Genomic DNA, 411917 nt, shown 5'->3' on the forward strand with positions numbered 1-411917 from the left:
GACACTATGAGAAGAGAGAAGACATTGACCTGGTAGCATCAGTCGTAAATTAATTGCCTTGGCTACATGTGCACTGTAAGTATATATTTCTCCGCCAGTATACTGATTGGATTTGTTCTTTTCCTGTATGACATTCTACCTTGTATTCCATTTAATTCTTTACATGCTCTGTCCCTTTCCATCCTTATACATTAAACTATAGGTTCCATGAAGTTAAGAACAGCATTATTTTTCTTTTTCATCTTTGTATATTCATCAACTAGAACTGGATACAAATTGTATATACAAGCTGCTTAGAAGCTAATTTTTAAATTGACTTGGATTTTTAAATTATCAACATAAGTTTGAATGTAAAAAAACAATTCCTTGTTGTCAACATGTTTTAAAATCTATTTTGGAAGACTATAAACAGTTAAATATTTTTAAATTAATCTAAATATTTAAATGTCATAGTTATTTGCTAAATGACATTTAGAACACAAATCTTATAAGAATTCATAAAAAGAAGAATAAAATAAGAAATCTTTATGGAAAGAGGTAAGAATGATTTTAGGTATTTTAAAGAATAACTAGACTTTGGATTAAAAAAATTTTAAATAAACTATTTTATTAAAACAATGTATACAGTGACTACAATAATATAAATGAACATATCACTAAAAGGAAATTGAACTCTGAGTAACAAAATAGCCACTAAAAGACTGAGTAGAGCTAATGAAACACACCTCCTCCCTTAAGGCAGAGAGAAGAAGGATTAAGAGGACAGACACATCATCACTGATGTCTGATGTGGTCTCTGCTATGGGATAATTCATCATGTTTGTCTTTATCACAAGGAATGATTCATGTTATATAGAAAGGATTGGAAAATTACTATAATAATAATTTTACTTAGTAATAGTAATAGTATATAGTATTATAAAATGATATGATATAATAAAATATAACATAATAGACAAAAGGCATTACTGTCACACACTCTGGAGCTCAGTCTCAAACTAGAAGATTCTCTCCTCAGGGGTATATTGAGTTTTTCTAGTACTATCATTCAAGAGTACCCCACAAATGAGTTTCCTTGAGGGGCACAGCAAATAGAATACTAGGACTGGAGCTAGGAAAACCTGAATTCAAATCCAGCCTCAGACATTTACCAGCTGGGTGATCTTGGGTAAGTCACTTAATTTCTGATTGCATCAATGTCTTCATTTGTAAAATGTGTATAATAATAGCACCTACCTCCCAGGGTTGTAATGAAAATAAGATAATTGTAAATGGTTTAACACAGTGCCTGACACAGAGTAAGTGCTATATAATTGTTGAGCTATTATACTTATTATTGACTGATATCAATTAATTAGGCATACCAAATTATTGTTTAGAAACAGAAATTATATGTGTATATACATAATTTTTTTTTGGCAAGGCAATTGGGGTTAAATGATTTGCCCTGGATCATAAGGCTAATAAGTGTAAAGTATCAGGCTGGATTTGAACTCAGGTCCTCCTGATTCTAGAGCTGATGCTCTATCCATTTTGCCATCTACCTGACCCTCAAAAGATATTTTCTAAGGTACAACATCTCCCAAAAACTGGGGATTGTGGTGGAGGTGGTATATTTTCCCACAAGGGGGATCAAGCTTAGAGAATATAATATGGCAAAGGAAGTTAGGGGAGAGTGACATAGCTCCTGGAATTCATTTACTTGTAAATGTCTGAAGCCAGATTTGAATTCAGGAAGATGAGTTTTCCTAATTTCTTATCTATTTCACCATTAAGTTAAGAGACTTGCCTAGGAGTTCAGAAGATTCTACCACAGGTTGAGCACAAATTGTCTGTTTTGAAAATTTGGGTTGGAGATGTCTCTAAATTTGTATATCTCATTTTTTTTTTTGAGCTACTGCAATTCTGCTTTGCTCAAAGAGTGCAGTTCCTTCTTTGATGTGGGTATTCCATCCTAGACAATCCTGTGCCAGTGTCTTCCATGTCTCACAATACATAGCAAAGTTTTTCAGAGAGTGTCCTGGTATTGTTTCTTCTGATATCTATGTGAGTGCTTACGTTGTGTGAGTAATCTCTAAAACAATCTTTTAGGCAAGCATACCTTTGGCATTCGAACAAAGTAGTCCACCCATGGAAGTTGCACTTTGCAGTAGTCTGAATGCTCGGTTGTTCAGCTGAAGAGAGAACCTCAGTGTCTGGTACCTTATCTTGTCAGGTAGCCTTCAGAATTTTCCTAGGACGATTCAAGTAGAAGCAATTCGGTGTCCTGGCATAGCACTGGTAGGTTGTGCAGATGTTACAAGCATACAATGAGGTCAGCACAACAGTTCTGCAGACCTTCAGTTTGGTAGGCAGCCTAATACTTCTTATCCCTCACACATTCTTTCACACCTTCCAAACAATAAAGTAACTCTGACTGTGTATATCAACTTCATCATCTATGTACATCCATCACTGGGAAATATACTGTCAAGTGCATATAAATTTATGCAATGCACTGAAAATATCTCTATTTGCTGTAACTGATAGTTTCATTTCTAGATGGTACAATGCTGGCTGATTGTAATATTCTTCTCTAAATGTAATCTTCTCTGGAAGCAGGTTTCTTGGAGGACTTCTGGGGGAAGCCTTCCTTTCAGTTCAGTAATCACCCCAAATGCAGCCAGATATTAAAGTCCAAATCCTTTATTGTCTCTTTCCAAGTCCTGTCTCCTTTCCTGTGGCTCAGTTAGCTTTCTTAGAGGCCTTTTGTAGTCTTGGTTCCGAGAGCTTGAGCTCTGGCTTCTGAATCTTCCCCAACTGCCTTCTCTGGCTTCTGAATCTCCAGGACTGAATCCTGGTTGAGGCTCCTAGCTTATATATGCTCTCTTAAAGATGTGATTCTTGTAGAACTCTAGTAAGTACTAAGTACCTGCTAAATAATCACTGTCTGTCAATTCCACTGATTAGTACCTTGTTTCAATCCTTTGTTTCAAGTTCAGAGTTCTGGCCCATAACAGCTGATGGAGAACTTGTTTTCTTGGTGTTGATTATCAAATGAAAATTAATACAAGTAGCACAGAATTGATCTATACTTTGCTGCAATTCAGCCTCAGAGACTTCATTGAGTGCACAATCATCTGCAAACAAGCTCACTAACGAACTATTCATTCACTTTAGTCTTGACTTGTAGTCTTTTCAAGTTAAATAGTTTACCCATTAGTGTGGTAGTTGATCTTTATGCCATTTTTGTTCTTCTTGAAGTTGTGTGACAACATTGCTGAAAACATTATGCTAAAAAGTTTGGGAGCAATCACATAGCCTTGCTTCACTCCTTGGTAACTGGGAAAACTTGAAAGTATTGTTCGTTAACCACAACCCATGTAAACCTGTCATCATGAACATGGTATACAATACTCATGAAATTCTCTGGGTAACCAAATTTTGCTGTGATCTTCCACAGGTCCTCATGTATCAGATCCTAAGAGTATCAAAGGCCTTAGTTAAATCAATGAATGTTGTTTCATTCTCGGCATTTCTTTTTAGAGTTGTCAGACAGCAGATACCAGGTCAACTATTCCATAGCTGATTTTCTGAAGACCATTTTCCAGGTGACAGATCATCCTATTAAAGAAGATTCTGACAAGAATCTTGCTGACAATGAGTAAGAGAGAGAGACACCCTTCCTCCTACCATAGTTGTCACAAGACAACCCATTTCCTTTATATAAATAGATAATGGAGGCATCCTTATATCCTGAGAGATAATCTCTCATGTAACCTAGAATATTTCAGTCAACTTTTGTATAAGTAGCGGAACTCCTACTTTATAGATCTCTGCTGGAAAGGAATCAACACCAGCTGCTTTGCCATATAAGAGAAGCCTAATGGCATTCAAAACATTTTCTTCAATTGCAAGTTCAACTAGAGAGACATTGTCTTCAATCCAAGGTAAATTGGTCAGTGGATTCAACATGGATTGATGATGGTCTGTTGAAAACACTATGGAAGTGTTCAGTCTATTTCTCAAGGATCATGTTCTTATCAGTAATCAGGGTGGTTCCATCAGCACCAAGTAGTTAAGATGAATGAAAAGATTTTGGTCCATAAATAGCATTCAGGGAATTGTAAAAAAACAAAATAAAACACTTTGGATTTACTATCAGCATAAAACTAAATTTTATCTGCCTTGTTACTGAAGAATCTTACATCTCTCTAAGTTCTGTTTGTACTTTATTGTTGTTGAAGTTAAATGCTGCCTTTTTAGAGGTGGATAAACTATCCTACTGGTAGACACAATAGAATTATTATTTTTCACTTAGTAGCTTCTAAATTTCCCCATTATTTTCACTAAATCAATCCTAATATTTGTAATTGTTCTGGCCCAAATGAATAAATGTGATACTGTACAACAAATCTCTGAAAATAGCCCATTCCTTTTCTATTCCATTGTTACTAACAGTATGTTGACTCAGCTTTCTCTCCAAACTAAGTAACAAACTGTTCATGTATGGGAAACTATTCTAATCTGTGGATGTTGAGTCTTTTGATAACTGCCATAACTTGGGGCTGTTGCTTTCATTGAATGTGAATGTTTAGTTTATAGAGGATAAGTCTATGATCAATCCAATGTTCTATACCATACACTGCCTTCTCACATCCTATCTCTTCTCTTTACAATGACACAGTCTTTTAAATGCCAATGTTTGCTGTGAGGATGCATCCATGAAATTTTGCTGCTTTTAGGTGTTAGCAATAAGAAAGGGATGAGAAGCACAAGTCTTCAATAGTAAATGATTATTGATGTTGCTGTTTCTGACTCTAGTCTCCCAAACTCTCCATGCCATGTATGCTATTCTGTGCCTATTCTTGTCAAAGTCACCTAGAATTATAGGATTATCCTCTTTTAGCCTATTAATGTTGAAGATTTCCTGGTCTTCATAAAAAAAATTTTTTTTGACTTTGTCAGGGTTCATCCTAGTGGAAGCATATGTACCCATGAAGGTAGTGTGATACTTTCATGTAAGTAGTAATCACATTGTCACATAAGTCTGTCATTCACCTCTTTTGTCATATACCTCTTTTTGTATAAGCTCTTTTTAAAATTTTGTGTGTGTGTGAGGTAATCGGAGTTAAGCGACTTACTTAGGGTCACACAGCTAGTAAGTGTCTGAATCTTGATTCCAGGGCTAGTCTTCTATTCACTGTGCCATCTAGCTGCCCCCACCTATAAACTCTTTGACTAAATTAGATGTGATTATAAAATCTATGCCAGCTTCAATATGTTCCCCATCACTTTGACCTCTCCAGAAAAAAGTGTTAACTAGTTCACTTTCCATAAGCTGGCCTTCATTTACTAGCATTGTTTCATTCAGGGCTGTGGTATGTGCTGGTTCTTTAGCAAGAAGAATTGTTTGTCCTTCAAGTCTTTTTGTACATAAACTGCCACATTTCGTGTATCAATGATGACAGTGAAATCATCTTTGTAAAAATTTTTGTATATGTTTTTTGTGTTTTGGCCACAAGGTGGGTTCTTTGAATGCCTCAGTAGGCAGGTCAGGGTTAAATGAAATAGACAATTCCTAGCCCTTTCCTCATATTAGAAGGTGAGCAGTGTGGTCATTATGAAGGCTACCCAGAAGACTATTGAATCCCATTGCTGCTTCAATCCAATGGGAAGATGATAGATAGCCTGGGCTGCCTGTGTGCAGGTTTGTGACTACAGCTTCCAGTGTATCCACATCTGCTGCTTCATCATTAGTCATTGAATAAGTAGATAAAGTAGAAAAATATCAAAATAGTAATCATGGGGTCCTGATTGTGAAAACCATGCCAAGGAGGTGAAAGTCAGTGTCTAGCAATTGTGTATGCTGGGGAAGCTTACTCAAACTGACAAGCACATAGCCTTGAGTGTCTGGACATCTAACTACCTACACTAACTTGACACCCAGGTGTGTGATGCCTTTTTATTCCTGAAAAAAATTGGATTTCTGTGAAGCAGAGTTGAGGAAAGTTGTCAGCCCCACTCTTTTTTCCAGAATCATCAGAGTCCAGTGGCAAGACAAAAGTCAAGATTATTTAGAAAATATGGAAAGACACTCTTATGAAGGAAGATGCTATCCACCATCAAAGAAAAAGAAGACAAACAAGCATAATAGTTACATAAGAACATGTATATATATGTATATATGTGTATCACTATAGATATCTATGTATATATATGCATATATTATATATTATGTGCATATATTATATATGTGTGTGCTTAATTGTAGCCTTTTGGGAGGAAAAGGATATAAAAAAGAATAAAGTAAGAAGTGCACAACAGAGAACAAAAGAAAACCTACAGGAAAGCCAAAAAAAAAAAAAAAAAAGCGGAATAGCTCTAAATACAACATGTGGTATTTATTATATATTATTTTTTCAAATAGAAATTTATTGCTTTATATTTTAAATCTTCTCATATTCTGCAGAACACATGGCAACCTTTTTTCCCCCTTTTTCTATTTTGTATTTAAATTTTAAATAAATAAATAAAAATATTTTTAAAAGTAAGGTGATTGGCAGTGGCTCTGGATGTAATGGATGACCTTGGTTTTTTGGTGTCTGATGAAGTTCTAAGAGTTAAGAAAATGTTCACATACACTTATTCTTCCAGGGAAATCTTCACATGGTTGGGATAAATATCTCTCTAACTCATCTGTCCATCACTTACTCTCCACTTGGTTTAGCTCATCTGAGGTAGTTTTATGGAGGTATGTCCGCTGTACATGTTACAACTTCTTTTGGAGTCACAGATCAGAGTTGGTTGGCAGATAGATGTCAAAGTGGATGAGCAGCCCTGAAAAGAGCTTGGCAGCCCTCATACCAGAAATACTAGGTCTCCCTGAACACTACATCCGCCCTATCCACTAATTATACTTAGCAGAAGGCATTCTTCCCTTCCCCCAAAAAAAACCCTCAATTTTATATTTAAATTTTTTAATTCATTTTAAACTCATTCCTTGTAGTTCCAATAATAAGGAAAAGTCAAGTTTTTTGAGAAAGTGATGGCATCCACTGGGAAGCTCTGGAGTTCAAACCCTTTTTACCATCTTTGTTTCACTGTGGGCCAGTGAATTAAACTTTCTGCACTGGCTTTTCTACCTCTGTAAAAAAAAAAGAGTGTAGGACTATATGGCCTCTTAAGTAGTATCAGACAGCAGATACTAGGTCAACTATTCCACAGCCAGTTTTCTGAAGACCATTTTCCAGGTGACAGATCATCCTATTTCCTATTTCCATATCCATTCTATTTCCATATCCATTTCCATATCCATCCTATTTCCATATCCATTTCCTAGCCATCCTATTTCCATATCCATCCTATTTCCATATTCATTTCCATATCCATCCTATTTCCATATCCATTTCCATAGCCATCCTATTTCCATATCCATTTCCATATCCATCCTATTTCCATATCCATTTCCTAGCCATCCTATTTCCATATTCATTTCCATATCCATCCTATTTCCATATCCATTTCCATATCCCTCCTATTTCCATATCCATTTCCATATCCCTCCTATTTCCATATCCATTTCCATATCCATCCTATTTCCATATCCATTTCCATATCCCTCCTATTTCCATATCCCTCCTATTTCCATATCCATTTCTAAGATCCTATATAAATTAATATGTCTTCTAAGATAAAACTTCTTAAATTGTGGGTCATGACCCTTTATGATATTAACTAAATATGGGGGTCTCGAATTATGATTTATTATCAATAAATGTTTAATTTGTTTATTTATTTTATATGCCTATATCCCCAGGCGCTTAAATTTTTTTTAGGACAAAAAGGGGTCACGAATGGCCAAACTTTAAGAAGCCCTGCTCTAAGATACAGTTTCCTTGCTATTCCTCACTGAAGGCACTTCATCTCCTTACTCTGAAGTTTTTCACTGGATTTCACATTCTCGTATTCATTCTAACTCCAGGTTTCTCTCACATTTCACCTAAAATCTTACCTCCTGAAAGAAGCCTTTCCCGTGCTCACGTAACACAGATGCCTTTGCTCTAAGATTTCCACCAATTTATCCTGTATCTTATTCATACGTCCCAGTTTGGATTTTGCCTTCCCCATTAGATGATGACACTTTTGGAACACTCCTTTTGCCTTTTTTTTAATTCCCGGATTTGATACAGCGTTTCACACCTAATAAGCGCTTAATAAAGTTTGTTGATTTGATTCTAAGATTCTACGTCATGTAAAGTGAATTAACTTTCGGGGTACTGTTTCTTGTGTAGAGTAAAGCTTTTTTGCTTTTGTCTTTTTCTCTCTAGAATCCGGCCTGGTAAAGAAACGCGCCTTGATTCATTGATTGATGGGTAAGAATTTCTAAGTTGCTTCCTCCAGCAACAACACATCGTCACTTATACCCACGCTTCCTCGCAACCCCCCAGGTCACTACAGGTTTCCAGAAGGGAAAAGCTGGAGAGGATAGAATGACGTAATTGGATGGAACACGGGAAGGCGACGAGAAGAGAAAGAAGGTAAAAAGACTCCTCAAAGGAAAGAACGCACCGGAGTAACAAAGGAAGGGAAGGAGTTCAGAAAAGCTGGAAGCGATGATAGGCAGCCCAGCTCCTCCACCAATCATAAGTAAACTTCTTGCCCAGCCCGGGGGAGAACTTCCTGAAGCAACAATTAGAACAGCCAATAGGCGTCCGGCTCGAGGCAGCCAATCGGCGGCTGCATTACAACCAGCCAATGGAAAGACGTCTGTTAGTGTTATGGTCCTGTCAGGACGCCGGCGTCGTGGGGTTTGGGCACTCGCCACGGGCACGGCCCGGGTCGGGGTTTGGCCCCAGCTCTTCTCGAGCCCGTTGACATCTTCCTGCTCGCTTTCCCCGCCCGCCTCGACCGCAGCTCGAGAGTCGAGAAGCCGCTGCCGTTTGCGTGGCGGGGACTGGACGAATTGAAGTGTCTGAAGGTCGGCGCCGCCGCCGCCTCCGCCTCAAAGCCTGGGCCCAGCCACCGCCGCCGCCGCCGCCGCGGTCGCCACCTCCGCGGGGCGAGGAGATGCAGCCGCAGCCGGGGCCGCCCCAGCTGTATTCTCCCACTAATGGAGACTTTACCTTCGTTTCCTCCGCAGACGCTGAAGGTGAGGCGTTGGCGACCCCCGAGAGGGCCCCGAGGAGGCAGGCGCCCGAGTTGCACGGGTTTCGGCCTACTCGGAGCTCTGTTCGAGCCTGGCCCAGCGCTGTGGATGCGAGGGGGGCAGGGCTGGGACGGGGACGAAGCCAAACCCTTCTGGAGACTGGCCCCGGCGTCAGCTCCTGAGCGAGGGCTCAGGGAGCCTCGGTCAACCCAGGTTTCAACCCAGAGATCGAACCGGAGAAGGGCTGGGTGGGCTGGTAGGAAAGGTGAGGAGAGGGAGAAGGGATGCAGTGGAAGAGAATGTATGTGTGTCTCTAATGGTAGCCAACATTTAATAGCCCTTTAAAGTTTTCCAAGCACTTTGTGTACGTTAACTGTCGGGAAACATATATGAAGTACCTGCTCTGTGCCAGGCAAGAACACCAGTGAAACAGTTCCTTCCTTGAAACAACTTGCACAGTAAATGCTCACAGTAAACGTTTGTTGACTGATTTAATATACGTGAGATGCTGTAGTTAGCATTTTACAGAGAAGGGAACAGGCTCAGAGATTTTGATTAGTAAACGCTGAGTGATTTAGCCAGAGGAGCTAGGTATTTATTTCCTACTTACAGGTTCTGTGCTTTGCGCTATGTTGATTCACACCTCTAGAAAAGCTTCACGGGACTAAAGTTACCCATTGTTCAAAGTAACAGTAGCATTATGCGATGATTGACTTAACTCTTGTAAGCAATAAAGTGATCCAAGAAAATTGTAAAAGACTCATGACAGAAAATACTTATCCACATCTGGAGAAAGAACTATGGAGTCTGAATGCAGATCAAAGTATATATTTTCAGGTTTTTTTTTTTTTTTTTTTTGGTGGCATTTCCCTTTTCTGTTTTTTCTTTCACAAAATGACTAATATAAAAATATGTTTCTATGATTGCACATGTATAATCAATATCAGATTGCTTTTTGTCTTGGGAAGGGAAGTAGGGAGAATATTTGGAGCTCAAAGTCTTATAAAAATGAATATTGAAAACTATATTTACATGTTATTGGAAAAACTAAAATACTATTTACAAAAAAAAAAATTAATAGGAGCACCAGTTTTGGGGTCCTGCATCATTGAAAGACTGTGAAAGATCTATAATATAAGTGTCATTTTTCACATGGGGAAACAAGTTGTGGTGATATAGCTAGTAAATAAATGTCAGAACCTGACTCTCCAGCTAGATGGATTCAACTATTAGAGATTTTGTTGCAGTTCTGTGATAATAAAGTAGCAGAAGCATAGTCTGTTCCAGAAAGAATCTGTAGCATTTAAGAATTCATAGCTTCTGTACTGATGCTCCCTTTTTTTCCTTGCATTTTTGTCTTTTTTTTTTTTTTTAACTCTGCACAATAGTAAAGTTTTTTAAAATTACTTTTTTAATAGGACCTTTGCTTTTACACTATCCCTTTCATCCTAACCACCTTTTATGCAAATAATGACAACGAAAAAGGGGTAATTCAGGTTAAAAAATTAAGAGAAAAGCCTTACAGTTTTAGTCCTTCATCCCTGCAAAAAATGGCAGGGAAGTACATTTTCACATTTCTTTGATACAAATTTTATTTCTATGTTACGGTCTATAATTACTACTATACATTCAATTTCCATGTATTGTTTTCCTAATTATTATTGTGTATATTGTTTTCTGCTTCTATTCATGCACCACCTTTTCTTTAGCTATTTCCAGTTAATGATGAGTTATCTCCTTTGTTTTCAAGTCTTTGCTACTACAAAAAATTCTGCTATAAATATTTTGACTTATATGAGGCTATTCTTAATATCTTTGGCATCCTTAAAGAATATGCAGCTAGTAGGCACAATAGATAACAAAACTGGACCTGGAGTCAGAAGAAACCTCAATTAATTCAGCTGTGTGACTTTAGGAAAATCATTACTTGTTTCTGCCTCAGTTTTGCATTCAAGTTAAGGTTTCTGAAAGACATAGCAACAATTTCAGATATGCAAAGGAATACTATTCTGATGATTGAAAGTGAAGAGTTAAGACTCTTAAGGGTGAAAAAGGAGAATATAGAAGCTGGCCTGAAGCTTATCATCAAAACCTCAGATATCTTGGCAACTGATCCCATCACTTAATGGCAAATAGAGAAGAAATGGTAACAGTGTCAGATTTTATATTCTTGGACTCAAAGATTATGGTAGAAGGTAACTGCCACCATGAACTCTAATCAGAAGGAAAATTGGCAAATCTAGACAACATATTAAGAAGCAGAAACATTTTTACAACAAAGGTTCATTTATTTAAAGTTTTGGTTTTTCAAATGTCAATGTATGGCTCTGAGACTTGGATTATAAGGAAAGTTGAGCACCACAGAATCGCTCTTGAATTGTTGTACTGGAGAAAAGTTTTGAGAGTCCCTTGGTCAGTAAGGAGATGAAATAAATCAATATTTAAAGAAATTAATTCAGGCTATTTACTGGAAGGTCAAAAACTGAAGCTGAAGTTTAAATTTTTTAACTCCATAATGAAAAGATAGGACTCACTGGACTAGATTCTGATGTTTGGAAAGATGATGGCATAAGAAAAAGACAAATGAAATAGCGAAAAATGAGATGGATATAAATAATATCATGGAAACTTAAAACAGATTTTGAAAGGTAGTAGAAGAAGGAAAAGCCTGTTGTGGTATGGTTTATAAAGTCATAAAAAATAGGAACTGATTGAATGACTGAATATTACAACAACAACATTCTTCTATAAATATAATTTTTAAGCCCTTAACAAGAAAAGATCTTGATCATATCTTGTAGAAATTCTAGTTGATTTTGTGCCCAATTTGTGTTTTATGTTGAGCCCTTGCTTATAGATATTTTGGAGTCATTCTTTTCTAGTTTTTGTCTTGATCATCCTTGTCTCTACAATAAGTTTTTATATTACTACAGTAGCTTTTTTTTTTTTTTTTTTTTTTTTTAATAATGGGAACCTTTTGTTTGTTTGCTCATTTTTTCCAGCCTTCTTTCTGATTACAAATTTGTTAGGGACAGGCTCTGAACATTTCTGGAGGTAATGTCTAAGTTAATCTTGCCACTAATTCTGGAGTGTGTTATATTTTTTCAGGCTCTCAGGGACATCTCACACAGCAAGCTTTCAGTGTACCCAAAGTTCCCAACGCAAAGTCTGAATCCTTGCCAGCTCCTCTGTGTTCTGCAAATTTTTTAGTCTTATAGACTTGCCCATTTAGAAATTTTTTTAGACTGCTACTGGACTGAGCCACAGTCAGCCAAGTAGAAAGCTCTTTTGGTTTAGAGCAACAGAACTGTAGGCTGCCCTTTGGTCTGGAAATTGCGGCCTGGTTATTCCTTTGAAGACTTCAGACTGTGCTAAAATTTGGGAGTGAGATCAAACTCTGTCCTGGGGTGTGGGTGGGAGAAGCAGTTGCTGATTTCTTTTGAACTTGGTTCATTTTTGGTATAATAGGCTAGAACCCATGATACCTCACCATTGAATTCTACCCTCAGGTACAGATCCCCTCCTTTGTGTGCCATGTGTGATCTGGTATTGGGTAGGAAGCAACAGTGCTGTCAATCAGGAACCTGATCTTGCATCTTAAACAAATTTTGGCTTCTATGAATCTCCCAGTCCTTTTTACACAGCCTCTCCTTGTACTGAAATGCTTTGTGTAGTGGTTCCTTACTAAATCTTGTCTGTCTCCAGTTTTTACAGTTCTGCCAACATTGGCAAGAAAAATGACTTATTGGGATTTTTTTTCTTGGATTTCCAGATCAGGATTTCATCTGGTATATTTTCTGTATCTGTTTGGAAGAGTTTTACTGTATTCTGCCATTTTGGTTCTTTTATTTTTGGAATATGGATGAGAATATTTTACAATTGAAGATATAAATAATATATATTTTATAACTTAACCATATGTTTATTGTCCCTGATCAAACTACAAGCATGAAACAGTCAAAAAAAAAAAAAAGAGCACTGATTTTAGTGTCTGATGACCTGTGTTCAAATATCAGCTTTTTGTCCAATATGATTAACATAGAGAAAGTCATGATTCTATAGACCTTGGTTTAGGTGAAAATAGATGTATTAAAATTACTTATAAGGCTCATTCTAGCTCTAAAGCTGTGGTTGTATCAATTGTTCTTTGGTACTGTTAGGTAATAGTATTTCACAAAGAAAAGTTCAACTTAAAAGATAGAAACTTTGATATAATATTTCTAGGAATTTAAATGATGTTTCTTATTTTCTGTAACTCCTAAATCATCTTCCTGCACTTATCATTGACTTCTGTTTTGTTATAAGAGGGGCTCCAAAGTGCCTACAAAGAATGTTCTTTTGCATTTTTTTTGTTATACATGTACATTAATTTTTTTAAATACACATTTATGATAAATATTGGGAGAGAAAAATCAGAACAAAAGGGAAAAACTCAGAGAGAAAACAAACAAAAAACAACAACAAAAGAGAAAATACCCTATGTTGATTTACATTCAGTTTTCTGGAGGCAGACGATATTTTCTCTCCAAAGTTTATTAGAATTGTCTAGAATCACTGAACTGCTGAGAAGAACCAAGTATCTCAAAGTTGATCATGGAACAGTCTTGCTGTTACTGTGTACAATGTATTCCTGGTTCTGACTGTTTTGCCCAGCATCAGTTTGTGTAAAATTTTCCAGTCCTTTCTAAATCAGCTTGTTCATCATTTTTTATAGAACAATAATATTCCATTACTTTCATAACCATAATTTATTCAGCCTTTCCCCAATTTATGGCCATCTATCCATTTTCCAATTCTTTGCCACCACAAAAAGAGCTTCTAAAAACATTTTTGGTATATGGGGGTCCTTTTCCCTACAAAGAAGATTTTTATTATTAAAAATTTTTAATAATAGCTTTTTATTTTCAAAATACATGCAAAGATAGTTTTCAACATTCACCCTTGTAAACCTTGTGTTCCAAATTTTTCTCCCTCCTTTTTCCCTATCCCACTCCCCTAGACAGCAAATAATCCAATATAGGTTAAACATGTGCAGTTTTCTAAACAAATTTCCACATTTATCATGCTGCACAAGAAAGAATGAGAAAAAAAAAATCAAGCAAAGAAAAACAAAAAAAGGTGAAAATACTATGTTATGATCCACATTCAGTCCCCATAGTTTTCTTTCTGGGTGGAAATGGCTCTCCCTATCATAAGTATATTGGAATTGGCCTGAATCACACAAAAAGTATTTTTAAAGGACAAGGCGGATGCATTTATTTATTGGTTGCAAAGAAAGAGCCAGCAAATAGAGATTAGAGAGAGCAGTTGTGGTAGATGGAGAAAATCTGTTGGAGAAGATAGGAGGGGATATTATATTCAAGGGTTCATGCAGATGGGTTGGCCTTGACAAAAAGGACCATCTATTGTCTGATAACGAAGTCATGGGAGAGGAAAATGTTTAAGTGATGTAAAATAACAAGTGGAGCTTTCAGTGAATGGCCTTAGTTATTTTGGTGAAATATGAGGTGAGGTCCTCAGCTGAAGTGAGAAGAGGGGAGACGAGGAAAGACAAGAAAGAAAAGAAAGAATGTGAAGCTAGCAAATTGACCAGGAAGGTGTAAAAATATTTCCTAATTTCAGTTGACCGTCCCAGTATAGAATAGGTGATACAACTTTGTAGTGGATCCTGTCAGAATAGTTTCATTTCTTCTTGCTCCATTTAGCTTTAGATGAATAAACGTAAAAGATAAATGAGAGATTCAGGCATTGGTTAAGATTTGGCAAGGCATGATGGATTGATAGTATAGGGAGCAAGGGATTCAAGAATAAAGAGTAATAGTCAAATTGAGTTGGTTCACCAGGAAGCTGAAATAAAAGACAAAATTGTGAACACTGCAGAGATGAATGCCCAGGAAAGAATTGAGACATAGAATGAATAGAAGTCATGATGTCAATGAAGAATAGGATTAAAGCTTGTTTGATATAGGAATGTGGATGATAAAATTACAGATAAATTTTGGAGTTTATAAATATGAAAATAGAACATTTCTGGATCAAGAATATGACCATCTTAGTGTATTGCTGAGTGGAGACAGTTCATGGGAACTGAATAAATTAAAAAACTTGAAGAATTTGGGGTAGTTGAAGGAGTATCAATTTGTGTTCTGAATCTTCTTAGAGTTGGGTGCAGGATGAGACTTTCTGTTCACATACATATATTTTTTACATGTATATTAACTTTTAAAATACATTTCTTTTTTTTTTTTTTTAAAGCTTTTATCCTATGTTTTATTGAGGATGAACAAAAGGTACAGTGAATGAAAGGGCTTCAAGACAATTGCATTCTGCTGGGTTTTGCCATTTTAAAGTTAATTTTCAGGGAGAAGAAAGTCTTAGAAATAAATATAAAGTTATAAAAAAACTAAAACCCAAAGAAATCAAGGGATGAAAAAGTCTGAAGAGACTTGCATCCGTTGGTGTTACAGGGGTCCTCAAACTTTTTTTTTTTTTTTTTTTATCTGAAATGTGATTATTATTATTTTATTTTTTTTTAATAGCCTTTTTTTTACAGGATATATACATGGGTAACTTTACAGCATTAACAATTGCCAAACCTCTTGTTCCACTTTTTCACCTCTTACCCCCCCCACCCCCTCCCCTAAATGGCAGGATGACCAGTAGATGTTAAATATATTAAAATATAACTTAGATACACAATAAGTATACATGACCAAAACATTATAAAATACATTTCTTTATGAATTTTGTCGGAGAGAAAAATCAGAACAAAAGGGAAAATCCATAGCAGAAGGGGAAAAAGGCAACAAAAAGTGAGCATACCATATGTTGATTTACATTCAATCTCATGGATGCAGATGGTGTTTTCTATCCAGAATTTATTGGGATTCCATTAGTTCACTGAATTGCTGAGAAGAACCAAGTGTTTCATAGTTTATCATGGGACAATTTTGCTGTTACCGTGTATACTATATTCCTGTTTCTGCTTGTTTTGCTCAGCATCAGTTTATGTAAATCTTTCTGGGCCTTTTTAAAATCAGCTTGTTCATCTTTTTTTTTTTTTTTTTTGAGCAATAGTAATCCATTGCTTTCATATATCATAACTTATTCAACCATTCCCCAATTGATGGGCTTCTATTCATTATCCAATTCTTTGCCCCCATAAAAAGAGGAGCTACAAATCTATTTTTGCACATATCAGTCCTTTTCTCTTTTTTGTTATTTCCACAGAGCCAGTATTGGTACTGCTGGGTCAAAGGCTATGCACAGTTTTACCATCCTTTGGACATAATTCCAAATTGCTTGGAGAGCGACACTTTAAGCTAGGCCCTTAACTAATTGAGGAAAGGAGGATGCCCTGAGAGTTTTTCAGTAATGACTATTAGGATTTTTATTAAGAGACTTTATTTTTTAACAGGATGTTATTGCTTATTATTGCTTATTTCGTTTCCCCTGTCGTTTATTGCTTATTATTTATATTAGCAGCTATGGGAGAAAGGGAAAGTACATGCTTATGCAAAATTAAAAATTTCAAAACCACAAGACAGTGAATTCTCAAAACCTCCAGTATGTTAATGTCAGGCATACAAAAAGAAGTGATGTATGGAAGGAGAAAAGTCCCAAAACAGAATGCTTACACGTACTCAGAAACATGAGTGGCTACTGGGTGCAACAGTAGAAAGCAAAATCCACATGTAATCTGTAAATGAGAGAACTGGGGGAGAGACTTGGGAAAAGCTAATCTGACATTTAAAGTTTATTTTCCCCAAAGGGAAAGAAGTAATCCCTTAAATATCCAAAGTTTATTTTGTAGTCCCATAGGGAGTAGGCTGAGCCTTGGTAGTAGAATTGAAGAAAGATGGGCAAGTCATTGTAGGGAATCTGCCTAAACTGCTTCCTACATTTCCTACTTTAGACAAGTCAGGAAAATGTAGGAACTACCTTGACCCAGAGATTATCCATGGAGTTTTAGGGAGCTATAGCCATCTGTCAAAAAGGTTTCAGGGTCTCTAAGAAGTTAGAACAATCTGGCCTTCTTTCCAATGACAACCTGCTTCCTCCTTTCATGACATTATTTGGAAGGGCTGAAGGGTATTAGATTTTCTTTTGTGAATGAGGAGAGATAGAAAAGGAAGAGCAGAGATTACCTTGAACCCAGGTTCTACTCTTGCTTATACCCAGTTTTTCCCCCCATCTTTTAAAAACATTACAAATTTTGGACTAAAAAAAAAAAAAATCTAAGTCAGTATCTGTCCAAAACAGCTTAGGCTAGAATAGTCCACCTAAACTTATATGTTATTGTTCAGTCATTTTAGTCATGTCTAATTCTTCATGACCCCATTTGAGATTTTCTTAGCAAAGATATTAGGGAGGTTTGCCATTTCCTTCTCGTTTTACAGATGAGGAAATCGAACCAAACAGGGTTAAGTCATTTGCCTAGGTTCACTCAGCTGGTAAGTGTCAGAAGTCAGATTTGAATTCAAATCTTTCTGACTTAAGGCATAACACTCAGTGCCACTGTGCCGGCTAGCTGCCTTTAAAATTTATAACTCAACTTCCATTCCTGATAGTTTAGATACTGAAAGTGGCATTTATTGAGTAAAGGGGTTGGGAAAGAAGTCAATACCCTCATCCCAACTTTCCAGGATGTAGTGGATTATATCTGTATATAACACCATTCCGTTTCGGATACTATATTTACTCTCTACCCCACAAGAAAAGGGCAAACGATCAAGATTTTCTTCAGAGTTTAAGCCATGAGACCAGAATAAATAATGAAGGTGGAGGGTGGAAAAGGAAGCATCCAAGAAGATAGAGATGAACTAAAGTGCAATAGTGAACAAGGGCAGCGCGCATAGCAAATGAAGAATTGAATAGTATCTAAATTTGGTTTAGATGCTGAGGGTTATTCTTAGTCCTTTCCCAAGACAGGGGATAAAGTAAGAAAACATTTCAGAAAATGTAATTCCATCTCCTCTTACTTTGTGAGACCTGCCTATTATGGGCATGGAATTGAAATTACAGGGGAAAAGGAAAGTTTGTTAAACATTTCATCTTTCTTCCATTTTGATGATAAATTTGAAAATCATTAACCTCAATGGGTACAGATTGCTGAGTGATTATGGTGCAGGGAGACACTGAAAGTAGCAATGGGGAGCAATGAATACTCCAGCCATTCCATCCACAGTTCATAATGAGGATTAGTAAAAGTGGTGCAGCAAGTAAGGAAAGGATAGTAAGAAAAGCAATGTTATCAAAAAAAGGACCTAGATTTCAATAACAACTAGAAGATAGAGATTAAAATGAAAGGAAATTGGTTAATTATGGTCTGTGCATTCTAGAAGTTTTAGTGGAAATGGGCAGATCTGGAGTGGGGACACATTCTAGGATGTTAAGGTTGAATGGAATGGGAATAAATTGGAAATGGGTAATGGGGTTTATGTGTTGACATTGGGAGTTCAGAATTATTGCAAATAGGAAGAGTCTAAGAGGTTGGAGTATGTTGACCATGAAATTGAGTCCAGGCAGATATCAGTGATTATTAAGACAGAGGTCAGTTGAAGGAAAGATGATTAAACTGTTCAAGGTTCTGATTCAAAGTCCCATATTGTGGGAGGTAATATGGTTGTCCTATGAAGTCTCTAGAGGCCTTCTTCACAGTATGTAGGAGTGGGGAAAAATATGGGAGTTTTGTCGAAATTATTTTAGGTCATTTTAACTTAATTACAATTCTTTCTGCAGGTTGAGAATTATTTCAAGTCACTTCTTTTTCATTTAGTTGTATTAGCCCTAGTTGTACTAGTTGTATTACATAATTTTTAAGCTACAGCTGAATTGAACCTGTTTAAAAAAAAAAAAACTCTTTTGGAGACTTAATGTAAATCAACACATGCTATGTTCACTTTTTTCCCCCTTTTTTTCTCTCTTTTGGTTTTTCCTTTTTGTTCTGATTTTCTCTGTTCTCTGATTCATAAAGAAATGTGTATTTTTTAAAAATTAAGGCGTAGGTATAATTAGAAAAAATAAAACAGTATAAGTTTAAAAAAAAACCTCTTTGCTCCAGAATTAAAGTCAACAGTAATTAACTACAAGTTACAACATTTAAAGCAGGATATGAACTTCCTTTGACATGGTTGTTGATAATCAGTCTACCTTTTAACCAAGGATCATAACAGCTAAAACTATTATTATATTACTATGTTAGTAATATAGTAACTATATTAGTATATAGTTATACATATTACACAATATTACATATTAGACATATTACACACATTACATATATGTAAAAAGAAACCACTGGCTATTTTATTTTCCATTTCTTACCACCCTCTAGTCCAACCATCATCTATAGCTGCTAAGTCACACTTTCTCATACATAAATTTTGGTCATGTTGCCTTCTTAAAGCCCTTCATTGCTCCCCATGCCCTATCAGATGAGAGAGATTACACTATATGATCTCTAAAGTCATCTAGCTCCTTGAATATGAAATGTTTCTCTTTGCCCTCATGTGATGAATTTTTGCCTAAGCTTTAAAACTCCATTCAAATATTACCTCCTTCTTAAAAGTTTTTCCTGAGTTTTCCCAAATAGTAATGATAGTAATGATAGTAATAGTAATGACCCTAACCCTAACCCAACCTCACATAGAATTAGATAATACACTTGTTTTATTTTGCATTATGCTTCTGTATTTACCCCTCACCCCAATAGACTATGTATCTAAGGTGGTCAGGGGCTTTACTAGTTATACTTATTAGCTATCTTATTTCTAGCGCAGTGCTCCCCAACTAGGAGATAATTGATAAATGTTAGTTTCAATATAATACCTTACTATGTATAGAGCAGTATTAGATGAAGGTGAGAGCATATCATATCATAACATCATAAGATTTATTTTTAGAAGGGACTTTTAAGTATTATTTAGCCCCAAATTCCTTTCAATTTCACTAATGAGGAAACTTAGTCCCACAGTTAACACAAGGTAATAAGTAGTAGAGATGGTATTTGGACCCAGGTCTCTCACTCCAAATTTAGCACACTTTCCACTGGACCACTCTGAAGAAAAGATTTGGAACAAATTCTTTAAAGAATAAAATAAGGAAGTGATAAGGGTGGGATAGAAGAATTTTTAGTTTTCACTTTACCTGACCTGGTTTAGTTATCAGCATCATATCTGTTGTCATAAAGAGGAATTTGGTAGGACTCCTTCTTTCTCTATTTTTTCAAATAGTTTACATAGTATTGAAATTAATTGTTCTTTAAATATTTGGTAGAATTCACATGTAAATCCATCTGGCCCTGGAGATTTTTTCTTAGGGAGTTGATTAATAGCTTGTTCTGTTTCTTTTTTCTAAAATGGGACTTTAAATAATTTATTTCCTCTGCTGTTAATCTGGGCAATCTATATTTTTGTAAGTATTCTTCCTTTTCACTTACATTATCAAATTTATTAACATATAGTTGGGCAAAATAACTCCTAATTTTTGCTCTAATTTCCTCTTCATTGGTGAAAAGTTCTCCCTTTTAATTTTTGAGAGTAACAATTTGATTTTCTTCTTTCCTTTTTCTAATCAAATTAGCTAAAGGTTTATCTATTTTGTTGGTTTTTTCATAAAACCAACTCTTAGTTTTATTAATTTGATATTTTTCTTATTTTCAATTTTATTAATCTTCCCTTTTATTTTTGGAATTTTAAATTTGATATTTAATTGGAGGATTTTAATTTGTTCTTTTTCTAGCTTTTTTGGTTGCAAGCCCAAATTAATGATTTTTTTCTTTCTCTGTTTTATGCAAGTAAGCATCTAGAGATATAAAATTTCCCCTAAGAATTGCTTTGTCAGCATCCTACAAATTTTGGTATGTTATCTCATTATTGTCATTCTCTTGGATGAAATTATTGATTGTGTCTATGATTTGTTGTTTCACCTATTTATTCTTTAGGATTAGACTAGTTTCCAATTAATTTTTGGTCTGTTTTCCCCTTGCTTTTTATTGCATGTAATTTTTATTGCATCATGCTCTGAAAAAAAAATGCCTTTGCTATTTCTGCCTTTCTGCGTTTGATTTTGAAGTCTTGGATATAGTCAATTTTTGTATAGGTTCTATGAACCACCAAGAAAAAAAAGTACTTCTTTCTGTCTCCATTCAATTTTCTCCAAAGATCTTTCATAGCTAACTTTTCTAAAATTCTGTTTACCTCCTTAACTTCTTTCTTATTTTGTGGTTTGATTTATCTAGTTCTGAGAGAGCAAGATTGAGATCCCCCACTAGAATAATTTTGCTGCCTATTTCTTGCAGCTCTCTTAACTTCTCTTCTAGGAATTTGGATGCTCTACCATTTGGTGCATACATGTTTAGTATTGATATTACTTTATTATCTATGGTACCCTTTAGCAGGATATACTTTCCTTCTTTATTTTAATTAGATCTATTTCTGCTTTTGATTGACCTGAGATCAGGATCACTATTCCTGTTACTCCTGCTTTTTTTATTTCACCTGAAGCATAATAAATTGTGCTCCAGTCTTTTACCTTTACTCTATATGTATCATTCTGCTTCAAATGTGTTTCTTGTAAATAACATATTGTAGGATTCTGGCTTTTAATCAAATTTGTTATCCACTTACATTTTATGGGAGAGTTCATCCCATTCACATTCACAGTTAAATGACTAATTCTGTATTTTCTGCCATCTTATTTACCCGAAGTTATGATTTTCTCTTTCCTTTCCCATTTTGCTTCTGACCACGACCTCCCTCAAACAGCCCTCTCCCTTTACAACACCTTTCCTTTTCTTATATCTTTCCCCTACTACTTCTGTTTTCCCTTCTATTAGCTTCCCCTTCCCGCCCCCCCACACTTCCCTAGAAGGTGAGACAAGTTTCTCTGTGAAAGCAAATATGTTTAATATTCTCTCTTTAAGCCAAATCTGATGAGAGTAAGATTCCCATAATGTTCATCTCCTCTTTTTTTTCTCTCAATTATAATAGGTGGTCTTTGCCTCTTCATGAGATGTAATTTCCCTCATTTTACCTTCATTTTTCTCTTTTCTCAGGACAATCCCTTTTCCACTTCTAGTTTCTTTTTTATATTATAGCAGTAACATCAAATTATACATGTACTCTCTATGTATATCCATAACAGAGATATAGTTCTCCTTTTTTTTTTTTTTTTTTTTTTTTTTTTTTTTTTTATTTAATAGCCTTTAATTTACAGGATATATATATGGGTAACTTTACAGCATTAACAATTGCCAAACCTCTTGTTCCAATTTTTCACCTCTTACCCCACCCCCCACCCCCTCCCCTAAATGGCAGGATGACCAGTAGATGTTAAATATATTAAAATATATATAGTTCTCCTTTTTAACCTTTTTATGCTTCTCTTGAGTTCTGTATTTGGAGATCATTTTTTTGTTTTTTTGTCAGCTCTGGTTTTTCCTCAAAAATAAATGAAATTCATCTGTATTATTGAATGTCCATCTTCTTCCCTGAAAGATCATGCTAAATTTAGCTATATAGTTGATTTCTTGGCTGTAATCCAAGTTCCTTTGCCTTTTGGAATATCAGATTCCAGGCCCTTTGATCCTTTAAGGTGGAAGCTGCTAGGTCGTAGGTAATCCTGGCTCCTCAATATTTGAATTGTTTCTTTCTGGCTGCATGCAATATTTTTTCCTTGGTCCAATAATTCTGAAATTTAGCTGCAACATTTCTTGGAGTTTTCATTTTGGGATCTCTTGTGTTTAGTGATTTTTTTTTTTTTGGTCGTTGTTGTTGAGGCAATTGAGGTTAAATGACTTGCCCAGGGTCACACAGCTAGGAAGTATTAAATATGTGAGGCCAGATTTGGACTCGGGTCCTTCTGACTTCAGGAGGAAGCCAGATGGCTTCTAACTGCCCCATCGGTGAATTCTTTTAGTGGCCGTTTTACCTTCTGGTTCTAGCACATCCGAGCAGTTTTCCTTGATGATTTCCTGAAATATAATGTCTAGGCTCTTTTTTTAATTTTGGTTTTCAGGAAGTCCTATAATTCTTAGATTGTCTCTCCTAGATCTATTTTCTGGGTCAATTATTTTTCCAATGAGGTATTTTACATTTTCTAGAAGAATTTTTGACAACAATGTGAGCTCATCTCTGAATGCCAACTTATAAAAGGTTGGTAGTTTATTCTCATGAATTTCCACAGTGATGCTAGCAATACTGGAATAGGAACAGAAAAATTAAGTAGTAAAGAAAACCACTGGGATGTTGATTTGTAGCTGAACAATTGGTTGAAGATTGGGATTCTAGGGTAACATAACTATTTTTTTTAATATAACTTTTTATTACAGTATATATGCATGGGTAATTTTTTACAACATTATCCCTTGCACTCACTTCTGTTCCGATTTTTCCCTTCCCTCCCTCCACCCCTTCCCCTAGTAGACAGGCAGTCTTATACATGTTAAATATATTATAGCATATCCTAAATACAATATATGTGTGCAGAACTGAACAGTTCTCTTGTTGCACAGGAAGAATTGAATTCACAAGGTAAAAATAACCTGGGAAGAAAAACTAAAATGCAAACAGTTCACACTCATTTCCCAGTGTTCCTTCCTCTGGGTGTAGCGAATTCTGTCCATCAATGATCAATTGGAAATGAATTAGATCTTCTCTTTGTCGAAGATACCCACTTCCATCAGAATACATCCTCATACAGTATTGTTGTTGAAGTGTATAATGATCTCCTGGTTCTGCTCATTTCACTCATGTAAGTCTCTCCAAGCCTCTCTGTATTCATCCTGCTAGTCATTTCTTACAGAACAATAGTATTCTATAACATTCATATACCACAGTGGGTAACATAACTATTGAAACAGGAAAAATACAAAAGCAGGTTGTAGTGAAAAGACAACTGGACATAAAAGTCTGAAAAAGAAGTTGAACATTCTGGATTTTTGACTTGTTAGTCTTATGTTCTTGGGCAAGTTATTTTACCTTTTTGGGCCTCAGTTTCTTCATCTTTAAAATGAACTATATTACAGGATGTTTCAGATCCTTTCCACTCAATTTCTTTGATTGGATTTGAGGAATTAAGGGTGTGTGCGTGTGTGTGTGTGTGTGTGTGTGTGTGTGTATGTATGTATGTATGGGAAGTCCCTGAGTATGATGGCAAGTGATAAAATAGGAAAATTGTGAACTAGGTTATCTAATTATTCAGAAAGTTGAAGAATAGCCTAGAATTTAGTAGTGAAAGCAATAGATGGAGTAAGTGATAGAGACAGATAACAGGTACCTCAAAAGAGGAGAGGTCACTGGGGGATGGTGTTAGTGGAATAGTTTGAAAGCTTGTAAATGGAAAGTAAGGAATAGCTAGCATTTTAAGCTGAGAGAAGTAAAAAGAATGCCATTCATTGGAGAGAGTTGCAAGAAATGTGATATCTTTACTAGAGATCCAGTTTTCTGTTAAATTAAGGAAATTGAAGATAGATATTTGATTAAAAAGATCAAGGAAATGAGACACTTTATTTAAAGAGCACAATGGAATGAGCAAAAAACTGGAAGGAACACAGGCCTAATCCATTTGGAGTCAATGTAGGAAAGGAATACTGGCTGTTTAGAAATGGAATATGTAGGCATAGAATATGCATCTAATGCAGGTAAGACTGGATGACTAGGATTGGAAAATTAGTACAATAGGAAGGAGATTGATTTGGCTTGCTCTAGCAATAGAATTTAAAGTATAAAAGGCTGACATATTGTATATTTGCCTTAAAGTTTGAAATAGAGTACTAAAATGAAATGTCACGAACATATTTGCCTTTGATGGAACTGTATCTCTTATTGTGATCAGTTTGGGGGAGAAGATAGGAGGTAAAGGTCCAAATTCCTTAGCTTCTCATTTGAGATCCTCTGCCTTTCCAGACTTTTCTCCCTTTCTGAATGTGATATGCTTCAGCCAAAGTAGATAACACATCATTCTTTAATACATGCTCAGTATTTTTGTTACACTTTTTACATCAGTTTTCTATACCTGGAATGCCCTTCCTTTCACCTTCAATTTACCATTGTTGTTCTCCCTACTCAAATTTTTGCAACAGATTTTCAATGTTCAGTGCATAATTTCCAAGATATATAAGGAATTGGTTCAAATTTATATGATTTTTCAAGGCCTACCACAAATGCCAATTCCAATTCTGTTTCCTTTTTTCCTTCAGTTGAAAGTTTTTTCTTTGCTTGGATTATATTTTGTGCAACTTTTATGTATTTAACGTTTTCAACTCAACATTTTAGTAATTACATAGTTGCACATGTGTGTACATATATATACATTTGCATCTTTCTCAGCATCTAGAATAATGCTTTGTACACATAGTAGATATTTAATAAATAATAGTTAAGTGAATCAATAAGTAATTTGTAGGTCCATTTAAATACCATCTCTTTAAAAATAAATGCCTGTGGCAATGGAAGAATCCAGTTTGTTAGCTTTTCATTTCATGTTATTGCATTTGAAGTCTTTTGTATGTTTCTATCTACATTTTAGAGAGGTAGAATGTCATAACTCATTGACTAGGAAGCTGGGAAGATCTGGGTTGCCCTCCCCCCCCCCCCCCCCCCGCAAGTCAATTGGAGTTAAGTGACTTGCCCAGGGTCACACAGCTAGGAAGTATTTAAGTGTTTGAAGCCAGATTTGAATTCAGGTTCTCCTGACTTCAGGGCTGGTGTTCTATCCGCTGCACTACCTAGCTGCCCCAAGATCTGGGTTTTAATTCTGGCATATCACTAAATTTTTGTCTGACCTAATATATGTAATTTAATCTCTCCAGGCCCCTCTTCCCTCATTTACAAATTGGAAAAGTAGAATCAGATGATATTTGGATACTTATTACTTCCAGAGTTCTTAACTTTTCAAAGTTCATAATTAGAGGTATTTATATTTTAATGAGTTATTTGTTGTTATTTTTCCTAGCTCTATGAAATAATTTTTTGGCAGTTTGATTAGCATGGCACTGAACAAGTAGACTAATTTGGTAAAATAGCTCTTTTTATTATATTGGTTCGGCCTACCCATAAGCAATTGATTTTTTTTTCCAGTTCAAATCTCACTTTATTTTTGTGAAAAGTGTTTTGTTAATTGTGTTCATAATACCCGAGTTTGTCTTTTAATCAGTTATTTGAAGACAGAAGCTGTCATCCTGTCTTATATATCTTTTTATCTTCCCTGGTTGTTGTTGTACTCTAGTCTAGTATTGTACGTGGTAGGTATCAATAAGTATTTGTTGAGTAAATGAGCTTATGTTGTATGTAAACTTTTTTCAATTAAATCATGGACATTTTAATCATCCTCCTCATCCGCCATCTTCCCCCTTCTCTTTAAGATCTCAGTGGTTCAATAGCAGCCCCAGAAGTCAAACTAAACCTTGGTGGAGACTTTATCAAAGAATCTACAGCAACTACATTTCTGAGACAGAGAGGTTATGGCTGGCTCTTGGAAGTGGAAGATGATGACCCCGAAGATAACAAGCCTCTCTTGTATGTAATGCTATTCTTTCTTTTGATTGTTAAAAACAGTTTTATTTTGTGGGTGCTGATATTCATCTTTCATTTTATTTAAAAAAAATTGGGAGAGAGCTAAAAAGTTGTTTTAAAATTAATGGATTTTATTAAAATTAAAGAATTTTAGAGCTGGGGCAAATCTAAGAAATCATCTAGTCTAGCCTCTAAATGAAGCAAAAATCTTCTGTAGCATCTTCAACAAATGATGAACTTGCCCTTTTCTGAGCATCATTAGTGATAGGGCTTGCTCCTGTTGTCCATTTCTTTTTTGGATATCTATAATTTTTAGAAATTTTTTCCTTATACAGAAAGGAGCTTGACTTGTAACTTCATTGGTATGGGGAACTCCCAAGTAAGGGAAATCCCTCTACCAATGCAGATCAGTATCATTTCTGCAATTTATAGTCTTACAATTGCCTACAACATAGCAAAATTAAGTGACTTGTCCAGGGTCACACAGCTATTATATTTCAGAGGTGCAACTTGAATCCATATTTTCCAGGCTTCATTGGCTCTCTGTTATTATATTGAACAGAACTCTGCTTTCCTTTAACTTTCACTCTATGGTTTCTTTTTCTTCCCTTAGATCCTAATAGAATAAGATAACTACTTTGAAAGAAGCAATGTCTCCTAAGGTCTCTTCTTCTATTAATTAAATCAAACTTAGATGATATATTTTTACTTTCTTTACCATACTAATCATCTTTTGGATAGCCTCTAACTTAATAAAGGTAGCAGAGAGTTGGAAGTAGTAGTGCCAATGTGATAAGCTAGACAATGCAAAAAAAGACCAAAAACCTTATTACCTCTCTTGTTCAGAATATTTTCTCCTAAGGTGATTATGTCATATTTTTTCTTCCTATGTCATCATAAAATATATAAACTCTCCATTTAGTTAAAAACTCTTAGGAAATCAGAAAGTTTCCCCCCTTTTCTTTCTCTAATAGGTCCTGTAATTAACAGATTGAGTCAACTTGATGTTCGTGAAAGATGTATGGGATCTGTAATCTCAGATGGAAAGACATACTACCAAAAGTTGGCACTTCCAGAAACAACCCTGTATAATTTTTTACCTTAGGCTCATGATTCCTAGAGTCCTGAGTCCCAACCCTGGTAATTTTGAAGTGACAACATTCCATGCAATATTCCATGTTTTTTAAATTATAGGGAGGAACTGGATATTGATCTAAAGGATATTTACTACAAAATTCGATGTGTATTGATGCCAATGCCATCACTTGGTTTTAATAGACAAGTGGTGAGGGACAATCCTGATTTTTGGGGACCTCTAGCAGTTGTCCTTTTCTTCTCAATGATTTCGTTATATGGACAATTCAGGGTAAGTATATTGCTTTATTTCTACATATTTTAAACTTAAAAATATTTGAATATTGAATATAGTCAAATATATGTTACTGTTGGCTAACTGAAGATTTAGATGCTTTTATAATAATAAAAAAATTTACCAAACTAAGTTACTCCTTCCTCATTTGATTTGCTTGTAAAATTAGTGAAAAAACAAGTCCAGAAGTCTGATTTGTTTAGGAGTGTTAGTATATTAAATCAACCAATTTGGGTTTTTTCCTACTAATAAAGGATAATAAATATGTTCAGTTTTAATTTGAAGTCCACAGACACACCCACAAGGGCACTATAAATAGATTTTAGGGGATCCGTTAGATTGAGTGGGAAAAAGTATACTTATTTCAAACAATTGGTTTCTTTTGTAGCCTAATGTATTTTCAGAATAGTGTTTTTCTGTGCATTAAATAAAAGAGGTCTACAGGACTGCCAAAGAGGTTGGAGTGGGTCAATGATAGGGGAAAAAAAGTTAAGTGCTGAACAAGTGAAATTCCACAATTTTACTATTTTTTTAAGTCCCTGAAAAAGTTTCTTTAGCCTTCCTACCTGTTATTTGTGGTTACCTTCAGCTGTCAGCAGCCCCTATTTTTATAGGCCACTGATTTCCTCCTTTCCAGTACTACTCCTAAATTCTTAGTCCCCAAAATGTAGATAGTGAGCATTTTACAAATCCTTTCTGGTGTGCTAATTGTCCCCATTTACAAGCGAATGTCTCTTAGAGAAGTCTTGCCCAACTTACCAGCCTCTTCACTTTCCTCTGTCTCCTACTACCAGTTCTTTCTTTTGTATTCATTCTGCTCCATGTTTTTTGAAAATCCCAGTGATAGTTTACTAATTAGTTATTCTACTCATACACATGATGAAATTACTCATAATAGAGATATCTGTAAGAAATCTAATAAGAAACTTGAACACTTTAGGTCCAGGCTTATCACTTTTATAGTTTAGTACTATGTTTTTTTACAGGCATTTAGCACTTGAAATAAAAACCTTATATTTATGTTTATTTTCCCTTTTGTTAGTTTTTATGCCAGTGTATTTGAAATATTGTAAGAAAACTATGACAAGGGGCAGCTAAGTGGTGCTGTGGATAGAGCACCAACTCTGAAGTCAGGAAGACCTGAATTCAAATATGCTCTCAGACACTTGAACACTTCTTAGCTGTGTGACCCTGGGCAAGTCACTTAACCCCAATTGCCTTAGCAGAAAAAAAAAAAAAAGAAAGCTATGACTAGAATCTCTAACAGATTGATTATATCATTTCCTTTTCAGATGTTCAGCAACCAAAACACTGTTTTTGCCCTGTTTTCTTTTTCCATATTCATTTTTCCATGCCTGAGGCTTTATTTTTTAACATGTACACACACACATACACAAAATATGTGTGCCAGAATGCTTAGGTGACCCCAAAGCTTTAGGAAAATAATAATTTTTCTAAAAACTTAGTAACTCCAGAGTTGTGATGATTCCTACTTGTAAAGGATCAAGGAGTGTTCTCCAGACTCCCTAGCTTCCACCATGCATTATTTTTTTATAACCAGTGATGTAGATATAGCCACTAAGTTTGAACTTTTATGATTGAAAATTACGATGTCCTCTAGAGGAGGGAGTGGGGGGAAAGAGGGGAAAATTTAGAACACAAGGCTATGCAGGGGTCAGTGTTGAAAAATTATCCATGCATATGTTTTGAAAATAAAAAGCTTTAATTTAAAAAAAAAAAAGAAAATTACAAAGTACCTTACATGAAGAAAAGAATTGTGTTTATTTTTTTATTTTCTATTAAGGTGGTTTCATGGATCATAACTATTTGGATATTTGGCTCCCTAACAATTTTCTTATTAGCCAGAGTACTTGGTGGAGAAGTAAGTAACTCTTTATGAAAATTATCCTTTACTTTAAAAAACTTTGTGTTCCATAGATCCATTATAATTTGTATGGTTTTAAGAATAATTCATTGTTAATAATTGAAAATAATGTAAATCATGAGGACAGGTTCTCACTGCATATACTTGACTTTTAACAATTTTCTGAGAACTTTCACTTGTTGTGAAAGGAATAACCAAAAATTTGAGAATTGAAAGGGACCTTAAAGATCATTCTAAGAGAACATATTTATGTTCTTCTAGATAAGGAAAAAAGATACTTTAGAAGAGCCCTCTAGAGAATCATTCTGAAGGCAAGGAGAAAATTTGAACTGGTTTCCTAATCTACTCCCATTTCTTACCACCAATTAAAATGATCATTATTTGATGTTATCAGTTTTTACTAAATTTTTTGTCTCCAAAAATTTTAATTAATTCTTTCTAGTTTCCTTTCCAACAAACCAGGAACAATTGAATATGCCAAGGAATTATGATTTTGTCAGCAATCTCTGAATAATTTTAAATCTAAGAAAGTTGGATAAAGCTCAGACAGGTCAGAGGATTTGCTCTTGGTCACACATCTGGCCAGTATTAGAAATGGAATTTGAATTCAGTTCTTCCTAAATCTAACACTTTATTGTGATACTTTACTCTGTAATTGAACATAGAAGGAACTGAGACCACTATAAATTCCCCCCTGCCCCCCCGGAAGGGGTTTAGATTTTTTTAAAAAAATTTCTTTAATAGGCAGTTGTTTTCTTTCCCTCTTCTCTCCCCACTCTATAAAAGAAAAGACCTTTTATAACATATGTACATAGTTAAGCAAAACATTCTCATGTTGACTATGTCCAATAAGACTTAAGTTATAAGGGGGAAGACCTTTCTTGATTTCATATTCTTGCTGTTTTCCTGAAATATACTTCTGAAAAACAATTGTTTTCCCCCATCTTACAAATATAAATCATTCTAATCCTGCATCAAAGTTGAACCTAGATCATTGTCTCCCAAACTCTCTTGACTAATTACAGTTCCATGTGTTATAAATAATGAGTCTGTAAATTAGTGCTAGTGATAATTTTTCCTTCTAGAATGAAAGTATTTACTAAGGGGCAGTTAAGTGGCGCAGTGGATAGAACACCAGCCCTGAAGTCAGGAGGATCTGAGTTCAAATCTGTCCTCAGACACTTAATGGTTCCTAGCTATATGACCCTGGGCAAGTCACTTAACCTCAACTGCCTCAGCCAAAAAATGAAAAATATATACTAAATGTTAGTTTTCAAGAATAGATTACATTTCCTCTTTTGTTCCATTTCCCCCATTTTTAACACAGTATTATACCTCCAGGTTTCTCCCTTCCCTGGTCTTCAACTTATATGAACTGGTTCTGTCAGTATATTTGTTGCATCAAACTATAATTAATCGTATATGTCTGTATTACATGAATTTATGTATAATAGTAAATAAATCTTCTTACTGAAACTAAAGATGGAACTAGAACTATTCCCTACTTTGACACTAGGATTCCCCCATTTTATGATTTCTTTGTCCCTCACAAGTCTCTTTTTGGGTAAATTTTATTTTAAACTTTAAAATGAGAAAAGAAAAAAAAAAGACTTTGTCCTGTATGCAGCATAGCATTAAGAGAGTATTCAGTATAAAACAACATATTTCTATTTCAAAAAAAACTTATAATAAATAGTATATATTGTTTTCAAAGCTATTTAGTTTTTCTTTGCTTCCTCATAAGTATTCTGCTATGTACTTTTTTCATTATTTTTTTCTCCTCCCTTTTTGCAACTCCCTATTCCTGCTTTAAAAAAGACTACAGTTAAAGCATGGATACATAATATATATGCATTTATATGCTTATTTCCACTTGATACCTAAATGTTTCTAAATGTTCATTTTATTTTACTATTACTTGTATGAAAAAATCACCAAGTGGAGAAAGGAGGTGTAGTACCTGGACTAGGATGATTTGAGTAGTAATATGTGAAGTGGTAATTTATATGTTACCTCATAATTATTTCCTAATTTTTATATGTTAATTCTAAGCCTATAGTGTCAATGTGCAAGCGTTGTTAGAGTGTTCTGGATTCCTATAATATTAATTTTTAAAATCCACAGGTTGCATATGGTCAAGTTCTTGGTGTCATAGGATATTCGTTACTTCCCCTCATTGTAATAGCTCCTTTACTTTTGGTGGTTGGATCATTTGACGTTGTATCAACACTAATAAAAGTAAGTTATACAGTTTATATTTTATTTTTCAAAGCTATATAGTATCTTCTAGAGAAAAAGTCATTTTGCTACTTCCCTAGCTTTAAAAATGATGACACACCAAACAAAACTGATTATTTTACTTAATATTAAACTTTTCTCCCAAGTAATATGAATGAGTACATGAATGATTAAAGGAAACATTTATTATGTGCATATTATGTGCAAGGTATTATGTGGAGCCCTAGGGAGACAAATATAAAAATAAGACAGTCCTTGTTTTCTCTTATGAGGGAGACAATATATAATGAAGGTTTCAGCTTTAAAACAAATGGAAAAAAAGATCTCATGGTCCTTAGAATGTAGTGACACAGCCAGTTGATAAAATCATATTTTCAGATGTTGAACCATTTGACAGTGTCAAAGATGCTAATGACAAAACTTTTTCTTTTGAGTCTTCAGTATAACATTATAGCATTTAAAGGAGGAATTGCCAGGCTTCATCTTCACAGGAATTATTTCCTAGGATGGGGCTCTGGGCACTGAGTTGGAAGCATTGCAATTCTGAAGACTCTTGGGTTCAGGGTCCTGGGCTGTCATCAGCTGGGTTCAAGGAGAGGTGGTGGTCAATTGGCAAACCGGTCTAGAATCTTTGCCAAGAAACAACTTAACAAGAAGTAAATACAAAGTAATTTCTAGTGAGAGGGCTAAAAATTTGAGACTGAGGGTTTTCTGAAAGAAGTGAGATTTTTTTCATTTTTGTCTTAATTGAATTGACTTATATGAGTAACCTTCTTAGTTCTATTATAGACTGACCAGCAAGAGGTTGTATATTCTTGTTTGTGCTCCATCCTACTGAAAAAAATTTTTGTGAGGAGGAAAAGGTCTCTTCCTCACAGATATTTCTACCTGCCCTCCTAATTTGTAGGGAAAGTACTTCAGAAATGCAAACTATTATTATTATGCCTCTAATTCAGAGTCTCAAGGTTATTTGAAAGTCTAAGAAGCAAAAACAAGTATATACAGACAATACAATTAAGTATGTATAAATCATAGGTCATTAGAGTTTGTAAGAATCTAATCCATTTAATCTAGCCTCCCCTTTGGTTTTTCTCAGATGAGGAAACCAATACTGAAAGAGGAGAAATAACTTGTCCAAAGGTGTACCATCAGATAATAACATAGTCAGTTTTGGAGTCTAGGTATCCTGACTTCCAGTTCATTCTTTACTATAAGGATTGAGTGTCCTTGGAAGTACTATTTAAATTTTCTACAATAGTAGCTTGAGAAAGGTTTGTCAGCAATAGATTGGAATTTTTTCCCCTTCTTATAGTATTCAAAGAGTACTTCTATTTGCTAATATAATATCTTTTTCTCCCCTAAAGCTGTTTGGTGTCTTTTGGGCTGCCTACAGTGCTGCTTCTCTTTTAGTTGGTGAAGAATTCAAGACGAAGAAGCCTCTCCTGATTTATCCAATTTTTTTATTATACATTTATTTCTTGTCCTTATATACTGGGGTGTGATCTGAAAAAAATCATATATGGGTAGAAAGTTAATACATACGTGTGCAAGCTGGAGATTCACATGGAATAGATTGGAGAAAACATGTAGAAGGTGGAGTCTCTTTTTGTTCCAGTTGTAAAGGCAGGTTTAAGATTTAACAGCCTGCTTGTCTATTCTATTTAAGCAGTGTAGCTATATAGATGTGTCAGAATTCTAGATTTTGTTTTAAATTCTTCATATTTCAGTGAATAAAATATAAAAGCATTGTGTTTATAAGATTGTGTCACTATATACCTGTGCCAAAAGCAGCAGGACTGGGTTATTGTATTACACTTGAAGGGTAAATATGGCAAGATCTTGAATAATCTAAAAGTGCAAATTTTTTTTCATGTAATAAGCTGGATTTTATTCGCACAGCAAATTCTGTAGGTATATATATTTATATATACACATATATATTTATGAAATAATCCTGATTATTCACAGAATATATTTCTGTATGATCTAAAAAAATGAAGATATTTTAAATTTGATGCTTATAATTTCTTCAATTTGGCCTTTGAGTTTTATAGGTTTAAATTTGTTTTTTAAATTGTACATAACATTTTTGTATCTATTGCACAGCTTTGACACTTCCTTCTTAAGGATTCTTGATGGTAACTCCTAAAATAATTTTAGTAGTTACTACAATAGATTGAGTTTGTGCTTTTAAAACCATTTTTGAATATCCAGAAATCTGATTTAAAGTTCCTATTTATATTTCTGACCAAAGGAGCATAGAAATGTATTGTGTATGGCATTTATTAAAATTGTTACTATTAGGAAAACAGTATATTTACAAGATTAGTAAATAATTTTAAAGTGTGAATCTTAAGTTTGACAATAAAATGGTTAGGCTTTTTTAGTCATTAAAATTTGAAGATGGAAGAGAAAAACTTAAAATTCACATATTAAATTGTTATTTGAAAATAGAAAAAAATAAAATGTTTCCCAACTGTCTGTGTGTTTTATAACACCTTGTTTTATGTTACATTTGATGGCTTGATGTTTTAACAAGTGAGATGTGCTTTGACAATTATGCAAATTTTCAAAGAGAAATGTTTGGAACTCATAAATAACATTTGATTTTGTTGCAGTAATTTAACTCTAGAAATCAAATTTTTATATTTTATAAAAAGCAGGTGAAATGTTTCATTGTATGTCTTGGGGTTAAAGGCCATAAACTGACAAATGTTTATTAACTATTGTCAGTTCAGTACATTGTATCTGTCCCTTTACAACAGGAAATATGCTTGTTGGATTGCTATCTTAACTGGAATCTTCATTAGTAACTCTAAGCAAATTAAGATTCCTACTTCCATAAACTTGGAAAATAAGAGTGAAAAAGGCTTTTAAGGAAAAAAGCTCTCATAGACTTTATATGGTATTATTTAGAAAAGACATGAAGGCAGTGTGGGTTTAGAATTCTGTCCAAAAATGAGCTTACTGATTTTATAAATTTAGGATGAATAGCAGATTAAGTAAAAGGACAGGGAAGAGAGAGGCTTCTAGAAAATCAAAATATTGAGAAGTATTCTTAACAGCTGAGTGAAGAAAGAAGCAAAAGAATCAGCAACAAAATAAAAGACACTTTATACACATTCATTAGTCCCTGAGGCCAGGACTTTACCACAGCACAGTGAAAGTAGTTGAGGTTGATGTTAATTAAACTTGCATCAAGAAAGGTTAAATTATGTGCAGGAAGAAGATAGGAAAGTAAAGCATTTTAGATATATAGCCCTTAAAAATGTCTAAAATGTTTTAGGCAATGAACTTAAGTTATCTGGAAAATTGATTTATGTGAAATACATCATTACTATAAATTGCCAGGTAATTGATTTAGTATTGTGTATACATACCTGGTATATTTAAAAAGCATACCTTAAAAAAAGCATTAAGAATAAGAGTAAACAAAAGCAAAGATATTTTCTCATTTTATCAGGCTCAACAGATAGCATTTTGAGATATGAAAGCCATGAGATTATTTACTTAAATAAAGAATTAGATTAAAGATAAGTGTAATATTTTAGAAGTGATACAAAGACGGTGAAGTCACTCTGTTTTTAAATTTTGTTCACTGTCATATTGATTTAAGATTATTGATGGATTGGCTTAAGAATTTTTAGATCATGTCTTAATTTAGGAAAAGTAAGATTAGCCTATATCTATGTTTTGCCTTTTTATGATCAAATATGCTTTTTGAAATGATGAAACAAAAAAAGTTATAAGAAAATATATAGATTTTAGCTTGGTTCAAGGTTATAAAAGTGAGGGTTTTTTTTTTTAAGGTAATATAATGCCCTTGTTTTTATTATAAGAAGAAAAAAATCTACCATTTATTTTGTGTATGATTGTCTTTAGAATTTCACAAGTTTGTACATTTTTAAAGACAGTGTTCATTGCTACACTTAAGTACATTTGACAGCTGTTTTAGTTAACAAACTTATAAATTATTAATTTATTTTTACTTATACTATATGTAATAATAAAAACAATAACTTGCATTTATGTAATTCTTTAAAGTTTGCAAAATGCTTTACACAAATTGTCCCATTTGATCCTCACCACAACCAGTAAAGTAGGTGCTATTATCCCATTTTGTGGATGAGGAAACTAAGGCTAAGAGATGAAATGACTTACCTAAAATCATAGCTACTAGCAGTCTGAGGAAAAATTTGAATTTACATTTTCCAGACACAAATTCTGTTCTATTCACTGTATCATTTGGCTGCCTCAGTATATACTTTATGTGTAACATTTAAAATCTATAGGATTATTTTTATTCAACTTAACTAAAAATAGTATTTCTAAAATCACCCTGAATACCAATAAAGGTCATTTTTTTCTTTACCAGGTTACTTTAAAATTTAGCCAGCTATATATCTATGTCTTAAGTCTATGTCACTGTCTTAGAGCCTAAAGCCTAAAGCTTAAAGATTTGGCAGACCCCACCTGTGATGTCTACTCTTTTATATCTTAGGCAAATTCTTTTACCCTTGTGGGCCTTTTTAAAATGAAGGGCTTGGACTAAGTTATCTCTGAGATCTCCTTTCTACTCTAAATCTTTGATACTGTGTTCTAGAATTACCACATAATCTGGTGAGATAGACTGTGCAGTATGCCAGAAATAATGCTCAGTAGTGTGCTGTGGAGGGTTTATTTCAATGGCCTATGGAAGCCATTATATTTTATTCTTCTCTGTTTACTTTGGCTCATAGTTAATATCACTTTGTAAAATTTCACTTCAGAGTTTGAAATTTTTTTTAAAAAATTCATTATTTTTTAAATACTTAATGGATGCTAGTTGCCTTTTTTTTTTTTTTTAAGTTAGTGGTTAGATTCTGGCATTTTTAGTCCAAATGAGTTAATTAAAGCTTTAGAAATACTGATATCTCTGTAACTATATTTCCTGAATAGTTCTAGATGTAGTCACTACGTTTTTTAACATATATACTTCATGTCCTTTGCAACAGACTAACATGAAATCGTTTATGATTTTATCTTTTGCAGTTCGGGAAGATAAATTTATTACTACTTGAAAAGAAATGGTCATTGAATTAAAATACTGAAAAGAAGGAAGAAAAGTTATTTGCTACCTAGTTATATTCATTTTTTAACTTATTAAATTTTATTTTGGAAGTTAAGTATTCTTGGAGTTTATAGCATCAAAAGGTTTTGGGATATAGTTGTTAAAATGATTATCTCTGAGTTTTTTTTATTGATGGTCATCTGTAATGAAAGCTGTAATTTGTTGCAGAGTATAGTTATTTTTTTCTTTCAAGATATTTAACCTTGCATTTTGCAAATGCTATGCAGAAAGAAAAGCCATTAAGCATCCTGTCTAAATAGCTTGATGTAATTAGAAATAAATATAAAAGCCAGAAATATATTTTATAAAATTATTTTGAATTAGCTTGTTAATAGAATGTATAAAATTTGTTAATATTTTTGAAATTATGGATATATTCCAACATGTGATCATTAACTTTGGAATAAAACAATATTAGGTTTATCAAGTATACAAACCTTGGTTTTTCTGTAACCATGGCTATTGGGAACCTTTTAATTCCAAAAGCTAGTTTATATAAAATCAGAGGAAATTGACTCAAATGACTTATTTAGGAAGATATTTATCATCTAGAAGTTAAAAAAAAAGGCTGAGAAAATTGCTAAAAGAATACAGATTTCTTTTTTTGTGCATAGTAGGTCAGATACTGTGGATTGATCAGAATTTTAGTACTTTGCCCTTCCTGTATTGTACTGCAGTTATAGTGATTGTAAGTATAGTAATTGTATACTATATGTAATTGAATTATAATAATTCTTTATAAAATAACATTCTCCCATAAAGATCATATCACAGGTAGAATGTTCCTGTCTTCCATATACAGAAGAATTTCAGAATGAATAATCTTTTAATAATGAAAACAAATGTTATTAATGAAGATGAGTTAATTCATTATTCCTGAACACATTTCTCAAGTCTTTTCAAGAAAGTAATTGAGTAAATATGCTAGATTTCCCACATACAAAAAGTAAATAACTGAATAAAAGGAAGACTAGTATAGTGGTGGCATAATAATGAAATTTTGAGAACAAAGGATACTTTGGATCTCATCCTGAATTTTAAATAGTAATTAAAAATTCATGAGACTGGACTGAACTGATAGATTTGAAGTGAGAAGAAATAGGTAAATAGATTTTCCTAGGATGAATTTGCAAATGGTTAAAGGGGATATAGGTATTCAAGAATTATTCTTGAGAGATGAGGAAGTACTAAATTGGGTAAACCTGCAATTATGAGAGGACTTGTCCTATCAGGTCCCAGTCAGCTAAAGAGAGGGCCTCATTTTTTGCTTAAAAATGATTTTAAGTTTCTCTTATATGTCTTCAGTTGCCAATCTTAAGAATGATAAATAGATGTTTCATGCTTAGTTTGTGTTTATCCCCACCATGATGAGTGTGGGCAAGAAGAGAGGAAAAATAATAGTAAGTATGGCTAGTAGTGCATTTCACAGATATTATAGGATTTCTTGTTTTGCTTTTTTTATTTTTTATACAAATTGAAGGTTCTATGGATCAAGCATGTCTGTTGGTACCATTTTTCCAATAGCTTATACATCATGTCTCTCACATTTTGGTAATTCAGTATTTCAAACTTTTTCATTGCCATTATTATTTCTGGGATCAATGAGTTATCTTTAATGTTACTATTATAGTTGTTTTGGGGTGCCACAAATTGCACCCAAATAAGATGGTGAACTTAATTGATAAATGTTGCATGTGTCTGACAGCTTCGCTGATTAGTTGTTTCCCTGTTCCTTTCCCTATATTTGGGCCTCCCTGTACTCTGAAAAAACCATATTGAAGAAAATTACATAAACTGAGTTTATGTTGTAAACATAAGCAGAAGCAGGGTTTGAAGAGGATTAACTCCAATTTTTGGATGAAGTTATACTGTAGGTAAAATGCAATCAAACATTTTTTCCTGCTACAGAAAAAAATTTTGTGAAAGGAAGAGTGACTTGAAACAACAAACTTCATTTTTGTTTTATTGTAAGAAATTGCCACAAATACCCCAACTTTCAACAACCATTACCCTTATCAGTCAGCAGCCATCAATATTAGACAAGACCTTCTACTAGCAAAAAAAATTATGAATCAGATTATGGTTAGCATTTTTTAGCAATAAAATGTTTTTCAATTAAGGTATGTACATTATTTTGTAAGACATAATACTATTACACACTTAATATAGAGTAAACATAACATAAACTGAGAAACCAAAAAAATTTGTGTGATGCTTTATTATGATACTTGCTTTTTTGTGGTGGTCTGAAACCAAACCCACAATATTTCCAACAGTATACTCCTATATTCACTTGAGATATAATTTTAATAAGAGGGAACTAAGATCATAGAATCAAAAGATGGGAGTGAGAAAACAGATAGAAATTTCTTAGTTTTCAGATGGAAATTTCTTAATTAGAAAGCTGGCATTCCAAGAGCACAATATGATTGCAGATGGGTAAGGTTAGAACAGATCTGGAATGGGACATTGGGAGTTTGGGGAATGGAGTTTATACTATGACAAAAAAAATCAATATTATTGTGATTGAAAGAACATAAGGGAGTCAGAGCATGTTTATCCTTAGAGTTGAGTCCAGGCAAAGTGAGTAGCTAGACTGTTGCTTCAAGTTCCCAGTTTCCACCCTGGCTCAACCTATCTTCAGCAATCAGCAAAAGTACCTTTTATATACAGTGTAAAGTGTAAATTGCTGGATTTACATGAAAACAAAACAAAATTTCCTGCTAGGAGTTATGGAGGAGACATTTATGTATATATATGTATATGTATGTATGTATAAATAAGTATTGAAGGTTTTTTTTGGGGGGGAGTGAGAAGGGAAGGTAACAGCTAGGTTTAGGAAAGGCTTTATTTACAAAGTAACACAAACTGAACTTTAAAGAAACTAGGGACTCTGGGAGATAGGAAAAGTCTATGCTAAGTCTTGTGTATATCAAAGAGCAACAAGGCCAGTGACTGGAACATAATACTTAAGATGGCAATGTAAAATAAGCTAAGAAAGGTTGGAATCAGATTATAAAAGGAGTATGTATTTGATCTTAAAAATAATAGGGAGCTATTATGAATAAAATGAATCAGAATGGCACGCTTAGGATTGTACTTTAGGGGAAAAATCATTTTAGCAGTTATGAGGAAGCTTGATTAAAAAGGGGAGAAACTTAAATTGGATAGACTAATTAGGAAACTAGCAATGATCCAGGCAAAAGGTGGTGAACACCTTTTATTAGGGTGATGGCATGAGTAGAGAAAAAGCAACTGGTGCAAGTGAGAAAAATGTGAACATAAAATTGATTGGGTAATATGTGATTTGAAGGAAAAAAATTGAAGATGGCTGATAATTGCAATTTTTTGTTTTGGTATAATGGAACCCTTAAAAATTGGACAGTTCAAAATAAGAGTGGTTCTGGGTGGAAAAAGTGATTTATGCCTTGGAAATGCTCATTAGGTATTTGGGAATGAAACTCAGGAAAGAAACCAGGAGCTAATTAATAGATCTGGAAATCATTCATCTTAGATGGATATGAGAGGTAAACTTAACCAAAGTTGCTGATGAGATTTCATAAAGTGTAAAGAGAGAAGAGAAATCCAGGTCAAAACCTTGGGGGGTATATCCATGATAAAGGATCATGAAGTGGATAATGAACCTATAAAGAAAACAGAATAGAAAGATGAGAACAAAGCAATATCAGTAAACTATTCACTCTTTTACAAAAGGGGACAAGAATTGGGTAGAAAGGGATGTATTATCTAAAGATTTCCCCTACCTACCCAATGTTTATACTTTATTGCCATTTTACAATATGGTCCATCTCTTAAAGGAGTCAGATCCTTAATTTTTTACTTCCATAAAATTGAAAACAAGTCTTTAGACTTTAGCAGTTAGTTTCTTCACATTGGCAAATAAAATTGATTCTAATGAGTTAGTCAACTGAGATAGGGTATCATAAGTAGCATATTTCTCCATATGTTTTATATCCAGATTAATGTCTTGAACAAAGTAGTGGTTGAAGATGTCTAGTAATTTTAGGTGATGAATTAGGATAGAGATTAGAAGTAGGGAATTAAGTTAGAAGGTTGTTGCAACAGGCCAAAAAGTCTGAACTAGTATGGTGACATGGAAATGGAAAAGATATATAAATCTGAGACATTTTATAGAACTAATAGTGGTTCTTTACTGTTTCAATATAGAAATTAAGGGAGATGAAATTTTAGAATGAAAATTCCATAGTTTTTCACTTTGCTAACTGTGAGAATGTTGATAACAATAGAAGCAAAATGGGGGAAAAAAGATTTGCTTAAGGAGGAAGAAAGCATGTTTTATTTTGATCATGTTAAAATTTCTTGTTTATTTAGGTTATACACGTACATTCATTTTTTACGTATTTCCATATGAGTCATATAGAAGGAAAAAAAAGGGGGGGGGGAAGATGAGGATAGTGCTTTTATCAGCATTCAATCTCAGTTCTCTCTGGATATAGATATTATTTTCTATCCAAAGTTAGATTGTAAGAAACAAAATGTCTTACCAAGAACTTCACTGGAACTCACTGATGAATGCACAAAAGATTTTATTTTGTATTATTGCATGAATGGTGCCTAAGTGAGTTGACACATTTTTGAAACTCCAAAGGCATTCTTTTATATCCTATCCTAAAGGCTAAATCCCTTGTCTGATTACCTGTAGAGGGTTGCAGATAGTGGGAGAACTCTGGTTAAGGTGTAAGATCCTTCAGCCCAGAGGGAACCTGCTGACAATGTCTGGTTTGGTTCCCCATCTCCTTTTGGTGCCTCTCCTCTGTCAAGGAGGGCATGACCTCCTGTGTTCTACTTGAAGCAAGGGATATTTACAAGGGATTTAAAAGAGAGGCATTTACATATCAATGGCAGGGTGCTTAGAATTAGCACTTGCTCAATGTGATGTGATAATAGTTCTCTAGTTGGCACATACTTTGGGTGCTATAATGATGTAATCGTACTAAGGTATTTTTTTTAATAGCTTTTTATTTACAAGTTATATGCATGGGTAATTTTACAGCATTGACAATTGCCAAACCTTTTGTTCCAATTTTTCCCCTCTTTCCCCTCACCCCCTCCCCTAGATGGCAGGATGACCAATACATGTTAAATATATTAAAGTATAAATTAAATACAAAATAAGTATACACAACCAAACCGTTACTTTGCTGTATAAAAAGAATCGGACTCTGAAATATTGTACAATTAGCCTGTGAAGGAAATCCAAAATGCAGGCGGGCAAAAATATAGGGATTGAGAATTCAATGTAATGGTTCTTAGTCATCTCCCAGAATTCTTTCGCTGGGTGTAGCTGGTTCAGTTCATTACTGCTCCATTGGAATTGATTTGGTTCATCTCATTTCACTCAACACCAGTTCGTAAGTCTCTCCAGGCCTTTCTGAAATCATCCTGCTGGTCATTTCTTACCGAACAATAATATTCCATAATATTCATATACCACAATTTATTCAGCCATTCTCTAGTTGATGGGTATCTACTCAGTTTCCAGTTTCTGACCACTACAAAGAGGGCTGCCACAAACATTCTTGCTCATACAGGTCCCTTTCCCTTCTTTAAGATCTCTTTGGGATATAAGCCCAGTAGTAACACTGCTGGATCAAAGGGTATGCACAGTTTGATAACTTTTTGAGCATAGTTCCAAATTGCTCTCCAGAATGGTTGGATGTATTCACAATTCCACCAACAATGTATTAATGTCCCTGTTTTCCCACATCCCCTCCAACATTCCGCATTATCTTTCCTTGTCATTCTAGCCAGTCTGACAGGTGTGTAATGGTATCTCAGAGTTGTCTTAATTTGCATTTCTCTGATTAATAATAACTTGGAGCAACTTTTCATATAGCTAGAAATAGTTTCAATTTCTTCATCTGAGAATTGTCTGTTCATATCCTTTGACCATTTATCAATTGGAGAATGGCTTGATTTCTTATAAATTAGAGTCAATTCTCTATATATTTTGGAAATGAGACCTTTATCAGAACCTTTGATTGTAAAAATGTTTTCCCAATTTATTGCTTCCCTTCTAATCTTGTCTGCATTAGTTTTGTTTGTACAAAAACTTTTCAATTTGATATAATCAAAATTTTCTATTTTGTGATCAGTAATGATCTCTAGTTCTTCTTTGATCATAAATTCCTTCCTCTTCCACAGGTCTGAGAGGTAAACTATCCTGTGTTCCTCTAATTTATTTATAATCTCGTTCTTTATGCCTAGGTAATGTACCCATTTTGACCTTATCTTGGTGTAAGGTATTAAGTGTGGGCCAATGCCTCGTTTCTGCCGTACTAATTTCCAATTTTCCCAGCAATTTTTGTCAAACAGTGAGTTCTTATCTCCAAAGCTAGGGTCTCTGGGTTTGTCAAACACTATATTAAGTATTAAGGTTATTGACTGTTTTGTCCTTGGAACCTAACCTAGTCCACTGATCAACTAATCTATTTCTTAGCTGCTGATTTATAATATAATTTTAGATCTGGTACAGCTAGGTCACTTTCATTTGATTTTTTTTTTTCATTAATTCCCTTGAATTCTTGACCTTTTGTTTTTCCATATGAACTTTGTTGTTATTTTTTCTAGGTCATTAAAATAGTTTTTTGAGAGTCTGATTGGTATAGCGCTAAACAAATAGATTCGTTTAGGTAGTATTGTCATCTTTATTATATTTGCTTGCCCTATCCAAGAGCATTTAATATTTTTCCAATTGGTTAGATCAGACTTAATTTGTGTGGAAAGCGTTTTGTAGTTTTGCTCATAAAGTTTCTGATTTTCCTTTGGCAGATAGATTCCTAAGTATTTTATACTATCAGTAGTTACTTTAAATGGAATTTCTCTTTGTAACTCTGACTGTTGGATTTTGTTAGTGATATATAAGAATGCTAATGACTTATGTGGGTTTATTTTGTATCCTGCAACTTTGCTGAAGTTGTGGATTATTTCTAATGACTTTTTAGTAGAATCTCTGGGGTTCTTTAAGTATACCATCATATCATCAGCAAAGAGTGATAATTTGGTTTTCTCATTGCCTACTCTAATTCCTTTAATCTCTTTCTCAACTCTTATTGCCAAAACTAGCATTTCTAATACAATATTGAATAGTAACGGTGATAGTGGGCAATCTTGTTTCACTCCTGATCTTATTGGGAAAGGTTCCAGGTGGCTCCCATATCACAATAATTCCCCATTAATTGGGCAGTAGTGAAGTTAAAGAATGTGAATCTTCACCTCTTATTACATACTCAATCTCTGCCCCCAAGGAGCTTCCATTCTTATAGGGAATGGTAACTATGAAGGGGAAGAGGGCAGAGTCCAAAGGGTCCTTTTTCAAGTCTAAGACCATCACCCCTGAATACATTCTTTGATGTTCTTGTGGACAGCCTCCTATTTCTTATGTTTCAATTTTCTAATTTAGGTTTTCTTTCTTCAATTTTTCATAACCATGGAAACTAAATAATGATCCAATTCTCAAAACCTCTCCCTTTTTTAAAAGTCCATAATTTGGTGTCTTCATTCTTTTCTAACCCCTCAAATTTGGCTATTACTTTTTTATATCGCTCTTCATAAAAATCTATTATCCTCTATACACTCTCCTTACACAGAGTAGCCCCCTGCTATTGTTAATATTCTAGCAAAGGCCGTTAAGAAGGTCAAGATGAGGATTGTGATTCCATTTTCTAAAACAAGACTAGCCATTTAGTCAATGGATTTGATTGAACTTCAGAAATCCGCAAGTTTTCTGCTAATTCTTCTGAATGGACTGTGCTATGAGTGAAGGTACAACTACCTCCAAGTGTAACACATTATTCCTTTTTCTGCTAACAACTATACAAAGCCATTTTATTTTCTCATGCCATTCTGCTGCTGGCATCTAGCTGTTCTGCTATTCCCTTCACTGCCTCTCTGGTGTAATTTGTCCATAATAGTTACCCATCAGAATAGGAATGACTCAAATCCAGAACCAACTTGATTTCTACACTTGAATTCACCAGGTACTACCCTTAATTCTTCCTGATTCAGTAATCTTCAAATGCCAAGATTAAAAGAATAGTCAAATTGGATCAGTGCATAATTGCCCACTTGGTTCCCAGGCAAAGTAGATCCAAGAGTGCTGCTATTTCACCTGAACAAGAGAATTATTTATCTAGCTTTTTTCCTAGGGCTTATGTCCTTGCCTAACAAAAATAATTTCAAGAAATCTGGCAAGTGTATAAATTAGGGAAAAGAACCGCAGACCAAGGGCTGAATCCAATACCCCTTTTTTCTACTTTTAGAGTTGCTTTAGGCTTTTCCCCACCCATAGGAATTATCAATTTTAGATTCCAATATTATGACAGTAACCCCAAATAATTAACAGTTTCACAGTGATAGCCAAATAGTCTTAAAATTCAGATACAATCTATCACAAAAATGGATAGTAATCATATATTTACTGGTTCCAATTTTAACACACACCAATTGGAAGAATTATTTTAAAATCAACCACTAGTTTGTGAGATTCCCTAAATTCTAAATATATGTTCCATTTAAACTCAAGTATTTTTAAGTTGTTTGCCAATTCACACAAACTTTTTTTTCTCTTTTTGTGAGCCAGGAAAAGGTTAAATGCCCATTTTTACTTCAAGATGCAAGTCTTTTCATTTTGATATTTTCATCAGCATACCCCTACAAATCTGAATCCTGTTAATGACAATACAAACTGTTTATTATTGTGAGAAATGAATGGGCATTTGTTTTCCACAGTTAAGAAAATTAAAGTGGATAAATGAAATTTAAATTAGAAAACCAAAACCCACAAAAACATCAAGGAATAATCAAGGGTAAAAGTTATCTTTTCCCAAAAGAATGCAAGCTCCTTGGGGGCAGGAACTGATTTTTGTAATGAAGGGTGGTGGCCTGAGATTAGAAAACTTTTGTTCTTTGCCCTTAGCTCTCCTCTCTTACCTTCCCCCACTTCTAGAATGGAAATTTTTTGGGGGCAGAGATTATGTAATGAGGGGTGGAGATTTAACTTCTGTAACATCCAGTTAATGTGTAATCAGGGAAGGGACTTGTGCTTCAGGATAGGAAATAAAATGCTGCTTTTGGAATTTCAAAGGTGTGTCCATTCACATAGATCCCCATTCTTGCAAAAAATGTAAAATCTTTCCTGCATTCATCAGTGTGTCAATGGAATTCTTAAAATATATTGTTTCTTACAAATGGGGGCTCATCCAGGATCCAGACATGAGTTTGGGGTAGCCCTGTCAAAGCTTGGGGAGCTGTGTCCTGTTTTCAACAACCTTATGGTTTGGCTCTGACTTCCCCCCCATAAACTGTCCCAAGATCCCAGGACTACAAAGGTCAGTCACTATTGAGTCCAGGAAACAGGAAAGGAACTAGAGTAGGTTCTTCAAAAGCCAGGTAAACTGCACAGATCAAAGGTATGATCCAGTATTGCCTTTGGTGACTAGGGCCATCTTACAGGGTATGAGGTGTCAGGTTAGTAAAATTGAAGAATTTAATAGTGACAAGGTGGAAACCCCTGAGACATAACTCTCATATAATCCTGAAAGAGAGAGAATGTCAGGAAATCTAGAGTTGAGTAAATACTAGGAATCTGGAGTGGGGAGATCTCCACATTAGTAACTTAATATTTCTCTCAAATGATGGATCACTTAATTCAGATAATCATTCCCTAAGAACTTCTATTTGACAAAAATTTCTGGGAAAACTTGAAAATATTTCAGAAATTTGGCATAGACGTATATCTCACACCCCACACCAAAGTAAGGTCAAAATGGATACAGGATTTGGGTATTAAGGATACCATAAACAAATTAGAACAAGGGATAATTTAGATCTTTGGAGAAGGGAGGAATTTATGATCCAAGTAGAACTAGAGAACCTTATGATAGATAAATTGGATAACTCTGATTACATTAAATTAAAAAGGTTTTGCGCAAACAAAACCAACAAACAAGTTTAAAGGGAAGTACAAAGCTGGGGAAAAAAATCTTTATAGCCAGTATTTCTGAAAAAGATCTCATTCAAAGGTCTCAATATATAAAGAACTGTGTCAAATTTATAAGCATAAGTCATTCCCCAGTTAAGTGGTCGGAGGATTTGAACAGACAAGTTCCAGATGGCAAAATTAGTCATCTATAATTATGTGAAAAATGCTCTAAATCACTATTGATTAGAGAAATGCAAATTAAAACAATTCTGAGATATCATCTCACACCTCTAAGATTGTCTAAGTTGACAGAAATAGATGATTAATATTGGAGAGAATGTGGGAAAACTATAATATTAATGAATTTTTAGTGGAGTTGTGAAATGATCCAACCATTCTGGAGAGCAATCTGAATTATGTCCAAAGGGCCATAAAACTGTGCATGCCCTTTGATCCACCAGGCCATTATTGCGACTGTATCCCAAGGAAGTCATGAACTATTGGTGAAAATGCAGCAACAGAAATTATGATAGGACAACTTGCTAGAGAAAATGCTAATGAGGTTTGTAGAAGAATTATACTAGGATTACACAAGGATGCTCCTTTAGAGGAGATCATAAGACGCTGCGCCACAATGAGCACAAATATCTTTTACAGCCAGGCTATGAAGCAGACTTCCCAAGATCCAAACATGGGGAAACAGGGTCCTTTTTGGCAAAGGACTTCCAGAGAGACTTGTCACTGCTTTCAATGTGGTAAAGTAGGGCATCTGAAAGCTCAATGCTGGCAGAGAAGACAGGATGGGCGAATAAGACCCAAAACCCTATGTCCAAAATGCAACAGAGGCTTCCATTGGGCATCAGAATGTAGACTGAAACAGGCAGCAGAGCTCTGCTTCAGGACCCCAGGCAAAAAACACTTGAAGCATAATGGCATCCAATGTTAGACCCAGAGAGTCTTTAGAAGTTCAGTACATGATCAGTTAGCTGAGAAGCAATCCGATGGGAGAAAGGGATTACAATTGGGGAGGATAGAGTTGTATGCAGCTGGGACTACCGAGATATCCCCTGGAAAGGTGAAATCTGTCCCTGTCTGGCCTATGGATCCTTTCCCTCCAGTCACAGTAGTCTTGACCATTTCACCTCCTGAGAGTATTTACAAAGCAATGTTCATCCATACACTGAAGTGGGAAACTGGGAAATGGGCAGCCAATATCCCAGTCACTAATACAGGTAGACAGTGTGTGACTTATCAACCAGGAGAAGTAGTAGCATCAGGTTTACTGATATAGACTCCTAATAAGCAATCTGGTGATATTTACCCAGATTTTGACTCTCAGCAATGAATCCAGAAATATTCTGGACTTCAGCTGTTACAGCTGACCAATCTATGCTCACTCTCCATGTAAATGGCATACCACTGGAAGGTTGGTAGACACAGGTGCAGATCATACAGTTATTAGAGGTGACAATTGGCCCAGTCATTGGCCAATGATTAAGGCAGACTTCTATATGTCTGGCATAGGAGGATCAAAAGCAGCTGTAGTGCTACCCCTTTGAGATGGACTTTTGAAGGTGAAACAGTTTTTACTCCTTTTGTAGTTGAAAAATTCCCAACAATCTATGGGGAAGAGATATTTTACAGCAGTTAGGATTACAATTGAGTACTAATGTGTTTTAGGCAGGGCTGCTGTTGAAGGCCTACCTATACTTTAACCTATTTCCATTCAATGGAAAACTGATACACCAGTGTGGGTAGAACAGGGGTCCTTAGCAAGTGATAAAATTCAGGCCTTATTAGCTATAGTATAAGTACAACTTGACCAGCCTTCTCTAAATCCTTGAAATTCCCCTGTATTTGTTGTAAAAGACAAATCTGGAAAATGGAGGATGTTGACTAATTTGAGAAAAGTAAATAAATAGATGGAAACTATGGGAACTCTTTAGCTTGGACTTCCATCTCATACTCAATTGCCTAGAGAATGGCCTCTTTGGGTTATAGACATTAAGGATTGTTTTTATTCTATACCTCTAGATAAGGAGGATAAAGATTTGCCTTTTCAGTGTCCAGTGTTAACTTAGCTGAGCCTTATAAAAGATATGAATGGACAGTTTTGTCACAGGAAATGAAAAACAGCCCTACTATGTGTCAAATGTATGTTGCTGCTGCTCTTACACCAGTAAGAAAAGCATTTCCAAAAATTATGTTGTTGCATTACATTGATATCTTGGGGTGTACACCTGAGGAGCAAATGCCAGAAGTATGTCTACAAAAGATCATAGAAACCCTAAGGAACTACAAATTGCATATAACTCCAGAAAAAATTCAAAGGCACGCTCCTTTTCAATATTTAGGATATGAAGTATATCCTAAGGTGCTTACAGTACAAAAACTTTAAGAACAGAAAAGTTAAACACCTTAAATGACTTTCAAAAATTGATAGAGATATCCAATGGATGCATCCAGTGTTAGGCTTAACTACCTATCAGTTACAACTATTATATGACATTTTAAGGGGAGACACTGCTTTAAACTCACCACTCCAGTTTACAAAAGAAGCTCCAAAGGCTTTGAGAGAGGTTGAACTGGTTTGTCCAATGTGGTTGAAAGAGTTACTCAAAAACCCTTGGAAATACCAGCTTTTGCTACAAAAGAGGCACCCACAGCAGTTCATCAAGGATGCAATGTGATAGAATGGATAAACCTCCCAGCACAACCAGAACAGTCTTACTCCTTACCCAGTGCTTGTGGCTAGTATTTTATTAAAGGCCATTAAGAGAGTAGTACAATTATCTGGAATAAGACCTGACAACAGAGTCCTCTTTGAAAACTAAGGGCAAACCACAATCAAAGCAACAAATTGACAGTTCTAGGGAGGATATGTTGGGGAGAGAAAGGGCTGGAGTAGAGAGATCTGTTGGGAAGTCATTTGTTATTAACCTAAGCAGGTGGCATGAGAGCCACCACAAGGCTGGTCAAAGATAGAATGTCTCTTTCAGTACTTCTTAGCCCTTATATACCCTATTACAATTACATCATTACAGCATACTGATTATATGTGAACTTAGAGAACCATTACATCACCATGCTAAGTACTAAGTATATATGTGAACTAGAGAACAATCATCTCATCAATTCCACTGAATTAACACCTTGTTCCAAGTATACATGTCCAGAATTCTGGCCCTCTACAAATGCTAACATTTGATGGAGAGTTATCCAACTTAAATGAGGGATTCTGTTAAAACAGCAAAATGCACAATGATAATGCAATTGAAATCTCAAATTTTGTTATAGTTGAGTACCCCTAGAAGTTTGTCATTTCGTTTGCTTTAATATAGACTTTGTAAAATTATTCATCCCAAAGAAATCATAGTGAAACTAGTACTATTCAGTGTTGGTGGGATTTTTAATGGCTGAATGAAAAAGAATAAATTTCAAGGTCCTGTTTCCAGGAAATAGATTTTGTGACTTGACAAGTTTTTGCCACATGACCAGAAAAATAGCTCCTTCCATTTGAGCCTTATATACATTTTAGTTTTAAAATGTGAACTTTATCCATATGATGAGAAATGTGAAAAATGATGTGCCAGTTAAATGATTCTAAATTGTTATGAGATAATCATAATTAACTAGTATATACTAAAACTGTGAACCTATCTGGACATAAGAGCTTAAAAGGTTAGTGTGACTGGAAATGTAAATCTATATTTGATTTAATTTTAAGCTAAAAACTGAGTATTAAAGTTCTCTGGTAACTTAAAGAGATCACATGTTTGTATCTCCTCCAATTAAGATGAAAAATATTTAAAATACTATGTTGTTTTCTAAATTGTATATTGTGTAATTTGTGGAATTATGTAAACTATGTCAGTCCTGCTCAACTCAATTGTATCATTTAAGGAAATTCTGTGAAGTGTCATCCAAAACTTTTTAGATATTACCTATATTCTGAATCTTAAGATTTGTTTTACTTCCTCTTTTTTTTTAACCTTTGAAAATTTTAAATAATAGCATTTAAATTTCAAAATACATGCAAAAATAGTTTTCAACATTCACCCTTGCAAAACATTTTTTTCCAAATTTTTCTCACTCCCTTTCCCAGCCCACTCTCCCAAACAACAAGTAATTTAATATAGGTTGAACATGTATAACTCTTCCAAACATATTTCCACATTTATCATGCTGCACAGAAAAAAAAATCAAATCAAAACATCTGTCATCCCAACATTTGTCATTATCTTTTCCTGCCATCTAAGCCAAGTTGTTGTGCAGTGATATTTCAGAATTATCTTAATTTGAATTTCTTTAATAAATAGGGATTTAGAGCATTATTTTCTTGTGACTAGAAATGGCTTTAATTTCTTCATCTAAAAGTTATCTGTTTGACCATTTATCAGAGAATACCTTGTATTCTTATAAATTTGAGTCAATTCTCTATATATTTTAGAAATTAGACTATTTTAGATTTAGAAATTTAGATTTAGAAATCAGAGCCCTTGGCTATAAAATTTTTTCCCCATTTTTCTGTTTCCCTTCTAATTTTGGCTGCATTGGTTTTGTTTGTATAAAAATTTTAATTTAATATAATCAAAATTATTCATTTTGTATTTCATAATGTTCTCTATATAGAAACACTAATGATTTATGTGGCTTTATTTCATATTCTGCAACTTTGCTAAAATTGTTAATTGTTTCTAATAGTTTTTTAGTTGATTCTCTAACTATACCATCATATCATCTGCAAAGAGTGATAATTTTGTTTCCTCATTACTCACTCTAATTCCTTCAATTTCTGTGTCTTCTCTTTTTAAAGCTAACATTTATAGGATAATATTGAATAGTAATGGTGATAATGGGCAACCTTGTTTCACCCCTGATCTTATTGGGAATGCTTCTAGTTTATCCCCATTGCATATGACATTGATGGTTTTAAATAAATGCTGTTTGTCATTTTAAGGAAAACTCCCATTTATTCCTATGCTCTATAGTGTTTTTAATAGGAAGAACTGTTGTATTTGGTCAAATGCTTTTTCTGCATCTATTGATATTATCATATGATTTCTATTAGTTTAGTTATTGATATAATCAATCGTGCTAAATCTTTTCCTGATATCGAACCAACCCTGCATTCCTGGTATAAATCCTGCTTAGTCATAGTGTATTGTCCTGCTGATAAGTTTCCTTAATTTCCTTGTTAATATTTTGTTTAAGATTCTTGCATCAATATCCATTAGGGAAATTAGCCTATAATTTTCATTCTCTGTTTTGACTCTTCCTGCTATAGGTATCAGCACCATATCTGTTTCATAAGAAAGAATTTGGTAAGACTCTTTCTTCTCCTATTTTCTCAAATAGTTTGTATAGTATTGAAATTAAACTTTTTCTTTCTTTCTTTCTTTCTTTCTTCCTTTCTTTCTTTCTTTCCTTCTTTCTTCCTTCCTTCCTTTCTTTCTTTCTTTCTTTCTTTCTTTCTTTCTTTCTTTCTTTCTTTCTTTCTTTCTTTCTTTCGGCAATTGGGGTTAAGTGACTTGCTCAGGGTCATACAGCTAGAAATGTTAAGTGTCTGAGGCCAGATATGAATTCTGGTCTTCCTGACTTCAGGGCTGGTGCTCTATCTACTGTGCCACCTAGCGGCCCCTTAATTGTTCTTTAAATGTTTAGTAGAATTCACTTGTAAATCCTTCTGGCCCTGGAGATTTTTTCTTAGGGAACTGATTAATAGATTATTCAATTTCTTTTTTCTAAAAATGGGATTGTTTAAGCAATTTATTTCCTCCTTAATCTCGATAATTTGTATATTTTTTTTTTTTGGTGAGCAGTTATTTCATTTAAATTATCAGATTTATTGACATATAGTTGGGTAAAACAGCTCCTAATTATTGCTTTAATTTTCTCTTCATTAATGGTAAATTCATCCTTTTCATTTTTGATATCGGTAATTTGATTTTCTTCTTTCCTTTTTCTAATAAAATTAACTAAAAGTATATCTATTTTGTTGGGTTTTTTTTATAAAACCAATTCTTAGTTTTGTTTATTAATTCAATAGTTTGCTTACTTTCAATTTTATTAATCTTTCCTTTTATTTTCAGAATTTCAAATTTGATATTTAATTGGAGGGGTTTTAATTTTTCTAGCTTTTTTAGTTGCATACCCAATTCATGGATCTTCTCTTTCTCTATTTTATTTATGTAAGCATATAGAGATGCACATTTTCTCCTAAGAACTGCATTGGCTGACTCCCATAAATTTTGGTATGTTGTCTCATTATTGTCATTCTCTTTGATAAAATTAACAGTTGTTTATGTGGTTTATTGTTTTACCCATTTATTCTTTAAGGTTAGATTATTTACTTTCCAATTAATTTTTGATCTATATTTCCCTGGCCTTTTATTACTTGTAATTTTTGTTGCATCATGATCTGAAAAAAAAAGATGCATTTACTATTTCTGCCTTTTTGTATTTGATTTTGAGGTTTTTATACCTTAATAAATGGTAAATTTATGTGTAGGTTTTATGTACCACTGAGAAAAAAAATACATTCCTTTCTTTCCTCATTCAATTTTCTCCATATCTAACTTCCAAAATTCTATTTACCTCCTTAACTTATTTCTTGTTTATTTTGTGGTTCAGTTTATCTAGTTCTTATAGAGTGAGGTTTAGATCCCCCACTAGTATATTTTTGCTTTTTGTTTCTTCTTGCAGCTCTCTTAACTTCTCTGCTAGAAATTTGAAAGCTATACCACTTGGTGCATATAAGTTTAGTATTGATATTACTCCATTTTCTATGGTATCCTTCAGCAAGATGTAGTTTCCTTCCTTATCTCTTTTAATTAGATATGTTTTTTCTTTTGCTTGATCTGAGATAAGGATCATTACTCCCTGCTTTTTTTTTTTTTTTTTGCTTCAGCTGAAGCATAATAAATTCTGCTCTATCCTTTTACCTTTACTCTGTATCACTTTAATAAAAATGTGTTTCTTGTAAACACCATATTTTAAGATTCTTACTTTTAATCCAATCTGCTATCCTCTTCCATTTTATGGGAGAATTCATCACATTCAGTTAAAATTACTAACTCTGTATTTCCCATGCTTTTTTCCCCAAATTATACTTTTCTCTCTCCTTTCACCCTTTCCCTTCTCACCAGTGTTTTGCTTCTGACCATCACCACCCTCAATTTGCCCTCTCTTTTTTTCAGCCCCAACCCTCTTTCTTATCCGTTTTTCCCTTTTACTTCCTAGCTCCCTTCTATTAGTCTCCCCCTTTTCTTTCTCCTTTCCCATCCTACTTCCCTATAGGGTAAGACAAATTTCTATATCAAACTAACTATGTATGATATTCCTTCTTTGAGCCAAATCTGATGAGATTAAAGTTCAAACAATGCTTATTCCCCTCCTTTCTTTCTCCCAAGTATAATAACTCTTTATTTTTCCTTTTCCTTTTTCCTTTTTCCCTTTACCTCCCTTTTCCTCTTCCAGTACAATCTCTTTTCTACCCCAGTTTCTTTTTTATATCATTACATTAAAGTCAACTTATGCCCACACTATCTAAGTATACCTCTAACAAAAATATTGTTCTCAATAATTACTCCTATCATCTTCCCATGTAGGGATGTAAATATTTTAACTTTTAAAAAGCATAATTTTTTTCTTCCCTTTTTACCTTCTTGTACTTCTCTAGAGTTTTGTATTTGAAGATCGAATTTTCTGTTTATCCCTCATCTTTTCATCAAAAATAATTTAAAATCCCCTATTTCATTAAATGCCATGTTTTCCCCTGAAAGATAATGCTTAGTTTTGCTGGGTAGTTGATTCCTGTCTGTAATCCAAGTTCTTTTGCTCTCCAGAATATCATATTCCAGGCCCTTTCATAATTTAAAGTAGAAACTGCTAGGTCCTGGGTAATCCTGATTGTGGCTTCTTACTATTTCAGGCTGTTTGAAGTATTTTCTCTTTGATCTGATAATTCTGGGATTTAGCCATAATATTGCTTGGAGTTTTCATTTTGGGGTCTTTTCTAGCAGAAAATTTGTGGATTCTTTCATTGGCTATTTTGTCCTCTGGTTCTAGTATATCAGAACAGTTTTCCTTGATGATTTCTTGAAAGATATATTCTAGGCTCGTTTTTTTCCATGGTAGTTTTCAGGTAGTCCAATAAGTCTTAGATTGTCTCTACTAGATCTATTTTCCAGGTCAGTTGTTTTTCCAGTGAGGTATTTTACATTTTCTTCTATTTTTTCCCCATTTTGGTGGTTTTGTTTGGCTGATTTTTGATGTCTCATTGAGTCATTTATTTCCATTTGTCCAGTTATAATTTTTTGTGAATTATTTTCTTCTATTAGTTTTTTAGCTTCCTTTTGCATTTTGCCAGTTGAACTTTTAAAGTAGTTGTTTTATTCATTGAATTTTTTCCCATTTCACCAATTCTGTTTTTCAAGGAGTTGTTTTCTTTTTTCATTTCATCAAATCTAATTTTTAAGAAATGGTTTTCTTCAGTACATTTTTTCCTGCTTCACCAAATGTAATCTTTAAGGAATTGTTTTGTTCAGACAATTTCTTTGTTTCCTTATCCAAACTCTCCTGCAAAACTTTTCTTTCCTTTCCTCATTTTTCTTCTAACTCTCTTTTAAGATCCTTTTAGAATTCTTCCAAGAGAGCCTTTTAAATTGGAGAGCAGTTCATAAATCCCTTTGAGGCTTCATCTGGAGGCCTTTTGCCTTTAGTGTTCTCAGGGTTTGAAGCTTGTTCTTCCCTATCTCCATAATAGCTATCTATGGTCAGAGCTCTTTTTGCTTTTATGCTCATTTTTAAAGGTTAAGGTCTGCTCCTAGAAAACAGAGATTGTCCTGAACTTCCTCTATAGGATGATGAGTTTTACAATGGCCTGGGGTCAGTGGTGCTACAGACTTTCTCCCTGGGCTGGGTGGACCTGGTCAAGTGCAGCCTGTTTTGCTGGGGTTCAAGGAATTTGTGTTGGAGGTCTCACAGCTAGTCTGCTGATCCACTGGCTTCTGATCAGGACAGTAGCCACTGCTGATTCCTGGCATGAGGCCTCTTCATCCTAGGCCTCTCTGCACTACATCTGTGCTGGGCTGTGTGTCCTCCTGCCTAATTGAGATGGACCTTTCCTGAAGTTCTTCAAAGATATCTTCTGCTAGAAATTTGTTTCATTCCAAATATTTGTGGTTCTAGCACTCCAAAATCTGTTCAAAGCTTTATCTAGGGTTAATTATGAGGTAAGATAAGAAAACCTCAGGAAAAATCCTATCTATTTCCTGCTATTTTTTGGCTCTGCATTCTGATTTCTCTTAAGCAAAACAATATATGTAAAGGGTAGAGTTTATAAAATTTTATGACAAGTTTTAAAATGTTACATCTAGATTTTAAGACTATTTGACAACCACTTATGAAAATTGTGAAGTTGTTAATTAATTTAGTGGAGTAATTGTCATAATGTTGAAACCTAAAATTGATATTTACAATGTGTGTGAGGAAAGCCCACAGCAATTCTAAGGCTAGAAAAAGGGAACTTGGACTCTGCCTCTACTCTGGAGTCACCTTCCTCTAATTTGTAAACTTGCCAGGTTTTTTGAAACCATTTTGCTTCCAAGATTATCAATCCTAGGGAAAAAACTTGGTTCTATGTATAAAATTCCTTTGCATAAGTTAAGTACCTTTGAAATCTCTTCACCTTCACTCTTGATTAGTTTTTTTGGTAGTTAATCTGAAATTTGCAATTGAATACTGTATACTAGTTATTTGCATAATTCCATGATTTTAGATCAGGTGGCATAATTATATGTGAGGGTGTAATCTCTACTTTCACCCTCACTGGGTGTGGAGAGCTCTGGCCTGAGCCTTTATCTCCACTTCATAGATTACTGGGAGAGATGGAAAGAATCCTGCCTCATGCTCAACTCTTCTCTGGGTCACCCTATTGATTAAATGAACTTCTTTAAGTTTAAATTGCTTCTTTTGTTTAAAGAAATAGCCTATGCTTTACATTGTGTTAATAACTGAATATTTGTTTTTATTTTTCAAGTTTAAGGTTGTGTTAAGAGCAAGATCATTTGTGCTGAATATATATTATTTATTTATTATTATTTATATTATCTTATTTACATAAGATATTGTATTAAAAGGTTCTATTGCTTAGCAATGAAAGGAACTTCTAAGAGAACTTTGTTAGACATTTTCTTAGTTTTAATTAACTGTAAATTCTTTAAAAAGATTATTTCCTATATAGCTTACATCTGTCTTCAGCAAATTGTTTAATATTTATTTAGTGTATAGTATTGATAGAACCTTTATTTTCCTTTTTGTTTCTAGTTTTGGCTTTGCCCCCTGCATAACCCTGGGGAAATGATATCTCTTATCTTCAAGTTTATCTGCATGTGAAAAGGAAGCCTGGCATGAAATGCCTGCCACTAAATCAGCTCTGAGATAGTTTAGGTTATGCACAATGATTTGTAACCCTTCTTTTTAGATCTGAATCCTCTAATGTAGGATTTGGCTATTTAAGAGAAAATTTCTTGGAACTAAATGATTTTTTTTTTTGAGTTTTGAATTTGGGTATGATTCTCTGATAAATAATTAAGTCACCAATCCGCCATTCAAGAGAAATGCCTTTAGTTACTCAGAGGAATATCATCCCAATATCTGGGCAAGAGCTGAGAATACAAAGTTGACTTCTGCTTAAGGTCAGATTCTCCTAATTCACTTTTTCAGTGGTGTTCCTTTTAATAGGAAAGTTCCCCATCTGATTATTTCTGAGTCTGCTGAGGAGATAGAATTCCTATATGGTTTTCATATCTGAAGTCAAATAACTAAAGATGCTTTGTCCTGTTCCTGCTTTTTCTCTTTTACAAAAAATTTCTGTGTTCAGAGCAAGTGGTCAATTTAAAAGCCATGAGCAAAAAGTCATTTTTATTTAAACTAATAAGGAATAACATCTGTTTGTCCTGTGTGTCCTGTGGAACAAACATGTTTTCTTATAAACAACTTGATATGAAAAGCTGCTGGTTAATTTATAATGACCTCTCCCAGTCCATTCTATAACAGACCCTGGCAAAGAGAAGATACTTTTCTCTATTCTAAGTAGTTTTAAACATTTTCAGGCCAACTTCTAATCCCAAAGACAAGCTAGTGGTAACTTTTCTTAGGCCTATGTCAGACTACAAAGAATGTCTGTTGGGTTCTTATGAACAAACCAATCAAAACTAGGATGCTTATCTAGAAAACAATGGCAGAGCAGTTTTACACATATCACTCAGATAGGGGTTTGGACTAATCTCTCTATCTGCTTTTTATTTGTCCCGTTTTTTTTGACAGGGGATCATTGTCAGATGCCTTTTAAGGAAAGGTTGAATGCCTCAGTATGGTGGGATCCTGATTTCTGAAAACTGCTTTTGGAAGTTAAATGTAACTTCAGCTCCCCTAAACAATGTCCTTTGTGGGGATCTTGGCTACTCTCTTTGCTTATTAGCACCCCACTTTTAATCAATATCCCAGCCTTACATCAGTCTTTCTTCTTAAGTAAGCTTTTGGTGGAAGTCTCTGGAGACTATACTCAAAGGGCTATAAAACTGTGCAATACTTTTTGATCCAGCAATATCACTACTAGGTCGTAAAAAAAGGTAAAGGACTCACATGTACAAAAATGTTTATAGTAGTTCTCTTTGTAGTGACAAAGAATTAGAAATTGAGAGATGCCCATCAATAAGGAAATGGCCAAACAAATTGTGGTGTGTGGATGTAATTGAATATTCTTGTGGCCACTTGGTTTTCAGAAAGACCTAGAAAGACTCAAACTGATGTTGAGTGAAGTTAGCAGAATCAGGAAAACATCATACAGAGTAACAGCAATATTATGTGATGGTCAACTTTGATAAACTTAGATCTTGTTAGCAATAAGTGATCTAAAACAATTCCAAAAGACTTATGATAGAAAATTCTATCTACATTCACAGCAAGAATTATGGAGTCTGAATGTAGACTGAAGCATACAATTTTCATGTACTTTTATTCAATTCAGTCTCCATAGTCCTCTATCTGGATGCAGATGGCTTTTTCCATCACATCTATTGGAATTGCTTTAATTCACCTCCTTGTTGAAAAGAACCCCATCCATCAGAGTTGAGCAACACATAATCTTTTTGTTGCTGTTTACAATGTTCTCTTGTCATGTAAGTCTCACAGGCTTTTCTGAAAGCAGCCTACTCAAAATTTCTTATAGAACAATAATATTCCACTACATTTATATACTATAACTTATTCATCCATTCTCTAACTGATGAGCATTCACTCAATTTCCAATTTCCAGTTCTTCACCATTACAAAAAGGGTTAATACAAACATTTTTGCACATGTTGGTCCTTTTCTCTTTTTTATGATTGCTGTATCTATGGGATATAGAGCCAGTAAAGATACTGATGGATTAAAGACATAGTTTGATAGCCCTTTGGGCACAGTTCCAAATTGCTCTTCAAGATAGTTGGATCATTTCACTACTCCACCAACAATGCATTAATGTTTTCCCACATTCCTTTTAACATATCTTCACATGTGGTTTCAAATAAGAGATAGAAGCTAGAACACAAAAATTTCAAAAACAAATGTAAATTTTTTTTTTTGTTTTCAATGTAACTGGGGAAATATTAAATAAATAAAACAATGTAAAGAAATTATTTTCTTCAATGAGATTTTTGTACCTTTTTTTTATTTGGTTATTTCTGTTTTAAAAGTATTTTCTTATATAGAAAATTTTTGTACCTGCTTTTCCATTTGGCCTACTCTCCTTTTTAAGGAGCTCTTTTCTTCAGTGACTTTTTGTTCCTCTCTTACCCTTAGGCCAAATTTGTATTTTAAGATGTTATTTTCTTCCATTTGTTTTTGTGCTTTTTTTTTCCTAACCAAAATGTTAATTCTCTTTTTCATAAATTTCTTGTATCACTCTCATTTCTTTTCCCAATTTTCTCTCTTCTAATTTTATCTCTTTAATCTGTCCAGGAATTTTTGTTTCGGCTTATGTCCAATTAGCATTTTTATCTGAGGCCCTATGTATATGTAGCTGTTTTTGCATTATTGTCTTTTTAGTTCATTTTTTAAAAAAAAAATTTCCAGCCTATTTCTCAATTTTAAACTTTATAATAAAGTTGGTTTCTGCTCATCTAGGGTAGAGAGGTACTGTGTCAAGATTCAGGCTTTTTTGTGCTGTTCTTTTCAGAACTAATTCTGGGGAAATTTAAGTTTTAAGGGATTCTATGTGATCTCCAAAGGAAGGTGTGATCACTCTTCTTCTGGTCTACTCTCCTGTCTTTATCTGGGAAGGGCCCTAGCTCCCCTATTCCTGCCACAAACATTAGCATTGCTCTTGGCCCTGAAACTGTGATTAGATCCACTACTACCTGCTGCTGTGCATGCTGGAACTGTGACCAGAGCCCCTCTAGCCTTCTGAGCGACTAGAAGCACTCCTCTTTTCCCTGGAACTGTGACCTAAAACTGTGTATGAACAATAGAGTTACCATTCAGTACCAGCTGCACTCAGTGCCAGCAAAGTCTCTTGTAATTCCTTTCTGACCAGTTGTCCAACCCCCCCCCCCCCGCCCCCCCCCCCCTTATTGTCTCTGATCTGAGAGCTCTCAAAGCAACTGTTGTTGTAGCCACTGTTGTTCCTACTGTATGTGTGTGGACCAGACAGGCTTTTACGCAGGTATTACAAAACTCCCCCGTGGATATTTTAAGTTTTCTTAGGCTAGAAAAATATCACCTGATTTTTTTTGCTGGCTCTGTCTCTCCAAAATTTGATTTGAGGCATTTTTTAAAGATTGTTTGGAGGAACATGTTGAGAGAGTTCAACTGGTCTACTGCCTCTGATGCAACATCTTGGCTTCACCTATATTCAAAGTGATCTTTTGAAAGATTTTAGAACTCTGATCAATTGAACAATAAACCATGAGTTCAAAAGACTGAAGATGATATACACAAATCACTTCCTGTTTAGAGGTATTGAACTTAAAAAGGCAGAAAGAAGCATACATTTTCTTTTCTTTTCTTTTTTTTTTTTTTAAGTCTTTTGTTTTCTTTTATGAGGCAACTGGGGTTAAGTGACTTGCCCAGAGTCACATAGCTAGGAATTCTAGATGTAAACTCAGGTCTTCCTGAACCCAGGATCAGTGCTCAACTCACTGCATCACCTTGCTGCCCCAAAAGGCATATATTTTCCAGTACATTTAAGGTAAGATTTTGTTTTGCATGACCAAAAATGATTATGAACAGAGTTCACTTTTTTAGGTTTTGAGAGCTCATATATATATGTTTATTATATATATGTTATATTACATTATATATATATATATATGTTTATTAGAATGGGAGAAAGCAGTGGAGACATACATAAACCTGTAGAAATCTTGGCATGAGAGTCAACCAAGTCATCCTATGAACATTCATAAATTAAATACAAGTCAAAAATGAAATAAATTTGTCAACATTTCTATTTTTCATAATAACAGAACAACCAATTTGGACCCTAGCTTCTCAATAATTGATGAGGAATTTGAATATAGGGAATGAATGATGAGGATATTGAAATGCCATTTAAGAAGATTAAATCAGAAAGACCAGCAAAACTAAAATAAGTACAATCTGAGGAAATCCATGCTGGAGGCAAGTTATTCTTGAAGTCATTAAAGGAGCATTTTATTTTATTTTATTTCATTCTTTTGACTTTATTTTATTGTTTCTTGATTCATTAGTTTCCATATACCTAGTTAGCTCTTTTTAAATAATAGCTTTTTATTTTCAAAATACAAGCAAATATAATTTTTTTTTATTTAATAGCCTTTTATTTACAGGATATATGCATGGGTAACTTTACAGCATTAACAATTGCCAAACCTCTTGTTCCAATTTTTCACCTCTTACCCCCCCACCCCCTCCCCTAGATGGCAGAATGACCAGTAGATGTTAAATATATTAAAATATAAATTAGATACACAATAAGTATACATGACCAAAATGTTATTTTGCTGTACAAAAAGAATCAGACTCTGAAATATTGTACAATTAGCTTGTGAAGGAAATCAAAAATGCAGGTGTGCATAAATATAGGGATTGGGAATTCAATGTAATGGTTTTTAGTCATCTCCCAGAGTTCTTTTTCTGGGCATAGCTGGTTCAATTCATTACTGCTCCATTAGAAATGATTTGGTTGATCTCGAGCAAATATAATTTTCAACCTTATGTTCCAAATTTTTCTCCCTTGCTTTCCCCCATCCTTCTCCCCACAGACAGGAAGTAATCCAATGTATACTAAACATGTGCAATTTTTATACATATTTCCACATTTATCATGCTGTCAAAAAGGGAAAAAAGTGAGAAAGAAAAACCACATGCAAACAATAATAAAAACAAAGGTGAAAATACTATTTTGTGATCCACATTCAGTCCCTATAGTCCTCTTTCTGGATGTAGATGGCTCTCTCTATCATGTCTATTGGAATTGGCCTGAATCACATTATTGTTGAAAAGAGCCACATCCATCAGAATTGATTATCATATAATCTTCTTATTGCTGTGTACAATGTTCTCTTAGTTCTGCTCACTTCACTCATCATCAGTTCATATAAGTCTCTCCAGGCTTTTCTGAAATCAACCTCCTTATCATTTCTTGTAGAATAATAATATTCCATTACCTTCATACACTATTAGTTATTCAGCCATTCACCAATTGGTGGACATCCACTTTATTCCTAATTTCTTGCCACAATAAAAAGGGCTACAAACATTTTTGCATATGTGCATCCTTTTAATGATCTTTTTGGGATACAGACACAGAGAAACACTGCTGGATCAAAGGATATGTATGCACAGTTTAATAGCCCTTTAGGCATAATTGAAGGAGCATTTTATATCTTTGGGAGAAAAATATAGAGCATGGGACCTGGAGGCAGAAAGACCTGAGTCCATATATTAGTTATGACATTAACTGGCTCTATGAACCTGGGAAAACTTCCTAGTTTCTCTGTGCCGTATTTTCCTTAGCTATAAAATGAGAAAGTTGGATACAATGGGCTCCAAGGATGTGTAAATCTCTGATCCTATGAATAGGGAAAAGAATTATAAAAGATATTGTGCCCAAAAAAGAGCAATGAGAAATCAACACTAAGTTGAAAAAGCTTCATTCTGTGCAATACAATGGAAAGAACACAATACAGTTAGAGATATGAGTTCATATCCTGGTTCTATATGATATCTTTATGATCTGAACAAGTGATCTAACAATACTGGGCCTCAGTTTCCTCATCTGTAAAATAAGCAGAATAATCTTCTAAGGTCCTTGGAGCTTCATCATCTCATAATGATCTCATAATAATTGTGCCTTTTCTTATTTTTGTAAGATCTTAATGAAAATAATCTACTCATTATTGAAATTTCTAATCAGTAATAAATATCTGTTAATTGCATTTCTCAAGGAATAATGTATGAGTTTTGAATAACTTTTATTCATTTATTTATTTTAATTAAAGCTTTTTATTTTCAAAATATATACATAGTTATATATTTTCAAGTGATTCTCCATAGAAACCACATCTTTGCAATCATACTGACAGAAAAAATTCTGCTGTGTTGATGTTTGTGTATTGTTAATTTTTTTGAAAAGCACTAGACTTAGAAGATGAATCTTAAAGGTTCTTCTCCAGCAAGGAATTTATTATATGTGTTGTGTCCTGCTTTCTAGAGCCCCCACACTGCAGTGATTAAAATATCCCTTTCTAGTGGAAAAGTGATGAGGCGGGACTCCTGAGGATGGTGGAAAAATGGAGTCCCTTTATTTCCAGGACCTTTCCCTTTATATAATGTAACAAAAACAACACTGAACACATGGAACCACATAAACTTGCTATGTACTTTGTCATCTGATTTCACTCTGCTTCAATCTCAACAGAGGTTGTCACCGCCCCGCCCCCTGACTTCTCAGGAAGACAGAGAGCTCTGAGAAGAGATGGGGAGCTGAAACACACATTGTCAGCAGGTTCCCTCTGGGCTGAAAGGTCTTCTACCTCAGCCAGAGTTTCCTCACTGATTGTGACCTTCTACTATATATGTGTTAAAAATCATACATTATGATTCAGGCTAGTTTCATTGGTCTTGTGTTGAAGAGAGCCATCTACACTGAGAGAGAGGACTATGGGAACTGAGGGTGAATTACAGCATAGTATTTTCACTCTTTTTGTTGTTATTTGCTTGCATTTTGTTTTCTTTCTCATTTTTTCTCTTTTTGATCTGATTTTTTTTTTTTTTTTTGCGCAGCATGATATTTGTGGAAACACATATAGAAGAATTGCACATATTTAACATATAATGGATTACTTGTGGAAGGGATGGGGGGAAGGGAGGGAAAAAATTTAGAACACAAGGTTTTGTAAAGATGAATGTTGATAATTAACCATGTATATATTTTGAAAATAAAAAGCTTTAATTAAAATTAATGAATAAAAGTTATTCAATTTTAAAAGTTATTCAAAAATCATACATTATTCCTTGAGAAATGCAATCACAAAGATAATTTGGTTCAATAACCCTCTGATTCTTAATGCCAAGTGAACCATATACAAGGGATAGGTGTTTGCTTACCAAAGACATCAATACATTTCACGGATAATGTTTATTAATTCATGCAGGAAAACTAAATGGATTCTGTCCCTATTATTCAGGCTTTGAGGAGCAATATCATGACCAGTTTACTGACTTAGTCTGTCAGTACATAAACCTAGAAGAGGTGTTGTGGATAAATTAAAAACCTACCCCCACCCCTGCCACAAAACTATGAGCTGAGCCTAGAACTGAACAGGGGGGAGATGATGGTCAAGATGGTATTAAGGAAATTGAATAATACTTTTAACAAATCTAGAACTAGAATTAGGGCACTGTGGTTTTGATTTCAGATGCCAACATCCAAGAGAGTGTATACATTTCTTCCTCAGAAGAAAGCCAGGCCCTGACTGATCAAAGTCCTTTCCTTTACCAAGAGATGCTACACCTGTAACTCTGATTCCTTTCTGGAGAGCTTACTCTTTGGCCAGGAAAGTTTGACTGTCCCTGGCTTCCTATTGCCTCTTGGGGGAAAAAAAAATCATAAACCCTCCTGATTAGCTTTTGGAGCCCTACATAAGCTAGACCAAATTTACCTTTTCAGATTTGTTGGGCATTACTCCTCTTTTTGCATCCTGCAATCCAGGCTAACTGGTTTTCTCTCTGTTATTCACATATATTTTCTCTCCTGACTTTCTTTTGCACTGGCCATCCCACATATCTGGAATACACTTCCTCCATACTACCACGTCACATCCCTCTAAGATGTAGATCTAATGTAATTTTCTCTATGGATCCTTTCTTAATTCTTGTCAGAGACTTGCTTCTCAAATTATCTTATGTGTAACTTAAATGTGTGACCTTCATTCTGAATAGGGATTATTCTACTCTATAATTATATCAATAGGTCAAGCAAAGTGCCTGGGACAAAGTAGACAACATAAATGCAAGATGTTTGATTGATTGACACTAGAGATCAACATAGGATCTGGGGCATATGTATGAGAAAGAGGGCAGTATCTACATGGGAGGAGTGGGGTGATCAGAGATACCCTCTCCCAGCCATGATAAATAGCCTGGTCCTCCTTGGTTTCTGTCTTCCTTTGCATTAGGAATGCTACTCTCATATTTACAAATTCCCTTTCATCTTAGCTCACTTTCTCTCATATTCCTTTCATGTTCTGTTATTCAGTTTTGAAATTTAGCTTACTCTTTAATTCACTGCCTCTCTTTTTATACTCTCCAAGACTCACTCCACAGTACCAAAACACCCTGAGATGCCTGGCTAGGAGGAAAAGTTGTCATACTCTTTGTTCCTCAATTCCACTGTCAGTCCTTGGCTCACTCAGCAGCCACTTATTTTAGGAAATGGTACAAATTCATTTTCCTTTATGTGTAGAACCATTAGAGATAGATCAGAGATCCCCTCATGATTCAAAGGTACATTTAGATAGATTGTCTTAGTTGTTTGGCTTAGTAACTGCTTGCTTGGGTGCTTTTGGAAATTTAAAGGCTCCCTCCAATAAGCAGATCTCACTACAGACCTTAAGATTCTATATACAGAGTCATTCAGGAATAGGTAATACCCCCTAGGTAAAAATCCCCTAGGTTTCAGGAAAAGACAGACAGTACATTACAAAAGAGAGGAGCAACAAAAAATATCAGTCCCGGCGCGAATTTTGAAATGTTGAAAACATTTTTCTGTTTTGTAATGAGACAAGATGCAAATAACTGTGTGCAAGCAAGACATATGTATATATGTGTGTATGTGTGTATAGAGCACAAATGTAGAGTAAGAATTTTTTTGTGTACATATACATATACACACGCATATATATATATATATATATATATACATATATATATATATATACATACATACATACATACACACATATGGTGTCTGAGGTGTTCAGGGAGCACTAGTACCTCTGGTATGAAAGCTTTTCAAGCTGTTCATCTACCTTTGGTATCCACTGGATTCACCCAGTTCTCACCTGTGGCTCCAAAAATCTGCAACATGTGCAGCAGCTATGGCCTAGTAAAACTGTCTTGGTTGATGGAATAAACCAGGTTGAGGGTTAGGGGATATCTTTTCAAAGTATGTGAAGACTCCCCCTTCCAAATGGGTAGATGAGAGCAATTTTTCTAGGGGCTGAAGCAGGCTCTATGATGTGCTTAGAGCTTGCTCAGACATTGAAGTCACCAAGGTGATCCACTGCATCCTGGGCTGTCCCCATTCATCTTGACCTTTGTCCTGCAACTGGACTTCAATATCTCAGGAAGAGAGAGTGAGGGTGATGACTTTGTACAACCCTTATTTAAATCCTAGTCTCACATAAGTTGAGACATTATCCATAATGTCATTGGTCCTCTTTGAAAACAGATAAACAACTATATCCATATCCATCTATGTATACAAACACACACACACACACACACACACACACATATATATATATATATATATATATATATATGCATGTGTGGAGAGAGAAAAATACAGAGGGACAGAGAAGAGACAGAGATAGAAAAACAGAAACAGAAACAGAGAGACAGACAGAAATAGAGAAAATAGAAGGCAATCAGAGGGAAGACACTAGCAGTAGGACCAAGAAAGTCCTCTTGGTAGAATTTGATCTGAGTCTTGAAGGTCAGAGAAGTGAGAAGTAGGATATAATGAAGGAAAGCATCCTAAATGTGGGAGATAACCATTGAAAAAATATGGAGGCATGAGTTAGAGTCTCTTTTGGAGAAACAGTGAAACCAAGTGTTACTGGATCAAAAAATTTATGGATGGGAGTTAAGTGGAATAACATAGGAAAGGTAGGAAAAGGCCTAGTTGTATATGGCTTTAAATCTCAGGGAATTTTATATCTGATCCTTGATGTAACAGAGAACCAGTAGAGTTTGTTGAGAAGGGGGTAACATGTTCATAACTTTACTAAAAAAAAAAAAATCATTCAGGCAGCTGAGTGTAGGATAGATTAGAGTGGGAAGAGCCTTGAGGCATGGAGATCAGCCAATAGCCTACTGAAATAGTCTTGGTGTGTGATGATGAGGGCTTGTTCCAGAATGATGGTTGGGTGAGTGAAGAGAAAGGGATGTATGAGAGAAATATTGTAAAGGTAAAAATCTCAAAGCTTGGCAAAAGCTTAATTATGTGGGATGAGTGAGAGTAGGAGTCAAGGATGATACTTGAAGTTTCAAGCCTGATTGACTGGGAGCATAGTGGTGCCTTCAACAGTCATAAAGTAGTTCAGAACACAGATGGTACCAAAGAGAAATAAGAATTTTGAGAGAAGAAATGAAAAGGGAGGAAATGGGAGAATTTATGGTCTTCATTGTACAAATAATTAATTGGAATCCTCAGAGGCTAGTCCTTGCAAGGAAACATAAGAGAAAACAGAATATTAGAAATACTAATGTAACATCTCCCTAACAGGGGTAAAAGTGATCTGAACTGCACAGACTAATGAAATTTGGAGATATCTGCTCATCTCTTAAGACAAGGAAACATTATATGGTTTGGGTGTGAGGTGGGACTAAAAGGGGAACCCAAGAAAGAGAAGGACCAAGAGAAGATAGAGAGAAGGGAAGTGGCAGAATTACTTCTCTAATCATAGAATCTCCTGGGATCAATGGTGACAAAACTGGAAGTCATTTTCCTCAACCCTTCCCTTCTTTCTGAGACATAGGAAAGGTAAAAGTTAAAGTGGCGAGTGGCAAGGTAAGTAGACTGGGGTTTTTTTTATGCTTAGCTTCCTCAGGTGGTTGAAACATTGAGTAAAAAGAGAAATATATAGGAACTGGTGGTTTTTACTACCTTTTCCTACCTTAATTCAATCATTCCCTTTCTCTTCAATTTTCAACCTCTTTTTATCTATTGGTTCTTTCCCTTATACTTTCAGATTATTATTTCTCCAACCTCTTTAAAAAAACAAAACAAAACAAAAAACTTAAGTAGGTTTCTAATATCCCATCAAGATATTTATTTTGTTTATGTCCTGTATACATATAATTATATTTATGTGCATATATACATATACATCTTGTTTCCTCCACAGAATATAAGCTTTTTGAGGGCTATCTCTATCTGTCTCCATTTTTTAGTCTAACTCCTAGAGAAAATTATCTATGTTTTTACTGCCCCCACTTTCTCTCAACCCTTTGTAGTCTGTCTTGTGACCTCATCACTCAACTGAAACTGCTCTTTCTAAATTTATGAACAATATCTAGTTGATGATCTTTTCTCAAACCTTACATACTTCTCTACTCTTTTGCTAAATTTGACACTGTTGATCTTCCTCTTCTCTCTGGGTTTTCATAATACTCCATTCTTAAAAATGAAAACTGTTTTTCAGTCTCCTTTGTCAGTTCATTATCGATATTATGCCCCCACACAGTGGATGTACCTGAAAGTTTTATCCTTGATTCTTATTTCTCTCTACATTCTCTTTCTTGATGGCTTCATTAGCTTTGTGGAATTATTATCTCTATGCAGATATCTAACCCCATAGTCTCAGTCTCACATCACTAATTGCCTATTGGATGTTTCAAACTGCATGTTTGGACATCTCAATTTGATATCCTCAAAACTGAAGTAATTATCTTCTCTGCCAAATAGTTTCTTCTTCCAAACTTCTCTATTTCTGTCAAATACACCATTATTCTTCAGTTCTCCCAGATTTATAACCTTAACATTACCCTCAATTCCTTACTCTTAATTACCCCACATTTTCAATCTGATGCCAGATCTTCCCACTTCTACTTCTAATAACTCTGATCTCTGATTCATTCTTTTTTCCTGAGTCACTTGGAGTTAAGTGACTTGCCCAGGGTCACACAGCTAGGAAGTATTAAGTGTCTGAGGCCAGATTTGAACTCAGGTCCTCCTGATTTCAGGGCTATGATTCATTCTCTCTACTCCCACAGCTGCCAACTTAATTCAGACCCTCATCACCTCTCTCTTGGATTATTACATCAGTCCCTTCCCAATTAGTTTCCCTTCCTCACATCTTTACCACTGCAGTTCATCCTACATACTATGCCAAAGTGATTTACCTAACATGTCATTTCCTTAAATTCCGATGGCTCCATGATACCTCTTAAGTTTAATTCTAAACTACCTTGTTAAGCTCTTAAACTCTTCACAATCTGGCTTCGACCTGTCTTTCCTACTCTTTGAACATTACTTCTTTTATTTTATTTTGTGATCTAGCCAAATTGGCCTCATCTATTCATCACACATGATATCTCATGTTCATGCACCTAACCTTTCCCTATGCCTGCAATTCACTTCTACTTCACTGCTGCCTTAGAGAAACCTTCTCTTCCCTTGAGATGGAGCTCAAGTATCACCTTCTACAAGATGAAACTTTTCCTGACTCCCAACCACTAGCACTTTGCCTCTCAAACTATCTTGTATTTAGCTACTTTCAATTTATTCTATCCATATTTATTCTAAACATACTTATTATATATTGTTGTTATTATTGGGCTACAACCTCAAAGGGTGAGAAAATCCTTCCTGATATACTCAGGTCTTTGATGTCATAAGTCTGAAATGAGAATTACAACAGTCTTCTATAAGAAAAAATGATATTTGTGATCTTATACTTTAATGTCATGTTGTTGTTCTTCAGTTGTTTCAGACATAGCTGATAATTTGTGACCCTTTTTGGAGTGTTCTTGGCAAAGACACTGGAGTGGTTTGCCATTTCCCACTCCAGTTTGTTTTATAGAAGAAAAACTGAGGAAAAGAATATTAAGTTACTTGCCCAGGTCGCACATTTGTTAAGTGTCTGAGCCCAAACTTCAACTCAGAGAGATGAGTATTCCTTACTTCAGGAGTAAAACTCCATCCTTTAACTAATTTTCATTTGTTTCTCCCTTCAAGAGTGCTAAGTAGTGCAAGTACTCCATCCCTATGCAAAGACCTCAAGGAAGGCCTCCAGCATATTAACTAAATCCTCTGTGATAAGATTGTGGTACAACACACATGTATGGACTTGAACAGCTTGCAATCTGAATTAATGAAATGAATGCTTTCATTGATGGAAACAAAAAAATTCATTTAGTTTCATTTCATAAATTCAGAGTAAGATGAAACAGTCATTGATTCTAACATATTGAACATTCTTTTTATATCAGGTTGAAGAGGCATAGATAAACTTGAATTACTGATAAATGTTGATATAAGTAGTTTCTGGCAAACTTTCCTATTTAACTTACCCAAATAGTATATTTTGCTTTTAGAATTTTTCTTTCTTTTTTCTTTTTTTGGTAAATTCATCCATATATAGAATATGGACACAGAAATAAACACACTCCCACTACTCTCATTGCTCTACATATATTGTGGGATCAGAGCACATAATACACAATTTCACTCTGTGCCATTTTTCTCAAATAATAAATCTGAAAGAAGAGTACAAAGGAAATACTCTACAATAAGAGAAAATCATTGTGAGCCAAATTAGACTTGGAGAATTATAACTAGATAGACTTAATTGAGAAAAAAGGTGTTGGGTAAGAAATTAGATAACTTAGTTTCAAATATCAATTTTTATATTTGCTATCTATGAACCTACTATAAACTATACTTCACTCAGTTTCTCCATCTGTAAAATGAGGAAATAGGACCAGATGATTTCCAAAGTGCCTTCTAATTCTAAATCTAAGATTCTGTAAAATTCAGAGCCACTTTGGTTGATACAAGGTATATATTTTTATATGTGCATCTGATATCTTACCTTGATGTATTATTTCTGAATTTGTATATTTTTTTCTTTCATAAAGAAACCCTCTCAAATACATTCTTATGGTCTATAGTGTGTGGAGAATAAAGTTAGAAATAAAGGAAAGTGAATGCAAGAAATAGGATCCAAAGGATGCTGGATATTACACAGTGTCATTAGGTTTGAATGGAAAATTTGATATTTCTTCAAAGGACAAATTAGAAATTAAGTTGTGGGATCAGATTCTTATTTTTCCCTGTCTTTCCTCATTGGCAAATAGTTCCCAGGCTATGGGGAGAGTGTGAAGATCACGTATGTTTAAAATCAGCAGGAGTCAGGAATTCAGGTTAGGGGAAAATCGTCAGTCTTTATTCTCAGTGAAGAAGGATCGGAGGTGGAAGAGAATCGGCGATAGCAATGTGTGCAGCTGAGTCAAGAAGCTAGCTAGATCAGCAGCCACACAACCAGCAGCTAGGAGTATGGAACCCAGGCCCAATCTCTCCCTGCTTCTCTTCCTGTCTCTCTCTCTGCCTCCACCCACCAAAATCGTCATTTCCTATACAACACATCAGGACTTGCATCAACTTGCATCAACTCAAACCTCATCCCATTACAGGAGAGGGAGTAAGATGTGGAATGAACTAACTCATCCCTCATCTCTCATATGTTGAAAGTACACATCTCAGGATAAGTAAAAGGACTGTCTTTTTTTAAATTTAAATCTATGGGTTGCTTCCCCATTTGCTGTAGTTTTTGTGCTTAGAATTTAAAGTCACATTCTCAATCAATGAGGATGAGCCAGTGGGGAGTATCAGTATTGTGTCAGGGAAATTATATAGTGCCCCTTTTATCTGTGCTCGAAGCCCTCACTTTCATCTCTCCATATGGTGAGAGTGAATGCACATTTCTCATGAGAATCAAATAAACTTTCTCCTTACATCTCCTACACCTCTGAGATTTTTTGGATGAGTTGCGTCCCACACAGTTTGGGGGCTCATCTGAGATCATGGGGTCATTGGGGGTCACTAGGCTTTCAGAATTTGGCAAAAGGCATCCTGCCTAATTCTAATTTTTGGCAGTTTGTCATGGTTTGAGAGTCTTGCCCCCCCTTTTAACAAAAGCAACCTGGAAACAGTGGAACTCGGTCTAAGGTGAAAGTACATCTGCAGTTGAAAATATGAGGGCACTAGATTCATGAAAGGGGTCAAGATTCCAGTCAGCAATTCTGTGCACAAAAACCACAGTAAGTTCAATCTTGGAATCTGAGGACACTAGATTCCTGAAAGGATCAGAACAAGTTGTTTAGGTGACTGAAGAGGGAGAGGCTAGAAGCAAACCCCCAAACTGAGACTTGAATCTAAATGTACTTGATTCTGAGAGTCTCTGCCCAGTGGGATTTTCCCATTCCAAACAGAAATTTTCTACTGCAGACAAGCAAATTGAGGTACCAATAGACAGTCTCTTGGAAAATAGATTAAGTAATTGGGATCAATTACCAAAATATAAGGGCAAAAGCAAAAAAGAAAATGATTAAGTACTGCTGTTTTGTATAGGGAAATAAGAATATAGGGAATAGAATTATATGGCCTCTCTTTGATTCCAGCAAAGATTGGGTGTATAAAAAATTGAATCTATTTATTAATGCAAAGGAGTCTGTAAATCCAGAGGAGATCATATATGTTAGTTTGTGGCTTCCTGGGGAAAAGATATTTTTGAATCAGTGAAGTAAGACACAGGAAGAAGCAGTGAAAAGGGAGGAGGAATAGGATCCCCTTCTCTTTCTCTCTCCCTCTCCCTAAACTCAACTTCCTTGCTGCTTCTGCTCCTGCTGCTATCACTCTTTTTACCCCTACTTTGATGGAGCTGCATAGTTCTCTGAGGAGAGAAATCAGACAATTGCAATGAGATCTTGAAAACTTCCCTTTAGGATTGCCAGATCCCAGGATGCCAGAAGCTAGACAGTACCCTCTAAGAGAGGTCCCACCGGGCCATGGGATATGTGAATGCTTCACTCAGCATGATTGAGGTTAGGAGGTTTAAGAAAGCAATGAAATTCCTTCACACAGCCCCAAGGGGCTGGCAGAACAATTTGATCAGTTTCTGGGCCCAAGATTATATAGCTGGGATGAATTAATGTCAGTTTTAAATACATTATTTATATAAGAAGAACAGGGAATGCTGAGGCAGGCATCATAGACATGCCCCAGTGGAGGGACTAACTCCCACCAACCAAAATTCCCTCTAACTGATCCCCAATGGGACCATCATAATTTAGCTCACAGGCGACACCTACAGGATTTGAGAGAATTAATTGTTACAGGGATCACAAATGCAGTACCCAGAACACAGAATCTTAAGAAAGCCTTTTCACTGATACAAGAAAAGGAGGAATCTCCTGCAGAATATCTGAATATACTAAAAGAAAGTATGAGCAAATATTCTGTTTTGAAACCAGATGATCCAGAAACTGCAGCAACTTTGAAATTACATTTTGTAACAAACACCTGGTCAGATATTAGTAGAAAGTTGCAGAGATTAGAGGGGTAGAATCATAAATCACTTGCTACTCTTCTAGAGGAAGCAACTACAGCATATACCTGAAGGAATGAGGACAAACAGAAACAGAAGGCTAGGATTCTAATGCAAACTGTAAGAGAGGTAAGTGGTACAGGAGACAAATAGAAGCATGGGCAAAGAGAGATATCCCAACCAGTGAGCCATGGCCGAGGCTCCACTGATAAAGGCCCTTTGAGGGGAAGAACTTTCAGGGATGGGAAAAGGAAGGCAGAGCCCCGATCAAATGTTGGCAATGCTGGGCAGAAGGGCACATCCTGCGAGGTTGTCCACAAAGAATAAAGGAACAATAAATATACTCTCTCATAGAACTAGGTGAAGATTAGAAAAATTAAGGGTTCTTCAGCACCCACCAGGAACCCTTAGTAAATTTAAGGGTGGGTGTAATGGGTCAGAATTCTGTAGAAATGTACTTGAAACAAGGATTCTTACAACAAGGTGTTAACTCAGTGTAATTGATAATACAATGGTTATCTGCTTTAGCATGATAATTAATAGTTCTCTAGTTCAGTATGATTGAATTAATTTTACAACAAATAATGATTCATTATCTAATGAATGGCTTATACTCAGTATGATGAATGGATTTAATTGTACTGGAAGATTTAAGAGTTCAGAGTCAGACCTAGAGACAGACTCGGAGACAGATTCATAGAAGACAGAGGCCTGGAGGCTGGAGCTCAAGCTCTCGGACTCAGACATTGCATCTTTATCAGCCTCGTGGTGGCTGTCCTGTCCTCCTGCTTCCTCTACTGAAATCAAGGCCCATCTGAAGGGCCTCCAGAAAGCTAGTCCAGCCGAAGGGGAAGGAGACAGACTGTGAAGGAGATAATAAAAAATTTGGACTTTATCCCTGGCAATCCTCATGGTGATAACTCTGCTGAAATGAAGACTGGTTCCAAGACCTCCAGAAAGCTAACCAGAACATTACATATTGGCGCCCAACATGGGACTAAGGATTTACACTCAGCACTCCAGACTGACATGATCCTGAGTTCAGTAGAAAAGTCTCTCAGTGGAAAAGTTTCCATGTCCCAGAAATTAGGGTGAGTACAAAAATAGACAAGAAGGAAACTTTATTAAGGGCAGTGTTTCAGCTGAAATGGGACAAATGTTTAGAAAACAGCCTTCTCCACCCAAGGAAAGTGTGTAGAAAGCATAGTTAGACTAATAAAAAACCAAGGTTTGATTATAACATGGGAGCAGATCATTGTATTTTTAGAAACATTAGAATGCATGTCCCTTTGGTTCCCCATGGAAGAAGAATTAGAGGCAGATAAATTGAAATTAGTAGGAGAGCAATTAATAGAATATTACAATGATAATGGTCCTGATTCAATTAATAAAGAAACATTCTCTCTCTCTATATATATATAACTTAATACAATTATCTTTAGGGAATTACATAAGTTTTAGAATAAGGGAAAAGAAGAAAGAGCAGGAGGGGGAGAGTACTAATAAAACAATTGAATAGCATGAAGAATTAGATTAGAAAGGAGTTAAGTACAATACTAATGAAGTTAAGGAGTATGGTGCTTCACAGCAGAAGCCATTAGGGCATTCCCCATCTCCTGACCTATCCCCCTCAATAAATCCTTCATGGGTGCAGAGAGAAGGAGGAGGGGGAGAAGCAGTGACACAATCAGCACCATCCATGCAGGAGCTTTGTCCACCTCCTATGACAAGATTACAGAAGGCACTAGTTAAAGTGAAAAAAGGACAGGATATATCTGATTTAAAAATAAAAGCATAGCCTGTTATTCAAGAGTTTGACTCTTCAGGTCAAGAAAGGAGAAGATACACTCCTTTTGATCTGAAAATTATCAAAGATCTGAAAAAGGGACTCTTTATGGAGCTACATCATCTTATGTTAAGATGATATTAGAGATTTTGGCTTATGAAATTTTAATCTCTAGTGATTAGAAATCTATAGCAAAGCCATGTTTAGAACCTGGGCAAAACTTATTGTGACTTTCAGACTATAGTGAACTATATAAGACCAATGAAATAGGCAAACTGGAGTTAAGATACAAGTCACTAAAAACCATTACATTGAATTCCCAATCCCTATATTTATGCACACCTGCATTTTTGATTTCCTTCACAAGCTAATTGTACAATATTTCAGAGTCTGATTCTTTTTGTATAGCAAAATAACATTTTGGTCATGTATACTTATTGTGTATCTAATTTATATTTTAATATATTTAACATCTACTGGTCATCCTGCCATCTAGGGGAGGGGGTGGGGGGGTAAGAGGTGAAAAATTGGTACAAGAGGTTTGGCAATTGTTAATGCTGTAAAGTTACCCATGTATATATCCTGTAAATAAAAGGCTATTAAATAAAAAATAAAAAAATAAAAAAAAGAAAAGAAATTTCCCAGCAGCTACCAGTCCCAGATGAAATCGGGGTTTGAGGGGATGGATCACAATTTTCAATAAAGAAATTTCCAAGCCAAAAAAAAAAAAAAAAAAAAGATATAAGTCACTTCTGATCAATTAGCAGGCAAAGGTCAGTATGCAGAAACTTTAGCACCAATTAATTACCCTTTGATAGCATATGAGTAAATTGCTGCTGCCGCTATCAAAGCATGGGGCACCCTCCCAGGAAGACAAGATAGAGGGGAAACCTTCACAAAAATAGCACAAGGTCCAAATGAACCCTTTGCTGACTTCGCAGGACATCTGCAGACAGCTGTCACAAGAACTATTGGTGAAAATGCAGCAACAACAACAATGATAAAACAAATTACTAGAGAAAATGCTAATGAGGTTTGTAGAAGAATTATATTAGGACTACACAAGGATGCTCCTTTAGAGGAGATCATAAGATGCTGTGCCACTGTGGGCACAATACCTTTTATACCCAGACTATGATGCAGAACATGGGAAGACGGGGTCCCTCTTGGCAAAGGACTTCCAGAGAGATTCGTCAATGCTTTCAATGTGGTAAAGTAGGGCATTTGAAAGCTCAATGTTGGCATAGAGATAGAATGAGAAGATAGGGTTAGAGAACAAGACCCAAAATCTTGTGTCCAAAATGCAATAGAGGCCTCCATTGGGCCTCAGAATGTAGAGTGACTCAGGGAAATAAGAGGCAGGGCCCAGTTCCAGGGCCATCAACAAAAAACAGGTGGGGCATGATGGCAGCTGAGGTTACACCCAGAGAGTCTTTAGAAGTTCAGGACTCTGATGTGATCAATCAGCCAAAAACCAATCTGATAGGAAAAAGGGATTATAGTTGGGGAGAATACAAGCTTTTTAACCTGACAGAAGGGCAGTGTCCAGTGCGAGCAGCTCCCAATATAATCTCCAGGTAATGAGAAGAAATCCAAAGAGTGGTTAATGGAAGGCTTGGGGAGAAGGTTTGCTTGTCTCTAGATAGAGAAGGAATCAGATGGGTGCAAACAAGTCATATTCTCCTTGTCCATCGGAGAGAGACAGAAAAAAAGAGAAAAACCTTGAAATAAAGGAGACCTAAGAAACATCTAACACTGAAAGATCATGGCTGATAATGAGATTGTTACAGAACTTCAAAACTCGCAGGAATCATTGGATTCCCTGAGATGAAAAATTGTTAATAATTTGTAATAATAACTAGACAAACAAAACATTTATATTATAATTGTATATGAAGGAGGAACCGTAGTTATGGTGGTAATTCCACCTTTATGGTAGAAGGACCACTGGACCCTGATGACTTACACTATTACCCTACAGCTTTTGAGGAAAGATAATTCCACAAAGATGCTCCAGATCTAAAGGGTCAATGTTGGATATGTGGGCTAACAGCCTATATACATCTCCTAGTAAATTGGACAGAAAGTTATTATATGGGTCTGATTAGACCCAAGTTCTTTTTTCTTCCAGACTCAAGAAAATGTCATTTGAGTGTTCAATTGTATAATAGCCTAGAAAGGGAAAAACAAAGTCTAGATACCTCTATTACACAAACTGGAGATGCAAATGACTGGGGAGATACTTGGCCACCTAAAAGAATTATCCAAACTTATGGTTTGGCAACGTGGGCCCAAGATGGGAGCTGGGGCTACAGAACTCCTATTTACATGTTGAAGAGGATAATTAAACTCCAAGCAGTTGTGGAAATTGTAACTAATGAAACAGCCAGAGCATTAGATCTTTTAGCTGATCAAGCCACCCAGACTAGAGAAGCAATTTTACAACACAGACTAGTGTTGGACTACTTATTAGTTGAGGAGGAAGGGGTGTGAGGGAAGCTGCATCTAATTAGCTGTTATATCAAAATGGATGATAATGGACAAATAGTGAAAGAAATTACCAAGGGTATTAGGAAACTGGTGTGTTCCAGTACAGACTTGAAACTCTTCCTTTAACATCCCATGGTGGTCCTGGTTTAATGGGAGTTGGTGGAAATAAATTCTCTGGTTTGCTTTGATGGCTTTGAGTGGAATCATTTTACTACCCATCTACTTACCCTGTAAGTATCTCAAAATAGCCTTAACAAGATGGTGACCATCACTTCCAACCAAACAAGAATGTTAATCTTGAAAGGACAAGGGTGGATTCCCCTCAACACTATGGGACAAGAGGATCCTGACGGTGACAGTCAGATAGACCAACAGTGTGAATTAATCTTATGAAAATATGAAGAAATATCATCGAAATAAAAAGGAGGGATTATATGGAAAATTTGATATTTCTTCAAAGGACAAATTATAAATTAACTAAGCTATGGAATTAGATTCTTATTTTCCTTTGCCTTTCCTCATTGGCAAATAGTTCCCAGACTATGGGGAGGAGGAGTAGGATGTGGAACGGATTGACTCAATCCTCATCTCTCATATGTTGAAAGCACATGTCTCAGGATCAGTAAAAGGAATGTCTTTGTTTAAATTTGAATCTGTGGGTTGCTTCCCCATTTGCTGTAGTTTTTGTTCTTAGAATGTAAGGTCACATTCTCAGTCAATGAGGATGAGTTAGTGGGGAGGGTCAGTATTGTGTCAGGGAAATTTTATAGTGTCCCTTCTATCTGTGCTTGGAGTCCTCACTTTTACCTCTCCATATGGTGAGAGTGTCTGCCCATTTCTCATGAGAATCAAATAAACTTTTTCCTTACACCTTGAGACATCTCTGAGATTTATTGGGTGAGTTGCTTACCACACAGGTTTCAAGTGCATAGACTTTTGAACTAAAGGTCAATTTAAAGAACAAGAGGGTCTAGGAAGAATTCAGTAGAGTGCTTCAAACAAGAATGATAAGGAAGTTTTAGAAATGCACAGAAAAAAATTAGAAAGAGACTTAAACAATTAGGGAAATTTTGTCACCACCATGATAAATTTTACATATAAATTGAAATAAATTTATATTTATATACATATATATCATAGATACATAAAAGCTATATATCATAAATATATATTACCTATATACATGAAATTTTAAATACCCAAGTTGTAAATGCCCAAATTTTTAGATACCCCCAAACCAGGTTTACAGTTTATTATACAATACTTCTTTTGTAAATCGAAATGTTTATAGATTTTATAAAATTTAAAAGAAAGTAAGTTAGGTTTAGACAGTGTAACATGATGGGGCGGGCCCCAAAGGTCAAGGCTATATAAGGATATGTTAGATTTTGAGGTTCTAAATAACAAAGGAGTGAGCCTTTAGTAGAGTTGGTTGAGAAGAGTATCTAAAGCAGTTGTTCTCAAACTATGGTCTAGAGAATCCTGGGGATCTCTGAAACCCTTTTAGAGGGTCTACAAATTCAAAAATAGTTTTTATTTCCAATATGATAAATGTCTATAAATATAATCCAGATAAACAAAAACACTTTGGAGAGATCCTCAATAATTTTTAATAGGATAAAGATACCGAAAACAAAAGTTTGAGAACCACTGGTCTAAAGTCTCTAAGTCCAAAGTCCATGAGCTGCATAAGGGCAAGCAGTGGGTTCTAAGTGGGCACTCCCAGATTAATTATCCAAGAGTTCAGCACAGATCACAAAGAACAGACAGGTGACAGATTTCAAGTAGGCAGTCTAAGTATCATTGTTCAGAAGTACAGTATAAATGGGAAGTGACAGACAAAGAGCAACTTTCAAGGAAGAAAAGTCTACATCAATGCCCTTATGAACTGGGAAAGGCATAAAAATTGCACAATAGGCAGCAGGGCCTGGGCTGTCTATTCTTTGCCCTGGTTTTAGGTATGCTGCTTACCATGAATAAACCTGGCAACCAGAGTAAATCAGGGTTCTATTAATGCCTGTGTTTTCTGCATCAGCTGCAGATTTCTGCCATCAGGCAGTCAGGACAACAAGTTATATCATTGGTTCCTAGATTTAGAATTGGGCATATCAGTGGGGTTTTTTTCCACTTTTACTATAGTCCTTTTATTGCCATCCTCTCTCCTTGAAAAATTCTAGAAAATCAAGGGAGACTTTGGGAAAATCAGAATATTTGATATTGATAAAAGACTTGGCTATATATCAAATGAGTCTTTGAGATCTATCAGTAGACTCCATTCTATTGGTCAGAAGCCCCTAGACTGAGTCCCTTCAATTTTAATTGTATTCATACAGGTAGTGTATCACTATGTGGTTTGGGCTCCAACTGAGCTTTCTTGTCATCCTCCCACTAACTTACATCCATTTGTATTTACTCCTGGTGGAACAACTTGGCTAACAGCAGGTTTCAAGGTTCTATGAAGTATAATCTCACAACATTCAGATATTGTCATTACTTTTTTAATGTATATATTTGATTTTACTCAACAAAGATTTGCCAACCAACACTGCAACAAGCTTCAGTACAAAATATATTTTCAGGAGGACAGCAACAGAGATGGCAAGGATCCCAAATCCCTCTTCCCTCCACTTCACTCCCCTCTTTAATCTTCCATTATAGCTTAGAGATTCACTACTCTATGGAGAGGAAAGAATCAACTCTAGATTTCCCCAGCAAACTTCAGAATCTACAAGAGAATCTCTAGTCCTACACAGATCCTGAGGTGGGTCCCAAGAAAAGCAGAGAGGGCAGGGGAAAGGCATTAGAATCTTTGGGGCTGTTCCAACTTTCTCTGCCAGATGCTAAGCAGACCATTCTGCTTTTAGACAACTCTAATTGTCAGGAAATTATTTTTGACATAGGAGATAAATTGACCTATTTGTAACTTCCATCTACCGATGCTGATTCTATCCTCTGAGGCACAATAGAACAATTCCACTCCTCCCCTACAAAACAACCATTCAAATGTTTGAGAACAGTTGTCAAATTCTCCTAAGTGTTCTCTTCTTCAGGCTAAACTCACCTAGTTTCTTCTTCTGATTTTTCCAAAAATTATTGTTACTGCAGAAGTCAGCTTTGCTAGGAAACTGACTTCCTTAGTGGCAGGGTCCTAGTAGAGAAATAGCAAAAGGTTCTTTGCTGAGAAGAGGGACTCTTCACAGCAGGCAGGAGTCCTGGCAGCTTTGCCAAAGGGGCAAAGCATATACTTTGGACATTCTACAAAGAATGAATGAATAGAAACCTATTTTATGAGTAGATTTTGGTGGGGTGGGGCTGGGGACAGTTTGAACTGATTGTCAGACCAGGATCTCCCAAATGAATGAAAATAGTTTCCTGAAAGAGAATGCAACTCCCCAAAAGATCAATAGGAGTTGATTTGCCCTTGAATGATACTGTTCATCTCAATCTGGGAGGATGAGCCTTCTTTCTAGACTCTTTGGAACCTGGGAGACCCTGATCTCTCTTTTACAGATCAAAAGGAGACACCATTTCAGAGTGATAATTTTATAAATTAAAGGGAACACAGTTTCACACTCCAGTCACTTTTGGCCTCTTTACACAGAGTTTAGCAAACTCATTCACTATATATTCTTAAGGGCAAGGGCAACTATTGCTTTTCATCCTGCATAGCCACACAAATGCTGTGGCTGATGTAGCAAATGATGTGCTTGTTGTAGGCACCTAATGATATTTGGGAAGAGCACCAAATGTTGAGATTCAGTCATGTGAAGAATTCACAATGGCCATTCTCTTGGGCAAAAGATAGGTTTATTTAGGAGAAAAGATTACAGACAAAATGAAGAGATACAATAGATACCAAGAATGGCAAATATGAAATATGTTTGGGAGAGCACATAGTAAGGAAAGGGGTTTTAATAATTAATGATGGAAAAGGCAATTTACCCAGTGGAACTTAAAATTAGCCAGGAGAAAGGAAATACCCCAAAAGGTTGGGATATGCTTTTAGCTGGCAGACTAAATCCTAACAGGGATTTAGCACCCTAAAAAGCTGTAAGAAGAAACACCATATGGCATGGGAAAGGGTGAAGCAAAGTGTCATGGTAAACTGACCCACGGGGCGTGCAACAAAGATTTTGTAGGCCATGAGGATATTTATAGGGAAAATTTAACCTCAGGGATATGAATGAGATTCTGACAGGACATAGACTGCCTCTAACCTCCACAAAGGGTGGGCCTCAGTGGTTTGACATAACTTGGGATTTCTTGGGTGGACACAACTAGATGAGGCTATATGGTTAAACTGATGCCCATTCCTGTTTGCCTTAGGGCAATACTTCAGTCCTTCTTTGCCAACCACACCCAGCAATCCTGTTCCTCTTCAAAATACATTAATAAAAATGTTAATCTAGGCAAGACGCTCCCCTCACATAGTTCCTTCCAGAGAATAGATCTAAGATAATATAGTTTATATAAAATACTATAGTTTTATTTCACAAAGAATTCTGAATTCTATGATTGGTGAAATGAATATGCTTTTAAGCTGTAACTAAATTAGGAGCCAAAGGTTCACAGATACTTTTTGATTTATTAATTTCTCAAAAGTATTTTTTAAAGCATCTCAATAGACCATTATTTTTAGCACCTCAGTTCCACTTAATGAGTGGCTTTTATAAAGGGAGATTTGCTGCAAAGATACATTAAGCCCAAACATAAAGAGGTTTTCCCCCAATCCTTTCAGAACATATTCTCCCCTTTACCACTTGGTATTGAGAGAGTAAGCTCCAAATTTACATTTTTCATAACTTTGGGCCCACCAAGTTCATATTCAAAAGTAATATGACTGTTAATCAAGTCCTTTGATTAGTCTGGAGTCCCAAAAAATCACTCTTGAAAACTACTTCTTGATCCTCAGAACATTAATGCTGAACTTGTTACAGGCTCTGGAAAAGCTGATGGATCATACCTATGAAGAACTTTCAAACTCACCAGGAAAGAGTGAAATGAAAAACAAATGAAAAGGTGAAAGATTGAGGCTTCTTTCTTGGGGATTATATGGATTCATAAGGGCAGACAGCCCTGAGGATTCCCTCACTTATTACAAAATCTCTCATCGTAAATCTTGAGCAAAAGATTCAATGAGTTCCCCTAAACTTCAAACTTATTCTCCCAGGACAAGTAAGTATCTGAAACTGTTTCACCTTTTTGAATGGCTTTAAAGCCAATTAGAGTGCTTCTCCTTCACCATGTAGTTAGTGGACTGGAAACCATTATAATATATTTATACATGTTCCATTATCTTTGCAAGGTACTTCCTTTAAACATTATTACATTTCTCTCCAAAGCCATCTCTCCATGCAATCCATGAGAAGAGGTTACATCAGCCAACAATCTAATGGGGTCTACCTATGCATCAGAAACCTCATTGCATAAGAGATGGCTCTCTAGGAAGGGTCAGAAGGAAAGAGAGACAATGTTGAAAACTCAAAAATAACAATAAAAATATCTTTTTTTTAGAATGTTTAGTGAAGTGAATCTTGTTTCTATTGATAGTCACCACCAACTTTCCAATCACCCTGAACTAAAAACTCAATATCTATCATCTCTGATTTTTTTACCCCATACATATACTCATTTGTCAAGTCCTATCTCTTCTAATTTCACAATATCCCTAGCATACATCTCCTCCTTTCCACTCCCCTAATTACCACCATTGCTCTTATGAATAACAACCTCTGATGGCAAATTGTTTTTCAGTTTCAGTTTTGATAATTGTATCATCAGTCCATCCTTCACTTTGTTCTCAAAGTAGCCTTCCAAATGCATAGATCTGATAATATCACTTCCCTGCTTAGAAACAATACATCCTCAGTGGTTCTTTATTATCTACAAGATAAAACACATACACCTGGGAAGACTTATATGAATTGATGCAGAGTGAAATGAGTAGAGCCAGGAAAACAATTTGTTCAATTACTACAGCAATATAAAGGAAATCAACTTAACTATGATCAGCACGATGATCAATCAGAACACCAGATGACTAGTGATGAATCTTTTTTCCTTGTTTTGATACAGAGGTGATATCCTAGAGTAGAGACAGAGACATCTGTTGTTTTTGTTTTTTAAAGCCATTTCATTGTATTTGTTTTTCTTGACTATATTTATTTGTTACAAGGGAAGGCTTTCATTTTTGGCAAGAGGAGAGAGTTATGGTGGGAGTGTCAGGGATGAAGTGGGGAAAGAATGCCAATATCCAAAAGAAGGAAAAAAAAGATAGAACACAATATTTAGTCTACAAAATCCAGTTCCAGTCTACTTATTCAACTTTCCAGACAGGTTCAACAAAGGGATCAGGATAGTTTAAAAAAAGAGTCTGAAAGGACCAGAGACAAATGGTATATAGGGAAGTGCTCAACAAAAGTCCAATGGACTCAAACCCAATTTCAAAAGGACCAGAAGCCCAGGGCTTCTGTTTTAAGGATCTGCAGGTATAGAAAGAATCAGAGTTAAGGGCTCAGTAGAATGAAATCTATATGTGGACACCACCCTTATTTCACACTACTCTCTTCCACCTATTCCCTATTCTAACATTAGTAGATTAATTGTTCTAGAATCTATTTTCTGTCTTGTTGCCTTTAAAATTTTTTTCTTAGGATCATAACAGTCATCACTCCATAAACATTTCAACTATCAAAGAAGAAAAAAAAGATTACAAAATCATGAATTAATGAGACATAGAATTTGTTTTTTTAAAACTATAACAATGACAAAACACACAACCTTCACCAGAACAAGATGAGAATAGCTTCCAGTTATAACTCTGAAAACTATTTCCATGACTCAGTTATTTGCAATGTTAAGTGACTTACCAATGTTAAGTCCAAAGTCATAAACTAATTAGTTTTCAGAGTTGTAACTAGAAGCTGTCTCCTGATTTGCAGGTCAGAGTCTTTCCAACTGCTATAAGCCAACTTTTATTTAAAAAATCAAGTTAGTTTTCCCTTTTTAAACATTCACTAACATCAATTTTTTGTTCAATGTCAATGGAAAGAGTTGGACTTTGAGTTCCAATAAGCACTTTCTCTTATTTATCAAGTAAGGCACAATCAGGTTTTCAGTATTAAAATGAAGTTTTATCCAAAATGGTAAGTTTATCCTTACCACTTTTTTATTCTATCTTTATATTAACAAGTTATAGGTGATTTACATTTCATTAAGTTAAATTAAAAAAAAAAACTTTTAGGTAGTTCTGGCATGGTGTGATTTCCTTCAAGTGCTGATAATTCTGATAACAAAAGTATTTCAGTACTATTTGAGAACATGCATCTGAACTCTAATACCAAAATGAAAGAGAAAATAAATTTATCAACTGAGGTTGCAGATGCCCTCAAAAGTTAGTGAATTAATTCACTATATAATTCTATGACAATGTTAATATAATGATGCAGGAATAGGAAACTGGCTTAAAAACTATCTTGTGACAAGCATACAAAAAGTTGAAATGGGGGATGGAAGAGGCAAAACCAGTGATTAATAAAACAAAAAAATTACAGGAAAGTAGACCAAATTGATGGAAAACCAGTTTAAAGGTCTGCAAAATAAATCTAGGAAATTAATTAAAATGTACCATGATGAGTGCAATAAGAAAAGCAAAATGATCCTACAAGATCTATATCCCAATATATATAGCAAACTGGTAGTAACCTTTAAATACACAACTCAATTTCAATAGCTATTAAATATCTATAGTTTACAAGATAATGTACTAAACTGTTGATCTGTCCTTTCAGTTGTGTCCAGTTTTTTATGACCTCATTTGGGGTTTTTTTGGCAAAAATATTAGATTAGTTTTGCTATGTCCTTCCCCAGTTCATTTTATAGATTAGGAAGCAGGGCCAGAATCACACAGCTAATAAGTGTCTGAGACCAGATTTGAACTCAGTTTTTTCTGACTCCAGGCTTAGTATTTTAGTCATTGCATGATCCAAGCACTAGGGATAAAAAAAAAAAAAAAAAAAAAAAAAAAAAAAAGAATACTTGCCCTCAAGGAACTTAACAGTACAAATGTTCCTCTGTATTTTAAGTGTATCCCCTCTCTAACAGGAGATAACTGGCATATTTTATCTTCAGTTTTCTGAAATCCTGGTTTATAATTGCATTGATTAGTTTTAAAATCTTTCAGAGTTAATTCTTCCAATAATGATATCATTGCATAAAAATATTTTCCTAGTTCTACTGTCCATCAATTTGGTCCAGTTTCCTGTTACTTTTGTCCTTTGACAATCCACATATCTGACAATTAATTTTTTTTCTTTGCTCCTTTAATTTGTTTATGATTTGAATTTTATATCTTCTGTGGTTGTTGTTCATGATTCCACTTGGTGTTTTCTTGGCAAAGATAGTGGTGTCCAAGCCCAGATTTGAACCCAAGAAAATTGTTGTTTTGTTTTGCTGTTCATTTGTCCTTTGTTTTGAAAAGAACCAATGGCATCACAGAATGATGTCTTGACTTGTAGATCAGTTGGATTTAAATGAGGCAGAATGGCACAAAATCGTTGGCCTCACTCTCTCTTCCAGAATCACTGAAGTCCAGTGGCAAAGCAAAAAGTCAATGGTGATGGCCCAGGATGCAGTGAATGACTTTTGTGTCTTTGATGTGTGAATAAGCTCTAAGCACTTTCCTGAGTATATAGTCTTTGGGCTTATTAAACATTGTGGTATTTAATCTGTTCCACTGATCAATCTTTCTTTCTTTTTAATCAGAAGCTTATCATTTTTGAAGTATTATTAATGTTAAAATTATTATGTTGTGCTTAAAGATCCTGTTCCATTCCATTTAGTTAGCATTATCACTTTTCTATATTGGCTTTACCTACCCATGAGCAATTAATGTTTCTCTAGTTATATAAGTTTGTCTTGATTTCTTATACATATTGTGACATTTGTTTCTGAACCATTTGCCTATAGGTCTTCACAGAGGATATTGTTCTGGACATCTGGATCAGTTTCCATTTTGCTTACAAAGTCTGGCAACTCTTCTAAACAAGATTAGTTCCACTTAAAATCCAGTTATCCAACTGTACTTTCATAAATTCATTACACTTTAAGCTCTCCTACATTCATTCCAGACTTATCTTTCTTTCCTACCTTCCGTATTACTCTAGGAGACAATACTACGTCAGTTCCTCAGGCTCACAACCTGGATATTATCCTTGAATCGTCATTACCTCTAACTCTCCAAATCTAATCTGTTGCCAAGGTCTGTTTCATTTTTGCAACATTTCTCAAATATGTCTTCTTTGACACTGCCATCATTCTACTTTAGTCCCTCATCACCTTATGGCTGGATGGACTCTTGAAATGACCTGCCAGTAGACCTGTCTGACATAAGTCTCTCCTCACTCCAATCCATCCTCTGATTTACATGCTAAAGTGATTTTTCTAAAGCTCAGATCCATCTACATCAAACATATGAGTCCTCCAATTCCATAAACTCCAGTGGCTTCCCATTGTTTCTTGGATCAAATATAAAATCCTCTCTTTATGGTTCAAAACCATTCAGACCTAGCCTTCTACCTCCTCAGTCTTCTGACACTTAAATCCCTAACATGGATTCTTCAGTTCAATGACACTGGCATCCTTGCGCTTCCCCAAATAAGTCATTCCATCTCTCAGCTTTGGACATTTTTGTTAGCTATTCCCCATCCATGGAACACTCTCCCTTTTTGTCTCCACCAATAAATTTCATGGTTTCCTTTAAATCCCAACCAAAATCCCATTTCTACAGGAAGACTTTCCCACTTTCTCTTAATTCTAGTGCCTTCCCTCTATTAATTATTCCCTATTTTTCTTTACATATAACTTGGATGTACATGTTAGCTTACTGTCTCCCCCTTTAGATTGGGAACTCCTTAAGGACAAGGACTGTCTTTTGCCTCTTTTTTGTTTTCTCAGCACTTACCCTTATGCCTGGCACACAGTAGGTACTTAATAAATATTTATTAACTCACTTTTATTAATCTCCATAATTTACCATCAAAAAGTAGCCCCTAAGATGACATATAGATATAACAAATGTAGAACATTCTTAAATTAGTGCTTCATCATCTCCAAAACATGTTCAATTTTTTACAAGCATATTTGTATGTAATCTTGCCATATCTATTCTTTGCCATCAGGCATCTCATGAGAATCCAAATTGTATTACCAAGTCTTTCCATCAGTTGTTCCTTCTTCACTGTGTCATCATATTAGTGATGCCCATATAATCCAAGTTTCCTATATTTATTCTACATGAAGACATGAATCTTCACTTGAGAAATTTGGAAGAGTAGCAAGCAGTACTGTGCCATGAACCATCTAGTCCATGACCTACCATCAGGGGAAGCTTTTTTGATCAAGTCAGCTGCTTTCTCCCTTTCTTTATGTTTAGGTGAAGTTTCACTGTATGAATCATGGAAATGATTCTGTTCCTCTGATTCTATGAAGTTCCAGTGATCTGTCCCACAAAATCAGCAAAAGGTTCATTGGGACCTTGCTCTATTTTTGTGAAGACTTCTCCTCAATCTTTCCCTGGGAGGGAACCCCATGCTTTTATAGCAGCAGCAGCAATTTGCTCATACGCTAATATGGGGAAATTAATTTGTGCTGAATTGTCTGCATACTGACCTTCACCTGCTAGTTGGTCAAAGGTGATTTGTATGTTAACTCCAGTTTGCTTATTGCATTGGGCTTGTATCCTGCATAATTCACTATATTCCCAAAGCCACAAGAAGTTTTGTCCAGGTTCTAAACATGTCCTTGCTATGGATTTCCAATCACTAGGAGTTAAGATTTCATTAGCCAAATTATCTAGTAACATCTTAACATAAGACAATATAGCCCTATAAAAAGTGCAACCCTTTTTCAAATCCTTAATTTTTTCCAGATCCAAAGGAATGTATCTTCTCCTTTGTTGACCTGAAGAGTCAAGCTCTTCCATCACAGGGTATGCATTTATTAAATCAGATATATCCCGTCCTTTTTTAGCTTTAACCAATGACTTTTGTAATCTTGTCATAGGCTGCTTAATAGGTGGTGCTGATTGTGTTACTGCCTCTCCTTTTCCCTCCACCCATGAAGGATTAATTAAGGGATGTAGGTCAGGAGATGGGGAATGCCCTAATGGCTTCCTCTGTGAAACACTACACTCAGAATTGTACTTAACTCCATTCTTATCTGATTCTTCATCCTTTTCACCTAGTTTATCTGGATCCTCCCTCTCCTGCTCTTTCTTCTTTTTCCTTATTCTATAATTTACACAATTTCCTAAAGCCAGTTGTATTATATTATATGTATAAAAAGTTTTCTTTGGAAATTGAATCAGGTCCATTATCACTGTAGTATTGACATAGTTGCTCTCCTACTAATTTCCATTCCTCTACCTCTAATTCTTTCTCCTTAGAAAACCATGGAGATGTGTACTGTATAGTTTCTAATAGTTTAGTGATCTGCTCCCAAGTTACAATCAAACCTTGATTTTTTTTATCAGTCTGACCAAGCTTTCGACACATTTTCCTTGAAGAGGAAAAGAAGGCTGTTTTCTAAACATCTGTCCTATTCTAGCTGAAATACTTTAGCCCTTAACAAAGTTTCCTTGTTTATTTTTGTACTCACCCTAATTTCTGGGTCACAGATGAAGGTTCTTAGTCCTGTGTTCTGGTGCCAAAATGTAAAATTCTCTCTAAAATGTAATGGTTTTTTGTTGAGATTTTCTTGGTGTCTCTGGAGACAGCCTTCATTTCAATTCAGTAATCACCACACGAGTAGCCAGGGGTTAAAGTCCAAATCCTTTATTGTCTCTTTCCAAGTCTTGCCTCCTTTCCTGGGGCCTGGTTAGCTTTCTCATTGTCTAGATCCTTTATTATCTCCTTCCTGGAGCTAGGCAGCTTTCTGGAGAGCCTTTCAGTCTGGCTTTGGTTCCCAGAGCTTGAGCTCCTGCCTGCCTCCTCTGGCTTCTGAATTTCCCCAACTGAATCATGACTGAGGCTCCTAGCTTATGTATGTTCTCTTATCAAAGGTGTGAATCTTATAGAACTATAGTAAGTACTAAGTACATGTACTGAACTAGAGAACTGCTAAGCACCATTCTAAATTAGATAGCTATTGTCTCTATCAATTCTACTGGCTTAGTACTTTGTAAGAATCCTTTGTTTCAAGCTCAGAGTTCCGGCCCATAATAGGCAGGGACTAGTTTTTCTACTCATTTCTTCAATATTTAGCATAATACTTTGAAAATAATAAAGGGTTACTAATTTTTAAAAATAATCATTCATCTAATAAAGTATACTCTTTCGGAGTGATATTACAGTGATGGCTGAGGATCATTGAGATATTCAGGGAGCAATAACATCTCTGGAATCAGGGCCTGCAGAGATCTTTTCAGGGCTGCTTGCTGCACTCAACTCTGATCTGTGGCTCCAAGAAGTTGTAGTATGCACAGTGTCACACCCTGGTAAGCCCTCTAAGCAGTGGGGTTTGAAGGTAACCAAGAGGCCTTTAAATAGTTGGTGAGTTAGAGGGATGTCTACTCCCAAGTATATGAAGATTTCCTCTGAAGAAATAAGCAGATCAGAACAGTTTATTTCAAAGGCCATGAAGGCAGCTAAAGCAGGCGCTATGGAACACTTAGAGCTTGATCAGACATTAAAGATGCCAAAGTCATCCATTCAAACTCAGGTCATCTTAATTTTTACCTTGCTATTGGACTTTGATCACTCTAGAAGAAAAAGTGTTTTCTTGACAAAGATATTGGATACGCTATTTTTTTTCTCCAGCTCATTTTTCCAATGGTATGCCATTGAGACAAACAGTGTTAAGAGATTTGCCCAGAATCACATAGTTAGTGTCTAAGGTAAAATTTGAACTCATGAAGATGAATCTTCCTGATTCCAAACTCAGTACTCTATTATACCACCTAGCTTCTCTTTCTCTGATTATTAGTGATTTAAAAAATATTTTCTTGATGGTTATTGATAGCTTTACTTTTACTCACCCTGAACAGATAATCTGTCATGAGACCCAAATACAACTTTGCCAATACAGCCCAACCTCTTCAAATGTAGCATGGTCTTCTCCCTCAGGTGGCATGAAAATTGTTGGGAAGGATGCTTATGTGTTTATGAAGAGATTTTTTCTTCTTACTAATATTGTTTTTTATTTAATTCAATGACTGTTTTGAGTTAATGTACTCTGTGGTTTGGCTTGATAATAAAAGGAATGGATGGGTCTTGTGAGCTGTGGTTTTGAAGAGATGCTGACCCAACTCTATGACTTAAAATTGAGAAGTAGCTTTCAGGAGGACACATTAAGGGAGAAAAGGCTGCATCTGTATCCTGTGTCACAGTTCCAAGATCCGGTTGTCTTATTCATTTAACATGATAAAGTGACAAAGCTCAGGTCAAACATAATGTTCAACATTAACTGTTTAAAGAACATATCCTCCCTTTCCATAAAAGTTAAAGATTCTATTCTTTTTGTTTGTTTGTTTCAGGGAATGTATATTAGAAATCGTCTATTTGGATCTTTACTGGGAAGTATCTCTTGTGGCTCAACAAAGTACATAAGTGCATCATTCCTTTAAAAAAAGTTTTTTTTTAGATTAAGTCCCACAGACCCACTTACATATACATGTATCTATGTATGCATACATAGAGGAGCATGCATAATATTTACATATATACTCAGATTCACACATATATACATATACTTACTCACAAGCATTTACCCATATGTAAACATCCATTTAAAATAGTACCAGTATGGCAGAAATATAATGTAAATTTCTCTCTTGATTGAATCTTCAAGTTTGACTTTGTCCAAGATCAATGTAGTGTTTGTGTATATCTCTTCTTTCCTATCCTTATTAATTCTTCTGCTTTAATTCTGCTCTTTAACTTGCTTTGCTATTACTTAGCCTCCCCCAACCCAAACTTCCTTTGTCTTTTCCCCATCTTTGCTTCCTCCTCTGGCCATCTCTCTCTGATTATTTCTTTATAGATGTTAGAGAATGCTATACCCTTCATGGTATATATGGAGTGTTGCCTATTTAACCAATTCTGGATGTGAGTAGGTTTTCAGAACTACGAGCCTTCTTTCCCTTCTAATACCTCTGTGTCTATTCTTCCCCTGCATCTAATTTTTTTTATAACATAATGACTATTTTTACTTTTTTCTAAGCAATTTTGCTTTTTAGAATCAGATCATATTCAACTCTGTCCCAATCTTTCTTTTGAGCTATGCAATTGCTGATGTCAATCTTAAACATATGGTAAACATTTCCATGTAAAAAACATAAGCAATTTATCCATATTAAATTCCTGGAAATAGAACCTTGACATTAGCTCTTCTATATTAAATTTTCTACTGAGTTCAAGTTTGGTTCAAAAAAAGCTAGGTGGCACAGTGGATAAAGCACCAGCCCTGAAGTCAGGAAGACCTGAGTTCAAATCTGCTTTGACACCTAACACTTTTTAGCTGTGTGACCCTGGGCAAGTCACTTAGCCTTATTGCCTCAGGGGAAAAAAACTTCCTAAAAATCTGCAAATTCATTCAATATCTTTTTTTTTTCATTCAATATTATGGATAATTCTGATGAATAGGTTATTTTTGGCTATAGGACTAGTTCTTTTGATTGCTGATATATATGATTCCAAGTCTTTTGTTATGACAGCTAATAAGTCCCGTATAATTCTAATTATAGCTCTAGTGTATTTGAATTATTTTTTTTCTTGTTTCTTGACAACTTTTCTCTTTAATCTGGGGGTTTTGAAAGTTAGCAATAATATTCCTATGTGTTTTCCACAAAGGATTTCTTTGAGATAGTGATAAGTGGATTTTTTCTATTTCTATTTTCTCCTCTTGTTCGATCACTCTAGGACAATTTTCTTAGACTATTTCTTGCATTGTTGTGTCAATGTTCTTCTTTTGATCACAACTTTCTGGCAGTCCAATTATTCTTATATTTTCTCTTCTTGATCTGTTCTTCAAATCTACTATTTTTCTTATGTTTGAATTCTGTTCTATTTTTTCATTCTTTATATTTTGTTTTGTTATTTCTTGGTCCCTTATAACTTTATTGGCTTCCCCTTGCCCAATTCTAATCTTCAGAGTTATTTTCATCTTTTAAGACTCTGTATCTTCTTTTCTAATTGGTTAAATTTTTTTATAATCTTATTGTTTTTCTTGGATGGTTTTTACTTTTTTTTTTAGTTCTTCCTCAATGTCTCTCATTTGATTTTTAAATTTTTTTTTTTTTTAATTCTTCTATAAATTCTCTCTAGGTAGGGAACCATTTAATTGTTACTCTTTGGGGAAGAAGATTTCTTTTACTTTAATATCCTCCTCTGAAGATAAATGCTGGTTTTCCTTATTCTCATAGTAAGTTTCTATGGTTTGTTTCTTTCTTCTTTGCTGGTTCACTTAAAAAAAAAAAAAAAAGAATATGAGTATCTAATGTTGAGGTAGGGGAATAGTGCTTTTCGCTTCACTTCAGCTCTCTTCTCTCATTTGGAACCCCAAACCAAAAACTCCACCCTCCTGCAAGTGCCCACAGTCTGCAGGATCCTTGTCCCACTGCCTCTACACTCATCAGGTGTACTAGTACCTTCTGGCCCAGGGCCTATTTCTCTGCAGCATAGCTAGGCCTGGTGTTTCTAATCAGAAGTTTAGTCTTTTGGGACTCAGACCCCCAGCCCCAAGTCCAGTCCAGCAAGTGAAAGTTTCTGTGGTTTCTATTGAACTCCAGCCTAATCCAGGGAGCCCCAAGATTTCCCACTTGCTGTTTCTGTGGAGCTGGTCTGGAGGTACCTGCACTTTGTACTGGTTAATCCCCAGCCTGGCATCTTTCTTGGATCTTCTTGGGTTATACAAAGTGGTACCAAGAGGACCCTGTTCTGCCTCAAGTCTTCTTGATTTTTCACTAGTCTATGTTCACTTTGAGGAGCAAATTTGTTGTATTTGTCGAAGATATCTGGAGAGTTTGAAATTTACTGACTTATTCCATCATCTTTCCAGAATCCTTCTCTCCTATTCCTTTTTGTACATTTATTTTATTTGTTATTTTTTATTCTAAATTTTTTTATTGACAAATAGCAAATAAGATGAGCCATATGCCCTTAATAACAGAAAGAGTCCAGAAGCCCTATAATTCTTTAGCATGAAATTGGCAGGATTGTGAAAGAGATTGGTCAGTCTTTGAAGATACTATGGATATGAAAATCAAATATCTCTTGTGCAAATTCATGTGCACAATACTCACTCCACCTCTGTGTCTTAAAATTCTTACTATCTTTCAATGATTAGTGTGGATACATTGCATATGTTTAAAATTTCTTTGTACTCTGGGCACCTAGTACAGTGCTTAGAGATGGACAAATACTTGTGGATGATTGATCTTTTGGAAAGCCTTTCCTGATGTTCCTTTGGATAAGAGCTCATTCTCTCTTTAAATTATTTTTTATCTTTTCTGTTTAAAAGTTCTATCTTCCAATAGAATGTAAACTTGAAAGGAAGGACTGGTTTTCTGTGTTTATTTTGGTTTTTGTTTTGTTTTATATATTTGGAGCCCCGCATGTGAGAGAACTGAGGGAATTAGAATACAAGTGGTTAACTATAGAAACTGAGTGAACCACACTGTTTCTATATTGTTACTCAATTTTGGAGCTAATTCAGTCTCTATTCAGTTACTGTATTAGTCCACATACTGTCTTGTGAGAAAACTTTATTCAATTACAGAATTGTAATACAAATACAGAACTGAATAGTTGGGATATTAGATCACCCATACCTGCTATTTAGAGACCCTTAACTTAGACTTAGGTTAAGCTGAGTTTTTCACAATATATGTCTTATCTGAAAACTGACTGCAACTGATCAGTTATTTCTATGTTCCTTTAATTGCCACTGATATTTTAGGGGAATAGGAAATCTCTCTTTCTGAATTCAGGGAATTGCATCTCTCTCCCTCCAAATTTGCAAGGACAGTAATCTTTCATCCAATCAGAAATCAGATTAGTTAATGTTGTATTATTCTCCTTTAATTAATTGGTCTTATTTGATTTTTTTTTAAATGTATAAAAGGCCATCTTCTCTTTTATTTGGGGCCAAGCCTAAGCTGAAGAGGTCCTGGTTTGTTAGGCAGTTGAAATGAATTGCTTAATAAATCAATATGCTTGGAAATAAAAACAAATATGAAATTTGGGGGATCTACCAATAATTATCTGTAATCACAAGAGTGTGAGTACTTGGAGTTGAGGACTTTGCCCTAAGAGGTGGAAGCACAGACCCTGAGCTATCCAATTCAATTCAATATTTACTAGACACCAACTGTGTACAACCTCTGCTGGGTACAGATGTTACAAAATCTAGAAGTTGCCCTTTCTGCCTTTGGGATCCAGTCCTTGTTCTTACTTACAGAATTCTAAGGGACAATAAATTTTTCTTTTCCTTATGCGGACAATCTGGTTTTTCTAAGAAAGATAACAATAACCAGAGACTATCCCTTCTGGCATTATCTTGACTTCAATGTCAATTTCTTTTAGTACCCACCAACCTAATATCTTCAAGTCAACTGACTTTCAAAAGAAAGGCCCAGCCTATAGTCACTGTATTGAAGGGTCCTTTTACCCCAAGTCTGATTCCTCCTTTTCTCTTTCCCTTTCCTGTTTTGATCACTGGTTCATTCTGATACAATCCTAGTGACTATCATCAGTTGCTATAGGCTGGACTTGCTTCAGTCTGGTATCTCAGGCTCAGATTTTGAGTAAAATTAAACAATTGTAGACTAATTGTTAACAAAAAGGAGTTTTACTATTTTATTGTTTTGAATGGTACAGCAGTTGATTCTGCTGAGTAAGGCTTCCCTGCCTCAGTGTTAACCATGGTAGTTAGTTAACCCTGAGGAAAAACTCATCACCAGGAAGCTACAGTGACTATGGATTTAATCCTGAGACCCAATTAAGTCTCAGAAACAGTTTTAATACTTTTTAAGGGAAAAAAACAACAACAACAACAACAACAAAAACTAACCTAACCTATATGACAGATATTGCTCTGATAAAAAGTCCCTATCCTTTGGGGATATAAACTCCTCATATAGGCTAGTAGGTAAAAATTAGAACAATGATTGTGAGAAAGAGAGGTTACATTAATTGTCCAGGGTCACACAACTAGAAAGCGACTAAGGCAGGATTTGAATTCACAGTTTCCTGACTTCAGTCATTCTGACTTTGCCCCAGTGGCTTAATTTACACATACATACATATGAAAGCACCCAGATGGCATAGTGGATAGAGCTAGTGAGCTTGAGCAAGTCACTTAAACCTTGCTTTAATTTCCTCATCTGTAAAATGAGCTGAAGAAGGAAATGGCAAATCATTCTAGTATCTTTGCCAAGAAAAACCCAAATGGGATCAAGAAGAGTCAGGGAAGATTGAAATGATTAAACATGTTCAATGTTCAATACACTGTGCCCCTTGTATTTTATAAAAAAATTTTAAGGAAAGAAAGTACAAGTAATCAGAAGTGCGGGTTAGAAATGGCCTTATGTAGGATGTGGTATCTGAAATTCTAAGAGTTGTAAGTCAGGGCTGAATGCATTAAGAGGCCCTTAGACATTTGGCAAGTCTTTTAATCTTTCACAGCCTTACTTTTCTCATTAGGGATCATTCTGCCACAGTGGCTGATTTTACACACGAACACACATATATATGAAAGCAACTTTCAGAAGTTTGACTGATTTTGTGTAGTTTTTCACAACACACCATTTTGCAGCTAAGGAAACTGAGGCTCATAAATTAAAGAGATCTTTCCAGAGACCACATCAACTAAAGGTGGGATTTGAACCCAGTTTTTCCCATTTCCAAAAGCAGAGCTCTGTCCTCTTTCAGGAAGATGGATTTTGGTTTAAGGAAGATCTTTCTAATAATTAGACCTGTCCAAAGAGAAATAGCCTGCCTCAAGTGGGATGTGAACACAATCAGAAAGAATGAATGTTGTAAAGGTGATTCCTAACCTGAGCAAGCAGTTCTCAAAGATCATGGATTTAGAGTTGAACAGGACCTCAGAGTTAAGATTTGGTAATTTCTAACTGTAAGGCGGCATGTTATAGCTCGGGTCAGAAAGACTGGTTCTGCGGGAGACGCTAGTTAGAAGACCCGATCCACATCCCTTCTATTCTCGGTACTCCAGGTAATTCTCCACATACCGGAGTTCCCCTCCAACGATGAAATCGCAGATACAGTAAATCTCTCCTCCCTTTTCCCTGGCCTCCTCCTCCTCTCCCGTCCCCCCACAAAGCCCTGCAACCAAGCTAACCCTAAAGGCTGCTTGAAAAATAAGTTATTTGTATGAGTTCGAAAGGTCCGGGATCTGGAGCACATATGACATCCTTGCTTCGCCACTTGCTATTTGTATGACCTTGGACACGTCTTGGTCTATTTGTAAAACGAAATTGTCGGAGTGGATAACTTCCGAGTTTTCTGTCCGTTCGGAATCTGTGAGCTAAATGAAAATTTGGGGAGTCCAAGGAGAATGCGAGTCAAAGGGCGAGGGGAGCCCCTCCAGCGCCACGGCGGTACAGCCCTTCCAAGGTAGGTGGGAGTCCCACGGCAGGTCAGCCAGAGGAGGTGCAGCAGCAGCAGGCAGCAAAGGCGTGGGGCTCCGCCCCCATCCTCCTCCTTCCCCCCCCCTTCCCCCTCCCAGCGTGGAAAGAGGAGTTTGGCTCGAGCAGACTAGGTGGGGGTGGGGCCAAGCGGCGGGAAGCCCACTGATCTGCCCCGTCGCGTGGACCAGAGAGAGGAGGGACGCGCGGTGCGCGTGGCACGCAGGACCAGTTGTGCGCATGCCTCATCCACTTCCCAGCCCCATGCTATCTATCCCACCTCCGGCACCGCCTCCTTTACCCCCGCCGGCCGCCGCGGCTCCCCGCTACTCTCTCCAGCCACCTGACGTTCCTCGTGCGTGCCCAGCGCCTTGACTTCACTTCCGGTTAACGCTGCTCGGCCTGCCCCCTGGCCCCGGATGGTGACTGGCGGCGGCGCTGCTCCTCCCGGGACTGTCACTGAGCCGCTTCCCAGTGTGATTGTGCTGAGCGCAGGCAGGAAGATGGCGGCTGCCGCGGCCTCGGGCCCCGGCAGCTCCTCCTCGGCGGCGGCAGCCGGGGCCGGGGTCTCGGAGTGGCTAGTGTTGCGGGACGGCTGCATGCGCTGCGACGCCGATGGGCTGCACAGCCTCTCCTACCACCCGGCGCTCAACGCCATCCTGGCCGTCACCAGCCGCGGGACCATCAAAGTCATCGACGGCACTTCGGGGGCCACCTTACAGGCCTCGGCGCTCAGCGGTGAGTCCCGGGCGCCCCCGGCAGGGCCCCGGCCTCGGCGCGGGGAGGGGCCAGGCAGGGCCTCTGAATGCCGGGGCGGGCACCGAGAGATGCGTCCCGGCCCTCCGGGGAAGGGGAGAGGCATGATGGGGGAGGTAGCGGGCGGGCTGCGCCGAGAGGCGAGGCGAGGCGAGGCTGGGCTCCTCCGAGGGCGGGGTGGAGGTGGGGGTTGGGGTAGAATCCTGTTTTGGCGGCGGCTCCTGCGGGGAAGGAAAGGCCTGCCTGCTGGCCTGGAGCCGGCAGGGAGCGGTGGTCGTAGGGACTGCCTTTGTGGGCCTCGGGCTTCGGCGGTGAAGCCAGCTGGCCCTGCCCGTCTGGGCAGGATCAGAGCAGGCCCCGGCGGAGCTCGTCTCGAGACGGGGTCGGGCTTGGGATGAAGGTGCTGGGTCCTGGGGATGGGCGGAAGCAGCCGCCGCCGCCGCCGCGGTCCTTAGTTGATGTGAAAGCGAAAGGAATAGAAGACGGAGTGGGTTGCGGGGAGGCCGGCCCGGAGTCTGCCCCTTCGGGTCGAGACTCCGGATGAGAGACAAGGAAGAGCTCGGCCGCTCCCGATTCCACTCCGACCACTTTCTCCCCCCTTTTATCATCTTTCTTTCCTCTTCTTGGAGGGACAGAGAAATAGACTCCCTCAGGTGCAAATGGACTGCCCTCAGGGTTCCTCGGGTGGGGCGAAATGTGGGCCGTGCCCTCTCTTCCTAGTTCCCCCGGAGGGAGGCATTGGACTGTGCTGGATGCCACTGATGTGAAGATCTTGTCCCTTTGCCACTTGTCTCCATCTCTTTAGCCCAGTGGATAAAAACTGAGAAACAGACTAGGAAATCTTGGTTCCCCGGATTCTCGATTAAATGAAACCACCGGGCATTTTTAGCAGTTTTTATAATTTTATGTCCTGAAAAATGGTCCTTTGATGTTATTAAGACTCCTGGGGAGAAGTTGGTGGATGGACGACCCACCCATTTGACAGACATGATAGCTTTTACCAAAATGATTGTGGGTCAAGCAACGTTTTAAGATGTACCCTCCTTCAAATCATGTATGGGCTATTGTATGTAACTATTTTAATGGTATATCTCTTCTTCCAGACTCTAAATAATAAAATATAAAATCTTTGAGAGGAAGTACTGATTTTTCTTTTTTTCTTTTTGTATCTCCAGCCCTTGGCACAACCCCCCTTGTTTGTAATATGTTCTTAATAAATGTTTTTCCGATCAGGTTAATATATATTGGATCTAGATAAATTAGAGTTGACAAGAGGTAGCCTTAGGTTAGTAGCCAAACCATATGACTGTGGTTTTAGATCTATAAATTGGGAGGCAGTCCTGGTAAAATGGGAAACTTAATCAGGCATTTGGAGCCAGAGAAGTTAGGCTCAAATTCCTGCACTGATAATTACATTTGTGACCTTGGGCAAGTTGCTTCACTCCTTTGAGCCTCAGTTCAACCAAAGAGTGAGAGTTGGATTAGATAACCTCAGGTGTTTTCAGAACAAAATTTATGATTCTATAAAGTGAATGAAGAATCATTTACTTCAGTGGTATACATGATTTTATATATGTATAGCTTTAGGGTTTGCAGAGCACTTTAGTCTATTCAAAATACAAGTATTAAGTGTCTGTTTTGTGTTAGATTTTGCACTAAGCACTGGGGATTCAAAGAAAGGGGGAAAAAAAGCCTAAACCAAAAGCCCCCCCCCTCTCTTTTATCCCCAACTTAATCCCTGCCATTAGGGAGTTCACCATCTATAGGAAGAGACCACAAGCAAACAGCTATATATACAAACTATCTACAGGATAAATTGGAAATAGTCTCAGACTTCACAAAAACAAATTACTTCAATTATTTTCTCTAAAACTCTGTGAAGTAGGGGTTGTTGTGCTCATTTTACAGAAGATGAAGTTGAGCTCAAAGAGGTCAAGTGACTTAACTGAGGCAACATTTGAACACATACTTTCCAGATTCCTGAATCTAGAGCTACCTAGATGCCTTATAATTCTAAGAGAATGACAGCAGTGTGTCTAGATATGAAAGAAATGGAGAGGGGTTAGGGATTAGGATGATCTGTATGACTTAGTGCCTGAGCTTCTTGATTGTTTCTCAATTGAAAGTTATACCTAATGTCAAGTGGCTAGACTAGATGCTTTCTTTAAGTTCCAGCTTTGAAACAAATTTTTTAAAAATGTATTTGCAGAGTATAACATGAGCAAAATTTAGAGTAAAAGGAATTGGTGTCTTGTTTAGTGTGAGGGGACAGGAAGATTGTCCCATGTATGTGGACAGGTTCTGCAGAAGTGGGGAAAGTCTGACTCATGGATTGTATAAGGCTATCGAAATCATTTGGTCTGGCCCTGCCAAGGCAACCACAATTACAGCCATCACATTAGGGGTGAGTTAATTAAATATTTGACCAAATATAGCAGACTAATTTTTAAATTGATAATTTTGTATGGTCCAAGAATGATATTATAAATATCCAAATGGCTTTTGGCAAGAGAAAGGTTCCCCATCCTGGTCTAAAGTATCACCTGGAGAAAGGGACAGGAAGTAAGCTGACTTTTTTGTTGTTGTTGTTCTGTATTTTAATAGAATTTAGGAATTAAGAGTTTCAAGTATATGAGATAGGTAGCAGGAATGCCAGGCTTAATAAATGAATGGGCGTTGATATTTTGGAGAAAGAAGGAGTGCATAAGAGATGGGCAATAATAAACCTTATTAATTATCTTAGATGGATAGAAGAGAATTATATTTTTGAATCAGGAAGACTTAGGTTTCTGAAACTTAGTTTCAGTGTAACTATGGGAATCTTAAACCCCTGAGACACACTTTTGTCATCTGTAAAATGGGAATATTTGTAGTGCTTACAGAATATCAAATAATATAACTGTATATGCTGTATTTATAGTATTTTGAACACCTTAAAATGCTATATAAAGTCAGCTTATTTAAAAATATTCAAGTTTACTTGTAGTGAATAGAAGAGATCAGGGAGGTAGAGAGAAATTGTATGTGACTGGAGGCCACTTTTAGGGTAAATAATGTTTTTGGACTGTGTCTAGATGGTTGGGAGACCTGGGGCAAGTATGTGCTTGTACATAGGAGAGGAAAGAATATGTTCTCTGTGCTGGAAGGTTTGAGGGAAAATTTTGTGTATATAATTTAACAAGAGAATATGAATAAATGATGTTGTTTTCTTTGGAAAGTCAAAATGTATGGATGATGGAAGCATAGCAATGAATCCCAAATGGCAGAAAAATTTTGAGTACGTATGTTCAAAAGTGTATTATTGAAAACATCCTGGGTCTCTTAGAACTCTCTTAAACCATTAAATCAGCAGCACAGGTCATTCTAATCCTTATAATATTTGCAATGACATTTTCTAAATTGTAATTCTCACATGTTGCTGTATCGTTCATAGACATGCTCTAATTTATTGGGAAAAGAAATGAAGGAATTTTTTTAATTTTGTAGGTAAAAATAGCCAAAGTGCAAAATTTTGTTTTATACTTTTTGGAAATAATACATGAATGCTGAGGTGCTTGTGGAGTGAGTGCTTCAGGGAGGGAAGGAGGGAAGGAGGGAAGGAGAGAGGGAGAGAAGGAGAGAGAGAGAGAGAGAGAGAGAGAGAGAGAGAGAGAGAGAGAGAGAGAGAGAGAGAGAGAGAGAGAGAGAGAGAGAAGTGTGTAAGTAGAGTGTGTGTGTGTGTAGGTATCATATTTTTGTCATACTTAGGTTTAGAGATATATAAAACTATTTACTTTAGTAATGGGTACATTGGAGTTTTGTGATTAGAAGGTGACCTATATTTTATTAAAAGAGGTGAAAATTGTAGTTGGGTATAGGAATATACATAAACATATTTATAAACTCTCATCAGTTCTTCAGCCTAGCTGACATTATGACACTTTAATGGTTGCTTATTTTGAGGGAAGAATAGACATGTTCTTTATTGGACCTGACTATAATTTTGGCTTCACTATTGCTTTAGTCTATTCCAGGAGATTTGAGAAGATGCAAGTTATACCTATTCAGTTCTGTAACTTTCGGTTAAACAAGTAAACTTTGTGCTTACTGTTTTCAGTTCTGGGGGAAAAAGGGGAAAAAAAGGCTTAACAGAGATATGAGGGAAATGCTTTATGAAGTGTGATATACAAGGGCTGGAAGTGAATGGGGGAAGGAGAATTGGAGAAACTTCCTGGAAAAAGCAGCATTTTAATTAAGCTTTAAACGATGGATAGTCTTTCAGTTGATAAAATTAGGGAAGGGGAACTTAGCCAGGACAGTCCGATTGAAATATAGTGTTTAGGATAGTGAGGGAGAGTAATAGGCAAGACTGGAACTGTTGAGTGGTGCCAGATTATGCTGGGCTGAACTTTACTTGGTGGCCATTGGGAATATTTGAGCAGAAGAATGACATGACAAGATCCATGCATACAAAATATCCAAATTATTCTTATTCTTTCATCAGTGGGAAAGAGTGGGGGGGGGAGTAAAACTATTAGGATGCTACTGCATTAGTCTAGTTGGATTGTTCAGTGGGATTAGAGGAGAGTCTATGTGGGACTTGTTGAAGTAATTTTTAAGACTTGGCAATTTATATGAATTGAGAGAGGGAAGTTACAATAATATTTCAAATATGGGGGGCTAGGTGGTGTCATGGACAGAAATGATGAAGTGAAAATGAGTAACAAAAGTTGAATTAATAAGCTTTTACTAATGACTACTCTTTGCAAAGATACAAAAACAAAATGAAAACGGTTTTGTCCTTAAGCCTATGATATAATCAGGAACAGGTATAAAGTAGATGAATAAGAATAGGGCTGGATCTATGATTTCATTGGTGTAGAGTATGGTTTCTTCTGGAGAGGAGACTTCAGAAACAAGTATATGTACTTGGTTTATCTGGAAGTTAGCCGTCATAATTAGGCTGTTATAGACTCTTTAAATAGGTGATGAGGGTGGTAGTGGCTCTTTGTGTGGGGAAAAGAGGATAAATGTAAGGGATGTAGAAACTTTGGGATGAGTGAGGTTTTGGGGAAAATATAAAATTCAATTTTGGACATTCTGAGTTTGAGATGGCCAGAATGTCATTCAAATAGAAAAATCCTATAGATAGTTGGAAAGGTGGGTTTGGATGTTTGAAAAGAAGTCAGGAATGGAGATAAAAGTTTGGCAGCTCTTGGTATAGATGTAAGGTAGTAGAAAGAAACTTGAGTAGTGAATGATGTTACCTAGGGTCTGTAAAGAAAGAAAAGAATTTAAAGGAATATCTACCTTAGATAGATGGGAAAGGATGAAGAGCAATTTGGTAGCAAAACCAGATTATTGGCTCAAAAGCTGAAGGAGGAAGTGTCAAATGGTGCTGTAAGGCCAAGCAAGATGAAAATTTTAAAACAGTATTGCATTTGGGCATTTAGGGACAACTTTGTTTCAAGTAATGCTTTTTGTTTTAAAATCACATTCCCTTCTCTCTTTATTAAACCCATCCTTGTAAGAAACAAAGAGTTAAATATAAAAAGGTATTTGGCTTTTAAAATACTTCATAGCTTGGTCCCATCATATATTTTCTGTTCTTATACTTGACTGTCCTGCACATATTTGATTTATAGACAGTGAGTGGCTTTTTAGCTGTTCCTTGGACAAATCCATGTCCCAGTTGTGTCTTCACTGGCTGTCTCCACTTCCACTTTGACTTTCTTTAAAACTCAGCTCTACAATTTGGAACTATGCCCAAAGGGCTATCAAATTGTGCATACCCTTTGATCTAGCAGTGTCTCTACTAGACCTGAATCACAAAGAGATCATTAAAAAGGGAAAAGGATCCACATGTGCAAAAATGTGTGTAGTAGCTCTTTTTGTAGTAGCAAGGAAGTTGAAACTGAGTGGATGCCCATCAGTTGGAGAATGACTGAACCAGTTTTGACATATGAATGTTATGGAATATTATTGTTCTATAAGAAACGACCAGCAGGATGATTTCAGAGAGGCCTGGAGAGACTTATATGACCTGATGCTAAGTGAAGTGAGTAGAACCAAGAGAATATTGTACACAGCAACAAGATTATGTGATGATCAATTCTGATGGATGTGGCTCTTTTCAGCGATGAGATGATTCAGGTCAGTTCCGATGATCTTGTGATGGAGAGAGCCACCTGCACCAAGAGAAAGGACTGTGGGGACTGAGTGGGATCACAACATAGTATTTTCACTTTTTTTTTTTAATTGTTTGCTTGGATTTTGTTTTCTTTCTCATTTTTTTCCTGTTTGATTTGATTTTTCTTGTGCATCATGATAATTGTGGAAATATGTCTAGAAAAATTGCACATGCTTAACATTGGATTACTTTCTGTCTAGGGAAGGGGGTGAGGGAAAGGAAGGGGAAAAAAAATTTGGAACACAAGGTTTTGCAAGGATGAATGTTGAAAATTATGCATATGTTTTGAAAATAAAAAAGCTTTAATAATGAAAAAAAGACTCCATTCTAGCTAAATATTCTTCAGGAGACTTTTATCCTTCCCTTTGAAAGTAGCTTTAGTCTAGTTTCTTATCTTGTGTGTATATGTACGTGTATACATATATAATGTTGTGCATTATATATAATGCTTTATATGGGTGTGTATGTGTTTATCTTGGGTATCCACAGGTAAGTCAGTAAGCATTTATGAAATGCTCTCATTCTCTGTGCAAAATAATGTTCTCGGCTCTGAAGATACAAAGCTTTCTGTTTGCTATTTTTGCCAAGTTTCTGGATGAGGTGAAACCCAACTTGTTTTAATTTCTCTTATTGTTAGTGGTTTAGAACATATTTTCGTATAATTATTGAAAGAATTCTGCCTGTTCTTTTATCAGTCATTGATTGGGGAAATGGACTTTTGAGTTTAAATACATGTTATTTGCCTATGTAATTTGGATATTGGCTTTCTACCAATAATATTTGATGCACACTTTTATTCTTGCAAAAACTTACATTTTATGTGATTGGAGTAATTTGTATTTTATCTGTCAGCAGGATTTACTCAATGCCTATTAAGTATTAGGTACTATTAGATACTGAGAATACAAGAATAAATGTGAGAAAGTTCTTGCCTTCAAAGACCTTAATATTCTACTGAGCAGAAACAATATGTTCCCAGATAAATAAATATAGGTTATGTACAAATAAGTGCAGTAGTTGGAGATGGAGGAGTACTATAACTGTGTAGTTGAGTGGGATCTTGAAAGAAGCTAGAGATTCCTAAAGACAATTGTAGAGACAGTGCATTCCTAGCATGGAGGACAAAGAGATGGAGGTGGGAGGTGAATTATCTGTATTGGAAACTAGGGAAATAAGGCCACTTTATTTGAAGTCTAGAGTAAGGAGAGTGTTATTTAAACAGCTTGGAAAGATAGGCTACAGATTATGAGGGGGTTAAAAAAATTTTTAAAATAACTTTATTTTCAAAATACATGCAAAGAATGTTTTCAACACTGGACAGCCTTTGAATGGAAGTCTTAAAAAGACTCAGATCTTTGTCTTTGCCTTAGGAATGTTAGAAAAGACTGTTGCAAGAAGACCAGTTAGTGTTAATATAGAGGTACGTTACAGGCTCTTGCAGTAGCCAAGGTGAGAGGTGATTCAGTTCTAACCAAAGTAGTTGCCAGAGAAGGGGATTGATGTGAAATATTATGCAGGTACAATTGTTAAAAAGTCAAGACTTTGCAACTGTTTGGAGGGATGGTCGTCATGGTGAGGGAAGAAAGAGTGAAGAATTGAGGATGATTCCTAGATTGGTCCCTAAACCTGTATGCCAGAGACAGGACTTGAAGACATATCTTCCCTACTCTAAGAGTAGCTCTATAATCTTCTGAGGCATGGTGCTGATGGTGAGGGAGGGGAGAGTAAAGAGTTGAAGATAATTTCTAGATTGATCTCTAAACCTGTACGTGTCAGTGACAGCACTTGAAGTTATATCTCCCTTACTCTTAAGACTAGCTCTATAATCTCTTATGTTATTGAGAAGTGAAGATTATACACCTTAAATTTTAAGTGATGGAAATAAGCATGATTTAGTAACTTCATTAGAGGTAGTCCCAAACGATAACATATGGATGTTCCCAGGATTGAGGATTAGTAGATCAGGAATAATTCAAGAAAGATCTATGTATGTGGGGTTTGAGTGATGGGTTTTTAGATGGTATCATTAAATTGACAGACTATGTTCTCTTTTGCTGATTCATGAAAAATAGAAGTCAACTTTTGAAAGAATGCCAACCCTCACTCAATAATACTGAATGATACTGGGTTATCATAGTTCAAGTTATTGTTACTTCTCACTTAGATTATTGCAATAGCCTTTAATTGGTTTCCCTGCCTTAATTCTCTTCCCACTCCGATTCATTCTCTCACCAGCTGCTAAAGTGATTTTTCTTCATAATTGATAAAGTGTAGATATGACTATGTCATCCCTACTTAGTAAAATCTAGTGACTTTTTATTTATTTCTATAATTGACTATAAAGGTCTCAGTTTGGCATTTAAAACTCTTAATAACTTGTGCCCTTCATATATATTTCTAATCTTCTTATACTTTATTCCCCACCATATACTAAATCCATTCCTATTGGCCTACATCTTCCATCTTTGTGTCTTTGCTTTGACTTCTTGTGTCTGGAATGCTCTTGTTCGTCTCATGTTCCTTCCTCTATACCCGTTGCTTTCTTACTGCTTCTGCTGGAATCCTTTCCAGTGTTCCCATAGTTGTATAATACTTTTTCCCCTGAGATAACCTTTCATTTGTTCCTGTATATCTTGTGCATACTTTGTTTTTTATTTGTCATCTCTTCCATTAGAGTGTAGATTCTTTGAGAGAATTCCTTTGATTTTCTAATATGCCTGGTGACAAAATTCTTAATGTTTTTGTGTCATGGATCCCTTTGCCATTATGTGGTGAACTCTATGAACTTTTTGGAATGTTTTTAAATGCATAAAATAAAGTACACAGGATTACAAAGAAAGCCTATATTGAAATAAATGTATAATTTTTAAAAAAGTTTTTGGATTCTAGTGGTTAGTGTGGCACCTGGTACATGTTGTTCAGTTGTTTTAAGTCTCTTTCACCTCTTTGTGATAGGTTTAGTACTACATACATAGACTAAACTAGGGGTATTGTAGTGTAAGAGACTATTTGGTTAGTGGCTGGAGAGTTAGGCTTTGTCAGAAATGTCAGGTTTCAGGTCTTTTCTGACATACAGAATGACTGTGTGACCTATTGCAAATAATTTCACATCTCAAGGATCAAAGGCAGCTTATTAAGATGCTATTTTAAGGGAGCTAAGAGTTTCAGTAGATAGACCATCAGTCTTGGAGACAAGAGAACCTGAGTTCAAATGTGGCTGCAGATACTTGACACTAGCTGTGTGACCCTGAGCAAGTCACTTAATCCTGATTAATTTAGAGGGAAAAAAAGATACTAGGTTTCAAAACTGCCCATCTGCATTGACAGAGAGAATTTCCTTTTATGGAAGCTTTCTGAAATGAGATGAACTTGTGTGTAGAACAAAATAAAATTTATCAGTTATGTGCCTTCTATGTGACTGCTTTGTACAAGAAGTACTGTTAGAGTCAGAACTATTAATGTCCGGATATGTAAGGAATTATGGTTTGCCCTTGGTGAAAGTTTCTGAGGATCTCAATGGCATTTTAAATCTAAGTCTTCTAAAAGCTGGTCTCAACCAACTCTTCCAACCTTTTATTTCATAATTGATCTTCATGTTGAATCCCAAACTGGTTCATTGATTGCCCCATAATAAACTTTGAGAGAATTTGCCCAAGGTCATTCTTAATGAACTTTTTTGAGTGTTTGTTCTACTGTCATTCAAATCCTGAATAAAACTCCTCTTCTCACTCCAGATTTTTATCTTTTGATTTCTAGTAGTACTTTTGGTATTTTTTGTTTGCCAATGAATCTTTTTTAACTGCCTTGTAATATAAGTTTTCTTACTGTCTTGACCTTTGTACCTTCTGGTCTCTTCAGGTAAATTTACTTATTTTATGAATTATGCACCCAAATCTAACAAGTATTTATATATGCTATGTACCAAATTTAATGTTGATAAAATTTCATTGGATTTTTATTTAACTTGCTTATGTGTTGTCTTTCCATTTAGTTTATAAACTTTTTTAGGATATGGATCTTGTCTTAGGTTTCTTTCCATAGTGCCAAGGTACAATGGGTTAGAATTGCACATTACCTAATATATTATAATAGATGGTTAATAAATGCTTGTTGAATTGAATTTGATGCCTGTTACGCCATAAAAGATTTACTTCAGATTTTTGAAACAGTTCCCCTTCCTTCCATTTGCTTAATTGCTCATATTATTAGCTATATCCATATCTATACCCTATTATACCTAGGCAGATTTACTCTTCACCTGGGAATGATTTATGTTAGGCTCTGGTGATATGAAAATGAAGTAGTCCCTACCTTTAAGGTGCTTACTTTCTACTGGATGGAACCAACATGTATGTGTGTGTGTGTGTGTGTGTGTGTGTGTGTGTGTGTATAAGAAATAGAGTATTCTAGAAGTTCTAGTGAAGTTAAAACTTTAATTACACTAAGACTTTGGGACAGTCTTTACAGGTAAAATGCTAAGTAATGATGGAGGAGTTTTTAGTATTAGCTGTTAGTTGGTGGAATTAGGAAACGCTCTTTCATAGGAAGTGACACTTGAACTTTCTTTTGTAGAAAGCTAGGGATTCTCTGGGCTGAGATGAAGGAGGTAGTCAAAATAACTAGTATTTATTAAAGTACCCACTAAAGGATATAAAGAAACACAAAAATATTCCTTATGTCTTAAGGAACTTATAGTTTAATGGAGGAGTCAACATATTCAGGCAAAACTGGAAATGCTCAATAGAGCCAAGACACTAGCATTAAGGGAGATCTATTTGGAAAAGCCTGAAGAAGGTGAAGTTTTAGCTGAGAATTGGAGGAAGTTATGGAAATCAAAGAACTGAGAACAGTGGGGGACAGTAGATGAAAATGCAGAGATTAGAGATGTTGTGTCTTATATTAGGAGCAGTAAGGAGACTAGTGTCATTGGATCATAGATTATTACATGGAGTGTGGGATGAGGAAGGGAATAAAGTTTAAGACTGGAAAAGTAGGAGGGAGCCAGGTTATAATTACCTTTGATGCCAAACAGTTGGGATTCAAATGTGAGTGACATGGTCAGACTTACTCTTTAGTATTGACAATATTAAGAAAAAGGAGGGTTTTTTTTGGTAGAAAGATAAAAAGTCAATTTGGGATCTGAATTGTGATTAGGGCTGGAGAAATAAGATCTGAGATCCTTCATAGAAATGAAATCCTAGGATTGATGAGATTACCAAGTGAAATAGCAGAGAGGAGAAAGAGAATAGGGTTAGTGGGTCAATATCTAAAAAAGATGACAAGAAAAAAATCTTTTAAGTAAGAGGAAAGATGAAAGAGTGCCAAGAAAAACCTGGAGAGAAGAGAGAGGAACATGATAAAGAATGTCACCTTCAGAGAACTCAAAAAGGATGTGCATTAAAGAAAAAGTCAATTTGAAGAATTAGGAAATGTATGTGACGAAGTATTAATTTGTATGTTTGAGGGAGCATCAACCAGTAAATATATATTGTCTACCTCTGTTGCATCATGGATGCACATAAAAATAAAGGTATCTTCTGCCCTCAAGGAACTTAAAATCTAATTGGGAAAACAACATACAAAAAGAAGCTGAAAAGGGGGCAAGAAGTTTCTGGGAATGTGGACACCAAGTGTTGAGTGCTGGCAGTAAGGAAAGAAAAGTCTAAGTTGGGGGAAAGGAAGAGAAGTATATTATTCATTATGTTGAGAGAATATCAAATTTTCGTGATATTGTTCTTTCTTGGTCCTCATCTTCCTTGTAAGACCATTCCTGGTTTCCTTTGCTGGACTTTCATTCCCTGATTGTCTCCCCAAAGCTCAAGTATAAGGACAGAAAATAGAGAGGAGAGAATTTGTAGAAGACATAATAATGTCCTAGGGATCAGTAGATTAATAGCTTCCAGATTCTTGATTGAGTGATTACTAGGGATTGAATGGTCCTGAAAACAAGAGAGATTATTGGGTGATAGTGGGGGAGAGAAAGTCTGAAAGTAGCAGTGGGAGAAAGGAATATCCTGACTTTTCACCACAATTTGTGAGTTAATTATATGAGTGAAACTGTAGCCTGTATGGAAAAGGGTGATAAGGTAAGCTGTATCATCAGAAGGGAGCCAGATCTCATTGGAAAAGGTCAGTAGATGTGGAGTGGGGCATTGTGGGAGTATCATGTCTAAGTGTTTGACTTATGTTCATGAACTCAAAATTGCTTTTATCTGACCACATAAACTTTAATAATTTCATCTTTCCTATACTTTATTGACCCCCCTTTCCTTTTAACCCAAACCTATTTTTCATCCTTAGTGTGACCTTCAAGGGAACTTCTCTCAGTCCTTTCCCTAGTCTTCCTGCTGACCTCTTTTCCCTCCGTTCTCTGTCTTGACCCATTGGTAAGCCAATTCAACTCTACATAATTTTTTTTTTTTTAATTAAAGCTTTTTTATTTTCAAAACATATGTTAGGATAATTTTTCAACATTGATCCTTGCATAGCCATGTGTTCCAAATTTTCCCCTCCTTTCCCCTACTCCCAGATGGCAAGTAATTCAATATATGTTATACATGTAAAATATATGTTAAATCCAATATATGTTAACATATTTGTACAATTAATTTGCTGCGCAAGAAAAATCAGATCAAAAAGGAAAGAAAGTGAATAAGAAAACAAAATGCAAATGAACAACAACAAAAAGAGTGAGAATGTTATGTTATGATCTGCACTTAGTTCCCAAAGTCCTCTCTCTGAAGATGGCACTCTTCATCATGAGATTATTGAAACTGGCCTCAATCATCTCATTGTTGAAAAGAGTCATGTCCATCAGAATTGATAGTCATTGTTTCCCATGTACAATGATTTCCTGCTTCTACTCATTTCACTTACCATCAGTTTATTCAAGTCTTTCCAGGCCTCTCTAAAATCATGGTGCTGATTGTTTCATAGAAAACAATAATATTCCATAATATTCATATACTGTAACTTATTCAGCCATTCTCCAACTGATGGCCATCCACATGGTTTCCAGTTTCTTGCCATTATGAAAAGGACTGCCAGAAACACTTTTGCACATGTGGGTCCCTTTCCCTCTTTTAAGATCTCTTTGGGATATAGGCCTATCTACATAATCTTTTATTCTTGATTCTTTGTCCTCGTTTCCTGTCCCTGTTCCTACTTTGTTAAATCCCTGTCTAATCATTTGTCTCCTTGGTTCCCATATGGAGTTGGAGGAAATCTCAAAACCTTGTTACCTGGATCCACTACAAATTTATATTATCTCAACTCTGCTCAGTTCTTTCCCAACTTCTTGATTTACTACTTCTATTTAGTGGTACATTGGATATAGAAAGCTGGACTTGGAATCTGGAACAGTTCAAATCTATCCTCAATTACTAGCTGTATGATTGTGGGCAAGTCATTTAACCTCTTTTGGTCTCAGTTTCTTCAATTGTAAAATGGAGAATATAACACTTATCTTTCAGGATTATTGTGAGGATCTTCAGTTTGAGATATTTATAGGTCTTATATGTATATTTATTTTTATTGCCCTATTTAGAATGTGAGTTCCTTTGAGGTCAGAGACAAGTTTTTGTCCCCCCCCCCCTTTTTTTTTTAAAGTATCCTTAGTGCTTAACATATAGTAAAAGCTTAATAAATGTTTGTTTAATCCCTCTCTGGGTTCAGGACCCCCTACAGTTTATTATCACCTACCCCTACAGATATATGTCATTGTTTCCCATTGTGTACTTTATGTTAATGTCCAAATGGACTGTATGCCTTGTAAGTATAATGGTAACAGCTATGTAGTTTAGTTTAAGAAAGATGTAATGTTTATTAGAAAAGCAAATTTAAATAGAGAATTGTAACTATCTTTAAATGCTTAAAGGCCTGTCATTTTAAATGCTTAAAGGCCTGTCATTTAGAAATGGGAGTAGATTTTTATCATCTTGGTTCCAAGTACAAAAATAGGAATACTAAAAACAAATTTTGGGTTAATATAAGGAAAAACTTTCTAATTAGAGCTTTCAAGAGGTGAAATATGCTGGCATGGGAGGCAGTGGATTCTGAATTGGAGGTTTTTAAATAGAAGTTAGCTGACCAGTTGTCAGAGTGGTATTCTTTTTTCTGATCTTGGTTAAACTAGATGACTTGAGATTCCTCTCATCTTTGATATTCTGATTCCATAGTGTTTTAGAATGGGGCAGATTGTTTCAGTTGATAAATGTAGTAAATAGGTACCAGGAAAATAAGAGATTTTTTATTTGGTGTCAAAGGAGTGTTTGCTGTATATATTTGCTATGGTTTCTTTGATATTAGCATTTGGATGACATAGATCATATTGTTCTTAATATAGAATATATATATAATATTTACCTCCTCACATCTAACTTGTATAAAAGAGGGAACCTTATGATTTGTGCTTTTAAAGAAAAAGTTGATATAGCTTATCCTTTCATAAGGATATGATTTTAGTGAGTTGGTCTGTATAATTGCACTTAGATATGTGAATTTTACCTTTTAAGAATTCTTACCTCCATATGAAAATGCAATCCATTGTTAGTGTCAGTATTTGACCACATAAAAATATTTGTGTGTGTGAATCAATCAGCAATCAATAATTTCCTAAAGTCTTAGTTTTGCTAGGCATTGTAGTAAGCACTAGGATATAAAGAAAAATGAAAAGAATTAATCTTACCCTGAATGAGCTTCTGTTCTGTCAGGTGAAACAACATGTATGAATTTATTGTGTTGTCCAACTTTTCATGAACCCCAAGTACCACAGCATCAAGACCATTCACTATCTCCTGAAGTCTGTCCAAGTCATCTTCCTCTGCCAAATTCCTTCGTTTGCCTTTAAACCTTTTCCAACATCAGGTTTTTTTTCATTGAGTCCCATTTGGCCAAATTAAGCTTCAACTTCAGTATTTGTCTTTCCAATGATTGATCTGAATTAATTTAAGTATTGATTGATTTGATTTGCTCACTATCCAAGGGACTCTTTAATAATCTTTCTTCTTCAGCTTTACAGTTTGAAAGGGCCAGTTTTCAGCTTTGCTATATGCACTAAAACATATAGGAATGTGTTATTGACAATGTGAATCTATGCATTTTAGTATGTTGCCCAAATTTTCCATAGCTGTCCTTCTAAGGAACAAATGTCTTTTAATTTCATGATTACAATCACCATCTGCATTGATGTCTGAGCCCAAGAATATAAAATCTGACTTTGCTTGCATTTCTTCTCCCTCTTATTTGTCGGGAAATGATGGAATAAATTGTCATGATCACGTAATGTATAAAAAATAAGTACAAGGTAATTTTGCAGGGGAAAGAGGTACTAATAGAGCAAGAAATTTTTTGATTTTTATTGGAAAGCCAAATATAGTGACTAGAAATAAAGTAGAATATGATATTAAGTGATCTCCAAGTATTATCTAGCATTTATTAAGTTCATATGTGCCAGGAACTTTCAGGATACAAAGTCAAAACAAAACAAAACAAAAACAAAAACCCCAACACAACAAAACAACCAGATGTACTTTGCTCTAAAGGAGATTTGATTCTAAGACTTGTATGGTACATAAAAAGACTATGTGGTATTTGAGCTGAATCATGGAAGGGGCCAAGAATTCTAAGAGCTTGAGTATGGAGAGCAATCTAGGTATAAAAGATAGCCAGTACAAAGCCATGGATATGGGAAATAAGGGGTGTGTGTGTGTGTGTGTGTTTGGAAAAATAGGTAGACCAGTATCATAGAATTATAAAGAGCTTGAAAGACTTTTGAAGATTTTAAATGCCACACATAAGAGTTTATATTTTATATAGAAGGTAATAGGGATTCATTGGAATTTATTGAGTTTGAGGTTGTCACATCAGATATTTGTTTTAGGAAAATTTGATTTGGCTGGAGAGCCAGAAGTTCATTTGGAGGGGGGGAAATTTGAAGTAGGGACATTTACATATTTTTAAATGAATATTGCTTTATGAATCATGGTGGGAGAGAAAAATCAGCAAAACGATGGGAGAGATTAAAAAAAGAAAAAAGACACGACCATACTATATTTGATTTATGTTCAATCTCCATAGTTCTTTTTCTGTATGCAGATGACATTTTCTGTCCAAAATCTATTAGGATTGCTTTAGCTCACTGAACCACTGAGAAGAACGAAGTCTTTTGTAGTTGATCTTTGCATGTTCTTGCTGTTACTATGTACAATGGATTGCTGGTTTTGCTTGTTTTGCTCAGCATCAGTTCATGTAAATCTTCGCAGGCCTTTCTAAAATCAGCTTGTTCATCATTTTTTATAGAACAGTTATATTCCATTATCTTCGTGTGCCATAACTTGTTCAACCATTCCCCAGTTGATGGGCATCTTACTCATTTTCCAATTCTGTGCTACCACAAAAAGAGCTACCACAAACATTTTTGCACATGTGGCTCCTTTGCCCTCCTTTTTGATTTTCTTGGGATATAGACCCAAAAATGGTATTGCTGGGGCAAAGGATATGCACAGTTTTATAGTCCTTTGACTATAGTTTCAAATTACTCTCCAGAATGATTCTTCATTTCACAACTCCATGTATATCAGTGTTTCAGGTTTCCCACATCCCCTCCAACATTTATCATTATCTTTTCCTGTTATAGGGACAACATCTATCTAGAAGGCTTTATAGTAAGTAGTTCAGGTGACAGGATCTGAACAAGGATGATAGCCAAGTGAATTGAGAGAAAAGGATATATATTAGAAATTTTGGGAAAATAGAAAATATAAGATTTGACAATAACTTGGACTTGCGAAATGAGTACAAGTGAGGAGTTGAAGAAGTTGAGGAACACGGAAGTTACAAGTTTATTACCATCTGGAAAGTTGGTAAGGCCCTCAACAGTGAGAAGGAAGAGTTCATTGACATGATGGGTTTTTGTAAAAGTTAAATTCTGTTGGAGCACGTTGAGTTTGAGCTAGAGTTTAAACTGCCTGTGGGATATCATTTCAAAATGTCCAGCTAACAGTAGGAAATGTGGATCTAGGACGCAGATTAGGGACTAGAATAGGATATACATCTGGGAATCATGTACAGAAATGGCATATATAATTTGATATACATATGTGACTGCATTATAGTTATTGTTATTATTACATGGCATAATCTACACAATTAAGTGTAATTGTTATATATTATAGTGTGTGTATGTGTATGTGTGTGTGCATGCATATATATTCACAGTGTAAAGGATGCTAAATTTAAATTTAAGACTAGCATTTGGCTAATTGCCTTTGGTTAAGTCATTTAACTTAGTTCTTGAAGCATTAAATATAGCAAGAGATGGCATGTATCAGTTGTGGATGACTTCAGGTCTACATCATAAGAATATATTTCTACACTGAGAATTTACTATTTGGACAAAGAATTTTTTTTTACTGTGTTCTTATGTGACACTAGTGATATGAAGTCCAAACTCATTGAATTCTTTTTTTCCCCTGAGGCACTTGAGATTAAGTGACTTGCCCAGGAACTTGCCCACACACCTAGGAAGTGTTAAGTGTCTGAGACCAGATTTGAACTCAGGTCCTTCTGACTTCAAGGCTGGTAATCTATCCACTGTACCACCTAGCTGCCCCAAACTCATTGAATTCTTTAGGTATTAAGGCTTTTTATTTACAAAGCATATGCACGGGTAATTTTTCTAATATTGACCCTTACAAACCTTTTTTTTTTTTTTTTTCCCCAAATTTTCCCTTCCTCTCCCCTTTCCCCTAGCTGGCAGGTAATCCAATACACATATTAAATATGTTAGATCCAATGTATGTATACATGTTTATACAGTTGTCTTGCTGCACAAGAAAAATCAGATCCAGAAGGAAGAAAAAGAAAAACTGAGAAAGAAAACAAAATGCAAGCAAATAACAACAGAGTGAGTGAGAATGCTATGGTGTATTCCATACCCTGTTCCCATGGTTCTCTCTGGGCATAGATGGTTCTTTTCATCACTGCACAATTGGAACTGGTTTGAATCATTTCATTGTTGAAGAGAGCCATGTCCATCAGAATTAATTGTCATATAATCTTGTTGTTGCCGTGTACAATGATCTCCTGGTTCTGCTCATTTCACTTAGCATCAGTTCATATAGGTCTCTCCAGGCCTCTCTGAAATGATCCTTATATTTTTTTACAAAATAGTAATATTCCATAACATTCATATATCATATCATAACTTATTCAGCCATTCTCCAGTTGATGGGCATCCATTCAGTTTCCAGTTTCTTGCCACTACAAAGAGGGCTGCCACAAACATTTTTGTACATGTGGATCCCTTTTCCTCCTTTAAGATCTCTTTGGGATATAATCCCAGTAGAAACACTGCTGGATCAAAGGGTATGCACAGTTTGATAACTTTTTGGACATAGTTCCAAACTGCTCTCCAGAATGGTTGGATCCATTCACAACTCCACCAACAAACAATATATCAGTGTCCCAGTCTACCCATATCCCTTCCAACATTCTTCATTATCTTTTCCTGTCATCTCAGCCCATCTGAGATGTGTGTAGTGGTATCTCAGAGTTGTCTTAATTTGCATTTCTCTGATCAATAGTGATTTGGAAGTCTTGGTATATTTATTAGGGAAAATAGATTAGGTAATCCACTATAATTTTAATGAAATAGATCAAATTCTGATAACCACATCCCTTCGGTATAAGTGGAAAATATTCTTCCAGCTATAATTGAAATAGTTAAGGAAAACAGAATCTTCTTGTAAATCCTGTAATTATTGAAAATCTAAACATCAGAATCATCCAAATTTTGATGAATGCCTTTTGTTATTATTTTTATCTTAGTATTTTATTAATAAAATATTTTATTATTAATGACTTTTCTTTCATTTATTTATCTTCATTCTCCCAGAACTATTTTAATGTAATGTAACAAGCAAATTTCTGCAAGGAAATATCTGTAAAATTATTATATTCCACTGATCCAATCATTTTGGAGAGCAGTTTTGGAACTATTCCCAAAGGACTATAAAATTGCATTTGCTTTGATCTAGCAGTACCACTACTGTGTCTCTATCCTGAAGAGGTCATAGAGGGAAAAGGATCCACATGTGCAAAAATGTTTGGTACCAGTTCTTTTTGTGGTGGCAAGAAATTGGAAATTGAATGGATGCCCATCAATTAGGGAATGGCTGAATAAGTTATGGTATATGGCTGTTGGAATATGGAATATACTGTTGTTCTATAAGAAATAGTGAATAGCCTGATTTCAGAAAAACCTGGGAAGAGTTGTGTTAATTGATGCTTAGTGAAGTGAGCAGAATCAGAAAAATATTGTATACAGTAACAGCAAGATTATGTGGTGATCAACTATGATAAACTTAGCTCTTCTCAGCAATTTAGTGATTCAACTCAGTTCCAAAAAAACTTTGGTTGAAAAATGCCATCTGCATCTAGAGAGTGAACTAAGAAGACTGAATTTGAATAGAATTCACCTTTTTTTTTTTTCCCCGTTTTGTTTTGCTTTTTCTTTCTTAAGGTTTTTTCCCTCTTGTTCTGATTTTTCTTTCCCAACATAATTCACGGAAATATGTTAAAACTGAATGTACACTTAGAACTTTATTGCTTGCTAGTGTGAGGAAGAGGAAAGAAGAAGAAAAAAATTGGAACTCAGAATATTACAAAAATAAAAAGTAAGCCATCTTTATATGTATTTGAAAAATAATATACTATTATAGATAAAATTTAAAAAATACTTAGTACCCTGTTTTAAAAAAAGTTACGTTCTAGACTTTGCTTTCATTGCCCCCCCCCCCCTTTTGTATTATAATATTGATTGGGTTGTGTGAATGGTATATTAGCTCCATAAAGCATTATGGTAAAACTTAGCACATTTAAAAATTTTTCTTTTATATTATATGTAGACAGATAGGATAGAATGCTGGTCTTGAAATCAAGAAGACCTTGAAATCAAATACAACCTCAGGTACTTACTACATAACTCTGAGCAAATCATTTAACTTTTGCCTTATTCTTCTTAACTGTGATATAGAGATCATAATAATATCTACTTTCCAAGGTTGTTGTTAGGATTAGATGAGATAATATTTGCAAAGTGAGGCGGTTAGGAAGCACATTGGGTAGATTCTGGGCTTGTAGTCAGGAAGACCTGAGTTTACATCCAAGATAGACAGTAGCTGTTTAATCTGGGACATAGTTTAACTCTGCATCAGTTTACTCAATTTTAAAATGAAGATAATAGTTCCTGTCTTCTAGGATTGTTGTGAGGACAGAATGAAATAATAATTGTAAAGTGCTTCCCACAGTGTCTGGCACGTGATACTTAATGAATTCTTCCCTCCCTCCCTCTCTTCTTTTCTTTTGTTATATATTTTATGGGAAGGAAATTGAACATAGCTTCTGTTGTTAGACACTGTATACTTAGATGTGTGTGTGCACTTAATTCGTATCTACTGTCATGGATTTTTTTTTTTTTTTTTTGGATCAGTGTTATAGGATCAGAATTTAGAGCTGTGAGTGACTTCAGAGGCTACTAAGTCTTACCTCATAATTTTATTTCACAAATGAAGACCATGTGCGTTGAGAGATTATGATTTTCCCTGGGTAACAGGTAATAAGTATCCTAGTGCTATATTGAACATCAGAGTATATAGCTCAGTGCTATATCCATTTCACCACCTAGTTGCCTAAACAACAAAAAAATACTTCAAACTGGTCTGAATATGAAGTATGAAAACAGGTTTCTAAGTAGAAAACAAAGTGGAAGAGAGGCAGGAATAATGTGCAGGCCTTAGGGCATTTGCTAGACAAAAGTCAAGCTTTGACAATTCCATTTCTTAGCACTGGTACCAATATTTAACAACTTTTTTCAATTAATTAATAAATTTTTGAAGGGGAATGAAAGAAAAAAGGCACATAAATTTGATGAAATCAGCCAATTAGTAAACATTTATTGAGTGCCTACTATGTGCTATTTTGCTAAGCTCTGATAGTACAAAAAGGCAAAAGATGCTCTCTAGTCCTTATAATCTAATGGGGGAAGATAACAAACTGACAAATATATACAGAGCAAACAGAAGACACTAGAATTAAGGGGAGATTCTTTGCCTGAATTGCTATCTAACCTGAATTACTGAATGGATTTGATATATGTTGAAGACTTTAGCTTGAAAAGGCCAAGGTGTTCCCCCATTGCATAGAAGAGCATCTCTAGTCATCCTGATGTGTATAACAGACCATTGTACCCAGGTGGCTGTGGAGAGGAAATCGGGGTATGTGACCTTGCACAGCCCTCCATCATTTAAATTCAGTTCACTTGTATATCATGGCATCACCTTCCTGATGTGGTCTTCTTCCAGAATAAAGGAACAATAACAGCAAAAACTATAAGAGAGAGTAAGAAAATCGAACTGTAAAATATGCTATTTTAGTTGAGATTTAAACAAATCATTGTGAGAGGAATATGATGTATGATATTGTCAGAAAACTTTAGTTTGAATTCTATTGTTGGATACTTAATAATGCTTGAATGACCTTGAGGAAATACTAATCTAGGCAAAGTTTCTTAGTTTCTTCCATCTATGAAAGGGAATTGGAATAGGTGATTTTTTTTTTTTAAGTCCCTTCTAATTCTAAATTCCATGATTCCATATTTCTAAAAAAAAAATCCAGATAGGGAAAATTCTTTAAAACTTTTGGTGCTTTGTTCTACTTGATAGATATCATAGGTCTGAAATTTGGCTAAACAAATTTGCGTTTTATAGCAATCAGTGTAGGCTGTCAATATCTATCTAAGAACTTTCTGAAAGGGCAGAAGTGTTATTCATGGGGTCATGGACAGATGTATTCTTAACACTTCCCTCAAAGCAGTGAATATTTTGACACCAGAATGATATTAATAAATACAGGAATAATGGTTTATTAAACAGTGTGGACTGGAACAGGGGTTTATAATCAATAATTTTCAGAGATGTTTTAAGAAGATAATCTGTTCAGTTCTTCTTAAGTTGAAATTCTCATACTATGAGTTCTGATCACATTGATTATGAATCTGTTTTGAACTTCATGAGGAATATGCTAGGATGTTTGGGTTTAAATATAGTACTTATAGTAAGTTTTGCTGACTACTTAATGTTTTTTTCTACTTATGTAATGATATGAAAAATAGTGGAGCTGAGTCTCCTTCACCTGGCCTCAGCTTTTTTGTTTCTCTCTCTTTATTTCCCTCATCGAACACCTTTTGCACCAGCTAAGATTTCTTTCTCCTTTCCCCTTGAATATAGAATGCACATTCCTATCTCTGATAACAGTAATTTTTCCCTCTTCAAAATTTTGATAGCACTTGCTATATATTAACGTTCAACAAGTATTTCTTGTGTACTTCCTAGTAAGTGGGTTTTTAAAAAAAAATGTATAAGCAACATTCTAAGAGTGGTTACCATGATGCTCTAAACTTATTCTGTAATATTACTAATACTCAATTATTGTTAGAATTTTTCTTTTGGAGATGCTTTCAGCTTGAGTGTACAAGAAAACAAATGTTTAGTAGTAAAATTTGATTTTAGGAATGTCATATCACAGTTAATAGGATAAGCAGTATAGCACGGTGAATGTGATAATGGATTTTGAGTCAGGAAGGCTTTGATTCAAATTCTATTTCAGACACTATCTGTGAGACTGTGGGCAGATCACTTAACCTGTCTGTGCTGTTCAGTCTGTCAATGAGATGATTGAATTTGTTGGTTTCTAAAATCCTTTCCAGATCCAAATCTGTCATCTTAAGATCCTATGACCTAATTTGATCATGGTATTTAATAATGTTAACAATAATTATGTTATTACAAGTGATAAACTTCTCATGATTTTGTTAGTGTAAATTCACTCCCTATATATACATACATACATACATGCAATTTGGATTTCCTCTATCCTTTAATGGAAGATTGGAAAAAAGCATCACCTGAACTATGTAATCCTCCTATTTCTTCTTGAATTTAAAGTTAGTTGTAGTTAAAGTATTTTGCATTTTTCTGGCCCTGGTATGACCATCTAGAAAACTCTGTGTTACCTTGAGTAATAATATTGGAATGGGACATTAATGGTTGAATTCTGGAATCGTCAGAAGAGCAGAGTTTCAATGCTGCGTCAAATACTTGTCTGTGTGATCCTGGGCATGTCACATCATTTCTTATTTTCCCTTATCTGTAAAGTGGATTTAGTAGCAGTACTTATCTCTCAGGATTAATGTGAGAATTAAATGCTGATAGCATATATTTTAAACTTTTAAAGTACTAGATGAATTCAGTTATTAATTTTGACTATAAAAGCCATGTTTATTCTGAAAGGAAGAGTTTATTACTATTGAGGTCATTCAAAAGATTTCTTCATTCTCTGAAGGCATAAGAGGAGTTGTAAAAAATTCCCTTTGGCAACAGCATTATTGAACCAAGCATACAACTTTTGAAAGTATCTTTTGATGTGGACATCACCTGTCTCGATACATTTATATTTATACATTTATGTTCATATTATCTTGTATGCTGTCACCCAACTAAATGAATTTTCTTGGAGGTGACAGCAGATAGGAATATTGAACTTACAGTTATGAAGTCCTAAGTTCAAATTCAGCTGTAGACACATAGTAAATATGTGACCCTGGGCAAGTCACTTAATATGTCTGTACTTCATTTTTCTTATTTGTAAGATGGAGGTAATAATACTCTATACCTTTTAGAGTTGTTAGATAAATGGAGATAATATTTGCAGAGTGCTTTGCCAGTCTTAAAGTGTTATGTAAATGCAAACTGCTGTGATTTTTATGGCAAGATACAACTCTATTGCTAGTACAATGTTTTCCATAGTGTTAAGATATCTGTTATAGGAGAGTGTGTGTGTGCGTGTGTGTGTGTGTGTGTGTGTGTGTGTGTGTGTGTGTGTAATTATATATTAATATAATAAAAATTTACTGGAATGGAAAATACATGCATGTCTTTATATAGGGTAATTCATAAGAGTTAGGATATCTTAGAGAAAACACTTGGGGATGATAACTTTTTTAAAATTGTTTTTTATTAAAGCTTTTTATTTACAAAGCATATGCATGGGTAATTTTTCCAACATTGACCCTTGAAAAACCTTTTGTTCCAAATTTTCCCCTCCTCCCCACTCCGTCCCCTAACTGGCAAGTAGTCCAATAATATGTTAAATATATTGAAATACATGTTAGATCCTATACATACATACATACAAACACATATTTATACAGTTATCTTGTTGCACAAGAAAAATTGAGAAAGAAAGCAAATAACAACAGAGTGAGTGAGAATACTATGTTGTGTTCCACACTCAGTTCCCACAGTCCTCTCCCTGGTTGTAGATGGCTTTCTTCATCATTGAACAAAAGTGGAGCTGGTTTGAATCATCTCATTGTTGAAGAGAGCCACGTCAGACCTGATTGTCATATAGTCTTCTTGTTGCCTGGTATTTCACTTAGCATCAGTTCATGTAGGTCTCTCCAAGCCTCTCTGAAATCATCCTGGTGGTTGTTTCTTACAGAACAATAGTATTACATAGCATTCATATACCACAATTTATTTAGCCATTCTCCAATTGATGGATATCCACTCAGTTTCCAGTTTCTTGCCACTACAAAAAGGGGTTCCACAAAAATTGTTGCACATGTGGATCCTTTTCTCTCCTTTAAGATCTCTTTGGGATATAATCCCAGTCGAAACACTGCTGGATCAAAGGGTATGCACAATTTGATAACTTTTTGAGCATAGTTTCAAATTGTTCTCCAGAATGGCTGGATCTATTCACAGTTTCACCAACAATGTATCAGTGTCCCAGTTTTCCCACATCCCCTCCAACATTCTTCATTATCTTTTCCTGTCATCTTAGCCAATTGACAGGTGTATAGTGGTATCTCAGAATTGTCTTAATTTGCATTTCTCTGATCAGTAGTGATTTGGAGCACCTTTTCATGTGGCTATAAATAGTTTCAATTTCTTCATCTGAAAATTGTTCATATCCTTTGACAATTTATCAATTGGAGAATGGCTTAAACTGTTATAAATTTGAGTGAGTTCTCTATATATTTTAGAAATGAGGCCTTTATAACAGCCTTTGGATGTAAAAATGTTTTCTCAGTTTATTGCTTCCCATCTAATCTTGTCTGCATTAATTTTGTTTGTACAAAAACTTTTTAACTTAATATATTCAAAATTATCTATTTTGTGATCAATAATAGTCTATATAGTTCTTTGGTCACAAATTCCTTCCTCCACAAATCTTAGAGGTAAGCTATCCTATGTTCTTCTAATTTGTTTATAATATCACTTCTTATGTCTAGATCATGAACCCATTTTGACCTTATCTTGGTATACAGTGTTAGGTGTGGGTCTATGCCTATTTTCTGCCAATTTTTCCAGCACTTCTTGTCAAATAGTAAATTCTTTTTTTTTTTTTTTTAGACTTTATTTTTTTTTTTTTAATTTTTATTTTTTTAATAACTTTCTATTGCCAGAACCATGCCAGGGTAACTTTTTACATTACCCCTTGCACTCACTTCTGTTCCGATTTTTCCCCTCCCTTCCTCCACCCCCTCCCCCAGATGGCAAGCAGTTCTATACATGCTAAAGAGGTTACAGTATATCTTAGATACAATATATGTGTGCAGAACCTAACAGTTCTCTTGTTGCTCAGGGAGAATTGGATTCAGAAGGTATAAATAACCCGTGAGGAAAAACAAAAATGCAAGCAGTTTACATTCATTTCCTAGTGTTCTTTCTTTGGGTGTAGCTGCTTCCTGTCCATCCTTGATCAATTTAAACTGAGTTAGATCTTCTCTTTGTCGAAGAAATCCACTTCCATCAGAATACATCTTCACACAGTATCGTTGTTGAGGTATATAATGATTTCTTGGTTCTGCTCATTTCACTCAGCATTAGTTCATGTAAGGTTCACCAATCCTCTCTGTATTCATCCTGCTGGTCATTTCTTACAGAACAATAATATTCCATAACATTCATATACCACAATTTATTCAATCATTCTCCAATTGATGGGCATCCATTCATTTTCCAGCTTCTAGCCACTACAAACAGGGCTGCCACATACATTTTGGCACATAGAGATCTCTTTCCCCTCTTTAGTATCTCTTTGGGGTATAAGCCCAATAAAAACACTGCTGGATCAAAGGGTATGCACAGTTTGATGACTTTTTGGGCATAGTTCCAAATTGCTCTCCAGAATGGCTGGATGTGTTCACAATTCCACCAACAATGTATCAGTGTCCCTGTTTTCCCACATTCCCTCCAACATTCCACATTATCTTTCTGGCCAATCTGACAGGTGTGTAGTGGTATCTCAAGAGTTGTCTTAATTTGCATTTCTCTGATTAATAATGATTTGGAGCATATTTTCATATGGCTAGAAATAGTTTTAATTTCTTCGTCTGAAAATTCTGTTCATATCCTTTGACCATTTATCAATTGGAGAATGGCTTGATTTCTTATAAGTTAGAGTCAGTTCTCTATATATTATGGAAATGAGTCCTTTATCAGAACCTTTGACTGTAAAAATGTTTTCCCAGTTTATTGTTTCCCTTCTAACATTGCCTGCATTAGTTTTGTATGTACAAAAACTTTTCAATTTGATATAATCAAAATATTCTATTTTGTAGTCAATAGTGATCTCTAGTTCTTCTTTGGTCATAAATTCCTTCCTCTTCCACAGGTCTGAGAGGTAAACTATCCTATGCTCTTCCAATTTATTTATAATATTCTTTATGCCTAGATCATGAACCCATTTTGACCTTATCTTGGTGTACGGTATTAAGTGTGGGTCAGTGCCTCGTTTCTGCCATATTAATTTCCAATTTTCGTCAAATAATGCATTCTTATCCCTAAAACTGGGGTCTTTGGGTTTGTCGAACACTAATTAAAGTTATTGGCTGTTTTGTCCTTTGAACCTAACCTATTCCATTGATCAACTAGTCTATTTCTTAGCCAATACCAGATGGTTTTAGTAACCGTTGCTTTATAATATAATTTTAGATCTGGTACATCTAGGCCACCTTCATTTGATTTTTTTTTTTTTTTCATTAATTCCCTTGAAATTCTTGACCTTTTGTTTTTCCATATGAACTTTGTTGTTATTTTTTCTAGGTCATCAAAATTGTTTTGGGGGAGTGTGATTGGTATAGTGCTAAATAAAAAGATTAGTTTAGGTAGTATTGTCATCTTTCAAATAGTAAATTCTTATCCCCAAAGCTGGGGCCTTTGGGTTTGTTAAATACTAGATTTTCATAGTCATTGGTTATTTTGTTCTGTGAACCTAACCTATTCCACTGATCAACTTCTCTATTTCTTAGCCAATACCAAATGGTTTTGATAATAGCTGTTTTATAATATAATTTTAGATCTGGTACAGCTAGGCCATCTTCATTTGCTTTTCATTAATTCCTTTGAAATTCTTGCCCTTTTGTTCTTCCAGATGAATTTTGTTGTTATTTTTTCTAGATTAAAATAGTTTTTTGGGAGTTTACTTGGTATATCACTAAATAAATAGAGTAGTTTAGGGAGTATTGTCATCTTTATTAAATTTGCTCGACCTATCCACGAGCACTTGATATTTTTCCGGTTGCTTACATCTGACTTTATTTGTGCGCAAAGTATTTTTTAGTTTTGCTTATATAGTTCCTGACTTTCCCTTGGCAGATTAATTCCCAAATATTTTATATTATCAACAATTATTTTAAATGGAATTTCTCTTTGTATCTCTTGCTGTTTGGATTTTATTAGTGATGTATAAGAATGCTGATGATTTATGTGGATTTTGTATCCTGCAACTTTGCTAAAGTTGTGGATTATTTCTAACACCTATTTAGTTGATTTTCTGGTGTTATCTAAGTATACTGGGATGATAATTCTTTATGAAACATACACTCAGATCCATTAGAGATTTGTTCTGTATCTGCTGTGTATAAGGCAAAAAGCAATCAGACATTCTGGAAAGAGGGCTGTAGACAGGAAAACTTGAGTTCTTCAAGGTCTGTCTCTGACACACAATGACTATGTAAACAGACTGGCTACTTAGCATCTCAATATCTTAGGTTCTCCTAAGATACTTGGATGTTACATAAGAGCAACAAATTTGCAAGGGGAGAAGGCATTTGAAACATGAGATCCCCTCACTGATGAAATCACAGTTATGTTCTTTTCCCTCTCTTTGCCCCTTAAAAAGTGTTTGACATGCTGTGCTTTCTGAATATATTGTATCAGAAAGTTTTAAAGGACACTCTATTGTTTGTTTCTATCAAAGTAAGAATGACAAATTCACTAGTGGACCCTTGTAACTTCTCCAGATTTATGTTTCTAGTAAGGGTGATGAGTAGGGAGATGAGATAACTTCATATACTTGTAGATAATTGAACTTTGTTTCCTGTCTTTTATTTTGTTGTTTGTATTTGTGACCTTTTTTTTCCCCTAGCAGAGAGTGCTATGTAACGTGTATTTCAAGATTTGTTTTTTTAAGTATAGCCTTTAGGTTTTTTTATAGTATGTTCTCTTTAATGTTCAGATTCTCTAAAATACTTAAAATAGAGCATTCAGTGTTTTGGAATACTTGGATTGTGAAATAGTTAAGGCGGTAGTATAAAGAATTATATGTGGGCTTTTTCCAGTCTCCTTTTCTCTAAGATTATTTTTTATCTAGACTGGACTGATCTTTCTTTTATATCATTTTTTAAATGTTGTCTCCCTCATTATCATATGATTTTCTTGAGGATAGGAATTAAAAAAAAAATTTTTTTTTAATCAATGAAAAGCTACCCTCTGTCTCTCCCCTTTTCCCTCTTCCTCCCCCTCCCTCCCTCCCATTGAGGACAAAAGACATTACATGTGTAGTTACGAAAAGCAAATGACTATGATGATCATGTTAACCAGTCAGCAAATGTTTATTAAGTGCCTTCTTTGGGCCAAGCATTGTGCTAAGTGCTATGAAAAGAAATTGGAAAAAGGGAAGGAGGGTGTGTGTGTGTGTGTGTATGTGTGTGTGTGTGTGTGTGTGTGTAAGATGAAGTCCTTACATCCAGGTAGGAAATGATGAGGTATCTGCCCTGGGTCTTGTCTTAAAAAGAGAACCTAGAAAGAACTTCTCAATGTTCATCCTCTACCCTCTCCTGTCAGAAGGGAGGGGGGTCTTGGGGGGTAATTCGTAATCAAAGTTGATTTATATTTTGAGATTTCTGGGTTATCATAAACGAGTTATTAAATGCCTACTATATTCCAGGAACTATGCTAAGTGCTAGAGATACCAAAAAAGGCATAGTGAAATCTACTTGAGAAGCCAGGTAGGAAATATACAAATATATCTGTCTCATTTTGCAATCTGAGTCATTCACATGTGTGTTTTATCATGAGTCCTTTGAAATCTTGATTGGTCAGAGTTCTTAAGTGTTTGTTTTTATCTTTACATTATTGTTTTCACTATAAATTTTTAAATTGGTTCTACTTATTTATCTATTATTTCTTGCAAATCTGCTCAGGTTTCACTAAAGCTATCCCCTTCATTATTTCTTATAGCAAAATAGTTTTTCACCCTATTGATATATACCTAATTTGTTCAGCTATTCTTTCAGATGCTGGTTACTCCTACAGCTTACTATTTTATTGCCACCTCAAAAGAGACATGTTTCTGAACATCCTTAGAGTTTGTATCGCTTCGTTTTAATCCCTCCCTTAAATTTCATTCCCTTTAATTATTCTTTTTTTTCCCTCCATTATCCTCTTATTTCTCTGTTGAGTGAAATGTATTTTTGTATCTAATATTGCATATATTCATCCCTTCTTAGAATTTTGATTGGTTAGAATGAAGTTCATGTTAGCCCCTCTCTCTTCTCTTCCTCCTTGTTTATAATGAAATCCAATTATTTCCCCCCCCCCAATCTTTTTTCTCTTTTCCTTAGTGTATTTCTCTTATTTTGCTTTCCATTTTTTAAAAGGTCATTTAAACATAATAGCTTTACTACTAGACTTTCTATTTGCATAAACTCTCTATAATATGTGATGGTGATAAGGTGATAAGGGTTCAAAAGGCAGATATGTATCTTCTCCCCATATTAAAATAGTAAGCAGTTTACCCTTGTTTAGTCCCTTGGTTGTAAGCTTTTGTCCTTTTCCTTCTGGATTATCATATTCCCACTTTTCAGTTACTTTGTAAATAGTGACTGTAGCTTTTAGGTACTTAAATTCTTCCTTTCTAGTTGCTTGCATTTTCTATGACTTGAAAGCTTAGGATTTTGGGCACAATGTTCCTGGGAGTTCAAAAAGAAACCCAAATCCCAAACAACTTTTGTTTTACGTTTTCTGGGAAATCTAGTTGATTTGTGTGTTGTGTTTTGATTTGAGGCTTTGCATGCAGAAGTTTTTGTAGTAATTTTCTCTTCTGGATTTGTGTTTTGACCATCTTTATCACTCTAATAGCTTTTTATTGTTGGATTCTTTTTGTGGTTGCTTATTCTTCCAGCCTATGTTAGAGGCAGCTAATAGAGTACTCTTGGAGTCAATATAATTTGAGTTCAAATCCAGATTCATCCAATTAGCCACCAAGTAGTCAGGGTCACTTAACTGTTGTCGCCATTTCTGGAGAGAATGTTTGGTTGCTTCTTTCTTAGAATTTGAGTGTTGTTGAATTCCAGCCTCTCAGGCAGTATCCTTTATGTTTTCATTGTTCTCATAGTGGTCTGATCCAGGCAATAATTTGATCACTGACCTGGTCTGATTTATGCAAGTAGATGACCTGGGTTTGCTTCTGAGCAACACATAGTTGCTGTATTCAGCCACTGTTATCCAGCTGGGCACCTCTTGTGACAGAATTGTAGAATTCCCTTTGTTCTGGGATATCTGTCTTGATTATTCCTTTACAGACTTCAGATTGGGTTAGAACTTGGAACTGAGGTTCTCTCTCACTCAGCTTTTGACGTTCAAGCCACAAAGCTGCAACTTACTCTTGCACCTTGCTTTCTCTAAAGAGTAGATCTTCATTCTAGTTCATCTAGGATTTGTAACTCAGAAGTTGGAACTGGGCAACAAAAATGCCAGTTGGTATCTGTTCTCACATCCTGCATGATTCTCACACCCTGATGTGAAGTCTGGGACCTTATATTACTGCCCTGTAGTATTCCAATATGCTCTTGGTCCAGTCTCATTTCAGTGTCTCTAAAAAGTTTGTCAGTAATACTTAGTTTGTGTTTAAAGCAGTCTTCGCTAAGGACAAGGCTAACTTTTTGGTATCTTATACTTTAGGATGGCCCTATAAGCTGTTGAAATAGTCTCCAACAATTCTTTTTATGTTTTTGCTCAAAGTACTTCAGTGCCTCTCTTTTGCCATTAAAATAAAACATAGTTTCTCCATTTTGACTTTTAAAGACTTTCCCATACTTACTCCAGTCTACTTTTTGTCACCTCATTTCAAATATGCCACCTGCTGGAAAGCTTTCTTGACATCCTTAACTTTTAGTATTCTACCTTAATGTGTATGAAACTTTCCCCACCTCTCACCCCCTTAAATTATTTAGAGAGGAAGCAACAAATTGTCCTAAGACTTGTCTGACATTGGTCAAGTCTCTTTATACTACTATGAGCCTCCGTTTCCTTCCAGTAAATTCAGACAGTGAGTGGAAAGAACAATAGACTGGAGAATTGAATTCTGTTTCCATTTCAATTAAAAGAATGTTCACCCTTAAGCAAGTCCCTTTAGAACTCTGGGCCTCGTTTTTTTTTAAAAGAGTAGTAGACTCTTTTAGACCTATGAATATGATATGAGCTTCTTGATGTCAGGGACTGTTTCTTTTAAAATTTTTGTATCCCCTGAACTGTGCTTAGTACAGTACTTAATAGCATATTAAGTGCTTAATAAAAGGCTCTCTCTCTTTCCCTTCCTTTCTCATGTTGTATATCTGTGTCATTTTCCTTTCAAGTTATAGTAATTAGAAATGAGAGATTTTGCTTTAATGGATTTTGGGTATGTGGTACTGGTTAAATAGCCAGGTTTCAAAAATAGTGATTCAATTCCAATTTTCAGTAGGCTCTCTGTGGAGTTCTTGATTTTAATCTATTCAATTTTTTTTTTTAAATCAGTGCTTTGAAGTAAGCCGTAAAGCAAATTTACAGATGTTAGCTCAAGAGGTATACCTAATACCATAATTTTCAGGATCTTAATAGATCTTGACAGAATAGTATATCAGCAGGCCTTAATTTAATAAAGCTAATATTTGAGTTGAAAAATGAACTTCACAAATAGAAGATGGTAGATACATCATTAGCTACGGGTTTGAAAAAAAATCTATATAATTTTGGTGATCTTAATAAATTTCACATGAATCAGCAGTGTGATTTGGAAAATGTCAAAACTGATTCAGTCTTGAGCTCTATAAAGAGGCATAGCTTCCAGGAATGAGGAATTGATATTATACTTGTGCTTTTCCCAAGAGCATCTGGTATGTTGTTTTTATATTTGAGCACCAACCACATTTAGGGAAGGAATGATAATGATAATTTTTTGGTATCATCTTAAAATACTTTAGGATTGCCCCTATAAGCTGTTGAAATTGTCTCCAGCAAGGACTTCTTTTATGTATACTTGACTTAGTTCTTTGTTTTTTTGTGCCAATTGTTTTTCCTCTCTAACAGGGATTTTTAATCTGTAGACCATTTAAATTTTACTTTTGATAAATTTTTTAGTATAATTAATTGGTTTCCTATATAATCTTTTTTTTAAAGTAGTAATGGTTTAATTTTCCAAATTGCATATAAATAATTTTTAACATTCTTTTTAAAAATACTGAATTTCAAATTTTCTCCTTCCTCTTCCTGAAATAGCAAGCAATTTGATACATTTTGTATATGTGCAATCATGAAAAACATTTCCATATTAGTCATGTTGTTAAAAAAAAATAAGTGGACCAAAAAACCCCATAAAAAATGTAAATGGAAAATATTCTTCAATCTGCATTCTTTCTTTGGAGATAGATAACTTTTTCATAATTAGTCCTTTAGAATTCTTAGGAATCATTGTATTGCTGAGAATATAGCTAAATCACAACTGATCATTGTATAGTGTTTGTTACTGCATAGTGTTCTGCTCAATTCCCTCTATATTAGTTCATGTCTTCTGAGGTTTTTCTGAAATCAACAGGATCATTTATTTTTTACAGCATAATAGTATCCTATTATATTCATATATCACAACTTATTTAGCTATTCTATAATTGATGGGCATTCCCTTCAATTTCCAGTTCTTTGCTACCATAAAAAGAGCTGCTATAAATATTTATTGTACAAATAGATCATATCCTCTCCCCTTTTCACTTCCTTTTGGGATCTCTTTGGAATACAGACCTTGTACTATTCCTGTATCAAATTTGTACAGTTTATAGCCTTTTAGGTATAGTTTCAAATTGCTTTCCAGAATGGTTAGAACAGTTCACAATTCCAAGAAAACTGCCTTAGTGACCCACATTTTCCACATCCCCTCCAATATTTATCATTTTTCTTTTATTAGCCAATCTGATAGCTGTGGGTAGTATCTCAAAGTTACTTTAATTTGAATTTTTCTAATAATGATTTAGAGCATTTAAAAAATATTAGTTTAGCTTTGATTTCTTTATCTGAAAACTGCCATTCATGTCCTTTGGTCATTTATCAATTAGGAAACAACTTCTATTCTTATAAATTTGACTTAATTCTCTATGTATTTGAGAAATGAGACCTTTATCAGAGACACTCAACTGGACAATTTGTTTCCGAGTTTTCTGCTTTCTTTCTATTCTTGACTGCAATGATTTTGTTTAAGGAAAAACTTTATAATTTAACATAATCAAAATTATCCATTTTATATCTTGTAATGCTTTCTGCTTCATTTGGTGATTATCTATAGATCTGACAGAACAACTATTCCATGTTTCCCCAATTTGCCCATGATATCATCCTTTTTGTTTAAATCATGTACTTGTCTTGGTATGTGGTGGAAGATATCTCGTTTTTGCAGTACTGTTTTCCTGTTTTCCCAGCCGCTTTTGTTAAAATAGTGAATTCTTGTCCCAAAAGCTTGTTATCTGTGGGTTTATCAAACACTAGATTTCTGTTTGTTTATTATTATACATTGTATATACAATCTATTCCATTGATCTACTATTCTATTTCTTAGTGAGTACCTGATTGTTTTTATGATTACCACTTTATTATACAGTTTGAGACTGGTATGATGAGGCACCTTCTTTCACATATCTCTCTGCCCCTCCCCCCCTTAACTTTCGTATTCTTGACCTTTTGTTCTTCTGGTTGAATTTTGTTACATTTTTTCTTCCAAGCTTTTAAAATAGTTTTTTTGTAACTTGATTGACATGCCATTGAACAAGTTGGTTTCCTAGTGTTTTTAATAGGAAAGTGTGTTGTATTTTGTGAAGTTTTTCCTGCATCTGTTGAGATTGTCATAATTTCAGTTGATTTTGTTATTAATATGTTCAATTGTGGTGATAGTCTTCCTAATATTAAACTAGTTCTGCATTTCTGGAATAAATCCTATTTAGTGTGACATATTGTTGCAATCTCCATTATAGTATTTTATGTAAAATTTTTGCATCAATATTTATTAAGGATATTGTACTATAGTTTTCTTTCTCTGTTTTTGCTTTTTCTAGTCTAAGTATTAGTATCATATTTATGTTGTAAAAGGAATTTGTTTGGACTCCTTTATCTATTCCAAATAATTTATGTAGTATTGGAATTTAATTATTCTTTAAATGTTTGGTAGAATTCATCTGGTCCTATGGATTTTTTCCTTAGGGAGTTTATTGATGGCTCATTCAATTTCTTTTCCTCTATAATGAGGTTATTAAGTATTCTATTTCTTCTGTTAATCTGAGCAATTTATATTTTTGTAACTTCATCATTTTGCTTAGATTATCAGTTTTGTTGGTATATAATTGGGAAAATAGCTTTTAATAATTGCTTTAATTTTTTTTGTGGTGAAATCACCTTTTTATTTTTGATACTGGACTTTGTTATATTAATGGTTTATCTGTTACTATTTTTTCTTAAAACCAGCTTCTACTTTTATTTCTTGAATTCAGTGTTTTTCTTTTGGTTTTATTAATCGTTGATTTTTTAGGATTTCCAATTTGGTGTTAAACTGGGTTTAAATTTTTTTCTAGTTTTTTTAAAAAAAATTATTTGCATTTCTTTTTTTTTTAAATGTATTTTTAGAAATACAAAAATTTTGCCAAATACTGCTTTGTCTGCATCCTGTAAATTTTGATATGTTGCTTCATTTGTTGTCATTCTATTTAATGAAATAATTGTTTCTGATTTGTTTTTGACCTCACTCATACTTTAGGATTAATTAATTTTTGATCTGTTTTTCCATGTTTATTGCTGGAGAAACTGAGGCAAGATAGAGATTAGAGAGTTTTTTATATTTTATTTGGATTTCTAGAGGGAGAGATTGTGTTGGGGGTATGTTGCCCCTAGGGCTGATGTCTCAAAGCCTCCAGCATTGATTGTGAGTTCTCAATGACATATATATGTCTCTAAGCTCAGCTAGCTAAACAAAAGGCAGGGGAGGGAGTTGAATCCAAACTCTGGTGAGTGGGAATCTCCAGGCAGGGACCATCAATCCAGTTCTGACAGGTTGGGGGTAGGACCATAAATTTTTACAGATTGGGAGGACTTAGAAGGTATCCAACTAGAGCCAGAAAGTCTGAAACTTAGAGATACCAATTAAGTGTCTGGGATGGGACATCTGGAGTCTTTTGGAATGCCAGATCTCCACAGCCCTAATTATCTCAGTTCTAATGAGCAGAAAAGGGAGGTTGCAGCCAGGGGGATTGAGGCAGAACAATTTAGGGAAACCGAGTCAGGACAATAAATGGAAACTGTGGCACAACACATGGCCTTTTTATTGAATGTAATTTTTACTGCATTATGGTCTGAAAAGGATGCATTTTATATTTTTGCTTTTTGCATTTGGCAACAAGTTTTTTTCACTCCAATATGTGGTCATTTTTTGTTGTTGGTGTCATGTATAGCTGAGAAAAAATATTCCTTTCTATTCCCATTCATTCTTGTCCACATACCCAACATAGCTAACTTGTCTAAAATTCTTTTTTACTTTCTTAACTTGTTTTTTTCTTTTTATTAAAAAAAGAAAACAAAACAGAACAGAACATTGTCAAGTGCTCAGCAGAACATCAGGGAGGATTCAAAATATATAACAATAAATTACCATTCAAGAAAGGATATATAAGTAGAATAGAAGAAATTATATTCATGTGTCCGTCTTTTCTTTGCTTCCTTGTAGTTTATTCTTTTTTTTTTTTTGCTGTTGTTTTGTTGTTTTTGCTGTTTTTTGCTAGATTTTTTACTTTATTCTTTTTTTTCCTCCTTTCATCCTCTCCACCTATCCCAGCAAGCTGTAGTTGAGCACAGATATGTTATATACATATATAGATGTATGCATATTCCCAACACAGATACATACACACTATATACATATATTCACACCTGCCCACTGACATAACATATCTACATAGAGCAACATACATACAATATGCATACATAACCCAGACACATATGCATTTACCCATATGGCAATATGCATCTAAAACAATATTAGTATAGCTGACATATAATGTAGATTTCTCTCTTGACTGAATGTTTTTTTGATTTACCACTTTTCTATCCCTGCTAAATATTCTGCTTTAATTCTGTTCCTTAAGTTGCCTGGCTATTATTTAATTTCCCTTCATTCATGGATCCCTCCCTTAGCTTCTTTCTCCATCTTTGCTTCCTCCTCCAGCCATCTCTTCCCCCTTATTTCTTTATAGATTTTAGAGGGTGCTATATCCTTCGTGGTATATATGTATTGTTGCCTGTTTAACCCATTCCTAATGTGAATAGATTTTCAGAATTGTGAGTTTTCCTCTCTTCCCCCTCAACACCAATGCCTTTGTGTCTATTCTTCCTCTGCACCTTGTTTGTATAGTATAATTATGATTTTTATTTTTTTCTAGTCAGTTTTGCTTTTTAGAGTCAGATCACACTCAACTCATTCCTCAATCTTTCTTTTGAGCTACCTAATTGCTGATCTTAAATCATAAACATATACATTTCCATGTTAAAAAAAAAAAACCTAAACAATTTGTCCATGTTAAGTTCCTTGAAATTGATTTTTGATATTAGCTCTTATATGTTAAATTTTCTATTGAGTCTGGTTTTGGTTGAAGGAAAGTCCTGAAAATGTACAAATTCGTTGACTATCCTTTTTTGTTTTCATTCAATATTATGGATAATTTTGCTGGATAGAATATTTTTGACCACAGACCTAGTTCTTTTCATTGCTAGTATATATAATTTCAGAACTTGTGCTTTTTTATTGTGACAGCTGATAAGTCTTGTACAATTGTAATTTCAACATATTTGAATGATTTTTTTCTTATTTCTTGTGGAATTTTCTATTTGATCTGGGAGTTTCGAAATTTGGCAATAATATTCCTATGTGTTTTCTACAAAGGATCTCTTTGAGGAGGTGATAGGTGGATTTTTTTCTATTTCTACTTTTTCCTGTTTTTTTATTCCAGAACAATTTTCTTGGCTTATTTTTTGCATAATTATGTCAAGAGTCTTCTTTTGGTCACAGCTTTTGGGTACTTTAATTCTTTTTTTGTTTTTTTTTTTGATCTGTTTAAATCTGCTGTTTTTCTTATATTTCACATTTTGTTCTTTTTCATTCTTTATATTCTGTTTTGTTATTTCTTGGTCTCATTTTCACTGGCTTCCCTTTAACCAGTTCTAATCTTCAAAGAGTCATTTTCCTCTTTTAAGGCTCTGTATCTCTTTTTCTAGTTGGTTAATTTTTTTTCATAATCTTATTGTTTTTCTTGGGTGTTTTTTATTTTTATTTTTTTTCCTCAGTGGTTTTCATTTGATTTTTAAATTCTTTTTTTTTTTTTTTTTTTTTTGAGTTCTACAAATTCTTTCTGGGCAGGGATCTATTTAACTATTACTCTTTGGAGTGGAAGAAACTTTTTTTTTTTTTTTTTTTTTTAACTTTACTGACTTCCTCTGAAGGTGAACCCTGGTCTTCCTTATTCCCATAGCAAGTTTTTGTGGTTGAGTTCTTTCATTGCTGTTTTTTTTTTTTTTTTTTTTTTTAAATGAGAAGTATTAGTGTAAGCACCTCTAATTGTGGAGTGGGGGGGGAGGTGGTGGTGCCTCTAGCTTCACTTCAACTCTCCCTTTTGGTTGCAACCTTAAACCAAAGGCTCCACCCTCCTGCAAATCCTCACAGCCAGCAGGGTCCCTTGCCCCACTGCCTCTGTACTTGCTAAGTGTGCTAGGTCCTGGTTCAGGACCATGTCTCTGCAGCACAGCTGGGCCTGTTGTTTCTAATCAGCAAAGGTTCACTCTTCTCATACTTAGAACCCTGACTCCTTACTTTGTCTGGGAGGCAAAAGTCTCTGTGATTCCTGCTCAAGTATGAGCCAAACTTAGCTAGCTGGAGGGTTCCCCACTTGTTGCTTCTGCAGAGCTAGCCTGGAGGTGTTTGTACTTCACATAGGTTAATCCTTGGCCTAAGGTCTTTCTTCAGATCTTGGGTTGTACCTGGGGAACCGTTCAGCCTGTCTGAGACAGCTAGCACTAACCCCAAATAATTGAAATAGACATTTCTCAGAACCAGAGCTGAAAGTAGTTGATTCAATTCCTTTAGGAAAAAGCCGTCACCTCCACCAGAATAGCCTAGTGAAGGGAGGCAAAGCACAGGTAGCAAAATCAGAATTTTTTATACCCTGAAACAACTTTACTACCTCTTGTGCCCCAGCTATCCAGGGAACCCACTCTACCCAAAATGTTTTGTGCAAGATTAAAGCAAAAATAAAAGCTGACATGCAAGGAGTGTGTGTGTGTGTGTGTGTGTGTGTGTGGTAATTCCTAGAACTACAGCCCTTAACTATGGTACTCTTCTAGGGGTCAGTTTTCTGAGAAGGTCTCACATCTATCCCACTTATACCCCAAATCTTTTGATTTTTTTTCACTAGTGTATGTTCTCGCTGACATGCAAATTTGTTCTGTTTGTGGGAGAAATCTGCAGAGCTTCAAATTTGCTAACCTTTGCCATCTTTCCAGGATCCTTCCTCCCACCTACTTAATTTCTTTCTTGTTTTTTGGTAGATTTATCTAGTTCTGAATGGGGAAAGTTGAGTCCCCTATTAGTATAATTGTACTGTTTATTTTCTCCTGTAAGTCATATAATTCTTTAAAATTTGATTGTTATCGAATTTGGTGCATATATTTCATTTGCCTCTGTTACCTTTTATCAACACATAGTTTCACATCTCTTTTAATTTGATTTGGTTTTGGTTTTTCTTTGTGGGATAGCATAAGCTACCTCTGAGTTCCTCCTCTCCTTTTTAACTTAAGCTGAAAAATATAGTTTCTGCTCCAGACCCCTTACCTTTATTTTGCTTCAAGTTTTTTTCCTTGTAAACACCACACTGTTTTCTAATTTTTAAATTGTTTTAAAGTGGCTTCCTGGGTTTTGGAGGCATTTTTTTCTTTTTTTTTTTCTCCTGAGGCAGTTGAGATTAAGTGACTTGCCCAGGGTCACACAATTAGGACACGTTAAGGGTCTGAGTTCAGATTTGTACTCAGGTCCTCCTGACTTAAGGGCTTATGCTCTATCCACTGCACCATCTAGTTGTCTCCAGAGGCATTTTTTGAAAGTTGTTTGGGATAATTTGGGAGAAGTTAAGTAAGTTGCTGCTTTAATTCCCTATTTTGTCTACCAGAAGTTGTAATACTATTTTATACAGTTAAAAATAGTATTTTGAAAATGCCCACAAGGCTTCACAAGATTTCCAAACATTACATAGGCTAAAAATTCACATTTTATAAGCTCATCAGGGATGGCAAGGTTAGAGTCCAGATGTTTTGAAAAGAGTTATAAATATCTTGGCAAATCTTTTGCGCCCCTTTTCATCAGTTGTATTGTCTTTATAGTTATATTCTTTTGGAATAACTTTGCTTTAAAATTTCATGTATCTTAAGTTGAATTAATATTTTCTTCATTGTTCATAATCTTTCCATCTTCATTTCTGTAATATGTTAGAAATAAAGTTAAATTCTAAAACTACTTTTGGCTACTCTTTCTTTTTTGTGACACAGGTGGTTTTAGGCTCTTCTGGACTTGTGATAATCTACATATATTGATTAAATTTATGAAGGAAATTATTCTCTGCCCTTTATTTCATCCATATTTCATCTTTCCTAATCATCTGTAACTCATTTAAATAGGTCAGGATTGAATTGCTTCACTTGTATCTTTCTCATTTTTGTTCTTAGTTCCAATTTTGAGGATTTCTTCAAAAATGTAGTAATAGCACACATAAATATACAATCAATTCCAGGGAGAAGCTCTGAATTTTTCCATTTGTTATAAGTTCTTTTTATCTTCTGGTTTAGTTCATAGGGAAAATAGTGAAATTGAAATGATTCACTTTCTTCACTGTGCACTCATTGATGATTGGGAAAGGATCACTTTATTTAGAGGATCAATGACTAACTGTCCCCCTTTTGCACCATTTTTGTATGCTAATTGAAGGACCAACCTGTACAGAACAAAAAGTCATTTTACATATAATCTTTCTTATGCTATCACCAAAGAATTCATCAATAGATGGCCAATTTTCTGATAAGCCTCTCCCTACTTTACTAAGTTATCTGTCCTTAGAAAGCAGATTAATTCTTTTGCTGATATTAAAGGACTTTACAGTATTGTAGAAGTTGTCTAAGCTTGTTTTCTGCTTATGTAACTTTTGAGAACCCAAGTTCATTCTAGCTATGATGGAACATTGAATTAAGATTTTGTGGAAGACTACATGGGTATTAAAAGATTTTCAATTACTCAGTTGTACTTTGGAGAAATTATGTCTATATTAACACAATCCTGGCATGAGCCACTATACACAATGGAGTTTTGAGATAGTTGATAAAATTCTGGATTTGGAGTAACAAGAGTCGTGTGGCTTACTATTTATTGTGATTTGGGGCAAATTGCTTAATTTCTCCGAGTCCCAGTTTTCTTATCCTTGTAAAATGAGAAGGTTGGACTAGATTGGTAGTCCTCAGACTTTTTTATTTCAGAATTTCTTTTACATTCTTGAAAATTTAGGAGTCTAAGAGGTTTTGCTTATGTATGTTATAGCTATTGATATTTATTGTATTAGAAATAAAAATGTATTTTGTGTTATCATGAAAATAGTTTGATGCATTAAAACCCCAGAGGTATCCCCTCCAGAGGTATCCCCCCAGAGGTTCTTGGACTAGGTTTTGTGAACTGCTAAACTAGATGATTAGACACTTCTTTCTATGATCCTATCTTTATCTCTTTTTACTTCTTCCTCCCCATCCCATTTTTCCTTAATGTATCTATTTCATTTGAGAAATAGACAAATAAGTGCCTGCTAAATGAAATGGGAAGCACAGTACTTACCATCTCTCTTACGGTTAGCAATTTTGGGATCATCCTGAACTCTACTCTGTCCACATAACCATTTAGTTGCTGAGTCTTTCTGATTCTATATTCACAAATATTCTCCCTTTTTTCTATTTCTGTCTATGTAGTCAGAACAACAATAACCCAACAGTCAAACCATGGTTTATATTGTTGAAGATTTTCAAAGTGTAACTACTCACGCTGAAAAAATAAAACAATCAGCGAGAGCTGGTTTGATCTGACCTATTATCTATGGCTGCATATACCAAAAATTAAAATTTGTATTTTATCTTGGAGGCAAGAGGAAATCGTTGGAGCCTTTTCATGAGGGGGCTCAACTTTATGTTGTAAGGAATTTAAGTGTGATGGTTGTAGGAGATGGATTGGGGAGAGAACTCTATTAGAAGACTAATTGAAATAATCTAGGTGAGAGATGAAGAGCACCTTAAAAAAAGATAGTGGCATTGTGATAGACCAAAGGGATAAGCATGTGAGATATAGTATAAAAGTAGAATATATAAAAGCTTAGCAACTGTTGAACGGATGTGAGGGGTTAGAGTAAGTAGTCTAGTATTAGGATGACTTTAAGGTTGTGAATTGGGATGATTGGAAAGACATAAGGTTTCATTGAAATAGGAAATTAGGAAGACCAGTTAAATTGGAGGTGAAAGAGAAAGCATTTTATATGGCTCTGGGACATCTACTGGGAAATGCACATTCATTAGACCGTTGGTGATAGTGGATTGGATAGATATGTACAGATTTACATATAATTGTAGGCAAGTCACCCCAGGATCTCAGCTTTTTATCCACAACATGGGAATAAAAAACATTCACTACTTAAATTTAGCAAACAGTTATGTATTAAGAGTGATGTAAATTGTTGATATTCATACCTTGATGGTCAAAGAGGATGATCTGTTCAGACCTTGATGGGTAGAGAAGAGTGGCAAGGGAGGTCTATATATAACTCTGCAATCATGTATTTCTTCATTACTTGAGTCTCTGTACACCAACTTTAGCTAAGATAAATATAGTGATTTTGATACTTGTAAAGAGCTTCACCCTTTATGATTACTTATATAGCATTATTATAGTTTACTGAGAGCTTTCCTCATAACAAGAATGTGCAAGAATGGTAAATCAATTAGTGTCGTAATTTTTTTAATTATAACTTTTTATTGACAGTCCATATATATGGGTAATTTTTTACAACATTATCCCTTGCACTCACTTCTGTTCTGATTTTTCCCTTCCCTCCTTCCACTGCCTCCCCTAGATGGCAGGCAGTCTTACACATGTATGTTATAGTATATCCTAGATACAATATATGTGTGCAGAACCGAACAGTTTTCTTTTTGCACAGGAAAAATTGGATTCAGAAGGTAAAAATAACCTGGGAAGAAAAACAAAAATACAAACAGTTTACACTCATTTCCCAGTGTTCCTTCTCTGGATGTAGCTGATTCTGTCCATCTTTGATCAATTGAACTGAATTAGATCTTCTCTTTGTCGAAGATAACCACTTCCATCAGAACACATCTTCATACAGTGTTATATAATGATCTCCTGGTTCTGCTCATTTCACTCAACATCAGCTCATCTAAGTCTTTCCAAACCTCTCTATATTCATCCTGCTAGTCATTTTTTACAGAACAATAATATTCCATAATATTCATATACCACAATTTACCCAACCATTCTCCAATTGATGGGCATTCATTAATTTTCTAGCTTCTAGCCATTACAAAAAGGGCTGTCACAAACATTTTGGCACATATAGGTCCCTTTCCCTTTTTTAGTATCTCTTTGGGCTATAAACCCAGTAGTAACACTGCTGGAGCAAAGAGTATGCACAGTTTGATAACTTTTTGGGCGTAATTCCAAATTGCTCTCCAGAATGGTTGGATTCGCTCACAACTCTACCAACAAAGCCCCAGTTTTCCCGCATCCCCTCCAACATTCATCATTATTTTTTTCTGTCATCTTAGCCAATCTGACAGGTGTGTAGTGGTATCTCAGAATTGTCTAAATTTGCATTTCTCTGATCAATAGTGATTTGGAACACTTTTATATGATTGGAAATAGTGTCAATTTCATCATCTGAAAATTGTCTGTTCATATCCTTTGACTATCAATTGGAGAATGGTTTGATTTCTTATAAATTAGAGTCAGTTCTCTATGTATTTTGGAAATAAAGCCTTTATCAGAACCTTTAACTGTAAAAATGTTTTCCCAGTTTGTTGCTTCCCTTCTAATCTTGTTTGCCTTAGTTTTGTTTGTACAAAGGCTTTTTAATTTGATGTAATCAAAATTTTCTATTTTGTGATCAATAATGATCTCTAGTTCTTCTTTGGTCACAAATTCCTTCCTCCTCCACAAGTCTGAGGGGTAAATTATCCTATGTTCCTTTAATTTATTTATGATCTCCTTCTTTATGCCCAAATCATGAACCCATTTTGATCTTATCTTGGTGTACGGTGTTAAGTGTGGGTCCATGCCTAATTTCTGCCATACTAATTTCCAGTTTTCCCAGCAGTTTTTGTCAAATAATGAATTCTTATCCCAAAAGTTGGGATCTTTGGGTTTGTCAAATACTAGATTGCTATAGTAATTGACTATTTTGTACTGTGAACCTAACTTATTCCACTGATCAAGTAATCTATTTCTTAGCCAATACCAAATGGTTTTGATGACTAGTGTCATAATTTTAAAGGAGCAAATTGAGATTCAAAGAGGGGAGGTGATTTGCTCAATGTCACAGACCCCAAAATTTAAATCCGACTTCTAGGCAAACACATTTGCCTCAACATGACCACATATAGTAAAATGATTCAACACACACATATATACACACATGTCCCTTGTCTTAATCTTGCCCTATAACCTTGGAAATTAGTTGTTCCTTACTCCAAACATGAATTAATGGATTCTTAAATGCTTCATGCTGGAAGACCTTGGGATAAAGATAGAATTCTTTTGTGGACAGGTTGAGTTTGAGAGCTATCAGAATTACCCATTTTGAAATTCTAATAGGCAATTGGTGATGTACTCTTATATATCCCTTTGATTTCTCAAATATTTCCTTTTGTATATCATTTCTTTTATTCCCTATAATTTTAAGATCAAACACAAAATCTTCTGTTTGGCCTTTAAAACTCTTCATAGCTTACTCCCTTTCTTCCTTTCTGGTCTTCCTTTTTTATTTCTTCATTTCTTCTACTTCTTACCTCAGTCCTCCCCCTGTACTCTGAACTGTTGACACTGGCTTCCTTTGCTATTTGTTCCTCTTAAAAGAAACTCTCATCTCCCAGCTTCAAGCATTTTAACATTACTCTTTCCTATGTCTGTAATGTTTTCGGTCCTTTGTCTTACTTTTCTGGCTTCAAGTCTCATCTTCTGTAAGAAGCCTTTTCTGATCTCCTTAGTGACTTCTATTTGTTATTTATCATCAGTTTAGCCTACATATATCTTGTTTGTCCATAGTAGTTTGCATATTATTTTTCCTATTAGAGTGTGAACTCCTTGAGAGCAGGGACTGTTCCTTCCTTCCATTTTCTTTGAAACTCCAGTTTTGGAATAATTCTTGACACACAGTAGAAACTTAAGTTTATTAAATTGATTTAATTTGGCTCTTTCTTCACTGTATATGTTTGCATAAGTCTTCTCATGTTTCTCTGGATTCCTCATATTTGTTGTTAATCATAAGAGGTTTTTTCATTACCTTACTAACTGATGGTCTTTTTATGTTCAGATTATTCATGACAAATAGCGTCACTATGAATGTTTTTGTATATATACAGAAGTTTTAAACAAACTTGCACAATGAAGAAAGTGGAGCCAAGGGAAATATATACACGATGACTACCATAATATAAAGACAACATAAGGGAGGTTAAATATAATCAACATTGTTGATTTCACAGCTTGCTGTTAAAAAATGGCATACTTTAAGAATGGAAAGTCATAGGATTATCAATCTACTTGTTCAGTCAGGATCTGACTCTTCATGTGACCTTGTGAACCATAGCATGCCAGTACTGCCTGTGAGGTTTTATAGAATAGTTTAATTCATAATTGATTGGTTGATTATCCTTCATTCTTGAGGAGGATCAAAATGTCAAGTTAGTCTGTCTGACTGACCAGTCAGATCAGTATGAGCTCAGAAATATTCTCTATGAACGTTTGGGATAGATTCTCTAATTGTGTACATTTTGTGTTCAATATAATTGGACGTATATTCTATATAATTAAATATAATGTTGATTGCTGGTTCCTTCTCACTTAGGGCTTCATCTGTTCAGCACAGCTGGGCTTGGTGTTTCTAATCATCCAAGGTTCACTCAGTCTTCCCAATATGCTGCCTGGGTGGTGAAAGTCTCTGGGGCTCCTGCTGAGGCTCTAGTCAAACCCATATAGCACTAGGAATCCCCACTTCATCTTTGCTTTCCTTTCCTCTCCTTTCCCCTTTATCCTTTTTCCTTTTTTCTTTCCTTCTTCCTTCCCTCCCTTACCCTCCCTTTTCCCTTCCCCTTTCTTTTCTTTTTCCCTCCTTCCCTCCTTCCCTTCCTTCCTCCTTCTTTTCCCCTTTCTTCCTTCTATTTTCAAAATATAAGCAAAAATAGTTTTCAACATTTATCCTTGCGAAACCTTGTGTTCCAATTTTTTCTCCTTTCTTCCCACCCCCTCCCCTAGAAAGCAAGTAATCCAGTATGTTAAACATGTTCAACTCTTCTAAAAATCATATCAAAAAGGAAAAAAAAAATGAGAAGGAAAAAAGCAAACAACAAAAAAGGTGAAAATACCATATTGTGATCCACATTCTACCCCCTCTTTCTATATGCAGATGGTTTTCTCCATCACAGATCTATTGGAATTGGCCTGAATCATCTCATTGTTGAAAAGAGCCAAATCCATCAAAGTTTATCATCATTATAATCTTCTTGTTGCTATGTACAGTGTTCTCCTGGTTCTACTCCCTTCACTTAGCACTAGTTCATGTAAGTTTTTCTAGGCCTTTCTGAAATCATTTTGGTGATCATTTCTTATACAACAATATTCCATAACATTCATATACCATAACTTGTTCAGCCAGCCCTTAATGAATGTACATCCAATCAGTTTCCAGTTACTTGCCAAAACAAAAAAGTCTGCTACAAACTTTTTTGCACATGTGAGTCCTTTTCCCTTTTTTATGATCTCTTTGGGGTACAGATCCAGAAGATAAACTGCTGGATCAAAGTGTATGCACAGTTTGATAGTCCTTTGGGCATAGTTCCAAATGGCTGGATCAGTTCACAACTCCACCAACAATAATATATTAGTGTCCCAGTTTTCCCATATCCTCTCCAACATTTTATCATTATCTTTTCCTGTCATCTTAGCTGATCTGATAGGTGTGTAGTAGTACCTCAGAGTTGTTGTAATTTGCATTTTTTTGATCAATAGTGATTTAGAGTATTTTTTTCATATGATTAGAAATGTTTTTAATTTTTGTCTGAAAATTTTTTAAATTGATGATTTGAAGCATTTGAAATCTATCTATGGTTGTTGACAATTTTATTTCTTTATTTGAAATCATCTTATATTTTGATTATTATGAATAAGAGAATAACTCCAGTTCTTAAATTCATGTCAATTTATCCTTTTTTTTTTTTTTTTTTTTGAGTCTCAAAGAAATTAAGAAATTTAACCATGATTCCATGGGTACTGTGAAGTAATTATATACACAGTGTTGGTCACTCATGGAATAGAGATGCTAATTGTAGAACAGTTTATAATTATGTGAAAGGAGGTATAGAAATCAGCTATTGCTACAAAATGTAGAATACTAGAGAAATAATGAATAGAACATTGATCATTCCAAATTTCCATGGGCTATGTATAGTATTTTTTGGGGGGGGGGGAGTCTTGATGTCTCTCTCTCTCTCTCTTTTTTTTTTTTTTTATAGCTTTTAATTTACAAGTTATACGTATGAGTAATTTTACAGCATTGCAATTGCCAAACCTTTTGTTCCAATTTTTCCCCTTCTTCTCCCCATACCCTCCCCCCAATGTTGACTAATACATGTTAAATATATTAAAGTATAAATTAAATACAATATAAGTATACATGTCCTAACAGTTATTTTGTTGTACAAAAAGAATCGGAGTTTGAAATAGTGAGCCTGTGAAGGAAATCAAAAATGCAGGCAGACAAAAATATAGGGATTGGGAATTCTATGTAATGGTTCATAGTCATCTCCCAGAGTTCTTTTGCTGGGTATAGCTGGTTCAGTCATTACTGCTCTATTGGAACTGATTTGGTTCATCTCATTGCTGGAGATGGCCACATCCATCAGAGTTGATCATCATATAGTATTGTTGTTGAAGTATATAAGTATTTTTTAAAAAAATTATGCAAGGCCCCCCCACCTCACCCCACCCAAAAATTACTTGTTTATTTTTTGATGTTACGCATGTACATTCATTTTTAACATATTTCCATATGAGTCATATTGGGAAGGAAAAAACAGAACAAAAGGGATAAACCATGAGAAAAAAACTCAAAATAAAAAGGTTAAAATAGTATTCATTGGTCTATATTCCATTTCCATAGTGTTCTCTCTAGATGCAAATGGCATTTTTGTGACATTGTCTTTAAAGATACAGTGATACTTAGGCGCTTCTATGCTTTGAAAACTCCTTGAATTTGGTATTTGATGTATTTCAATGGGGAAAAAAAATCTTTATCACTTTATCACTTGATAAAGTGATACTGTTATACTGTCCAACACCTATTGCTGCCGCTATTGACCTTAGCTGTGAGAATCTCCTCTTAAGTGATGGCAGCCATGAACAGTTCTGTTAGGTCGGAGCCCATAATGCTGAGATTGTGCTGTTTCAATCAATGGGTAGGTCACAGGTCAGTTCCTTTAGGACAGTGTTGCTGTAGTGTAGTTTCCTGGTTTCCAAAAATAATAGTATTGGAAGTGACATGGGGTGGCTCTCCTGCTCAGTAGACCTGGTGGAGAATGCAGGACTCCTGACAACCCCAAGCTCAGGTTGCAGAGGGCACAGGACCATATCCTGCCTCCATATTCAGACCTGCCATACCTGTTCCTGCTCCTGTCTTTCTCTACCTCCATCCTGATACCAAGGAAGCTTGGAAAGCAGGGAAAGTTATATGGTTTTTTTTTTTTTTTTTTTTATAGAAGATTATTATGACTTTTATTAGTCCCCTTTGTGACAATTGAACTTCCAAGTTTTACATCGTGCATCTTTAATATCCTCTTTCTCTCTGCACTATTCCCTGCTTCCTCTCTGCCAGTCCAACCTCATCCTATCTCTACACCCTAATTATTACCTGAAAGTTATATGGTTAAAGTTTCTTTCAGAAAACTAGTTGAGTTCAAGAAGGGAACTGCCTGGCTGGACTGGGGCTTGCTTGTTTCTCCCCAGCTAGAATCCCCACTTGCCCTTTGGGGAACTGGGTGGGGAGGGATAATTAGACTCTAGATATTTAATAGCCTTTTATTAACAGGTTATATGTATGGGTAACTTTATAGCATTGACAGTTGCCAAACCTCTTGTTCCAATTTTCCCCCTCCTTCCCCCCACCTCCTCCCCCAGATGGCAGGATGACCAGTAGATGTTAAATATATTGAAATATAAATTAGATACACAATAAGTATACATGACCAAACCGTTATTTTGCTGTACAAAAAGAATTGGACTCTGAAATATTGTACAATTAGCCTGTGAAGGAAATCAAAAATGCAGGTGGGCAAAAATATAGGGATTGGGAATTCAATATAATGGTTTTTAGTCATCTCCCAGAACTTTCACTGGGCGTAGCTGGTTCAGTTCATTATTGCGGAGATGTACTCCTTTTGAGAAAAGTTTATTATTTGACATGTGTTCTGGAACTAATTAATAATAGATACCAAGATACTATTGTAATCTCTAAACTTTTAAGATTTATTGCACATCCCAAAATGTGAAATGTGCATATAGGACTGACTTAGTGAAGTCTATAAAAAGTATGTTTTCTTATAATGTTTAAAGTGTATATATTTTTGGAATTAAATAAGGTAAAAAGATAATATGTGGGGTTAATATAGATTCATATTTAAGGTGATTGGTTCTCATTCTGTGACCTAACTCATGTTGGTGTGTGGAAAGGTGAAGAACTTACAGATTAAGCACATAATGATCAGAGACTGTTAACTCAAGTAGCTCAGGCCTATAGGTCCCAGTCACATGATTTTAGATGAGACCTGGACTGCATTCCATTGTCCAAAGAAGGAATTAAGTGGCGGAAGCTGTGTATCACTTTTTTCACTGCATTCCACTGGCCAAATAGGGAGATAAAGGTTTATGTAACCAATCACAACCCATAGAGGGTGGGATTTTGGGGGTTCTTTGTCTGAAATGTATAAAAGTTGTAAGCATCTTCAAGTGAATGACTCTCCTCCTGTGGGTATCTTTGCTGTCCTTTCCGGCCCACAGGCCAGGATGGTCTGCTTCTCAAGATTCTTATATAAATTCTTTCTGTACATCATTTGGAGTGACTCCTGAGTAGTCAGTTTGGGTAGGTGCAATTACTCCAAACATTGGGAACCACAAACAAAAATCTCCAAAATATCACAGACCAAAATCTGACAAATATGCAATAACAAATGATTTCAACTCGTAGAACCAATCTTTACCTGTAAGTTATGCTTAGGACTTTCTGACTTTCCCCATGTCCTTCTTGCATTGAATTCCTCATATGTTCGTTGTACTGATTACATTTAGTGCTGACTGTTCAAGAAAATGTTTGGTCTCAAAGGATTCTCTAGGGACTCCTGGGGGTTTTGAGACCCATCAGGAGATTTTCAAAGTCAAAACTAATTTCACAATAATACTGTCATTTTAATTTCTAATATAGTAAATATCAGTAGGTACTCCGTAGAAGTTTGAAAGCCACTAGTCTGAAGGATCTTATCAAGTTCTTGGTAGACTTTCATTATGTCTTCATCATCTGGGTCAGATGTTGACATTTAACCTAGTTATTATTATTTTTTTAATAAACGAGCAATAATGCATGGCATGGTGATAAATTAATTCTTGTTTCTTTTGGTATTTATGTGTGTGTATGTGTATTCATTTTTAACCTCTTTAATTCTTTAACTGGGAACTTGTGAGAAATCCTATTTAGCCTGCTTATTTTTTTTAAAGTACTATAGGCATCCTTATTTAAGTATTGTGTCAACTTTTTGATCATTTTGTTAATTTTTTACATATAGAATTATATTAATGTTTAAATTTAATTTTTTCTTCTCAGTTGTGTCTTCTCTTCATGACCCCATTTGGGGTTTTCTTGGCCAAGATATTGGAATGGTTTGCATTTCTTTCTCCAGTGGAATGGTTTGCATTTTTCGCCAGCTCATTTAACAGATGAAGAAGTTGAGGCAAACAGGGTTAAGTGACTTGCCCACTGTCACACAGCTAGTACTTGTCTGAGGTCAGATTTAAAATCAAAATATAAGTCTTTCAGACTCCAGGCTTACCACTCTATCCACTGCATCACCTAGCTACCCAAAATTAATCTAATGTCTAAGCGAAATGAATAGTTAAAGATGATCCTTAACTTTTCCTTCCCCTTGCACTTTAAAAAAAGGGGGGGAGGGTCCTTAGTACAGAATTGTGGAAGATAATGTAAAAGATTAAAACAAAACAAAATAACCAACCTTTGTTTTTCCAGATAAATTTTTGTTAGTATAGTGTGATATAATGTTATTAAAATGCATTTGGGGATTTTGGTCAATGTGCCAGTTTGTTAAATGAGAGATTTAATTTTCTTAAATTGTATTTGGGACACTTTTCCTTTTGCCAAATGTTTGATTTTTGTCCTCTACAGCCAAACCAGGTGGACGGGTGAAATGTCAGTATATATCTGCTGTGGATAAAGTTATCTTTGTGGATGATTATGCAGTAGGGTGTAGGAAAGACCTTAATGGGATCTTATTGCTAGACACTGCTCTGCAAACTCCTGTTTCAAAGCAAGATGATGTAGTTCAGCTTGAATTACCAGTTACAGAGGTAAGTGGAATTAATATGAATGTTTTGACTTTTTGCTTTTATTAACTTTTTATATGTATAGATTCTTAAATTAGCTCAAATTATATTTATGAGGAAATGAAATCTCAAATGTTATTTTTATGACCACTGACTGTGATCTTGCTTAAATATTGAATGTTTGGTCACATAATTATGCATTGGATATTTGCAGAAGAATTTAATATCCTGCAGATAAACCAGTGTCCTTTTGGCATTATTTTGGGCTGTTCAAAATTCTGGGCTTAAATTTGAGCATCATGTAATTTATTATACTGTCACTTTTCAGTTTTGGATTTATTCCAAATCTGAAAATGTTTCTTTAGGTTATTGTATTATTAGCCATTTTGGAACTTAAATTTGGAAATTTGAGTTCCCCACACTTGTGGGAGTTTGATATAGAAAGTTTATTAAATACTTTTGTTTTCATTTGTCAAGCCATTGAACACCAATTGTTTGCCATTTGAAGTTCCTGATTTTTTAATTAGCTAGCATTCATTAAGTGTCTGTTGTGTTCTAGACTCTTAGAATATGATAGGGATTAACATTTAAAATGGGAACTGTCAGTTGTTAGTTTTGTCTATTTAATTTCTCATTTAGTACATCGTTTCCAGCCTTTTAAACTTCAAAAATGATCACCTGATAATCATGGCAGCCCTTTGTTTTAATTGGTGAACATTTTCATGTTGCTCTTAGTTGGAATAAAGTACATTGAGTTATATTTTGATCTTTTTCTTGGTACAATGGAAGATTTTTTTTTTTTTTTTTTTTTTTTTTAGTATTACATTTCTTTTCATGGTAAATTTTTGTCATCTTCCATGTTCATTGCATGTAATAGAAGCTTAATTAATGAATTGATTTGGTAGTGAAGAGGATCCTACTGGTGTAACTTGCATCATGTGTCCAGGAAACAAGCAATAGCAACAGTTCAGAGCAAATATCCAGAATCTCCTGGGAACTAAAAGTTGTAAATTTTTTCATGTTTATTTTATTTCTTCCTGCAAACAAATAATTTTGATCATGGATGCTTGGTAGTATGGCTAGTTGATAATGTAAAACATGTGAGTCTATTAAACAATATATAGAATAAGCATTGCTTTTTTCCTTTGTTCAGAAAATTATTATCAGTTTTTTATACTTTAATGAAGCTGAAAAAAACTGAGTATCTGAAATACAAGTATAAATGAGGAATAATAATCCCCTTTTTAAAAGTACTTGAAAAAAAAGTACTTGAAAATTTTGAAGTATTTTCCTCAATAATTTTGTGAAGTAGGTAACACGAGTATTATTATCTACATTTTACAGAAGAGGAAACTGAGTCTCTTGCAACTTCTTGTGCCTAACATAGTGAATATTGGGTCTCTCTGGAACCAGATTCCTAACTTACAAATGCTATTTTCCTACATTAAATTTTGGATTTGTAGTATCTCCATGGATCAAATGAGAGTATGGAAATTATAGCATATAAGCATAGAATTGAGTTTCATATCTATTCTAATAATCTAATTTTCTAAATGAGGAAATTGAAATATCTGGAATGAGGCTATATAGTTTGTGACAGAGTTGCCAATATAACTGTAGTTTTTTAATTCTTACTAACACCTTTTATTATTTTAGGTAGCTAAATGTTGAACTAGATACCAATACTGATTATAAATGTGCTATTATGTCATAGGATCATGTATTTAGAGATGGTGGAGACCTAATTGAATTAGATAAGGAAACACAGAGTAAAGTGCTTTCCCAAAGATTATACATGTTAAAATAAATGGGCAGACCTGGAATTTGATTTTAAATTGTATGTCCTTGTATACATTACCTATTATTCCCTGCCACTTGATGTTTATTTATGGATGAAGTTAGTTTCATTCATAATGGGCAGCTAAGATATGCCTTTCATAGTAATTCTTCTTGATACCCTTAGAACATTTAATCATGTTGAAGAGTGACATTAATTTACTCCTTAAAATATAGATTCATTACTGATGTTGCTATACATATGTCATCAAGCCTTTAATAAAAGTAGATTTTATGTTATTATAGCATAACTTCATGTCAGCATTAACTTTTAATACATGTTATTGGAAAAACTGACATTTAGAGATTATATATTATATTTGGAGTTATATTAAATAAGCTAAGTATTCCCTGGTGGTGAGAAATATTAATATTAACTTGATAGTGGAATGCCATTAATTTTAAGGTTTAACTAATTGTATCTTATTGAATATATCATAATTTTAACTAGCCAATAATGATATTCCAATTATTGTAGCTTTGCACAGTGTATTGGTATCATAAACTGGACAGAATAAAAAGGCCTTCTGGAAAGATAACATTGATTTGTTTTAAACTTTGATTATATATATATATATAAGATTGGCAGAGCAAAATCTGTGACCAACAGATAGATGAGTATGCATTTTTTGTTCAAATTGTTTGTGAACATGCTGCTCCTATTTGTGACTAAAAATTTATTTAAAAGTTGAAATTGCATATGCTAGATAGGCAAGTAGGAGAAGTAAGAACATTCTGAAGAAGTTATTACTTAGACTCACTATTTAAGTCTATGAACATTGATTTGGCCATTGCATGCCTTATTTTAGTGTTGTAGCTTGAAAAACTAATAGAATAAGATAGGGTTTAACTCCTTCCCCCCTTTTGTATCTTCAGTACCTATGACAAGGCCTAGCGCTTACTGAGTATAGCAAGTGTAAGAAACCTTGGTAGCTATTTGCACAATAGTATTTTAAATAGGGAAAATAATTAACTGTCATTAACTATTTCACTGGATTAGAGAGCACAAGATAGAAGACTAAAAAAGGAATGAAAGAGCCAGGCTTTTAGGGCTTTAAGCACAAAGCAAAGGGTTTTTCTTTGATTTTGAAAGAACCACCCGAATTTATTCAATATGGGAGTAACAGTATTTTCCCTTCAAAATTATCTTGTATCTTTTGGGTATCTGTTTCTATATATTCCTCTATATACATCCTTTCTTCTCCAGTATGGATAAAAGACATTTGAGAACAGGGATTGTTTCATTTGGACTTTCTGTCTCCAGTACCTATTATAGTGCCTGACTCATAGTAAAGTGTTTAATAAATATTTATTGATTGATTAGATCAATAAATAAACATAAATGCTTCTTCATAAAAGACATACAAAAGAAAAAGATTATGTTAGGTATTGTTCTCCCAGCTTTGATTCTTAACTTCTTTTTTACTTCCTACATGTTTTAGGGTTTACTATGGGCCAAATATTGTGCTAGACATTGGAAATACAAAGATGAAAAACAAAGCCTCAGGGAGCTTGCTTTTTTTCCCCCTTGCCTTTAAACCTCAAACATTTTCTGAAATTTTGTAGATACTTGGTTGGCTTATGACCCAATATGACAGAAAACAGGGCACTTTTAGTCTTGTTAATTTTTAACATAGCTTGCCTGATCTGTAAACTATAGGATTGGTACAATGTATATTTGTAGAAACTTAGACTTGGGAGCAATATCTGGTTAAACTTTTTCAAAGTTATGTTCTATAATATTTCTGTCTCTTTGTAACATCTGTTTACTCAGTTGTCCTATGCCTTTTTTTTTTTTTTTTTTTAAACTACCACCAATACATTGCTGGAATCCTTACTGTCCTCAGAATCCTGGATTTGAAACATGCTTCTCAGTACCTTCCCCAAAGTAGATTGTAGTTAAAGAAAAATTTAAAAAGATTGTAGTAAAGAAGCACTGCGTTTAAAAGCCAAGTTGTTGTTGGAAATGATATTTAACTTTACTGTACTTGTTTCCCAATCTGTAAAATGGGGATTTGTAACTGATGAATTCTGGGGGTTTAAATCAGAATTTTGCGATCTTAAAACATCTTAATAAGATTTGAGTTTTGTATTACAGATTATACATGTAGTAAGATTTTTTATATTTTTTATTAAATCAAAATACTTATGCTTGTGATATTTTTATCCTCTTAAGTTACAGTAACCTCATCATAAGGTTGGCTTGTATATTGAACTTTTGGTCAACTAAATCCCACAAGAATTTTTTCACAAGTGTTCTGAGGAAAGAGTTAGCGTGTTCTTAACTTGTAGAAATTGAATTTTTGAACCACCAGAAAAAAGATGACATTTGTGCACATTGAGTCTCATCTTGTTTAGACTTATTTCCAACTTATAGAGATTATTTTGAATTTGTCATTCCAAACATTAACTATTGCCTGAAGTTTTTTTGATGTATGAATATTTGATTGTGTTTTCGATGTCTCAATTTGCATTGTTAAATTTTTTAGGACAGAACAGAGTTAAATTCAAAGCCCTATAGAAAGATTTCTCTTCAAGTAAATCAATATGGTTGTTAAACTAGTTATAATTGTTCAAGTTTCTATTCCATTATTTTGTCCAAAAGGATATTAAAGAGTCATAGAACTTAATAGCTTCAAGGGACTTCAGTAACGTTTAGTTTTAACCAACATCTAAGAAAATTCTTACTGCAGCATGTATGTTGGTTTTGAAACTTGTAATTTTTCTTAGTTCTGCCCTGGGCTGGGGAGGGGAGGGGGGAGAGAGTAATACAAAAGTAGTTTGAATTGCCCTTTCTACATTTGCCTGTAAAAGCACTTGAATGCTGGCATGTCTCCCCTGACTTTTGCCTTCTTCGTATTAAACATCCTAATTTCCTTTAATAGATCCTCATATGACATGGATTCTAAGTCATTTTACCATCCTTTCAAATTTCTCTGGAGCTTCTCCAGTCATCTTTGGCATGCCATTCTAAAATAAAATTATCCCTGTCATTTCTCTGCCTAGTAACTGGTCTAGGTTAATCTTTAAAAAAGCATTAAAAACAAACCTGTTTCTAATATTCAAAAAGCAGATTTAAGTACATGTGTCCACTAGGATATAAATTCCCTCACTTTTTACTACCAAAGGGAGAATCTATAAGCTTACTCCTCCAGAGTTTGGGTGGAATTTGAAAATGGTTCTATTGTTAACTATTTGACATTTTATTAATGAAAATCTTCAGGACTTTATTATTAGTTTTATGTGTGATAAGAAAGTTCTAAATGATCAAAAGCATTCCTAATTTTTAATAATATGTTTTTTAAAGTATCTGCATTTAAAATTTTACTTGCAGTAAAATGAATTGCATTGAATAAATAAATAATACATGATCAATATTTGAGGTATAAAAAGAGAAATATGAGTTAAAAATTTTTTACTAATTATTCCTAAATTTAACCAGTTTTTGATGTGATTTTTTTCTTAAATATATTTTTTTATACTTTACGATAGCATATTTAAGAAGTAGGATGATATAGCTTAAAGTTAAAATGTTTTCAAATCTAAATTTTCTTGAATTATAGTGAATACTATATTTAACAGAGGGAAGAAAAACCAATGTCAAAACTCAATAATATTTGTCTAAGATTGGAAAATAACAGCAGAGAGTAGAGCGTGAATTTTTAAATTCCTATTCTAGTTCTTCCTTTTACATTTACTTGCCTATTTTTCATTATTCATCTTTTTTTTTTGAGAGATGACTGTTTTCATCTATTTTATAGGCATATGTGTCCAGCAGGATTCAAAAATAAAAGTTCTATTTAAGAAATAGTGTGATTAAGCTCTATATTATTCACTTTATGGTATATGCTGCCTATTAGGATTTCTTGTGCCTTTTGTAAGATAATACATTCACTTATAAAAGTTTTAAATATTTAAGGTTTTAAAATTTCAAGTATATTGTGTAAAATAGAACATTTCTCCTTTAGTTTTTACTCAACAGTAATAAAAATAATTTCATACCCTGAGAATGGTGGTGTAAACATTAAAAGTACTAAAAAAAATTGTAATTCAGTTTAGTTTTATTAATTTTAATCAGTGGGGTATAAGGTAAAGAGAATATCTGAAGAATCTAAATGACAGCATTTAAAAAAAATACAATTGCTATACTTGATATTTTCAATTATAAAATAACTTGAAGTAGAGAAAGTGTTTTTGGCGAATGGAACTTCCATGTTATTAAATATTTTGAAATGAATTGATCAGTTTAATCTTTTTCCTTGGAAATTGTTTATATTATGAATTTATTTAAATGTTATTCCTTAAAATCAGTAATACAACTGTAAGATCAAGCTTATTAAGTTTTATTCTTTAATTTTTATGTTTTTCTTTCATTTTTTTTAGGCCCAGCAACTTTTATCCGCTTGTATAGAAAAGGTAGATGTTTCTTCTTCTGAAGGATATGACTTGTTCATCACACAGCTGAAAGATGGACTGAAAAATACATCTCACGAGACAGCAGCTAATCATAAAGTTGCTAAGGTAAGAATATATAAATGAGACTAATAATAAGAGTTTTTGTCTTTTGGTCAGTCTATCCACTTCTAGAGATATATTTTTTTAATATACTTGACAACTTAAAAGACATCTAAAATTTTTTGTGTTTAAATGTTTTTTATTTAATTATTTAGTTTGCTGAATTTTCTGAGATGGCCATTTCTTTATTCATAGTCTCACTTTGTTTAGGTTAGGTCTGAGCTGGTTTAGAAACAGACTTTTGGTGTCCCTTCCTTTGGAGAGAAGCCTAAATATTTTAGATTAACTTTTAGTTACTGCTCTGGAGGAACATAATATTTGGACTTTCTTGAAAATTCAGTTTACTTGTTGGAGGAACCTAAACTGCTTTTGAGGCATCATGAAATGATGGATAGAAATAGCAAACCTAGGATTTCCTAAAGCATTATTTATTTATTTATTTTTCCTTAGTGAGAATTTTCTATGAAGCCATTTTATTTCCTTGTTGTAATTTGTCAGTGATTCTTAAAGCTATGTCTGGTTTCTTAAAGCAGTGTATACTCTGGGAACCTAAGTCCTGGCTTGTTTTAATAGGCTGAAAAAGATTCAATATGATCCTAAAATCAGACTGTTTTCAGAGGACCAATTTTGCAAAAAGTTGTCATGAATTTGAGCACTTGATGAATTCTTTGGCCATCACAACCCATTGGAATAGAAAAATACAAAAAAAGGTCTACTTCTATAATAACAAAAACTACATGGAGATAAAGAGTGCTAATGAATCAGTGATGTAACATTTAATAAGAGATATATAATTTTTAGAATGTCTGTAATAAATGTTAGTTTAGTTGATGCTGCTGTAAATGTGAGATTCTTGTCTTGACCAATGAGTAGACACATTTTTATCTTATCTTTTTGGTGACCATTCATGGTGTGCTGCCTGAAAAAATGGAAATGGCAATCCAGAAAATAATAATGAGACTTCAGAATAGAGTTTCAACACTAATATATCTCAGAGAGATTGGAGAAAGAGGACCACCAGCAATTCATTTTGTAGTATTGAAGATTTGAAAACTAGGGAGTGCCCCATTAGTTGTGAAATTCATAAAAAAAAATTGGTATGTCAATGTAACAGAATACTATTGTAAGAATTATTCAAAGTGATGAATTAAGAGAAACCTAGTAAGATATATGGAAACTGATGCAGAGTGAAATGACCAGATCCAGGAGGTCAATTTATTTGGTAGAGTAATATAAACAACTTTTAAAGACTTAATAATTTTGATTGTTCCGGTAATCACCAGGAGTCTAGAGGTTTTGTGAAGAATGATATTCAAAATGAGACACATTTTTAGCAATTCTTTATTTTTTTCATCAGCTGCTCTATTTCATTTCAGTTCCATGAACATCTATGTCAGATACCCTCTGGCAGTTGTATACGCTTTTTATTTTCTTCAGCTACTTTTTACATAGTCTTCCTTTATTAGATTATAAACTCATTGGGAGAAGGAATCAGTTTTTTTTTTTTTAATTGTATCTCAGGTGGCATAAAAATATACTAAGGACAGTGGTACTTAGTGCTTAATAATTGTTTGTTGACTGATTTGAAATAGCCAATAGTTGACTTAAATTTGTGTGTTTATTCCCTGAAAAAGATTCAGAAGAATGTAGTATACCTGACCTATAACCATATAAGACAAGAAATGAATGACAGTAAACAAAGAATCCTAGAGAAGGTTTTAGAAGACTTGACAATCGAATTATGATGTTAATGTTGTAATTATATGTAGTTACAAAGCAAAAACAAAAGAAAAACAAAAGCCATCTGGGTTTAGATCAAGAAGACAAAAAAAAAAAAAGAGATCTGTACTTTGAAAGATTTAATTCTTGAGATAGCAGATGAGGGCAATAGGAGAGGTCTGAAAAGAAATTCTGAAAAAGAGACCACTGAGTGAATATCAGTAAGCCATTCACCAGTTTTTCATCATCGAATAATTCTTTTATGAGGATCAATTACATTTTCATCCAGATCATCCTTGTTTAGAGCATTAGAAAAGAACATATAGGCCATTACAATCAATTATCTATAGGAGGTCATACTTTTATTGTGCAACGAGTGCATCAAAGACAAATTATAGAAATTTATTATTTGAGAAAAAATGATTATGATGAAACAATACATCAATGGTTTTTGGGATACAATCTTACAGAAGAACTTTGTCCCGAAGAAAATGTAATTAAAATAGAATTAGAGCCATTGAAATAACTGGAAACCAAAAAGACTATGGAAAACAAAACTTCACCCCGAAAAGTCCCCCCACAAATGGAAGCCTAACAAAAGTTTAAAAATAAAGCTTTATCTTATTTTATTTAATTTAAAGAGGGAAGGTAATCACACTAGATATTAAATTAAACAAATCATGATAGAATTAAAAGACATAAAAAAATCAGCCCCTAATATGTGTATGTATGTTGATAAAATTAATAGATCAGATAGCAGTCTCTAATAATCCATTGTCTGAATATATTCATTGGAGAATTCTATCAACATTGTCAGCATCGTATGAATTATTCTCAAAAATTGAGCAAGTTAGTATTGTGTTCCAATATCTAAATCAGGAAGGGATAAATTATAGAACAAGAACTATAGTGTCATTAATAAAGGCAGAAAAAGGTAAAAATCCATAAAACAGTTGCATCAGTCTAAGAAAGCAAACAAAATACTAAATAATGAACAACTTATATAGTTTAACCAGTGTTGAAAAAATTGAGATTATGTTATCAGTAGGGAGCCAGGTCTCCCTGAGAACCAGAAGTTGAGATGAGTGGGAAAGAAAAATATTTAAGATGAAAGGTTTATTGCTTGAGGGCTGTGCAAAGAGCACAATAGAGGAGGTGGGTGACTTTAGAATGGAAATTTACGTTGGGTTAAGGGAAATGGGAATGCCTAGAGGTTAGGGAGCAAAATTTGAATAATTACCTTCCACTGCTCAATTTTATTTTCTGTTATTTTTTCTTTTGTAAACTTTGCCAATTTTGTTTATAACAGTTCATATAATTTCTTTCCTGCATTTCTGTATTTATTATATTCATAGTAGGTATTGAAAAAGTGCTTTTTTTTTTATATCACAGTACTATTCCATTACTGTAATGGAATGTAATCCTACAGTTTGTCTGTCAATGTCCCCATCAATAGTTTTTTTTTTTTTTTAATCATCTCTATAATACTGCAAAAAGTGCAGCAGTAGATGTTTTGATTTATATTGGGGACTTAGTTTTTATATCATTGACTTTCATGGAATATGTATGCCCAACAGTGGAATGTTTGAGTCAAAAAAGTTATGAGCATTTTAGTTACTTTTTACATAATTTGTGATTGTTTCTCAGTATGGTTGGATTAATTCACAGCTCTAGCAGTAGTTACTGACTATACCGTTTTTCCATGTTCCTTCAGTATTTACTTTTCCCATCTTTTGACATCTTGTGTGGCAAGATTTGAGTTGTTTTCATTTGCTTTTCTCTGAGTGGTAATTTGGAGAATTCTTTCATAAAGTTTGTAATTCTTTTGAGAAGCCTTTTTTTTTTTTTTTTTTTTGGCCTACTTATCTTTTGGGGGAATTTCTTTGGGTTTTAACATTTTAGTTGTGTATAAACTTGCAAATCAAAACTTTTATCAGTGACATAATTGGAAAACTTTCCCCCCCTTTTTATCCTTTATCATGTTTTTTGTTTAGAAGCTTTTCAATTTCATGTTAACAGTTACCTATCTTAACTCTTATAGTTGACCCTCTCCTTTTTTTAAACTTTTAAACTCTCTGAACTATGAAAGATGTGATCTGCTTCTTCTAAAGTTTCTTGCGGTATAAAGCTGTTCATTTTTTTATTTTGAATTTATTTTGAAATAACTGGTCATAGCTGGATTCTGATAAGATAATAAAAATAACAATACTATCAATGCAAACTACAGATTTGGTTTTGTGCCAAGCAAACTGCCAAAAGAACATTTTATAGAGCTAAACTAAATAACCACTTAATTTGGGGGAATGATGGAGAAACAAGAATTAAATCAGCAAGCATTTTTAAGCAGTTGCTGAATGTGAAGCAAAAAGAAAAACAATTCTTGGCCTCAAGGAGTTGCCTTCTAGAGAGGGAAACTGAAAATGAAGTGGGGGATTTGAAGGTACCTGGGGACATTGTAGAGAAAGTCTGGGAAAGTCAGGGATGCAGTCTAAATAGGATTCCCTAAGTTTTGTCCTTAGGTTTTAGGGGATATTAACAGGGGATGGGTGCAAGACACCCTTTCCCAAATTAACTTATCAGAAACATCTTCAGGAAAGTAAAGCTTTTTTTTCTTTTTCTTTTTTGGTGAGGCAATTAGAGTTGTTATTTACACAGCTAGGAAGTGTCAAATGTCTAAGGCTAGATTTGAACTAATGTCCTCCTATTTCAGGGGCAGTGCTCTATACATTGTACCACCTAGCTGCCCCCAGAGACATCTTCAGGTACAAAGCATTTATTTAATCATTGCAGGGAGAGTCCCAGACACATCTGGAGCCATCTCAACTCCCACCATTGCTCCTAGAACCTCTCCAGCTTTTGGCTTGTCCAGAACTTAAAAGCAAAAGACCTGAGCCTTCTCACTGGATAGAGTAAAAGGACATATTCATCCTTAAACACTGGTCACCAATGCTGGCTGCCTCCCACAGGTCACATCACTTACTGCTACTTCACTAACTTCCGGTATCCCAGGGTTCAAAGTTCATCCCTTCAGAGATCATATAACCCCCGCCTCCCCACAGGGTCCCAGCTCTGGGAACAGGGATCATGTGACTCAATACTGAGAAATATTTCATCCAATTAGTCTCATTCAGTTCCCCCTCTTTTTCATCTGTTTGAAGATTTTTTCACCCCTATATATACATCTTCCACTAGGTCATCTTTGTGACTGAGGTTTTCAGGCTGGTCATTCTCTTTAGTATTAACTGTAATCGGCCCTCTACCATTTAGAACCAACACCTGCACATAAATGGAAACTACCAGGAACCACTTTAGCTGCTTCTGAACTTGGCTAAATCTTGATTTACTCTAATGATTAAGTGCATAAGCAATTGGGTGACAGGATATTGCTGCTTAAAACAATGAACAAAAATCAGACTTGAACAGATTGGCATCTGGCAGCCAGTTATCCATAGAACTATAGCACTGTGGAGGCCCTGGGGCCTCAGGGGCATTGTAACATCATTCCTACCTCAAGCAGTCCAGATCCAGACTCATTTGGGACAAAGGGATGTCTCATCTTCTGGAACTGCTTCAAGTTGACAAGGGGCATATAGCTGGCCCTACCCAATAGTTCTGGACTGAAGAGAGGAGATGAGTGAGTTGTAGGTGATGTGGGGCTAAGTGTCAGTTATGAGGTCTCAAGTGATTTCAGGTTGACCAAGTAGTTGGAATTTCATGGCTTGGAGTCTGGAAGAAGCATATTGATTATATTACATATTATATAATATAATAATACATTACATGCTATATTAATATATTAAGTATATTAAAAATACAAAGACCAAATATGAGCAAAAGAGAAAAAATAAACAAAAGTAGAGTTAATATAGAGATTACTAGGGACAGTAATCAGGAACCCTACCCAGAAGAACATTGGGGAAGGGGGGGGAAATGACACTATCATAAATGCTTCTCTTCCAAACAGCTTTTCCTAAGATAAATACCAAAGAATGTTTTTCTCAAATTTTTGCTTTTGTTTCCCTAAAGGAGTAGGTGTAATGGGTAGAACATGTGCCTTTCAGTGAGTATGATCCTCTTCCAGCAAAAACCCTAGAGCCTTACAAGGAAAGGTTTTTGCCCAGTTAGTACAGGTATTAACAAAATTGAAAGCAGTTTGAAGCCCCTGCAAGGGGCACATGTGCAGGCCCTTTTCAGAATTTACTTGCCTGGGAACTACATGAGTTGGGGAATTAAAGTTGCCATGGTCAGGGGCAAACAGTGAGCAGTCCTGGCAGCTAATGTGAAACCCTGCTTCCCTCCACCTGGAGTGAATTCCCCTTCATTTAAGAAACAACAGAAACCCCTTTAGGGCCCCGGATAGCTGATAGTAATCATTTTCTCTGCATACTTAATGGGGAATTGTTTGATTGTGAAAAATTCACTTTCTTTCCATATAGCCCCATATAGCCATGATCATGCAAATATGAAAAACACATTTGAAGTCAGTAGATCTTTGATAAGTAAGTCAGGGATCTAGAATTGGGATTCCGGAGACCCCTAGAACCTAGCCACTTTTTCCATCAACACCTAATCAAGGCATGATAATATTGTCTGCTTCCTCTTAATGAACAAAAGGGAAAATGGGAGTGGCCTCCAATACTTGGGCTAAGTAGGTCTTTAGATAAAGAAACTCTAGTCCCACGAAGCAAGAGTTAAAAGATGTTATAGCAGCAACTATAAAGTACTCCATGGCTGGGCTGAAAATTAAAATATCTATATACTTGTATTGTGTTTTATATCTTCCGCTGACCACTTGCTCTGATTATAGATATTTAGTATTAGAGGAAAAATCAGGGACATGATTTCCTTAAAACAGTTTTACTTCAGATAGCTGTCCTAATTTTTAACAATTCCACCTAAAGCCAGGCTCCAGAATAATCAGGTGGATCCTCATTCAAAAGAACACCACTGAGAAATTGAGTCAGAAGGATCCAACCTTCAGCAGAGGCCAAGATTGTCCTTCTAATTTTTCCAAGATATTAACTTACATCTTTAACAACTTCTGAGTAGCTTATGGCATATTTCTTTCAGATGGTGGATTACTGGCTTGATCAGAGTCATACCTGAATTTAAAACTCCAAATAAATATCAATTGCAGTCTCAAAAGATTTTATGTCTTACAGCAATTATCATTAATCAAAGCTTCAGATGAATCTAGCTCCCAAGGATCACAATAAGAGATTCATCCTAGAAAGTTCACAGCTTATACAGCTTATCTTTCATATCTAAGCAGGTGTTTCTAAATCCAACATTACACGGATCATTTTGCTTTTAAAATACTCAATACATAGAAAAATTCTAGATTGCATATTATCCGTAACAGAAACATTTTCAAAGGGACAAAAGTAAAAACTATTATTCTCAGAGATCCTTTAAATGATGGTACAACTGTAAGATTACTCAATACAGTCAATTAAAACTCACAATATCCTATTTTTACATTAAAAAACCCTTTCAGATTAAAAAACATTAATAATTTTTTCATTCTTAAAAAAATTAAACTTTTGGAAATAACCCTATCAAATTATCAGATCAGATTAAAATTCTGGTCTAGGTTTTTTGTTATATTACTTTAACAAGGAGACCATTATGTACTTAAACATTGAATAATTTGCTAAAGACGGTAAAAATAAATTGCTTTCAGAAAACTTACGGTTTCAACAAATCTTAGAGCAGGCATAGATTTGAAAAATAAACACCATGTAAATGTAGACTGTTCCTTTAAACAGTATAAGCAATTAATGTTTCACTAAGCAAGGAGCTGCAGTTTGTTAAAAAGCGACTGTACCACTTAATGGAGGGAGGGGAGAATTTAGATTGTCATCTGACAAGGCTCTTTCTACATGGCTACCCTTCCCCCCTCCCCCCCTCCACATGTCATTTCTCCCAATTCCACCATGCTTCCTGACTCCTGCTTCTCACAGCTAACATTTTTAGGGTGCCAAATCCCCGAGGACCCAATCTCATAGGGTATCTCCTTTCCCCTGGCAAATGGCAAATTCATTTGGAGCTTTCATCTTTTTGCCCCTTATTTCCAGCAAGCCATTTTCCTCTCTTTCTTCCTCCTCTTCCACCATCTCTTCCCCTGTCCCATCTCGTCTCTCCTCCTGAGGATGCCTATGTGCTCAGTCCTTCACCGACATACTTTAAACACACTCCCAAACCAAAAGCTCTTCTACATAGATGCTCCATTTAAACTATTAATTGCTTTTGCAAATCAATCTTTCTTGTCCCTTGTCTTTTAATCACTTAAAAAAAAAAAAACTTTAAACATTAAGATTTGCAATTAAATAACTTTGAACTAAATTTCATAAAACTTATACATATTTCCAGCAGAGCTGACAAAATTTTTAAGGTTTAACACATAGTTTACAAATTACCCAATACTTCTAGAAAGCAACATACCATCTAAGTAGGGAGATACAAACAGGACCTCTCCTAAGATAAGCTATGGCATTTTGTTTTACTAACCTATATTTTAACTTAAAATCCAATCAAATACAGCTTTAAATTCCCAATAATATAAAACATCTTATTTCAAATAATGAATTTCACTGAAGTGATTAAACATACTTCCTTTCTCTCCCTCTGGCCCCACATGGCTTGCTGTAGTCAGGAAATGAGGAAAGAAAAAAAAAGAGATTATCTTCGCTCTCTTTTCACTCTCTGCATGATCCTCCCCAATTTATTTGAATTGCTTTGGAATTTTGAAATGACCAATTGCTAAATTCCCCAACCATTATTCCCAATGGACTTTTCCTAAAGCTCCAACTTTGGCCAGAGTTGGAGCCTACAGGAAAGTCAAACCTTTCTCTTTCTCCTTTTTTTTCCCTCTCTAATAAATTCTAGCTCACAGAACAAACATGACAAAGACATTCTGCATAGACACAAACACAAGACAAAAATTACACCCCTTCCCCATTTTCCCACCTAAAACAGAAATACCCAAGTGTACTTTTTTTTCCCTTTTGCTCCAAAGATTTGAGTTGGACTGTCCCCTCTCAGAGCATCTAATCTCATCATATCCTGGTCTCCAGCAAGTGCAAGGCTGACACCTCCCTCTTCCTCCCACCCCCTCCCACCCCTCCTTCTCCATGACTTGGTAAACCAGGATCAGAAGTCAACCACAGAGTTCCCCCATCTTGTGCCATTAACAGAACTCTTTTTTCTGGCCCTCATCTCTTAATCTGGATCATCCAAGGCTTGATGGTCCCAGGGCCCACAAGGATAGTTCAAGGGCACATTAACAGAAAGTGCCTCTATGGATAAAGCATGCTTGAATTATCTGGCTCTCTTACCCGGGCTTCATCTTTGAAGACTTGTGTGCCTTCTGTTTATATCTGAGTGTTTCTCCTAGGCCCATTCTTCACAGAGAGGGAGGCTGAAAGCCTGATCTCAAGGTCAGTTGGAGAACTCAGCCTGGCACCTATCTTGAATCAGGATCCCAGCCATCTCTCTGGGAAGCCACAGATCCCAGATGAGGCCCTATAAACTGTGTGGGATGGGTACATGACCCCCTTTCTCCAAATTAACTTATCAGAGACATCATCAGGTACAAAGAGAAAGCATTTATTTAATCTCTGCAGGGAGAGGCCCAGCCACACCTGGGAGCCATCCCAACTCCCACCATGTACTCCTGGAATTAGCCAGCTTCTGGCTTGTCCAGGACTTAAAAAGCAAAAGACCCATTAAAGAATAAAAGAACATAATCATCCTTGACCAATGTTCGCCAATGTTGGCTGCCTCCCACAATCATGTCACTTCCTGCAACTTAATTAACTTCCAGTATCCCAGAGTTCAAAGTTCATCCCTCCAGAGATCATATGACCCCGTCCTCCCCCCCCCCCCCCCCAAGTCCCAGTTCTGGGAACAGGGATCATGTGACTCAATACTGAGAAATACTTCATCCAGTCAATTCTATTCAATGGTATTTCCAGTCTATCAAATCTTGGAGTGGAATGATCTTCCAGAGTAAAAGGCAGGACAGAGCATTGTTGAAAAAGTTTGAGAGTGACAAGAGTGCAGATTAGACAAATTTTTTAAAAGCATTTCATCCTATTTATAAAATAAGAAAGATGCAGAAATAACTGAACTCAGTAATGTAGTGCTGAATAAAATGAAATTACCTGGGAAAGAATTTCCTATATGAAAGGAATTTTTTGGAAAACTGGAAATGTGTCCAATTGAAGTTGCATTTAGTAAAGTTATTTTTTACATTGCGCAAATCTTCAGTGAAAGAATATAGCTTTTAAGAATTTTCTGTAACCTTACACCAAAAAAGTTAGGGTTTTTTTTTGTTTTTTGTTTTTGTTTTTTTTTGGTGAAAATAGATTATGATCATAGGACCCTAGATATAGAGCTTAAAAAAAAACAAAAAACATAGAAACCATCTAATTCCACCCCTGAAGAGATTGAGACCCAGAAAAGCTAGTTAATTGTCTAAGACCCATATATAACAAGTAGGAAAGTTGGGCTTTCGTAGTCTTTTCATTGAGTTGTACTATTTATGTCTTCTCCAAATGACTAGTGTTATGATACATACTCAGTTGGCTTTGGCTATTTTTTAATGTTTGGTGAAAGCTCTTAATACGTATGTACATACATAGGAGAAAATTACTAGGACCTTCTATTAACTTAGGCACAAAAAGTTACAGAGCTAGGTGGAAAGAAAAGTTTGATTTTTAAAAAGTGCCACATTAATTGCTTTTATTTAATTATGTCTGAGTCTGTGACCTCATAGACTGTATCATGTCAATACTGTCCATGAGGTTTTCTTTATAAAGAAACTGGGGTGATTTGTTATTTCCTTCTCCAAAGGCAGAGATTAAGTGACTTGTCCAGGGTCACATAACTAGTAAGTTTCTGAGGCAACATTTCAACTCAGATCTTCCTGATTTGAGGTACAAGATTCTATCCACTGAGCCAACTATCTTCCTTATAGTGATTATATTTTACTTAAATTTTGAGTTTGACATTTAAATGAGAAGGAGCCCAATACATTTTGCCTAATATGTCATTTTTGTAAAAAGTTAGCTGCCAGGAGCTTAGTAGTAAGGAATTCTGGTGACCTAGTAGGCTACTGTGCTTTGGATTTTGAGGATGGAGAAAGTGGAATACACTCAGTGGTGAACACTTTTACATTGTGGTTTACATTTTCAAAAAAGAGTTAAATTGATTTTTTTAATATATGAATAACTTATATGTATGAAAAATAAAGAGGAAAGAAAATCTGATACAAAGCCACGTATACTAAGCATTTAGTTTTGGTTATTCAAAAATTACATATTATTATTAGCTTGATGTTGAACATCAGGAGCACCAGCTAAATTTGCTTTGAACTATTTATATAAAGTTGTTAATTTCAGTGCATTGAAATATGAAAAAAAATAATTTTCTTCTTTTTTTCAGTTCTTGTTCTTTTTTCCTTTTTTATGTTTGTAGATAAGTTAATGTATTGTTTTGTGATTTAGCTTATTACACCTCCCTACCCCGACCCAGCTACAGTAGATGATTTCATAAAGGTTTTAGCAGCTTTTTCTGCATTCCTTAATCTTATTAGTGTTGATTGTATTCTGATTACATTCTGTAAATGTATCCCAATTTAGCAATAGGATGATTTCCCATTATATCACTCTATCAAATTTTAACAATTTGTTCAGTTTTTTTTTTAATTGCATATACTGCTGCTATGAAAAAAATCTTTGAACATCTCTATACATACATAATTCAGAATATATTTTCAACAAGAAAATTGTGGGATAAAAAGTATGCTTATTTTTAAAAAATTTAGATTATGTACTGCCAAATTCAAATAATTCTACATTTTTTTATTCATACTAGCAATAAATTCATTTATTGATTTTTTTTTCTCCCTTGCCAACATTGAATTGCTTTTTGTTATTTCTGTCAATTTAATAGATGGGATTGCAGTGATTTATTTTAGAAAATATATAGTGACTGACCTTTTTCTAAAAGTTGGCATTTTTTCAAACTATTATTAATCATTTGTATTGGCTTTTTAGCAAATTGCTTAAATTAGAGCAGATTTCTACATTGTATAAAAATATTTATCTCATTCTATATTCTATGTCCTTCATTCTTCTAATATGTTTGGACATTAGACTTTGGTGTAATTATGCTTATAAAATTGACCATAACTATATTTATTCTATTATATTTATACATTAAGACTTATTCATCCATTTCTCAATTTATGAACACTTTTTTTTTTTTTAAAGAAAATCCCATTTGAGGACACTTCAAAAAAAAGCACTCTCTCTTTTTCTGTCTCTTTTGTTATACAACCCTTCCCCCTCTTAGTATTTATCTTTTCTTAGTACTATTCCTTTCTTTAATTTATCCTTTTTCTAGTTATCTCCTTTTTTGCCCCCTTTTCCTTCTTGAGCCAAATGAATATCTGTACTCGGTATTCTTTCTTTTGATAAGTTCAGATAAGAATGACGTTTAACATAATTTTGTTTTCCTTTCATTTATGTGTATGCTTGCTTGTGCACTTTGATTCTAAGATACTTTGCCTTAACCTTTCTTGCCTTTCCCTCCAATGATTTCCTTTTTAAATCTCTTTCCATTTTTTTCTTAAGGTTATCAAGACATTAAAATCTATTTTCAGAAGAATTGCTATTACAGACAGTATTTCTCCAAATCATTAGAAATAAGAGAAATGTAAATCAAAATCATTCTGAGTTACATTTTGCAACCAATAAATTACCAAAGATGTCACAAATTGGAAAATATAAGATGCAAGGATTTATTAAGCACTTACTGTATACATACAGTGTGAACTGGGGATACAAAGGCAAAAGACATGAGTTGAAGCAGAGAATGCACATAGATATGCAACACAGATACAGTGTAATTTTGGAGAGATATTACTAGAAATATGAAGATTAAGAAAGTTTTCATGTTGAAGGTTGTATTTCTGCTGAGCCGTGAAGGAAATTAGATTCTAAGAAGGTGGGGTGAGGAAGAAGTACATTCCAAGCAGTGGGGAAATCATTATTAATGCATGGATATAAGTGAATTGTGTATTAGGAAAAGTAGTAAAGGCATTTGCAATGAGAGAAATCATTGTAAATTCAAAATGAGTTTACTTTTAAAATGTAATTTTTGGAAGGACATTGTTTTGCTAAGGCTGGAAAGGTCAGGTTGTAAATGTATTTTAATGTCAGAAGTGTTTTATTTGATCTTTGGAGTGATTGGGAGCAATTGAAGTTTATGGAACAGGAATAAGTCTCTCAAGTCTTTAACTTTAGAAAAATCACCTGAGTAGCTCTGTAGAAGACAGATTGGACTTAATTAGAAGGTTGTTTTGGTAATTCAAGTGAGAAATGAGGAGAGAGATTGGATTAATATAGTTGTAGTGACCAAGACTGGACAGACGGGCATATTGAAATATTGTGGGAGTAGTATATGGCATGCAGAATAACTAATATCACGAATTGATCCTTTCATTCTATAAAAACAGTTGTTATGCTGAAAAAGTGATGAAAAAGATATTTGACCTAGAGATCGCATTGCTAGATTGAGAAAGAAATTTTCTGTAGATACCAAACTATTCATAGCAGTTTTTGTGATAAGAAAGCATTGAAAATAAAATGGGTGTCCATTGATTGGGAAATGGCTAAATAAGTACTTGTAAGCCATTAAAAATGATAGCTGAGAAGAACTCTGGAAAAATGTATTTTAACTGACTCAGAGTGAAATAAGCAGAATCAGAAATTAGCATATCCAGTGATTCTAACATGGTAAACAAAAAGAACAATAAAATGACGCTGAATGATTAAAATGTCCAAGTTTGGAATAAGAAAAGAGTTAAGAAAATTTATTTCCCTTTCTTTGGCCATAGAATATTGGATAATACCATCAGATAGTATCATTGTGTTGGTGTTTTTCCTTGAATTGCTTTTTTTTGCCTTTACGTTTTAAACCTGAGATGGTTTACCTGGGTGTGGGGATAGGGTTGGGTGTACAGTATTGGAAATAAATGAGACAGAAAAATGTATTGATCATAACTTCTCATTTTGTTAGATAAATTCTTGAGCAGTAGTTGTGCCCAGACCTATTTCACATTTTTGTAGACATGCTTTTTAGTAATTATGGATTGAGGTCCTAATTATTGTCTTCTCACTTCTGTACTATTTAATCTGTATCATTAATTTGCTATTGGACTTTGCTTAAGTCACTTGACGTTTCTGGGCCTCAGTTTTCTCAGGTGGACAAAATCATCTTTATAATATAATCTATATTTGTAAAAGTCCTTTAATTTCATACTGCAGCAGTGTTTCACTTGAGTTTCAAATTTTCTTGGTCTGATCCTTTTTCTTCTGAATTAACCAAACTTATCTGCCTTTCAGTTATTTTTTTCACCATTTTTTTTTTTTTTTAAATTTACCTAGTTCTTTGTTCTCATATCCTGGTTATAAAATAGGAGTTTAAAGATGTTTGTCTGCTTCTGCATGCCACTCTAAACTATTACTTATTCTGTCCAGAATGTTAGCTATCTGGGTAATTGTTACAGCAGTTTACATTCTGATTTAAAAGGATCGTTTTAGCACTTAGTATATGCAAAGATTATACCGTAATTTGTCATAATATATCAAAAAGACTTATTCATATCAGTCAAGTATGTGTAGCACCATTTGACATACAAAGGTTGTTTGATCCTTTACCTCTGTCAAATTAAGGTCTAGTTGTAGAGAGATACCAGTAAACCCTGGAGTACATGTGCAAATTATGTTACTAATATTTATCTCTTGCACAAATGTGTTTTCTTTACATTCCCTTTTTTTGTTGATTTAGGACTATTCAAAGATCACCGAATTTTAGACCTGGGAGGGACTTTTAGAGATCACCTAAAGATTATCTCCTCAACTAGGACCCAGAGAGGTTGGGATTTGCCCAACATCATACAGTTAGCTAATGGAAGAGTGAGAGCTAGAATCCAGGTATTCTGATGCCTAATCCAGTGTTCTTTTTAATCATACCATGCTTACTTACAATTGTACAATTTTTTTTTATTTTGTAACTCATCATCATTATTATTATTTTTAGGACTTCATTTTTAAAATAAAATTTTATTTTCTCTCCAGTTACATGTAAAAACAACTTTTAATATTCATTAAAAAATTTTTTTTTACTTCCAAATTTTCTCTTTTCCTCTCTCATGTCCTACCTCCCAGAGACAGTAAGGAATTTGATAATACGTGTTTAATCATGCAAAACATATCACTATATTAATCATGTTGTAAAAGGACACAGACCCAAAGATAAAACAAAAAACTCATGAAAAAAATAGAGGAAGTGAAAATAGTCTGCTTCTCTCTGCATTCAGATTCCACCAATTCTTTCTTTGGAGATTGAGAGCATTTTTCAAATCCTTTAGAATTTTCCTGGATCTATATTGCTGAGACTATCAATAATTCACAGTTGACCATTGTACAATACTTAAAAAAAAAAAAAAAACTTTTTTAATATTTTATTTTTTCACAATTTTATATAAAAATAATTTTAACGTTCTTTTTTCCCCTCTCAGAGTCCCAAATTCTCTTAATTTCTTCCCTCCTCCCCATCGAAGGCAAGCATTTTTACTTAGGTTATATACATGTGTAAACACAGACAACACTTTTCTACACAAGTCATTCTGTGAAAGAAAATATTAAAAATCCTAAGAAAAATAAAATTAAAAGTATCTTTGAGACTCTGCCAGTTCTCTCTCTCTGGAGATGGATAGTACCTTTCATCCTAAGCCCTACAAAATTGCTTTCAATCATTGTATTGCTGAGAATAGTTGTTATTCATGGTAGATTATCATACAGCATTGCTGTTATTGTTTACAATGTTTTGCTCTGGTTTTGCTCTTTCATTTTGCTTCAAATCTTGTCTTTATATGTTTTTTTGAGAGCATCCTGCTCATCATTTCTTAAAGCATAATAGTATGCCATCACAATCATATGCAACAGTTTTTTAATCATTCCCCAATTGATGGACATCCTCTTAGTTTCCAATTCTTTGCCATCACTAAAAGAACTGCTATAAATGTTTTTGCACACATAAGTCCTTTTTGTTTTGTTTTTTTTTTTTCTTCTCTTTAGGATAAGAGACCTAGTAGTGATACTGCTTTGGTCAAAGGGCATGCGTGATTTTATAGACCTTTGGGCATATAATTCATTATTATTACAGATCATTTTAGTTTCCTACAGTGAATGTAATTATAATAATGATGATGATGATAATTACAATAATAATAGTAATAATAACAGTAGCATTTTTAGAGTTATCAAGGTTCTTTACAGATATTTTATTTTATTTTTACAGCTCTGGGAGGTTGGTGCTATCATGCCCATTTAATAGATGATGAAACTGAGGCAAACAGAGGTTAAGTGACTTGCCCATAGTCACATAACTGTTAAATGTTTTACTCACAATTTTGAGCTCAGGTCTCCCTACCACTAGGTCTACTGCTCTATCCACTGCGCCACATATCTGCCATTTATATAGGGTGTGTCAGACAGTATTGCAGGGACAATCATTATCTATTTCTTCAGAATCATAATTAACTCTCACTTAACTGGCAGTTTGTGGTTTAAATTATATACTTCTATAATAAACTGAAGATTAAAGATTATATAAAATAATGTATTTTGTTATATTTAATCTGTTGTATTGATATGTAAAAGTAAGCAAACTTTCAGTTTTTTCTCTCAACTTTTCTTCCTGTGTATTTTTTTTTAAATTGCAGTGGGCCACGGTTACATTTCATCTTCCTCATCATGTGTTGAAGTCTGTTGCCAGTGCCATTGTAAATGAACTCAAGAAAATAAATCAAAATGTTGCTGCCTTACCCGTAGCCTCTTCAGTGATGGACAGGCTGTCTTACCTCTTACCTAGTGCACGGCCTGAACTTGGAGTAGGTCCAGGTCGATCAGTAGACAGGTATGGAGATTTCTAATTTGTGATTTCATTTATTTATTTGTTTATTTTTTTGTGATTGAAATTTTATTATTATACTCTAAAATCTAACTTCCTAAACTGTGGCTATGATCCCATTTGGGATCTTGTAACTGAATGTGAGGGTAATGAAATTATGATTTATTATCAGGTGTTTGATTTGTATATTTATTTTATGTACCTGGAGGTCATATAAAAATTTATTGGGTGAAAAGGGATTACAAATAGAAAAAGAGAGAATAATTTACAAAGCAGGTTAATTCTTTATGTTGTTTTTAATAAAAAGGATGCTATAGCTTTGGAAAAATTCAAATTAAAATAAATTTTCATTTGCTTCTATTAAATTAATAGATGCAAAATATTTAACTTCCTTTAGACAATTTTACTTGCATTATTCATTTTAAAAGAAATTATGAAAGTTATGAATAACAATTTATTTTTAGTATTTTTAAATAGTGAATATGCCTTATAGTTGTTGAATCAAAGAAGTATACGATATTGTGAACCTGAAAAATTACTTTCTCATTGATAGAATGTCATTTGACTTTGGGATAGCTTTTAGTTTTTTATTAGTGCCTGACATTAGCTTCATTGAGTTATTTCATTATGAAATTATATAATGGTTGAGATGGGACTGATGGACCTGTAACATCAAGAGATTTTTTAAGAGAAACTTGATTTCAATAATATTTAAAAATTGAGCTTGAAAAATTATCATTGGGCAAACGTGGGATATTTTTCAGGGGAGTTTTATTAGATCTTGCGGCTAAGGCTGAACAAGTAAGGGACAGGACCACCCAGCTCTCCTATATGTTTTTCAGTAAAACCCACATGGAATGATGGTCACGAAAGTTGTATAAATCTAGAAACCATTTCAAAAATTAAACAAGGTTAATCTGTCATGACTTATTTTTTAAAAAATAAATAAAGCCTTTTATTTTCAAAAAAACATGTATATTTTCAAAACATTTCAAAATAAAGCCTTGCAGAATCTTGTATTCAAAGTTTTTTTCTGGCCATTGTTCACCCCATACCACTTCTCTTAGACAGTAAGTAATCCATTATATGTTAAACATGTACAATATTTCCATACATGTTTCCACAATTATCATGCTGTACATGAGATAAAAAAAAAAAATGCAAGAAAAGTGAAAATACTATGTTGTGGTCTATACTCAGTTCCCACAATCCTCTCTAAGGGTACAGATGGCTCTCTTCATCACAGGACCATTGGAACTGCCCTGAATCACCTAGCTATTGAAAAGAGCCACATCCACCAGAATTTATCATCACTTAATCTTGCTGTTGCTATGTACGGTGCTCACTTTACTTAGCATCAGTTCATGTATGTCTTTCCAGGCCTCTCTGAAATTATCCTGCTGAACATTTCTTGCCATAATTTATTTAGCCATTTTCCAACTTATGGGCATTCACTCAGTTTCCAGTTTCTTGTCACTACAAAAAAGGTTACCACAAATATTTTTGCATATGGGTCCCTTTCCCTCCTTTATGATCTCTTTGTGATACAGACCTAGTAGAGACATTGCTGCATCAAAGAGCATGTACAGTTTGATAGCCCTTTTGAAAATAGTTCCAAATTGCTCTCCAGACTGGTTGAATCAGTCTCACTACTCCACAAACAATGTATTAGTGTCCCAGTTTTCCCATATCCCCTCCAACATTCATCATTATCGTTTCCTGTCACATGACCTATTTTTGAAGAAGCCATTTGAGCTCTTTGTGATCTTTATTATTTTTTTTTTAAAGATATACACTAGCTATTTCTTTAAAAAAAAAATTGGAGAAATTTACTGGGAATTGAAATCATGCTTATTGGCATATTTTTAGCAGACTGATGTTATTCTTTACTTCTTTTTGGAAAATGACATTTCATCTTTTCTTCTCTTTTCATCACCTCTACTATTTTCCATCACTTTCAGTGGCACATCATTCAAATATGACTTTTTCATTACACTAAGCTGTTGTTTGAGGTCAAAAGTCCTAACCAGCTGTCTTCTCACTGGTTATCCATTCCTTATAAACTATATCTCTTTATCATTTGCAGTTCAAAGATGCTTTTTCTTCATAGAGAAAAGAGAAGTAAAAGGTGAATTGCTCTGAATTCTTTATAGAATAATGATTCTATCTATTCCTCCCCATCCTGCCCCATATACCTGTTGTATATGATACATATGATTCATTCTGAGCTTGCAATCCACTTCTCTCTACTCAGAGCAAGGAAGTGTTTCATTACTAGACTTCTATCATATAGTCTATGACTAGTCTTGGTCATTTCATTAAGTTTTAATTTTTTTATCTTTTTCAAGCATTTAGTAGGATCATGGAACATAGAGTTAGAGCTGGAAGGAATTACAGAAGCCATCTAGTCCTTTGTCTTCATTTTACACAAGAGGAAACTTATCTTAATCATTGTGTATTTTGGTCTTTTATTTCTTCCCAGAATCAGTTCATATAGATACATCTTCATGTGTTTCTCCTGTGTTTATTTATTTTTTGTAGACACACAGTAGGATTTCATTCCATTTCTGTGCTATACTTTGCTCAATCATTTCCCAATTGATGGAAACCTACTTTGCTTGTAGTTTTTCAGTCCATGAATAAATGATACAAATAATTCCATAATTATTTGCTAATATAAATAATTTGGCATACATAGGACCTTTCTTTGTCTTTTCTGGTTCATAACTTTAAAATAGTTTATTAAATTGTTGTGTAATTCCAATTTGTATTTTAGGGTGTTTATTCAATCCATCTATATCTTAATTCTAATTGAATAATACCTCTTGCATGGACCATTTCCATCTTTAGAAAAATTACACAAGTTTTTTATGTATGAGAACCTTGATGGGATTTAAATTTGTATGTTTCTTGTTAATTGTGATTTGGAGCAACTTTTTCTTTTGGTTGTTGAGAATTTGCAACCTTTTAAAAATGAATCATTCTTCTTCTTAGACTATGTTGGGAAACAGTTCTATAGTCTTTTAATATTATATCAGATGTTATCAGAAATAGTGATGCAAAATTTCTCCCCTCCATGAATATTAACAATCTGTTTGCTTTTATTTTATTTTTACAAAACCTCTTCACTTTTATGAAGGTATAATTGTCTTATTTCTCTGATAATATCCTTTCCTATTTGGTTAACAGTTTTCCCTTAGTGATAGCTGTGGAAAGTACTTCTTTCCATTCTCCCTTTTTAGTGATATGACCTTTTATAGTTGTTTATAATTATTTTATAATTGTAAAATCCATTTGGAATTCATTGTAATATGCTGCACAAGATGTGCTACTCATTTTTTTTTTTTTTTTTTGCCAACTGCATTTCCCCCCAGCAGTTTTTCTTTGAGATTCCTACTTTTATCAGTTTGTTTTTTTGTTTTATTGAATATTAGTCTAGTAAGTTCACTTATTTCTGATTCTTATCTGGTCTGTTCCATTTATTAATGAATTGTTAAGACTTTTTATCAATAGAAAATAGTTTTGGGAATTGTTGCATTATTATATACTTTGATATATGGAAATCCTAGGGCCCTTTTACTTTCCCTTTTTTTTTTTCCACTTTTTCTACAAATTTTTTTTATCTTCAAAGCTGGTTTGGTATCAACTTTGTAAATAAATTAGGCAGCATCATTTTTGTTGTATTGGTTAAGTCAAGCATAAACATTTACCACTCCCTTAATTATCTAAGTCTTTATTTTTGTAAATAATGGACTTACTCTTGTTTTTTCTTCTTTTTTTGGTTAATATGCTAAGGAATTGCTAATGGTTTCGTCAGTTTGTTTTGCATTTTCTGATGTTGCAAAGTTAGTTATTCAACATTATGGGGGAGGAGGTATGGTGGGAGATAGAGAATTCATGTTGGATTAATTTGGAGGGAGTTTGTACATTAGAAGGACTTCTCCAACAAAGTATTGTATCTTTATGGGTAGCATCCTTCATTAGGAGAAGAAATGTCTTGAGTTTTACAGGCAGCCAGCATCTGGAGTGTTTGGGGGGCATAGATCCTGAGATGGTATGGCATGGGAATTTGGGGTAGGAAGTTAAAGGAATGCCATAGGCCTAGGCCTTATGATTGTTGACTGGGGGTAATATTTGTTACGTGGCAATATTTGCCAGTGTTTTTCTTTTTAAATTATATTTTCTGTTACTGATACTAAGATGGATTACTATCTCCCAGTGTTCTTATTCATTTTACTCTAGCACAGGGACTCTTAAACTTTTTTTATTCAAAACCCTTATTTTTGTCAGAGAAATTTTTGTGTGACTTCTGGTTATATAGGTATTAAAATACTTACCATAGTGCTAAGCGTTAGGGATGAAAATATAAACAAAAGAAAAGAAAGCCCCTCACCTCATAGAACTTACATTCTAATGAGATAAGATAGCATATAAGAAAGGGCTAAAAAGTGGAGAAATGTGGGAAGATAGAGTACCTTTTGGGGGCATGGTAGTGAAGTTCAGAGAAGCAAGGATGAGAGAGGAATTTAGGGTGTTGGGAAGAAATCACTAATGGAAGAAGGAAACTGCAATAGCAGATCTTAGTGTGAGAAAGCCATACGGAATGAGGAGCCACCATGAGAAGGAAACTGAGACATGATGATGAAGTTCAGAGAGGTGGAAACAGAACTAGGAGATGAATATTCAACATCAGGGTTGATGAAAAGGCCTGGAGATTCAAAGGTGTGTTACCCAGGGTACATGGCAAAGTCTAGGTCACTATGTTATGTCAGTAGATTAGATGATAGTGTGTAGGGTCTCTTCCTACTTCCCGTGCTTTCTAGGATGACTTCTGGCATTGTCTGATTATTTCTGAAAGTTTTACCACAACAAAAAAATAAAATTATTATGGCAAGTAATCACACTATTTTTGGATGAGAATCCCAGCAGCTTTCTAGATAATTTTTCTTTCTCTTTAAAGTTTTAAGTGTTTTGGATTAGATTTATAAGATATTGGCAAAAACATTCTTAAGAGCTTATGGTCAGTTTATTATATCCCCATCTAGGACCCTTGCCATTTGTATCTGTAAGGACAAGTATTATAGTTCTGGGGATACAAAATAAAAATGAAAGAAGGATTTTTGTCTTCAAGAGCTTATATTTGAATGGGAGAAGAATGATTACACATAAAAAGGAAGTTGAGGAAAAGGGAGTCACCCTTTTGGGGGGCATAATGGAGAAGTTCAAGAAGAATGCAGTTTAGTGGGAAATGAAGAGATGACTGTCCTGAATCACTTTCATAAATGTGGTTTTGGTGTTCATGGCTCTGTTCTCATATCAGAGGGAGAATATCATAATTATCTAGCAGTCCCTTATTTTTTTTTCCCCTTAAAAAGTTGCTTCTAGTTTTTAATATGTGTAGCTAGGTGGTGTATTAGAGAGAGTCCTAGAGTCAGGAAGAATCATCTTCCTGAATTCAAATTTGATAATAGCTGTGTGGTCCTGGACAAGAAGCTTAAATCTGTTTGCCTCAGTTTTCTTATATGGAAAGAAGATATTTTGTTTTTTAAAGATTGATTGCAAAAGCAATTAATAAAATTAAAAAGATAATGTAAGAAAACAAAATATCTTACCAAGAACTCCATTGACTCATTGATGAATGCAGGAAAGATTTATTTTATATTCTTGAAGGAATGGGTGCCTAGGTGAGTAGACATATCTTTAAAACTCCAAAGGTAGCCTTTTATTTTTTATGCTGAAGCACAAGAGCCTGATTTCTCATTACATGTCACAGAAGTTACTTGTCATGAATCTCCACCTCTTATTACATAGTCAGTCCCTGCCCCCAAGGGGTTTACATTCTTTTGGGGGAAGATAACCTTTACCCTTAATATCCTTGGGGCTTTAATTTTCTACTTTAAGTTTCATTTCCCCAGTTTAATTTTCTTAACTATGGAAAACCAATGCCCATTCATTTCTCAAAATTTTCTTCCTTTTTTTTTCTTTTTAACAATTTGGTCTCCAAATCCCTTTTCAAATCCCTCAAATTTGACTAATTTTTATATCCCTCCTCATAAAAGTCTTATTAACTCCCCTGCATAGATCTCCTTACATAGGAGGGATAGTTAATCCCTGAATTCTCTGCTTTTTCTTCTGATAGGGCTATACTGGGACTCAATTTTAACACATGGTCCTCCTTTTCCTGCCAGTAACTTTTCTAGAGTCATTCTGTTTTCTTATGCCATTCTGCTAGTGACATCTAACTATTCTGTTATTCTCTGTCTCTCTGGTGTAACATCCAATAATATTTACTCATCAGAGTAGGAATGACCCAAATCCAAAACTAGATTCCCAGCCTTGAATTCATCAATTACTATCCTTGACTTTATTTTTCTTGATTCAGTGTTATTTTTTTTTTCATTGAATGCTGAGGTAAAAAGAATAGCCAATTGGATAGGTGCACAGGTGCCCACTTAATTCCCAGGGAAAGCAGGTTTGAGAAAGCTGCCTCCACGATAACATCCAAGATCTGCTTGGGGAATGCTCTGAGAAATTGCCAGTGCTACCCTCAATTACATCCTAGTCTAGGGGGTGGGATGTGTGTGTGTGTGTGTGTGTGTATATTAATATATTCCCCCTCTTTTGGCTATTGAGAAATGGAATGGGAAAGGATAATATAAATTGGCCAGTGACTTTTCAATATAAATTATTCAAAAGAAAATAATGTATCCACTATAAAAACAAATGTTATTCCCACATTAGTAGCCAACTTAAATAAAAATAACTTTCCCATTGTTATAACAAAATATTCTGTGAGTTACATCTCTCTAAGAAAATTTGAGTACACTAAAATCTTCTCTAAACCATTCAAAAGCTATTTCAGCTTCATTTTTAATAATAAAGAATTATGCAAGAACTTGGAGCTCCAACAGTGACCCAAGCTCAACCCAAGGGCTTGGGTATCCGCTGCAAGATAAGAAAAGAAAAAGTCTTTTACCTTGTCCAGAATTAAGTCCACTGACACACTATTTCCCAGCTTCAAACTTTGCCCTGTTTGATTTAAGTGTTATTTCCCTTTCCTATCTTCTGTCAATAGCCACTGATGTTTTTTTTCTAAGTTCCAGAAATCAGTCCCATTATGAATTTGGGATCAGTCACTAAGGATTCAGGCTGTGCTTAAGGGATTAGGTACCCATGGCCATTGGCTCAATTGTTGGGATCCACCAGAGATCCAACAATTTGATAAGTTAAAAGTTCTCCCTATATTCTGCATGAGCAGGAGGAACTGGTTCTCATCTCTGGAAGTTAAAAGTCTGGTTTCTATGGCTATCATGAGGAAATAGGTAAACCCAAAGCTCAGGGAAAGCCCCATAAGGGTTTCCCAAAGTAATTAATGTAAGAAAAGAAAAGTCATACAGTTACAGTGCACTGGATTCAATATTTGTGTTCCCATTCAGTGGAGGTCCCCTCCTCAAATGTAATTTGAGGTCTCCCCATCTTCAACTGTCCACTCCAATAAAGGTGGCGCCACAGGTCCTTTTGTTCTGGTGTGGTCTGTCCAGCCTCGTTCCTGGGTGCAAATTGCTGTAGGTAACCTGGTAGGGTCTGCCCAGCACGGAGTCAGCTTCTCATTCTTCCAGGAACGGATCAGCACCCAATCTCCAAACAATTCTATGAACAGGGAAACCTAGAGGAGTCTGAGCTATTAACCCTTTTGTTGAAGTCCTAGCAATGACTTAACATCTCTCTTAAGAAATAAATCCTTTGTCTCTGAAATAGGATCCCAGTTTCCCATAGGACAAGCCTGGAGAGGATGACCGTACAATAATTCATAAGGTGAAAGCCCAATATCTCTATGTGGCTTGGTTCTGATTCTGACCACAGCAAGAGGAAGATATTTAGTCCAAGGTAGTCTCTAAAGATAATTTAGTCAGCTGCTATTTTATTTCTTGATTCATCCTTTCTACTTTCCCAGAAGAGGGAGGATGCCAAGAGGTATGGAGATCCTAAGTGATTTCTGAGGCCCCAGTCAGATTCTGCAATACTTGGGCAGAAAAATGTGTTCTTTGATCCGAGTCTACCCTCTCCACTATTCCATATCTGGGAATAATTTGTTCTAATAAGACCTTACTGTTGAGGCAGTTGCTCGGCCTGAGGGGAATGCCTCCATCCATGAGATCAGATGGTCCACTCTGACTAGCAAATATTTGAGGTGACCTCCTGGTGGCAGCTCAGTGAAGTCCACCTGGATGCTTTAGAATGGTCTGATTCCCGGAGGTCATCCCCCTTTTGGGATGTGGCTGGCGTTGAGCAGCCTTGTTAGTCCTTACACAAACGAGACAGCTTTCCACCAGTTGTTGGGCCATAGTATATAGGCCAGGGGAAACATACCTTGTCAGCACAGCATCACACAGGTTTTGGACATCCCAGTGACTGCCCTAGTGCAGTTGCTGAAGGATCTGCCTCATACTTGCTTTGGTCAGTACCTCTCTGCCATCAAGTAAGAGCCATTGTTCTGAGTTCTCAACTGCTCCAAGAGAAGGCCTTCTCTTTTTCCTTCTGGGTAAAACTGGGAGAGAGTAGACTAGGGGCAAGTACAGGTATCAAGGCTATTATATGAGAAATCTCCTGGTCTCCAGCTCCATCTAGTTCTCAAGAAACACAGTAAGAAAATTCACAGCTTATGCAGCTTATCTTTCTTATCTAAGTAGATAGTTCTAAGTTTAACATTACACAGATCATTTTGCCTTTAAAATACTCAAATACAAAGAAAAAAATTCTAAATTGCATGTTGTCCATCCCGTTTCCACATAAAAGAAACTTTCAGATCTTTGAGATTTAACATTAATTATTATAAATTATATTCATTCTAAAAAAAATTTAAATTTTTGGAAATAACGCTATCAAATTATCAGATCAGATTAAAATCCTGCTCTAGATTTTTTAAAAAATTAAAAACCCCCAATCAAATACTAAATTTGAAATTCTAAAATTAAAAGGAGAAATTAATAATATTGAAAGTAGGCTTCTGCGGGCTTGTGGGAGCTCCTCCTTATATATGTTCTCTTAAAGGTGTGAATTCTAATAAGGACTAAGTACATAAGCATTGTCCCTAACACGTGTTAACAAATACATGCTTTTTAGAAAGAATCTAATCTAATGAATTTAAAGAAAAGTAAACTGTAGCCATATTTATATTTTGGGGGCTAGTATTTCTTTTCCCCTCAACTAGTTGCCATTTGGTCATAATATAGGGAATGTATACTTGTTCCTATTTCCTTGCCTCAACTTTTGAAAGAGGTTCTATGAAATTTATGTTTACCTGCACCTGGATTTGTTTATCTCAACAAATTTTCATTCTTTATCAAAGACTCAGCCACATTTAGTTAGCTACTACTATTTGCATTGCATTATCTTACTGCCAAATAGCTTGCAAATAAACATGTACCATCAAGGTATGGAAAGGATAATTTATAATTTAGTAGAGAAACTATTAATGGGGTAGGGAAAAGTTCTTGTTAGAGGTCATATTTTAGTTGAAATTTTAAAGGACTCCATGAGATGGGGATGAAGAGGGAGACCACCACAGATAGTGAAAATGCACAGAGAGGGGAGATGTTGTGTTTTGTGTAAAGAACAACAAGGAAGCCAGCGTCACTGTTTTATAGAAAATGTGCAGGAGAAAGTAAAGTCTAAGAAAAGAGGAGGGATTATATATTATGAAGTTCTTTGAATACTAATGTATTTTATGTTTTTTTCCTGGAAGTAATTGAGAGCCACAGGAATTTATTGAATGGGAAGAGGGATGGTTGGTGATATTGTTAGCCACACTCTTGAAGAAGATCCTTTAGATAGCTGAGTGGAAGATGAACTGGAATTGGGGAGAGACTTGTGGCCCACAGACTTAATCCTTATCAGTTATCTATGTGTGAGGTGATAAGCCCCCACATGTGCCAAGATCTTGGTAGTGTTAAAGAAGAAACCAAGCATTTGGGAGAGATGTTTATAGATGGTTCTGGTTCATCAGTTTTAGAAATTCAAGAGGCAGTTGAAAATGTGAGACTGGAGGTTAGAAGAGAAAATAAGATTAGATTAATATATAAATGAATCATCTGTATAGAAATGATAATTGAACTCACAGCAGCTTATGGGAGAAAATGAAATAATATAGAAGGAAAAGAGAAAAGGGCCCAAGACAGAGATTTTGTGATTTTTCTCTAGCTTTGTTCAGCAGATTGTTTGTAGGAGAGAATACTTCAAATTGTGCTGATAAGCTAAGGCTGAAGTTTGGACAAGAATAAAGGAACTCATAAGAAGAGAAGAGTACATTTTAACTGGTTCATTATGGGTTTAAGATGGCAAAATGAAGAGAATGTAGCCAGTATAGAGGTGTTGGTCTGGAAAAGAACTTGGGGGTTGGTGTGATTAGTAACTTTTTTTGAGGATAAAAAATTGTGTTTATAAAGTAGAGGGAGGAGAAGTAGAGTGACTATAGAGTATAATCAGATAAGTATATTTCAAGAGTTAGTCATGGAATGAGGAATATTGTTGTATAATACAAAGATCAATAGTAGGACCATTTATCCATTTATATATCTGAGGCACTGACAGTGATTTGGTTGTTGGAAATGAGTAATTTGAGGAATTGGTAAGGTAAAGTGTTTGAGCTAATTATCTGTCTGTCTATCTATATCTTTCTGTCTATGAAACATAGACATTTTTGCTAAATACTACCCAACACTACTGCCTTTATACTACTTTATTCGTGTTGGTTAATAGAGAAGGAATGAGAGCCATGCTTTGAACTTGTTTAGCAAAGGAAGACAATGGCCTGGAGGTTGATAAATGATAGCTACCAGAGTTTTTTATTGGATGATGAAGTATGAATTAAATGAGTCTATTATTTAATACTATCACTCAGTAACCTCTCAGTAATTGTCAACATGATATTCTAAATCTACTACTCCTCAGGTTCTTTCTAAGATCATTATTCTGTGCTAGTCCTTTCCCATCTTGATACTTTAATGAATTAGTTTAATTCTTCAGTATCCTTTTTGGAAGTGACTATGATGAGCCCATTCCATTTTCTTTAACATGATTTATGAGTTGGAAGATGATATGAGTAAAAATACAAACTAGAATGCTACAAAGGATGGCAAAGGAAATTTTGTCATCAAGTTTCAAGTAAGCACAATATGAAATAAGGATGAAGAAAGGAAAGGGATTAAGATAAAGTAAGTTTGTAACTTATGGAGTAAGTTATGCTACTGTAAAGTAACTCAGATATTCCACAGAGTGTGATGGAAAGAGTTGGTACCTTTAGAGTAGGATGTTGGAGCTTTGTTGGATTGAGGGAGATGGGCATAAAGGAGTCAAATTTGGAGGTTGGTGAATGAAATTTGAACAGCGACTTGTGGGCTTTATAATCACTGGGATGGGGAAAGTGAGTGAATGTTAAATCATCTATGTTATAGATGTATAGATGTTCTATAGATGTATAGATCTTTTTCTATAGATGTAAAAGAATCTGAACATATAGCCACTCTTAATATGTTATTTTCTTTAACAGGATAAATAGTTTTTTACTACCAGGTGGTTTCTCTAAACAGTCTGTGATAATGTCTCCATCAATACTACGTCTAAACTTCCATTATTCTTGTTGTTTTGCTGAATTTTTCAAATTTCAGATTAGAGAGAATTTTACGTTTAGTAAAAATATAGAATCTTTGGTTTCCACATTTTTTCTTTATTAAAGTTTTGTTTTTTCTTTTAGCTTAATTTTTGAAATAAATGTCTAAAACTGGGTTGTTTTCTTTTTAATATAGCATACATTGAACATGAGAATTTTAAGGAAGCTGAATTATTGAATAGATATACCAACTTCGTATTTTCTCCTTTTATGAAAGTGGCGGCAGCATTGTAATTTGATATACAAATTGGGTAATGTAAAATGTGTTTATTTTTAGGTCATTGATGTACAGTGAAGCTAACAGACGGGAGACATTCACCTCATGGCCTCATGTTGGATATAGGTGGGCACAGCCAGATCCCATGGCCCAAGCTGGTTTTTACCATCAGGTAAAAAGATGAGTTAAATTGAATCTTAGTTTTAGTTTGGTAAATTATCCCAGGTCATAAAACTAGTTAGAGCCAAGGATCAAAACAAATTTGTGGGTTTTTATTTTAACATCTCAGTTTTATGTTATCCAGTCTTGTATGCATTCTTTGTAGGGGTTCTCAGTCCATATTCTTTAATTCTTATCATGTCTAATAATGAACTTTGGGGGGGGGGAAGTATTTTTTTTTTCTTTCTTTATGCATGGGTAATTTTACAGCATTGACAATTGCCAAAACTTTTGTTCCATTTTTTTTTCCTTCTTCCTCCCATCCCCTCCCACCGATGGCAGGTTGACCAATTCATGTTAAGTATGTTAAAGTATAAATTAAATACAATATAAGCATACATGTCCTAACACTTATTTTGCTGTATAAAAACAATCAGAGTTTGAAATAGGGTACTATTAGGCTGTGAAGGAAATCAAAAACGCAGGCGAACAAAAATATAGGGATTGGGAATTCTATGTAATGGTTCATAGTCATCTCCAAGAGTTCTTTCGCTGGGTGTAGTTGGTTCAATTCTGTAGTTTCGCTGGCTGTAGTTGGTTCAATATTGGAGCTGATTTGGTTCATCTCATTGTTGAAGATGGCCACGTCCATCAGAATTGATCATTATATAATATTGTTGTTGAAATATGTAATGATCTCCTAGTCCTGCTCATTTCACTCTGCATCAGTTCATGTAAGTCTCTCCAAACCTTGATGTACATTTCTGCTGGTCATTTCTTACCGAACAATAATATTCCATAATATTAATATACCACAATTTATTCAGCCATTCTCCAGTTGATGGGCATCCACTCAGTTTCCAGTTTCTGATCACTGCAAAGAGACCTGCCACAAATATTCATGCACATACAGGTTCCTTTCCCTTCTTTAAGATTTCTTTGGGATATAAGCCCAGTAGAAACACTGCTGGATCAAAGGGTATGCACAGTTTGATAACTTTTTGAGCATAGTTCCAAATTGCTCTCCAGAATGGCTGGATGTGTTCACAATTCCACCAACAATGTATTAGTGTCCTTGCTTTCCCACATCCCCTCCAACATTCCGCATTATCTTTCCCTGTCATTCTAGCCAATCTGACAGGTGTGTAGTCGTATCTTAGAGCTGTCTTAATTTGCATTTCTCTGATTAATAATGACTTGGGCATCTTTTCATATGGCTAGAAATAATGTCAATTTCTTCGTCTGAGAATTGTCTGTTCTTATTCTTTGACCATACAATGAATTTTTTTTAACAGTATTGATAATAACCTTTAGAGCCTCATTACCTATGTGGAGTATTATTCAAATAAATAAATTTCCATTGAAAGGGCAGCATGTTCACTGAAGTCATTCAATCTATTTTGATGTTTTTGTTTTATTAATTTTATTAATTTTCATTGCTTTTTACATAGATGTTCTTCTGTAAGAAACCAATTTTTAAAAATTAAATATAACAGTATTTTCTGTTGGATAAGAATATATTTAATGTTCTATTTCAGGTTACATTTAACTTTTTAACAACTATTTAAGATTTGCACGTTGTAGTGGAAATAATTCAAGATTTGATTCAGAGAATCAAAATTAGAACTCTGCTCTTTCCTACCATATCTAACTTTGAACAAATCACTGAAACTTTTTGTATATCAGGTTCCTTATCTGCCAAATGAGGGTGCTAAGCTAGATGACCTGTTAGGTCCCTTCTAACTTTTATATATATATCATGTATCATGAGTTTTAATGCTGCAGTTATTAGGAAATATAGTTTGAAGTCTAAATGTTAGTATAATTTTTAGGGGGGCAGCTGTGTGGCACAGAGGATAGAGTCCCAGCTTGGTGTCATGAAGACCTGAGTTTAAATTTGGCATTAAGCAATAGATTTGTGACTTTGGACAGGTCACTTAACCCTATTTACCTCAGTTCCCTCATCTGTAAAAAATGATCTGGAGAAGGAAATGGCAAATCACGCCATTTTCTTTGCCAAGAAAACTCCAAATGGGATCACAGAGAGTTGGACACAATTGAAATGACAACAAATGACAACAAATTTTGGGGAGGGTGGGAAAGAAAACTTTCCTTTGAAAATATAAATATTTGAATAATCTTTTAAATAGTGTTCATTCAAAAGAAATATAAAATTTAAAGATACTTATTTTTTCCATCATGCTCCATAGCCATGTTGGTTGATTATTTTGATATTTTTACTGTGGATAACTGTTGTACTTTACATTTTGTTTTATATAGCCTGCCTCATCAGGAGATGACAGAGCCATGTGTTTTACTTGTAGTGTATGTCTTGTTTGTTGGGAGCCTACTGATGAACCTTGGTGAGTCTCACTTGGTGTCTTGGCATAGTAGAGATTATAAAAATTATACAAGTGATTTCATTTCATTGTTTCTTGCCTTGCAATAACACTGATAAGCATGATGAAGCATTGGAAGATGTTAATTGTATTGAGTTCATACATAAGACTCTTGTATTGTTGCATTGTGTCACACTGAGCTGTTTGAATTTGTTTTGCATGATTTCAACTAATGATTTGAGTAAGGTAAGTCTTTTTTTCCCCTTCCATTTTTGCTCTAAATTCATGGACAATAAATTTAGGGGCATTTAGTGATATGATCATTTTATAAAATTGTGGAAATAGAAAAAACTTTAGTGATCCTGAGTTCAATTTTTTAAAAAATATTCTTTTAATTATGAAGAGTATTCATGCAAACTATATGCTAAATAGCACACAGTTAAAAAAAAAACCCCAACTATTTGTTTGCCTGAGGGATGCATTGTTTTATATTATTTATTTTGTAGTAAATTTACCTTCATAGCTCCATTTGTTTTAGCCTCCTTTTATTTGTTTATTGTAAATATTATGATGGGGGATCCAAAAGGATGTTAATATTAGAAATTGCTTCATATTTAGAATCTTTTGTTAAATCTTCTGTATAAAACAGAACTCATTATCTTTTCCCTATTCTGAAATTTATTTATTGCTCTTGAGAATACCATTTTCTTAGGTACCCAGGTTTGTATTGTAACCCATGAGCTATTGGCTCCTCCCCTTCTGTAATCTCTTCTCTCACCTCTTATTTAGTCTGCTGCCAAATGATGTTTATTCTATTGTCACAACATTTCTTTTATATGCTGCTTTTCTCTTCTCCCATACTGCTCCACCCTGGTGCAGGCCCAGCACACCTCCAGCCTGCACTATTAAATTAGCCTTCTGATTGATTTCCATGTCTGAAAATGTCTCAGGCCAAATCATCCTCTGTTTATGTTCCCAAATGTTGTCCCTATGCATTAGGTTTGACCTTGTCATATCCTTACTCAGTAAATGCTAATGGTTTCCTTAAGGGTCAAGCTTAAAATTTTCATTTTGTCATTTAAAAATGTCACAACTTGAATCCTTTTTTACTTTTCCAGGGATGTATAAATATGATTTAGCACACTGACAATAATATATGTTATTAAAAAATATTTTCCAAGGTCATGGCTGATTATTCCTATGCTATAGTGAATGAGAGATAGCCTAAACCTTGTTCTGTAGATTTTTCAGAAATATTACAGATCTTCTACTTGTTGACTTCATCTCTGATCAGTTTTTAGAAGGATATGGTCCAGCATTTCTGAAGAAACAAAATATAGGTTGCACTTTACATACTTGGTGGCACGGATCTATTCATTCATTTGTGTGTGTGTGTGTGTGTGTGTGTGTGTGATGACAAATTGATTCAAGAAGAGGGCTTTATGTTGGTTTCCAAGAAAGCTGTAAGAATAGCAATTTGAATTTTGACAAAGTAGAAGAAAAGAATTATGGATTGGATAGTAAATTGCATCTTTGATTTTTACCTCACATTTAATGTGGCTATTGATGGTGCAGCTGTCATTGCAGGATGATAAATATAAGTTAATCACTGGTAGTTTGAAAACTGTATTTATGACCCATATTTGGAGCTAATACTTGCTTGTACTTAGTTGCCTCTTTATGAAGACTACAATCTAACCGACTGAAGGTAGTAAGATTTTAGAAGAGACTTTTATAAAAAATTGATAAATTGATATTTTAATGAGGAACATTTTGCATTATCTTTGACTTACTTTTACTTGTTGATGCGGATTATCTGCTAGATATTTTGGTAATTTTAAAAATCTTTTGTAAAGGTCTGAACATGAGAGACATTCCCCAAACTGCCCATTTGTGAAAGGTGAACACACGCAGAATGTACCCTTGTCAGTTACACTTGCAACAAGTCCTGCACAATTTCCCTGTACTGATGGCACTGATAGAATATCCTGCTTTGGCTCTGGAAGCTGTCCTCATTTTCTAGCTGCTGCAACAAAACGAGGAAAGATCTGCATATGGGATGTTTCCAAACTTATGAAGGTATGTTTTTATTTAAAAGAAGAAAAATATTAATGAAAAAAAATTAGTATAAACCTATATTTTTTATTTATTTAGGTTCACTTAAAGTTTGAAATTAATGCATATGATCCAGCAATTGTACAACAGCTTGTCTTATTGGGAGAACCAAGCTCAGGAGTTGATTCAAGGAGACCAACTTTAGCTTGGCTGGAAGATTCATCTAGCTGCTCAGATATACCAAAATTGGAAGGAGACAGGTATACAAGTTGCAAAATTAAGAATTTAATGATCACTCTTTAATGGTCATCAAACATTTTCTGGCTTTTTTTTTTTTTTTTTTTTTTTTGTAATATCTACCAGAGAAAAAAAGTCTTTCTGTTTTAATAGGTTTATTATTATGGTAATATCTTTCTGTCTTTTTTTATTTCCTAAAAAAGATTTTCTTCAATAGTATGTAGCTTCTGTTCTGTAGTACTGATAGTACAGACAATATTTAGACTTTACAAATTGGGGTAGTATAGTTTAAAAAAAAATAAAAATTCTTCATTTTAGCATTTATGCTACCATTTTTCTCATGAAAAATTTTGATGGAACTTTTAAGAAGCTAATTGACTGTTTTAAGTATTCTTCCCCTTTCATTCACTCATTGTGTTAATGTTATTGAGCAGTAAAATGACTTAAAGATATGCAGAGAATGTGAGATATCCTTGTCTATTTGTGGAGACAGTACATAAGCATAGAAAAATAAATAACTTTTTAAACTTTGTGGTATGTTTGGCAATTCATGGCAAAGACTAAGCCAGTTAAGGAAATACTTAATAGAACAGATCGCACCTCACCATACAGTAGCTGGCCTTGTTGACTTGGGTTCTTTTTCCTCTTTCTGAGCACTGAGAGGGGAAGAGTTGCCATTGGAACTTATTAGATAAAAAACAGCTATTAATTCACCTTTGTCTCTTGGTCCTTGATGTTTCTTTGCCCTGATATATCTGGTACAGGATCAGATGTCTTCTTTCTACTTCTTCTAACATCTTCCAACATCCAAACTTCAGGGCTCATGAATATTTGTGAATCAATGCTTTTATATTGCTTTTCGTATTAAAATAACTTGATCATTTTCCTTTCCTGTTGTTGAAAGCAATAATGATGATTCAAGGTCTGAATATGGGTCCTTCAGTATAAATTAATTACCTTTATTTCCAACACAACACACCACCACAAATATACTGAATAAGTATAAGAATCCATAGAACAAAATATTTTTATTTCTTTCTGTATTGATTTTGATAAATTAAAGATTTTTTAGCAATTTTTAATACAAGACTGTATAAAATTAGTTTTTTTTTTTTTTCTGGTAATGATACAGTTTAATTCTGTGCATAATAAATTGCTTGGTTAAGATTTTTTGTATTTGTTTTTACCTGAACAAACATGGCCAAATGTCAATATAGCCAAAATTATAATTTACTCTTTATTTTGACTAATTTCAAGGAGTAGTTTTTAAAGTATTACATGATGACAAGTAATTCTCTTGCATAATGATACATGTTAAAATTTTTTGCTTGATAACATGTTTTTTTGAGTTGTATCTGGCAACTGGAAAGATTTTGCAAGAATTAGAAACTACTGGGCAACTTGATTCTGTTCAAAAATAAGGAAAAGCATTCTTCTTCCTCTTTCCCCCATGTAAATTCCAGAGTTAATGAAATCCCATTTTAAGGTATTTGGTAGTTAAGGCTGGCAAGGAAGGTAGCTAACTTTAAGGAAAAAGGATGACTTTCATTGATTTTTTTATAAAAATTTTATCAAGCACTCAGCCCTATCTAATTTGAAAGACTTACTATTTTACGGTAACATTTTAAAATAATTGCCATACTGTTTTATTTGTTAAAAACAAATGGGATTTTTAGATGAGATCTCCTCTATTCTAATAACATGTACCAATTCTTATTTACTTATTTTCAAATACTTATTATGGTTAATACACTAGTTTGTGTATTGAGGGGAATATGAATTTGAGTTGGGCATAGACATTAGTTTCAAGGACTTAATTTGATTTCTTTTTTGTTGTTTTTTTTAATTGCTCTGGACATTGAACTGCAGACTTGTTTCTGACTTTTGCCTTTAACTACCTATGTCTCCAAACCTTTCTTTATACACTCAGATCAAAGTTATCATAGCTTCCTCTGTATTTATACAGTGTGTTTCTTATACATTTTTGGGTAAATGAGATAAATATAAATATAATCCTTTGACTTCTAGGTGGCACAATGGATAGAGTAACTGGTTTTGGAGTCAGGAGAACCTGAGTTCAAATTTGCCCTTAAGCACTTAGTAACTGTAATCTTGGGCAAGTCAATTTAACTCCAAATCCTCCCCACCCCCCATGTTTCAAATTAATAGTATGCTATTCCTAAGTAGAGTTAAAATTTCTAGAATATTGTTTGTTAATGTCATTGAAAGAGTATGAACTACTTAACACTTTGCTAGAATTTCTCAGCCTCAGTAACATCTAACTTCTAAGATATGTTGTTGGAAAGTTGTTCTAAGATGAAAATTAAATATGAATGAAGTTACTTTGATAATGATGGTTTGATTAAGCTAATGACAATATTCATTCAGTTTTGAGCTATAACTTAAGAATATGCATCATAGGCAAAGTATAAAAATCTATGACAACTTCCAAAAATTAATGGATCAGTAATATTCATAACATTTCTTTCTAGTATTTTCTATTTAGGATTCCTCTAGAGGCAGCTAGGTGGTACAGTGGATAGAGGAAATCAGGGGGACCTGATTTCAAATCCATCCTTAGACACTTAACACTTACTAAGAAGTGAAAGTCACTTGACCCCAGTTGTCTCTGTCTTTCTCTCTCTTCTCTCTCTCTCTCTCTCTCTCTCTCTCTCTCTCTCTCTCTCTCTCTCTCTCTCTCTCTCACACACACACACACACACACACGGAAAAAAAGGGAATTCTTCTGGCTTTGATGTGAATTTAAGGTCATAGTTTCATAATTGTTTTCTTTTTTTTGTTTTTCTTTTCTTTTTTTTGCTGAGGCAGTTGGGGTTAAGTGACTTGCCCAGAGTCACACAGCCAGGAAATGTTATGTGTCTGAGGATACATTTGAACTCAAGTCCTCTTGACTCCAGGGTTGGGGCTCTATATCCACTACACCAACTAGCTGCCTCTACTTTATAATACTTTCTTTTCTTTTCTTTTCTTTATTTTGGCTGAGGCAATTGGGGTTAAGTAAGTTAGCCAGGGTCACACAGCTAGAAAGTAGTAAGTGTCTGAGGCTATATTTGAACTCAAGTCCTCCTGACTTCAGGGCTAGTGCTCTATCTACTGTGCCACTTAGCTGCCATGCTTCATATACTTTTAAAAATTATCCATATTACAGTTTATTTTAAATTTTTTTTTTCTTAATGACATTATTTTCATATCTTCCTCTATCAGCATGGACTTGTAGACTTGTTCCTGAAATCTCAATTTTCTTAAAATTCTAAACATAATTTTCTGTTAACAGTATTTTTATTTTACAAATTTTCCTGTGTAAATACTTAAGGATTAATGTAATATGCCAAAAGGAAATATTTACAATATTTTGAACTGATCATTAATGGTAATATTGATAAATATTACATCTTAAGTAGTTTTTTAAATATAATTTACATAATTAAAATTTTTTGGGGGGCATAATCTTCTTGAATGTTACATGCTTTATATAGTGCATACTGTAATCTATTTTATTGTGAGTAATAATGTTTTTGGTTTGAAAATAAAATTATTTGCTCATTTCTTCTTTAAGTGATGACTTACTGGAGGATTCAGACAGTGAAGAACATTCCAGATCAGAATCAGTGACAGGTATGTGACAAATAATAAATGCATGGTTTTTTATTTCCCCCCTTGATACTTGGAGCTATGGATTCAATCTGGATGGTAGAGCATGTTTGTTTTTTTTAAATGCCTGAGTAATAGAGGCTTACAGAGTACTTTGCATATACACTAGCTACTCAAATATTTTGACTTAAAAGATTATTATTTTTAAATTAGGGTTGGATAAGTGACTCTGTAGATTTGCCCTTGAGACTATTTATATGTAAGTTAAATAAAATATTTTCTAAGGGAGAAGGAAGATATCTGTTTGGCCCCAAATAGTTATTGATAAATGAATATTACATATGTGTTTTTAAAAATCTGAAAATGAAAAGTTAACAATCATAGAATAACTTAATTTTTTATTTATATGAGGTACCAAGATTTGATCACGGATATTTTATTTTAAAAAAAAAAATTTGCAAGAAAATGTTTTGAAACTGTAACATTTTTTTGTAGAGGAAGCCCTGATCATTATGCAGGATAATGTTCTTGATGTAGAACCATAAAAACATGAGTTCAGTCTCATACCTGACACTGATTTGCTGCTTGACCTAGGTCGTGTCATTTCACCTGCTTCTCAAGCAAATTTCTAGCTATTTTGTACTAGATCTTAGATTATACTTTCTGTGAGGGGAGAAAGTTTGCACATCAGAAATTTCTCATGTTGTTGCATGAAATCATATAGGTTAGGGGTAATATAAGCACTGATTTCCCTTGGAGGGTCATATTTTTATTTATTTTTTTGTTTTAGGGGCAGAGGTGTAGAATGGATGACAATGTGAATGGATATTAAAAAACCTGAAATAAGATTCAGGTGATTGCCTCTCTTTTGGAAATGTCTTAATAGTTTGTTTGTTTGGGTTTTTTTGCCCATTAATTGCCCCCGTAGCTTTTATGGGTATATTCAGCAAAGCCTGTGCTTCTTTTGGCTAAGGTGCACTATTTGGTAGTCGGGATTATGAAGGGGGAAAAAAAAAATAATTTCACTTCACCAGTTTGGGATGGTTGATACCTATTACTTGACTAATCTTGAGCAAGTTTTTTTTTATCATCTCTTGTCTTTAGTATCTTCATTTGAAAAATGAGGTGTTAGGCTAAAAATCCTTCCAGTCCTAAATTAATCATCAAAATAAAATAATAAATTATAAATATTACTCTTTGCTGAGAATGTATAAATGAAGAAGCATTTATTCAGTATTTATCAAATGAGATCAAATGAGTTAATATTTGTATAGCACTTTAGCATTGTGCTTGGCACCTAGGTGCTAAATAAATACTAGCTGTTGTTATATTTACTCTGTTGGGTCAGTCGTTGGGAAGACAAATATGAGATTGATAGCCTGTTTTCAGGTAGCTTACTTTGTAAGAAAAAATTTAAGCAGCTGGTCAGCAAGTTATAGTCTGCAGTGTCAAAACAGATAGGATCTTGTGGTCTAATTAATGAATTTTGACTTTGCAGGAATACATCTTGAGTGTTATTTTGATTAATAAAATGCATCTTTTTCTGACATTGAACACAGCACCAAAGACTTTGTTAATAAGAACTTTTTCTGCATCTGTAGTATTGGTTTCTACTGAGAAAAGAGTGTAAGGGATTTCAGGGCAGGCACAAGAAGTTTTAGAATTGGATATGGCTAGAATTTAGATCTCCAGGAGGGGACCCCTGATATTTAGTGAGTTCTTGGGCTCAAGGTTATGAGTTGCCAAGGTTTGGTGTAATGTATGGTGGCCAAATTTGTTTGCTTCTTGGCTTAGCTAGATAATGTTTTGACCATGTGATCGAAAGAGATGCTTAATCTTGAAATTTTAAAAGGCTAAAATAAATTAATGTATTTTGTTGGGATGTTGGAATTCTTTCTCATTTTTTTTTGACGTCAGTAAATAGGCATTTTAGATAGGTGGAATCATTTATTACATATGACATAAAATGAAGTTCTACATTGTATGGAAGTTGGATCTCTGAGGTTTTTTCATGGAAGTTGGATCTCTGAGGTTTTTTCATCTTGTAGATTCTTTGACTTTTGTATTCTATACCATTTTAACCTTTATCTTTTTCTAAGAAATCCATTTTTTCAGCTTGCAAAATATTTACAAATTCTGTTATTTGATAATAGAAAAAATCCTTATGTTAACTTTTAATGTTACTTAATTGAAAATGTGTATAGTATTGCTGATATTCATTGTATTTTTTTTTAGGTAAGTTATCTGCAGCAAAGTTTATTTCTTATCTAATCCTGTTATTTCATACATTGATATATATATATATATATATATATATATACATATACACACAAAATTTCTTTACAATATTGACTGATGCATTTTGTATAATATTAATACTTCTTTGTAATTTACAAACCATGTTACTTTTCCCCTTCTTTCCTTCATAACTTCGTTATATGACTTAAGTAAATGTTTAACAGCAGTATGTATTATATGCTATATGTTATAAAGTGATATTTCCTATTGGATCTTTAATCATCTTAAATAAGTTGTGAGCAGACTAAATCAAAACATGTTATATACAAATATAAGAGAAGTCTGAAATTAAACAGAAAATACCTTGTTTGGGACTACCTATTTTGGTATATATCTAAATACTACTTTCATTGTCATAAGAAGGCTGTTTGAAGAAGGAATGCCTTTAGGAGTTAATAAGCATTTATTAAATATCTACTCTGTCAAGCATTCTTCTAGGCATTAGAGATACATGTATAAAATTGAAAATTTTCCCCTGATTTGAAGAATCTTACATATTATTAGGACAATGCAAGATGTTTTGAGGAGTGGTTGGTTTAAGAGGCTATTTTGCAAACATTTCCAAGAATTGTGATGAGAGCAGAAGTGAATTATATATGAGGAAGTGGATTTGATAAGTTTTAATAAATCAGGGTCAGAATTTGTTAGGTGATAGAAATCTACTGCAAGATTTTGAGTAGTGGAGAACTACTAATTTTAGTGAGGTACATAAATGATGGCTATTGATAGCATTAAATTTACTGAATGAAAGCTGCATTATTTCCAAAGAAGCCTGTTTTCTCATTTTTCAAATGACTTGTACATTGTCCTTTTCAAATCTGATGGATCTATAAACCAGTGAGGAGACAGTTATATTTTAAAGTTTTTTTTTTTTTAAATCCTGTTATGTTTCATTAGTTTTAAATCAGTGTGTGATAAGAAATTTGTCATTGATAGCTTGAGTATAGGATAATATTGACTATTTGGAATTATATTTTGAGAAAGAATATTTAAAGTAATTAATGTAGCCTTTAACATTTTATTGTTTTCATCTTTTTATTTTATCTACTGCATCTCTTAAGTAATGATCTAGGATGGTATGCTACAAGTGGAAAAGAAGTTCAAAGAAATATGATATGAAAGTTATTTTTAGATTTCAAGATACACCTAATTCTGAATGTTTTGTTTTAGATATTTTAAATTATCTCTGATGTAATCACTTGCTTACCAAATAGTTGTATAGAAAGGGAAATTATTTTAAAAAAAAAAACCCCAGTAATTTTTGCCTTGATTCCAAAGCAATATATGTAACACATTCTTTTCATTTTTAAAAGGGCATACATCACAGAAGGAAGCCATGGAAGTAAGCCTTGATATAACAGCTCTCAGCATTCTCCAACAGCCAGAGAAACTTCAGTGGGAGATTGTGGCAAATGTTCTTGAAGATACTGTTAAGGATCTTGAAGAACTTGGGGCAAATCCCTGTGTAGCTAATTGTAAGAGTGAAAAGACAAAAGAAAAACACCTGGAACAACATAACATTCCCTTTCCTTGTTTATTAGCTGGAGGATTATTGACATATAAATCTCCTGCTACCTCTCCCATTAGTAGTAACTCTCACAGGTCACTGGATGGTGTAAGCAGGACTCAGGGTGAAAATATATCAGAACAAGGGTCAACAGATAATGAATCCTGCAACAATTCCGAACTAAATTCTCCTCTGGTAAGGAGGACTTTACCTATTTTGCTACTCTATAGCATTAAAGAGTCTGATGAAAAAGCAGGAAAAATATTTTCACAGATGAACAATATTATGAGTAAAAGTTTACATGATGATGGTTTTACAGTTCCTCAGATTATTGAAATGGAGCTGGATAGTCAGGAGCAGTTGCTATTGCAGGATCCTCCTGTGACTTACATTCAGCAATTTGCAGATGCGGCAGCCAACCTTACCTCTCCAGACTCTGACAAGTGGAACTCTATGTTTCCCAAGCCCGGGACTTTGGTTCAGTGCTTGCGGCTGCCAAAGTTTGCAGAGGAGGAGAACCTTTGTGTAGACTCTATCACTCCTTGTGCAGACGGAGTTCATTTGTTAGTAGGCCTGAGGACATGCCCTGTTGAATCCCTGAGTGCAATAAATCAAGTAGAGGCCTTGAATAATTTAAATAAATTAAACTCAGCACTATGTAACAGAAGGAAAGGTGAGCTGGAATCTAATCTTACAGTGGTGAATGGCACAAATATCAGTGTAATCCAACATGAATCACCAGCAGATGTACAAACTCCTTTAATAATTCAGCCAGAACAAAGAAGTGTTAGTGGTGGATATTTAGTGCTTTATAAAATGAACTATGCCACTCGGATAGTGACTTTAGAGGAGGAGCCAATAAAAATCCAGCATATCAAAGATCCCCAGGACACAATTACCTCGCTCATACTGCTTCCACCAGATATACTGGATAATCGAGAGGATGATTGTGAGGAGCCTGTAGAAGAAATGCAGCTAACCTCAAAGAATGGCAATGAGAGAGAAAAAAAATCTGATATTTCTACTCTGGGACACTTGGTAATAACTACTCAGGGAGGATATGTAAAAATAATAGATCTTTCAAACTTTGAAATTTTGGCCAAAGTGGAGCCTCCTAAAAAGGAGGGCACTGAGGAACAAGACATGTTCGTTTCTGTCATATACTGCTCAGGCACAGACAGGCTGTGTGCATGCACTAAAGGTAAGTTGTTTTGGTGGATTTTTTCCCTCATAATTTACTTTTTTATAGAGATTTAAGGCAAAAATTTAAAGTACATTGATAGATATGTTCTCTTTTTATGTTTCCATGGGTAATGTCATTAGATCTTATTAATGTTGTTGTTAATGACTACATAAATAATAATGCCTATTAATTAATGATATTATTAATGCCTACTTTTTCCCATAAATCTTTTCTCATTTGGATCAGTTAGTTTTTTAATGTCCTATATAGCAGGATAGAATCTTCTTTTTTTTTTTTTTTTTTTTTTTTTGAGGTGTAGAGATTGTGGCTTATGAGTTTTTGCATTTTATTTAAATATGCTTCAGTGAACTAATGGTGATTTCTCGTCATTTGATATATATTTCTCATCCTTTTCTTTCATTCTGTATAATTCTTAAGTTCTTCCTCAGAGTATCTCTTTATCATAACAAAGGAATTCCTTTGTCTTTTTTACCTTATTCTCAATTCATTATTGGTTTCCCTCATTTTCAGTCATGATTGTCCTTAACAGTATTTCTTATGCCACTTCAGTCAGTCATTGATGGTAATATGATACAGTTTATTTGCTTCCATCTTTTTTCTTTCTTATAAAATGTTAGTTTTTTAATTATTCAAAAAATGAATATCCAACTTATGGATTATCCAGGTTCCTTCTTTTTTCCTCTTTTGTTCTCTTTTGGTTTCTATGTTGCAGCTTTTAAAATCACTATCAGTTTTGCCAAAGGATATGCAAGTCAAGAAGAAGACAATTGAAATCAGTTGAGATTTAGCATTTCTGATGAGTTTATATGGGCTGTTTCAAATTAATTGACAATGAAGTTTTGAGTTAAAAGATTGTTTATATCAAAATTATGATTGTTATTGAGAGTTGATGTCTGTGTCTTTAAAATTAGTTCTTTTTAATAAAATCATTTAAGGTTTGTTTTAAATGGATTTTAAAAATTTAAAACTTTTAGTTAATACATGGTGTTTATTTATTGATTATTTTTCAGTGACTATGGAAAATTGTATTTTGTATGACTTATAGTATTCTTAGCATGGAAAGAATCCATTGAACCAAATCTAGTGTTGACAATTTATATCTTTTACCTTTTTCTAAATTTAGGATAATCGTAATGTTTGCTTCTAAGCTTTTGTTAAGTACCCCAAACATATTTTTTAATATCCAAAGAAATTAATTGGATCACATGCTATTAAAGTTGCATTAAAGATGGATAAATTAAATTTAAAAATATGGGATATTTCTGTAAGCTTAGAATAGTATGGATTCTTTTGTAAGGCTTGCTGCAAATACTGTCTCATAATGGTGATGCTTTCATTAGTTGTATCTAATTTAAATTTAAAGATTTAAAGAAATTAACAGTTAGGAAGCTAAAAAAAAAATAAACCTTTAATTTTCAAAGAAAGATACACATTTTTTGCCCATTAAAACTTCATTTTGAAATAGTTAGACAAAATGGTATGTGGTCATGTCTGTCTTCCCTTAAAATACATATAATATTTCAGGAGAGGACTGCAAGTCATCATTCAAGTAAGACTTTATTACAATTTTCAGTTACAGAATGAGTTTAAAAGGGGGGAACTTTCTCTAATTTCTTGTCCTTTGGCCAACATCAATTGTCAGTCCTGAGAAAATTTAAGAGTGTCCTTCTTGAACTGATCCTTTTTAAAAATAATTTAATCTGAGCTCTTATAAAATCTCCCCAGAGGATCAGTAGTTGGTTGTTTTTTTTTTTTTTTTTTTTTTTTTTTTTTTTTTTTTTTTTTTAGGGGTACTTGAATTTTTTATAGCTATTTATCTTTGTAGAATAATTTTAATTATAAGGAATGTGTTTTTTATCAGTCATTCAAGAGAGTTGAATGGGATTTAGGGATCTGACTTTTTCAAGGATTGTTTTTTTAGGAGCTTTAAAAATAGGCTCCAGCTCATGTTGTTTTATTTCATGATTTACTTTAGAGGGTTTCAAAGAAAGCTTTTTATAAATATTTATGTGCCATATTTGTGTGAAATGATTTAGTTGAAGGAATTTTAGTCTATAAAGTCCATTTGCTACCTACTACCTATAATTGATTATATATTTCACACTGTTTTAAGTATCTAATTTTAGCTGTAAATTGCTGTGGTATGACTAAATACTTGGAATTTATGGCAAAATATTTTTACTGGAAGAAAAATATTTTTACTGGAAGAAAACAGAATTTACAAAATTGTTTGTTTAATGTAACAATTCTAGACTTGCATTTTAATTGAAGAATAGAGTGTATATACAGAGAGAATTCAGTTATTCAGAATATCCCTTCTCTTGATGTTGAGTAAAAAGATTCAGCAATTACACTTTTACTAAGTGTAATTTCTGGTCTTAAGGAAATAAAAATATATCAGTGGGAAGGGAGTTTTAGGGCATCTAATGTGCGCCAGGCCCTTTACAAATATCTAATTTGATCTATTAAGTACAACTTTATTTTTTTGATTCATCGAATCTTATTTTTAATTTTATTTTGATTGTATTCCTTTGGAGACTGGTAAAATTTAGGTATCATTAGTGAAGATTGTAGAAAAAAATTGATACAAAATCAGACTCCTATTCTTAGCCTTTAAAAAAACAACCAAACATTTATTTTCCTCAGTTACACATGTTCCAAAAAAAAATCCAAAAAACATTTTTCTTGGTTATATATGTAAATTCTTTATTTTATTACCTATTTCCTTATTAATCATATTGGGAGAAAAAAATCAGAACAAAAGGAAAAACCATGAGAGAAGAATAAAACAGAAGAAAAAGAAAAACAAAATGAACATAGTATTTGTTGATTTACATTCACTTTCTATTTTTCTGTCTCTAGGCTGATGGCATTTTTCATTCAAAGTTTATTGGGGTTGCCTTGAGTTACTTAACTGATGAGAAGAATCAAATCTATCATAGTTGATTATTGCACAATCCTGCTGTTATTGTGAACAAAGTATTCTTGGTTCTGTTTGTTTCACTCAGCATCAGATCATGAAAATCTTTCCAAGCCTTTCAAAAATTAGCTTATTCATCATTTTTTTTTCTAGAACAATAATATTCCATTATCTCCATATGCCATAACTTATTCAACCATTCTCCAATTGATGGGCATCTACTCACTTTCCAATTTTTTGCCACCATAAAAAGAGCTGCTACAGTTTTGCACACGTGGTTTCTTTTTCTTCTTTCATGATTTCTTTGGAATGTAGACCCAGTAGTTGCACTGCTGGATCAAACGGTATGCACTGTTGCTGTGCAGAATGCTTAGATCATTTCACAACTTCCCCAACAATGCATTCGTATCCCAATTTTCCCTTAAATACTCCTACATTTATCATTATCTCTTCCTGTCATTATAGCCAATCTAAGAGGTATGAGGTACCTCAGAGTTGTTTATGCCTAGCCTTTTAATGATTTGTTAAAATAAATTAAGTTCACTATATAGGGATTTGTTCTTTTTTTTGCACTTTATCTATAGTGCCTGGCACAGTAGGTCCTTTTAATCAATACTTACTGGCTGGCTGATTTTTGAAATGCAGTTTTTCAAAATGCAAAATTAATGTCTTGTATGTTTTCACACTAGTTGATGATATATTGGAGTAAGTTATAGTTTTGGAGTTAAGATCTAGGTTTCCAATTTTCCTGTATAACTTTGGCACTTGAGTATAAAATGAAGATATCTCTTTAAGTAACTAATGGCCTAATAAATAACCAGACTATCCAAATTTAAGTAAAATAAAATAAATTACTTGGAATTTGTTTGAAAAACTTTGACATGTATTGTGTTTCTTGCTAATTTGTCATTATAAGTATTCTAATGAAATATTTAATTTTATTCAGCATTTTTTCAATGAACATTCTAATATGATCAACTGTCTCTGTTAATGAGTTTTCACCATATTATAGGGGGAGAGCTTCATTTCCTCCAAATTGGAGGGACTTGTGATGACATTGATGAAGCTGATATACTTGTGGATGGATCCCTTTCTAAAGGAGTAGAACAGTCATTGGAAGGTACCAAGCCCTTATCTAATCCTTCAAGTCCTGGTATTTCAGGTAAGAGGTTAATAATTTAAGTAACTTATTTGTCCTTGTGATGTTTCTTGAGTTTAATTCATTCTAATAAACCTCCTTTAGCTCTCCTTCCCTCCCCATTGGATAATTAAAAAGAAAAACACAACAATATTTTTCTTTATGCCATTATCTCTTGATTATCTAGTATTGAGGGTTGTGGCATTGATGTTTAATATATTTAACCTGTTTTTTTTTTTAATTGTTTCCCTAATGGTATGGGACTGGATATTTCCTTGAAAGAGACAAACTTTTTTCTGTTTATATAGACTGGATTTTACTACGGTTTATGCAGAGTCATGGAATATGAACTAACTCAGAGAATTCTGATATTTAAAAATTAATAATTTGCTTAAGAGTAGCAAGTGATAGTGATAAATGTGGAAATATGTTTAGAAGAATTGTACATGTTTAACTTATATTGGATTATAGAGGAGATAGGCAGAAAATTTTAGAAACCATAGTTTTATAAAGGTGAATTTAGAAAATTATCTTTGCATGTATTTTGAAAAATAAAAAGCTATTATTATTTTTAATAATAATAATAATATCAAGTAAGAGAGAACCCACTATATTTCAAAGAAGCGATTTTTCCTTTTATTCTTAAATATTCATAGCTTCTACTTAATTTTCTTTAGGAGACTGATTTTTGGAAAGCATTAACAAATAGCTGTTGGGGGCAGCTAGTTGGTATAGTGGATAGAGCACCAGTCCTGAAGTCAGGAGGACCCCCGTTCAGATCTGGTCTCAGACACTTAACACTTCTTGGCTGTGTGACCTTGGGCAAGTCACTTAACCCTGATCAAAAAAACCCGCAACACACACACACACACACACACACACGCACACACCCCCCCAAAACCCAGAAAACAAGTAGCTATCATTTGCTTTGTATCTCCTGAGACTTTGCTTCTTCCAGGGATAGTTTCCTAGTTCATTCTCCTCTTTTCTCCTTCCTAATAAGTCTTTCTCTGGATGTACTTCAGTTTTAGTTTCTGTAGATGGCCAAGTGTACTTGAAACAAGTAATTTTACAACAAGATGTTAACTCAGTGGAATTGATAATACAATGGTTATCTAGTTTAGCATGGTGATTAATAGTTGTCTAGTTCAGTATGATTGATTTAATCTTTAATCAACAAATAATGGTTCCCTAGTGATATAATGATTGGCTTATACTCAATGTGATGAATGAATTTTATTATAATAGAGTATTTAAGAGGTCAGAGTCTAGAGGACTCAAAGAGACTTAAAGAACAGAGACCCTTGTGGTGGCTGGCCTGTCCCTCTCCTGATCTCACCTTGGTCTATTTTCGTGAAGGCTTTTTCTCTATCTTGTCTTCCTAGGAAGGAGCCCCATGCTTTGATAGAAGCAGCAGCAATTTGCTCATGTGCTATCAAAGGGTAATTAATCTGCACTAAAGTGTCTGCATAATGACCTGTATCTGCTAGTTGATCAAAGATGATTGGCATATTATCTCTAGTTTGCCTATTTATTAGGTCTTGTATTCTACATAGTTCACTATACTCCAAAAGCCACAATAAGTTTTGTTCAGGTTCTAAACATGTTCTTGCTATAGATGTCCAATCACTAGGGGTTAAAATTTCAAAAGCCAAATTCTCTAATACTGTCTTAACATAAGACGATGTAGACCCATAAAGAGTGCAAGCCTTTTTCAGATCTTTGATAATTTTCAGATCAAAAGGAGTATATCTTCTCTTGGTTTGACCTGAAGAATCAAATTCTTCAATCACAAGGTATGCTTTTATTCTTAAATCAGATATATCCTGTCTTTCTTTTTTAGATTTAAGTAGTGCCTTTTCTAAGCGTGTCATAGGGGGTGGATAAAGCCACTGCATGGGTAGTGGCTTTTCCTCCTCCCTTTACCCACAAAGGGGAAATTGAGGGAGATGGGGAATGCCCTAATGTCTCCAGCTGTGAAGCACCACATTCCTTAATTTGATCAGCACTATACTTAATTCTTTCTTATCTAATTCTTCATGCTTTTCAGCTATTTTGTCAGTACCATCCCTCTTTTTAATTTCATTAGTACTATACTTAACTCCTCGTCAAATTCTTCATGCTTTTCTGCTATTTTATCAAAATCATCCCCCTCCTGCTCTTTTTCCTTTTTCCTTATTCTAATACTTATATAATTCCTTAAAGCCAATTGTATTATGTTGTATATATAGAATGTTTCTTCAGGAATTGAATCAGGACCATTATTTTTGTAATATTCAATTAGTTGCTCTCCCAGTAGTTTCCACTTATCTGGCTCTTAATTTTTCTTCCTTAGAGAACCAAGGAGATGTGTACTATAATGTTTTTAAGAGTTCAATGATCTGATTCCAAGTTACAATCAAACCTTGCTTCTTTATTAGCTTAACTATGCTTTCTACACACTTCCCTTGGCATGGGGAAGGTTCTTTTCTGAGTTTTTGCCTCATTTCAGCCGAGAAATGAAAGTAACTAGTTTAGCCCTTAGCAAAGTTTCCTGCTTGTCTATTTTTGTACTTACCCTGTTTCTGGGTTACAGGATCTCATAGGGATTTCTCCACTGGGCTTACAATTGTTTTGGTCTTTAATCCACATTGGGCTCCAAAATGTAATGTTCTGGTTAGCTTTCTTGAGGTCTTCCAAATGGGTCTTGGTTTCAGCAGAATAATCACTACAAGAATAGTCAGCAACAAAGTCCAAAGTCTTTATTATCTCTTTCTGTCTGTCTCCTTTGCCTGGGGCTGGGCTAGCTTTCTAGGGGACCTTCAGATGGGGCTTGGTCTCAGTGGAGAAGTGAAGGAGGACAGGCCAGCCACCATGAAGGTCTGTGTCTTCAAGTCCTTCTCTAGGTCTGACTCTGACCTCTTAAATACTTTATTACAATTAAATCCAATCATCATACTGAGTATACACCAATCATTATATCACTAGGGAACCATTATTTGTTGATTAAAGATTAAATTAATCATACTAAACTAGAAAACTATTAATCACCATGCTAAACTAGATAACCATCGTCTTCTCAATTTCACTGAGTTAACATCTTATTTTAAGAATACTTGCCTCAAGTATATTTCTCTAGAGTTCTGGCCCATTACAAGTTTGTTTCCTAAGATCTGATCTTTAGAACTGAACATAATAATTCTGATGTGTTCTGATCACAGGAGCATAATAATTTTCATTTAGACAACAGGGAATTTTGATTATAGATTTAAAAGCATATTAAGTTTTCGAGGCTCCTGAATTGACCCATCAAACTAAAAAAAAATCTTGTCTTCCACAACAGCTTATTTGTTGTTATTTCCCTTGAATCTTTGCATTATTCTGAGTTTACATTAACTCATTAATGATTACTTTTTAGTTCTAATCCCTTAAATCACTTTTAAATTCATATCTCTTCATATAATGATGATGGAATGAAGGATTTTTTTTTGAATGAAACATTAAAATGGAAAGCATTCCCAAATAAATCAATCTGCCATGTCAAAAATGTAAATAGGGTTATTTTAAAAAGATCTGTAGTTCATGAAACTATACCCTTGTTTAATAATCAGAGGTTCTCTTTCTAAATGCTCATAATTAGCCCTATAAGGATATTCTTTTAGAATTTTTGCCAAAAATTGGATTTTTTTTTCTCACTGGCCCATGATTTATACATTTTCCCTTTTTGATACCTTTATGGTTAAGTCCTTCATTCTCGATTTTTCATAATTTTTAAATACACAACAATCTTGAGGTCTAATTTATGTAAACTTGATGTCTTGAGAACCTCAGCAATAAAGTGATGAGATACTTACATAATAAATTTCTCTTTTATTTTGGATTTCACATCCTGTTTGATCCATGTTTAATTTTTTCTTCCGTCTGTAGATTTATAGGAAAAAAAACACCAAACAGAAGCAAAATAAGAATTTAGTAATTCTGTCTCTTTATTGTATTTTACCACCATTTTATCTACCCTGAATACATGTTGCATGTTTGTGGAGTTTTTTTTTTTTTTTTTTTTTTGAGGGGAAGTGTTCCTTTTGCCCCAATATAGCCAAAATAAGCCCATTATTTTTCCCTTAGCAATCATTAGCATTCTTCTCTAAGCCACTTAGATTTTAATGTTGTTGATAATAAAGTGTACCTGTTTTGTCTGCATTTTCTGTTACCTATTCTTATTTCTATCTTTTATATTTAGATTGATGTTTACATGTTTATAATACATAATTTGGAAAGTTTATTACCATTGTATTACCTTATATGGTATTTTCTTTCTTATTAGAGTACTTTGTCTTTAAAATTTCACCTTTAAAACTTTGAATTATTCTTTGGTTCACATTCATTAGAGGATCTGAATGGTGTCGCATTTCTTTTCTCAATACAGTAATTCAAAATTGAGCACATGTGGCGGATGAAACCTAGCCTGTTTTACTCAGATATGACATCACATAAGATGAAAAAATTGCTCATCCCTAAGGTTCCCACATGACTTTTCCTACAGTACTCTTATAAGTTATTGATTATAGACATAATAACAGTTACTCTTTGCTCTTTTTCCATTTTATGATGAATCAAATTATCACTAGGCAAGTGAAAAATTGATCAGCTTCTTTTTTGATCAGCCTGTGATTAAGCCAATTCATTTCATGAAGGAGGGATAATTGTTATTTGACCCTGAATGGCAGAAGTAGGAAAATAAATCAGAATAGGCTTGGAATTATGAAAAAATTTTTTGTAAGGATGACAGCTATTCAGAAGTGCTATGGGCTCAAACCACAAAACAAATAAGAAAGAAATTAAAGAAGTAAATAGAATATTAGAAAAATTAGGTATGTTGGATCTTTGGAGAAAATTGAATGGAGATAGAAGGGAATATACTCTCTTCTCAGCAGTTCATGGAACCTATTCAAAATTGACCATATATTAGGACATAAAGACCTCAAAATTAAATGCAAGAAAGCAGAAATAGTAAATGCTTTCTTTTCAGATCATGATGCAATAAAAACTACATTCAACAAAAAGTTAGGGGGAAATAGACCAAAAAGTAATTGGAAACTAAACAATCTCATCTTAAAGAATGATTGGGTGAAGCAGCAAATTATAGATACAATTAATAATTTCACTCAAGATAATGACAATGATGAGACATCATACCAAAATTTGTGGGATGCAGCCAAAGCGGTAATAAGAGGAATTTTATATCCTTAGAGGCTTACTTGAATAAAACAGAGAAAGAAAAGATTAATGAATTGGGCTTGCAACTAAAAAAACTAAAAAAAGACCAAATTAAAAACCCCCAATCAAATACTAAATTGGAAATTCTAAAATTAAAAGGAGAAATTAAAAATATTGAAAGTAAAAAACTATTGAACTAATTAATAAAACTAAGAGTTGGTTCTATGAAAAAGCCAATAAAATAGATAAGCCTTTGGTAAATCTGATTAGAAAAAGGAGGGAGGAAAATGAAATTAGTAGTCTTAAAAATGAAAAGGGAGAACTTTCCACCAATGAAGAGGAAATTAGAGAAATAATAAGGAGTTATTTTGCTCAACTTTATGCCAATAAATTTGATAACCTAAGTGAAATGGATGACTACCTCCAAAAATATAGACTTCCCAGACTAACAGAGGAGGAAGTAAATTGCTTGAATAGTCCCATTTCAGAAAAAGAAATAGAACAGGCAATTAAACAACTCCCTAAGAAAAAATCCCCAGGACCAGATGGATTTACATGTGAATTTTACCAAACATTTAAAGAACAATTGGCCCCAATGCTATATAAATTATTTGATAAAATAGGGAATGAAGGAGTCCTACCAAATTCCTTCTATGACACAGACATGGTACTGATACCTAAACCAGGTAGGCTGAAAACAGAGAAAGAAAATTATAGACCAATCTCCCTAATGAATATTGATGCTAAAATCTTAAATAAGATATTAGCAAAAAGACTACAGAAAATCATCTCCAAGATAATACACTATGATCAAGTAGGATTTATACCAGGAATGCAGGGCTGGTTCAATATTAGGAAAACTATCAATATAATTGGCCATGTTAATAACCAAATTAACAAAAACCATATGATCATCTCAATAGATGCAGAAAAAGCATTTGATAAAATCCAACATCCATTCCTATTAAAAACACTTGAGAGTATAGGAATAAATGGACTTTTCCTTAAAATAATCAGCAGCATCTATTTAAAACCATCAGTAAGCATCATATGTAATGGAGACAAACTGCAACCATTCCCAATAAGATCTGGAGTGAAACAAGGTTGCCCACTATCACCGTTACTATTTAATATTGTATTAGAAACGCTAGCTATAGCAATAAGAGCTGAGAAAGAGATTAAAGGAATAAGAATAGGCAATGAGGAAGCCAAATTATCACTCTTTGCCGATGACATGATGGTATACTTAGAGAACCCCAGAGATTCTGCTAAAAAGTTATTAGAAATAATCCACAACTTTAGCAAAGTTGCTGGTTATAAAATAAACCCACATAAGTCAGAAGTGCTATGGGCTGCCTTTTGAGGTGTTGGGTTTGTAGTCTTCCTAGATGTTCAGGCAAAGGCTGGATGCTGACTTATTAGTGTTATAGTAGAAATTCCTTTTGTGTATGTCTTGTATTCAGTGTCCTTACCATTAAAATCTGTGATTCTGTGACTAATTATTCATTAACTCCCTATTATGTGTAAAGTAGTGTTCAAGGTAAAAGAAAAAGAAGAAAAACTACATCTGAATTTAAGGAAGTGACATTTTTTGGGTGTTTAAAGCTATAGAGGAGACAAAAAGATAAGGAATAAGATAAGATCATTGTCCATTTGATTTAGTAGTTAATAGGACATTGGACATTGGTAATTTTGGAGATAATGATGAGATTAGGTTCCTAGAGATTAGCCAGGTATTTGAATAGGAGGTGAAGCATTAGAAGAAATACAGATATATTTTCTGAGGAAGTTAACCATGGTAGCTCAAGAGGATGGCAACTGTGATCACATCAAAGTTTGAAACGGTTGTGGTTAGTAGGGAAGATGCTAATAGAAATGGAAAAATCAAAGATGCTGCAAGCTCCTCAAGGAAAAGGAGTAGGGGTAGAATGGGACTAAAGACAAAAGTAGAGAATTAAGAACAGGGCAATGAACAAAATATTTATTGAAGTGTTTTAGGCACTTTTCAAATTCTTTTCTTGGAGTCAGTTTGGGAAAGATAAATATTATGAATCAGTAACTTAAATAATAAATTTCACTGTTTAAAAGAGAAAGTACTTGTTCTGGAATGGGCCAAAAATAAATTTCATACAGATATGATTTTTTAATACTATCTCTCATTTTACATTATCAACAGCTCTACATTCTTCCATTAATTTACTTGATTAAAAGTTTATTGTACTTTGCTCTAAATATTTTGATAGAAAATAATGAAAATTATATTGTCAAATATAAGTCCAATATTTGATTGTCATGGATACATAAGAATTCTTTCAAACAGTATAGACTAAATATTTTAAAATCATATAAAACTAATTAACACTATTTATCTTCATTAAAAAAATAAAAGCTCCCTTTAAGACTCGATCAAAATTTAAAATAAATCCTGATAAATTGAGAAATAAGGGGATTTTCTTATAAAAAAGTTCACTGCATTTGTTTTACCTGTTTCTGCTTTATCTTTGTACATTGGAAAAAGAGCTATTCATTTGCTTTCCTTACAGTCAAAGATGTCAATATTGAGAGGAGAGAACTATTTTTGTTGTTATAGTGAGACCTATGAAATTTCATGATTATATGTATCTTATGCTGCTAATGAGTGATAGAAAAATGGTACCAATATTTGATATTAGTTTATTATATTTATTTTGATGGTGGTCATCCATTCTTTCACTATATGTTTTTATTGAGTATCTAGTGAAACACCATGCTATATTATTTATATATGAATGAGGAGAGACAGTCGCTACTGCCTCAGGAGTTCGTAGACTTGTAGGTGAGGTAAGATGAAGAAAGATAATATAATTGAAGATAGAATGTTAATTTTCAATAAGAATACAAAAAAGTGCTGTGAGGATTTAGAAGAGTGAATGATTTTTTTAAAAAAATTTTTGGGATTATTTATCACTTACTCCTAGTTTTACGTGAATATATTTTGATCTAGAAAGAAAGACCTTATATGGGTATATTTAACATACCTTCTAATAAATAGCTCTATAATTTATAGCTAATTTTTAGGCTAATATAGCCTATACTTGAAAATTGTATGCTGTTACTTAGATTGTGGTAAGGTCCCATCATTGTGGTTTTTTTTTGTTTGTTTGTTTGTTTGTTTGTTTTTAATAAGACTTTGTCCTATTTAATCATTGCTTATTTTATGTAGTTACTCAGGCATATTCCATTTTTACCCATAGATCACAAGCTCCTTGAGAGCGGGGTATGACCTTTTTTTTATTTATTCCTGTGTCTAGACCAGTATTATTAAGCTCATGAAACTTATTGACTAATTGTGTAAACACATATTTGTTTACTTGTCTTAATAAATTGATAAGTGTTATTATTGTGTAGACAATAAAATATGTATTAGTAAAGCTTTTTTTTTTTTTTTAAACTTTTTCCCTTTTCCTATTCTTTATCAACCTATATTAAGGAGTTGATCTTTTGGTGGACCAGCCATTTACTCTTGAAACCATGACATCGTTAGTGGAACTAACCCGCTTTGAAACATTAACTCCACGGTTTTCAGCCACTGTTCCTCCATGCTGGGTGGAAGTTCAGCAGGAACAACAGCAACGAAGGCACCCTCAGCATTTGCATCAGCAGCACCATGGAGATGCAGCTCAGCACACTCGAACTTGGAAACTGCAAACTGATAGGTAGAACATTTTTAAGACATTATTTTAATTATTAGACAAAATACTTGGTTTAATGCCACTGCCAATTTTGTATGGCTTTGGAGTTATATGACCTATTTCCACATTATCAAATGTGATTGTGAGCAAGTCACTCAGATTCTTATTAATCTCATTTATACTTTTTTTGGATTATCTACCTTATAGGGTGTTTTATTAAAGGACTTTGTAGATAAGTGGTAGCTTGATAAAGCTATTTTGTGTATTACTCATCACCTTTCTCTTCTGTTCTTTATTTTGCTATATTCAGTAGTTTTGTTACATTTTTGAAAACTAGTGTATTCTTAGATTAGCCTTATATCAAGCAGTGGAAGTTAGCATTCATTGACTATCTTAGGTCATGATGAATGATCACGTGCTGACATTTATGACTCTTTGATTTTAAATCACTTTTTTCTACAACTTAAAAAAAATTCTGAATTAGAAATTATATAAAATGAGTCTTTTTGTGGTAATTGTAGATCGGAATGAAGAGATTATATATGAAATTGAATCTGTTACCTAGAAATTGTTTTTATTTCTAATTTCACAAACCTACATGGAATTTTGAAAGCTGTCTTGTCTTTGATTCCTTTTGACCTTTGTTCTGTTCCCTTAAATTTTTTTAACTTTATAACTATTATTCCTCTTGCTCATACTTTGTAACCCATCCAAATGTAAACTTAATGATACCCTTATAGAAAATTCAAATTTGAAAAGAAAGTAATGACATGATAATGACAGGGCTGGATCAAAATTTCCAGTTTTTATAATATGTATTTATACTTTTCTGGTTATTTTATAGCAACAGCTGGGATGAACATGTGTTTGAACTTGTCTTGCCTAAAGCCTGTATGGTTGGACATGTGGACTTTAAATTTGTTTTAAATTCAAATATCACCAATATACCACAGATACAAGTGACGTTACTGAAAAACAAAGCTCCAGGCTTAGGAAAAGTCACTGGTAAGAAAGAAAAAAAAAATTTATATCTTAAGGGAAATTTAATGTTGGAATTTTGGGAGTAGGGTGGAGATGAATAGGGATTGAAAAGATTTTTTTTTTTGTCTTGACCAGTGTTTGATTACCTCTCCCTCTTTCCCTCCCTAATTGTTTTTCTAAAGCTTATTGTTTATCATGGAAATCATTTTAGTTTTACTAATAATACTAATATTTACTAATAATATGTTTTAGTTCATGATTTTAAATATACATACATACACAAATATAATTACTAGAATTTTGGTCTTTTAGAATAGTTTTTTTGAGAGGTACTTGGCTTTTCTATAAAAAGTGAGGATAGTAACTATTCTTTTCTCATCTAGTTGTAAGGAGAGTGCTTTTTAAAACTTAAGGCACAATACAAATTCTAGGTTTTTGGCATTGAGGAGAGAATACTGAATTCTCTTGGAGTTAGCAAGAAATGAGTTTGTGTGATGTGATTGTGATCATGAGTGAGTCAATTATCCTCTCTGCTCCTTATAGTTTTCTCATATATCAAATAGGTTTATTAATTGTGTTACATTTTTCCTATAAATATTACAAGGAAAGTGCTTTGCAAAACTTAAAATTGTTCTTAATTTAGTTATTACTGTAAAAAATTGGGGGGCAGTTTTGGAAATGTTATTTTCAAAGTAAGTAGCATTTTATCTCTTTCCAAACAAATTTTATTGTTATTAATTGAATCAAATTGTTCCATCAGAATAACTTCATTTTTTATATCAATTTTTTAAGTGGAATTTTACAGATACTATGCATATGAATTAATGATTTCATGTTCCAAGCCAAAAAACAAAAAACCAGCAACACAATATTGGGAATGATGTGAGAATAATTTTTATTTATAAAAATAAAGAACAAAATGGTCTTTTTTTTTTTTTTTTTTTTTTTTTTTTAGCATTGAGCTTATGTTGTGTGGGGCAAGCTAATAAGCACATATAAAATATATTATTAATATAAAAGTGAAAGAATTCAAATGTTTATATGGTAGCTAAAAACAACTAATTTTAGAGACCACTAATTTCTTAAATGGGTGTGGTGTGAAGTTCTGGAATGAATTTGTGCAAAACAAAAGTATTGCTTAATCCATGTTAATTTAAATATTTATAAGTAATAGTTTTTCTTTACATAGATAATCTGCCTTGTTACTTCTTTGAAAATATTAAATTAGTCAATCAAGTTAATGAAGCCATTATCAAGTGCCTCACTGTGTACCAAGTCTTGTGCTACACCCTGTACATAAAAAGTGAATAATGGAACAGCCTTTGCCATCAAAGAGATTGTGTATTCTATTCTTGAAGTTAACATTACATACATTATAAATATAAGGTGATTTATGGATTTAGGTAGAGATATTACTAGCTGGATTTATCTGACAAGGTTCTTTTAGAAGATTGTTTTTAATTTTGAAAGAAACTTCAGTATTTTAAGTGACAGAAGAAAGAGAGAGATTGTGTTCCAGGTATGCCGACTTCTATTGCAAAGGTATAGACAAGGAAGTATAATGTCAGCTATGAGGAAAAAGAAGAAGGTGTGTGTCTCCATTTTAGATTATATGAAGTATAGTAGTCTATATTTTGAAAGCAATTTGTGAAGTACTTGAGATGCCACATAGGAGTTTGTATTTTATTCTGGGCCTAAGAGTAAACCATTGAACTTGATTGAATAGGGCATTGACGTGATCAGATCTTTGCTTTAGAAATATCTCTTTGATAGCTAGGTGGAGAATAGATTTGAAAAGACAGATTGGATTTAATGAGAGAAATTTGAAAGCTATTGCATTAGTAATGAAGTTCTAAACTATAATGTTGATGTTAGTAGAGGGGTTGGGCAGGAGATTTGAGGATGAGGAAGAATTCTCAAGTCTTGCTAACTTATTCATATAGGCTGAGAGAGAGTTAGGTATCAGTATGACTCAAATGTGAACATTTGCAATTTAAAGGGCAGTAGGTGCTCTTAACAAAATTGGGAAATTTAGAAGAGTTATGAGTTTATTGAGATATCTATATGCCCTTTTGTATCTATTGACTTTGACTTTGATTTTAATGCGGCCTTTACAACATCTTTTTCAAGCTGCCTGATAGGCAGCTTAGAAGTAAGATAAGGAAAGAATAAATCTATGTGGGAGTCATAAACATGAAGTTAAAACCATAGATTCTGTTGATACAGAGTATAGAGAAAGAATAGAAAAGTGTCAGCATAATTTTTAGTTGCAGTACATGTAATTAGGGGGCATGATTTAGGTGGTGTTCTATTGGAGAAGTAAAGATTAGATAGGTGAAGAAGTGAGCAGAAACAAGAAGAAAGGAGGATATGTTTTGTTGGGTGAGCTGAAGATTGTTTAAAGATGGTGAAGGTTTATAGGTACCAGGGATGGAGACAACAGATAGTGCAGAGGGTAGTAATTAACTTGTTGGTGTGAAGTAAAGGTTGTTAGGGAAATCTGCCTATAGACAGTGGAAGGCTAAAGCATTCTTGTAGAGGGCATAACCTTGGTGAGAAGACGAATTGAAGATGAAAAATGGGATATACTAACATTGGTTTTAAATTGTAGGGAAATAGAAGTTTACTAGCATTGGTTTATAGTTTCTCAGTAAAAAGTGAATCAGGTTTTTACTGAGTAGTTAGGGGCTCATCCACTGTAAGGTTTCCTTAGTGAAAAGGTTTGATGGATATGGAATTTTTATTTCATGATGGGTAAAGAGAGCTTGCTAATCAACTTTGTTGAAAGATGTTTACTTGTTAGTATGTTGTAAGTTAGATATTCTATTTAACTGTTATTCCTATTAAGTTGTTTGTTTTTATGTGAAACCAGATATATTGTTTTCCACTTTATAGAAATATAAAAGTATTGACAATTCAGATTTAACAAAAATTACTAGAATTAATGGCATTTTGGTGAAAAATTAAGTCTGCTCATATTTTTATCCTCTAGAAACAGCAGTAGATAGGCAGATCACCTTTCCTTTATCTCCAGCTCTTAATATTGAAGTGGAGCAAAATGGGAAGCCTTCTCTGGTTGAACTCAGTGAAGAAATGCAGCACATGGATGTAGAGGAATCACAGTGTAAGTTGAATTGGATAGTTCTTGTGCATAAAATAAAGTTGGAGTTTATACAACATGTTTCAATCATTTTCATAGAGTAATATGTCTAACTTTGTACTTCCTAGCTGTGTGACCCTAGGGAAGTCACTTAACCCCAATTGCCTCAGTGGGGAAAAAAAAAATACGTCTATTTTGGGTACATAGAAATTTAAAAACTAAGCGCGCATTCATATGTGCGCACACACACACATATAGTATGACAAGTTTTAATTTTTATCTTTAATTTTAACTTTGTTGAGAGTTAATCAATTTAACATTGTTACAATATTGTAGAATTCCTTCCAAACTTAAATTGAAACAGTAATTGGATTTTCATTGGATGGTACTTGCCTTTTTATTATGTGATCGGTGATTTTTCACTTGTTAATATTGCCCAGTAACTTTTGTTGTTATAATTCATTACTAATATATTGTATTTCTTAAAAGTACACATGATAAGTAAAACAATAGTATTATAACATTTTATTCAACAACTCATTTCCATCAGTGTTTAAAAGAAAAAATCTTCTCTTTTAAGGTCTTAGATTATGTCCTTTTTTAGAAGATCATAAAGAAGACATTTTATGTGGGCCTGTGTGGCTGGCTAGTGGCCTTGATTTATCAGGACATGCTGGGATGCTGACATTAACAAGTCCTAAGCTTGTTAAAGGTGAATTAATTTATTTTCCAAATATTCAGTGTATTGTGATATTCAAGTTGTGGATATTTGCTTCTTTGTGGTAGATCACAGATAATCCACATCTTCTTACTTTAATTTTTGTTTCTGTCCTTAAACATTTTCTCTAAAAAGATCTACCTAGTGCTTTGAAAAAGTTTCTGTTTGTATTTAATTTTACAAAACAATTTTTAGTTTTGTATTCTGTACTTGCAAGATTAGACATTTATGGAACTAAAAAAATGTCATCTAGTTCAGGTTTACTTTAATTCTGGTTCTTTGGAAGCAGTCATAATATATATTAGCATGCAGAGTCATTTGATATTTACTGTTTGTAAGACTATGTTCCCATTACTGAACAAGGTACAAGCATTAGAAATTATTCTTTTTTACTAATATTTTATTTTTCCAAATATGTAAAGATAATTTTCAACATTCATTTTTGTACATGTGTTCTAAATTGTTCTCCCTCCTTCCATTATTTCATCCTTCCCCAAGACAGCAGGCAATCTAATATAGGTTAAATACGAGTAGTTCTTTTAAACATATTTCTATATTTTTCATTTTGTGCAAGAACTGGATCAAAAGGGAAAAGACCACGAGAAAGAAAAACAAATTAAAATGGTGAAAATGCTATGTTTCAATTCACATTCAGCCTCCATGGTTCTCCCTCTGTCTTGCACTTGGCATTTCCCATCTCATATTTATTGGAATTGCCATGAATTCCTCATCACATTGTTGAGAAGAGCCAAGTCCATTACAATTGCTCATCACATAATCTTGTTGTAATTGTATACAATATTGTCTTGGTGCTCTGCTTACTTTATTCAGCCTCAGTTAATGTACGTCTTTCTAGGCTTTTCTAAAATAGATCTGTTCATAATTTCTTACAGGATAATAATATTTCAGTACCTTCATATGCTATAATTTATTCAGCCATTCCTCAACTGGTGGGCATCCACTCAGTTTCCTATTCCTTGCCATTGCAAAAAGAACTGCTTCAAACAGTTTTGTACATGTAGATCCTTTTCTTTCTTTGAGACACAGACCCAAGAGTTAGATTGCTGGATCAAAAGCATGCTTATGTAGTTGTGCCAAAATAAGAGAAAGGGAAGTCTCACTTAAAATAGCTTCATTAGACATATAATAGCAGCCAATATAATAAAAAAAATTATACGGCCTAAATTAATTTACAGATTTAATGGGATGCCAGATTTAGGGATAAGCAAAAAATAACAAGATTCATTTGAAGGAAGAAAATAAATGAAAAGCCTTACAATTTCCAAGGAAATTATGAAAATATTAAGGCTGAAGAAGTAATAGCAGTTATATACTCAAAATTATATCATGGAGCATTAAGCACAAAAATCTTTTAGAAGTGATAAAAATCTGGGAAGACTAGGAGAGAAAGAGAGAGAGGGTGTGTGTGTGTGTGGGGGGGGGGGGTGTAAGAGAATCTGCCTGGCAAATCCAGTACCTGTATGTCTTTGCCTCACTGATAAGAGAAGGAAAGTACATTTCCTTTTCTCTGGGATTAACATTTGTCTGTTTTTGAAGCCGTTGTATATATTGTTCTTCTATTTCTTCTTGCTTTATTCTGCCTTCTCCAGTTGTCATAGTAAAGTAAATGTTCCATTAAATTCACATCTATCAATGTTAGGTCATTTTATGATGATTGAACAGCCACTTGTTTTCACTTTTTCTTGAGCATAAAAGAATCCCGTTTTGAATGTATTGTGTGCCTTTGTTTCAGCATTTTATTTCCTTGAAACATTTACACCAGAATGGAGAAATGGGTATACCAAAATTTAAATGAAAGAATTCTAGCTTTTCAAAGCTATTGTTTTCATTAATTTCTTATTTCTTTTAGGCATGGCAGGAGGAAAATATCGTTCTTTTTTAATTCATGTCAAAGCAGTGAATGACAGAGGAACAGAAGAGATTTGCAATGGTAGCATACGTCCTGTGGTAAGAATCCCGTCTCTGAAACCTCAGAGTAACAAGGGACATTCACTTGCTTCACTACTCGCAAAAGTTGCAGCAGGCAAGGTAAGAAATCCTGTAATTTTGAATGCTAACTTAGATGGGTTAAACTTGAATGAAAAAAAGAATAGGAAGAAGAGCTTTTGTTTTGAGAGTTAAGATACCAGATTTTGAAGCTTTTTCCTTTGAGTTTGGGAATGTCATATACCATCTTCTGTTTTCCCAAATAGAAAATATCATTGTTACCAATCATGTAACTATATATTGCAATATACGAAGCCTTGTTAAAGCCCTTTAGGAGGAAAAAACATTAGGAGTTTGGCATTGGGATCTGTTACATTGTACTTATTCATTTTAGGGCTTCATTTAAAAAATGTTTGGGTTTTTTTTGAGTAATAGCAGTTTAAATTATAGACATTGTTCTAAATTTCTTCATAATAAATGAATGCTTCATTTTGAATGTGAATAAAATGACTTAATATGTAAAAAATTTTATGGATACTTTTCTATTTGTCTATCTCTCTTCACTTACAGTATTTCTAGAGAGATCATGTTATTCAATTCCAATTATGCTCTTGATAAACATATTCAGGGTAATAATTATCTTAGTTCTTTGTGGAAAAGTAAAGTTCAATAATGAATTATCATTAAATATATTGTCAGTGTTCATGTAATTGGTTCATTTCTGCCATGTGTTATATGTTAAGTCTTTTTTTTTTTTTTTTTTTTTTTTTTTTTTTTTTAGTTTTTGTAAATGGGAATTATGCTCTGTTCTTTCCATAGGATTACAATATAGATGATAATACTTTGAAATTGTGAAAATAATTTTCCCAAATCCTATGTCTTAATTGGGTCATTCCTCAGTTGAGTTGGCTACAAAGACTGCCTGTTACCTCTGAAAGCACATATAATGTCTTTGGCATTTGAATATTTTTTTGCAATCCAATCTTTTCTTCCCTTCTGCCTTGTCCCTCCAAATTGTAACTTCTTTACTTTCTTTTCATACTGTCCTCTTTTCTGATTTCCACAAATAGTATTCCATATCTTGAATTAATTGTACTTTCTCCTATATTTGAAATATGCTCTATTTCCCCAGCTTAGATTCCCCAAGGAATCTAAGACATTCTTTGATCTTTCAAAAGATTTAATTGCTGCCTTTTAAACAATGCCTTTCCTAATTTACCCTTCCTGCTGTGATGTGCTCTGTTATCAACCTGTCTTGTGTAATGTCTGGGATAGTTCTCTGGATTTACTCTGAATGGGCCTTGGTTTTAGTAGAATAATCACCATAAGAATAGTCAGGAATAAAGTCCAAAGTTTTTATTATCTCCTTCACAAGTCTGTCTCCTTTGCCTGGGGCTGGGCTAGCTTTCTAGGGGACCTTTAGATGGGCCTTGGTCTTAGTAGAAAAGTGAAAGGAGACAGGAGAGCCACCAGAAGGGTCTTTATCTTCGAATCTGCCCTCTTGTCTCCAGTCCTTTGTCTTTTCTATCTCCCAGTCTGTCTTCCTTCCCAGATCTCTTAGCTCTTATATACTCTATTATAAGTACATCATCATAGGTGTCAATCTTGTAGAATATGTCTCAATTTGTAGAACTATACTAAGTACATGTGAACTAGAGAATCATCTCAATTCTACTGAGTTGACACCTTGTTGCAAGATTACTTGTTTCAAGTATACTTGGCGCTCTTTAATCCCATATACATTGAGTGTGTGTGTGTGTGTGTGTGTGTGTGTGTATTTTGTTATCTCCCCTGTTGAAAAATAAGCTTGTTTTAATTTTTATCTATTTCTTTGCTCTACTTAGTAGAATGACTGTTATATGTTTAATAACTGCTTGTTGTGATTGATTCATTTGCTCTTACTTTTATATTTTCTTCTAGGCATTTATTGTGACAATTATCCCTTGAATATTTATGCATCACTTATGTCATTGACGGCAGAATAAGGAATTAGAATGATTAGATTTTTTTTTTTAAACTGTAAACCCATTGAACTTTTTCTCATCATGTATTTTGATAATAATTATTTTTCATATATTTCTGGAAATTTTTTATTATGTGATTAGGAAAAGTCATCTACTACAAAGAGTGAAACTGGTGGTTCCTCAAGAAAATCTGAAAATCTCCGGGGCTGTGATTTGTTGCAAGAGGTTTCAGTCACTATTCGTAGATTTAAGAAAACTTCTATTTCTAAAGAAAGGTAATTGTAATCTATATAAGGGGGGGGAAAAGTAGACTTGTAAACCTCCCATTTCCAGTTTTAGCACTACTAGTAATTAATTGTGTGACTCTGAGCTTGTACTCTAATTTCTTTGCTGACTCATTAATAAAAGAAAATTGAATGGGTTGAACTTTTGTTTCCTTCTTGTGCTAAAATTCTCTTATTCTAGTATTATTAGCTTGAAGAATTTAATTTAAAATCCACTTTAATGATTCTTTTAGTTTGGCCTGAAAATAATAATTTGAGTCCTCTCTAAGAATTATTAAATTAGTGTCTACAAAAAGTTAACCTATTTGTATTTATTATATCATATGCCTTATTTAAGATGAGCTATTATTTGCTGTGACTTAGTGGAAAATAAAGCACCAATATTTTTGAAATTTAGACCTGACCTTCAGTTGTGGCTAAGTTTTCTAGGCTATCAATAGAGGATATTATTATATTGTCCCTGTTATGTTCATAATATTTGTGATTTTAGAAGTAATTTTGTTTTGAAAATGTTATTTTTGTCATTAATACACTAATCATTTCTGTAGGGTACAACGATGTGCCATGTTACAGTTTTCAGAATTTCATGAGAAGCTCCTTAACACACTCTGCCGAAAATCAGATGATGGTTTAACTACAGAACATGCACAGAGCCTTGTATTAGATACCCTGTGCTGGTTGGCTGGAGTCCATTCAAATGGACCTGGAAGGTAGTAAGATTTCATTAATTTCCTGCTCCTTTTCTTACTGAAATTGAAAACTGTCTGACAAACTTTTAAGAGTCTTAACTTTCTGTTGTTATTTTACAGCTCAAAGGAAGGAAATGAAAGCTTGCTTTCCAAGACACGTAAATGTCTTTCTGACATAATACGTGTTTGCTTCTTTGAGGCAGGACGAAGCATAGCCCATAAGTGTGCCCGATTCTTAGCATTATGCATCAGGTTGGTGATTCTTTTTAAATTATAAGTTTGTATTATGTGTTCAGGAACACACAGTTTTGACATGTTGTTTTATTTACAGTTTAATGTTGTTAAAGAGCAGTATGAGAAATTTTTAAATTTTATATCATTGAATAATAGACATTGATGGAATGAACCTTAAAAGTGCATCTAATGTGAATTGTACCTTCAGACAAGAACTACCTAAAACGTCTTGTCAAATGTTTCATTTTATTTTTAAAGGCCTGCACGGAAGGAGGTTCTACTCACTCTGGGTGATTCTCTTTTTTTGTAAAAACTTACTTTCAGAAGTTCCTTTATTTATTCCTTTGTCCATCATCAGCATTAGACCTTTTTTTTTTTTTTTTTTTTTTTTAAACTTTTATTCTCTTCTCTGTGGCTGTAGAAAACAATTGCCCACCATGCTGTTGCACATGCATAATCACATTTCTAGGACCATCCCTCACCCTTATATTCTACAGGCTAAATAACCACAATTCCTTTAACCTTTCCTCATAGGTCCTGTTTTCCAATCCTTTAACCATCTTCGTGGCTTTCCTCTGAACCCTCTCCAAGTTTTTCCACGTCTGTCTTAAGTTGTGGAACCCAGAACTGTATAAATTTTGCCATGTACAGTGCCTTCAGTTGTGTAGTGCGTATGATCATTATTGGAGGGGTAGGTGGGGGAATTTGAACCATAGATTCACTTAGGTTGGGGTACAGAGTGTGTTTTTCTTTATACATATTTACCTTTACTTTTCTATTTGTTTCCAAGTACTCTTCTGATGTTATATAATCTTGTCCCATGTTTTAACAAGTCAGCTGTTTTCTGTCAGATCTTAAGATGAAATCATTATTAGTAACATTAAATTGTACTTGACCCATGACTCTTCTTTGAAGATAATGCTTTGTTATATTTCATGGGGTTTGAATCGTACCACTTGTAGATATTTTTTTGATTATGGTCCTGTAATGAAACATGGCTAGCCCCTGTCATATTAATTGGCATACCCTGAGAAATGTAATCAGAAATCTAGCCAAAGTTGAGATGAAAGGCATTTTTTTCTTTTCTCTCTAATCTTCCTACATATTCATTCTGTCATACATAAAAATTATAATAAATTTGTGGCTGTTTTGTGGGGTTACTTCTGGTGTTTGGAATTTGATTCTTTGATTTTTTTTTTTTTTCCTGATCTTTGTATTTTCCTTTTAAGGCCAGTTTGAAAGTATTTGTGGGTATAGTAAAACTGTTAATTTTATGTGAATGTGGATTAACCTATAAGGTTAATTGGCCAATGAGGATTTTAAGCTCTTAAAGAAAAGTACTTTATATTAAAATATGATACTTCATCTTTTATTTTCAGACAATACCTCTGGTTCTGTCCATTATGAAATGACTCCGTAAAGCTGGGAAAAAATGACTGAGATTTCTAGGCTAGGCCTCCTTAAGTGTCTTAAGCTGTCTCCTATGTGGTATAGAATTTTTTTAGTGGCCCTTCATTTGCAGAAAATATTGTAGGTAATTTTCCTTTCAACCCCTGTTTATTTATTTGGTTAGTTGAGATAAGGGGCTTTTAAAGGAGAATAAAATAGAGTGGGACATCTTTTCTTTTTAGTATCTCTTTAGATCAGAGTCGGTTGAAAAAGAATTAAGACATTAGAAATAATATTTAGAATGCTAGTTATCCTGACAAGTACTACCATTGAACATAGCCTTAGAACTTGATAAAAATTTTCTTTTGTCATAAACAAAATCTTTGAGACTTCATAACTAAAAACATTTTGGAGTCAGTGTTAACATCATAGGATCATAGATTTAGAACTACCTGAAAATATTCTTGGTTTCAGTTTTCTTAAAGAGATTGGCTTAGAGAATCTCTTTAAAATCCCCTTCCTGAGTTCTGAATCCTATATTCTATGATCACAAAGTATTAATTAAAGATATGTTTTTATTTTTATTTTGATAGCAATGGCAAATGTGACCCAAGTCAACCAGGATTTGGATCTGTTCTATTGAAGGCTTTACTTGACAATATGCCACTTTTACCTGCAGCTGCTACTGGTGGTATGTAAAAATTAACCTTCCAAAATAAAAAATTTCCAAATATTAACAACTCTTCCCCCCCCCCCCCATTGTTCCTTTTTTGCCTTTCTTTTTCTCTTTATAGACTTTTTTTTATCCTCTTCCTTTTCCTTCTTTTCCTCCTCCTCTTCCTCCTCCTTTTTTATTTATCTTAATGATTATTAATTCCTTAAGAGTTGAAATGAAAAATATAATTGTCTAGTTCATTTTTTTCTAGTGCTTATCTCAGTATTTAGAATTGATAATTTAATGTTTTGGGTACAGATCATTACTCATCCTTTCCTTATTTCCTTTAGTGCTTATTTTGTAAGAAGTAATCAGGATTCCCAAAATAGTCTTTTAGGCCTTTTTCTTCTGATGGAGAGTGATAAGCATGGGTTCTTCTCACTTTTTAATTTTTTCTCTTTACATATGACTGATTGTTTTCTTTTCCTGTTTTCTATATCTTTGTCTTTCATTCCCTTTTTGATTATGTGATGTTAGTAATATGTTTTTATACCTGCTACATCCTTTCTTATTTTTTGCGTTGCTTACCTTTTTGATAATTCAGTGATCATGGTATCCAATTCAGTTCTATGATCATTTGAATGCCTGCTCCATATAAGACATTGTGCTGACATTGCAGATGTAATAACAAAACCAAAAAAAATTCCTTTTGTCAAAGTACTTATAGTCTACTGTTGGATGTAGGTATACTTTGTTATTGTCTAAATATTACTGTTGAAAAAGTTGTTTTTCATTTAGGGAATAGCTAAGTCATTTTCAGCACACAATACCTAATCAAGCTTTTTCTTCTGCACCTGTTTAAGATATTTATGTGGATGTACTTATTATCCATTCAATTGCATATAACAATCTGTACGGTGTGTATTTTTTGTCCTCTTGCTGTTACCTGAATCTTAACTAAATCAAACTTCGGAATGAATCTCATTGATTCTTCAGTGTTCCCATATGATATTGACTGTAAACATGAATATCTGGACAATCTCAATGTATATCGACTTCCTTTTCAGTTTAAACTATTCATAGCACATCTTCCCCATGTGCTATGATCATGATTATGATCAAAAACTTTGAGCTTTTTAAAAATTTTATTGATAATTGATCATCACTGAGATTATTTGCTGGCAATATGCATTTTTATTAAGTTTTTGATAGATGTTATCTTCTTGAACCTCTGTGTTTGAAGCAAGTGCTTTAGCTACAAATATATTCCTAATGGCCCAGTTTCCTGTATTCATCTGGGAGGCTGCAATGGGGGAATAACCAACATGACAAGAAGCTTCCTGTTGCTATTGGGTACACAAGGAAATCAATTTCTGCTATTTCATGTTTCCCGATTTCCTCTACAGTGAGACATTTCAAAGAGATGTAGTTTGAATTCTTCCAGCAAACACTGGAGATTAATTTCACATTTAGAGTCAGTACCAAGAATTAGTTTAAAAACAATCCAAAAGCTTTCTAAGTCCTAGGATCTTCTGTCCTGTTCTCTGTTACTCTGTTATTGTATCTTCAGAAAAAGAAGGGGTCTGCAAGGGAATATGGGACATTCTATGAACTTGTCTGTTTTCTTGGGCAACTTGGGCCAGCCTTTAATTATCTATTAATGAGAACCTTCTCCGTACTTAGCTAATGCTCATATCTCATCTGACGCCTTCCTACTTTGGATAGGACCAGTAAGAGCTTATGTACCTCCATCATAGTCTTCAAGGGCTTTCAATGCCTTGATGTGTGAACCATTGGATATTAGAACTCATTGGTATTCATTGTCACCTCAGATATAAATTTTGCTAATGGTTTTAAATATTCTTTTTTTTTTTTTTTTTTTTTAAAGTGATAGAAGCATTGGCTGCATTCCTTTTGTCTCTGGATGTTAATGTTGTTGGGTTGTGGGGTTTTTTTCCCTTTTTTTCTTTTCCAGTACTATTTTGTATTCAATAATTTTACCTTTTATCCATGTACAAAGATTACTTTAATATAGTTCAGTTTCATTATTTTAAGGGCTTTAAATTTAGTTCCTTTCCTTTCATATAAGTAACCTAAAGATCTTTGTTGATGGTTGGACTTAATCCATAGAGAGTCTGTATCTTTCCCACAAAATTGTGTAATCTTCTGTTTTTCTTTGCTTTTAGGATCTGTGTACTGGTATTTTGTCTTACTGAATTATGTTAAAGATGAGGATTTGGCTGGCTGCAGTACTGCTTGTGCATCTTTGCTTACTGCTGTGTCCAAGCAATTACAGGAAAGGTTAACACCAATGGAAGCTTTACTTCAAACCAGGTACTTTTAAATAAGTAATTTGGTTCCTTTTATGTTTAGTGTGAAAATCTCCCTAATTTTTAAATTAAATATCTATGTCTGGTCTCAGTCACTTACTAGCTGTGTGACCCTGGGCAAGTTACTTCATCTGACTTAAAGAGATTGTGCCTTGTTTCCTTATTTGTAAAGTGAGCTGGTAATGGAAATGGCAAATCTTTTCAGTATCTTGGTCAAGGAAACCCCAAATGATTTAGATAGAACTAAAAATGACTGAACCATTAAGTCCTAGAGCATTCCTGGTGTTTCTGCAAAATGAAATGACTCCTCTAAGTACACATAATCAGTAAGGGTCAAGAACAAATCTGGAATATAGGTCTTCTTGACACAGAAACCAACTCTTTATTAACTATACCAGGCTTCTCATTGTTGCTCTTTGTCTTTGCGCTTTGCTTTAGGAACAGGAAAGTAGAAGAGAAATTATTAGATGATTTAATTCTAATGTAGTAAGCCAGAGAAGAGAGACCTTAGGAACATATAATGTAGTTTCAGTAGAAGGAAATATGAAAAGTCCCAGCTTCTCAGAGTGGCAAAAGAAAAGGAATAGCATGAACAAGGGCTCTGACCAAAGACTAGGAATATTTTATTACAGTTTTATTTGCATAAGGCAATCTCTCTTCTCTTCATTAAAATATATTCATATATATATATATATATATATATATATATATTGTTATTTATACCAGTTATTAATAGTAGTCAATTTGGGTAGTCTACTAACACTAGTTACAGAGTTATTTATACTAGTATATATAGTTATACAAATAGCTATCTATATCTACAACTGTAACTATACATTATGTACAACTTGCTATTCCATTCAATATGTACAAGATTATCAGCTCTCTGTTTCTCTCCCCTCTCCCTTTCTGCCTCTCTCTTAATTTTTCATTCATTCAAATGATAGATTCCATATCTAATATGTCTATTAGTATTTATATCTAATATTACTACTAATATGTCAATATCTAATATGTATAAGTAAATACTATAGATCTTGTGGAATATTGGATAGTGACAAATTGCATTTTTATAATTCCTATTTTATACTCTTAATTAGGGAAATCATATAAACAAATAGCAAGAGATTAAAATTGCCTTGAGTGAAGTATGAACGAAGTTTCATTTATGGACATCTTTTTATTCATTTTAAATAGATTGGTGTTCATTTCTTTTTTTTCAGATATGGCTTATATAGCTCACCTTTTGATCCAGTTCTCTTTGATTTGGAGATGAGTGGTTCCTCTTGTAAAAATGTGTACAATAGCAGTATTGGTGTACAGTCAGATGAAATTGATCTTTCGGATGTCCTTTCAGGTATAATCATTTAAAAAATCCCTTTAACATTGATAGAACTGACTTTGAATTTTCCTAACCATAAAGCTAATTATAGTTTAAATTGATAAGATAAAATGTCAATCTTAAATTCTTTTTCTCCCATTCATCATCCCATTTCCTGCTCTCCTCCTCCACTTTTTCTTAAAGAAAAATTGTTCTTCAGAGTGTTGTCAACTACCATGGACATAGTCAGGATTGTTGTTTGAAGCCAGATCCTCTAATTCTAAATCCTTCATTTTAAAATTAATATATCAGAATTGAAGAGGAAGAACCAAAAATTACCCTATGAGTAGTATTAAAGGAGAGACTTTTTTTATTACATAATCTGAAATAGTGAACTATTGAAGAAAACATGTTTGGGAGGGAAGTGATATTTCACTTCAAGTTTTGCCTTCAAAGGTAGTTTGGGATTCTGCAGGGAATTTTTTTTTTTAATATATATCCCTGTTCACTTTTACCCAGAAAAGCTGGTTGATGATTTTTATAGTAAAAGAGTGTGAAGAAGAGATGAAATTCAAACAGAATTTTTTGGGAACTAGCTGTGAAATTCTTTAAATGCCGACCTCAGGGTTTTTTAATTTTGGCTAAGTGAAAAAATAGGGAATTGCTAATTGAGTGGAGGAATTATCTGATCATATTGATAAGACTTTAACTCTTGTGCTGTAGCACCAGGTAAGGGAGAAAAAATCAGTCAAATTTGGCTCACCTTGTTGGCATCGAAGAGGAAGAGTTTAGAATAAAAGGTTCTAGAGCATTTTTGTGATTTGTAATATTATAGGGATATATGTTGGAACCATATTCTGATGGTTGAGGTGATTTTTAAACATTAAAATTGGAAAATAGGATTGAGTTAAGGGTCAACAGGAGGAAGTAGAAGCAGTCCACTATGTGTTTTATTTCCAGGATTGTAGTCTGTCATTCCAAACTCAATAGTCAAATCATCATTTTCCTTCCAATAGTGGCTTCCTTCTTAATAGTTTTGCTAATTGCACTGGATTCTCTCAGTTATAACCAAGGCTTAGAACTTAAGTGCTTTTTATGGTTTTTTTTAACTTTCTCATTATATATCCAGTTATTCCCTCATTCATGTTGATTGTTTCTTTGCAATGTTGAATTTGTCCTCTTCTCATAACTAAAGTTTTATCTCCAATTGAGGCTAGGAAAGTTATTTTTTTGCATACCAATAGTATTTAATAAAAGTTTGTCTTGAGTACACTCTACAATTACCTTCAAACTGTTGCTCTTGTTTTTTGATGAATTCATTGTGTGTGTGTGTGTGTATATATATATAGACACACATATTTATTGTGTATATATATCCTTATCAATCACGCTGAAACATTATTTTAACATCTCTTGTTCAAAAGTTAGCTGACTTATTTCAAATAAAAAGCAGATTCTCTTAGTCTTACTTTAAAGGCCCATTGCATTCATTTATGATCTTTTTCCTTATTTTATTTATTTCCTTATTTATAATATATTGCTAATAATTCATTTTTCCCAAGCCACAATAATAACAGCTACCACCCCTGAATTATGCCCCAAACTTACAATTAGTGTAGTTGTACTCATTGCTTAAGATAATGATCACTTGTATGGAAATAACATCTCTTTCACTTAAAAAGGAAATGATCTCTTTGCCCTCTGATTTTATAGTATTTGTAACAGTGACATAATACATTATGTGGCACTTAAATTTGTGTCTTTTTTTTTTTTTAAAGCAATTCTCACTCTTATTTAATAAGATCCAATAAGGATCTGTTTAATCAGTGTTAGTGCATTCCATAACAAATATATCCATAGAAGAAGACAAAAGATGACTAATTCTTACATTCTGATGCATACCAAAATCTTTAGGGCAGGGATTTTTAACAGGAAAAAATAATGCCCTTAATTTCATCACCTGAAATAGCAACAGGAGGAAGTAGTGGCAATATCCCCTATGATTTTTTATTTCCAAGGTTGTGGTCTGCTGTTATTCTAAACTCAACCTTAAGTCATCATTTTTCTTCAACAGTGTTTGATGTTGTAATAACTTGTGCTTTTATTTTTTTTTATCATTTAAAGTTTTCATTATATATGATGGAACTTGTTCTATTGTAGGGAATGGCAAGGTTAGTAGCTGCACAGCTGCTGAGGGTAGTTTCACTTCTCTGACTGGACTCCTCGAAGTTGAACCTCTACACTTTTCTTGTGTTTCAACCAGTGATGGAACAAGGATAGAAAGGGATGATGCAAGTACGTTTACTGGTATATACACTCTTTATTATTTCATATATACAATTATATAGTTTTATCCAAAGGGCTATTTTGAAGAGGATAGACTTTGTTTGTATCCTTTCCATAACTGAATAAAAGACAATTGTTCTTATCCTCATATCATGTTTTTAATTTTACCTTGACTTATGCTCTTATCAAATGTCTGTAAATGAAAGTTTTTATATTTTAAATATATATTTCATTGAAGTTACTGAAGTTGCATTTATCTTACTGTGCTTTATATGTGATATTTTTAAAAAGCATTTTTGGTGAAAAGAATTTAAAGATAATATGAAACATTTTTTTTGGGGGGGGGGATATGCATTTTTTAAAGGGAATTATTATACTTTGAAATTTTGTAATTATATGTTAGCCCTATTCCCCTTAGTAGTTTGTATTTCTTTCTGGAAGTATTATCTACTTTCACATGAATAGTTTCATATGAGTACAAATATGGATACATTGAAGTTACTGTTGAGGTCTATTCCTGTAGGCTAATGCTACAGGCATGGGGAATGCAGTTCTTAATACCCAATTGTTTCAGTTTTGGCTGCCAGTCTTGATTAAAGGAAGTAAAACATTCAAATTATTTTTTTTTCTCCTGTAATTTATGTGATCAGAAAAGGAAATACTAATATTTTACCAAAATAAAATACTTGTATTAAGTGGTAGTCATTATAATTTTCAGTAACAGTGTGTGCAACAGTGTAACAGAGAGATTAGAATTTTTATTTCCTCAATTTTTTTTTTATTTCCTCAATTTTTACATAATGAATAAACTGAGAGTGTTTCTAATCATTTACTTAAAAGGACTTGGATCCTTCAAAAACTCTCTCTCTGTTTCTGTCTTGTCTCTCCCCCTTCCCTCCCATCCCCCACACAATTGGGGTTAAGTGACTTGCTCAGGATCACACACCTATGAGAAGTATTAAGTGTCCAAATTTGAATTCAGGTCTTCCTGACTTCAGGGCTGATGCTTACTTAATTCTCTTAAGAGAGAATTAATTTTATTGAGGCAAATAGGCCTTTTTGTTGGATTGGCCATAAAATTGAGTTGTCACATATGCAGTTTAAAAAAATGTTTCTTCCTACAAACATTAAAGGTAAAATTTCTAGGATTTTGTTTAAAGTATTGAAAAATAGTTTATATTTCTTTCAGTATTAAAAGATAAACTTAAAAGTTCATTAACAATATAAGAGTATTTTAATTTGACTATTCCTAAAGTCAGATTGCCACTTCAGATACTGGCAAATGTTGTAATTGCCACCAGCGCTTTAGAGATTAAAATGAGATTTTAACTTACATTTGTGAGTTTAAGGGTTTCACATACATAAAGTGTAAGGTAAAACTTGCTGTAATATTTTACTTTTTTTTAATTTTTTTTTTTGATGTGAAAATTGGCCTTAAATGACTTTTTAAATTGTCAGTCAACTATTGTGTGTCTTGAATTAGGATAAGAACTGAACTGTTTTAACTACAACTACAGAGAGTTCTGCTTCCTGTGTTCATGACACTAAATGTACCTTGACACTTTTAATTAATGTGTTATTTTTGGGCAGGTTGTATTTCATGTGTTTAGGGAGTTTTCTCTTTTATCAGCAGAAACTACACATACATATGCACATACACATGTGCGATTTTATTTCTGTAAATTGTTGCAAAAGTTAATATTTTTCTGTAACTTAAAAAAACCCAACTAATTTTGATATACTCCCTTTTATCCTGGTTGATTAAGGAATGGATTAAATTTTTGAAAAACTAATTTCTGGTTAACTTAGTTTAGTACATTTAACAAAGTAGAAAAAGAATAAAATTACTTAACATCTTGTATTCATATACTTTTAATGGTTTTTAATTTTTAATTTAGAATGAAAATGTACATTTTAAAGATTAATCATTATGACATATAAGTTACCTTTTATATCATCAAAAGCATTATAGATATCCATATTTAGTATTATGAGTCTGGATAAATAGCAATTTTTTTTTTCACTTAATAGTATTCAGATTTTTAAAAAAAAAAAACTGTTACTATATGAACCTCATCTTCATCCTTGTTTGTGTGTGTGTGTGTGTGTGTGTGTGTGTTGTTTTTTGTCTTATGCCAGTGAGTTCCTTCGGGGTTACCCCTGCAGTAGGCGGCCTCTCCTCGGGGACTGTTGGGGAAGCTTCGACCGCCCTGAGTTCAGCAGCCCAGGTAGCTTTGCAGTCTCTCTCTCATGCAATGGCTTCAGCTGAGCAACAGCTCCAGGTGCTGCAAGAGAAACAGCAGCAGCTTTTGAAGCTTCAGCAACAGGTTGGAGACTCTTTGGCTATTTATTTATGATGTCTCTAAACTTCAAAAGCTGAGAGAAAGTCCTCAAATAAAATTGGCCATTCCTTCCTCATCAAAGGAAGTGAGGGAATTGACTTGAGCTAATTGTAGTGGTTGCTTAAGTAACTGACAATATGTGGTTTACAAATAAATAACTTGGATGATTAGTGTAAAATATGAGTTGTAATCTCTGAAATTATTAAATCACTTATTTGATTTCTATTGAAGCATGTGTATGAGGAGTATTAGTAGTACTCTTCATGCATTCTGGAAAGGAATCACATTGCTACTTGTGTAATTTAAATTGTGTTAAAATCCTAAATGATGGACAAAATTATTTTTTCATTACACTTATGATTTAAAATTGTGTTTAATGGCATTTTATATTATGTTTACTTAAACATCTGTACAAATGGCAAAGGATCCGTTAGCTATTTTATTTTAATTTAAGTACAAGATGTCAAAAATCAAAGTTGCATTGTTTTCAAAAATGAATATATGGAAATGCCATTTCTGCTTCTGCACATTTATTCTGAACAGAACTTCCCTCTTATTCCTGCTTTTACTTCTTTGCCTACTCGCCATTCCTAAATCCTCTACTCTTTACAACTTTTTTTTTTTGAGAATACTACAAAATCATTTTAATGTTGAAATGTTTTAAATTATTTTATTTCCTTTACTATCATTTTAAGTTAAAGATTGATTTTTTTGAAGTGATGATTTTATACCAACAAATAATCTTATTAAAATGTTTTATATTTGTCTAACATTTGCTTTATTGCAAATTTCATTTATGAGCAATTTATTTATAGTAGGATTAGTGGCGTACTGATTAAAATGTGTAATAATGCATTTTTTTATTTTTAGTGCATACTCAAGCAAGTTTAATTTGCATTTTTTCTTCTACTTATCCTTTTTTTCAGAAAGCTAAATTAGAAGCCAAATTGCATCAGACTACAGCAGCAGCTGCTGCAGCAGCATCAGCAGTGGGTCCTGTTCACAACTCTGTGCCTTCTAATCCAGTGGCAGCACCAGGATTCTTCATTCATCCATCTGATGTTATTCCACCTACTCCAAAAACAACACCACTCTTCATGACTCCACCACTAACTCCACCAAATGAAGTGGTATCTGTTGTGATCAATGCAGAACTTGCACAACTCTTTCCAGGCTCAGTTATTGATCCTCCTACAGTCAATCTTTCTGCTCATAATAAAAGTGCAAACAAATCTAGAACGGTAATTTATTATAGTTTTAAAAAAGTAAAGATTTTGATTTTCTAACTATAATTTTTAATAGAAAACAATTTGATTCAAATTCTATAAGTAGATAGAAGCATGTATGAGCTATATTATAGTAGTTGTGAAATACATTAAAATATTAATAAATTATACTCTGTAGCCTGTCATTTTATTTTTAATGTTAGTTTTTTCTAACAGATTACATTAATCTTGAACATGGTTTCTCTCTCTCTCTTTTTTTTTTTTTTTTTTTTTTTTTACTGTTAGACTCCTATTGGAACGGGCCTTGCTCTAGCAATTTCTCATGCTTCACATTTCCTACAACCTCCACCCCACCAATCTATTATTATAGAGCGAATGCATTCAGGTAAAATACATCTTTAAAGTATTAAGTATTTCTCTTTTGTTCAGTGTTTTTAGATTAATAAATCAGACAGGGAATTTTTATAATAAGTTAATTTCCTCTTGGCTCTTTGTAAATAAATGTCATCTGCTTTTGTGTAGCCAAAATTTCCCAATATCAAGCAGGTTGGTTGGGTTTGGATTGTTTGTTAAAAATGAAGAAGAGTGCCATGGAGCAGGAGCAAACCACCTTTGGAGAGACCTGACTTGACCTGACTTAATCTCTACACAAAATTTGTTCATGAATACAATCCTGGGAATAAAAGTGAGAAAGGGAAACTTTGGTTTCAGTTAGTGGCTGAAATTCTGATAGAACTTTTTCTTTTTCTATGGAAGGAAGCCTACTCAAACCATTTCGAAACATTCATCATGAATCTACTGTATGCTAGACTTATGGAGAGTGCTAAGCTCAGTATTAACACATTGGTACACTGTCAACCAATTCCTTGTAACAGAATAACGAAGATAAATTGGAAACTAGAATGGACCTTCTAATTCCTCCCTTTCAGTTTTACAGATGAGGAAGCTGAGGGTCCAGAGAGGGAAAGGAACTGGCTCAGGGTCACACAAAGGTGAATTAGTAGAACTGGAATTAGAACATAAAGTCTAACACCAAATCCTATAATTTTTTCATTATATTATGCTATTGGTAATTGGGGCTTTCTTTATTTAGAGTTCTTATACCAATATTTGTAGGCTGATTCTGTGTATGTCTCTAGTTTAGAAAGATTTAATCAATTTTCCCCCCTATGTTGCTTATATATAAGTTGTATAGTTGTTGTTTGTCCTTTCTTCTTGAAGAGAACCATGAAATCAGGGAAATGATGCTATAACATGGAAGTGGATTGGATTTAAGTAAGGGAGGGCTAGGCAAGGTTACCTGCCTCACTTTCCTGTCCAGAACCATCTAGGTCCAGTGGCTAGATACAGATCCGGAGGAAAGGAGATGGCCCTGGATGTAGTGAAGAGACCATAGCTTTTTTAAGCTAGTTCTTCAACAGGTTTGACTGAGGCCGCACCCATTCAGTGATTTAGATTAAATAGCAATTGAGGCAAAGGATCTTAATTCTAGTACCTTCCATCTGGTTGCTCTACATACATATATATATATATATATTTCTGTTATCTTGCCCATTACATTATAAGTTCTTTAAGAGCAGAGAACATCTTTTGACTTTTTGTATTGCTAGAACTTGACAAATATCTATCACATAGTGGGCACTTAATAAATGTTTTTAATTGGTTAATTTCTTTGCACTTCTATGATAAAAGTAACATAGTAGGCATTTTTTATTTTACAGTAATTTTTTAAGCCTCTGTGTCTTCAGTGACTTCAAATGCTTTTTGAATTTCCTTTTGGTAGTTTTGTAGTCGCAGGAAAGAAGCAAATGTAATACCAACATGAGAATAAAGGAATCTCAGAATTTTCAAACTTCTTTTTTGGAGGTAGCTTTTAGTCCTTTGACTTTTTTTGTCTATGCCAAAGTATGTTCATTAAATTAATAGGGTAGAAATGTTTATAAATTTATAACGTTGTTAATCAGGGAACTATTGTGCATTTACATTAAACTTTAATAGCAAAGTTAAAAAGTGATCAGAACTATGAAAGTATTTATCTGTTAAAAATGCCAACTGTAATGTGTTACTTTTGTACTTATTAAATCCCTACACTAGACTTTTAAGTTCCTTGAGGATAAGGATTTGTCATTCTTGCTTTTGTGTACCTGCTTACTTGCATATGGTAGGCACCAAAGTAAAGTCAGCATTTTATTTGCTAAAAGTATGACATGAGTCTATTTTAAATTTAGTTTCAAGCAGAAAAGATTTTGCTTTTGATTCTTAAGATAATTGGTTTGCATAAATTTCTTTTTTACAAAATAAGGATGATATTTTTACAGACCTATTATGCAGTTAACAATGTACGGGAACTGTCTTCTTAGCAGTCATTTTACTTTATATTATTTAGCTTTTTCAGTTGGGGAAAAAAAGATTTTTTTTTATGAGTTTCAGAGAACAATTTATTGAAACCTTGCAAATTCACAAGTTCTTTTCTATTTAATGTGTTGACAGTTTTTAAAAAATAGTATTTTAAAAAAATATTTTCTTCTTAAAATAATTTCCAAACCTTCTTTTAGTAGATCGTAGATCTTTTGGTTGATCTGTTGCCATGTGGTAATTTCAGGAAACCTTCCTTTCTTTTTTATAGGAGCAAGGAGATTTGTGACCTTGGATTTTGGCAGACCTGTACTCTTGACAGATGTATTGATTCCTACTTGTGGAGACTTGGCCTCTTTATCAATTGACATCTGGACATTAGGAGAAGAGGTGGATGGAAGGCGATTGGTAGTTGCTACAGATATAAGTACCCATTCATTAATTCTTCATGACTTAATACCACCTCCTGTTTGCAGGTTTATGAAGGTAAAAAAAAATATTTGAAGGAAATTTTAAAAGAAGGGAAAATAATTTGGTTTTGTTTTATATTTTCCCATATAATTAAATGTTATTTTTTCATAAATATTTCTAGCAAACTACATTAAGTATTATATTGATAATCAAGTAAATAAAGCCTTATTGCATATTTATTCAAACCCTATTTTTCTGAAATGTTTATTGTGGCAGGTATTTGTCTTTCATTTCAGATCACTGTTATTGGTCGGTATGGCAGTACAAATGCTAGAGCGAAAATCCCATTAGGATTTTATTATGGTCATACCTATATCTTGCCATGGGAGAGTGAACTGAAATTAATGCATGATCCTTTAAGAGGAGAAAGTGAATCTTCAAATCAACCAGAAATTGATCAACATTTAGCAATGATGATTGCCTTGCAAGAAGACATACAATGCAGGTTAGTGTGGGATATTTAGAATATTACATATTACTTACACGAACTGCCAGAATGAATGAATGAGCATATATTGGTTTTTTTTTTTTTTTTTCTGAAACAATTGGGGTTAAGTGACTTGCCCAGGGTCACTTAGCTAGGAAGTATTAAGTGTTTAAGGCCTGATTTGAATTCAAGTCCTCCTGACTTCAGGGCTGATCCTTTATCCACTGAACTACCTAGCTGACCCAATTAGCATTATGATAAGTGATAAATGTACAAGAAAAATAATACACTCCTTGTTATCAAGGAGCTGGTACTATGTACAAAGCATTATATCACTAGATCTATTATTTGGCGTCTGTGGAAGATGGAGGCAGGAAATATGGTAAGTTACCTGAATGCCTCTTGGCAAAACTCATGGATTGTTGAGCCAAATTAAAATACAGAGTTGAGAAATGTTTAACAAAATATGTAGTCTTTTGAGTAGCCAATCTATCCAGCTCTTTACAGGGGCTGCCCAGACCTAGAGGAGGAATTAATAGGAGGGAAAGGTTTTGTGAGTAACCTAGTTGGTGAGGGAACCAAATGAAAGTAAGGAGAGAGGGACATTTCTGTGAAAGTACCTTCATATGTTGTATGTTGTATAAAATAAAATAAATTCCTTAAATATAAAAAAAATATATAAAAAAAGGAAATAGAAAAATATGTATTACATAATTACAGAAAGATTCAAATGGGTGTTATGTTGGAGTTTTTATTTTTATTATGTTCTTTGTGATTTAATTCTTCACATTTGTTTTTATGTATATTAAGAAAGAAGGGTGCACATATGTTACTTCGCATATTTTCTTCCTAGGTACAATTTAGCTTGTCATAGACTGGAAACCCTTTTGCAGAGTATTGATCTTCCTCCTCTCAACAGTGCCAATAATGCACAGTATTTTTTACGAAAGCCAGATAAAGCAGTTGAAGAAGACACTAGAGTATTTTCAGCCTATCAAGACTGTATTCAGTTACAGCTTCAGCTCAATTTGGCTCATCATGCAGTGCAAAGGCTTAAAGTAGCATTAGGTGCAAGCAGGAAGACCTTGAGAGAACTTCCTGAAACTAAAGATTTAATTCAGATGTCTTCCACTGAGCAATTACGCACAATCATCAGATATCTCCTGGATACTTTGCTTAGTCTTCTTCATTCTTCCAATGGTTTGTATTGTGTTTATTTGATTTTGTTTACAAGTAACATCATTGGGAACATGGTTACTGTATCCTTTATCTTTTTGGAGCTGTAGCTTATGTATAAATTTTGGAACCTGTTCTGCCTAAATGAGAATATATTCATACATGCTAGGATTTCTTGTTATTTAATTTCTTTAGTAAATGTTTACATAGAAGTTTAGGTTCTCTCATGATTGTTGTAGTTTGTGTTATCTTTGTCCTTGTGTCTGTGGATTGTGTGATATGCAAATTTGTGGTTACTTGAAAGTTTACATATTAAATCCATTGTTCCAATATCATAGAATTACTTTCATGTAGATGATTTATTAAGAAAAATTGAAGATAGTCAATGTCTTCTGAAATTTTCATACCTGTTATTATAAACTTATTGACTCTTGCCTAAACTATTATAAGTTCTGGATTGATTTTTCTTCTTCATATTTATTCCAATATTTGATTAGATTTCCACCAAATTGATTTTCTGACAGAACAGATTTGAACATGTGACTCCTCTAGGCAATATGTTACAGTGATTCCTTATTACCTTTCCGATTACAAAAAAAAAAAATGTTTACCATCTAAAGCCCCTCATAGTCTGTCCCCAACCAGGCTTTACAGCTTTATTACAAATGTATTCTCCTTTGTGCATTTTGCAGCTAAGTATATTAAGAAAGAAGCCAAACAGATATTCTTACTTTTTAAAATATATAATTTTCTGTCTCCATGCCTTTGTATTGACTTTTTCATTCCTTGAATATACTCCTTCCTGATTTCCTTTTCGGAGAAGCAGGTATTTATTTCCTTCACGATTCAGATCATCTTTTTCTACATGAAGCCTTTTGTAATTTATCCTGAGATTCCAAATTACAAAATTTCCTTTGGAAACGTTCTCCTGAAAAATAACCCTTTATATCTTTCATACACATTTAACTATATATGTTGTTTCCCCTCATATATGATATGTAAGCTCTTTGAGGATTTATTGCTTCACTTTTTAAAATTTTTTATTATTTTATTTTTTATTTCACATTGTAGCAGAAGCCTAGTGTGTAGTGGACACTTAACAATGCTAGTTTGCTTTCTTGGTTAATAATATTTCCCTTTTCTCTCCAAAAGCAATTAAGAAACACAACATGGAAGAATTGAACATGATTGGATTTTTAAGTTTGATTGACCTGATTAAGCAGTGACTTTGTATTTGCAAAAATAGATTTTTAAAAATTTATGCAGTCATCTTAAGAACATTTTTAAAAAGCATCATTACGTTAAAATTTCCTTTTAATTTGGGAAATCATTCTTTTTTTCTTCTTTCAACAGGACACTCAGTTCCTGCAGTCTTGCAAAACACATTTCATGCTCAGGCATGTGAAGAGCTATTTAAGCATCTGTGTATAAGTGGAACCCCAAAGATACGTTTGCATACTGGACTTCTACTTGTTCAGCTCTGTGGTGGTGAAAGATGGTGGGGACAGTTTCTTTCCAATGTTCTTCAGGAATTGTACAATTCAGAACAACTTCTGATCTTTCCTCAGGACAGGTAGGACAGGAGTTTTGAGAATTTCCTATGTAAATGGACTTGATGTGACCAGTTTTCAGCACTTTTGAAATGGAGATTAACAAATAGCACAATTTTTCGGAAGCATGTTTTTTTTTTTTTTTTTTTTTTTTAATAGCCTTTTATTTATAGGTTATATGCATGGGTAACTTTACAGCATTAATAATTGCCAAACCTCTTGTTCCAATTTTTCACCTCTTACCCCCCACCCCCTCCCCCAGATGGCAGGATGACCAGTAGATGTTAAATATATTAAAATATAAATTAGATACACAATAAGTATACATGACCAAAACATTATTTTGCTGTACAAAAAGAATCAGACTCTGAAATATTGTACAATTAGCTTGTGAAGGAAATCAAAAATGCAGGTGTGCATAAATATAGGGATTGGGAATTCAATGTAATGGTTTTTAGTCATCTCCCAGAGTTCTTTCTCTGGGCGTAGCTGGTTCAGTTCATTACTGCTCCACTGGAAATGATTTGGTTGATCTCGTTGCTGAGGATGGCCAGGTCCATCAGAACTGGTCATCATATAGTATTGTTGTTGAAGTATATAATGATCTCCTGGTCCTGCTCATTTCACTCAGCATCAGTTCGTGTAAGTCTCTCCAGGCCTTTCTGAAATCATCCTGTTGGTCATTTCTTACAGAACAGTAATATTCCATAATATTCATATACCACAATTTATTCAGCCATTCTCCAACTGATGGACATCCATTTAGTTTCCAGTTTCTAGCCACTACAAAGAGGGCTGCCACAAACATTCGTGCACATACAGGTCCCTTTCCCTTCTTTATAATCTCTTTGGGATATAACGGAAGCATGTTCTTTAAAACATTGCTTGAACTTTGAGTCAAGTCTGGTGAGATTCCCGAAAAGGGGTAATCTGAAGCTGTTAGAGGAAGGAGATACAACCCGTGGCATTTTAGGTTCATCATTTATTCCTGCTGCCCCTAAGGGAAACAGAGTTAAAAACTTTGTTTTTTAGTGAAGAAGCCCAAGTAAATTATAGTCATTTTTTTCTGTATGTAATGAAACTGCTTGTTCTTCTTTTTGAATTGCTGAAATGAAGAAACTTTAAAATGTTAGAGTTTTAAAAAGGAGAAAATAAATACACTTTTCAATATCGAATATCTTTAACGTCACTTCCCTCATGAGTTCATGTACACTAATACAAAATATTATGTAACTAAAAACAATTTTATTTTGGAAATAAAACTATTATAAAAGGTTTTGTCCACTGTGTGATTATCAAAAGGAGTCTTATTGTTAAGAGCCATTTTGTTTAGCCTGCTTCTTTACTGCTTTCAGTTTCTCTAGAAAGCAAGCTAGAGCTTGAAAATATAAAATAATACAGGCTTTCAGTGTCCTGCAGGATCTAGTCCAGTCTATATTAACATTCTCATTTGTCATTACTTCTTGTCTTGTATTAAACATTTCAGTCCCGAAAAGCAAGTAGTTATAAAGTACCATAACAAAACAAGCTCATTTTCTTGTTTCTGTTATTAGCATTACTTCTTTTTTGAATTGCCATATTTAAAGAGTTTAGAGTCAAATTAGCTATTTGATGAACAATTAGTAAAGATAGTTATTGAGGTCAATACTATTAGTAACCAATTGTTGTGATCTTGAGAAAGTCATTTTCGTTATTTGTGAACTATGATTTTTAAACTTGACATTCTATAATTCTGTATTTTATATAGCACATATTATATTTCCTGGAAAGTTGTTTTCCTAATAACTATTTCTTAGAAAATTAAGTTATAACCTGTGTAATCTCTTACCTATGGCTTATTAGCTATTTTTCTATCTTTAATGCTATATTAAATTTTATTTAATTGATATACAGAAATATACTTTAAATCTACTTTTGATATTCCCAGATGTGTTAGCAGGTAATAAAATGCCCAGTGTTCTGCTTCTTTGTCTATTTTTTTCGGTATTATGTAATTAGCTAATTAAGGTAACATTTCACTCCCATTTCTTTTTTCGTTTTTTTTCTTTTTTGTTAATTTTCCCCCCTACTCCCATTTCTAATTTTATTTTTAATTACTGACGTCTTGTGGACGTCAGTAATTTTTAAATTTTATTTTAAATGCATTGCCCTAACAGGTTGCATTTTCTTTCCTCAGTTATGAATGTATTCTAATTTTAATCATAAAATATATGCACATTATTTTCTAGAATGAGCCTTTGAGGTCATGTAGCCTGCCCTCCTCTTGTTACAGATGGGGAATCTGAAAATGTGAGTCAGGAGGTGATTTAGACAGGTCACATGGCTGGCCAGAATTAGGGTCTGGATTCAAATCCTTGTTGTATAGCTCTTTAAATTTATTTTCCTCCTGTTCTATTGTTTTTCATCACTTTTGGGACTGATCATTCTCTTATTATCGTGTACAAAATAGCTATACCAAGAAAACTTAGTAGTAAAAGTGATAATTATGGATTTTGTCTGTATAATGCAATTTTTCTTTCTTTTTCTTTTTCTTAATAGAGTTTTTATGTTGCTTTCCTGCATTGGCCAAAGATCACTTAGTAACAGTGGAGTCTTGGAAAGCTTACTTAATCTCCTGGATAATTTACTTTCACCTCTTCAACCACATTTACCCATGCACAGACATACAGAAGGTAATACTTTAATGACCAGATACTTCTATCTTATAATAAACAGAATATTTTATGTTTGCTGTTCTTTTTCCATATTTACAATAATTCTATTCTTGATTCAGAGTAAAGGAAATAACAATGATATTGTTTTCTATTCTAATCTATCAGTATTTTATTTTGGGAAAGAGAAATTTGTCATTCATTGAGGAATTTTTTCTGGGAACAATTTTTACTTTGAATAGTATAGTGACATTTTGTTCTTTGTGCATTCATATCTAGTTTCCTTTATTGGTAAAATTGTTGATATCTACAGGTTTGTTGTTTCTTTTTTCTTTAAAAACATGAATTATGCTGTTTCATGAGTCTAATCTCATTTTTGTCTGTTTTCTTTCTTTGAATTTTCTCTATCTTGTAGGTGTATTGGATATTCCCATGATCAGTTGGGTTGTAATGCTTGTGTCCAGATTGCTAGATTATGTTGCAACCATTGAAGATGAGGCAGCAACTGCCAAGAAACCTTTGAATGGTAAAGAAAGGGAGAGGTTTCTGACAGGTACCAAATATTTACATTAATATTTTTGAGAAAATATAATACTGATTTTAGAGTTTCCCAGCATTTCAAGCATTGAAATGTGTCTGAGAACTAAAATATAAACTTGATTCTTATAAATTTAAATTAATGAATAAAATTAGGTCATGTAGTATATACATTTTAATAATGAGCTTGATGGAAAAATAGATTTTTTCAGGAAGGGAATCTTTTTGCTTTTTAAAAGCAAACATGGAAACGATTTAGTAAGACTAAGCATCACATAAACCCTACAGTTTAATAAAATGGAGAGTGAGGTTTATAGTATGTGTCAAAGTTTGCATCTATCGTCCCCCATCTTCTTTAAAAAGAATCTCCTCTTTCCTCTGTTGTTCTGATTTTGAGGTGAAGGTGGGTAGTTTTGTATAGTGGGAATACTGTTGAATTTGGAATCAAATGGCCTTGTGTGAAATCCTGACTCCGATTTTTATTGTAGGGTATGTTTATTCTGTAACTATATATAAAATATATAAGTAAAATGAGAGCTTTTGAATAAATAGTCTTTAAGTTATCTTACTACTACATTGTTACAGTATCTACACAATAAGAACTGAGGTTATGAGTCTTGGTCCCAATGGTTTTAAAAAAGAAATTGGGGAAATATATGATTGTATTTTTGAGAATGAGAAGAATGGTGAAGAAAACAAGATTATGAAACACCCTTTTCACCATATTGTTGTTTATATTCTTCCACATTTAAAGGCAAAAATAGGGTAACAGCCATAATAGTAAACATCATAAATTATTATGCAATGTTTAATGATTTGTATTTCGATTCATAGATTTTAAAGAAATACTCTCTTCATAGAAGAAAAAAATGCAGCTTTTTCTTTGGAAAGGAGCATTACACTGTAAAGTTTGCTTTTATTAACATGTTGTTAAACTTTATGCTTCCTCAGGCCTTTACTTTTTAAAAACTTTGCTCCAATGTAAAGAATATTTATAGTAGATACTTAATACTGTTTTCCTTAACACATTGTATGTAGTAACAGTGATGTCAAAAGCTAAGGGAAATGAATCCATGTGAACTGCATTTTGACTTTGAACACCACAAGTTAGCATTTTGTTGTTTTTGTATTTTTATTTGTTGAAATATTTTTAATCTGATTTGGCAACTCTTGGGGAGTTTTGTGTACTGGGTGTGACAGTTATTGAGTTTGATTCTTCTATTTTAGGGAAAAGAGCAGTAGAATAAAATTTAATAGCCCAACATACAATTTTATCCCAGCCACTGAGAAATTTAGTGAAGTATCATCTCTAATTTTCATTTCATTCTCTTGAAAACTCTGACTTGAATTATCTTCTCTAAATTATTCTGAAGTATTATGTAATTCACTTCAAAATCTGCAGTACTGAATTTGAGAAATTATTTAAATATTTTCATCTTTGAAAGGAAATATTACTTTGAAGCTAGAAAGTGTTGACTTGTACATTTCACTCTAAATCTCCTGACTGTTGAAAGAAGCATGATGATTTGAGAAATCATCACTCAAATCAATCACAATGATTAGTTCGTTTTTACTAAACCAACTAAATTCTTTTTAAAGTCTGTAGAAATTTTAGAGATTTAATTAGACATATGATATGATAATATGATGAGATTAAGGCAAACAATTTGTAAATCGGCACTCTAGAAAGTTAGTTATATATGTTAGATACAAATGTAAAATGTTTTCTACAAACAAGAAGAAAGGCACATTGTCTATTTAGTAAAATTCTGTCAGATATTTCCCTTGAGGAGTTTTGAAAAGTTTCTTTCCCTTCTCTGCCCACCCATACTCCTTCATGCCTATTAAAAATTTAACTTTATGATGCCTTATTTACATGTTTTCTAATGGTATTATCAGTAATTCTTAATGAAGTATTTCTTCCCTACCGAGTTAGGTCACCAGTGGAGTTTCATTAACAATAGTCTACATACTCAAAGCCTAAATCGATCTTCCAAAGGCAACAGTAGTCTCGACAGATTGTATTCCAGAAAGATCAGAAAACAGCTTGTTCATCATAAACAGGTAATTTTCAAGGTTTTGTAGATGTTATTCAGCTTTAGTTATACATTAATTTTGTTGCTGAGAATTTTCTGTTTTGATCTTCCACCTATTCCTCAGTTATGGATTGCAGGTTCTTTTTGGGAATTTTTTTACTTGCTAACCTCATGGGCCTTATTACAGTAATTCATTTTGTGTTTATAAGAATTGCAACTAATGTGGATAGCACTAATTCTTGTCAGTTTTCAGAATGACAAATTTGGGGTAGTTATCGCTTTTTTTTTATGTGTCATATTGGTAAGATATTTTAAATTGATTTTGGGACTCAATTTTCTTGATAGTAACATTGGCTTCAACTTAATTCCAGCATTTTAAAAAGGATGGACTTGTAGATTGCAATTAGGATGCTGTAATCAGGAAATAGAAAGGATAACTATGTATCTATTTTATTGTGGGAAAGGAAGATAGGAAGAGAAGGGGAATAATTATTTATATAGTTATATAGAACATATTATGTGTGAAGCCCTGTGCTAAACACTTTACGTGATTGTTATTATTACTGCTCTGGGAGGTACATGTTATATTATCCCATATTTATAGTTTAAGAAACATAGAGTTTATATAATTGCTTAGAGTTATAAATTAATAAGTATATGAGGCTTCATTTCAGACCCAGATCTCTTATTTATTATATTGCACAATTGTAACTTTTAATTGGTATCCACAGTGTAAATACATCTAAATAACATCTAAAAAGGCATGTACAAATCACTGCAGTGTCTTTGTACCCTAAGGATTCATGGGACCTTTCAAAGTGATTTATAGTTGAAACCTTCCATATATGTTGTCTGCCACATTAGAATGTGAACTGCTTTATTGCAGGGACTGTTTCTTCCATTTATAATTTTGGCTCTCCTATCACAGTGCTTTACCACATAAGTGCTTAATAAATGATGTTCTTCATTCTTCTATTCATTGATCTTTCTATGGTTTCTGTTGTTTGTAGCCAAATAACTATTGACTGGGAATAGAACTCTTTGATAAAAGTATAGTTTACCGAGGAAGGAATAGTTTCTTTTCAAATGTAATTGATTAAATTCTAACAGAGTTTAATCTCATGTGTTAGTTAGAACTTGGAAGGTATTATGTAACAAAGTCATTATTTCATTCAAACATTTTTGAGGCACCTCCTTTGTGCTAGATAGATGCAAGGGATATAAAGATAAAATAATACATAAATTATGCTTGGGAAGTTTATAATTAAGCAGAGGGAATGATGTTTAAAGCTAAGTAAAGAAAAAAATTAGATTCAAAGTAAATAAATGGTAATTTCATAAGAGGGAAATTGTTACATTCACAGATTCAGAAACTCTTTCTAGATTTTCCCAGTTTATTGCATTCTGGTTCATTGATTCCTGGTGACAAAACACTTTGCAAACCAAAAGTTGTTTTTTTTTTTAACCATTATACTACATTTAAAAATTCAAATAGATGTTTATACCTTACTTTTAATAAGAGAAACTCCATATGCTTTATTCAGGAAATCACCTTCTTAGTATCTAACTGCTTGGGAAATAGAATTATTGATCAGAAAGTTGCTTGGTGAGCTCAAAATTATAGCAAAGGCAATTAAATAATCTCTTAGAATAGTTTTATCTAGGTAAATTGGAGTTATTTCTCACCAAAATAGTTTGTTTTTCTGGTTAGTGAAACACGTGCTTATATAATCTCCCTGTATTCATTTTTCTAGCCCATCATTAGTACTTTCTTTATTATATTAATTGCTGTAGTATGTTATGATGTTAATCTTTCAAAAATTAATGTTTTTTTTTAAAGAGCACTGAGTTTTTAGAGTACTCTCTGATATTTGAATTTTATCTTAAAATCTCTAAGAAAATTTGTGAGTTGTCTTAATCTCATTAGTAATGGTTTCATTAAATATATTTTTAGTTATATTTCGGCATATTTCTTCAGATGACTGTTTACAATGTTATTTATTGATTCTTGTACACTTTTAAAACAATTTCAGGATATAACGTTAATATATAGCAGCTAGTTGGCGCAGTGGATAGAACATAAGGCCTTGAGTCAGGAAGACCTGAGTTCAAATCTGGCCTCAGACACTCACTAGCTGTGTCACCCTGGACAAGTCACTTAACCTATCTGCTTCAGTTTCCTCAACTGTAAATTGGGGATAATAATAGCACCTACCTCCCAAGGTTGTAGGGATCAAATGAGGTAATACTTGTAAAAGCGCTTAGCACAGTGCCTGGCACAGATTAAGTGCTATATGAACGAAGCGCACTCTCGCTCTTTCTCTCTCTCTCACTCTCTCTCGCTCTCTCTCGCTCTCTCTCTGTATCTTTCTCTCTCTTCACATATATATATATATAAGTACTTCTTTGCAATTAATGCATTTTTAAGTGAACAATTTGCATGTGAATAGAGTATTCTATACAGTTTTTACTGGAAGCTTTGGCCCCAATGTAGAAGAATACTATATTTCTGTGGCTTATATTTTTATTTGTTAATTTTTATTTTTTAGCAACTTAATTTATTAAAATCAAAACAGAAGGCTTTGGTGGAACTGATGGAAAACGAGAAAATACAAAGCAACAAAGGATCATCGTACAAACTTTTGGTAGAGCAGGCAAAACTAAAGCAGGCTACATCAAAGGTATTGTGATCTTACAGCTTTTAATTTAAAAGCCTACCCACTTCACAAAAAGTAGTTGTCCATTTCATTCTTTTAAATAGTAGATTCTTGAGATTTTGATCCATACCAATCATTACTATTCATTTAATTCACCAGTCACTTGAAACCTTAGCTTGCTTGTTAGTCTTTTCACTGAACTCCCTTGTAGGACCTTAAATCAGATCCTATGTAAAAAATCATTTTGATGCTTTTGTAGTTTTAGTTTAATCTTAGATTATGTAATTAATATATTTCTATTTTGGTCTTTGCTTTCTTAATTGTTAATGAGACTTATTTCAATATTAGAGCATTAGATTATAGTCAAAAATTAGTAGCCCACACTCATATCTATTGTGCACAATACCTTTTTTGACTATTAAGCTAAGAGAGTGAATAAGCATTTATTTAACAACAACAATGTATCAGGCAATGTGCTAAGCACTTTTACAGGTATTACCTCATTTGATCTCTCCAACCAGCTACCTTGGGAGATAGGTGTTATTATTACCTCCATTTTATGTTGAGGAAACTGAGAAAGACAGAGGTTGAGTGACTTGTCCAGGGTGACACAACTAGTGAGTTTCTGGGGCCGGATTTGAATTCAAGTCTTCCTGACTCCAAGTCCAGTAATTTATCCACTGCACCACATAGCTGCTAGGGATTACTAAATTATTAGGAATTAATTTTTGTTTTACAAGTTATTTTTAAGGGCAAGAATTCTGAATTGAAGAAAATTATGAATTGGGCTTTTCATAAGTTTCCTAATTTTTTAAAAAGTTAACTAGCAATAACTTTAATTAAAGTTGTACAGCTGTGGCTTTACTGTTTTTTCCCTGTAAAACTTCTCAATGATTAATTTAAAATAATACATGTTTTTAAAGTCCCAATTTTTTATGTACTTTACCTAAAATGTAAGTATGTATATTTAATGCAAATGTATTCAAATGAATTTATTTCAAAGTGATTAAAAGATTCTATTTATTATCCTATAAATTTAAAAAGGAATGAATCCAGAATAATATTTACCCGCCTATGTTTTAATACTTTTTATATTTTCTTTACACAAAGATACTGAAATAAGTGTGTTTTTATGTCACTACAAGATGTACACTACATCTTAGAAAGTGTTGATTAATCTTTATTTATATTTTGGGAGACTTGATTTTTCATAAAGTAGTTATTCCACAGCAGGAACAAAAGTAATTTTTTAGTTGTAATGTGGCAAAATGTCATGGTTAGAACAAAAAAGCCAAAAGTGGAACATAATCTATGGATTTAAGTGTATTGTGTTCTTTGGGACCAATTAATAGACTAAAACAAAACCTTTGATACCATCTGCTTAAGATTTTGGACAGCTTGTTTTGTGTCACTTCAAAACAATCTCGTGAAACATTTTATTTCAGAGTAAATAATCTTTAATATATCACTCTGACATTATAAAACCCTCAGCAATAAATTGAGTTTCCCTAAGCTCTATTAACAATAACTCTCTTCACTAATTTTTTGGTTACTATCATTTGCAATATTTTTTCTGAAGTAATAACTCCCACTTCAAATTGTTTTGTCTAATCTCATTTAGGCTGAGTATAAGTGAGAGGAGGGGAGAGAGAATAAGGGCATTGTGGTAGGTTTGTTAATATACTTGTATTTTTATCAGTGTAATGCTAATGCATCTTCATTGTGTGGGGCGAAAAAAGTTTATTCTGTTTCCTACTAGTTTTTTTCCATGTAACTTGTATTGTAGCCAATATTTTATATATATTTATTTATTTAATTACTTCAAGCTTAGTAGCTATTGGTCTTTCTGATATCTTCAATATTTGAGTGTCATTCCAATGAGTTGCTTAATTACAATTTAGTTTTTCCCATAGAATTTGCTAGATTTAAATTTTTTAAATCCCCTCCCTCTCCCTCCAGAAATTATCAAAGTTTCTTTTATATGGTGTACCTCATATCAATTTTTAAAATAAAATTATACTGTTAATAGCTTAGTTTTAAAAATGTTAGTTTGATGTAAAGGTTTTTTTGAAATTTTTTTATACAGCACTTTAAGGATTTAATTCGTTTACGTCGTACTGCGGAATGGCCTCGCTCTACATTAGACACAGAAGTCTCAACCACAAAAGAGAGCCCTGAGATAGAACCACTTCCATTTACTCTGGCCCATGAACGTTGCATCTCTGTAGTGCAGAAACTTCTGCTCTTTCTTCTGTCCATGGATTTTACTTGTCATGCAGATCTCCTTTTGTTTATTTGTAAGGTAAATAAAAAACATTTCATTTACATTTAAAAAAAAGTTTTAGGGGGACATGTTAGAATCAGTTTGTTAGATATTACTCAAAAAACTTTGTTCTAAAATTATAGTAATAATGGAGGTCATACTAGTAGTTTAGTTTCAGAAATTGTTTTGTAGTTTGCTAAATGCTTAACTCTCAACTCAGCATACTATGTAAGATGACATTTTGACTCCCCATTCTCAGTGTGTATACACACACACACACACACACACACACACACACACACACACATTCTAAATTACCCTGCTTGGAATGTATGTCATATTTTCTTTGTCACTATATCACTGTGCCAATCAAAAAGATGAAATAAAATTTGTACTTTGCCCTGTGATTTCACTGCCACTTAAGAATTCCCTCTTGAACCAGTTTGATTTTATATCTCCTCTGCAACTTTGAAAGTTCCCTGGGGTGCTGAGAAGGTGTCATCTTCTCGTCATCTTTTCCTCCCTCTTCCCTTGTCACTCACCCCTACCCCCACCCAACACACACTCAGTATTTATCAGGATGGATGTTTACTCAGGTTTTCTGGATGTAAAGCTACCTCTATGTCTGCCACTGTGTGCCTTTCTGTACTTAATATTGTGTACACTTTTCTTGTTCACTTTTCCTTTCTCTCTCTTACACATCTTATAAATCTCATCTTTTTCTTTTTTTTCATCTCAATATTTACTTTTCTTGCACCTTCCTCTACTCTCAACCCCTTTCCTCTTTCTTTATTTTACAGTAGCCCTAGACATTACAAATATCACCTTCTTACAGATCAGGCAATTAAGGTTCAATGTGCACTTAAATGATATCTTTTGCAGGCCATAGTTGATACTGATGCCATAAAATATTGAAACAGGATATTTTTCCTTTCCATTCAGTTTTTAAAGAGTTTTATTTATAGCACTCTTGAACATATTCTGTTTAACAATTCATTTGAAGTAATTAAAATAGAGAATAGAAAATGGAATAATGAAAAATTTTCAAGATAAGTATACCTTGTAGCTCTAGGAATAAACATTACAGATAAATGTTGGATCAAAATGATTAACTCTTAAGAAAATATTTTTCTCAGAGGTTATTTTAAGAACAAAGTACATTTTAAATTGCTTTAAATTTTACAAACTAAAATGATATTGTTGATACAGTCTTTATTTTCTGGATATTTATTTTATATTTCCCAAATTTTTTTAAGGTTCTTGCAAGAATTGCAAATGCCACTCGGCCAACAATTCATTTGTGTGAAATTGTAAATGAGCCTCAATTGGAAAGACTCTTATTACTTTTGGTTGGAACTGATTTTAATAGAGGAGATATATCTTGGGGTGGAGCTTGGGCTCAGTATTCTTTGAGTTGTATGCTACAGGACATCTTAGCAGGTAAAGTAGAATTTTTTTTCTCTCAGATGGCACATTTAATTTGCTTTGACTGTAGTGGTTTTAATATATAATTTGCATATATATTAATTATATGTTAAATATATTATTATAAAATAATATATTATTTTATGTGTATAATATAATATAAAATAATATTCAGAAATTACCAAAGTAGTTTATTTCTAGAGTCCTTTTGATACAAAAAATACTTGAAGATTGTGTTGACAATCATTAGTACTTGTATATTTATATGTTGGATTAGGATTTCCTTTAGCATTATCAAACCCATCTAAAAATTATTCTTAGAAAATAATGAAGAGATGCCATTTACATCCAGAGAGGACTGTGGGAACTGAATGTGCTTCACAACATAGTATTTCCACTGTTTTTGTTGTTTGCTTACATTTTATTTAATTTTTCTTTTTTTTCCTATTTGATTTGATTTTTCTTGTGCATCAATATAATTGTATAAATATATATGCATACATTGGATTTAATATATTTCTACCATGTTTAACATATATTGGACTACTTGCCGTCTAGGAAAGAGGAAGGAAGCGTGGTAATTAGTTCACAAGATTTTGCAAGGGTTATTGTTGAAATATTATCCATGCATATGTTTTGAAAATAAAAAGCTTTAATTAAAAAAAAAAGAAAAAATGACTAAGGGACATGGTTACAAAGCCAAGATAGCAGAGAGAAGTCGGGAAGTTTCCTGAGCACTTCCCAGTTTCTCTTGGAAACCACACTAAATCAATTCTCTAAACAGATTCTGGAGAGACAGAATTCAGAAAAAGATGGAGTTGAACAGTTTTCAAGCTTAAGATAATTTAGAAGGATTTTACAAAATGTCTCTCTCATTTGGGTAAAAGGGGAGTTCAGGGATGCTAATCTAGTCTGAGACTCTTAGCCACAGTCTAGATCAACAATGGAGACCCTTCTTTTCTGGCTTAGCAGGCAAATTGGTGTGACAACATTTCCAGCATAGAACGCTAGTAATGAGATCCCTGTCCCCCTGCAAAAGAAGTTTTGTACAATGTCCCCATGATCTAAGAGCAGAAATCAAAAACAAACCAAAAAAAAAAAAAAAAATAATAACACCTTAACTACAGCATGCTACTCTGAGGACAGGGAAGACTAGAACACAAATGTACAGGAGCACACCAGTTGCAAAATGCTTCCTTGTGACTTCTCAAAGGATAGTGAATATGAATTGATCTCAAACTCAATAGTTTTGTCTTACAAAAACTCAAAAACGATTTAGAAATCAGGTAAGAGAAGTAGAAGAAAAATTGGGAAATGAGAATTATATATAGGAAAATTAATTATGAAAAAAATCAAACTTGGGAAAAGTAGCTCAACAAGTGACTGAGGAAAACAACTCCTTAAAAAGAGATTTGGTGAAATGGGAAAAAAAAAAATTCACTGAATAATGTAACTCCTTTAAAAGTAGAATTGGCCAAATGGAAGAGGAGGTAAAAAAGCTAACTAAAGATAGTAATTCATTAAAAATTAGAATTGGACAAGGAAAGGGAAGGATTCAGTGGAACATCAAGAATCAGTAAAACAAAATTAAAATAAAATTGTAAGATATCTCATTGGCAAAACAACCAAAGTGGAAAATGATACAGGAGAGATAATTTAAGAATTATTGGACTGTCTGAAAGACATGATCAAAAAAAAAAAGAGAATATCTTTCCAAAAAATCATCAAGGAAATGCCATGATATCCTAGAACCAAAGTGTAAAAGAGAAATTGAAAAATCCATTGAACATCTAGAAAAGACCTAAAAATGAAAACTCCAAGAGATATTGTACCAAAATTCTAGAATTAGCAGGTCAAAAATAAAATACTGTAAGCAGCTAGAAATAAACAATTCAGATATTGAAGAGTCAGAATCAGGATTATCCAGAGTGTTAGCAGCATCCACATTAAAGAATAGAAGAACCTGGAATATGATCTTCCATAAGGTAAAGGACTATGACTAAGAATAAACTACCTAGGAAAATTAAGCATTATCTTTCAGGGGTAAAGATGAACATTGAATGAAATACAGGTTTTTCAGTCATTTCTGATAAAAAGACCAAAGCTGAACACAAAATTCTGTCTTCAAATAAAAGACTCAAGAGAATTATAAAAAGGTAAATCAGCAAAGAAAAAAAAAGTTATTTTAAAGTTAAACTGTTTTCATTTTTTGGTTGGAAGATGATACTTTTAAGTCTTGAAAACTGTATCTTTGTTAGGGTGATTAGAAGGGCATAAACAGAAAGAGTATGTGGATATAAGTTGATTTTGATGAGATGATATAAAAAGGAAATTATGGGATGGAAAAAGAAGTGTATTGGAAGAAGTAGAAAAAGAACATAAAATGGGGATAAATTAAACTACATAAAGAGGCACAGAAGACCTGTTAGAGTAAAGGGAAAGGAGGGAGGGAGATGAGTATTGTTGAACTTTAATTTAGTTAAAGGAAAGAACATACACACTTAATTGGGTATAGAAATTTATCTTACCCTATAGAGAAGTAGGAGGGGAAAGGGAAAAGAAGAAGGAAGAGGGAAGGCAGAAATAGAAGGGAAAAAGGATAAAAAAAAGGGTTTGAGGGGCTGATAGAAAAAAGGGCAGATTGAGAAAGATGGAAGTAAGAAGTAAAATATTAGTAAGAAAAGAGTAAAAGGTATGGGAAAAGCATCACCTGGATGACCAAAAGAGAAATGCAGAATTCTAACCCCAAAACACACTATTAGAGTATTCTGGCTCCCCTCCAACTACGTGGACCCCAGCCCTCTCTCTTGATCTAAGGTGCTACCTTCTTTCAGGGTTCTATTTTTAATAAGGTTAAAGTTTTGCTAAATATAGAACAGCATTCCATTGGTTTTATAATGCATAAGCTAAAATATGAATACAAGTAGGGCCACAAGGTTTAGTGATGGGTAGGAAACATTTTTGCTGACTAGATCATAAGATGAATGATCTGCCCTTTGCAAGGTGAGATGGTGCATTCATTCCATTGTTCATGAGATGCATGAGCCATCCCTTGGGTTGTGCTAGCAGAGATAGCATATTCCAAAGAACATTTCAGGGGAGAACTTAGGGGATTTCCAATGATGCTAGAATTGAATATGAGTGAAACCAAATAGAAGTACTTTGTGTTAACCTTCTAATAGTACTTTAATCACTCAAAATGTCATGCCTGATACACAAATAATTTCTGTTATATAAGCATGAGATTTGCAAAAACTATCAAAATCTATGTTTTTATATAACTTGTTGAAACTGAATTATACTTACTGGTAGATGATTGACTGAATAAATATCATTACGTGCATAATTACTAAAATCATTGCATGCCCTTCCCTTCCCCCCATGAAATCATAATGAACTAATCAATACTGATTCGGGTTTGAGTATATGTCCTCAATAAATCAATTTTCTCAAAGAAGAGAGAAAAATATAAATGGGGAAAAAGTAAGATTGAGGGAAATAAAGAGCTAATAATCATAACTGTGAATGTGAATGGGATGAACCCTACCATAAAATGGAAGCAGATAGTAGAGTGGATTAAAAACTTGAATCCCTATATTATGTTGTTTACAAGAAGCATTTCAATTGGAGGAAGACACACAGAATAAAGGCAAAAGACTGGAGCATAATATATTATGCTTCAGCTGAAGTAAAAAAAAGAATCAGGAGTAGCAATCCTGATATCATACAAAGGAAAATGAAAAATGATTGGAAGAGATAAGAAAGGAAACTACATGTGAAAAAGTGCTCTAATCAATATTCATTAGTGAAATGCAAATAAAACAACTTTGAGGTTTTACCACCCTCAGATTAGATTAGATTCCCTAAATTGATTGGAGAAGATAATGACAAATGTTGGAGAGAATGTGAAAACTGAGACACTAATTAGTGAATTTGTCAACTAATCCAGCCATTTGAAAGAGTAATTTCTAACTGTGCCCAACGGACTATCAAAATGTGCATATCCTTTGCTCCAGTAGTCTTACTGCTAAAGTCTCTATTCCAAAGAACTCATAAAAGAGTGAAAAGGAGCCACATGTGCAAAAATGTTTGTAGCAGCTCTTTTTGTGTTGGCCAGAAATTTTTCTAATATGACCGTCCATATATAATCTATATCAGATTGCTTGCTGTCTTGGTGAGGAGTGAAAGAGGAAAGGAATGGGGAAAAAAATTGGAATTCAGCATGTTACAAAAATGAAAATTGAAAACTCTCTACATGTTATTGGAAAAATTAAATACTATTAAAAATTTTAAAAAGTAAAAATAATTTACATAATATATAATGAATTGTATTGACTTTTTTCATTATTGAAACCTAAAGAGAATGACTTAATTTGTTTTAAAATGTATTATTAGAAAAAGGTTAGAGCTGTTGTGTATCCACAGGAGAGTTGTTAGCACCAATTGCTGCTGAAGCTATGGAAGAAGGGGCAGTGGGAGAAGATGTAGGAACAACAACTGGTGACTCTGATGATTCTCTTCAACAGTCTTCAGTTCAGTTGCTAGAAACTATCGATGAACCTCTGACACATGATATCACAGGTGAATAAATATATTTGTATTCTGTAATAGTTTTCTATCTTAAATTAGCATATATTAAAGATTCTAAGTTTTTTTACTGTTGAGTTTTTACTAATTCAATAACCAATTTTTCATCTTATTTATCTATCTTTTTATTTATTTATTTATTTTGCTGGGGGCAATTGGGGTTAAGTGACTTGCCCAGGATCACACAGCTAGGAAGTGTTAAGTGTCTGAGGCCAGATTTGAACTGAGGTCCTCCTGATTTCAGGGCTGGTGCTCTATCCACTGCACCAATTAGTTGCCCCTAAAATAACCCAAATTTTGAAAATACTCTTTACATTTAGAAGACTTTTATATAACACTTTGAAATGACATTTCAGTTTTCCAGTCAAACTTAATACATGGTTTGTTTAGCTGGTAAATTTAAAATTGGTTTAGGTATGTTTTTAAGCCAAAGTTCAGGTAATTCATTATAAGTTTAAAAACAAATTCAATCATAGGTGCTCCCCCTCTTTCATCTTTGGAAAAAGATAAAGAAATTGACCTCGAATTATTACAAGATCTGATGGAAGTTGACATTGATCCTTTAGATATCGATTTGGAAAAAGATCCTCTTGCTGCCAAAGTCTTCAAGGTATGGGATACTTTAAATATTTAGATTAATTTGTTATGATTTAAAAAAAAAAACAATCAGTTTTGTTTAATAACTCTTGTATACAGAAAAACTGAATATTTGATTCTACAATTTAGGCCATTATTTATACCATTTACAACATTTAATATTATGTAATTCCTTGAGATATTGACTTGAAATGATATGTCGTAAAGTTAATATAAAAAGTTAATAAAATTTCTTGTAAGTTATTGTCAATCGTAAACTTTCCTCGAAAAAAAATCTGATAATTGTTTTCAGAGGATTTAATTGGTACATTAAAGGTAAAAGTGTTCAAGAGTACTATAGTCTGAATTAGATGCATGTAAATCGGGAATTATGTAATCAGCATGATACAATACAGTATTGTTTTGATGAAGTATGAATTAGATTTTTCCACATTTGACCTTCTAGAATTAATTTGTAATATAAAATGTGTAATTCTTAAATGTTTTGTAAATAGTTGTTTTCTCTGTAGATTAATCACTTGATATTTATAATCACATTTTATTTAAATATATACTTGATACTACTTATAACCAGTAAGCATAAATGTGAGTTGTACTGTGTGTGTTTGAGAATTTAATACATAGAAGATTTCATCAAAGCAAATGGGGAAAAATACATTCTCTTCTTTTTTCTCTTTTTTATCAAGCCTATAAGCAGTACATGGTATGATTATTGGGGTGCTGATTATGGTACCTACAATTATAACCCTTACATTGGAGGTCTTGGAATTCCTGTAGCAAAACCACCAGCAACCATAGAAAAAAATGGATCACAAACTGTTAGTGTATCAGTTTCTCAAGGTAAGTATTGTTGGAGTTTTGTTTTTGTTTTTGGTTTTTTGGTCTTTCCTAATGAAATGTAAAGTGAATGACCATAATGTAGGAATGATCAGCAGGTCTCCTAAGACTTTTTTTCTTATGTGATAAGAAGAATCTGTGATGCCATCAGTTTAGAAAACAGCCTCCACTAATTTATATCTATTCATCTCTAACATAAAGCCAAAATCATAGTGTCTGCAGTCAAATTTGAATGTCAGTATATACCCGATCACAACGCCAGAAGTCTCATTGTGAAGACCCCATTGTATCTCTTTTTTAAATGAGTGTTACTTATTTATTAGCTCTCAAACTAATAAGATATATATATATATATATATATATATATATATATATATATATATATATATATATATTTTTTTTTTTTTTTTTTTGCTGAGGCAATTTGAATTAAATCACTTGCCAAGTGTCAGGTCCTCCAGACTTCAGGGCTGGTATGCTCTATCTACTTTGTCACCTAGCTGCCCCTGAGTTTGTTTTCTTTACATGACCTTTTATATCGTTGTAAATTCACAAAATAAGTACTATGGACAATTTAAGATACTTATTTTTAATGCATCTCTTCTTTATCTACATAATAAATCAGTTTTCATGTTATTAATTTTTTTAAAATTCCCTATTTTAAAATATACATGCATTGAATGAAAAATTTTGTAAGGCATCTGGGGCTTTTTTATTAAAGTAAAAACAAATATAGTAAAGGATTTACTTTGATAATTTTTTTTGACAGTTTTAATAACTCTCCCCAAATTTACAACAGCATGTAAAAGAAATGTAAATATAATTTAACTTAAATAAGAATTGATGAAAAAAAAGGAAATACCCTCTTTTTAGCATAGAGTTCCTGGTTTTGTAGTTATTGAGTTAATGACATGGTACATACAAAATAGCAGGCAAAGAGGAAAAAATTATATTTTTCACTTAATGAATGAACATGTACAGTTCATCAAGTGGTTAGTTTTGGTGAGTGAGCCTGCAAATTAAGTTTAATGATATCAATATTTATTCTATGTAGTCTTCAAACTTTATTTTAAAAATTAAGTAAATGAAATTGAAACTGGAGTTCATCTGAGAGTTTACAGGAGTCTGTTGTGATAAGTGTAATTTTGTTGTCCTAACACGTTTGAAATTTCATCTGTTTATTCTTCAGTTATCAGGATCTAAACATCGGGTATTAACAGCTTAGTAAATTGGCTGAGGTTTTTAGGATCATTTTGGATAGGAAAATGTAAAGTCTAGCTATCCTTTAAATATTTGATTAAACTTTTTTATTCTTTGAAAATTCCATAGTCAGTTATTATCTGCAGTTCATTTGATATTCAGTCAATAGCCTTTTGATTTCTTTACTGTTTGTTTTTCAATTATTTAGATTTTTGCATTAACATTTATTTCTTACTTGGTTTTAATTTCATTGGTGTTAATTTTCACAATCAATACAATGTCATCCCGAATTAGATTGTTAGGACAATTTTACACAAACACACACACACACACACACACAGGCATGCACACACGATTGTTATATTTTATCTTGAAGAATGTCAGCAGCACTTTTGATGTAAGCAAAAACTAGTTTAATGAACATAGCTTAACCAATCTAATTTTTTCAGAACATTGAGTAAGGTACTGACATACAATCAGAGAAATCAGTCACTTGCTTTTCACAAAGTGCCTTATAGTCTTTTCAGTGTGGACATATATGCATCATTTAATATTGATTTTCTGTGGTCTCGCTAATGGATATTCTTTATTGGCATCTATCCAGAAAACTTTTGTCATCTTTACATATATATGGGAGATAATTGGACTGTTTCCTTTAAGGTTTTCTTTTACTCTTTTCTAAAATTTTCATTTATCATCAGAGAATAAACATAATCTGGACCCTTTCAGTATGTTGTAATGGCATATACATTTCTTCATATTTTTTAATTGATTCCTTCAAACATTTATCTAGTACTTATGTTCTAGGTACTGTGTTAAGCCCTTGAAAGAACCATTTCTATAGGATATTACTTTCCTAAGGGTATGACACCATTTAGATGTTGATGATGATGATAGCTAGCATTAATGTAGTACCTACAATATGCCAGGAATACCTTGTACAAAATACCTTGCAAGTATTTTCTTATTTGATCTTGAAGTAACCTTGTAAGTTAGTTGCTCTTGTATTCCCATTTCACAGATAAGAACACTGGGGCAAATTGAGCCAGTGAGTTGCTCAATCACACTAATGGATGTTTGAGGCCAGAGTTTTAATAAGTCTTTCTTATTGCATGTCATATTCCGTGGGCAACTTTCTGTGTAGAGAAGATTAAAAGGCCCAAAGTAAATATGAGATAGAATAGGGCTTTAGAAGATTTTTATAATCTTCTCTTTTTATCTGTGTTCAGATACTCCTCCCCTCAAATGTCATCAGTGTACTTGATATCACCTCCCTTAGTTTCTTATCCTCTGTGATTGTAGGTTTGGAGAATGGCTGACCAATCTCCTCCCAGAGCCTTTATTTATAGCATCTATTTCCCAGCCTGATTTCAGCTTTATAGAAGAGACCCTGGGAGATTGCATCCCCAGCCCTGACTCCTCTTCTGCACTTTCCATGCTTGTTAAGGATAAAGACAGTCTTTTCTTATTTCTTTCCCCTATCAATATCTGGGAATTTTTACTATGACATTAATAAATATTTATGGGGTTGAAGAAAACCATATTTAGAGGCCATCAATCCAAATACCATGAGTGCAATATGAGAAAGTGGGAATGATAGTTAAAATGAAATTGGGGAGAATAGCTAAACCAAACAAAATAGAAAGAAATTGTTCTACAACAATAGAACTTGAAATTCATTTCAGGGCAGAATGTGGAAGTAAATTTGTTTTATCAACCAGAGAAGAATTCAATAAATTATGTTATGTGGAAATAAATTAAGAATGATATGGAATATTTCCAGTTTTATCTCACAGAGAATAGAACTTGTAATCTAAAAAATGTGGATAATATAGTTTCTATCATATAGGTGTTATAGTATGTGGTTCACTTGTGCAATTTAGTTTTCTTTTCTTTGATCTTGTAGCTCTGGATGCCCGTCTAGAAGTTGGACTTGAACAGCAAGCAGAGCTCATGTTGAAAATGATGTCTACTTTGGAAGCAGATTCCATTTTGCAGGCATTAACAAACACATCTCCAACATGTAACTAAAAATTATTTAATACTATGCCTTTAAAAACTCTATCAGATTTGCTGCCTGATCTTTGGTCTTTGCAAACCAATTGTGTTTCATTTTATTTAAAGTTAAATATAAGTTCTCCTTGAGTAGTATTGCTTTCTAAAGCACATATTTAATACTTTATACTGCCATACATTCAGGAAATGCTCATTGGATATTGATGGTATGCATCAAATGTATATAAACTTTTTTTTTTCCACTTATGCTTTATCTTATGTACTAGAATTAGATATGGGAAGGGATTTGAAGAATTTTTAGTTGAACTACATTTCTTCAGTCAGATGAATACATAAATCAGTCTGTCATTGCAACCTTTCTAGGTAGTTTTTATGTCACTCTGTCATTTAACTTTTTGTGTGTGTGTGTATGTCTAAGAGAATCTTGATTTTAAATTTAAGCTTACTTCCTTTTGAAATCATGGAAGTGTTGGTTTAATTTTCAGTTTCCCAATCTCCTACTGGAACAGATGATTCATTATTAAGGGGGTTCCAGGCAGCCAACCCACCCAGCCAGCTGATAATACAGTTGTCCTCTATCCCCATGCTGAATGCTTGCTTCAACAAACTTTTTTCCATGCTTCAAGTTCATCATGTTCAGGTATGACACTGAAAATACACTAAATTATCATTTTTTTACTTTAGACATTCATTGAGGCAAAGTGTGTATAAAAGTGAAGATGCTGTGTTAGTGTGTTGTGAAGTTAGATTTGTTTTTTTTTTTATTATATATTTTTTATTATATATATATATATATATATTTAGTATTAGACATTTGATTCAGTGAGTCAAAATTCAAGACAGCAGGCTTTATTTTTATGTAATAATTATGCATGTGAGATGTATGGATAAAGTGCTAGACCTAGAGTCAAGTCAGAAAGACTCATTTTCCCAGGTTCAAATGTTACCTCAAATACTTACTAGCTTTGTGACCCTAGATGAGAAATCCATTTGCCTCCGTTTCCTCATGTGTAACATGAGTTGGAGAAGGAAATGGCAAACCACTAGGATCTTTGTCAAGAAAAACCCCATATAAGGATACACTTAACTGAACAGCAACAACCCATGCCTTTAGTTATATAAGTTATATATATAAGTAGTAACATAAGTTACATATAGGTTTTTTCTAGTACAGCTTTAGAACTAAAATTATTCCTTTGTGTTTGTGCTACTGTATGCATTATGATCAGATTTTAAAACATTTATGAATTTAACAGTGAATAAAGTATATATAACTAACCTAACCTAAACTAACCTAAACTAACCTAAGGTGGTAGGAACAAACATTAATCTGGAATATTACTTTTTTCATAATAATTAAGTATGTTTCAGTTTTTAAAAAATTGTCCTGTTGACTATACCAAGCTTTTTAAACTTTCTTTTTAATGACTACCTTTTAGTTGGAGTCCCTTCTACAATTATGGCTTACATTAAGTCTGAATTCTAATTCCTCTGGGAATAAAGAACATGGAGCTGACATTTTCTTATATAATGCTAATCGGACACCTGTCATATCTTTGAATCAAGGTAAAAAAAGTTATCAAAATTAAAGTGCTTTAAATAAACTGAGTCTCTAAAGTTTTATTGAAAATTTGTGTTTATCTTCAAAAGTATAAATGTTATAACCACATGTAAAATACTACTACTTGCAAAAGGAAAAACTTGAAAGCTAATTATCTAAATTTTTGAAATTTTGATGTTTATTGTTAAAATTCAACATAATCACCATCTATAATTGACTTTTGAATTGTGTAAAAACTTTCATTAGGTGCTATTCTTAGCCTTAATAGTTGTAAACACTGCATTTTTGATACTTAGATGACAGTTTTATGTGACTCACAAGAAGAAAGTCAAGTATAAATAAATTGGACAGCTGTGAGTCTCTTTAGCCAATCCACCATTGTGAGAAAGTGTTAAAACCAGAAATGATCACACAAGTAGTGGATAATAGTAGAATGCCTCTTGTTGTTAAAATTAAAATGTGTTATTTCAGAACTGGATGTATCTTAAAAATGCAAATAAAAAGTTTGTTATGTGTTATACTATCATTAATTAAAGCTTAAAACTGTACTAATTTTATGGGCATCTTGCAGAACTATGGTATTATAATAACCATTGTGAAATAAGGGGGTATTCTTTTTCAACTTTGCATTTCCAATATACACAGAGTTTTACATGTATTTGATGTGTGACACATGTTTGTATGTTTTTTGTTGTTTTATTTTTATGTTGATGATTTGAGATCTGTTGTCATCTCATAGCCTATTAGGATTGCTCATAAGTAAGATGCGTTAGGATTTTTAACATAAGAAAATCAATTTGGATATCCTAAAGAAGTGTGGTTTTATAAGATTATGAAATATTACAAAGAAACATAAGATAATTTAAAGTTTATGGGTTGTCATTGCAGGGGAAACCTTCATGTACATAAATCCATATGTATATAAATACAGGGAAAAAAACAGTATAGTCGTAGAAAGGAGCATGTAACATGTCAGTAATGATCATTTTATTTAATTAGAAAAAGAATTAAAGTTTTTCTGCTTACATCTAAGGGCTGAATAAGGAAAAATTGTTTTATAACTTATAAAGAGGAATGTTTTATTCTATGGCTTTTAATATTAAAAGAATAGCATTTGTTAGAGGAAGCTTTTTTTAAATTCTGCATTCTTACAGAGCTAGTCTACTTTTGAAGATCTGAAAATTCTTTTGTCATGTTTTCTAAAAAGTAGTCTTATCCCATCCTCAACTCTTTTATCTACAGCATCAATAACTAGCTTCTTAACAGTATTGGCATGGTATCCCAATACTTCACTCCGGACATGGTGTCTAGTACTTCATAGCCTAACGCTCATGACAAACATGCAGCTTAACTGTGAGTTAACTTGAAATTTTTTTTCTTTGTAATCATGAAATAAACTTTTACTATTTTGATGTATAACTTTTGTGAAATTCCATTATGAATTCTAGCATGTTATTTTAGCTTAAGTCAAAAGGAAATGTACCTTTTTTTTTAGAATTAAATTGTTTTCAGCATAGTTATACATGAGTTCTCATAGCAAAATTTCAAACTTTTAAATTCTTAATTCTTCACTTTAATAATGATATTTCATAATTGGATATTAGAGATATGTAATTTGATCAAAGGAAATATGTTAAATAAAACTTTTATGTCCTGAAATTAAATTGTTTTACCTTATCTTGACACTATTTAATTTAGACTAAAACACAAAGGCAAATTTATGTTCAGTCAAAACTCATTAATTGCTTCTCTGACTAATTATTAATAACTTTAAAAAAACTGACTCGTAGAAATTAAATTTTGTGGCCAACAAAGATGGTAAGTGTTCAGTTATGTAGTGATTGTCTATTTACCTGTGTTTTTTCTTGAGTAATGAATGTTCATATATTCTGCATGGATTTCATTAATTATCAGGACATGAAAATAATTTTGTGAAAGAGAGAAATTGAGACTTGGATCTGATCCATGATTGTCTGACAAAGTAAATAGTAGAGAAAGGGGAAAAAACATGCCATAGAAGTGTACATCCATAAATTTTAAATCCAGTTCAATGATACCCTTAATATTTAATAGCTTACAAAATATTGAAAATATTTTATTAATAGTGTAGCTGATTTTTTTCTTTTATTTTGTATGTTTTTGTTTTTTAGCTGGTCCAAGCAATGCTATTGGAGCACAGGAAAGTACTGCTCATCTACTAGTGTCAGATCCTAATCTTATTCATGTCTTAGTAAAATTTCTTTCTGGAACTAGTCCTCATGGAACAAATCAGCACAGTCCACAGGTAATAGAGCTTTTTCATTATCAATAATAAATTGCAAAGAAACTTTTTATCACACATTCCTCAACTAAATTATTTTGTTGCATGTCTGCAATCTGTACAGCATTGGATTAGACCCTATTAGTGATGCCAAGACATGCCACTTGCCCTTTAATTTTATGCTGACTTATTAAATCTATTTATTTTAAGTAGTTATATCATATAAAATTTTCTTTTAATTATGTGTTGAATAATTATACTAGAATTGTAGGAGCAACAAAAAATGTAATACAGAATCTTTTGGAAAAAATGATAATTTTTACAGGTAGAATGAAGAATGTAGTTATAAGATGTAAAAATTAATTGTAGCATAATTAATATTTATATTAATATTCATGTCACATACATTAATCACTGCTATAAAACTAGTCTAAAATATAAAATTTCACTAATTAGATTATTCCTATTTTGCACTTCTTTAATATTAAATCAAATTCTTTCTAAAAATTATATTCTCATACTTTTTATCAAGGTTTCATAGATTGCCTTGTTGGTATTATCTAATAATGTAAAGGTCTGAACTCTGAATAGGTGCACCTGAATCAGAGAACCGGGCACTTAAGGCTAATTATCTATTGGACAATGATTCTGATAGCATATGTTTGGAAAAATAGCCCTTCTCACTGTTCCGTGCTGGCTAGATGTTTGGTTTATACAGATAATCGTAGAAGGATTAGAGGGTAGTGTGAGAAGAGCCAGACTCATTTTTCGGGAGGACAAGGAAGTGAAAGGGAGTTAGCCCAGACATTATATAATAATATTTTAAAAAATAAGATATTTAATAGACAGCCAAGGAAGCTTTCTGATTAGGGCATTTTGAGATTTTTCATATTTTTCTGTATTATCCTATACTATTTAAATATAATTTTTCATTATCTGTTATTTAAATCCATTAATTTTAGTCATTGATTGATTAGGGCAAGAATACATTGTTTTATTTTGTCTCTGAATAACCTTATAAACATTGTTTTCAATTGTATTGAAAGTACTGTTAGAATTAATGTCTTTTAATTTTATATGATCTTGTAAATTCAAGTTTCCTTTATTTCATGTGTCTATGTTTGGCATGATAAACCTTTCATATTCATATTTTTCACCTGCATGAACACATTTAATTTATCATAAGAAATTGCCTTGAAAATGCATTATTTGGGGCAGCTAGGTGGCACAGTGGGTAGAGCACCAGCACTGAAGTCAGGAGGACATGAATTCAAAAGTTGATCTCAGACACTTAAAACTTCCTAGCTGTGTGACCCTGGACAAGTCACTTAACCTCAATTGCCTGGGGTGGGGTGGGGGGAAGAACAACGAAAAATGCATTATTTTACTTTGTATATGTGCACATATGTGAAATACTTTTCCAGATTTGTTAGCCCGTTTTTAAAAAATTTTTTTTTCCCAAGATCTGATTTAAGTGATTTGATAATGATCTATGTTAACAGGTATTTAAGTGATTTTAGTTTAGGTTTGAAAATGACTCAGGCATATATTTGGGTATACCCATTTTGTTTCCTTAGTCTACACATATATGAAATAATGGTGTTTAATATCTTCTAATATTATTCTTCCCCTTTCCTTGCCACATCCTATTTTACTTTTATTATCTGTATTTATGAGTTGAAAGGCAAATGTACTTCTTTATAGTCATATATGCTACCAATATTCAACCAAACACCAATTATCATTCAGACAGAAAAATAAATCGATATAAAGATTTATAAAGCCTTATCAACTCCATATTATAAATATCTAATAATTTGAAATGATAGTGTATGAAAAAATGTTGTTCAAAACATTTGGGGATTGTATTGTGCTTTTTTTAATAAGTCAAAAGAAGTGTCAGGTGGAAAAGAAAAGTTTTAAATGAAGTGTTCTCCTAGGGGACTAAGTAGTTAATTAGGGAAGTGCAAAAGGATTGTCTTGCTTCAAGGAGGGTACCAGTTGACGCATGGAGAAATAGACCTGTAATCTAAAATACCTTACTTCAAATGTTGCCTTTAATAATTGTATAACCCTGGGCAAGTTATTTTATCTCTCTCTTTCTTAGTTTTCTCATTTGTAAAATGCAGGTAATAACAGCATCTATATTGTAAAAATTATTACAAGGATTAAATGATACATTTATTGCTTAGCATAGTGTTTCACAAATTTTAAAAGTTATGAAAGCAACTTTGGGTGTCATGTTTTCACAATTGTTGTGAACTTTGCAGTTTTTAAACTTAATTTTAAAATATTTCTCAAGTGTATTAGCCTAATTCATTCAGTTTTTTTATATAATGAGAACTAAGGAAAATTTTCATCTCTTATTTCATTATCATTTGCAAAATCATATTCTCCATATAAACTTTAGAGTGCTAATTTTCTTTCCTTTTTAAAATCTCAAACTGCATTCAGTTTTATATTACAGTACTTTGCATTCACATTGTTTTCATTCTTTTTTGATTTTGTTATCTTCATTTTGTTTACTTCACTCTTCATAAATTAAAGTGTAATCCAGTATTAACATATATTTATTTACATGTCTATTATGGCATAGTTATAGTGTATTACATTTATGGACCACAGTTCTTTTAACCATACCCCAATGGTTATATACCTATGTGACAAACATTAATAATGAATATTGTGATGTGTAAGAGATTGTCTAATTTGATTTTTTTTTTTCAGGTTGGGCCAACAGCTACCCAAGCTATGCAAGAATTTCTTACCAGGTTACAAGTGCACCTTTCTTCAACATGTCCTCAGATATTTAGTGAATTTTTGCTAAAGCTAGTTCATATACTTTCAACAGAGAGGTAAAGCATAAATTTTGAAAAATAATTTTGGTAGTTGATGACATTTTTCATTGAAATTGGTCATGTACAATTCATCATATGATGTATAATAATAGCTAAGATTTATAAAAAAAACTTAGCCTATAATCTCATTTTAAATCTGTCCTAGGAAACTAAGAGTTTGGGAATTTGAATGAGTCTTAGAAATAATCTGATTCAACCTCCCAGGGAACTAAAATGAGGTGACTTAAGTTTTCAGTTTAGTAAATGGTAGAACTAAAATTTAAATTCACCCACAGTAACAGTTAATGTTACTTTCTCTGTTATCTTTCATAGTCTCTTTTAGGTGCTTAATAAAATTTGATGTGTAAAATAATACATATTTCTTTAGTTGTAACCATTATTCGGTATATGTTTTGTCTATACATTTATTAAGTAGTCCTATCTTGACCTATGTTGTGAAGAGATTTCTTGTAAAATATTAGGCTATTGTCTTTCTCCTAAAGGATCTTATGTTCTATTTGACAAAAAATTTAAATTGTTCTTACCATTATGGAAAATCTTTATGTCCATCTTATGAAGATGATCCTAAGGAACTGTTTATTCGTGTGTGTGTGTGTGTGTTTATCTATATATATATCTATCTAATACGATAATGAGCTGGAGAGTAAAAAAACTTAGGGGGAACATAATTATTTTTTGTTTTCCTGGAAGGTTCTTGTGTGTAAGATGAGTTAGAGGAGGAATTGGCCAATTAGGTATAGTCATCCATTTTTCCCCACCCTGTACTTTCCAAACAAAACTAAATTTTAAAGGCATATAGAAAGCTGGAGTATAGTTTTAGTTTTAAGTGAATCTTGGTTCTTTTCCCTCTTTACAACTGTCAGTCTTTTTTCTCATCTCTTTATTTAATACTCCATTATAAAGCAAAATCTTTTTTCTACATTGGCTAAAATACAATTTTAAATGAAAGAAAAAGAGCAAATAGAAAAGAGCCGACTAATGAATTTAAAAGGTCTAGCCTACCAATTAAGCCATGTACCAAATAAAAAAGAAAGTTGCTTGAAAGAGGTTTTTGCTTTCTTATGCTCATTTCATAAGTTATTTGAAAATTGTCTCATTAGAAATGATCAGCATGTATGTTTTAATCACTTTTCTTTTATTGCAGGGGTGCTTTTCAGACAGGCCAAGGGCCTCTGGATGCGCAAGTGAAACTCTTAGAATTTACACTGGAGCAGAATTTTGAAGTAGTTTCTGTCAGCATTATTTCTGCTGTTATCGAATCCATTACATTCCTAGTTCATCATTATATCACTTGTTCTGACAAAGTGGTGTCTCGAAGTGGATCAGATAGTTCAGTAGGTGCTCGTGCATGTTTTGGGGGACTCTTTGCCAACATAATTCGTCCAGGTGATGCCAAAGCAGTATGTGGAGAAATGACACGAGATCAGCTTATGTTTGATTTATTAAAACTGGTCAATATTTTGGTACAGTTACCCCTTTCAACTAATAGAGAATATAGTGCTCGAGCTCCAGTGGCTACTAGTACTACAGACAGTGTTTCAGATGAAGAAAAAGTCTCAGGAGGCAAAGATGGCAATGGAAGCAGTTCCAGTACCCAAGGTTCCACTGCATATGTGGCTGACTTAGTGTTGGCCAATCAACAAATTATGAGCCAGATTTTATCTGCTTTGGGCCAGTGTAATAGCAGTGCAATGGCAATGATAATTGGTATGTATTTTGTTGTCATTATTTCTTGGCCATTGTTTCTAGTAATAAAACTAGAAGCATGTTTTTCACACTGTTGAAATTGTTTTATTTTTTTAATATGTATTTTTGTTACCAGAAATTATGTTAATTAATAGCAAAATTAATTATGTGTTATGCATTGTTAAAACTTATTAATAAGAACACTGAAAATCATTTTCTTTTATATGTAAAATAACTTTGGAAAACTAGGTATGCTGATATGATTGATACAATTTTTTATTTTACTACTTTCAACAGTAATTTTGAATATGCTTTGGCACTAAGTTGTTCTGGGGGAGAAGATTTGGAAGATATCAAGCTAATCATTACTATCTTCAAGCACTTCATCTTTTTTTTTTTTTTTTAAAGTTATAAATAATTTGTGAGACAGGATCTGTTCCTATATTAGGAATCTGTTAGTATCCTTATATATGCTATTTACAAATTTATACTTGCTACTTATATAATTTAATTATCTAATTGAGTAATAATTTGAGTAATTAGGATTTTCTATCCTAACTTCATAATAATTTAATTGTAAATTTTTTAAAAAAGTAAACCAGATTTACTGAGAAAATCCAGGTTTATTCATGTATTTACAAATCTAAGTTTGCCCAATTACTTGGATTGTCATAATTTTCTAAATAATATTTATGCTGAAACGGTTTCCTTTGAAATGCCACTCATGTGGCTGAGCATCTGAGATGGAAAATGATGATTTGATAGATTTTTTTAAGATTGTAAATATAAGCATACATGCATATTCTTAGATATACCACTTTAATATCAGTCATATAGTGAGAGCATACTTGCTACAAATTGACTGCAGTGGATTTTTTTTTCTTAATTGATTTTTATGAGAAACAAATGAATATCCAGATACAAAGATCTAATAAATATGCACTGATAACTAACTATTCTTAGAACTTAGACCATAATGTTGATTACAATATCAACATTATGGTCTTAAGTTTTGTGTATGCAGTTATTATAGAAATTTACTGCCTTTAGGATGATATCACTTAATTGCATTTTCCTCCAAACTTAATAAGATCATTTTTTCCCCTTTAGTGTTTTTTTTATTTTTTATTAGATGTTAGTCATAATTTTTTTTCATTTTCAGTTATCCTAATTATTACAAACCAATATTACAGCAGGCGGGGGGGAGGGGAATATCAATTACTTATTGAAACACTCTATAGGTTTCTTTTCTGTTGTAGAAATTCACTCCACAAATATCTCTTAAACCAAAAAATTTTATTAAATTGACTGAAGCTCATAGAGATTGCATATGTAAGGGCAGTGATGTCTTTTCCACCTTTACATCCCAACTGAAATGTAATGTTTGGAATAGTGCTAGGTTTAGGGAGAGAATATGATAAATCCTTTTTTGGATGTGCTGAACATAAAAGATTTTAGTAGGTAGAAATTTCTTCTGGATTACTGGTTATATAGAACTGGTGTTTAAAGAGAAATATTTAGAAGCATCTACAAAGATGTAATGGTTGGACCCATGAGAACAGGTGTCAGGGAGTGAGTGTAGAGAACAGACAGCAGCTGAAGACAGAACCTTCAGAGAAACTTGTATTTAGGAGACAAGAGATATCATGTGATTTATCAAAGGGTACTGAAAGGGATTGTTGTTTTGTCTCTGTTGATTCTCATATGTGTCAGGAAATTTAAATGTTTAGTGAGTTTGATGGAATGTGTGTGTGTGTGTGTGCATGTGTGCATGTATGTCCATGCATTTCCATGTCCATGGCTCTTTAGATAATCGCCATTTTCTATTACCTTACTATTCTCTATTCCTGGTAATAGAATCCCTACTAACTTATATTGCCTGTTTTCCCTTTTAAATTTTCTTAAATGTGGTTGTTAACTCCTTCAGATCCTTCTAGGTAAAGAGTTTCAAGTCTCTTGCAAGGTTTTTCTTTATAGTTGTCACATTATTTCTTTTCCTATGATATTCACATCAAGACAGAATCAGATTTAGAAGTGACCAGTATGGCTGACACTATTCAGCCTTTATTTCATAAAACTACATACAACATGTTGCAATATTAATCTAGTCTCCATTTAAAAATCTTTGATAAATAGAAAATGACTAATTCAAAGAAACCTAATTTCACATTTGGATAGTTATTATTTTGGGGAAACTTTCCTTTGGGAAATTATCTAATAATTTGCCTCCCTTCAAGTTTGATCCCATCCTTCCATCTTACCCTTAGGATCAAGATCAAGTAGTGTCTCTGTCTTATATAATAGCTTTCACATACTTGTAATCCACTATTCCTCTGAAGCCTTATGTACGCTAAATATTTCTTCATGCTTTTATTTGTGTATATTCAGTTTAACAACTCTATTAAAAATTAATATTTTTGTTTATTATCAGAATGTCTCTTAATTTTTATAAATGAGAAATCTGAGATCAGTAGTAACTGACTTACATAAGGCCAAAATAAAGAAGCAGAACTAGTGTTTCTTCTGACTTTTAAGTCTTGGGATCTTTCCACCACATTGCATTGTCAGAATACTCTCCAACTAGTCATTTTCCTTTGGAAACATGGCACATAGAAAGGAAGTATTTTGTAATTGTTACTCTTCTTATTCTGTGTACCATGCCTCTATGTTACACAGCATTCTATCTTAACTACTTTGGTTGCTGTTGTGTGTTATATTTGTATTGAACTTTTAGACAAAACCACAGATCTTTTAACCTTGGTTATTGTCAAACCACATTTCACTCATCACATAATTAATGCTTAATCATCTCATATATATTAATTTCTTTTGTTAACCATTGTTCCACTTAAATTTGTTTTAAAATGTAATTGATTTCTTTATTCAGGTCGTTATTAAATTGATAAGCACTGTATGACCAAGAACAAATTCATTGATAAAACTTCTTCCTTGGTTTAAATTATAAAAATAATAAAAATAATGGCTTTTATGCAGCACTTGAATATTTGCAAAGAACTTATTAGCTTATTTTATCATTACAATTGGTCTGTGAGGTAGGTGATATCATTCTCCTTATTTTGTAAATGAGGAAACTGAGGCAGGAGTCTTAAGTCTAGAAAAACACAGCTAGTTGGATTTCAACTCAGGTTTTCCTGATTCAAGTCAAGTGTTTTATTTATTGTGTTAACTAATGTCAGCAAAGTTTAAGTGTTTAAGAATTTGATAAAAGTTCTTAAGATTTATCATGTTTATAAATGGAAAAGACTATGACCCTGTGAAGGGAAACTATACTGTCGGTGATAGTACTATTTTGTAATCTAGACTACATCTTTCATTATTAAACAGAAAATTTCATGGGAATGTTTATTATTAAAATCTGCCTAATTCTCTGAGCAGTGTTTTCCAACCATTAAAAGAATTCCATCCTCCTTAATTAGCTATGATCTTAAATTAGCTATAACGCCAGGTCTTTTACTTTCTTTTCTAATGAGAAATCTTGACATTTTTGATGGATATATAATTGTTTCATGCAGAAGTTACCACATTTTTAGTCTCATGCATTACTTTTACAGGGTTTCTTGGGAATTTTCATATAAAGGTGTGATCTATGTTTTGAATTGATTATAGGAAAATGTTATTTTTTTTTCCAGGCTATTTGGAAAGTTATCTTTATGTTTTCTTGTTACATTTGTTCATATCTATTAGGATGGTTCTCTTTTTGATGTAAGCTATGGAATTTTTGTTTGTTTGTTTTGGTATTAGGTGCAAGTGGCTTACATCTCACCAAACATGAAAACTTTCATGGTGGATTAGATGCAATATCAGTTGGGGATGGATTATTCACCATACTCACTACTCTGAGCAAAAAAGCTACCACCGTACAGGTCATGTTACAACCAATTCTAACATATATGGCCTGTGGCTATATGGGAAGACAAGTAAGTCATTCCCATGAACTTTGCGGTATTTTGCATAATTTCTGTTAAATATTACATTGCTACAGTGATAAGGAAATATTTTGTAATATAGATAGATTTTGATTGGAGATAGGTGAATGTTTTAAACTTTTACATTAATAAGTGCTTTTTAATTGATATCAGAAAGTGTTACAAATTTAAATGATAAATCTTAAATCTTTATTCATAATCCATGACAATAGTTAGGTGTTCAATATTTAAAAAGGAGTAACAATTCTCATTTATTTTCAGTTTTAAAGTAAAAAATTTAAAACCATCTCTCAAAACAGTTTTTAATCATTTATTACTATTTTATATATATCACTTTTTATTGAGTTGTGTGTTGAGCTAAATTTGCTCTCAGAAAGAATCCTTTTTATTTTGTTTTATTTGAACTTGATTTTGATTTTTAATCATTTGAATGATTATTTTACAAAATATTATAAGTAGTTGAAATAACACTTTTGATATGGAAATTCTTGAAGACATTTAAATGAACTTTATCTGAATCTTTGAAAAATGATTTTATCTGTATAAATCTATTGACTCAAGATGAATGGGATAGAAGTTTACCATGGAAATTAATAGCCTATGCATGGTGTTTATTTTATTTTCTGAGCAGTAATATTGAAAAAATGATATTAAAAATACTGTTTTTGAAAGATAATTATATGCTAAATCTTAGGTGTTTTAATTGTCTAAATATAGTGTTTTGACATTAGATGATTTTCTGTTTTATACTTCGTAGTTATAAAGTTTTTTATATTTCTTTCAGGGCTCTCTTGCTACTTGCCAGTTATCTGAACCATTGTTATGGTTCATTTTGAGAGTCTTGGATACCAGTGAAGCATTAAAAGCATTTCATGATATGGGTAAGAGAAAAATCTCTCCTGTTGTTAGTAACTGTATGTAAGTGATTGTTAGGACATTTACTCTTAAGATTTTTTTTATCAGATGTAATCACCTTGATCATTAATAAATTTTAATATATTTTTAAATTTTATTTTTATTTTCTCCAGTTACATGTGAGAAACAAAAAAAATTTTTTGCATGTACTTTTTTAAAAAACATTTTCTTATGAATTTTGTTGGGAGAGAAAAATCGGAAAAAAGGAAAAACCCACAGGAGAAAAACCTAGCACATGTTGAATTACATTCAGTCTCTATAGCCATAATTCTTTCTCAGGATATGAATGGTGTTGTTCATACAAAGTTTATTGGGTTTACCTTGAATCACTTTTGTTGGGATACAGACTCTTGGAGGCACTACAGACTAGGTGGGTCACAGTTTTATATCTCTTTCGGCATATTTGCAAATTGCTCTCTAGAATGGTTAAATCATTTTACAAATCCACTGTAATGTTCTGGTTGGCTTTCTGGAGGTCTTGCGACCAGCCGTCATTTCAACAGAGTATTCATCACAAGAATAGCCAGAGATAAGTACAAATTCTTTATCTCCTTCAAAGTCTGTTTCCTTCATTTGGGGCCTGGCTAGCTTTCCAGAGGGCCTTCATATGGGACTTGGTTTCAGTGGAGAAAAGAAGGAGAGCCACCAGGAGCCTGATCAAAGATGGAATGTCTCTCCTCTAGGCTTCGTTGGCTCTTATATACTCTATTATAATTACATCATCATAGGTTTCACTCTTGTAGAACTATATTAAGTACTAAGTACATGTACTGAACTAGAGAACTATTAATCACCATCTTAAACTAGGTAACCATTGTTTTATCAATTCCTCTGAGTTATCACTTTGTTTCAATTATGCTTCTCCAGAGTTCTGGCTCTCTATATATCTCCCGCTTTCTTTTGTTTTAGAACATAGGTAATTATGCCCTCCATGGCTTCTCAGAAAAGGGGGGGGGCTCACTAAAAAAGGAGGCGATCATGCCCTCCCTGATATCTCAGGAAGGGAGATGAAAACACCAAAGGAAAATAGGGAGTCAACTACATTTTGTTAGCGGGTTTCTGAAGGATCTAACTTTGAAACAGATATACATAAATCTATCAACATGGATGGTTTTACACAAGCACATAGTAATATAACACAGGCTAGTAGTGATGTAACAAACAACATGAATCAACATGAAGAATTATACATGTCCATAAGTCCTAGAAATAGTCCAAAACCAATCTATTGTTAATTACTTCATGTGTCAGGGAAGACAATAATTCCTGCAAGTTTTGAAGTCTTGCAGCAGTTTCATCATGTGTCAGGGAATCCAGTGATTCCTGCCACTTTTGAAGTCCTGCAATCATCTCATCATGTGTCAGGGAATCCAATGATTCCTAACGCTTTTTAAGTCCTGCAACAGTCTCATTATCAGCCATGTTCTTTCAGTGTCAGATGTTTCTTAGGTCTTCTCCTTTGTTTTGAGGCTTTTCTTTTTTTCTGTCTCTCTCTCTCTCTCTCCAATGGACTAGGTGAATACGGCTCATTGGTACCCATCTGATTCCTTCTCCATCTGTAAAGATACAAGTAAACCCTCTCCCCAAAGCAATTAACCTATCTGGTCCCTTCCATTCGCCACTTTCTGGATCTCTCCTCATCACTTGGCAATTATATTGGAGCTGCTCACACTGGACACTTCTGTCTGGTTCAAAAATCTGTGTTCTTCCTAATTGTAATCCCTTTCAACCATCTGATTGCTTCGTTATTGATTGGTCATATCAGAATATTGAAGTTAGAACTTTAGTCTTTAGAAAGACCCTCTGCCATCATGCCCCACCTGCTTTTTGTTTGAGGTCTTGGAGCTGGGCCCCGCTTCTCATTTCCCTGAGTCAATCTATATTCTAAGGCCCAATGGAAGCCTTTGTTGCATTTTGGACATAGGTATTTCGGGTCTTGTTCTCTCATCCTGCCTTCTCACTCTCTTTGCCTACATTGAGCTTTCAGATGCCCTACTTTACCACATTGAAAGCATTGACATGTCTCCCTGGAAGTCCCTTGCCATGAGGCACCCTGTCTTCCCATGTTCTATGTTATAGCCCGAGTATAAAAGGTATTTGTGCCCACGGTGGCACAGCATCTTATGATCTCCTCTAAAGGAGCATCCTTGTTTAGTATAATTCTTCTATAAACCTCATTAGCATTTTATCTAGCAAGTTGTTTTATCATTATTCCTGTTGCTGCATTTTCACCAATAGTTCGTATAACAACTGTCTACAGACATCCCATGAAATCAGCAAAGGGTTCATTTGGACCTTGCTTTATTTTTTGAAGGCCTCCCCTGTATCTTGTTTTCCTGGGAGGGTGCCCCATGCTTTTACAGCAGCAGCAGCAATTTGCTTATATGCTATCAAAGGGTAATTAATCTGGGCTAAAACTTTTGCATAATGCCCTATACTTGCTAGTTGATCAAAGGTGATTTGTATATTAACTCCAGTTTGCCTGTTTAGTTGATCTTGTATTCTACATAGTTCAGTATATTCTGAAAGCTACAACAAGTTTTGTCCAGCTAAGCATGATCTTGCTATATATAGATTTTCAATCACTGGGGGTTAAAATTTCATAAGCCAAATTCTCTAATAGCATCTTAACATAAGACGATGTAACCCCATAAAAAGTGTAAGCCTTTTTCAGATCTTTGATAATTTCCAGATCAAAAGGAGTGTATCTTCTCCTTTCTTGACCTGAAGAGGCAAACTCTTGAATAAAAGGGTATGCTTCTATTCTTAAATCAGATGTATCCTTTCCTTTTTTAGCTTTAACTAGTGCCTTTTGTAATCTTGTCATAGGAGGTGGACAAAAGCTGCTTCATGGGTGGCACTGATTCTATCACTGTCCTTCCCCACTTCTCCATTCACCCATGAAGGGTTATTTGAGGGGGGCATTTCAGAGGATGGGGAATGTCCTAATGGCTCCTGCTGTGAAGTACCACATTCCTTAATTTCATCAGCATTGTACTTAACTCCTTTCTTGTCTAATTCTTCATGTTTTTCAACTGTTTCATCAATACCCTCTTCCTCTTGTACTTTCTTCTTTGTCCTTACTCTAAAACTATGTAATTCCCTAAAAGCAATAGTATTAAGTGTATGTGTGTGTGTGTGTGTGTGTGTATGTGTGTGTGTATATGTTTCTTTACAAATTGAATCAGGTCATTATCAATGTAATATTCCATTAATTACTCTCCTGATAATTTCCATTTGTTTGCCTCTAATTCTTCCTTGGAGAACCAAGGGGATGTGCATTTTAATGTTTCTTAAAGTCCAATGATCTGCTCCCAAGTTACACTCAAACCTTAGGTTTTTATTAGTTTAGCCATGCTTTCTACACATTTTCCTTGAGGTGGAAAAGGCTCCTTTCTAATCATTTGTCCCATTTCAGCTGAAATACTAGTTTATCCCTTAACAAAGTTTCCTTCTTGTCTATTTTTGTACTTACCTTAATTTTTGGGTCACAGATGTAGGTCCTTAGCCCCAGGTTTGTTCAGCGCCAAAATATAATGTTCTGGTTGGTTTTCTGGAGGTCTTGGGACCAGCCTTCAGTTCAGCTGAGTAATCACCACAAGAATAGGGAGAGATAAAGTCCAAATTCTTTATTGTCTTCTTCACTTGGGGCCTGGCTAGCTTTCTGGAGGGCTTTCAGACGGGACTTGGTTTCAGTGAAGAAATGAAGGAGAGCCACCAGGAGCCTGATCAAAGATGGAATGTCTCTCCTCCAGTCCTAGTTGACTCTTATATACTCTATTATAATTACATCATCATAGGTGTCAATCTTGTAGAACAGATGTCAGTCTTGTAGAACTATATTAAGTAGTAAGTACATGTACTGAACTAGAGAACTATTAATCACCATTCTAAACTATATAACCATTGTCTTATCAATTCCTCTGAGTTAACACCTTGTTTCAAGTATGCTTCTCCAGAGTTCTGGCTCTTTACACTCCAGTAACAATGCATTAGTGCCCCAATAAGTATAATTTTTAATGGCAAATAATTTATGTTTGGATCATTTTAACTCATTAACTTTTATTTTTTTTAATCTAGGTGGTGTTCAGCTTATTTGCAACAACATGGTCACCAGTACCAGAGCTATTGTAAATACTGCAAGAAGCATGGTGTCAACGATTATGAAATTTCTGGACTCTGGGCCTAGTAAAGCTTCTGACAGTAGTTTGAAAGCAAGAGTATTGGCATCTGAACCTGACAATGCAGAAGGGATTCACAACTTTGCACCTTTGGGTAGGAGAGTCTGTACCTTCCACAGTTTTTGTATATTTCTGTGTATATGCTGAGTTTTTGTAAACTTTGTTAATGAGTGCTCTAAATGTTTGTGTGACATTAATGTTCCCCATTTCTATTGTGTCAAAGATCCACTTTTATTACAAGTGATTAACAACAAAAATTCACATGAAACAAAAGTTTGTCAGATGTAACCATAGTTGATGCATATGAGGGATACTCCAATTTTTAGCTCTGTTGTATAGGAAAGTACATTGGCCTAATAGTAAGGAGACTTGAACTGTATGTTACCTCTAATGTCAGGATTGTTTATGGTTCTAATGATTTTGTGCAAATCACTTAACTCTTTTATACTCTTTTTTTTTCCCCCCTGAGGCATTGAGGTGTGAAGTGACTTGCCCAGGGTCACACACCTAGAAAGTATTAAGTGTTTGAGGCCAAATTTGAATCAGGTCCTCCTGACTTCAGGGCCGGTGCTGTATCCACTGTGCTAGTCGCTGCCCCTATATTATTTCTTAATCTATAAAATGACCAGTTAGATTTGATTAGATGGTTTTTAAGATTCTTTTTTTCTTACTTGTCTGTTTAATCTCTTACTTTTTCATTGATCTAGCTTTTTGATGCTTAAATGATATAATGTTAGCATTTTTCCACAACTTAGTAGCTTATTTAAGTATAGATAGGCAGTTTCAAGTAGTTTAATGTAATTAACTTTAGCAGTAAATAATTTAAATTTTAACTTTTTTGACTCAAAGCAGTAGACTTGCTATGGTTAATTGTGAGTTTCCAATTTTTTTAAAAAACACTAATGATTTTGTATCATAGACTATTTTGACCATTATATTGTTTATCTTTGGATCAAATGTTATAATTTGATTCTGAAAGGCCTGTATTCAAATTAGGCATAGGTACTTAATTAGTTCTGTGACCCTAGACAGGTTACTTAATTACTATATGCCTCAGCTTCCTCATATGTAAAATAAAGCTAATAGAATTACTCTACTTAAAGAATTGTTGTAAAGATCTGTCAGTAAAAATGAGTTATAAATTTGCCATAGGCCTTGTATTATGCTAAATACAGAGAAAAGAGCTCACTGTCCCATGGAAGATTCAGTATGCAAACAGTAGTTCAAATAAGGACACTTGGAAATAAAGGACAGAGGGAATGCACTACAATTAAGGGAGGTGAGACTGCATTTATCTGAGTCCTGAAAGAATGATGGTTAGCCAGATAGTGGAGATGAGGAAGAGGAGAATTCCAGGTTTGAGGAAATAGCCGTTTCTTTATGGAATGTCTTGGTTGAGGAACCAAACCAAGATCAGTGCCACTAAATCATATAGTATGTGGGGGACTAGGGATTTTGGAGAAGGTTGAACACAAGGTACAAAATTGGAAATGTTGATGGGAGAATGCAATTAAGTAATATATAAAATGGCTTTGTAAACCTTAGAAGTGCTACACAAATGCTATTATTAAAAGATGATCTTTATATTATTAGCCAATATTGGACAGTCACAAGTATAGTATATGATGAACTATTTTTTCATAATATAAGTTGTGATTTTTTTTTCACATTTTATCAAATAATTTTTTTCTAGGAACTATTACATCCAGTAGCCCTACTGCTCAGCCTGCAGAAGTGTTACTTCAGGCTACACCTCCTCATAGAAGAGCTCGCTCTGCTGCATGGTCTTACATATTTTTGCCAGAGGAGGCCTGGTGTGACTTGACCATCCATCTTCCAGCTGCTGTTTTAATAAAAGAGATACATATTCAACCCCATCTTGCATCTCTTGCAAGTGAGTAGAATTGGGGAAGTAGAGAAGGGGAGATATATATATATATATATAGTGTTTCCGAAATATGTTTAAACCAGTTCATATAAAACAGTCAAGTACAAATTTTGGTTAGTAGTTCACATGCCAAATAATTAAATGTGTTTAGGAGCAAGGTTTGGTTTTTAGTACTGGAATGAAAAAGATAAAAGGAAAAGTTATACCCTCCTTTGATTCATTTTTATAACCATGTTAAGTGCCTTTTTGTGCATAGAAAAAAACCCCCAACTATTCAATTCATTAAATGTTAAGTATTTAATAGGTATACATTTTCATATATAAATTAACCTACTTTATAACTTAGAAATTGTATGATCTTGTAAAAGTCATTGACTTTTCCTTATGTTCCATTTCCTCTTCTAGAGAATGATAGTGGTAGCATTTCCTTCACAGTGCATGAGGATCTACTGTGATTTTTAGCATGCTTTGCTAAACTAAAAATGCCATTATAAAATAATAACTATCTAGCTATATAATAACTAGATAATTATTATATAAATTATTATTAAAACAATAGCTATTTTATATCTTTATATATTTATCTATATTTGTATTTAAACACTTTATGACTTCCCAATTTTTACTTTTTAAAAGATAATATTAGCGAAAAAAAAACTTTTAACTTCATTCAGAAATTAGTGTTAAGTTTCCTTGGAGACTATTAGGTTTCTGTTTGATGCTTTACCTTTAGAAAGAGTTGAAGAGTAATTGCTTGTGACTACAAGTTTTTACAATAGGTGTAAGTTTTTGACAAATTAGATATATAGCATAATTAAATTTCTTTATCAGATCTCTTTTGTGTTGATAAATCCCTTAATAAAGTCTCTTTGTCAGTTCCCCTGGTGTTCCTTGTAATAATGTTGGATGCTTTAATAAACAAAGATTAGCAGTGGTTGAAATCCAAATAATCTTTTTAAAAAATTTCTTTAAAAAAAACAAAACATTTATTTATTTATTTGTTATTTTTTAACAGCTCTTTATTTTTCTAAATACTTGCAAAGATAGTTTTAACATTCACCTTTGCAAAACCTTGTGTTCCAAAATTTTTCTTCCTCCTCTTCAACCCCTCCCATAGACAGTAAGCAATTCCAACATATGTACAGTTCTTCTAAATATATTTCCATATTCATCATGATGTATTAAGAAAATCAGATCAATAACTGGAAAAATAAAACGAAAAAAAAAATTTAGGCAAACAACAACAACAAAAAATGAAAATACTATACTTTGATCCACATTCAATGTCTATATATCTCTCTCTCTGGATAGAATGACTCTTGCCATCCCAAATCTATTGAAATTGCCTTGAATCACTTCATTGTTGAAGAGAGTCAAGTCCATCACAGATCATTACATGATCTTGTTGCTGTATATGATATTTTCTTAGTTCTGCTCATTTCACTTAGCATTGGTTCAGGCAAGTCATTCTAGGTTTTTTTGAAATCAGTCTGCTCATCATTTTTTACAGAGCAATAATAATAGTCCATTACATTCATATACTATCACTTAGAATATTCTTTAAATTGGAATATTTAGAATTCTTAGTTATAAGTTGTATCTTAGAGTGAAATTGAGACATCTATGAAACCATAATGGATATCAGTGGCAAAAAGTAAATTAAAACAGCAAATTTGTTTTATACATTGTGTAGAAATAAAGATTAATTAAAAGCATGTTTCCATTGAGGTATAGAGTAGTAATTTTTCAATAACTTGCATGTTATTTCCTTTAATTATAGCTTGCCCTTCTTCAGTATCTGTTGAAGTGAGTGCAGATGGGGTTAATATGCTACCTTTGTCCTCCCCTGTGGTTACCAGTGGTCTCACCTACATAAAAATCCAGCTTGTTAAGCCAGAAGTAGCCTCCGCTGTTTGTCTTAGACTACACCGCCCACGAGATGCCAGCACTTTGGGTCTTTCTCAGATTAAATTACTAGGCCTCACAGCATTTGGAAATACATCATCAGCAACAGTTAACAATCCTTTTCTTCCATCTGAAGATCAGGTGTCCAAAACAAGGTATTTTTCAACACAATTTGAAATAAAGCTTTTTAAATCTGACTTTGCAACTGCTTATTAAATGATTCACAAAAATTAGTTAACATCAATTGTAATGGATTTTTTTTCTTATTCTATATTTTTAAAAAATCCTTCTTTATTACCACTGAAACAATGTGAGGTAATATTTTAATATTTGTCATTCTAGCAGTTTTGTCTTTTTTTTTTTATGTTTCAGTATTGGTTGGTTACGGTTATTACATCACTGCCTTACTCATATAAGTGATCTGGAAGGAATGATGGCAAGTGCAGCTGCACCCACTGCTAATCTTCTCCAGACATGTGCAGCCTTACTAATGTCACCATACTGTGGTATGCATTCACCTAACATCGAAGCTGTGCTTGTTAAAATAGGCCTTCAATCTACTAAAATTGGATTAAAGCTGATAGATATTCTCCTAAGAAATTGTGCAGCATCAGGCAGTGACCCTACAGGTGAGTATTTTGCTTTATCCATTTTTTTTTCTTGTGGTAAAATGAAAGTGATAGGTCTTTGAGCTCCTTTTCAATTCTCTACTAATGTCTTTCTGTATAATCAATCTTTTGTATTATATAACTTTTGAAATAGCTTCCCTAGATGTTTAAAAGTATTTTGATTAAGAAATAAACACATGAAAATTTCAACTTACTTCAAATAGCAAAGTATGTGTGTATTCCTCGCACCCTCACCCTCCAAATTTGCTCTAAGAAAATTCAATTCTGAGATTGCCTTTTTTCTTTTCTTTTTTTTTCCCCCCTTTTTTTTTCATGTAAGATTTGAATAGCCCTTTACTGTTTGGAAGACTTAATGGTTTATCTTCTGACTCTACAATAGACATTCTTTACCAGCTTGGAACCACTCAAGATCCTGGGACAAAAGATAGGTAAAATAATTTAAATTTCTTATTTTTCATGTAAAAGAAAGACAGTATAATATCAGGGGAAAAGGATTGGTGATAGTCAGTAAAACTAGGTCTAAGTGCCATTTCACATGTAGTATGTGAAACATGAAATATATAGAGACTGATATTTTCTTATTTTCATTTATCTTTATTTATAGACTCAGGAAGACAGAGTGAATCTCAGGAAAGATTTATACCCCTTCCAAAATTGTATAATATGATATCAACACAAACATTGTTCATTGTGACTGAATACATGCTTATGCTTTATCCTCCACTTGACTATGTTCTACTGGTTAGTTTCATTATTAATTAGTAATAGCAACTTAGAACAGTTTGGGAGGTTAATATTACTATTGCCATCATATTAATCACCACCAATTTCCTACTCTTTTGTCTACCCTTGAAGACCTCACATAAATCACTTACCTTTTCCAATCTTCTCCATGATTCTAGTCTGCCCCATAATATGTACTGTCTTCTTTGCTTCCTTTGCTTTGCCATTCTTCCTCAATGTCTGCTGGATTTGTATCTGTTCAATAAATTGTTGAGCTTTTGAATGTAGAGGACTATATTACCTACATTTTAGATTTGATTCTATATTTGTGATGGTGTTTTGTACAGAGGTGCTTAATTTTTTTTTTTTTTTGTATTGTATTTGACTTCATCTTTCCAGAAAGAAGTATTTTTTGAGTATTTGTACTGCATAATACGCAAGCAAATATAAGAATGAAATAGTTTCTGCCAATATTTATGCTTTCCCTAGATTTTGCAGAAGGGTATAGGGAGGAATGCAATTAATGTTCAGGGTGTCGTGGTGGGTTTTTTTTTTTTTCTATCTTGGTTTGGTTAAGACCTGTAATATCATGGATATACAGGAAATTTCCTTTATAATTTTTCTATTTCAGTGTTGTTGAGAATTACTTTGGGGGTGGTGAGATCATGCAGTATATAGAACATACAGCCCTGGAGTCAGGAGGACCTGAGTTCAATGCAGCCTCCGACATTTAACATCTGCTACCTGTGGGACTCTGGGCAAGTCACCTAGCCCATTTGCCTCATCAAAAGAGACAGAGACAGAGAATTACTTTGAACCCTTGAACATCAACAATGTTTCAGACATTGTGTTTCTCTGTACACAGGTCTTCTCAGCCTGAAATTCAGCTTATCTCCTACATTATAATCCATCTCAAATATAAAATATTTTCAAAATAACTAGAATGTAATTTTTCTAAAAAGAGTGCACCAACCACCAAAACAGCCTAGCAGAATCATTTTCTGTTCTTTTGAAGGAGCATTTGGCTTGAAGATAGAAGGATTTTAGGGTTCCACAAGATAGAAGAAAAGTAATTGAGGAGTAGTGTGAGATCTTCCTGGAAAGAAATATGAGTGAGTTTATTATGATATCCCAGACATAGAAGTTTGCATTTTTTTTTCCCTAGAAGTTGGAATGATTTCAGTCGCTTCTAAAGATGAGAAGTGACATGGTCATCTTTAGGAATTTTGCATTTGTGTGGAGGATAGGTTGAGAGAAAAATCTGGAACTATAGAGACCAATTATGAACCTTTTGTAATAATCCCAGCAAAAGGTGACATGAGGTTAGGGTTGTAATTATGTGAGTACAGAGTTATATGTAGATAGCATGCCATTAATCAGGTTATTGGGGTTTGGGATATTAGAGATTTAGTGATGACTATAACGTATCAGATCTGGAAAAACAGAAGGACTGTGGTATATTAAAAAAAAAGACAGATTAGTGTTAACCAGTCATTTAATCTATGTTGTCTGCAGATGTTCTTTTCTCTCACTGATCACTTTCTTGATCAGTACTCTTTTCTTCTTATCATTGCCAATTCCCTTTGATAGCACCTTTCACAGAAGAATGTCACAAATTATTTTCTGGAATAAGCTTGTTTTAGAAAATTAAAAATCTCATCCTGTCAGTTGTTTGATATTTTATTTCAAGATATATATAGTACTGTGGTTTTACAAATTCTTCTGGTCATATAATGCACATATTTTTACAAATTACTTGCTCATGAATATATAAGCTGTATTATAAAAACATTAAATATCAGGAATAGAATTTGTCCCTTCCACATCTGAATAAAAACCCTTTCAAACCCTTGCAGTGAGAGGGAAATAATGTTTTCAAAAAAAAATTGTTGCATTTTTGGATAACTTTTAATTTTACAAAGTTGATTCTTACTAGAATTTGTAAGTTTCCCTCTGTTACAGTGAGGTGTCAGAATAGTTTATAATGCCATGATTTTTGCCAAGGTAGGTAAATATTTTAGATTTTAACTAGTTAGTGAGTGGAAAATGTTTATAATTTTGATTTGACAGTTACTGAAGACAATTTCATTGAAATGAAAATTTTACATGTAGTGCTCCAAAAAGTGTCTTTTAATTCGGTTAAGGAATGCTTATTTTATTTTTTTTTTAACCCTTTAAATGTGTCCCACATTCTAAAAAAAAGAAATCAATGAAAATATGTCTCACACAATTACTTAGATAATTCTACATGTCTGGTAGTATGTCTCTCCCTGCCTTCTCTCCCCCAAACCTTCTAAAGGATTCAACATTTTAAATAGTTTTCTATTGCAGTATACTAGGAATGTAAATTATGTGAGGCAATGTTTCTTCATTTATAGAACTTAAAATCATAACAGTTCTTTGTGCTTTTTCCTTGAAGAATTCAGGCTTTGTTGAAGTGGGTCAGTGATTCTGCAAGAGTAGCCGCTATGAAAAGAAGTGGAAGGATGAGCTATGTCTCTCCCAGCACATCAACAAGAGAGTATGGTCTTTTGATGCCATCTCCCTCTCATTTGCACTGTGTGGCAGCAATCTTATGGCATAGCTATGAACTTCTTGTGGAATATGATTTACCAGCACTGCTGAACAGAGAGCTCTTTGAGTAAGTATTGCATATGGAATTTTGTTTTCATAATTCTGATATTAATTTCTAAATCTGCTGAAATATGCTTTACAATCCCCATTGTGTATTTAAATAGATGAATATGTTATCAACTATCTTGGATGTAATCAGTGATAATCCTAAGGAGTGCTGGTTTATCTTTAACTACCATAATTTACCTTGCTTTGAAGAGGATGAATTATTGATACATGCTGTTATTTGTTATTTTAACTCATTAAACATCAAAAAAACTTATTTGAGATCATTGCAGAATTGTGATATTTAAATTATATTTCTTATATGTTCTAAACTCTAGACAAATTAATTTTTCTAGCTTTTTTAATGAGAGGTAGATATTTTGATAGAGGATACTTGTGGTCAACATGTGATTACTGTTGCAAAGGATTCCCATCTTTCCAACTTGGATCTTCAGTTAACCTCCATTACACTTTGTGTAGCTTTCTTTAATGATGGTAACAGCTGAGCTTTTTATTTATTTCTTGGGCTTCATAAAGCTAAACATCTCCTTTTAAAATTGCCACAACAATGATATCAACCAGTTTTCACTACCACCTTAGTGTTTTCATTTTGCATTTTAGCTTTTCATGGGAATTTTATTTTTGTTTTTACATTTTGTCATTTTATTGTAGAGATTTAGTAGGTATATCATAGCTATTCAGTGATTGTCCTGTAAATTAGGATGAGGAGAAAAAGTATAAATCTTTACATTTTTTTCTTTTGAAAACGCTCTATAGTTCAAGGGAACTGTATTTTAATGTCATTTTTCATTAGGTAAATAGCATTTTGGGGGAAAAAAATTGTTTCAGAATAAAAATGTGCTGTTTTTTAAAAATAAAAATTAACATGTGAAATTTTGTTTGACTTTTCTAGGTCACTTTTTAATTGGTCTATGTCTCTTCCTTGCAACATGGTTTTGAAGAAAGCTGTTGACAGTCTTCTTTGCTCAATGTGTCATATACACCCAAATTATTTTTCCTTGCTTATGGCCTGGATGGGAATTACTCCTCCTCCAATACAGTGTCACCATAGACTTTCAATGACTGATGATAGTAAAAAACAGGATCTCAGTTCATCTTTAACAGATGATTCCAAAAATGCACAAGCACCTCTTGAACTAAATGAATCTCACCTGGCAACTCTTGCTGCATCTTCTCAGTCTCCAGAGGCCATCAAACAATTATTAGACTCAGGATTGCCCTCACTTCTTGTAAGGAGCCTGGCTAGTTTTTGTTTTAACCATATTTCTAGCTCTGATTGCACTTCTCCATCAGTGGATATCACCCAGGAAAAACTCAGACGACATCATGTTCCACAGCACTTTAATAAGATGCCCATTACAGCTGACCTTGTCGCACCTGTTCTCAGGTTTTTGACAGAAGTTGGCAGTAGTCACATTATGAAAGATTGGCTTGGTGGTTCTGAAGTTAACCCTTTATGGACAGCCCTTCTGTTCTTACTATGTCATTCTGGTGCCACTTCAGGAGGACACAGTTCAGGGGTGCCACAAACTAGTGCAAGGTCTAATTTATTCTCCTCAGCTTCTGGGACAGGACTAACTACCCAGCAGAGAACTGCAATTGAGAATGCCACGGTGGCATTTTTTTTACAGTGCATTTCTTGTCACCCTAACAACCAGAGGCTGATGGCTCAGGTAAGAAGATAATATCACATCATTTTATTTGGACTTGGTGGAGAGTATAGGGAGGAAGTGACAGTACTTAGTGTAGATCAGAACTTCTTTTTGGTGACAGTAGAGGTGAACTTTGAAAGATGTAAGTGTTTACTGAGAATCTAATAGAAAGACAGTGGGCTTGGAACATTATTAGAAGTGAAGGGGAGCAATGTATGATCAATCTCAAAAAAGAAAAGAGAACCAAACAGTAAAGCTGCATAGAAAAGCTAGTATTTGATCCTAGAGACAATATGGAGCCGTGGGAACTTACTGATTAAAGAAATGATATCGACTGATCTGTGCCTTAGAAAGAGGGTGAAATGGAGGCTATTGCAATAATACAAGATTGCAATACAATTTACATGAGGTAGAGTGAGATTTGTACCATCATGGAATTAAGGGATTTTTTTTTTATTTGTTTGTTTTTGTTTTTTAGATAATATCTTCATAAGTCTTTTGTTCATTTGTTTTTGGCTACATCCATTGCTAATGAGTGTTTTTTTGTTTTTTTTTTTGTAAAACTGACATTTAAAACAGTTTGAACATCACAGAATTTTAGTCTAATAATGCAGAATCATGAAGGCAGTTGCTCATAATTGACATAGCATGGGATTCATTTTTTGAAAAAATAAGTGCCCCTCATTATCTTATCTTATGTTCTCCCACCTTTTCTAGGATATAAAAAAGTTGCTAAAATTCATTTGTGGTATTACAATTTGATTGTATAGATCTATGAGTACTACAGAGCAATCAATTGCCTGGGACTTGCATCTGATTTATTCTCATTTTAGAGATGAAGCCTCTGAAACCCAAGTTAAATGATTTGTTCAGGGTTTTAATTATAGTAATGGCATAGCTGGGACTGAACATAAGTCCTCTGACTCTAAATCAGTATTCTCTGCATTCCCCAAAATGTCTTTACTTCACCTCCATTTAATTTATTACCTAATTATTGAAAAGTTTTTATGTTATAATTTCTAAGGAAAACAAATCTAGGGATTTAATAAGTCACATTATTAATTTTAAATGTCTTGCCTTTCTAGGTTCTTTGTGAACTTTTCCAATCATCCCCTCAACGAGGAAACCTTCCAACGTCTGGAAACATTTCAGGCTTTATACGGCGCCTCTTTTTGCAGTTGATGCTAGAGGATGAGAAAGTGACAATGTTTCTTCAGTCACCATGCCCAGTGAGTATATTTTGTTTGCTTTACCTGAGTTAAAAGTAATTTATTTATTAAACCGGTGAATGAAATCTGCCTTGAATATCATCTGGATCTGCTACAAGGAAAAAAAAAACACCTAAAGTTGGACATCACCCTTAGAGCCCACGTACTGATTATTTTATTGTCTTTCCTATAATCCTCTAACAGGTGTATTGTATTTTACCCTGAGTCTACTATCTCCTGTCATCTCAGCCCTTGACCATTAGGGCCCTCTCCTGAGATATGCTGATTATAAGATTTTGCCAAAAAAAGTGTTTTTCTAGTAATATCTGATATATATGTAAATGCCTAATAGTGAGTAAATAATGTCTTGATAACTTTTTTCCCCATATAAGTGCTTTACCATTTGGGGCAGTTTTAACACTAAAAAGATTAAAAAGTGATACCAATTGCAAAAAAAAAATTTTATTTTGAAATAATCTTTCTCACCTAGTATCTCTATTTTCATTCCTGTATGGATTTTTAAAAACATACCCTGTTAGTTTGTAGTCATTTTAGAGTATTTGGGGGAATTTCCCAGATAATTCCAATAAAATAAGAAAACGAAATTATCATTCTTTTAAAACTTTATTTTGAACAGTTTTTGTGTTTTTTAACTTATGGGCTTTAAAATTCTGTCTGCAAAACAGAGTAAGTTCAATCTTTTCATTTAATTTTCAGCTATACAAAGGAAGAATAAATGCTACTAGCCATGTGATCCAGCACCCAATGTATGGAGCAGGACACAAATTTCGAACTCTTCATCTGCCTATTTCAACAACCTTAGCAGAAGTTCTTGATAGAGTTTCAGGTTGGTCTGTCGTCAAGAAATTTTTCCTTAAATTTGCTGCAAGTTTCCCTGGTGTTTGACTTCAGAATAGAGGCACTAATTAGGGATTGTTTCATTTTTGTTTTTGCCCTCACTATCTAAAATAGTGCATTCTACAGAAAGTAGTATATAAATGCTTGCTGATTCACTTAACTATGGCATTGATGCTTCTTTCATGGGATTTTAAATTTATATTGTTAACTGGATAGAGATAATGGATACATTGTTATTTAGGGACTAGTTGGATTAAATTGTCTTTGAAGTTCTATCCATTTTCTTTAAATATATAGTTAAAAAGTAAGCATTTAAGATCTATCTATTTAAAGTTCATTCAATGTTATCCATCTGATTTTGAGCATATTAAAATTTTCTATGTTAAAAAAAATTATTTTTATTTCTTTTAAGAATTACTTTATGGGAGACAATGTATAGATAGTTGGCTTCAGTATCAGAAATATCTGGGTTTTAAGTCTTCCAGAAATAATTTTTAAAAGCATTTTTGTCATTCTGTTTAATTTCTTAGTGCTCCTAAGCAATTTTCTAAATGCTCTAAAGTTAACAAAGCAGGGGCCATCGAGGAATTTCCTAATTAGAAGTTTCCTACACAGCTGTAGGTTTTCTTGCAAAGGGGAATAATGAGTTGGGGTATAGTGGAACAAAAGGTAATGAACATTTATATAGCTCTTCTATCTAGTATAGTGGAAGGCACTATATACTAAGTGCTTTTAAAAAAATTCATCTGGTGTTCATAACCCTGCCTGATAGGTATATGTATTATTGTTGTTGTTATTATTATTCTTATTTTGAATTTAAAAAACTGAGGCAGAGATTAAAATATCTTTCTGAAGGTCACACAGCTAGTAAATATCTGAAGCCAGATTTGATCTCACATTTTGATTCCAGGCTTGGCAGCTTAACTCCTCTACAATTGTAGCATATGTGAATGTTAATTACAAATGTTCTTTAATCACACCATTCTAAAAACATATTATGGTGAAATGCTGTGATGATAATTTGCCTAAGACAGTAATGGCAAATAAATAAAATAAACATTTTTTTTAAAACTTTATATAGAGAGAATGTTACTTTGTTCTAGCATTTACTTCAGGATATTCCAGAAATTTTGAAGTATTAGAGTACATATGGACAACATTATTTGTAAATAAATAAGAATGCATTATGTAGGAAGTTTACAATAGCGTGTTTTGTGTTTACACATATGGGCAATTTCTACTTATATTTAGTTACTCAAAAAAAAAAAAATCAGAATACTTTTATCCTAAGAGAAATAAAAATAATTTGACTCACAAAATGTTCCTCATTATAGCTTAATTTTTGATAAATTACTTCATATGTATGTTATGTTTTTGCCTTGCTTACGAAATGCAGTTTTTATAGTTATGAAGTATATCAAATGTTGCGTGGAAAAAAATAAAACTTTACCCAGGTTTCAGTGGTTCTTAATACTCTTAATGTCCATAGCAATTCTTTATGATAGTAAGTTGTAGAGAGATTGCAGAGTTTCCTCACTTGGAAGATCATGAATCTAATTAAAAAGAAAAAATGAAAAAAAGTTCTTCAGTAGTACAAGTTACTTATGTTAGAAAAATTGAAACTTTTTGTATCTTCAAACATAGTTGTGATTTAATATAATGCTGAGCTATTCTTTGTTATCCCTTATTTAGAATATAGCACAAAAATTTTGCTTTTTTTTCATGTAAAGGAAGTATAACATATTAAAAAATTTACAGTTTTGGAACCATAAAATCATTAATAGATTAGCAACTTAGTGGAATTGAAATAACTATATTCCCAGAGAGCAGTTTATTGAAACTTGAAAGAAGATTCAATGAATAAATAGTGAGAGAATAGAGAATAAAGACAATAGAGAAAGAGCTACTTCTGAAATAATAGGAACTGGATTCTAATCCCAACTCTTTCTCCTGCAGCTGATTTAAGCTCTCCATTTCCTAAGTTCTCTATCTGTAAAACCAAGACATGATACTACATAACTTTGTGCATATAGTTTGTATCCAATCATCCTTTCCCCTAAATTCGCGCTACCATTCAGTTGCACAGAATTAGATTAGACTTCCCATGTTAAGGTAATAAAGATTCGGGTAAAAGGAAATGGACATGATCATCAAAAAGCACATTTGTTTTAATGAGGGTTTTTGCTTGACCTGTTTATGTTGTAGGAAATAGGATTGCCAATTATTATTATAGAGTTCTGTCTTTGAACATCATAAATTTGAGTTAATCCAACTTTATACATTTTCTTGGTATTTTTCTCTTTTAAACTGAAAAAATATTAGGGTAACATCTACAGTTTTTGAATTGTCTTCAGGATGTCATATTCAGTATCATTTATGTATTCTTGTTTATATCAACAAAATTTGGACCCATTTTTATCTGTGAGTTTTTCCTTTGATATTGAAGAGTAGGATCTTTGATTCGATTGTATTGGTAACTTCACAAATTTGTACCCATAAAAGTGTTTCTGTGCTTTTGCTAATTAAATTCTTTTCCTTTTATTATGATAGTTCATTTTGTGTCTAAAGGTAAAATAAAACTGAATTCTTAGATTCTTTTCTGCCCTTACCTTTGCCATTCTTAATTCCATCCTGATCAAAGTCAGGATCTAATTTTGACACTTTTCAAATTAGAATAGGATTTAGACCTAGATGGAACTTTATTTTATAGATAATATAATTCTAATGTCTTCACTTTTATAGAAATAGAAACTTGGGTCAACAAAAGTTACGAATTGGCCTAGGAAGAAAGTAGTAAAGTAGAACTCAAAACTAAGTCCTCTTTTCTGCTACAACATAACATTCTATGTTGTAGAAGCTTAAATATGCAACACATAAACATTATGGGACTGTGTATATATTATACATATTTTGTATATATTTTCTCCTAGATTAATGTCCACTTTCATCTGAGAAACATGAGTTATATTTACTTGTCTTTACTCACATTTTCATTGTTTATTTGTTAATTTTGTTTTGTTTTCTTTTACTTTTGTTAATGAGACTAACTTATTCCATTTTTCTTGCACAAAAGAACCTTATTCACTTGGTTCTGCTTATTTTGGCTTTGTTTTACTTTGTGCTAATCTAATTCTTCTTATTCATTCTTTCTTACCACACAGTAGTATTCCAAGATATTATATATAATAATATATCCATCCATTTTCCCAATCAGTGATATGTCCATTTTCTTTTCATTACTTACCTACTATATAGAATGCTGCCCTAAATATTTACTTTAATATATTTATTGAACTTTTGCCCTAGTCTTTAATTTCCTTAGACTATCAGCCCAATGGTGTAAACTAATTATATTCTAAACTTTTTTAAAACCAACAATTTGTAGAGATATCCCCTTTACTCAGTTTTGGGCATTTTTAATCACAAGATTATAGGTATCTAGTATCATATAAGAGTTAATATTCAAGTACAAGAATTTTTTCAGTATGAAAAAAGGTATGAAGTTATCTTTGTATCTAGCACCTCTTTATATATATATATATATATATATATATATATATATATATATAACTTCACAGTGAATCTGTGGTCTTCAAATCTGTTTTTCTCTTTAGTTATATTTTTACCTTTAGAACTAATGAAATCTACATTTAAGGAAGAGTCTAAGTAAAATTTAAAGAATTTAAAATTTAAAGAAGACTCTAAGGTCTCATAACAATACAGTCTCTGTTTATAACTTGTTAATAATGTTCTTTTGTCTTGTTTGTCAAAGAAAAATATAACTTCATTTATTTTGAATCTTATTGATTCAGCGTCCATCTCAGAGTTGGGTACAGTAACTTATGTTTTATGGTTTTCAAATCTTATTAGATTATCTATATATTTTTGTTGTAGGACAATTGAATCTAGAGTTTTGAAGAATCCTTATACATGCAGATATACTTTCTACAAAAATACTCAGCTCTTGAATTCTTCTGTTTTACAAGGAGGCACATTAACTTTTCAGAGGGATAACTCAGAGATATGACTTATTTTAAATTAAATTTTATTTTCAGCTCTTAATTCACCTTTCCTTTCCTTATACCAGATGACCAAGAAAACAAACAAAACCAAACCAATCACAGATATGATAGTCAAACAAAAGAAATTCCCCCATGAACCATATCTTTAAAAAAGGTTTTATATATATATTCTTGAGTTCATCATTTCTCTGTCTAGAGATGGATAACTTGTTTCTTCATGAATTCTTTGGAACTGTGTTTTATTTCGTTGTGTTGACCATAGTTCCCCAGTCTTTCAGAGTTCTTTATCTTTACAGTATTGTTTAATGCTTCCTAGCCTGTATTTTTAATAAGAAATGTGTTTTAAATAAATTATGTACTCTTCTGCAGACACCCCAAGTATCACTGCTAAACTAATTAATGAACAGAAAGATGACAAAGAAAAGAAAAACCATGAAGAGAAAGAAAAAGTTAAGGCAGAGAATGGATTTCAGGACAATTATAGTGTTGTTGTTGCCTCTGGTATGTTTTTATTTTTATTTTTGCATCTCAATTTCATTTTTTTTTTTGTTGATTATGTAAAATATGTGAACAGTTAAATCATCTAATGAAGTAAATTATTTTTATCTGCAAGCTGTTGAATACTAGATATAAGAAAATCAACTTGGATGCATGACTAAGCTGTATATATATTGGTGGGGAATTACTTCTTAGTCCCAAATATGAATTTTAAAAATTCATTTTGTTCTGTTTCAGCAATTTAAATAACCCAGAAAATGAATAAGGGTAAAAAACAAAAATTGGTAGCTTTAGATATAGTCTTCTTATCACTAGATATTTTTCATTTAAGATTTCAGTTGGCTTTTTTTTAAGATGCTTCTCAAAAATGAGAAAAACTTATGTGCCTACGATTTGTGTATCTGAGTGGCTAGAAATATAAAAATTATTTTTTCATTTTCATAAATAATTTTTTATAAATAAAATGTATCACTAACTTGTATTTTCCAAAACCTTATTTACTTTCAAGAAGAATTTGGATACATTCATTGATAACTGGATGCTAAAGGGGTGGGTGTATGTGTTAAACCCCTAATTCTATAGATTTATGATTAAAATTACCATAATCTCTAAGCAAGGTAAAGTCAACTGAAATGGTTACTTGTATAAAGATGGAGTTTTTCCTTCTAATGTTCTCAAGTGAAAGTATTTATTGGAGCAACTTGAATAGTCATATGATCAATGGCTAATCTAATGTTAAATTCTTAGTGGTAGAGAGATTAGCTGGAATATGGGGTAGTTACAATTTAGGATATTATAATCTTGTCTCACGAGGTAAAATGTTCAAATGAAATCTTTGTAGATTTGTAAACTTGAAAGCACTATAAAGTATATACTCTTAATATTGTATATTGTTATACAAATTGAGGATTTATCATTTTATCTTACTCTAGCTGGTCTTTGTGCCTTTTCTTTTGATTTCTTTTACTTCTTTGCATTTTCTTTCTCCTTTCTAGTCTAGTTTGCCCATCCTTTATTTGGTTATAAGTTATAATGGATACCACATGTTGGATATTATTATGTATATGACATATATAATCTCCACTAAAACTGTTTTTTGTTTTTGTTGCTAAAATTGTGTTGAATGCTGAAAGCCAGATTTGCTTCAAGACTCATCATCATCAACTCCTTATTATTGACCAGCACAGGGCCACCACTTTTGTTATTCATTAAATGTTATTGCACTAGCTAATTTGCCTACTCATGTATAAATATACATAATATATTTATGTCTTCTTAGGTGTCCATAATTAATCCCTTCAAGGAATGTAATGCTGGATTAGTATGACATTTCTTTTTCTTTTCTGTCATTAAATCATTTTTTCTTATCAAGCAATTTCTATAACAATTGAAGATTTATAATTTGTTTCGTTTTTTCCTTAGGCTTGAAATCCCAGTCTAAACGAGCTGTGTCATCCACACCACCTCGTCCCCCTTCCAGAAGAGGAAGAACAATGCCAGATAAAGTAGGTAGCTCTTCAGCAGGATCAGAGTCTTCCAGCAAAACCATTACTGTTCCTGTTTTTCACCTATACCACAAACATTTACCAGGTAATTTCTAGAATGATAGAATAGCTAAACAATTGTTTCATTTCATTTTTAGCTCTGCAAATTATATGCATTCACAATATATTTTGGCCTCCAATTTATAGATAGCAATTTGTATATGATATATGCCATTATTTATAAGAGAAATTGATTTTAATTCTTACTATGTCTCACTTGTCCTAAAATGTTTTTCATCTCTTATCAAGACCATCAATGTTTCCACCCCTTAGTAATGTCTCAGAGCATTACTACTATTTTGACTTAATATTTCTCTCACTAAATTTGATTTTGTAATTATCTAATTCAACTCAAGACTGATTTTCACTCAGTAATCCCTTGTCACTTTGTCCTTTCACCATTCCTTTCTTACCAAACTTCATTCTTGAAGTGTCCCCTTATCCCTTTTAACCCCTTCTTTGATGCTATTAACGTGCTTGCTAAACCAAACCAGAGAAAGACATAAAATCATGCTGATTGCCAAATTGTCATGAATTTGCAGGGTATATAATCTTTTCAGTCGTCCTTAATTGATTTTCTTTTATTCTATCCAAAAGTTTTTCAACCCTATCTCTTCTCAAGCCTTCCCATTCACTCTAAGGTGAGGACCTGACTTCTCACTTTGCTCTGCAAATCGAGGGTGTTCAATGTGAACTTCCTTTTCTATCCTTAAAATGCATTTATATCATCCTTGATTTTAGCTTTCTTTCTTTCGGTCTTTAACAATGTAGTAGACTTTCTTGTGCTCTTAATGCCAAAGTCTGGCAAATTTTAAGTGATACTTGACTTCTTTTTGTAAATTTAGCTCTGTTAATATTGAGATTAGCAGCAACGTTGAGGTCTTTGATAGCAAAGAAAGCAATGATTGGGAAGAATTTTTGTGTATTATCTTGGGTTCTCTACTAAAGAGTTTGACTAGATACTGAACCCAACAAAGAACCTACAGTTGATGTAGTTTAGAAATATTTTCACCTTTAACATTTGAAGTAGCTGATCACCCAAATTTGGAGGGTAACTTAAACTGTTTTAGTGGTGTCTCCTCTTTCCCAAACTTAAAATTTAGTAAGTTTTGGGAGGCCTTTAAGGACTGTTAATTGTTGGATTATTTATTTTCTAAACTTATGATTTAGGAGTTTTTTGAATTCTTTACCACCATGCTATTTAGTATGTTTAATTAAACAATTGTAACCAAAATATCTTGCTAACTTTTGCATGAAAGTGTCTTGGTTACATTGTTCTTAGGCCAACCACTGCCTGCTGAGATGACCCTTGCCCAGCTTTTAACTCTTCTGTATGACCGGAAGCTCCCTCAAGGATATCGTTCAATTGATTTGACTGTTAAATTGGGCTCTAAAGTTATCTCAGACCCAAGTCTTTCAAAAACAGATTCTTTTAAAAGACTCCATACTGAGAAAGGTATGTATGTGATTCTTGTAGGCATATTTAGAATCTGTTATTTGGGGGGGACAATTTCAATTAAATTTCAATTAGTTTGCTTCAGAAGCACTGACATAATTCAAACTATGTTATTAAAAAAAATCAACTTTATTTCTTTGTACCTCTTCCACCAATAGTTATGGGAAAATATCAATAAATATTTTCCTGAGCTGTGGTGTTAGACAATTAAGACAATATTTATATTACTTTTTTAATTAATTTAAATTAATTTAAAATTGAAATAAATTTTATAAAGAATCCCTCTAATATAACAAAAGAAACTTGTGGTATTTTTATAGACATTGCATTAATTTATTCAGTAGTTCTATGAGACTATAATAGTTATTACCATCTTCTGTTTTCAGGTGAGAATCTGAAATATAAATACACAGTTTGCCAGATTCTTGCTCTTAATGGCAAAATGTAGTAATTCAATGCCCAAATTTCTAGTCTGGTTTCTTTCTCATTCATATATATTGGGAATAAGACAAATTTTATTTTTTGAGTACAGACAAATCATAAAGTGATATTTTTATTTGTGATTTTTTATTTTGACTAGTTTTTCTTTACTGACTGCTGTTAGAGTTGGTAGTTTTGTTCCATATTTTTTTGATATCTTTGTTTTAATTATTAATTCAAATGTGTATTTCCAACTTAAGAATAATTTGTAGTGTTTTTTGTAGGGGTCAAAAAGTAAAGAAGCTGATAATTGGAAATTCAGGTGATATATCTTCTGTCTTTACGATTCACCTTTTAAGATAATATCTAGGTTTTATTGTTCTACTCATTTTAATGGGACACATACTTTAACTAGACCGATAGAATATACAACTAATAATATTTTTATCTTCACTCATAGTCCCCAAATTCCTTGAAGAAGCCTGAGAAACTTTTGTAATCTTTTCTCATATATTCTTATACTGAGGAAAATATTACATTGTTTTCATTCGATTATGACTTTTTATATAAGCAAGATGGCTTCAGATGATTTCTTAAATGAAATAATACGATAAATACAGTCATGCTATTTCTTTCTTTTATATCTTAATTTTTTTCGTATCATTTAAAGATCATGTTGATTTACTTGGAAGCTGTCCAGAAGATGAAATGATCACTTCAAACGATGAATGTATGGAAGCAGTGTTGGATGAATCTTTTCTTGAAACCTGCCCAATTCAGTCACCTTTACAAGTTTTTGCAGGAATGGGTGGATTGGCTCTTATTGCAGAAAGATTGCCCATGCTATATCCAGATGTAATTCAGCAAGTAAGTTGATTTCATTATTTTATGTGTAATACTACCATAAGTTGTTTTTATCTTACATTTCCATTGGTGTTTTGTGTGAAAATTTTCCTTCAAACATATTGTTGTGTGTAGTTTGAAGTCTTGATTCTTCATTATGGCTTCCGCCTTAGGGATGGAATTTTGTTTCATTAGTACACATTAACACCAGTTTATAACTTACACTCCTGGACAGTTGACTGTAGTCAACATGCCTAGTATGTAGCAGTAGCAAGACTTGACCTGTTTTTCATGACACTAACATCAGCCCTCTATCCTATTCTATTTCACTTCTTTATTTTAGTATTCCTACATAATATATAAAAAAATACCCCTATATACCTTTAGTCAGTCTCTTGAGTGATTAGTCACACTGAGGATTTTGTAGGTTGGATTTGACCCATCTAGGGCTTCTATTCTAGAACAAATTAAAAATAGCCTTTCCCTTTTATACCCGAAGGGATATGAAGCTGTGCATACCTTTTGATTCAACAATAGCACTGCCAGATCTGTATCCCATAGAGATTTAAAAAAGGGGAAAGACCTTATATTTCAAAAATATTTATAGTAGCTCTTTTTGTAGTGCAAGGAGTTAGAAATTGAAGGAATGGCCACCACTTGTGGAATGGCTGAATAAGTTTTTGGTATGTGAATGTTATAAGAAATGATGAGCCGACATATTTCAGAAAAATCTGTAAAAACTTATACAAAGCTCAGAAATTCTCCTGAGCAGAACCAGGAGGACATTGTGTACAAATAACAGCAATATTATATGAAGAAGAATTGGAAATGATTTAGCTCTTTTCAGCAATGCAATGATCCAAGACAATATCAAAAGATTGATGATGGAAAATGTTCCACATTCAGTTGAACTGAATGAAGTCGTAATGTAGATTGAAGTCTCACATTATCATGAGGATATTTTCAGGTTCTTTTTTTTTTTTGTTTGTTTGTTTTGTCTTTCTCATTGTTTTTTCCTTTTGTTCTGATTTTTCTTTCACACTCTGTTTAATGTGGAAATTAGTATGATTAGTATGATTGTACCTATATAACCTCTAGCAGATTGCTTGTTATCTTGGAGAGGGAGAAAAATTTTAGAACCTAAAATGGTAAAACAGTGTGTAGTGAAGACTACCTTTACATGTAATTATATATTATATTATTATTATTTCTATATATATATATATAGTATATATAAGTAACACATATTGCTTATATATAATTATAATACTATTAAGAGGAAAATTTAAAACAAAAAAAGAAAAGGAAACATCCCCTTGTCCTTTAAGATAACAATGATAAAGCAAATTATTCATTTTATATTTCTGCAGACTTTTATTAAAACATTTATTAACACATTTTTTTAAGTGTTTGAGGAGATCCAGATTATTTTTATTTGTTTTAAGGAGTTAAAACTATTTCAGTCACTGTAATATGCATTGTTGCACAATGAAACAAAGTATATGTCATGTGAATGAAGGGGGAATATTCTATACCAGTTGAGTGGCGTTTAAAAACATTTCCTGGAAAAAAAAGTAGTAAATTATTTTTTTAAACCATCTAACACTTTTTTTAAAAATTCATGTATAAAGTTTTAAAAAAATTAAATAGTATATTTTCCCCCAGTTATAAGTCAAGACAAACTTTATCATTCAGTTTTGTAAGATTTTTGACTTCCCCATTTTTCTCTTTTCTTCTCCCCTCCTGCTAATGTGGTATTCAATTTGATATATGAATGTCATTGCCTTGCCAGTATTTTGTTTTGAATTTTTGCATTGATATTTATTAGGGAAAATGATGTAAACTTTTTTTTTTTCAGTTTTATCTGTTTCTGGTTTAGTTATCCCCATATTTGTGTCATAAAAGGAATTTCGTAGGATTTCTTCACCTATTTTTTCATATAATTTTGGGCTTTTCATTACCTTTTAAAGCTAAAAATTTCTGGTAGTCTTTAATAGCATAAAAGTTATGATGATGCATTTAGTTCAGTGATAAATACTAAGTTAACTTGAAAATATACATAAGAAATAGTACCATTATGTTTGAAAAGTCTTTAAATTACCTAGAAGCTTACTTCTCAATTACCAACAATCCTTTATATCATTTTGTAACTCCAATAATATTCAAGACCGAAACATTTCTTAATTATTTTTTATGACCATGGGCTAATAATTTAATTTCTTTGAGCCTCACATTACTCATTTGTAAAAGAGGTGCTTATCTCACATTATAATGAGGATCAAATGGACTAATAAATATAATTTGGAAACAATTTTGTTTATAGTTCATCAACAAGCATTAAGCACTTACTCTGGTATTATTTTTCTGACCATAAGCAAAACACTTGATTTCAGTGGACCTGGGTTTTATACTTTGTAAAATTTCTGAACCTACATACATAAAGGGCTTTCCACAACTTAAAAATACTATGTTATTGCTCATCATGATGATGAATGAGTTCAACTAGATGACCTTTGAAATTCCTTGCAGCCCTAAATCTGTAGTGATAATATAACTTTGATGTTATGGAAAATTGTATTTCATTTTCTTTAGGCAGATTTTAGACTATCAACCTTTTGTAATTTGAGAATTTGTTATTCAATTCATCAGTCTTTATATATTTCATAAATATCTTTGTTGCTAAAGGAAATTGCATTTTAAATAAAATAATTTGAAAATGCCCCAAATTGACTTCTGATTTGAAAGCATTAATTTGAATAGATAATTATTAATTTTGGATTTATGTTTTGATAAATCTTAATTCTCACTTCTTGGGTTTCTTTAATGTAAGGTGCATCTCTAATTTTTATATGGTTTCTAGGTTATATACTGAAAATATTGCAGTGTTTACTCAAACTCTTCCACTTTTATATATGCTAGAAGTTAGCATTTTTAGCCCTTCTTATTTCTTCTTGTTTCATAGACTCTTTAATTTTTATTTGGTTAATTCTCATTTTCAAGGAATTACTCTATACTATTTTTTAAAAGGAAAGAAGTTAGCCTATGTTTCTGTCCTCCTACATTCTTATGCAGCTTTCACAGCTCAGTTTGGGGACCAGTAAGTAAATTTTTATGTGTTCCTAATGTAAAGTTCTGAAACTTTGAATAGATGCACTTGAATCAGACAATAGATCACTTAAGGCTAATTATCTATTAGATAATGACTTTATTAGCTTATGTTTGGAATTGCTCTTCTCACAGTTAATGCTTGGCCTTAAGAGATGTTTGGGTTTTAGAGAATTGTAGGTAAGGATTAGGGGGTGGTGTGAGAGAGGGTAGAGAACTTTACTTTGTGGCAGGACCAGGAGAAAAGAGGTTAGTGGAGAGCTTCTGGCAGTTTATCTCCTTCACTTCTCCCCCTAAAGACCAAGGATTTTTGCTTATTCTGACTCCAGCTGTTCTGAGGACTCAGGGAAGCTAGCCTGGACTTTACATCCTAATGTGGGTTAGTTATGAATAAACCAAATTTCTCTCTACTCTGACAGCATAGTATAAAGTCAGGCACAGTAAAGTATATTTGAAAGCACTGTGGATTTAAAATTGTATCCTGTTGTGTGAATACTTTTATTCCAGGTTACCATCTTTGTCACAATAGGCACTTATTACTTGGCCTGTTTGTGTCTCAGTTTCCTCAATTGTCAAATGTATATAACAGCAGTACTTACTGCAATGGATTTTTGGAAAGACCATTTGATGTAATATATGTAAAGTATTTTTAAAATTTTATAAATGTTAAGTACTTTATTATAAAATTGCAAAGATATATGCAAGCAAACATATTGTTAGATCCCCAAGATGAGTACCAGTTAGGAAGATCAAGAGAGTTTCTTATTGAAAGTAATATTAATTTCCTCTTTTGAGGATGAATATTAATTGGAATGAGTAGAATAGCAATATGTGCTAGACAATAATAATAGGTAAGTAGGAAAGACTGTTAATAGGTCATCTAGTAAATGCAATTAGATATGAGTTTTCATTATATGTAGTTTCAAACATAATTTTTAGTTGTTTTCTAAACATTATTTTTATCTTCATTTAGTTGCAGGAATATTTTCTGCAAAAAAAATAATAATTTGATATTAATATGAATATAGGTAAAATAGTAAAACTTTATTCTTTCTTAGGTTAGTGCCCCAGTAGTTACATCTACCACTCAAGAAAAGCCAAAGGACAGCGATCAGTTTGAATGGGTAACCATTGAACAGTCAGGAGAATTGGTTTACGAAGCTCCAGAAACCATTGCTGCTGAACCTCCACCAATTAAATCAACAGTACAGACAATGTCTCCCATACCTGCTCATTCTTTAGCTGCCTTTGGATTGTTTCTCCGTCTACCTGGTTATGCTGAGGTGTTGTTAAAAGAGAGAAAACATGCCCAGTGTCTGCTTCGATTGGTATTAGGAGTAACAGATGATGGAGAAGGAAGTAAGTATTTAAAATTAACAATCGATTTATATCAAGGGTCACTGTAAAGTCCTAAAAATTGTCAAGTAAAATTCTTAATTTCATCAGATACTCATTATTTATTTAATCCTTACTAAGTTTTATCATTTTGCTTTTTTATGTGCTTGATTCCACTAAATTGACTCATTTGGACATGACTGATGAGTTAATAGCTGATTAAAGAAAAGAAACTTGACAGAATAATAAGACTTGTGTTTTGATTTCCCTTTTTTCTTGGTGACCTCCTGTTTCCTAGTTTTTTTGATCCTAAAATTTAAAAATATAAAGAGATTTTTATTTTATGATTGTTATTCCACAAATGTTTTCCAGGTTGGTTTTTTTTCCCCTTGGAAGTTTAAAGAAAATCAAAGAATACTTTCAGGATTCCTTTAACATGACTAATTGTCAACCTGGCTGATAAGTTTATAGGCTAGACATTTTAAAGAATTTTGAAAGACTTATAAGACATTATAATTCTCGAGGGTTTTTTTTTTCCCTCTTTCTTTTGGTTAAGACTAGGGTCAGGAATGTCTAGGAAGGGGAAATAGCAAAGTCAAATCAACAAAAAGGGAAAGCATATTGAAACATTGTCTTAAAAATGTATAAGTATGAGCCAGTCCCAATAGGGGTTAGATAGAAAATGCCAGCTGCATTCAGAAAAAGAACTATGGAGATTAAATGTAAATCAACACATGTTATGTTCACTTCGGGTTTTTTTTTTTTTTTTTTTTTTTCTCTCACATGGTTTTTCCTTTTTGTTCTGAATTTTATCTCACAACATGATTCATGAAGCAATGCACATTAAAGATTGATTAATTAGTTTTTAAAATGTATAAATAAGAAGGAAGTTGAAAAGGAAAGAACAAATAGGACATATTTTGTTTTACAGAAGATTATATATCTACTTTAAAAACAAGCTGTATCAAATAAATATGTAGTTTCATTTGGAATCTTTATGTTCCTTGTATTTTTAAGTGTCAGACTTCTCTTTGAAAGTTAGTTAAATGTGAGAATAACATTTCTTCTGCTTGGTTCACAGTGAGCATCAGATTCAGTCAGATATGTGAGTGCAAGAAATAATTCAGGTTTTCAGATTAATGTGAAATTATTAGGAATTTGATTTGACATTTCATTATCACTGTAAATTTGACCTCATTATGAATAAATAATAATCAAATAATTCTTATTTCATTTTTCTTAATCCAGGTCATATTCTGCAGTCTCCTTCTGCCAATGTGCTTCCAACTCTTCCATTCCATGTACTGCGGAGTTTATTTAGCTCCACGCCATTGACTACTGATGATGGTGTACTCCTAAGGCGAATGGCACTAGAAATTGGAGCTGTACACCTGATCCTTGCTTGCCTCTCTGCCCTAAGCCATCATGCTCCAAGAGTTCCTAATTCTAACCTCAATCAATCAGAGGTACATTGAATCTGTTTTTTTTTTTTTTTAAATTATGTAATGCCACTACAAATGATTGTAATAGAGTGACCAGTTGAAGGTTCCATTTAAAGTTTAATTATATTAATTATACTGTTATAACACAGATTTAGAAGAAAATATCACTCCAGACATTCATTAATAACCTACATGACATCAGACGCTGCTTGTTCTATAAAAGAAAAGCAAAAATGAAATGGTTCCTTCCCTCAAGAACCTTACTTTCTATTGGAATGATAAAACAGGTACACAGATAAGTAACTAAAGTTACTTCAAGAATAAAGAATTAATACTTTGAGGAGCAAAAGAGGGACATATATCAGGAAAAACTTTATGGAGTAGATGAGCCCATGCTAAAAGACACAGGCAAGGAAATTATTTTTTACAGGGGTGGAGGACACCCTGTGCAGAGACACAGAGAAAAGACATTAGCTGATTAATTTCACATCACAAGAGTGCTTTGCTACAGGTACTTTTGGCATGACTTAGTAATGTGAAATACAATTGGAAAAGTATTTAACTATATAATAGAGGACATTCAGTGCCACACTCAAGAATTTGTAATTTACCTTGGAGACCATAGTGAACTACTAAAGATTTTTGAGAAGGGGAATGAGTTTATGTAGTAATGGTTATTTAGTGAATGTTTTAATCTATAACATTTTTTTCCCCTCAATTGTGCTGGTATAACAAAAATTAAAAATTTCTTGAAAAGCAAGAAGAACTTTGTAAGTGTAGAGAACTTCTGCTATTTGACAGTATTTCCTGAATGTAATGATAGCTGTTTTCCCCTTTCTTTGGTCAAAATTTAGAGAATTATTTGCAAAATTACTTTATAAATAATTTTTTTAAGCCCCCAGTGTCAAGTACACATAACAGTGCATCAACGGAAGAGCAACAGCTTTACTGGGCTAAAGGAACTGGCTTTGGAACAGGTTCTACAGCTTCTGGATGGGATGTGGAACAGGCTTTAACTAAACAAAGATTGGAGGAGGAACATGTCACTTGTCTCCTGCAGGTATTTTTATTTCTCGTGAGAATGAAATAAGCCATTATTTATAACTAGTGTTTTTTTAAATGATTGTATCATATTTGGTATTGTTATCTAACATTTTTATTAAGGTATTAGGGCATCCCAATTACATTGACCATTGTGTCATTACTTTTAAACTACTTTAAAGACTTCTATTTTCAAGTATCAATCTCTTTCCCTCAATGTGATTTCATTATTTAGGCATTGGCAAAAGGAGATGACACAGAATATAGCACAAAATACTTATCATCTCCTCCAGCATTCTTATTGTTGTATCTATAGTTTTTTTTTTTTTTTTAATTTTTTGCCTGTCTCTTGATTTTTATGTAGTATGGACTTGAAACAGGCTATTTTGACCAACCTTTCTAGGTTTGAGAGGCAGCTTATCTTAAAGTGAGATGAAAAAGGTAAAGTAGAGAAAGAAAAAAGAGCAGATTATTATCTCTGTCAATAACTTTAGGATTTTATGTTCTGTAGTCTGAAACTTTTTCATCAGAATGGAAATAGATGGCTTCATTCATGGAACATTCCATGTTCATCCATTCTAAGACTTTTCTCTCCCTCAGCCTTTATAATTTTTTAAATTTTATTTCATATTCATGATGATAATATTGGAGACATTATTACCTTAATAATATTATGCATTGTTCTCTGTAAGGCATTTTTTCCTGCTAAAAGAAACAGTGCTTTTTTGTTATTCATTGCTTGAAATTTATATTGTTTAAAGCAGAGTAGTAATATTTTCTTTATTGTACTATAAGTAATTGAAGATTTTAGTTGAATTACATAACAGATGACGAAGTAGCTTTTCTTTTTAGTTTTCTATGACACTTTTGTTTCAATAAATAAAATAGCTCCTAGTAACCAGTAAATTAATCTTTTAGCAACTTCTTTCTGGGCTGTTAAAAACATTTATTTATGTCAGTGGCTTTTTATTTCTAGGTTCTTGCAAGTTATATTAATCCTGCGGGCAGCTCAACAAATGGAGATCCACAGTCCACTCCCGAGGGTAGAGGACAGAACAGTAATGCCCTTCCTTCTGTTCTTCTTGAACTACTTAGTCAGTCCTGCCTCATCCCAGCAATGTCCTCCTATCTCCGAAATGATTCCGGTAACTCTCTAGATCATATTGTACTTAATCTGCTGAACCATGCCTTCTTAGTGGAAAAAAATTTAACATGTCATTACAGGATTAGTTTAAATTAAAAGATTTAGCCATACTAAAATTGTAGGTTGCATACAGTTGCTTTTCCTGCTATTTTATAGTTTTATTTTTTGGTTTTATACTTTTTATTTATTGAAAATGTTTTGCTTCTGGGCTATTTTGAAGGAGTAGCATTCTTCATAATTATGTTAATGGCAAATGCTAAATTGCATTTGTTCTTAATTGTTCAAAAAATCCACACAAAATGGATTTCTTTAGTAATTTTGTAAATGAAAAATGTAGGGGAGGTGGAGATGTAATAGCAATCTTGCATCCTCTTTCTTGATTGTCAGACAAAATGTTTGAATTTATCTAGCAGATCTCATTTGTGAATTTAAGCCAGCACTAGTATATACAGCAATAGATGAATAAAACAGTTATTTCCCCTTAATTTTGTTAATTATATTATTGAGTTGTACAAATAAATGTGCTTGAAATGACAAGTTTATCTCCCAGGAACATAAACTACCAGTAAAAGTTAACTTTTGAAAGCATAATACTATAACCAGAAATATGTGACCTGATTATTTATTTCTTAAACTTTTCCTTTATTCCTTAGTTTTCTGCATTTTATTTCATCTCATTGTCATTAGGGTGGCCAAAAGTTTAGCAAAAAGTAATAAAAGTAAAACAGTTTATTTTCTTACATATTAGCACTAGAATAATTCAGTGAAAGGAAAAGTTGATTTTTTTTTTCCTTCTCCTAATACTGAGCTGAATCATGTGTTGTACTCAGCACATTGCCTCGCCAAAAAATCCAAACTCTCAAAACTGTTCTTCAATTTAATAACTTCCCTACATCAAAACAATTTTTTAAAAATGTCATGTTGTCGTGTTTTAAGTATTTGGACTCATTCACTTTCTTCCTCTCATCTTGATTTTTGTGAAAAAGTGCATCAGTTTCTCTTTTTTGTTGGTTTTTCTCTTTCATATTTTATTAATTTCACTTTTCAAGGATAAATATATGGAAATGCACAAACCTTTGTACTACATTTTAATATTTCTTAAGCAAATCCAAGTAATGAGTATATCATATAGGTTAGCATCTAGAATTTTTTTTCTTAATTTTGAAAAACATTCCTCCTTTATTGCCTTTTCTGTTCATTTGTTGAGTTGAGGTTAACAATGTCTAATAAAATTCAATTTTCATTCATTTTAGCAAGCATACTTCACGAATTTCATTAAATTGTGTGTGTGTGTGCTTACATACACACGCACATTTGAGAAGGAATTAATAAATAGCACTTATGTTTCAATTCTTTGATTCAAATAGCTGAAGTCTTGTTAGAGAAAATTCATATGCTTTGAAAATGTTGGTGTGGAATTGCAACCAGCAAATATCTCTAAGCAATTATTAAACATCTAATATGTGCTGGTCTGTACTAATTGCTGAGAATACAGAGACGCAGAGAATAGTTCATGCTGTGAAGGATCTAGGACATTATCAACAGAGGAGTCACTGAATTAAGAAGGATTTGGAAAGGCATTCTTTAGAAAGTAAAGTTTTATTTGGCCCTGAAGGAAACCAAGGAAACTGTAAAACTGTGATGAGGATGGATAGCATTCCATCCTCATAGAGGATGCCGTTTGCAAGTGTCTGGAGCCAAGAGATGACGATTATGTTGGTATAACAGCAAGGAAGCCTGTGCCACTGAATTAAAGAGTAAATGAATAGGACTGAAGTGTAAAAAAGAGTGATAGAGGTGTTGGTGATAAAATGTGTGGCTTCTTGTTACGAAGGGCTTTCAGAAGATTTGGATTTGATCTTTGGTGTGATACAGAAGTTTTTGATTTTGGAGGTAACATTATTTCAACCCTGTACATTACAAAGAATCACTTTGATGGCTGAATAAAGCATAGATTGGAATGGTGAGAAACTTGTTACAGGAAGACCTCTATTGTAATTGTCTATGCATGAGCAGATGAAGCCTGCCACCAGAATGGTGGCAATATTTGAGGAGAGAAGGAGGAATGTTTGAGAAATGATATTAAGGTAAATACGAAATGTAAGACATAGTGAATAGTAAAGAACAAACCTTAAGCCTTGATACCATAAACTTGCCATAAATCTTATTCTGTCCATCATTTGAAATATTTAATTTTTCATTTATTAGCAAGACAATGACTTAGAAAAAGTTTTTGTGTTTCTTCGTGATTCTTAAATCTTAAATAGAGAAACAGATATAAGATATAATTTTCCTTACCTGTTATATTAATATGTGATTTTTTGCTTTTTATTATTCAGTTGGTCTTAAAATCAGTTCACTGTACTTGTTTCAGAATTAGATATATTTTTTTCTGCCATTTATTAAGGCATTTACTATAAATGTGTAATTCTAAGATCTTGTTATATGATTATTTGAAAAAAACTGAACTCATTTTTAGAGTGTATGTGATAAAAATTTAGGTTCATATTTCATAGTTGTATTGAATTAGGGTGGGACAGATTTCTTCAAGTAAATGAGAATGCTGTTTATAATGACACACACTCTTTATCTAGGATATTTCACATTATTCGTTCCATTAGATGTGAAAACTGAACCATTTTTTCAACAATGCCACTTGAGCTTCTCTTCTGTAAATAGTACTTCTAGTATGTATGTATGTATTTTAATGGGAAGTTAATTCACTTTGTTTTGAAATATTCTACTATCAAATAATTGTACTACAATTATTTCACTTGTATTTTCACCTTTTTTCCCCCCTATGGCATTTGAGGTTAAGTGACTTGCTTAGGATCACACAGCTAGGAAGGTGTTGTGTCTGAGGCCAGATTTGAACTCGGGCCCTCCTGACTTCAGGGATAGTGCTTTATCTACTACATGAACTATCTCACTTGTATTTTATTAAAATATTAGATCTGATAATTGAGTGATAAATTATGATTCTGATGTAGTCTTACTGATGCTTTTTGGATTATCCAGAAAATATTTTGAGACTCAGGTTCAGAAGTTTTGCCTATAAATTTATCTGGGAATATTTATAGTGGTATGATAATTTCATCTGGAAGTTAAACCAATATAAATTCATTATTAAAACAAGATGAGTACCAACTGCTACCTGGAAAGTAAATATACTAGATTACCTATAGCAATGAGATGCCTTCAGGGAAAAACAGGAGTCAGAATATTACAAATCATCACTACCTTTACTTAGAAATAAATTAAGAAGTATTTATTAATTGCTTATTAAGTGCTAGGCAGAACGCTACAAAAATTATGGAGTTCAAGATTTGAGCCCAAGAGTTTTAGTAATAGCAGTACTACCTTCATTATTGGCTGAACTATAAGCCCCACCCTCAAAGCCAGTATTCAGTACCTGTCAGGATACAGCCTTACAACTTCTTCTGCCGGTGTTTTTTTTTTTTTTTTTTTAATTTAATAGCCTTTTATTTACAGGATATGTACATGGGTAACTTTACAGCATTAACAATTGCCAAACCTCTTGTTCCAATTTTTCACCTCTTACCCCCATCCCTCCCTAAATGGCAGGATGACCAGTAGATGTTAAATATATTAAAATATAACTTAGATACACAATAAGTATACATGACCAAAACATTATTTTGCTGTACAAAAAGAATCAGACTCTGAATTATTGTACAATTAGCTTGTGAAGGAAATCAAAAATGCAGGTGTGCATAAATATAGGGATTGGGAATTCAATGTAATGGTTTTTAGTCATCTCCCAGAGTTCTTTTTCTGGGTATAGCTAGTTCAGTTCATTACTGCTCCATTAGAAATGATTTGGTTGATCTCGTTGCTGAGGATGGCCTGATCCATCAGAACTGGTCATCATCTAGTATTGTTGTTGAAGTATATAATGATCTCCTGGTCCTGCTCATTTCACTCAGCATCAGTTCGTGTAAGTCTCTCCAGGCCTTTCTGAAATCATCCTGTTGTTCATTTCTTACAGAACAGTAATATTCCATAATTTTCATATACCACAATTTATTCAACCATTCTCCAACTGATGGACATCCATTCAGTTTCCAGTTTCTAGCCACTACAAAAAGGGCTGCCACAAACATTCGTGCACATACAGGTCCCTTTCCCTTCTTTATAATCTCTTTGGGATATAATCCCAGTAGTAACACTGCTGGATCAAAGGGTATGCACAGTTTGATAACTTTTGAGCATAGTTCCAAACTACTCTCCAAAATGGTTGGATTCGTTCACAACTCCACCAACAATGAATCAATGTCCCATTTTTCCCACATCCCCTCCAACAATCATCATTATTTTTTCCTGTCATCTTAGCCAATCTGACAGGTGTGTAGTGGTATCTTAGAGTTGTCTTAATTTGCATTTCTCTGATTAATAATGACTTGGAGCATCTTTTCTTATGACTAGAAATAGTTTCAATTTCTTCATCTGAGAATTGTCTGTTCATATCCTTTGACCATTTTTCAATTGGAGAATCTTCTGCCGGTGTTGTAGCCAATGCCTTCTCAACAACCCCAACTACAATTCCCAAAAAAGATGGTCTTTCCATTAAAGTCCTTGGTACTACCAAATGTTTCGCTATCACAAAGCAGAATTTTTTAAGAAGGATCATGGACAATACCTTCTCATAAAATAGAGAGATACTGTTTCAGATAAAAACATTTTAATGAAAACTTTACAAGGCAACCAGTCAAGCAAAGTCATCCCAAGGACATTCAAGAATGAAAACAGAAAGGGAATTTCAAAAGGAAAAAATAGAAACAATTTGCAAAACTATTATAAGAAACTTTTTCCAACAAAGGTTGTAGAACTCTTACACTTCGACCCTAAGCTTGTAATTCATAAATAAATCATAATTAGATCATTTTAGAGATTTTCACTAACAAGAACAAATACAAGAAAGGTATTTGGGGACTGATTGGAGGGGAATTTTCCAAAAGCATGGAAAATTGTTCAAACTTATGATACTCCCTCCCAAAAAAAAAATGTTTTAAAAGAAAAAGAGATGACATAATTACTGACATCTATATTTTCTTTCACATCTATGCAAAGCTTGTTTGGGTTTTGTCTTAATAGTCACATCAAAGACATTCATGGTGAAGACATTAGTAAGGAATAAACTTTTGCATGTGACTTGCAAACTGTGGATTACTTCTTTACCATTTCATAACTTATGGTTATGGTTATTTGATGATTATTAAAGAGAATTTGATTCAGCATTACAAAATGCTATCTTCCAAATTCTTTTACAGCAACTTATGATCCTTTTGTTCATCAGGATAATTAATATTCCTTGGAAAATGTAGTATCTGTGTCAGTTCATGTCCTCCACACAATCCAGTTTATAGTTTACCCTTTTCTGATAATGGAAAACCCCAAGATGAGTTGGTCATGGTAAGAAGGACTTCTCATCTTGTAAAGGAGGAAATAATGGCAGAAGATTGATGAGATGCAGAAAATTAGAGGGAGCTTATGCCAAAACAAAGCCTCAACTTTGTTAAGTAAAATATGAGATGTAGTTATCATCTAAGCAGGCAAAAGTTGATAGAAGGCCCAGAAATTCTGAGGAGGGCTTTAAAGTTTTAGAAAAACAGCAGGGATGAGTAAGACATCAGTGGAAAGGTCTATGTAAGAGCCCAATTGAAGTATAACATTGAGTTTTCGCAAGATATCATTTGCTTTGGCTAAAGCAAAAAGTTGCAGCACAGTTCATCCAGCATTCTTGGCTCTTTTAAAAAAGCAAAAGATGTTCTTTGATTTTCCAGAAATGAAAGGAATAGCAAACATATAGCATATAGTGAGAAACAGTTGACAGTGGTGAGTGTCAAAATTTAGATTACTGTGGGACACTTTTTCCAGAAAAAGGAATATCATTCTCAGCATCTCCATAATTTTTTCTCTCTTCTTTATAAAAACCTTATCTTAATGCTAGGGGGAAAAAATCTCTTAGCACCAAGGTGTTATTCTAAGGCTGTTGAATTATGTTTTTTTCAATATTAACCTAGGTTTCAGCAAGGAGAAAAACTGGATAGTGATCTGTGCCTCAAACACAAGGAGCCAAATTCTCTACTCTAGGAATTGTCTTCAAATTCCAGACCACATCTAGAGCACCAGAAACAGAGGCCCTGAGTTAATCATTTTTTTTTTTTTCTTTCTCCTTCGCTCAGCTCTCAAAGGGAAAAAATCCTTTGAGGTGAATCTAACAGATTCTATATTGAAATTAACCCTCAAAATTCATGAAACTGGCTCTCATCACTAGACTTAATTTAAAATGAATCTTTTGTTTACTAAGTCAGTGAGTTGATGGATTATTTCCAATAAGAAAAAGTGACTAATATGTTTTCGAATTATTGAAAAATACTCAGAAGATTTGGTGAAATGAATTCTCAGTTTTCTGCATTCTGGACAGAATTTAACTTTTTATAATTTTTCCTCTTTATATTTGTCCTTTAATAAAAATCATCTTTCAGACATCTTAGCTGCTCAAATCTTACCTTTAGGAAAATTTTTAATTACCAGTTTGATTGTGAGTAATGAAAATGCTTATCAAAAGTCATGCATAGAGCAGAATCCAAGGTTCCAGTGGGCATGATAGAAAGAAGGTAGCCAACACAGTTTGTAATTGGTGGTAGATGATGTGGGAGCGTGGTTTAAGATAAGACAAGATAAAGCAAAAGCTTATCTTTCAGAGCCAGGAAGATTCCAGGGCCAAAATATATAATATAATGATATATTCTAATAAAATAATATATAATAAGCACCTTTTTTAAAAAAAAGTCATGCATAGATTGATAATTGTGGAAATATGTATAGAAGAATTGCCTGGGTTTAACATATATTGGATTAATTGCTGTCTAAGGGAGGCAGGTGGAGGAAAGGGTGGAAGAAGAAAAAATGTGAAACACAAGGTTTTGCAAGGGTGAATGTTGTAAAATATATTTTGAAAATAGAGCTATGTAAATATAAATTAAAAAAATTAAAGATAATAAAAATAAAATAAAAGTAAATTAAAAAAAAAAAGTCATCCATAGGCAAGCTTGTTGCCATGTCTTTTCTTTTAACCTTTGTGAATCACTAAAATACAATCATTCCCAATTATAAATCTCACACCCCAGCCAATAGTGTGCTTATTTGAGCAAAATTATTTGGACCGATTGAGTGTGTTGGAGTTAACTGTATCCTTTGTAGTTGACAGATAAGAAACTTGTCTTTATAGTGTAAAATATTTCTAAGTTTGATGTTTTATTAGAACTATTAGCTTGGGTTTTCTCTCTGGTGCTTGTCCTTGCAAATTCATTACAGGGGATTAAGGCAGTAAAGTGGAATACTCATCTTGGTTTCCCATTGATGTGAAGGTATACGAGGAGTGTATTTTGGCTGTCTTCATGCTTAACCCCTATCACATGATCCATTTTCTCTTTCATTTATATATTTTCCTGATGTAACCATCATAGTTGTTTCTTTGTAAGATTTATTTTCTTTTCTTCTTCAAAGACTGTCTAGCAGCCATACATCCTAAACACTGTCTAGCTCAGCTCTGGTTTATTTTTTAGGCCTATTCAACTAAAACTTTTGTACTGTTTTTTCCTATATAGAAATATTCTGAATGATAATTCCTTCCTAATCTTGTGCTCTTTTTTCACACTTACATCTATGTATTTTTTGATTCAGTTTTACTGGCCTGCTTGCTATATGCAACTATTCATTCTATATTTCCTGCCTTTGCACTGATTGTCTAATATGTCTGAAGTGCCTCCATTATTTCCTTCTCTTAGAATCCTTAACTTCCTAAGTTAGCTCTGACACCATCTCCTTCAAGAAGGCTTTTTCCACTTCCTGTATGTGCTAGAGGCATGATTCTTAGGTTGCCTTCCATCCACTCTTCATTTGTTTTGTATATATACCTGTTTGAATGTTATCTCTTCTATTAGAATATAAGATCCTCAAAAAACTTGGAATTTTTGTTTTTTGGAGTTATTCATGTAATTTTTTTTTTTTTTTTTTAACATTTTAAGGCTGTAGTTGTAGTATTAGCCCTTGTTTTTACTATATCAGTGCTGTGCATCCTTTTCCAGTCATACAATTAATTTGTGATATCTTTTAAGGATTTTCTTACATGCAGATTTCCTTTAGTAATTTGTTACAGTTTATTTAAACCTATTGTACTCTATGTATCAAGGGTTCTGAATCTTGGGTCTGTAGATCTTTCACTCCATAAAGGGTTTATGGATAGATTTCTGGGTAGGTCCTTTAACTTGTTCCATTCATGTTGCAGTACATCTTTTCATTAATCTTTAACTAAAATTTAACATTCTTTTGATTTGTTTAGAAATTTTTTTCCCTGAGAGATTCACTAGCTTGCCAAAGGAGTTTATGATATACACAAAATGGTAATAAATCTTCCCTGGTGATTCAGAGCAATTTTGATTATTTGATAAACATGATATTTTGTGATTTTGCAACCTTTGTAGCATCACCCCAGGGTGGTTATTAGTGTTGATAAAGATGAAGAAGATATAGTACTGATTAATAGAATGGGCTTCCCATGGAATTTCATATCACAATTTTCAATATACATCATAAATATCTTTTTTTTTCCTTATATAGATTTTACCTATTTTTAGTGATGCTGGATCTCAGTGAATAGATCTATTGTTATGGAATTGAAGCCAACTACAAAATGTCATCTATAAATTGATCTCTTGTCATTTTAGAATTGGCATGTGTCATCTCACAGGAGATGAGCAGAACATTCATCAGTTTTTCAGTAATTATATCTTCTAAGGTATCTTGTAGATCTTAAGAGCCTTAGTAGAGGAAAGTCTATAAAACTAAGGTTACCCTACTGAGGCATTTTAACACAAAAGGATCTTGTATTTTTAACTTTTTACAGTTTTTTATGTTGTAGCAGATACAGCCTTATAGAAAATCTTTTCAGTTATCTGCTTCTTCTTATCTTATGTTTTCAAAATAGGAATATTCAAGTAAAAAAGTAAAAAATGGGTAGGTAGTTGTTGTTGTCAACCTCCTGGTTTGTACACTAATAGTATATGTCTATATTTTGGAGATCTTTACTGCTTTCAGACATTTTAAGAATTAATCTTTCGTTGATTTAAAAAAATTGTCCCGGACTACTTGGACTTATTCTTTGTATGTTTGGTATAGTTTCTTTCTTTCTTTTTTTTTTCCTACCATAATATATCCCTCATACATTCATTAGTGATTGAAATCTTAGTTCCAAATGTGGTATTTCTGCTCTTGTCCATTCTATACTAACTACATTAGCCTATTTGCTCTTTCTTATAGAAAATATTACATTTCATATTTCTCTGCTTTTGCTCCCTTCTCATTGTTGCCTTTTATAATTTCTAGTCTCCTTTGAAATTCTATTAAATGCTGCCTTATTCTCCCTGCTGCAACATTTGTTTTATATTAGTTTGCATAGATTTTATATTTAATTTGCTGTTCATTTATTGTGTTTTTTGTTTGTTTGTTTGTTTGAACGTAGTTCATAACACACAGTCCATATAACACACAGTCCATTGTTCATCTGTTGGTTTTTTTTTTTTTTTTTTTTTTTTTTTTTTTTTTTTTTTTTTGTCTTGAAATTCTTGTGGGCAGATATGGTTTAGTTGCTTTCCCATATACTAAAGTTTTTGCCAACTAGCTTTCACATCTACATTTTTTTACTGCTTCCTAAGACTGTGCTACTTATAATTTCCTACCTCCTCCAAAATGTTTCTGAAAAGAACTCATTTACTTGACCAGCGTTGCCTTTCACTTTGATATCTTTTTAAGTTAAAAGAAGAATCAGGTATTTCCTGGCTCAGGAAATTTCTGGCCACTTTAATAAAGTGTTGTTCATTCTGTAACAGTAAGAAATGATCCGGGTCTGTGGGTATCCCCATTTTGTGTGTGAGAGAGCATGTTTGCAGATGTGTTTGTGTGCATTTGTGTGTATGTGCGACTTAACAGGTTAGGATGTAGTTAGAAACAGTATTGTTTTCTTTATGTTTTTGAATGTGGAGTTCAATTTTAAATTTTTTTAATAGACCACGCACATATTCAGTTAATTCATAAATATGTCCTACACTGATAACTAGTTTTTGTCTGTATGTTAAGAGAAAAATTTCATTCATATCTGTTGCTTCCCCATTCTTTTTCTTAAAACACAATAGTAAATAATTTACAGGTATATGATATTTTTTCATCATTTGCCAACTTGTGGCTGTATTTATTATTCAGCATCATTTTCTCCATTTCCAGGTCATTTAATATTAATAAATTTTTGCTTAGTTTAAAGATGTTAAGTTCTTAGTAGAACTTTTCAACTTTTTTTATTTTCCTTGATTAATATTACATAATTGACAGTTATTATCATACTAATATTTTGGCTTGTATTTATTGTGAATTCTGAAAAGCAAGATCACCAAGTGACCTATGAAATAATGTTGCTTTTTACCGTTAGGTAGAAGATGAAGCTAACTCAAAGAAGTTACAAGGCATCTTTCTTTTGTTGATTTCATTTACAGATAGAATGTCAGTAATCAGTTATGTTGTTCTGGTATTTCAACTTATTTTTCAGATGATAACCCCATATTTAGAGTAAAAAAGATTTAGAGGTTGTACTTTCTGACCTTTTTTCTACCATCACTTATCCATCAAAGATTGAATGCAATTTGTATTTTTTCCTTATTTCATAGTTTGCCATATTTTACCTATTTCTCAGTATTTAATTGAGCTTTTCTTGGCCAGCAGAAATAGTCTTGTCATCAAGACTATATGCAGTCTTTCCTTCTTGTTAAAATTTGACAGAACTGGTACTTTACTCTCATAGTTTTCAAAAGTCCTTATTAACCTTTATGTTATAAAGAGATTTTCACAATTAAATGAAATTGTGTAAAAAACTCACGTTTTCCTGTGGTTTATAAATTATAAAGATTTTTAAGCTCACTGGCTAGTTATAAGATCTTGATCTCAGTGTCTTTAGCCGTAAGCCACAATATGGTAACAGTATCATAATTCGGTGGTAATTTCAACTGTTCACAATATTTGTTATACACTATATATATAAAATAGTATAAATATCATCCCATTTGTAATGTTACATCAGTAGGGACTTGTAAAATCAAGATTTGAGACCATGTCTCAAATGATGAACCACAGTGTTCTTTCTGCACTATACTTTCTACCTCTTAAAATTTTAGAAAAATAGAGTTGATGCCTTACTTTTTTATTTTTATTTTTATTGATTATTGCCCTTTGAAAGCCATTTGTGTTCCTTGCAATAAAAGTGTGAGTTAGTGGTAATAATCAAGAATAATGTGATTGATTTGTGACTTTTTCAAGATATTACAATAGTAACCAATTCATTACCTAGTCTTTTCCTCTTAAATACAAGGTGGCAAATATATATTAATAATGGATTCCTTAGATAATAATTTTCATTAATGTTTTGAGAATTATTTAAAAGCTTTGCATTTAGCAAAGCTGGGAATCAATTCTGATGTAGTGAAAAGAGACCTGGACTCACTAAGAACTTCCTGACTTGAATCAGATAGCATTCTGAGACACTGATTGCTAGTTCTAGTACTGTGTCCACTCTTTGCTTAGTGTCATTCAGCATCTCTGGTCCAGTTTGCCTATCAGTGAATTTCCAGAGTTGATTCCAGTTCTAGCATCCCATAATTGTTTCAGTTTTTTAATAATTTCCATAGTATTTACAATACTCATCTCACCTATTTATTACAGAGTTAAGTATATCATTTTTCTGAAAATATTGTTACTGCAGTAAAAGATCTCTGATTCATTTTGCTCTTAAATATTATTTTGTGTTCTTTTCATCATTCTGTCTGGAAGCAAATTTAAGTTATTTTTTGAATTCAAAGTAATTTTGTTTGTTTAACTTAGAGGTGTTTCTTTTGTTGACTTTAGAAATGTGACATATTCAAAAAGATTATTTATTGATTAACTATTTTTTAAATTAAATTTATGCAAATCTTTCATAGATTTATCAGAATTAATTATTAGATAAGAATTTTTAAAGCTTCTTTTAGAAGAGAATTTTCTAAAAAAAGTTAGAGACTGAATTAAGTTTGTAGGTAGGATTATATTGGTACAATCTCATTTTTCATATTTACTTTAGCTAATAAAAATTGTTAGGCAACTAGTAGCTCAATGAGAGTTGGTCCTGAAGGAAGTTTAGAAAGACTGGAATTCAAATCCAGCTTCAGACACTTCTAGCTGTATGACCTTGGGCAAGTCCTTTAACCTTTGATTGCCTTACAAAAGGTCTATTGGAGTAGGAAATGGTAAACTTACCTGTAATATTGCCAAGAATATATCTGCAGTTTTCTATGGGGTCATGAAGAGTCAGACAGTGGGACCAACAACAAAATTAAAATGGTTAGAAATAACATTATTTGTTCTAAATATTTTAGTTTTTAAACTTTTAAATAAATTGTTTTTAATACTCTATAATGAATTAGTTTTTGGGTTTGTTTTTTGCTTTTCATATTAATGTGATTATGTAATTGGATACTCCTTTTTACTTAAGTTCTTGGCGTAAATTTACATACATCAATATGCATGTATATGATAATTTTAGAATTAAAAAGCGCTATTGGATTTTGTCTTACTAAATCCTTTCGTTTCGTTTTATTGATCCTTTATTTGAAATCTACTCCCTTGTTTTACAGATGAAAATTAAAACTTGAGCTTAATTTTCTTTGTAATATATCCAAGTGACATAAAATCACATAGTTGGGAATAATTATTCCACAAATTGAATGCATTTATCAATGCGTAAATCTGTTAAAGGACTGGCACTATATTATTTAAAATCAACTGATCAAAAATTTTTGTTTATAGGAGATAGTCACATTTTGTAGAAAATATTTACAACCAGTCTGTTAGTGCATGTGTAGCTAATAAATAAATATTTGCCTTTCTAGTAAAGAACTTTTGTCACTTTCAGATTTGAGTGAGAATTTTGTTTTAGGATTGCTGATGTATAATTCTGAAAATGTCTTGCTAGGCACAAACTGGCTTCTAGAAAGATTTTTTCACATCTCTGTTGTTTACAAGAGCAATAAATATGTCATGGAAGCAGTTTTACAGTTATAATGTTCATATTTCCTTTTCCTTAAGCTCGCAGCAGTTCTCCTGAGCCACTTCCCCAGGCTCTGCTTAATGAATGTCTCTAAAGCAATGACATCAAAATCTTGTTAATATTGACACTATTTATTTTTTGTCTTAGGAGTGCATTCTTATCTACATATTATAAGACAGAAGCATGTGTTGGTTTATTTACTTTGTATGTTGCTGAGATTAGCATACATTGTAATAAGCCTGATATTTATAACTGACTACAGTAATTTTTACTACCATGTTTTCTTAGTTCTGCTAAATTTCCCTAGATATACAAAATCTATAGTCAAAAACTCTATTTTTCTTAAAATGATTGCATTTAGCTTATCCAGCTTGAGGAATATACATACTTGCTTTTAGAATCATTCTTGTTCAAATAAAAAAAAAAAAGAAAACTCACAAAACTAGTTCAGTTGTTCTATTTTGTGAAAAGAGAATCTAATGAAAATGTATCAATTAAAAAAATTTTTTTTTTACCAATACTTAATATTTTTTTGACATCTGATTTCATTTCTGTAATTTCCTCCTTAATTCATTCCTGTGTGACTTAATTGATCTTTGAGAATGGCCAGAAAGAATACTGCCAATCAGGAACCCCTCTTCATATTGAACTTAATTCTGGTCCACAAATTACAAATATTTTGTCAGTTATGAGGCCATATTCATTGTGTTTCTCTTAAATTTGTACTCAATTTTCATTGCCTTTAAAAAACCTAGATTAGTTGCATACCTTGATAAAGCATCAAAGCAAATCTTGGTAAGTGTTTCTCACATAAAGAAAGAAAAAAGTATGTCATATTGAGAAGGCTTGAATTTGTCATGAGTTGTAGGATTATAATTGAGGACATGGAAGAGGCAAGGAAGACTTTTTTTTTTTTGTCTATTATTTGTTTATTTATAGAAGAGACCTGAGAATGTCTATAGGAAGTGGATAAATCACAAGTAAAGAGTGAGAGTAACTGAAGTTAATAGAAGGCATTGTCAGAGGATCAAGTTCCTAAAGTGGTTGGTATCAAGGACACATGTGGAGATCATTTGGATTAGGTAATGTTGAGTCTTCTTCATCCTCCAAGAGTAGAGCAAAAGAGTTCAGTGATTTTAAGTGCTCCCTTTACAAGACAGTCCCTACCCTCATGGAGCTCACAATATATGTACAATAAGCTGTCATACACAATAAATATTGACCGAGTGAAGGCACTAGTTTAAGAAAAACTTTGTGTAGAAGTTGAAATTTTGGCTGCATGAGAACTCAGGGAAACTAGGAGGCAGAGATGAGGAGAAAGCATACTAGACATGCTGTGACAAGAGTTGGGAGCATTTTGTTTGTGGAATAGCATAGAAGGCCATTTTTACTGACTCATGGGGTAGAGTGAGGTATAAGATGTAAGAAGATTGGAAAAGCAGGATGGCTTGCGGTTTTAGTTTATAAAGAACTTTGAATGCCAAGCAGAGGATTTTATATCTGATCCTGGACGTGATAGGAAATCACTTGTAGGTTATTGAGTAGAGATAATGAGAACATGGTTGGACCTGCCATTGGGGAAAATCATTTTATTTTGGTGGCTGAATGAGCATTGGATTGGAGACTTGAGGTAGACATACCAACCAGCAGACCTTTGCCATACTCCTGGCACTAGGACGTGAGGATGTGTTCCAGAGTGGGGGCATTTTCAGAGGAGAGGAGACTATATTCAAGAAATGTTATAAAGGTGAAATAAGACTTATCAAGAGTTAGTAGAGGAGTTGAGGTATGTGTAGAATTAGGAAAAAAAAATGTTGTACTTGACAGTAATTAGAAATTATTCTGTGTACATGCATCTCAGTCCCAGTTTTTACTTGACTTCCATTGACACAATGCTTAATTTCCTATTGGCCATCTTCACTTAGATGACTTATAGGCCTGTCGCATTGAATAAGTCTGAAAAGAAGGGCTTATTTTTCTCTGACTTGCCTTGTTTTTCATATTGGTGCCATCATTTTACTTACTCAAATTCAAAATTGATTTTAATTTTTTAAATCAAAAGGAACAATATGCTTCAGGAACTAATGTATTCCAAAAGTCAAATATCAATTAAGCTTTTCAGTGTTTTAAATTAGCCATTTTAGATAATTTAGTTTATTGCCCATCAATTAAATGAATACTAAAAAGGTGATAGTATTTTTTTTTAACATAGCGGTGGCGTAGTACTTTTTTAGTTTCATATTCAAGTATCCATTTAGATCAATTGCTCCATTTTTTGGGGGTAAAGGAATATAAATTTGTGGTTTTATTCACATAATAAATTCCTAGGGTGGAACCTTTAGCTAACCTATTAGGCATCTACAATTATTTTGGTTTTTAAAGTCTTAGAAAATCTGAAAGTTTAAGTGACCTTCTTTTATTCCCATAGCTAGTATGTGTCAGAGACCTAATTTAAAATGAAAAAATCTGGGCTTCTGACTCAACTCATCAGCTATCCATTATGCCATACCATATGTCTCCTACATTAAATAACTTTGCCAATATAAATTTTTAAAAGTGAGTTTAGATATCACAGAAGCAAAAGAGGGGATTTATAAGCAAGTTGATATAAAAACAAAGAGACAAACATAAACTGATTAGCATAAACTTTGAATTAAGATGCCTAACCTATAGGACCTTCCCCAAATTTGGAGTGCATTGAAATTTAGTTATAATCTTAATATAGATTTTATTGTACCTATTGAACTTTTGAAATGGGCATTTCAACTTTTTAGCAATTTTTGTGCCTTGTAATAAAAATATTCTTTTATGCATTTCATCAACACCGTTGTTATGAGAACAGTAAAATATCCAGCTAATATACATAAATATTTCATTGAGATGTTCTAATATGTTTGCAGAAAATTCTGTTAAATTTACAGATTCATTTAATGCTTTTTAAGTAAATAGCCTAAACTGTGATCTAATGAAATCCTAGTTCAGATTAGTTATGATGCTAATTTTGATACTTAGCTTATGTCCTAAGTGAGTTTATCTTATATTTATTGATTGTAGAAAATTGTTTTATAGCAAGGTTCCAATATATTTATTTATTTGTGAAATACAAAAAGTAATTTGATTTTTGATATTGATATTTGGTACAGAAGAAAAAAATGAGATAGACTGTTTTATCCACTTTTAAACATCTGTGTTTTAATCTGCACATTTTATCCATTCCTCTATGCCAGAATTTAAGTATCAAGCCTTAAGTAATTAAAGCATTTAGATGAAATCAGAAGTCCATTAAAATATTGTAGTAATCAATGTCTACTGCTAATCTAAAATCTTGGATCTTTATGATGCAATGTCAGTGTACTTTTAAGATAAAAAAAGATAAATAAAATTCTTCTCTGAAGTCATTATTCCCATTGATAATTAGAATACTGTGACTGGCTAAAAAACATTTCTTTATATAGAATAGCCCTTATTTTGATTTGAGATTGACACAAAAGTAAAAAATAATTTCACTAAACATTATTTAGAACAACTTAAAACTTAAAATTTTATTCAGGTACTAGTGTACCAAAAATATGAAAATTTCTCCTCAGCTTTCCCTACTCCCTCATTTTTTCATGGAAATGGGGCTTAAATGATGACTTGATTTTCAAAATATGGTGTGGATATATACAAGAAACTGTACACAAATAATCCTTTATGCAAAATTAAAGCACTTTCATTATGAAGTAAATTATAATTTAAACTTCTGAAAACAGAGACAACTTAAAAACAAATGTTTAATCAATACTCACTGTGCTAGTCTAATGGTAAAATAATAATTCTTCTTGCTGGTCAGTAGAAGTTGTCACTGACTTCTTTGACGAAAGTTCTTCCATGAGTCCCTGCCAAGGAACTTCCTAATATTTTGACATCTATGAGGTCTTAATATTTCCTACCAATTTCTAATTTGACTGCCTGCTATAGCCCAGATTCTGAGGATCTAGGATTGAATTAGCATGGAAGTCCAAAAAGAGAAGTTGCTGTTTGGAGTTTGACTTAAGAGATTGCATTTAAGGACAACAAAAGAAAGGAATTAACAAATGTGTTTCAGATAATTATTTTTGAGCAGAAGTCATTAGCTGGAGATAGCCTTTCCTATTTTCATGTATAAAAAAATAGGTAGAATAGAGAAATCCTATTTATTTAAGAAAATTTTTTTTCTTTTTTTGGTAAAATTTTAGTATGCTAAAAGTCATTTGTTAATGGGGTAAATCCTTTTAAGATGATATGTAAGAAGATTTTCGCTGAAAATTACTATTAAAACATGTTCTGTGAATAGTATTCCATTTCTATTGCTTGTTGGATACATTGAATGAAGATGATATAATTTTTACTTCACAGCAGGGCAATTTTAATTTTAATTCCATACATCAGAGATGAACCACATTTTGACTGAGGATAGCCTAATGAACAAAACCTGGTACTGAATGTGCTCATTTATCAAGATATGCACTTAACCCTCATCTACAAGAATGCTGACTTCTAAGAATTATGAATAAAATTGATTAATTATTTCATATGGTGAGAGTGAGGTGTGCCATTTATGAATTTATGCCAAATTGTATAAAGATTTAATGAGGTTCTACCTAACAGAATGATTGCTATTTTTCCAAATCATGACCCAATATATAAGTAAAATAATTAAAACTATACTTAATCTAGAAAGGCAAAATTTTCACTTGTTATCCTATATTAATTTAAAAGTAAAAGTGAAATTTTGTTAGTTTTTGAGTCCATTATATTTATGAGGTCAGATTAAAAATTTATTAGCTTAATATTAAATTTCTAGCCTTTAAAATAATCTCTTCAGTTAAGTATTTCAAAATATTCTAAATCTTTATTGAAAAGGAAACAAGTTTCTTTATGACATATGTTTATTTTTATGTGAACTATAAAGCATTTAAAAAAGAAAAATTTGTAAAGCATGCAAAGACGCTGATTTTTTTTTACCTAGAGCCAAAAGCAATTTTATCACCTGAAAATATGTAGAAATTGATCAATATGTAGAAATGTTCAAAACAATACTAGAGAGTAGAGCCCATGGTTACATTTCATAGTACATTTGATTAGTAATGTTCTTTACATACTATCTAAACTTTTTCAATTATACATATACGTATGTATTTGGAATCCCAAAGAAAACAGAATTTAATGCACAATTGATTGTAAATAAAATATATATTAAAAATGAACCTTTATCAAAGTATCTGTGGCAGTGCCATCTATTTGTCTTGTTCACACATTCTTTTTAGACAAAAAAGATAATTATCCACGTTTCTGTTCCTTCAATTTCCTCAATCTTTTATCTGTGTAAACTAAATCTTATCTGTCCATCTTGCGGTAATATGATTCCATTTACTGGATTTCCATGTTCATTTCATAGTCAGTAATGTTGCTCCATAAGTGAAACATTTACCCTGGAGTATTCCTTACAGTCTTACAGTTCCTTACAGAGACACTGTTTTCTAAATGAAATATTAAAAAAATACTCTTGTCAGTGCTGTTTTTCCTCAAGTATGTAACTACTACTAGAAAATACCATCAAAATGTAGTGTATATGTACACAAAAACAATAACAAAGAGGTTAAGCACTGTCCCAATGATTCCTAACATGGCTAAAATAGATTCTTCTTTTTCCTCTTTCTCCTCTTGCCTTTTTACATCTTCTACTGTAGTGATGGCAGAGGAACCCATTTTTCCAGCAAATATCTTCAGCAATATTTTGACAGCTAGCTAGAGAAAAAGAAAAAAGAAAATTAATATTCTCTTTAAAAAGTTAACTTTGAACGTTCTATGAAAATATATTTGAATGTATAGTTTTGTAAGTTTATTAGAATTTAATTTCTCAATGTACAGCTCTCTATTTTTGTGTTGGTCATATTGAATATTCTGTACATTGTTTCTTTTAACCTTAGAATAAATACTATTTTAAATCATCTAAATGTTATTCATTTTAAAAAAAAAATTATACAGCAACATAAATTCTTATTTAATTTCAAGGAACTTATTACAAAGTTGTAATATATAAGATTTATAATTTTGAAACTTTTAAGTACATTTTTAGTTCTCAGTAAGTGTAATAGCTAAATTAGCTTAATTCGCTCCAACTATATTTTTGTTACCTCGTAAGTAGTTAAATGTATCTGATTATTAGCTAGGTTTATAAAACAAGTATCATTTTTTTATTGTAGCCTTGAAAATTAAATCTGTTTTGCTAACCAATTAGAATATATGTGACTCTTTCAAGCTCAATTAAATTGCCAGCCTAAATAGATTAATTTTGAAATTGTCATTCCTTACCCTACTTTGCATCAAGAATAAAATGTCATCAGGCATGCTGCTTAGTCCATGCTAGTGATGAACCCACCTTTTATCTTCATAGAGGACTGCTTTTTACATTCAGAGGGGAAAAGAAATGTGTATACATAGCAAGTAATTCTTTAGTAAAGAAATTTATTGTGAAAAAATAAAGAGCTTTCAATCTCTTAGAAGATACAGGTATTATCCATCAGTAATCCATTGTTAAATTCATTGTAGCCTTTCATTAAGAAACGATAATCTCATTTCTCAATATCAATCCATTCGGTGAATATGTTCCATTTTCAGCTGTAGAATTCCTTTTATTTAAATCCCATATTTGCTGAATTAAGTAACAATATCTGTCATTCAAGTTTCATATGCTCAGGGAAAAATAGTGTTTCTATTTTTGTTTGTTGTTTCTCCCCGCCTTTCCTTTTCGATGAGTCTTTTAACTAGAGTATTCCTTTCCAGCCATCTGAAGAAGCTTTCTCCCCTTGAAATGCTGTAGCTCTAAATGCAGAAAGCTGAGTATTTGATTACACTATCTAGCTTTAGTCCAGACATCTGTAAAACAGGAAAGTAATTTTATTGTCATAATTGTATAAATGACACACACCTACATTTGGAGCCTTTTGTAGTAATTCCTGAGTATTCTTCAAGCATTGCATAATTTAGCAGCCAGGCACATCCAAGGAACAGAAGGACACTGGCTTTCGGTTGCTTACTGTAGTGAGCTGTGACATTGATTAAACATGCACTTGGCACTTGCTGAATAAAGAAAGAGCTACAATCCTCCCTTGTAGACAGTGAGTTGCATAACAATGTGTGATGCCTCTGCTATTTCATTGTCAGGCCAAGCACATTTTAATTCTGTAACAACACTGAAGAGTGCCATGTGGAAGGGAGCTGACTTAACTAAGCTTCAGGATTTTTTGATGAAGCATATGACAAATGCTGATATTTAAGAAATTTGATGATTCTTTTGTTTTATGTTTTGCTTGACAGGCAATTTTTTATAATAAATTTAAAATTCTTTGCCTTTTATTAATTCACTGTCTATATCATGTACACTTAGCAAAGGAAGACACATTTTAATGGAAAAATGTGAATATTATAAGTAGATTTTCCTTTCCCAAGCATATTATATTGAACCTACTTTCCATTTTCATAATATTTTGACATTCCTAAAAAAAGTGTGTGTGTATCTCTCTTACACATATGCAACCCATAAATATTACCATAAAGTGACAGGATGGTATAATTAATAGAAAGTTGACTTTGAAGCTCGCAAGATCTAAGGTCAAGGCCACATTGGCTATGGCAAAGTCACTTAATGTGATTGTACCTCAGTTTTCTCATCTGTCAAATGAGGGGATTGTCTTTGATGGATTTTCCAGTCTGTTCTAGCTCTAAATCCATAATATTGTATATTTACATCATGGCTAAATTTTTATTTCTAAGATTTGTTACTGTTTTTTTTAATTTACTTATGTTTTACAAGTATTTAATCATGATTCTCACAATATTCTTGCAAAAAAAAAATTAAATATACCGAGTAGGTGATGGTACAGTTTGGACTTTAATAGCCAAATTGACAAGTACTTAGTTTAGTGTCATTGTGGAAGGAGACCTCCAATAACATTCTCCTGAGATATGTGACTGTCCCAGTACTATTTAATGTTTTTATCAGTGCCCTTAGTTAAGTTATTTGGATAAAATGTTCATTAGATTTGTTCATGACATAAAGTTAGGAAGATTAGTAAAACACATTGGGTGACAAAATCTGGAAACATCTTAACAAGTTTAAGTATTGACTGAGTCTAAGATGATATTTATCAGGTGATATTGAGTCTTATTTTGTGATTTGGAGTGCGAAAAAAACGAATAATGTACAGTGCTACTTGAAAGAAGTTTGGGGCAAGATTTGGGTCTTCCTTGAGGCCAAAAAAACATCCATCTTCCTCTGGATAATCTTCAAGTACTATAAGCCAAATTTGCTATCTATGTCTTTCCATCTCTTCTGCCTTCCCTTACACAACTCCACTTTTTGTACACATAGGGAGGGACCTCCATTTGTTTGACTCCTCAGTTCTCTCTCCTAGACTATCTCACTCTTCCTACCCACTCTTCTCTTTTCTCCATCTTGACTCCTTGAAACCAATTCATCTTTTGAATCCCTAGCTCCATCATTATTTCATTGATTGAACCTTACTAAGTCTCAGTCTTGGATCATTTCACCATTCACTATCTTCACTCCTGAAACCATGCTACCAAAAAAAAAGGTAGAGAAAATCACAAATTTATTATACAATCTCAACTAGACTTTCACTTTTTGCTAATCAGTCCTTCACCACCTGCCTTGCCAACTCAATATCCCACTCTTCACAGCCAGCAATTTTTTTCAACTTTTTCATCCATCTTCAAACCTCTTCTGGCTCCCCCCTTTCACTTTCTCAGCTGAGTGCCTTGACTCATATCTTAAAGAAAAAATGAGCCTGTTCACTATGAATTCCTTCTTCTACCCTCTTTCTCATCTGCCATTCACGTATTTTTTGCCACAATTTCTTCCTGTATCCTGTTTCACATGATGAGATTGACAAATTCCATACCAAGATGCACCTGTATTGCTCAAGCATCCCATTTCATTGTGCTTCTCCAATAGATGCTTCTCCCTATCATCCCCACTCTGTCACTTATTTTCTGTCTTTAAGTTTTCAGGATGCTGCTCTCAACGATTCACTTCTCTGAGTACTCTTCATTTTGTTTTATTAAATGCTTATCCATTTCATGCCTTCTGTTGGTGTCCCACAGGGTTCTTTCTCATCTCCAACTATCTTTCAGACATCTTAAACTGGATTTCTTGGTAGACTTTTTAAACTCAACATGTTCAAAACTGAGTTTCATTAATTTTCCCTCTAAACCTTTTCCTCCTGCTGCTCTTATTATTGTAGAGAGCAACACTATCCTCCCAGTCCCCTCAGGCTTGAATCCTAGGAGTTATCTTGTATTCTGTACTTTGTATTACCTCTCTTTTCCTACCTAGTCTCCACTCCCAGCACCATCTAATCTGTAGCCAATTTCACCTTTGTACCATTTCTCAAATGTATACTTCTCTTTTCTGACACTGCCACTACTCCTGCATGGACTCTTTATCAGGCCTAGAATATTACAATCACCTGCTTGATTGGTCTCTCCCCACTCTAATCCATCCTCTATTCAACCAAAAGTGGTTTTTGCTCTACTTAGTAAATTCCAGTGATTACTCACTGCTCTCTAGAACATTCTCCCGAAAGACACAAGATATATGCAGAGAAATAGGTACAAAATAGTTTGAAAAAAATGAGTAGTGATTCAGATTCAATATGAAATGCTGATGGTTCTTTCTGCTGCACAGATTTGGAAGTTAGTACAAGAGAATGGCATAGCATGGAGCTAAAAATGAAAACTGTTTTGAAACATTCATGCCTTTCAGCTACTTGTTATGTATTTCTTTGTCATCATATGGGACTTACTCATATATTTGTTTTATATTATTTAAGATTATGCATTTTTCCTGGATAAAATGAAACATTTTGGAACAAATACATCAATAAAAACAGTGATCATCCTGTTTGTATAATTAGTAAAAGGCAGACTCTCCACTCCGATTCTCTTGAAATTTTTAAAGATTCAAAGATTGTGGGTTGATTTCTGGATGATTTTTATTTTTGTCTTTGTATTTCTGATGCCTGTGTTTATTATAAAGTAATGGAGAGACAAACATTAATAATAATGATTTTAAACTCAGAATCATTAGATTGAGTTTAATGTTGGTTTTTGAAAAGTATTTTGTTAATTGAAGGATGCCGTAAATACTTTTGAAAAGTACACACTCTTTTTTTTCTTTGTCCTTTGAAGGTAAAATAGTTATGTTTTTCAAAGCTTGAGTTTAATCAAAATAATCCTATATCAACTGAGACATTAAATCCTTTCCCTCAAGGAACATATTTGAAGATAAAATTGTTTTGTTTTAAGACCCTATTCCAAAATATAACAAGAACATTAAATCTGATGCTATTATTAATTAAAGTTTGAATTACTCTTCACCCCTTTTTACATTATCTGTGAATTCTTCAATTCATTAGATAAAAATATACAGATATTATCACTTAGAGCAAAAGTAATTTAATTTTGTTTACTTTTTAAAGTAATCTTGAAAAAAAAATGTAGTTTGTTTTTATATTAATAGCACACAGATTCCTAAAAACATGCCCTAATAGTAGCATTTTATCTAGACTTTAGTGTTTTAAGTTTTGATTTAATATTTTTGCCAATTTAGTCATCATGAAGTTTTACAAAGGCTCTAAATAATAGAGCCTTGGAGCAGCTAGGTGGCGCAGTATAGATAGAGCATTGGTCCTGAAGTCGGGAGGATCTGAATTCAAATCTGGTCTCAGACACTTAACACTTAATACCTAAGTGACCCTGGATAAAGTCACTTAATCCTAGTTGCTTCAGCAAAAATAAAAAATAAATAGACCCTTACCTAATTTTTTTAATCTTTAGAGCTTATTATGAACATATAATACAGAGCTTTTAGTTGTTAGGAAAAATCATTTTGGTTTTGAAATTAGTTAACTAGGGCATTTCCCTTCATGTAATAGATTTTAACTAAGATATTACCTCTTCATTGTTTCAGTGGAGGAATTATACTTAGCTTCATTATTTTTTCTGAGTTGATCTATTTTGGTATGTTTTAGTAATTAGCATCTAAAAACTACTTAAAGAGTGAATTTTAGGTAACAGAAATGACTTCATAATTGGGTAACATCTTTTTTTGAAGTTCATACTTTGGTAGTAGGTATGTGCTCATTCACATGAGAATTTTGTGTAATCATTAATCAGTAAATAATTTATGAGAATTCAAAGTAATTAATGTGTGTCCAATATCTAAAACACTGAGGTTTGATATTTAAAAAAATACTTTACCTAGATTTTTACCAAATATCTAATCTTTATGGATTCTTATAAGGCATTTGGCAGAACCATACTTGCACATTTTTCCCCCCCATTCTCCTTAATTGCAGATGACTATTCCATTCTCCTTGATAATTTTTACTAGTATTTTTGGCACTTTACTTCCATGGTTTGAAAACTATTCCTTCCCTTTCTCCTTTGCTAATATTCCTACTCTTAGATTTCTATGAAGAGTTCTGCCTTTGAACTTCTTTTTTTTTGAATTAAAGCTTTTTATTTACAATGCATATGCATGGGTAATTTTTCAACATTGACCCTTGCAAAGCCTTCTATTCCAAATTATCCTGTCCTTTCCCCACCCCCTTCCCTAGATAGGAAGTAGTCCAATACATGTTTAATATGTTAAATTATATGTTAAATCCAATATATGTATCCATATTTATAGTTATCTTGCTGCACAAGAAAATCAGATAAAAAGAAAAAAAATTGGGAAAGAAAACAAAATGCAAGCAAACAACAATAGAAAGAGTGAGAATACTATGTTGTGGTCCACATTCAGCTCCCCCAGTCCTCTCTTTGGGTATAAATGGTTCTCTTCATCACTGAACAATTGGAATTGGTTTGAATCATCTCATTGTTGAACAGAGCCACTTCCATCAGAATTGTCATAGAGTCTTGTTATTACCATGTACAATGATCTCCTGGTTCTGCTCATTTACTTAGCATCAGTTCATGTAGGTCTCTACAAGTCTCTCTGAAATCATCTTTCTGGGCATTACAGAACAATAATATTCCATTACATTCATATACAATAACTCCTTCAGCCATTCTCCAATTGATGGGCATCCATTCAGTTTCTAGTTTCTTGCCACTACAAAGAGGACTGCCACAAACAATTTTACACATGTAGGTCCCTTTCCCTCCTTTAAGATCTCTTTGGGATATAATCCCAGTAGAAATACTACTATACCAAAGCGTATGCACAGTTTGATAACTTTTTGAGCATAGTTCCAAATTGCTCTCTAGATGGTTGGATCTGTTCACAGTTCCACTGACAATGTATTAGTGTCCCAGTTTTCCCACATTCCCTCCAACATTTGTCATTATCTTTTCCTGTCGTCTTAGCCAATCTGAGAGGTGTTTGTCTTAATTGCTTTTCTCTGATCAATAGTGATTTGGAGCATTGAACTTTTCTACTCCTGTGGCTAAAATTACCATTTCCTCTATAAATGGCTTCCAGTTAAGATTTATCCCCTCCCAATCTTCAAACAGTTTCCCAGGGATTGAATCCTTTATTTCTCACTGTGTATTTGTTGGATATCTTTAGCTAAATGGACTATCACCTCCTCAAATATAATAAAAAAATTTAACTCAACTTCCCCTTCCCAAGATTTTTGTTCTTCCCCTAATTTATTGTGTGTGTGTGTGTGTGTGTGTGTGTGTGTGTGTGTGTGTGTGTGTGTGTGAAGTCCCTTTTCTTGAAAATCTACATAATATTGTCCCCATTTTGACAGTATCCTAGTTTTAGGCCTTTATCTCTTCCACCTGTGATCAGTACCCATTGGCTTTTAGAATACTTTCTTGGGTCCATATTCATTATTAAAGAAACTGAATTCTCTTCATGCATATGAGAGATTAATTTCCATAGAAAAATATATTTAATAAATAATCTTCATACCTCCTGGAAAAGGATCTTATTCCTTATCGTGAAGGATATGTATGTCCCAGTTTAGGAACCCCTTATTTAGATAATTATATAAGGTCCCTTAAGTGTTTGACAATAGCTTTATTCTAGTTTTTGAAATAATATTCTATAGAATTATTTGATCTGTTTCCTGCCTTCCCAGAACATTCTGAGTAAAAGGCATATTTGTAAGATAAGTGTTTTATAAAAAATAGCCCTTCTTAATCAGCTGAGGGTGGTACATTCATTTTTTCAGGCAAATAATATGAAGTCAGTTTTATATATATGGAGTCATGCAAAACACATTTCCATATTAGCTATTTTATTAAAAAAAAAAAAAAACCCACAAAAAAACCCTAAATCACAAACCCCAGAACAATGAAAAGGGAGAAACATAAAGAAAATGTAAAGATATATTTTCATTTTATATTTAGAGTTTATTACTTCTCTACCATTTTTCATTGTGAGTGCTTTGGAATTGTCTTAGATCATTGAACAGAATAGTTTTAATAGTTGATTATCCTTAGAATATCACTGTTAGGGTGTACCTTGTTTTCCTGGTTCTGTTTTTCCTTTGTATGAATTTATATGTCTTCTCAGTTGTTTCTGAAATCATCCTGATAATCATCATTTCTTATAGCACTATAGTATTTCATCATAATCGTATATCATAACTTATCCGTTTCCCATTTGATCGGCATTTATTTGATTTCTAATTCTTTGCTGCTACAATAAAAGAGAACTATACAAATTTTTCTATAAGTTGGTCCTCCCTTTTCTGTGATCTCTTTGAGATACAGACCTAATAGTACTATTACTAGGTCAGAGTGTATGCAATTTTATAAACCTTTGCACATAGTTCCAACTGGTTATCTAGAGTAGTTAGACTAAATCATAAGTCCACCCATAGTGCTTTAATTTACCTATTTTTCTTCATTTCTTCTGGAATTGAGTCATTTTCCTTTTCTGTCATCTTAGCCAATCTGACAAGTATGAAGTTCTTACAATTGTTTTGCATTTCTTTTCATCAGTAATGATTTAAATTATTTTTTATGTTGACTGTTGATAGCTTCTTCTGATTGCCTGTTCATATTCTTTGGCCATTTATCAAAATAACACAAAGTTGATAGAGATAGCTCATTGGATCTAAAAGCTCTTTACAGGCTATTGGGAAGTGTTTTAAATAGATAATCTTAATTTGTTCTTTTCTTAGCCAAATGCAACCCACAGTTCCATTACTATTTAAGGTGGACATCCCTGTTATCCATCTTACTGTCTCTCACTTAAAGATCAAAAAAAAAAAAAAAGGAACCCCAAAGCAGTATGACTATCAGTTGGTATGTTCCCAGGACATCAAGAACTGTCCCTTATGTCACCCTCTCTAACTGTAAGATCATGAGACCATATATATAGTGTTGGAAGAGACTCAGAGATATCAAATAATCACCTTTACTTTATAGATGAGGAAACAGTTCAAAGAAGGGGTAATGATTTGTCTGCAGTCATTTAGTATGCAAACAGTTGTCCTTTAATGTCATAGCCAATGTTCTTTACTTTGTATTGCACTGCCGTTTATGATGTATTGCATAGTTTATTGATAGTTATGCTTATGTAAATAATTACAATGCCAAATTGGGGGGGGGGGAGTCAATTCAGATTAGCATTGAACAGGAAGCCTTAGTTTAAAAAAAAAAAATGGAATTTGAACCATACATTAAAGATTGGATAATTAGAAAGGAAGGTAAAATAAAAGTATGTGAACAAAAACATAAATTTAAAATATCCCAAATCACTTTTATAATGAAATACTTGTGACTTTAAGGCTGAAAAGGAAAAATGGATATACAAGGAGTTGACTTCTGTGCGTATTGAACAACAACTAAGGAAAGTAGCCTTTAACTATAGACAGTCATATTACAGTGTTCAGGGTGAAACTGAAGTAGAGAAATAAGCAGGACTACTCATTATTAGATAAGATAATATTCCATGTATGATATAAGAACCTGAACTAGGATAGTCTTGGTGCAAATGAAATTATAGATTTTAGAAATGTAGAATAATAAAACAGACTTATGCTAGGTGGATTAGGAAATGATGAGACAATTGATGTTCAACAAAGAGAATTCATAGAACTTGGTAATTGGTTAGGTCTTGATGGTAAGGGAAAGAAGACTCTGAGATGATACCCCAATGCTCTGCTACATATAGTGTAATTTTAACAAAAATGTAGTTAAATAAAATAGCATCTTTTAAAATATTTTTTTGTTTAGGAGAGCTAGATGGCAAAATGGATACAGTACCAGCCATGAAGTCAGAAGGACCTGAGTTCAAATGCGGCCTCATACACTTAACACTTACTAGCTTTGTGATCCTAGGCAAGTCATTTAACTGCAGTTGCCTTGTCCAAAAAGGGGGAAATACAAATACAAATACACACACGCACACACACGTGTGTGTGTGTGTGTGTGTGTGTGTGTGTATTGCTATCCATGAAATACACGTCTTTTGATAATCTGGTATCATTTCTTCCTTTTACATAACAAATGGTGTCATTACTAAGATTTTTTTGTTTAAATCAATCAGCTGAAAATTTGTTGCATTTTTATTCATTTCACAATTTTTTATCTTCTGAAAATTTTTTTTTTTTATATAAAGTTAATCATTCAGATTGGAGATTTTAGTGTATTAACTTTATTTTAATATGGTACGTGTAAGAGATATTTTTACCCTTAAATGTAGTTCACAGATATTGACATCATGATGACCTGTTTTCAGCTCCTGAAGGTAAGTAAAGGAAAATGTTTTAATTCCTCTAAGATTGCGATAAATGCAGCATTGTTTTGAACTTGTTTTGATACTGCATCTGTATTTACCTTACATTTCTTTTATTTTCCCACTTGTTATAGTTCTTGACATGGCCAGACATGTTCCACTCTACCGAGCTCTTCTGGAGTTACTCCGTGCCATTGCTTCATGCACGTCCATGGTGCCCCTATTGTTGCCTCTCTCTACAGAAAATGGTGAAGAGGAGGAGGAGCAATCTGAATCTCAAGCTTCAGTTGGAACATTGTTAGCCAAAATGAAGACATGTGTAGATACCTACACTAATCGTTTGAGGTATAAAGATATGTTCATGCTTTTGAAGTGATTGAAACATACTTCTATGTGTGTTAAATAGTTTAATTTCCCCTAAATTAGGTCATACATGAAAGAATTTTTTTTATTGTTTTTTTGCTGTTAAGTTGGTATTCTGACATTCTTCAGGTGTGCTCAACTTAAGTGATGATTATCTGTTTATCAATTGATTAAGAACACTACGTAATTAATCATTTTCTTTCATCTTAACTTTGCATTAAAATTCCAACTTAATAGAAAATTAGCAAACTGTCTTTAGAAAGCTTTTACTTTTAAGTATAAGAAAAATATTGTTCCATTATGATTGGTCATTTGTTGCTTTTTTAAATTGGCTTTTTAAAAGACATATTGCCATTTGGCTTCACTTTCCTCCCCCATCTACCTCTTTCTTCCCCCATCCCCTCCATATTTGTTCTGTTTTCTGCCTTATTTTTCTGATAAGATGGAACTGAAAAGACCCAAGTAAAAAGTATGATATGACAGAGAATCATTTGCTGGAAATATACTGTAGTTGCTGCTAGTTATTCCTTTTTAGGAAGAAAAGGTTCTTAAATAATCCTGGTGTAGTAGGTTGAATGATATCATGATACTTTCAGCAACTGAATGCCAAATACTGAGCCTATAAATTAGGGTGAAATCAAAAGGTGAAACTAAGTGGACATGGTGAGGTAAGATCAGGGTTCTAGAGGGTTAGTTAGTTCATATTATTAGAACCACACTGAGGTAAAGTGTAAAATAGATTTCATCATGGTGGTACTGAGGAGGCCATAATGTGTGATTATCTTGTGGCAATGTAATCATAATCATGGAGTATAATAGCATAGTGTCTTAAGGTTAGTCGAATGTCATGTATTTTGAAAATGATATTCAGGAAAATAAAAGTTGGTTTTATTTTATGCCAACTAAAGATAGGGTATATATAATTTTAAGAGTTGTACATATTGTGTCGACAGTGGGTAAATTTTGTCAAGTATTCCTGCCTTGCCCTATGTTATGGTGAATTTTATACTAACAAAATTAAGGATTTTCAAGGTAGAGATACTTCAAAATTTGTATCAGCACGGAATTTCTAATATTTAATAACAGAGAAATTATGGTACATTTGAAAGAGCATGCATTCTAGGATAAAAAGATCTGGATTCACATACTCCCTTTACCACTTGGTATTGCAATGTCAAATAAGTCTTCATCTGTAAAAAGATGAGATTGATAACCTAGATGACTTTTGGATTCCTTTGTCCCAATTCTGCATCTGTGATTCTTCATTTCTGTGATTGTATTAGTGTTTACACATAACCATCAATGCATTCTCATTCTTTGTAATACCTGTCTGGTTTTTTTTCAATAATTTTTCATTGATGTTCTGTTCAGAACAATGGAAGCATTCCTTTTTAACTTTAATATTTCATGAATGTAGATGCTTTAGTCAGCATATTTATTAGCATTTCTTTTCCATATTCTTTAGTATAAAACTGCTTAGTAAAACTTTTCATTAAAAATTGACATACTCTTCTTCCCATAACATATGTTTTTGTTATCTTTTTGGAACACTTCTTAGATGTAAATTGTCATTGGTCACATGGTGTTGTATCCTCAGTGTATTATATTCGAGATATATTTGTATGTGTGTATCTCATTAGGTCAAATGAATGTACTATCCATACAAATACACATTAGAATATGTAAAATATGCATCCTTTATAATTGTTTTTGAGGGTTTGGGGTTTTTTTTTTTGTTTGTTTGTTTATTTGTTTGTTTGTTTTATGGCTTTATGTGGATAACCAGGATAGTGGATTTTGGTTCCTCTTGAAAAGGCTTTGCACTGTTCTAAGGCTTGGTGATGACAACATCATCATTAAAAAGAAGCATCTAGAGAACTTCACCATCAGTAGGGAATCCTACTTTCATTTGGACTTTGCAAAACTCATCTTACACGACACACGTTAATACCCTTTGTCTAGTTTATGTTTCCTTTTTTTTACTCTTCACTTACCTCTGGTAATTAGAGAAGTATTGAATTCATGCAACTCTTATCTCTTAGTTACCTAATCTAATGGCCTTTTTTCAACCCCATTCTTCTTTTCTCCCTATGGGATGTCAGTTTTGATCCACTTTTCCTGGATACTCCATCTACTCTTAATTTTTGTGCCACTGTTCTCTCCTGGTTCTCCAATATATCTGTTTACTCCTTCTGAGACTCCTTTATTGATTCTGCATCCATATCATGCCCATTTATGGTGAATAATTCACAAATCTTTTGCTGAGCCCTCTTCTCTTTTTGTCTGTCATCTGTTTTCATATTTTTTATACTAATTTCATCAGCTTCTATGGGTTCAACTAGCATTTCCCTGTAGAGGATTTTCAAAATTATAAATTAGGACTGGGCTCTCTCCTGAGCTCCATTTAGTCCCTTATCACCAGTTACCCTATTAGACACTTCAAAGTGGATGTCTCATATACATTTCAAACTTAATATATCCAAAACACAGTCTTTCCATTTAGACCTTTCCTTTCTCCTAGTTTAATGTTAAAGGTATACCTATTTCTTCACCTAAATCTTACATGTGTCTTCCAATAGCTATAGTATGCACAACAGCCACACCTTGGTCAAAACAAAACAAAACAAAACAAAACAAAACAAAAAAAACCTCAGTAAAAAAGGCCAAACCAGGTTGAGAGTACCTGATAAGCCTCAAACCCATCAGTGAATTGGGGGGATTTTTATCCCAAGTATGTAAAGATTTACTCTGCTGGAGTGGACAGATGAGAACCATATAGTAGAGTCAACCAAATATTGAAGACACCAAGGTCATCTACTGCATTCTGGGCCATTGCCACTTACCTTGACCTGTCAGTCAGTCTTGTCCCATTGGACTTGGACAACTCTTGAAAATTGAAGAGAGTGAGCCTGATGACTTTGTGCAATTCTGCCCATGCACACAGAAATCAAAACATGAAACCATTATATCATTAGTCCTTTTCAAAAATGAAAGATAAACAACAAGATTTTCTATAAACCTGTCTTTAAAAACTATTATATAAGCACATCTTCCTTTTCTTATACTTTAGAAAATTGTTTTTTATTTATTGCTAATAAATTTAACAATGCATTTAGCCCATTGTTTAATGTTTCAAGATCTTTTTGATCTTAACTTTGTCATTCGGTGTCTCTTCTTGATTTCTGAATGATTGATTTAGGCATTTAATTTCTTACAGTGTGCCAATAACTTCATTAATACAAAAATGAAAAAAAAGGAACTTATATTTTGATAGTGAGAGATAAATTGTATGTAAAGTTGGTGGATATTGAGAAAGGACTTTTGAATCACAGAGAAAATAAATTGATCCATTCAGTCAACAATAATTTTATTGTATATTTACTATGTGCCATTCACTCTGCTAAGCATTGGAAATACAAAGGAAGACAGAAAAGTCCTCACTCTTCAAGGAAATTCCATTCTACTAGAAGCAACTAGGTAGGCGTAAATATATATGCAGGATAAATGAAAGATATCCTGAAAGGAGAAGACAGGTTTTCTGGACCTTGGAAAGGCTTCCTGCAATAGGTGGGCCTTGATTTATTTTGAAAGAAGTCAGACAAAGAAGTCAAAGTGAGGGTGTTGAGCATTTCAGGCATAGTAGACAGCTATTGCAAAGGCATAAAAGGGAAAGATGGAATATTTTCTCTGTAAATTTTAAATAAGCCAGCATTCCTAATGAGTAGAAAAGGAGTAATATATAAGAAGATTAAGAAGTAGAAAGAAGTTATTCCAAAGAGGGGAGAGTACATAGAGTAGAATAAACCATAACACTAGAAAAGTAGGAAGGATCTGGATTGTGAAAAGCTTCAAATGATAAGCAGAGCACTCTTTATTTCATATTGTTTATCATAGAGAGTCAAAAGAGCTTGGCAGAATGGAGAAATTGCCATGGTAGCTGAATGGAGACCATGAATGTAAGATAGAGAGACCCATTTGGAAGATATTGCAGTTATCCAGTTAAACAGTGTTAAGTGCCTAAACTAGGATTCTGGCATTGTAAGTTGAAGAAATTAGATGTATTCAAGATATTAGGAAGGTTTATAACAAGATTGAGGTATAAATAAGATATATGAGATGAATGAAAGTAAAGGAGTCAGGAATGAAAGTTTGTAAACTTCAGTGTCAGGGAAAATTAGTGTCCTTGACAGTAATAGAGAAGCTGTGCTTTTTTCTCCCCCTTTTTGATGTGATTTTTCTTGTACAGCATGATAAGTTTAGAAATATGTATACAAGAATTGCACATGTTTAATGTATGTCAGATTATTTGCTATCTGGGGAGGGAAAAAAATTTGGAACACAAGGTTTTGCCAAGGGTAAATGTTGAAAACTATCTTTGCATATATTTTAAAAAATAAAAAGCTGTTATTAAGAAAAAAGGTAATTGAGAAGCTGGAAAGAAAGGATTATTTGGGTGGAACATAATGTTTTGGATACATTGAGTTTGAAAATCTTGTAACACATCTAGGTGGAAATGTGTAATAGGTTAAGTAATATGGGATTGAAACTCAGGAACAGTACTAGGTTTGGATTTATAGTTTTGTGAATCATCTACAGGTAGATGATAGTTGAACCCACGGAAACTGATGAGATCACCAAGTGAAATAGTATAGAGCAAAAAAAGGTGTAGTATATAATCTTGAGAACATCCCATGAATAATAGTCATGCTATGGATGAAGACTTAAGAAAGGAGTCTTAAGAAGTATCAATTTAGATGGCTAGAGAACCAGAAGAGAACAATGTCATGAAAATCTAGGGAGGAAATTGTATGTAAAAGGAGAACGATCAACAATCTTAAATGCTATGGGAGGTTGGGAAGGATGGGGGAGGGGGACAGTTATTAGATTTGCCAGTTAAAAGCAATTTAGACAGAACAATTTTAGTTGGAAAAAATGACAACTAGATTGCAATGATTTGAAAAGAGAGGAAATGGAAGAACTTACTATTTATTGATTTCTTAGAGAGTTTGCTTGAGATTGGTAGGAGAGACACAGGACAATAGATAATTGGGAATGATCTAATGACATTAGGGTTTTTTAAAAGCTGGGAGTATACACAAAGTTTGTAGGCAGCTAAGAAAGGACCAGAATAGTTGAGGGAGTTTGAAGATAAAAGAGAAAATGGACTTAGTAGTGAAGCCAGTCTCCCAGAAAAGAGAAAATGGTTTCAAGGATTATTGTAGAGGGCTTGATCTTGACAAAGGATGATAGATCCAAGTATCTCACAAATAGAAAAATTGGAGTTTCGTAAGTATAATTAATGATTAACAATAAGACAAAAGGGCAGTGGACTCGATGTAGTGACTAGTGGGAAATTTAGTTAGTTTACCAAGAGACCAAGCTAGGGAAAGGAGAACAGTGTAGCCACTATAAGGGTGAAGGCTTGGCAAAGACCTTATAAAAAGGTCTTTCCAGTGCAAAAAATGGAGGTTACAGTGAGGATGAAAAGCCAGGAATCAGAAGACGTAAGGAAAAATATTTAATGTAAATATATAATATGAAAAACAATATAATAAGATAAAGGAAATTCAAAGTTTATGACTATGAAAATTGAATATTTTCAAAAATTTATTCATATAGAGTATGAAATTTGAAAGAGTAATCTGAGGAGCATCCTTATGTATGTTGAATTCCCATAGTATAAGGGCACAGTTTGGATGGAGGATAAGACTAAGCCAGATGCTGAATTTGTTGAGGAAAGGATATTTGAAGGAATTTATATTGTTCATCAGAATATATAGTGTGATAATTTTTTAATCGTATTAGCCATCTGTGAGAGAAGAAATTACAAAGTATCGATCAGAAATGCAGAAATAAAAATTTCAGAACTACAGTCAGACGTACTCCTTCCCCTTCCAGTGTTTTTACTATATTTTGTTAATGCTAGGCAAGTAGACCTTAGGCATGCAAATGTAAGTGCTTCTGGTAACAGATAGAACCCTTTCTTCAGTCTTTGTAATATCACTATCTTTCCACTGGACTTTGAGAACTCTCAAAGAAGTAATGAGGCAGACGACTTTGTGCAGCTTTATTTAAATCCAATTCATATCCAGAACATTGTGATTGGTCCTTTTCTAAACAAAGGAACAAATAAGTATTACTGTATAAGTTATAAGGTTTTTTTTCTTGGTATTCCCCTTGCAATATAAGGCAAAGTGACCAATTGTATAACAAATTGTATCATTTAAGGATCTGATATATTTTTTTCTTAATTATGACTTTTTATCTTATTGTTAAGAGGTTTATATAGATGTGGTTCCATACTGTATTGACATATATGTTAATGTTTTTAGATACTCTAAAATTGCATAATTTTGAACTTTTGTCCTTTTATTTCTCACTACAATTTAAAAAGGAATTTGTCGGTCATTGAGAATTATGGATTATTTTGTGATTTTTCTTTGTTTAGTGCATCACTGTGACTAATAAGTAGTTATCTCTTTTATTTGTAGTTTTTCATTTTAACTAAATCCTCCTTTTGAGAGACAAGGTTGGGGATTGAGTTGAGATCTTACAGAACTATAGTAACAAAAATTACTATCCTTAAAAATTTGTAGTAGGGCATTGTTTTTTCTTTTTCATGGATTTTTTGATTTCAATTAATTGTCTCGTTGAAAGAAAATAGAACCAGTCATTCAATAAAAGTTTATTAAGTACTGTTCTATAAACTAGGAATAAAAAGAAGAAAAAAAAAAACCAACCTGATGGGGAAAAAAATAAGGAAATAATATATGCTCCTCCAAAAAAAAAAAAAAAATAAAAAAAGTATATGTAGGATAAATCTGCAGAGGAAAGGCACTGAAATTTAAATGAACCAGAACAGGCTTCCTGGAAAAGAGAGGATTTTTTCCAGGACTTGAGGGAAGTTGGGAAGCCGAGACAAGGAAATAGATTTTTGCAGTCATGGAAGACAGTTAGTTAAAGTATCTGGAATAAGGAAGTTGAGAAACAGAAGTGTCTTCTCAAGTAATGGACATAATAATGCTTTATATTTAGAACTTTGCCACGTAGGGTTTTTATCTCTCATATGTTAAAAAAATAAAGCCAATCTTGTTCCATAGTCTCAAAATCTTTTCTTTAAAAATAAGCAAAATACATATCTTGATGAAAGAGCTGAACAATATGCTTAGATAGGTGAATAAAATATATCATCAGAATTAAACAGGTATAGACAAAACATCAACTCTAAAAGTCAAATTATGTTTTTATCTACCTCACTTTATTTGGGTTCATTTTCTTACTGTGCAGATAATGAAAATATTCCTATTTCTTTACCTGCATTGGAAGTATCATTTATTATCAAAAGTAAAGGGCTGCTGGGATGGATTAGAAACTGATTGCATCAAGTGATATATAAGCTGATTTAAAAAAAAAAAAAGCTCTAGAATCTAGATGCAGAGGAGAGGAGCACACACATCTTAGGAGCAATATATGAAGAGACTATATACTATTTTGATTCAGTCTGAGAAACAGAAATAATCATCCTAAAACTCTTCATAGCAATCCCAAATGGTGATAATGGCTGGTGATTTTCATTTCCAGAGCTCCATTAAATTACATATATTTTGAATATGTATTGTAGACAATTGTCTTCTGTATAGATGAAACCTATTTCAGAACTTAATTGGATTTATGATAACACAAATGGGAATTCTTCCTCCACTGATGTAGACAACAGCTCATTCTATTCAGTTCTTTTTTATATCCTTCATAAATCTTCATGGTGGATCTTAATAGGTTGTAAATATGTAAATGAAAACAAAGTATTTCAAATATAAAGGGAAAGTATATCATTAAAAATTGGAATAACCTTGTTGAGGTTACTTAACCATTCTGCTCCCACTACTATACATAACATTAAAAATTCAATTCTTTTTTAAGGTAAGAAAAAACCTTGGAAGTCACTGTGTACATACTTGGCTGTAAAAGTTGATATTTATTTTTGATCTATATTTGATTGTTTAGTTCTTAATTTGTACTATAGAACATTCCCTTCTCTTTAATACTAATACCCTAGATATAAGAAAATCTCCAATTTACCCTGCAAATTCGTTTACCCTATATACTCTGTATACATAGTCATTTGCACTTTTGTCTCATATATTAAAATGTGAATCCTTTAAGGAAGGTGATTGTTTTATTTTTCTTCATATCCCTAATACCAAATTCAGTGCCTGATGTATATAAGTGCTTATTAAATGCTTGTTACTTAGAGGCATTAATATTTATATTGACTGTTGCTGATTTTTCTACATTATATTTTGTTTTATTGTGGAAGAATTTTCAGATATCTTTGGGAGCAAAAATATCTTCTTATAAGCAAATCCTATTTTATAAACTTTTGGATAATTGAAACCTCCTCCTCACCCATTCAGTCCTCCTGGCATTGGGAATTGCTGTTACTGGAGCTTATCTTTCATATTCCAGTGATTATTTTTTCATTAAACTACTTCATCCCCTGTATGTCACCATTTTTCTGCTTCTGTCTATCTATATCATTCATTTTAAGTTAAAAAATGATCTGTTGGGTTAAGCAAATACCAGCCATTATAATAGAAACAATGCCTGCAGCAGGTTTCATTGTATATACTTAGGAATTTCACGGTAAGTTCTTATCTTTTTATCTGTTAACAGTAAAGAGATGGATAGATGAATAATACTACAGCTTTTTCGGCAAGATATTATTTATTCACCTTATCCAAAATTATAATTGTGTAAAATATGGTACTGGTTCCAGTGAAACCCCCATAGAAATAGGCAATGTAAATTTGAATCATGTGATTATACCAGAAAGTTTATCTTACTAATTAGCACTAAGTTGTATTAGTATAGTAGATTGAATTATCCTATAATGAGACATATTAAGATTCTTATTTTAAGAAATAAAAAACTTTAAGTATATGCTCAGATTTTCTTCCTGAAACTGCCATTCATTTCACAATTTTTAATGTCTATGGCTGTTGTAGGCCAAGTAGCAATTTATATTAATAGATTTTTTTTCCTAAATGTTATGTATTATAAAGATCACCCTAAATTTAAGATGACCTAAAAATGAATGTGGTCTAACTCAGTAACCCATAGCATTTTTCTTCTTGTGCTAGAAAGTCTAAAGAAAATGTTTGTGAATTTTTCAGATTCTTTGCAAGATCAATGTATAATAAATAGAGTTTGGATTTGGCCCGAAGAACCCTAAAGGTGCCTGCCAAAAGGGAGATCCTGGAGATTACTGGGGAATGTGGTGGTTTACAACTTCCTAAACTCAGTCTGATATATTACCAAAATCAAAGTTTAGTTTAAGCCAAAATTTTTTGTTGTTTAGCAGATTTCCTTAGAAGCCCTAGGCAAAAATGTTAGATTTGTTATCATTTTAGTTTCTCATCATTGGTGACTTAACATTTTTTCTTATGATTGTTGCTAATACTTGAATATAAGATAATTTCTTTTTAAATTTTGTGCTAATTCTCTGTATATCTTAGTCATCAAATTTTTATGAATATATTTGATCCAAAGATTTTACTGGTACAGTTCCATTCATTTAATTCTCTTATGATGTTTTATATTTTCAAAAAGAGCTCTGAACCTTAATAAATCTAATTGGGGTTTTGTAGTAGATCTGTTTAAAAGCAGGAGTAACTACTTTGAATCAAACTATACCAATCCTTTGCCCCTTCATTCAATCAAGTAGAAAAATGATTGGAATAAATATAGGGTATCCCAAAAGCCTTATCTTAAAACCATCAAGACTGTGGGGACATCTTGTGGTGTGATTAGGCATGTGATGCACCAGTTCTTTTCCTTAACCTTTATAAACAATAAAGGTCCTTTTTCTCTGCTTTGTAAAGAGAACTTATATTATTATAGCCAATATATGGAAATTTCAAACTTTATATCACAAGTTTAAGAATATGTAGGGCTTCCTGTACTATATCTCTGTAATTTGAGTAGAGAACTAAGGTCATAAAGCCTTAAAATGTGGTTCTGTATCGGATTATTTTGGCTTATTCAAATTTTACCTCAAGTGCTGTGCTGTCTTTATTGTCATAGGAGACACCTCCTCAAGAACACCTCCAGCGTTTTTGAAGGGGACCATCCAAATTATGAAAGAACACAGAAGGAGTCATATAAGTGAAGTAGATATGAATGGGTTTTGAGCTATGTAATTGGAAAGATCTTCTGTATTGATTAGTTAGCAGTGTGTGTGTGTACATATGTATATACAAATGTGTGTGAATACACACACACACACACACACACACACATATATATATATATAATTTTTAAAAGATACTGTTACCACTCATGATATTGCATATATGAAGAATAGCCTGTTTGTATCTTTTTGAAGTAATTGATCCTCATGGGAATATTTCAAAAGTTCACTTGCATAATGAGTACTATTAGTCTGCTACTGGCATAATAATCTAGTACTGCAGGTTGCTGACTAAAGAACAACAACTCCCCTTTGGCCTGGGATTCCTGTCTTGGTTATTCCATTGCAGGCTTCAGATTAGTCTGAGGCCCTCTCCTTTTACAGAAACAGCCACACAGGGTTTTTTGGTTCTGAACTTGGTCCTTGTCCAATACATAGCCTATAGACCTCAATTATCCCTTGCCCTAAAATTTCACCCCTATGTCAGATCCCTTTCTAAGTCTGCCCTGGATTTGTGACCCAGACCTGGATAGTAAACAGAAAGAGCTGCCAATTAGCATTCATTTTTATAAGATCAGGGTTCCCTTTGTCAAAGTAAACCTCTTTTTGTATATATAGTATTACTCTTCTTTTAGTTCCCATTTTCTGGAATGCTTTATATGGAATATCCTTAACCAAAATGTGTACTCAGTATCTCCAGGCCTGTCTGGCTCTTCCTTTGATAAACACTTCCTGTGTTTGTCCCCAGACTGGATAAATGATCTGATAAATTTTTTCTAAGATTTCCTGGTGGGAAAGTTTGTTCCATTTTCTAAATCTTTGTAGAGGAATTATTATAGAACTTGATTGTATTTTCTTCTTATACTACCATCTTCTTTCTGGCCATTCCCTTTTTCCAATATCTGCTCCTTTTAAATCCAGGAAAGAACTCTCTCAAAGACCACTGTTTTATTGATTAGATCTGTTTTCTCTTGAGCTCCCAAGTGGATCTCTCCTATATTTATTCTCCCTGATCACCCCTTCATTTTTATGTATATCTCCCTTCAGTAAAGCTTACTTTATTGTTTTGTGGTAAGTTCCTTGTTTTCTTATCAAGCCTTCCTAAGCATGTGTTAAGACTAATTTTAAGGAATTAGAAGTATTCTGCCTTAGGACCATTATTTCCTTATTGGTAATATCTGTGCTTTGTTATCTTGGTTACAAAAAATTCTGCAGTCAAGATTCTAATAATCCTCAAACCCTACCCCCTCCAAAAAATAGCACATTAACTCCCAAATTCAGAAATTTCTCTAGAGTTTAATCAAGGAAAGTGTTGATAATAGTTAATACCTTATTCCTTTTCTCTTTGGAATCAAAATACAGAAATAGTACTGGTCTGACGACTTTAATAGCATTTGAGACTTCAAAAATAAAATTGCACAAATTAAGCCTCCATATTTAATAAAAGTAGAATTGCTCGAGTTTTTAGCATCTTTGACTTAATATTATATATAATATATGCTTATCTAATTTATTCTGGCAAACTCCAGTTCAGTTATATATTATGATTAAGCCTTGCCTCCTGGATACAAGTTTGTATTAAACATCTAATATATCCCAGTCAAAAAATAAACTCACCAACAACAAAGTATCGCAACTTAACATCTGATGACTTAAGCAACTGAAGAATAAACTTAGATTTATTCAACAATTGGCCTACTAGATGTTTATCATTGCTTGTGACATCTTTCTCTATCCATACATAGAGATATTGTTATGCCGTGCCACTGTCCACAAGGAATATATAAAGAAAATTAAATGAAGTATAATCAAGACTCAATGAAATTGTTACCAAAGCATTCAGATAAATTTTACTTGAGTGGATTTCTGAAATTGATATTCCATCTTTATAAATCATGTTTTTCCAAAGCTTGTATTTATACACTTATGGCTGGAATGAATCTTAGCTATTATCTAATCTAACCCATCATTTTACAGATGGAGGCTTGGAGAGATTTAAGTGCTAACAAAACCCTCTAGCTTATGGAAAAGTAGGTAGGCTGGTCTTTTTACAAATGACACATCATATGACCTATATTAGAGAGCTTTTTAATTTGGTATAAGATCTCAGTGCCCTCAAGACAACTTTATAATACTCTTTAAGTCATAAAGTATTGAATAGCATTGATTAGAGGAAGTTCATCTGTTTATTTGTTTCATTTCTTGTTGTTTTCTCATTTAGATTCTAAATTCCATTTAGCCAAGGCCTATTTTTACACTTCCTTTATAAACCATTTCTTCAAATGTCTAGTAAATAGTAGGTACTTTCTTTGCCTTGAATGCTAGCTACCTCTAGCAAAAATAAATCAGTTGTAGGTTTAGTCTTTGTCTCTGTTTCAATGAAGTACCATAATTTGGACCCTGTCAGCCTAGTTTTTGATAAACTAGGGTAATTTGCAGGAACATGTTGAGGACTCAAAGGTAAGGTATTTAATGTTTCTAATTTTTAGAAGAAGAAACTTTGATTCTATGGTACTTTTGTTCATACTATTCTTGCTAAAGTAAAATAATATCAAGACACTACTAATAAATAATGAAGTAGATGACCAAGGCAATAAAATTTCATAAGGAAGATTTGGTGTAATTATTAAAAAAATGGCATAATTGTTAATCATCAATAGTAAACATTTATTTAAAAACCTGCTATTTAGTGTATGATTGACCCTCAAGGAGATAAAAATTTTAAAAGAAAACAAATACTTGCCCTCAAAAGTTGGCTCTTTATTGCTAATTAAGGAAATCCCCAAGTACTTTTATTTGTTTCTTAAAAGTTATTGGCAAAAGATCTATTTTGGAGAGTCTGGTCATGATTTAAAATCAGTTTTTAATGTTTTGTTTGTTTTATCTACTTTATAAACTTTTATCAAAGAAATACTTTTTATCTATAATGTTTTTCACCATATCTTTTCTTATTTATTGCTATTGTATTATTTAGCAAAACAGCTTAATTAAGCATAAATCTTTATTTTCTGCTTTTTAATTCAACAAATATTCAAAGGTATAAATATGTATATGACAAAAAACCCAACTGCTTTTTCCTTTAAGAACTAACATTACATAAGAAAATCCTTATGATACTCTGTTAAGGTAGTTCCCTTAATGTTTTGACAATAAAGAAAAAGACTAGATCTTTTGGGATCCTGGATCTTGAACTGAAAGGGACTTGTCTAGTCCTATGTTTTCCTTATTATACGAAGAAATTGAGATAAGAAATCGTGTGAAATGATTTGTTCAAGGTCACTCAATTAGTGTTAAAAGTGGAAATTGCTTGTAGTCCACACACTACCATACTAGGACTGAACATTGAAAACCTCTGATCCCCCTTTTTTATCTATCTGAATCCACTGCAGTTTCCATCCATTTTGTCATCCTGTTAGCTGACAAGGATTTATTTTATCCACTTTAATGGATCTTAAATTGTAATTCTCTCTCAAGAATATTTGTGCATTTACATTGGTTTTCTTTAAACAGTACTTAAACTTAACCAAGAAGAATAAATATAATAATGAAGATTCTAGGCCCCCGTGGGCAGAGCATTAGGGTATACTAAACTATCTTTGAAGTTCTGCATTCTAGCCCAGATTTCCATGGGATTTTGGGAATCACTCATATTTTTTTTTTACTTATGTTTTTAGCAACAAGGGTTATCTGCTTGATATCTTTTATCATGTCTCTTGAAAGTTCCTGTATTCTGAGCTCTTTTCTTATTCTAAGAATCTGTATAGAATAATTATTGTTTTTATATTAATGGAAATTTTTTTTCTCAAAGACTTACCTAAAGTTATGCAATTTTTTTATTTCCTCCAACTTTTATCTTTATGTGTCCCAACCAGGTTGACATTTTTATTTGATCCTCTATTCAATAAAGACAGAAATGAAATCCAATATTTTTGGAGTGAATCCAAGTAGATAACTAAAATAATTAAGACTTACACAAAAGCTGAAATGTTTGTTCTAAGATAAGAATTATTAACTATTTTTTTGGCATCTGTCTTTTTGGCATTTTTGTGCACCCCTTCTCAGAATTGTTTTTAAATCCATATAATGTGATTGGATTACAGAGGAAATTTATTGAAATAAAAATACTAGTTCACAAGACCCTCTTTTATCAAAACCTCTTTTATGGGCTTTTCTTCCCTATTCAATAATCTTTCGTAGGCATATTCTAAATCTATATCTGTACTCACTTTTAATGAGATGCTTCGTAAAATGTTTCATTTTATGGCATATGACTTAGGAATATGGGAGTAATTGGGAATTTTGTGTTTGCTTTTTGTTTGTTTGTTTGTTTTGTTTGTTTTAATTTGGAGTTAATCGTAAGAGATTTGCTTTCTTGAACTTCCATATTGTTTCCCTTAAGATCTACCTGCTTTGAATAGTTCTATTATCTAGGTATCTCAGCATGTAGTTTTCAAGTTGTATATGCAATGGCAGAACTGTATATTGTCTTTGTGACTATATAGACTTCTGAGTTTTGAAGTGGTTGGTCATGTGTCAACCCAAGAAGATGATATTTTTAGTATACTAACTTGAAGAAGAAATTTTAAATGCTGAGTTGTTTTCATATGTTTTTCTAATTTTGAACAAATGATATAGGCAGAGCTATTATTGGTAATCCAGAGATTTATAAATATCTATTTTAATTGGCAAAACCAGTTCATTCAGTTTTTTTTTAAAGGAAATATTTGCCCATTTTGCTCATATCCTAGTTCAGGTTATATATTTTGACTATTTTGTTAGCTGGTTAGTGGAATTCACAACATAGTGGAAATGTTTGCAGATGTTTTGTGCAATAGCGACAACTTCAGTTGCTTCCTCGTATTTCTTCAGGGCAGTGATCACAACCAGATTCAACGTATGCACAAAGCAGCGGATACCATGGTAGCGGCCGTCGCTGATTGCTTTTACCATGTTGGATCCATTGTCTGTCACAAAGATCTACTTCCAGCTAGGTGCCTTGAACCCAAATAGCTTTTCACACAGACTTCAGGATATGAGCCAAGGTATGGCCTTTTTTCATGAGCTGGGCCTACATATGGGTTGACAGTGACTTATATACTTATATATATATGAGACACTACTGGGTAAAACAGTAGTGTTAATGATCAGTTGCTGTCAGCAATATACAGATAGTGTATGTTCTTCATGTATGTGAAGTGCTCTTACCATCTTTTCTGTATACATCATAAGGAGAAGTGTTCAAGTAAAAATTGTTCTTACTTGGATCTAATAAAGGAGTCTTAGGAAATATTAGTTTTATGACTGCCATACTCTTATTATGAGATTAATGTACAATGATCATCTGAGTCAATTATATGCTCTAAAATATTAATAAAAATTATTATTTTTCCAGCCCAAATCCTTGGTTTTATTGAGGTACAAGACGTTTTAAGGCCCTCAAAAAGGAATTAGGATTAAGTTTAGTTAATTGCTCATGTGTATTTTTTTTAAAAATTAGTATGCTGATGACGTTATGCTTATGTGGTTGACCATCTAAACATAAGTCCTTCCTCGTGAACCAAAAAGAGACATGATTGTTCAAGGGAAAACAATCTAGAGTTTGAAAATAGACTTTTACTTTAGTATTTCTCCTTCTGTCTAAGATAATTTTCTTTGATGTGGACCTATTTCAGTGTTTAGTGGATCCATTTGATTGATAATTTCCTTAAATCTTCTGATTCCATATAGTACTATTCTTGGCATTATAACACTTTTCCTTACTTTCTCTTTAACTTTCCTTTAGGTTTGAGTCTTGCTAGCCAGTCCTGCTGTTAAGGAGCAACTTTTACATCCTAACAATTGGCTAATTAATACCACAGAAGTTTCCAAACATGAGGTGCTTTCAGCATTCTTGTTGCAGTTGCCTGGAGAGGTTGATGTGATTTGACAAAATTCCTGTATTTATTAGCTGAGAGACATTTCCCCTTTTCAATCCCCGGAAAGATCATGTGTTGTTAAGCAATTAGTCAACAAGTATTACATAGTTAACTCTCCTAGGAACTAGGATAAAGATAAATGAAATAGGTCCTGTCATCGATGTCCTTAAAATTTCCCCCTTCTTCATATAGTACTTGAATCATATTATACAGTAAACATTTATTAAATGACAACTTTGTGCTAGGCAACCTGTTCAGCAAATGTAGAAAGTTTAGAACATGGACCTATATAGTTTATAGACGAATAAAGGGTTCTAACATAATTAGCCATAAAATATACATGATTAATCAAGAGGTATAAAACAAATTATTGAGCAAAGACTAAGGGGGGGGGAATAATTACAGATAATGAGAATCAGAAGTGACTTCTGATGAAGAAATGGTATTTGAAGGGGGCTTAAAGGAACAGGAAGGACTTCAACCATTCAAGAGGATGAAAGAAGGGTATTCTTAGGGAAGAACATTTAGATGGAGAAAACTTTATTCTCTCTATTTAAAAGATAATCCAATTTTGGGGGTTGTTGAGTATACTGGAGCATTAATATGAGGAAGATAAATTAGTCCTAGATTATATAATGCAGTTGGGAATTTAAACTTTATTCAGGAGATAGGGAACTTTGGGGGAAATGGGTTGTCTGCTTGTTTTATCTTTTTTTTTTTTAATGAGGTAACAAAAAGTATTTGTGCTTAAGAAAAATTTGGAAAGAGGTATCAAGGATAAATTGGAAAAGGAAGAGAGATAGGAAGGTCAGCTGAAGGACAGCTATAAGATGTTATGGTAAAAATGATAGTATTTGGTAACTGGATATTTGTGAGCATAGACACAGCTGAAGATAATTACAAAATTATGAATGTATAATAATATAGCTGGAATTTATTTAGCACTTTAAGGCTTGTGACTCACATTATTTTATTTGATCTTCATTTTACCCTCATGTATTATTATGCTCTAGGTATTGTTCCAGTTTCTCCAGTGAAAGCAATGAAACTGAAGGAGGTTAAGGTTAATTTTGTTAGGTTAAAGTTATCTGCTGCATCATGTACCAGTAATAGTTGTCTTGAATTTTTTCTTGCCACTGGACTTCCCTGGCTCTGGAAGAGAGTGAGACTGACAACTTTTGAGGGGAGCACATAGTGTGCAGAGTATACACATAGACAGTATAAATAAGACTATTTAAGAGGTGGGGGAATATATTAACAGATAAGATAATGGTGTCTGAGGAGATCTCATTAAAGAAATACACCCAAGGTAAGCCTTAAAGGAAGTAATGAATTGTCTTTGGGATGAAGGATGACTTTTTACAGTTACAAGGATGGCTAGAATCAGGTGTTTGTGAAGAGCAATATTGTAAGATAAAGTTGGAAGGGTATTTTGCAGCCAGGTTACTGATAATTTTAAATTCCAAGTAGATGGCCATGTCTTTTTAATCCTAAATGCAACAGTACTTTTTGAGCAACAAGTAATACAGATTGTCTTAAACAAATCATTTGACAGCTTTGTGAGAGTGGATTATGGAGGGAGGAAACAAGATGTGAGGAAACAAATAATTGCTATTCCAGGAGAGAAGTAATGAGGACCTGAACTAGGATGTATATATGGAGAAAAGGAAACAGATGTAAGCAATTGTGTGGATGTAGATTTGATAAAATTTGAATACTAACTTAGTAATATAGAATTGAGAAAGAGGAAAGTTAAAATGCTGAATCTAGATGAGTAGGAGAATAATAGTATCCTCAAAGGGGACAGGAAAATTTGGAAGAGGGATAGGTTCTGCAGGAAAGAAAATCAATTTACTTTGGCTCTATATGGAGCTGTCCCGTAGGCAGCTGACAGTATGAATTGTATCCATATTAGAATTTCTAAAGAGGGAAAATTAGGGAAGACACAAAATTTTTGAGTTAATCTGTATAGAAATGATCATTTGAATTGTTGACCTTCTGAGATCACTGAAAGAAAATAAGAGAATAAGGCCTTAAGACAGAACATTTAGGGAGACACTCATGCATAAAGATGCCAGGAATGGAAAGTGATCTTTCAGCAAAGGAAACTGAGGGTTTGGAAATATAACGTGCTGGGAAGAAAAAAATCAGAAGAGAGCTTTATCAGAGTAGCCAGAGGAAGGGGAAGAAAGGGTAAGCTGTTAGATGAAGGTAGTAATCAGTATTAAAGAGAAAGAGCACATAAGGACTGAGGAAAACATCTTTGGTAACTTTAAAGAGAACCATTTCATTGGAATGATTTTTGTTAGGATCCTGGTTCTGGGGATTTCAAAAGTGAATGGTTAGTGAATAAAATGGATACAACAAGCATAACAACTCTTTTAGCTATAATTTTGTCATTGAATTCGAGACACAGGATGTTTGAAAGAATTGCAAAATGATGCAAAGATGATTTTTTTTTTTAAGAATAAAGGAGAGATGCCCTTGTTTTTAAGTGTCAGAAAAAAGCCCGTTAAAAACAAAAAAGCTTTTTAAAAGAGATAGGTTTTAAGAGGCAAACATCTAGAAAACACTGAAGACAAGGCCACAAAGAGAAGAGGTAACCTTTATAAGAAGGCCTTATACTAAGTGGCTAGGTGTAGCTGTTGAAATTTGGGACAGGAAGCAAAATCAAAAGCCCTACAACTGAAGTCTTTTTCTTAAGGTGAATGAAATATCTGCTGAAGATAAAAGAAAGAAGCATAAAGATTTGAGATAGAAGGTTTCTAACATAGAAATTGTGAGAACAGGATAAAGTCAGTAAAAGAATATTAAAAATATTTTATACTAGTTCACTTAAAATTAGGTAAAAGGGCGGGCAAAATTAGAAGGGAAATGGATAAGAAAGAAGGGAGGAACTGAAAAAAGGGAAGGTAGATTGAGGAAAGTGGTGGTTCAAAGAAATTAGCTAATATGAATTCATGGAGAACCTAGTTACCATGATTGTATAACTTCTTAAGCTGTATTCAGACTAATGAGAGGAAGAATAGAGAAGGTAGTTGATGGGTTTTCTAATCACAAGAAATGAAAAAGTACTTATTTTATAGCTAAATAAACTAAGGTCAGGAAAGTTGTGACTAGATCATGATTACAGTGGTGTAACAAATGACAGAATTAGAACCTGAACCCAATTCCACAATTCTGCTTTTCCATCCTCCAGATGACCCAGATCTGAGTATTGGCATTGCATGCATGATGATAGGACAAGAGGATCAGTGATACAAGGATGGAAAAGGGGTTAAACTGATCACCAATGGGATTAATCCCTATAAAGAAATTGAAGCAAAAGCAGGCTTAATTGACTGGATGAGCAAGAAGGGTGAATTTGGGTCAGTGAGAGGGCAAAGGTCAGGTGAGGATGAAAAATAAATCGAGGTGAGGCAAGGAGCTCTTTCAGACTTCAGTATTAAAAATATTAGTCAACTCTGAGTGCTATGATCTTAGGTTTTACCTCTTCTTTAGGTAACTATGGTAAAGAGATAGGAAATGAATAGTATATAGGACAGAGGAGCGTTTTACCTTTACTTAATAGTATAATAAGGATATCTTGTACCTACCAATCCCATGACATACCGAAAGCCTCACATTTATTCAGTTCTAAATGTAGTCTGTGCATTTTTATATTTTGGACCTAATTGCCTTGGATTCCATCATCTCTATTGTCAAATATATCTTTCAGATTCCTACAATTATTTGGACCCTCTTTCAGCAGAAAGCCTACATTTTTTTTTTTTTTTTCTGTAAGAAAAGGTTCTTTTTGTTGCCATTAAATTCATTTTTTTGGAATTTTATTTAATTGTTTGAGCTTGTATTTTAAAATGTTAACTATACTGTTTTTTGGCTTCATCTAGAGTGATGAGTCATGATTATGCCAAGTTGTTTGAATTAATTGAATATAAACACAAATACCCTATTATAAAGAGAAATATATTGACCTAGAAAAATAAGCTATATTTTTATTAATAAACTAATAATTTTCATTTAGTTAGGTTAATGGGTCACTACATATACATATGTAAATGATCTATTAAATGTTCTTGAATATCTTGTATTAATACATGATAATAAAAACCAAATCAGAAATTGTTAACTTCCCATGAAACTTAACGTGAATTACTACAATTAAATTATAAATATAAAGATCAATAAAACATACTTTTTGTAGAAAAAAATGAATTATACGATAAAAAGAAATTATGAGAACTTGTTTTATAATAAAATAATGGTAATTGAAACACAGTTTGCCATAATATTTGTGAACTTCAGTTCATCCTGCATCGCCAGTTCTGCTTACCAAAAGTGGCCCACTAGGCACTTGCATTCCAAGCCAGCATGCTGGGCTTTTTATCCATTGAAAGTTTGAGAATAGGTTGAGATTGTTTCGACCCCAAGACCTCTAATCATTCTCTTGACCAGATAAAGCTGTGTGCTGGCAGGTGCTAGGCGCACTTTCCCCCCTCCACCCGACCCGCCACTTGCCCCAGAGGAAGGGCACAGGCGCAAGGAGGGGAAAAACAGCTATTTTTATTGTTTTAAATTACATTATTACCTATGATGATATTAAAATTAAAGTTTAATTTTTTTTTCTTTAGAAACAAATATTGTTGGGGGGTAAATCACATACTATGGTTCCTTGCTTATTTAATGTAAGTTGGTATTAAGTGCATATTCTGTATTGTTTACCATCCTAGTTTCTGACACTAGTGTTTAGTCTTAAAAATCTTTTATTTATAACAGTATTTCCTGAAATGGACACCAAAGATCTTATTGTATAAATGCATGTATTTGAGCATATTTAAATTTCAGTTGAACTTCTAACCTATTGAACTTTTATTTGTTCTCTCTAAATTCTCTGAAAAAATAAAATTAAGATATTATACTACCAACATGGGTGTGGTACTATTAGAAAACAATTAGAGTTGATAGTTGATAGTTGCTTTGTGTTAGTTGATTGAGGTTTTAATCATTTAATATTGCTAAGCTAAGAGAATAAGGGGGGAAAACCTATCATGACATCTGAGTAATTTTAAGATGACACAGAAAAATATTGTCTGTTGCTAGTGTTTTTAATTTGGAGGGAAAAGGTGCTTATACTTTAATTAACCTGAAATAAATAATTGCAAGTTATTGTTGTAAAATTTAAAAGGTGTGGCAACTTTTTAAAATAACTCTCATGGTAAATATTAGGATTACTTCATGTTAGATAAAATCCAGAATTCCTTTTTAATTTTAATAGTAATAGTCGTGCTGTTTAAACCCTACAATCATATTTCTTTTTTTTATACATATATATCTTAAAAAATACAGATCTAAAAAGGATAAAGCAAAAACAGGAGTAAAACCAGATGCATCTGATCAAGAGCCTGAAGGACTCACTCTTTTGGTACCTGATATTCAAAAAACTGCTGAAATAGTTTATGCGGCTACCACCAGTTTGCGGCAAGCAAATCAAGGTAAATCTAACATTCTATTAAATGATTAATTTTGAGCATGTTGATTTACTGAAATCTCAAATTGTTCCCAAATCAGTTTCTTGTTATGTATTGTGGATAACACCTTTTCTCAAAATTTTATTTCAGCATTATATGGATGTTGTCAGAAAATTGAGTAGGTATAAAGCAAGTACTAAAAATCTGATCAACTTTTATATATAAAGCCTTAATTTTAAAAAAAAGTTATAGTCAGAAGAAAAATATTAAATTAGCTTTTTTTGTCATTTAAATTTTGGAATAGCATGACTCCTATTTTTTCTGACAATTCATTTGAAAAATCAGATTTATTATATAATCTTATTCTAATATAAATGTACTTAAAATGGAAAGGAATGAATGCTTTGCCAATAATTAAAACAGGATTATGAAATACGAAAATTATAAGGTAAGTAAATCTTGGATAAGTTTATTGATATGAATTTTCATTACTTTTGGTTTTAAAAGCAGTGTTTCCATTGTATTCATTTTACTAAAATGCATAATCAAATATTGTTTTTCTTAAAATATTAAATAACAGAAAAAAAACTGGCGGAATATTCCAAGAAAGCTGCTGTGAAACCAAAACCTTTGTCAGTATTAAGATCACTTGAAGAAAAGTATGTAGCTGTCATGAAAAAATTACAGTTTGGTAAGTTCAGATCTCAGTATTTGTTTTGTAAATTATTGATTTTTTAAAATGGTTAAAAGATCTATAAAATTCTTAATATTATAGTTAGATTTAATATGAAATGTGATTCTAAATAAAGTCTGAAAAAAGCCCAGTAATGTGTATATTTCTGCAGCACTATATAATTGGTGTGATAGTAATATCCTTTTTCAAAGATAAGGAAATCAAGAATTCAGTTTACATAATAAGTATTTGGAGCAAGAGAGGGCAGCTTTTTATAAACGATATACCAAAACTTCATTTTTTGAACTAGTTCATGATTTTATCTGTCAACAAATTCCCTTTCTTTAAGAAAAAATACTGTGATTTGGGAACTTCTCTGATAGCTGACCATTTTTTTTTTTTAAAGGTATATACTACTGATTTTTCAAGTTCTTTTGTAACACCTAGAATATTAAATATATGATCAGAAGAAGAGCATCTTAACAGTTCTTTTAAAGATATGTAAAAGTGTCTTAGAAATCTCTGGCTTTAGTTGAGAAAAGGATAAAGAAATTGTGAAAAGAAAAGGTCAAGAAAATTGACTCTAAAAGACAGATAACCAGAAAAGTTGTTTTCTTCCTTTCTTGACTTTTTAATTTCTTGGTTTGATTAAGAATTTTGGTGGAAGATGGAATTAGCAATTACCATCTAACTTGGAAATGCATTTCTCTTTATTTTTTTAATATTTAATTGGACTAATGGCATGAATACTCTCCTCATCTTGTATGCTACCTTTAGTGCATAACCAGTTTAACAAGCACTTTACTAATATGTGCAAGGCACTATTCTGATTATAGTAGATGGGCCTTCAGAGAGGTAGCAGTGTATTGAAGAAGATACTACACATACACATACACATATAAGTATAATACTGTGTTTGCAAAAGCAATAGGGAGCATCAACAATTGGAATATTAACTCATGGCTTTGCAAAGAAAGTGTAATCTGAACTGAGCCTTGAGGTAATCATAAAGAAAGTATTTTTATAGTCTTTACTACTATGCCAGGCACTGTGCTAAATTCTTTACAATTGTCTGTTTTGATATTCACATCAACTCTTTGAAATATCTGCTATTATGATCCCCATTTTATAGGTGATTAAATGGAAACAAATAGAGGCTGAGGGACTTGCCCAGAGTCACAGAGCTAGTAAGAATCAAAAGTTTCATTTGAACTTGGCACTTCCTAACTTGAGATCCAACATTATGTCCATGCTGCCAAAGTTTCTGGAAGTCCAACATGAAGTTCAAAAAGAAGTGTAACTGGTAATAAAATAATGCAAAGATATTGGTAGTATCACTGTTCCCTATCTTAGTCAAGTACGTAGTACTATGTTCAATTCCCAGAATTTAGGAAGAATATTCACATTCTGAATTGCTTCCAGAGTATGGCAGCCTACATAAACAACGCCCTCGAGTTCATGTTATATAAGAAGAGAATGAAACTTATTCTGTCTCACCCAAACAAAATTAGAACTGGGGGTCTGGATAGAAGTAGCAAAAAGTCAGTCCATTAAATCTCCCACCTCTAATTATTCATCACCCTTGCTACAAATGAAGAAAGTATGGGGCAGCTAGTTGATGGAGTGGATAGAACAGTAGCCCTAGAGTCAAAAGGACCTGAGTTCAAGTGTGATCTCAGACACTTAATATTTTTTTAGCTGTGTGATTCTGGGCAAGTCACTTGACACTAGTTACTTCAGAGGGAAAAAATTTTTTTAAAGTAAGTTTGATTAGGGTGGGGATGGTCTTTGCCCACTTTCTTAATAAATCACCTTCTCTCCTGGGGATGACATCCTGGCTGGCCTAAGTCCCCTGATTCCTAGTGCAATAAGACCTTATCAAATGAGGCAGCTGTCATCAGTTTCTTTGACAGTCATGAGCTTGCCCTGACTTAGCTGAGATTTAGCCTCACAGTTTTCTTATTTCTAGAGAGTCATTATAAATTCTAATTTTTAATACCAACCTGTCTCCCAAGATTCAGTTGCCTTATGTTATTGCCTTACTTTATGATATCCTAGAGTAAATCTCTATGTATCTTGTATTTTTTTTTTTTTTTTTTTTTTGCTTGTATACTTCAAGGTTTTTTTTTTTGTTTTGTTTTTTTTAATAGCCTTTTATTTACAGGTTATATGCATGGGTAACTTTACAGCATTAACAATTGCCAAACCTCTTGTTCCAATTTTTCACCTCTTACCCCCCCACCCCCTCCCCTAGATGGCAGGATGACCAGTAGATGTTAAATACATTAAAATATAAATTAGATTATGTATCTTGTTTTACTTCTACCTCATTAAAAAGTTTCTCAGAACAAATTGCTACCAAAATATATTGGTTATGTTAATTCATATGTTAACATTCATATGTTAATTCAAACATATTTTTTGAATTAAAAAAATTCAAAATAGTTTCAGAAGTGTACAGAATATTTGGGAATCTAGCAAGCTATATCCAGGAACTATATTAATACAATTATAAAACACTGTGAAGAAATAATAGAAATTAAGATGGATTTTAAAAAATGAAACATTATTTGCTGATGGATAAGTTAAGCCAATAAAGAAAAAATGACAGTACTGCTTGAATTAATTTACTTAGTGCTTTAAACTGTCAGACTATCAAATGGATATTTTATAGTGCTAGTTAAAATGATATTAAAATTTATGTTGGAAAACAAAAGTTCGTTATCTCAGGAATCATAATGAAAAAATGAAAGGAAGTGGTATCAATATCAGATCTCAGATTATAGTACTAAACTAATTATTAAAATAGTTTGGTACTGATTAAAAAAGAGAGCTCAATCAGTGGAAGAAAATGCATACAGTACACAATGCATAAGAAAACCAAAACAGTAGCAGAGAAACACAAACACAACAAATTTATGAAACCAACGTCTGTAGTAAAAGAAAAAGTAAACTCCACAACAAATAAGGCAATAAGGAGGTAAACAGAATTTTAGAGAAAGTTAGATATAACAGATCTTTAGAGAAAATCAAATGGAGACAGAAAGGAGTACACTCTTTTTTTTTTTTCCGGCAGTTCAGGGAACCTGTACCAAAATTGACCAGGTATATGCAACAAGAGAACTGTTCGGTTCTGCACACATACATCGTATCTAGGATACACTGTGACATATTTAACTTGTATAGGAATGCTTGCCATCTGGGGGAGGGGGTGAAGGGAGGGAGGGGAAAAGTCGGAACAGAAGTGAGTGCAAGGGGTAAAGTTCTAAAAAAATTACCCAGGCAGGGGCTCTGTCAATAAAAAGTTATAATAAAAAAAATGATGAATAAAAGCATAAATAGAGGGGGGAAAAATGACCAAGTATTAGGACATAAAAACCTCAAAATCAAATACAGAAAGGCAGAAATAGTAAATGCATTTTTTTCAGATCATGATGCAATAAAAATCACATGCAATAAAAGGCCAGGGAAAAATAGACCAAAAATTCATTTGAAACTAAATAATCTAATCCTAAAGAATGAATGGATGAAATAACAAATCATAGACACAATAACTTCATCCAAGAGAATAAACATAATGAGACGATATATCAGAATTTGTGCGATGCAACACAATATAAGGGGATATTTTATGCAAGTAACCATTGGATACTTACTTGTATAAAATAGAGAAAGACAAAATCAATGAATTCGGTTTACAACTAAAAAAGCCAGAAAAAAACTTAAAACCCTCAAATACCAAATATGAAATTATGAAAATAAAAGGGGAGATTAATGAAATTAAAGTAAGAAAACTATTGAATTAATAAATAAAACCAAGAGTTGGTTTTTTAAAAAAACCCAACAAAATAAATAAATCTTTAGTTAATTTGATTAGAAAAAGAAAAGTAGAAAATCAAATTGTTAGTCTCAAAAATGAAACAGGAGAACGTTTCCACCCGTGAAGAGGAGATTAGAGCAATAATTAGAGTTATTTTGCCTCACTATATGTTACTAAATTTGATAATATAAGTGAAATGGAGGAACATCTACGAAAATATAGATTGCCCAGATTAACACAAGAGGAAATAAATCACTTAAATAGGCCCATTTTAGAAAAAGAAACAGAACAAGCTATTAATAACTCCCTAAGAAAAAATCTCCAGGACCAGATGGATTTAGATGTGAGTTCTATCAATCATTTAAAGAACCATTAATTCCAATACTATGCAAACTATTGGGGAAAAAAATAGGTATAAAAGGAGGTTAAAAAAAAACAACACATAAAATCTCTGTTTTATGACGCAGATATGGTGCTGATACTGATATCACGTAGGGTGAAAAAAGAGAAAGAAATTATAGACCAGTTTCCTTAATGAATATTGATGCAAAAATCTTAAATAAAATATTAGCAAAGAGATTACAGAAAGTCATTTCCAGAATAATACACTATTTATATAAAATATACTATTATATATAAAAAATACAGGATTTATACCAGGAATGCAGGCTGGTTCAATATTAGGAAAACTATTAGCATACTTAACTGTATCAATAACCTAATTAAAAAAAATCATATGATTATCTCAATAAGATGCAGAAAAAAGCATTTGATAAAATCCAATATCCATTCGTATTAAAAACACTAGAAGTAAATGGACCTTTCCTTAAAATGATCAGTAGCATCTATTTAAAACATCTGCCAGCATCATATGTAATGGGAACAAATTAGAACCATTACCCTTAAGATCAGAGGTGAAACAGGGTTGCCCACTATCATTATTACTATTCAATGTTGTATTAGAAGTGTTAGTTTTGTCAATAAGAGAAAAAAAAGAATAAAATAATTAGAGTAGGTAATGAGAAAACCAAATTATCACTCTTTGTAAATGATATGATGGTATACTTGGGGAACCCTAGAGAATCAATTTAAAAAATGCTAGAAACAATCCACAACTTTAGTAAAGTTGTAGGATACAGAATAAATCCACATTAATCCACATAAATCCACAAGTAAAACAAAGTGTGAAAGAATTTTCCATGATTAAGGCTTCCATCATACAACCAGATTCCAACAAGCTTTTTAAGCTATTTTTTAGCTATGTTAGAGATGCAGACAACTCTTTTTTTCATTGTTATATTTAGCTATATATTCAAATGTGCATGTGTATACATAGGCATATTTCTTCTGTTACTATATCCACTACTTAACCAACTTACCTTTGTGCCGTATAAGAGAGAATAGAAGGGAAATAGAAGGCACATCCTGTTGACTTTGCTTTGAAACCAAAGTTATACCAGTGGCAGATTCCATTTAGCCCCCCAACTCTGTAAGGCCTTGCAGCCACAGAGAAAGATGAGCTAAAAGCTAGGCACAACCATCTCCCACTGTCTGAGTTCTATAAGTTGATATTTTGTATGGTTCACAAATGATGCTATAAATATTCAAATGAGTCTTGGTAAAAGCAAACAAACAAACTTTCCCCACCCCGGGTTATAATTTTTAAAAATTATTATACTTATTCAAGTTTTTCATAATGGGGTTGTAAACAAATTGTAATAAATGAAATGGAATGTGAAGTGACATGAAAAATTCAGAGAGAGAATATGGACATCAAAGTAAAAATAAATAGAATAAAGAAAGGATATACTCAGTGAAGCAACTTAAATGGAAAGAACCAAAAACCCCAAAAGGTTCCAACCCTACTGCCATGTAATGAAGTATGCCAAGTATGAATCTTAACACTGGAAAAGAGTGAAGAATATGCACCTCTCATATATACAGATGGACTAGAGGTGGGAGGGTAGTACGTACAGTTCAGATGGTGTGCTAGTTGAGTTTTTAGTTTTGTTTTTTTTTTTCATTTTCTATTTTTTATTCTTTGTCACAAAGAATTGTGGCTTACTCAGTAGTAAAGAGGAGGTAAGAGATTTCCATCTCAAATTGCTCTTAAAATGGTAGACTTATGCTAGACTAGATTACCTCAATATGTTTACATATATACATACATATATATATTACTAGATCCTTATAACTTTAAATCTGTTGCTCTATAGAACATTCCCTTTATATGCAAGTCCAGTAATATTATACATTCATTATGACTACCTGGTGAAGACATATTTTCACTTCTCCAAAATCCTATATCATTTTTCTTCTTAACGAAATCAGGCATTATAGGCTATTATCACTAATTTTGTCTTCTATACTGTTTTTGTTTCTATTTCCCCTTGTTTATTTTTGTTGATATCTTCTTTTTATCAATCATTTCTTGTTGTCCTCTAACCTGTAATTGTACTTTTTCTAACAAAGAAAAAATAGTTAAGCGTGAAGATTATAATCATGAAAGTTTAATGATAGTTATAGAGGCTTCCGCATTTTTAGGTTTATATATTAACATTTACATATTAACAAAGTTAATTACAAATTAATAGATGTCAGAAAAACTTAGTGATTTTTTCCTGCGAATTCATAGTATTTTTGCCTGAGCTAATTAGCTTAACATTTAATCATATACTACTTTGGTACTGTTTTCCTATCCCAAATTTGATTTATCTTGTTTTCAGCACTATGATTCTAAAAAAAATCTCATAATACTTTTTTGGCCCCTGTAGCAGCTAGCCAAAAAAATGAAAAAAAGCCAGAACAACAGAATAAAATATTTTCATTAATTATTTTTTGAATTTTACTAATTATTTCATTGTTACTGCACTGTTGCATGCTTTAATAATTGCTTGCAAATTTCAAAATTTTGTAAGTCAAAACTTACTTTATAATATATTCACCTTTTCTGTTGTTTTTTCTTCTTTCTCAGATACATTTGAAATGGTTTCTGAAGATGATGATGGGAAGTTGGGTTTTAAAGTAAATTATCACTACATGTCGCAAGTGAAAAATGCTAGTGATGCAAACAGTGCTGCAAGAGCCCGACGTCTTGCACAGGAAGCTGTAACACTGTCAACGTCACTTCCTCTTTCATCGTCTTCCAGTGTCTTTGTACGCTGTGATGAAGAACGACTTGACATCATGAAGGTATGTGGTATGTTTTAATTTTTTTTCCTCCTTATTACTTAATAGAAGTTACAAGTGGGGAATGTAATTATAAATTTGGGGCATTAAATATTTTAGTTAGCAGGTGGCACGTAAAATCCAAGGTGAAGTTGGTAGTGACTTGGCAAGCAGGAAATATCAGGAAAGACTTTCATGTATGACTTGGAATTTGAGTTAGGCATTAAAATATGACTAGAAATTCAGTAAAGAAAGAGAGAAAGGAGACCAACTTTTCTTGCAGATATGCAGTAAGGCTAGAAAGCACACATGGCCATAACATTTCTGAATGCTGCTAAAATTTTAAAATCTAATTGGAAAACATAAAATGAATTAAAAATGTAATAAAATATACCTAATATCACATTTTAAAACTAAGTCATTATGCATTCCACAGAAATTGTTATGTTTAGATGCATGGCCCCTGAATTTGTATTTGACACCACTGTTGTAGAGAAGTTTGAATGACTGCAAGAAATTTCAAATGTTTCTTCATAAGCATAGGGAGTTAGTGAGAACTTACAAGTAGAATATTGGCAAAATCAGATCTATGCATAATAAAGATTGCTTTGGCATCTTTATGAACAATGGATTGACAGAAGAGTGTTGAGGTATTATGCCCCAGTGAGAAAAATGTACAACTTAGGGTAACAGGACCCGGGTTTGGACTCTTCCTCTGCTTTGACATCTTAGAGACTTTGGTAGATCCTTTAACTTCTATGAGCCCCAGTCTTCTCATCGCAGTCATGAAGTATTAAACTAAAATGATCTTTGATTTCTCTTATAGCCCTAATCAGTGATCCTATGGTCATTTTGGAGGCTGTAGTAGTAGAGACAGATTGTAATGAGGGTGTATATTACAATGGCTCTGCACGGGAATAGTGAGCCAGATGGGCTATGAAAGTGGATTAAATGTTAAGTGAGAGAGGAACAAGGGTCAAAATTATAAACATGGAAGACCAGATGAATGTTGCTGGTACCTGGATTTTTGGATTTGTTGAGTTGTGGGACATCTAAGTAAGATAGTAAACATTTGGAGATAGAAGTAGGAGGTAAATCCATATTTGTGAATTGTCAGAGCAGAGAGTATAGAGAAAGAAGAGAAGAAGACTAACTAAGAGCCAATAGTTGAGAAATATCTTAAGAAACTTTTTTTTAAGTGAGGATCCAAGGAAGAAGTTCAGAAATGCTAGGAGAAGGTTTCAATCTGTGAATACAGGATATTCAGTAAGATAGGAAGTAGGTCAGTTCAATTCACCAGACATTTATTGTGTCTACTAAATGTCAGGAACTAGTACAAAGAGAAAAACAGCCTCTTTTCAATCGAACTTCCATGCTACTACAGTGAAAGACATGTACAAAGATAAGTAAATACAAAATATATAGAGAATAACAAAGCTACAAAGTAGACATCAGGAATGGGATTTTTTTAAAAGAGCATTGGATTCATTGATTGAAAGTATTGACCTAAGTGCAGTTATTGTAGACTGATAATGTGATGGTGGTAGAAAAATAGTTTTTGGTTAAGTAATGATAAACTGAATGGTGCAGAAATTGTTTCAGCCTTTAGCAAATACACTTCTTCATTTGTCAGCGTCATCTAAGATTTATAAATAAAAGAAGAAAGTTCCAATATTTTCTCTGCCTCATATAAAATAATTCTAGGCTCTTCATCCACAAAGAGAGGGGGGGGGGAGGACTTTTAAAAAAAAAAAAAAAACAACCAACCTACCTTAGAATTATGATTCCTGTTGTCTCCGGAATCAAATATAAAATCCTTTATGTACTTTCAGTGGCTGTTACCCCATGCCTGTTACACCCTTCATTTTTCTATGCTTCCTAACCTTCCTGGTTTCATTCATTTCTCAGCCAAAGTCCCAACTTCTCACCTGCAAAAACCTCATCTTGGCCTCCGCAATTTTTGTAGCTTTTTTCTAAGATTCTTTCTGGAAAAAATATTTTAGGGGGTCTTGTCCTCTGAAAAAAGAGATTGCTCCCAAATCCAGGGAATTTGTTCCATTGCAGAGCAGGGGGGCATGGCCCATTTAGATTTAGCCATTGTACCACTTCCTTCCTATTCCATTCCATATTTCACTTTGACTTAATATAATTTTTCCAAAGTACAGAGGTTAATCTTTGAACTCCTAAACAAACAAACAAACAAACTTGCCTTCCAAGTTTGGGTTTGTGATAATTTAGCAACATTTAGATCTTTATAAACCATGCTCTTTTTTTTGGGGGGGGGGGGTTGGAGGGACTTAAATAATGGCAAAAGTTATAAGGCATTGTTTGATCATAAGCAACAAAGTATATCCATTGGCATGGGTTGGATTCAAGCCAATGATCCTAATAATCTCTTACGGAAAAACTCATCAACTCTTTTCACAAAGTCTATCAATATAGAAAGGAGTCTTGGAGCATAAGGTATACCATGTATTAAGTGTACGATTGGATATTTGTTTTACTTGACCCAAACATAGCATTAGTCCCTTATTAAATAAATTTGTAGTCAGTCTCTGAACTGTCTGCTATTGCAGCAGACTTTCTCTCAAGATTTCTATAAATACCCCTAAGCGGTCACAGTGCTTCTTTTCTAATGAATTCAGCTTATGTTCCCATTACTATATGTTTTCTTCCTCTGTTAACTCTCTACTTGTATAATGTAATATTATTTTAGCGCTATACCAAGAATAGAAATAGAACAATTCACCCATCTACCCCCAACGTCCTGTGCACTTCAGTCTTGGGTAAGAGTAGGTTCAAATCTAACACTTTTTTAAAATAGTATTTTATTTTTTCAAATACATGCAAAGGTAGTTTTTAACATTCATCTTTGTAAATCCTTGTATTCTAAATTTTTCTCCCTCTCTACCTCCCCCCACAGCAAGCAATCTGATACACATTAAATATGCAGTTCTTCTAAACATGTTTCCATCTTTGTCATGTTTTCTAAAAATAAAGAAAAAGAAATCATATCAAAAGGGAAAAAAATACATCAAAAGGATAAAAAACGACACACAGGCAAACAACAACAATCCTGTGCTGTTGGTTTCATGATCACTCCAGAATCTCACCTAGTAACTCTCAACTCCTAGTTCTCTTTGCACCAAGTCAGAAAGGACTGTACTAAGAGATTTGTTGGCTAATTAGAGATCATTGAAAGCATCCAAGTTCTGGCTTCACAACCAATCACATCATTTCTTCTTTGCCACTACTGAAACTAGGTGCAGAATAGCTTTTCAGTTCTTCAAAGTCCGTTTTAGGATGTGCTTATGTTATGCACTTATGCTAACTGTATATGCTCATAAGGACTGGGTCCTTAGTCAATCCATTGGTTTTATTATTTTCTCTATTAAAATGACTCTCAGATATGTTCCAATCTTTTTTCTATTTTGAGCTATAAGTGTACATCTCTAGTGGCTCATGGGGCATTTAAAATTCAACATATCTAATGCGAATACTTTTTTTAATCCAAAAATGTTACCCCTTTTTCTAGTTTACCATCTTCTTTCAAGGGTACTACCACCTTTCTAGTTCCTTTGTTCATAAGTTTCGTGTCATCTGGATTTTATCATTTCTGTTTACAACTCATCTTCCCATCCCTTTCTCACTACTCACATTGTCACCACTTCATTTAAGGCCTTTATCACCTCTTTCCTCAATGATTGCAATAGACCTCTAATTGGTCTCCTCCAATCTATGTAACTCCCTTATTCAGCACACTACAAAGATTCCTTTTCACCTATATGACCAAATATAAACTCTGTTGTTTATCATTCATTACTACTCTTCATAGCTTGACCTCAACTTTCTTTTCTACACTAATTAGGCATCACTCTCCTTTGTATATTTTATAGTTCCTGCCAAATGGGCCTAGTTTATATATCAAATTCTGTTTCTAGTCTTTATGCCTTTACATTGGTGTCTTCCATACCTGGAATGTATTCCCTCCTCACCTCCACTTCTTAGAATCACTATTTTCCTTCAAGATCAGTCAGATATCATCACCTAAAGCCACACCAGAATCCTTTCAAACTATTAGTGCCTTCCTCCTAACCCCACAAAAAAAAAAAAAAAAAAAAAAAAATATTTTGAATGTATGGCTCTTTGTTTACCCCCTTATGTTGTCAGCTTCTTGAGGACAAGGACTGTTTTCACTTTGTATTTTTAATATTCCTAATGCCTTGGACAGTCCTTAGTATATAACTACCAACTATTAATAAATGCCAGTTGGTTAATTGACTGAAGAAAACTGTTTATTTTGTACCAGATTCTGTTTTTTATTTCTGACACAGAAAAATCCAAGCATAACATATATTTTAAGCTGCTTTGTATGATTTCCTTCTCTCTCTTCTCCCACCACCCTATATTAGGTTCTAATCACAGGCCCAGCAGATACTCCTTATGCAAATGGATGCTTTGAATTTGATGTCTATTTTCCACAAGACTATCCCAGTTCACCCCCACTTGTGAATTTGGAGACAACTGGTGGCCATAGTGTGCGATTTAATCCAAATCTTTACAATGATGGCAAGGTAATGTATTTAAAAATATTTTTGTAATGATACCATGTATTCGTATTTTGGTTATTTTGTTTACCATATTGAGCAAGTAGCCAAGAATTCTTTTCCCTGTGTGTACCAGTTACTAGAAGAAAAACCTGTTTAAGGGAAGACTCATGAGTAATATGATCTTGCGAACTGATGAATTACCCCATAAGGTACCCCTTTTCAGGAAGCCATCTACAACAACAACTTAAAAGAAACCTCCCTTGACCCATGCCTTACATTTCAAATAATTAAGGATACCAGTATCAGATGTGCCTACCACCAAGTAATAGCCAAAGCTAATGACTGCCTCTATCTCCACCACAACTCTGCTTAATCTTTTTATTTGTTTCTAGACAGTTTCTTTAGGACAATACTTTATTTTCAGGCTTTAGACATATTTCCTAAAGTTAAATGTAAGGAGAAAATATGTATTTTTTCAATCTTTCATTGTTATTTTCTCCTTATACTTATTAAAGTATACAGTTAGATTCTAACAAAAAACTTTTCTTCAGATATAATACAAATCATGTTTAAGATGCTTAAGATCTTTTATAAGGTGATATTTGCTGTATTCAGCATAAACTATACACTGACAATATTATAGCATTTTAATAATAGAGGTAGGAGTTGCTGCAATGTAGACTACACGTTTAATAATAAAGGTATGAGTTACTGCAATATAGACTACACGTTTACTTCTGTGGTTATAATAGGCTAAACTCTAAACTTTCCTTTATATAACAGATTTCCTTGAAGGGGGTACAATTTGCATAATACTTCAGAAAGTGTTTATGTAGCTGTGCCTTGTTTAAAAATGTGTAGGCTCTATGTCCTCTTCCTTCCCATACTTCTTATCTCTCCCCTCCCATTCCCAGGTAACTTAAAACACAAGCCTTAAAATTAGAACCAAGTTTCCTGCCTGCCTCCCTTCCTCCTTTCCTCCCTTCCTCTCTTTCTTCCTTCCTTCCCATTGAGTGACCTGTCCAGGGTCATATCTAGGAAGTGCTAAGTGTCTGAGTTCAGATTTGAACTCCAAGTCCTTCTGACTTCAAGGCTGCTGGTCAGTGAACCAATATTTTCTATCAATTTAAGTTGTTTTAGTTTTGAAGGCATGCATATAATTCTCTTCTTTCTTCTTACTTATGGAGAAGAAAAAAGTTTTCTTTTAAGTTATTCTATAAATATTATACTAAAATACAGATTCTGATCTACAGCATAAAAATAGTTGATACCCAAGATAGTTATGGAATTAGGTCACAAGATTTAGCTGATTTAGGGAATATCCAGATAAGAAAACTCCTACTAATTCCTCTTATTACTTTTTCTACAATTCAAAATCTTAGAATTTGCCTAGGGAACTTAGAAGCAAGGTGACTTGTGCAGTAAGCACATATGCAGTATGTGACAGAGAAGTAACTTGCACATAGTTGTTCCTGGATCAGAGATTACATATGTATTCATCAAACTATGTTACTTCTCTTGATATCTATATGAGAAAAAGGAATTTTTCTTTGTGATATGTAATGATTAAAAGAATAAGGCCCACTAGATTTCTTATCACCATTACATCACTAATTAGCTAAGTTGCATTGGCCAAGTCATTTACCTTTTTTGCATATTAATTTCATTGTAATAAAAATGAGAGTTCAAGCTCTGACGATATGAGAGAGTTTGAGAAATTCAATCAGACCGTGGCTGTATAATTTTAAAAACTATAAGCCATTACAAACAGATAGCATATTGTTTAATAGTATAAAATTTCTGGCTAAATTATTTTCTCCCATGCTGAAATAGTATTACAAGAATATTTAAGTGATGAACTTTACACTGGCTTCTTTTTGTTAGAAGACTAATATCTTTTCTTTTTGTTTGATAATATCAGCCAACTCTGAGTTTGTCTTCCAACCATAACATGAGATTACAAATGAATACAGTAATGATTGCCACACGTTTAAGTATTTTGCCTTTAAAAAAAGTAATTTTTACCTTAGTTCCTTCCTTTCTTTTGAGTAGCAGACATCCTTAAATCTTCCAAATACCTAATTGTATTATAAACTTTCCACAGTATTCTGATTTTAAGTTACAAAATCTTGTAGTCTTTATTCTGGATTTTTTTCCAGAAATAGTATTAGTGTTTTTTTTTTTAATTGATAAACTTGTGAACTTATACCTGTTGAGCAGTCTTTATTTCTCTAAATGAATTCATATCATGTTTTTCTTATTTATGTATTATCTTAATTCCCCAGAGCTTCAGTTTTCTTCTCTGAAATGATAGGTTTAGACTTCAAGTTCCCTTCCAGCTCCATATCTATGATCCTAAGTGGTTTTCATGTTTACACATTTTTGCCTGCCCTTTTCATTCACCATGGAAATTTCATCCTCTTCAAAAATACCACAGAGCCACATAACTATTCCCTTTTTTCAGCCTCCTTAATCTCCTGTCCTAAAAAATTCTTAGAATTCTCTGTCCTCCAAGAATATTTCTTCAAAAGGTATTCATTTTTCATTTAAAAGAAATTGTAGTGCTATGCCTATTGTCTTGTCTGAAAATGCCCATCCTTTCCACATCCTCACCGTCCTTAAGAGTTAGTATAAGATAAGATTGATTTAAGTTTTAAGTCATATTTGTCTTAAGATTAAGAGTTTTTGTTCATATCTTTCAACTTACAATTTTGCCATTAAAGCTTTGTCTCTCTTTAGGTTTGTTTAAGCATTTTAAATACGTGGCATGGAAGACCAGAAGAGAAATGGAATCCTCAGACATCAAGCTTTTTACAAGTAAGGACTTTTTTTTTTCTCATGCTGTTAGTTATAAATGCATAATTATGCAGTAGCTATAAAATGGTGATCATATAGAAAGAAAATATGTTGATTCGTTTGCTTTTCTTTGATCTTTTTGAAGATTTTGGATCTTTTTTTTTTAAGTTCAAAACAAAATTTCTGATTTGTTGAGATTTCAGTTTTTTTTTATCCTAGTTCCTTTTGAATTTTTAAATTGCCTTTCTCTCTAATTACCTCAAAACTGAAAAAAAGAAATTATTCTTATAGTTAGAATATAATTACAGCAGTATGTTACATGTTTTTGAAACCCTCCTTATTAATGTAAATCACTTTTTAAACTTTCAAGTGCTATAGATAGATGGATGATTATTATTAGAAGACCTGGGTGCTTTTCTTAGCTGTGTACTTAAATAGAATATAGAATATAATTTCCAAAATGAAAGGGCCTTTAGAAATCATTTTGTCAGTGGGATTATAGGATTTAAGAATTATAAGTATTTAAGCTATCTAATCTACTCTTTTTATTTTGTTGTATGCCCCAGAGTAGTAAGGTAGTAAAGAAAAGAGTCCTGAATTCAAACGTGACTCTAAATCCAGAGTTCTTCCTCTGCAGTCATCTAACTTTCACAAGCTTGATTTTGCAGATTAGGAAACTTAGAATTAACTTGTCCAAGTCATAGCTAAACAGAGGCAAGCACCTGGTCTCTTGGGTCATTTATTTTTCATCTACACTCTTTGTTAAATCTGTCATTTGAAAGATCATCTGTTTAAAAGGTGAAACATTAATACATATTATCTTGTTTTGTTGTTGGAATTTTTTTTGCATAATATCAACAGTACTGATGCAATAAAATATGAGCACATACCCATTAATCACATATTTCTTCTTTATATAAAAAATGGTTTTTTTGTACTTAATAATTTAGTAATTACATAAAAAATTAAGCTGCAATTTTGTTAAAACAAATTGGATTTGATTTTTTTATGTGAAACTCTAAACTGTTAGCTAATATCTTCCCTGTACAGCTTAGCTTCTCTAAGAGTTCAAAATGTGAAAAACTCACAAAGGTTTTGTAGACACAAGGAGTTTCTTTTTTTGTCCATAGAAAAGGCATAAATGGGCATATCAAAATGATCTAGCAGCAGACTGCAAGTGAAGGGGTGCCGTTTACAGGTCAGAGGAGAAGAGGAAGAGGGGAAGTAAGAGCAGGGTCTAGAGAATTAGACATGGTCCTAGTTGAGAATAAACTTGAATGCAAGTTACATCTATGTCAGCAACTGCATGATAGGAACACAGGAATATCTGAATATAGGATAATGAGGGTGCTTTGTTGTGGTGTTCTCTTCTGATGGGGAGTAAAGTGAGCAAAACCAAGAGAACATTGTACACAGTAACAGATTATGTGATGATCAACTATGAATTGGTTCTTCTCAGTAATGCCCTGATCCAACACAATTCCAATAGACTTGTGATGGAAAAAGCCTTCCACATTCAGAGAGAGAACTATAGAGACTGAATATGGATGGAAGCATATAATATTTTCACTGCTTTTGGTTTTATTTGTTTTTCTTTCTCAGTTTTCCCTCCCTTTTGGTCTGATTTTTCTTGCACAACATTATATATATGGAAATATGCTTTAAAGGATTATACATGTATAACTCATATCAAATTGTTTCCTGTATTGGGGAAGGGTGGAAAGGAGATGGGGAGAGAGGGAGAAAAAATTTGGAAAACAAAATCTTACAAAAATGAATGTTGAAATCTATCTTTACATGTATTTAGAAAAAATAAAATATGATTGAGAAAAAAAAATAAACTTACCCTTTCCTTTCTTTCTAATCTCACACCTTTACTTCTCTTACTATAATCTGTAACCCAGAGACTGACTTTTCCTTACTTCTCCCCTTTCTTTTCACCTCCTTGCATTTTCCTGGCTATGTGCCATGAATGTAACTCTCTTGCTCTTTATCTCTGCTTCCTAACTTTCTGAAAGTTCCAGCTAAAGTTCTATCTTTTTAAAAAAAATTTTTTTTATCATAGCTTTTTAATATACAAAATATATGCATGGGTAATTTTTCAACATTGATCCTTGCCAAAAAAAAACTGTTTCAACTTTTCCCCTCTTTTCCTCCACCCTCTCCCCTAGATGGCAGGTAGTCCCATACGTGTTAAATATGTTAAAGTATATGTTAAATACAATATATTTATACATATTTATACAGTTATCTTGCTGCATAAGAAAGATCAGATTTAGAAAGAAAATAACCTGAGAAGAAAAAACAAAAATGCAAGCAAACAATAATAGAGTGGAAATGTTATGTTGTGGTCCATATTCATTTCCCAGTATTCTTTCTCTGGGTGTAACTGGTTCTGTTCATTTATTCATCAGTTGGAACTGATTTGGATCCTCTCATTGTTGAAGAGAGCCACTTCCATCAGAATTGATCATCATATATGTATTTTTGTGGAAGTGTATAATGATCTCCTGGTTCTGCTCATTTCACTTAGCATCAATTCATGTAGGTCTCTTCAAGCCTCTCTGTATTCATTCTGCTGGTCATTTCATAAAGAACAATAATATTCCATAACATTCATAAGCCACAATTTATTCAGCCATTCTCCAATTGTTGGGCATCCATTCAATTTCCAGTTTCTAGCCACTATGAAAAGGGCTGCCACAAACATTTTTGCGTATACAGGTCCCTTTCCTTCTTTAGTGTCTCTTTGAGATATAAGCCCAGTAGTAACACTGCTGGATCAAAGATTTGCACAGTTTGATAACTTTTTGAGTATAGTTGCAAATTGCTTTCCAGAATGGTTGGATCCATTCACAACTCCATCAACAATGCATCAATGTACCAGTTTTCCCACATTTCCTCCAACATTTGTCATTATCTTTTCCTGTCATCTTAGACAATCTGATAGGTGTGTAATGGTATCTCAGAGATGTCTTAATTTGCATTTCTCTGATCATTAATGATTTGGAACATCTTTTCATATGACTAGAAATAGTTACAAATTCATCACCTGAAAATTGTCTGTTCATATCCTTTGACCATTTATCAATTGGAGAAGGGCTTGATTTCTTATAAATTAGAGTCAATTCTCTAGATATTTTGGAGATGAGGCCTTTATCAAAACCTTTAGCTGTAAAAATGTTTTCCCAATTTATTGCTTCCCTTCTAATCCTGTCCGCATTAGTTTTATTTGTACAAAAGCTTAAAATTCTATCTTTTGCAGGAAATTTTTTCATTCCTTCTTAATCTTAGTGCTTTTCCTCCAAGATTACCTTGAATTTATCCTATTGATAGTCTATTCTAATATTCATTGTCGTTTAGTTGTCTTCCCCATTAGGTTGTGAGTTCCTTTAGAACAAGGATTGTTTTTTACCTTTATTTGTGTCCTAAGTACTCAGCATGTTCCCTGGAACATAGTAGGCACTTAATAAATGGCTTATCTCTTGACTTTTTAACATCTCACAAGAATTAAATAGTTAATTTTTGCTTTAAAATATGACAAAAATAAATAGCTACTTACTGCAGTAGTAGTAAATTACTGACCATATATTATTAGTAAGTAAAACTCTTTTGGCTTTATTTTTAAATTTTAACTGGTTTTGTTAATCTTAAAATAATAAATTCAGCTATTTATTTTTATTTTGTAATTTTTAACTTTGTAGTAAATGGCATCTTTTATTTGAAATGAGGGACAAAGAAATTAGTATTACTTCTAAATTTACCTTTCATGAGTTCTGGTACTGTTACTTCTATAACACTTTATACTAATATCTTTCTGGTAATGGGTTCATGCTTAGCAAGAATATGAAACTACAGTTTTTGAAATTTCAATAGGTGGATTCACATGTTAGAAAATCTGAAAAATAATGTAGCTTTAAAGTTTATCAAAGCCATTTTCTTTTTAATGACTGCTTCTGATTATGTTTGTAAATTGTCTATAGGAATTGGGAAGTAATATTTTTCCTGCTTAGAACTTCATTTCATAGGGAAAAAAATCACAGATCATAATATAGTTTTGGTTATTCTGCTTATTGCTATTTTATTGAAAGTTTTTGAAAACTGCAAGTGAGCATCGTTAGAAAATGTAAGCACCCTGGGGAGCAAAATGGACACTGTTGCAATTAAGAGGAAAACAGCTGCAGCGCTAAATAAATTGCTTTAGAAAAGCTGAGAACTAAGTGATTTCTGGCTTAAAGATTTCAAATAAATGCCTATGATACCTAAAATGATTCAGTCACAGCAGAATTTTATTTAAAAGTTTAATAATCATTTCTGTTCTTCAGAGTTCATTATTTGTTTCCATTACTATATAATTTATTGATGAATGTAATTAAATGCTATTATTTCTGAAGAAAATAATCACTTTTAATTATTTATAACATTTGCCATCTTTCTAGCTTGATTTTATTTCTTTATTTGGTTTTTGTTAATATAACTTTGTTTAATATAACTTTGACATAATATTTTATGGTTATAAAACATTTCATACATTCTATGATTCTTAAAAAACTTTTTGACTCTTACTTGCCAAGATTTAGGTCAAACAATTTGCCCAGTATTGCATAGCTAGTAAAAAACTGAGCCAAAATCCAACCCCAAGCCAATATAAGTCTAGGATTCTTTCCTCTAAATAAAAACAACAAATCTAATTACATTTCCTCTTCCCTACAAATTGTATGTGAATTATTGTGAATGGTGGTGAGAATATTGACCCTTGAAAAAAAGAAACTTAAGTTCAAATACCATTTCTTCAAATCATTTAGCCTCCCAAGTCTATAGTTTTTTCATCTGAAAAATGAGAGCTTTGGGTTATGCGGTTAATGAGACCTCTTTCAACATAAAACCTGTGATTTGTTGATCCTTTGTGCTTTTCTGGCAGATTTAATATTAAAGATACATGAAATAAAATTAAAGACCTCATTATAGCATTGTCCTTTAATCTACAGGCTGCTAATGAGAAAAATTAAATCAGTTTTTAATTTTCCTATGGGATCTAATGTAACACCTAATGCATATTAAACTCAGTGTTGTTAAATACCTAGCTCTCATTCTTCTGTGGTGATGATAAGAGAATGCTGGGAGAGGGGGGAAAAAAAAAAAACTTTGCCCCACAAAATAGATATCATAAACCTAGGTGTTTAAGGAAAAGACCCCTTCATAAATTTTCTCTCACTGCCAGGCCGTTAGTTGGATGTATAAAATACCTTTTAGATGGACTTTGTTTTTGTCTTTCATTGTCTTGCACAATATTTTAATATACAACACTTTTCATATACTTTTATGTGGATTCCAGATTGTGAATTATCACATCTTTGGTTCAGATTCAGTTTACAGAGTAATTATTAGTGCATTTGAAGAAATCTCTTTTTGACCCTGTTGTGCTCAACATTTTTTTTTATCAAGATCAGTTTTTAAAATAAAAATAACATATATGTGGTATTTTAAGGTATGAATATTATTTTTCAAATAATACCTTACCGCGCTTCTGTTCTTTTTACCTATTGTCCCATTTCTCTCTTTTCTTTTGTGGCCAAACTTTATAAGAAGATGGGCTAATTCAATTTCCTCTCTCTTCTTAAAATTCAGCTTCTATTATCATTCCATCAAAACTGCTTTCTCCAAAGTTACTTATGATCTCTTAATTGTGAAATCCAGTAGCATTTTCTCAATCTCCATCTTTCCTGCTTAAAATGAAGTTTTTAAATGAATGAGGAGTAATACATCTGTGTATTACAAATAATTGTTTTTCAGATATGACACTTTTTTTATTGTATATGTCTAATCTATATCAGATTGCTTACTGTCTTGGGGAGAGCCCAAGGTAAGGGAAAGAGAAAAAAATTAGAACTGAAAATTTCACAAAAATAAATGTTAGATGCTATTTTTACATGTAGTTGGAAAAATTAAATATTATTGAAATTTTTTTTAAATTCTGAAACTGGAACACTATGAAATGCAAAACACTAAAACTATGTTGTCCCTCCTATTGCATTTTAATGGCTCAGAAGGCACTTCAGTCTGCTCATTGTAAGAAGTATTATTTTTTTTTCCTGTGTTTTACATACAAGGAATCAAAAAAATTTTATTTTACATTTTCATTTTTAGATAATACATAGAAAGCTGTGTGTGTGTGTGTGTGTGTGTGTGTGTGTTGGGCTTAAGTGACTTGCCCAGGATTACACAGTTAGGGAGTGTTAAGTGTCTGAGGCCAGATTTGAATTTAAGTCTTCCTGACTTCAGGACTGGTGCTCTATCCACTGTGCCACCTAAATGCCCCTTAAAATGTTTTTTAAAAGCATATTCTAATGTTGCAAATATTGCAGTATAGGAGATTTTTTAGTACCCTGAACAATTTTTCAATCCAACTGAAGAAACTGAATCTATAAAACCAATGCATTTATCTACTTATTTGGTATCATCTGCTTTCCCCACAGGTCTTGGTGTCTGTCCAGTCCCTTATATTAGTTGCTGAGCCATATTTTAATGAACCAGGATATGAACGCTCTCGAGGTACTCCCAGTGGCACACAGAGTTCCCGCGAATATGATGGAAATATAAGACAAGCAACAGTTAAATGGGCAATGCTAGAACAAATCAGAAACCCTTCACCATGTTTTAAAGAGGTAGGTTGTAGACATATTAAAGGAATTCCTTTATCTCTTATGGCTCATTGAAGATGGATTCAATTCTAATATTTTTTAATTGTCTATACTATGTAGAATTTATTGTGTTTGTTAGTGATAGCTAGGTTCTCTCCTGAGAAGGAAGGGAAAAGAGAGAAGGGATTATCTAAGAAATTGGAAGAAAAGATTTAGAATAACAATTTTGCAGAGTGATATTAAGGTAGGGGGAAAAGAAAAAATTGTACAATAATGAAAGTTCTGTTGAGGATAGATAAGATAACTTTGTAGGTGATTTCAATTGGCTTGCTAGAATTTCTCCAGTAGTTTTTGGCAGCGTGTAAGTTGAAGCATAAATAATGAATTTAGATGACTCGAGAACAAAGTTAATACCCTTTACAGAAATAAGTAAGTTTTGACCTTGAATAGTTTCAAAAGGAAAACATTGAATTAGTGACAACCATGGAATATTTTTTCAGTGTTAAACAGGTGTCTGGTGATTAAAGTTCAGGAGGAAGATTAAGGCTGCATGTTTAAATTTGGGAATCTATTTAGAAAAAGTCATTGAAGCCATCAGCCTTGAAGAGATCAAAATAAAAAAGAATTATGGAGAGAGAAGGGGACCTGGGACAGGACTTATTCTTAAGGGCCAAAAAATGGCTGATGAATCATTAAAGGAAATGTCATTGAGCAGCCTCATTAGATAACTAGGAGAAAAGTAATCATCACAGATTTCAAGAAATAGAATAGAAGAGTATCAACTAGCAGTTACAGTAACAGTTTCAACATTATGATCATAGCTAGCATTTACTTTAATATTTGCAAAGCAATTTATGAATATTTTCTCATTTTCTCATCACATTATCCCTGTGAAATAGGTATTATTATTTTCTGTGCAAACTGAGACTGAAGGAAGTTTTTCTCAGGGTCATATAACTTAGTGAGTTTGCAAAGCTGCAGAGATAGGATAAAGTCTAAAAGAAGGCTATCGGACTTAAAACTCATTGGTAACCTTTTGAAGAGAGTAGTTTCAATGGAATTACAAAGTCAGAAGACTTTTTCATCAACAAGCATTTATTAAGCATCTTCTATGTTCTGGTCTCTAGGGATATAAAGACAGAAATTAAACATTCCTGCTATTCAGAGAGTTTATATTCTGTACAGATAGACAACATGGGTGCAGACTTATCTGTCACACATATCCTATCCATACACACTTATATACATACACACATGTATATGTAGAATACATACAAAGTAAATATATAGGCATTTTGATTAGGAGACATTAACAGCTTCAGGCACAGAGAAGACTTGATGTAGAAGATGGCACTTGAGATTTCAGCTTCAGAGGAAAGGATAAATTGTGACAGTCTGTGTTAAGGAAAAACATTCTGGAAATGAGAGATCCAGTGAAAAGACACCAAATTTGTCTTACTTGCAAACAGGAATGGTAGATAATAAGGTTTGACATGTAGTTTGAAACCACCTTGTGAAGAGCTTGAAATGTCAAACAAATTTGCATTTCATTTTTGGAACTTCTAGGGAGCCTTTAGATTTTTTTGAACAGGAGAATAAACATCAGAACTGGGCTAGGGCTATTTTAGCAGCTGTGTGGAGGATGGATTGGAGAGAGGAAAGACTCAAGGTAGAGAAACTATTTTAGAAGCTGTTTCATAGTCCAAATGATGAGGTTTAGATTTATGGAATCAAAATGAAATTAGGATTTCTGGTGGTCACAGAGTTAAATGATAAGGTCTAGTGGCAGGATCGGGATTCAGGGTAGGTTTGGCTCCCCTGCAACCCCTTGAGATTCGGTGCAAGGATAGGGAGATTGGGGGACTCCCTTCTGACGGCATAGAGGTTCTCTGTAAAGGAATTTACAGACCCAAAAACCTAGATTGAAAAAAAGAGATTTATCATGGGGATTGGAAGCATAAAGTCTGGTTAGGGAAATAGATTAGGATAAAGAGAGGATGGCACTGGAAAAGAATATTATTCCAGCAGGCAGATATATGGAAAATGGAGTTTTGCACTGAGAATGCAGTTCTCAGTGGACAGAAGGTCCTGCTAGTAAAGGAAACTGCCAAGGTCCATCTGCAAAGATTTTAGTTGATGGAAGCTATTATATTGCTTGTCTTGGTGGGGGGTTGGGAAACCTGAGCAGATCATCAGAATAGGGGCTGGGACAATTGGACCAAGAACAGATCAGAACCCGTGGGGGCTGGGAGAGCCCAGGTTGGCTCAGATCTGGTGGAGGCTGGGACAAGCCCAAGATTCCAAGAATCTCCTATTGGAATTCAAATGGATACTTTTGACCGGGATTTGTGAATCAACCTGGCATCCTGGACTGATAATGCATCAGCCAGGAAGGGCTGGGAATCTGAAAGGAATCACAAATCAATAGGAAATAGTTTCTTAAAGGGACCACAACCGGCTTCATTTCCCCCCTCAAGCAGTTAAAACTTAAATTCAAGGGAAAAAGGACTTGGGGCAGGGTCTCTTATTGAGGCAGAATTGAAGGAGATTTTCCCTTTCAAGGATTTTCAGAGTTTTGGGGTCCCCTCTTCATAGGCAAGAGGTGATGATGTAGTTGTTTGGTGGAAAACAAGGGGGCATATATGAAAGGCATTTGAAGGAAGAATTGATAAGTCTTGCCAACTAAGGGTAGAAGTGAATGGGGGCTGTGGTTGTATAAGCAATGAGTGTGGGTACTTTTTCTATAAGCTTGGCAGAAAAAGGGAACAGACATATAGGGTAGTAATTTGAAAGGATGATTTAGTTCAAAGTTTATTTAAGGATGGAGATCTAAGAAAATCTTTAAATAGCAAGCAAAGAGCTATCAGAAAGAAATAAGTTGAAAGGGGGAAGAATGATTCATGAGGCAAGATCAGGATACAGAATTGATTTCAATAAGAGAAGAGTCAATCACTTCCTCAGAGTTTACAAAAAAGAAGGTTGACAGGGCAAAATAGATACCATTTTTGTGAAGTGGAGCAAGATTTAGGAAACTGAAAAGAAATGGTTTCAGTTTTCTCAAGACATTGGGTCAAAGCTATTTGCTTGAAGATAAGGGGATAATGATAGTGTAAAAGAGTGATAACAGATTCAAATAGAAACAAAGTCCACTAAACCATACATAAGATTCCCTGAGGACCATATATTGTTTTAGAAAAGCACATATTAACATTACTTATGTTCTCTTGTGCTTTTATTTTTATAACCATCACTTAATCATAGTGCCTGACATCTTGCAGGCACTAAACATATGTTCACTAATTGATATTTATATTTTTTAAATATTTCCCAATTACATTTCAGTCTGATTGAATCACATTCTGAAGCTGCCTCCTGAGCATATGTTTGACACCTCTTGTATAGAGTGTTTAAAGAGAAGAAAAATTATTGAAATAACCACTTTATGAGATGGTATTTTAGCTATGTATTTCAAGCAAGTTTCATGAGAAGAGGAGGAAGAAATGTTGTGACAGAAAGCCAGTTTAAACACATGGAGATGGACAATGTAATACAGTGTGTGAGGAACATATAGAAAGCCATTTTAGCTAGTTTTCAGAATGTAAAAGAGGCAGTAATGTACAGGCAGGCTAGAAAGATATATTGGGGCAAGTTATGAAGGGCTTTGAAAGCTATTTAGAAAAATTTCTATTTGAATCTTAATGCATTAAGAAGCTACCATTCGTAAGAAAGTGACATGACCATGTCTGTGTTTTAAGGGAAATTGCTTGGCAGGTGAATGAATAATGGGAATTTGAAAAGACAATTAAGTGATCATTATAATCAGTCATCCATGGGATAGGTGATGAGGGTCTGAACTAATATATATAGTTGTTGTGAAGCAAGAAGAGATCAGGTAAGAGACATGTTATAGAAATGATCAGATTTGGCAAATGATTGGATGTGTGTAATAAGGAAGACTAAGCAGTCAAAAGTAATATCAAGTTTATGAACCTGAGAGCCTAAAAAGTGATGGTGCTGTCAACAGAAATAGGGAACTTATAAATAAGTTCTGCGTTGATGTGTATATGAAATATTAAACATGTAGTTTGTGATGGAGGACCCTAAAACTCAGGGTATAAAAATTTAAGATCTATCATAAGGATATGATTAAAATCTATAGGAGTTAATTAAAATTACTTAGTGAGAAAATGCAGAAAGGAAAGAGAGCTTAGGAATGACAAAGCCTTGGGTAATAGCTAGAATCAGGGACTGTGGTATGAGTGATGCAACAGCAAATGAGACCATGAAGGGATCAGTCAAATTAGTAGAAGAACCATAGAATAGAGAGCCATGAAAACCTAGTGAAGAGAGACAGTAATTTATAATATCAAATGTAACAGAAAGGTTAAGAAGGATGGAAATTGAGAAAAGTTTTCAAATTTGGTAAGTAAGAGCTCACCATCTTCTGTGGTGGCAGCTAGGTGACACAGTAAATAGACTAAAATAGAGGTCCTCCTGGAAGCAGGGAGACCCGAATTCAGGTTTTGTCTCAAGACACTTACTAGCTGTGTGACCCTAAACGAGTCACTTAATCCCAATTGCGAAAGAGTTCATTGGTAGCTTTGGAAAGAGTAGTTTTATTTGAGTGATATTTCAGTAAGTTAAGGAATAAGTATTAGGAGTGGAAGTAGAAACAATTAGTAGACTTCACTGAGAAAAGAAAAAAGAGATGTTGCAGCCTCCTTTTGGGAATGGAGAATTTCAGAGGGTCTGTAGAAAGATAGGAAGAATTTTATGAACTAAAATTTGATGGAGAAAATTAGCCTGTAAGAGGCTCTCAAGAATGAAATTTTAGGGCAACTAGATGGTGCAGGGATAGAGCACCAACTCTGAAGTGAGTAGGACCTGAGTTCAAATATGGTTTCAGACACTTAACACTTCCTAGCTCATGTGACATTGGGCAAGTCACTTAACCCCAATTGCCTCAGCAAAAAAAAAGAAAGAAAGAAAAAGAAATTTTGTTTGTTCCGCATATTCCTAGAAACAGATCTAGGCACAAAGGATGGGAATTTCAGAGACAGATTTATATACTTAATGTCAGGAAAATCTTCCTAATGGTTCCAAAAGAAAGATGACGTGTCCCAAGAGATTGTTGGTTTTTCCTCATTGGAATCTTCAAGCAGAGTTGACAGCATTAATACCTGTCAGGTAGTAGGAACTTTATTTTAGCTATGAACCAGTTTAATGGTATCTGATGTCCCTTACACTATGATATTTTATGACTCTTTTAATGTTGTATAATATGCTTTACAAGTGAGAGCTTTAATAATATATCTTTGACCTCATAGTTTGGAGAAATACACAGTAGAGATCTTTGTTCCCCTTTTAGCTTGATTAGCAAAAGTGATTTCATGAACGATACTGCGTCCTTTTGTTATCTAAGAGCAAGTGAAATCAGAATTGGAGCTGATGGGGGGGAAAAGAGAGATTTGGAGTGAGGCTGGGGAAGAAGGTAAGGACAGAAGAGAGAAGGCTTTTGAAAAGGATGAAATGTCCGCATCAGGAATTGAATGGTACTGAGGGGTCATTGCTTGTTGTCCCTATGTGCTAAGGGCAAATAGTTTTGTATGAAGGTCAACTTCAGCCCATCTCACCATTTACTAATAGAATAGAATAGAGTCTTGCTAATTTTCTTACCTAAAGTTCATTTCTTTTCTAGCTTCTGTTTTGAAGATGTAATGCAAAGATATGGTAATGATGGAGTGAAGGAACTAAATCAGAAAAATAGTAGAGGAAACAAAGAGAAAGAACTATATGGATCCAAATACACAATGTAGTTTTATTTCCATTGTGAGCTTGTATTAGCCTGAAAATATCAACCTATTTCTATTAGGTCTTTTTTTTTTTTATGTGTTTATGCTTTTTTCTTTTAAAATATATCTTATTGAGTACTTATTCAGTTATATTCAAACCAATACACTGTTACAATTCAGTTTAACAGACATTAAGAAACTATTATGTTCAAGATATTGCATATATTATGCATCGGGCATATTTTTGAAAAACAGTCATAGACCCAAAACTAAAAAGGAAACGTCAAAGATATATTCTTCAGTCTTCTCATTTAAAAGTGAAGGAAACTGAAGCCCAAAGAAGTTAAAATACTTTGTTATGGTCACATAGCTGGTGATTAACATTATCTAGATCAAATGATAGTTCTCTGACTTAAAGTCCATTTTTTTCTTTCTTACCCATGATGGTCCTGTAAAAGTGCTCCACTCTGTATAATCCCTGGATAGATTCCACATGGAGGATTTATGGAAAGAAATAGAATTACACAAAATCATAAGGTAGGGATTAGTAGTGATTTGCACTATTAGAATGAGTACCTTGATAGATTAGAGGTTTCTTGTGTGATGTGCTATGAATTGTGTCTATAATAAAAGCAAATGAAATTTAACAGGTGATCTAGGAGTTATCTTACAAAAAATGCACTTGGCTTTACTTCATTATTTATGAGCCATCTCTCTCAGATTCCATAACTCCTTTTATCTCTTTTAATTTACTGTCAGTATTATAGATAGAGGTAGTTACAATATGCATGACCTCTACAGAAATTCCTGACCTCTGAAAGTTAATATTCTAGGTGGAGAAACAGGTACATAAAAGGCCATCATGAATAATAGAAAATTAAGGAAGGCACCCCAAAAGAATTAGAAACTGAGCTGAACCTTGAAGATAAGGCATGGCAGTGAGAACATAATTCTGAATGAGAGAAAGCCTGTGCCTATACATAGAAAGAGGAAATAGGATGCCAAATTCAGGAATATAAACCAGTTTTTCTGGAACATAATTCATGAATGTAATATAAAATGTCTGAAAAATAAGTTGGAGCTAGGACTTTCAGTGCTAAGCTTGATGGATTTTTATTTTATTGTGGAAGGAGTTGAAGCCACTTTTTAAGGATTTTGTGTGGTGGGAGTGACATATCAGGCCTCGTGTCCTAAAAAATTGAAATTTTTATATAGAGGATAGAGTAGAGAGGGAGAGAGACTAGAGTCAGTAAGACAAATTTGGAGTTTGTTATAATGTTCCATGGTAATGAGAGTATGAGCAGAGAAACTTGCTAATAAAAGAGGTATTGTTGAGATAGAATTCATAGGACTTGACCACTCTCAGCTTTTGAGAAGTAAGGTAGAGAAGATATACTGGATTGCCTCCAATGTTGTAAACCTTTTGAACGTAATAGAATAGTGATAATCTCAACAGAAATAGAAAAGTCTGGAGAAGGAGCAATTTAGGGGAGCAAGATAATAAATTCTCTTGTAGAGAATTTATTTTGAAAAGCTGATGGAGACATTAGTTTGGGTTTTGAATTCTTCCTGGGAATTTTAACATGTTTGACTAATCGTCATCTTCCCATATTCCTAAATATTGATGGGACATCTTCTTTTAAATGTCCAGTGGGTGGTTGGCAGCAATCAGCAATAACATTTTAGGAATTATGGATGATTGTGATTGTTTGGGAAGCATCTGCATAAAGGGACCAATTTAACTAGTAATTGCTAGTGAGTTAATCATGAAAAAAAGTCAAATGATACTACAAAGAAACTACTATACAAAAGAGAAAACAAAAGTAGTGTAATAGAAAGGCCCCTCCTCCCCCCAAAAAAGTGATAATATGCAGAAATTTCAAGATGAATTTTTATCTTGATGAATTTTTTTTTATCAAGATGAATTTTATTCTGATCAAAATAGCAAAATGAAAGGAGCAGAGCATACATGTATTCCAGAAAATATAAAACACAAGAACACTAGATCAAATAATGAAATAGAGAAACTACAGTTAACTACTTCCTTTCTAAGTAGGCAAAAGGGGATAACCAGAAGCCTACCAGAATATTAAAGCAGGGAACCCATCTTGCAAAATCTTATCCTGTTCCTACATCCTCAGATTACTCCAGCTAAGATACCCCAATTGAATTAGGCATCCTCAGAATGACAATAGGAACCAACAGTGCTCCTTGCTAAAGAGCACCAATTTGTCTTCACACCCTAGGAATTTTGAAAGTTTTTACTAAGCTGGCATAAACCACCTCTCATGACCTCAAATATTTTAATGTACTATACTATGAGATTCGAGTTAAGCATGGGCCCTGCCAACACTATGTGCACAGCAGATAACAGAAGAGAGAAACCATGGCAGAACTTCAAACAGTACAGATTGGGACCCATACAAGAGACTACCATTCCATCCAAGTGTTCAGGACCAGTTAGAACTTGGCCCTGATGTATGAATTAACTGAAGGTACCAATGATAAAGAATTCTTATTGCTGTAGGGATATACAGAAAAATGACCTGAAATGCAGTAAATAAATTCAGAGCCATTATAATACAACCTTGCATTCAGGTATAGTTTAGCAATAAGGCCTATTAGAGTTACTTTAAGATACAGAATAAGAGGTTTTAAAAGGATATTTTACATGAAATAAGCTCTGTAGGAAAAGAATAGAAAAATAAACAGCTTTTTAATTCAGAAAATATACAAAATCATAACCCAAGAAGCTGACTCCCTGAAGACTGAAATTAATGAAACAAATCATTGAGACAAAATCATGTGAAAAAAAATACTGAATTGAAATTTAAAAATTGAAAAAAATCAAAGAAAATATAAGCTTCCTTCTTTTGAAAAGGATTGATCAAGAAAAGAGGTCATAGAGAAATAATCTTAAAATCATCTGACTCCCTGAAAAATACAACCAAAAAAAGGGCCTCAATAGCATATTCTGAGAAGTTATAATTGATTTGTTAGTTTCAGAGGACAGAATGAAAATAGACTCTTTCAGTCCCCTCCTGAAAGCTTAGAATCATGTTTCAGAAGGCAAAAAAAAAAAAAACCTTACAACTAAGAATAACTTAGGAAAAGAAACAGTATAATAAAATCACATTATGTAATTGTTTTGAGCACAATATTATTTTTTTGCCTTCTTTGTAAAGAGGGCAAAGGGAGTAAGGAAAGGAATTAATGTGAGAGGATGAGGTGAAGAAAACTTCTCAGCTAACAATTATAAGCATGAATGAAATCAAAATGTTTAGCAGAATGGATTGGAAAACAGAATATTGTTTGAAAGAAACATACTTGAAACTAAGAAACTATAAAGAGATGAAGAGCTAAAACAAAATTTATTTTGCTTTAGATGAACTCAGAAAAGCAGGGATAGTAATCGTGATCTCAGGGAAGACAACACTAAAGATCAACATGATTAAAAGAGATGAATAGGTAAACTACATTATGATTAAATATACCATAGACAATATCAGTATTTAATACATATGTACCAGATGGCGTAGCAGTTATATACTTAAAAATTAATTATTTTAGGGAAATTATAGACATTTAGACAGTGGAAATATAGTAGTTTAATTATGGACCTCATTGTACCCCCTTCAGACTTAGACAACGCCAAGAAAAAAGATAAGAAAGAAGTTTAAGGAACTGATTAGAATTTGTAAAATTAGACATAATGGACTTTGCAAAACATAGTTGGAGAATTTCTAAGTTTAGGAATATTAAGCACATCCTTTATTGACCACAACATAATAAAAATTCTGTTTAACAAAGGGCCTTTTTTAAAAAGATTAAAAATTTGAGACTAAATAATACTGAAGAATAGGTAGGTCAGAGGATAAATAAAAAATAATAGATGATTTCTTCAAATAAAATTAATATAAATGAAACAAAATATCAAAACTTTAGTGATTCAGCTAAAGCAGTCATTAAGAGAAGATTGATGTCACTAACACTTCATTGCCTAGAGAGAAATGATAGATAAATGAACTAAGCATAGCTAAACAAATTACAAAAACTACAAACCCAGTATAAACACCTGAAAAGATATTTTGAAAATCAAAGCGAATAAATGCAAAAAGCAGCAGTGGTAAATGTTGTAAATTGGTAAATGAATTGATAAATAAAACTAGAAACTTTAATAAAAAAAAAAAGCAAACTAATAAGCAGCTAACCCAACTTTATTTAGGTTTTTTATATCTGTAACAGCTTTACACAATGATTAAATAAAGGAAATTATCAGAAATTATCCTGTTCAAATATAAACTAACAAAATGGAAAATTTAGATGAAATGGCTGAATACTTTAAAAAATATATAAATACTCAGATTATCAAAAGAAGAAATAGCTTTAGCCATAAATGATTTCACTAATAAAAAAGCCCCATAACCAGATGGTTCTACAAACAAACAAACAAACAAATAAAAAGCAATAGCAATATTATGTAAACTTTTTACAAAATTTGGAAAAGAAGGGATTTACCAAACTCTCTGATATAGATATAATCTAAATATCCTAAACCAGGGAGAAAAAAAGAGAAATGAGTACCAAAAATGTAAAAGTCTCTCCACTCCTTCTCTTGTTCTTACAAGTTTGCCTGGTGAACTTTGATTTTTTTGTACCAAACTTTGGTGTGTGTATGTGTGTTCAGTTCTCCTCCTCTCCAAAAACTACATATTTTATATTGAAACAGGAATATTAAGTAAAATTATCAAAGATAATCCTACCAAAGTTAATTTATACTGTTAATGTTGTGCCAATAAAATTATTTAGGCAATGCTTGAGAGGATTTGATAAAATAAATAAATTTATTTGGAAAAACATCTAGAATATCAAGAAAATTGCACTTACATACCTCAGAACAAATGAACTTAATCCCATCTTTGATAAAGCAGAAAACATAAATTACCCTTGAGGGGAGGAACTCTTTATGTGAGTGATTTCCCCTCCCTTAATGATGGGCAAACTGGAAAGTAATAATCATAGTCATAACTAACAATGATAAATTGCCCACTATGTGCCATGCACTTTGCCAAGCCCTTTGACAATTATTATCTTATTTGATCTTTACGAGAACCCTGGGATGTAGATGCTATTATGATTTCTATTTCATTATTGAGCATACTAAGGCAGACCAAGATTAAGTGATTTGTTTACCATCATACTAAGTTTCTGAGACCATATTTGAATATAAATCATCCAGACTTCAAGCCCAGTCTGAATGGATAAAGATTGGCACCATCTATTTTTCCTTAGTCCAAAACCTTACGCTGTATTCTGAATAGATTTGTTGCTCATTTCTTCTGTCATATCTGACTTTTCATGACACTATGTACCACGACACATTAGGCCCTTCTATTTTCCACCGTCTCCTGGAGTCTGTCCAAGCTCAAATTTGTTCTTTCCATGACCCTTTATGTTTGTCTCATCTTCTGCTGTCTCCTTTTCCCTTCAATCTTTCCCAGTATCAGTGTCTTATCCAATAAGACTATATTTTCATTATGTGGCCAAAGTATTTAACCTTCAGCTTCGGTATTTGTCCTTCCAGTGAGTACTCTATATTGATTAAGTGTTGACTGTTTTAATCTGCTTGCTGTCCAAGGCATTTATCTAGCACCACAAATTGAAATCTTGATTTTGTAGCACTTAACTTTCTTTACAATGCAACTCTCGCAGCCATACATTATTATTGGAAAACTCATAGCTTTGAATATATGAACCTTTGTCAGCAATATGATGTTTCTTTTTAGTATGCTGTCCAGATTCCATTCCTTTCAAGGAGTAACCATCTTTTCATTATGTGGCTGTAGTTGTCTTTTCCAGTGATTTTTGAGACCAAGAATGTAAAATGTGATACAACTTACATTTCTTCTCCTTTTTTTCCAGGAAATCATTGAACTAGTTGCTATGATCTTAGTGTTTTTTTTTTTGTTTTGTTTTTTTTTAATGTTAAACTTCAAGATAGCTTTTATACTCCCCTCTTTTACTTTCATCAAGAGGCTTCCTAATTTTTATTCACTTTCTGCCATTAGAGTGCTATTGTCTGCATATCTGAGATTGTTGATATTTATCTTGAATACCAAAGCCTAATCAGAGAAATCTGACAAAAAGATTTTTTAAAAATTTTATAATGTGATTTTTAATATTAATGTCTTTTAGATTATTAACATGCCATAGCAGAAAGGCTTGCTTTAGCTCAGTGAAATTATGAGCTCTCTTACCAGATCTAACTCTTTAAATCTATTCATCACTTCTACTTCATCGGAGATATTATTTGGGTCATATCTATGGGATCTGATGGTTTTCACTACTTTCTTCAATTGAATTTTGCAATTAGAAGTTCATGAACTTGAGCTATAATCATGTCTTGTTACAAACCTTATCTTGTATTGACTATATAGGGCATCTCCATCTTTGACTGCAAAGTACATCAGTCTGATCTGGTGACATTCATGTGTAGAATCACCTTTTGAGTCATTGAAAAATAGTGTTAGCTTTGACCAGTGAATTATCTTGACAAAACTCTGTTAGTCTATGGCCTGCTACATTTTGTACTCCAAGGCCAAACTTGACTATTATTCCAATTATCTTTTGATTTCCTTCTTTAACATTCCAGTTCCTTTTGATGAATATGACATCTTTTTTTAAATGTTATTTTCTAGAAGATGCTGTAAGATCTTCATAGAACTGTGCAAATAAAATAATGAATATATCCATTCCTTTTGACTCAAAGATTCCATTACTGGACATATTCATCAAAACCATTCATAAGGAAGAGGTCTTCATATATACCCAAGTATTTGTAGCAGCACTTTTTTATGGTAGCAAAGAATTAGAAACAAAATAGATGTCCATCAATTGAGAAATGGATAAACAAATTGTAGAATGTGAATGTGATGGAATATTACTGCTTTTTAAGAAATCATGAATACAGAGAAACATAGATTTAAATGTGCAAAAAAACAATGCACAAGTAACTACAACATTGTAAATAGAAAAAAACAAGGGCATACTAGAAAACCAAAAATAAATGTATTAAAAATGTGTAGATCAGGCAGGCTCAAATGAACAGAGATGAGGAGATAACCCATCACTTTGTGAAGATCAGCTATTACACATTACATATGTTCAGATTTTTCATTGTGCGATTAATTGTACTTTTTTTTTTTTTCTTTTTATGCCTTTAAAAATATTATTTGTGTGGAAATGTAGGACTGATTTAATATAAGGGAAACTATAAACATAACAGATATTACTAACCAAAATCACATGATTGAAGATATAGGAAAAATCTTGAATAAAAATAGAATATCTCTTTTTACTTAAAATACACATTAAAAATTGAAGAACCAATTATTGAAATTTTTATTTCACCAAACTTGGTGAACTAAAAGGAAGCAGAACAGCTCAGTTTCCCTGTTAGAACCCCCATAGAGTTCAGCCATAAGGACAAATAAAGGGTCTATATTACTAAGAATAAAGAACTTTAGTGTAAACCATGCCCAGAGGTTGAGTGATCTCTCTAAGACCTGGGATAAAGAAACTGCATTCCTACCACTCTCTGTCCCCCAAAGGAAAAGCTCAGTGACCCATTGTTGAGTAGCAAATCAAATCACTAGGTCTGTTGATCTGGAGGAAGTAATCCTTCTGTAGGCTGAGCAAGGAATATGGTAAGGTCTGAATTAAATTAAACTCATATTTAAGTGCAGTTATCTGAAGAAGTTGGTGATTCCCCACCCTAATATGAAAGACCTTAATGCCATAGCAGTGGGTAGAATGCCAGGAATTACCATAAAAGCTTAGAGTCTTTAAGTTTGAAACAGAAAAATTTCCTCTCCTTTCTGCTTACTCACAAAAAAAAAATCTTATAGCAATCTTGCTTCCTTATTTTATGAACTATCTGGCCTAAATCTGCTTCAAACAACCAGTTTCTCTAAAACACATTGGTATCAATCTGACCTACATTTTTTGTTTATATTTGTTCTTACCCAGTCTGATCTTTCCCCAACTGGGAATATACAAAACCTCTTTCATTGTGTCAGCCTTTGCTTTGGATAGAATAGAATACATTTGATGATTTATTTTTAGTTGCACTCACCTGTGAAAATCACTTATATCATATGAAGCAAAGCTTCTTAAACTTTGGGGAAATTATGAATTATTGTAATTAATGTTTGATTTGTATACCTATTTAATATACCTAGGATCACATAAAAACTTATCAAATGAAAAGGGGTCAAGTAGAAAAAGTTTAATCCCTAATAATAAAGGTATATAAATATATTCCTAGATTTTCTTTTGTTGCCTATTTTCTTACAGGTTATACACAAACATTTTTATTTGAAAAGAGTTGAGATCATGGCTCAGTGTGAGGAGTGGATTGCAGATATACAACAGTACAGTAGCGACAAACGGGTAGGCAGGACCATGTCTCACCATGCAGCAGCTTTGAAGGTAAATTAAACCTGTCCTTTTTTCTCTAAATAATGGAAATCAGATTGTTTTTAGCAAAATTGTCACATCTTAAGTAGTGCTATCCTTGATTGCAAAAAGAAAAGAAAACATTTTGAAAGGGGAGGGAATATTTGATATTATGTGGTCTATACTACCAACTAAACCTACTCTGGAGAAAAATGATAACAGTTTTGCCAGTGAATTAGTTTTAGGTGAGATTTTCTCAAACTAGAGACTGGGACTTTGTAGACAGAATTTCTATTAAGTGAAAAACATTGTCTCTAACATGTTTATTATTACTAATCAGTGGAGTAAACATAATCTGAGAGAGTGGCAGAGAGACAGAGATATGAACATACTAGTAACATGGTTCCCCCATGCTCTCAAACATTATTTTAAATCTTCTTGGAATGAACATTTATAGGAATCTTGAAAAAAAGGACTATTCCAAAACAGTAATTACTACTTAGTTCCCTTGATGACCACTTCCCCAAGTATTCTCTTGGAATAAACAGAGGGGCCATCCTCCCATAATTCTGATGACAGAGGAAAAGGAGGCTTCCCTTTCTTTCATGGTTTTCTAGCCCAATCAGTTCCGAGAGTAGGGAAGACAGTGATCCATAAATTAAATAGTTTTGGTAACCCACTCTTACTCTATTACCCCAAGAAAGACCTTTGCTAGGTTGCACAATGGATGGAGCACAGAGCCTAGATTAAGGAAAATCTGAATTCAACTGCAGCTGCAGATGCTTACTAGTTGTGTGACTCTGGGCAGATCATTTTAACCCTCTTTGCCTCCATTTTCTCATTTGTAAAATGAGTTGGAGAAGGAAATGGCAAAACACTTCAGTATCTTTACCAAGGAGATCCCAAAATGGGATCATGAAAAGTTGGGTATAGTTGAAATGACACAACAACAACAAAAAGGACTTTTAGCCCTCAATCTAATCCACTTTAAAAGCAAAATTTTTTTTAAGACTAAAGAAACAGTATTTCTTAATATTTTCAATTTACTAAAACAGTTGTTTTAAATGTGCTTCCACACTCCAAAATTTCAATGTTTATCCCACTGTAAACAAAACATATCAAAACTCCCCAAACTAAATCTCCATTTCTCCATACTCTCAATTCTCACTCCAAGCAAAATGGATGAATTCTTAAAGAGTAAAGACCATTTGATACATCTTTATATATCCTATTACCATGCATCTAATTTTGAAAATCGGTTCTATATAATTAAATGATGATGCCTTGAAGCATTCCATTTGCTACTTGAAGAGTTCCTCAAAAACTGTAGATTATGACCTTGATCAGTATAGAAAACTGTGTGAAATTGAAATCTCTTCATTTATGAAATAGTACATTTCAGAATCCACACATTTTATTTAAAGCATTTCTTTCTTGATTTAGTTTTTATTGTCCTCATAAGTATATTATTCCTATAATTGCCTCTGCATAGTATTTGGATTTCTACATCAGCATAGTGTGTGTGTGTGTGTGTGTGTGTGTGTGTGTGTGTGTGTGTTTTGTTGTTGTTGTTGTTGCTGAGGCAATCAGGGTTAAGTGACTTGCCCAGAATCACACAGCTAGGAAGTGTTAAGCATCTGAGGCCAGATTTGAATTCATATCCTCCTGACTTCAGGGCTGGTGCTCTATCCCCTGTATTATGTACCTGCCCAGCGTAATGTATTTTTTTTTATTATTATTATTATAGCTTTTTATTTACAAGTTATATGCATGGGTAATTTTACAGCATTGACAATTGCCAAACCTTTTGTTCCAATTTTCCCCCTTCTCTCCCCCACCTCCTCCCCTAGATGGCTGGTTGAACAATACCTGTTAAATATGCTAAAGTATAAATTAAATACAATATAAGCAAACATGTCCAAACAGTTATTTTGCTGTACAAAAAGAATGAGACTCTGAAATAGTATACAATTAGCCTGTGAAGGAAATCAAAAATGCAGGCAGACAAAAATATAGGGATTGGGAATTCTATGTAGTGGTTCCTAGTTATCTCCCAGAGTTCTTTCACTGAGTTTCACTGGTTCTATTCATTACTGCTCTATTGGAATTGATTTGGTTCATTTCATTGCTGAAGATGGCCATGTCCATCAGAATTGATCATCATATAGTATTGTTGTTGAAGTATATAATGATCTCCTGGTCCTGCTCATTTCACTCGGCATCAGTTCATGTAAGTCTCTCCAGGCCTTTCTGAAATCATCCTGTTGGTCATTTCTTACCAAACAAAAATATTCCATAATATTCATATACTACAATTTATTCAGCCATTTTCCAATTGATGAGCATCCACTCAGTTTCCAATTTTTGGCCTGCCACAACATTCTTGCACATATGGGTCCCTTTCCCTTCTTTAGTATCTCTTTGGGATATAAGCCCAGTAGTAATACTGCTGGATCAAAGGGTATGCACAGTTTGATAACTTTTTGAGCATAGAATGCCCAGAATGGCTGGATGTATTCACAGTTCCACCAACAACAGCATAATGTATTTTTAATAGTATTTTATTTTTCCAAATACATGCAAAGACAGTTTTCAGCTTCACCTTTGCAAAACCCTTTTTCCCTCCCTCTTCCTTCCCCAAGATAGCAAGCAATCTTAATATGGGTTAAACACGTGCAATTCATAAATGTTTTTTCTTTAGGTAGCTGGGTGTTCAGGGGACAGAGCTCTAGGAGTGGTGTTAGATCTGAATCAAAAACAAATTCAGGCACTGACTATGTAACCTTATGCAAATCACTTGCCACTTGCCTTAGTTTCCTGCCTCCAATCCCCAGAAGATATAATAGCACCTGTCTCATAGCATTATTGTAAGAATTAAAGGAAATAATATTTGTAAAACATTTAGCATATCATGTGAACTACAATACTGAAAAACTCTCTTCTTTGCTCTTGTATTTAGCGCCATACTGCACAACTTCGAGAAGAGCTCCTTAAACTCCCCTGTCCAGATGGCCTGGACCCAGAGGCTGAAGACTCCTCAACAATGTGCAGTGCTGCAGCAGGCGCCGAGGAGACTTCATTGCATGATCAGGTCATCCCCAGCAGCAGTAAAGAGCTCCACAGTGACTTCCAGTTATGAACTGCACTGATATGGGCTTTATAGACACAAAGGCTTTGAAGCACAAGCCAAATATGTCAATATTTGTATGTAAGAAGCTAATAATTATGTCATAGGTAATGGAACTGAAACTATACTATGCCCTTAAGGATATACAGTTTAATTCAAGATGATCTTTTATTTACCTGTACAAGAGTGTAAACTTTTTTGTGCTTTTATTTTTCAATTGTGAGAACCACTGATTGGTATGTTCAAAAAATTTGTGTATACAAGAAATGGATAAATCACTGCTATATAAGGGAAACTACCTTAGGAAAGAATGTTTACTGAATGTTTATTTTTTTTTTTACTTGTAGAGTGAGGGCAGTTGTAACAAAGATTATATATTGGTCATTCTTACAGCTACTATTTAAAGTCAACAACTTTTCACTGAATTTGATAGATTCTATGTTTGGCCATACCTTAATGCACACAAGTTTGATTTCAGAAGACCTATATACTTCAATAAAAGTTAAATGGACATGCTCCCTCTTTTATGATTTACTGGTACATTTTTTAAAATAATAAATCTGCCATGAACTACGTTATAGCTGGAACCTTGCACTTGTATGGATGAATTTATTACATTCAACATATTTAATTTTATGCTTACTAATTCTAAAAATTCAGAAAAATAAATGGACATGATTTTATCTCATGCCAACATTTGGGCCTCTGGATTGCATCCATTCTTTGAGGTGAATTTTGTAAAAAGTAATGATTGATTTTAAATATCCATCATAACTGACTCCTTTCAAAAGGGCTAGGCTAAAGGGCAAAGGGCTCTTTTTAACTGGACTGTCTGGTTTTTACTAAAGTCACATGTGTATGTATTGAGAATATAGAGAGCAGAGAGGATGTGCCCCTCTGGTGCTATTACAGTGTATTCTGTACCTAGAGTATAGATTCATTTTCATGCAAATGCTTAGAGCCAAATAAATAAAATAATAGGTGGATTAGTATATGTCTTGTTTCTAAAATTACATGCCACTGTATAAACTTCTGACTCTATGGAAGACTGGAGAATTGTATTTAGGACCAAAGGGGAGGGACACATTATGGGAAATGCACACTTTTTTAGGCATGAAGATACAGAGTTCTTGACCCAAGTTGCAGTCTTATTACAATAAAGAAAAATCTTAAGGTTAAACTAAATTGTAGATCATTTAAAAAAAATTTATGTAAAAAATTGCTTACCTATATGATTTGTGAACCTGCGTTCAGTAGCAAAACAAAGCAACATTCTACGTAGGTTGTCATTTTGCTTTGGGCATAACACAAGGGGATTATTCTTGTGCCGGACTTTCCATTTGAGTAACAGATGTATACTTCTCTACTGTACATGCCTTCTACATTAAAAGTCCACTTTCATGGAAGGCCAAAGAACTCATTTCCAGAAAGAACAATTGAAGTCAGTGCTTCTGCTGAGTTTCAGGCCTGAAAGTGAGTAATAAGGTAGGTTGAATAGTCAACACATCACATACAAAGCTAAATCAATATAGTGACAGTGTTGTTATTGCCTATAGCAGAAAAAGGGTAAGAGATTTTATAATAGGGGTTAGAAAGAGCCTCAAAGATAACCTTGTCTTTTCTAGATGGGAAAACTGAAGTCCAGAGATGTATCTAAGAAGTGGAACAACTGAGATTTAAATCCATCTCTCCTGACTAAGTCATCTCTTTGTTGTCAGGGAATGAAGAACAAGGAGAGGATGTTTCAGTTTCATTCCAAACATAATGATGAGATTATGTAGGGTGTGTGTGTGTGTGTGTGTGTGTGTGTGTGTGTGAGAGAGAGAGAGAGAGAGAGAGAGAGAGAGAGAGAGATATGAACAGAAAAAAACAGTGCTCAGGTTTTTGTTTTGAACTTTAGTAGAATTTACTCTAATTTCACTAGAAATCATGAGCAATGGATGTTCTTTAATCCTTAGAAGAGGCTTATTTCTATCTATTCAGAAATTTAATTCCAATTCATTTTTTTTTCACGTTACAACATAAGGACAAATAAATGCTACTCTGTCTTTCAAAAATAGATTTGTTGATAAAAGATTTATTTCACAGATGTTTTGTAAGCATGTTGTTTGGTCATGTCTGACTCTTGTTTTCTTGGCAAAGATAATGGAGTAGTTTTCCATTTTCTTCTCCCATGAAATAAGGCAGAGATTAATGATTTGCTGAGGGTCATACAGCAAGTAAGTATCACACCAGATTTGAATGTGGGCTTTCCTGACTCCACGTCCTGTGCTCTCTCCACTGAACCACCTAGCTCTTCCTTTTAGCGACTTACTATACCATTAGATCAAATTCGTGGATTTCCCTCTAAAAATTATGCCATTGAAATAGTTGTCAACGCTGGATGCTAAGCTCATCAGAGAAGACCAAAATTAATTTAATTCAGGTAAGGTGAGTTGTTCAGCGTCATATAATCTCAAGACACATAAGGGTTTCTAAAGATGTTAATACTTTAAATCTAAAGAGTAGGCAATTTCTGAGTTGCTATAGGAAAAGGGCACATTTTACCAAGCAGTAATTTTTCAGCACATGCAACATGATCAATGCCAGTCAATAAAACAATCCCCATTGTGCAAAAACTCCTAGTCTAATGAAGGAGACAACATGCAAATAATTACATAGAAACATGGTATGTGAGAGATAAGAAAGAGAAGGCAGTAGTATTAAAGAGGAGGGAGAAAAGCTTTTTATAGGAGGAGAAATTTTATCTGTGACTTGAAGGAAAGAAGATTGGAGATGAAGATGAAAGAAAGTTGTAGGTAGGAGTCAAAATATGGAGGGCCTTTGAATGCCAGAGGATTTTATCACTGATCCTGGAGTTAGTTGGTGAGCTAGTACAGTTTATTGAATAAGGGCCAAACATTTGCTTTTTGATAGTTGAGTGGGGAATGGCCTAGAGTAGGGAAATATTTAAGACAGATCCACTAGCAGATTTTTGCAGCAGTCTAGGAATGAGATGATGAGGACCTGTGTCAGGATGGTAACAATATAAGAGAACAGAAAGGGTGTATTCATGAGACTTGAGAGGACTTTCTAATAGAGTGGAGTCAAGGATGAAACCTAGGTTGCAAGTCTAATTGCCTCGAAGGGTGATGGTTCCTTCAAAAATAAAATTTGGGGGGAGGAGGGGAAGAACTAAGTAGCACAGTGGATAGAGCATCAGCCCTGAAGTCAGGAGGACCTAAGTTCAAATTTGGTCTCAGACACTTAACACTTCCTGGCTGTGTGACCCTGGGCAAATAATTTAACCTCAATTACCTCAACAACAAAAAAAAAAAAAAGTAAAATTTAGGGACAAGTAATGCATTTTAGACATGGTGAGTTTAAGATGTCTATTTGCAGGAACTGGGCCCTTTTCTCTTCTTACTCTATACTTTTCACTTGGTGATCTTATCAGCTGTTAAGGATTTAATTACAATCTGTGTGCTGATGATTCTCAGATCCTGTCCCAAATTGCCTTTCAGACATCTTAACCTCTGAATGTCTAAAATAGAACTCATCCCCTCCTCCCTAAATTATACCTCTCCCACCCACCTTTCCTATTGCAGTAGAAGGCAACAAACACCATCCTCCCTACCCCTCAGGCTTGCAACCTGAAAAACATACTAGATTTCTCTCTCTCCACTGTGAAAAGTGGATATCCCAGCATTTGATGCTGGGGATACAAAAAGAGGCAAAAAATAGTCTGCTCCATCAAGAAGTCTCTCATCTGCCATATCTAATCTATTGCAAAAGCTTGTTGGTTTTGCCTTTGCAACATCTTTAGAATATGTCTGGATTATTGTAATAGTTCAATCTGCCTGCTTCAAGTGTCTCTTCCATCTAATCCATCCTCTAGCCACTGAACTGATTTTCCTAAAGTGCCTATTAACCACCTTCCCCATTCAATAAACTTCAGTGATTCCCTATTGTATCCAAGAGAAAATAAAATATTCTATATTATATTCAAATCAAAACTCTTCAGGACTTCATCAACTAGTCCCTCGAGTCCCTTCCAACTCTACTCATCTAAACATATTTCAATCCATACAAGTCAATTACTTGAGAATATTCTAAAACAATTTCGTGTTTTATTCTGATGCACTTGTGACATGAAATATTTTCCAGGATCTAAATTTTTGGACTAGAATAATAATCAGCAAAATGGGTATCTATTTAAGGAATTGGTCCTTTGTAAAGGATAATTGTAGACCTTAGAAGTAGACTTTCTGGCTTTATACAATCCCATATACTCTTTCAGTCTCATTGACACTGACCTTCTTGCTGTTCCTCTCAAAAAAGACACTCCTTTTCTCTCCTTGAAGCATTTTTCTGACACATTATAAGGAAGAAATCCCAAGACCTACAGGGGGAAGATGAACTTGCCCAATAATGTCATACAATTAATAAGTGAAAGTCACCATACCAGGATGCCTCTTTTCTGGGTTCCTTTTTTTCTCTTCTCCTTTATTTCTTTTTTTGAGGGATTTAAGCAGGACCTTTGGAACTTTTTTGATTGGTCAGCTGTTTTCAGTAGTGTCTGATTCTTCATGAACCTATTTAGGGTTTTCTTGACAAAGATAATGCACTAATTTGCTATTTCCTTTTTCATCTTATTTTATAGATGAGGAAGCTGAGGCAAACAAAGTAAAGTGATTTGCCCGGGGTTTCACAGCCAGCGTCTTGAGGCTAGATTAGAACTCGGGAAGATGAATCTTCCTGATTTAAGGCCCAATGTTCTGTCCACTGCCACAGTGATACCAATCTAAGATTAAATAAGGAGTTCTTACCCATGTGACTGTACATAATTGATGATGAAAGCTTCTCCCAAATGGCTATTCATATCCTCATCCAAATTGCCTTTGTGGGTGAGGCAAGCCGCAAGCCATCAGAAAATAAAGGAGTTCAAAACCCTAGCTCTTTTTACAGAAGCCAACTTGGAGGATAAGGGTATTGCAACCATCTTCAAATTAAGCTGGGAGAAGAGATGTAATTGCACCGTGTATTGTCTGACGGATCTTTTGTGATATCCTATGCCCAGTTTTTTAACATCTGGTTTACAATGAAGCACATCATCCTTGACTTGGATTCCTCATTCTCTCCTTCCTCCCTATTCCCTGATGATGCATGACCTCGCAAAGAATATTATTCAATTGTTTTACATCTCTAATTGTAAATTCTTTCTTGAACCTTTAAAATAGATATTCTTAAAAGGCGGGGGCGGGGGGAGGGAGAGGAAGCAAACAACAGTCAATTAAAAGGAGTTCTTTGATGATAACTCATATCTCCCATTGAGGTTAGCACAGCAATTGCCTTGTAACAGCAGTATGGGGTTGACAGCACAAGCATTAGTATCCCTATTTTACAGATAAAAAAGGTAAGGTACTGTTTCATTAAATGACTTGTGTATGGTAATACAACTGGTAAGGATTACAGGTCTGAGCAAAAGGCAAAGTCTGATCTTTGGCAACCTAATTAATCACATATTCCTTGATGTTTCTCTTGCTTAGAAAGTCACTGTATTATCAGTTATTTAATCTGCTGATGTTAAGTTGGGTGCAAACACTTAAGATTTTAGACAGACAAAACTACTTAGGACATTATGCTTATTTCAAATTAAGAAATGTTTATCCCTGGGGGAAATGATTATTAAATAACTAATTGTTAATATTGAGGAAAAATGGGATTTATCTCTCTTTGAAACAATTCAAAAGCTGCCTTTATTTTTATTCTCAAGATTATAGCATCACAGATTTCAGGTTAATAGGACCTGACAGGCCATCTAGTTTAACCTCCATGAAACCCAGAGAAGAGAAATAATTTTTCCAAAGTCATATAGTCCTTTGGAATAATATGTGATGAAATTCCATACATAATTCAGGTTATATTTTATATTCGTTTTGTACTATGGCAAAAAGCCATCCAAATAGTAGTAACTTTTCTAGCTGGAAACCTCAAAGGAGTAGTAAGAACAGTCCTGTGAGACACTAGTTCATGTTTTCTATCATTTTGTGGGGAAAGAGGATTGGGAATTATTAAGTAGCTACTCTGTGCCAAGCAGCACACTAATAATAATGCTGTTGTTTTTCAGTCATGTTTGACTCTTCATGATCCCATTTGGAATATCTTGGTAAAGATACTGCAATTATTTCTCTTTTAGATTCCTTTTTTTTTTTTATTTGAGGGGTCTAAGTGGAATCTTTGGAACTCTGTATTTTGGTGGTTGTTCAATATCTTTCAATACTTTCTTGATCTCACATAGGGTTTTCATGATAAAGATAATTGCAGCAGTTTGCCATTTCCTTCTCTTTGGTGGCTCAGAATTGAACATGAGGCTTATGGTTTTGCACAACTCTGACTCAAATTCAATTCACCAATAAGTCAAGCTATTAACTGTGATGTCACTGGTCTTCTTTGAGAATGAAAGGAAAAAAATAAACAAACAATTATCTCCAGGAGCAAATATAAAATGCCCTGTTTTGGCATTCAGAGTTCTTCAAAATCTAGTCCCCTCCTATCTTTTCAGTCTTCTTACTTGGCTTTGGAGGGGAAAGTAAGGAAGGTGACTTTGTATGGCTCTCTCTCTTTCTCTCTCTAAAGCTGTCAATTGTGAACTCTCCTTCCTTGCTTTCTTCCTTTCTTCTTCCCTTCTTCCTTCCCTCCCTCCCTCCTTCCCTTTTTCTTTCCTTCCTTCCTTCCCTTCCTCCCTCTGTCCACATAGGGTATGATACCCTACATACAGATGCTCTTAAATTTTTTTTCTTTTGGAGATATCTTTGGGTTTCCTAGCTAGATTTCTTTTATAAGGACCATGCTTTAAATCAAAACCATTCTGACTCATTGGTTGGCCAACAATAGATCCTTTTTTTGGGTCATGATTGACTCACAGTGAATGTATTTAAAATTATGAGTTCCAGATTCTCTCCCTTTTCCTTATTCTCAGCCTCCCATTAAATATATATATAAAGTCATGTTGTGAAAGAATTAGATCTCTCATCCCCCCAAAACAAAAAAAAAATAAAGAAAGAAAAAAAAAGAGTATATGTGTGTGTGTGTGTGTGTGCGCGCGCGTGCATGCATGTGCGTATGCTTCAATCTATATTCAGAAACAATCAATTCTTTCTCTGGGTGTATAATGCCAAAGAAACTGAGCAAGACAGAGGTTAGAGACCAATTCAATAGTTTATTAAATGGAGAGAGATACTGAGACCAGATGGATCTTGGTCCCAGGGCTGGAGGAGACTATTGTCTCAAAGAATCTAGCGCTGAGTATTGGGACAACAAGATTTTTTATAGTATAACAAGAACAGTGACATAATGGGGAGGTACCTGGGTGGGGATAACCTAATGGTTGGGGAGGTCCTAGGATGACACAATGGAGGGAAGTTACTGATATTCTAATGACATCTAAAATGGATAAATCTTTATCCTGTCAAACATTAAGAAGGAATGTCTATAACCTAAAGATATAAAACCTTCATCTCATCAACCATTTAAGTGGGAATGATTATAGCCTGGGTTTTGGGGCAGAGCAACTGAGGTAGATCTTTATGTCATCAAACGTCAAGAAGGAAAGGTTATAACCTGAGACAGAATAACTAAATAGGGCAATTGGAGAAACTGGGTCATGACATTAAAAAGGGACCTTTGGCACAACAGGTGTAGATAGGATTTTTCATCATAAATCTTCTGAAGTAGTCATGGATCATTGTATTGTTGAAAATAGAAAAGTCATTCCCAGCTAATCATCCCAGAACATTGCTATTACTTTGTACACAGTACATTTCATTGTGCTTGAGTTCATGGAGTTCTTTCCAAATTTTTCTGAGAGCATCCTGCTCATTTCCTACAGAACAATAATATTTCATTATATTCACATACCATAATTTACTCAGCTATTCTTCAACTGATGAGCATACTCTCCATTTTCAGTTTTTGCACTAAGATTAGAGCTGCTATAGATATTTTTGTACATATAGTCCTTTTCCTTTTTTCAAAAATCTCTTTTGGGATTTATATCTAGTAGCTTTATTGTTAGGTTAAAGGATATGCATTACTTTATAGCCCTTTGGGCATAGATCATACTTTTTGATCATATTAATTGTGTCATGGCTCTTATTTTTTATAAATTTGACTCAGAATGAATGTAAGTAGCAATCATTTCTGTTTTAGTCAGAAAGCTTGAAAGTCTTCCTCTCCTAGATTCAGTTAATTAGATTCTTTTTTTTTTTTAACTAGTAACGGAGGCCATTCTTTGCTCCTTTTCTTTCTTTCTTTTTTTTTAATAGCCTTTTATTTACAGATTATATGTATGGGTAACTTTACAGCATTGACAATTGCCAAACCTCTTCTTCCAATTTTTCCCCTCCTTCCCCCGACCTCCCCTCCCCCAGATGGCAGGATAACCAGAAGATGTTAAATATATTAAAATATTAATTAGATGCACAATAAGTATACATGACCAACCGTTATTTTGCTATACAAAAAGAATCGGACTCTGAAATGTTGTACAATTAGCCTGTGAAGGAAATCAAAAATGAAGGTGGGCAAAAATATAGGGATTGGGAATTCAATATAATGGTTCTTCGTCATCTCCCAGAATTCTTTTGCTGCTTTGCCCCTTTTCTTACCCAGCCTTAATCTCTTGAGTGTTCTCAAAGTGAGACCTGTTGAAGACCTTACCTTAAAAAAGCCATGTCATCCTCATCTATAGTTGGCTATCAGACCCACTCTGGAGGAGAAAGTGAACCAGGTGACCTTGCACAGCCCTCCTTCACCTAAGTCTAATTCACTTACATGTCATGGCACTATCTTCCTGATGTCATGGTCCTCTTCAAGAGGGCAGGAAAAACTATACATCTCTCAGATAGGCTAAGATGACAGGAAAAGATAATGAGGAATGTTGGAGGAGTTGTAAGAAAACTGGGACACTGATACATTGTTGGTGGAATTGTGAATGCATCCAGCCATTCTGGAGAGCAATTTGGAACTATGCTCAAAAAAGTTATCAAACTATACATACCCTTTGACCCAGCAGTGTTTCTATGGGCTTATATCCCAGAGAGGTTTTAAAGGAGGGAAAGGGACCCACATGTGCAAAAATGTTTGTGGCAGCCCTTTTCATAGTGGCAAGAAACTGGAAACTGAGTGGATGCCCATCAATTGGAGAATGGCTGAATAAGTTATGATATATGAATGTTATGGAATATTATTGTTCTATAAGAAATGATTAATGGCATGATTTCAGAAAGGCCTGGAGAGACTTACATGAATTGATGCTAAGCAGTATCAGGAGATCATTGTGTGCGGCAACATCAATATTATATGACCATTCTGATGAATTTGACTCTTTCTAACAGTGAGATGGCTGAGGCCAGTTCCAATGCTCTTGTGATGAAGAGAGCCGTCTACACCTAGAGAGAGGACTGTAGGAACTGAATATTGATCACAACATAACATTCTCACTCTTTTTGTTGTTGTTTGCTTGCATTTTGTTTTCTTATTCATTTACTTTCCCTTTTGACCTGATTTTTCTTTGTACAGCAAGAGAATTGTATAAATATGTTTACACATAGTGGATTTAACATATTATAATATGTATAACATATATTGGATTGCTTGCCATCTAGGAGGGTAGGGGAAAGGAGTGGAAAATCGGAAACACAAGACTATGCAAGGGTCAATGCTGAAAAATTATTCATGCATATGTTTTGAAAATAAAGAGCTTAAAAAGGGCAGGAAAGATATCAAAGAATAAACAACAGCAACAACAATAAATGACAATATTTTTACATTTGAACCAATATTTATATTTCCTGATTGGAAACTGAGATTTTATAATTAAGAGAGAGCCATATTAGTTTGTATATTTCATTCTATGTTATGGGCTAGAACTCTGAAATAAGGATTCTTACAAGGTGTTAAGTCTGGAATTGATAAAGACAATGGATATCTAGTTTAGCATGGTGCTTAATAGTTCTCTAGTTCAGTACATGTACTTAGTACTTAATACAGTTCTATAAGATTCACACCTATGATAAGAGAGCACATAAACTCAGACAAACTCAGCCAGATTCAGAGGCAAAGAAGGCAAGTAGACTGGAGGTTTCAGCACCTTGGACTCAGACAGATTCATCCCATCTCACACCACCTTGGTGGCAGGGTTGTCCTCCTTAGTTCTCCACTGAAATCAAAATTCCGGAAAGCCTCTAAGAAAGCTAGCAGAAGCCCCAGGCAAAGAGACAAGACTTTGAAGGAGACTATAAAGGATTTGGACTTTAACCTCTGGCTGTTCTGGAGATTACTGAACTGAAATAAAGTCTGCTCCCAGAGACTCCCAAAAAACCGAACCAAAGAGAACTACATTTTGGCATCTGAATGTGGGAGCCAACAATGGAGCCTGAATTCCGAGAAAAAGTCTCCGATCCTGATTTCAGTAGAAAAGTCTTTGTGATCCAGAAATTAGGGTGAGTACAAGAAGGAAATTTTGTAAAGGGCTAAACTAGTGCTTCAGCTGCAATGGGACAGATGTTTAGAAAACAACCTTCTTCTTACTGTTTGATAAAAATTGCTGGGAAAATTGGAAACTAATATGGCAGAAACTAGGCATTGATCCATACTTAACGCCGTACACCAAGATAAGGTCAAAATGGGTTCATGACCTAGGCATAAAGAATGAAATTATTAATAAATTAGAGGAACATAGGATAGTTTACCTCTCAGGCCTGTGGAAGGGGAAGGTCTTTATGACCAAAGCAGAACTAGAGATCATTACTATTCACAAAATAGAAAATTTCAATTATACCAAACTGAAAAGTTTTTGTACAAACAAAACTAATGCAGACAAGATTAGAAGGGAAGCAATAAACTGGGAAAATATTTTTACAGTCAAAGGTTCTGATAAAGGACTCATTTCCAAAATATATAGAGAATTAACTCTAATTTATAAAAATTCAAGCCATTCTCCAATTGAAAAATGGTCAAAGGATATGAACAGACAATTCTCAGATGAAGAAATTGAAACTATTTCTAGTCATATGAAAAGATGCTCCAAGTCATTATTAATCAGAGAAATGCAAATTAAGACAACTCTAAGATACCACTACACACCTGTCAGATTGGCTAAGATGACAGGAAAAAATAATGATGATTGTTGGAGGGGATGTGGGAAAACTGGGACATTGATTCATTGTTGGTGGAGTTGTGAACGAATCCAACCATTTTGGAGAGTAGTTTGGAACTATGCTCAAAAAGTTATCAAACTGCATACCCTTTGATCCAGCAGTGTTACTACTGGGATTATATCCCAAAGAGATTATAAAGAAGGGAAAGGGACCTGTATGTGCACGAATGTTTGTGGCAGCCCTTTTTGTAGTGGCTAGAAACTGGAAACTGAATGGATGTCCATCAGTTGGAGAATGGCTGAATAAATTGTGGTATATGAAAATTATGGAATATTACTGTTCTGTAAGAAATGACCAACAGGATGATTTCAGAAAGGCCTGGAGAGACTTACACGAACTGATGCTGAGTGAAATGAGCAGGACCAGGAGATCATTATATACTTCAACAACAATACTAGATGATGACCAGTTCTGATGGATCAGGCCATCCTCAGCAACGAGATCAACCAAATCATTTCTAATGGAGCAGTAATGAACTGAACTAGCTATACCCAGAAAAAGAACTCTGGGAGATGACTAAAAACCATTACATTGAATTCCCAATCCCTATATTTATGCACACCTGCATTTTTGATTTCCTTCACAAGCTAATTGTACAATAATTCAGAGTCTGATTCTTTTTGTACAGCAAAATAATGTTTTGGTCATGTATACTTATTGTGTATCTAAGTTATATTTTAATATATTTAACATCTACTGGTCATCCTGCCATTTAGGGGAGGGGGTGGGGGGGTAAGAGGTGAAAAATTGGAACAAGAGGTTTGGCAATTGTTAATGCTGTAAAGTTACCCATGTATATATCCTGTAAATAAAAGGCTATTAAATAAAAAAAAAAAAAAAGAAAGAAAACAACCTTCTTTTCCAATTCAAGGAAAATGTGTTTAAAGGTTGGTTAAACTTATAAAAAACCAAGGTTTGATTGTAACTTGGGAGCAGATCATTGAACTTTTAGAAATATTACAATACACATCTCCTTGGTTCTCAAAGGAAAAAGAATTAGATCCAGAGGAGTGGAAATTAATAGAACAATTATGTGAATGCTACAATGATAATGGACCTGACTCAATTTCTAAAGGAACACTTTATACATATAACTTAGTACAACTGGCTTTAGAAAATTATATAAGTTATAGAATAAGGAAAAAGAAGAAAGTGCAGGAGGGGAAGGATACTAACAAACTAAGTGAAAAGCATGAAGAATTAGACAAGAATGGAGTTAAGTACAATTCTGATGAAATTAAGGAGTGTGGTGCTTCACAGCAGGAGCCATTAGGGCATTCCCCAACCCCTGACCTCCTTCAATTAAGCCTTCATGCATGGAGGGAGAAGGAGGAGGGGAAGAGGCATTGACACAATCAGCACCACCTATGAAGTAGCCTATGACAAGATTACAAAAGGCATTAGTTAAAACAAAAAAAGGACAGGATATATCTGATTTGATAAATACATACCCTGTGACTGAAGAATTTGATTCAAGCTAGGAGAAGATACTCTCCTTTTGATCTGGAAAAAATTAGGGATTTGAAAAAGAGTTGCATTCTTTATGGGGCTATGTCATCTTATGTTAAGATATTACTAGAGAATTTGGCTTATGAAATATTAACCCCCAATGATTGGAAATCCATTGCAAGGACATATTTAGAACCTGGACAAAACTTGTGGCTTTGGGAGTGTAGTGAATTATACAGGTTACAATAAGCAAACTGGAGTTAATATACAAATCGCCTTTGACCAACTAGAAGGTAAAGGTCAGTATGCAGACGCTTCAGCACAGATTAATTACCCCATAGCAGCATATGAGCAAATTGCTACTGTTGCAATCAAAGCATGGGACTCCCTCCCAGGAAAAGATGGAGGTGAAGCCTTCACAAAACTAGAACAAGGTCCCGATGAACCTTTTGCTGATTTTGTGGGACGTCTGCAGACAGCTGTCACAAGAACTATTGGAGAAAATGCACCTACAAGAATTATGATAAAACAATTGGCTAAGGAAAATGATAATGAGGTTTGTAGAAGAATTATATGGGGACTACACAAGGATGCTCCTTTAGAGGAGATCATAAGATGCTATGCCACAGTGGGCACAAATGCTTATTATATTCAGACTATAATGAACATGGGAAATCAGGGTCCCTCTAGGCAAGGGACTTCCAGAGAAACTTATCAGTGCTTTCAATGTGGAAAAATAGGGCATCTGAAAGCTCAATGTAGGCATAGAGATAGAGTGAGAGAACTGGGTGAGAGAATAAGACCCAAAACCCTGTCTTCAAAATGCAATAATGGCTTCCACTAGGCCTCAGAATGTAGACTGACCCAGGGAAATGAGGGGCAGGGGGCCCAGCTCCAAGATCTCAAACAAAAAATAAGTGAGGAATGATGGCAGCTGAGGTTACACCTAGAGAATCTTTAGAAGTTCAATACTATATGATCAATCAGCAGAGAAGCAATCTAATAGAAGAAAGGGATTACATGATCAATCAGCCAAAAAGCAATCAGATGGGAGAAAGGGATTACAATTGGAGAGAATATAGGCTTTTTAACCCAACAGAAGGGTAATGTCCAGTGCAAGCAGCTCCAGTGTAATTGCCAGGTAATGTGGATAGAAAGTGGTCAATGGAAGGGACCAAATAGGTTAACTACTTGGGGAAGAAGGTTTGCTTGTATCTCTACAGATGGAGAAAGAATCAGATGGGTGCCAAAGAGCTGTATTTGCCCATCGGAAAGAAACAGAAAAAAGAAAAAAACCTCAAAACAAAGGAGAAGACCTAAGAAACATCTGACACTGAGAGAGTGTGGCTGATAATGAGACTGTTACAGAACTTCAAATCCTGCAGCAATCATTGGATTCCCTAACACATGATGAGACTATTGCAGGACGAATGTTTGTGGCAGCCCTCTTTGTAGTGGCTAGAAACTGGAAACTGAGTGGATGCCCATCAGTTGGAGAATGGCTGAATAAATTGTGGTATATGAATATTATGGAATATTATTGTTCTGTAAGAAATGACCAACAGGATGATTTCAGAAAGGCCTGGAGAGACTTACACGAACTGATGCTGAATGAAATGAGCAGGACCAGGAGATCATTATATACTTCAACAACAATACTATATGATGACCAGTTCTGATGGACCTGGCCATCGTCAGCAATGAGATTAACCAAATCATTTCCAATGGAGCAGTAATGAACTGAACCAGCTACGCCCAGAGAAAGAACTCTGAAAGATGACTAAAAACCATTACATTGAATTCCCAATCCCTATATTTATGCCCACCTGCATTTTTGATTTCCTTCACAAGCTAATTGTACAATATTTCAGAGTCTGATTCTTTTTGTACAGCAAAATAACAGTTTGGTTATGTATACTTATTCTGTATCTAATTTATATTTTAATATATTTAACATCTACTGGTCATCCTGCCATCTGGGGGAGGGGGTGGGGAGGTAAGAGGTGAAAAATTGGAACAAGAGATTTGGCAATTGTTAATGCTGTAAAGTTACCCATGCATATAACCTGTAAATAAAAGGCTATTAAATTAAAAAAAAGAGAGAGAGAGAGAGAGAGAGAGAGACTATTGCAGGACTTCAAAACTTGCAGGAATTATTAGATTCTTCTTAAAGTAATAGACAATAGATTGTTTTTGACTATTTCTAGGACTTATGGACATGTATAATTGATTCATGTTATTTGCATATGTGGACACTGTGATAGGACAAATTTCATCAATAGTTTATGTAATAAACTGCCAGTTGTCAAATTTGGGGAAAAACACCTTAGGAATTCACCCATAGTTGCAAACTATAAGAAACCTACCAGAGACCTCTATCATTAGCCTGTTTTTAGTTCATGACTAGGATAGGCTCTCACAATTAGAACTTGACTATCAGATAGTCTTAGTTTTCTTGAGAGTAGGACTGATTGACTTGTCAGATGAACACCTTAGAGAAAGGTACATGGCCTACTGATTGGGTAGAGAGGATACCTTGTTGTGAGTGTGAATATGAAAGACACTAAGACTTCTAGGAAGCAGATTGATGGCTTGTTCTTTTGGAAGCTGATAGTATTTTTATTGTTTGCATAAATTTATTAATAATATTTGCATATATTGAAGAGATTAAGTCTAGTTAGTGTTTCCATCACTCTAGTGATGAGGTACAGGGGCTGATCCCCCAAAATATACTGGGGTTCTGGGCCAGTGCCATAAGCTATTTCAAAAGAATTTGTAGGCTTAGACCTTCTCCAAAGCAAGAGGCAAAAATTTTATTATTACATCATTGACTAGGAGGCTAAATTCTAAAAAGAGTTAGGGATTAACAAAGGGAAAGAGTTGGGCTAAATCCCCATGCAGAATTTGAAATTAACAAGGGAGGAAGACACCTTTGGTTAAATTCCTAATGAATTCAGTTGCCATAAAACAGACAGTCTTACCAATGAAACTGCCATTGTGACACTTAGTAATGGGCAAGATTCCTAAAGAACTTGCCATTTACTAGGGGGAAAGAAGCTCCAAAGACAAAGTTCCTACAGAATGTCACTGCTATGAAACAGGCAAAGTTCTTAACAAATCCACAGTGAATAAAGGAGGAAGGGAGGGTTTTATATAGTAAAGGAATAACATTGGGAGGTGAAAACTATAGCTTGGTCTCCAGATTGGAGAGTCAAAATAATCTTGTCCATGCAAGCACTTCATCAAGGGCCCATTGCAAGGACCACTGAAATTCAACAAAGATCCTTTCCTGTCAATACCCCTCCCTATCATCTACCTGGAAGCTGGTCTTTTACTAGGGTCTTATTCATCTCATCACTAGTTAGCATTTAGCTAGCATTTAGCATTTAGCACTAGTAATCTCTGCACAGATTGCTGTAATGAGATAACTATCTCATTAATTGACAAAGATTATCTTTGTCTCCTCAGGGAAAGAGATACAAAACTAGAAGAGGAAACTAAAAATTTGAAGTGTAGTCTCAAGGTCCTCTAGGCTGATGTCTTTGTATGGGTAGTTACCATTGCTACTAAGGAGGGAGAGAAGAAATTTTTCTTCCCTCAACCTCTTTCAGA

The 411917-nt window shown here is 33.5% G+C and overlaps 2 protein-coding genes across 8 annotated transcripts; both read left to right on the plus strand.

Moving 5' to 3' along the window:
- Positions 1-8748: 8748 nt before the first annotated feature.
- Positions 8749-33917, plus strand: YIPF4 (Yip1 domain family member 4). Its single transcript, XM_031951243.1, has 6 exons — positions 8749-9130; positions 26493-26646; positions 27838-28009; positions 29817-29894; positions 32022-32135; positions 33500-33917. Exons 1-6 carry the CDS (start codon positions 9049-9051, stop codon positions 33635-33637), a joined length of 738 nt encoding a protein of 245 aa, XP_031807103.1. The 5' UTR covers positions 8749-9048; the 3' UTR covers positions 33638-33917.
- Positions 33918-98273: 64356 nt separating this feature from the next.
- On the plus strand, positions 98274-396242 carry BIRC6 (baculoviral IAP repeat containing 6). Of its 7 annotated transcripts, none has more exons than XM_031951246.1 (74): positions 98276-98726; positions 150353-150534; positions 156730-156867; positions 173378-173571; positions 185511-185622; positions 187890-187972; positions 189805-190027; positions 190103-190263; positions 193818-193876; positions 197464-198858; positions 202794-202943; positions 211585-211810; positions 212631-212791; positions 215802-215891; positions 216448-216579; positions 218456-218634; positions 220638-220771; positions 221329-221490; positions 221590-221721; positions 223686-223783; positions 225934-226081; positions 227301-227434; positions 229559-229705; positions 231824-232011; positions 232953-233267; positions 233538-233637; positions 235879-236093; positions 236315-236523; positions 237359-237705; positions 239035-239254; positions 241770-241903; positions 242298-242435; positions 244356-244483; positions 247005-247136; positions 249199-249414; positions 250632-250815; positions 255226-255381; positions 255864-255997; positions 256671-256824; positions 259928-260044; positions 260523-260677; positions 261477-261603; positions 262841-262951; positions 263749-263882; positions 266586-266713; positions 267861-268423; positions 272165-272340; positions 273134-273230; positions 277345-277539; positions 279139-279339; positions 281114-281393; positions 281611-281867; positions 282187-282295; positions 285010-285231; positions 286123-286903; positions 287968-288111; positions 288808-288937; positions 293340-293471; positions 294891-295058; positions 296295-296468; positions 297559-297755; positions 301895-302195; positions 303420-303637; positions 304509-304673; positions 305631-305799; positions 334831-335041; positions 356510-356655; positions 357212-357322; positions 364099-364316; positions 368705-368866; positions 371582-371659; positions 378115-378303; positions 392427-392561; positions 395488-396242. In XM_031951246.1, exons 1-74 carry the CDS (start codon positions 98408-98410, stop codon positions 395665-395667), a joined length of 14610 nt encoding a protein of 4869 aa, XP_031807106.1. In that variant the 5' UTR covers positions 98276-98407; the 3' UTR covers positions 395668-396242. The 7 variants fall into 7 exon arrangements, 6 of the variants coding, with proteins under 6 accessions (XP_031807106.1, XP_031807108.1, XP_031807110.1 ...); XM_031951248.1 differs by having other exon boundaries at positions 229559-229693; XM_031951244.1 differs by having other exon boundaries at positions 98277-98726; positions 215760-215891.
- Positions 396243-411917: the final 15675 nt, after the last annotated feature.

This window comes from Sarcophilus harrisii, chromosome 2 (genome assembly GCF_902635505.1).
Source record: "Sarcophilus harrisii chromosome 2, mSarHar1.11, whole genome shotgun sequence".
Taxonomy (NCBI): domain Eukaryota; kingdom Metazoa; phylum Chordata; class Mammalia; order Dasyuromorphia; family Dasyuridae; genus Sarcophilus; species Sarcophilus harrisii.

Excerpts from the sequence above, each read along its gene's own strand:
- YIPF4 (XM_031951243.1), top strand. The coding sequence starts at position 9,049 with ATGCAGCCGCAGCCGGGGCCGCCCCAGCTGTATTCTCCCACTAATGGA. Across the intron at positions 9,131-26,492 it reads TTCCTCCGCAGACGCTGAAG|ATCTCAGTGGTTCAATAGCA; the intron begins GTGAGGCGTTGG and ends CTTCTCTTTAAG. Across the intron at positions 32,136-33,499 it reads TTGTATCAACACTAATAAAA|CTGTTTGGTGTCTTTTGGGC; the intron begins GTAAGTTATACA and ends TCTCCCCTAAAG.
- BIRC6 (XM_031951244.1), top strand. The coding sequence starts at position 98,408 with ATGGTGACTGGCGGCGGCGCTGCTCCTCCCGGGACTGTCACTGAGCCG. Across the intron at positions 297,756-301,894 it reads ATCCAGATGTAATTCAGCAA|GTTAGTGCCCCAGTAGTTAC; the intron begins GTAAGTTGATTT and ends ATTCTTTCTTAG. Across the intron at positions 356,656-357,211 it reads TTTGCGGCAAGCAAATCAAG|AAAAAAAACTGGCGGAATAT; the intron begins GTAAATCTAACA and ends ATTAAATAACAG.